This window comes from Hyperoodon ampullatus (genome assembly GCF_949752795.1).
Source record: "Hyperoodon ampullatus genome assembly, chromosome: 17".
In the NCBI taxonomy this organism is placed as follows: domain Eukaryota; kingdom Metazoa; phylum Chordata; class Mammalia; order Artiodactyla; family Ziphiidae; genus Hyperoodon; species Hyperoodon ampullatus.
Window position 1 is genome coordinate 57526660 of NC_136930.1, and position 576716 is coordinate 58103375.

General features: G+C 41.9%; 2 protein-coding genes across 2 annotated transcripts; one reads left to right on the forward strand and one right to left on the reverse strand.

Moving 5' to 3' along the window:
* Positions 1-146018: 146018 nt before the first annotated feature.
* Positions 146019-454267, reverse strand: EXT1 (exostosin glycosyltransferase 1; the record flags this gene model as incomplete). Its single annotated transcript, XM_079722553.1, has 11 exons — positions 146019-146577; positions 150527-150698; positions 153147-153307; positions 158421-158510; positions 165011-165106; positions 166372-166490; positions 168917-169049; positions 183105-183224; positions 188439-188546; positions 190278-190371; positions 453306-454267. The coding sequence occupies 11 exons, from the start codon at positions 454265-454267 to the stop codon at positions 146392-146394; spliced, it is 2241 nt and encodes a 746-aa protein (XP_079578679.1). The 3' UTR covers positions 146019-146391.
* LOC307065689 (mitochondrial import inner membrane translocase subunit TIM14-like) lies at positions 214847-215092 on the forward strand (the record flags this gene model as incomplete). Its single annotated transcript, XM_079722588.1, has 1 exon — positions 214847-215092. One exon carries the CDS (start codon positions 214847-214849, stop codon positions 215090-215092), a length of 246 nt encoding a protein of 81 aa, XP_079578714.1.
* Positions 454268-576716: the final 122449 nt, after the last annotated feature.

Below are 576716 nucleotides of genomic sequence, written 5' to 3' on the forward strand. Positions count from 1 at the left end.
CCTTGGTCACTGCTACTCCACCCTTACTCTCCCATATTGGACACTGGATGTTGCCAATAATGGGATTTCTCTGAGAAAATGTCAATCTCTGCAATCTCTCCCCAGGCAGTGAAGTAGGGACTCTGGACTAATCACAAACCCTACACCACTCTCTTTACCTATTGAGGAACAGTGTACAGAGATAACCAAGAGAAAGCAGAAAAGGATGAGCAGGGGAAGCAACTTTGAAGTTGATTTCTTGAAAACGAAATCTTTGAAAGAACTAAAACCTTTCTTGGAAAGGGAAGGGTGATGCTAGCAGCTGCAAGCCATATCATTAGTTCAGTGATTTAGACAGGCTGTGTCTTAGGGAAAGAAACTGATTCCAAAGTCAGGCTGGAAAGACAACCCGTAATTTGGGTTAAGTTTCAGGTTATGGCATGGAGGCTGATCTCTCTCACTCTCTGGTGGCCCCTATTCAGCCCGTGCTGCCTTTTGGCTTCCTGAGACCAGAGACAAAACAGTAACTGAGGCTGGGAGGTGATGGAGATTGGGGTCAGAGTGACACACTTCACTTTCTCTAGACTTTAACCAAAAAACTTGCTTAACACCCTCTAGAAATTCAAGGTCATTTCAAGGCTTATCTCTTTCCCCCAAAAGTTCTGCCTGCTATTGCTGTTTGAACTCGGTGGAGAAGAGGGGGATCAAAACAGAACCTAGAAAGACCTTAGCTCCCACTTTCTTTGAAGGGAGGGGCAAGATAAAGGCAAAGATACTTTGTGGGGAGGGGTTGAGTGTGGAAAGATTTACTAACAAGAGAGTACAGCAGCGAAGGTATTTTGAAAATATTTAATCAATGTATTGTCTTTTCTTTTAAACCCTTAATTATTGCTCATTTCCCTGTCACCCTTGAGACATTCAATATTTCAGGGGGAAGGGAGACTCTCCTAGGTCAAATAAGTCATTACTTGGCTTTGAGCTTTAAAATATAGATTTCTTGTTGGTGTTCATTGTAGGACAATAGGCTAAAGACAAGTGCCTTTACTTTTCAGGGTTTTGATTTAGGGTTTTGGTTTAGGGTTTTGATGAGGTGTTTTCTTAGAACTCCAAAAGCTGAGCTTTATAAATCAAGAGCCAAAGCTAGAAAGACCAGAGCCCAGGGTTTTAGCGTAAGCCTTGAGGTGGGAAAGGGAGAGGACTGGACTGAAGGGCCATTTCTGTCACTGGAGTTGAAGTGGAAAATGAGCAGATAGAGCCTGAGAATGGGAGAAGAAAAGTTGGAGGATGGATAAAAGTGAACTCATTTCCCTGGCCGTCTGAGGTTAATGTTGGGGGGAATATAAAGCCTTTAGTTCGAGTCAAGGGATACAAAGTAACATTCTTATTCCCTGCCTCCCCAGAGCTCATGGTTTTACAGATGACCTGAGTTTATACGGCAGCAAGACCAACATGGCGTCTAGATGTTGGAGTAGAAATGACCTAGGAAAGCACCAGGTGAAAGTGCTTGGGAGACGATACTCCCAGCCTCTGCCCACAACCCTGCCCCCACCCCATTTCCAAGGTCTTTGGGGGATCTGACGTTCCCAGGAGACCTAGTGATGGGACAGGAGTCTCAGCCAGCCCCTAAGGACCAGCAGCCCCAGGGACAGCTTAGGTGAGACCCAGGTCCACCATGGGGGGAATCACCAGGCCCTAACTGTGACATACAAACAAGTTACTCCACTGCAGGCACTTCAGCAGTGCATACAGCACAAACCCCCTCCCAGGAGAAGACCAGAAGGACCTCTTGTCCCAACACCTCAAGAAGAAGTAAGTGTTGCTGTTGGTGGGAATGTAAGTTAGTGCAGCCATGTGGAAAACAGTATGGAGGTTCCTCAGAAAACTAAAAATAGAGTTACTATATGATCCATCAATCCCACTCCTGGGCATATACCCAGACAAAACTATAATTTAAAAAGATACATGCAGCCCTATGTTCATAGCAGCACTATTCACAATTAGCAAGATATGGAAACAAGCTAAATGTTCATTGAGAGATGAATGGATAAAGAAGATGTGGTACCTATATACAATGGAATACTACTCAGCCATAAAAAAGAATGAAATAATGCCATTTGCAGCAACATGGATGCAACTAGAGATTATCACACTAAGTGAAGTAAGTCAGAAAGAGAAAGACAAATACCATAGTATATCACTTATATGTGGAATCTAAAATATGACACAAATGAACCTATCTATGAAACAGAAACAGAATCGCAAACATAGAGAACAGACTGGTGGTTACCAAGGGGCTGGGAGGGATAGAGTTGGAGGTTGGGGCTAGCAGAAGTAAGTTTTTATATATAGAATGGATAAACAACAAGATCCTATTGTATAGCACAGAGAATTATATTTAGTATCCTATGAGAAACCATAATGGGAAAAAATATTTAAAAAAAGAATGTATAGGGACTTCCCTGGTGGTCCTGTGGTAAAGAATCCACCTTCCAATGCAGGGAACAGGGGTTTGATCCCTGGTCAGGGAACTAAGATCCCACATGCCGCGGGGCAACTAAGCCCACATGCCACAACTACTGAGCTCCTGCATCTCAACTAGAGAGCCTACATGACACAGACTACAGAGCCCAAGCACTCTGGAACCCACGCACCACAACTAGAGAAGAGAAAACCCCCTGCCACAACTAGAGAGAAGCTCTCGCGTGCCGCAACGAAAGATCCCACATACCTCAGTGAAAATCCCACATGCCACAACAGAGACCCGATGCAGACAAAAATAAATTAAATAAATAAATAAATAAATAATAAATCTTTAAAAAAAGATGACAACATATCACATGACTCAGTTTAGAAACTGGATTAAATCAAAATAAACATTTAAAAACAAAGAATGTATATATATGTATAAGTGAATCACTTTGCTGAACAGCAGTAATTAACACAACATTGTAAATCAACTCTGCTTCAAAAAAGAAAAAACCCTCAGGTTTAAAAAAAAAAAGTGTCCATCTGCTCCCAGATGCCATCTTGGGGAAGCAGAATGGAGAGAGTAACTATCCAAACAGTTTGTTTTAAACCAGAAAGCGGAGAAAGCTTTAATTGGTAAGATCAAGTGTTCTTCCCATCATTAGGGTAGGCAAGCAAGTAAAGTCACAGAAAATAAATTGAATTATGGAAAGTAAAGGATTTGGGGGAAGGGTTGGTTTTTATGTCTGCTCAGGCTGCCACAACAGAATACCATCAACTAGGTGGCTTAAACAACAGAAACTGGTTTTCTCACAGTTCTGGAGGCTTGAAGATCAAGGTACCAACAGGGTTGGTTTCTAGTGAGACCTCTCTCCTTGGCTTGTAGACAGTGCCTTCTCACTGTGTCCTCACATGGGCTTTTCTTTGTGTGAGCAGAGAGAGAACTCTGGTGTCTCTTCTTCTTGTAAGGACACCAGTCCTATCAGATTAAGGCCTCACCCTTATGACCTCATTCAGCCAATTACCTCCTTAAAAGCTCCATCTCCAAATACAGTTCTATTGGAAGTTAGGGCTCAACATGTGGATTTGGAGGAAGCGGGGGAGGATACAACTCAGTCTATAACAGCATATAAACTAAAGTTGTGGCATAAAAATGCTGTCTATATCATACAAATAAAGACCTAAGTTCAGCCCCTAGACTTAATATAAGTGCTTAACAAGAGGGAACTGTAATAATAATATTATTACCGTACTATATTAATAAAATTAGCTGATCTGTAATATGTGCCAGGCATTGTTTTAGCTGCTTTATACCTTACTATTGCATTTAATACAACAATTCTTACAAGATATACACTAGTCTTCTCTGACTTTACTCCTATCAACTCTCCTGGAAAAATAGCCTCTTCACCCCATACCTGACGCTCAGCCACTGGTAATCCACAGCAGGTATCTTCCTTGGAACACTAGCTTAATTGGAGACTGCAGTGTTTCAGCTCTCCCCCCTCCACCCCCGACTTCCTTTAGCTGCTATGGTGACATCTTCAGTAGCTCCTGACACTAAAACTGCCAATCATGTCATTGGTACCCCCTGAAGACATCATGGCAACTGCTTTTGTCTGACAAAGGCTCTGCTGCTGTTGCTGCTACCGCTGAATATATATATGGAGCAACAAGGTCACTGAAGCAGCCACCACTGATGACCACAGCCAGACATGTTCCTGTCACCACCAATGTTACTATAGCTATGCTTGGTCAAACAATGCCACTTTGTCATCACCTAAGCCAGTGTCCCTTCAGATCAGCTCACTGCTGGGGATTTCTTCACTGAGTCCTACTGTGCTATGCCCAGAATCACCTGTCCCTTCCAACCTTCCACATCTTTCCTTCTCTCTAATCTACCCATCTTCAATACTTACGTTGATATTTCTGAATTTTATGATGAATACAGCTTGGGTTCAACATACAGTTAAGAAAGCAAATGGAAACACAGAAAATAGGATAAGAAGAACAGTACTCAAAATGGATTAGAAATTAGGATTATGGTTGGAGGTACAAAAGATAAAATAAAAAATAATTTTGGATTAATTGATATGCTGCAGGTGATATCACCTAGCACCATAAATGTTCTTCTGGGAACTTAATCTCAAAGCACCTCACAGCTTTTGTGTCCAGGTCAGTTGGTGAGTAGTCAACACCTCTGCAGATTTTCCCTGCTGTTCAAGAAAAATACACTTTAAATATTAAGTGATAAAAATTTTATTTGCAGATTTCACTACCTTTCTTTTCTCAGCCTTATTTGATATGAAGCTGCCATTCTTCTCCGAACATACCAAAGCCCTGAACTTAAAGGGAGATATAAATCTGCAGCTCATCTTCCCACAGATATCATTTTGTAGGGACTCCATTTGATGTCTCCTAGATAAAGCAATCAACCTGGAAAGCAATGAGCAGCCCATATACTAAAAAGTGACATATCATTATGATCATACCTATTAAGTGACTAAACCAGCCAGAGCCCAATTACATCTTTGCAACATACAATGAGATACCCCTTAAACAGTTCTTCAGCAAAGAAATAAACCTGTCATACAAGAAAAATTTGCTCTACATCAAGGCTATGTATTGAGGAAGTAATGCCGGTGTCAGGGTCGTGCTGGCTATAATTCAATGTGCAATTAAGGGGAAATTAGAGGCAGTCTTCATTACATATATTTTACACTTTGTTTATTGTCCTACAAATTCTGTAGTGGAACCACTGACTTGTAGCAACAATAGCTCATTTAGTGGAAAATTAGAATGTTAACAAAGGATGTCTGGTGGCTGAGGAGAAGAGTACAGCAATTTACATTTCCTGCCATGTGTCCCTTTTCTAAAACCGGATCTTTGGATTGAGTTGAGCACCAAGTAGCCACAGGCAGAGCCAATATGACATATCTGAAATTCTTCATGAGGTTCAAAAGAATAGCAAAAAAAAAATAAGACAGGAAACAAAAGTACATTGATGATATGTAGACCAAAGAACAAATTTCCAATCAATCAATCAATTCACAAAGACCCAGAAAGGGAGCATACGAAAATGGCTAAGACAGCTATGTTGGACTGAAACTCATCAAGAAGAAAATGCTGGTCTCTATACATCACTGTTGAAGGCTAACAGTTCCCTCGGGGAATACTTAATGAAAATTCTGTACATCTTGAAGTCTTACATATTCTGTCTCAAAACCCCACAGTTGCCTAGAAGCCTTATGTCTACAAACTTCCACTGTTCAATTACAGGCAAATAGTAGAAATTGGGGCTATAAAAAAATGAATTGGAGGGTACTGGTGTGGTACTCAGATGAGCACCATGCTGGGAACCTTGGGCTTGTTGGGAAGGAGAGTAAATTGGTCACATGGAGTGTAGGTTCATAAACTGGCCCCATACACAGAGGGCAAGGAAAGACTGAAGAAAGAGGCCAGTGCAGATTGGTAGGTGGCAGTCTTAATAAGCAAGGGAACTTACATACAAGGCTTGTCTTGGGCACCACAAGATGAATAGATGTTTGTGCATGCCCAGCAGAATCTTGAAAGTTTATATAGCGGCCTTAACTGGGTTCAGTCACATATATCATCCATATGGTTTCAACAACACCTTACTCTCTCAAGGTTACATCCTCGGAACAGCTCCCACTGTGGGAATGGCTGGCAGAACAGACATTCCAAGAACAGGGGAGTGGGTGAGGAACCTCAGGTTGCTTGCCCAGGTCTAGCTCCAGTGGCAGTTGGCTCGTATGTCCTCTTGATGCTCTCCTCCAGCATGGATGCAGGTAATCATTTTACCTGCCTCTTGGGTCCTGGATCACTTCGCAGACCTCACACAGAGAGTGAGTGTTGGGTTTCCAAAGTTAGATACAATTCATGGCTTCCCGTAGCCTCACTTCTATGTCGGAGCGGAAGGCCAGGACTGTGGCAGTGGTACCAGTAAAGACAGCAGAAAAAATGGGACGAGGTAGGCTTTGGAAAGCCTCTTACAAGAAATAAAAGTCTAGGATTACTTCTGAATGAAATCTCTGCCTCTGAGAAGTTTGAATTTTCTCCTCCCTGGAGCTTCTGCAATTCCTGGCATCCTGAGGACTAACGCTCTCCAAACAAACCAGACATACGCGTATTTGATGCTAACTACCCATGTAATCAGACTGTACAGTTAACATTGTTTTCTCTCAAGAAAAATTAAGAATGGCCCAATGACACTGGAACGCCTCTTGCCCCTTTCACTTAGAAATTCTTCAAAAAAAAGGTGCCTGGAGTCTGAGGTCAGGCAAACCCACGTTCATGCTTAGTGAACGCACAGACGTGTGTTGGGTGGAAGGATGGTGGGGAGGGTCGGAAAGGCTGCAAAGAGAAAACAAAGCACCTAAATCATTCCCCAGTTTCTCAAGGAGGGAAGGCTGTGCTTCTGAGCAATTAGAGGCATCCTCTGAAGTCAGAGCTCTGCCAAGCTGGGGAAGAGGAGCTATTTAAAATTCCGCTTCTCTTCCATGAGGAGAAAAGAGACAAACACATCCTTACCCCTTCCCCGACATCACAGAAACATTTATGAAATAATGATTTTTGAATTGTGTGTCTTCAGACTTCCTATATGCCCCTCTTTTAAAAGTTGGTTTACATTGCTGGCAAATTTTTCCCATAAGTACTTCAATGTCTGATCTTGATTTTTTTTTCTTTTTTTTTTTTGCGGTACGCGGGCCTCTCACTGTTGTGGCCTCTCCCGTTGCGGAGCACAGGCTCCGGATGCGCAGGCTCAGTGGCCATGGCTCACGGGCCTAGCCGCTCCACGGCACGTGGGATCTTCCTGGACCGGGGCACGAACCCATGTCCCCTGCATCGGCAGGTGGACTCTCAACCACTGCGCCACCAGGGAAGCCCCCTTAATTGGGTTTTTTTAATTCATTGGAGGGAGTGGGTGTCTAAGGTTACTGGAAAGACTGAGTTGACCAAAGTGTCAGGAATTTTGTTCCACTTCCTACCTACACTCTTTGGGCAAATTACTTAGTAGATATTTTCTATAAACATGATTCTGAAGTCTTTCTCCCAATAGTCCCTCTAGATGTGGCATACCGTCTGGCTCTGCCTTCAATCTTGGCTCTACCACGTTTAAGCTGTTTGCCCTTAAGCCAAGTTATTTAATCCTTTGTGCCTCAGTTTCTTCACCCATAAAGTTAAAATAATAATAATGTTCTTTATCTTACAGGCTTGCTGTGAAGAATGTTATTTAAACCATGTTAAGTTACTTGGAACTGTGCCTGGTACATAGAAAAGTGCTCATTACATATTAGTTATTGTTTGGAGCACAGAGAAATGTGTGATTAATTATATCTTGGTTCACCAGAGAAGATTTTACCAATGAGTTACCAATAGAATTGTGTCTGGAACGTTAAATCAAAGTATGTCTGACAAAAAAGATGGGAAATTGCCTTCATGGTGGGGTGATCTTCAAGGGCGAAGATATGGAGGCTTAATCAGCAGAGCATAGTCAGAAAGTGAGAAGAAGTTTCAAAGAAAGAAATCATGACTTCCAGTCCCCCAGCCTTGCCTAACTTCTAACCACTTTTCTCAAACTTTTAACTTCGGAGGATGTGGCAGATAATATTTTCCAAAGATGACAACAATACCTACCATCTAACATGCTCATCTTACAATGTGATCTTAAAATTTCCCTCATCAAGTATCCTCCACCTTGAGAGCTTGAATAGAACTTTGTAATTGCCTCAAGCAATAGGATAGGACAGAAGTGACCTCCAAGGGTAGATCAAAAATGTCATGCACTCCTGCTGTCTTGGAACACTCAGTCTTGGAAACCAGACACCACGTGGCAAGGAGACCCAAACTACTGCATGCCAAGAAGACCACATGGAGAAGTGATCATATGTAAGTGCCCCAGCCAACAGCTCAGCTGAGGTCTTATCGACAGCCAGCATCAACCTCTGAAGATGTAAGTAAAGATGCTGCCAGATGATTCCAACTGAGGTACCAGACATAATGGAGCAGAAACAAGCCACCCCTGCTTTGACTGGTCCTAATTCCTGACCTACAGAATCTGTGAGCAAAAAGAAAGGTTGTTGCATGTGTATGGCTAAGCCCCTTCGCTGTGCCCCTGAAATTATCACAACATTTATTTTTTTTTTTTGCCGTACGCAGGCCTCTCACTGTTATGGCCTCTCCCGTTGCGGAACCCAGGCTCCGGACGCGCAGGCTCAGCGGCCATGGCTCACGGGCCCAGCTGCTCCGCGGCATGTGGGATCTTCCCGGAACGGGGCATGAACCCGTGTTCCCTGCATCGGCAGGTGGACTCTTAACCACTGCGCCACCAGGGAAGCCCTATCACAACATTGTTAATCGGCTATTCTCCAATATAAAATAAAAAGTTTAAAAAAGAAAAGAAAAGCTGTCTTATGCCACTAAGTTTTGGGGGTGGTTTGTTACTTAGCAATAGTAGCTAGCACAGGAGATATTCCTTTTTCTCTTACTGTGGGGACAGATGTTGCTTGCCATGACACCATTCATGGTTAGTTATCACTCCCATTCTAAGGGGTCATCTCTATCCAAGAGCTACAGGAGAAGCAAACAAAGGCAGGCATCATAAGCATCCCTGGAATAAGAGGCTTATCCAGGTTATAAGGTAGGGAAAGGAGGAAGGGATGGGCTATACAGTCAGGCCTTAGTGTCCTTCCCCTCGCCTCCTGCTCTCTGGTTCACTATCTTCCATTTATACTGCTTCTTCTAACATCTAACATTATCACAGTTTTAATAATCATCCTGTCCACATGTTAACTTTAAAACAGTGTTTTGAACGCATCCCTTTTGTAGAATGTACCTCTACCTAGAAATACACCACCTTGGTGTTCTTCCCAAGGATGCTTAAGAGCCTCACTCAGTGGATAGAAGTGAGGAAAGTGATAGATCGAACTGCCTATTATGTGTCCACTGCCACAGAGAACCACAATTAATAGTATGTGCTCACTAATATTTGCTGACTGAGCAGATGGTCAAGACACTGCTCTTTTTGAACTAATGTGCTCTTTCTGTCCCTTTTCACCCAGGTCTCTAACTGGTCCAGAACACAAGTTCCAGAGGAAAACACAGAGAAGAGAGAAAGACTGTGGAAAGGTCAAAGGTTGGCCAAGCCACAGTTTCGAGAACATCCCTACTTGGTGTAATCTGATGCTTCTACAGTGCTCTGAAGAAGACTGAGCAGTTGGGAGCAGGGATCTGGTTCGGTCTCAGCTGTCTTCTGGGGGAGCCCTTTGTGTTTCATCACAGCTGGAGCACAGCTGCCAGTAAGAGAGCTGATTTCTTGACAGAGTCTGGATTTGGAAATCCCTGTATTTCACAGCTGTGCCCACCAGCTGCCTTAGCCAACCCTTTACTTTTGGGGCAAAAGCAGTTTGGCTTCTGGTAGAAACTTGCAGACTCGACAAAGACAAGAGCTTGTCTGTTTAGCTCCAGCATACAGACATTCCTTGGAGGATTACTTGAGATGTGTTTGCATAAGGGTCCTGACTCTTAGCCAGACTGAATAACTTGTGCTAACTCAGGGTATGCCTAATAATCTTGAGACTCTCTCATCACCACTACTGGCAAGAAAAGGCTCTGATAAGAAATGAACATTGGTTCAGTACTATTCCTGCCACTATAAAAACAGCCATAGTCCCTGCCCTCTAAGTACTTAACCTCTTAATAAATTCCTCACGCTGACTGACAACCTTCTGTGGACACAGCAGGAAAGCGTGGAAGGTTTTAATCTATATCTTTTATGTGTCCATTGAGAAACCACATGAGTTTTATCAATGAAGATGCAATGATCCCTGAGTGGTAGGAGAACTGCAAATATTGGCAATAACATGTTAATGGTGGTATTCTTTCTGAGAGGAGGATGGTACAGTTTGCCTTGATCTGTGTATAAGAAGACCTGGTAATTCTAATGTGATTGGTCTAAAAGTGGAGTGATTAGTCATCCCAATTTGCACGAGACTATCCCCATATTAGCACTGAAAGTCCCACACCCTGAGAAATTCCTCAGTTCCAGCCAAATGCAGACACACTTGGTCACCCTAGGAATCAGAAGACTCCTCTGGAAAAAATAGGTCCTCTACCAGCCTGTTAATAGAAGAATCTAAACTTCCTGTCTGCCCTTTTCTATTAAAAGGCAAACATTCCTAAAGGGCAAGACATTAACATCTGGGTACAGATTACTTTACTGAATCAGCACTCTTTTTTTTTAATCAAGTCAACAAAGATTTATTGAGCACCTATTACACTCCAAGCACAGGATGGGTTACTAGGGATATGATGATAAATAAGCCACAGTGCCTGACCTTAAAGAGCTTAATGGGTGAGAAAGACAAATAACTGGGCACTGAGAGCAGAACATGATAGTTCCATACTTCTGTTACAGACACAGTAATACTGGGACACATAGGAGGGCAACTCCTGGCCTTGGGGGACACAGCAGGTGTCTAAATGAGGTGACATCTGAGCCATGAAGGCCACCAGGAATTAGTGAGGTGAAAGGTAAAGGTGCCGGAGGGGTATTCTAAGAGGAAACAGTGGGACAATGGCCTCAAGGGGAAAGAGATCTTTGTTTTTCCCACAAATGAATCACAAAGGAATAGGACAAAGGAAAGACTGGTTTTCTTGGCCTGGGATAGAACAGGAAAAGGATTACTTCTCAGTTTTATCTGGGATCAGCCTTTTTCATAATTTTTTAAGTTAGAAAAAAATGTTAAACATGCTATGAATATGATTCCTTGCTTTTCACAGGGAAAGTCAATTCTAGCCTTGAGAGAGAGAGAGAGAGAGAGAGAGAGAGAGAGAAAGCATTTGCCACTCTGCCTTCAGATTTCTCAGTATTTGCCTTTGTCTTGGTCACAAAGGAACACAAACCCATGTAGCAACTCATCATTGCCACCTTTCCCCATGCTTCTCCACTGACCTCCTTAGTTTTGGGGACTAATCTCTGAGGTTAGGTCACAAGTTAGTTATGTATTGTTGAATGGATACAGAACAGATTTGTGTTTTGTTTATCGGCGCTTGGGCATTTCTTGTAGATTTTCTTTTTCCACCAGAACTCACAGTATTTTAAAGGTATAATGACACAATAAAAGCAATGCTCAAGATTAGAACAAATACCTGAAATAGAAAATACTAAAAATGAAAACTTTTCTTGATATTTTTATTATTAAAGTAACCCATTTTGGTAAAAAATTCAAATAGTAAAAACATGAATTAAATACTAAGTTCCTCTTCTCTCTATTCCTCCTGCCCGCAACCAGAGGTACCTATGGCTGATAGTTCTCTACATATCTTTTCAGATATTTTTTATATATATACAAGGAAAGATGGATGGATGGATGGATAGATCGATTGATAGATAATTTTAAATGCCAACCATATTGATTATGTTGTTACATAATTAACTCTTTTCATTTTTTCAAAATGTTAGCATATTCCTGACATTTTTTTCTACATTAGATATATCGGGCAGGTTTTGCTGCAGTAATGCTATATAACAAACAAACAACCTCAAGATCTCAGCGGCTTACAACAAATATTTATTTATTGCTTATGTTACATGAGAGTAGTAGATAGGCTGTGGTTCTTGGGCTTGGCTTGACGTAGTTGGGTTCATCTGGCTCTGCTCCAATAAGTTCTGTTCAACTGATTTTCTCATTTTTGGTACCCAAGCTGATAAAATAGCCACTATGTGACATTATGCTCATGTGATAGAGAGTTGGAGCTAAAGAGTCCCAGCCAAGCTAGGCAATCACATTTTAGAATGTGGCAAATATAATGCCCATTCACATCCTATGGGCAAGGTATGTTATCTGACCAAGCATGAAGACAATGGGGCAAAGAAATATAGCTAGGAAGAGAAGGAACTGAATAACTGTAAAGAAACAATGCCATTTACCACTTTGTACCTATCCCATTCTTCTGAATGCCTGCATAGTATTCTACTGAGAGATATATAGATCGTAACCTTTATTTTTAATTTTAAAATTATTTTGCAATCAGTGTATTACAAAATCATGCATATCCTTTAAATACGTATTCTTAAATACTTGTGGAAACATCTGTAGATGTTGAATTACTGGGACAAATGGTATATGCATTTAATTTGGGAGCGGATACTTCTAAATTGCCCTCCAAATTATGGTATCAATCTATACTTTCCAAGGTGAATGAGGTTACATGTTTCCCCAATTCTTCCCCAAACTCTTTGTATTATCAAATTTTAATTCAAAAGGTAAAACACTGGTGTTTTAAGTTGTATTTCTTTCATTAGTGATGCAGTATTTTAAGTGTCCTAAATTTGGAGATAATTCGACCACAGCTGCAGACTTCAGATTAGCCTAGCTCTCTTGGAAAATACCTTAATTATATCAATATCAATCCACCTCGCCCACCACACATGCTCAGTTTCTCTGTACCTTTGGTTTTACTCTGGAGGAAAGCAGGGTAAGTCAGCTTGCTCTAAAACAAGGAAGGTGCAAGGTTTTCAGCTGCGGAACCAAGTCCTAAAGTTTTTTGGTTTTTGTTTTTTGTTTTTGCGGTACGCGGGCCTCTCACTGTTGTGGCCTCTCCTGTTGCGGAGCACAGGCTCCGGATTCACAGGCTCAGCGGCCATGGCTCACGGGCCCAGCCGCTCCATGGCATGTGGGATCTTCCCGGACCGGGGCACGAACCCATGTCCCCTGCATCGGCAGGCGGACTCTCAACCACTGCACCACCAGGGAAGCCCCCAAGTCCTAAAATTTGATTGTGGCTATGGTCAGTGCCATGATGAGAAAGACTGTTAACTGAGAACAGACTCAACAGGGAAGAGTGATGTGATCCATTGGTGATGTCTGCCATGAACTTGAGAATGGCAAGTGGCAACATGTATAGCATTTATTTCCCTTCCCTGCCTTGAAGCTGCTAAAACTCTGCCAGCATTTTAATCTTCTCCTCTACCATTTCATTTGTCTCCAGTCACAGAAGATAAGTATTGAGCAAATACTTTGTAAAAAAGCTTACTTAGGCTCTTTCCCATGCCTGTACTACCTGTCTGGATCTTGTGATGCTTTTAAGAAAACGTCACAGACAATGATTTTGAAAAGATGTACAGCCAATATTTTGGTAATGTTTTGGCGTGGGCTTTGGCCTTTTTATCTTTGCTGAGCTAAGTGGCTTAGGCTTTTAAAGACACTTTTATCATCAGAGTAATATTATTTTGATAACACATCCTGATGATGTTTGAAACATGGATAATTATTGTGGGGAGTATAAATACAGTGTTAAAGTAAATCACAGCAGGATTCTCTGGTTTGGCTCAAGGTTAAAGGCGACCACATTTCCCAACAACAGAGCAACATAATCATGCCTTTTCCCACAGATAGCTATGGTCTTTCTGTCAGCCTACAGGAATCCCATTCCCTTTCCCCCAGTGTAACCAGACTCCCTGCCACAGAGAAACAACAATCTCCTCCTTAGTTTTGCCACAGGGCAATCAGTCATTGCTCCCCAGCCCATCCCCAGTGCTTCAGTAACTACAGAAACCACACAGAGCTTGGACGGAGCACGTGGTCATGGACACAATCATCATTTTTAACACAGAGAGACGAAGTCACTCAATCTTCTCTCTGATGAAAATAAAATATTGAAATACAACATCAGAAACAAACACTCTTCCTCCCAATGGAGACGTGGGTGCTGCAAAGACAAGACTCCATCCCAGGTCCCTGAAGAGAGGAAAGGGAGACCCGTGGGACAAATTCCTGGGAAACCATTGAAAAGTGGAGTGCTCCGGTCTCAGAGAAGGTAACGGGGAGGTGACACTGCAGGGGTAAAGGAGATTGTCATCTGCAGGACAACTAGGCATGTTCTCCCAGAAGAGAGAAAGATGAAGTCACCTCAGTTGCAAAAAGGTGGGGACCCCAAAGGAAGAGAACAGCGAATTCAAAAGCACTGAAAAATAACTAAGCAAAGAAAAGCTTGGCTTTAAAATGGCAATTTTTTCTGGTGCCTGAACAGTAATCTTCTAAGGAGAATAAATAGCACAAGCCCCTTCCCAATAGACTTTTAAGCTTCAGCTGTAAAAAGGCTATTCTTAGCTCACCAACTCTGCTGATTTATTCTCACCTTGAGGCAACTCTAACCTTGCTTTCTACCTCAGCTTCCCAGTCAGCCAAGTGGGACATCCTACCTGCAATCTGCTTCATTTGCTAAGATGTCATGAAGATTAATTAACAGCATTAATACACTAAACGTTCTTTGGGATGGTCAGGGAGAAAGTGTGATTATGATCGTTATTGCTACGGATTACTAAATAGAATGTTGTCGGAACTATTCCAAATGAGATAGTTGCACGGATTATATTTGAAAGTAGAAAAAATAGACCAAATGGTGATCATTGGATGGTTTCAAATGTCCCTGGACCAAAAATACTTCTTTATATTCTTGCCCAGGGACTTAAAATGTTCATGAATATGCTAATGGAACAGAAAGTGCCATGGACTTGGAGTAAGAAAGCCTGCATTTCAGTCTGTCTCTGCCACTTAGTAGCTGGGTAACCTTGTGCAACCTCCTAAATTGCCCCAAATCTCAGTTTCCTCATCTGTAAAACCGACATACTGACACCCCCAACGTCGATGTGCCTCACAGTGTTCCCGAGAAGTCTAAATGAAATGTATTTCTGAAAATTGGGCCAACTATACAAAGATTAAATATTATCATCTCTAACAAAAAAAAATGCTTTAGCCATTATAAGCTATTTATTCCTTACTGCTAAATTAGTTTATGAGATGCCATCCACCAACATAGTACATCTAAGACAGATGATCTTTGACTCTGGAGAGGAATCAGAAAGTGTGATATGGTTGTAAAACGGAGGGTTTTGCTTATAGCCAGGGATCTATTAGGGGTGCAAGTGCCAGTGAGAATTCAGAGATACACCAAACAGCAACTGTACCTTTTACTCTTCCTGATGTCAAGCCTCCCAATGGAGATGAGGGGCAAAGTTGTAATGCCTTAAAATCTTCCTATTTTAAAATGTTAGGCCTGGAAAGGAACTGGACATCATTGTACTTCAATTCCTTTCTTTCATAAAATAGAAAACTAAGCCTCAACCTTGCTCTGAAAACCTCTTTATTCTTCCTGATGCTTAGACCAGGGTTATTGCCATTACACACTATCTCCAATATGCAACTAGTTATCAAGTGCTCTGGGTGCAGTTACATTGAATTATTCCTCATACCCGCATCTTCCATTCCAATCCCACCACCTCTTCCCAGGTCCAGACCCCCAACATTACAAGTTTGGGATAATACAACAGTCTCATATGCTATGTTCAAATTTCAATGTTCAAATTTCTTTTCTTACCCCCAATTTTCTCTAAACACTGCTCTCAGGTTAACCTTCTGAAAATGTCCACTGAATAATTCCTCCTCTGCTCAAAACACATTAACGGCTATTGTGTACAGGAAGAGCAACAGCCATGTCTGCCTACCCCACCTGAGTTAGAGAACACTCTCTGTTCCTAAGGGGGTGACACTGTGTGCTGACATCCCGAGTGCTCACGTTCTAGAAAGGGATTGACAAACATGATAAATGTACCACTTCCCTGGGTTTGCTGTTCATCTTAAAAAGAAATCCAATTACAATTTGCAATTGCATTTTGGTGAAACATAATGAGCTCTCTTTGGAGTTGTCTTATTCAGATCAAATTACTTCTTGGTAATTTAGAGTACATTACATTTCCCAGATACCTCTCAATATACCCACAGTGTTTGAGGCCCTGTGTGTCTATTACACAAACATTGGCCAGTCAACTCTGGATGAGTTCATAACCAAAGGACCATTTCGTGGTTACCCACACTCTTTGTTTCCCTCAGGAGAGAGGTCAAAAGTCATGTAACTCTTCAGGAGCAAGTTAATTCTCAGGGGCTGCAAATAGGAAGTTAGGGAAAGCTTACTTCTAAAAAATGTTATGGCAGAGAGGTCTAAACTCGTGTATGAATGATCTATGTTATCAGTCAATGAAATTTCTTGCTCAGTTACTTTCATATATTGACATAAATGACACAGAGCCATCTGATGACTAACAAAAATGACAAACCCTGAAGACATCAACCAAAACTATCAAGGATGACATTTTCTAAAGCATTTCATTTCAAAAAAAAAAAGGGCAAAGAAAAAAATAGGTGTGATCAAAAGTTATGACAGTAAGAGAGAAGTAGAACTGAAACTTATAATGGCATGTTGTCCCCTGATTTCTCCAAAAAAGTTCAGCACATAAAACATCAATAGATCTGAGTATCATTAAAATTTTCTCCACTAATTCTGACAGGCCAGAAAGGTCATCTAAGAGATTTTAAAGTGCAGCATGACCTGATTTTTCTGCAGTATTAGTGAGCCAGGAGTCTCATAAAGATATGTTTTCCCCCTTCCATACAATGAGAGCAATAGCCTTTATAATCTTCTGTTCTTGACATTTTTATCTTCATTTCAGAGACTGCGTGCTATTGAACTATATGAGCTCTTATATTTATCTTCTGATGACTTATCTTCTAGTTTTAAGCAAGAGTCTAAGGTTTAAAGGATCTTAATAAAACAGAAGCAATTTCCTCTCAACTCCTGGAATCACATTTGTACCACTTCTTACAGATAATCACAATATTTGAATGTGAATGAATATTTTCAGTGGTGCACAGCATCCATCACTGGACAGTGGTCCTTTGGGTAGAAGATCTCTGTGATTCCAAATTAAATTTGTGCTCTCTTTTGTCTACTGAAAAGACAGTAAACAATAAGTTAGGAGTACAAGAGGATGGAAAGCCACAATAAGGTGACTCCCAGCAACAGAAAAATAGATCTTCTGAGAGTCAGATTGCAAAATAAGAACTCTTGGTCAGAACACACATATGTAGAGACCCTTGATGAAGGCAGGATAGCTTCTAGAACTTTGAGGTAACCTACTGGAATGTACTATCATAGCTTTGAGAGTATGTCAGTCTTGGGATTGGGGATGCAGAAAGGGGGAAAGTTGGCCAATTATGAAAACAAACAAAAAAGGAAGTCATCAAGACCAATGTTGGCAGTGCCCAGACAAACACGGTCCGGGAAGAACAGAGTCTTGGCCATGGGACTCAGGGTATTCTAGTCTGTAGGGTAGTAGAATTCCAATATGGAGCTGGATAGAAACAATAGATTTTAAGTGGATCTCAGTTTCAACTTAGTTATGATGAAATAGAGGCCCAAATATCATATAGCTGAATGGCACATGATATCTATAGTCCCCTGCTCCCTCAACCAGGACCACCACTCAAATGTATCGCCATCTCACTTTTGACTAGCTAAGGACTTTTTCCCCTTCAGGCTTTAGATCAGAAGTCATTTCCTCCTAGAAAGCTTTCTCCAACACACCTAATGTAGATTTGATGCCTCCCTTGTAGGTCTGTATAGCCTCCTGCACTTCCTTTATCACTGCCCTTCTTATCCAGTTTATTAACATCTGCTCCTCTGTATTTTGATACCTCCTTAAGATTTCTATATGAGGGGTAAGGTGTTTCTTTTGTCTCCCCTAGCCTCAGAGCCCAGCACAGTGTCTGGCACATTATAGATGTTAAATGAAAAAGTGTTGAATTGATGAACACAGTTGGACTACAGAAAGGAGACGTGTTGATCAGGCCAGTGGTAATTATTCTGGTTGTGGGTCTGCCTCAGATTCCAGAGTGACTTAGTTGGTACAAATATATTTTAGGCTTAGTCATCCCTGGGGCAATGAGCAAAATAAATCTCTCCTTGGCCTTTTAAGCGTATCAGATTCATCTGGCCTCTCCCTTAGATGGTGTCATTTTTATACAGCTTAAACCTCCTTCTAACTTCCTTTATCAACTCCTATGTATACCAGAAGCCCAGTCTGCATTTGTCTCTCTCAGCTTTATAAACTCCATGATAAACAACTTGAGTTTTCTAAATTCTGTTTGTAGCTTTTACAGAAAGAGCTCGTGAGAACATATGTGTGTGTGTGTGTGTGTGTGTGTGTGTGTGTTGTGGTGGGGATGGGTACAGTGGAGTGGGCAGGGGGAGAATTCACAAATCTGAGCAGCAAAATTATGAATACCAAAGAAACTGTTTTAGGGACCTTCAAAGTTCATGTTGAAGACTTAACTGCATTTGCTATTTATATAATCTGTTAGAGAAGAAAATGAATGAAAGGGTTGGGGAACGCCCTTCCACACTACCCTTATAGGAGAGGGTGAGAGATTCTTAAAACGGAATGGTAGAAAGAACGCAGACAGAAAGCAATAAAGCAGTCCCCCCCAGTAAGGAACAGAGGAATGAATGGTAAAGATTAGGAGAGTAGAAGAATGAGAGACTGAAGGAAAAAGTGGAGAAAATACAATAGAGTTTTCGCTTGGAGATTAATTTCAAAACTCCTGATGAAGACCATCCTGTACCGACTGCTAAGAAGAATTCAAAGGTTCATCCTTTGGGGGAGAACACAGCTAGTTCCTCAGAAAAGCAAGAGACTAATCAAGATGGTTGGCAATTCCCTTCCTTCTATGGTGCTCAGACCTGACCAACCAAGTGTAGGTTTGTGGTCTTGGAACATATATCCAAGATGTGGCAGAGGGGCTGACAAGGCTCATCAAGCCCACAAATTGCTACTAACTTGTGATGATTAACTGTGGAATAAATGACAAAATTGGGGGGGGAAAAAAACAACTGAAATGTGTCTCTAAAAATTCTACTTCCTGGTTAGAAATCTGAAGATGAGAAAACTCCAGTGGTTTTCTCTCTTTTATCCCTTTTTATTCCTTCTTCTAGTTATTTTTGGGACTGAGGAAAGAAAAGTTTCAATGTTTCACATAAGATCAAGGACAATGTCCATTTTGGTCATAACCCCCAGAGCCTAGGATAAAGCCTGGAAAATAAGTACTTTTTTGATTGAATGAATGGAGAAAGTGAATGGATGGCTACATAGATTATATAAAAGAGGAATGAGTTTTATGATTTAACTATGGTTTAAGTTTTTAGAGTACAAGGGTGGAAATGCATATGGGGTGGAAATTACAACTTAAGATATCAATTAAGATAATTTAAAATGCACCTCATTCATTTAATACATTTGAATCAACAATACAAAGAGAACTACATTACAGGATGCTAAAGAATCTCACAGGTACAATCTCAAAGCTACTGTTATTAACATTCAATCAATTGTGAAAAATGGAAGAGGCTTCAAAAGTCAGAGATGGGGAAATATTTAGAGTTTTAGAAGTGGGGAAAGGTGGATACTGGAAATAACATATAAGTTTGATGCCAACCCACAACCAAATTAACAAATATCTAGTTTCTCGGCATTTAGAAAAGATGGTAGTAATTATGAGAAGCCATCAGTAATAACCCCCCAAAGGTTCTAAAATTAAATAGAAAGAACAAGAGTACTGTCATTAAAGAATATTCTTAAAAGAATGATGACAAAAGATGAAATTTATGAGATTTGTTTTAAAACTTATTTTAAGCAATAATAATGGAACCCATATGGTAATATTTCAAAATTAGAAAAGTTAATCCATGGAACACAGTAATTTAATATATGATATTAAAATACTTCCTATAATACTTCTAAAGTAAGAAGAAAAAAACATAATATATGGGGTTAAGATAATAGTATGAAGGAAAAAAAATAGATACCTTCCAGTAAAACTAAAAAACCTAAATGTTTTCATTTAATCAAATAATCTGGGGAAAAGTAGCTTATAAAGATTTATGCCATTAAGAAGAGATGGTTACTTCAAAAGATTTGAAGCAATCAAATATATTTTTATATAATAAACATTTATTAATTTAATACTGCCAGGCACTATTTTAGGTACTAGGGAGTCAGTGGTAAGCAGGCCACCCAGGGCCCATGCCCTCAAGGAGCCTGAATTCTAAGGAGAAGAGCCAGGCACTAAACAGGTAAACGTATCAGGAAAGAAAACAATTCTGGTGAGCTTTGATCAAAAGGCCATTATAAAATGTACATAAAATGAAAAGGAAACATAATTGAAAAGAAAATATTTCCATCAGAAACGACAGAAAGGAACAACTCCTTAATGATCTCAGAATGCATACATATATTTTTAGAAACTACCCGTAGGACTCCAATAGCTAAATGATCAAGTCTCAAACAAACAAAATATACACAAGAGAAAATACAAATAGAAAACGAATGTCTGGGAAAACGTTCCAGCTAACTTGTAATCAAGAAATGCAAATTTAAGCAACTTTGTAACATCTGCTAAGTTTAAAAAAAAAAGTTTGAAAAAATAGAAAACAGACTTACAGGAAGGATGACAACATAAACACAGTCTCCACTCCTCCCCAAGGAAAATCACTGAAATGACCATGGAGGAGGGAGCTGGGGCAGGGGTAGGAACATTGAGTCACCCGCTGTGAACCAGGGAATGGTGCCAACCCCATCTGAACCACAAAGTGAGGAATGCCTTCCAGCTTCAGTACCAACTGTGAAAAGCAATAACTACCTTTCCTCTAAGGCAGTTGCAGGAAGGAAAAGAGGGAAATTATGATAATGCTCATGAGCAGGTCAAAAGCAGATGGAAGATGGCCACACTTGGGTCAATTTCTCTACAGCTAGGGCCAGGCCACAGCTCCACTGGCAATTAAGGAAAGAGAAATCATTGTGCCACTCCTAGTCATTTATCTCGTATTTGGCAACTTCATAGTGACACTAGTCAGATGACTATAGGCTTGAGGGGGGAAATTCTCCCAATTTGAAGGAGTAAGGTCTAGAAGCAAAGGCACACTGTGAGAGAGATGGGGATTAATCAACTATAAATAACAAAGAAAGGCAGCTGTTTGGGAGAATATATTTGTAGCCACATCAAGCAAAAAACCTATAGGCCAAAGATATTTTTCTCTTAAAACTATTTCTAACAGTGTCCCTTGGCCCTAAGCCTGAGCTCAATACATAACTGAAAAAATCCTCCCCAAGGAAATAGGTTCTCTCCCAGCTCTGTGAAGGCACCACTTCTGCAGTAGTTTCAACAGGGAAAAATTATGCAAAGTACCCAGGTTTCCAATGTCCTTGGTTCACGGGGCCTTTCTCCCTCTTTAGGTTGATAAAGACTTACCTGTTCGTATGATGTTGTTTCATCCAGCCTTCTGCTTGTTTCTATGGGGAGAAACCAGGTAGCACCCAAATAACCACAAAAGGAAGCTTACCTGTGCCTTATTTAGGGACAGCAGGTCTGCATAGAACTTCCCCCATTCAAAGATGAGTAAGGAGAAAACCACCACTCTGAATCTAAAAAACAACACAAAGTAGGAAGCATTTAAGCATGCACGTTCTAGAATCAGAATCCTAGCTCAACCATTTTCTAACCATGCAATCTTGGACAAGACACTTGCTTTCTCTATGCCTCATTTATAAAATGAGGATAATCATCTTGAAGAAAATGAAGATTGTGACGATTAAGTGAGATAAGTATGTAAAATGTGAAAATGTTTGACACACGGTAAATGTTAGGTATTATTATGTCATCCCTATTTTATTATGCCTTTGCAAAAATTTTCTAACTAGTAAAATAGAAATAATACTGGATGCATCATTAATGTTTTTACTGAGTGTTTCTGGTTGTTCTCCCAGGCACATGTACTTCCCGTCTCCTTTAGCATTAGGCAGGATGGTGTGAGTTGTTTTGATCATTGAAATGTGAGTGGAAGTCATATGTACCACTTCTGGGAGGCAAATTTAAGAATTAGTGTGTGAATCTGCCAACCTCTTTCTCCCTCTATCAGGAATCTTCCAGATGGTGGCTCCCCCATCACCTTATATCCTGGTGTAAGAATAACTTGAAGCAGAGCCCCAGCCACCTGCTGTATAGCATCAGTGAAAAATAAAACCTTGTACTAAGCCATTAAGAAGTCGAGGATTTTGTTACTGTAGCACAACTTAGCCTCTACTGACTTATACAGAAGTAAAAAGTAAATAAGGGGAATGTTTTTGAAAACTTATCTCCAGAAAAAAGCAGGAAGTAGACAATAGTTGTTTTTTATACCTAGAGACATTAAAGGTCAAATAGGTCTGAGAAACAGCAGTTAAAAGATGAGATGACAAAGCATCTGCTCTAGACTGAATATTTGTGTTCCCCCCCCAATTTTGATACGTTAAATCCTAATCCCCAATGTGATGGTATTTGGAAGTGGGGCCTTCAGAAGGTGACTAGGTCATAAGGATGCAACCCTCATGAATGGGATAAGTACTCATAAAAAAGACCACAGAAATGTCTCTTAACCCCATTCGACTATGTGAGGTTACAGCAAGAAGATAGCCATTTAGGATCCAGGAAGCTGACCTTCATCAGACACAGAATCTGCTAGCACCTTGATCTTAGAATTCTCCATCTTCAAAACTGTGAGAAATAAACGTTCGTGTTTAAGCCACTCAGTCTATGATATTTTGGTATAGCAGTCCAAACGGACTAAGACAGAATCCAGATGTGATTTACAGTGAGGTAGCAAAGTCAAAGAAAGAAAATCAGGAAATAAATGTAGTAAGAGCTGGGTCAGAGATGAAACTGGCATGTGCCTTCATTGTTGGTGTTAGGCGCCATCTCAGAGTTCAGAAAGTAATCGCAGATCTGCCCAAAGATTGTTATAAAAATGTTCCTGGCAATATTGTTTAGAATACAGAAAAGGATACATTAGGGATAACTTAATATCAAAAATAGAGGATTTGTTCAATAAACCTATGCAAATAGACATTTTTCCAAAGAAGACATACAGATGGCCAACAGACACCTGAAAAGATGCTCTACATCACTGATCATCAGGGAAATGCAAATCAAAACCACAATGAGATATCACCTCACACCTGTCAGAATGGCTCTTATCCAAAAGACAACAGGTAATAAGTGTTGGTAAGGATGTGGGGAAAAGGGAACCCTCGTGCACTGCTGGTGGGAATGTAAATTGGTATAACTACTATGGAAGACAGCATTGAGATTCCTCAAAAAATTAAAAATAGAACTACCATACAATCCAGCGATTCCACTCTTGGGTATTAATCCAAAGGAAGCAAAAAACACTAATTTGAAAAGATATATGCATCCCTATATTCACTGAAACATTATTACAATAGCCAAGATATAGAAGCAACTCCAGTGCTCATCAATAATGAATGGATAAAGAAGATGTGGTAGATTATACAATAGATTATTAGCCATAAAAAAGAATGAAATCTTGCCATTTGCAACAACTTGGATGGACCTAGAGGGTATTATGCTGTCAGACAGAGAAAAACAAATACTGCATGATTTCACTTATATGTGGAATCTAAAAAACAAATGAACAAACATAACAGAAACAGACTCATAGATACAAAGAACTTCCAGCTGCAAAATAGATGGGTCATGAGTATGAAATGTATAGTGTGGTGAATGTAGTCAATAACTATAATATCTTTGTATGGTGCCATAGTGTACCTAGATTTATTGCAGTGTCATTTTGAAATGTATAGAAATACCAAATCACTGTGTTGTGTAACAAGAACTAACATAGTATTGTAGATCAATTATACTTCAAAAATAAACAAATTCATAGAAAAAGAGATCAGATTTGTGGTTACCAGAGACAGGAGGGTTGGGGGGAAAAGAAACTGGATCAAGGTGGTCAAGTTATAAGAGAAATAAATCCTAGGGATGTCATGTACAACATGATAAAGATTAACACTGCTGTGTGCTATATATGAATATTGTTAAGATGGTAAATCCTAAGAGTTCTCATCACACACAAAAAAATTCTTTTCTATGTCTTTGATTTTGTACCTATATGAGATCATGGATGTTCACTAAATTTACTGTGACAATCATTTCATGATGTATGTAAGTCAAATAATTATGCTGTCCACCTTAAACTTATACAGTGGTGCAGTCAATTATATCTCAATAAAACTGGAAGAAAAAAATCATAAAAAATAAACATCATCAAGTTATAAGAACCAAAAACTGCACTTAAAGTATAAGATTTGCTGTGAAACATTTACATCAAAAAAGAATACACTAGGGATAACAATATCATAAATAAAGGATTTGTTCAATAAACCTATGCAAACCTTTATAAATCTATAATTGTGCTGTACAGATTTTTCAGTATTAATAGAAATGTTCTGCATTTGTATTGTACAATATAGTAGTCACTAGCCACATGTGGTTATTGAGCGTTTGACATGTGGCACTGTCACAGAAAACTGAATATTTCATGTTATTTAATTTGATTCAGTTTTAATGAATTTTAATTTAAATAGCCACAATGGCTACTGGCTTCTGAACAGTACAATTCATATTTAAAATGATAATGCAGATCTGTATTTGTTGGCATAAAAAATGTCCATAATATATTGCTAAGGTAGGTTATATAGAAATTTATAACTAACATTTGTGTGTGTGTTTTCACACACATATAACTGGGGATTCTACACCAAAATGTCATCAAAGAGTACTGGATAGTGGCCATATGGATGATTTTACTTTTTTCTTCAAACTTTTCTGTACTGTCTGAAGTTCCCAAAGGAGATTGTAATTTTTTTTTAATATACAGAAAGGTACAACCATTTTCATTTAAAAAACAAAATTGCTAAAAGTTAATACTTGTAATACCACAGGAAAACTGCTGATGGTACTGCAAATTGATATAATTATTTTGAAAAAACTAAATATTTCTGTACCTTGAGAATGTATATTAAAATAACTCTCAAAAGAATGAAAAAAGATTTCTTCAAAAATGTTGTCCCTAGGGAATAATTATTCCAAGTTATTTTGCAACAAGTTAATTACAACTCTCTTTAAGTGTATCTACAGATTATAATGGAAAGTAAAAAGGGAAAAATATTAAAAGCTGATTTAGGTTAGTAGAAAGTTATCTGTTTTACTTTCCTTTACCGTTTTAATATTATTCTCTCCATAAATAAATCTTTGAAGACTAGTTAGTGCATCTAAAGGATAAGCAGCACTAACCACTGAATTATAATCCCTGTTTCTCAGTGACTTAACACAACTAAGGTTGATCAGTCCTTTACATCATAGTCTGATGCAGGAGGGGCAGCCGCCCTGGATGGCTGTCTTCTGATTTGTAATCCCTTTCATCCTTTGGCCTCATTGTCACTATGGAGGGGAGGAGAGAGCATACAGGATCATTCAGGGAGTTTGATGGCCAGATTTATATCCCATTGACCAGAATACAGTCATGTGACCCAGACGCAACTTCAGGGGACATTGGTAAATGTAATCTTCCTCTGTGCCCAAGAAGAAAATTGGGAATCAGACTAGCCAGTCTCCACTGAACTTGTCATGTCAAACCACGTTCATTTACTTTCTTGGTATGTTTATTAAGTAGGTCAATCACATTGATGGATGCTGCTACTGGAGTGCCAAAGACTATACTTTAGAAATGTTTAAATACAGAAAATCACAAGTATAATGTAAGTATAAATTGTCTTTGTCCATTCGGGCTGCTATAACAAAATACCATAGTCTAGGTGACTTAAACAACAAACATTTATTTTTATAATGCTGGAGACTGGAAATCTGAGATCAAGGTGCTAGCAGATTCTGTGCCTGATGAGAGCCCATTTCCTGATTCATAGAGGGCTGTCTTCTTGCTATAATCTCTCATGGTTGAAAGAGGCAAGGGAGCACGCTGGGGTCTCTTTTATAAGGGTACCAGTCCCATTCCTGAGGGCTCTGCCCTCATGACCTAACACCTCCCAAAGGCCTCACCTCCAAATACCATCCCATTGGGGGTTAGGATTTAACATACAAACTTTGGGGGGACACACATATTCAGTCTATAGCAGTCATAATTACCCATGTTCCTACTGCCAGAATTCACCATTTTAAACATTTTGTCATATAACATTTTGTTTTAATATCATATTGCATTGTACATACCACTCTGCACATTGCCTTTGTCATCAATGTTTTAAGAACAATCAATGTTTATACTTAGCATTCTACTTCACTTCTTTTAACTTTTTATTTCTTTTGTAGTAATATAGTTCCTTGAATGTACCACATTTATTTATCGATTACTGGATATTGCGGTTATTCCCACTTTTCTCTATAACAATGCTGCACAGGACAGCCTTCAACAAGTCTCCTTATGCATATATGAGAAGATACATACCTAGAAGGGAAACTGCAAGGTCAAAAACACTCAACTTTTTAAACATTTAAACTTGTATTACTGATATACATGTTTGAAGATGTAAAACACACATTTATCAAACTTGCAGATGACACAAACTCAGATGGGAAAGATGATATGATAGTTGACAAAAATCAATGTTTGAACTTTACATAAGTTAGAATACGGGGCTATTAAAATCACCAAGATGGAATTTAAGAAAGATAAAGATAAAATCTTGCATCTAGTCAACTGAATTAAATGCCCTTTGCAGAAAGGCAGAGATAGAACTAGAGAGCAGTTTATCCGAAAAATATCTGGGGGTGTTAGTTAACCCCTACTTTGCTATGAGCCAACAGTGACACTGTCTAGACTCCAGAAACGTATACTAATACAGCTATATTAATAGAAGAATAAGTTTTACAGGGTCTCAACTCTAAACTTAATTCCACTCTACCAAGTCAGAACTCCATGACATTCACATGAAACCAATTCATAGTAACAAGCAAAAAAGAGAGAGCAGTGACTGCACATGCTACACTACAGAGAAGATGGGGTTGAGGGCTTCCCTGGTGGCGCAGTGGTTGAGAGTCTGCCTGCCGATGCAGGGGACACGGATTCGTGCCCCAGTCCGGGAAGATCCCACATGCCGCGGAGCGGCTGGGCCCGTGAGCCATGGCCGCTGAGCCTGCGCGTCCGGAGCCTGTGCTCCACAACGGGAGAGGCCACAACAGTGAGAGGCCCGCGTACCGCAAAAAAAAAAAAAAAAATTCAGAAGATGGGGTTGGAGCAAGGCTGAAAGAACTCAGATCAGGGCCTCAAATGCTGTTCTGACTCCATCCCTCTGCTTTACTATCTCTCATCAAGGCATCTCTCTGCCTGCTGGATTTACTCTCTAAGCCCCAGCTGCATGAGGCTGGTTGTGGCTGTAACAGATATGGGTAATCTTCATCTGCAGTTTCAATTCAGAAACTCCCAGGTGAGGTCTTTACTTGACCAATGCAATGGACTGAATGTATATGTCTCCCCCAAATTCATATGCTGAAATTCTAACCCCCAGTGTAATGGTATTAGAAGGTGGGGCCTTTGGGAGGTAATTAGGTCATGAGGGTAGAGCCCTCATAAATGAGATTAGTGCCCTTATAAAAGTATCCAGAGAGATCTCTCATCCATTTTTTTTTTTTTTGGTACGCGGGCCTCTCACTGCTGTGGCCTCTCCCGCTGCGGAGCACAGGCTCCGGACGCGCAGGCTCAGCGGCCATGGCTCACGGGCCCAGCCGCTCCGCGGCACGTGGGATCCTCCCGGACCGGGGCACGAACCCGTGTCCCCTGCATCGGTAGGTGGACTCTCAACCACTGCGCCACCGGGGAAGCCCTCTCATCCTTTTTTTTTGCCATGTGAAGATAGGAGAAGTCAGCCATTCTGCAGTCTAGTAGAGGGCTCTAGAACCAGCCACACTGGTACACAGATCTTGGAGTTCCACTCTTCAGAACCGTGAGAAGTAAATTTCTGCTGTTTATAAACCAGCCAATCTATGCCACTTTGTTAGAGCAGCCCGAACTAAAACACCCAACATGGGTCTCGTGTCCACACCTTGGACAAATTAGAATGGCAGCCCCTTAGAATGGTTGGAGCAAGAGAGGAACAATTTTTCCATAGCCCTAGGGGGATCACTGTTGACCAGGAAGCCAATCTGTATCTTCTAAAGTTATTGTTTTTCACCCTGCAGTCATTGGGCATATAGTCTGCAAGCATGTTTAATCAATTTACTTTCTTTTCATAGAACTTACCCTATTTTCTTTGTCTTACTTAAGCAGTGTGGTCAACATTACATAGACAATGAGTCCTAGATATATGAGACAGGTAAACCAAACTACGTGATATTTTTATTCACTATGTGATTTTTTTCACATTGGTTTTATATTTTTAAGATTTATAAAAATAGAATAGTTACTGATTCGTCATGGCTAATATCAAGAAAAGTACTCCTATCAGTTGAAGGGAGACTTTGTAAATGACTGTGGCACGTATAATGAGAATACCTTCTTGAACTATGTGTCTGGATCATTACTGAACTTGGTACTTATTGAGCTCTGACTGCGTACAACCCCATAGGTATGGGTCTATACCAAGGGATTTATAATCTCACAGGGCAACCAAACTGTGCAAATAATAATCAGGGAAGATGAATCATATGTAGGGGAAAGATTTAATCAGCTGCTAGTTTCTGAGTATTAGTCCCTGATCAACTCATATCTTAAGAGGGGGACTCAATAGAATCCAGACAAGAAAAAGATGTTTGGAAAAAATGAGATTCTAATAGGACATAATGGAATAAAAGCATTGATTAAAAAGAGAGATAAAGAGACTTAGGACCCAGACTCACATTTAAGAATACTTCACTCTATGTCAGTGAGTCCAAAACAAGACCCAGAAACAGAATCACCTGGAAAGCAGAACAACAACAACAAAGAAGGATCCTGAGCCCCACCTCCAAAAGTTCTCATCCAGTCCATCTGAGCAGTTTCATGATTTATAATTTTAATAATACCAATGGCTAATAATCTATAACACTTACTACTTGGCAGACACTCCTTCTAAGTGTTTTATGTAGAATACTAACTCTCTAAATCCTCATCCTAACTCTATGAATTAGGAACTATTCCCCTTTATGTTGAGGAAACTAAAACCCAGAGAGGCTAAGTAACTTGACTAAGGCCATGTACTGCTGGGATTTGAACGCAGGCAGTCAGCCTTCAGAGTCTGCCTTTAATCACTTTGCTCTATTGATTCTCAAAAACAGAAAATGGTGGCTACAAGGCCCCCTTGGTGATTCTGATGAATCCAGTTGGACCAGCATTTGGAAAGCAAGGCACGGTGAAACATGTAGAAAACGATCATTCACTGAGCTCTACTGAAAAGAAGGGACTCTGTATTATTCAGTACCTGGAACATAGCAGGTACAAAATGTTGTTGAGTATATTCTGGGTTGAAGGATTCCATAGAAGCAAGTGTTTGCAAGGAAAAATCTGTCGAGCCTGCTACAGCAGGAAGAAAGCGGAACAGAGTAAGTCACACAAGTTTTCCTGTCCCCATTAAAGGAAAGTGCCAAGAGAGTAAGAGATGCATCATTCTGACGCCACCTTTAATGTCCTGCCCAGCCCCTTAATCTTGTGCTTATTTAAGTCACATGCTGTCTTAATTATTTGGAGAAACAAGGCTTTTCTCTTCTAGAACATCCTTCCTCTAGTTCTATCTTTTAGAAACATCACAGGATACTAAGGGGATGCAAAACTCCAAGCAGCGAATTTCCCTGCTTGTTTGGAAAGCCAGTACATTGTCTGTACATAATGGATACTTTTTGGATAGGTGGATGCACGGATGCATGGATGAAAGAATGGACAAGGTGATGGATAGATGTCTAACCATTATTCATGTCTCCTGTGGATTTGGCAGGAATGGCTCTTCCTCTGGTGAGATACAATGTGATGCTATGCTTAAGTGCACAGTCCTTGGACTCAGGCAGCTTAGGTTCAATCCTGCTTCCACCATTTACTATCTGTGTGACCTTGAGTAAGTGATTTATCCTCCATCAACCTCAGTTCATTCTTTTTTAAACTGGAAAGAATAGTATTACTTAACCTCATGAGAATAATAGTGCTTACTTCCAAAAGATGTTGTGAAACAGTGTATGTGCTAAGCACAATGTCTGACACATAAAAAAAAAAGCTCAATTATTAACAAGGATTTCACAAGGAATGATATCAGATTTGGTTATTTACAATTGCCCTTCTAATATCATTTCAGGGTAAAAAATTGAATTTGAAGGTGTTATTTCTTTTGCAAGGCAAGACTTATTTTGGAACATGAAAGGCAAATGATAGACTTCATTCAGATTGGCATAGCAGGAAAGAAGGAAGGAAGGAAGGAAGGAAGGAAGGAAGGGAGGGAGGGAGGGAGGAGGGAGGGAGGGAGGAAGGAGGGAGGGAGGGAGGGAAGGAAGGAAGGAAGGAAGGGGGGAAGGAAGGAAGGGAGGGAGGAAAGGAGGAAGGGAGGGAGGAAGGAAGGAAGGGAGGGAGGAAGGGAGGGAGGAAGGGAGGGAGGAAGGGAGGGAGGAAGGGAGGGAGGAAGGGAGGGAAAAATATTAAAGAAAACCACATCAACATTTCTTTATATTTATATAATTCAAAGAGTGGCTACCACTGATGAAGTTACCCAAATTATAATTCTCAGCAAGGAAATGAAAACAGTCGATTTCTGAGAAAATAGTTTGAATCTCTAGAATGTCCGAGCATTTAAATAGTTCATGTTCAGAAGAGGGAAAAATCTCAAGATTATGTAACGGAGGTCACCTCAGCCAGAGAACTCAGTTAATATCCTCAGGGTGAAGTTTGTTCTAGATATGCATATATTATTTACCTATTTCAGTATTTATGTTGGTGCATCAGAATCAGTATTTTATTTTATTTTAGTACTGTATTTTAGAATTAGACAAACCTTAATTTGAATTCCAGCTCCAACAATGAATAGTTGCATGGCCTTCAGAAAATTGCTAGCAACAATACACTTCAGTCTCTTCGTGGATAAATGGGAACTCATGATATTACCTTTTGCATCTCCACGCTGGGGTGATTAAACAAAGTCATACATGCAAAGAACTTGGCCCAAGATCTAGTATATGGTAAGCACTCAGTAAATATTGGCTATACTTATGTTCATTATTACTGTTATTGCCACAATATTTCCCATTCACTTTCTTTATGAAGCACGTAATAACTCCTGGGCCTCAATATAAATGCAATATGACCTACAGTGGGGGAGCCCCTAGTTTTTGCTTTGCTTAGGATGGACACAGAGCCCACCAAATTCACCATTTCTTTCTCTCTTATCTTTCTTTTTCCTTTATTTATTTATTTATTTTTTATTTTATTGGAGCATAGTTGATTTACAATGTTGTGTTAGTTTCAGGTGTACAGCAAAGTGAATCAGTTATACATACATGTATGCCTACTTTTTTTAAGGTTCTTTTCCCATATAGGTCATTACAGAGTATTGAGTAGAGTTCCCTGTACTGTACAGTAGGTCCTTATTAGTTATCTATTTTATATATAGATAAAATCCCAATCTCCCAATTTATCCCTTCCCTCTCTTTCCCCCTGGTAACCATAGGTTGGTTTCCAAAATATACAAACAGCTCATGCAGCTCAATATCAAAAAAAACAAACCACCCAATCAAAAAATGTGCGGAAGACCTCGATAGACATTTCTTTCTCTCTCATCTTAATTTTTCTCTTGCTCTACATCCTGTGACTGGAAGATGTTTTTCTTTGCCAAAATGCCTTCAGGCCTTCTCTCTGCCCTGGTACAAAAGTCCTTAAAATGTCACTTTTCCCAGAAATGTTTTCCTCCAACTAACTGGAATTGAGAAAGATTCACCTCCCTTCATCTAGCACTGATTTTTGACTTGTAATTCCATTTCAACAAAACCACTTGCACTAATGCTTATATACAACATAAATAATTCATTAGAAATGTATACTTGTTTGAGCTTTATATACTTGCTGTGTGTCTGCAAAGTCTATTATATCTATCAAGGAAATAACAGGACTCTCGGTCACCAAGGGTAAATGGAAAATCCTCCTTTTTAAATAGGTAAAAATGTAAGGGACATGTAAATCCATCTTGGAAACTTGATTTTAGTATCTCCTGATACAGAAGAGGGATGGAGTGGTTTGTTGTCTGCTGAGTTTCTCCAGTGAACATGGGTGCTAGTAGCCCTGGGTTTCCTGGGCCCAGGTCTCAAATCCATGTCAGCTGTGGCTGCACATAGAGTGCCCAGAGCTGGCGGATACCGCTCAGGTGCAGGCAACGTTAGTGCACCATTGTCCTCTCCACACCTGGCTGTGGAAGCCTCAGGGCAGAAACAGTGAGAGGGACTTGGGAATCCAGAGCAGAAAATTCTACATGCTTACCATAATTTGCTTTCCACACAGCTGGCAACCACACAGTTGAGTGGAACTTATGTATGGAGCACCGTGGGAGTGGAAAGGGAATGTCCCCTGTCCCTCTGGGAGAGGGACAAGCATTACACCCTGGAATCCAGAGGCTAAGAAAATCCTACACCCTAAGACCTAAGTTGGAGAGAGCGGAGAGTGGGTAGAACTTGCCCATGGACTATGAAGGGAAAAAAAAAAGTAAGAAGAAAAAAGAAAAGAAAGGAAATTCCAGGCCCAAATGGTTTTACTGGTGAATTCTATCAGATATTTAAGGAAGAATTTAAACTAACGTTACATTGTTTATCAACTCATTCCACGAGGCCAGCATTATTCTGACAACAAAACCAGAAAAGGGCCTTTCAAGAAAACTATAGACCAATATCAATATTTTGAAAATAGATACAAAAATTCTTAACACAGTTTAGCAACAAAACTTTATGGTTCCACAGAGCTATTGATCCAAAGGGTGTGGATAGAAGAAGAAAATTCAAGAAAGAAGCAGCAAAAACGAAATGTGAGAAACTCACTCCAAAGAAGGTTTGAAGCAAATAATGAATAATACTGCCTATAAGAATTTCCCAAACATTTGATTGCAGTGGAGAGTGAATTATAAAGGGTCCTTGTAGCCTAGTTCATGAAGTTTTTTATGCTGGGCTACCTAGAGGCAGAGCCTGAGATGGGTATTCTGGTGCATGTGATTTACTAAAGGGACTGCTCTCCAGGAAAAAACAGAAAAGAGAGCAACGAGAAAAGAAAAAGGAAAGGATAGAAATATAGCAAAGATATGGTCCCAGATAGTCTATCCTGACCTGATCCCGAGTGTGCTGGAGTCCAAGTTGCATCACATAATTGTCCCACCTCGACATGAGGGGCTGGACATAATTGAACTCCGCATCAGTCATCAGATGCTTCTAGGGATTAAGAGGGTCTAACCTCCCAGCATCCCTGCATTAGCTGGATTGTATGCCGAGGGTAATTCTTTGCAGAAGTCCACAGGTGTAAGTTGTTACCTGCGGCACTCACTGAACTCACCCAGAGCAGCTGTCAAGGAGCTCTGAACATGGCACCAAAAACATCTACCACAGAGAACGTCAGACAGTCACCCTACCCAGGACATTTGGGGTCTGAAGGAAGTATGGTAGTGGAGGTGGTTAGGACGGGATGTGTTCAGGAACTATTTAGAGGATAGAATTGGGAGGACATACACTAATTGTATATGGAGAGCAAGGGGAGTTTAATTGAGGGACTATAAGAAGTATAAGACCAGACTAGGGTTTCTGGCCCTGGTGAACTAAAGGAATGATGGGACCATTTTCAAAGATAAGAAGAGCAAGGAAAAGAGCAGGACTTGGGGGAACATATCAATTCAGCCTTGGGGATTTTCAGAGTGAAAAGGGATAGATAGCCCTTGGATAGCATGCCTGGAGCTCCATAGGAGTTTCAGGCCCCAGCTGCAATGAGGAGGCTGGGGCCCGGGGAAGGGGAAAGGAGAAAGCCAAGTGGTCTAGCTCTGGGCCCCTTACCCTGCTGTCTTGATTTGGTGCCCCCAGATGCAAACTCTGAGGAAAGGATTAAGACACAGGCAGTATATTGAAAGATGATTCCAGGGAGCACAGGTGGGGAAGGAGAAACTGGGAAGGGAGAAAAGCCACGAAGGGTGTATTCATAAGTACATTATCTCTGAGGACAGCAGGGAAACAACCTGTTGGAGACCCTCTGAAGATTTGTGTAGAACTCACCTCAAATATTTACCACTGAGTGATAGAAAACTGGAGTATTTTTCTTCCATGTCTGGAACCTCATTGGTTGAGGGTGGCCCCTAGGGCATCACAAACCCCTCAATTCCCTGTGACCCTGTGGGCCAGCTGAAAAAGCCTCTATAGAGGCTGCAGAAGAAAAATCCTGGACAGAGAAGGAGGTACACAAACTGCCCACCCCGGCTGGTGAACTCAAGCTGGGCCAAGGCAACATGGAACAATGCATCAATGGCTCCTGCTACATTTGCTCGTCTGTGTTTCATAAACTGAATTTTCATGGAGGATTTTTTAAAAGAGAAGATCATCTGTCTAGAAGAACAGACTGGTCACTAGTCCTACAATCAAAAGTCCACAGCAGAAGGCACTTTGAAAGGGGGGCTATTGTATCCTCTGGCCTCACCTCCAATTCTCCATGTAATATTAATAGTGGACTCTGGGGACATCCCTCCTATTATCTAGTCTTGGTAAAAAGGGACAATGATAGAAGCAGGATAATCTCTGCCATATTGATCTCCTGTGCGAGTGCCTCATGCCTCCAGGGAGACATCACTGCTTTCAGTGCCTATTAGCAGTTGTGTCTTTTAACCTTCCGGTCAGCCGGGCAGTGGGAGTCCAACAGAGGATCTGGCTTCAATTACTTCACAGGCACATAGCCTGGCTGAACTGGAGCTCATAGCCCCACATGTTGAAACTGGAAATTGCACTTTCCACCAGTGAAAGGACAAGCAAAGAATGGCCTTCCACAAAGCTAGAGCCCGGTACGGCAAGGAGGCAGGAAGGCCCACACACCAATTAGCCAGGAAGCTGTGGCCATCAATCAAGTGCAAGCTGGGCTCTCAGCTGTAGGTCAAGCCTGGACCCTGCCATGGAAATCACTCTGAAACCCTGTCCCCAGAGGAGAATTGGGACAGTGAACCCCACAAGCGGCAAAGGCTACTGTTCAAGCAAAGTAGTTCAATCCCACAACCTGGAGAGGAAAGACCATACAACCAGCATATTATTAAAAATATGTACTAAGGGCTTCCCTGGTGGCGCAGTGGTTGAGAGTCCACCTGCCGATGCAGGGGACGTGGGTTAATGCCCCGGTTCGGGAGGATCCCACATGCCGCAGAGCGGCTGGGCCCGTGAGCCATGGCCGCTGGGCCTGCGTGTCTGGAGCCTGTGCTCTGCAACGGGAGAGGCCACAGCAGTGAGAGGCCCGCATACCGCAAAAAAAAAAAAAAAAAAAAAAAAAAAATGTACTAAGTCTAGGAAAGAATTCTTTCCTTGCATTCATTTCTAGGAAATTCTTGGCAAAGACTCAACTTCTCAGGGAAATTAGACATGGAAATGACAACAAAATGTATTGGATATTTATCACCTTTAGTGAAATAGAGCCACCTTATAGTGGCTAAGACAAAGGGTCCCTTTCAATACTTTAACATTTCCTTTAGGTTGGCCTCAGGCCCAAGGGAAAGCTGTAATAATCTGCCACTTGTTTGTGTTTGGTTAAAAAAAAATTCACAATGGAAATTTAGCTCAGTACTTACTGTACTCCTTATTATGCTCTTTGTATTAACAGGCAACATCCTTGTTAATTTGTGAATTACTATTAACCTGCACCTTCCCCACTATTTTCAGTGCTTTGGCTTAGACCTCAGAAACACACCCAAAAGACATTCTCCTGGGCCTATAATTGAGGCTTTCTACTGTGAATCTCCATTAAGTGTGATGTACATGGTGCTTCAGAGCAGGGCTCTGGAGCCAGACTGCCTGGGCTGGATTCCTGCTCTCTCATTTATGGACCATGTAACATTAGGCAACTTACTTAACCTCTCTGAGCCTCCATTTCATCATCAGTTACATGCGGATAGTAGTACCTACCTAACAGAGTGCAAGGGCACTCAGAACCATGCGTGGCACTGGGCTGAATTTTATCTCATTACTGAGACTGCTCTACTCAGCTTTTTATGGCCTGTGGTTACAGGCATAGTTACCAAAGTAGCCTTAGACATGAAGACCTCATCAGCTGTTCCGTGAGTGGGTGATGCAGAGTAGTTGGACCATAGTGCAAGGAGCAGAGTGAAGATTTCTGGGAGGCTGGCAGGAAAGGTAGAGCATGCCTCAAAGTTCAAAGCAGCCCACAGCGGAGGTGGCCCAACGTACCCACCACACAATGGAGCAAATGAGTCCTTGCTTCTGGAGAGAAGAGTGCAGTATCCACAGGTGATAGCAAAGGTGGTAAGCACGACCCTGGACCAGAGGAGCTAGGCAGGAACCCAAGCCAGCTAAGACTGCTTTTTGAAAACCATCATAGTGTCAGGACAAGTCGTGCCATTCTCATTCTCCTCTTCCAGCCTGGAATCACCCCCACCTCCCTGCCCCAGCCATGCTGCTCGTAGAGTCTGCTCTCTGGGGAGGGCTTGGTGGAAACCTGGCCTTCTGGAGCAGGGGAAAACAGCCCAGTTATTTCAGTGCCTGGAGACTTCCTGTTTCCTGACTTCACATTTCCAGAAGCAGGTCCACTGTTCAGTCCATTGTTTCAGATCATTGAAAACAGTGTTCACGAGAGGGAATTTATCTTAGTTCAGCATAGACTAAGAAAACACTTAGCATGAGAACATTTCGAAGGTTCACAAAGTGTTGAAAAAAGGAGTCCCCTCTGCTAGGGTAGCTACAGGGGTTTCTAGCTTTTTTGGCAGACGAACTCTTTTTGCAAGTGAAATTTTACATGGAGGCTTAAGGTGTAAAAACACCAATTCAGGGCTGTTCTGTTGAAAAGGGAGGCTGTAGACCCATTGGTTTGGCCTCCTCTGGCCCCTGAGGCAGCTCCAGGGAAGCTCCCATCTCCAAGCAACACACTCTGGAGAAAACTGCTCTAGTGCATGAGGAACAAACAGAAGAGGAGCCATGGGCCATCCTCTCAGGTTCCCTGTATTAGTTTCCAGGGCTGCCATGAGAAAGTACACAAACTGAGGAGCTTAAACAGTAGAAGTTTATGGCCTCACGGTTCTGGAGGCTAGAAGTACGAGATCAAGGTGTCAGCAGTGTTGGTTCCTCCTGAGAGTTATGAGGGAGAATCTGTTCTATGCCTCTCTCCGAGCTTCTGGTGGTTTACTGACAGTCTTTGGTGTTCCTTGGCTTGTCGAAGCATCACCCCAATCTCTGCCTTCATCTTCACATGGAGTTCTCTCTCTCTCTCTCTCTCTCTGTGTGTGTGTGTGTGTGTGTGTGTGTGTGTATGAGACAGAGAGAGAGAGAAAGACTATCTCTGTGTCTACATTTCCCTTTTTTAATGCGGATTAGGGTCCGCACTAATGACCTCATCTTAACTAATTACACCTACAATGACTCAATTTCCAAATAAGATCAAATTCTGAAGCACTGGGAATTAGGACTTCAGCATATGAATTGAGACATAATTCAACTCATAATAGTCTCCTGCTTCGACTGTACTATCAACGCTTGTGTCTCATTTTCTCCTTTGACATCCTCCTCCCATTCTACCTCTATGGGATGGGTCAAGAGGAAAAGCCACAGGAGTGCTGGAAGCCAGGTCAGAGGATAAAAGACCTTGAAGAAAACTGAGCCAGCCACCTAATATGGGATTGAAGAACAGGATGGAAAGAGGAAACTGTGGTGGGGAGGTGAAAATAACATCCTTAGCTGAGAAATTACAGGATAAATGGATCAAGGCAGGCTTAAGGCTTTAAGGCTTCTTTCCCAACAAGAAAGCAAGCAGCAACTCTTCATAAAGGACACAAACGGGTACAAAGTGGAGCCATCTGTACAAAGAGCATGCCTGGGAAACCTAAGGTTCAACAGGCTGCCCTTTCTGTCACCAGCTGCACATGAAGGTCTTTCTCCTGGTTAAGGAGGCTTGTACCGCCACACGCCCTTTTCAAACTGGCTGACCATCTTAATAGGCTACCAGATACCTGAAAGGAAATACTAATTCTATGCTGGTTTGGAGTTCTGATATTTTAGCCAGCCAGGTAAGGAGCTATTTGGATGTCTTCCCCTTATAATGAAGAATAATGAGACTAAGGAGAATCCAGGTGCATGAAACATGAACTATCCAGACACAGCACAGGATTCCTTTCCCATAAAGTAAAAATACAACCTCTCCACACTTTTACAGAAAGTATCCCCTAGGAGAAGTGATAAAGGTCATTATCCGGGCAGACTTTGGAATTTTGGATGCCCAGGTTACATCCCAAACCATTTAAAGCAGAATCTCTGGGAGCAGTATCCAGGTACCAGTACCAGTGTACTACCAACAACCAGTACTGATGCTTTAGAAGTTAAGAAGGTAACCAGCTGCCCCACTAGGGCAGTACCAGTGCAGCACATCCTGGGACCCCTGTCCCATGCTTGGTCCAGCTCCAGCCATCCTACCAGAGTGGCACTGGCATGTAGCACCAGAGTACCCCCAGCCTATACCTGCTCCAGGTCCAGCCATCCTGCCAAGGTGGCCCAACATGACACACCCCAGGGGCCTCCCAGTCTGGGCCTGCTCTAGCTCCAGTTAACATGCCAAAACCACCCAGCACACAGTTACACAGGAGATGATCTTATACAGGGCCATGACTTCAAGATCAGGAGAGGTAACTGTTTCACCTATTTTATAGAACCAAACACAGAAAGTCAGACAAAATGAGGAGACAGAGGAATATGTCCCAAATGAAAGAAAAAAATAAAACCCCAGGAAAATAAAAACCCTAAAGAAACAGAGAAAAAAGTAATATGCCTGTTAAAGAGTTAAAATTATGGTTATAAAGATGCTCATTGACTTCAGGAGAAGAATGAAGGAAAACAGTGAGAACTTCAACAACAAAAAAAGATTTATAAAATATAAGACAGAACCAATCAGAGCTGAAGAATATCATAAATGAAAGTAAAAAATAAACTAGAGGAAATTAATAGCAGATTAGATGAACATATCAGCAACCTGGAAGAAAGAATAGAAATCACCCAATCAGAACAGCAAAAAGAAAAAAGAATTTTTAAAAATTCTTTTAAATTTAAAAAGAATTTTTTAAATAAGGATAGTTTAAGGGGACTTTGGGACAACATCAAGCATATTAACATTCACATTATAGGGGTCTCAGAAGGAGACGAGTGAAAGAAAGGGGCAGAAAACTTATTTGAATAAATAATGACTGAAAACGTCCCTAACCTAGGAAAAGAAAAAGATATCCAGGTTGAGGAAATACAGAGGGTCCCAAACAAAATGAACCCCAAAAGATCTACACCAAGACATACTGTAATTAAAATGGCAAAAGCTAAAATAGAGAATTTTAAAGGCAGCAAGAGAAAACAACTAGTTACATGGAAGGAAACTCCCATAAGACTATCAGCAGATTTTTCAGCAGAAACTTTGTAGGTCAGAGGGAGTGGCACAATATATTTAAGGTGCTGAAAGGAAAAAACTTACAACCAAGAATGTGCTACCTGGCAAGGTTATCATTTAGAAGCAAAGGAGTGACAAAATGTTTCCCAGACAAGCAAAAACTAAAGAAGTTCATCACCACTAAATAGGTCTTACAAAAAATGGTAAGGATCTTCTTTAAGTGGAAAATAAAAGGCCACTTTTCCACTATAACATAGGGACAATTTTAAAAAAAGGAAAAAATATCACTGGTAAAGGCGAATATACAGGAAAGACAGTGGATCAGCCACTAAAAAGCTACTATGAAGGTTAAAAAACAGAAGTAGTAAAATTAACTATAAATATAATAAATAGTTAAGGGATACACAAAATAAAAAGATGTCAATAATGATGTCAAAAACATAAAACATTGGGAGGGTACATATGACATATGTAGTGCTTTTAGAATACACTCAAACTTAAGTAAATGTCAGCTTAAAATAAACTGCTATATTTATAGGTTGATATCTATGATATCATGGTAATCACAAACCAAAACAATACAACAGATACACACATGAAAGAGAAACAAAATAGTAAAGAATATTATAAAACCACAAGAAGACCAAGAGAAAAAAAATAACAGAGAAGATCTACAAAAACACCCAGAAGGGGGCTTCCCTGGTGGCGCAGTGGTTGAGAGTCCGCCTGCCGATGCAGGGGATACGGGTTCGTGCCCCGGTCTGGGAAGATCCCACATGCCGCGGAGAGGCTGGACCCGTGAGCCATGGCCGCTGGGCCTGTGTGTCTGGAACCTGTGCTCCGCAATGGGGGAGGCCACGGCAGTGAGAGGCCCGCGTACAGCAAAAAAAAAAAAAAAAAACACCCAGAAAACAACTAACGAAACAGCAAAAAGTATATACCTATCAATAATCACTTTAAATGTAAATGGACTAAATGCTCCAATGAAAGGACATAGGGTGGCTGAAGGGATAAAAAAGACAGGACCCATATATATGCTGCCTATGAGAAATGTGCTTCAAATCTAAAGGCACACACATTCTGAAAGTCATGGAATAGAAAAAGATATTCCAGGGACTTCCCTGGTGGCACAGTGGTTAAGAATCTGCCTGCCAATGCAGGGGACTCGGGTTCGATCCCTGGTCTGGGAAGAGCCCAAATGCCGCAGAGCAACTAAGCCCATGAACCACAACTACTGAGCCTGAGCCTGTGCTCTAGAGCCCACGTGCCACAACTACTGAAGCCTGTGCACCTAGAGCCCATGCTCTGCAACAAGAGAAGCCACCGCAATGAGAAGCCTGCACACTGCAACGAAGAGTAGCCCCCACTCGCCACAACTAGAGAAAGCCCACATGTAGCAATGAAGACCCAACATAGCCAAAAATTAATTAATTAATTAATTTAAAAAAGAAAAGAAAAAGATATTCCATGCAAATGGAGACAAAAGAAAGCTGGGGTAGCAATACTAATGTTAGACAAAATATACTTTAAAACAAAGACAGGAACAAACAAAAAGAGGGTCATTACATAATGATAAAGGGGTCAATCACAAGAGGATATAACATTTATAAATATTTGTGCACCTAACATAGGAGCACCTAAATATAAAAAAGCAAATACTAAAAGATGTAAAGGGAGAAAGTAATACAATAGTACTATGGGACTTTAATACCACACTTACATCAGTGATTAGATCATCCAGATGGAAAATCAATAAGGAAACACTGGATTTAACTACACCTTAAACAAGATGAACTTAATAGATATATATAATACTTTCCATACCAAAAGTGCACAATACAGTTCTTTTCAAGTATGCATGGAACATTCTCCAGGATAGATCACGTTAGGCCACAAAACAAGTCTCAACAAATTTAAGATTGAAAACATATCAAGTATCTTCTCTGACCACAATGGTATGAAACTAGAAATCAATTACAATAAGAAAATTGTAAAAAACAAAAACATGTGGAGACTACACAATATGCTACTAAACAATCAATGGGTCAGTGAAGAAATCAGGGAGGAAATCTTTTTAAAAACTTTGAGACAAATGAAGATGGAAACACAGTAATCCAAAATCTATGGAACATAGAAAAAGAGGGAAGTTCATGGTGAAACAGACCTCCCTCGAGAAACAAAAAAGAATTTTACCGAAAGTAACTAGAAAAATAACAAACACATGAAAAGATATTCAACATCACTAATCATCAGAGACATACAAATCAAAACCACAATGAGATATCACCTCAAACTTGTCAGAATGGCTATTATTCAAAAGACAACAGATAACAAGTGTTGGTAAAGATGTGGAAAAAAGGGAACCCTTGGGCACTGTTGGTGGGAATGTAAATTGGTACAGCCATTATGGAAAAGAGTATGGAGATTCCTCAAAAAATTTAAAATAGAACTACCATACTATGCAGCAATTCCACTTCTGGGTATTTATTACGAGAAAACAAAAACACTAATTTGGAAAGGTATATGCACTTCAATGTTCATTACAGCTTTAATTAAAATAGCTAAGACTTGGAAGCAACCTAAGTGTCCATCGACAGGTGAATGGATAAATGATATATGTGTGTGTGTATATACATATTAGCCATAAGAAAGAGTAAAATTTTGCCATTTGCCACAATACGTATGGACCTAGAGGGCATTATACTAAATGAAATAAGACAGAGAAAGACAAATACCATATGATTTCCTTTATATATGGAATCTGAAAGACAAAACAAATGAACAAACATAGCAAAGCAGAAACAGACTCATAGAGATAGAGATATAGTTACAGAGATACAGAGTACAAACTAGTAGTTCCCAGAAGGGAGGAGGGCTGGGGGAGGGGGAGGCAGTAATAGGTGAAGGAGATTAAGAGGTACAAACTTCTAGTTATGAAATAAATAAGTCACAGTGATGTAACATACAACATAGGGAATATAGTCAACAATATTGTAATAACTGTATGGTGACAGATGGTCACTAGCATTATTATGGTGATTATTTTGTATTGTATTAAAATATCAAATCACTATGTTGTACACCTGAAACAAATATATATTTTGTAAGCCAATTATACTTCAATTTAAAAAAGAGGTTAGGTAGGCCATATATATATATATATAGAGAGAGAGAGAGAGAGAGAGAGAGAAATATATGCGTGCATTTGTATAAATGTATATTTATACTATATATATCATTATATATGTGTATATTACATAGCATATATAACACTGTATGTAATATATATAGTACATACATATATACATATATACATATGCACAGATATAAAACATCAGTGTGTATCTTCAACACTTGGAAAAAAGAGAGTATGTCCTCGTCAGTGTCATACTACAACACTGCTTCACAGGCCTACCCAAAGATTTTTAAATTACCTAGAACATACCTCTATTTGACATTGTTCTTGCTATTGATTAGAGTGCATTTTCACAAGTTAACCTGTACATTTTTATATAATACACATGCAAATGATTTCTGTCCAGTAGTATAGATAACCCCTAAGGTTATGGTTATATTGCCCTATAGGATATTATGCAGTTTTGTATTTTATCTAACAGTCTATTTAGAACCCAAATCCATAGTATTTTATATGAAAGTCTTTTTTTTTTTTTTTTTTTTTTTTTGCGGTACGCGGGCCTCTCACTGTTGTGGCCTCTCCCGTTGCGGAGCACAGGCTCCGGACGCGCAGGCTCAGCGGCCATGGCTCACGGGCCCAGCCGCTCGGCGGCATGTGGGATCTTCCCACACCGGGGCACGAACCCGTGTCCCCTGCATCAGCAGGCGGACTCTCAACCACTGCGCCACCAGGGAAGCCCTGAAAGTCTTTTTTAAAACTTCTTAACAATTATGCTTCAAAAGTAGGCAGCCACTTGCACATTCTCCACTGACCCCCTCAATTTGCCTCTAATATGAGCACCCTCTAAAAAACCTTCTCCAAACAGCTCCCCTGATGCCAGAAATTCTCATATTGGTAACTCGCTGTTAAGTTTGCAATATTACAGCACCTTAGGTGAATGGTTAACCAGATTGGACAGCGAGTCACTCATCAGCGTTCTGTGGGAACAGAAACAGGGAGGGGTATGTTTTGGAGAAGTAGCAAGAGTCAAGAGAAGCAATGCAATGTTAGAAGGAAGGAGAGAGCAGATACGATGGCCCTTAGCCCCTGAGAATGGAGGGAAGCAGCAGAGCACTGCAACTAAAGAGGAGGTGATGGGCCCAAGGATAATGAACTACCTGCTTCACACTTTGGTCCAGGGTTAACCTGGACCTGTTACATAAAGATGAAAAAATGAATGACAACTAAAGAGGAGGTGATGGGCCCAAGGATAATGAACTACCTGCTTCACAATGTGGTCCAGGGTTAACCTGGACCTGTTACATAAAGATGAAAAACTGAATGACAACTAAAGAGGAGGTGATGGGTCCAAGGATAATGAACTACCTGCTTCACAATGTGGTCCAGGGTTAACCTGGACCAGTTACATAAAGACGAAAAAATGAATGACAACTAAAGAGGAGGTGATGGGCCCAAGGATAATGAACTACCTGCTTCACACTTTGGTCCAGGGTTAACCTGGACCTGTTACATAAAGATGAAACACTGAATGACAACTAAAGAGGAGGTGATGGGCCCAAGGATAATGAACTACCTACTTCACAATTTGGTTCAGGGTTAACCTGGACCTGTTACATAAAGATGAAAAACTGAATGACAACTAAAGAGGAGGTGATGGGCCCAAGGATAATGAACTACCTGCTTCACAATGTGGTCCAGGGTTAACCTGGACCAGTTACATAAAGATGAAAAACTGAATGACAACTAAAGAGGAGGTGATGGGCCCAAGAATAATGAACTACCTGCTTCACAATTTGGTCCAGGGTTAACCTGGACCTGTTACATAAAGATGAAAAAATGAATGAATGAACGAATGAATGAATGAGTAAAACAGATCTAAGTCGTTAGCGACTGGATCAAATAGGTTGTATTGATCTCATGTTCCAAACATTTCTGACCTACTGGAGCTGCACAACAAGCAGCTTCAAGAGGAACGTCTGCCACCCAGTATATGCTTGGCTGGTATTCAGCACCCACGGCTAGACCCAAAGATCATTGACCCTGTCTTGTCCATTGATTATGATCTTGACAAAGCCACTTGTAGGCTGATTCAAAGGAACCAAGCTTCAATTTGGAAATTCACCAACCTCTCTTACCATTTTCCTACTTAATGGTTGCATGGTATAATTTATCATGGAAAGCAACCCTACTTCCTTCTTTACTATAGCTAGGAGACCTCATTCCCTTCTACATTAGCTTCTGACTAAACTGAGCAAGCAAATTACAGGTCTGAAGTCAGGGATATGTCCCACTCCCATCCCAGACAGTTCACACACTAAGCTGAAGTCAGCTTTTTTCAGATAGTTCATCAGCAATACTAGGAGATCTTTGTCAAGGCTGCTTGCTGTAGCACTAAAGCAATTGTGTGTGTGAGTGCCCCAGCCAGACTGAGTTAATTTAACATGAAGTAATCAGAGATAAGGAAAAGCCCTAGGGATTATAAAAATATACATACATCAGGTATGTATATATACATACATACATCAGGAAGGATACATCAGGTATCCTTCCCGGGGAGGAAGGGGAAGTTTACTGAAGGTGAAGACAGTGCATGAAAATGATTTAAAAAAAAAAAGTGAAGCAGAGAATAGAATGAAGATTTTATGAGATAAATAATAGAACTTTTTTTTTTTTTTTTTTTACTGTAAAAGGAATAAGAGATTAACTAAGGCCTCCACAGGGTTTTGCCAAGACTGGAAGGAAGGTCACTTGCCAGAGGAGTTGGATGTTGCAAGAAAGATGGATGACTGTGTCTTTTCAGCATTCACCAGGGAGCAAAATACACTGGAGCCAAGGCAGAAGCACTTTCCTCAAGGAAAGAAATGCTACAGTGACAACCACTGGGGCAAGAACATCTCCAGGAAGAAGAGAGTCTGGAAGAGAGTCTGGCTCTCCTGAAGAAGAAGAGAATAAGTGATGGGCACAAGGGCCATGGAGAGAAACTTAATCTTCCATCTTCTGAGTCTCAGTTCCAGGAGGTCAGGGACCAGACACCCCTCTAAGAACAAACCTTCTTAGACATGATGATAGGACCTCACTGCTTGAGCTGAACATCAAGGTTGGATATAAACCCCCTGCTTACTGCCAGTTTCATCACTTCTGCCTCTATTACATGTTCATTCAGGAAGCATAGCTGGGATGAACACTTGGTCCTAGACCAAGAATAACTAGTCAGAGCCTCTTAGGCTTAACCTATTGGCCTCAAAAATATTGGGCAGTTGCACTGACCGCCTACCTCCTCATTACTATAGTAATCGGTTATGTTCTCTTACTTGGAATAAACACAGTGAGTGCCTCCCCATTCAACTCATTCATATAATCACAAATAATTATGTTAAAAATCAATAGCAGAAGAAATATCAAGAGGAGTTCATTCCACCATTGAGATATTCCTATTAATGGAGTAAAGCAAATGTTCTTTCTTGCAGCCAAAGAACTATACACCAAAAATTGAATTGTATGTAGACTAACATCAAACATTTATCATAAATTTTTGACCCAACACTTTTTTTTTTTTTTTTTTTTTGCGGTACGCGGGCCTCTCACTGCTGTGGCCCCTCCCCCTGCGGAGCACAGGCTCCGGACGCGCAGGCTCAGCGGCCGTGGCTCACGGGCCCAGCCGCTCCGCGGCACGTGGGATGTGGGATCCTCCCAGACCGGGGCACAAACCCATGTCCCCTGCATCGGCAGGCGGACTCTAAACCACTGCGCCACCAGGGAAGCCCTGACCCAACACTTTTGACCGTAATTATTTTGACTATCTCTCTGATTAATACCCAGTATTAAAATATATTTTTAAAAAAATGTAAGTTGAACTTCTCTTAGGTTAAGTTCCATTAATATTATAAATATTGTAAGTGTTCCCAAATAGTAGTTATTTGAGACACAACAAATACTGCATTATACTAAAAAAAATTTTTTTAAGCCTGTTCTCTCAACTTCTCTACCCAGATTGGCACCAAATAGCAATTTCCCGTTTACTCTGGCCTCTGTAAGCCCTGGTGGTCTATTTCAGTGACCGGTATTGAGAAAACTCATTAGCCATTAGGAAAAGATCATATTATATTTCTACCTTATACCAGATAGGAAAATAAATTCCAAGTAGTTTTTTTAAGCCATAAAAATATTAGAAGAAAATAGGAGCAAATGTGGGAGACCATTTTTCTAACTATGTGCCATGTCTCGGGCAGAATGAAGCAAAAGGTAATGTTGTAGGTGCTCTTGGTCCGGGTCCCCGGGATCTCTTCTCCCTTGGGAGTGCCATAGTCCAGCTTCTGCAGGTACTGCTACCCAAGGTTCTCTGGAGAATCGACCTTTGTCAATTTAATCCAAAGTTGCTATGAGCTCCTCTTCCCACCCCCTTGACGCTGAGGCTAGACCGAACCCCAAGTCACATCCTTGCTTCCTCCCCTTCCCCACCCTAATTCCCTCACTACACTGACAGTTTTCTCCTGCGAGTATTTCTCTAATAAAGCACGTGTCTACAAATTGCCATTTCAGCCTCTGTTTCTAGGAAACTCAACTATGATACCTGATTTAACTAAATAAGCATGTACATAAGTATTATGTAGAAAGATATCATGAATATATTTTTAAATGTTTTTATTTATGTATACATGCATATATATATGTGTATATTTTATATATATATATATGTATATATAAAATATATCTCTGTATGTTATGGGTGGAATTGTGTCACTCCACCCCCAAAAGTCATATATTGAAGTACTAACCCCCAGTATCTAAGAATGTGACTATAATTGGAGATAAGGCCTTAAAAGAGATGATTAGGTTAAAATGAGGTTGTTAGTATGGTCCCTAATCCAATCTGACTGGCATCCTTATAAGAGGAAATTGGACACATGGAGAGACATCAGGGGCACATTTGCACAGAGGGATGACCATCTGAAAACTCAGTGAGGAGGCAGCTGTCTAGGGAAAACTCCCTGTGTTTCTCCTTTTTCTCAAACACAATATTTCTGACACCAGATGTGTGGGATTTTTTCCCATACCAACCAACTCTCTGACACTAGCTGTGTGTCCTACAAGTCAATTCAATTCTGACACTAGATTGAGTTAGATTAGACCCCACAAGTTAAGGGCTCAGTCCCACAAGACTTCCCCCGACTTTAGATCCCAAATAGTATGTCTCCAGGTTACCCACAACTTCGGTTTGACTTGGCTACAAACTGGAGGTTATCATGACCCCTCCTTAGATTTGATTATTTGCTAATGGAGCTCACAGAGCTCTGGGAAACACTTACACTTAACAATTTATTATATAATAAAAGACATGAAAACAGTAAAGATGACCAGCCAGATGAAGAGATACATAGGGCAAAGTCTGGAATAGTCCAGAGTACAGGAGCTTCTGTTCCCATGGAGCTGTGTGTCACTCCCTGCACGCAGATGTGTTCAACCTGGAAGCTCTCCAAACCCCCTACCTTGGGGATTTTTTGTGGAGACTTCATCACGTAGGCATACTCAATCATTAACTCAGTCTCCAGTCTCTCTCCCCTTTTCGGAGGATGGAGCTGAAATCTCTGAGTTTCTAATCATGGTTTGGTCCATCTGGTGACCAGCCCCCATCCTGAAGCCATCCAGGAGGCCACCAAGAGTTGCTTCTTTAGAACAAAAGACACTCCTATCCCCCAGGAAATTCCAAAGGACTTAGGACCTCTGTGTCAGCAGCCAAGGTCGAAGACCAAATATTAGAACAAAAGATGCTTGTAGTACTCTTATCACTTAGGAAATTACAAGGGTTTTAGGAGCTCTGTGCCAGTTACTGGGGACAAAGACCAATAATATATTTTTTCTATTATTATACAGCAGCCATCTGCAAGCCAAGGAGAAAGGCCTCAAGAGAAACCAACCCTGCAGACACCTTGATCTTGGACTCTGAGCCTCCAGAACTGTAAGAAAATAAATGTCTGTTGTTTAAGCCACTCAACCTGTGATATTTTGTTATGGCAGCACCATAACAAAATAGTTTAATCCTATCTATATATAGATTTCTTTGTCTCTCTCATACGTATACAACAAAACATTTCAAAACATAATCAAAATATACAAAGAGTATCAATAAGTATTAAAGTAAAAAATAGAAAAATGGACAAATGACTTAAATGGGCAATTCACGAAAGAATAAGTCAAATGCCAATAAATATCCAAGAAGATATTCAGCCTCATTATGTCCTCCTTTTGGGTTGCATCTGCTGTACAGCCCAAGCCTTGTCTCTCCATCACTCCTCTGCACATTATTGTCCAATCCAGCTCTCTCCCATTATTATACGCAGACCAAATGCTCAGACAGTTCTGTGCACAAGGTAGGTACTAAATAACCATTGGTGACAATGTAATAGTGTTCTGAGGTAGAGAGAAAACTAGTTTTAAGATAGTTCAAGAAGCTATCATAATGGTTCTAAAAAAAATCACAAAAGAGGAAGAATAACTAGCTCTAGAAATAAAAGAGAAAACTATTCATCACAAAACTATTCATTCATGCAAATCAAAAGGTTATGCTTTGCAAGTCTGCATGATATTTATAACCCAAAGCTAGAACGCCTTGCTACCTAGAGTGCAGTAAAATGTATTTTCACCTTGTTGGTGGCATTGTCAGTTGGTAAATGCAATTTGGCAATTAATTTCTGATCCCAAACCCTACGGAATAAGTCAAAATATGTAAAACACCATGTGAAAACAATGTTTACAATCATGCTATTTATGATAGCAAAAAATTAGAAACATCCCCAAATGCTCAATATTAAAAGGATCATCACAGAAGCTACTGGACATTCACTCAAGGGAATAATATAGAAACACTAGAAAGGCCAAATATAAAGACAAAATGTCAATATAAAATTAACATAATTGCATAAACTAGGGCACAAATTATATACACATGATGATTATAGCTATGTGAACACAAGCAAATAAAGAAAGACTAGAAAGAATACAGAAAAGAATCACAGTTTGGGATTTCTTTTTCTCTTCCTTTTTCTCTATTTTAAACTTCTAAATTTTTGTCATGTACATTTCCAGAAAAACTAAAATTTTATTAAGGAAAACAAGTCATCATACGTATACAGATAAATGAACCACAGATAATGCCTACAATCTTAAAAAAGGTGAAATCCCAACATAGGATCCCCAAATAAAGACTAAGATATTTATAAGAACAGCTGACACTTCCTGAGATCTTACTATGTGCCACCACTCTGCACAGAGCATTAGAAGAACTGTCCCATTTGGTCTTCCAACAAGCCAGTGAGGTAGATATGATTATCTTCTCTAAATGATTATCTTCTCCTCTGACAGATGAGAACATGGACACATAGAGAGGTGAAGTAACCCATCTAGGTGCATACAGTTTGCAAGTAGTTGTTACAAAGATGGCTACCTGCCCCCAAGACACATACCTCCTCTTCTATAATGGAGAATCTTGGCTGGGAAGTAGTTGCTAAGCCAGGAACACTTCTATCCTGCCCCCAGCCCCCAACTCCTTCACATCTAGGTGGAGCCATCGTACTAGAAGGCATACAACACATCCTGTGATTTGTCCTCAGCCGGGCAATCCCTGATCTATTAAGAAAGATCAGGTCTATAAAGTAGACAAAAGTCTGAAACTAAGGTGAGTGATGAAGAGAAATGATGGCCCTTTTATTTTAAAAAGAGTGTTAAAAGATGGCAATACCATTCTTCAGCAATCCAACTTCCAACATTTTTAAAATGTTACTTCCCAGGCTTGAACAGAGTGTCAGAAAATGGGCAATTTCTGGTGGTGAAAAGTAAGATACTCCCTTTGTGGGAAAAGTAAGATACTACTGGTGAAAAGTAAGATATTCCCTCTGTGGGAAGATTTATTAACATGTATCAAGAGTTCAAGAACTTTAGAATTCTGTAAAATCTTTGACTCAGGAATTCTTTTGGAAATTATCTTAATGAAATAAGGGATGTGAGTAAAGACATATAGCAGTAGCATTGTTTATCTCAGAAATTTGTATAAGACTAGTAGAAACCACATAAATATCTAATTATAGGGAAGTAGACAAATTATACTTTGGCTACACAATGAGTTATTATGCAGCTACTTTAAATTATGTTGCAAAAGAATATGTAACAGCATGGAATGATTATGATACATTATACAGTGTGACTCCATTCTTACTGTGTTTGAAAAACACATCTATATCGGCATGAATTTGCTCCTTCCATACAGATGCAAGAATTACCACTTATCTTTATTTTTCTAAATTGGATGAAATCTGGCTTAGGGTCCCATCCTACCCTGCTGAAAGGAAGAACTATGTCAGGGACTGTTGGTTCATACCCCTTCCCCTGCACCCACATACACACATACACACTTTCCCTTGGATCTTCCTACTAAGCCAGGGCTAATGTGGTACCAAGAAGTGGAAGAGGTGCCTATCTCTAGATCATGGTCAAGTGCCTCTGTTGCCACAGTTCCTCATAGGACATCTTGATATTGACAAGGGCTGCAGTTCTGGAGATGGAAAAAGGGGTGCCCCTCATAGCCCTGGACTTGTCATAGGCTTGGCTACAGGAAGTTTCTGGCCCTGATCTTAAAGCAGTGATGTTCAGTGTTCTCTCCCCAGGGACACATCACCAGAGGTTTTGCCACTCCAGGGTGCTGGTGGGAGGGGTGCAGATCTCTGACCCTTTTAACTTCCAGTCTCTCCTTTCAACCTCCTTTGGACACATCAGCTCTCTTTTAGGGCTACTCTACCCTTTACACTTAAGCTCCAGTTTCTCTCTCTCCTCCCCATGGAGCACATTTCTGTCTTAATTCCATGACAAGCCTAATCTTCCAAACTAAAGCCTTGGTTGGTTATTTCTTTGAAGACCCCTAAGACCCAAATAAACTCTCAATCTTCATCCCTCCAACCCAATTCACATACACATGCACACTCAAGACATACACAAACCCAAACACAAATGAGCTTAAACCTTGGAAGACAAAGGCAGGAGTGTTTTTTGATTTTTTTTTCCTCAGAAGAATACGAGCGTCTTAAGAGGATAGAAATGGAAGGGGTGGAATGGGAAAGATGGGGAAATTAATTACCTTTTTATTCTCTCCCACCTCAGCTGTGATAATGAGTCATCTAACCTGCCACATATGTAGATATTAAAAAGCCTGAAAGATGTTACAAGTGTTTTTCATTGTGGCTGGGATTACAGGAAAATTCTTTTTTCTTCTTTGTAATTTTCGACATTTCCTACAATGAACATAGGTTGTTTGATCATTTAAAAGAGTTCAATTTATTTTGTCATGCTAAGATATCAACTGTATTTCTATTTTTTCTATTTCCTTACCACCCTTCCTAATATGCAAATGTATTTTCAAACAAAGAAGAACTAGAATTATTTTACTGAGGAGCACAAATCATGGCTGTAAAGGCATTTTGAAGAAAATAAGAAAGATTCCAAAAATCCTATTTCAGTGGTAGCTACATAGGAATCAGTGTGTAAATTTCTGAGGTGTCTAGGTTATTGGTACCACTGATTTTAGATATAAACATTTGGATTGATTGCTTTGCTTGGTGGATTTTATTTTTTTCCTCTCCCCCTACAGATCTTCCAAACTGGATAGCACTCTGGAGGTGTGTACTCACAGTGTAACTAAAAGTTTCTATCCCTAAAGAAATCATTTTTAGCTCTTTCCCCAACTCAAAACACAGTCGCATTATGAGATGGGTTAAAAGAAGACCGCAAAGTTCAACAAGAATTACTATTACCCTCCATTTTTCCTCTTTCAGAATCAGAGATTCTCTTGTCAACTATCAACAGCCCAACCATCAAATAGGAATAGAGACAGTGATCATTCCACTAAAAAGCCAGCAGCTCCATAGAGGTGCCTAGAATAATGAGAATTCCTGCACCCTCTCACTTCATTTTCCATTCTAGAAACATTCTATTTCAGGGCTCTCTCTTCCTTTTCATACTTTTTTTTCCATCTGGGCATCCATCAAGACATTAAAATTTATATCTTCTTTCAAGAAATCTCCATCAGGAAGCCATCCTCTCCCTTGGCTCTAGCATAGATAACTCTTAGATAGGTGGTTCAGAAGTACACCCTGGAGGGAGATAGGAGGTGGAGGGAAGAACTGAAAAGGCAAGAAACAGAATGTATTCAGCAATATCCCCTCCATGTTGGGCCCATTGGATTCAGGAATGCCTTGGGTTCATTACCAAATCTATGGATGATTTGATACAGATGTGTTTAAGGGGTTCTTGTTCTTTTTTTTTTTTTTCTTGAGTTGCCCTTAGTCACACTGAAATCATGGCCAGATTTTTAGTACAAAAAGGCAACCCCGACAGGCCAAGGAATGAACTCACCTGCTAGTCACTGGCTCTAAGCTCCTGTCCTATTTCTTGCATGGCTTCTGCGTGTGCTTGGGTTTTAGAGCAGTTGCTACTCACAGGGGGCTCAGAGAAGCAGAGTGTACATGGGAGACATTGAGAAGACGGTCCTGACTCCAGCAGCTCTTCACACCCAGCACATCTAAAGATAGTCTTTCAGTTCACAGCTGTAGCAAGTAGCATCCCTTCCCACATTCACATTGTTCTGAATCTGAACTAATAGACCATGAAGTCCCTCCCTGAGGGTTATGTCTTTAATTAATTCAATATTTATTGAGTGCTGCTATATGCCAAGCATTGTATTTGTCTTTATAAAACCAGTCTTAGTCATAATAGGCATACAATAAGGGTTTGTTTCAATGGATTCAATGGGGATTCAATTTCCCCACCTAGAATGTGAGCCATAAGAGGTCAGAGACTTGCGCCTGACACATCCTGGGTGCTTAAAAAACTTTTGTTGAAGTGATGGATCAATTAATTAATTAGTAAGCAAATAAAGGAATCAACTCACACCGAAAAAGTTGTAGCTGACAATGGTGGGATGTAGCGTGTTTGTACCATAGAAATATTTTGGCTTTTGGAGTTAGAAGTAAATTCAAATTCCAGGCTTCTTTTCCCAATTTTGGTTTCCCCATATGCAAAAGGAAATAATAATATTTATTTATCTGAATTGTGAGGACTTAATGAGTTAACAAACATTAAATGTTGGGCATATTTAGTGAATATAAAGTGTCTGATTCTCTCTAATGGGTCAATAATGCTAGTTCCCCACCTCTATATCTTGTTTCTGAATCTCAGATTATTGTTTTTAAAGTGGGGATAATCATGCCTTTTTCATAATGGTGGTGTGAAGATTAAATTGCTGCAGAAAGTTCCTGGAACAGTGTTCAACAAATATTCTCTCTCTTTTCCTTATGTTTTCCCAATTTCATAAGGAGGCTAATGGGTGGGGCTGGAAAAAGGAAGAAAATGGATTAGCCCTTGTTAAGGGTCTCAGTGCATGTGTTTCTTAGTCTTTAACCCCTCAACAGCCTCCTGGAAAAGGAAGTTGTAACAGAGACTGGTTGTGTCCTAATATTTACGCTTCACTTTTCCTCAAATCTAGAATCCCTGGGTTTTAACACACAGATGCTCAGAATAAAACTACATTTCCCAGCCCCTCTTGCAGCTAGCTGTGTCCATGTGACTGAGTTCTAGCCAGTGGAATATGAGCAGTAACGATGAATGCACTCCTAAGTCCTGCCTTTATAGGAGAGGGATGTGAGTCCCCTCTTTCTTCTTTCTCACTCCCTGTATGAGATTCAAACATAGTAGTGAGCCATCTTGAACAACGTGGAAAAGGGCACTACCCTCTAGAAAGCAGACAACAAAATATTAGAAGCTTAATTTCCTGAACCCTGGAGAAACCACGTCAGCCCCCAAAAGCTTATGTGTAGTCATCTAAGTGAGAAATAAACATCTCTCTTGTTTAAACCACTGATATTTTAGGTCTTTGTTTTTTTCATCCTTGTAGATGAAAGTAAACTTGATCTAATATGGAGGTGTTAGGAGATCTCTGAATATCCAGGCTTTGTTAATGACAAATCCTCACCTTAGGATCTCCAGCCTCCCCTGAAGGGCTTCCAGCCACCAGAAAAGACTGATCTTCTTAGCTGATGCCACCAGTACACCATCTTACTGATTTGCCTATCCAGATTTAAAGTCCCCAGCTGCATAATGTGCAACCAGTAAGAATCCAACCTGGTCCTGAAAGCCCCTTCCAAGGCTAACCTTTTCCACAAAGTCCTCCCGGATGAATGGTAGTTCTCTGGGATCTCTCCCTTGTCTAAGCTCCATAGCCACTGACTATACCACCATCCACTCACTGGGTTCCAATCCCACACTGTTTTCTAGCACGAGTTTTCATTTTTGTTGAATGCCTTTCCTCCTTACCTTAACAGCAAACTCAGTAACAGCAAGAACCACGTTTTAGATTTTTGTATCCCTATACAATTTTGGAAGGAATCTTTAACCATGAAGCATTATGCTCTGAACTCTCAAAACATTTTCAGACTTTACTTTAGTGATTTGTTTATGTCTTCCTAAATTGTGATGTCCTCAAGGGTAAAAAAGAATGTGACATAATAACTTCTTCCTCCACAGCATCTGATTGATGCATGTACCCCAGTAATGCTTATTGATGGATACTTAAATAAATCTTAGTAGCTGCTAACATCTAGAATAATGCCCTGTACTTAATGCCTAGATGGCTCTAGACTAATAAGTTAATGTGTGTATTGCCAAGTGTGAAGCTTTTTGATCTTTGGACTTGGTATTTATATGAGTTAAAACACTTTCAATTGCAAGGAATAGAGGTCTGACAAACTAACTTATGCAAAAAAAGAATTTTAGTGTCTATAACAGGGAAGTCAAATGAGTGACTTCAGATGTTACTGGACCCAGACGTTCAAAATAAGGCATCAGGGCTCAGTCTCACCCTCTCCATGTTTTAGGTATGTCTTCTATGGTGTCTCTTCAGTGATGGTTTCCAAGAGCCCAGGATCTAGCCTAGCAACCCCAACAGCCTAAAAAGATATGTTCCCTGATAACTAGGTCAAAAGGGGATCAGGGAATGTTTTGATTGATTGGCTCAGCCTGGGCCATGTATCCATTCTTGAATCACTATGGCCAAAAGGTTTGGATACTTTACTGGATGTATCTAGGTCACATGCCCACCACTGTGGCTAAAGCAGAGGGCCAGATGGGTTAGCCCTACTCAGGCTCCAGAGAAAAGAAGAGTTATATTACCAGAAGATGAGGGAAAGGATATAATGCAGGCAAACCAACAGATGTCTATCACCATCCTATAGCTGGTATCTCCACCTCAATTCAGCCTGCTCGAGGCTTTTGGCTGAGATTCAAACCATTCTGTATGTCTTCTTATCATCTTCTTGTCACTGTTATTATCTTGCAGTGACCTTGAAACATTTCCTCAGCATCTCCCCCTGCCCCAGCCCCACCCTGCACCATCAAAGCGTGGTTAGGAGTTTACCAAACAGAAAAGGAGTAGGGATTCTAAGACTTTGGAAGCTGCTTTGCCTCCTGACTACCTCAAACCTAGGGTCTAGACTAACTGGAGCAAGTCCCTGGAAATGCCATACAAGGGGACTCTGCTTCTAGTCATTCCTTTGTGGCATGAAAGAAATTTAGTTTGACCTTAATGACTGACCCCATCAGACTGTCAAGAAAAATTTGGTAATTACCCTAAGCAAGCAATTTGCATTTTTATTGAGATCAATTATTCTCTAAAATCTTCAGAAGCACTGGATTGCTCCAGCCACGGTGAAAAGATGGAAACCTTGAATAATACAAGAATAGTAAGGTCTCTTTGTTCTTAGTTTGCCAAATTTTCCAGCACTTGTTGAACACAGCTGATTCCCAGGAGGAGAAAAGCCATTTAAGGTTGTGCACTAAATGGTTCAAAAACAATGAATTCTGGATATAATTCTGCCCCAAAGCCACCCCACCCCTTTACATGCCCTTGCTGCCTTTTGTCAAATCACACCCATGACTTCTTTGAAATCGCAACCCAAGCCAGACTCTCTAGCAATTTCTAGGGTTATCTTCAACTAACCCTTTTGTTACTAATATGGACTTATAACTTTACAGTTTGCAAATTGCTTTTCTCAATCAAACATTTTGTATGAGTGTCATAATAGCAATGAGAGATAAACACTACCATTATGCCCCAAGAGATGAGCAGACTGAGGCTCAAAAACGATTATCTAATAGCTTAAAGTCATATGGCTAGTAAGTGGCAGAGCCAGGTCTCAAACCCAGATCCTTTCATTACAAATCCATGGCTTTAAGAATGCAGAATAATGATAGTGAAGATGATCTAGGGCCTCGGAAAAAGAATGGAGGCAAAGATCGAGAAGATGCAAGAAATGTTTAACAAAGACCTAGAAGAATTAAAGAACAAACAAACAGACATGAACAATACAATAACTGAAATGAAACCTACACCAGAAGGAATCAATAGCAGAATAACTGAGGCAGAAGAACGGATAAGTGCCCTGGAAGACAGAATGGTGGAATTCACTGCTGTGGAACAGAATAAAGAAAAAAGAATGAAAAGAAATGAAGACAGCCTAAGAGACCTCTGGGACAACATTAAATGCAACAACATTTACATTACAGGGATCCCAGAAGGAGAAGAGAGAGAGAAATGACCAGAGAAAATATTTGAAGAGATTATAGTTGAAAACTTCCCTAACATGGGAAAGGAAATAGCCACCCAAGTCCAGGAAGCACAGAGAGTCCCATACAGGAAAAACCCAAGGAGAAACACACCGAGACACATAGTAATCAAACTGGCAAAAATTAAAGACAAAGAAAAAGTATTGAAAGCAGCAAGGGAAAAATGACAAATAACGTACAAGGGAACTCCCATAAGGTTAACAGCTGATTTCTCAGCAGAAACTCTACAAGCCAGAGGGAGTGGCGTGATATACTTAAAGTGATGAAAGGGAAGAACCTACAACCAAGATTACTCTACCTGGCAAGGATCTCATTCAGATTCAATGGAGAAATCAAAAGCTTTACAGACAAGCCAAAGCTAAGAGAATTCAGCACCACCAAACCAGCTCTACAACAAATGATAAAGGAACTTCTCTAAGTCGGAAACACAAGAGAAGAAAAGGACCTACAAAAACAAACCTAAAACAGTTAAGAGAATGGTCATAGGAACATACATATTGATAATTACCTTAAACGTCAATGGATTAAATGCTGCAACCAAAAGACACAGGCTTGCTGAATGGATACAAAAATAAGACCCATATATACGCTGTCTACAAGAGACCCACTTCAGACCTAGGGACACATACAGACTGAAAGTGAGGAGATGGAAAATGATATTCCATGCAAATGGAAATCAAAAGAAAGCTGGAGTAGCAATACTCATATCAGATAAAATAGACTTTAAAATAAAGAATGTTACAAGAGACAAAGAAGGACACTACATAATGATGAAGGGATCAATCCAAGAAGAAGATATAACAATTATAAATATAAATGCACCCAACATAGGAGCACCTCAATACACAAGGCAACTGCTAACAGCTATAAAAGAGGAAATCGACAGTAACACAATAATAGTGGGGGACTTTAACATCTCACTTACACCAATGGACAGATCATCCAAAATGAAAATAAATAAGGAAACAGAAACTTTAAATGACACAATAGACCAGATAGATTTAATTGATATTTATAGGACATTCCATCCCAAAACAGCAGATTACACTTTCTTCTCAAGTGCGCACGGAACATTCTCTAGGATAGATCACATCTTGGGTCACAAATCAAGCCTCAGTAAATTTAAGAAAACTGAAATCATATCAAGCATCTTTTCTGACCACAACACTATGAGATTAGAAATCAATTACATGAAAAAAATGTAAAAAACACAAACACATGGAGGCTAAACAATACGTTACTAAATAACCAAGAGATCACTGAAGAAATCAAAGAGAAAATCAAAAAATACCTAGAGACAAATGACAATGAAAACACGACGATCCAAAACGTATGGGATTCAGCAAAAGCAGTTCTAAGAGGGAAGTTTATAGTTATAAAAGCCTACCTCAAGAAACAAGAAAAATCTCAAATAAAAAATCTAACCTTACACCTAAAGGAACTAGAGAAAGAAGAACAAACAAAACCCAAAGTTAGCAGAATGAAAGAAATCATAAATATCAGAGCAGAAATAAATGAAATAGAAATGAAGAAAACAATAGCAAAGATCAATAAAACTAAAAGCTGGTTCTTTGAGAAGATAAACAAAATTGATAAACCATTAGCCAGACTCATCAAGAAAAAGGGGGAGGTGACTCAAATCAACAAAATTAGAAATGAAAAAGGAGAAGTTACAAGAGGTGCCGCAGAAATACAAAGCATCGTAAGAGAATACTACAAGCAACTCTATGCCAATAAAATGGACAACCTGGAAGAAATGGACAAATTCTTTGAAAGGTATAACCTTCCAACATTGAACCATGCAGAAATATAAAATATGAACAGATGAATCCCAAGTAATGAAACTGAAACTGTTATTAAAAATCTTCCAACAAACAAAAGTCCAGGACCAGATGGCTTCATAGGTGAATTCTGTCAGTGGCTTCACAGGTGAATTCTATCAAACATTTAGAGAAGAGCTAACACCCATCCTTCTCAAACTCTTCCAAAAAATTGCACAGGAAGGAAAACTCCCAAACTCATTCTACAAGGCCACCATCATCCTGATACCAAACCAGACAAAGATACTACGAGAAAAGAAAATTACAGACCAATATCACTGATGAATATAGATGCAAAAATCCTCAACAAAATACTAGCACACAGAATCCAACAACACATTAAAATGATCATACACCATGATCAAGTGGGATTTATCCCAGGGATGCAGGGACTCTTCAATATACGCAAATCAATCAACGTGATATACCATATTAACAAATTGAAGAATAAAAACCATATGATCTCAATAGATGCAGAAAAAGCTTCTGACAAAATTCAACACCCATTTATGATAAAAACTCTCCAGAAAGTGGGCATAGAGGGAAACTTCCTCAACATAATAAAGGCCATATACGACAAACCCACAGCAAACATCATTCTCAATGGTGAAAAACTGAAAGCATTTCCTCTAAGATCAGGAACAAGACAAGGATGTCCACTCTCACCACTATTATTCAACATAGTTTTGGAAGTCTTAGCCATGGCAATCAGAGAAGAAAAAGAAATAAAAGGAATCCAAATTGGAAAAGAAGTAAAACTGTCACTGTTTGCAGATGACATGATACTATACATAGAGAATCCTAAAGATGCTACCAGAAAACTACTAGAGCTAATCAATGAATTTGGTACAGTAGCAGGATACAAAATTAATGCACAGAAATCTCTTGCATTCCTATACACTAATGATGAGAAATATGAAAGGGAAATTAAGAAAACACTCCCATTTACCACTGCAACAAAAAGAGTAAAATATCTAGGAATAAACCTACCTAAGGAGACAAAAGACCTGTATGCAGAAAATTATAAGATACTGATGAAAGAAATTAAAGATTATACAAATAGATTGAGAGATATACCATGTTCTTGGATTAGAAGAATCAACATTGTGAAAATGACTCTACTACCCAAAGCAATCTACAGATTCAATGCAATCCCTATCAAACTACTACTGGTATTTTTCACAGAACTAGAACAAAAAAATTCACAATTTGTATGCAAACACAAAAGAGCCCGAAAAGCCAAAGCAATCTTGAGAAAGAACAATGGAGCTGGAGGAATCAGGCTCCCTGACTTCAGACTATACTACAAAGGTACAGTAATCAAGACAATACAGTACTGTCACAAAAATAGAAACATAGATCAATGGAACAAGATAGAAAGCCCAGAGATAAACCCACGCACCTATGGTCAACTAATCTATCACAAAGGAGGCAAGGATATACAATGGAGAATAGACAGTCTCTTCAATAAGTGGTGCTGGGAAAACTGGACAGCTACATGTAAAAGAATGAAATTAGAACACTCCCTAACACCATACACAAAAATAAACTCAAAATTACCGAAATTTAAGACCAGACACTATAAAACTCTGAGAGGAAAACATGGGAAGAACACTCTTTGACATAAATCACAGCAAGATCTTTTTTGATCCACCTCCTAGAGTAATGGAAATAAAAACAAAAATAAACAAATGGGACCTAATGAAACTTCAAAGCTTTTTCACAGCAAAGGAAACCATAAACAAGACAAAAAGACAACCCTCAGAATGGGAGAAAATATTTGCAAATGAATCAATGGATAAAGGATTAATCTCTAAAATATATAAACAGCTCATGCAGCTCAATATTAAAAAAACAAACAACCCAATCATAAATGGGCAGAAGACCTAAATAGACATTTCTCCAGAGAAGACATACAGATGGCCAAGAAGCACATGAAAAGCTGCTCAACATCACTAATTATTAGAGAAATGCAAATCAAAACTACAATGGGGTATGACCTCACACAAGTTAGAATGGGCATCATCAGAAAATCTACAAACAAGAAATGCTGGAGAGGGTGTGGAGAAAAGGGAACCCTCTTGCACTGTTGGTGGGAATGTAAATTGATACAGCCACTATGGAGAACAGTATGGAGGTTCCTTAAAAAGCTAAAAATAGAATTACCATATGATCCAGCAATCCCACTACTGGGCATATACCCAGAGAAAACCATAATTCAAAAAGACGCATGCACCCCAATGTTCATTGCAGCACTATTTACAATAGCCAGGTCATGGAAGCAACCTAAATGCCCATCGACAGACTAATGGATAAAGAAGATGTGGTACATATATACAATGGAATATTACTCAGCCATAAAAAGGAATGAAATTGCATCATTTGTTGAGACATGGATGGATCTAGAGACTGTCATACAGAGTGAAGTAAGTCAGAGAGAGAAAAACAAATATTGTATATTAACGCATGTATGTGGAACCTAGAAAAATGGTACAGATGAACCAGTTTGCAGGGCAGAAGTTGAGACACAGATGTAGAGAACAAACGTATGGACACCAAGGGGGGAAAGCAGCTAGTGGTGGTGGTGGTGGTGAGATGAATGGGGAGATTGGGATTGACATGTATACACTGATGTGTATAAAATTGAGAAAAAAATATATAAAGTAAAATAAGCAAAGAAAACAAATCCATTGCTTTTCTTCCCATAACACACTGCCTCTAATTATATTCCATTTGATGATCTTCACTCCCCAGTAAGTCAGCAACCTTCCTAAAGATAGGAGGCATATCTTTCAGCTGCTGGGCTATACCTGCAGAAAGGCTAGCACAGCACTGGACTGGTATTCCAAAATAAGTTGTTGGCTTAGGAAATGGTCATTTGGCTGCTGTTGGGTCATCTTGGGAATTCAGGCTTGCAGGCAGGGTGGCACACACACAGATAGGCTATATGCTCACTAGCATCTAGAGGGTGTGAAAAGTGTAGCCTTTGTCTAATAGTGGTTAGAACTGATCGTTCACATATTCATTCATTCAACTGATTCTTGTTTGTCTTCTGTGTACCAGGCAGAGTGATGGGTGCTGGCTATATAGTGGTAAATACAAGACACAATCCCAGCCCCAAGGAGCCTACACTTCTGTGAGAGTCTTAGAATCAATTAGGTACAACCTCATGATGAATTCTTCATTGTTCTCATGTATATTAGTTTTCTATTCATGCAGAACTAATTACCAGAAACTTAGTGGCTTAAAGCAACACCCACTTATTAACTCACAGTTCTGGATTTCAGAAAACTGGGCAGATTCAACTGAGCTCTCTGCTGAAGATCTTGAAAGGCCAAAATCAAGGTGCCAGCCAGGCTGAGCTACTATCTGAGAACTTTGGGGAAGAATCCACCTTGGAGCTCTTTTCAGGGTAGGTACACTCGAGTTCCTTATTGTTATAGGATCAAGGCCCTTGTTTTCTTGCTGGCTGTCAGTGGGTGGTGCTCTCAGCTGCCAGAGGCCACTCTCAGGACTTTTCCTTGTGACTACATCCATCTTCAAATCTCTGGCTTCCTCTTTTACTGCCAGCTGGAGAAAACTTTCTGCATTTCAAGGGTTCAGGTGATTAGGCCTAGCCCAGCAGGTCTCTGTTTCTTATAGTCAACTGTGCCATGTAACATAACCTCATCAGGGAGTAATATGTCCTCATATTCACAGGGTCCACCCACACTCCAAGGGGAGCCTATACGAGGGAAGTGATCACCAGGGCTCATCCTAGAATCTTCCTGCCCCACTCCCCTCCCAAACTTGGGAATTCATAACTTCACTTAAGCTTTTGCCACAACCTAACAAGCCTTCTTTCCCTGTTCTGTCTCATCCATGTTTCACCACACGACACACCTCTATACCTTTGCACACACCAGTCCCTCTGCTTGGAATGCTTCCCCTGCTTCTAACTCTTCCAACAGAATCCTCCTCACGCTTCGAGACTCCAAGTCCTGAAGACCCTCTGAGGGGGGTCTTCTCAGTCCCCAGCCAGCTATCAATCAATGTGTTTGATGCTCGTGTTTTTATGGGATTTTGTCCATCCCACCACTATAGAACCTCATCCATACTATTAGTCTTAGTCATCAAACTGTGAGATCTCTGACAGCAGAGCTGATGTTTCTTTCATCTTTGTTTTTCCAGGGCCTCGCATGGATCTTGGCACGTAGTAGGTGCCTGGTAAGTGTTTGTGGAATTGAATTGAACCAGACTTTCTATCCTCTGTTGTGGGGACTCACGATTGGAAGAGCAGTACAGACTCGAAACCTGGCTTAGGCATAGAGTAGAACATCTGGAATTTTTGCCTCTCCAGCACACATTCGTTCAGGTTCTGCTTGCTGCACCCCAATGTGCCATTAGGGAACCATCACAACATTCACTTTCATTCATGTTGTGCATATGGCAATGACCCTATTCTCTCTTTCAAGGGCAGACTCATCTGTGACTCAGGCTTTGCTAGTAAGAGGCACCATGATTGGTTCCAAGAGGTACACATGGCAGTTTAACTGATGAGGGTCCTTTACACTGAAACCTTTGAGAAAGGGGTTCCCTCTTTATGTTGGGCTTGTGGAAGCTAGTAGAATAAAGGCTTAGAGCCACTAGTGGCTTTCTCTGCCACCTTCTGGGGGAAACCTCCCGCAGAAAGAATAACACAGAAAAATGTAAAACTGAGGGATGGCAATAGAGAAATACTGAGTCCTGGAGACATCACGAGCCTCTGGATTGAGCCATGTCCAAAGCTTGTCATCCTCTGAATTTACCAACAAACAAAATCCCTTTTGACTTAAATTTTCACTGACACAAACAGTTTCTCATTTATTCATTTGAGTTGGGCTTTTCTCATTAACCCTAACCAAAGAAAACAAACAAAAAAAAAACAAACAAAAAAAGCCTGAAAAATAGAGGGTGGTAATCCCTGGTTATGGAAGCAATTTATAAATAGCAAGGCCTTGGATCTCTTAACTTATTATTAGTCTTCTTGAAAACCAAACAAATGGGGCCATCAGACCATGCATGCCTGCAAGAGGAAGCACCACTCTCCATACTAACCTCTCCATACTAACTTACTCAGTCCTTTGGATCCTGTTTTGGAATCCAGAGACCAAGGGTCTTGGGGCTGATACTGTGACAGGTGATGGGACAGAGAGTAATTATTGTTCACAACCTTCAGAATCAGCAATCTAAGTCTTGTGGCCAAGAGTTTCTGAGGGACACCAGGTGGGCAATTTGCAAGCAAATGACAATCGATGTGACTATTGATTGCTCTGACCAGCTAATTATGAGCCTGTAATTTCTTGGCCCCAGGATTTCTCCCCCACTGCCCATGTTGGAAGTCTCCCACAGGATCTCATGTATCTGCCCTCAAGTCATCCATAGAGAAGAATGAATCTCTCCTCTCCTCAGCCTTCCCCATGTCCTTCTCCAGCCTGCTAGTCTCTCAATAGCTGTGTCACCAGATTTCAAAGAAGCTTTCAGCTTATTGCAGAAGCAGCTCCTCCTCTGAGTCTTCCACCACCCTCATCATTACCTCAGGGTGTTGGAACTTTGCTGTGAGCTGCTGACAGATCATTAAAGATCCCAGCTGTTCCAGGTCTGTAACAACCCCTTTCAACTGAGTCTTCCTCCAGGAACAGCTGCAAAAGCTCCAGAAAGGAAGGGAGGAGACGCTTTTAGCATGATAACAAATCAGCAGGGAGTGATCAGTTTACCCAGAAAAGCTGTGGTGCACATGTATTCCACCCCCCCCAGCTACTCTCCCTACCCCCCAGGAGAGAAGGAAAAGGATGCTTTGCCCCTGTGTGAAAACTCTTCATAACCAATGGAATGAGATCAAGAATCCCTACCCGTGGTCCCAGGAGAGGAGTTTGGAAAAGCTTCTTGTTTTCCCCATAATGATGTACCAAAAAGACCTGTCGGTGGTTACAAAAAGTTTATTATCTTGTACACCCATGCAAGTATTCTGTACTCATTTCTACCAAATTAACAGCATGGAAGAAGTACTAGTGGCTGACATTTGGTCACATATAGGCACTGGGCAAAGTACTCTACATACATTTTCTCCTGTATAATCACAGCAAGTATTGATGGATGAGGAAACCAAGGCACAAAGAGATTAAATAACTTGCCCAAGTTTGCACAACTCAAAAGTAGTAAAGTTGAGATTTGAACTCAAGTTTGTCTGACACCAAAACCTATGCTCTGAACTTCTACCCAGTTCTGCTGCCTGCATGCCAGCCAGTCTGAATCCTTGCAGTTCCATGACTGGTCCAGAGTCTGGCAGTTAGTGGGAACTCACTAAAGGTGACTGAATGAATTTTTTTTTAATGAATACTGATTCACACCACTATGCTTTTACACATGTCTCTTTTTGAAACACTCTTCACTCACAACTACTCTGTCTACCTGGAAAATATCGACTGATTCTTCAAGACTTATTTTAGTCATTACAGACGGTATGAAAAGACTTTACAGAACAGTTCCCTTCCCACATCCAGTGGACAATCTTAATCATTTCTCAGTCATTTGTTCCACATTTTAGAATATCTTTTTATGGCACAATTCCTTTATGTATCACAGATTTTAATTATCATTATCTCCCTACCCCGTGAAAGCTAGGCAAACTTGTCTTGAATTGCCATTTCCATGGCCTCAGGAAGTGCCCCCTCAATATTTCTGCTAATTCCCAAGCATATGATCAGGCCACTAAAGATGACTATTCTCTTGCTCTCTGTACATCCCCGCTTGACCTGTCCCTGCCTCACCTATACTCTACTCACATGACTGACCTTCCCTCTTAATCATAGATGCTAATCAGTAAATGCCTACACACTTGCCTCCAGCCCCAGCCAGTGATTTTTCCAATCTTTAGATCAGAACATCCCCACCAGGATAGCTTATCAAAGGGGCAGTGAGAGGCTTGCTCCTCTGCTGGTTTTCCTGGTAACTGATGAACCAACCTGACTTCAGTTTCCCCTATAACTGGTAACCTCTCTCTCCACTCCCCAACCCGCCCCAGGGAAGACTGTTGCCATATCTTCATGTCCTGCCTGTTATCTGCCGCACACAGCGGGGTACCACTCCAGGACCTTGCTTCAGACATGTAGGATCCTCCTTATCCCTTAAACCACTGATGTCTCTGTCGCTGACTCTGGGCTCTTCAGTCTTGAGGCTGGGCAAGTACAGGGCTTGCTAGCCTGTGGGGTGCAGCCCAACTCCAAGGGTTTTACATCTCCTTCTCTGCTCTCTCTCTCTAGCTTTAGCTTCCTCCATTATTGCTTTTGTCCATCATTAGACCACTTTGGGATGAAATTCAACACTTTGCTTTCTATAATCAATACCAGATATTCATGAGTCTCATAATTTCGAGAGAAGGACATCTAAAGGAGTCAAGTATTGTAGCACTCTGCCTCTAACACCTTCTTTACTCCAACCCTTACCATTTCCCCCCTCTCTCTTATAAGTAGAATAGTGCATCGAATTCTTCACACAGTCTATGGCAAAGCAGTTTTCCCCAGAATCCTGGCACCAACTATTATCAAGGCCTTGGAATGAAAGGCCCACAGGAGAATGAGAATAGAGTATGGGGGGGCGGCGCCGGTCACATCCTAATCTAACCCCTCATGTATTCAACACCCACTATATGCAATGAAATTGGAACACAGAAGTGAAGAAAAACAGATTTCTACTATTATGAAATGTACATCCTAGTAGAGGGAACACAAAACAAATTAATAAATGAGATGATTTCAGGTTGTGGTAATGTGAAATGTACTTGGTGGGGTGGACAGAATTAAGATACAATGGTCAGGTGTGGACTGTCTATGGACATGCAATTACCATAGAGTTGAGGGCTGAAGATATGAAGGAATCAGCCTTGTGGTGAACTTGAGACAAATGTTGTAAACTGAAAGAACGATGAGGGCAGAAGCTCTGAGGTAGCAATGAATTTTGTGTGTCCTGGGACAAAGCTATGTGAGAGAGTGGCCATAAAAGATGAAGAGAGAGACAGGTAGTGGCAGATCACGTCAAAGGTTTAGATTTTTTTCTAAGTCTAATGGAAATCTATTGGAGATTTTAGAGACATGGGTGACCTACTCAAATTACCAAAACATTTTTCTGAATAAAATGAGAACTTCTTCATATCTGTTTATACAGATGTTTTGCCCACTAGACTATGAGTTCCTTGAAGCCAGGAACTATGTCTATCTTATTTTCATCATTTTATATTAAGCAATTAGCCCAGTACCTAAATGCATGCTCAGTTGATGTTTTACAGATGAATGAAAAAATGGTTGAATAAATGAATAGATTATTCTATTAAAAATACATACTTAGCAAGCACTTCAATATTTCTGTAGTAGTTACAAAAGATCTGGCAATTAGGAGTTTCAAGGAGAAATCATATCAGAGAGTTCTTTGCCTTCTGCCATCTCACTAACTCCTGTTCCACCCCCACTCTCCCTCTCTTTCTTCATGTCCTCCTTCATCAAGCATTAAGCAAAGTCTTTACTTTGCAAGTAACAGAGTAATTCTGCCCCCACTCAGACCTCAAGCTTTTATCAGAAATAATCTGGTAACAACTATTAATATAAACATACATATTAACTATTTAAAGTAACAACAATAGTAATGTCTTGTGGAGTCTATAACATATAATGTATTTACAAAACACATACTTGATTAATCTAAAAGAAGACAAGAAAAAGAAATAAGGAAAAAACAGATGTAATAAAATATAAGTAAGATGGTAAGCCTAAAATCTATATCAGCAACTACATTAAATGTAAATGATTTTTAAAAGTCAAATTAAAAGGCATATATTTTCAGCCAATTTAACCAAAATTACATATAAGAGACAGACTTAAATATAAGACCACAAAAAATTTGAAAGTAAAAGAATTTTTAAAATATATACTATACAAACCTAATCAAAAGACAGCTGAGGTTGCTACATTAATATTAGGTAAGGTAGACTTCAAGACAAGAATTAAAGAAGAGCATTTCATAACAGTAAAAGGGACAACTAAACAGGAAGATACAGCATTCTGAAATTTATATACAATTAACACAGCATCCAAATATATAAAGCAAAGTTGACAGAACTAAAAGGAGAAGTAAGCAAATCTGCAACCATATCCAAGAGTCAAAGAAAAGTCATAAGGAAAATTATTTTGAACCAAATGGCAATGAGACTACCACATGTTAAAATGTGAGGTATAAAGCTAAAATAATGCATGTATTAGAAAAATATTTAAAACCAATACTTTAAGATTTCATTTTTCATGGAATATTACTCAGCCATAAAAAGAAACGAAACTGAGCTATTTGTAATGAGGTGGATAGACCTAGAGTCTGTCATACAGAGTGAAGTCAGAAAGAGAAAGACAAATACCGTATGCTAACACATCTATATGGAATTTAAGAAAAAAAATGTCATGAAGAACCTAGGGGTAAAACAGGAATAGAGACGCAGACCTACTGGGGGTGGGCTTGGGGATATGGGGGGGGGCTGTGACGGGGCGGGGGAGAGGCATGGGCGTGCATACACTGCCGGGCGTGGGGTGGATGGATGGTGGGGGGTGACCGCGTGGCGCGGGGGGATCGGCTCGGTGCTTTGTGGCTGCCTGGAGGGGTGGGATGGGGAGGGTGGGAGGGAGGGAGATGCATGAGGGAGGGGATGTGGGAACAGATGTATATGTATGACTGATTCACTTTGTTGTAAAGCAGAGACTAATAAAAAAAAAGAAAGAAAAAAAGATTTCATTTTTCAAGAAGTTAAAAAAAATAAGAAAAATTAAACCCAAAGTAAGTAGAAACAATTAAGTAATAACAATAAAATTAGATATCAATTAGATAAAAATGAACATCCTTTAAATAGAAAAGAGAAAGTCAATTGAGAAAAATCAACAAAAGCCAAAACAATTTTCTAAAAGATTAACAAAACTGATATACTCCAAACAATACTGATTAAGGAAAAAAAAAAGAAAAAAGAAAGAAAGAGACATCACTACAGCTCCTACAGAAACTATAAGGACATTAGATATAGATATAGACATAAGTATAGCTATCAATACTATATAAATAAATACTATATACTGTAAAATACTCATAGTCAGAAGATGTAAAGAATTTCTACAAATAATAAAAGAAACAAATAATAATTCAACTTTTTAAAAGGCAAAATTCTTAAAAAGCAGTTCACATAATATATGAACTGAAAAAGCAGTTCACAGAATATAAAAATGTCAATAAACAAATAAATTTATTAGTCATCAGGGAATGAAAATTAAAACCATGATTAATACCATTACACCTACATGAAGATGACTAAAACTAAAGAACTAACTAACAAAACCAAGTTTGGGTGAGAATGGGGAACTGGAATTCTCAAACATTGCTAGGGTGGGATACAAATTGATATACTTTGGATAACTATTTACCAGTACCTACTAAAGCAAACATATGTGTCCTTATGACCCAGTGATTCCAATTCTGTGTATAAGCCCTCAAAAATGAGTGCTTATAGCCAACAAATGCCTATACAAGAATGTTCACTGTAGCTCTATTATAAAGTCCCCAAAGTAGAAATAGCCAAAACATTCAAGAGTAAGATGGAGGAATCTATAGCCACACTCAATAACATCAATCTTACAGACAATATTAGGCAACAGAAGCTAACCACAAGCAGGTTCATGTAAGTCCAGTTCTATGAAATTCAAAACCACAAGACTAATCTATGTTGTCAGAAGTATCCTTTATGATGGTGCATATTGACTAATAAGAGGAATGATTAAGCCTTCTGGGGTGCTGGAAATGTTCTATATCTTGAACTGGGTGATAGTTCCATGAGTGTACATGTAAAAATTTATTGAGCATTATACCTAACATTCGTGTGCTTCACTGTATATGAATCGTGTCTCAGTTAAAAGGTACAAAAGTTGTGCATTACTCAGGCATTCTTTAAGTGAACAAAAACAAGTTACCTGTTAAAAACAATAGTCACATAATAATAATATGCCTATTTCTCCCCTACAAGCTTATGGGTTCCCCCAGCACAAAACTGCAACTTATTCATAATTATACTCTTACTTCTTGGTACCTAGTATATGTTTAATATGTAATTGTTGAGTGGTACAGAATTACAGTAATGTGAGGGCATAAATTTATCATGTTTTCCCTTTTGGAGTACTCTAGCTCATCTGATGGTGCAGTCCAGATGGTAAATCTCTAGAAATCCATTGTTTCCACTGTGCTGTGCCAATACATCATGCCAGCTATCACATGGAGTTAGTCAAGCTTCTGAAAGCACCAACCCCAAATAAGCCCAGGAGCTGGCAGATAACCTGGGAATGCTGAGATGTAAAAGAATGTCCAATGATGTCAAGTGGCCTCAGTAAAGGTTTGAAGGGCACAAAATATAACTGGAAATCAAAGCAGGGAGACAATAGTATGGGCAAAAGTCAGGTGACTTTAAAAACTTAAAAACAAGGTTATTCTCTGAAAATTAACTACTAATATCTATCCCTCAAATATGACCCAAGCATCTGTCAATGTAAACCAATCAGTTCTTAAGGAGTTTGGGGAAATGCTCAAAATTTCAATCAAGGTGACTAGGAAATAGCCTTAAGGAAGCATAATTTATACTAATATATCTCCAACTGCATACACATAACATCAATTTGGCACATCAGGGTGAATCAATGTAACAGAGAAAAAATTGATTCTTGGTAACTTGGTCAGAGCTTCTACTGTATCAACTGCTTTGGATCTCATTTGAAGAATGGCTGTGAAAGCACCATGGAGATGATGGGCATGCCACCTCTAAAAGGCTATTCCAAAAGGAACAAATGTATCAATGTTTACCTAGCCCTGTCTTGACTGGATCAGAAAGTAGAAGCATGATGGTCAATGCAAGTTCACTGTTGAGGAACAAGTGGGGTTTGTATTACTGTTTGTCAGTTGTCAGTATCACTGTTGCCTAGATGAAATTGCTTTTGGGTCTAACAACCACGTCCCTTTGTTCTGATTCCTTTGCTCATAAGTGTTTTGAGAAATGTACAGAGGCCTTATTTAATTTCTCATGTGGAGCCACAAATGGGGAGAGAATTGTGACCATGAGCATCATGGTCTGATTGCTGACGATGGTTATTAGCTGACATTCGTTGATCATTTTGATCAGCCAGATACTGTGCTACACAAACTAGGCTAAAAGTCCTGTTTCAAAAACCCTATATCTCAGCAGCTTAACCTAATAAAAGTTTTAAAATTTCTCCCTCACTTATGCTGAATTGCGGGTTTTGATTGGAAGGAAGAGGGAGGCTCCAATCTACACTTTTAATCAGGAAACTTGTCCTCTTCTATCATTGGCAGTCTTGTCCTCTAAGTCTTCAGAGATTATTAAGGCAACTGGTGGATAGAGAAAAAGAGCAAAGATTGCACATGGAGGTTTGTTGAGCCAGTCTGGAATTGATGCACGTCACTTGTCTTCACATTCCAATGGCTGGAACTCAGTCACATGATCACATTTAACTGCAAGGAAAGCTGAGAAATGTCTTCCTGAGTACTCAGAAAGGAGAATCTAGGAACTGACATGTCTTCTTGGTTTCTGTCCCATGTACTAAGTGCTTTACATGATTTATAACATGGAATCCTCATCACATTCCTCAGAAGGAATCTTAATCTTCCAGGAAAGGAAAATGAAGCTCAGATGGGATAAATAACTTGCCCAAGAACAGGCAGCTATGTCTGAGCCGAAGCTAAGTTAGAACACATCTCTGGAGTTTATACTCTTAACCACTACAGTATACAGTGGTTATATTTTTTTGTGGCAAATTAATAAATCAGCCTTCAGATTTTTTGTGTGTGTCTTAAACAAAAGAAATTTATTTTCTCACAGTTCTGGGAGCTGGGAAGTCCAAGATCAAGGTGCCAGCCAATTCAACTCCTAGTAAGAGTTCTCTTCCTAGCTTGCGTAGCCTTCAGATTTTTAAGTTTCAGTGCATTTAGGAAACTGTGAGTCTGAACGTGTAAATGGAGGACTAGACTCTAGAACACCATGCCCCACCAAGGTGCTTCGTCCTGTGAAGCTGTGATGGATAGCTAGCCAAATCATCCAGATGACAGTACACCCTGACTGGTCACACTGCAATGAATAAGGATGAGTTAACAGTAAATATGCACTTACCACCAAGCCAGGCATAACTCTTAATGTCTTACATAACTGAACTTTTAAAATCTCCACAACAACTTTATGAAATAAGTACTATTATGAAGAAATTGCAACACTGATCAAGAAACTTGCCAAGGTCACACAGCCAGAAAGAGTCAGAGGCAGGATTTGATCTAAGGCAGTTCTAGTTCTAGAACCCATGCTCTGAGCCATTATGTTAAAGAAATGTCTAACAAAGATGGTATCAATACCATTGTTGGTATACTGTTTTCCTCCACAGTGGTGCCCATAACCACCCACATAGAACTAAAATGTGATGTATTTCAGTTATCACTTCATCTTCTCGGGAATAGAAGGCACTTCTTCACACAAAATAGGTACCCAGGAAATATTTGTGAAACTCAAATTATTTGAATGGTGTTAAATTGAAGGTTTCAACATGGCACCTTTTTTCCTTTTCATCTATAGCCATAAAATAAAAAGTAGCTAAGCATTTAATATAAATTATCCCACTTAATCCTCAGAAAATCCTACCAAGGATGTAACTTTACTCTCCTTTTTATGGGTCATAACAACAAATTTTAACGTAAGGAAACACAGTCTAATAATATCTGACAGATATGAGTATAAATCTCCTGGTAACACTTTCATAATGAGTTCTGAACAGCTCTCTCAACGATGAGAAATATCCTATCCTGGCATTCCAAGAATATAGGCTGTTGAAAATTTGGAACTTTGTTTTCACAATTATATCTTTTTGACTTCCAGGGAAGTCATTTCTGTAATGTACTGGTGTGAACAACAGTCACAGTGGGAGGAGCCATGGGACAAGGAGGAGGAAGAAGGAAACGGTCCCATAATTCTAGAAAGAGTGTGGAAAAGAGAAGTTAGACTTCTAGGTTCTAGTTCTGGCTCTGCCTCTGTTTTCTAGCCAGCCAGCCAGCCATCTCTCTACCCTCTCTCTACCCTCCTTTAATTGCAAAAGGTGGAGAAAAATATAGACTGGGTATAAAGCACCTTGTCATGCTTGGTTGAAAGATCCTGCTTTATGGCCAGCGCACACCCAGAATTGATCATATTGGGAAATCCGCATGGTGTTGTAATATATTGGTTTCAAGTTTCACAGGAATACATTTACTCTGAATACATAAGGTCAGAGATGGCAAAACTGCATTTTGAGGTGGCGACACCAAAAATGGATGTAGCAGACTAAAAACTGAGGATGACTGTGAGCAAGGCTTGCCCCACACCAACTTGTGATGTCAGTGAAATTTGTGATTTGTCCCATCCTTTCTCTTCCTGCATTCTTTCTTCCTCATCAAGTGCCCCATTCCACTAAGTCCCATTTTTTCCCTATCATCCTATGTCCTCAGCGTTAATGACTAAATAGTTTACCCATCTCAGGAGTACTGCATGTTAGAGGAGAAGAAGCCCAAGGAAGAAAGAGACCATGTGCCCAACACTGTCCACTGACAATCCCTCCACTTTAATATTCAAATCAACATCCTCCTGTTTGGAGAGGATGGTGAAGAAGAACAGGGCTGAAGAAGGCTGAGGTCCTTCTCGATATTGTGATGTTCTCAATCTGTGTAGAACACTTGTTGAACTTAGATAACTAACCTTTTCCCTCGAGTATCACCAGCAATGGTCATCCTAAATTGTATTGATTGTGGCGATTTTCAGCCTGGAGTTTTATGAGACACCCTAAGAGTTTCCACGAAAGAAAGTGTGAGCATGGTGACATGCTGAGTGTGGACCTGGTCCATACAGTCTTGTCCAAGGGACGGAGTTCTGACTATAGAACATTCATTTGTCACAGTGTTCCAAGAATATCTGGTCTCTACTGAGATCCTCCTTTCTCTAACATAAACAAGTGGGCCAGGGGCAGGTCAACATTGATATCCACGACAAGCATTAATTCCTTGTGATCCATAAGCAAATCTTTATAATGTCAAAGCAATGTCTTTCAGAAGTAGGAAGCTATCTCTTTTTCACAGTTTCCATCATATCATTATCTCATATTTCCCCCAAACAGGATTGCCTTCTTCTCAAGTCTCACTGGTAGAAACGGTCCTCTAACTCCGAGCAGAGCAGCCCCCCTCCCCACCTCCACCCCACCCCACCCCAGGGCACCAATATGAACCCAAGGGTCTGGGTTCAGACACTCCAATGTTTCCTCATGTCCCCCAATCCTCTTCCTTTCCATGGAGCGAGGCATCTATCTCTTTTTAAAAGAGGCTGTCTAGCTTACCCTTCCCCCCACAAAGTCAGAGAGTGGCATAGACATATACACACTACTAAATGTAAAATAGATAGCTAGTGGGAAGCAGCCACATAGCACAGGGAGATCAGCTCGGTGCTTTGTGACCACATAGAGGGGTGGGATAGGGAGGGTGGGAGGGAGATGCAAGAGGGAGGAGATATGGGGACATATGTATATGTATAGCTGATTCACTTTGTTATACAGCAGAAACTAACACACCATTGTAAAGCAATCATACTCCAATAAAAATGTAAAAAAAAAACCCATAACATCAGTACTAATAAAGAAATCTTCTAGAGAGTAAAAAAAAAAAAAGAAGTACAGACACCTGGCTCATAGAACTCAGTGTCCCAGTGTCTTCCCAATCCTTTCTTATGTTAATTTCTAAAATATCTAAATATCTAAAAATATCTAATATGTAATAAATAAAATTTTAATGTATCAATATCTAAAAAATCTAAAATTAAAACAATTTTCAAAATAATCCCTGAGAACCCCTCTTTGAATACCTTAATATGCTTTTTTTCTCTCTTTGCTCTACATGCAGCAATTCTCTACTCCCCAAACGCGTGGATGTGACTCTCTTAACAACTAAGCTTCCCCTCTTAGGACTCTAACTACTGTAGTGTTTTGTCTCAAATCTCTTAATGGTCTCCTGGTGGCTTTAAGAAGTGTTATGCAGACAACGTCTGCATTTTCACTCCTGCTTTGATGCTGTTTGGTCATGTCTTGGGGACTGACACATTTCACTGATCATACAGCAAAGAGAAAAACATAGTTTTTAGTTTAAACATGAGCAGTTGTGTCATACATCCATGTGTTTTGGGAAATCCATCATTAGAAAAAGAGAGAGACCTCAGTGGAGTTTAAGCCCTTTACCTTGTTATGTAGCATGGAAATTCTCGGACTAAATTAGCTGTGTAGCATCAACTTCATGCTGGTTCCATGGTCTCATTATTTCTGGGTCCTCATTAAAAGCAGGGTACTAGTTATTTTAATTTCCAAGTGTCTCCCAACACACACACACACACACACACACAAACACAAAACCTGGGTTAAAAAATAAAAAGGATAATCTCATTCAAATACACATGAAGAGGTTAGTCACTTTGGTTCATTATTTGTAAACAATGCCACAACCCCCAGAGATATTTTTGTAAACTTAGAATGGTTCTGCAAACCTATGTGGAGTCTGCTAATCTAGAATCATGACTTCCTATTGTCTCTCCCTGGATTATTTAGGGAGAAAGAGGTATTAAAATATATACTCATGGATTATTTGGAGAAATACAGAATGGTAATGATCATGGATTAACTTTAGTGATTCAGAACAGTATGGGAGCTACACAAGTACCAGCAAAGACAGAGAGCCTCCTAAAAGCTGGAATATTATGAATAGTATCTCATCATCTTCAGACCCTGACCACTTTTTCTTTTATGTGCATATTCATTTAGCAAATATTATTGAGTATAAAATGTGCCCCCCAAATCTTCATAGACCTAGAAGTTATGACAGTGGAAAAAGCGTGGTCTTTCCTCCAAAAAGCTCAAAGACTATTGGGAGATATTGAGCCATAAAGAGATACTAACTGTCTAATAATATAAGGGATATAAATAATGTAAATACAAGGTACAATGGGAAATCACCACATTAATAGTTCAAAGGAGGAAATTCTTAGGATCCTCTCCACAGGTGCTAATAGGGCATGTGATAACATTCAGCCTCCTGGCCTCAAGGGGACAAACCTTACTTCTTTTCCTCCAGAAGAGGAGCTTCTGTTTCTTTCCAATAAGGGGGGGTATATGAAAATGAGCACTTAGCCCCCTTATTCCACCAACTACTGCTTTATTCTTTTCCCCCAAAAAAGAGGGAGTAGCCAGGCTAGTTAATCGGTTGCCATTCATTAAGCCCCCTCAAAGAGGCCTCTTGCTCCCTTGGGCATTTGGGCTCTCAGGCAGAAAGGGTCTTTCTTCTCTGCTTCTTGTCTCAGTGTGGGAAGGGCCTCCCCACCATATAGGATCTCTCTTTCCCACTCTCCTTATGTCCTCTCCCTCCCTTCTCTATCTCCATTTCCATCTCCAACTCCACCTACATCTCCATCTTCCTCTCCATCTCCAACCCATCTTGTGCCAGTTGCCAGGTGTGTGAATCAGGCCCAAGGTTCTAGGTAGGCAAGCTTCTCTAACAGGGTTACTAGGAGCTCTGAATCATAGGAGATGACTGACTCTTGCTTAGCTTCATTAAGTAGACACTCTGGTCCTATTTGTCTGGTGATCCTTGCATCTCTTCTCTGCAGTTTAGTACATAGAATAGAGGAAGGAAACGTCTTTCTCTCTCCATCTCTAACCACTCACACAGGCTCACCAGGCCAGTCCTCTTTCCTGAGTCCTTCTGGACACCGTAATTATCCTGTCGCCTCTAATCATTCTGGAATTTAACTATTGTCAACATAATTCATTCAACAGATACTTGAGTATTCACTTAGTATCTAGCTCTGTAAAATGTTCTAGCAATTCATCAGGGAGCAAAACAGATAAGGTCTCCATCCTTGTAAACTCATAGCCTAGTCTGGGCAATTGTTAGTAAATAAATAATCATATGGAAAATGTATCACTTTTGATACATTCTGTGAAAGAAAATTTGAGTGAGCACGACATCATAAGCAGGACAATTTTAACCCGTTCAGTGGAATGAGGGAAGGCTTCCTTTGGAAAAATTCCACTTAGAGTGAGATATGAATTATCCAGATTGAGAGTAGGGAAAAAAAAGTCCTTGAGTCAGGACAGAATTTGAGTAAGAGAGAAACAGGAGTTGAGGCTGGAGATTTATATCATAGGGCCTTCTGGATCTTTAGAACTTGATCCTAAAAGCAATGGAAAATCATTGTAGAATTTTAAGCAGGAAAGGGACGCAATAAGTTCTATGTTTATAAAGTTCACCTTGGCTGCCATGGAATGAGTGGATTGCAGAAAGGCTGCTGAGAGTCTAGTTGAGGGGCCACTACTTGCCCTATTGTGGGAGCAATGGAGATGGAGAAAAGTAGACATCTTCAAGATACATTTGTAGGTAGAATCAACAGCCCTAAGTAATCGAAGAGATGAAGAGAATGAGGAAAAGGAAACTGACAAAGATGATTCGCAAATTTCTGGCTTGAGCAATTGCGTGGATGGATATGTGCCTTTTAGAAATGGGAAACTCTGCAGAAGGAGCATGTTCAGGACCCTAGAGAAGGATCAGGAGCCTTCTTCTAGACAAGCTGAGTTTTAGGAGCCAGCTACGGGAGCTGGCAGCAGTCAGGTGGCTATCTGAGAAAAAGATGACTGAGATGAAGATATAAATTTGGAATTTATCAACGTTTAGGTGGTATTTAAAGACCTGTGAGTGAGGAGGTCCCCTAGGGAGAGTGAAAATGGAGAAGAGAAGAGATTGAAGAAGAGAGATCTGGTTGCAACCAGAATTAACTACTGTTAACTGTCACTGGGAGAGCTTGGCTTTGAGTCCTCAAAGAATAATGGGCAGATTTTCTTTCAGTTAAAATGATGGGATTAGGATGTGGGAGAAGGGAGGATGCCTATGACTTTTCCAGGCCACCTCAGCAGTTGCCATCTCCTCTCTCTCCTGAATCCAAAATTCATCCACAAAAGTACAGCACACTGGGACATAAGAAGACTTGCTAAGTGAGAGTAGAGAAATACTCTCTTGGATGTGTGTTCTTTACTTCTGGGTATTAGGTTTTTCTCTCCATGAGTGCCATCTGCAAATCTGTAGTGTTAATGTTCTCACTAGCCCTTTAACCAAGTGAAATCTTCATGCGAGAAGCCAGAGTAGCGATCAAATCCTATCAGTCAGAAGCTTTATGGAAATTCAGTAAGTTCATCACAAAAGGAAGAGCCAAATTCCAAACAGCATACCCGTCCCTAGGTTGGTATTTAGGCAGCAACCGGTGTCTTCATTTCAAAGACCTCTGAGTCTATGACGTTTTCAGAAACTTTTCAGAAATCTAACCAAGGGTTACTTAAAACTTCACATCAAGAGCTAGTGCGTCTTTGTCATTCAGCTTGTTTCAAGTACGCCAACTTTAATATGTACTTATTCCTGTTCTCTCTCTCTCTTTTTTTTTTTTTTTCTATGACTCATAAATGATGCCCAACTCACCACAGGTCAAGCAGAAGGAAAAGAGGTCTCAGCGTGAGAAGAAATATGTGACAGCTGGTGAAGTAGGGCTCCAGCGAGGGGGAAAAATAGAATAAGACCAGTTTCAACTTTTCCCACAGTGCTTTGAAAACATTGCCTCATAAGCCAAATTTGGGTTTGGGTGTAATCCTGGAAAGCACTTCATGGCACAGAATTATGATGTGCCTAAAAATCAATTCACTCAAGGTTATAGTATAACCTCCATTTCCCATTTACTCTTTCCTTTTATTTTTAAGGGCCCAAAGGAACCAGAGTTGGTAGAAAAATACACCCAGCTTTCTGCTGTCCATAGGGACTAATTCTAAGGCATATCCTATACCAGTGGTTCCAAAAATTTAATATATATAAGAATCACCTGGAGCATTTGTTAAAATAGTTTAATGGACTCCATTCCCCAGAGATTCTAATATGGTAGGTCAGAGGGGAGTCTGTGAACTTGCATTTCTAACATATCCACAGCTGATGCCAATGTTGATGCTCCTAGGACCATATTTTGAGAACCACCTTCTACCCAGTCTCCCAGAGGTACCCAGTGAATTGAGCCCCAGATGCTCACAATGGTAACCTGCTCAATAGTGCACTGTTTCTTGACTTCTTTCCCTTCCCTGTTAGGTGTTCCCATTCCTCTACCAGTGTTTTCAGGCATCGTCTCCCTACTAAAATACTTGCACTCAAATCCTGAGCTAAACATCTGCTTCTGGGACTAATCCAAACCAAGACAAAGGCAGAGTCAGAGGACAAATAAGCAGAAAAAATAATAATCAGAAACATCTCATCAGGATGGCTACCTTTCTTGCTGACTCAGGGGTCCTGAAACATTGCAGAGGTGCATTTTCTTTGTGCCCCTAACTCCAGATTTAAAGTCTCAGAATAAAGTACCAGATGGATTCAGCATTGGGCACATGTCTGTTTGGGCAAGTCTAAAATCTTGAAATAATCTTGGGTTCCTCACTCTCCATTTACCTTCCTCATCCAATTAACTGTTACATCTTGCCACACCAACCTCCTCATTTCAAAGATGTCTCCTCATCCGTAGTATCTATGTCCAGGTCAGGCCCTCATCCATTTTCATCTTAACAGGCAAGGGTCAAGTGACTGCTCGTCTTATCCTTAGTCGGCTTCCTCTTCTTTGCATTCTTCATACTGGTGCTACAGTGAGCTTTATAGAATGAAAATATGACCATTCCCTTAAAACCTTTGAATGGTTCCTCAGGTTAAAGGCCAATAGGAAAGAAGGCTTTCTATGATCAAGTCCCTGGTTACTTCTCCAGCCTAATTTCTTCTTTCTTCAAAGCATACACCCTGTGCTTAAGCCGTATCAATTTACTTTCATTTCCCAAAATAGATGTTCTCTTTCACCCTTATGCTTCTGCCCATGTGCCTGCAATTCATTTATTTTACCAATATTTATTAAACTCCAGCCCTATGCCAGGCACTGTTCTAGAACCTAGACGGTAGTTACAAAGCTGTGAACAGACTTAAGAAAAACTCTGTTCTCCTGGAGCCTACTTTCTAGCAGACAGTAAACATAATCAATAAGCAAAATGCCAGCTGGTGCCAGGTGCCAAGGAGAAGAATAAAGAAAGGAGATAGGGTGTGAAAGAACGAGAAGTTCAATTTTACACAGGATATGGGTGGAAGGACTTAATGAGAAAGAAGCAAAATTTGAGCAAAATCTCACTGGAGGAAGGCAGTGAGTCTTTAGAGATTTGGGGATGGTTGTTCCAGCAGAGGCAACAGCAAGGCTGACAAGCCCTCCTTGTCTTGCTCACTCTGCCCAGCTTCTACGTTTTCATCCTTCGGGACTCCTATCAGGGTCTCTCCCATTACGGAGAGCCTTTGCTGATTCCAACTGTCCATCCTCAATGAAGGATCCCATCTCAATGCTCAGAGCTTCCAAGCATATTATGACAGCATTTAAACATTGGTGATAATACATTTCAGTTAACATGTGTAAAGTACTAACTGTATGCCAGGCACTCTGCTGATATTTTACTTGGATGATTTCCTTTCAATTCTCATCAACCTTGTAAGAAAACATGTATTTATATTACTTCATTTTACAAAGGAAAAAAAATGACACAGAGAGATTAACTTCTTTCAGATCACCAAGAATTCTAATATTTGCTCCCAGAGCCCTTGTATAATGGAGACTATGTGTCCCTCATAGTTGCATGCCCCATAATGGGTTGGTTCTAAAAAAGGGCCTCCATCTCGATGCTTTGAATCAACCTTAATACTTTGTTTAATAAAATGGAACTGCTCTCTGTATCTTACCAAGTCATGCAGAAATGGCCAGATGAATTTGGGCACTTCTGGTGAGTACATTTTCTGATAGCCTCACTTAGAAGTGAAATTCATTTGGTGAGGCTCTGGGGTCACTTCACAAAGAAAGGCTAGGAGATTTCAGAGAAGTTGATGTGGAATGCAATGCAAAGCTGGGTTTGGCTGCCAACTGGGGCAGACCTACTATATGTATTAAGATTCCACAGACTAAGGAAACCAAAGGTGGTTTCAATCATGAGTTCCAAATGGAAAGTCTTTTGGACAGATGTTCTGCATTGCAGGTGTTAATATCTTATTAAGCTGTTTCTCATACTCCACATTGCTCTCCAGGTGAATAGCTCCAAGGAGTTATTTATATAATAATAATCAACAAGTCTCCCAAGCAACCCCCTGTAGGCAGCATGTGTCTAGTATTTCTAAAGTTCTGCTAAACACCCTTATCATTCTTCAGCTCCAGAATTGTCCCAAATGTCTTTCTAGCTCAGCATTTCTTAATTGAGGGTAATTTTGCTCCTTAGGGGACATTCGGCAATGTCAAGAGACATTTTTGAGTTGTCACACCTGGTGGAGGTGGAGAACCCCTGGTATATAGTGGGTAGAGGCCAGGGTTTCTGCTAAACATCCTACAATGCACAGGACAGCCCCTTCATAACAAAGAAGTTATCCAGCCCAAATATCAATAGTGCCATGATCCTATCTTGTTGCCATGTACAGACACTAGTGTTTATCTTTGATTCCCATCTAATATGTCAGGGAGCCAATGATACGTCAAGTACTGTCCTTGTGGTTTATTTTGGAGAATCCTTGTTGCATTAAAAAGAAATTCCCTGATATCATACTGGGATGAATCATTGGAGCAAAAACGCCCTCCAAGCCTGTCCATGAGAAGAACACTTAGTCCTCTTTAAAGCTCCAAAGGATCACTTCCAATATGAAGACTTTCCTGACATCCTATAAGAAGAACTGACCACCCTTTCCTTTGCACACCAAATATAACATACATGTTAGTTACATGCCTCTGTCCTTTCCAGCCTCCCCATAAGCTCCTCATCAGAGCACAGTGACTCCATCAAATTTTGAATTTCCCAAGTCCCTAGTACAGCACCTGGCCCTTAGTAGTTACTCAATACAAGTGCTTGAAATGAACGCAGTTTCAGGGGAAATGGTTCCAGCAATTGTTTAACATTCAGCTACTCTAATTTGCACTGCGAATGTGACTTCTTCTCCAGTTTCCCAATAGGATAGAAGCCAAGCAAACCGCATGGTCCAGCCCTCTGCCCTCAGCCTCACAGCCCACCAACATTATTCAAGTTCAGGAGACATGACTCCAATGTCCTCAAAACAACATTATGATGTCCTGGTAATGATGGGGAAGGATGATAAAAATAGGCTGCTTAAAAATCAAGCAGTTTGCCCAGAAGAAGGAGATGCAAACAGCCTCTGGCACGTTCCTGCGAGTAACAGAAGTTTCTATTTTGAAAGAAAGGCAGTCAAATAAGAAGCAACTTTATCACAATGCTGCTTCCCCAGATTTCTTGGCCAAGGCACACATCAGCCTGTATCAGGCTCTTGGCATTCCATGACAGATCTGGCTCCAGTGATGATGCATAGCTGCCATGTGAGGAATGAAGGTTTTCACAGGAACTTGCCCCATTAAAAAAAAAAAAAAATGCAGTCCAGTAAAAGGCCCAGCTCTGTCAATCATGTGTGCAGCACTTAACTTCTCTCCCTGGCAAATAACAAGGTAAGTGATGAGCCTCGCCAAAGGCATAGCTTTCCAGCGATTCTCTGTCTTTCTGCTCTCAAGTAGCTAAGGATGTACATTTCCTCTCTTGGCTCGGATGTTCAAGTCTCCCCAAAATTTCATGAACACAGAGGAGAAACTGGGTCCTCATCTTTTTTCCTCCTCCTTAAACTTTCTTTGGCTTTGTGTCATCTCTGTAGGTTCTGAATGAACTTCGTGTTAAGGAATTTAAAAATAACTCTCCTTACATCATTTTGACTTCCACATATTACATAGTTGGGATTTCTTAGTGTTTATGTTTTCATTAAGTTAGGGTTCTTATCACCGTCTGCTCTTGATAGGATCTGAGAAACAATGCTAACCGTTTAAGAATAAAACAGAGGACAGTTCATCTGAAGGAAACAGAAGGGATATGTGCTATTCGTAGCCTGAATTGAGTTGATTATCATTCTTGGGCAAAATGTTGGCTTCAAGTTTTCCTGAAGCCAAGCCAGAAGAAGGAACAGATTGCAAGTGTGTGCAAGTCAGTGCTGAGGAATTCAAATATTGAGAAGCTGGGAAGCGGCCTTCAGCATCTCTTTCCTGAGAGAGCTTTACAGGCAGTGAAAGGACTCTCCCGTCCAACCTGGGAGTGGGCAGGTCCACCGGCACTAAGCCTTGGCGAGTGACAGGATGAAGTCACCCCTGGGATTTTCCTGATGATGATGGGTGACGCCAAACACCTCGGAATGTCTGTCCAAATCACGTGATGGAGGGCTTGGAGCCAAGAGAGAAGGACTAGAACCCCAAACTCAGGATGAGTTTGCAGCAGGACGAGCAGTGTATTGTTTAGGTCCATTATGGTTGATTTCCAAAAGCAGTCCCATCACAGAATTTCTAAAATTCAGACAATTCCCTTAATTAGTCCCAGTTGCTATTACCAGCAGCTGCCACTTATGAAGCATGTCTCATAGGTCCGATGCTGTACTCAATTAATGATAATAAGAAGAGTAAGATAATGATCATAGAAATTATGACATTTATTAAGAGTTTACGGGCTCCAGGCACTGTTCCATGCTCTTTGTGTACTTTAATGCATTTAATCCTCTCAACAACCCCATGGAGTAGGTACTTTGCACTGTGAATGTGACTTCTTCTCCAGTTTCCCAATAGGATAGAAGCCAAGCAAACTGCAGGGTCCAGCCCTCTGCCCTCAGCCTCACAGCCCACCAACATTATTCAAGTTCAGGAGACATGACTCCAATGTCCTCAAAACAACATTATGATGTCCTGGTAATGATGCTGAGGCATAGAGTTATTTAATGAGGGCACCATCACATGGATATTGACTAGGAGAGGTCTGATAGGAACCAACAAGGCTTCTGTCCCCCTGACCATGCTCTTTTGTATATAACAGATTTATTGAGATATAATTCATATACCATACAATTCACCATTCAGTGGTCAATAGTATATTCACAGAGTTCTACAACCATAATCAATTTTAGAATATTTTCACCACTCCAAGAAGAAACCCCATACCCTTTAGCTGTCACCTCTCAATCTTCCCCATTGCCCTCAGCTCTAGGTAACCACTAATCTACTTTCTGTCTCTATAGATTTGCCCCTTCTAGGCATTTGATAGAAATGGATCATATAATAGGTGGTCTTTTATGACTGGCTTCTTTCTCTTAGGATCATGCTTTCAAGGTTCACCCATGTAGTAGCATGTATTATTACTTCATTTCATTTTTTCAAATAGGTCACAATCTTAACCATTACACTGTGCTCCTCTCTGAGGCTGGTATTATTATTCTTATTTTGGATACAAGAAAACCAAGGCTTAGAGAAATGAAATAATTTGCCCAAGGTCAGACAGGCAACCAAAGACAGATCTGGCATCTGCTGATCCCAAAACCCTGCTCTCAAAACCTTGCTATACTGCCTCCAGAGCATGTCTTTGCCTGGAGACGTTACCTACACAATGGAAATTAGCCTTATGTGCCCTGGTAACCTTCTCCTTACTTCCATGAAAGGCAAAAAAGTAATGGTTAAAAAAAATGGACTTTAGAATTAAGTTCAGAACCAAGCTGTGTGACTTTAGACCAGTTAACCTTTCTACATCCTGATTTCCGCATTTGTAAAAGAAACATAATGACATCTATTTCTTTGAGTTGGGAGATACTGCATGGAAGTAGCATTGCCCAGTCCCAGGCACATCGTAAGTGTTTGGGACCCACTGACTGAAACCGCCCACCCTGGCCAGGCAGGATAATAACCGCTTGCATGAGTTATCTCACAACAGGAGGTCCCGATAAGGAACACAGAACCGACAAGCCACCACCAACCAAAAGAATTCAGGAGGGGCCAAAGGAAGGAGGAGACACCAGCCCATAATATGTCCTACCAACCTCCCAGAAACCCTTGTGCTGGAAATCATCTTGACTGAGAAATGTGTGCACCACCAGGAAGGGCCTTGAATCAGACCAAATATGGGCACAAGCAAGATGATTGGCCAGAGACAACCTGGAAAGCTAACCCCATTACCATAAACCCTGAGACTGCAAGCCATGTGGCAGAGCAGTTCTCCTGGGTTCCCTTATCCCACTGCTCTCCACCAGGGCGCCCCTTCCCAATGAAGTCTTTTGCTTTGTCAGCAAGTGTGTCTCCTCAGACAATTCATTTCTGAGTGTTAGACAAGAGCCCACTCTCGGGTCCTGGGATGGGTCCCCCTCCGGTAACATAAGGCTTAATCGATAATACCATCCTTTAGAGTAACATGTATTGAGGCAGGACTAGGACAAAGAAGGAGGTTCAGCTGGAGGAAAAAAGGAGAAAGCAACACAATTTTGATTGTGTGGAAATGTTACAGTTGTTTTCATGCTTCTAGCTCCAGGAGAAATCAGCATGGAACATTTGCAAGCACTCCTTCATCTACACAAAGATATCTGGAGAGAACCCCAAGGGAGAGTTGCTCCATCCTTCCCTTTCTTCAGCCCGCCTGTGGGTGCCCCACTTGCTCTCTGCATGTTTCCACTCCTAAACCATTTGATGCCAAAAAATTAAAAAGCTTTCGGTGGGAGTACAGACTTCACTACATTCCCTGGGAAGCATAATAGGCTAAAACAGTAACCTTAATACAAGCATGCCAATTACACATTCAACCAAATATATTTCTGCATTCCTCTTCATGCAATTAGAGAAGATAAGTATTAGGTTCAGGATTCACAGTAGGTTTCTAAGTTTTGAAATGAAATCATTTATAATTAATTGAAAATTGTCCTTCTCAAAAGTAATGCAAGCCCATTTTTAAGATCTTACTAGCAGTCTCTGTATCAATTTGGAAACTGCAGACACAAAACAAGGGATACGGGAAAAGACAATTAAAACATGCTCTTTTTAAAAGGGGAGAGAAAGGGGGAGGTTAATTAATGCTACAAGCTATAAAAGAGCAAGTTGTTTCAATCACTGAATGGAATTTTTTTCTCTTGCAAATAAAGACTTTTATTTGTTTATTCAGGTAATGACCACCTATCAGTAAAATACAATGCTGCTGGTTTCAGAGAATTCATTCCTTTTCTATAAAGTTTAAAAAAAAGTTGTTCATGCAGGGTGAACAGGGGGAGGTGAGCGACATTTTTAGATGTTCAGCTCAGACTCACAAAAACTGCACATATTAGACCTAAATCTTTGATCCACCCAGCTCTGGACTCCTTGTACATTAATCTAAAATGTTTATAAATATTTTGGAAAATAAAGGGTGAAGGAAGCAACATATTAGCAAAGGCTGTTGGCACCTTCCAGGGCTATTTGAAGATCATGTGTGCATTGATCCAAAGAATAATTCATAAGAATCTGTTACAGTGAAGAATAGAAGCTAGTGGATAGAGAATCTGCTCTGAACTCACAGAATTCTGGTTGTCAATTCTTACATCTCACTTTTTTTTTAAAAGTGAACCTCACTTTGGTGGCCACTAACAAACCACGCATGACGGCATCCATGACTTGTGTCATTCCCTACTTCCTCCACCCCTTGACTTTCCTGGCCTTGGTCATGCAACTGGCTTTGGCCAATGGGACATCAGCAAGCTTGGTGTAAAGAGAGGTTTGTCCTCTTGGAATGCATGCTTTGGGGATACACCTTCTCAAAACCCAGCCACCACGCTCTGAGAAGCCCAAATTAACCACACAGAGGAGAGCAGAAGTCCTCACTGCGAGTCCCAGCCAAGCTCTCCACCAACAGCCAGCATCAACTCACTAGCCATCTTGGCTGAGTGAACCATCTTGGAAGAAGATCCTCCAGCCCCCGTTGAGCCTCTCTGGATGAGCCATGGTAGCCAATGTGACATGGACCAGAGATGTGCTGATTCTGCTAAATTCTGTCCAAACTGCAGAATAATGAAAATCATTAAATGTCATTTTAAGTCACTGTTTTGGGATAGTTTGTTATGTAGCTTTAGAAAACCAAAACAGGAGTTTGAGCATAGTACCCAGCAAAGTGAACTCTGCTTTTCCAGTCCAATATCCACCTTTCTGAAAGATCAAGAGGAAGAGAGCCTGCCTCTTGAGAAGGCTGGCTCATGCCCTGCTGTTCCCAAAAAGGCTATCTTTTAGTCACAACCACAAAAGCATCATTTATTCAGCTCTTTCTAAGCCAGAGACTGTGCCAGGTGTATATACACATAGGTATATAGCAAACCATTATGTCCATGCAACAGCTCTTTGAGAAAAGAAATAACTCTGCAGAATAGATGAGGAAGCGGAGTCTTGGCGAAGTTAAGTCACTTTTCCAAGATGTTCCAGCCAATAAGTGGTAGAATTAGGCTTCCAACCAGTCCTCTACCACTAAAATCCCTTCTACCCAGGACATGCTGCCTCTACACCAGGAAGGCATTGCTGACCCACCTTCACAGCCTGGGCCTTGCATTTCTTTTTTTTCCCCCTTTGTCTTTAGGCATTTATTTATTTTAAATTTTATTTTATTGTGGTAAGAACACTTAACATGAGATCTTCCCTCCTGAATGCTTAAGTGTACCAACATTATGTTGTACAGCAGCTCTCTAAAGCTTATTCATCTTGCTTCACTGAAGCTTTATGCTGATGGATTGGGCCTTTTTTTTTTTTTTTGCCAGCAGGGATAAAGGGATTCTATTAATCTTTCCAGAGTCTTTAGACATTATCTTCCCAACCTCCCAACGATACCCTTTTTTTTTTTGAAATATAGAGGCCAAGTACTAGGCAACTTCTCTTTTCTGGGAGGGAAAGGAAAAAAACCCAGTTCTCTTCAACACATCACATTTCATAGGCATTCTCATCCCTGGTTTATCTCTAGTCACAACCCACCACTTCTGTTCCATTAGAGGGCTGGTGTCCCCAGGGGGAAACACCCACCCTTATCCTGTCATAGCCATACTAATTGATGTCTATAGATGATGGGGCCAGGAAAAGGCAGTGTTATTACTGGTTGAGGCTTGGTCCTCAGATGCCAGTACTCACTCTTGGTGAGCTGGGCTAGATCACATGACATGTCAAGAATGTGCCTGTGTTGGCCTTAAAGTCCCTTAGAGTGTCCTTTTCTCTTTTCCCCTTAGAACCACACCTACCACTGGCTGTGTGTCTTACCAGTGCTTCTGAAGGAAAAAAAAAGAAGTCCAAGAAGAAGAGACCAAAGGAAAATGGGGCCCAGGGTGGGACTGGTCTTTATCATCTACTACCCCCACGTTGGCTCTGGGAATGCTTTGAGCAATCGAATTTCTACGTCCATTGAAATGTGTTATATACTTAAAAATATTAAAAATTATAACTACAAAGAGACAAAAGAGGGCAAGACAGGAAGGAGCAGAGAATGGGGATGGGGTTTTGGGAGGGAGACTTTGGAGTTCTGCCTAATGGTTGCAACATGTTACAATACTTCTCTTCAATATGGCACTCCTCCCACTGATGGTAAATATTCATTTGTAAGTCTACTTGCCCTGCTAAATAGCGAGCTCTTCGACAAAAGGGATCCCATCTTAGGTAAATTTGCAACTCCATTGTATTCAGTGCCAACATATATATTTTTTGAACGACTGAGAATGGATGAACAATTTTTCTTAATTTCTATGGTTCTCCTAGTTGCTGGCATCCTCGCCTTGTGTCCAAACTCTTTGTTCTGCCTCTTCAGTTACTATGGGCCATAAATCATGACATGACAGGAAGACATTGAGAAAATTGTATTTGGCCAAGATACAGAATCCCAAATCCTTGAATCCTGCCCTCCTACAAACTCCCTCCACAAGGAACCCAAGAATATATGTACAGAGAAAAAGAGTAAAACACATACATTTTATTACATGAGAATTTAGTTCCAACATCAATCTCCATCTCCAGTTCCCAATGAGCAAAACTGGACAATGTGAAGGCTTGTCTAGGATAAAGGCGATTGTCTTCTCTTCTCCCCCTGGGCCCACAACCATGAAGAGGTAAAGCAAATCCACAGAAAATCACATCAAGGCCAACACAAGCCAAAGAGTTAGCATTTGCCCTTGTCAGCTGGTCTAGTGGTCAACTCCAGGGTATTTCTAGAGCAGGGCAATTACTGAACAGATAATTCAGGCCTTCTTTCTGAATATGTCTTGAGAAAGAAAGAGAGGAAAGAAAATTCCAGGAGATGCTAGAGGACTCCAGAGAAACTCCTGTCACATGGGACCTGGGGCTCATCCCCTTTATTTGTTAGAAAAGATGTTCCAACTTCTAGCATTGAGGCACAGCACATGATCTTGACCTTAATCCTTTACCAATATTTCTCCTTGAGGGTAGAATTTGAGGCTTAGAGCAGGAGAGGTGCTGTGAGCATCTCCTAGAGCCCAGATGCCTCTGAAGCTACACTTATCCTGAGACCTGCTTCCTGGTTTTGATCTGTGGCACTTTTGCTCTACAATTTCTGGTTTATCTACCACATGTTTGGTCCCATTAGGCTTCACCTTGACTCTTGGTTTGTGTGCCTCATCTCTCACACAGTGTCCTCTGTGGGTCCAGTCTTGGGAAAAAACAGGACTTTTCTTCCAATGAATTTTGGAATCTTCACATGTTCACCTTCCTTTCTCATGTTTTCCTTGCTGGAGGGTGGGTACCAATAAATAAATACACACGTATACAAATAATCATCAAAGCTACACATATCCTTTTGCCTTTAGTTGATAGTTATGATTTTTGGACTCGGAGCTCATTATTCTCTTGGGCTCTACCTTTTCGTGATCTTTTTTATATGAATTTAAAGTATCCTTGAAATCACTTGCAAGTTTTGAAACATTTACGCCTTCAAGGGAAGAGGCAAAGGTGCCTCTCCTTGCCCCTCACCCCCCTCTCCATTTCAAGCACCTGGGTAAGGCCAGATGTCTAAAACTGATGTTTAAATCGTTGGGAAGTAGTCCTTACTGTGAGACCTTTCTCCAAAGCAGCGTCAGCCCTGTCTCCAGAGCACTGACTAACAGCCAACAAGACCGAGCACTGAGTTAATACCCAACGTTAAGCAAAGTCAAAAAACAAATACATCAATTCTTAAAGCACATTTCAAAGGAAGACACAGCCAACTGGAAAGCAGTCCTGAGCAAAGCTTCCCTGGCGGGTGTCTGATGAAGACACTGCTTTGTAACGCTTCTGAAGTCCTTCTAAGCAGGCAGCTTGGCAGTCCACAGTCTTATTGTAGAGAGATGCCTCCGGGTCCAGGAGACAAAGCTGAGGAAGGGGAAGGGAGACCACTCACAAGCAAAAACACTATGTCACACTTCCCTAATGCCACACCCACACTAGCACATTGATCATGCCTGTAGCCTTTACAGAGCTACATAAGGATCCCCCTGCTACAGTTGAAAAAACAGATATGCCTTTTCCTCTCACACTCAGTGGGTCAGCTTTGCCTTTGCATTCTTGAGATCTGGAATTCCCACTCACTGGCCTCTAAGTCACCAGTGTACTCATCTCCTGTGAAGCAGGGCATTGTTGCAACTAAGAAATTAAGAATGAGGATCAAGGGGATAGGAGGGTAATGGTGCCATTGATGCTTCGAGGCCTCTTTCATGCAGACATCTTCGGTGTTTTATATGCTGTATCATTTCCCTCACCACGTCTTCCAAGGATGCTCTCATCCTGTATCATCAAGAACCATCTGAAGGGGAGGATAAGTGAATGCTTTTCCTGAACCACAGGGTAAGCTGTTGGTGGTCTTGATTTGCTCCACCAGCCCCACTTCCCAGACTTGCATTTGAACTGTTTCATCTCAGTGGCCACACAGAGGAACAGGACACTTGATTGTGAAACAACAAAATACACCTTCTCTTTCATGAAGCAAAGCAATCTACCTCAGCCACAGAGATTGTCATGATGCTAAAACACAGTGCTAGAAACCAGGACAGGGAGAAGAGCCATAGAAAGAATTTGAGAGACTATAAGGACTCTCAAAAGGAAGTATTATCCCTTGAGATTACTCCTATAAAGAATATATATCTGTCACTAAAGGATGCCCAAGTCACCCACCCTACAACAATTCCCATGTGTGGGTCTGCTGTAACCAGGGAGGGTCAAGATATTCAATTCTGTAAAAAGCAGCTTTTAAAAATAAAATTCAATTCTTGGCGTGTGTTGCAATACTTCCTCTGTTCCAAACTTAATACTGAAGCCACCCACGGTACTGCTGTCTTAGCCAAATACAGTAAAGGAAATAAGCCTTCTCACAGAAGGCCCACATGAACGGCATTCAACAAGCAGGGTCAGGTAACACTTTAAACAGGCTGAGAAGGCTTCCCTGATGCAGCACCATTGGAGATTGCAGGGAGGTAGACCCTGGCACTTGGACCTTCTGACTCCAAGGAAGACAATGCCTAGCTTTTACCTGTGAATCCAATCCGTATAATATACAGAATGATGACAACAGAGGAAAAGACCTCTCATACAATCTCTATATAGTCCACATGCCCATTCTGTTGACCTTGAGTATCTACTTTTTTATATAATTTACTAATATTTTTCATATATATGTAATCTTTATCTTCTCAGCTAGATCAAAAGTTGTATGAAGGCAAAGACCATCAGCTCTAGATAATAACTTTAAGCCATTAGGACAGCTTCCTCCAATATGCCATACATTTGGCTTCAAATAAAAGACCACCTTCATTCAATGTTTTGCATTATTCGCTGCTGAGTCCTGAACGTTTGCTTTTTCTCATCTCATATCTTTCTTCCTGAACTATTTCTCCTGGTTTTAACCTTCTAAAAGGTTGGACCTCTCCTTGCTCCTTGTATTTAGCCTTGAACTCAAGACCGTCTTCAGCAGTGGGTAAGAGCACAGACTCTGAAGTCAGCCTTCCTGAATTCAAATCCTGACACCATTTACTAACAGTATGACCCCGTGCAAGCCATTTTTTTTTTTTTTTTTTTTTTTTTGTTACGCGGGCCTCTCACTGTTGTGGCCTCTCCCCTTGTGGAGCACAGGCTCCGGACACGCAGGCTCAGCGGCCATGGCTCACGGGCCCAGCCGCTCCGCGGCATGTGGGATCTTCCCGGACCAGGGCACGAACTCGTGTCCCCTGCATCGGCAGGCGGACTCTCAACCACTGCGCCACCAGGGAAGCCCAGCCATTTTAATTCTCTAAACCTTAATGTTCTCAACTGCAAAGAGGTGCTCATAATGGCACCTACCTCCTGGAGCTGTTGAGAAGACAAAATGGTTTCTATGAAAAACAGTTAGAGTAATGCCTGACACCATAGAATTGCTCACTAAATGTTAGCGATTTTGAGGCATTTTTCTGTCACCTCTATGGCCATGTGGACTCTTTAGTCAAAACGGTGCAATTTATCCTCTCAGTGCTGTTCCTCTCCCAGGAACTTTACATCTGATGACCCACGCTGGGTTCATTCCAGCAGACAGAGAAGAGAGTATGAACTTCCGTTATGCGGACACATTGTGCCCAATGCAGAGCAAGGCATTATAGCAACTGCTAAAATGTTCTTATCCAGTGATTAAGTTCTTGCTGGCTCCAGCTTATTTAAACTGAGCTCCACTGAGCCTTAGTTAAATTAAACACAAAAGGTATTTTTCTCCTTTTTAACTGGTTTCCTATCAAAGAAACATGTGCCTTGCTCCTTACTACAGAGTTAAACTCACAAATAAACCACTGTATGTCTAACATGTCCATTCCTGGTCTCCACACTTGAGATAACACCAAGAAAGCAAGACTCATTCAGTCAACTAACATTTATTTGCCACGGACCCTGCCTTTAGATAGTTAATATCTGATTTTTAAAACAAGACTAACACATATGACATTATCAAAGAACAACAGAAAGTATATAATTAAGTTCCAAGCCAAGTGAATGGTGCTGATTATAAATACAGAAGTTCTGAAAAGGGCGTATCAGGCAGTGGGTCATGTAATTCACTTAATTACTCAGAAAGCACTCATTGAGCATTATCTAAGTGCCAAGCTCTGTACTAGGCTTTGGACATGGGTGGAGGACATCATGATCTTTCTTCCCTACAGTCCTCCATGGGATAACAGCCATATGGCTAGGGGAGCTGATTCATCTAAGCCAATCATGGTAAACTCATTCATCTTGATTGATTCCTAAATGGCCATTGAGACTAAGAAGGGTAGTCTGGAGGCTTCTGGGAAAGCCCTTCCTTGGTCTGAAGAAATCATCACAGCAAGACACTTCCCTTTTCCTTTGGTTATGGCCGTGTATGGATGTGAAGTTCATAACTGCTGCTCACATCTCGCCACCAGATTGAAGATACAAAAGCAAGGGCCAGGGCTTCCCTGGTGGCGCAGTGTTTGGGAGTCCGCCTGCCGATGCAGGGGACAAGGGTTCGTGCCCCGGTCTGGGAGGATCCCACATGCCGCAGAGTGGCTGGGCCCGTGAGCCATGGCTGCTGAGCCTGTGCGTCCGGAGCCTGCGCTCCGCAACGGGAGAGGCCACAACAGTGAGAGGCCCGCAAACTGCTAAAAAAAAAAAAAAAAAAAAAAAAAAAAAAAAAAAAAAAAAGCAAGGGCCAAAAGAACTATAGGGAAACAAGGTCAGTACCACCAGATTAACTCAGCTTTCTGCTCTACGTCTGGGTTTCCAGTTATGTAATCTAGCACATTTCCTTAAGTTTAAGGTTGAGGTTTTTTATTTTTTCTGTTGCTTGTTACACATTCTAACTCATAGAACAGTTGAAGATAAATGAGACATGAACAACCCTCAAAGAGTTCACAGCCTAGCATTGACCAACATGTAATCATATAGCACTGCAATTTATTAGTTGAGTACAGCAGAAGAACGTTCCAGAAATAAAGGCAGATCAGAAGGAGGAGTTGGCAAAGACATAAGAGAGGCAGCTTCACCAACTTTAATTAGTCCTTGAAGGGCAGTCAATGAATGATGGTAAAACAGTGAGAAACTGGCAAGATACCCAACCTCTCACTATGGAAGTTGGCTTAGTTCTCATGTCTTCACCGATTTCTGTCATTATTCCAGACATCTTAAAAGAGGGAAAACAGTACATCTTTCTAGAATTAAGAGTTAATGGGCTAAACGTGTAACTTCACATTGAGTCCTGCTCCTGAAATCAGCCTGGAAGTTTCCCCCTTAAAGGCTATTTTTGATCTCTGAAGATGTGACTGGCTACACAATTATTGAAAATCAGAACACATTACCCAGTGTGCATAGACCTCGGTAATTATGTGCACATAAGAAAACAATTCTCCTTCTTTGATATCAGATGGCTGAAACTACGTGTTCAGCCACCCTTCTTTAAAAAAGTGTTTTCTGTCAGTTAAAAAAGCCAGATACCCCTTGACTAGACTTGTCATTATTTATTTTACAGATGGTTTGGGCTTCATTGTGTGCCTGTAATGTTGGTGAATTTCAAATCAGATTTTGGAAACAACATTAGAGTCTTGCTATTGTGGCTAGGAGGATCCATCGTATGGAAGCTTTGTTTAGTTCAGATCCTCAAATTAACTTCCATCTTTCTTCCATTTTTATTGAAGTCATTCCTAGTAGTCATGCTTCTGTCCTGGTATTATCTGAGGAAGCCTCTCGGGAGGTCACTCAGTTCCCCAGAACTAGTTAGCAGCTCCCTTTATAGTGTCTGGTATGCTTGGAAATAAATGTAAAGATATAAAAGACACCAGAGTTCAGAACTAGACTGACTTGGGTTTAAATCCTTGTTTTGTAGCTTATTTGCTATGTTACCTTGAGCAAGTTACTTAATCTTCCTGAGTCGCTATGTAAACAAATACCGACTAAGAATTAAACAATGTAGGCAAGGTTATTAAAATTGTGCCTGACATACAATGTCTTTCAACAAATTTATTGAGCTGGAGACATAAAGAAGACAAAAGTTCCCCCACAGATCTCATGTAATAAATATCCAGTACATAATAGCCACTTATTTTTAATAATACCTGTTCCTCTCCCATGATACATCCATTCTCAAGTACTGAGAGAGAAAAAGCAAAAAGTAATTCTAGATTTCTAGTTTGCCTCATGCCCCCCTCATCACCTCATATCTACTCCAACCTAAGTCATACTGGCTCCACTGTGACGTTTTCAGAAGGCACCCTCTTCTCTCTACTTCTCCTGCTGCCACCTAACCCAGTCACTATCACGCCAGTCCTAGCCCTTCATCTGAACTTACGGCCATCTTGGCCAGTTACAAAGTGTCAAGGTGGTTAGTAGTGGGATTCTCTGTGATGTTTCCAAGAAATGCACTAGCCCAGTAAACCTGAAATTAAGTATAAACTCTTCTCATATTTCTGATGATCTGGGTGTTGCCTACTTTTCCTAGCATCTGGGTCCCTCCATACCATCATGCTCTAGACACAGCAGGCTTCCTTCTGCTCCTTAAAGAAACCCAAGCCTTTGTTCTTATTTTTCACTCTCTCCCATGTCTTCATATAGCTGGCCCTTGTCATAACTAGAAAATCAGCTCAAATGGACTTCCTCAGACAGGCTGTTCTTGAATTCCACGGTCGGTTTCAAACATAACATCCTATTTTATCTTCTTCATAATATGAAATGAGCTGTCTACTTATTTACCTGACTGTAGGTTCTATAGCCCCACAGAATGTAAACTCCGTGAGGGCAGGAACCTTATCTGCCCTGTCAGCTGCTACATCCTCTCTGCCTTATCAGAGCATGTGGCATATAGTAGGTGCATAATGAATATTAGTTGAACAGTACAATACTAAGATTCCAAATGCTGCTTCACCTTATTCACAATTTTCCCAAGTCATTTCACTTCCTAGCAGAGGGGCATTTAGCACCTTAGTGTCATGAGTTGAAAGAACCATGGGAACCTTAGAAAGAAGCTATGTTGTACCTCATTTAAAGGTAAGGAAATGGAGACGCAGAGATGAGATGAGGCTTGCAGAATTAGTGTCAGACCCTGGACAAGAGCTCAGAGCTCCTAAGGTCTAGACACGTGGACATTATATGACCCTTCTCTGATGGACTCACGCTTCCTCTGACCCTCTAGATTGGCAGGAAGAGACCAATGATGTTTGAAATCACACCAACCATTTCACAGGAGTTAGACTGGGACTGGAGTGAGAATGAGAACTATGTTACTAAAGCCAAGGAAAGAAGAGGCAGGGCTAGAGAAGGCACTAGAGCACAGAATCCCACCAAAAAAATAAATTACTTCTCAGATGCCATGAGTGAATGAACCTCAGATTAGGAGCTACAAGTTGTCAATATCAGAAGTATGTACTGAACTCTGCTCTGATTAATAGAATTATAGAATCTCAGCATGGAAAGAGACCTCTATGGTTCATCCAACCCCCTTCAGATGCTTTATACCATTTACAATATATCTGCCTAGAAGTCATCAGCCTTATTTTAACTATCTCCAGTGCCAGATAACTCATGGCCTCCTAAGGAAGCTCATTCTGTCTTCCAAAAGCTTTGACTCTCTGAACGTTCTTCATTCAACAGAGCTACAAGTCCACTCCTTTCAATTCTGTTGATTCTACTTTTGCCATTTTTTAATATCTAAAGGCATGTTAAAAAGGCATATTTTGGGGCCTCCCTCGCGGAGCAGTGGTTGAGAATCTGCCTGCCAGTGCAGGTGACACAGGTTTGAGCCCTGGTCTGGGAAGATCCCACATGCCGCGGAGCAACTAAGCCTGTGAGCCACAACTACTGAGCCTGCGCATCTGGAGCCTGTGCTCCACAACAAGAGAGGCCGCGACAGTGAGAGGCCCGCGCACCGCGATGAAGAGGGGCCCCCGCTCGCCGCAGCTAGAGAAAACCCTCGCACAGAAACGAAGACCCAACACAGCCATAAATAAATAATAAATAAATAAATAAATTTTTTTAAAAGGCATATTTTTAATGCTAAAGTCATAGCATCCCTGAGTTTTTCCTTTGCCAGTTCACATGGAATGACCTTTCACTGACACAGAGGATTTTCTTACGGATCTCTCCCTCTCCACATCGTTAAACGTAACAACATTCTTCACAGGGTATGGCTTCCGGTATAGGGTAAACAGCTTAGAAGCCAGAACTTTCCTTGCTCTGGAGATTATATGTGTGGTGTAACTAAAGTTTTTGGCCCATGAGTGCTAACAGCCACCCCCAGTCCACCTCCAGCCCCTTAAAAATAATCCTGAATTGCCTGCTCAGTTCCCACTCCTTCCCAATCCTACTAAGAAAGGACTTTTGCTTACTGAGAGAGAAGCTGAGATGACCTACATAATAAAGTGATAGAAAGAGGGGTAAGGAGATGAGAGATTTAAAAACTTTGTAGCCTAGTTATCCAGGAAGAGTTTTTTTGGCGTTGAGGTTATAAAGAAAGAGACACAGGGAGATGAGCTCGGTGCTTTGTGACTGCCTGGAGGGGTGGGATGGGGAGGGTGGGAGGGAGGGAGATGCATGAGGGAAGGGATGTGGGAACAGATGTATATGTATGACTGATTCACTTTGTTATAAAGCAGAAACTAATAAAAAAATAAAATAAAATAAAATAAAATAAAATAAAAAAGAAAGAGATACTTGGGCAGCTATGGGGTGTAAGCGATTGGGAGAAAAAAAGGAAAAGTGATGTTACAAACTGTCAAGGTGGCTTAGTAATGGGATACTCTTTGATCTTCTCCACTAAATGCAAATAGAAGATTTCTACTGCTTTTAACTGACTTTAATGTAGGACTGTGTTACCCTGGATATGACACACAACTCTTTGACTAGACCACATGCATCACTGAATTTATTAGGTTATGTGCATTAAAAGTTAATCCTCTAACAATTCTAATGATTTTTACTCAGAGTGATTTACCGTGTACCATGAACTATACTGAGGACTTTATCTTCTTTTCTTACTTAATTCTTACAGCACCACTTTGAGGTATATGCCATTATAATTCTCATTTTTCAGACGAGGCTATAAAACAGAGAGAGGTAAAAGAAATTTTTCACAGATACACAGGTAAGTAATGACATAGTTTTCAGACACACATTTTTCTAAATCTCTAAATCCCATACATTATCTTTTATGGTAGCTCCTGGCAGAATGGTCTCCATGACTGTCCAGAAAGAAAAAGAAAGAGCCAGAGTGGTGAGTCTGGAATCTAGGAATCTTCTGATGCTCCAAGGAGATTATACTACCTAAAGCTCGTCCCACAGGTTGACAGTCAAGCACTAATTCAATGCTGAGATCAGAGCCAGATCCAAATGATGGTTGAGATTTCTGGCACATTCCTTAGAAAGAGACCCAAACTTTCAAAACCTTCAATCTCATTTCCCACAATGTTGATTATACAATTTTAGCCCATGGGTATTTTTTTTCCCTTGAGCACATCAATTCAAAAACCTTAAAACAAACAAACTGGGTTTACAAAAAATGTAATTGATAAAGCTAACTCTTTCGTAGCTGACTTTATGGTTTTAGCTAAAATGCAAGCTAAACTGAATTCTGTAATGGACTATCCTTCATAATAACTGTAGTCTATTTGTATGCAAATAACTGAATGGCATTTCTCAATTTCAGGCTCTGGCTGTAAACTCACATCAGTTTTGGGTAGATTCTAATTATGCATCTGGTATAATAGGTACTGAATCAGTGAGAAATTCTGACACCAGTTTTGAGAGTTTACATTCATTATTCACTATTCGAACCTTGGGTTCAAAAGGTAGGTCTTCATAATAAAATGTGTTGGGTTGTACCACTATTTAGTAACTGTTTAGTCTGTTTAGTAATGGGTTATTTAATTTTCTGGGTCACAGTGTCATAAAAATGGAAATAATCATGACTCCCGTCCAGGATTATTGGATAATTAAATAAGATAACGTACACAAAGTACTTGGAATAATATTTGGATCAATAAATTACAGTTTTTTCTCTTCTCCTCTGCCAGATCACCCTCAAGGTCATTTGGTATTTCAGTGGCCACATCTTAACAACTTCCTCGTAATTCATTGGCTTGCTTACAGGCACCCTACAAAAGGAGTCCCTCCCCCCGCACCATGACTCCAGCTTAACCTTTAATAAAAAGACAAAGACAACATTCATTAGGAACTGAGGGAGCAGGAAGCACAATCACAGGGCAGGGCCAAGTAGACATGAACATAAGGTCTGTTCTAGGCCTATAACCCGCTCACCTCATCTCACATGACATCCTCAGGCATGAGTGATGCCCACCCAGCCCTGTATGTCTGAGGACAAGGGCCATGGAAGGAAGAACCCATTTACAGGAGATGTTTATTTTCCCATTGATAAATGGAAATTACTTTGTTGGTTGAGAGCCCAGATTTGAAAATTACTCCCAGGGCTGTATCTAAAACCAGTTCAATATTTTAAAACTCAAATGTGTTTGGCATAATAGACTTGAGGATGTCATATCTTATGACATGGTCAGCCATAAAGTGTTCCATGGGAACAGAAAGAGGCATACTGGGGGGAGTGGGAAGAGGAAACCTGTCATCATGTATGTCTGGAGGGGCATAGTAAATGCCTGGGACAAACCCAGCTTCAGAGAACAGGAGAACATTCATCCAAATGGGTGCAAGCTGCTTACACTATTTGTTGACCATATAGTGTGATTAAAGAAGGTCAGGCTTTAGGTTGGTTAAGCAGATCATGGCTAAAACCAGGCTCTGCCCTTGATTCTCTGGGTAATGTTGGGTAAGTTACTGACCTTGCTAAACCTCAGATTCTTTGTCTGTGAAATATGAATCATAGTGTTAATTTTATTATGGAGTGTATTCAGCTCAATGCCTCACACATAAGTGCTCAATAAATAATAGCTATTGTTAGTGTTATTTTGTTGTTGTTGTTCATGTGTTAGCAACTCCTATGTGCTAGGTCCTCCAATATATTTGTCTATTTTGACAATATAGGATATAACAGCCTGCTATGCTATTACCATCCCCATTTTATAGATGAGAAAATTGACCCATATGTCTAATGCCACATAGTTAAGAAAAAGCTGAGCTGAAATTGGAACCTAGGTCTGGCTAATTTCAAAGCTCACCTTGTTTCCATCACATAACCACCCCTGTGGAAGTGAAAAGCCTCATTAATAATATGCAGGTTGTATTTTAAAAAAAGCCTTTGACATGTGAAAGGAAGAGGTAAGAGGACATCCTGACAGGTGATTGTAAAATCCAGTAGAAAAATCATTTTAGAGATCTGGACAAACAGGGTAATGATAGGGCATTCAAGGACATCAGTAAGGTAGATCCCAGCACTCAAAGGCTCAAGGCAAAAAGACCAGACTTGGACCAGAGCTGGCTTAGATGGTGGGCGGTACTAGGTTACATAGAAGCCCACTAGAGTTCTTAAAATCTCTGTTGACAGCAGGAAGGAATAGGCTCAGGGTATGGGGTGGCACCAGCTGAGCTGCAGGTGGGACTGAAGTAGTTCCAGCTCTGGGGAGGAACAGACATGAAGCAGGAAATCAGGCAAGTCCTGATGTCATCAACCGGTTGATTGATTGGCACTTTTTTCGATTCTCTAGCCTCTTCAAACTAGCAGGTACCTTCTCCATAAGCATTGGCAATTCTGCAAGTTATGTAACATTCCTTGGCCTCTGAATTGCATCTGTGACCCATGACCTCAGGATCTATACAGAGTCAGCACATAGGGGGAACAGGTTAAGTCACAATCCTAACCATGTCCTGGGCAGACATCACTAATCAATCACAGCACTCCTTTCAATTTGGCCTAGAAAATCCTCACTACCATGCCCCAGGTGGTCAATACCAGTGGATTAGATTTAGCATATTATAAAACTTACTGACCAGAGAGACCAAGTGGTCTACCTTTCAACAAGTCACTTAATCAAACATAAAGCTAATAACAGAAGATTTAAATTGACCTCCCTGGTTAACTGTATAAAGAAATGCCCAAAGTACATTGCAGTCTTGTGACAGGTTAAAAAAACAAAACCAAACCAAAAAAAAAAAAAAAAAATCCAAAAACCTCATGCTATAAGAAGGAATAAGGAGCCCTGGATTCCCTCTCTAGCCATCTTTGAATTCAGCTATGTGAGTACCTACTGTGTGCTGGCAACAATCTAAGAATTTTACATATGTTTTTCTATTTAATATTCATAGCACATTAAGTAGGTACTCTTATTATGCCTTTTTACAGATGAAGAATGGAATATTAAAGAGGTTAAATAACTTTGTAAAGGTCGTGTAAGATCATGAGAGGCAGCAATGAGATTCAAACCCAGGTCCACCTACCTGTATCACCAGAGCCCTTACCCTCTACATTTTATGTTCTCTTATCTAGATATATGAAGCCAAAATAAAAACAGAAAGCTAAGTTGGCAAACAATGAGCATACCCTAGAATATTTTTAAGGCTTCATATGAGTCTGCTGTCTTGGCGACCAGAGAATAATAAAGAGTCTTGACAACATAGGACAATCACTCTCCACAACCCCAGTGAGACCAGGACATCAGAAAAATTCCCCTTGGGAAATGTCATTACAGCAGTTGACTAAGAGATGAAAGAAAGATTACATGGGCAAATAGCCCGTTGATTCCCTCTGCTCTGTCAGGTTCACTGATTTAACAGAACCTGTGTTTTCTCCACAGCCATGTACACAGCAAGCTCCCACAGCCTCAACAGATGCCCTTGCCATGGTGGAGAGGTCGGGTTATGACAGACAATGACAACCCATCAATTATAATGTAGACATCAACCCCAGAGGCCTTGTCCTTCATGAGATCTGTTTCAGCCACCACCCTCTCCTTTCCTTGGCCCTTGGGTGGTTCAAGAGGGCATGGGAGCATAGCCCCAGCACCACAGGGACCCCTCTCTGTCCAAACAGCAATTTAATCTCCCAAATCTTCTCTTGCAGTGAGAAAATCATGGCCACCCTAGCATGAGCTCCCATGACTTCTCTCCATCTCTCAGATTTTCTCTATTATTACCTTCTCTTCCTCTACTGTGCTCTCAAAGGAGAAGTATCTCCCACACTGACCAATACTACTGCCCCTTCTGGCGCTCTCTTCTGCGTTTCTGCTGAGACCTTGCTCCTTTGGTTATCTTCTCCCCGTCTTAAAGAGAAGAGAGATAACTCAGGCAGCTAAAATTCTCCTTTAGCCTGAAAAACCTACCTTCCTTTGAGCCTGCTACCCTACTAATAAGATTTGCTGTTTTTACAACACCAGGACACATCTGACACCAAATGTGTAGGTTTTTTCCGTAACAACAACCAATTCTAAGTTCACCAACTGGGTGTCCGATGATTCAATTCAATTCTGACACTACCTGGAATTAGCTAGGCCACACAAGTTAAAGGGCCCGGTGCCACAAGACTGCCCACACTTCAGATGTCAATCACAAGGCCAGGGCTCCTGTACTTCTAACCAACCAGCTATAAATCAGGGGTTCCCATGACACCCTCCTTGGGCTCAGTAATGTGCTAGTACAGCTCACAGATTTCAGGGAAACACTTTACTTACTAGTAGTGGTTTATAATAAAAGGTAATAGAATTGATACAAGTAAATAGCCAGATGAAGAGGTACAAGGTCCAGAAGGATCTCAAGTGTAGGAGCTTCTGTTTCCATGGACTTTGGGGTGTGCCATCCTCTTGGCACAGGGATGCATTTCACCATCCCAGAAGCTCTGAGAGCCCCTTTGTTTAGAGTTTTTATGGAGGTTCCATTTTGTAAATATGGTTGAGTAAGTCATTGACTATTGGTGATTAACTCAATCTCCAGCCCCTTTTTCTTCTCCAGAGGTCAGAGGGTGGGGCTGAAGGTCCCTGCCCTTTAATCACATGGCTGGTTCCTCTGCTAACCAGCACCCAACCTGAAGCTACCAAGGAGACCACCAAGAGTGACCTCATTAGTATAAACCCAGGTATATTTTTAAAACTCTATTAAGAATAACAAAAGACACTCTTCTCACTCCTGTCACTCAGAAATTCCAAAGGTTTTAGAAGTTCTACGCCAGGAACTGGGGAAAAAAAGCCAAATTTGTATTTCCTATCGTATCACAGCCTCACATCTGCTGTTGCCTGACCTCTTTCTTTCCTCTCCCCACCAACAATCTAGCAAGAGTGATTTGTACCACCAGCCTCTACTTAATCACACCCTGTGCTCTATTACCCACTGTGACATCACCTCTGTTACCAGAACTCTGAGACAAATGACATCTTGCCGCTGTATGGATGTTTGTATCAGATTGCACAATAAGGACTTCTGTTTGTGAGTGACATGACCTTGGGAAGGGCAGGAATGCACTGGCTAGAACATCTTCAATGATTTATAGGACTATCCATCTATCTTGTTTCCAGAGCTGGGTGCCAGCAGGGAAACTGGGCTGCATACCACTCTGGCCTCACATTTTTTCATCCTGTTCAGCAGTTTGTTGGTAAAACCTAGAAGAAGGACAGAATTGGCCTCCCTTGAGTCACCTGGCCACCTCTTGAGCCATTTACTATGGTGGGGGAAGCTATGGCAGTTGGGGCAGCCTAGGTCCTGGGTCCACAGGGCTGGCTAGAGTGGGGTAGTGTCTGTGCTAGAGGAAGCTGGGGAAACACCTACATAGCTGCTGGGAGAATCCTCAACTGTGCAGCCACCGTGATTTGTGTCTACGAAGCAGACTTCTATGGAATGCTGAGAATGGTGCAGAGTAAAATAATAGATGGCAGAATTGAGGTCATTATCAAAATCACACAGTCATTAAGGCTGAACAGAAATATTAAGATATACTTGCCTTTCTAACCAAATATGTAGTTAAGACCTTGGATCAAATGGACCTCACAAACGTATGGTGCCTAAGCTGTGTGTTTGAAAGGTACACCCAGTAGGGCCAGGGTCTCTGAATATTAACTCCATCCATCTATTGCTCTTTTGCCTCTGGAAAGCACTTTGGTTTCAGAATCTTTCAATTCAAGCACAAGCCCCTAGGAGAGGGCTGCCACCACAGTTACAAGTTAATACCATTGGAAGGTGGAGCTGACAAATAACTCTGAACAAAAAGACCCTGCAGCACCAGAACCAGAAAACTCCTGGGAAAATGGGGCCGGTGGAAGACAGGATAAGGAGCTGCAGGGGCAATCAAGCGTCTCCAGCTTGAATGCAGCACACAGAAGTGCTGTACGGCAGGACAGTGCTTTGAAGTTTTCCAATATCCCAATCAACAGTAGAGAAAATGGCTCAGAAAGAGTTGTTGAGGTCTTGCCATGTGTCGGGTGTGCTAAATACTCCCTAGAATTTAGTTCAACCCCATTTTACTGATGAGAAAACTGAGGCTCAGAGAGGGCTGAAGTATCCCCCCCACCCCCAAGTTTACACAGCCAGAAAGTAACAGCTTTGGAATTTTCACCCAGGTCTAGCCGCCCGGTTCCAAAGCACTGAAGACGGGTAATTAATAAATAGGAAAATTTGTGTCAGAAACTGGGTTTTTTGATTTCCAGGCTAGTGCTCTTTCTACAGAGCATACCACCTTGTTTTTGTATCCCATAATGTTGAACAAAGTGTTTTGACAAGAGCAACATTCTTTTTTCTCTGCCTACAACGTTGTAGGCAGGAGGTGGGCGATTCTCCCTGCTTAACAGCTAAAGGGACCCAGGCTCTGAAAGGATAAACTTAGCCCAGTAAGGATGTCATTCTAAACCCAGCAGGGCTGGGACCCCTGGAAACACCTTGCTTTTGCTTTTGGTCATCACACTCCCACAATTCAACTGACCCTGGAAGCAGCGCCAAGCTGGTTGTTTTCGAGCAAATTCATCTCTCTCCATTTTTAGCTTCAATTCCTCATGACTGTTTTATATTCTGAGCCCTGCCCCTATTTTCAGTTTCTCATAAAGAAAAGTTGTTACGTTAGAATTGAGTGACTCTGTCTGCCTGGTTCCTCACCTCGGACTGTATTTTTACATTATCAAGTAAATTAAAAGCCATACATGATGTGTATGTGCATTACGGAAACTCATTTAAAATTCTGTTCGGCGCACATGTGCAGAACTTTTGCTGATTCAATGAATGCCACATTTACTAATCAGGTGTAAATCATCACTTTGCTGTGAGGAATACTTTACACCTGGTCCACCTGACAGGGTCCATTTTGCACTTTGTCAAGTTTCAAGGTATCTCTTAGTCCCTTCATCAGAGCAGATAGAGGAGAGAAAGCTGAGTCTCAGAAAGCAAGGTGGCCCGGGGGGCTCTTGGCCTGATGTCACACTGCAAGGAGAAGGGGGAGACGACCATCCTTGGGTGGTGAAAACATCTACCACAGAATAACCACAAATAATAGTAATACTATCTATACCCAGGGCCGCCTTCCCGGGCATGCAACCTGTATAATCACAAAGGGTCCAGCTCTGAGAAGGGCCCTTGGTTTAATACTCTTTTGTCACCATCTTGAAATTGTTAGTAATTTTTTTTAACAAGGGGCCTTGAATTTGCATTTGCATTTTACACTGGGTCCCACAATTAGGCATCCGGTTTTATCAACAGCTACCATTTAGTGAACATTTTCTCCAAGTCAGATGTTGAGCTAATGTTTCTCTTGTGTTATGTAACTTAACCATAATAATATTCAGTTATTCAACAAATGTGGAGCCACCCTTTAGGTGCCAGGTACGGTGCAAAGTCCCAAGAATATCAAATATCAAAGAGAGGCACAGTTCCTGCCTTCATAGAACCTACATTTAAACAGTACAGACACTAGTAATTTCAAGTTGTAGTAACTGCCCTCACAGAGAAACATAATAAACTGAGGTGAATGTAATAGGAAAGATCCATGTGAAGTCAGGTAGCCAGGAAGGGCCTTCCTGAGAGTCTAAGAAGCAAGAACTCTTGTACCCATTTTACAGATATCTCAGGTAGAGCAGGTGACTTAGCTGAGGTCACAGAGTCAGATGATAGCAGAACCAAACTTTGAAGTCAAGTCTGTCTGACTCAGTGGCCAGTGTTCTAGAACACAGCTTCTCAAACTTTAATATGCATAGAAATCACTGGGGATTGTACGAAATGGATTCTGAGTCAATTGATCTGGGGTGGTGCTGATCCTGCTAAGCCCAGAACCACACTTGGAGAACAAGATTTTAAATGCCTGTGCTAGGGGCACATGGTTGGAGGTGGCCGCCACAGACTCACGGGCACAGTGAACTGGAGGACCAGCTCTCACCACAGGAAGTCTGATGGGACAGGGTGCCTAAGGACAGGCCCAGATGGGCAGAGCAGGAACTCAGGGGCTGCAGGACCTCAAGGATTTCACGACCCTGCCTAAACCTTGGGGAAAAGAATGAAAACATTCCTGGCGCAGTTTCTGACCAAGAACTTAGAAGGAGAGAACTGACTAACAAGAAAAGGAGCTTTCCCCTCCTTTACAGATTCTGCCCCGATCCTCAAGTCTAGGTGTACCACCTTGGGTGTTAAGAAAGGTTTCCTTAAGTCCAACCACAATCTCTTCCACTGTGCCTTAAGCTCATTTTCTTTTGCAAAGTTCTCTATGAAGATAGAGCATGGCCAGTTAACATTTTCCCATATTCAAGTTAGTTTCAAGTCATCCTTAAGTTTCTAAATTCTAATTTAAGTACCTCACGCCCATTTATTTTTGTCCTTATAGGAATATGAGAGTCATTTTTAAAAATCGCTATAATAATCTTTTTTTCTCATTCGTCAACAGTTTTTATGAGCCAAATATGACATTATAAGATCTGACTAATTCATAGCAAAAACAACCACCTCCCAGCCCTCACAGAACATATTCCTTTTATTCCCCAACAATGTATTAAATGTGTGGTCAACTCTGAATGCTGGATCTTTTTCTACCAGATATGTATGTGTTGAGTCTCTCTGTTCTCTGTAATTGTCTGTTTTGCTCATAACCATGATCATAAACACAGTAACTGGCACACAGTAGGTGATTAATAAATGTCTGTGGAATGGATGTATGAGCAACTTTGAACTAGTTTTCACTGAACTATACCCTGCATTTAAAGAGTATTCATCTTTCAGATTATTAGGAATCTCCCTGAAGGGGGAGGTGACTTCACTTAGAGCAAAAATGTGGATGTAGGACTGGCTGGTGGCATCTAATAAATATTTTTCAGGAGTAGTGGTTGACCAAAGAAACTGCAGAACCTGTAACTGTTGAGAAGATATGGAGAAAAGAGAGACTGGAAAAGAGCTCTGCACTGGGAGCCAGGCAGCCAAGCTTCTGGCCTTGGCCCGACTCCAAACTAGCTGTGTGTTCTTGGGGAATTCATTAGATCTCTCTGGGCTTTAGTAATCTTAGCCAAGAAATGACAGGGTGGAACTAGGTGATCTCTAAGGATCTCTTTATTACTAGCAATCTGTGAGTCCAATCTGTGAACCCTTGGATTGGGTTTTGAAAACAGAAACCAGTGCCAAAAGGAAAAGATTTGTATAAGAATACAAGTATCTGTCAGAAAGGCTCCTTGGACAAAAACAGCTCTTGCTTTCTAGCCTGGAGTCCTATTTCCTACCTGGTGGTTATTGCAATGGACTTTAAAAACACAATTTCCTCTTTTACTATTTTTTTTTCCTTCAAAAATGTCTAGATATACGCCGCTATCACATCATTCGGCTCAGCCTTTGTCCATGTTTGGCTGGAAAGTTCACAGTTTTCCTAGTTATTTCCAAACTTGGAAATAACAAAAAATGTAAAACAAAGCTACGTATAGTCTCATTGTCATCTCTGGCTGAAAAATAGCTTTAATTTCTATTTTACTTATGTATAATAAATCATTAAAACTCTGAAGGCAACATCTTTTGAATATAGTTCCCTTTCTCTTTCCTTTATTTTGTTTTGTTTTTTTTGTAGTACGCGGGCCTCTCACTGTTGTGGCCTCTCCTGTTGCGGAGCACAGGCTCCGGACACGCAGGCTCAGCGGTCATGGCTCATGGGCCCAGCCGCTCCGCGGCATGTGGGATCTTCCTGGACCAGGGCACGAACCCGTGTCCCCTGCATCAGCAGGCAGACTCTAAACCACCAGGGAAACCCCCTAGTGGTGCATTTGATCTGCCCTCAAAATTCCCATTGACTTTGCGCATTAAATGCAGGATCAGGCCCATTTAACCCGCACAACCATTTGAAACAAAGATAGGTAATTAAACACCCTGTGGGTACAACTCTGTTCTCCAAGATATTCTCTCTGCGAATCCCAGCTCTCCTTCTCATGTCCTTCAGACAAACCACCCTTCTTCCCAGGGGGCACCTACTCCACTTGTACCTGGGCTGTGGTTGCACGTTTCAGCTCCAGAAGAGTAACGTGGCACCACCAGTCACTCTCCATTTGCCTCCGCGCCTGCCTGCCTACCCTCTACCAGGAGCCCATTTTTGCCAAGAGATTTTGTTTTTGCCTGTTTGCGATCCAGCACACAAGCTTCCCACAGGTACCTAATGTGCCATCTGCATTTTAGCAAATATCGTCCCTGCATTCAGCCTGAATCAAGGGCTATTCTCTCAGCATCTGGAATTTGTAGGTCTGCTGGGCACATTGGCAGAGCAAACCGAGAGTGGAAACAAAACAGCATCTGTGAAATGGGAGTATCTAGGGAAAGAGGCCAAGGAGCTTTGGAGTAAGCAAAGGAGAAAACTCTGGTTGTGCTTAAAGAAAGAGAAGCAAATCAACATGGGTTGTGGATTGTGATCGTCTACGTGCCTAGCAATGTGCTGAATGCTTTAATAATGCCACCTAACCATCTCAGTGACTCTCTGTAGTATTAATTATAACTTACAGATGGAGGAAGTGAGGCTAGGAGAGAAAAGAGAACTTGCCCAAAGTCAAGTTACTAATAAGTGGGTTTAAACCTAGGCCATCTTACCTTCAAAATTCATGTTCTTTTCTTTTTTCATCAAACTGCTTTGGGTGGAGAAGAAAGAAGGAATGTGAGGACAAGTCAGGAGAGGAGAAGGAGGTTCAGGAGAGGAGAGGAGAGGAGAGGAAAAGAAAACAGAAGGAAGGAAAGAGTGGAAGGACTTCTACAGCTGCCTCAGGTGAACCCAGGGGGTGTCATCAATGCCAGAAACCACCTACTCCACACTTTGCAATTTGGTTCCAGAACAGCAAGAGTTATTATGCATAAGTCTGTTAAGAGTCTTTCTTCATCAGCCCTCTTCTTGGGGCATTCGCCAAGTGTGACAAGTGTCTGCGCATCACCTATGACCTACTTCATAGCTCATGTTTGGGGTAGAGATGTCCCCTTGTTAATTTCTAGTATGCCCACCTATGTATAGGCACTGTTATCTGTCACTGTGTAAGCAAACACCCCCAAATGTAATAGCTTACAACCACTACGTTTTCTTATCATCTCTCATGGTTTTGAGGGCTAACTGGGCTGAGCTGGGCAGTCCTCACCTGAGACTGTCTGCCAGAACATCTGCATGTGGCCTCTCCCTGTGACTGTTGCTTCCTCCCAGAATGGGGCTGGTTCCAAGAGTGAGCATTCCAAGAGACCCTAGGGGAAGCTGCATTGATTTTTATGACATAGAGTCAAATGTCTCAGAGCATCAGTTCTGCCATAGCCAAAGGCCTGCCCAGGTTCAAGGGGAGGGAATACAGACCTCACTTCTCGATGAAAGGAGTGGCACTTTTCACATTGTACAAGGGGCATGTGGGATGGGAGATCTTGTTGTGACCATCTTGGAAACTACATTCCACCAGAATCTGCTCTCTGACCACATTTTGCCTCTCTCTCACATACAAAATATATTTATCCCTTCTCCTAAGACCACCTAATCTCATACCATTATGGCATCTGCTCAACGTCCAGGAGCTCATCAACTAAAAAAGGTTTAGCTGTGAGTGAAGTTCCTTGCATGCCTCTTTGAGTACCATTCCTCTATCTGATGATGTGTAAACTAAAGAGACAAGTTGTCTTCCCCCTAAAGACACTGTTTATTAAACATTCACTCTATATTAGGCCCTGCATCCAGCATTTAGGTGAGTTATTGCATTTAATCCTCAGCAGGCCTGGGAAGTAATATTTTCCCTAATTCCAGATGATGAAAATGAAGCCCAGAGAGGCAAAGTAACTAAGATTTCACAGCTGCTAAGTGGGGATCATTAGCTCCCCAATTAAGCTAATTTAACAATCATTATATGAGATAAATTATGAACACTTGACCATATACTTAAACATAATTTATATTCAGTAACAATTTTCAAAGTGTCCACAGACTTCTGGGTGTCCCTGAGACACTTTCAAGGAGTCCAAGAGGTTAAAACTATTTTCATAATAACATTAAGACTTTAGTTGCCCCTTTCACTTGACATTGGCACTGATGGTGCAAAAGCAATGGGATCTAAAAGGCATTAGGCTTCCTTGAAGAAATAGCTGAGTCAGGGACTGGGCCAAGGTAGGTACAAGATGAGCTGAGAACTTATGCCAGAAAGTAAGAAAGTTTTTGTTTTCCCTGGTGGCGCAGTGGTTAAGAATCCGCCTGCCAATGCAGGGGACACGGGTTTGGGCCCTGCTCCAGGAAGATCCCACATGCCGCAGAGCAACTAAGCCCATGCACCACAACTACTGAGCCTGCACTTTAGAGCCTGCACACCTAGAGCCCACGCTCCGCAACGAGAAGCCACCGCAATGAGGAGCCTGCGCACCGCGACGAAGAGTAGCCCCCGCTCGCCACAACCAGAGAAAGCCCGCGCACAGCAATGAGGACCCAACACAGCCAAAAATAAATAAATAAACTTTTAAAAAATAATAAAAAAAAAGAAAGTAAGAAAGTGCTCAAGAGAAAGTGATTAGGACATGTCACAAAGACCCAGGAAGGAGCTCAGAGGGCTCCCACTGGCAAGAGCTGGGACAATTTTAGCACCCAAATAATTAAGTACAGGAATGTATTGTAAACAATTAGAAAAATAAGAATGCATGAGTTTATATCAATAAAATGTAGATAGATAGAGGAGATATATAGAATAGGCATATACATATATATTTTGTAACCATCATAATAAAGGTTAGATCAAGCAAGCATCAACAATAGATGCTAAATCTCATCAATGGATAAGAAATAGGATATTTGCATGGTCTTAAGGTGTCTCCCCACAGATTACTAATTGAGGTAAAGGAGAAAAATAAAGCACAGTAATTATACAGTGGAGACCACGCCCTAACTGGTGATCACAATTAACATTATCAGCGAAAGACATATGGCTATGGGGGGCCCCACGACATGGCTCCTGAGAAGGACACCTATCGCAGGATTCAGGCCTAGAATGCATAATCGGAATCTAATCACAATGAAACATTAGACAAACACAAAATAAAGATCATTCTTTTTTTTCTTTTTTTTTTTAAAGGAGGCATAGAGGAGTGTGGCCTTTACTCTCAAACAATGTCAGTGTCTTCAGATGTAGAAAACAAACTTCTGGTTACCAGGGTGGGGGAAAGGGGGAAGAGGGACACATTGGGAGATTGGGATTGACATACACACACGACTATATATACAGTAGGTAACTAATAAGGACCTGCTGTATAGCACAGGGAACTCTACTCAACACTCCGTAAGGACCCATACAGGAAAAGAGTCTAAAACACCGTGGCATATGTATATATATAACTGATTCACTTTGCTGTACAGAAGAAACACAACATTGTAAATCAACGATACTTCCAATAAATTTTTTTTTAAATGTCAGTGTCTTAAAAGAAAAGTTTGTGGAAGTATATTTCAAATTAAATGAGGCTAAAGAGATAAGAGAATTAAATGCAATACCTGACTCCACACTGGATCTTGTGGGGTCAGGTATTGCATGTAATATCCGACTCCTCATTGAAGAAACGACCTCATTAGGTCAACTGACAAAACCAGAATATGGGCAATAAAAATACTGTATCAATGTAACTTTATAAAGTTGATAAAAGTACTGTGGTTATTTAAGAGAATATCCTTCTTCTTAAGAAATGCAGACTGAAAGATTAGGGATAAATGACAATTATGTATGTAACTTAACCTCAAATGATTCAGGAAAAAAACCAAAAGGAGTGGGGAAGAGGGCAAATGATAAGGCAAAAGGAGCAAAATACAAAAAAATGGTGAATCAAGATAAAAAGTATATGTGTTCTTGGTATGATTATCATTTCTGAAAGTTTTTGAATTTTAAAATTACTTCCAGGTAAAAAGTGACCCCCCAAAAAGCAATAATAAGTCAAATCTCTGGTACTTTTATATAAATTCAGGCACTGCCACCAAATGATACTAGTAGCCATTGTATTACTTTCTTCACCCTCACATACTCACAATTCTTTTAAAAGCCAGTTTCATTTTAAAATGTCATTGATGAAGCAATACAAATTATTAATTTATTAAGTCTTGGCTCCTGGGTACACGTCATTTTAATATTTTTTGTGATGAAATGGGAAGTCCGCATAAAGCACTTCTGCTGCATGCAGAAGCATGAGAGCTGTCTTGAGCAGAAGCACTTGTGCAATGGTTTGTGTGTGAGTGAACTGGATTAACTGGTTTTTTTCCCCCACAAAATTCCCTTTTGGCTGAAAGAATGACAGACAAACTGTGGTTATTCAGACATGAATATTGGGCACTTTCTCAAAAATGAATGAAATGAGAATGTCGTTTCAGAGATAATAACTGACAGTATTTTTGCTACTAATAAAATTTAAGTTTTCAAGTGAAAATTAAGATAGAAAACTTAGTGTCTGACACCATGAGCTGGACAGTGGCCCAGTGCTTAAATATTTTTCTGAAGAGATGGGTGGTGATATTGATCACTGGTTTTGTATACTGTCAGTGAAGTGTGGGAACATTTGGAAGATCTGTGTCACTCAGTAAATCAATATTTCCCAAATGACCAATGCATGACGATACAAAAGTCATGCATGGGTAAGAGACAAAGTGCAAGAGATACTAATGGATCTTAAAGTATCTGAGCATGAAAATTTATTATCAAGTTTTCAGATTTCAAAAAACTACTACTTGTTGAGTTTGGGCATAATATCAAAGAAAAATTTCCACAATTATCTGAAAGACTTTTAAATATTCCCCCCTTTTCCTACTTCACATCTTTTCTTCATTTACTTTAACCAAAATAAAATATTACAACAAAGTGAATGCAAAAGCAGATACGAGAATCTAGCTGTCTCCTATTAAGCCAGATAAAGAGAAATCTGCAAAAATATAAAACAACACCCGTCTTTTCACTAAGGTTTCTGGTTTCAGAGAATACAATCATTTTCATTTTAAAAACATACCATTTATGTTCATATGAAATAGGTTTCTTGTTGTGATATTTAAATAAATTTATAAATAAAAATTTTTAATTTATCAGTTGTAATTTCTAATAAGATATCTACAGAAACCAAAGCTCTTTGAGGTCCTCAATAATTTGAAAGAGTAAAAAGAGGGTCCTGAGATCATTTTGCATTCTTGGTGGGAAGGGTGGGAAACGCAGGTGCCTGCCCTCGCACTTTGGCAGCCAAAGCTGCCCTTGGAGGCTACCTCTGCATATGCTTTCATTAACCACTCCAGACCGTCTACGGCAGGCACATGACCTAAGCTGGGCCAACTGGACTTTCTCTTCTGGAGTTTTAATTCTCAAATGAAATGAAACCATGACAGAAGATATTCATTCTACTTTTTGAGACGATCTGGAGTTTCCTGGTTCCTCTCTCTTCTAAGTCTGATTTCTCCAGCCCTCTTTTCCATCCTATGAAGTACCTTATAGCAGGACAAAGCATTTCTTTTTCCCCCTCCCGATTTTAGCCAGCACAGGATGCTGTGGCTTGCTACCCAGAATACTCGGTGATATATTAATTTCTCGCTTTACCTTGGAAATGGCTTCCTTTGTGTTTTCTCCGTGCAGAGGTTCTGCTTTTTACATCGAATCCTTTGTGTCCTCATTCTGAGAGCTTTGTTCTTTGCCTCAGGGCGATGACCAAGAGAGTTGCAGCCTGATCCTCTAGTCAATCTTTTTTTTTTTTTCTGTGGTACGCGGGCCTCTCACTGTTGTGGCCTCTCCCGTTGCGGAGCACAGGCTCCGGATGCGCAGGCTCAGCGGCCATGGCTCCCGGGCCCAGCCGCTCCGCGGCATGTGGGATCCTCCCGAACCGGGGCACAAACCCGCATCCCCTGCATCGGCAGGCGGACTCCCAACCACTGCGCCACCAGGGAGGCCCCTCTCTAGTCAATCTTAAGGGGTGGGATCCAGGCTGAAAAACAACCAGTGTTGGTGAGAAACATGGCTGCTAAGGCATTTCCTGTTCATCACGGTTAAATTCTTCACCTGGAGGAGCCCAGGCCATTTCCTGTTTAGCCAATTAAAGCCCGTTGTTCTGTTTTAATTTGAAGTATGTGGAAACATTCTGAAAACTAAAGAGCCTCTAAAAGCATGATGGTTTTGTTGTTATAATTATTATTATTATACAGTAAATGGAGAATCAATGGGACCTCCTAGAATCAGAAAACCAGAATTATTGTTCTAACTTTTCCACTCACTCAAGGTATGTCATTGAACAAGGACTAGATGATCTCAGGAGCCCTTCCAGCTCTAAAGTTATATCATTTAAAGTTTAGCAGAGCATCACCAGCTATCACTTCCCTCTCCACACCTCCCTAAACAAAAAATCAATGCCACCTTTTCCTAGCGGTACTGCTGGGTAGTTAATAGGTCCACGCAGAGTCCCAAACCTGAGCAAAGTGCCCTCACTTCTCTGAGTGTCAATTTTCTCATCTGAAAAATGGGAATGATGATATCAAGGCATTGTTTTGTGGATAATGAGGTAGCGTGCATAACCCATTTAACACAGCCTGTAATAGAACAAATGCTTAATGAAGCCTATCCACAATGTACTACAGCTACAGCAGAACGTAATCTCCACGGATTAGTCATCCTGTCACTGAATACATTTTTGCAGACAGCTTGCCATTTCTTCTTCTGTAATTCTAAATGCAAGTTACCTACAACTCGGAAAGAGTTAGGCTAAATTTATCACTTTGCATAGAATCAGCAAAAACAGTAATAGGATGTACCGTCAGTGAGTAATGGCATGTATTTGTAAAGGATCAGAGTTTCTTGCAAAGAAATGGAAGGATTCAGAAGCCCATCTAGAAAAACACCTTTGCTGATGAAAACTGATCTGTTTGCGAACCTTCAGTCCATCACTTCACTGAGAGGTGGCTCAGGAAACAAACCAAGAAAGCATCATGGGCAAACAGCTCACATTCAAAAGGAGCTGCCTCTTTGTCTTTCTTGTCCCCTGTTATGGACTCAATTGAGTAGCCCTGCCCTCCCCCCCAGATTCATATGTTGAATCCCTAAGCCCCAGTATTTCAGAATGTAAATATATTTGGAGATAAGGTCTTTAAAGAGGTAATTAAATTAAAGTGAGGTCTTTAGGGGGAGCCTAGTCCAATATAACTGGTGTCCTTACAAGAAGAGGAAATCTGGACACAGACATGTACACAGAGGAAAGGCCACAGAAAGACAGAAGAAGAAGATCGCCATCAAGAAGTGAGGCCTCAGAAGAAATCACCTCTGCCAACCAGCTCCTGATCTTGAACTTCCAGCCTCCACAACTGTGTGAAAATAAATCTCTGTTGTCTAAGCTAGCCAGTCTGTGGTTTTTGTTATGGCAGCCCTAACAGACTAATACAATCCCTAAGGCCTAGAAAAGTGTCTGGCACACAGTAGGTGTTTAATAATTATTTGTTAAATGAATACAAGAGTAAATGGAACAGTTGGCAGCCAACATCCAGGTTTTAAAGAAAGCTAATCCCAGACCACGTCCAGCTACACTAGATATTTATTTACAGCCAGCAGAAAACAGCCACACAGGCAGGTCTGGAAGTTCAGCCAACTTCCAGCTCGACTCAGAAGTTACTTTGCACAAAAAGTCTCCAGGGCAAAGGTAACATTATTCCAGCAGAAGAATTTGTCTAGCATCCACTGGAGTCAGGACCAGGGCAATCTGGGAATCAAGAACATAAAAAGAAGCAGCTGCTTCTCATCTCTGAAGCAAAAGATGCCAATTTTATTGTCACGTCACTGAGTCTTGTCCAACTAGAAACCTCTCAAACTATTTGGAAGCACCCATGGGCATCAATGGAAATGCAACATGAGAGCAGTCAACTTTGATGACTCCCAAAAGCACCACAGCTCAACTGGTAGCTTGCCATCTTTTCTAAAAGTCTCCATTCCTTTTCTTTTTCCCTTTCATGAATGTGGATCCTGAGGCTAGTATGGTGAAGCAATCTGCCTAGGTCCTAAATTAGTGAGCGGCGGTATCAATTAAGCTGCTTTCACAGGCAAATAAAAGCAGCAATGATTCAAGCAGCTGTAAACAATTAGGAAATTTACTGGTTCACAGAACTGCAAGTCCAGAAGTGATATATAATTTAGGATTACTCTATCTAGATGCCCCAAAGTATGCTCAAGGATTCAGATTCCTTCTGTCAGCCATTCATGGTTTCAGTGTTACCCTAAAGATAGTTCCTTTCATGGTCATGAGAGGGTGGCTCCTTATTTCACATTTAGTAGTCAAAAAGAATCACTTTAAGAAACTGTCCCTAAAGGGTAAGCAAGAACGTTTTTAGAATTCCCAGCAGACTTCACCTCATTTCTCAGTGGCCCAGTTTGGGTTCACATGATCAACCAGTTCTTGGCAAAGGAGGATAGGATTGTCTTAAGCCAACCAGGCATATTCCTAAACCAGAAAAATGCTGCTCTCTTAAGGAGGAAGGCAGAAAGTATGCGAGATAGGCAATCAACAATGTCCACGAGGGTGACCCAACTGGAGTTTGAACAAGGTCTATCTCATATGAATGGCTATGCTCATTCCTGTCTACCATGTTATTTCTTATCTGAAAAAACTTTAAAACTTACTAGCCAAGTAAATGAAAAAATGGTTAGTCCCATTGTTAAACAACTTTTTTCTTACACAAGAATGGCAGCATGGTTTCTTTAGTGAATTTCTCACTATTAAAAGAGGCTACAGTATAGAAAGTTCTGATTTTCCTAGAACTTTCAAGAATAACTCAAGATCCTTCTGTATAAAAACCATCTCCTCCCTTGCCCCAACCTTTTGTACATTAAATGTAATTGGGGCGACTCTAGAACACTAGAAGCCACTATTTTGTTACAAAGAGTATTTTGCTGCTCATTAACGTAGATACAGTACACTTAAGGAAAGCTCAGTAAATTATCGGCCCGGGTTCTCAGGAGGAGACCATCATGACTGCCAACCTCGTGCTCTGACCTGAGGGGCATCCCTGGGGGGTGTGGGGGGGCATGCTGGGGAAGCTCTAGATCCTTCCTCCAGAAGTCTTGGCACTGGAGGCTACTTTCTTTGAGCCCAGCACTCCAGGAAACTGATCCTGATTGTTTGGCTCAGACAATCATGACCCTCTTTAGAGTTTGCAGCAGCTGACAGCAAGTGAGACCAATGAAGAAATTAGAACCATACTCAGGCTTCACCAAACCTTGGGCCCCAGCCCAGAAGGGCCCACTGAGAGAATCCCACATACAACGCACAGCACTTGAGCACCTATCATATCAGGTTAGTCTCAAAAGTGTGGGCTTCCACAGAGCAGAGGAACACGGCTCAGGAAGGAGAAGGGGCAAAGTCCCCCAAAAGATAAAGGTGCCACAAGCAATCCCAAATCCAGACGAGAACCTAAATCCCAATTCCACCCTCAAAGCAGCGTCTTCCCCTCAGTTCTTTTATTCTATGAATGGCTTCACCGTCTGCCCATCACTCAAGCTTGAAGCCTCACAGTCAGGATGAGGGAGTCCCGTCTCTCGTCCTCCATTCCTAGTCAGCTGTCAAGACCTGTCAGTTCTATCTCCTTGACACCTCTTCTTTCTGCCTCTTCCCTTCATTCTATTTGCTGTCACCCTAATTCAGACCCCATTAACTCTTGCTTGGATTACTGAAATGGCCTCATAACTGGTCTACCCACCTGCCATCTCTCTGCTGTCCAAACCACTCTCCTGATTGCTGAATTGCTATTCAGACAGCACAGCTCCAATTCTGTCATATCCCTGCTTGAAAGACGTCAGTGAGTCTTCTTTTCCTACAAAAATAAACCCCAACCCCTATCCTAGCATTTGAGATCCTCGGTGTTCTGACATCCCCAACTTCATCTTCTATCCCTCCTCTGTTTACAATCATTCATGCAGGGCTTCTCAGGATTGCTCAAGCATGCTTCCCATTTCCCTCTCCAGCCGCTACCCAGGAATCAGCCTGTACCTGGAACCCTTCAAATTCCCATTTCCAGCTGCCATCCACCCTCTGAGATCCAGCTCCCATGCCAAGGCCTTTGAGGTCACACTTACCAGTTGTGACCTTGCCATCCTCTGAAAATCCAGAAGGCGTTACCTTTCTCTTATTGCATTCACACTTCTATTTTTCAAATATAAGCCATAGTTTTCCCATTGTATTCAACTGGTTTATTCATTAATTCAACAAATATTTATTGAGTAGACTATTATTGTTGCTATAGACACTAGGGATACAATAATGAATGCACAGAATAGGCAAAAACCCTGCTTAGAGGTTACATTTTATTAGAGGGGAAAATAATAATATTAAAAAGAGAAATCTGTAATATATTAAATAGTGGTGAGTAGTAAAGAGGAATGATAAAGCAGGGAACCCTTCACAGGAAGGGTTTGACATTTTAGATACAGTTGTCAGGAAAGCACCAACTATGATGGTGACTTGAGTGAAATTCTGAAAGAAGTGAGGGAACCAACCATGCAGATATCTTGGGAGAAGAGCATGCAAGGCAGAAGGAACAGAAAATGCAAAGCCCTTGAAGCAGAAATTTGCCTGGTATGTTCAAAGAAAAGAGATGAGACATGAATGGAATGAATCAAGGCTGAGTAACAGAGTGTCCCTGAATACAAAGATTGTGTTTGAAGGAAAAGATGGACATACAGTAGAATCTCCCTCCAAAGTAGACATGATACTGACTGAATTAATGAATATCTTCATTCTGTTTTTTATTTTTTTTTTTATTATTTTTTTTTTTTTTGCGGTACGCGGGCCTCTCACTGTTGTGGCCTCTCCCGTTGCGGAGCACAGGCTCCGGATGCGCAGGCTCAGCGGCCATGGCTCACGGGCCCAGCCGCTCCGCGGCATATGGGATCCTCCCAGACCGGGGCACGAACCCGTATCCCCTGCATCGGCAGGCGGACTCTCAACCACTGCGCCACCAGGGAGGCCCTGTTTTTTATTTTTATGCTTACATATGGACTCTTCTTTTTTTCCTTAAGAATTCTCATTACTTCTTTTCATGCAGGCCTACAGGAAATCAGCTTCCTCAGTTTTTTTATTTGTGCTGAAATGTCTATTTCATTTTCACTTATAAAGGATATTTTTTTCAGGGTTAAGTATTCTACGTTGCCATCATTTTCTTTCAGAGACTTAAATATTCTTTCCATTGCATTCTGGCTTCTGTGCTTTCTGTTAAAAAGTCAGCTGATTACCTAATTGAAGTGATATTGAAGTTTGATCCTTTCGACTCTGGATGCTTTTCAGATTCTCTCTTTTTCTTGTTTTTTTCAGAAGCTTATCCTGAAGTGTCTAGATGTGCTTTTCTTTATATTTGTTCTGCTTGGGATTCATATACATTCTTGCATCTTTGGGTTGATATCAATTATCCATTTTGGGAAATCCTTAACCACTTTCTCTTCAGATATTGTGATGCTCATTTTTTACCTCTCCTTTTCTTGTAAGATGGCAGTTATACATATATTTGGTGTTTTTATTGTCTCTCATGTCTTTTATGCTCTTTCCCATACTTTACATTTTTGTTTCTCTCCACTCTCAATCTGAGGTTTTCTATTTACTTATATTTTCCAGTTTACTAATCTCCTCACCTATGCTCAATCAGCTGCTAAATTAATTTTTTAAATTCTTAAATTCAGTTATTATGTTCTTTGATTTTATAGTTTCCATTTGATCCTTTTTTTAAAATAGATTTCGGGATTTTGGTGAAAGTTTCCATACTGTCATTTATTTTCTTGAACACATTAATGCCAGTTATTTTAAAGTCTATATTTGACTAGTTCCTATTTTGGATCACCTGTATTTCTGTCCTATTAGTCATTTTTCTCTGTGTCCTATTTTGGATAGGACTTACAATTTTTGATTGAATGCCAGACATTGCATATGAAAAACTGTAAATACTTTGGATGATGTTATTTTCCTGCAGAGATGATGTTACTCACCCAGTCATATGGCAGGTAGCCAAATAGGACATGTTTCCATTAATTATTGCTGCTAAACAAAACCACTCCAAAAGTAAGTTTCATAAGAAAACAAGAATTTATCATGTTCATGATTCTTGGGGCCAGGAATTCAGGCAGAATCCAGCAGGGATACCTAACCTCTGTTCCATGCTGTCTAGGGTCATAGCTGTGGTGGTTCAGATAGCTGGAGATGATTGAGATAATCAAATAGAACCATATGTCTGGGGCCTCTGTTCTTCTCCATGTGGTATCTGCTAGGGAGCTGGCTCCTTTACTGACATGTTTGTTCCCTGGGCTGGGATAGCTGGTATAGATGAGAGTAGCTGGAATCACTTTCCACACATTGTGGTATCAAGGTAGTAGGACATCTTGAGAAGCAACTGGCTTCCCAAAGAGTGGGCATGCCAGTAGAGAACATTCCAAAAGGCCCAGGTGGAAGGTACAATACTATTTTGTCTTAGCCTCAGAAGTCCCAGAGAGGGACTTCCCTAGTGGTCCAGTGGGTAAGTCTCTGTACTCCCAATGCAGAGGGCCTGGGTTCGATCCCTGGTTGGGGAACTAGATCCCACATGCATGCCGCTACTAAGAAGTCCGCATGCCACAACTAAAAAAAAAAAAAAAAATCCCACACGGCCCAAAGAAGATCCCACGTGCTACAACAAAGACCTGGTGTGGCCAAAATAAATAAACAAATAAAAATAAATCTTAAAAAAAAAAAAGTCCCAGAGAGTCACTTGTATCTTTGCATCAATTGACAGAGCAGTTTCAAGGAGAGAAGAGTGGTGAAATTGGTGAAGTAGACTGTCTCAGTCCCATTAGCAGTCTCAAATCTAGATTTCAGACTTCGACAGTCTTCTCGATTTCTGTTTGCCTTTAGTCCTAGAGTCTAGCACTTCAGGGGTCCTAACTAAGAATTTGGGATATTTAAGAGGCCCCTCTTCCTTCATTGTGCCTGGATTTTAATCTCTGTCCCCTCAGTACTGGGAGGCTACCAAAACTTGGTTTTCATCCTGTGAATTTCATTCAGTTTATTACCTACTGTCTCCTCCCTTCAGCATCTTAACTTCAGATTCTTATTGTCTCAAGTCATGACTGCCTTCATGGTCCAAACCTGATTTTTTTCTCTTTAACACCATGAGATTTCCAAGAGCTCTGCCAGATCTCTGCTTCTTTTGGCATTTCTCTACCCAGCTTCTCAGCCCCTTACCCTGCAAAGCTTCATGAATAGGCAAATGCTCCCCAGGGAAAAGTGGGGCACAGAATTATTGTGCTTACCTCATTCAGTTTCCCTTTCCTCTCAATCTAGGCCCCTCACCCATTTTTTTGAAACAGATTTTTTGTGTTTTTCTAGTTGTCTTGATGGTAGGTTTGGGCCACTACCAGCTATACCACCATAGAGAGAACGGAAGTCCACAGACTTTTATTTGAATGAAGTGTCCTGGTTCACCACTCATACCGCTGTATGTTATGTTCCTGATTGTCCTATTCTCCTATCTTCTGACATATTTTCATAACATGGAATCTTCTTGTGCTTTTACCCACTCTCCAGTTTTGACATGGACCACAATATCTCTGGTCCACCAAGACCATGATGTCCCTTGTGCATGATATGGACACTGTCTATGCTTCTTCTGACCTCCCCAAACAAATGCCTTGCTAGGAGACATCTAGTCCCCAGCCTTAAGTTAAGATAGAGATTCCTTCATAGCTCACCATGGTAGTGAGCAGGATGAGGGTATAAGCCACCATTAGTGTCCTTCACATCCCACCCATGGAGGTAGAAAACAATGAAACGTGCCCCAGACTTATCTAGAAGACTGCTTTTGTGCTCTTATACTCTGATTCATAATTCACTGCATGGCTTTAAGGTTGCTGCTTTGCATAACTACCAAAACAGAAAAAAATCTAACCTAATAATAATGAATTGAGTTTTAAAAATCCCATCCATACTCACCCCTTCCTCTCTCCAGAGTACAGTAATTTTTGTTCTAGGTTGCTAAATATATCAACTGATGAACCACTACCCATCTGGTGGTATGAAAAGGAAAGTAAATGTAAAAAACAGAAGAGGCAAAAGAGCCTCAGCTTCCTGCTTCACCTGTTAGCATTCTTCCCTGAGTGCTAGGCTTGCCAAGATTGATGTTAGATGCAGCCTCAGAACTCTTCTCATTAACAGAAAAGCATCAGGGCCTCAGAGAAGAAAGTCTTTCCTTAGTGACACCTCCTGCAGCCAGATCCAGTTAATGTGTGTGTGTAAGTGTGTGTACTAGTGGTTTGGTAGATGAGAAAGAACTTTCTGATGATTTTTAAATTAATTTTTGTAGCTTAAGGGCTTTTTCTAGAAGAGGGTAAGACTTAAGTTAGTCAAGGGTTAGTGCTAATGGACACTTCACAAATAATATTTGAATGAATGAATGTGAATAAATGAATGACTAGTAGAGCTATGCGTGCCCCCTTTAATGGAAATCAAAACACAAAACAAAACATCAGTTCTCCCAAGACTAGAACAGAAAGGAGACCATCCAGTTGGGGAGTGTGGGAGGGTGGAGAATATCCATTTTAACCTTTTGTCCTAGTTGTAGATTCTGCCTTTGATTTCTCACAGCATGGTAGAAACAAGGGCCAGTATGATTAGAAATGATTTTCCTGAAGTTGGGGGACAACAGAAGAAAAGTGAAAGAAGCATGAGATTAGGTATTCTGATTGGCAAGACACAGTGTTCCCTCTGCTTTCAAAAGTTAACATTAACACATGATCCTCACCAAAAAAGTGCTTCCAACTACCTACTCTGCTTCCATGTTATAAAGGGCATTTTTAACCACTGCTACCTGAATTTATCTTCCCAAGTCTTCCAAATTCTTCCCAGATATTCAGTCAACAAACATTCATTGAATGCTAACTCTGGGTCGGCACTATCTAATGACTAGTTGACAAAATGACAAAGACACCCTCCCTGCTCTCACCTATCTCCCCAACTTGTTCCAGACAGGCACCTAAACAGAAAAGTCCAGCTTAGCATGGTATGTGCTAAGAAAGAAATATGCACAGGATGCTATGATAGAACAGGTGAAGAGGACCCAATACACTTTGGGAATGGGACTAGGGAGAATGGATCAGAAATTCTGGAGGAAGGATTGACTGAGTTCCATCTTAAAACATCAATGAATAATCACCTGATATAGGTTGGAGAAGGAAAGAAAATAGGATCCCAGGCAACAGGTACAGCATGAGCAAAGGTAAAGAGGTTAAATACAGCAAAACATGTGAATGTAGCTATAAACAGGTCACTTTGCTTTAAAAAAAAAAAAAAGAGGAAACTTGAAAGGACACAACAGGCTTAAGGGGTAAGGGGGTCTTGGGAGACCTAGAAAGCCACGTAAAGGAGTCTCACCTCAATCAGGTATTCGAGAATCATTGAGTGCTTGCAGGCAGCAGAGAGATGTTATCAGACAAATTATTTAGATGATCCACTCCACATATCAATACATTTTGGGGGGGTATGTATGCATTTCTCTAAGAAATTGGCCCATAGCTTTCATCAGATTCTGAAAGGCATCAATGATGCAAAAGGATTATGGACACTGGTATAAGAAGTAATACTAAATATGAACATGCATCAGAAATGTGTGATCATATTTTAAAATATTCAGATGATAGGACTCACCCCATGCTTACTGAATCAGACTCTGGACATGGGCTTAGAAATCCATGTATATTTTAAAATCTCAATCTCCTTTATTAGTGCTGATAGGCAGATAAGTTCAAGAGCCACTGGTCAGGTCTATGAGGGCTAGACCTTCACTTTTGCCTACCTAGGACTCATCCATATGCTTCCATTTTCTGTTTCCTTTCACTTAGTCACAACATAAGTGACCTCACCCCTCAAGTGAGGTCCTAACTCCACATAAGAATGTGGCCTTACTCTTGAAGATTACAATATAGTAAACATAATTGAATAATTTTCATGCAAGAGCCATGACCCACCTTGAGTAATGCAATGGAGTTATCCTCCTGAGTGACCTGTGACCCATGCTAATTAGCAAAGGGTACTCAGCTTTTCAGTGACCAACTTGGGAGTAGTTTCAAGCATCCATTTCTAAGGTGTTCACCTAAATAACATGAGGACAGTTGTTATTGTAATTAAAGATTCAGGCATATAGTGCAGAGTCACTGAGTTTAAGCAGCTTGAGGCTGTATTTTTATAGACACTATAAGTAGATGGGTGAGGAAAAAAAGGGGCCTCAAAATAAAGTATTTAGACAATGTTATGCAAAAAATAGCTGAAGGAATTTGTTTCTGCCAATATCTTGAAGCTATAAATAAGGAGTTAGGAAGCAAAAAGAAGAAACTAGGGTGTAATGCTTCTGAAAGGTGCTTAGCTTAAAGAGATTTTTTTCTTCAAAAAAAAATAACTACATAGGTCGTAGATATAATATTCAGTGAAAAATCGGAATGTTCTCTTCCTTACCTAAGGCAGGGGGTGGAATACATACTCATTTATTGGAAAAACTAGGTTTACATCCATTCATAGATAGTCTAAGATAGAGCTAGGCCAATGGTTTGGGATCATGAAGAAAAACACATTTTTTTCCACATCTACCAAAAGTACAAATGTCTACTACCCTGTAGCCCTGATCTCTCTTCCCATCTTCAGGAGCAGTTTCACACACCATGACCATGCAGGCAATTATTTCTACCAAGTGGTTCATGGCATGAATCATATTCTTGGTAATGGCTACACACTGATTGATCCCTTGACACAGAGTGGCTTGGATTTAGAGGTGGATTCATTTTCCCACTAAATTCCCCAGGCCAATGAATTCAACCCCATTTTAGGACCACAGGAAATTGATAATTTTCATCAGCCATTGGCACTCCCACCAGTTTGGATAGCAAACAGTAGCAGAAGGTCTGGTGGGATTTGACATACTATAGTTAGTGGAAATGTTGTATAAACTGGAAGATGAAATGTTCTTACAAAACTGTAATCCAACATTTGGAAAGACCACTTAAGAAACATGACCACCTTAATGAAAATTTTTTAAAAATTAAAAAAAATAAACGTGACCATCTTCATCGAAAACAGAAAAGTCTCAAAAATAGAGCCAAGAGGAGCCTCAGGAAACATGACAACTAAATGTAATGTGGTGTCCTTGATGTGATCCTAGGGTAAAAAAGAGACACTAGGTAAAAAAGAAATCTGTAATGTATCGGTTTTCATTAATGGTAATGTGGTAATGTATCAATGTTGGTTGCATACAATGCAAGGTGTGAACTGGATTTGGGATGTATGGGAACTCTCCTTACTAACCTTCTCCCTTTTTTCTTTTATAAATCTAAAGCTATTATAGAAAAATACTATTAAGAAACATGACCATCTTATTTAGTAGTAAAAGGTAGGTTTTGGGTGCTGTAAATTTCTACGGCCTTGAGAATTTAGAAAAACATTTCTCATCCTGGTATCAGTGGAAACCCAGGAGTCCATGGATAGCCTCCAGGGAATCCATGAAACTCCCACCTCCATGAAACACTTTTATAGTACATCAAATATTGTGTGCATATAGCATATATATATATATATACACACACACACACACACACATATATATACACATATATATGTGTGTGTGTGTGTGTGTGTGTGTATGTATATATATATATATATGCCATAGATCATAACTTTGATGGAATCTCAAAGGCATCTGAGACCCAAAATAGTTGAAAACAATTGCCTTCTCATCCCATAGTAGGATAAAACCTACATTTCTAAGTCCCAAATGTCTTACTATGGTGCACTCACTCTAATTTTTGTAAAGGTGCTGCTTTGTCTTCTTACTGGCTAATATTTGAGGTCCCCATTAGCCAGGGTTGGAATTTTTGCATTTTTTAAAATTATTTTCAAAACTGTGTTTCTCTTATTGTTAGTGAATTTGCATATACTTAACATTTTTTAAAAACTGAGGTATAAATAACATAAAATAAAATTCACAAATATTAGGTATACATTTCCTTGGCTTTTGAAAAGTATACACACTGATATACCCACCTCCCAAATCAAGGTATAGAAAGATTTCCATTACTCCAGGGAGTTTCCTCATAATGCTTCTAGATACTTCTCACCTGTTCCCCAGCCCAGAGGCAACCACTATTCTTACCACCATATATTGGTTTTGCCTATTTCAAACTTGACAGAAATATTTTCCTAATGGTGTCTTTTCATGAACAGAAACTTCCAATTTTGATGAAGACCAATTTTTTTTATAATTAGTAATTTTTTTAATCCCCAGAAATTTTTGCTGTATCAATTTACATTCCCACCAACACTGCAGGAGGGTTCCCTTTTCTCCACACCCTCTCCAGCATTTGTTGTTTGTAGATTTTTTGATGATGGCCATTCTGACTGGTGTGAGGTGATACCTCATTGTAGTTTTGATTTGCATTTCTCTAATGATTAGTGATGTTGAGCATCTTTTCATGTGTTTATTAGCAATCTGCATATCTTCTTTGTAGAAATGTCTATTTAGGTCTTCTGCCCATTTTTCGATTTGGGTTTTTTGTTTTTTTGATATTGAGCTGCATGAGTTGCTTGTAAATTTTGGAGATTAATCCTTTGTCAATTGCTTCATTTGCAAATATTTTCTCCCATTCTGAGGGTTGTCTTTTCATCTTATGTTTTCCTTTGCTGTGCAAAAGCTTTGAAGTTTCATTAGGTCCCATTTGTTTATTTTTGTTTTTATTTCCATTTCTCTAGGAGGTGGGTCAAAAAGGAGCTTGCTGTGATTTATGTCATAGAGTGTTCTGCCTATGTTTTCCTCAAAGAGTTTTATAGTGTCTGGCCTTATATTTAGGTCTTTAATCCATTTTGAGTTTATCTTTCTGTATGGTGTTAGGGAGTGTCCAAATTTCATTCTTTTACATGTAGCTGTCCAGTTTTCCCAGCACCACTTATTGAACAGGCTGTCTTTTCTCCATTGTATATTCTTGCTTCATTTATCAAAAATAAGGTGACCATATGTGCATGGGTTTATCTCTGGGCTTTCTATCCTGTTCCATTGATCTATATTTCTGTTTTTGAGCCAGTACCATACTGTCTTGATTACTGTAGCTTTGTAGTATAGTCTAAAGTCCAGGAGCCTGATTCCTCCAGCTCTGTTTTTCTTTCTCAAGATTGCTTTGGCTATTCGGGCTCTTTCGTGTTTCCATACAAATTGTGAAATTTTTTGTTTTAGTTCTGTGAAAAATGCCAGTGGTAGTTTGATAGGGATTGCATTGAATCTGTAGATTGCTTTGGGTAGTAGAGTCATTTTCACAGTGTTGATTCTTCCAATCCAAGAACATGGTAAATCTCTCCATCTGTTTGTATCATCTTTAATTTCTTTCATCAGTGTCTTATAGTTTTCTGCATTAGGTCTTTTGTCTCCTTAGGTAGGTTTATTCCTAGGTATTTTATTCTTTTTGTTGCAATGGTAAATGGGAGTGTTTCCTTAATTTCTCTTTCAGATTTCTCATCATTATTGTATAGGAATGCAAGGGATTTCTGTGCATTAATTTTGTATCCTACTACTTTACCGAATTCATTGATTAGCTCTAGAGGCTTTCTGGTGGCATCTTTAGGATTCTCTATGTATAGTATCATGTCATCTGCAAACAGTGACAGCTTTACTTCTTCTTTTCTGATTTGGATTCCTTTTATTTCTTTTTCTTCTCTGATTGCTGTGGATAAAACTTTCAAAACTATGTTGAATAATAGTGATGAGAGTGGACAACTTTGTCTTGTTCCTATCTTAGAGGAAATGGTTTCAGTTTTTCACCATTGAGAATGATGTTGCCTGTGGGTTTGTCATATATGCCCTTCATTAAGTTGAGGTAAGTTCCCTCTATTCCTACTTTCTGGAGGGTTTTCATCATAAATGGGTTTTTGTCATAAATGGGTTTTTATCATAGATGCAAAAGCTTTTTCTGCATCTATTGAATGATCATATGGTTTTTCTCCTTCAGTTTGTTAATATGGTGTATCATATTGATTAATTTGCATATACTGAAGAATCCTCGCATTCCTGGCAGATAAACCCCACTTGATCATGGTGTATGATCATTTTAATGTGCTGTTGGATTCTGTTTGCTAGTATTTTGTTGAGGATTTTTGCAACTATGTTCATCAGCGATATTGGCCTGTTGTTTTCTTTTTTTGTGGCATCTTTGTCTGGTTTTGGTATCAAGGTGATGGTGGCCTCGTAGAATGAGTTTGGGAGTACTCCTCCCTCTGCTTAACTTTGGAGGAGTTTGAGAAGGATAGGTGTTAGCTCTTCTCTAAATGTTTGACAGAATTCGCCTTTGAAGCCATCTGGTCCTGGGCTTTGGTTTGTTGGAAGATTTTTAATCACAGTCTCAATTTCAGTGCTTGTGATTGGTCTGTTTATATTTTCTATTTCTTCCTAGTTCAGTCTCAGAAGGTTTTGCTTTTCTAAGAATTTGTCCAATTCTTCCAGGTTGTCCATTTTATCGGCATAGAGTTGCTTGTAGTGATCTCTCATGATCCTTTGTATTTCTGCAGTGTCAGTTGTTACTTCTCCTTTTTCATTTCTAATTCTATTGACTTGAGTATTCTTTTTTTCTTGATGAGTCTGGCTAATGGTTTATCAATTTTTTATTATCTTCTCAAAGAACCATCTTTTAGTTTTATTGATCTTTGCTACTGTTTCCTTCATTTCTTTTTCATTGATTTCTGATCTGATCTTTATGATTTCTTTCCTTCTGCTAACTTTGGGGTGCTTTGTTCTTCTTTCTCTAATTGCTTTAGGTGTAAGGTTAGGTTGTTTATTTGAGATGTTTCTTGTTTCTTGAGGTAGGATTGTATTGCTATAAACTTCCCTCTTAGAAGTGCTTTTGCTGCACCCCATAGGTTTTGGGTGGTCATGTTTTCACTGTCATTTGTTTCTAGGTATTTCTTGATTTCCTGTTTGATTTCTTCAGTGATCTCTTGGTTAGTTAGTACTGTATTGTTTAGCCTCCATGTGTTTATATTTTTTACAGATTTTCCCCTGTAATTGATATCTAGTCTCATAGCGTTGTGGTCGGAAAAGACTGTTGATATGATTTCAATTTTCTCAAATTTACCGAGGCTTGATTTGTGACCCAAGATATGATCTATCCTGAAGAATGTTCCATGAGCACTTGAGAAGAAAGTGTATTCTGTTGTTTTTGGATGGAATGTCCTATATATATCAATTTAGTCCATCTTGTTTAATGTATCATTTAAAGCTTGTGTTTCCTTATTTATTTTCGTTTTGGATGATCTGTCCACTGGTGAAAGTGGGGTGTTAAATCCCCTACTATGATTGTGTTACTGTCAATTTCCCTTTTATGGCTGTTAGCTTTTGCCTTATGTATTGAGGTGCTCCTATGTTGGGTGCATAAATATTTACAATTGTTTTATCTTCTTCTTGGATTGATCCCTTGATCATTATGTACTGTCCTTCTTTGTCTCTTGTAGCAGTCTTTACTTTCAAGCCTATTTTGTCTCATATGAGAATTGCTACTCCAACTTTCTTTTGATTTCCATTTGCATGGAATATCTTTTTCCATCCCCTTACTTTCAGTCTGTATGTGTCCCTAGGTCTGAAGTGGGTCTCTTGTAGACAGCATATATACAGATCTTGATTTTATATCCATTCAGCCAGTCTATGTGTTTTGGTTGGAACATTTAATCCATTTACATTTAAGGTAGTTATCGATATATATGTTCCCATTACCATTTTCCTAGTTGTTTTGGGTTTGTTATTGTAGGTAGGTCTTTTCCTTCTCTTGTGTCTCCTGCCTAGAGAAGTTCCTTTTGCATTTGTTATAAGGTGGTTTGGTAGTGCTGAATTCTCTTAGCTTTTGCTTGTCTGTAAAGGTTTTAATTTCTCTGTCACATCTGAATGAGATCCTCGCTGGGTAGTCATCTTGGTTGTAGGTTTTTCCATTTCATCACTTTAAATATGTCCTGCCACTCCCTTCTGGTTTGCAGAGTTTCTGCAGAAAAATCAGCTGTTAAGCTTATGGGGATTCCCTTGTATGTTATTTGTTGTTTTTCCCTTGTTGCTTTTAATATTTTTTCTTTGTATTTAATTTTTGATAGTTTGATTAATATGTGTCTTGGCATGTTTCTCCTTGGATTTATCCTGTATGGGACTCTCTGTGCTTCCCAGACTTGATTGACTATTTCCTTTCCCATATTAGGGGAGTTTTCGACTATGATCTCTTCAAATATTTTTCAGTCCCTTTCTTTTTCTCTTCTTCTGGGACCCCTATAATTTGAATGTTGGTGCATTTAATATTGTCCCAGAGGTCTCTGAGACTGTCCTCAATTCATTTTTTTTTTATTCTTCTCTGTGGTAGTTATTTCCACCATGTTATCCTCCAGGTCATTTATCCGTTCTTCTGCTTCAGTTATTCTGCTATTGATTCCTTCTAGAGAATTTTAAATTTCATTTATTGTGTTGTTCATCATTGTTTGTTTGCTCTTTAGTTCTTCTAGGTCCTTGTTAAACGTTTCTTGTATTTTCTCCATTCTCTTTCCAAGATTTTGGGTCATCTTCAGTATCATTACTCTGAATTCTTTTTCAGGTATGCTACCTATTTCCTCATTTGTTTGGTCTAACGGGTTTTCACCTTGCTCCTTCATCTGCTGAGTGTTTCTCTGTCTTCTCATTTTGCTTAACATACTGTGTTTGGGGGTCTCCTTTTCGCAGGCTGCAGGTTTGTAGTTCACATTGTTTTTGGTGTCTGTCCCCAATGGCTAAGGTTGGTTCAGTGGGTTGTGTAGGCTTCCTGGTGGAGGGGACTGGTGCCTGTGTTCTGGTGGGTGAGGCTGGATCTTGTCTTTCTGGTGGGCAGGTCCATGTCTGGTCGTGTGTTTTGGGGTGTCTGTGACCTTATTATCATTTTAGGCAGCCTCTCTGCTAACGGTTAGGGTTGTGTTCCTGTCTTGCTAGTTGTTTGGCGTAGGGTGTCCTGCACTGTAGCTTGCTGGTCGTTGAGTTGATCTGGGTCTTAGAGCTGAGATGGAGATTTCTGGGAGAGCTTTCACCATTTAATATTCTGTGGAGCCGGGAGGTCTCTGGTGGACCAATGTCCTGAACTCAGCTCTCCCACCTCAGAGGCACAGGCCTGACCACTGGCCAGAGCACTAAGACCCTGTCAGCCACATGGCTCAGAAGAAAATTGAGAAAAAAAGAAAGAAAGAAAGAAAGAAAGGGAAAGAGAGAAAGGGAGAAAGAAGAAAGAAAGAAAGAAAGGAAGGAAGGAAGGAAGAAAGAAAGAAAGAAAGAAATAAAATTATTAAAATAAAAAATAAAAAGAATTATTAAAATAAAAAATATTAAAAAGTAATAAGAAAGAAAGAAAAAGAAGAGAGCAACCAAACCAAAAAACAAATTCACCAATGATAACAAGCACTAAAAACTATACTAAAAAAACCAGACAGACAGAAACCTAGGAAAAATGGTAAAAGCAAAGCTATACAGACAAAAATCACACAAAGGTGCATACACATACACACTCATACACAAAGAGAAAAAGGACTATATACATATATATATATATATATATAAGGGAAGACAGCAACCAAATCAATAAACAAATCTACCAGTGGTAATAAACTCTAAATACTAAACTAAGATAAACATAAAACCAGAAACAAATTATATGTAGAAAGCAAACCCCAAGTCTACAGTTGCTCCCAAAGTCCACCACCTCAATTTTGGGATGATTCGTTGTGTATTCAGGTATTCCACAGATGCAGGGTACGTCAAGTTGATTGTGGAGATTTAATCCACTGCTCTCGAGACTGCTGGGAGAGATTTCCCTTTCTCTTCTTTGTTCGCACAGCTCCAGGCCCCTTTGGATTTGGACCCGCCTCTGCGTGTAGGTCGCCTGAGGGCATCTGTTCTTCGCTCAGACAGGACGGGGTTAAAGGAGCAGCTGATTAGGGGGCTCTGGCTCACTCAGGCCGGGGGGGAGGGAGGGGCACGGATGCGGGGTGAGCCTGCGGCGGCAGAGGCCGGCGTGACGTTGCACCAGCCCGAGGCGCGCCGTGCCTTTTCCCGGGTAAGTTGTCCCTGGATCACGGGACCCTGGCAGTGGCGGGCTGCACAGGCTCCCAGGAGGGGAGGTGTGGATAGTGACCTGTGCTCGCACACAGGCTTCTTGGTGGCTGCAGCAGCAGCCTTAGCACTTTATGCCCGTCTCTGGGGTCCACGCTGTTAGCCGTGGCTCGCGCCCGTCTCTGGAGCTCCTTTAGGCAGTGCTCTGAATCCCCTCTCCTTGTGCACCCAGAAACAATGGTCTCTTGCTTCTTAGGCAGTTTTAGACTTTTTCCCGGACTCCCTCCCGGCTAGCCCCCTTCAGGCTATGTTCACGCCGCCAACCCCAGTCCTCTCCCTGCGATCCGACTTAAGCCCGAGCCTCAGCTCCCAGCCCCCTCCTCCCAGCCCCCTCCGGCCCCGGCGGCCGAGCAGACAAGCCTCTCGGGCTGGTGAGTGTCGGTCGGCACCGATCCTCTGTGCGGGAATCTCTCTGCTTTGCCCTCCGCACCCCTGTGGCTGTGCTCTCCTCCGCGGCTCCAAAGCTTCCCCCCTCCGCCCTCCACAGTCTCCGCCCACGAAGGGGCTTCTAGTGTGTGGAAACCTTTCCTCCTTCACGGCTCCCTCCCACTGGTGCAGGTCCCGTCCCTATTCTTTCGTCTCAGTTTTTTCTTTTTTCTTTTTCCCTACCCAGGTATGTGGGGAGTTTCTTGCCTTTTGGGAGGTCTGAGGTCTGCTGCCAGCGTTCAGTAGGTGTTCTGTAGGAGTTGTTCCACATGTAGATGTACTTCTGATGTATTTATGGGCAGGAGGGTGATCTCCATATCTTACTCCTCTGCCATCTTGAAGGTCTCTCTCTCCAATCTTTTCTTAAATGCTGTTGATTTTGATATGTTGACCTTCCCTCCCGCCAGCTTTATTGAGATATAAGTGACATATAACACTGCGTAAGTTTAAGGTGTATAATATAATGATTTGATGTATGTAATATATTGCAAAATGATTACCATAATAAGGTTAGTTAACACATCCCTCACCTCACATAGTTACAATTTGTGTGTGTGTGTGTGTGTGTGTGTGTGTGTGTGTGTGTGTGTGTGATGGGAACTTTTAAGATCTACTTTCTTAGCAACCTTCAAATATAAAATACAGTATTATTAGCTATAGTCCCCATGGTGTACATTACATCTCCAGAACTTATTTATCTTATAACTGGAAGTTTTTACCTTTGACTACTTTTCCCCATTTCCCTACCTTGCAGCCACCTCTCTATTGTCTATTTCTATGAGTTTGTTTTTTTCTTTAGATTTGACACGTGAGATCATACAGTATGTGTCTTACTCTGACTTATTTCAGTGAACATAATGCCCTCAAAGTTCATCTATGTTGTTGCTAAGGCTGAATAATATTCCATTATATATAATATCTATATAGAGGGACAGACAGATACAGATATATAGATATATATTTCATTTTCTTTATCCATTCATCCATTATTAGACACAGTTGTTTCCATATCTTGGCTAATGTAATTAATGCTACAGTGAACATGGGGGTGCAGATATTTCTTTATGATAGTTGATTTCATTTCCTTCAGAAATAGACTCAAAAGTGAGATTGCTGGATAATACGGTAGTTCTATTTTTAATGTTTTGAGGACCTATACTGTAGATTGAGGTCTGCAGCTGCAGTTGCCCACCATTTCAAGATAAAAGAATTGAGTGTAAGGACCACTGTAAAAAAAGAAAAGAAAATTCGTAAAGCTATCACTGCAGCTATGCCAGCAGGTGTGAAAACCTTGCACTTTTTATGAAATATCTTTTTATCTCGTATTGAAAATGCAGCTTTTCTGTAGGTGCAGGATTGCTATAAGAAAGGCATACCTATAGACTCAACACAATCTGAGAAAAAAAAAAGTCATTACATGGTAACTTAAAGCAAAATGGAAGGCGAAGGATCTAAAGCTGGAGAATTTAACGCCAGCAAAGGATGGTTTTAGAAAGAGGTTTGGCTTAAAAAAAAAAAAAAATCAAGACAGGAGAAGCAGCCTCTGCCAACAGAGAGGTAGCAGACCAATTCCCTGACGTCATGAAGAAAATCAGTGAGGAGAAAGGATATCTGCCTGAACAGGTTTTTAATGCAGATGAAAGTGCCCTGTTCTGGAAAAAAATGCCACAAAGGACATTGATTAGTAAGGAAGAAAAGTGAGCACCAGGATTTAAGACAGGAAGGAATAAGAGAAGTCTACTGTTTTGTGCAAATGCAGTTGTGTTTATAATCAGGACTGCCCTTACTTATAAAGCTGCTAAACCCCAAGCCTTGAAGGGAGAAGGTAAACACCAGCTGTCACTCTTTTGGTTGTACAAGAAGGCCTGGATGAGAAAACTTTTTCTGGGTTGGTTTCATCGATGTTTGTCCCTGAAGTCAGGAAGTACCTTGCCAGTAACAGATTGACTTTTAAAGTTCTTTAATACTGGACAATGCAACTGGCTGCCCAGAACCCCATGAGTTCAACACCGAAGATGTCGAAGTGGCCTACTTTGCCCAAGGTCTCTAATTCAGCCTCTAGATCGGGGGTCATAAGGAGCTTTGAGGCTCATTTCACACAGTACTCTATGGAAAGGATGGTCAACGTTATGAAAGAGAACCATGGTAGAGAGAACATCATGCAGGTCTGGAAGGTTTACACCACTGAATATGCCATAGTTACTATAGAAAAAGCTGTGAAAGCCATCAAACCTGAAATAATAAATTCCTGCCAGAGAAAACTGTGTCCAGATGTTGTGCATGACTTCACAGAATTTACAACAGAGCCAGTTGAGGAAATCAGGAAAGAGATTGTAGATGTGGCAAAGGGGGGTTGGGGGTGTGTAAAGGGTTTAAAGATATGGATCTTGGAGAAATTCAAGAGCTAACAGACATCACACCAGAGGAATGAACGGAAGTCAACTTGGTGGAGATGGGCACTTCCGAACCAGAGCCAGATGATGAGGAAGAAGATGCAGAAGAAGCAAAGCGAGGAGAAAAATGGACATTTAGACAATCTGGCAGAAGGGTTCTGGTTATTCAAGACTGCTTCTGACTTCTTTTATGACACGGACCCTCCCATGATACGGCACTGAAATGAAATCAGATGGTGGAAGAAGGACTGGTACCATCTAGAAACATTTTTAGTCAAATGAAAAAGTAAAGAAGTCAGACAGAAATTAGGACGTATTTCCATAGAGTTACATGGAGTGTGCCTGCCTCTCCTTTCCCCCCTTCTGCTCCTGAATCTCCTCCACCTCTGCCACCACTGAGACAGCAAGACCAACCCCTTCTCTTCCTCCTTCTCCTCAGCCCGCCCAGGGTGAAGAGACAAGGATGAAGACCTTTATGATGATCCACTTCTACTTCACGAGTACTAAATAATTATCACACCATACAGTTAATAAACGTATTTGTTTGTGTGTGTGTGGATGTCTTCAGGTGAAAATCTAACAACTGTTCAGCAAGAACTGTATGAAGTGTTTCTGCATCATCATCATCATGCCTAAGTATCCATGTAGAACATATGTGCAACACTTGTATTGAAGTGTGTGTGTGTGTATATATACATATACTTAAAAAAAAAGAAAAACACTTACCTGTGATGATAGGGTGATATGTAGTTTCTCCAATTTTGAGAGAGAAGCATACTGTACAGTAAGGTGATTCTCTGAAAGCCAAGTTATAAGGCAGTAAGAAAACTAACATTAATTTTATATTAAATATCACTTACCTTATGTCTATGCAAGGATCTGCGGAGTTGCCTTGCGCTTGGTGGGGATCCCGTGAACCTGAGGGAGATTTTTCTTAACTTTCTTGTCTCTCCTCTAGCCTTTGGTTGGCCACTGCCATGCACTCAGTGGAGGTTCAGTGGATCTGGAAGGGGGCTCTCTGTACTTCAGGAGGGATCTCTCTCAGCTCCCCTGCTTTTCCCTCCTACCCTCATTGGGCCACTGCCGTGCACTCTTATGGTTCTCTACATCTCAGGATGGAAGGGATTCGCACAGTGTTCCTGCCCTTTCCTTAGATATTGGTGGGCCACTACCTTCTACCCAGTGAAGATCCAGTGTGCCTTAAGGGGATTTCTCTCAATCCTTCTGTTCTGCATTCGGCATTCAGTTTCCTGCTACATACAACTGGTGAGGATCTCATGGTAAAGAATTGGTAGATGGGCACAAATCAACGTGTGACTGGGTCACCTAGGAATTTGAACCCCTCATACCAGCCCACACATGGCCACTAAAAGTTTATAAGCAGCACACCTGGTTTCTCCTTACCCCACTCTCTGATGGAGTAACATTCTGGTCTTGCTAGAATGCAAGCAGCCATGGGATACTCTTCTTCTGGGAACGGATGATCTCTTCCTAAGATTTAGTTCATTTAACTTTCTTTGCATCTTCATCTCTCTGTCAGGCTTTAAATTACTATGATATTGTAGCTTATTGGACTTGTACTCATTGCAAAGATGAGTGTGACAATCTTTTGCAACTTTCTACATCCTAACCAGAAATGGAAGTTAATTTTTCCATTTCAAAGTCTTTAGAGCCAGATCTTTCCTACAGATTTTGAAAAGCACATGCTTTCTGCTACCCTCTGCAGTAGAATCAGATATGACCCTCAATCCCAGTGTTTTGCACTGAAACTTCTGCATTAGGAGCAAAGAAAATGCGGCTCAAGGGAACTATTATTATTACTTACTCACTTACGTACTTTACTTTTTGCTGGGAATACATGCTGTTAGCCAAGCAGTCATCCTGAACTGAACCAACCAAATCTTTGTGTTATGATGATGTCTTTCATACAGATCTAGGCTCTCGCTTTTCCCTCTGTACACACTTCAGATGGAAGGTGTTTAGGTCCATGTCCCTTCATAAGTAGTGCCCTTTCTACTCCTTTCTGTTAAATTGCTACTTATTTCTTAAGATCTCACTTAAATGCACATCTTCAATGAAGTCTCCCTCGAGATATGCTAAACGACTACTCTGCAACACATCTACCCTTTCTATATTGTTAGTGTGATCCTTACTGAAGTATATTATGCACATAATGCTAAAGGAAAGATGGTACCTCCTTTTTTTAAAAAGATTTTTTGATGTGGACCATTTTAAGCTTTTTATTGAATTTGTCACAATATTGCTTCTGTTTTATGTTTTGGCTTTTTGGTCGTGAGATATGTGGGATCTTAGCTCCCAGACCAGGGATTGAACCCACATCCCCTGCATTGGGAGGCAAAGTCTTAACCACTGGACTGAAGGGGAAGTCCGGGTACCTCCTTCTTAAAAGTGCCAATACATGATCTGGAACTGGGTCTCAATGACCTGACAGGTACATAACTCCCCTGGAGTCAGGATAAAGGGTGGGATCAGTGTCATACAAATCATAGAACCTAAGAGGGAAAGAGGGCTGCGTTCCCCTAAAGAAAAACAAGCTGATACTGGAAGAGAAGACTCATCAGCTGCCAGGGAGAATGATATTTAAAATGCTTTTTATTAAAACTTAATTGATGTGGATATTGCCAGAAGGAAGAAGACAATATTTGAGAAGGAAGCTTTATTTTAACTCCCTATTTCAACCTAAAGACAAGATATAAGGCACATGTCATCTACAACAAGTTTTTCTAACATCCAACAAGAGGGCTAGTACCAATAAATTTGTCCCTCCAGAAGAATAATATTCAACTTTTTTTTTAACCACTGAAGATTACCCTTCTATTTTGCCTCCATGGACCCCATTTTAAAAAACATTTTAGCTGCCAAATTGCAATTATTATGATTTTTTCTAGATAGCTTTTTATTGGGTTAATTGAAATTTTCTTTCAGTAGCCATTATCATATATTGAAATATCTTGTGAATATGCAGCAAACATCTCTAAAATGTTTATAACATTTGATTTGCCAATTTTATGTCTATGATTTATCCTAAAATAATGGTCATGGGTGTGAACAAAGATTTATCTTTAAGAATATATACCACAGCATGGATCACATTGATCAAATGATGATTACAATATTTACCACATAATTGTAAGAAACTTAATACCTAAATATCCAACAGTTAGGAATTAGGTAAAAAAAAAATGGAATAGTCATTCAATGGAGTTCTATGCATCCATTACAATTTGATTGTTCGAGATGATTTAATGCGTGGAAATATGTTCACTATATATTAACTTTTTAAAAGCATGTTATGAAACAATATGTATATATGGATCTTTGTGGAGCAGTTAAAATAGCCTCCAAGTCCCCTCTTCATAGTTTAACTTTTTTCATCTACTCTAAGATGGAATGATCTGGTCCTATCTGATTAAATATACATTTTAAGTTGGTTTCACAAGTAAATTTAGCCAAGGAAACCAGGTTATTCGCAGTTCAGTTTGGAACAGAAATCCAAACTTGGCAAATAATTTACATATTGGCAAGAGCATGTTTTCTTTCTTAATATAATTGAAGCCACCAGGAAAAAAAACCGATAATAACTGGCACCCAAACTTCATTTTTGTCCTGAGCTACCTCAACTATATTCCATTAAATGAGAATAAAAAAGATCCCTCAAAGTTCAGCCAGAAAATTAAAACTCAACTTTGCATAATTTCCACTGATGGATTGCCCATTCCTGGATGCTAGGATGATTTCATGATGATAGACATTAAAACACGATTGCAATTGAAAACAAGGGGTGCCTGTGACACTAGAAAAACAAGTTTGTTAGTATTAACATCCTAAACACTAAACTAAGAATGTTTCCTCTTGAACAGGCTAAGGAAAAGATTCCTAAAATAAACCATTTTGGAAAAATATTGACTAATAATAATAGCTAAGAGTTATATACTTCTTATTATATACTGTGTGCTATTTTAAGAACGTCTTATTGATTAACTCATTTACTCCTCATGAGAACCCGATAAGGTATAGACCAGTACTATTCTGAGGAAATCAAGGCAGAGAGGAATGGTAATTTCTGTAAGGTCACAGAACTACCAAGAGGCAGAATCAGGATTCAAACCCAGGTAGTTAGCTGTGTTCCAAAACTGTGACCTTACATAGCACACTTGGGCAGTTCATCTAAGTGAGATCAAAAGGAAATAAAAACCTTGAATCCACTGCAGTAGGGACGTGTCTTCACTGTATCCTCCAAAGCATAGTTGAGCCTCAAACAGTAGGCAACGTAGCCTAATTTGTTCCCCCTATGTTCTGAGTTCCTGCAAATCAGAGAGTCAGTACAATGTTAGGGGAGACCAATGCAGAATGACTCAGGTGTCCACAAATAACTTCTGGTTTTCTCTTGTCATGAGTAGACCTGGTGGAAATGCTCAGATGATAAAGCAACACCATCTTTGATTTATCAAGTAGGTTTGCTCAAGGTATTTTTGCACCCTATGACATTTGTTGAAACATCTGTGAGGCTGGGTTGGACCGAATTTAAAAGCTGCTTCTCATTTGTCCTCACGCTTGGGAATGATTTTACACCATCATCCGTCACATTGTGAGGCCAGATTGTACAAAGTAGCACTGTCACAGCCAAGTTCCAGTTCGGAACCTGGGACTTGGCAAACCTCTTTCTGTGCCTCCTCTGATGACGGGCCTTAGACACGCCTTGTCTGACTTCAGCCTGACTTCTTTCTCTCTTGCTTGGGAACAAGAAGTAGGATTTTTTCATCGTCATTCCTTCGGATGCACATAGAACAGTGCTCTATATACAGTAGTTGTTCAGAAAATATTTGTCAATTAATATTCTGAAGTCACCATTTTAGCCACCATTCAGATGGACAAACTAAAATATTGAACATATAACCTGACTGATGTCTTAAAACAAATCAACACCCCCAAGCGCAATTGGGCATTTGCTTCTCTGCAGATACGTGAAGCTGGTGACTGATATCCTTTCTCTAAAAATGTCCAAAGAAAGAGGGTTGAAGGAAGGGGAGGAGAGCCCCCAAAAGGAGGGAGGATAGGGTGGAATGAGGTTTTTTACTGTCATAAAATCTTACTACAGCGGTCCTGAGTCAGGGAGCTGCATTCATGCCTGGAGCCATTTGTAAATTCTTTTGAGAAATGCCAGTCTAATAAATGCTTTGCCAGCCAGTAATTCATGAGCCCTATGCAGCAGTTGAAACCAAAGGGGGTAATGGCCACAGCTGTCAGGCTCCAGATGCTCTGGGGCCTGGCCCTGCCACGTTGTCCCAGCATCCATGTGGAGGAACGCTGAGAACTGGGCATATCACCACTTTTCACCCTGGCCTGCTTGCAACAGTACCAGCTGCATGTGGCCTGGGAGATGGCTGCTGCTGGCAGCACCATGTTCCCCAGGAGGCTGAGTGCTGGGCTGCAGCCAGGCTGCAAGAGTTGGACCTCCACCCAGCGCACGTGGTCCAACCTCATCTTCCAAACTCCCCCAGAATCTCCACACGAGCTTTGTGTTCCCCAGCACATCGAATCCTCCTTAGAACTGACATCTTTCTGTAGTCAACAGAAAAGATGAAATGAAAACCACGCAGATGAAAAGTCATGTTATTTATTAATAATGTCTCTCTTTTTTTTTTCTTCTATAAATTGGAAGGAAAAACTCTTTGGTGACACTCTCTGTAAAACAATCTATCTTGGATGGTAAAACCCAGACATAAAGTTACACAGGTCAGTGAAGTAAATCAAGATCTATGGCTTTATATTTTCTCACAGGCTCTCTCACCCACACACACACTTCAGGGCTTAATTGCACTAACTCATTAATTGTCTGTAACAAATGGGGAAAACACTTCAGAAAAGACCTGTGGTGATACTACAAAAACATTGGCAACATATTAGAAAACTGTCCCAAATGTACATCGTATACAAAATAAGGTATACTTTTTTTTCTTTACAACTTGCCACCTAAAATAGTTCCAGTTTTCCATATCTTTCTTCCACCCCTCAACATATCCTATACATATTTTTCTCTCAAAATAAATATACAAGGTTCATTACATGGTAACCAAGGTCATCTGCATGGCCCTAATTTTAGTAATAATTACAACCAAAAGGAAAGGGATGTATTCCTATAAGAGGAGAACAGAGAACTATTGCAGAAATCAAATGGCCTTTGAGGCCTAAAAGGCAAATCATTACAAAAATAGAGTGACGGAAAGGCTAGCTTGACTTGATTTTAAACAAGGGTGAGACCCTGCTAATCTGCCGGCTTTCTTGATGGTTCCCACTCATTTCTTTTCCAGAGGATATTACAGCCTCCCTCACCTATTTAATTGGGCAAAATCTGGGTAGCTCATCTAGCTTCTTGATATGGAACATCCTGGAACTTTATATTAGTGACAACTACAGTCAATCCCTGCTAAGTAAAAATCATGGAAATAAAATCCTTTGATTTTTGGAAAGGGGGAAAAGGGGAGATGGTTTTCAGGAGTCACCTTTATTATCAAGAATATATTGTAGGGACTTCCCTTGTGGTCCAGTGGCTAAGACTCTGCACTCCCAATGTAGGGGGCCTGGGTTAGAGCCCTGGTCAGGCAACTGGATCCCACATGCTGCAACTAGGGTTCGCATGCCACAACTAAAGACCCTGCATGCTGCAACTACAGATCCCACAGGCTGCAACTAAGACCCAGCATGGCCAAAAAAAAAAAAAGACGATACTGTAAATAGCAGCTTTTCTAGCCACAGCTTCTGGACAGTGTTGCTGAATTGACGGGTGAGATGGTGTTCTTAGGATGCTCGATCCCATTCTTTTAAAGTAGGATTGGAGTCAAGGAGTAATTGACTGTGTACTTGCTGAAGTTCTAAGACAGAAGGAGGCAAGTTCGGCACAGTCTGGTATTAATACTTTTCACTGAGAACTCAAGTCAGAACAACTATGTCCCCTTCAGTCACGCCTGAGAGAATGAGGCCAGCAGTGAAAGCTTTCTTGGTTAAATCTGGCCAAGAATGACGAAGCCACCAGAAAGGTTCTTGTCCATCCTCACTGCCAATGGAAACAAGGTAAAGGAATTCAGCAACGGAAGCCCTCATGTACTGGCTGTGCATCGATGATCTTAACTATTAGAAGACAGGACATTCTAATTTGAGAGTTCATGGTAGTAACTGGTCCTTTTTAAAATTGGAGCTCTCAGAGACCTAAGGGAACATAAGACACTTTCAGGTCTGGGAAGTTTGCCTCGGCTTTTGCATCCATAATTCAGCTGGTCCAGCAAGTCTTATTCAGATTCTTAAGCTGGTGGGCTGCCTTCTCCTTACTCCCACCCTTTAAACAGGTTTGATTAATATTTCTTTACTTCTTAAATCAAGAGCTCTTCCCCCCCCAATAGTATCTAGATCTATTCACATTCATTCAGCTCACCCCTGATAATTAAAGTTCAGTAACCTTTATGAAAGGCTACCAGCATAATATCCCTTCAAGTACCCAGGTTTCCAGAATCGTTAAAATAAAGGCTAACATAGCCTACTTTAAATGAAAAACAAAAATCGCTCCAAAATAAAAATGGAAGGAAGCAATCGAGATTGATCCTTCTTTGAGCACCATTCGGAACAAGAAAAAATTAACGTGTAATGCACATAAAATTCCACCTAGCGGATATTCCACTTCTTCTGAAGCATCCTATTGCAAAGTGTGTCAATATGATATGTCCAGGTAGGCCTACCTAGCTAGGTTATCTTTTGTGACATGACTACAATGATTATTTCATGGATTTTTCTCTACAGCCTCAATTTTGGGTCATTTTGTTGTTTTCAACAAAGGTGATATGGTTCATGTATATGTAAACTTGATTTGTATAAGCCTTTTTGCATCAACACCTAAGTCAGCTTTAAAAAAAATGTTTTTAAGATCATATGTCCTAATGTGGAGCTGGAAAAAGGTATTGTATGGAAATCATAAGTGGCCGAGTCCTCTACGGAATTTCTGCATTAAATTCATTACGTGGTTGGCAGGCACTGTACTCTCTGGTCTTGGCTTCTTCCCAGTTCATGTTGGCTGACTTCGGGACTCCTGGTTATCTTTGAAGTTGACTGAGATATAACTCCTGACGTCCTACAGAGATGGCTATGATCTGTCAACTTGCTGCAGTGAAATACAACTCTTGCCTAAGTGAATTAAAATTACATCTTACTGTTGGGCCTTGCTGACTTGCTAAGCATTGTTCTATTCCCAGATGTAGCTTCAAAATGGGAAAAGAACATACTGGCCAGCATTCCAAAGAGATGTGCTCTGAGAGTGACATAAAATAAAACTGTGGAGATTTCAAGTGGCTGAAAAGTATGTCAGACCCTGTTCTCATTTATAATTACCATTTTTTTCTTTTTCCCACATAACATACATTGTTTGTGGAGAATATGCCCTGTGAGTTTTGTGACAGTAAATCGGGCAAAACAGTTCCCTGAATCCATTCATGTGACTGACTGGTACAATGAAGGACACAGATCTGCAAGTCAAGACAACATGAGTTGTAAGTCGGCTTGGGGGTCATTTAACAAAAACATCACATTCATTTTTGCAAAGGAGAAAGATACAAGAATAATTTGGCAAATGTAAAGAATTAAATACAAATTTGCAAAGGCCAGATGAATAAGGATTAACTGCTAACCCTTTAAGTTGCTGAGTGTTGCAACTTAAACGGCATGAAACCTATTTGGGCATTTTATAGAAGGAAACGAGTGCAAGCACCATGGACCTAAGAATTATTTTTCAAAAAATACTTAAGAGATAGTCATATCCACTTAGCAGAAAATGTCACATGTATGAGAGTGGGCTAAGGCTGGGTCAAATTGGATAAGAGAGAGATTCAGGGAGCTCTTCTGAGTCACCAGGCTGCAGAGAAAAGCCTGTCTTTCATTGAAGTTCATTGCCTGTGCACCACTCACAACACAGAATCAGGACACGTGGGCTCTGGTCCTTGCTGTCACTAGGTAGCATATTGAGTCACCTCTCCAGTGCTCAAAGCTCTCTCCCTCCTTGCATTCTCTTTGAAAGTTCCTTTCTCACTTCCAGATGTCTACAAAGCAAGGATGAGTTAAAGTCTCCTGGATTTACGGTTTCCACTGACCTAAGCCAGGCACTTGAACATAATTCTGTGATGAGACTTTCTTCTAACCCAATGCTGGAAGCACATTTATGAGATGCATGGGAGTTTAGGGGTAAAAAAAAAAAAAAAAAAAAATTAAAGTGCTTCTTGTTTATTTAACATAAGAGGACCCAATAATGTCTTTCTCTTCTTTATTCTTTCTTGCCTCTTCCAAGTAGAAGCAAACATTTAATCTCAGAAGTCTCCATCTTTTATAATGGAGTTAAGGGATATATATATTTTTTTCAGTTTGTAATTGCAATTTTATAATGATCAGAAGCTCAAAGCAGCATTTCCAGGGATAGAAATGTTCTTTTTAACAAGAAGCACGACTAAACTACAGATTCTACAGATTTAAAAATTAAAATGAAATAAAACAGTATTCACATTTGTTTCTGATTATTTTGTTTGCCAGATTCTTGCTCAAAACACTGTTTGGCTAAAAGTGGTATCAGGGTCCCAACGGCGAGATACACCCTCCGTTTACGTCTCAGCAATCCTCAAGTTCAGTGGTGGGAATTTCAACATTATTACTTCTTCTTCAATAGAGAAGCTCCTGAAACGAGGTTTTCACAACCATGAAAAGAGCTTGTCTTGTGACTCCTGCTGAGCCAACGATATACTCATTCTTCCTTTGCCTTGAAACCAAAGCCTTTCCCCAGCCCTAGGCAGACGTATGTCAGTGGTTGAATGTGTAATCTAACCCATGCCCGTGAAAAGCACTAGGTTACTATTGTGGGTCAATACTTCCATCTCACTAATATGCTGGTGGATTGTTTGCATGGTTCCTTGTGTAAACTGAACACTTCTTAATTACACTAGTATTTTCTTGGTACTAACTTCCCGCAACCCCACAATGAAAAAGATGATCATCTTTATCTCAAACATAAAGTTTTCAGTTAGAACTGTCTACCTGGAGGTCATTATACTTCTTCTCATGCAGCAACATTTTAGAGATAAAAGTTCAAGTGGATCTGCAAATTCAAAAGGGAAAACAATTTGCTCTGGCAAAGCTGAGTCATGAACTTGTCTCAGTTATGCTTGGCTATTTCTTGACATGGGGTAGAGTGACTTATGGTTTTTTCCATGAAGTCCGAGCTTTTCGAAACTGCGGGGCACCCCGCGTGACCGACGGCGATGCTGTCTGTGGAAGAGGAGCAGCAGCTTTGAAATATTCACAACCAACACAATTTTGATTAAAGAAAGAACTCTGGTTTTTAATAGTTTTGATCATTAAAAAAGTTTAAACCTGCATAGCAATCATTTCAAAAATAATTATTTAATGTTCCATAATTAAACTGTACACAACCTAGTCTTGGGACGTAGAAGCCAGTGAGGTGAGGCTGGAGCAGTCCTGTGCAGTCCCACGAGTCAGGAGTAGAGTTTCCATTGGCCTTTTTATTTTCCTTTATTTTCTTTTTTTGTCACTTTGATCATCTTAGTTTATTTGGATACTTGGCACAATCTAGCTCCGCTGCTGGGCGGATGTGCACGGGGAAGAGAGAGCCGCTGACCCCAACCTCTGGCCCTTCGTGCTCCCCTCCCCCGACTCGGCCAGGTTCCTCAAAGTCGCTCGATGTCTCGGTATTTCTTCCGCAGAATAGAGACCTGGTCTTTAAAGAGGACGGGGTCGAGCCTCATCTGAGAGTGGATCAGCGGCATGTAGCCAAACCAGCTGGCAAACGTATTCATGCAGCTCTGTCGCTGGGCAAAGTGGTCAGGGTCAGCCCAGCGGGAAGCCCGAGAGGTCTGGGGAAAGGGAGACAAAGAAGGAAGACGATGAGACAGGTGCCAGGTGAGATGGACACACGGCCGGAAACGAAGTCAGGCTTACGGGCACACAGTAGGGCTCAGGATTTGGCCTGGCCACCACGCGGCCCCATCCACGTGCCTGGTGAAGATGCAAGCATGGATCCGGATTTTCAGCCTCGCCAGAAGATTTTCCCGAGACCTGCCACGTTTCCCAGTGCCCCAAACATACAAAGATCCATAGGGACTGACACATTCTCTGGTCCGTGAAGGACCTACCAACTGAATCGCAACTGCTGTGGTCACCAAACATAAAACTTTTCTTTGCACTTGGGAGCAAATGCGATGACTAATAACGTATTTATGGTTTCACAGATAATTTTCTGAAACCCCCCTGTTAATTTGGTTGATTCTGAGTAAGTAGAAAGATGGCTGCCGTCTCTTCAGCTCTCCATGTTGACCCTAAGGTTGGTTAAATATTTTTAGACCATTTAAATGACTGACATTGATTTAAAAGAATGCCTTAAGTGACTTGAGTGCTGAAATTTAAATAGATCAACTAAGCACAATGTCTTTAAAATCGTGTTTTTATGAAACAAGGAAAAGGTGGGCTGCCCAATTATGTCGAAAAAACCCCACAAACTCATTTATGTCAATAGGCCACTGCTGAATGGTGTATATGTGTGTGTGTGTGTGTGTGTGTAATGTGTTTGCATCCTTATGCATTGTTAGAAAATACTTTCATAGGAAGGTATGTTTTGCTGTGAGAATCACTCAGAGTCACTTTAAAACCACAAGTGTCAATATGCTTGAAAGAAAGCATCAAAGGTAAATACAAATGTCAAGTTATCTTGGAGCAGCAGAACAACAAACAAAACACTATTTGTAAAGTGTTTTCATGAGCTCATTTGAGCCTCACAGCAACCTGGTCGAGTTATCTACCCAGGTAATAACATCTCCACCGTACAGATGAGGAAGCAGGTTCAAGGAAGTTAAAATTGTTTGTTCAGGGCTAGAAAGGGGCAGAACTCAGGTTTCATTCTTTGCCTTTTGTACTAGAGGAACTCTGCTTGGTAAATCAGAGAGAGTATCAAATTAAGCTGACGAGTTGAGTCCATATCAGAGCCGAAAGTCCCAAAGGTTACGTCCACTTTTCTCCTAATTTGGGATGAGCCTGCAGGCCATTTCTGATTGGCCCACTTATTCCCAAAGGGCTAGACCCACTACATCCCGGTGAGTGCTCACATCCGCAGAGGGAAACACTGTCAAGAGCCTAAGCTCATTCTTATTCTCTTACAAATGAAAGAAAAAAAAGAGTCCAAGTGAATCATTCAAGTCTCTTTTTTGCCTCTTGATTTTGGGTCAACCAACATATTACAGAAGATATCTTTCCTGTGTTATAAAGGCATAATTTTAGAGCACGATATCCATTTACTTTACCAGTCACACAAACATTCAATAAACTAGTGTATATGATGGGAAGAAGGGGGCAAATATAGCACATATCTAGCTAGATACGTCTAGTTAGACCTAAGCCTAAATTTAGATTTGTTCCAAAAGATGTGTAGGGCTTCCCTGGTGGCGCAGTGGTTGAGAGTCCGCCTGCCGATGCAGGGGACACGGGTTCGTGCCCCGGTCCGGGAAGATCCCACATGCCGCGGAGCGGCTGGGCCCGTGAGCCATGGCCGCTGAGCCTGCGCGTCCGGAGCCTGTGCTCCGCAACGGGAGAGGCCACAACAGTGAGAGGCCTGTGTACCGCAAAAAACAAAAACAAAAACAAAAGATGTGTAAAGTCACTAGAAATATTGGTTTGGGAGAATTAGGCAAATCTATGAAAAGAGTAAAAAACCAACCCCTAAGAAACCATACGTTATGAGTTCCACCCCTAATTTGTGTATAACCTCAGGGGAGTCCAGAGGACTCTGAGTTAACAATATTAAACGAATGGTGTAGCTTTAAATGAGATAATAAATATGAATATGCATGGGTACTCAATACATTTTGCTTGAATTTGAAAAGTCTTTCAGTGTTAAAAATGACAAATTCTTGTAAATCCTCTCGCCTGTCCTTTTAGTAGTTAGAGGGGAATAGAATTTTCCACTAGATTCTTTGCTTTGTCCAGTACCTAGTACCTAGACTGTACATATTTGGTAAATATTAAATTATTAAATTTTATAAACTTAAAATCCTGTAAATTTTTTGCTTTTACTAAATTCAGTGAATAAAAAACCATCAATTGTGTTAACATGAGGCCTGGTAACATTTTCCTCTGCAAAAGCTGGATTTATATGTGATTTTCAATAACTGTTAGAACAAGGTACATGGAAAAGCCCCCAAATTGAATTGATATAACTACATAAGTATGTCCTTTTAGGTTGACTCAAATCCTGCTGGATTCTCCATGATTTAACTTGGGTAGATCTAAATGGCCTTATGGTTTTTGATTTCGTACATAGAGTACTGGGCTCTGTCCAAGATGAATAAAAGGACCTTGGGGTGTAGAAGAATAAATAGTGGAAGAAACAGAGGCCGGGATTCAACTCCAAGTTGTCTCTAATCCTGGGTGACTTCTGGCAATATGCTTAAATTCTCTGGGTCCTAGTTTTCTTTCTTGTAAAAAGAGAAAGTTAGATTATATTTCGCTGAAAGTAGTTTTAGTAGTAATCGTTTGTGACTCAACACTGTATTTTACTTTGGCAAACGCTTTCATACGTCTGACCTCAACGCTGTGAGGTAGATTTCACCATTTCCATTTTAAAGATGAGACAATTGAGTTTCGGAAGGTAACTGACTTGCCTACAGCAACTAAGTGCTGGCTCTAGAACTGAAAATCAAGTACTATGACTCCTCATCTGCCTCCACAATGCGCATCCAACTCAAGAGCAACCATTAGAAGGCTGTGTTGAGAGCATTATTAGCTATTCACTCAATAAAACACCTAAAATAAACTTGCATAAATTCTCTTTAGGTCTTTAACTCTGGAGAAGAGACGTCTTTCTTATGCCACCTGGTAGGTCACATGAGCACTTTTATTTTTTTATTCAACTTTTATTGAAGTATACATGTTGTGTTAGTTTCAGGTGTACAGCAAAGCGATTCAGTTATACAGATATATATTCTTTTTTAGATTCTTTTCCATTATAGGTTATTATAAGATATTGAGTATTGTTCCCTGTGCTAGACAGTAGGTCCTTGTTGTTTACCTATTTTATATATAGTAGTGTGTATCTGTTAATCCTGAACTCCTAATTTATCTCTCCCCACACCCACTATCCCCTTTGGTAACCATAGTTTGTTTTGTATGTCTGTGAGTCTACTTCTGTTTTGTAAATAAGTTCATTTGTATCATTTTTTAAGATTCCACATATAAGCAATATTATATGATATTTGTCTTTCTCTGTCTGCCTTACTTCACTTAGTATGATAATCCCTAGGTCCATCCATGTTGCTGCAAATGGCATTATTTCATTCATTTTCATGGCTAATATTCCATTGCATATATATATATACAATGTCACATCTTCTTTATCCATTCATCTGTCGATGGACACTTAGGTTGCTTGCATGTCTTGGCTTTTGTAAACAGTGCTGCTATGAACATTGGGGTACATGGGTATTTTCGATTTAGAGTTTTCTCTGGATGTATGCCCAGGGATGAGACTGCTGGATCATATGGTAACTCTATTTTTAGTTTTTTAAGGAACCTCCATACTTTTCTCCATAGTGGCTGCACCAATTTAGACAGCTCTTATACTCTGGACATAAAGATACTCTTGACTTACATCTTCCCAATTACCCACGTCCAAACATACACTCCCTCAGAGCTTTTGGATGTGGTTTGTTTCCTGATATCTTCTCATTATGCTTCCTAGAGGAACAGTGAGTCCTCATTACCTCAGACTGAGTCACCAGTGAGCAAAGCAAGGGGGGAGAGTTCTCCTTCTCTTACCTGTCCCATCATTGTCTCCTTATACTGTTTCTTCTGGGTCACTTTGATTGGAGGCAATTTTGTCACAGCAGACACCAGGAAATTCATGAGTATGTCCTCACAGTTGGCCAGTTGGTCCACCATGTTCTTCAGGCTGGCTGGCAGGTAATGGGTGTAAAGGTAGTGATAATATCTGTACAAACCAAAGACAGGTTTCAGCAGGGGCCATCATTATAAAATAACAGGTGGTCTTCTTTGACCGAAACCACATACTCATTCTTTGAATCCTTAAACATATCATGGTTGATGATGATGATGACAACTGTCATTTATATGGTGTATACTCTATACCAGGTAATGTTCTAAAGTACTTTACAAGAAATGCCTCATCTAATCCTTATAAGAAACCTATGATGTAGGTACTAGTATTATCCCTGTTTTACAGATAAGGAAACAAGGTACAGAGAAACACACAGATGGAGCTATTGCTTGCCCAGGCTAATTTTAATATCAGGCTGGTTGGTTAGAAACCAAATACTCAGATGGCAAGAGAAGTTACTTACACGTGATCCACATATCATTACAAGTTGCTTTACAATTTTAATTATTGGTTTAATCAGAACTGTATTCAATACTATCCCATAACTCTGAGTTCAACAGTATAACCATTTCATTTTTTCTGGCCTGGAAGCCATGTGTTTCAACACTGTTAGAGCAAAACCCCAATCAATCTGGTGGTCAATCATTATGGAGAACCCACAATTTATTTGAATTATTTCTCACCCTAGTATTTTTTTGGAGGCATATATAGCATATATTTATTGGAAAAATCATTTGAATGAATTTGATTCACTGAATGGTGGTGGCGGGAAGAAAGAGGTGGAGTCTTGAGATCAAGATTCAGTCACCCTAAATGCTTATACCTTGTGCATTTCCAACTCCATCCTTGAGATGACAGGATTCTCTATTTTTTACTAAAGAAGACCAGGTTAAGATTTTTTTACTAAAGAAGACCAGGTTAAGATTGGTGTGTTCACCTTACTAAGGAGGGGATTTCAATAATGATTGAGTCAGGAACATTAGCCTTCTACACTCATGAATTTGGCCATCTTACCTGAGTCTCCTAGCTTTAAAGACCAAATCTATGCAAACAGCTCCCAAATTTATATCTCCATCCCTGACTTTTTCAACACACTCTTTTAAATGTCCCTACATGCCCAAGACTGAACTCCTGTATTTTCCCTAATACCTACTCCATCTACGCCTTTCCCCAACTCTGCTGATGGCTTACTACTCTATACTTCTAGCTCTTCAGGTCAAAAACCCTAAGAGTCATCAAACTCTGTACCCAGTCTGTCAGGACATCATGCTGGAGCATCTTCAAAATATGCCCACAATCTGATCACTACCTTCCCACCTCTGTTGCTTACTTCCTGACCCAGGCTCCATCATCTCTTGCCTAGATAATGTCAGTTGCCTCCTAATAAGTCTCCCTGCTTCTCCCCTGGCCCCGTTATAGTCTATCCTCACCACAGCCTTCACAGTAGATACCTAAAACATAAGAAGGATTGCTCTGCTCACACCCCTGCACTGGCTCCCCACGTAACTTAGAAGACGGTCAAGTGCTCATGATGGAAAGCAGGGTCCTGCATCCGGGATCCCATGACCTCTCTCACCTGCTTGCCCCTCACTCCACACTGGTCACATCGGTCTTCTGGATATTCCTCCAGCATCCTGTCTCAGGGCATCCTTTCACACTGTTCCCCATGCCAGAGCACTCCTCCTACAGGTATTCTCCTGGCTGACTTCTTTTCTCCTTTCAAGTCTCCACTCAAATCTCAGCCGTTCACCCCCAACCTGCTCCTTCTCCACCTTTGCCCTGCTCTGCTTTGTCTTATCTCCTAATAGATATATTTTTAAATTTATTTATTTTATTTATTTTTGGCTGCATTGGGTCTTCATTGCTGCACGTGGGCTTTCTCTAGTTGCAGCGAGTGGGGGCTACTCTTCATTGAGGAGCATGGGCTCTAGGCACGCACGTCTCAGTAGTTGTGGCTCACGGGCTCTAGAGCGCAGGCTCAGTAGTTGTGGTACACGGGATTAGTTGCTCCACTCCATGTGGGATCTTCCCGGACCGGGGCTCAAACCCGTGTCCCCTGCATTGGCAGGTGGATTCTTAACCACTGTGCCACCAGGGAAGCCCCTCTCTGAATATATTATAGAATTATTATGTATATTGCCTCTCCCCTTGTTAGAACACAAAACCTGTATGGGCAGATAATTTTTTTCCTATTTTACTCAGCAGTAAATCCTAAGCACCTAGAACAGAGCTGGAGGTGCTCAATTAAGCGTTTACTTTGTTGTTCTTGTACACATTCAGTTACTCAATACACCCTGAGTACGTCTCCATACCTCAGAGTCGCTGAAGATGCTGCTCTACCATAGTTTCTAAAGATGCCGTAAGCCAAGAGGTTTTACTGATTTCAAAGATACACGTTGGCCACATCAACAGAATTGAAATGGGGATTTTCCAAACAAATTTCCATTAAGGTTGTTAACAAGATTTGGCCCAAGTTCCCATCTCTGCAGCAGCCAGAAACTAATATAAAAAGCAATATAAGATGACGTCCAAACTCCTCACTTGTGGTAAAGAGCAGCTCCCGTCAACACCATGGAGTAGTCGTTCGTCCACTTGGACGTGTAGCCCCACCGCTCCTTCGAGTTGTCCCAGAAATGGCTGCGTGCAGGGTACCCTACAATCCTCTCGGGGAAGCTCTGCCACACGGTGAACGCAAAATCCACCTGCAGGCAGAACACAAGCCAAACAAGCAATCAACGGTGTTAACAAATGTCAACAAAACATCACCTTCCCCCTGCTAATTCGTAATGTGAAATCCCGGGACTGTTGCGAAACATTAATTCCACGTCTTCATCAGCAAATTAAACTGACTGCTTGACATTTGGCCCCATAATTATGCACATTTTAATGTTTTCTGTTAAAGAAACTTCAGATTAGTGTGGAAATGAAAGAAGGAAAAAAAATACATTGGTGGATATGTCCTTTAGAAATCCAGTCTACTCAAGCTAAAAAGTCAAAAAATCAGTTGCTTCCCCCCCAACCTCCAAAAGATAAGTGACCACTGATTGATGGGAGGCATAAATGCATCTGTTTTATAAACAGGAGCAGATTTTCTATATACATCTACAGTATGAATATAGAGCATACATCATCACCAGCACACAGCAAAGCCAGAGTGACAAATCAAAGCATCCACTTAAGCGCCAGAGAAAAGATGTTTAAAAAGCACGCAGGTTCTAACAGGAATACAAAGCAGATATCATCAAGAACAGTAATTCAGGCCTCTCAGTTGTGAAGATGCTCAGTGCATCTTAGAAAACACATCCATAGTGAAAAATCACTAGGAATAAGTAGGGCCAGGCCAAGATTATTTTTAAAGGAAATGCAGTGAAATGATTTCCTAATGCTCAAAATAACCCAAAGCAGGTACTTCTGAACCTGCTACAAACTAACCTGTGTAATTAGCAAATAGTCTGTTTTCAAATGTATAAACTCACTTTTGACTTTCTATGATTCTTTGATGAATGACACATAAAACAACATACAGAAAGTAAAAACAAAACAAACCCCCCCCCAAAAACCCAGTAACAGCAAACCATCATATAATGGTCATAACTGTGTAATGCTTATAATACAACAGGCATGGTTGTAAGAACTTACATATTTTAACTCATTTCATCCTCACTGTAACCCTGTGAAGTAGGTCATTTTAGAGTGTCCAGTTTACAGAGAGGGAAGCTAAGGATATGGAGGTTCAAATAATTTTTCTGAGTTAGTAAGTGGCAGAGCCAAGATGTGAACCCAAGCCATCTGGTTTCAGATTTGGTGTGTACTGTTATCACAGCTTCCCTTCTAGCTCTGTTGCTACGGTGTTGAAAACAATTTACCTTATACAGGTTACACACGCACCCAACAACCTTTGCCCTATCTCTTCTTGAAAAGCAATGCAAACGGAATTTTCATCTATTCCACAGATATTTCAAGTCTTGGCACTGTGATGGTGGCTGGGTGGCTGAGTGATGTTGGCAAGTCCAGTTCCTGACCTCCCAGGGGTTCAAAAGCAGAGCAAATAACTGTGCACAATAGCCCAAAGGTGGAAACAACCCAAATGCCATCAACTCATCAATAAATAAACCAAACATGGTATATCCATTCAATGGAATATTATTCAGCTATAAAAAGGAATGAAACACTGATGTGTATGCATGCCACGACATGGACAGACCTTGAAAACATTATGCTGAGTGAAAGAAGCCACACACAAAAGGCCCCATATTGTGTGATTCCACTTACAACAAGTGTCCAGGATACACAAATCCATAGACACGGAAAACAGATGGGTGGTTCCAAAGGATAGGGACTGGCTGATTAATGGATACAGGGTTTCCTTTTTGGGTAAAGAAAATGTTTCAGAGTGAAGTAGAGGTCATAAGCATACAACACTGTGAAGGTATTAAATGCCACTGAATCCTACACTTGAAGATGGTTAATTTTATGCTATGTGCATCTTACCTCAATTACAAGACAAAGCAAATAAGCCTAGATCAGTATTTCCCAAGCTTTCACCATATGCATAACCATCATCGCTCCTTTTCCCACATTCCCACCACATATTCGATAACTTAGTTAATATTTTTCTTTAAACAGTGTACTCTTTTTTTTTTTTTAAGCCTCATCCTAGGTAAACATGTCAGTGAAATCCTAGGTTTGGGAAACACTGGCCTGGGTGATCTGGAAGGGTCCTTTTATCTCTGAATTCTTGGGGCTTAGTTAGAAGACATGATTTTTGTAAACAGCCATGAATTTAAATTTTTATGGAGATTTAGTTTGGTGCCCTGACTCAAGATAACAAAGCCTTAACAATATAGCTTTTTCCCCAAAGCTATAATACCTGGGGGGAAAAAAGTAGGGTGTTGGGACACACATTAAGGAAGGTGGTGGGGTAAGGGGCGTCTCAAAGTTAAAAGATAGCAGGGGAGTGGACGGTATTTGCCAAAAAACTGAAAGTAGGTCGTGATAACCTGCACATCATCACTGGCGTTCAATACTAATGGTGCCAACTGATGGGATAGTACATTATGCAGCCCGTCGTCAAGGAATCAGCCTGGCTGTCAGCACTCTCTGGCGTTTTCCATTATCCTCTGAAAAGGAGACGCATACACCGATGGGGTGTTTTCATCACATGAATTCCTTACTATCTCAAAGCCATTTCAAGTCATTTCAAAGCAACTCAAAAGTAAATTCCAATAAAACTACGATTCTTGCGATAGTTCTGCTTTCACGCAGCTCATTAACACATCAAAGGAGGCAAAGGTCAGCTTATGGCCTCTTCTCTTAAAAACTAACATCGGTTTTCTTTTGAGAATTTGAAGCAACCCAGATAAATGTAAATAACTATAAACCAACTCTATCTAATACCCTTTATAAGACACTGTTTAAAAATCTATCCTTAATACTACAGAGAGGCATTTAAACAAGCTAAGAATCCTTAGAGAGGAAATAAAATGAACCAACATCTATTCACCTAAAAAAAAAGAGAAAAGAGAAACCCTTGTCCTCCACGTCAGGCAACACGACTGCTCCACTGTTCAGCCAGAAAAGTAAACAAACCAGACGGCCAGCCTCTTAAATTTCCATCTCATGCTCAACCCACGCTGACTTCTAATTGCTCCACAGACAGCACAAGTTCTTCCCAGCATGCACTGAGAGGCTGGAATTGCTATTCTCTGAAAAGAAATTCACCAGCACGTGGCTACATCACAGCAGCTGAATGTTATTTCACCGTGGGACAGACAGAAACAAATCCGAGGGTGAGATCAATTGCTCTGTGCCCAGCGGAAGATGAGAGATCCATCAGTACTTCAGGTCATAGGGTAACGATTCAGGTATATGCTGTAGTCTTGACTATACGTTTCACGTGGCAACTTGCTGCCTTTCCTCTGTTTGCTCTCCGGGATCCACTCTCCGATCTTTTTGCCACGCCCCACGCCTGAGACAATGGAACTCTGTGGACGGCATAACCTGGCCATCCTTGCCAGCTGGTGGCCGACTGGGTTAGGTCAGTGGGAGTTGCTGGCAGGAACATGGAGGTGGGACAGAGAGAGGACAGTATTTCTCCCCACCCCAGCTTTGGCCCCAGAGCTCTGGTAGGTGCCACACCCCTCCACGGTCATAGCTCTTGTAGGGCAGCCTCTTCTCCCTAGTTCCCCTTTTAAGGAACACCAGAAACACTGTTGCCTTCCTTCACTTCTTCAGGCCTAGAAGTAGGAGCTGCTTCCAGCTCGTGCCACTCCCCAGGTGCCTCTCCCTCTCCTGTGACTTCCTTTAACCCCACTCACCTCCCTAAGTCATACTAAATCCCTTCATTGGAGTCACCTGATTTGAATTGTTTGCTGCCAGGACTCTGGCGGCTACAGGCAGGAACTGTGGAATCAAAGTACCTGGCAGAGACCAGAACAAAGACATCCCTCAATAAATACTTGTTGAATGAATTTGCTCCGGGGATGCCAGCCTCCCTTGCAGGAAGCAGGAGAAAAATGCAGGCTGGAGCGACCCGTTCCTTGTCTTCCATTGCAGTCATTCCCTCTGAACGTTAAGCATCTCCCCCCTTCCCCCCACCGCTTTCTCCTGCCGACTCACACGTGACACAACTGGCTGTGTGCTCACACTTTAATCTGCGCAGCACGCACCCCTCAACATCACTCATTCACCAAGTATTTATAGAGCTTTGGCTGCACAGAAAGCCTTTGACCAAGGGGAGGCCCAGGACATTTTGTCCTGGGGTGATTTTGGTTGCCCTTACACAGAACGTCTGCTCAACTCCATTTGATGGAAACTGGAAGCATCCATGGAATTTGAAGAGACACAGAGACCGCTAGCCCAAGTTACCATGAGTCCTGGCTATGTGGGCAGCAGGCCGTTAGAATCAGACTGGCATCCAGGAAAACGCCTGCTGGTAAGTGTCGACATTTAAATTGAAAAGAAAATGATTATGAATAAAAAGGAATAAAAGAAGGGGACCAGGATAAGTAGCTAAGTCTCCAAGCTTTTTAGCAGCTACCATGAATAATGTATTTGCGATCTACTACATTTTTGTGTAACTGTCTTTGGTCCCCTCTACGGTTTTAAGTGCGGTTTCAGAGATCAATACTCATTCGAGTTGTAAAAATTGGTTTTCTAGCATAGCTATCTTTCCTCTTCTCTCCCTCCCCCTCACACATTGCTCTGTGCAATCTTATTTTTGGCACAAATACCTGAACATCTGAAATAGCAGGGATCTCCATCTCAGCCTTCAAGTGAAACCGTTTGCTCTCGTGTGGGTTGATGAAAATGCACACTTCCAACCAAGATGGAAAAGCTGCCTTTAGAACCCAGAATAGTGTTCCCCAACAGAGTCAACACACGCCCACACAGGCGTTAGAAGAATCAGGAAAGATGGGCTCCCAGAGCATGGTTTCAAGAAAATGCTACACAGGTGCCCCTGCCCGCCTCCCCTGGGTCCCACTGCACACCTGCCTGCACCTGCACTGTTTAAAAACAAACAAACAAACAAACAAAAAACAAAAGGAGGGCAGGATGGAGGGGTGAGGTGAGGCACAGCCTTGCAAATGAGGAAGCGATTAGCAGAGGAAACAAAGGGGAAAATGCCCTCATCAGGGTGCCAGGTGGCGGCAAGGTGCTCACAGGAACCGGGTTGATTCAAACCGACTCTGCAGGAAGTTTTGAAAACCGTTTTGGGCTTGGCCAAGGCAAGGGCAAAAGAGACGCCGCCGGCACCTTGGGGTTTGAGGCGACTGCCCGCAGGGCCCTCCGCCCCTCCTTGCTGAGGCTGCTTACCTCCGTGGTTGAAAGCACAGTGTCCTCATCAAGGCTGAGCACGGCGTCTGTGATGATGTTGTCATAGGGCAGAAAACGGCTGCTCATAACCTGGGAGGCAGGGGAAAGCAGGCAGGAGGGAAGGAATCGGGGAGAAGAGAGGTAAATGGACAGTCTTGTTTTCAGGAAAAGTTCCCCCATCGTCATCTTCACAAAGGATGCTCCACCACCATGTCACCTCTCAACATAGAAGGCTTCCATTTCCCATCTGTGGAGACTCATTTGGTTCTACCGTTACTGGGCACCTACTGTGTACAGACACCTTGCTAGCCGAAGGGAGTACAGAGGTGAGTAAGATACATTCTCTGTCTTGGAGGAGTTCACAGTCTGCAGGGAGACCAAGATGACCAAGAGAACAAGACGCGAATGATCGGTCCTCGCCTGATATGAGAAATGCCAGGAGACCAGAGGATGCAGCAACCAGCTGCTTGGAAGAGCAACGAAAGCCTCAGAGTCACGTTGAATCAGGACCCTGATGGCTAGGAATCCACTGAGGATAAATAGAAATGAGGCCTAAAAGACAGAGGGCTCAGTAGATGCAAAGGCACAGAGGGGAGAGCCAGCCCTCTGAGGCCAGGGAAGAGTGGATGGACGGAGCAGTGATTCCAAGTGTGGGACACACACCACTGGAAGGCCAGGTCATTTTAGGAGGTGCAGAGACAAACATTTAAAAATTCTACTCTTGGGCTTCCCTGGTGGCGCAGTGGTTGAGAGTCCGCCTGCCGATGCAGGGGACACGGGTTCGTGCCCCGGTCCGGGAAGATCCCACATGCCGCGGAGCGGCTGGGCCCATGAGCCATGGCTGCTGAGCCTGCGCGTCCGGAGCCTGTGCTCCGCAACGGGAGAGGCCACAACAGTGAGAGGCCCGCATACCAAAAAATAAAAAAAAATTCTACTCTTTATTAATTTTAGCTCAGAGAAGCAAAAATATATACACATATATATTAGTAGCTATAGCAATAAAAGGTACTAGTAGAGTCATTCAAAAATAGTTTCATTAAAGTGAAAAGTAAGCTGATTTAAAGAAAAATACTAAACAATAGAACACATGGTCCATGGGTTTAGGAAAATTGTGAAGGTTATATAAAGTTTGGGCAGCACCAGGATAAGGCATGGTGAGGTGAGTGTACGTGTGTGTGTGTGTGTGTGTGTGTGTGTGTGTGTGTGTGTGTGTGTGTGTGTGTGTGGTGAGGGTTTGGGGGATGAGGGGATCAGTTGAAACACTGAGACCGAAGAGACTACCCTATGACAGTCCCAGCATGAACTTCTGTGTTGAAGTTTCTGTAGAATACCTAATAAGACTGATAATATAAGAATAACTAACATTTTTTAAAACATTTACTCTGTGTCAGGGAATGTTCCAAGTTCTTATTTATTTATTTAGGCTGTGCCGGGTCTTAGTTGCAGCACGCAGGATCTTCATTTTGCGCCATGCGGGATCTAGTTCCCCGACCAGGGATCGCACCTGGGCCCCCTGTATTGGGAGCGCGGAGTCCTACCCACTGGACCACCAGGGAAGTCCCGGAAATGTTCCAAGTTCTTTATGTACATCATCTCATCTCATCTGTATAACCACCCCGTTTTATAGGTGAGAAAACTAAGGTACAAAAAGGTTGTGTCTTGCTTAGGATGGACCCACCAGCACACCATCCCAGATGGTGTGATTCTATAGAGCACGTCAGCCCTCTGCTATACCTGTCTCGGGGCTGAAAGGACCTCAAGAGTGACTGTGGGCACACATGGCAGTCTCACATTCACCACTTCCTCTGGAAGGTATATTAACTGTCGTGCATCCTCTCTCAATTCCTACGCGGAGACTGAGAGAGGAGACACTTGCCATCAACTTTCAAGGCACAAAGGCCAGGGAATGAAGCAGCTGGATGCTAGAGACAAAGGGAAAAGGGAGGCACTTAGCCCGGCTGCCAAGGCTCACAAATCTAAGGACCCCTCCCCACAGCCCCCCAAAGAAGCCCAAGCTATATTTACATCGGGGAGCCAGCTTATCCGCAAGCCTCATCTCAGATTTGGTTTACATGCCGGAGAAGCTACTGGAGGGCTCACATCATTAAAGGGTGGAAAATGCCCCCTAGAACCCATCTGTGGGAGCTCAAGGGATACACCTACACTCCAGGCTCTGCTCCGACACATCTGCCAACTGGGTCAAGTGTTTTTTTTTTCTCTGTCTTCCAAACTAAAATACAAAAGCGATCAGCAACCCCCTATACACAGGGCTCAGAAATCTCAGCCTGAAGCAATTCTCCTGACACTGTTTACATGTCCACTAACTAAGGCAGAAGTTATTAGTTGCCAGCTTAGCGATGCCCTGACCTTTCCCTTGTTAAGCCTACAGGGGAGAGCTGCAGAGACAAGGCCTATAAATTCAAAATAGAATTTTCCAGCCAAAGCAGCAAACACATCAATTTTAAACTCAAGGCTAGACATGGAAATTTAAAATGCGGAAGGAGGAGGACATATGACTTCTTTCCCCATTATGGGCCCAACCACTGGGTTTAAAAGGATCCATTTCCTTTTTCTGAACTTGCTTCATCAATAAGAGTTAAGAGCCCATAAGTCAGCCACTTCCAAATCTAGTGTAGAAACTAGAGGCTCTCTTTCAAATACCCTGCCTCAGCTACGTTCCAAAAGTTCAGTGGATTAGCATGAAAGGAGCCAATGTACTTACAAAGTCAATCCTGAGGGAGCTGGGTTTTCCTTGTTAGCTCACTTAAGAAATACTTAGCTACCATGTAACAGCCCAAACTCTTCTAGAATGAACAAACACAACGAGGAAATGACCTAGGCTCAAGAAGTTCCCTGTCTCGTAGGGAAGATAAGAAATGTTCATAAGTAATAATACAAAGCACAATAAGAGTTGACATTTTTCAAGCACCTACCATGTGCATCCACACTCCTAAGCAGCAATACATTTACATGTACAGTGTCAAACCATTTGATCCTTTTAGCTAACCTGTTAGGTGTTATGATTTCTTCCATTTACTGAAGGAGGGATTGAGGCACACAGAATGAAATAACTTGCCTTAGGTCACATAGAGGAAGTCTGACCCCAAAGCCCATAATACAAACCATCACTTTACAATGCCCCCCCACCGAAGAGGAGCTGACATTTACTGAATCCTGAGTGTATAACAGGTACAGGGCTGAGCACCTGTGATGCAGTATCTCATTTCATCATCAAAATGGGCCCAAGTCTTAGCCCATGTGCCCTAGAATACAGAGTCTAAGGCAAGACTTAAGTGCAAACGCTTTACCAGGTGGTGCAGTCCCAACGAGGGAAAAGGAACCACGTGACCTACTGGATTCATTGGCCAAGGTGAAGTCTAGGACTCAACGAATGGCCAGAAGCCCAGACATAAATATGGCTGGGAGAATGGGAGGTATCTTATAAGACACACCTGATAAAGCCTACAAGAAAGGTACTATTATTATCATCATCATCTTAGAAATAAAGAAACTGGGACAACTAGCTGGGAGTGAGAGTATAAAATCAATCAATGAGTCTGTGCATAAAAATGCAATACTAACCATAGGAGTCAGAATGGCTCCCAGTCGGTTGGTCCGAATGGATCCTATTTGAATATCCTGACATATTCAGAGAGAGACTTATCTACCAGAAGGAGATCTAGTCACCCATGGAAGCATAAAAAAAACAAAGAATTTCCAAGTTCAAAGTGAAGAGAACCCATCTGAACACTGTTCAGGGCCTCAGGCATTCGAACTGGGAAGACAGATATGTAGGGTTATAGGCAGGAGATTTTTCTGTGCCAGTCCCTTTTGTGAAACCATACCTATTGGTGAGATGAATTCATAAGGGTAAGACCGATGCCAACAGGCACGTGATTATTCTCATTAAGTGCTTACCAATCAGCTCTCTGATAACATAGCTTGACTCCAGTCCTATGAAGGCTGTGACTGTATCTGTCACACTCACCACTGCGTTTCCTCATGTTACCCAGCACACAGTAGGCAGCTTACACTGGAACTCAATAGATAACGCATGGATCACCTTGTCCACGCACGTGACCGTTACAGTTCTCAGTGTATCCAGTTGAACTATATGAAATGGCCACTTGTAGCCACCCAATGATTTCAAATGGTGCAATCTAATACCTTGGTCATTCTTATTCTGGCTCAAAGAGGGTTTACTTAGTGTGAGACAATCTCTCATGACCTAACTCTTTGGGGACTGACGGAGGAAGTCTCTTAGATGACAATTTCAGTGTCATTTAATAGAGACTAATTTCCTCACGGTGGATAAGATCTACAAGAAAGCCACCAGCAGAAGCTTGAGAAAAAAGAATTCACCTCTGGCAGCAAAGAGTGGAAGATATTTCAAAGAGGAGGGCGCGGGCTTCCCTGGTGGCGCAGTGGTTGAGAGTCTGCCTTGCCGATGCAGGGGACACGGGTTCGTGCCCCGGTCCGGGAGGATCCCTCATGCCGCGGAGCGGCTGGGCCCGTGAGCCATGGCCGCTGAGCCTGCGCGTCCGGAGCCTGTGCTCCACAACGGGAGAGGCCACAACAGTGAGAGGCCCGCGTACCGCAAAAAAAAAAACAAAACAAAGAGGAGGGAGCATGTGAACCAGGGCTTAAAGAATACATGGGAATTTCAATAACAGAAATGAACAGCTGAGGAAGGATGGTCAAGACTTATAGCAAATGGGAAAGACAACACTTAGGGGTAGGAAGGGACACAGGGCTGTTAACTGTGACTGATGAAATCCATAGAAGAAAAGCAATGAGAGAGAAGACTGGGAAGGCCGGCTGAGGCCAGATTATACACAGCCTCTGATGTTAATTGAAAGCATTAGCAAAAAGACTCCCTTAAGGGCCATGAGATGATTAAGAAGATCATTCCGTTCTAGGCAAAATGAACTGGAGGAGGGAAGCAGGGGCCAGCTAGGCAGCCAGCACCCCTGAGAGTCTCTGATGGACACCTCAAAACAAAAGTAAGGTGGAAATGTCCTTTTTAAGATAAATTTTACGAAGAACCACTATTCTCAAAGACACAACCGACTCAGATTAATCAGCTGAGCAAACCTGATGCATCACCACCACCATCAGCAGCCTCATCTTCAACCTCATCACGTCCAGAAAGATTACCACTGCCAGGCCCTGAATTTATTTACTCCTCATAGTAACCCATGTGGTATGTGTTATTATTTCCATTTTGTAGATGATGAAACTGAGGCTCAGAGAAGGAAGGTATAGTCAGGGTCACACATCTTCTGAAGAGTTAGTATTAGGACCCAATTCAAAAGCCTACAGCTGTCACTATGGAAAACAGTATGGAGGTTTCTTAAAAAACTAAAAATATAGCTGCCATATGATCCAGCAATCCCACTCCTGGGCATATATCCACATGAAACTGTAATTCAAAAGGATACATGCATCTCTATGTTCATAGCAGCACTATTCACAATAGCCAAGACATGGAAAAAACCTAAATGTCCATCAACAGATGACTGGATAAAGATGTGATACATGTGTGCATGCGTGTGCGCACACACACACACACACACACAATGGAATACTACTCAGCCATTAAAAAGAATGAAATAATGCCATTTGCAGCAATATGGATTAACCTAGAGGTTATCATACTAAGTGAAGTCAGTCAGAAAGAAGAAAACAAATACCATATGATAACACTCACAAGTGGGATCTAAAATATGACACAGGGACTTCCCTGGTGGCGCAGTGGTTAAGAATCCGCCTGCCAATTCAGGGGACACGGGTTTGATCCCTGGTCCCGGAAGATCCCACATGCCACAGAGCAACTAAGCCCGTGCACCACAACTACTGAGCCTGCGCTCTGGAGCCCACGAGCCACAACTACGGAGCCTGTGTGCCACAACTACTGAAGCCTGCGCTCTAGAGCCCGTGCTCCACAACAAGAGAGAAGCCACCACAGTGAGAAGCCTGCACACCGCAACGAAGAGTAGCCCCCGCTCGCCGCAACTAGAGAAAGCCCACGCGCAGCAACAAAGACCCAACACAACCAAAGATAAATAAATAAATATCTTTAAAAAACTTTAAAAAAAAAGGACACAAATGAACTTATCTACAAAACAGAAATAGACTCACAGACATAGAGAACAGACTTGTAGTTGCCAAGAGGGAGGGGGGTAGAGGAGGGAAGGAATGGGAGTTTGGGATTAGCACATGCAAACTATTATTTATAGGATGGATAAACAACAAGGTCCTACCGTATAGCACAGGGAACTATATTCAATTTCTGTGATAAACCATAATGGAAAAGAATATGAAAAAGAATATATTTATGTATAGTTGAGTCATGTTGCTGTACAGTAGTAATTAGAACATTGTAAATCAACTAGACTTCAATAAAATAATAAAAAAAATAGCCTATGGCTGTCAAAGCAGAGGACATTCAGAGACAGGTCTGGTTTTGGAAAAACAGTCCAGGCCAGCACTTCCCAGGAGGAAGACGGCTAAGACCAACACCCACGGTGCCCCACTGAAGACACAAAGATCCCACACTGATTCCACAGTGAAGTCCCCTCCGGTCCTACCTTGCTTTCTCCTTCAATCACGATGACAGGCACGGCAGTGGCAGGCCAGCGGTGTTTGGCTGGGAGAGGCTTGTCACAATTCCATAGAACTATGATCTGAAAGGGACAGGGGGTCATGAGATGGCTTGGTAAGGCTAGATTTACATAGGCCTCCAACCCAAAGTTTCTTCTTATAGACAGAGAGAGAGGAGATGGGGATATAAGCAAGGCAGGATGGCAGACCTCAAAACTGAATTTAAAGTGAGTCCACTCCACTCTGTTACACCTGAAACTAACACAACATTGTGAATCAACTATCCTCCAATAAAAATTAAAAAAATAAAAGCAAGTCCACTCCTATACAACCCTCAGAACCCCATCACTCTAACAACCAAAGAGAGGGGACAAAAAGAGTAACCTAAGGATAACTGTGTCAAGGGGGTAGGACAAAGCTGGGGAGGAAAGAAGTCATTTCAGGGTTGCTGGTTTTTAAAAGTGTTTTCCTGAATTCTGATGTCTTATGATGACGAGTAAGATAACAACCCTGATCCAACTGAATAAAAATGCACACTGAACGTCTGCTATGCATTCGCACTACACCAGGCAACATGGGAGAAAGAAGAGAATTCAAGATAGGACTGGCGTGAGCTCATGTTCTGGATTCTCCAGGATGGCTGCTGATCTCCTGTGATCCTGTGATTTCCAATAAAAACGACGTTTAGCTCCAAAATGCAAACTTCCACGTGATTCCATTCTTTTGTCGTGTGTAAACCTTCTTGTGTAATTTACAATTCAGAAAAACCACCGTTAAGAGTACAAGAGCGATACTAATTTGGAAAACATTATTACCATAGGTATCATCTTCCTTTCCCAATTTTATAATTAGTCACGGTGGCCGTGAAAGAAAAGTTGACGCCTCCTGACACCAACGAATTGGTTTCTGCTGTGGAAACTTAGTTTTCTGTGGCCTTTCTGATGTTTCTTTATCACTCTGACACGTAAAAATGAAATAATGTGCCTATGTATTCTTTAAAGAGTGTATTGGTATATATCGGGTTGGCCAAAAAGTTCACTCAGGTCTTTCCGAAAGATGTTAGAAGAACCCGAATGAACTTTTGGGCCAACCTAATATTTAACTTTATCCCAGGGCCAAGATCTCTTTGTAACCCACCCCTTACCTGTACCAGATTTCACTTCCAAGAACCTCTAAGCTGATGAAAAGGGCGTAACGAGGCGTGACAAAGGAAAGGGGAGTAACGGGGCGACGTGAGAGGAGTCCCCGGGGGGGCACAGTGTGTAGCCGGGAAGGAACGGGGAGGGCTGGGGGTCTCTGGTCCACTGAGCAGGAGGGGGCAGGCACCGTGGTCAACACCGCCACTCACCTGAGCACAGTACTGGGATCTGGCTGCAGCCATGAGGAGTTTCAACACTGGCTGGGACTGAGAGACCAGGGGGGTCACCGCATGGATGACTGCAGTGAATTTGGAGGGGGGCTTTAAACCTGAAACAGAAAGGGCAGAGAGGCCTGATGAAGCACTGAAAAACAGGACTTAGGAAATTAGTCCTCTCTGCTCCACCGCCCCGCCCTGGAGCTGACGTTCCCTTCTGTGTATTTTTCCTCTGCCTCTTGTGTCCTGACCGAACAAAAACAAGGTGAAAAGCTCCTAGTTAACTGCTGCCTGAGTGTAGGGAGCTGGATGATTTACAGTTCAATGCCCATTTCCAGATTCTTCCTTTGATAGTCGTTTCCTTCCTCCCTTGGGGATGCATCTTTGATCTCCCTTCTGCTTCTTAGGCACCCAAAGTCTAATTACGCACACACGCCACTACTCACCACTCTCTACCCAAGAAAGGGTCTAACTCTAGTCACTTATGTCTTAGGATGGATTTTTGTAAACGTGCTCTCTCTTCCAGGATATTTGCATCTGTCTTACTCTTAATTGTATAGTTAAGGGGTTTTTGCCTGATTGATACTATTTCAGATAATAACTAGCAAGTGGTAAAGGTTAAAAGAACAACATCCAGAGCGTGAGTGTCTATGTCTGAAGCTCAGGTCCACCACTGAGGGGTGGTGGGGTCCTGGAAAAAGTACTTAACCCTCTGTGCTTCCACAGCTGTGAGATGGGGCTGATAGCAACAGTATCAAAGTTATGGAGTTGTTATGAGCATTAAGTTAAATGAGTTAATGCACACAGAGCACTTAGAACGGGACCTGCAGACAGCAAGTACTCAGCACGAGCTTCCCGCTATCAGAATCACCATCACCACTGTGTCAGAGTAGAAGCCGCTCTACGCCCAAGAATCTCTTCGTTGTGTACCAGTGACACAGCTGAGAGGAAAAGTATGTGCTCCAGACCTCTGCCAACTGTGCGCTCTAAGGCCCGAGGTGGAAAGGTACTATAAATGTACAAAAGAACAACTGCCACCAAAGAGAAGGCAGTGAGATGGCTTCTCCCGCAGAATGAGTTTTTCCATGAGAACCCACTAAGAAATTGGAGACAGGTTAAAAAGGTTCCTAAGGGCTTCCCTGGTGGTGCAGTGGTTGGGAGTCCGCCTGCCGATGCAGGGGACGCAGGTTCGTGTCCCAGTCCGGGAAGATCCCACATGCCGCGGAGCGGCTGGGCCCGTGAGCCATGTCCGCTGAGCCTGCGCGTCCGGAGCCTGTGCTCCACAAGGGGAGAGGCCACAACAGTGAGAGGCCCGCGTACCGCAAAAAAAAAAAAAAAAAAAAAAAAAAAAAAAAAGGCTCCTAAAACTTCATTAGTTTAGAGCCACTAATTTCACATTTTAGTACTTTAAAGATGAACAAGACAGTGCAGGGACATTCAAGTTAAGCTTTGGTAGTGACTGGATAAAGGTAAGAATCAGACTATATATATCTCAAAGGATTATACGAACGTTTTGCAGGGCAAATTATACCATCCGACTAGTACTTTAATTGCATGTTAGAAAGAAGCTAGCTTTCCCACTATCTAGATACACATTCAAGGCTTTGCCAAGTAAGAAGAATAAATATGATGGAGGGGGTTCCCTTTTTTAGCCTTGAGGACAAGTCAGTGCTTTAAGACTTTCCTCTAACAGTTTAAGAAGCATCAATTACACACTTCTAATGTGCTAACTCTGCTAACTCCAAACAAAAATCGGGAGTCTTTTTGCCATATCGACTTGAAAGATGCTTTATTATCCCAGAGTTTCTCAAATTTGGAACTATGAATGAGGAGAAGTATCCAAGAGGTTACTAACACCAGAGCGAACGGGGCTCCAAATACGTCTATGTCTATGGCGGTAACGGCCTTTTGCAAAGCTTCGTCCCTCTGCTAGTTCCCTTTTCCCCATAATGACTAGACTAAAAGCTGCTTGAGAACAGAGCTTGTATCTTCTTTGACTTTTTATTTCTACCACCTAGCATTGCATTAACATGGCCCAGAAGAGGAGCATAATAAATGTTGAATGAAGTGAATACGTTTCTCCCCTATTATATATTCTTAAATCATTTTCCTTTCCGTTTATTAGTTTGGTTTTTCTTTGGTCTGAGACAGAGAAGTTGGGATTGTGGAGAAAAAAGAAAAAAGTAGGGAGAGCTCTCCTAGCTCCATTTTATATAAGATGAGACTTAAAATTATAGTGAACCCATTGTCATGTTCAAAATGATCTGTAATTTGGAAAGCCTATTTCTCAAAAAGAAATGACTCTGCTAAATGTAAAGTACAGCGGCTCAGGTAAGAAAGGAGTTTTTCACTTTGCAATGCTCTGCTGGATTTATAATTCTTGACCTTGATACACCATTTAGGACAGGGCTCTAGAAAGCAGTCTCCAACACAGGATGTTACAAAGACACTGCGGTGGAATCAAAAAATCAAGGGACTTTAGTTCTGGATGACACCTGGTGGGTAAACCAGAATAGCTCCCTGGAAGGCACTCACTTACCTAAATTAGCATAGTAGTAAGGGAAATCTCCCAGATAAGATGAATACTGTGGTAGGACGAACAATCCTCCAGGATGTTTGTTCCATATTAAACTGTTACGGGATATGTGCTTGAATATTCTGTCCTGAATAATCTAGAAAATGAAAACATGGCACATGGTGAGAGGAGACTGACAGTATCAGATGAGGAACACAGTCAATCCAAATTTGAGGGCTGATGGCACTCAGAGTAGTGAGTCTCCTCCCCCACCCCCAACCTGATTCTTCACTGATTCTCTGACACACAGTGACAGAGCAATGGAAAAGAGTGAGAGAGAGAGAGAGAGAGAGAGAAAGAGATGAATAATGGCTAATCCCATTTCCTAATTAAACTGCAGTTTCACCATAAATTCTATCTTGTCTTTCTATAATAAGTCCACGCTCATGTCAAATTAGAGTGTGTAGAGAGTTTCCCTGATGGCTGAGATCTAGCAGTGCTTCCAGATCCACATCGGGAAGATCTGTTCTCAGGACACAGAGATGTCCATATAGAGACTGAGCTGGGAGCATATGGAAGGCACGGCACATTCCCGAAGCAGCTGAGGTTTTGATCTGTTCCTTTAATTCAGGAGGCAGATTTATTTGCTTGACATATCTCATTGTCCTTTCAAATTCAAGTGTAGGACTTTGGGGTACTAGTTAGCTGAAGTTTTTCTACCTTTCATCTCAAAAAGTAGTGACTTAACAATTGCTCAAAACATCCTACATAACAGGACAAGAACCATGGCATATGGAGAGTAATGATAGCCAAGCTAGTTCATTAGCTTCTTTGGACTTGAAGACCTTGCAGATCATTAAATTCTACATTTAGAGTCAAACATTCTCCCATCCTGAATCATTTGTCAGATGAATGTGATTAGTCCACTTTACAGTGGACTTTAAACTCTTGTAATTATACCATCCATTCATTAAGATATGAGTTGGCAAATAATTAACTTGATACAGAATTTCATGTTTTCAGCAATTTTTTTGTACTTAAAAAAAAAAGCCTGGCATATATCTTTAGAGATTTAAAACCTAAATCATCATTTTCCAGGTCCCCACTTAATGCAATGTGATTTTAAGTACAGGCCATTTTAAATGGAGTTGTATTATTTGCTAAGGTTATTACCACCCTTATCTCATCCCACATGGTGACTAGACAACTAATAAAATCAGCTGCATTTATCTTTGCAAACCTTATTGTGTTTATATTTCTTAATGAGAGAGAAGGAAGCAAGGAGGAAATTTAGAAGAACTCAAATATCTTAGTTCAATGATTTCTGCATTTTCTCTTTTCCCCAGATCAAAACTGCTCATTTTATATGGATTGGCAGAGGTTTCTAATTAGGGGAAGATTTTAGGAACCTTGCTCAAGTGTTAATGTTTGCTCTTTGTGGTTCAACAGAAATGTGTTAAAATTGTTAAAATTGTCTAGGCATTAATTGTAAGAAAATTGTCATGGTTGTGAAGGGTTTTTACATGGCTAGCAATTTCACTTTGTACACCATTTATTCCAGTTTTTAATTATTTGTACCTTCCAATTCTACTGTCTACTTATTTTCCTTTATAGGTTTTCATTTAGATCCTCCCTTTTTTTGCTTTCCAAATTTATGTCTCTTCTAGCATGTGGTTGCTTAAATAAGTTTGGATATCAAGACACAGAAAACATTGACAATGGACAGTGTCATAAATCCGACCTACATACAAGTGACATGGAACTCAGAGATGTCACAAATTGGGTCCCTATTCACTTTGGGTCTCTGGGTGGTGTGATTCTCAATGTCATTGACTCTTTTTGATTCAGTATCACAACATTTCATCTTTTTGAAGTCAAGGATATGATAAGTTATAGTATTCCTCTGAAGTATCAAAAAGCATTTTATATTCTCTTCAAACAGGGCAATATCAGCAGAGGTATAAGAGCAATAGCAAATGTTGAATTTAACTCAGGTCAAGCAATTGGCCACCTTTATGACTTACTATCCTCATACGTAATAAGCAGTAAAATATCACATTAATTATAACAACGTTTCAGAATCTGTTAGGAAAAGTTGCCTAAATCTTCATACTTAAGACTTGATTTTTAAAAAAAATCTCATTCCTGTGTTCACTTTCTAGGCATGGATTTTTCCATTTCTATTTTTACACAGCTATACTATCATAGATATTATATATTATAGATCTTTCCATACTATTAATAGCATTCATGGTTTACTTATCCTAAATGTCCAACAATAGTGCAATTATTTCCATGCAAAGCAATGAACATATTTATGAGTTAAAACTTTCCACATTTAGGACCGATGCTTTAGGATTTTGTCAAAGGGTATGAACACTTTAAAGGCTGTTCATATGTATTACCAAATGTCTTTCTGAAAGGTTGATATCAACTTGCCTTACCAAAAGATTGACAGAGTATGGATCTCATTTCACCAAATAGAAAGGTCATTTTGTCCCTCTCCTAATGTCCAATTCTCCCTATTGCTACACTGGACAGCTCCCAGGAGCCTTTCAGGGCCCTTAGTACTCACTCTCAAATGCTGTGAACAAAGACACCATATTGAAACGTTGGACACTATAAAGAAAATCAACACATACATACACGCAAACACAGGCACAAAAAATTTACACAAAATTTTTTTCCTTACAGCCCCAAATGGCACCCTCAATAAGGATGATATTTCTTATTAACACAAATTCAAAGGGAAGAATGACAGGCTCCTTATTTTTCATTTTTATGTGCCATCTATTTTTAAAATAATGGACAATTGATTATAGGTTCCAGTCATTCTAGGTGGCCTTGACTCTGTCTTTTTTTTTTTTTTTTGCGGTACGCGGGCCTCTCACTGCTGTGGCCTCTCCCGTTGCGGAGCACAGGCTCTGGACGTGCAGGCCCAGCGGCCATGGCTCACGGGCCCAGCCGCTCCACGGCCTGTGGGATCTTCCCAGACCGGGGCACGAACCCGTGTCCCCTGCATCGGCAGGCGGACTCTCAACCACTGCACCACCAGGGAAGCCCTGACTCTGTCTTTTGACCAATACACTGTTGCCTAATACACGCAGCACTACCATATGCCACCTCATTCCAAACCAAAGCAAAATCTCCTATTTCTATTCTCTCACTGATTTTAAACTTTCATTATACAACAGCATCGATAATACTATGGTCTGAATGTGCATATGGTTAGATAAGTGAAGAGAGAAACAGAGAACCCTTCATAAAAGTTGCCTAAACCTTCATACTTAAGACTTGATTTTTTTTAAAAAAATCTCATTCCTGTGTTCATTTTCTAGGCATGGATTTTTCCATTTCTATTTTTACACAGCTATAGTATCACAGATATTATATATTATAGAGCTTTCCATATTATTATTAGCATTCATGGTTTACTTATCCTAAATGTCCAACAATAGTGCAATTATTTCCATGCAAAGCATGGAGCTGTTTTCGTATGTCATTACAATTGCAGGCCGTTTTCTTTTGCTCAGCCTGATTCTGGCTGAGCTCCTAAGGTTCAATCCTTAGTACCAGGTTACTGTTGTGCAGTATTCTGACACATAATGGAATCCAAGAACACTGTCTTTGCAGTATTTGATCATTGTCTCTATCATTACTTCTCAATTTGCACCAAAAAATGAGCTCCAAAGAGCCTAGCTCTTATTAAATAGCTCCTTAATTCCAAGAAGCAGAATTAGGAAGCTTCAAGCAGACTAGAAATAAGAGGCAAATCCCAAGTAGGAGAGAGTGCAGCAGAGTTGAATGTACTAACAACTTGACCCTGGCGTTGGAAAGAAAGAGGTGTCCTGTTTCCAATGGTATCTAAGCACTACCTACAACTCTAAGGCTCATAATCACCAAAGAGCAAGTAATTCCCTTCCTGTGACTCAGAATACATCAGGTAAGGAAGAAAGAGTCTCCGGGTAGAGCATCCCCAAAGCAAGGGATCTTCAAATATATGTTGTCCAAGGTTAATGCTGCATTACCCTGACCATAGGCACTCCAGCAGGAACTGAAGGACATATTATCTCAAGTAGGAATTTCTGATTTGTGATAGTTAAATCGTTCTTATGAACATATTGGCTGTTTATCTGGGTATGTGGATGGCATTTTCTGCTATTTTTCTCTGCTTTTCTGTTTACATTGGATCCTGGGGTAATCTAAGCTCTGGATTAAAAAGGGAAACTGGATGGTATCTCTCATGCAATTCAGTTGAGAGGTCAAATTGTTAAAATCCAATATTGGAACTATATGAGGAGTTTTTGTCAGTTGCAATAAATTTGAATGAAGTACATGGTTAGAGTGTTCTAAAAACAACTGTGCTCCAGGCCGCCTGGGTCCTTGGGGGCATAGGAGGGTGTTTGCCCCACCCACTCGGGCCTGGGGAGCCTGCTGAGCTCCCAGGCCGTTCCCGTTCCCGTGCCTTCCAAGGTCCCCCCTGCCCCCAGCCACATTGGTCCTGGGGGCATAGGAGGGAGGCCAGGGGAGATCAGGAGAGGCAGGCAGGAGGGGCCAACTGGGACCGGAGGAGCGGGAGAGGAGAGGAGGGCGTTTGCCCCGCCCACTCAAGCCCAGGAAGCCTGCTGGGCTCCCAGGTGAGGTCCCCTGTCCTCTGAGACCAGGGTGGGGGGCACAGCTAGGCCCCCTCTGTTCCTTCAGCCTAAGCCCAACTTCTCACAGGCCCCAGGGCCTTTTCCAGCCCTATGGGTACTGAGCATTGGCCCCACCCACCACCCAAACCTCACCCTTGCTTAGGCCCCACCCTCCACAACCAAGGCTTCCCCCAACTTTTTTCCCCCTCCTTCTCTTTTTCACTATTGTGGTACTACTGTACCTTTCGGTTGTTGTTTCACCTATATTTTTATTTTCATATTCTTTCTAACATATCTGTTAGTTTCCTAGTCTAATTTTATTTTTTACTTTGTTATGTTCTCCCTTTTTTTTTTTTTTTTTTTGCCACCCCACAAGGCTTGCGGGATCTTGGTTCACAAGCAGGGGACTGAGCCGAAGCTCCTGCGGTGGGAGCTCTGAGTCCAAACCACTGGACTAACAGAGAACCTCAGACCTCAGGGAATATTCATCGGACTGAGGTCTCACAGAGGTCCTCATCTCAGCATCAAGACCCAGCTCTACCCAATAGCCTACAAACTCCAGTGTTGGAATCCACAGGCCAAACAACCAATAAGACAGGAACACAATCCCACTCAAAAAAAAAAAAAAAAGAGAGAGAGAGAGGGCAAAAAAATATGTCACAGATGAAGGAGCAAGGTAAAAACCTACAAGACCAAATAAATGAGGAGGAAATAGGCAATCTACCTGAAAAAGACTCGAGTAATGATAGTAAAGATGATAAGGATCTGGGAAACAGAATGGAGGAGTGGATTGAGAAAATACAAGAAATGTTTAACAAAGATATAGAAGAACTAAAGAACAAACAAACAGAGATCAACAACACCATAAATGAAATGAAATGAAAATGAAAAATACACTAGAAGGAATCAATAACAGAATAACTGAGGCAGAACAAATAAATGAGCAGGAAGATAAAATGGTGGAAATAACTGCCAAGGAGCAGAATAAAGAAAAAAGAATGAAAAGAATTAAAGACAATCTCAGAGACATATGGGACAATGCTAAAAGCACCAACATTCAAATTATAGGGGCCCCAGAAGAAGAAGAGAAAAAGAAAGGGTCTGAGAAAATATTTGAAGAGATTATAGTTGAAAACTTCCCTAACATGGGAAAGGAAATAGTCTCCCAAGTCCAGGAAGCACAGAGTCCCATACAGGACAAACCCTAGGAAAAACACACCAAGACACATATTAATCAAACTAACAAAAATTAAATTTAAAGAAAAAATATTAAAAGCAGCAAGGGAAAAACAAAAAATAACATACAAAGGAATCCCCATAAGGTTATCAGCTGATTTTTCAGCAGAAACTCAGCAGGCCAGAAGGGAGTGGCAGGATATACTTAAAGTGATGAAAGAGAAGAAACTACAACCAAGATTACTGTACTCAGCAAGGATCTCATTCAGATTCAACAGAGAACTCAAAAGCTTTTCAGACAAGCAAAAGTTCAGAGAATTCAGCACCACTAAACCAGCTTTACAAAAAATGCTAAAGACACTTCTCTAGGTGGGAAACACAAGAGAAGAAGAAGACCCACAAAAACAAACCCAAAACAATTAAGAAAATGGTAATAGGAACATACATATTGATAATAACCTTGAATGTAAATAGATTAAATGCCCTAACCAAAAGACACAGACAGACTGAATGGATACAAAAACAAGACCAATATATATGCTGTCTACAAGAGACCCACTTCAGACCTACGGACACATACAGACTGAAAGTGAAGGGATGGAAAAAGATATTCCATGCAAATGGAAATCAAAAGAAAGCTGGAGTAGCAATTCTCGTATCAGATAAAATAGACTTTAAAATAAAGACTGTTACAAGAGATGAGGGACACTACACAGTGATCAAGGGATCAATCCAAGAAGAAGATATAACAATTATAAATGTTTATGCACCCAACATAGGAGCACCTCAATACATAAGGCAAATGCTAACAACCATGAAAGGAGAAATCAACAGTAACACAATAATAGTAGGGGACTTTAACACCCCACTTACACCAATGGACAGATCATCCAAACAGAAAATAAATACGGAAACACATACTTTAAATGACATAATAGAACAGATAGATTTAACTGATATTTACAGAATTTCCACCCAAAAGTGGCAGAATACACTTTCTTCTCAAATGCACACGGAACATTCTCCAGGACACATCACATCTTGGGTCACACATCAAGCCTCGGAAAATTTAAGAAAATTGAAATCATATCAAGCATCTTCTCTGACCACAACACTGTGAGACTGGAAATCAATTACAGGAAAAAAACCTGTAAAAAACACAAATACATGGAGGCTAAACACTGCACTACTAAATAATCAAGAGATCACTGAAGAAAACAAAGAAGAAATTAAAAAATACCTAGAAACAAATGAAAATGAAAACACGATGACCCAAACCTATGGGACGCAGCAAAAGCAGTTTTGCTTTTGAGGGAATTTTATAGCAATTCAATCTCACCTCAAGAAACAAGAAAAATCTCAAATAAACAATCTAATCCTACATTTAAAACAACTAGAGAAAGAAGAACAAAGAAAACCCAAAGTCAGTAGAAAGAAAGAAATCATAAAGATCAGAGCAGAAATAAATGAAATAGAAATGAAGAAAACAACAGCAAAGATCAATAAAACTAAAAGCTGGTTCTTTGAGAAGATAAAAAAATTGATAAACCCTTAGCCAGACTCATCAAGAAAAAAAAGAGAGAGGATGCAAATCAATAAAGTTAGAAATGAAAAAGGAGAAATCGCAACTGACACCACAGAAATACAAAGGATTATAAGAGACTACAAGCAACTATATGGCAATAAAATGGACAACCACGAAGAAATGGACAAATTCTTGGAAACGTATGATTTTCCAAGACTGAACCAGGAAGAATCAGAAAATATAAACAGAACTATGACAAGTAATGGAATTGAAACTGTAATTTAAAACCTTCCAACAAACAAAAGTCCAGGACCAGATGGCTTCACAGGAAAATTCTATCAAACATTTAGAGAAGAGCTAACACCGATCTTTCTCAAACTCTTCCAAAAAATTGCAGAGGGAGAAACACTACCAACTTCATTCTACGAAGCCACCATCACCCTGATACCAAAACCAGAAAAAGATATCACAAAAAAAGAAAATTACAGACCAATATCACTGATGAACATAGATGCAAAAATCCTGAACAAAATACCAGCAGACAGAATCCAACAACACAGTAAAAGGATCATACACCATGATCAAGTGGGATTTATCCCAAGGATTCTTCAATATATTCAAATCAATCAATGTGATACACCACATTAACAAATTAAGGTATAAAAACCATATGATCATCTCAATAGATGCAGAGAAAGCTTCTGACAAAATTCACTCCCCATTTATGATAAAAACTCTCCAGAAAACGGGCATATAGGGAACCTACCTCAACATAATAAAGGCCATATATGACAAACTCACAGCAAGCATCATACCCAATGGTGAAAAACTAAAAACATTTCTGCTAAGATCAGGAACAAGACAAGGATGACCACTCTCACCACTATTATTCAACATAGTTTTGGAAGTCCTAGCCATGGCAATTAGAGAAGAAAAAGAAATAAAAGGAATACAAATTAGAAAAGAAGAAGTAAAACTTTCACTGTTTGCAGATGACGTAATACTATACACAGAGAATCCTAAAGATGCCACCAGAAAACTACTAGAGCTAATCAACGAATGTGGTAAAGTTGCAGGATATAAAATTAATGCACAGGAATCTCTTGCATTCCTATACACTAATGATAAAAAATCTGAAAGAGAAATTAAGGACACACTCCCATTTACCACTGCAACAAAAAGAATAAAATGCCTAGGAATAAACCTACCTAGGGAGACAAAAGACCTGTATGCAGAAAACTATAAGACACTGATGAAAGAAATTGAAGATGATACAAACAGATGGAGAGATATACCATGTTCTTGGATTGGAAGAATCAATATTGTGAAAATGATGATACTACCCAAAGCAATCTACAGATTCAATGCAATCCCTATCAAACTACCAATGGCATTTTTTACAGAACTAGAACAAAAAATCTTAAAATTTGTATGGAGACGCAAAAGACCCCGCATAGCCAAAGTAGTGTTGAGGAAAAAAAATGGAGCTGGAGGAATCAGACTCCCTGAGTTCAGACTATACTACAAAGCTACAGTAATCAAGACAATATGGTACTGGAACAAAAACAGAAATATAGATCAATGGAACAGGATAGAAAGCCCAGAGATAAACCCACACACCTATGGTCAACTAATCTATGACAAAGGAGGCAAGGATATACAATGGAAAAAAGACAGCCTCTTCAATAACTGCTGCTGGGAAAACTGGACAGCTACATGTAAAAGAATGAAATTAGAACACTCCCTAACACCATACACAGAAATAAACTCAAAATGGATTAGAGACCTAATGTAAGACTGGACACCATAAAACTCTTAGTGGAAAATATAGGAAGAAGACTCTTTGACATAAATCACAGCAAGATCTTTTCTGATCCACCTCCTAGAGTAATGGAAATAAAACAAAAATAAACAAATGGGACCTAATGAAACTTAAAAGCTTTTGCAAAGCAAAGGAAACTACAAACAAGACAAAAAGACAACCCTCAGAATGGGAGAAGATATTTGCAAGCGAATCAACGGACAAAGGATTAATCTCTAAAATATATAAGCAGCTCATGCAGCTCAATATTAAAAAAACAAACAACCCCATCATAAATGGGCAGAAGACCTAAATAGACATTTCTCCAAAGAAGACATGCAGATGGCCAAGAAGCACATGAAAAGCTGCTCAACATCACTAATTATTAGAGAAATGCAAATCAAAACTACAATGAGGTATCACCTCACACCAGTTAGAATGGGCATCATCAGAAAATCTAGAAACAACATGCTGGAGAAGGTGTGGAGAAAAGGGAACACTCCTGCAGTGTTGGTGGGAATGTAAATTGATACAGCCACTATGTAGAACAGTATGGAGGTTCCTTAAAAAACTACAAATAGAATTACCATATGACCCAGCAATCCCACTACTGGGCATATACCCAGAGAAAACCATAATTCAAAAAGACACATGCACCCCAATGTTCATTGCAGCCCTATTCACAATAGCCAGGTCATGGAAGCAACTTAAATGTCCACTGACAGACGAATGGATAAAGAAGATGTGGTGCATATATACGATGGAACATTACTCAGCCATAAAAAGGAACGAAATTGGGTCATTTGTAGAGACGTGGATTGATCTAGAGACTGTCATACAGAGTGAAGTAAGTCAGAAAGAGAAAAACAAATATCGTATATTAATGCATACATGTGGAACCTAAGAAAGTGGTACAGATGAACCAGTTTGCAGGGCAGAAATAGAGACACAGATGTAGAGAACAAATGTATGAACACCAAGGTGGGAAAGTGGCGGAGGGGTGTGGTGGGATGAATTGTGAGAGTGGGATTGACATATATACACTAATATGTATACAGTGGTTAACTAATAAGAACCTGCTGTATAAAAAAAATAAATAAAATAAAATTCAAAAATTAAAAAAAAAGAGAGAGAGAGAGACATGTAGCACAATGTTCACTGCAGCACTATTTACAATAGCCAGGACATGGACGCAATTTAAGTGTCCATCAACAGATGAATAGCTAAAGAAGATGTGGCAGATGTATACAGTGGAATATTACTCAGCCATAAAAAGAAATGAAATTGAGTTATTTGTAGCGAGGTGGATGGACCTTGAGTCTGTCATACAGAGTGAAGTAAGTCAGAAGGAGAAAAACAAATACCGTATGCTAACACATATATATGGAATCTAAAAAAAAAAAATGGTTCTGAAGAACCTAGGGGCAGGAGAGGAATAAAGACACAGATGTAGAGAATGGACTTGAGGACACAGGGAGGGGGAAGGGTAAGCTGGGACAATGTGAGAGAGTGGCATGGACATATATACACTACCAAATGTAAAACAGATAGCTAGTGGGAAGCAGCCGCGTAGCACAGGGAGATCAGCTCGATGCTTTGTGATGACCTAGAGGGGTGGGATAGGGAGGGTGGGAGGGAGGCTCAAGAGGGAGGGGATATGGGGACATACGTATGCGTATGGCTGATTCACTTTGTTGTACAACAGAAACTAACACAGTATTGTGAAGCAATTATACTCCAATAAAGATCTATTAAGAAAAAAAACAAAACAAAAAAACTGTGTCTCTAAAGAACTGCATGGCTCAAATCGAAGGGGAAGGCGGCTTTCCAGGCACAGAGATGAAAGCAGCTTGACTTAAGAGCCTATGCTGATGAATATAACACATCCAACTGTTATTATAAGATAATTGAGTACTGCTAACTTAATAGGCAAGAGACCAGAGCTATGCAATAAACCATATTCAAAAGAAATGTAATTAATGAGATACCATCTTTCATCTGGCGAATTAACAAAGCTGTGTATGTGTGTGTTTTAATTATGATTCTGAAGGTTGACAAGGATACAGTAAGAGAGGGTGTCCCCCAGATGGCCTGTGAGAATCTAGATTGATTCAACCTCTTTGAAGAGTAATTTGGCAATACCTATCATGAGTCTTAGTCATGCCTGGACTCTTGGGTTGAGTAATCTCATTTCAAGGACTCCATCTAAAGAAATAAAGACATAGTCTAAGATACATGTAGAAGGGCATTGGTTGGATAAAGATATCTCTATCTCTAAAAAAGAAATAATTAGAAACAACATTAATAGTCAACAATAGCAGATTGGTTAAATAAATAGAGGTTCACTAGGGATGGAATATAGGGTGAAAAAATGTGGTCTGGGTGTATGGCCAAAGATGCATAAAAGTGGCATGTGAAAACAATGAGGAAAGAATAACTCAAGAAATATATCAGGGGAATTCCCTGGCAGTCCAGTGGTTAGGACTCTGTGCTCTCACTGCCGAGGGCCTGGATTCAATCCCTGGTCTGGGAACTAAGATCCCATAAGCTGTGTGGTATGGCAAAAAAAAAAAAAAAAAAAAAAGGAAATGTATTGGAGCAACTGCAGGAAAATTTGTCAAAAAAAAAAAAAAAGTTTAGCTTTTTCAACACAGACCATATATAAAAGTAAATTGGATTAAATAGTTAAATGTAAAAACTTAATCATGAAAGTACTAGAAAATACTAATGTGTATGTGTGTTGCATATAAATAAAATTATGGGTCAAAAAGTCCTTTCTAAACAGTAGCAAATGGAAAAGCTGCAGATGAAAAGATTCCCCATGATAAACAAAACAGAAAGCCTACCACAAATTGGGGGAAAATATTTGCTACAAAAGAATCAAAGGTTAATCTTTTTAAATCTAATAAGCTCTTAAAAATTAATGAGAAAAGTGGGACAACATTGTGGCCATTTCTATTTCTTTCTTTGTGAGCTGCCTGAGCAAGAAACATACAAAAAATATTCATTCTTACTAAGATCTTAAGAAAATAATGATTTATCATTTTTAAGGATATAATGTCCAATATGGTGAAAGTGAAAAAAATAAATATAATTAAAATAGGTTCTCTCATATAAGCTGGATGGAATATAAATTAGTTGAATTCTATTGCAGGAAAATTGACAGTTCATATTCGAAATCTTAGCATTTGGCATATTGTTTGAACCAGGACTTTGAATTCAAGGAATTTATCCTAAGGAAGTAATCTTGAATCTGTACAACAACTTGGCACTGAGGCTATTAGCTTCAATGATGTATATAATAATGAAAAACCAGAAACAATTTTAATAGCCTCAAACTGGGGATTACTTAACAGAATAAAGTGACATCATGAATGGAATATTATATAGCCATTAAAATAATTGTAGAAAAATCTAATGAGATACTAGGAATAATTATTAAGCAGAAAAAACAGGTTATAAACTAAGTATAGAAAGACTCCTCTTTAAATAAAAAATGACAACATATTTATGCACTTGCATAGAAAAAAATGAATATGTATGTGTTTATGTGTGTGTATATATGTCAATAGTGATTTGTATGGGTAGATTATTTTATTTTTCTGCTATAAGTATTTTCTATTATTATGCACTTCTATGATAAAAAGCACTCATTCTAAAAAGCAAACAAACAAACAAACAAAACCCCCAAACAAGTGACATTTAACTTTCCTTAAGAAGGGCCTAGGAAGGGTCTTAGACGGAAGACAGGATCAAAGAAAATGTTCGAATTTATTATATATTCAAATCTGCTGCTATGTACAGAAGTAAAAACCCAATCAATTTTCATTGAGGAGAGTGCTTTTGGAGGAATAAGAGAAATTTGCTTGTAATAAGGAAGTCCTTGGAAGGCATTCTACCCTGTTCCCTTTCATGGGGGGACCTGGGTCCTAAACAGCCCTTTTCAATTAGTTCCAGGATGAAAACGACACACCCCATTTACAAGAGGACACTGTGATAGAGCCTGGCCCCGCAAAACCAGGAGGCCCAGGCTAGGCTCAGGGTAGGTAAGCCCCACAGTGTGCCTGGGGTATGACCAGAGTTGGCTCTGGTACCCAGGATGGCAAGACAACAGCAATGGCACAAAACAAGATGACTTCAGTTTTCTTGGTATTTTTCAGACTTAGCATAGTGTATACTCCCAATTACATTAGCTTCTGGAGCAGTAATAACTTTTCCAAAGAAAATATTTAAAAAGTGAGGCCACAAATGCCCCTACTTCACGTGGCGGACACCTCAGAATCACCTTGATGCTGTGCTTCACCTGAGGACCTCTGCTCTCCCTCCTGTAATTCATGAGCGTGCAGATCCAGAAATCTTTTCTCAGCTCTTTGTGCTACTTTGGTGTAGCCTCAGGCCAACGCTATCTGCCCTACTTCCAAAGGTTTTAATCATCTCCATGCTTCCCTTTCCTTTGTCCTCCTGCCTTAAAAAAGGCAACTCGAAGATGGGCACCCATCTGTCTAGAATCGTTTCTGATCTCATAAAGTTTAACACTTTCTGTACCAGATGGGTGTAATCCTGATTTTCTTCTTAATACCTCCTTGCAGCAATGATGCTCGTTGGGTTGCATAGGTCTTGAGAATAAATTTGGCTGTATCCTAATGCCATTGGACTATAGTACCCAGTAAACTATTCATATGTTTAGAATGGGAGAAGATTTTCCCCTACTTGGTCACTATCTGTTTCCTAAGTGGGCTCCAGAAATATGCCTTCAAAGGGTGCCACTGAGTGTGAATGACAGGAGGACAGTCATTAGCTACCTGTCTCTGAAATGATGTAAGACAGAGCCCATCTCTGTGTCAAGGAGTGTAATTTCTCCTATGTCAGCTTTCCTCATTGGAGTTTGTCAAGAATGGAGGTCTTCGCTTGGGTGCGGCAGAGCAGGTAAAAAGGGGTTAACTGACACATTCAAGTACAGAAGGTTCGGTTTCGCCCCATTTGACCAATTACACGTCACTAACAGCAAAAGAGAAGGCTGACAGAAACAGATAAAGGACCTTTATTCAAGACCAAGAACCAAGTGGTCTCACTTACCTCTAGTGTAGTTAATACAATCTTCTCAACTGAAGAAAAATAAGCCTCCCACAAGAATTGTGTCTGCTGTCTAAGTGCTAGGATTTTATCCTGATGAATAGACCTGATTGTAGAAGGAATCTGTAACACAAGGTGAACACATAATAACTATAACCGGAAAACAGTAAGATGCCATTTGATCAAAAAATAACCCACTTAGATTAGGCTTTTATTCTTCATCGCATTCAGCTTCTAGCATACAGATCTACTAAAAATCACCAACCCCTAAATTGAAAGGCCCTTCAGAGGTGTCAGCTACAAACAGCACTTACTGGGAATCAGCTTTAAGGACCTCAAATGCACGAGAGTTAGAGCTCGCTTCTAAGATTTGGTAGCAGCTTATCAGTTGCTTAGGGTGTTCCTATAGTAGTCTTTGCTGTTTTTTCTTCTCAGATTCCCACACATCCTTCATCCTGCCCATGGACAGCCAAATTCTACAGAGAAGGAGCTACAGCCTTGCAGCAAGGCTGAGAGACATCATCCCCCAAGCACTTCTAAGACACACCACGCCAGGGACTACAAATGATCTACAAAAAGCCTTTTTAGGGAAGGTCTCTGAGTCTCTCCATTTAATATGCAGCTGGGGTAGTCATTTCTATGTGCATGTATCTCCTACCTCTCCCTGAGAGCTTTCTGCTCCCCAGACTTCTCTTTTTGGCTCCAGCACTTACCCCAAACTAACACAATCTGTCATACATGTTTAACCAGCACTGCTCTCTACCAGGCTGCACAACTTTAAAGGGGGGGTCTATGCCCTGTCCATCCTGCTACACATTTTATAGCTAGGAGAGTGGCTTTTATGTATAGGTACACCTCAGATGTACTGTGTGTTCAGTTCCAGACCACCACAATAAAACAAATATCACAATAAAGCGAGTCACACAAAATTTGTTTGGTTTCCCAGTCCATATAAAAGTTATGTTTACACTATAGTCTATCAAGTGTGCAATAGCATAATGTCTAAAAACACAATGTAACTATCTTAATTAAAAATACTTATTAGTAAAAAAAACCCACTAACCATCATCTGACAACACAGGGTTGACACAAACCTTCCATTTGTTAAAAAAAAAAAAAAAAGCATCTACGAAGCATAAAATAAGCGAGGTATGCCTGTAGCAGTTATTCAATAAATAGAAGTGGAATTGAACATGGCCATCTGAAGCCACAAAAGGGACATCATTATTTTCACTAGCAGTATAACTCAGTGGTTAAGCACAGGAACATGGGAGTTAGACCACAGTGGGAGTCTTGCCTCTGCCATTTACTGGCCCTGTTTCCTTGGACAAGTTACATGATCTCTCAAAGATTTCATTTCTTCACTTATAAGATGGGATATAGTACTAACATCATAAGGGTGTTATGAAGATCACATAAGGGCTTCGCACAACGCCTAGCACATGGGAAGCTTTATTAACAAAGTAATTATTACCACTACTATTATTATTGACTTAAGGGTGATGATATTCAAAGACAGACCAATTGCTTAATGTCTGCATGTGAACTTGCTTGGGTCTGGAGCCCTGAAATGTACTTCCTGGGTGTCTGGTGAGTCTCCTTGGTTTGCTCCCTATCTTCACCTATAGCCCAAAGGCTATTTCATTTATAGAGTCTATACTTAGGGGAGATGCCTTGTGATTAGCAACTGTCCTTTTGTGCTCACCTCTTTCTGCATGCTTGCCTCCCTAATGTGTAATTAATCAGACAGGTATGCGAGCCTGGACTAAAGCAGGAATGCTCCGTTAGCTGCTTTAGTAAGAAAGTTACCCATGGCATTGTGACTAAGACTACATCTGAATTTCCAGTGGTGGCGAAGGAAGTAGGAGCATTTTTTTTTTTTTTTGCAGTACATGGGCCTCTCACTGTTGTGGCCTCTCCCGTTGTGGAGCACAGGCTCCGGATGCGCAGGCTCAGCGGCCGTGGCTCACGGGCCCAGCTGCTCCGCGGCATGTGGGATCTTCCCAGACCGGGGCATGAACCCGTGTCCCCTGCATCGGCAGGCGGACTCTCAACCACTGTGCCATCAGGGAAGCCCAGGAGCATATTTTCTGATTCAAGACCACACTTACGGGAAGCCACAGAACTGCTTCACAGTATCTACATAAGGACAAGTTCACTTGCTTTGGCAATGTCCAGAAGCAGATACTAAATCTGCAGCCCCAAAGTGTGTATCTGGATTCCCAACACTGAAGCAGCATGGAGGCAACAGGTAAAGGAGAAACATTAGCCTGAAACCAGAGCTCAAGGTCAAGTGGAAATAAAATATTCTTGAAGAAGGTAGAGAAACCATTCAGATCATGGATCCTTCCTAAGCCAAAGAACATTTATTTTTATTTACTGAGAAAATTACTCAGATTGCCCAAGAAAGACTAGAAAAAAATTACCCTCCTCAATTTTCATAATCATGCCCTCTTCTGAATGTCAGTGGTATTTTCTAAGAGTCATACAGGTAGACTGTTTCATCATGATCATGAGGAACCAGTCCATTAGAAAAATGTCAAAAGCTATCATTACTATGTGCTCTCCAGCAAACTGAGTAGGCTGTGGTTATGAAGGCAGAAAGAGATAGCACAGATAAGCCTACCAATACAACCCCTCTCTTCTATTAGCCACATCTTGATGTTACAACCTCAAGTGAAATATATCCTACCCATTTGTGCATATGATACAAGTGTCTGACAGCACTCTTCAAAGTGCTCTGGAAGATAATTCCAATTGATTAAAAAGACAAGAGTTCCAAATTTTAATGGCATTTGGCTACCGGTTCTTAATCTGCTTGTCCCGAGAGACAGGTATGGGAAAGTGATAAATTAATTCCAATTTGGCCGGATTGTTCAAAGTTGCAGTGAAGTCTTAATAAAAGGTCATGCATGGTAACGGAACTAATGGAATCTACCAAGATAGATATAGGAAAGCAACAGTAAGCTCTCCTGGTGACATGACAAGAATATATGCAAATAAAAATACCTGTGCTGTTCTAAAACAGGAAATGAAAAATGGTAACATAACAAAAACATTTCCCAGAGCAGATATTTGGGCTGGGTGCCAGTTCTTTAAAACCACTGTCAATGACAGTGCAGTCATCATTCAATATGGAGGCAGCTGTGCAAAGACAGACTGCATATGAGAGAGGAAAATGCCAGCAAGTTTGAGTAGGTGCAGAAAGAAAAACAAAATCTCCAGCATCAAGCCAAAATGTTGCCTCAGAAGGTGAAATGCTTCTGGGGAATCAACTCTGCTGAAATGGTAAAGACCAGACAACCACAATTCAGTATCCTGGAACACGCTCTGTTCTCAAAGACAAACTCCCAACTTAGTCACATCAAATTCACGGGAGCACTGGTACATAAATGGAGAAATTATGGCTGGTATCTTTTATTCCCTTTCTTTCCTAAATTTCCTTTAATGAGCATGCATTATTTTTTAAAAATCATAAGAGGAAGGAAAAAGGCAACATGGAAAAGAACCACATCTATCACTTTTGTTTGGCCTGTCATGAGTGAATATTTTAGGCACACATCATCTCTGTGTGGGGAGAACTCTACTAGATCACGTGTCCTCCTCTTGCTTCTGAGGTCCCAGGGGCCTTGGAAATCACAGATCTGAGTACCAGACACAAGGCATGTTTTAAGAGCTGCATTCAGCTTGGCTTGCCTAATTCATGGCCTTCTTGGTTACAGATATTCCACTGTTACTTTAGGGAGAGTACTGAGTTATTTCACCAGCCAGTTAGCAGACTGGCCAGCAGCACAGAAGTAGAATCAATGATAGAGTTAGAAACTGAATTTCCTGAATATTGAAAAAAGGACATTAAAAAATATCATTTTACAAATATTTGTGGTAGTTCAAGATAAAGTACAATGCCATGAAATAAAAGCATTTAAATATTCCATCATTTTAGAAAAAAGAGAATGGCAATTTATGTTGAAGCTAAAACATTTTTGCACAAAGGGTCTTTAGAAATCCTCAGTGACTGACTATTCCTGCCCCAGTATTTTTCTGTGAGTATCATATCCACCTTCCCAGGCAGCTCTTGAGAAGTTTAAACTTTTATTAGGCATCCTTGTGGAAGATTGGTTGATGTATATGTGTGGATTTATTTCTTAGCTCTGTACTCTGGTCCATTAGTCTATATATCTGTCTTTTTGCCAGTACCATACTGTTTTGATGACTGGAGCTTTATAATATATTTTGAAATTAGGGACTATAATGCCTTGGTTTTGTTCTTTTTCCTCAAGATTGATTTGGCTATTTGGGATCTTTTCTGGCTCCATATGGATTTTAGAGCTGTTTTTCTATTTCTGTAAAAAACAAATGCCATTAGGATTTTGGCAGAAATTGCCTTCAATCTGTGGATCACGTTGGGCAATACGGACATTTTAATAATTAGTAAGCCTTAATTCTGCAATAGAAGACAACATGGATGAACCTTGAGGACATTATACTAAGTGAAATAAACCAGTCACAGAAAGACAAATAATTCATGAGTCCACTTATAAGAGATATCTAAAATAATCAAATTCATAGAATTAAAGAGTAGAATGGTGGTGACCAGGGGTTGGGGGACGGGAAGTGAGAAATTACTAGTAAGTGGGCATAAAGCTTCAGTTAAGCAAGCTGAATAAGCTTTCGAGACCTGCTGTAGCACATTGTACCTACACTCAACCATGAGTACATGTCAAAATTTGTTAAACGAGTAGATTTCATATTACATGTTTTTACAACAATAAAATTAAATGGAAAAATCTAAATGGCCAAAAATACATTTTAAAAAAACATACATTTTCATTTGAGGCTGCTCTTTTAAATATACATCTTAAAGGTAACACTCACTCATGTACCCAGACTAGATCATTTGAGCAATGATAACACTAATTATAAGAATCAGCCCTAGAGACCTCTCTCTTTCTGAAAATTAATCTGAAGGCAGATACGGAATTGGGAAAGGAGTACAAAGTGGCGACAGGATGGTACAAAAACTCTCTGGTATAATTTCTAAACATTTTGAATATTGAGGGGGGGTAGATACACACCTCTTCTCAGTATCAAAGTTCAGTATGGTCCACCTGCAACTTCTCCTCCTCTGAATATATTCCCTGGACCTGAGCAGATTGTGTGTTGGGAAGTGAACGATGTCATGTTAAATGACTTCATATTCACCATGACACAGGCAATTTTCTCCTGATAAAATTTCTTTTACAGAGCTGACCTTGTGGATTCATCTTCTTTGAAAGTTTGGACGGGGGCAACAATAATCCACTGATCTGTTGAAGGCCACCACCACCCCTTCCTTACCTGTAATAACAATCTCTCATCACCTATGACGGCAGCTTGGTTCCAATTAATCACTTCAGAGAATGGCAACTCCCATCCATTGCTGAGCATCACAGGGACACAGGCGGCCTGTGCAAAGAAGGGGACTTCGTGAATGTGAGGAATATGGCAGCAGGAACCCTTCCAATCAGAGGTGAAATTGGTACAAATTCAATTACTGGCATGAATCCTGGACTGCTGAGGTCAGAAGAAAAGTGGACTTTTATGAATTATCAAGTCACATGAAGTTTGTCTGTATCCAGCTGAGATTTTACTATTTGCAAGCCTTGCCCTAGAATGCGAAAACCCCATTTCTATTCTTTTTTTTTTTTTTTTTTTTTTTTTGCGGTACGCGGGCCTCTCACTGTTGTGGCCTCTCCCGTTGCGGAGCACAGGCTCCAGACGCGCAGGCTCAGCGGCCATGGCTCCCGGGCCCAGCCGCTCCGCGGCATGTGGGATCCCCCCAGACCAGGGCACGAACCTGTGTCCCCTGCATCGGCAGGCGGACTCTCAACCACTGCACCACCAAGGAAGCCCCATTTCTATTCTTGTACATGGTTTGGCTGACCTTACCTCTATGGAGGCAACTGACCTCCGTTGAAGAAGTTTTATTGACGTAACAAAATCGTTCACCAATAAAATCCTAGCGTAAACCCCACCTTGAACATGATCAGCCTTGTCAGTATAACTGCCACAGCCCACTTGCAAAGTGGTTCACCCCAATGTCCTGAGCAACAAAGAACAGCTCGGCATTCCTGATAAAGTGTTTTGTGGACTAAACTGTTACAGGGTGCTCACCTTTCCCTAGCCATGTAAACATCTGAACTTTGTTCCCTTCAGTGTGGAGGGATCCCAACCTCTGTCGTACCAATTTACTACCCGCACAGTGACCTAAGAACCGAGAAACCCCAGGCTAATGACAAAATTCTGGTTGCAAATAACTCAGAATCCAAAGCAGAGAAGGATTTGCTCCATGCAACATCCCAAGAGGCTAGGGGAATGTCAGGAATGGGATGCTTCATAGAACGTGCCAGAAAAGACTTTCAAGAGAAGGAAGCTCTCCTGTCAGAGGACACGACAGAATGCTGGCCGTTAAGAAGCACTGCGACAGAAGCACAGGTTCAGCCGGGGCAGAGGACAGAGGAAGAAAGGACACGGTAGCAAGGGGTCCAGGAGCTGAGAGGGGGAGGGCGTGCTTTCTCGCCAACAAGGAAGGCTGGTTGCAACTTCCAGGTGGGAAGTGTGGAGCACTGTCTCAGCAGGTGAAGGCATTTCTGCAAAGTGAAGGTTAATAGCAGAGACCCAGCAGCTCCAGAACCTCTGAATTTCAGAGCCTGGGAGGAGCTGGGCTGAGTGAGTGCCTCTACCTTGCAGGGTACCACGCTCAGCATTTAGAGGAACTGAGTGACGACTGAGATGGGGACAGAACCGACGATTTTGCTTTTGGGAAATACCACCCATCAGCCATTTTCATTGCTTTGAGACTGGCTTCCAGGAGGAGGGCTGAGTCTCCGTGGAGCCCAGGTCGGCCGCCTGGTGGGCAAGCAGATCTGCCCTCTGTTTGTAAACACTTCTCTGAAGAACCCACCCTCCCTTGAGACTCCCGTCGGATCTCCTCATGTCCAAAGGCAGGGAGTAAATCCTCCCCCCGCTCCCCTCACTCATAAAAATGTTGCAGATTTTCTTGGGAAAAAAGATTTCAGGTGTTCAAGGCAAACCACACATTCGGCTTAGACCCCAGGAGAAGTGCTACGGTTAAACTCCGCCCCAGTCTGACGTTGAGTCCTCAGCCCTGTTCTGGGGAGGATCAGGGTCTCTTACCTGCAGAGCCTCCAGGAACCTGAAAGACCCAAGCCTGCGACCACGAGGAACCAGACAGAAAGTGGCATTGTGCAGCATTTCCCGATAATCATACCTAGAAGAAGAGGAGGGGCCATCAGCAAACAAAGACGCGTTAGGAATGGAGCAGGGGAGACGGTCGGGCGGGGGGGATGAATCAACACACCTGGGGTGGGTGCACACCTGCCAGAAATTCCCCAGAGCAACTCGGGTGATACACAGGCAAGTCTCACTTTTCCAGGGCGGGAGGTGGGCAGGGTTGTTGCATGAAGGAGAAGAAATGTGAACCATCACATTGGACAAAGCAATTAGGGCCTTTTGCAAACAGTACGTAAAAGACAAGTCTGATGGTCCCAGCAAAATTTTGGCTTGCCCAGCCTTTGCTTCCCAAATCAGATTTTTGTGTCGGATAAAAACAGGTTGCCCCCATAAGCTTAGAAAGTACTCACCGCTAGTTGTTCTTTTTTAATGCCATGTCATTCAGTAAAACGAAGGCTGCTCTTGTTTCCTACCCCACGAACCCATGCTACGAAAACCTACTCAGGAAACCTCCATTCCAAGCACAAAACATTTAGTTTCTCCTTCAAGGCGGAGTTTCTACTTTTAACCAAGAACATTTGGTCACCCCAGACAAACACTCCTGTATAAGAATGGTTGGCATGGGGCTTCCCTGGTGGTGCAGTGGGTGAGAGTCTGCCTGCCGATGCAGGGGACACAGGTTTGTGCCCCGGTCCGGGAAGATCCCACATGCCGCGGAGCGGCTGGGCCGGTGAGCCATGGCCGCTGAGCCTGCGCGTCCGGAGCCTGCGCGTCTGGAGCCTGTGCTCCGCAACGGGAGAGGCCACAACATTGAGAGGCCCGCGTACCGCAAAAAAAAAAAAAAAAAAAAAAAAGAATGGTTGGCATGGAGGTGAGAGAGAAGGAGCCAGCCCAAGAAATGGGGAAAGAGGAATAACAGGAAAAGAAAAGAAAAAAAAAAAAACAAAACGGTGGGGCCTGTGGGAACCTGGGCAGCAGAAGAGATGATTTTTTCCTCAAACACCATTTAGTTGTATCACACTGTTTCTACACGTGAAAAAATGCAAAATGTAATATGAATGTCACCTGTCTTTTTATACCGGTGAAGTACAGGAAAGGTAACAAGCATCTCATTTTATTCAGGGCTAGCACTTTAAAAATGATTTCCAGGGACTTCCCTGGCAGTCCAGTGCTTAAGACTCTGCACTCCCAATGTAGGGTACACGAGTTCAATCCCTGGTCAGGGAACTCAGATCCCACAGGCTGCACAGCATGGCCAAATTAATTAATTAAACTAGAAATCTGTTAAAAATAAATAAATAAAAAAAAATAAAAATGATTTCCACAAATACATTCCTAAACACACAGCTGAAATTTCATTTGGAGCTTAAGAAAACTTGGGAAACTGGAGATGGCTCAGGTCCTGTGAAGGCCCAGTTTCTCAGAGCCAGGATGAAATCACTCTCCTTTTTCAAGAGCCTCCCAGGCTCGGCAGACAGGTGACTTTGACAGTAGCATATGTCACCAGCACTTTCTGACTCTAATAGTCTAATTTAATCATAGCCTGAAGGCATTGGATTCTTCCCTCCTCTTTTGGGGATACTGATATATACATTTATATTTTTCAAGTCCACATCTATTTTTATATTCTCACACAAAGTAGGCATATGTGAATAAGCCAATTTTCGATTATAAACCCATCATTAAGAAGAGACATCATGCAAAGGACCATTTACTTAAACAAGCGTGTACAACTAATTTGCACAAGGAAAGGTCACCGTGAATGGATTATCTCCATTGAGAGTAAAATTTAAAAAGAAAAAAGAAAAAGAAAAGAAAAAAAAAAACCCTTGCTACATTAATTAAACTGCAAAATAGACCTCAAAGTAGAAAACATTTTTAAGAGGGCTCAAATCTAGCTAAATGAAAATAATAATAAATTATGATAGTAATGGCTTCTCTTCCTTACCAAACATAGGGAAATAATTGACAAGTATCTTCAAGTTCAACTGTTGATAATGTCTCAATATCTACCTAATCAGTGGAGAAGAGTGAAATATGTACATACACAAAATATATATGTATAAAGTTTAAACTGAAACTTTTTTTTAATATAAAAAGGTCAAATATACTTGAGGCTACAGCAAAGTTTAATAAATGCCCAGAATAGAAAGCCCTGAGGGGCCAGAACAGAAGGCCCTACCTCCTTATCATTAGGCTGCTAAAATGTAAAACCCTATTAATGTGCTGGATTTTAACAAGTTTCAAAGTTGCCAGTTGCAAATTTTACTTTAGGGAAGGAGTGGGCAAGAGGAAAGGCAGAAAACTTGTAGGAAAAATTCAAATGACAATTATTCAAGCTGTTGATTTTTAAGTGGTTGTATAGGAAGATCTGCTGATGTAGTGAATAAAGCTTCATGATTGAAACTTGTGTTCATTCACGCAATAGGTAACAGAAGATGGGGGACAATCATTCTTGCTGGAATCAGGAACCCACTAGGTAAGCTGTGAGATTAAGAACAAAATGATGGGCTCTCTGGGCCTCAGTTTCCTCATCTGCAAAATGAGTCAGTTGGACAAGATGCCTAAAGATGGTTTTGAACATTCCATTCTTTATGTTATCATTTTTAGGTAAGAAAGAAGAATGTCCCTTTGAGTGTATCCCACTGCTCCAAAAGTTTCCATAACTACTGTAGGTATGTATGTATGTGTGTATATGTGTCTACAGAAATCTGCTCGTGTACACAATGTGTAATGTGTGTATTTATACTGACACACAAAGACATACAGAAACATAATCACTCATAACCTGAAACAATGATTTTTGGATTTCTAATCATGCTTAACCCATGAACCAGCCTCATTCTTGGGCTCTAGTGACAGTGAGCCTATGAATTACTGTGTACTACAATGGAAGAAGTAATGATGCCTGCAAAGGGGACAATCTTTCTAATTGAATCACGTATGTATTTGGTACCCTACCACTCAGCTCTCTGATGTTCTCCCATGCCCCACGTCTACCTCCTTCTAGGTGCTTAAACTTGTTCATTTATTCAATCATTCTTTTAAGAAATACTATGTTCCAGGCACTGTTCTAGTCTTGCAGATGTTGTGTAGAGAAGATGCTTCTTCAGCTGCTAGATCTACCAAAGACTCATCGGATAACTAGAAAAGACTGATGAGGACTTCAGGTGTAACATCTCCTGAGGGCATTTGTATTAAGTACACTGTGGAAGCCTGGCCTTCCAGAATGACACACTAAGGAATTCTGAGGACACTCTTCCCAGCAAAACAATTTAACTGGTACAAATTATAAGAGCATTCATTGAAAGTTTCTGGAAATTGTCCTAAGGTCATGATGACAAATGGAAAAACATTTGTTCAAGAAAATCTACCAAATCTCAGCAAGAACTGAGAACGTCTGGAGCCTCTGAGCCGAGATCTGTTCCATCACCAACCCCCATCAGCTCTGCCTAATAGAAGTTCTAACATAGGTGAGTACAGCTGAGAAGACCGGTCTCCCTCTACCCCCAGCTCCCATCGAGAAAGTGAAAATACAACCTATAGAAGAGAGAAAATATTTGCAAATCATAAATCTGACAAGGGACTTTTATCCAGAAAAGGTAAAGAACTCTTACAACCCAACAATCAAAAGACAAATAATCCAATTTAAAAACAGGCAAACGGGGGCTTCCCTGGTGGCACAGTGGTTAAGAATCCGCCTGCCAATGCAGGGAACACGGGTTCGAGCCCTGGTCCAGGAAGATCCCACATGCCGCGGAACAACTAAGCCCATGAGCCACAACTACTGAGCCCACGTGCCTAGAGCCCATGCTCCACAACAAGAGAAGTCACCACAATGAGAAGCCCGTGCACTGCAACGAAGAGTAGCCCCCGCTCGCCGCAACTAGAGAAAAGCCCGCACACAGCAACAAAGACCCAACGCAGTCAAAATAAATAAATTTATAAAAACAGGCAAAGGATGTGAACAGACATTGTTCCAAAGAAAATATACAAAGTGCCAATAAGCACATGAAAAGATACTTAACCATTAGTCTTTAGGGAAATGCAAATCAAAACAACAAAATATCACTTTACAGCAAGTAGGATGGCTATAATCAAAAGGACACATGACAACAGGTGCTGATGTGGCTGCAGAGACATTGGAACACTCGTATATTGCTGGTGGGATGGTAATATGGGGCGGCCACATTGGAAAATGGTTTGGCAGTTTCTTTTAGAACTAAAAGTGGGCTTAGCACCCAGCAATTGCACCCTTGGGCATTTATCCCAGAGAAATGAAGACTTATTTTCACGCAGAAACTTGTCCACGAATGTTCACAGCAGCTTTATCCTTAATAGCCCCAAACTGGAAACTATCCAAATATCCTTCAATGGGTGAATCATTCAACCAACTGTGGTACATGTATAGCTTAGAATACTTCTTAGCAATAAGAGGAAATGAACTACTGATACACACAACAACCCCAAGAAAATTATCCTAAGTGAAAAAGCCAATCCCAAAACGACATATTCTGAATTAGTCCATTTATAGTGTTCATGAAATAACATAATTACAGAGATGGAGAACAGGTTGGTGGTAACCAGTGGATAGGGACTGGGGAAAAAGATGGGGCGACGACAGGTCAAGTGAGGGGGACAGTCTTTTTAGAGACTAATTCTTCCCTATGACTTAAGCTTAGAAATATAGATCACATCAAAATCATAAACTTCTTAAAAACAAGAAACAACAAACATATGAGATCCTAAGCAAGAAGGTAAGTAGATGAGGGAGGCAACTAATCTCAGAGAACTTTCAGCTTTATTAATAATGGTTTTGTTACCCTTTTCAGATGGCCATTAAGTCCCCCGCTGTATAGGTGACGACACAGAAGACAGAACAGTTTCCATAAACTACTTCAATGAAAAATGCAATAAAAATAACATGACCCTGTATTTAACCTAGAAACCAAACCCATTCTACGGCCGAAATAATTCACTACAACAACCTTAAAGTTGTAGTGAATAATGTATGGGATACACCCCATTTAAAATGGGCCATACAATAATGCATAATTAAAGCCCTTCCCCTCCATATGAAACTTTTTGGGGGGGGTGCTGAAAGCAATTCAGTGCAACCAGCATATGGGTGGAGGGCGATGTGGCATTAGCACTGGGGTCCTCAAAGTACACTCTTCCAACTAGTAGCATCATCTGGAAAATTGGTAGAAATGTACATTCTCAGCCTTACCCAGGCCTGCTGAATCAGAAACCCTGGGGGAAGGGCCCAGAATTCTGCGTTTTAACAAGCCCTCCAGATAATTAAGATACACCCTAAATTCTGAGAACCACTGGCACGGTGGTTAAGAGCTTAATGATTAAAAGCTTAGTGGTTAAGCAGCTTTAGACCCAGCCAAACCTGGGTCCCAATCTTACCTTGGCTATTCATAAGCTGAATGATCTTGGGAAAGTTTTTTTTTTTTTTTTGTGGTACACAGGCCTCTCACCACCGTGGCCTCTCCCGTTGCGGAGCACAGGCTCTGGACGCACAGGCTCAGCGGCCATGGCTCACGGGCCCAGTCGCTCTGCGGCATGTGGGATCTTCCCGGACCGGGGCACGAACCCATGTCCCCTGCACCGGCAGGTGGACTCTCAACCACTGTGCCACCAGGGAAGCCCTTGGGAAAGTTTTTAATTTGTCCAGATCTTAGTTTCCTGGTTGGCAAAATGGGGATAATACTTCTACTGTGAGGATTAAATGATACATTTTAACTAAGCCTGGGCACATTATAAGCAATCCATAAATGGTAGCTATGATTGGAAGGGAGGTGACCGAATATAATGGAAAATACAGCCAGTTTAAGTAGGAAAACCTGGGATGAAGAACTTGGCTTCTGGACCTACCACTTTCTGTGTGCCCCTGTGCAGACTGTTTAGCTTCTCTGGGCCTCAAAGATGTGAAGAGTAAATGAGATTGCGTGCATACAGTAGAAACTGCAAGGCACTGCGTGATCGTAAATTTTTGTATAAACTACAGCGGTTCAAGAGGAATACAAACATTTCAAAAACGTAACAAACAAACGGAAGAGGAATGGATTCCCCAAGACAGAGCCAGGGAGACGTGTAGAGCAGACCCTTGAAAATAAAATGAAAACAGAAGCTGTGAATCACAACAGCAGTTTCTAATTGAAAGGATTTTGCCTTACTATCAAACACTCCATAGCCACGGACAATGCTGGTGCAGTGTGCCCACGGGTCCAGCTGTGCTTCCCACAGTTCCTTGGTAGGCTCAGTTCCATGTGAGCCTGCTTTCTGCTAATCAGAGGATAGGGAAGACGTGAGCCAGGCCCTCCTCCCTGTAGCCACACAATTCTCGTCTCCCCCTGATGCTGCTACAGTTTGTCTCACGTATTGATTTATAAAGTGAACATCTACAGCTGATATGCTCCCTCTCAGCCCCCATCCTCATAAGTACTTAATCTTCTTTGCTTACCCCCAGGTTAGAATCACATCCCTGAAGAAAAAAACAAAGAACGCAAAAACAACTTCTGACTGTTGTAGCTGCACAAAGTGCTCTGGGATAAGGGAAATAAAATAGCTTCCTTGGCACCTCCTCTGTGCTTTCTTTCATTCATTCAACAAACATTAGTTGAATGCCTAATGCCTAGTACCATGTGTCAAATACTGTTCAAGGAACTGATGGTCCAGGGAGAAGGCAGATGTGTTATCAAACGATTGTCATTCGGTGAGGGAAATGGGAGGATGGAGGCAAGGGCTGGGAGTTATGTAGAAAAGGGAAACAACAGGCACAGCTTGGCTTTGGTGGGGAAAGTGAGAAGCAGGGATGCTTCTTGGAGGACGGGAGATTCTGAGCTAATATTAAAGGAAGAGCAAGAATCAGTCCAGCAAAGAGCTGTGAGGAGGCGACAGGCATCTCTGGGGGTAGAGGTAGCAGAGCAGGAACAGACACACCAAGGTGAGACACACTGCCCAGAGTCTGGGGTGCACCAGACGGGGAGGAGAGATGAGGCTGCTGGCACAGGCAGGGTCCCCCTGGGAGGATCTCCTGGACCTCAGACATGACCCTGTGCAGGTGGTCATGAGTCCCTGAAGGGCTCAAGCAGAAGAGTGACATGTCACCAAAGGAAAGCTCAGTACTTGATATAAGTCAACTTCACAGGCAGACATGAAGTTCACACAGCCCGATAACCTTGCCAACGTAGGTCACAGCTGTGGAGCCACCGGGGCTCCAGCTCCAGGCTTTCTGATTCTAAAGGGCCTTTGCCCTGTACTACATGATACTGTCTCCTCGGCAGCTCACACAAATGGAATGTCTGAAAGTTATGTTTCTTACATGGTGAAGTCCTAAACCTTTCACCTACTTTCAGGCATTGGCAACAAAAGGCTACCATTTAAAAGGACTCTTTCTCCCCTACTCAAAACTCCACCCCATGTCACACCAGGAGTTCAGTCCAAGATGGTGCTCTGTTATTTAATATCTATGTTGCCTTTCTTGGACTATCACAGATTTGACGCTTAAAATTTCAATTATTTTTGAGAAAACCCCAAAATCCATAGCATGTAATAAAATGAAATTGGCCCAAGGCACAGATTGAACTGAGAAAACCAGGAGTGGGAGCCAATCTTTTGGCTGGAAAATGGGTCCATTGGCCACCATTCTATCTCTATTTGTTGTCTTGTAAATTACACACAGAAAAGTATAGGCCCCAGTGGTCTTTGTGAATTCACGGGATTCACTGAGCCTCAGTTTCTTCACGCCACCTGCTCATACAGTGTCTGCGCCCACGAATGAGCTACTCTATGTTCCGGAGTCAGGGAAATGCAGATGGATTATCCTAGTGTGTGGCGCTGGTGACCAGAGTGACTGCAGCCTCAGGGACTCAGTAGCTCCCAGTGGAAAGGCCCTCGCTATTTGGAGATGGTGAGATTCCTAACACAGGCCACTCTGCCCTGAGGACTGCCGGCTACTCGAACCTCTGGGGCACTCGGTCAGGCTGAGAATTAGGAAATGATTTCTTTGTGGTGCTCCTCTGAATGACCCTGCCGATCCCAAGCTGTCCACCCTTTCACACTTCCTGGCTTTCCACTTAAGACCATCTTCTTTTTATGCCCATTTAAAATCCATTTCAATATCGGGAAGGGAGGGAGGAACAGTGCGTGGGCTTTGGCTGGGGCGGGAGGCCCCAGGGGAGGTACTGACTCTTTCGCACACATCATCTCATTTAAGCCTCACAGCCACCCCAGGAGGTGGATATGGTTATATCTGCTTTTCACAGGGAAGAAGAAAGAGTTGGCTGGATCCTTGGAATCAAACACTGCGTCTGAACACACTGGATCATAATCCCATATCAAGTCTACACTCCCCCACCCCATCTCTACCCTAAACATCCACTGGCAGCTAAGAAGTGTAAGCCTGGACCAGGTGGTAACCCTCACCTGCACGTATTAATGAACTTAACATGTACCAGGTACACCATGCAGAAGACCACGTCGGTTCCCGCCCATTACATAGCAGCTCAATGGCTAATATGTAAAAGCAAGTGACAAAAATAGGACAGCCATTAATGATAGCAATTATAATAATCATCCCCCCAATGATTACATGTTTCCCATGGGTGGGGCAACAACCCGTGTTCATTCCTGCCCTTTCTCTCTACAACCACACATGAAGGGGCCCCATTTTACAGATGATGAAGTTGAGTAGCAGAGTTGTACTTTGTGGGGCTTGTACCAGAAGGGCTCTGTTGTCTCCCAGAGCTGCCTCGAAGGAAGGAGTAACTTCCCCAGAAAAGGGGAAAATGAAAGATTTTGAATATATTGTGCCAGGGAACATGAACCTCAGGAAGCGATCGGAACGAGGCGAGATTTTGGAGCACCGGTTTTTCTGCTCGGCAATACCAAATTTCAAAGTGCTCTGAGATAAACGCAATTCCAGGACGTGTGGGTCTAAATTCTCTGGTTGGAAATAAAGCATTTCTGAAAGTGCTAAATAAGGAGCTCTCTGGGTACAGTGGGGGAAAGGGAAGGGAGTGACAATTAAGGAGCCAGCAGCAGCCGTGACCTCAGATGGATAAATGGGTCCACAAGAGGCACACCAAGGACCTGACTGCAGGACCTAAATGTCTGGGACAGACCCGAGGGCAACTGGGAAGCCCAAGGTCATTATCTTACCATTAACCTTTCACCAGGCTCCGCGCCACGAAGACAAGCCAGCCAAGTGCAGTGGGTCCAGGAAGTGTGGACTGAAGCTGCGGGGCCAGCAGCGTGGGGTGTCAAGCCTCGACGGTGACTCCTCGGGGACAGGCCGAGTCCCAGGGAGCAGCCTGTGGACAGGGTACTTCCCCACACACCCTTCTTCCCTTCCACCCCAGAGGAAACCTTCCCCGATCCCTAAGTCTTACCCAGAGACCCTCTTGCTGCTCACATGGCACCCAGGATTCCCTGTCTACTACTCCCTCTGGATCCAGTTGCCCATTTTCTTGTTTCCCTTCCACTGGGCTCCAGGAGGGAGGACCATGGTCCTACTTTCTGCTGAACCAACACCTACCCCCAGGGCCTGGCCTGCAGGAGCCACTCAAAACATAGGTATGAAATAGATGAAAAGTGCTCAGTGTCCCCTGGTTTGCAGGGGGGCGGGAGGGGTTGTAGAAACAACAGAGACACAAAGAAGAGCCATGAGCCCTTCATTACAACCATCTCTGCTTAGCTAATAGCAATACGTGCGGCTCTTGATTATGCCAGCCCTTCCTAGGATGATCTTCACTCCTGTGTTTAGGCTGAGCCCAGCTGACTTAGAGCATGGAAAAGGGTGTCTTTTATATATAGCGTCTTCCTTTTGTACATTTTTGTATCCCTTCTCTGTCTTTATTTCCGAAGGCCTGGCATCTTGTTAAAGGTTCTGTCCTCTGCACACTGATGAAGGGGGCGGGGATGTGTGTTTCACCAGCCCTGCTAAACAGCATTATTTGCAAATCAAGTTAAATGTATGCACAGCACTATTCAAACTGAACTGTCTCCTGGCTTTCCCCCACGTCTGAGCTAAAAGAAAATAAAACTGGAGAACCTCTTCCCGGCTTCTGCCATGATAAACACTGCATCGGTGCAAAGGCGAAGACTCCTCATCCCCCAAAGAAAACTGGGCTCACCCCAATGTTCTGACCCCTTCCCTTCTTGAGCCAAGACTGTTCTTCCCTGCACAGCCAGCCTGGGTCAGCACTGGGATTAGGAGGATGTTTGGAATTCCTGCTGGGCTGTTCTCCTCATCAGAGTAGACACTGCGTAGGGGCCATCCGGTGTCCAACCTCACATACCCTGCATTCTTGGTCAGTGCTGAAGCCTTTCATCTGCTCCTTGCACTTAAGTGATTATAAAATACCTTGAGAATCCAATTACACACAGCTAAGGAAATGATTCTGGTTTCAGCTACCCTCACTTCCCATCTCCTTTCCTACCTTTGCCATTCCTGGGCTCCACCTTCTGACTTTGACAGTCAGGGCCAGCTCACCTCTGGGCCTTCTGCACTGAACAAGCAAATGAGACCTCAGAAATGTGCATAGGCAGCGATGGCCCATCCTCAAAATTTACAGGACGCATAATATGAAAGCTGCATGGAGCTAGTTGTCTATGGAAAGTTTAATCTCTCTCACCTGGGTATGTGAGTATATAATTGTACAGGTGCATACGTGCCTCCACGAGACATCAAAATCTGTTATGATGAACAATCTGATGCCACATATGGCTTACTGACCAGATCAGCCTCCATGAAGGGTTTGGTCACTGGAGATTGGGAAAGCCCGTAAGTCTAGATTCTGCCATTTCCTTTGGCAGAACCACAACAGTGCCCTGGGAGAAAGAGTCTGTGACACTGAGTCACCTCTGCCTCTCCTCCAGCCAGCTCTGCTCAGCACTGTCCCCCTTGAGAAGCAGCTAAGCAGCTAGCCAACTCCTAGGTGGCCTCATTTTGGGAAGAGGTTGTGGGACGGAGGGATAATTTAAGCATCTGATGGGAGAGAGGTAGACCAGATGGCTCTTAAGACGCCTTCCTGTCCTGATATTTATTTGCTGGACAAATGAAAGTTGAGCAGCTCCTATGTGCCAAGTGACGCACTGAGCGCTGGGGAAACAAAGATGCAGAAGCCCCCAGGAGCTGCCCCCTACTGGGTTTTGTAATCCCATGGGAACCAGAGTCTCCTTATGCCCCTCTTTCCTATATCTCTTTAATTCTACTCCTCCTTTGGGTTTCCACCTGAGCAGGGCAACAGGAAGCATACTCTTGTTCTTAATAGTTTCAGGTCAGAATAGGTTCAGTCTTATCCCCCTAAAATCCATTTTCCATAAAGCAACCAAAGATACCGTTAAGACGTCACTCCCAGGCTGAAAACCCTCCACCGAATCTTCATGGCACTTAGAACAATACCCATGTCCCTTGCCCTGGCCGACAGGGCTCCCTGAGAACTGGCTTCTGCCGACAGCTCTGACCGCTCCTCTCCTCACTCACCATCTACAGCTACACTGTCCTTCTCGCCGTTTCTAGAAACATCACACACATCACCGTCTCATGGACTTGTACTTGCCGTGTCCTCTCCCTGGAATTTTTCTTCCCCCAGATCTACCTCAAGATGCACATCAGCCTTCAGACAAACAGTCCCTCCTCAGAGAGGCCCTCGCAGACCAGCCTGTGTTCCCAGCACTCACTGTCCCAATTCTCCATTGCGTCTCTGTCCTAGGATTTACCACTGTCTGAATTCACGCACATGTTTGTCTTTCTGGCCAACTGTTCCTATTCACTGCTGTGACCCCAGCCGCTAGACTTGTGCTTGGACCATAGTCATTTTTTAAGCAATAGTTGTTGAATGGATGCCAGATCTCCTTATTCCTCAGCGAATAATGCCTGTGAGGTCATAAAGTGTCCAAAAACGCTGGCCACATTCACAAGGGTAAATCTGTAGGACAAGTTCCTAAAAGGATATAAGACAAGTTCTCTCTCATCTTTGCTTTATGCAATATCAGCCTGATGTCTCTGGTTAACATTAAGATTCATCAACTTCTCCAAATGCCATCTGCTATGAAAGCAAGATCCCATTAAAAATGTCTTTAGAAAAAAAATTTTTTTAAAAAGGAATGTCTTTAAGAGATGTTTATGTAGAGTGATAGGATGAAGCCTACATAAAGTAACACCTAGAAAATATAGGTTCTGGTCTTGACTTTGTCACTGTTTGATTTTAAGCAAGTTATACTCTGTTTCTGAATCCATGCTTATTTATAAAATGGGACAAACATACTAGTCTTGCCTACCTAATAATGAAGTCTACTGAGATGTAATGAAACAGTATAGATGAGAGTATTATGCAAATTAAAGCACATATGAGTATCAATAAGGATTAAGCAAGCATATTTTTGGAATGGCCTTTGTACATATGGGGCATAATGTAGAGGATGTCAACGGCCTGTTTCTTTTTCTTCTTTTTGAGTCTCAAATTGTTATGTCCTCTCTCCCAAATCCATTCAATGCTTCAGAAGTGCAGATCATTTTCCAAAAGAAGCATCTGGAACAGCTAATTTGTTGCCAAAGCCAGTGATGAAACACACATGATCCTGTGGGGCTGAAAGGCCTGCCATGATTCCCAGTTTTCCACTGTGTTAGTTTTCAGCTATTAACCACTCTGTTTTCAGGTGATGAATTTGGAATGAAGATGGCTCAGAACTCTTGGCTACAGGGCCCTTAAAGAGACAGCAATTCTGTCACATGGAACCTCTTGTTGCTTGGTTTCCATTAAGGAATCTTGGCTTTTAAATAAACCGTCAAGTAAAACTTGGCATCAAAACACAAAGTGGTAACCTCCTTTGCAGAGGAGCTGACAGCTCAGCTGTGTGTCAGATGGATAGCTGCTAAGAGTCAGCTCCAAAGGCGACTGCGTCCTCTCTGGAAGGGAGAGGGTACCACAAACTGCCTTCCTCAGGATTAAGTTAAAGCAAAATTTAGGGATGATCTTAATGGAAAGTGGACTCAGTAACACCAATTGACCATATCCCTCTCCATGAGCGCTGGTTTTGGAATTATAAAAGTTTTTGAGGTGCGAAAACATAATTGGAAAACTTTTTTTCCTTGCTTAAAGGGCTAATTGATTTCACAGGTGTTTAATTATCATTTGCTGTGAGATAATACCTTGTAGTGCCATAAAAAAATGGATTTAATTTTCGAGTGCTTGCAAAACCATTGCCAAAGCCAAGTTAGAGCTAAAGCTAGATAATTATTCTATAAATCAAACACAGTGACTCCTTTCTTTGAAATTTTTAATACTTGGGGATAATGATATCTGACAACCTTGAAACTAACACGAAAAGGATTTTCCTGCCAAGTGCCAAAAAGCAACCATTGGAGCATTGCAGGCAGTTTGGTTCATTAATGGTGACTCAGGCAACCTCAGGACCATGCCTGTGGGCTTCCGAAACATGCCAAGGTTTAAGGCATTGGTGTGTGTCAAGACACAGTACTCTCTACCAAGATCAAATGGCCAGACGTCCAAATAAGGTCTACAGCAAAACAGAAAAGAAATCCAAAACCACCCTTCGCACAAAAACTGCCTAAAAGCCACTGTAACTCTCTGAGCCCAAACTCAGAGCCCTGGAATGTGGAAAGTAGAGGTTTTACAACTTGATCAATAAATACTTTCCTATCTTAGGCTTAAGGCACAACACTTGTGCTTTCTGTAATAATAAGGGAGAGAAATCATGAAATCAAAAGAATGTTAACAGCTGGAAGGTACCACAAAGATCGCCCAGCACAAACACCCAAATGAAGAAAGCAAAGCCAGGAGAAGTCAAGTAACTCATCCAAGATGACACCACCAGGGGCAGAAGCAAGATAAAAAGGACTGTTCTGAGAAGCAGAACAAGGAAGAAAGAGCCTAAAAATGGATTTGGAGTCCCATTCTCATCCAAAATCTAAAAATAAAAGAAGGAAACTTTTTTAAAGGCAAAAAGAAAAAAAAAAAGTGAGGTTTCTTTCTGTAAGAGGAGTGGCTATTTCTCCAACAGAGCCCAGTTTCCGTGGAAGTGCTTCAGCTGCCTTAAATAACCGTATGGGGATTTTAGTTGGTGCCACGTTTCAGATTTTTCTTTCCTCCAACTTTTATTCAGAAGCTGTTGGAGTCATAACATGTTCCATTAGATTAAGTGTGCCTAAATGATTTAAGAAAGCTGGGCAAGCTGGCTGGGTGCACACACACAGTCAGCATTATTTACTTTATTTAATGCCCGTGTGTAGAGTGTGTGCACCGCCCAGATCACTCACTGTACAGCATGGATTTTCAGGCAATTTGAGTTGGCCTTTACAGGTTAAGGTAATATAAGGCAAGATGCAGTATAACTGGTGCCATTCCTGGACACTGTACTTCGGTCCTCCTAGTAAAAACCTAAGCCAAAGGCATGCTGGCAGAAAAGGCAGGGGAAAATGTGGGTCCCAGAATAGTCTGAAAGGGATAGGATGGAAAAGCATTCATAGGGACTGGCTTGGGATTGCAATGGAAACTCCTGCAATCAAGAAAAATGGTGATAATAATTATAGCTAACATTTATTGGGCTTATTGCATGCCCAACATTCTGCAAAGCACTTTACGTCTGTTTGGCCATTTGCTCTTCCAAAAACCCTGTGAAGTAGGTAACATTATGTCTCCTACTTTATAGAAGAGGAAACTGAAGATTATACCTAATTTATCTAAACGTACTTAATTAGTAGGCAGGTGGGATTTGAACTCAGGCATTCTGACTGCAGGGCCCAAATTATTATATATTATAGCACGCACACTGCCTCCTTTCTATAATGCTTCATGGAGATGTCCCAGGGACCAGCCAGTGAGCTCCGTCTTGAGGGACACCATGAGAACCACTATGGAATCTACTGGACTGATTTATGATCTTCTAACCAGAGATATGCCTGGTATATCTCTGAGCCGGATCTTTTATCCAGCTCAGAATCAGAAAGGATAACCTTCCCGAGGTCAGCCCACATTTAAAGTATTACTCCCAGGTCCTAGGGAGTAGGTAGACCAGGTGAGAAACAAATTGCTGCTCATAAAATATTTGCAAATACCCTGAGAAATGCAAGAACATATAATGCTACAAATATTTGGTCTGCAAGAAGGTACTTATTTAGGGAACTAGATTGAAAGATGAAATTAGTAGCCCTCCATGCCATAAAAAAAAATTGCTGTTCATTTGCTATATTTTATCCCAGACAAGACCACTTTTGAACGCAGAAACCTTAAGCCCTCTTTCTAAGAAGTTATATAATTTTTACTTTCCCAGTCCATTGTGGGGCTTTGGCACCAAGAACTATACCATGCCTTGTAGTTATCTTAGAAGCTTGAGTGGAGCCTGTACTACATGTGTGGGTCCCTGAGGCCACATGAATAGGACAGGGAAGAGAGAAATCCTGTCAGAGACACTGGCGTTTCATCCATTCACTTGTGTACCCATCCAGCCAGCCATCCACCCATCGAACAATAATATTTATTGTGAACCTGTAAGTACCAGGCATGCTACTGTCAGGAGTGGGGAATTCAATGGTGAGCAAAAATAAGAATAGTAACTTTAATGATGATGATGATGATGTTTCTTTACCTTATGCAATTGACAGTCTTTTTCGGGAGACTGATATTAAATAATTAACCATCATAAAATCAACAGCTGTGGTGAGTGTTCCGAGGAGAGACTAGTCGTCCTATGGGAGCACATGAAAGAGGGAGTTGACCTAGTCAGGAGAGGGGGACTAAGCTGAGGCCTAAAGGATAAGTGTCGGTCAAGCAGGGCTGGGGTGGAGATGAACTACTGCGAGCGGTGCTGAAGACAAACTGTCCAAGACCATCAAGAAATGGAAAATACCTTTGAGCCAGCAAAGTACACACACCACGACTAATTGTTCCAACAAGTGCAACACAGACGAAATCCATTGGATGGTACGTAAAACACACGTTGGGGCTGCTGGCTGCCTGGACAAATGAGTATTCAAGCCTGGATGTCTGGACAGATACTCACTTTCTGTTGAGCACGCTGACCATATTATTAGCATCCCAGATTCCACACACCTGCCGAGCAGTAGCTGACTGCAGCAGACCTTAACCCACGGTACAGGTAGGAAAGCTGCGGCAGGAAAGAGGCTTGACATCTTGATTGGAGCTAAGCAAAGATACTCAGGGTCATGCCAGTTCACTTCACCTGCTCTGCCCTCCACTCCCAGGACCTGCCAACTCACCTGTTTCAGACTTATTTATGAACCCTTTTTCCTGTTGTCTCAACATCCTACAGGCTCAGCAGAGATGGTGCTGAATCCCTAAATGATCATATTTTCACAGTAATTAAAAGCCAAATTCCCCAACTCCCTAAATGCAACGAGCAGCTTGAATGCCTGTGTTTTGCCCTAACACTGAACATCTCTAAGGTGAAGGAAAAGCCTGAGAGAAAGGAATGAAATGACTTAATTGCCGAAAGAGGCAGCCTTAGGATGCGGTAGAAGGGGCCCAAGAGGAAAGGAAGCTGGAGCTTCTGTCGGGACGACCTGCTCAGGAGCACCCAGGAGCCCTGGCTCCAGCCCGTCCTCAAGTGCCGACCACTGGGCTGGCCCAGGACCCACTGGCCCGAGAGACCCTGAGAGGGCATCTCTCTGCCACAATGATGAGTCCTTCCTGCTGAATTTAATAGTTTTTAAGGCGAGAGGGGTGAACGAGGCAATTTCAGTTATTAAGGCATTAGTTTGGATTGGAGCCCGGAACAAAAGAAAAGCCACAACTGGGTTCACCCAACAAAGACACTGTTTCCATCCATCTGCCTCTTAGACTAATTTAGGGATTACAGCACTTGCCCACAACCTCCGACAAAGCAAACTCAAGATCGTATATCGAGGCCAGACCAGAGCAAACCACTGCCACCTGTATCTTGAAGGCTGCTAATTCCTCAGAAAATACATTAGAAGAAAAAGTTGGAGGAAAAATATATATGTATATATGTTTAAATATCACAAAACACATTTCCATTCTTTAAATCATAGTCTCTCCTAGAATAAGAAAGCTGACGTGAGAGTCCAAGGAAAGGCTCTTAGTAAAAAACATAAAATATACTTATAAAATAGTACCTTCACATGTAGAAATAACAATAATGATAACGCTATAACAACTGCCACAATTTTTAGCACACTCATATGCTAAGCCCTGTGCTAAGTACTTTACATACAGCATCACCATCTCAGGGTCACAATCTGAGGTTAATACTATTATCCCCATTTCATAACTGAGCACGGAAGCTGAAAGAGTTCCAATAATTTGCCCAGAGTCACACAGCCAGCAGAGAAGGACAATTAAAATCCAAACATGGTCTGTCTGCTCCTGAGGTATGAGAAGCTGCCGGGCTTCACTGGCATTTTGTTCTGGCAGTTCTTGATGTCTTAAGAAGAGGCATAGATGAGATCTTTCAAAGTATTGAGCACTGAAGATATTTCAGTGCTCATTCCAATGGCTAATTCAAATAAAGTACCACTAGACCTTAACATACAGAATTGACATGTATGCAGACATTTAAATGGCTGACTTCTAGGCTTTTCGGATTGTTATATTCCAGATAAGTTAATGCGTTCATAGTCTGCCTTTCACTTCTGTTCTGATAGGGTGCTAGGTACATGTGTTCAGTTGTCTGAAATCATCCTGAATGGAGAAAAGCCAAATTAAGCTGCAGGTCCATCCAGTTTACTTGTCACTGGGAAATCCTCTAGTTGTAAATAACTCAGTGATCAAACATACAGGCACAAAACCCAGCTACCTGTTCACGGCCTTCCCCTTGGGAGGCTGAGTGGAAACTCTGTGGAATAATAGTGAGGAAGAATAAATTAGCAGATACTTAATTTTTTTTTAAGAAAAAAACCCTGTAATTGAGAGTGATTGACCTTAAAATTTAAATCGAATTAAGATGGTTTCATCTTCTTCTCACTACTTCTGATGTTGAAATTTGGAGGGGGTGGTGAGGGGAGATTCTTTTGGATGGAGATGCTAGATGAATCCTTGTAAAGCAGCACATTACAGCTATACCCACCTGAATTCATGTTCAGACATCTGCATCCCCAACACAATAGCAGCGGAAAAGCAGCAGAATGAAAGAAGTGCTACCCACTTAGAGCTCAGCCCAGGGATCTGCTGGGCACCCTTTGCTAAAGCTACTTACAAGTGAATTCAGAATTCACACAAGGTATCCAGGCATGGAAGCTAAGACATAAATCATTTATTGACAAAGGGACCATTTGTCATTTTAAAATAATTATGTTTCTTTAAGCAGAGTGACAAATTCCATCTTCCCCAATTTACTTATTGAGCCTTACAGGCAATGTAAGTCCCGAGTTGTGTGTGTGTGTGTGTGTGTGTGTGTGTGTGTGTGAGAGAGAGAGTGAGAGAGAGAGAGAGAGAGAGAGAGAGAGAGAGAGGGGGGACCACAAGGAGATTCTATTTTCTTCCTGAAACTTTTATCTTAAGAACCCACGATCCCTAAGGGCAGACTGAAAAATGGGTGTGGTGCCCACATCTCCTTCAGTTGTCTTGCAGAGAAGGTATTCTCTACATGCTGCAAATTTGGTCAAGATAATATTCACAAGGAACAACTAAACAGTGAACACTGATGTTAAACTACAGATTTTAACCTTTGGACACAAGTGTGAAACCCTTCCCTTCAAACTTGCAAAACCCACACAACAGAATGTGTGTCATCCTGATGCAAATTTAGACACTAGAGATGCAAAATGTGTGCTCCACAAGCAAACCATGCTTTACCATTAATTCTCTTGCCAGCAGGATAATAACGTGTGGTAGAAACCCCAGTCTCAGCTGCTTTTAAAGAGACTGGAGGCAAGTATTCACTGCACAGGGCATCACCGCCCATTAAGGATGTAGCCACCCGATTCAACCAGTAGATGGGGCACGTCCACATGCCAAGGGTCCCCACTCAACTCCCTTGATCAGGAGGAACAGGTCCTGGTTCCTCCTCCTTAGCTCCCAACCAGATGGTCAAAATGATACCAAAGAGGGAAAAGGAGACCCTATCTCATCTCTAAAAGAGCCCTTTGATTATTTCCCTGACTTCTCTTTCACTTTTATTACAATATAAACAAAAGGGGTAGTGACTACTGAGATGGCGGGCGGGGGGAAGGGAGTTGGAGTTGGCCAGCTCAGAAGAAATGCACTGCCCACAGCACCTTGGATATAATCTAAAAAAGCTCATCAGTCGGCCAGTCACTTACTTTGGAGCCATATTTACTGAGTGCCTACCATGTGCCGGCCCTGCACTGGGCAGGCTGCTGGGTCTACACTGGTGACTCACTCAGAAATGAGATGTGCTCCATGGAGTTCATCATCTACCATGGGATACAGACCCTGAAGAAATGCAAATGGTCATGTGTAGCTATAAACCCTGATGGGGGCTAAGGAACAGGGAGCATTAGAGTGACTATGGGTAGGAAGTCAAAACTGAGTCAAGGTTGGGTGGTCAGGGAAGCCCTCTCTGAAGAAGCAACACAGACATGGCCTGAGAGCTGAAGAGAAGGCAGCTTCCTAAAGGGGGTGTAGGAAGAACAGTTCTGGAAGGGGGATGCGTTTGTGCAGAGCTCCAATGTGGAACCTTCCTGACACACTCAAGGAACAAGGGAAACGGAGCCAGTCTGGGTGGGGTGGAGTGGGGTGGAGGGGCAAGTGGTGGTAGAGAAAGGAAGGTAAATGACACAACCAAAGGCATTTTTCTGACAGGGCAGTGGGTGGTCCCGGTTGTGATCATACTCATATACTACACACACACACACACACACACACACACACACACACACACACACACACACACACACACACACACACACACACACACACACAGTTATATAGTGCTTCATTTTCCAGGTGCTATTTCAAATCCCTTACATATATAAACTCCATCTACTTCTCAAAATAACCCTAAAAAGTAAGCACTATTACTAACATCCCCTCCTCAGAGACGAGGAAACAGAAGCACAGAGAGGTTAAGTGACTTGCCCACAGTCACACAGCTACTTCTGTGCCAGAGCCTAGATTGGAACCCAAGGCATCTGACTCCAAAGTGCATACTCTTAGCTTCTATACTCTAATGATTCTCAGAAGCATCATTTTATTGTGATATTTCTGTATGACTACATATATTTTGCTATGAGTATGATAAGACTGGGCTTTTTTTTTTTCCTTTTGTATTTTTGGGTTTTTTTGGTTTTGCTGGCAGGGAGGACTGACGTGGCCCCAATAAGAAATCTACAACTTGGCAATGAATATACGGCCAGACAGACTTATCATATCCTGATAATCAAGCACAATTGTGTACCCCGACTCCTGCCAGATGCCAGCTTCCTCTCGAGTCTGGGTTCTGTACACAGGCTCCCCAAAGGACTGTAAATCAGTGGCGCTAGATATCTCCACAAAGTTTCAAACAGATGTTCACCCAGTGCTTACTCGCCCAGGCTCCAGATGGCTCCGGATTCTGGCTTCTTCCTCCCGCAGACCCTCAAATCACACTTCAGACAATGTCAGTAAGGCAGGCTGAAGAAGGATGAAAGAAGTGGATCTAGTGGAGTTCTTTAAGAAGCCCCATAGAACCCGGCCCGGCGGTATTTCATGCATGCACAGGAGGAGTCGTAACCTGAGGCAGCATAAATCACTGCCAGCCTTTACGACCTGGATACAATTTTCCGAATGATGAAGTTGTCATAGGTGTTGTGGAAGAAGTTTGTGCTGCCAGTCAGCCTGGGTCTGTAACAATTTATGCCAACCTCTTCCATAGGCAACCAGTTGCAGAGAATTTTACTACACTGGCACAATAGCAAGAGGATTCCATACCTACCCATCCTCTCAAAAGGGAGAGGAGTAATGCTGAAAAATGTGTTCCACCAAAATGTTTAAAAAAAACAAAAAATCCTTAAGAACATGTTTCAACCCTACCGCAAAAAACACAAAAAGCAGGAAAATGTTTTTTTAATTCCATTCTTTCTCAGTCCAAGGAACAGGTTTACATGCTTTGCTTTCTCCCCCAATTAAAAGTATCCCTGACATTATCTAGTAATTGATGCAAATGGATGATAAGAAAGCCCAGAGGACAACGCTGCGTTGCCAAGCCTTGCAGGTTTTCTTTAGGGCAGTCTGTAGAGATTCCCTACTTTCCTCGCACTTCTCCAGAGACAAGGACTTTTCAGAAGACTAGAAGCTGGGGCTTCTTTTACAGACTTCATGCCTCTAGCGTTAATTATTCATCTGCATAGAAGCTGAATTACCATGATGGAAGCCCAAACGAACATCTGAGAGCCAGCCTGAGTGCCTGAGATGTGCTGGTCCGCCCCATGCAAACCTTTGTGGAGTCTGTTGGAATCCCTTGTAAATTTCACTTCCTATTTATGTGACTTTTCATGGAGGCCAAGAGGCTCACATCAAATCTCCCTCTATCCTCAAGCAGTGGTAGACAGGAGCCTATCAGATCATTTTCCTTTCAGTGGTGTCTAGGCTTTGTGATGACGGAGCAAGAAAAACATCTAATGGGCTTACTCAGAAATGACTTCCTTCTGTCTTGTACTTTACGAAAACTTTCTTTCATCCCTCTTGGACCCTAGGAGGATGAGTATTTCATACCCATTGTTCCCTATCTACCACATTCTACAGACAGAGATAATTAAACGTAAGATTATTTATTTCTGACTGTCAAAACTCACAGCAAGGCTTACGAGGAACACGCATTCGAAATTCATCCTATCTAGAAATGACGGCACTAATGGTATAAATCGTGTAAATAACCAGGTGTCTGCACACACTGAATGTCTATAAATGCATTTGGGCTGACAAATGTTTACAGTGGATTATATACTTTAATTTACCCTCCGTTGCGGGGATGAGGGGGTGGGCAATGTCACATTAATAAAGGAAAGGGGTATTATGGGACTTCATTACAAGGAAGTTTCCCTTCCTTATGTAAAACCCAAATGCACCAGAAGTTAAGTAATTTAAAACTGAAAACTAAAAACAGGTTATTTAAATATAAAATATAGGGCTTCCCTGGTGGCGCAGTGGTTGAGAGTCCGCCTGCCGATGCAGGGGACACGGGTTCGTGCCCCGTTTCGGGAAGATCCCACATGCCGCGGAGCGGCTGGGCCCATGAACCATGGCCGCTGAGCCTGCGCGTCCAGAGCCTGTGCTCCGCAACGGGAGAGGCCACAGCAGTGAGAGGCCCGCATACCACAAAAAAAAAAAAAAAAAAAAAAAAAAAAATATATATATATATATAAAATATATACTTTTCATTTAAGCAGAGAGCCTAGGGTGAGGATGGTTGATTAAAAAACTGAGGCCCAGGGACGTTAAGTGATTGCTCAAGGTCACACAGCTGGTGAGGATCACAGCCAGGATTCAGTCCAGCTCCAGAACTCAGAATTAACTGCTACTGAGTGCCCCTGCTTGCCCAGCTCGCCGACGGAACAGAACACTGACCGAATGGAGGGACTGCTATCAATCTTACGGCCCTTTAGAAATGCCCAGAGGGCTTCCCTGGTGGCGCAGTGGTTGAGAGTCCACCTGCCAATGCAGGGGACACGGGTTCGTGCCCCGGTCTGGGAGGATCCCACATGCCGCGGAGCGGCTGGGCCCGTGAGCCATGGCCGCTGAGCCTGTGCGTCCGGAGCCTGTGCTGCGCAGCGGGAGAGGCCACAGCAGTGAGAGGCCCGCGTACCGCAAAAAAAAAAAAAAAAAGAAATGCCCAGAAAATCAACTGAGCCCAGAGGTGGTCAGTGCTTGCTTGGTAAAGCCACCTTTCAGGTGTAAAGGATAATTATTTATTCAAACCCCAGCTATCAATCAAAGTTACATACACCCGTATTTTGATCCGTTTTGGGGGGTATTTCTCAATAGTACATGATTAGCCATTCTTGGAAATGATTCTGTGGGCTGGTAGAAGTTTTTGTGGGATGGTAGATCTTTCTGAAACTATTTCTAGGCTGTATGAATCTTTGTCTGGGAATTTGTTTCCCTGGCCTTCCAAAACATGAATTGCATTTTTGTTTTGTTCACAGATAACTTTTCTTCTTAGTACCCTTGGCAATGAAACCTACTCTGAAAATACAAATGACCCTGAAAATGTCCCAAGGGCATTCAGTTTACTTTCCTTACCTCGAATCCACTCCTTCTTTTAAAAAGAAAGCTTGGGGAAATATAGAGCCCAGAAAAATGGGTGGACAAAATGATGTTATTTAAAAGCAAAATCATTCCAGTGCCGTGTGTGTGTGTGTGTGTGTGTGTGTGTGTGTGTGTGTGTGTGTGTGTGTGTGTGTGGTGGTGGTAGGAGAGAGGAGGGCGAGTTGAAATGGGGGGTGGGCTGGGTTGAGGGAAATGTCCATCTCCGTGGGCAATTCAACTTGGGGGCTCCATGGAGACAAACCAATTAGTATGGTTTGTCAAAGTGTTTTGTATGAATTGGCTACCTGCCCATTATGAATTGGAATGGGATTAACTAGCTCATTCCAAACACTCCACCAAACAGCAAATGGCCATACGATAATGATTTCCAGTCACTAACACCCTGGCTGGATTGGAGACTTGGGAGTTTTACCTGTAACAATCTTCAGAGAGACTCATTCCTCCAAACCTACCCACTTTCCCTAAACACATCTTTTTCTTTTTTTTCCCCTCTCCTAGCTTTTATTTTTTAAAAAGTCCTCTTGCTAATTGGGAGGCTGTATGTTCTTCTGCACATAAACATACCTATTAACCAACCAACCCAGTAATAAGCAATTTGTATGCTCTACTATATAAATTTGTCGGTCCCCTCTACTCATGGTCTTCAAAGCCCCATGGTGAAACACAGGACCACCCACTTTGCAAGTTTAATTCCACCTGAGATTCTAGAACCAGTCTACCTCTGAGAGAGAAGGCCTGAGCAGCTTGGATTCAAGATTCAGGGATTCAGCACATGACCGATGCCATTCGCCCTTTTAATTATTTGTTTCAACTTCTTATAACTGGACTTTTCCCTTGTTCCAGACACCAAGTCCATACTTTATCTTCCCGGCGGAGGTACTTGGCTCCAAGGACTATCACTAGCCAATAGCATCTCTGCCCACACTCTTCTCCAGGCAAATGGGGCCCTAGACTACAGTGAACAGCCTCATGGAAAAGAGCGCAAGGTGGATTTCAGCCCAAACATACGTGGCATCTGTGGGTTCCAACACCGGGTAATTGTTGCATCCTTCCCTGCATCCATCTCCCCTCTGGGGAGCTACCCACTCCCTTTGGCGTGGATGAGACTGATCCCCACTCGCAGCCTTAAGGCAGCATGTGATGTAAGTGTAAGCCACCAGGGGAAGCACAGGAGCCGAGCGGGAACCACGGTAGTTCCCATGGTAGCGGGAGCCAGTACAGTGGTAGCAGCTGGACTGACCATTGCTGCTGCAGGATTTGCAGGCCATTACGCTTTGCAAGCCATGAAGCATTATGGAGCCTCAAGTAAAACAAGTTTTTCGAAGTCTACCAAAATCTGCCTTCAGTGGTGGCTATTACAGAAGTGGGTTTGAACCCAAAATGACAAAACGGGAAGCAGCATTAGTACTAGGTGTAAGCCCTACTGCCAATAAGGGAAAAATAAGAGATGCTCATAGACGAATTATGCTTTTAAATCACCCAGACAAGAGAGGATCTCCTTATATAGCAGCCAAATCAATGAAGCTAAAGATTTACTAGAAGGTCAAGCTAAAAAATGAAGTAAATATATGATGATTTTTAAGTTCTTACTCATTTATGTATATGAGTACCAGCTTTTTATAATAAAATGCCTCAAAGCTACACATTTTAAAAATTAGCATAAGCTAAATCAAAGCCTAGGTATAAATTTGAGGATTTAAAATCAGATTATAGAATATTTGTAGGTCAATACTCAATAATTATGGATAAATGCATGCCATTTGAAGTGTTGTTTATTACTCATTTGTCAAGTAATTTGGTACCTATTTCAAGATAAAGTGAACAAGATAGTCTCTTCCTGAAGGAATCCCCAATCTGATGGGAGACTGATTAACTGACAGTTAAAATACAGTGTGATAAATATGATGGAATTAGCACAGGCTGTTATAGTAGGGGCTCATCTCATTGGGAGAGAAGGCTGTTCAAGGTACAGAGGACGCCCCCAGCCACTTAGAACCTTGAACTTAAAAGTGAATTTAGCCACAACTTAACCCAAGAAATTGATCTAGGTATGTATTTATCACTTTGTCAGTGATAAATCTGAACTGTTTCAGATTCCATACATTAAAAACTATAACAGTATGATAAAAAAAAAAAGGGGGTAAGACATCAGCACATTCCCCAGGCCACAGTTTTTTTACGTAAGGCCTGGGAACCACTTAAGCCAATATGGCTGCTTCCTCTGGCTACGTTCTTTTAATCAATGTGATAGTCTATGCGACGTAGGCAGTTAAAAACCATCTATCCCCTTCCACACATCCTCACTACCAAGTGGTACGTTACAATAAAAACATGTTTCAGGGCAAATTCTAGAGTCCTGCCAAAATTCTAGCCCAAGAAGCAGGGCCTGATACCGGGGTCAGACGGCGTTAAAGCTCTGCCGACAGGTGTGCTCCACTCGCCTGCACCTGTCCTGGGGCCCTCAAGACTTCCCCAGTGCCAAGTACCTGCCAAAAAAGCTCACTTTTTGCACAACTCTGTGCTCCCTGCTGTGTGGGGTCTGCCTGCCGGGCTGGACTTCCTGCCAGCACTCGCAGGCTCCCGCCCAGCGTCCACCCCACTCCAGTGGGTAAGGCTTCCCTCCAGGCCCAGACCCTTCCGTCTGCTCCGTGAACCCTGGTTAACCCGTCTGTGCCTGCTTCCACACCCAGAATGGGGAAAACCTTGAGGAAAGGAACGCGGTCTGCCAATCCACAGTGTTCGTATAGAAATGCCAATAGGTGAAGAAGCTGGGTCTTGCCCATAGACAGCAGTTCGTCTCTTCAACTCAGAGGACTGGAAGGATGAGCTATAAGCTCACCTCCAAGTCAGGGTTGGCTAAAGGGCAGTTCAGGTCCTGGAGTAAAGGATGTATGGGGATATTCTGGTCTCAAGTGTTTGATGGAGTCAATTACCAGAAACTTTTGAAATCCTTCAAAACATATACCTCCCACTGGTAAACCATGCCTGGAAATTACAATAAAACAAACAGTAAATTTGGGGTTTTTTTTCATGGAAATATTGGCTTTTACTGAAGGACAGCTTAGCAAGAACAAAGTCCATTTTCAAAATAACATTTCATTTTATGGTATCTCTATCTCAGTGTTGAACATTAATACCAGTATATAGGTTTTGGATTTAAAAATAATCCTATTTGATTAAGCTACATTTTAACGATTTCTGTTTGGAAAAGGAAGGTAGAGTTTAAATTATTTTCCCATAAAGATTCATTTTCTCTCACACTAAAAGTACGTGTGTATATATATATATATTTTTTCTTTTTTTTCTCCTTGAAATAAGGTTACGGTAGGTGAATAGTGCTTTTTTTTTTTGGCGGGGTGGGGTACGCGGGCCTCTCACTGTTGTGGCCTCTCCCGCTGCGGAGCACAGGCTTCGGACGCGCAGGCTCAGCGGCCATGGCTCACGGGCCCAGCCGCTCCGCGGCATGTGGGATCTTCCCGGACCGGAGCACGAACCCGTGTCCCCTGCATCGGCAGGCGGACTCTCAACCACTGCGCCACCAGGGAAGCCCGAGTAGTGTTTTTAATAATGTTGTTCTGAGAAAATCAAATCAAATATAATAATCCTTTAGACTATGAACTAATTTTTTAAGATTTAGGGAAAAAACCCATTTACCATGGGATATAAAGCAAGGAAATACTATAAAGTGATACTGCTACCCCTATTACAGGAAGCAATGGACCCCAAGCTTGAAACAGTACTAATTTCGAATGAGAATATCATTTCTTATCATTTCTGTACTTTTAAGACTTTATCTTTTTTAAAAAAAAAAATAACAGGTTTAGGACATGAAAAAACTTTGTTTAAAGATGACCCAACTATTCATAAGTTATTTCTGTGATGGTTCACTTTTCTTAACATGTAAGCAAAACTAAAAGTGAAGCAATTTGTTGTGATAATGCAACATATCTGTCAAATCTCAGGGTAAAATGGGATGTACAGTCTTATTAAAAATCCATCTTGGGGAATTCCCTGGCAGTTCAGTGGTTAAGACTGGGCGCTTTCACTGCCGTGGGTCTGGGTTCGATCCCTGGTTGGGGAACTAAGATCCCACAAGCAGCTCGGCATGGCCAAAAAAAAAAAAAAAAATCCATCTTGGACCCCTAAGCTTCCCCTCTGATTTTCCAGGTGTGGCTCTTTTATTTGAACATCTGAGAACTGCTCCATTGGTGCATCTGCTCACATTCAACATTTGCTGTCAGTCTGTTCTTTGCAAGGGACTCTTCTAGGTATAGGTGACACAAAGGTGTCCTCTGGGAGCTGACAATCGATGTAACAAGCGGGCATCAAATAGAAAGAGGGAGGAGAGGCTTAATACTGATATTTCCATCTTGAACACCATTTGTTTCCAAATTCTAGCACCTTGCCCAGTGGTCGACACCGGCTCCCAGAGAATGGCTCCTGCCGACAATGAGTTCATGTAACTAGGAACACATGGCTCACCCATAACCAACCTTTAACTCGACATTTATTCTCCTGTCCTGCAAGTTGCTCCAGAGTGTGGGCTGCCTCTTCCCACTGCAAGTGCCAGGAAATACACAAACCAAATTCACCGTTCCACAAAGCAGCAAGAGATCATTGAAAGCAGGGACAGTGTCATTCTCTTTTGTGAAGAGAAAAAGCATCCATCTTAGGACCCAGTGGGTCCACCATAAAAGCTTCATTAAAAAAATGAACAGAGGGACAAAATGGAATCTACTCCAATGATCCAATTAGAAACGTCACGTTAGTATTACGTGCAGTATTAACGGGAATGCCAACTGAGTTTCCATTCTACAAAAGGGTGAAGCAACAGAGGGGAAAAAAAGGGAAAAGGACAAATACCGGCTGCTTTTGAACTCCAAGGCTTGAGCTCAAGCTCTGGCTTTTTTATGGTATTTTCATAGGCACAGCCGGTGTCTTACTGAAGTATTTAGAAGTATTCCCTAATTTGTCTTCCTTTAGTTGTAACTGGATTCCCATATGGTTTCCTGACATAATCAAGAAAGCATCAATTCCAAGAGTGCTTTATTTTATAGTACAGTTATCTGAACAGAGGACCACTTCTGAGTATGCCCCTATCACAACTAACTCCAAGGCAGGAACGTAGTACTAGTGCTTTCTGTGTAAATGCATATATTGGAATACTCTGGATAGGATAAGATCAAGTGACAGGACAGCTGTTCCTTCAGAAAGCTCAGTAAGAAGCCCTCATCCTCAGGTCTGTGAGGGGCTTTTGCACAAATCTGTTTCGGATCAGTCCCTCAGAGATGTCGAAAATCTAATTAACCAATTAATTTGCAAATATATTCTAATGTATTCAAGGGAGATTTTCTTGGGTGTTAAATTATCTGACAGTGAACCATATGCAGTACACAAGAGCAGGACCTCCCTGAAATAGCACAGGTTACCCCAATGCAAGAATGACTATGCATACTCTGTCTGGTCCACACAAATTTCTATCCCCTAATGAGAAAATGAGTTGGCATTTCCTCCATCCTGATTAGTTTGTGTACACTTTGGTGAAGCATTGCTAAATGCAATTGTGAGGCAGTCTCCACTGGGGTAGGGCTAGGGTGGGCATGGTTGCCTGGGGCTGAGAAATTGGAGAAAGAGGATAATATGGATAATGTGTTTATCTTACTCTGTTTTCCTGGGGTGGGTGAACGGAGGTTTAAGTTATAGGAAAAATACCCTCTGTCATACTGGGAATGACTAACTGTTGGTAATTTGCATGCAGAGCTCTATTCTCTAACAAAGCAGCCACAGCAGGTAACATGGTTTACTCAGACAATGAACTTGTAATTTACTGAACTTGTGGATTAAAAAAAAAAAAAAAAGATGTTCTTAATTGCTACCTTGTGACATTTTATTCAGCTCAATGACTGTATAGCTACAGATAAGAATTGAGAATAACACTATCAAATGTTACCAGGATTACCTAATTTACAAAATGAAGAGTATCTCAGATGCACATATTGTTACCCAAAAATATGGAGTGTGGATTTTAATATGTTTACCATGAGATGTTTGGATAGCTGCTAATTGCACAGCATTAAAAGAAAAGCTGGGTGAGTTTGTTGTTATTGTTATTGGTATTTTGTTCAAAAGATAATTATTTTTAATACTAGCAGTAAGGAAATGAAAGAAGTGGCAATATCATGCGACGCAGTCTGGTATCTAATTTATATACTAGAAATTCTTCTATTTGCGCAATTTCTAAGATCTCTAAAAACCTGCAAATCAAATAATGGGCAAAGAGAGAAAAACTAAAAGGAAATGCATGTCCAGTTTAGGGATCAGGAAGCCAAGATGGAATTTTATATAACAGATTCTGAATTTTCTACAACAAGAATTAGGGAGAAGTTAGAGGGAGGGCTTCAGAGTTCTTAGAAGAGACACTTCAGTTGGTGAGTTCAAAACAGTTCCCTAAAAGAGTGATCTGTGAATGCAAAACTCTTTTTGAAGGGAAAACTATAATTTCCACTAAAATTGGGAGTTAAGGAACTGGAAAAAATAGCAAGCACAGCTAGGACCAATACTGATCTCTCTTCTCTCTCTCTCGCTTGTAAGGAGAAAACTAACGGGATATTTACAGATGTGCCAATAGGATCAGAGTGATTCTTGACACTCATACAGAGAACAGCTCAGCAATATTCAAAAGAGATTCATTTGGTATTTCTGGTTTGCATATCTGGTTTGTTTCTTTGTTTAGCATGCCACCAAAACTTAACACACCTAGACTATCTTCCTTCATCCTGAAAGACAGGTAGCATGGCACATAGAAGGTTACATACAAGTGGCCTGGGAGAATTTCTCAGGTATCTCCTTTGCTTGAGACACCTTTTTTTTTTTTTTTTTTTTTTTTTTTGCAGTACATGGACCTCTCACTGTTGTGGTCTCACCCGTTGCGGAGCGCAGGCTCTGGACGCACAGGCTCAGCGGCCATGGCTCACGGACCCAGCCGCTCCGCGGCATGTGGGATCTTCCCAGACTGGGGCACGAACCCATGTCCCCTGCATCGGCAGGCAGACTCTCAACCACTGCACCACCAGGGAAGCCCTGCTTGAGACACCTTAATCCTCTTCACCCTTGTCAACCTCAACCTCAGCATTAATTTAAGTGTAAGTCAGTCGGTGAGTAAATGTGGATATAATGAGTCAGTCCAGCTTGTGAGAAATTCCTAAATTTTAAATAATCACTTCTTTTAAATAAGAAATGAGCAGAGAGGTACAAAATGGTTTTGATAGATTATTGAATAATGCATGATGTGAATGGATATATACTGTCGAGTTTGTTTGACAATTTCATTTTTCAATGCTGTTCCCACTACAGCCTTAAAAGAAGAACCCTATCCTTATTCCCCAATTATCCTGGGCAGTCAGCTAAATGAGCTCTCGTATGGTCCCACCAACTGATCTGCTGACTTTCTTACTCACGTGTCCATAAACATGTATGCAGTCCTTCACTGACAACATGAACTTCAAAAAAGCCTCTCATCCCAAAAAGGGGATCTTCCTCCACTGTTGGTGGAAATGTAAATTGGTGGAGCCACTATGGAAAACAGTATGAAGGTTCCTCAAAAAACTAAAAATAGAGCTACCATACGATCCAGCAATTCCACTCCTGGACATATATCCGGAGAAAACTACAATTTGAAAAGATACATGCACCTCAATGTTCACAGCAGCACGATTTACAATAGCCAGGACATGAAAACAACCTAAATGTCCATTGACAGAAGAATGGATAAAGAAGATGTGGTACACATATACAATGGAATATTACTCAGCCATAAAAAAGCATGAAATAATGCCATTTGCAGCAACATGGATGGACCTAGAGATTGTCATACTGAGTTGAAGTAAATCAGACAGACTTACTAATAATACAAATACAAATATCATATGATACCGCTTTTATGTAGAATCTAAAATATGACTTAAAGAACTTATCTAAAAAGAACTTATCTATGAAACAGAAACAGACTCACAGACATAGAAAACAGGCTTGTGGTTGCCAAGGGGGAGGGCTGGACTGGGAGTTTGGGATTAGCAGATGCAAAACTATTATATATAGGATGGATAAACAACAAGGTCCTATTGTATAGCACAGGGAACTATATGCAATATCTTGAAATAAACAATAATGGAAAAGAAAAAAAAAGGTCTCTCATCCAAATGGGTTCCAATACTGACGATCACAGAAACTAATAAATATCAATACATTCCTTCTCCATTGCTCCTGAGTGTCACATCACAGATTCAGGTGACTGCATTTTAAAATTTACTTTACCCAATTTTTAACATTGCTTTATTTCCTGAATTCCTTCTTTCCAATGGTCCAGTAGATCTGACAGCAGGGTCAGCCAGCTATTCTCTTTCCTACATATGGAAGCTACTATAGGAAAAGATTTTTAAGCTGCAGCTTTGTGGAACAAAGACTGTTAAGATGTTGGTCAGGTTTCTTATGCATGAGACATCTAGGGACACTGTCAATAGGAATAGCTGTACTCTTCCCTATGCTTTGCTATTAAGGCTGGGAATCAGCCGTCTCGGATGTTTAGCTAGGGTTAGGGAACAGAGGAGGAAGAAGCCTCAGTATCTGGCCCCTCCAGCCTCTTGCTTCTCAAGCAACAGCTGTGATTTCAGAGCCCTGATGGCTCATTCCACATGCATAACTGTTTTAGGCAATGTTCCCAACTGTGTTCTAGTAACTTGCCAGGGTCATCCTTTTATTTGCTATATTTCCATGATGCTTAAGTGAGCAAAACAATCAGTTGCCAAGTCCTGCCTTTAGGGGAGAGGAGTTGAAGGGAGCAGAAAACAGGACAGGGAAGGATATCATAGGACACTGAGAAAACATGGGATCCCAGAACCCGGGACTCCAGGATTCCTGCTCAGCAAACGCCCTCCGGCCCTTCTGCCCGCACAGAAGTGCGCAGTGGCCGTGGGCTCTGCTACAGCAGGTTGAATCCGGCCTTAAAGTCAAACCTCCCAGGCAGTGAGAAGGGCAACTGGCTTCTGTAAAGAGAGATGTCAGACGGTAAGCACCTACCTGAAGCTTTCTTTAGAACAAAATCAATTAAATTCATGCAGTGAAGATTCTGAGCACCTACTGGTGCCAGGCATTATGCCATCTCAGCCCACCAACAGAGATGAATGATATTCCTGCCTTGTCCTAGAGGAGTTAAGAGTCCAACCATCTACCTGTTAATCAGACAGTAACTATCTATAAAGGGTGATTAAGTCCTATATGCCGGAAATGTACTCAGGGCCCATCAGGTGCTTTGAGAAGGAGAAGCATCTAATTCATGGCAGTGGCGGGTGGTGGTGGTGGGGAATGTCCGTATCTGGCAGAAGTGACACTTGAAGTTTAAAAAATGACAGGATTATTGGGACAGAGGCAGGCAGAATATGCACATGCAGGGAGACATGTGGAAGGAGAGTGCAAAAAGAGCACAAGAAAAGTGAGGACTTTGCAGCAGAAACAGGTAGAAGCAATGAGCAGTTTATCTCAGAAACATTCAAATTCATTTTAAGAGATTCTAGACCCTAGACCCATAGGCTAGGGATGGATTCTTTAAAAATGCCCTACACAGATGGCATTCCAATGGGAATTTTGAGAAATGCATCCCATTCCTTGTCTTGTTGCTAGAGTTTAGATTGTTTGCCATTTTGTAACCGAGCAGGACCCTATGGGGCCTTCCCAGGACGGACCCTTCCCCCATATCCTCTGCTTTAGCTCCTCTCTGAAGGACCTAGATAATAGTATCTGATGCACATTTCCTGAGTTGTTTTACAGATGCTAAACTCACCACCAAATGGAAGAAGTTAACTACTTGATGACCACTGGAGCCTAAGGATAGATAATGTTAACCCCTGTGACACCTCCCTGTCACCTCACCATCAACCAATCAGAGAATTGTGCACGAGCTGATCACACACCCTACGACCGCCCCCCCACCTGGCCTTTAAAAATGCCTCCCTGAAATCCATCAAGGAGTTCAGGTGTTTTGAGCACTAGCTGCCATGGACTCCTTGCTTGGTGCCCTGGAATGAAGGCTGCATTTTCCTTCACCACAACCCGGTGTCAGTAGATTGGCTGTACTGTGCACAGGCAAGCAGACTCAAGTTTGGTCCAGTAACAATTTCTTAAAGAGAATTTTCTATCTGCTAGTAGAAGTAAGGGCATGGGTTAAATAATAATAATGAAAATAATAATGATGAATGTGGGTCATGTTAAATTGCAAAAGATTTTAACATTTAAAACTTTCTCTCTGGGTCTTTTTCCCTGATATAGAACCCAATAGGCAGTAAAATACTAAACTCTGCCACAAAATTAAACAATTACTGGTCACCAGTAATACTGGAGATGCTTTTATCAGTTTGTCACTCATTCTTCATTCAACAACTATTTATTGAGCATGTATTAAGTCCCAGGCACTGTTCTAAGGTATCAGATCTATAGCAGTAAAGAACAGCAACAAAAACTGTAAAGGAATGTCACAAGCAAACATTCACAGAGAAGGGAGCTCCTAGGCTGTGGGAAAGAGGATAACACTGAAATAAGAAAACTACACGGCCAGTCAGTAGTCTACTTTGCTATATATAGATGCTCCGCGTGTGCCACAAACTAACCAAGGCCCTGGGCACGTCACAGAGGCTGGGTTTAACCAGCCCTAATGACCCAGTGAATAGAAGACCCTGGATCTTAATTACAGAGCCTCTTTTGTGGCTTGTTCTCCTTTTAGTCACTTCCCCTTTGCTCAGAGCAGACTTCACTGTTTGCAATCACCAGAGGTCAGTGTAACTGAACCTGCTAGGCCTTCCTGGCCTCCTAGGGGAAGGTCAGTGAATTAATGAGGAACTAGATGTAGAGGGGCAAAGTTGGACCCACTGTCCCAAACAAAGCCCCACTGAGGGGACGGGAGGGGAGGGGAGGAGAAGCAGGCCGTGGCCAAGTCGACAAAGAACGTCTGCAGGATGTGGAGGGCTCACTGGCCACATTCCATAAAACCAAGACTTGTTCTCACTATAGCACAACTATGGCTAAGCTGAGGTGAGAAAAAATAATTAGGTCCCCAATCTGCATTAAAACATTTTTGCAGGATTCTGTTCTTGAAGTGGAAAACTGTTCCCACAAGGTCTATTTTTAACCGGTTTATTTTAAAGAGATCAGAAAACCTTTTCGTGTTGAAATTTCTCAGTGGGCAATTTTACAGTAATGCTACCTAAATCCAGCCTGACAATGACAAAGCAGAGGAAATGAGTAAATGCGCTAAGTGTGCAGAAATACCCTCACCCTGAAATCAGGACAGGGCTCAGAGAGGCCGTGAATACAATATGGTGATGTGTTTCATTTCTGGTCCAGTTCAGTTATAGGAATACTGAAGTCAAGCAGAATCTCCTATTTTGGGAAGCTACTAGTTCATAATCAACTTTTTCATTTAAACTACAAGTTAACTTTCCCCCCCAAAGGAGGCAAAGGTAGTATTTCAAGTAATTGATGACACCTTGGTTATAATAAACTGGGGTCATGACCCCTGGTGATTTAATCTTGTGGTATCAGTTAATTTACTAAGAGAAATATTTAACCTATTAACCAGAATCTGATTTTCTATTAGAGGCACAGAAACATAGTTCAGGAATGTGATTATCCTGACTATATGCTTCACTAAAAAAATCAAAAGAGAAACCCACTGGAAATAAATCATATTGTTCATTCATTCACCAAATATTCGGTAAGCATCTACTGTGTGCCAGGCACTTGAGATACACCACTGAAAACAAACTCTGGGGCTTCCCTGGTGGCGTAGTGGTTGAGAGTCCGCCTGCCGATGCAGGGGACGCGGGTTCGTGCCCCGGTCTGGAAAGATCCCACATGCCGCGGAGCGGCTGGGCCTGTGAGCCATGGCCGCTGAGCCTGCGCGTCCGGAGCCTGTGCTCCGCCATGGGAGAGGCCACAACAGTGAGAGGCCTGCGTACAGTAAAAAAAAAAAAAAAAAAAGAAAACAAACTCTGGCCCGCAAGCAGGCTTTATTCTAATTAATGATGGGACAAGCTGCTTGTGATTCAGTTTAAAGACTCTCAAAGGGCAAATTTGAGGAGAATCAGGGAAGGGGAAAGAGGATTTTGAAAACAATGGTAACTGTAGACAGAAAAGTCCATTGTTCTGAAGGTAATTGGCCCAGAGCCCTCCATTCCTCTCACAGTCACACAAGTGAAGGTTTACAATCTTTCAGTGAATCCATTTTAGAACCAGAGAAGTATGAACAGGCACTAGAGTATGGTAAGTGTGAGATGCCAGTCAGCTTGGCTAAGCTATGCTGCAGTAACAAACGACCCCAGCACCTAGATCAATGGCTTTCAACAACATGGCCATGGGCCGTCAGCTGAGGGCTGTGTTCCACGCCTTCACTAGGCGACCCAGGCAGCTTGCCTCTAGGATGCTGTTACTGCCTTCAGGTCAGAAGGAACAATGACAGTGGTGGAATCATTCAATGGCTCTTAAAGCTTTTCCTCATAAGTGGCACAGGGGACTTGAGCTCACATTTCATTGGCCAAAACAGGTAACACAGCTAGAGGTCAACAGGGCAAGAGTATATTATTTTTGCACAGGCAGGAGTGGCTAACAAAACAATCAGTGATGGGTTGGTTGTAGCATTCATTAGTGTAGCCGACGACTCAGAAAGACGCAGGAAATATTTGCAGCCCTTCAATTTCCCCAAACTTATGATTACTACTAAATGGTGACCAAATCTTCTAAAAGGAAATAACTCCCTTTCACATCATAATTCCTCACCAGACCAGAGGCACACAGATTGTAGAATGAAACAAAAACAGACCCTGGAGAAGTTGGAGGAGACTCATTTTTCCTTCTTTGGTTAGATGTCAAACAATTTATTTTCCCCCTCAATCATTCCTTTCCACATGAAGGAAAAGGAACTCAAGAAATTACAGTGTGAAAGATGGCATTTTACTTTGCAGCTAGTAAATTCTTCCTGAGATCCACGTGATACTTTACACGGACATGTGGAAGGAGACAGGGCTGGGGTAACACAGACCTCTTGAATTTTCATTCTGCAGCAATTAAATGGAATTATAACACTGGAAAGACATACCTTAGCAATTCAAAAGGGCATCCTAGGCCTTCCAGTTTCTTAGCAACACAAGAAATAAACTTCAGTATTCGGTATTCAGCCACGCTGGTTCATACTCAGCATTAAAATTTTTGATGCTGATTTCAGTTCCTGTGAGGCTTGGCAATGGTGATTCTATGACACTAAAGAAATCTAAGGTTGTCTTTTTTGTGTGTGTGTGGTACGCGGGCCTCTCACTGTTGTGGCCTCTCCCGTTGCGGAGCACAGGCTCCGGATGCGCAGGCTCAGCAGCCATGGCTCACGGGCCCAGCCGCTCCGCGGCATATGGGATCCTCCCAGACCGGGGCACGAACCCGTATCCCCTGCATCGGCAGGCGGACTCTCAACCACTGCGCCACCAGGGAGGCCCTAAGGTTGTCTTTTTTAAAAAAAAAAAAAAACCTCTCTGAAAGTGAGAATGAGCAAGTTCAAGAGCATGTACAACCTAGAGCTAAGGGATATTTCATAGTTTTTCCTAAGAAACACAAACCAGAACTAGAAATGGTTCATTTCAGTCTCTGGTCACTCCTGAAAAGATGTGGTCCTAAATAAGATTTGAGTTGATATCATTTTACCTACCTTGGAAACAGAGAGCCTATCACTTATTAAAAATTCATAAGCCATATAGGTGTTCATTGGACAATTCATCCAACTTTTCTATGTGTTTGAAAATTTATAAGTGTTAATTTATAAATAAAATGTTAGGGGGAAAATTGTAAGTAGGCCTAGAACTGAATCAGCTTTTGAACTCCAAAAGCAACATTCTCTATACAGAATCATGAATGAAATCCCCTTGCTATGTAGGAATCTGATAAGTTCTCTAACTTAAACAATTAATACTATTCTACGAGCCAAGTCTGACCATGCATATATTCATAATGTATGCAGCCATCTATCCAAAGAGCATTTTGAGTCACAGCATGTACCTAGAACCATGCTCACCTGTTCTAGGTTCCTTTGCCAAAAGTCAACATGCCTAGCTACCAAGTCAGTGAATGGCCAATTCACCAAAGATAGCATAATAAGTGAACAATTTTCTGCATTCACCAAATTTCTAAACAACTTGTTTCTTTAAGCTATTTATGGAGCCTGCAGTAGTTTTGACATGATGGGATGGGGTGATCTCCAAAACTTTAGATTTCTGAAGTTGGTGACACATTTCCATCTTGTCTTCATAGCATTAAAGGAATGGTCAATTCATCAAAAGCTACAGATGATTTATTTTCTTGTGGATGTTTAATATGTAGGAATTATATTCCATAGTTACTAACCATTATTAATAATGAACTAGTAAAAAAATGTGTTTTTTAAAATATTGCTTTGTTTTGACTCTTACATGATGAGTCTTTTTGTTTGCTGGTTATATTGACATCTTAACCTCTTTAGGAGTCTTTTACCTAATGAACCTAAGCTTTCAAGTTGTGAATTTTTTGTTTTGAATGAGGTGAGGCCTTTAGGAACATATCTTCTGCATAAAATATAACTACCTAGTAGAAATTAAATGCAGATTACTAGAATGTACACCCAACAAGGGCAAGAATATTATGGTCTAGTTTAGGGGTAGTGAACTATGGGTCACGTGTTACCTGTTTTTATAAATCAAGTTTCATTAGAACGCAGCTAATAGTCATTTATATGCTGCTATGGCTACTACTGTGCAAAAGTAAATAAATTTAAAAAAAAGGCATAGTTGAAGAGCTGTAATAGGAATAGTAAGTCCTGCAAAGCCTAAAATATTTGTTATCTGCACCTCAAAGAAAAAGTTTGCAACAGCGGGTCTAGTTCTTTACTGTATCCATAGCTTCTGAAGCAATGCCTGGCTCATTTGGGGGAATTCCATAAATACTAGTTGAATGAATGAATGAATGACTTGGTTTTTAATGCAGGCTGGCCAGTCTTTACCACTCATTTCAACGTTCACTGTCTCATAGCCTCATGGGCTGGTAAGAGAGGCTGGTTCTTCATGGTGATACAGAAGTGAAGCAGGATGAGTCAACCGGGAGAGCAAACCACTTCTGTGGTTCCAGGACAGAGGCCAACCCTAATGCAGAGGATTGGTTTGTAGCAACGTAGAAACCAACCCACATTTCTGCAAAGACTATATTGGGGAACTCCAAACACAACTCAGCTGTCTGGTCTCTAAGAACCCAAGTCACTGCTTGTCATTAAAAAAAGAAAAGAAAATGTTGGTTGGCCAATATTTCTTTCCCCTTCTGAAGGTTGGCGGTGATTTTGTGGTTGAAGTGATGAGCAGCCCCAAAAAGAGGGAAACCACAAAACCATGCCCAGTGCTTCTCCCAAACTGTAGTTGCTGCTGCAGACAAAAAATACAGGTCTTCTTCCAGAGATTCCCTGGTATTGTCCTGGCATAAAGGAGCCTCCCCAAACATTATTCCGATGAGATATACTATTAAGAAATCAAGCAGTGATAAATCTAATGGGAATTGTTTGCCAGGTAACACTTAACCTCAAGACCTAAGCCTATGAAGGAAACTGTAACAAGACAAACCCAAATGAGTTGGATTTATATTGTCGTTATTTAGCTTATTTTAAATGGCTAGTGGCAGGTTTGTTTGTCTGTTTGTTTGTGGGGGCAGGGGGGAAGGCAATATCTAGCAGGCTGCTTTAATTTCCTATTGTCTTAATGTCACTGATATTAAGACCTTCCACCCTAATCAATACCCAGTTCCACCAACTCCCAATTAGCCTCAGTAAAATCCCCAGAGTAGAAAAAAGGACATGGATCATTACTTTGCAGCTTCAGAGGTTCTGTAAGTCAACTCATTTCCTCTAAAGCAGGGTTACTCAATCAGTCCTTTGTGCCTGTCAGTGTGCTAGGTGCTCTGGGTATAAAAATATGATATGGTATTACACATTACAATTTTTAAAGAGGTTTTGCCATCTGGGAAATATCAAGAAATAAAGCAATAAAGATAAAAACACTCAATATTCAGTGAAGGGTTCTAACCCAGTTAACCCACTCCAAAGTCATGCATGTTATCTTCAATCACTATATATATATATATATAATTTTTAAGGGCTGTTTACTGATGTGATTTTGAATTTTCCTTTTAAGTACTAGAAATATTTAAAAGTGGTCCTGGGTACCCAGCATTTAGGAAAAAAAAAAAATCAACTCAAGGTTTCATTTGTTTGGCATCAGCTCATAGTCAACTTCCACTTCCTTTATAAACTTCTTTGTGGCTTTTGTGCCACAACTCCTGAGATTACAACTCACTTACAGATAATCCCAGGAATTGCTCTTCACCAGACAGTGCTTATCCTCAGTGACCCTGGATGGTGCTGCCAGTGAAAGCAACAATAAAAGCTCATCAAAATCATCACAGCCGTCAAACACCCATTGGCAATTCTGTATGGCTGGAGCTGATGCTTGAGTCAATTCAGTCCCTCTTCTTGTGAGGACCTAAAGGGCTAGGATAGGGAGGGTGAGAGGGAGGCTCAAGAGGGAGGGGATATGGGGATATACGTATGCATATGGCTGATTCACTTTGTTGTACAGCAGAAACTAACACGGTATTGTGAAGCAATTATACTCCAATAAAGATCTATTAAAAAAATAATAAAGGTACTTCTATTGATACCACTTCTCTTCCTAGCTTTCTGAGATCCCTTGTTACCTTGACAGTACACAACTAGACAAACCCAAACTAGAGCTATCCTCAGGAAAGTCCCCTAGCTAAGCAATGGTTTCAGTGGAGTACACCCTGGAGAGGTCTTTTGAAGGGCGGGGAGCTATGTGAACGGCTTTATGTGGTTGTCTTTTCAGAGACCACAGACCAGCTGGAGTCTACGCCAGATGCTACTTTCACAGCATTAGCAGGTAAACTGCAGTCAGACTAGAATGTTAAAATTTTGAATTACACAGGGTAGTTTCTCTGTAAGATGACATCAAAGTTTTCATGCCATAAAGGTGCAAATCTGCTTCTGTCTTCACAACTGTGAGCTTTACAGCCTCTCAGCCAGCTTAGGAGTAGCACTGGGGATTTTGAGAGGGTTGGAGGGAGGAAGGAAATCTTTGCTCTGTGCCTTCAGAGAGACTCAGGAGCTTCTGCTCATGGAAGTAGAGGTTAATAAGTGACTCTAAGTGAAAAATGGCCATATACTTGAAACAAGATTCTGCTCTGAAAATTCCTTAAATCTGTTTAAGCATGAAGCGAACAAAACTAAATATTAGCATACCTCCCTCCCTCTTCTCCACCCCATTCCTTAGCATCACTCCTTGTTCCATAGCAGGTAGAGGAAGACAAAGAGGAGTCTCATATCCCCAAGAGCCCCCAAAGAAAAATGATGGGGGGGAACGGATCAGCAAGTGCCTCTTTGGTGTCGCTGCTTGGTAAAGAATGAAATCAGCTGCAAGTCAAGTCTACCCCCAGCCTGCACAGCTGTTGGCATTTGTGCCTACTTGGAGGCGGCAGAGGTAGATGAGTGTTTTTCTTAGATGCAGTCATCAACGCCAGATGTATTGATACAAGGGGCAGTCAGCTTCATACCACCTGTATTAAGCACATCTTTATGCTGGTACTTTTGGCATCTGGGACCTGGCGGACACGGGAGGGATTGCCCCTCCCAGAGCTAGCTAATTCCTAGAGACAGTAAAACAATCAGCCCAGAACCCACACCTCCAACGCCCACCTCTATTAGGCTCTTATACCCTATGCCACTATTCCCGGGCCCTAATCACTCCAGGGCCAGGTACCAGACAACTAGAGATAGCGCATATGCTCTGGAGTTGGCTGAAATTATTCAAACTAGCCAATCCTAAGCCTGTTTACTCTGACTCACCCCTTCCTTCCCATAAAACCACAACAAAAAACTCTTGTCCGGGTTTCCCCCTTGTTCCCTCTCCCTCCTAACCAACTCGGGTGCTTCCCCACATGGCCCTGAGTGGCAAGGCATGTCCCCACCCCTTGGGGATTGTCAATAACAAAGTATCTTTTCAACAGCAATCATCTCCTGATCTGTGGGTCTCACCGTACCCAAATAATAATAAAACCTACATCTGAAAATACCACCCAAAGATGAACAGCCACTAATTACAGTAAACACACACAGCCAGTTCACATCATGCTTCAAAATTACAATTGTGTCATTAATGTATACCAGCCTGCACATTTTCCTTTAATTAGCATGCTGGACATGGCCCCACCCCCAAATTCTCCTCTGTTCTCTCTACTGCACTGAACTGAAACTACCTGAATTCCACTAACACTTAAATATTCACCTGCTGGGTTGCTTTATTAAATAAGCACTCAGGAGCGGTGTCTGTTGGGGAAGGTGGTAGGTGTGGCACCAAGCTATATGCTGTATGATTAATAAAAAAGAAACTTGCCCTTACATCCATTCTTCTCTCCAGCTTTCCACAGTGACAACATGGCTCAATTTCCCTTGATTAGCACAAGGATTTAGATTCACTTTTCAAAAAGTGCTAATCAGCTTCAGCTTAAACAGATCGAAATGCAACACAGAAGGGGCTTCCCAGTTAATATGGGGTCTGCTGAGGTTTTTTTTCCCTTGAGTGCTACATGAGAGATGAATCTAAAAACACAGCTACAAATAGGGGATTCTGAAAGCTACCCGAAGTTCAGAAAATGGTGTCACGGAATAGACTACACATCAATATACTCTTCAGACTGAAGAGTTAGCTGATGTAATGACCCACTTGGTCCTTAATCCAGTACTGGGAATGGTAGAATGAACTTAAAATTTTGAGTCCATTGGACCTGGTTTCAAATACCAGTTGAAAGTTGTGTGACTATGTACACATTCAACTGTGTGACCTCTCTGAGTCTCAGCTTTTATGTTACATGATGGATCTAATATACACCTCATGAGGCTGTTATGAGAGGATTATATTTGTTAAATACTAGTATAGAGATTTTTTCTAAATGGCAACATTCTATGTAAAATTGTAACTTTCAAGTGAGCTGGCTTCAGAATAAACTCCCTTTGATGTGTCAGCAATTAAACCCTTTTGGGTATAGAACCAAATGGACCACCTTATACTGCACTGAATTCAGTGTGCTGGTGAATGCCAGTCACTAGAGTTTCAGTGTTAGTTTCTTTCCATCTCAGTGTGAGCTCTAGTAGAAATACCACCCAAGTGACTTGTCAGTCAATTTGATTCCACAAATATTTGGTGGCTACCGATTGTGTCCTCCATATAAGAATGAGTGGAAGCATTCCTACCCTCAAAGACAAAGCAGCTAGGCTGTTGACTTAGTACACATTTACTAAGCCAGCACCATGCGGAAGGATGTGACGGATTCACCTGCAAATTGGCTGAGCACAAAAAAAATGTCAAATTCCGAAGGAAAGTTATCCCTTAGAGACAGAAACTAGATATTTATCCAGTCACTGGGCAAGACCCTGTAGATACACCTAGATCACTGCCTTTTGCTGTGTCTTCTCATTCTGTGTTCAAGCTGACCAAGCCAATTATGTTCATCTCACTTCCCAGTTTCAGAAGGTGGGCTTCTTACATGCTCACCTGGATTAAATGGGCAAAATTAACTCAAGGGTTTCAATATTTCTACTTAGAAACACCATATGATATAGGATAGAAGTTAAAACTCTGACGGTTAAAAAAAAAAAAAAAAAAAAAGCTTAGGATCTGAAGTTGCTTCACCAGAGTTTAAATCCCAGTTTTGCAACTTACTAGTTTGTGACTTTGAGTATGTTCATTAATCTCTGTGCCTCCACTACACACTTATAAAATAGGAATGAAATAAATCACTGGAAGCATGCTACCGATAACACAAAAAATATAATATTTGCTTAACTGTTCAACCAAGAAAGCTTCCTTTTCATGAAAAGCGATCAGCTTTGTCTTACCTTTGTAATGCATAAGAAATACTGTTATGTTTATTTTCCAGGGCATACCTTAATTTTCTAAGACACCTATTGGCTAATAATTCTTTAGATAGAGCTATAGGCTCATTCAGAATGATATTGATATGACTCAGAGATGTTTCTTTATCTTGCCTCTACTAAGAAAGACCATGTTACATTCAATCTTCCAGAAATATTGTAAGGACTTACCACCAAGCAGAACATGATTTCAGGGACATATCCAATCCCTTTCTTATTCATTTCATTCAATAATTTCTTTCTCATTGCTCAACTGACTTCTCTTTTTGATTAAATAGCCACAATTTGAAGGATAGTGTCAAAAAATTGATAACAATAAGACTATTCTACACAAATATAATGCCACTTCTCAGAATACTTATTTTTAAGAGTACTAAAAGCAAAAATTCTGCAGACTTGTGATACCTAGATAAACGTATTAAGTTAGTAGAAATACATGTCAAGTCATTTTCATGGCGGTTATCATTTTATGCTGTAATGAACTATCTCAAGATTACAGTGATAATAAAAATAGATGATATAATAATAGATTAAATAATACAATTACATTCATATAGATTCATGATCCTTGTAGATGGAGAGGGCATGAGTCTCAGAGCTTTTAGTTGCTTAACAGCTTGGGAAATAGTTTGAAGAAGGTTATATTGGGTTGGCCAAAAAGTTCATTTGGGTTTTTCTGTAACATCTTCTGGAAAAACCCGAACGAACTTTTTGGCCAGCCCAATATAATATTTCTCATTCTGCAAGATCCTAAAGGCCATCACCACATATAGTCACACCACCATATTTATATATTCTAAAGGGCAATATGGGTTAGTTAAGGGTGCTGTAAATGGTCTAGAGAAAACTGAATGCTTGCTGGAACCCAAGGTACCTAGCCCCTCTTTGTTCTCAGGTCTTAGCTAAATGCCCTTGAACTATGGCTTCTAAGGAAGACGGAAGCTGATGTCTCTCTTTACAGTGGACTCTGTTTGGTTTCCCTATTTCTCTGCTTATCCAAGCTCTGTCTTTCTATCAGGGCCTGCTCAAGTCCCAACTCTTCCTCTTTGCCTTCCTTGACTGCCTTGGACCCTGATATCATGTTTTGCTTAAATTCTGGTATCATCTGTTGTCACTTAGCATTTGCTTACCTTCTGTTCCCTAAACTACTAAGTAATGCAGGCTGCCTAAGCCCATTCTCTTTCCACTATCAATGACCCAATCCATCTCCAGAAAAATGTATGCAAAGAATACTTTGCATTCAACTGTCCTGTATTATAGAAGGAATGCAATGTGCCAAAAATATGAAATCATCTTTAGGTCTAACTGCCTAAGAAAGTTCAAGCAACGTCACCGTGCTGCTTGAGAACATACAATGCCCAGACTATTCAATTACTCTGCCAACTCGGAAAAAACCTACAGCTAGACTCTGTTACATAATGTACAATTTTTATATAACAAAATAGTGATTTCTCTTAGAAGACTGTTTGAAATAACTTTCAAAGAATATATGATTTAAAATATGAATAAGGGCTTCCCTGGTGGCACAGTGGTTGAGAGTCTGCCTGCCGAAGCAGGGGACACGGGTTTGTGCCTCAGTCCGGGAAGATCCCACATGCCACCGAGCGGCTGGGCCCGTGAGCCGTGGCCGCTGAGCCTGCGCGTCCGGAGCCTGTGCTCCGCAGCGGGAGAGGCCACAACAGTGAGAGGCCCGCGTACCGCAAAAAAAAAAAAAAATGAGAAACACTGTCTCACCAAATTTACTATGAAATTTGGGATGCATCTTTTACACTAACAGGTACTATATGCTGTTCACAAAAAGTATCTTATTTCAGTCTCTTCTGTGCTGACTTACACAGAGTAGAGATTCATTACATAGCTGTTAAGTATACACCAAAAGCCTGAGTTATTTGCCAGTGATAACGTAAAGTGTGAATGATCAAGAGTAGTTGATTTTGCCTTCCACAGGACCTTTGGTACTATCTAAAAACATTTTTGGTTGTCACAACTGGGTGATGGGACGGTGTTATTGGCATCCATGGGATAGAGGCCAGGGATGCTGCCAAACATCCTACAATGCACAGGGAAGCCCCCATAACAACAAATTATCCAACCCAATATGTCAATAGTGCCAAGGTTGAGAAACCCTGTCCTTACCTTTGCCTGAGGTTATGGATATTAAACTCATAGGAGGCCAGGTATTGTTGACTTTACAACTGACACGGTATCCTGAGAGCTCCATAATAATGAAGCGAGTGTGTAACTCATCAGTGAGGACCAGAGAGTATAGTGAAGTTTAGAGTAAGCTGGGTATACCCAAGGTTTAGGTCTTTCCATTATTCAGTTAATTACAACAGCCCCTCACGTCCACCAATGAAGCTGAAGGTGTGAACAAGTTCAAGGTAACAGGTCCTCCACTATCTCATCCTGTCCCATAAGATCCAAAGATTCTATCTAAGCATTAAACTTCTTTTTCTTTTTATACAGATTTTCTTTTTGTTTCACTGCAGGCACTACTACAGAAAACTGATAGCCCTTAGCTTGAAAGAGAACCAGACATCACAGAGGGCAGTTATTTTTTCCTCCTTACCCACAGCTCTCCTTCCTCCAAGCTCCACCCAGCGCCATGCTGCACACACATCCTGACCTCACGCCCACAACCTCTTCTATTCCCAGACTCCATCAAGTTTCTCAGGAAGATTAGCTACTTGGTGCTTGTTTGCCCACCAACCGAAGTAAAGAAATTTCCATCCTCACCATCTTTCTTGAGCTCTGTACACACCAAAAAGCCCTACTTTCTTTTGAAAAGAGGTTGCGTCTCCTAATTAGAGTCAGCTTTGCTAATAAAAATGACGCTAAGGCATTACCAGCAATGCTAAAAGAGGCGGCACTTAAGCAGGTCAGTAGGGGTTTTCCTAAACATTTTGATTACAACTTTAACTGCTCTAAGACACATGTAAAAGTCTTATCATTAAATTTAAATAGCCTGATGATATGCTGAACAAGATGATGAGAATGGCAAATAAATTGCTGTAATCTGCCATACTGTCACTTACCCTGCTCTTCAGCAGCTGTAATTGACTAATAGGATAATAAGGTGGCAGTTTACAAATCTGAAAGCTATACTCCTTTGCTGGAAATGCCCTTGAGGGAAAAAAAAAAGGCTCCAAGTCAGGAAGACAGAGTGGGTGTGATCCACATCATGGCCCTGGATTCAATGTATTTAAAGATGCTTCTCATACGAAGTCAAAAGAAGTCACTGAGCACTCTTGTATGTAGCAGAAGCACCAAATGCCACAGTGTCTAGTTTGCTTTTCACTAATCCAGAGATAGAAAAATATTCAGAAGGGCTTTCCCCCATCCTAGGGACCCTGGCTGAAGGCACTGTCCTGAGCAGGAGTGAGGGGCGGGAGAGGCCTTCTTGGCACGAGTTCACTGATGGCAGAGGCTGACCCCTGGCAGTGCCTTCTGGTTCCAGTTTAATCATCTCCTGAGCTTTGGACGCTCAGTGGAAGATCCCAGTAACCTCAAAACTGCACAGCCCACTACTAAGTGAGGCCCCAGGACTTGTCAACAAGGTCTCAAATGCACCCACCTAGGAAAATGCCCAAAGTAAGTGACTTTTTTTTTGGGAGCAGAGAAAGTTTTATTGCAGGGCCAAGCAAGGAGTATGGGTAGCTCGTGGTCAAAAAAACATGAACCCAAAGTAAGTGATCTTATAAGGATACTTTTGATGGGAGGATTCTGGCCAGCAAAAGGCAGCTTAAGTCTGGTAAGAAATTACTTCTACTACTACTCCCACTTCTACCACTGCTACTGCTGTTCGGAGAATATGTGTCAACTGGGAGACAAGTGAGGAAAATAAGCGTTAGGAGATGACATCAGACATCATCTTGTAGGCCAGGGAGAGGATGTGACACTACTGTGAGTGAGATGGGGAGCCATTAAGGATTGTGAGCAAAGGATGGGAAAGAGCTAACTTATCTTTGAAAAGGTTTCCTCTGGTGGCTGCTGGGTGGAGAAGAATTGGTAGTGGGCCAAAGGTGGTGGAAGAAGCAGGGAGGATAATTAGGCGGCCGCTGTGGTCTGAATGTCTGTGTCCCCCCAGAATTTTTGTTGAAATCCTAATGCTCAATGTGGTGGTATTTGGAGGTGGGGTTTTTGAAAGTTGAATAAGGTCAAGAGGGCAGAGCCCTCATGAATGAGATGAATGCCTTGGTAAAGAGGCCCAAGAGCTCCCTTGCCCCTTCTGCCACGTGAGGACACAGCAAGGAGCCTGTGAGTCAGAAGAGGGCCCTCACCCAACCATGCTGGCACCCTGACCTCCAACTTTCAGCCCCTGGAACTGTGAGAAATAAACGTTTGTTGTTAAGAAGCCACCCAGTATGTGGTATTTTATTCTGGCAGCCCAAATGCACTAAGAGGCCACTGCAAGGGTCACGTGAGAGGTGACCATGGCTGAGACGCGGAAGGAAGCCGTGGAGATAAGAAGTGGATGGATTCTGGATGTCTCCCAAAGCTACAACAAACAGGATGTTCTGGTGAGTTAGATGTGGTTTATGAGAGAAAGAAAGGAGTCAAGAACAAGATCAAGGTTTTTGGCCTGAGCAAATTAAGAGAGACTTGACTTGCTTTTTTACTGAGATGGGAAGACAGCAGAAGTAGCACATTTGGGAGGGTGAACAGGGGCTTGGCTGGAGCCGTGTTATTCCAAAATATAATCTTCTATGTTCATTATTTATTTATTTATTTGGCTACTATTCTTTTTCAAACTCTCTTCCCATTTAGGCTATTACAGAGTATTGAGCAGAGTTCCCTGTGCTATACAGCAGGTCCTTGTTGGTTATCTATTTTAAATAGAGCCGTACATGTACATGTCAATCCCAATCTATCCCTACCCCCGACCCTTCCCTACTGGTAAGCATAAGTTTGTTCTCTAAGTCTGTGAGTCTGTTTCTGTTGTTGTTGTTGTTGTTTTTATTTGCTGTGCCACACAGCTTGCGGGATCTTAGTTCCCCGACTAGGGATGAAACCCAGGCCCATGGCAGTGAAAGCGCCGAGTCTTAAACACTGGACCGCCAGGGAAGTCTCATAATCTTCTGTGTTTGAAACTGTGTTCCCTGCTTCATTTCTGGACATTTCTGGAATAGTATCTGACACATTAGTGCCACATTTATACACACACACATATGCATATATACCTATGTGTAGATATTTATATGTATGTATATGTATTTGTCTGTCTATATTAAGACTGAGCATGGGTTGATGGATGGTTGACATACTCTTCCTTCCTCTTGCGTTGAAGGGGGTCATTTCTTTCAGAACAAAAATGTCTATGACATACCATCTTTCTTATCTATGTGAACTTTCTGCTAAATAAGTAAGAGCAGAAATCTGATGAAGCAAAAGGAAAAACATTAGCGCTTTCTAATCTTTCAAGAGGGGCAGCACAGAAAAGCCATTTGGACAGAAGCAAAGGTCTCTGAGAACAACCAAAGCCATGTTGTTCATACCACGGGGTTAGATCCACCTGTTCCATGCCAAGGCCATATGGGACGCTTACTGGGAGAATGGCACGAAGAAACAAAAGGTCTCTGGAATCCTCTGAGGGTTGCTGGGTGCAAATGGAATTTGGGCAGTGAGGCAAGAAGCTTCCAGGCTGACCTCCCTGGGGTACAGCAACATCAATTCAAAAGACTGGCACTCACGCGGGCCGATCAATTCCTACAGCGCTGCCTCACATCTGAGCCTGTCCCTAATCCCTGGTGCCTTCTGTTCTCACCTCAGCATGGAACTAACCACACTTCGAAGCCGTAAACCTCTCGCCACGCTGCTGTACTTCTGCTTCACGTTTGCTGAAAGCAGACAGTGAGCAATAAACGCCTCTCGGACTCCCTCCCTGCATGGCGGGCGGGCTGGAGTTCTGGATGAGGCTGGCGGGAAGGAGAGCAAAGCAATCGATTGCAGCACACGGTTACCAATTCTATCTCTTTTCCACAATGCTGTTAAAATTAACAGCATCCATCCAGAGGGACAAACACAAAGACGACAGCCCTATCTGTACTTACATTCCTAATACTGCCTGCTGCTGCATTCCCGCCTCCAAGTCCTTTGTAAGTAATACAGGAGAAATACGTTCCTGTCTGGAATGAATGTAAAGTGACTCTGAGTTAGTTATCCTTCCCACCGTGACCAGGGCCCTGTTTCAAAGCACAGACCGGACAATGTACGTGTCTCCTCCCCAAGGCTGCCACTTCTGTCTCTCGTCGTTAAAGAGACCTCGGCTGATTCTGACTGGGGCAAATTAAATGCATTATAAGAAAAATGTTCCAAATGATGCTGCCTCTTTTATCATGGTGTCCAGTTTAATCCCCGCACCGCATCTGGGGAGGAGAGAGGACCGCCAAGGGAAACGACAGGAAGCCACGGAGAAAGGAGCTAAAAATAAACATGGAAATGTGTAAATATGAGCGTTTAACTGAATCTAAACAGGAAGACTGGATCAACCAGTGAATGCAATGTCTAGAAGCTTCGTGGGCTTGCTGTATCAAATTGGCAAAACCTCTGGGCGGGTGAACTAATCCTCTGTTGGCGGGAAATCTGAGATGATCAAAATGGTTGTAAACCAAGGAAGGCTGTGAAGTTACAGGGAGCGATTTGTTGTTGTTGTTGTTTTGGCCACGTAACATGGCATGTGGGATCTTAGTTCCCCGACCAGGGATGGAATCCGTGCCCCCGCAGTGGAATCGTGGAGTCTTAACCACTGGACCCCCAGGGAAGTCCCACAGGGAGCGATTTGATAACATCCTGGCTGGCTTGGCTCGGCTCTCATAGAGACCTGTGTGGAGGTTTATCTGTGATTTGGGAAAAGCACCCCACAATCTCCCTAAATATCAGATGTTGTCTATGGACATAAACCAGTCATGACGACAAGAGTTATACAAAGGCTCCCATGTTTTGGTTAACGCATATTGTAATCACCGCTATCGTTACCGAGTGCCTGCCCCCGGCCAGGCATTAGTCTAGGGCGGAAAGAATCAAGCCAATCTGACTGGCATGGCCAATGCAATCAGATTACAAAATGTAGTGGGCCCAGCAGAGTCCACTCACAGCCAGAGCGAAACAGAAGTGGTTTCCAGCACTCAACAATCAACCAGTAAACAACTTCACGCAAGACTGGAGGGATGTCCTTAAGACCCATTCCGGTCTGAGTGTTATATGAAAATGTTAGTGTCCCTTAACTACCTTTCAATAATAACGCAAATTACAGCAAATAATGAGAATGTTTACCCACCACTCTAATAGGGACTGGTATTTCAGAGTCTCCCGGAATAACTGAGGCAACAAGAAATCTGCCGTGTCTGGCTGCTTTGCCTTTTCTTCTTTTCCTGCTGACCCACTTCAAAGCTTTCAGTCTGGAAACACTAATCAAGTTCTTGTTTGCTCGAGTCAGTCACGCTCCTTTTGCTTCCTGTCTGGCGCCTCCACTTGCACCCGAAGTAATGCTCATTGCCTCTACACTTACACCTGTAGGGGTTCACACAGACATGCGGAGACACAGCTGTTTACGCTACCCTGGGCTGCCTGTCTTACAGATCCCAGGGGTTCCAGCCAGACATTAGATGGGCACTTGGGTGAAGCAGTAAGATTTTAAAGTATGAGGAGGGTCCTGCGTTTATATTGTATCTGGAACATCCACAAGAATTGCTAACACTTGTTGGGCTTTATTCTTACTTCCATAAGAAAATGCATATTCCAAGGGTTTAAATGGAAAGTCACATTCACGCACGCACACACTATGCAGGAATGTACGTGCGTGTGAGCACACACAGACAGCCACGCCAGTAAGAGTCCACATTTTTAAAAATTTGCACCCCCCAAAAAATCCCAGATCACTTTGTAATGCAAATAACCATCTCATATTTTATGACAAAGTCTTCTCGTTAGGATATTAATATCTAAGCATCTTTGATGCGTATGATCACATACCTACAACTCTCTGTTTGACACATATTTGATGGTAAAATTCAGATTCAGAGAAGGGGTTAAAAAATGGCTGAAGCGAAAAGAAAAGACAAACAAACAAACAGAAACACCTCGGGATATGGGAGAGAGTATACGTGGAGCAAAAGGAGAAAGCCAGCTGGTTAGCTGGCCTTTTAAAAGGTATCAGGGAATTAGGCTCAAGGCCATTAATCCTACAGTTTTCACTCCTATGCCAACTCTCATCGCTTGCATTACCAAGCCGTCATCCAGATTAAAAAACGGTTTTCCACAAGGATTTCTGCTGCCCCAGGAACCCTCCTCTCTACCCTCCCCGCCTGCTGTTCCTCACACAGCAGCAGAGTGGAATCCAAAAGAAAACGTTTTGTGCCGAGGGATGAGGATGAACTCTGTGCAGTACTTCTTGCCTCCTCTGGTCTCAGCCCACGAGTTCCTGCCCCCGTCCCCTTCGAGGACGATGTTCCATCTCCTCCCTGCTCCAGGAGTGCCCTCACTTGCCAGCTCTTCCAGCCCTGCTGGGCTACCACATTATACTTTTTCGACGGGGAAGAGACTAAGGCTGTGTTTCTACAGCACCAAAGCAGCAGCCAGTTAAAAGAAGTTCAGCCGGGACTAGCTGTTCTCTCCACGGTAGACAAAACTAGCTGCATGTGGCTTTTTTGCCTGTCACCTACAGCCTGTCAGAAACCCCCAATAGCGAAATGAGAAGATTAAACCGTATCCAGCAGGGCACAGAGCACGTGTATCACCCACCTGAGTGGAGCTGATTTCAAAAGTAGCTGGTCACCAGGTAACAGGGTGTGGTGACCTTACCTGCTACATCCATCACATTCCAAGAGTGTCATCTTGGCCAGTCGCCTGGTATTTTTAAGCCTCAAGTTCGCTACTCTTTGAATGTAAGAAGCTACCTCCTAGGGTGGTTGTAAGAATAATATTGAGTGTGGGGCTTGGCACAAAGGAAATAGTCTCTGAGTGGCTATTGCTGTTGATATACCCATTTTATAGGTGAAAAGTAAAGTCATTTACCCAGGAAGCCAAGCCAAGAATGGGCTCCCAAATTTGTCTCGACTCCAAAGCACAACACCCTATTGTCACCCCATGAAGCCATATCATGAGGAGAAAGACCAAGAGTGGAGGTATCTAGGTTTTACAACCAAAGTTTCAGATGAGCCAAGTACACGCAAGCGGCTTCCATGATTCAATTCTGGAGTCTCTCCTCTGATTTCCTTCTCAGAAGCAATGTGTGGGGAGCCCGTTCTTTGGAGGAAGTGCCTCCATAGGGGATGCCAGGCACACTGTCCCAGACAAAAAGCCATCTTGAGGATGTTCTCAACATTTGCTCTATTTTCTAGTTGCAGTCTTGCAAATTTGTTGGCCAGAAGGGGTTAGGGACTTTAAAGCCATGGAAATGCTGAATTCAACAGAGGTGGCTCGGAAATGCAGTCTGTTTAACAGAATCTTAGTGTCCTCACATTTGGAGGTGTGATTTTAATCACATCTTTTTTGATTCTGCTATTGTTAAGTTATGCCTCTATGTCAAGTTGAATTCGAATTCCCTCCCTCTCTGCCACCTTTGTGGGTTTCGTACAACGTGTGAACGGTTGAAGGCCGCATGAAGCTCTGTAAGTTAGAACATTCAACATCCTGAAAAGCATGTTACAGGCCTTTCCAGACAGAGCTGGATTGAAGGGAGGAAAAAGAAAAAGAAAAAAAAAACAGGCAAATGTAAGCACGAATTCCAATTGTTTGTTATCTTGCAGCAATTTGTTTATGGTAGATGATTTCCACATTACCTACTAAACTCGGTCTGTAGAAGTAAAATAAAAATGAATGAATACTGCTCTCCCAAGCTCAGAAAATGATACCAATCAGGTCGGTAAATAGTCAGGAAACTACAGTGTTGCCAATTCCTGATTTGTTTTGATTCAAGAAACTGGCCCCCAAATGCTTTCTTTTCCTACCCTCCAAATCTGTAGGTGGAGAAAAATGAAGTGATTGATAATAAAGCTTTTACTATTATTTAAAAAAACCACACAATTTGAATAAAAGCCCATTTACTCTCCTATTTTTTTGGACTACATTTATTCCATCTGAGAAGCACACGTTTACACTGGAGAGAAGATGGTCTTCAGAATAAGCACTTACTGGGATGAAATTTACATTCTCTGTCTAAACACACAACACCCCCCCCATACACACTTATTTTAAACTGACAGTGAGATATGTTGTACTCACATTTGCAAACACTAAAAAGCAAGTTTTTGAAAGAACAGTTTTGCATCTGTAGAAGCTGGCAGAAATAGAATTTTCTAATGCTAGCTTTAAGATTTTGGGAAACATAATAGAAAATTGACCTATTTTAATAATAAAGCATTCATAGCATATCTTCCTGTATTTAAGAGTCAGCTCAGTCTCAGCCTATCACTGGAAAGGAGTGCGATCTGGGTGCATAAATAATTAGGCAATCTCAGAATGAGTCTGCAGCTGCTCTAAGATGAGCTTGCTGACGTGTTCACAGGGCATCAGTTTCTCTTAGAAGTTGCTTTCGAAAGGATCAGCCGGGGTTCCTACTGGGTTAAAACACAAGTGTTCTGAGGCAGCGTGTGTTCAATAGCTACATAAATCAATGAATCCAATCTAGAGGGATGGGGGAGACCAAAGATGATGTCTCAGAGGTAACACAGGCCCGTGTTTTGAAGAAGCAGCAAGATAAATGCAACCAACATAAAATCAAAGCTTATCAGCTGTCGTCGGGGTTTTGTAGTTGATGCCTCCTTTTGGGGTTAGAGAATCAGAAAAGCATATGTCTGAGGAGAATGGTCCTCTCTACGTGGCAATTTGAGCATAGAACACTCTATGTCAAAATATCTTACCTTGTACTCTGGGTGCACTCCCTAAGACACAGTCTAAATTCAAACTGGAGTTACAAGAAGAAGAAAGCCCTTAAATGCACTGGTGAAGTTCAGGTCAATCACAGCAAAATGGACCAAGTTTCCCGCTCCATGATAGGTGTTGGCGTAGGAGATGGATGCACCATGGTGACTCCAGGAAGGTCCTCGCCTTCATGGGGCTCAAGTCTTATCAGGATAAGCCAACACATAACCCATTCATTTCTACACAGTGTGGTGGGCGCTTTGAGAGACGTGTTCTATGGGAGCAGGAGGCGGAGGAGATGAAGGAAGATGGCCAGAGAGGACACCTGAGTTAGGCGCTGGTTTTGAAGCCCCCAGCTAGGCAGAACAATGTTTGTTGTCATTCTCCAAAGGCACAGGATTCGATAAATGGTGTATACTTTTCACACATAAAAAGCATATGAGGAAGCTCTTTGTTTTTAAAAGCAAGTTCAAAACAATTGCATTGTATTGTTATTGTCTGGCAAAGAATACCTGGGCGTGGTTCTTTTACTGAGTTCATTCCAATTCAAGACACAGAATGCCTGAGATACAGGGCTGAGCGTTGTGGCTGATGCCATGAAATTCATTGTTGTAGGCTGGTCTTCCCCGCAAGTCTAATTCTGGGGTAGGAATCCATTCTACCCTGCAGTCACTCCCATTACTGACAAACAGGGAAAACCACCATATATTGCTGACTTGCAGCAGCCAAGGTGAATGACCTCAATCGCAGACGCCTAGGTTAGCTGGAGAGCCAACCTCCATGACACGGTCTGCTGTTTCCAAGGCCCCTGCTCTCACAATCCCTGTGTGATTCCTTTCCGCAACAGATTTGATAGCTCCTAGAGCGAGGGGTTAGGAAAAGCAGACGAAAAATAAACGTTTATATTAGTATGAACTAGTAGCTACCATTTATTGGTAGTTACTTTTCCTCGAGCCATTGTTGCTTTAGGAAGTAGGTAATACCTTCCCCAGATTTACTGATGAGGTCCAGAGGTTAAGTTAACACATTCAGGACATAGAGCCAATGAGCAGAATATCCATGGTTCCAGCACAAGTCCGTCTGACCCCAAAGCCTCCTATGCCATTGGCAGCATCCTCTGATTCCTACCGAGGCAGACGCTGTGTAAACTCTGCAACGACTCAGTCCTGTGTGGAAGCCCAGAGGACCCAGTAAGAAGTCTCAGTGAAGCCAGAATTCTGATCTGCAAGAAATGAGATCTAGCAGGGTTGGGTCCAGCATTCTCCAGGGCACTGCTTATTAGCAAGACCAGAGCATTGATTTTTAGAGTACCTGGCCATGCACTGTTATGATAATTTAGCTCCCCAGCAAAGGAGATGGCAAAACATATCGAGAAAACACTACAGTAGCCTGCTACAGCCTCCAGTCACCCTACCAAAGAGGAGGGGAGAGACCCCATGGGTGAAACAATGCATTTTGCATCTTCCCCCACTCATGTTTTCCTTTCTCCTCTATTACGGTCAAGGAGCCTCTCAGCTTCTTGATTTAGCACACAAATCTTTAAATAGAGTCCTTGTTATTGCCAGACAGGGAGAGGGACCTTACAGATACACTCCACAATCTGGGTGCAGGGGATCTCTTTCTTTAACCCCTTAGGTGTTCCTTGATTTTCCCATCAAATCTCTAAACGTATAAAGGAAAGTCCATTTTTTAACTCTACAAACAAGAGAGATGGATCCAGAATCAGTGTACATCACTACTGAGATACACAATCTTCACTGTCATAAATCATTCATTCATTCCATCCATATTTATTTAAGCTCTTAATATGAACATGACACTGTGTTTGTCTAGAAACCATGCCCTGCACAAAGAAAGCATCAAACCATGTATCTTTCCTTCCGATATTCACCTATTTGGGGAGTGTTTTATTATGTTCAGGTATATTTGAAGGCTCAAACTAAAGAGAAGCAGTAGGAAGTTGTCAAGGCAAAAACTCCAGTACTCCTGAAGAGATTAAGGAACGGACCAGGGGAAGAGAGAGGGTGTTAATTTAGCTCCAAGGATTCCCCAGATACCAACAGAACACACTCCCTTGATGAGTCCAAACTCCCTGATGAGTGATGGGATGAAAGCAAATATTCTCATTTTTCACTTTAAAAACTATGTTTATTATGAATATATTAGAGCATTTTAGAAATTTCCCAGATCACCCCCGAGTTAGAATTGACTCTCAAAAAACATGGAAACAAAGATTTATCACGGATTCAACTAAACATGAATCAAAATGGCATCCTTGAAAGGAGTCATACAGTGTAAAAAATTATTTTCAATCTCCAACGACCTGTACTGAAACTCTCTTCTCCTCCTCCTTGTTGGACACTTGCTTGCACAGAGAAGTCAGTCTTACAAACTTGACATAAGACGGTCTTTGTCAAAATACCAAATTAAATGGCGCCTCTCATCAATAATCTAAAGACAGGCTCAATCCCAACATGTAAGTATTCCTGGGTTTGGAAAGGCATGAGAAGGAACTAAAAATAATAAAGGAGACTCTCACCTCAAAAAAAGTCGAACTGTAAGAGTTGCTCTAATCACAGAAGTTGTAAACAAATTCTTAAATAATGCCCTTCTCTTGAACTGCATTTGTATCATTCAAAGGGCATTTAAAATACTTCCTAGGGACATGGGTTACTCCAGGGACAGCAATTGACCTGAGGTTCTTAGAATTTGTTTTTTTAACTAACTATGACACAAAGAAAGCTGATTTATCTTGTTCATATCTCTTCAGGAACTTCTGGTTCTAAGAAAACCAGTTGCATCAGCTTTAAGCCAACAGTATAACTAAACAAGCCTGCAAAGACAGGCTCTTACAGAGATCTGGAAACGTGAGAATAGCTTCTCAAAATATGAGACTGTGTCCTATTTCCAGGACTGCAATTATCTGGAATCAGAGTTCTTATTCTAAAAAAGAAAGGGAGGCAAAAAACCAGTTCCTGTAACAAACCTGGTGTGTCTAGGCCCTTTTTTGCTAATTTAGTTTTATTTTTAGTCATGCAAACTTAGTTTAGCAAAGAGTGAAGGTAAAAGCAGGCAGCTATGATGCATTTTAAAGAAAAATGGATGAGTGTAAAGAAATCTACCATTTACTAGGTTGTATGTAACTTTGCAGAAGTCACTTAACATCTTTGAATTTTACTGTCTTTGTATGCAAAATGGGTATATCTGTGAAGACTGACATGGGTATATTCTTTAAAATATCACAGTGCCTGGTACATTCTAGGTATATGAGAAAGTGGCTTGAATAGAATTAAATCAGCACTCAACATTGCTGGCACTTCTCATGTTCCTTCTCTATAGCTGATGTGATTCCCAAAAGACCGGCATCATCCCCTCCAACCCACCAGGTGGTTTCAAGGATGTCCCTTGGGACAAAGTTCTGTGATCAAGAAGTTCAAGGGAACACTTCAGCCTGGAGGAATGGGCGGGGGGGAGAGGCAGAGGAGAGGGGACTAGGAGAAATGGGGAAGAGGAGGAGGGAGGGAGGGAGGGAGGAAGAGGAAACGTGCAAAAGTGAATTCTCTTATGGTCAATTTCCACTCACTTTATTTATCTATTTATTTATTTATTTTATTATTATTTTTTTTCTATACGCGGGCCTCTCACTGTTGTGGCCTCTCCCATTGCGGAGCACAGGCTCCAGACGCGCAGGCTCAGCGGCCATGGCTCACGGGCCCAGCCGCCCCACAGCATGTGGGATCTTCCCGGGCCGGGGCACGAACCCGTGTCCCCTGCATTGGCAGGTGGACTCTCAACTACTGCGCCACCAGGGAAGCCCTCCACTCACTTTAAATAAGTGAAATGCACTCAGTTCCTCTAGGTAGTGGTTATAAGGGGTTCACTTTGTGAAAACTAGTCAGGTTGAACATTTATGATGTGTGGACTTTTTTGGTATGCATATTATGCTTCATTAAAAATGCTTACTTTAAATGTCTTTCAAAAAGAACTATAAGAACATGCTATCTCCTAGCTCTGGGCAAAGGAGAAATTAAATAAAAAGGCCCACAAATATAGCACTTGATCAAAGTGCACTTGTAAGAACTCTGGGGAACAGAAGCCAGAATTCAAGTGCAAAAAAGACCTAGATGCTAATCCAGCTCTGCTGGGTGACCTTAGGCAAATTAGCATTTCTGAGCCTCTGTCTTCTCTTCTGTACAATGGAGCTAACAATGAGTTCCTTAAAAAGGCCGGCAGGTATGAACTGGTAGACATTTCCTTCCCTATTCCTACTCCACTCCGAAAAATCCTCCAGGCCAGAGTCCAAACCAAGTCTTGTCATCTTAAGATGGTACCTGACATATGGTGGACCACTTAATAAATCACTGATGAAAAGGGGACTGATAACCAGTTTCTTATCTTCCAGGGACCTATAGTCTAGAACAAAGTAGCAAGAAGAAGAAAACCATGAAAACAATCCATTTCTAAGGCCCTCTACCAGCTGGTGGCTCCCATTTTCTACAAATCACAATCTTTCCAAATAGGCTGGAGTCCTCACATTGCTCTGAAAAGGCTACACTTCGTGCTCGCTACCTTTGCTTTTATAAAACCATCTCTCCCTGCAGGAATGGCTTCCCCTTTGCCATTCTTTATTATCTCTGATTCTCCTGACTCTCTTCCTAATTCTTTCAGCAGTTATTATTATCTGACCATTCCCCACCATTCAGTGTCTTACCTTTCAATTTAACTTTGCATATTTGTTTTCTTCACAGCATGTAGCACGTGGTAAGAGCTCAACAAAGATTAAATTCTGATTGACTTAATTCTTGGACATGATTTAATTTTGAAACATTGGTTCAGAACCCATCTAAATAGTGGTTTATACTAAAGCCCTGCTTAGTCTCATGTCAGAGGAGTATATAAACCAGGAATGGCAAAACAAACGTCAAGACTGATGCCTGTGACAGACATAAGAAACAGACTTCTTTCCCATTGAATTCAAAAGTCCTCAGAATCCTTCTCAACACAGCGTTCAGTAAGCCACTACCAATTAACATGACTTGCCATCTGTTGAAATCCATTAGTCATCCCCAGGGATAAATATCCTCCCAAACGACAGCTCTCCAAGATCTTATAACCTCAAAGCACATTTCCAAAATCTGTTCTATCACATGCACTATTTCCTATGTAATTCTTTAGAGCCCCGAACATTCACATTTTGTGTGTTAAGCTTTATACATTTTATACATACAACTGGTATACCTCAAAACAAAACAAAACAAAAAAAAGATTAAAAAACACATGGGCATCTGAAAAATTAATGAATGGTAAATATTTTACTGGGAAAACACTTGTCTCCTTGGGAAAGAACAGTGTACATATGTTTTATATCTATTTTAAGGAGAATGATGGTGATGTTAGGTGTCAGATCTATTAGATCAGAAGGCAAAGGTCATGTCACACAGGTCTTACCCGAACCCACAAACCCATCCTATATTATCTGGCTAATACAGAACTATTATTATCCAAAATTTGGAGAGTTCCAAGTGCAGGAAACAGAGAAAGAAAGAGAGACTGCTTGTTTTAGCACATCTCCTTCATACCTCAGTATGATGACAACCCAGACCATACCTGACCCTGCACATTCCCCCATAACAGCCCTGAATTCTCTGTTAAAGGACATAGCATTCCTCACGGAATTCTTTCTTGACATCCTCCACCCCGCACACTCACTCTCAAACAATTCTCAGATCAAACAAGGTGGCCTTAGGCTTTCAACATAGGCAAGTCTACCAATATCCAGATTCTTGCCCAAACACAAGCAGGTAACAGTGAATTGTTGGCCTTTTAATAGCTAAAACAATCAGTCCATGTAAGGGTTTAGCAATTTTCACCATCAACAAATTTTTCAAGCTTTTGAACACCATAAAATGCTTGCTCTAGGTACCTGCATTAGAGTCGTGTGCAAATAGTTGGGGAACAATCCACAAAGCCTCTGTCTGGTTCAGGATGGTGCCCATATCTGATAATAAGTGTTTCCTGCCCATCCTCTGACTTTTGTTGTTACTGGGAACACCATTACCTTAAAATAACATTCTGTAATCGCTTACTGCTGAGCACACTGGCACTTTCAGTAGTGACACTTAAAAATGAAAAGCTCTATTAATTATTAATAATGGAAAATGAGATACTCTGAATGAGAAATATTCTCTCGCTTTGCTGTTTTCAGTAGCCACTCATTCTGCCATATTACATATGAATTAATAAAATGTGCTGTGAAGTTTACTGTCATACAACACTTCATTTGGCAAAAATCCATCCTAGGTCTTCTTGATGAAATTCATTTTAAAAACAAATGAACTGGGAAGTATTTCTCCACTATTAGGAAGCTCTCACTTTTTAAAGCAAACTGTAAAGCTTGCTGATCAACCTGTTAGTAAGTTCTGGTATTTATAAGCCTATAAAATACACCAGTTGCCTATGGGTTTTTCACATTTGAACAGTAAGATAGCATTAGCTAGAAAACATTTTGGAAGAAGGTATATACCTACTTCCTCATCATCTGTAACATCAAGGGACAATCTTACCAACATGGATTACATTTCTTTTTCTGAAATATGCTCTAAACTTTAAAGAAATTACTTTTTGGTTAATATTAGCCAAACAATGTTTCCACTGATTTAGGCAACATTTATATGGTATCCACTAAATACTGTGCACCGAAAAGTCTCTTTAAGCAAATAAATGTTATCAATAATATGGAATTAAGGAGAATGATATTTGTTCTCTTAAGAGAACTACTTTCCAAAACTGAAAAAAAAAAACATATTTAAAGCCACTGTACATCTCTTACAAATCAGTTTCTTAAAAAACTCATTATATAGGGCTTCCCTGTTGGCGCAGTGGTTGAGAGTCCGCCTGCCGATGCAGGGGACACGGGTTCGTGCCCTGGTCCGGGAAGATCCCACATGCCGTGGAGCGGCTGGGCCCGTGAGCCATGGCCGCTGAGCCTGCGCGGCCGGAGCCTGTGCTCCGCAACGGGAGAGGCCCCGGCAGTGAGAGGCCCGCGTAGCGCAAAAAAAAAAAAAAAAATCATTATATAATAGGGTCAGACAAGAATAATAACTTAGAATTAGTTAGGTAAAGGAAACTGTGGCCTAAAGAGCTATTTACTGCCCAAATTCACAAATAGCTTAGTTGGTGACGAAGAGGAGCAGGCAATGCCCAGGCTTCCTGGGTCCATATCTGGCCCTGCTTTTCAAGGAACTCTTGCTCAGCCTAAATTTGGTTGTTTGGTGAACTTGAAATAAATATAAAACCAAGTTGGAACAAAAGCCAAAAAGCCTTTTTAGAACCTATTCATCACTCATCCAATTCACTAAATGAAACTAGTACCGTGCCTGCTGCTCCACAAGCAGGATCAAATACGTTTATGTTTATAATTTCTTAAAGACGTCGGTTCACCTTTTATTGCCTACTACCTGATCTCCTGAAATACCAGCGTTCTCAGCAGTAAATGGATTGATACCATTACAAGGATACTCTGCTAGAAGCCGTTGTTGCTGTTGCTTTTCGTAAATGAAAAGGATAGTTTTACATTTCTAATGGCATCTGAATGGCCTGATTTGGCATTTCTTAATGTCCTACTCAGTGGTAGAATAGGTCACGCTAACACGTTTTGTTCATTCCTAGTCATGACAGCAGGTTTATCTACAGCAGCCTCTGTAATTCGTACCAAATGAGTTGGGTAAGGAAACTTCATAAAAGCAAAAGCACATTTTTAATAAAAGCCTGCCCGGCTCTCAAATCCAACAGGTCTCCATCTAGATCTAACAACATAAAGCGTAGCCAGGGGTGCGGCACAGGTCTTAGAAAGGAAGCCGCCCGTCCTTTTGTTTCAGGCTGGTGAACCCAGAGGTGCCGTCAGCACTTCCGTTCTTTTGATCTGCTGGTAAAGGCCCTTTCACAGCCCCTCAGGGGCCCCTCGAAAGACAATAGAGTAATAGCGGAGTTGTGAAAAGTAATAGAAATGTATTTAAACCTTGGCATTTTATTATCCTTTAAAGACTCTATAGTTCTACTCCAAATGTTTGGGAAAGAGGTATCTTCTAACACCTTTGTGGGAAGGGGTGGATTTCTCATTGAAGGGGACCCACCAAAGGCCAACTGGCAGAGCTGACTTTGATTTAAAGGCCTTTGAAATGCTCAGCTTTTTTGCTCTCTGTCCCTTACACTGTTCAAGTTAAACAGGGGAAAAAAAAAAAAAAAAGGAGGTGCAGATTTAACAAAGCCCTATTGTGGTGCTGGCCAGGGAGATCTCCAATAAATGCCTGTTGACCAGGTGACCCAGGAAAGATGCTTCTCACACACTCCAGAAGAAAGGGAAGGACAGGTTTCTTCTTCCTGTAACCATAGCTCTCAGAAAATGTACTCACTCGGTCCACAGATACTTATTGAGCTATTTCTCAGATGCCAGGCACAGTTCTGGACCTAAGGGATACAGCTGTATCCTTACAGGATGAGGTCCTTACTCTCAAGAAGCTCACATTCTACTGGGGACAGCAATTCAGGGAAGACTTACTAAAGCACATTGAACATATCAAGGTCAGTTTATGATTAGGAGAGACAGCACTGCTTATTGTCTAGCTAATATTTTATCATTAAAATCACAGATTATCATGAGAAGCTTTTAGGAAAAATCAAAATGGAATCAATAATTTTCAAGAGCGGGCCCGTGACGTGGGAGGAAGAATGCGCTTGAGTGTTTCGGGAAGAGGGACCAGTGTGGCTAGAAAATCATGAAGGCGGTGCGGGAAGAGTGGAGATGAGGCGGGGAAGGCAGGCTGAGGTCAGGTCTCTGAGGGCCTTGTCGACACAGTAACGTGACTAGATTTAATTCCAACTGTGAAGGGAAAACTCTGGAGATTTTAAGCAAGGTAACCACATGGCAACAAGGTGAGACTGGGGTTCTCCCCTAACCATCTGTGTGTCCCTAGCACACCCCCTTACTCCTCTGCCCTCCGTTTCTTTATGGTCAAGACAAGAGTCGTTGGAGAAAACTATCAGAAGTCCCTTTGCTTGTTCCTTCTGTGACCATTAAGCTTTTAAGAACTGAATCACTAGCCAAATCCTGAAATTTACCGCAGAGAGAAATTCCAACCACTTAATATACCATACATTGAAAATGTCTCATACTGGGATGCTAAATGAAAAATTTAACTACAGTTGGATAATGTTGACTATAAAACAAGTTAGTGATAATGACTGAAAAGGAGCATTAAAATGAATCATCACTGTCAATGTCATGAGCGATAAGGAAAGACTGAGGACAGTCACTGATTGGCGGAGACTAAAAATACATTAAGACTAAAGACAGTGTGGGATCCGGGACTGGATCCAGGAACACAGAGAGAAGGAGGGGGAGGGGACTGGAGTTGATGGAAGGACTTCCCTGGTGGTCCAGTGGTAAAGAATCCACCTTCCAATGCAGGGGATGCAGGTTCGACCCCTGGTCGGGGAACTAAGATCCCACATGCCCCAGGGCAGCTAAGCCTGCGTGGTCACAACTACTGAGCTCACACGCCTCAACGACAGAGCCCGTGTGACGCAAACTACAGAGCCCACACGCTCTGGAGCCTGGGCGCCACAACTAGAGAGAAGCCCAAGTGCTGCAAGGAGGAGCCCCACATGCCTCAACGAAGATCCCGCATGCCGCAGCTAAGACCCGATGCAGCCACAAAAAGCAAAACAAAACAACAACAACAAAACTGATGGAATCCAAATAGTCTGTAGCTTAATTAATAGTATTGTACCAATGCTAATTTCTTTGAATAATTACACTACGGTTATATAATATGTTAACTTTAGGGAATGCTGGGTGAAGGATACACTATTTTTGGAACTTTTCTCTAAGTATAAAATTATTTCAAAATAAAAAGTTAAAAAAGGAAAGGCTGATTTGCAGTCCTATTCTTGATGGTGACTTATGTCTCAAAAACTTATTTTTATTTTATATGTTTATAACTTGAGTCTGTTAATCATTTAGAAAGAAAAACAATAGCACAGTTGGATGCTCCATTCATTTGTCATCATTCGTACATTGTCGCCATTTCTGAGATCATTTCCCTTTCCTGGAAAGTCCTCCTAGAGAAAGTTTAAAAATGGATTTATTTACGAGATGTCCAGGATGGGGCCTAATACGTGTTTCCCACGACAAGCATAATCTGCATGCCATTTCCTCTAAGGAGGGTGTCTCCACAGTGGATTAAATGCCTTGCCAGACTCATATCATTTTCACAAGCCCCAGAAAGACCTCACAAGTCAAGTCTTGGGAGGTCAAGATGAACTGCTGATGAAGATAAAATCACTCCCAGGAGAAAGAAATATCAGAACGAGAGTGTATTCCACTAGTTGGCCACCTCCTCCTGTGACCCATTTGTCTACTAACAGGCTCTCTTTCCTCTCCAGAACTCCAGGGAAGACGGTCCACCTGGTGTGGGATCTGACCACAGCTTCCAAAGACAACACACTCACTCTGAGAGCCTGAGACGGCGATAAACACATCCACTTCTGCTTTCTTGCTACTTGGAATTACAGCCCGGCAATAGATACGTTGAATGACTGTGCCAGCAAGGGAGAAAAGTCAGGAAATACAGAGAGGGAGGAAGAGGAACTGGTGGAGGTCAAAAAAAGGAAATAAAATGAACTGAGAACCAACTATGTGAGAGCCCAGCCAGTCTCTGCTTCATGTATGTTACACAGTTCAACTACCACTACAACCTTCTCAAGTAACATTGTCCTCATTTTATTGATGAGATGTCGGGGGCTTGGAAAAGTCTAGCTGCATGACCAAGTGTTTTGACTCTCCGTTGAGAACTCCTTCTGCAAGATCATGGCAAGATTCACAAGACCCTGGACTAGTGAAACAATACAGTCCATGAGTGCTCTGGTGTGTGTTTGAGAAATAACTTTGCTGTCAGGTGCATGTAAATGCAACCAGAAACAGCCTCGTGAGGCCTACTTCAATCTGTGACAAGTCAGGCTACAGGGATGGAAGGTACTGGAAGGGACCGGGGAAGAGCTTGGACTCTGGAGTCAAGCTGCCCGAGGCTGATTTCTGACTCCAAGACTCACTGGCTGAGTGACTCCGGCCAAGTCACTTGTCCTCTCTAAACTTCACCTTCCTTTTCTCTACAATGGGCGTCATAGTAGTGCTCATCTCTGGTTGCAAGAGGGTGCTCAGGCCACTGCCTAGCACACGGTAAGTTCTTTATAATTATTAAGTTCTTTCATGATTAAATTTCCCCCCTTGTGTAATCAAACCAACAGCAGGAAAAGATCAGAGAATAGATAAGCCTTAAATAAGACTTAGACACGGGCCAAGCCTTCGTGTTCCCTGGTATATGGTGGGGCAGGCAGGAAGCACGTTCCACTGACCATCAAAGAAAGCAGAGACTCTGACCCATGATCATCCACCCACAATAACATGAGATGAAACTTACTCAGTCTGGGTGGCCTGTTCAGACTCCCCATCCAAGGAGTAATTGAGTCTAAAGACCACAAATGAAACACTTATGAGGACAAAAGTCTACAACTCTAAGAGGGAAGAACTAAATCGGACTCCATGTTCGATCTGTTTCTTTGACTTTAACCTTCACTTTTCGTTGCTTCTATTATTATAATCATTCATAATGGCCTGCCTCAGGGTACCCTGCCCCTCGGCCTGAATGTTAAACTAAATGTCTCTGTTCAGCTCACAGGGAGACAATCTGACCCCACCCACCTGTGGAAGGCTACAAGAAATAAGAAATTAACACATCCCCTCCGGAAGCTGGCCATTCCAGGGGATATTTTCAAAACTTACGGCCTTTTTACTTTACTTCCTCATCTCCTCCCCCCTCTGTGCTGTAAAAGAAACTGGCATCCAAACGCTGATAAGATGGTTTATGGGAGACACTAGTCTGCCATCTTCTCTGTCTGTTGCCTTTCTGAATAAAGTTGTATTCCTTGCCTCAACACCTCGTCTCCAATTCATTGGCCTGTCCTGTGGCGAGCAGAGTGAGCCTGAACTTGGTAACCCAACTACCATCAACAGAAAGCAGTAAACACTCAACAGCCCTAAGCCAATCAAGAGCCAAGAGCAAATAAAGAAACTTCTTAGAAAACTGGCCTTGGGGAGAAGGCAAATGGTGGGTCCAAATTTTACATTTCTCATATACTTTTCGGGGGAGCTTGTACACAGCACTCTCTTTAACATCTCTTTCTTCTTCAGAACTCAGTAAAGAGTACCAGGATCTAGTTAGGTTCCAGGATACCCAGCGTCCCTCAGATTGAATCCAAGTAGGACCCTGCAGAGCCTTCCTGGGTACAAGCCCCACTGTGTCCCCTGCTTCTAGTTTGGCCTTCCCTGGATTTCCAAAGAACAGACCAAAGCAGTTATTGATTAGAACAATAGAGTCACAGGCCTCCTGGTTCTTCCTGAAGGGATATAGATAACAATCTGATGCATATCTTTGAGTTGTTCTATAGAAACTAAGACCCCCAGCCAGTGGAGGATAGTGATCACACACTGACCACAAGCAGGTAGACCCCAGACCAGCTGGAATCAGAAGGTTGCTAACTGAAATTCCAGAAACATCACCCTGTTACCTCACTACCAACCAATCACAAAACTCCAGGGGCTGATCGTGCACCCTGTGACCCTCACCCCTAATGTTGCCTTTAAAAACCCTTGCCGGAAAGCCATCAGAGAGTTCAGGTCTTTTGAGCATTAGCTGCTCGTTCCCCTTGCCTGGTGCCCTGCAAATAAACGCTGTACTTCCCTTCATCACAACCCAGTGTCAGTAGACTGGCTTTGCTGTGTGGAAGATGAATGGACACAACTCTGGTTGGTAACAAGATTTCCATCTGTGCTGGTTGGCACAAATATGGTTTTAATACCACATTATTACACCTTGTTTTAGTACTCAGTTTGATGTCTTATACAGAGCAAGCACTCAGTAAATCTTGTGGATCTGACAAATAGTATTATTTTATTTTTTAAAGACAATGACAATCTGCAATACCAACATACCTTTCTCACTGGGAACTACTACTAAGTGTTTAAAAATAACTAAAACTAATAAGTGTTTAGTTATTTTTAGGATACCTCTATAGAAATGCAGAAGAGAAGAGAAAAGGAGAAGGAGATGGGTAGGGGGAGGAAGAGGAGAAGGAGGAAGAAGAGGAGAGAGGAAGAAGAAGGTTGTTTTTTTTTTGGCTGCGCTGGGTCTTTGTTGCTGCGTGCAGGCTTTCTCTAGTTGCGGTGAGTGGGGGCTACACTTTGTTGCAGTGCGTGGGCTTCTCCTTGCGGTAGCTTCTCTTGTTGCAGAGCACGGGCTCAAGGCACGCCGGCTTCAGTAGTTGCAGCACACAGGCTCAGTAGTTGTGGCTCGCGAGCTCTAGTTGCTCTGTGGCATGTGGGTTCTTCCCAGACCAGGGATTGAACCTGTGTCCCCTGCATTGGAAGGTGGATTCTTTTTTTCTTCTTCTTTTTTTAAACAGTGGATAAGAGTTTCAATTTCTCCACATCCTCACGAAAACTTGTTATTTTCCAATTTTTATTTTTTATTTATTTATTTATTTATTTATTTATTTATTTATTTATTTATTATTTTTGGCTGCGTTGGGTCTTCATTGCTGTGCACAGGTTTTCTCTAGTTGCAGCGAGTGGGGGCTACTCTTCGTTGCAGTGCGCAGGCTTCTCGTTGCGGTGGCTTCTCGTTGCGGAGCACCGGCTCTAGGCCCGCAGGCTTCAGTAGCTGTGGCTCGCGGGCTCTAGAGTGCAGGCTCAGTGTTGTGGCACACAGGCTGAGTTGCTCCACAGCATATGGGATCTTCCTGGACCAGGGCTCGAACCAGTGTCTCCTGCATTGGCAGGTGGATTCTTAACCACTGCGCCAACAGGGAAGTCCCAAGAGTGTTGTTTTTTAAACACATGAAGAAGAAACAAAGACTAATGAAGATAAAATGGTATAATAGAAATAGAGACAGATCAGGCTCCTTGATCAACAGTGGCACCATGTTGCAAGGGAGAGACAAAGACCGAAACTAAGAATCCTTCCCTAGGAATGGTTCAGCCCTACACAATGCAGAATACTGCACAGAAAACCTTATAGGACTGTATGTCATCACCATTAGAGATTACCTCTAAGAGTAATCTAAAGAGATCACCTCTTCCAGATTCACAGATTTCCCCTTTAAAATTGTATATTTTGGGACCAAAGGAGGGGGCAGGAAAACTTTCGCTTCTTACTTTATTCCTTTCTTTACTCTTTCATTTGTTTATTTTAATGATCAAGTAGTACTTTTGTGTTTAAAACTTAACTAAAATTTTATATTTAAAAAATAATTAAAAAGAAAAAATGATCTTCCATTAAGGCTAGATGAGCTCTTAAAAGTGATTAATTTCAGTGGCTTCATTTACTGAGGAGAAAACTGGGGGCTTAAGAGAGAACAAGCTGGGGCTAGGATGCAGGCCTCCTAATCTTGGGCTCCGTATTCTCTCAGCTTCCTGTCCACATGGACACCCTCACGGTGCTGGGTCGCAGAGGCCAAGGTGGAATAGCAAAGTGTAATGAGTTTATTCTGGCTAGACTGGATCCTGACCCCAACTAGTGAATCACCTCTCACTGTACAACATGGCCACCAGAAAGTATATAAATATAGTGTCCCAAGTCAAGTCCGATCTTAAGAAAAATTCCTTCCCAGAATTCATATAAAGACCAAAACTGGTATTTCTATTGCTAATAACATAGTGAAAACTATGAGATAAGTTCTGGATAATTACAGCCACAGCAAAAGAACTAAGAGAGATAAGAATAAGTGTGGGTGGTAGAGTTCAAGCTGGTAAACTCAGCATTTGTTAGAAGATGTCAGGTCATCCAAGGGAACCCCTGCCCACATAAGGGTCCTGGCCTCCCTTGCTTGCTTGTCCCCTCACCAGGAGTTAACACCAAACCAGAGGGAATATCTCGGTAACTACAGCTTGGGCTCACTTCCAGTCCCAGGGGCCTCAGCACATGATGGACATTCAGGATCTCTCTCTCAGATGTTTCCACTATGCAGGGACTCTGGGCAAAATCTCCACTTCTTAAACCACATGGAGGATCCTTTTGGCTGTTGCCATGAGTTGAGTATAAAATCCATACTGGAGACCCCTCACCCAACACAGCCCCTTTTCTGAAGGACACCAAAGAGATCCCTACATAATCTGGCCCTAAACTGGTTCCCAGCCAATTGATATATCAAAGCCAACAGTATAGCAAATCACTATTTGAGATAAGGCCTGAAATATTCCGTTTTGGCTGAATGGAAAACCTAAAGCAGAGATGCTGTGGGCTGTGTCAAAGCCAGTTGTTTTTTGTTTGTTTTGTTTGCGGTACATGGGCCTATCACTGTTGTGGCCTCTCCCATTGCGGAGCACAGGCTCCGGAAGCGCAGGCCCAGCGGCCATGGCTCACGGGCCCAGCCACTCTGCGGCATGTGGGACCTTCCTGGACCGGGGCACGAACCCGTGTCCCCTGCGTCGGCAGGTGGACTCTCAACCACTGCGCCACCAGGGAAGCCCCAAAGCCAGTTTTATAGCCAAAAACCACTGTCTTCTGTGGATTTCTTTGATAGAAATGGCTTTTTTTGGCATTTTACTTTTTTCATGGAAAAGATGTTATTCTGGAGGGACTGAATGATACTACGTCTTGACACAGGAAAGTTATTTATACATAAATTACAGTAACTTTACCCATGTTAACGAGGCTGTCATCCTCTTGTGTGATTTACGGCAATCTTGTAATAGAAAAGCTTCATTTCCTTGACACTTGGGTGGTAATGGGACCGATAATTCCATGCTGCAAATGTTTTCTCCTCTCTTCAACTGGAGGTGTATTAAAATCTAGAGTGCAGTTTTAGGTCAGAGTAATTCTGATACCTGTCTCCAGGGCCTGGAGCGTCAGCACATGTGCACACACACACACACACACACACACACACAAAGACACAGAGTTACATCCATTACCCAGGAAACCCAGCTAGGCCTCTTCTTTCTTTTTCTTTAAGAGATTTATAATTCTCAGGATAGAGGCCTGCAACTTAGCTTTTGGAATGACAATATATACATAGTTAAAATGGCATGACAAGGTAGAGAGAAGTCTAAAATGACAGGACTAAAGCTGGAAACGGCACTTTTAACAAAAATTCAGATTTCTGTCTAACTCTTATGAACAACATTGTTTAAGAGAAAACTATTTCAGAGCATAATGGCTAAGAGGGAATACAAATAATTCAAGAACATCTATCAAAATCAAATCCTCTCTCTCTGGACATCACCAACATAGTAATATTATTAATTGTACTGATGGCAAGGAACTAAAAGGAGAAGAAAAGGATTTTCATAAGCTACCACGCTGTAAAGACTTCTTTTCATAAGTAGCTTCCTACTGCTACCATCATTTTTTATCTTTATCCTAATACTCCTAGGAAAATCTAAAAGCCTACCTATGCTTCTTTAATATTTTCTTTGTTAAGATGCTTTCATAAAATTCTCACCCCAAATTTTGGAGGTGGATGGTCTAATACTCATTTAACAGAGCTAATGGGATAGCCTCAGAGACTCAAAGCTCTCCCTGGACCTGGCACGATTAACATATTTGCACATTCTCATGAGCATATAATACCAATGTCGCTTCTGTCTGTCCAGCAGAATGGGCTCTAGTAGGTAGAAAAGAGAGAACAGGCGATGAGGGTATGCCTGGACAAGCAATCATACATTCCACCCCAGAGGTATCCTCCTGGGGGCATTGTAGGTGTACAGCACCTAAGTTCCCTCATTTCTTTTCCTCACTCACTGCCACTCACTAACTCGGCAGGCAATGAGTGCCGAACATGCTCTGAGCCCTTGCAGACATGCACAGACGACCACAGCTTGGTCAGCACAGTGTGAGGATCTGGCAGCAAGGATCTTGCCCTAGTGAACGTTAGTGTGGGGGTCCTGAGCCCTTTCCAGGATGCTCCTTAAGCCACCAGCGAACACTGCTATCTGCCAAACGACTTCCTTTCTGAGCACCAGAACCTCCTGGAACACAGCTTTTAAACAGCCTGAGATGGTGGAACACAAGAGACTTCCCTATGCTAAATGTGAAGTTGGTATTTCCTATTTGTCAGCAAGCTTACTTCTTAGGATGTATATTATACTCAACTTTCTAAAATTTCACAGTGTGTTCTTTCATTCCACGACAGTGAGCGTCTGCCCTGCATCACGCACAGTTCCAGGTCCTACAAGTAACATTAGGCACACTATCGGTTTCTGCCCCAAAATAGCTCCATCTATCTTCAAAATAGCTCCATCTATCTTCACCTAGAAATACGGTCCAGTGTATACAGTAACGACCATGCCGCACAGATATAAGGAATGTGCTAGTCTCCAATGATGGCCTCCATCAATTCCTCCCTTCCCTAAATACATATGCTGACTTTCCCTTCTGAAATAAAGTCTATTACCCCTCCTATTGAATCTGGGTGGCCCTGTGACTTGCTCTAACCAGCAGAACTGCTGCAAATATGACACCGTCTGTTTTGAGTGTAGCCCGTAGGTGGCCTGGCACTTCTGCTTTTGCTCTCTGGGAATCTGCCTCAGGGGATTCAGCTGTCATGTTGTAAGGAAGACCAAGTTCTCCTGCTGGAGAGAAAGGCTGCGTGGAGGTGAACCAAGGTGCCCCAGCTGAGCTACCAGTTAAACACAGATGAGTGACCCCAGCAGACACCCTTGAAGTAGATGAATAATCCAGTCAAGGCAGAGGATTCTGAGAAGTTATAAATTGTTGTTTCAAGCTACTAGGTTTAGGAGCATCTTATTACTCATGTGAATAACCCCTGACATAATACATTAGGTACACTGTGGAAGTAGAATATGAGAATGATATCCATCCTTAAGTGAACCATCTAAAAATCTTGAGGGAAAAAAAATCTGCAGGTTTGCTAAATTCAGTGCAGCTACTTCTATTGTGGAGAAGACCCTTGTTTTTGCCCTGCATATGCTTGGAGAACCAAGAATTCAACTTCATAGAAAAATAATAAAATACAAGAACTTCTCTTGACTTTCATGCTCATTAAAATGAAAATTAAGATGACACCTAAAAATGTCATGAAGAACCTAGGGGTAAAACAGGAATAAAGAAACAGACCTACTTGAGAATGGACTTGAGGATATGGGGAGGGGGAAGGGTAAGCTGTGACAAAGCGAGAGAGAGGCATGGACATATATACACTACCAAACGTAAGGTAGATAGCTAGTGGGAAGCAGCCGCATAGCACAGGGAGATCAGCTCTGTGCTCTGTGACCACCTAGAGGGGTGGGATAGGGAGGGTGGGAGGGAGATGCAAGAGGGAAGAGATATGGGAACATATGTATATGTATAACTGATTCACTCTGTTATAAAGCAGAAACTAACATACCATTGTAAAGCAATTATACTCCAATAAAGTTGTAAAAAAAAAAAAAAGAATTTTAAGCCCCTGGGGTGGGGGGGAGATGACACCTGACCTTTGAAGAAATAACCACTTAATATATATTTCAAATCCAAATTCCGAATCATGTTAAAATGACTCGCTCTATGTTATTTAGAAGGTCAGCTAATATGATCGTTTAAAAACAATGAATGTAGGTTTTGCATATTTACTACGTGTCAAGAAGTGGTTTTAAATTCTGGTTTATTTTTCGCAGATTAAAATGAGGCAAGATCACTCCACCTAATGCTGACAGTTAACACGGTGGGGGTGTCGAGGGAGGAGAAGACACTGGGGCCCCGAGGTGAACGGGTGAAGGGGAGAGGGAGAGAAAACAGAAGAGGGAAAGATCTAATTTCTATTTTTTAACAGCATCAGCGAGATTTTAACAGCAAAATTAATCACCAATTACTAACACACTCCTAAATCCTAGAGTGTTCTTTCCCTGCATCATCTCCCAAGCACGGGACAGCTTTTCACTTAACAAAGAAAACACTACGGAAAATAATCATCATACAAAGTCTCCTGGGAAGTAAGAGGGACTGCTGCTTTCTTGTTCCTTATTGCAGTTCGCGTTTCCAGCATGATTTCATATACTCCAAATGCTTTACTTTACATTAGTCACTCTTTCCAAATGCCTGAGGAAGTAGGGTCATCAGCATTATTATCTTAGGGTTACTTGAAGGAGGAGGAAACAGACCTATGGCTATTAAGACGACTTGTCCACGGCTGTCCTGGGGTACCAGAAGTGGCTGGTTCAGAATAGAGCCCACTTTGCCCCTCCACAAGATTAAGCAACACCCCACCTCTAGCATGGCTCTATAGGGCGCCCCCCCATCCCTACATCATATAAGATGTAACATTTGGAACAAACATGTATCTTCTAATTTGTGGAACTCAGGATCACAGTAACAATAAAGGTCATCCTTTAAAGTGTTACATCACAAAGGTGATTTCTATTTTCCCTTCTCTGTTCAAAAAATGCACTTACACCTTATGAAGTAACATCCTGGTTGAGGTACATTTCCTGATGGTAATGACCACTAAAGACAAAGCCCAGGAAGCAGCAACCCCTCTGGCCAGTGTCCTTAACTACACAGGAGCAGCTACTCAAAAAGCTTTGCTCTTTCACAGTAAATACTAAGAGCTGTTCCTCTTATCTGAGGATTCTGGTGCACCTCACAGACACTACTCATTATGTCTCATGAGGCTGCTCTATGAGACGCATAAAGGAGCAGCCCATTCACAGTGGGAGAGAACAGCAACTCGTTTTTATACACTTGACAGGGTAACAACAATTTCACTGGAGGATGTCATTATGAACATTACCTAGAAATCTCTCATCTGGATGCCTTTGTCCGAGCATCACTCCCCTCACTGGTAAAATGAGAATAATAACGCCCATTTGGCCAACTTCACGGGGTTAGAGTGAAGATCAAATGAAAGAACAGATGTAAAGGTGCCGAGTGAACTCCGATGTTTGGACAAATCAAAGCATTATTTCTATCATCTAAACCAAACCTAGATTTCAAGCAGAAAATGCCATCTCCAAACACTGTGCCCTAGACGGGAAGCCTTTCCTCCAAACAGCTTGGGCATTATTTATACCAGTGCGAATCCTATTTCTAAGTCTGTGATCACAGTCCTATAGGGTACAGCAGAAGATGAAGAAGAGAAAGCAAAATGAGAGTCAGAGCACACAGACACAACAATTAGCCTTGATTGGAATGTTTGCATATACTCAACATTCCAAAAAGTTTGTTCATCTGCCTGGAAAACATTCACGTTCAAAGAAACCGAACTATATGCTCAAACTCCGTATAGGATTATCTCCCTTTATTCAGATCTGTTTTCTTTTCTTTTTTTTTTTTTAACCCCAGTTACAAAAATTGCAGCTTCAAGAGTTTCACTTAAATCCCTGTAAGAACTGCAAATGTTCAACTGTCAATTGGATTTGCTGCTGGAGGAGATAATCCATTTGGTTCAAAGGCAGCAACTCCTGGAAAGGAGACATGCCTTCCGGAAACTCACAGGTGACCTAAACCAGACAGCCCTTAGCACTTCCATGCCCAGCACTCCTACCTGCAATTCCCAAGGTCTCCCTTCCTAAAGAAAGGAGATGCCTCCATCCATTTGAAGAGGTCAACTGATTTCTAACATCAATTAATAGCGATTAAAAGAACAGAGGGGCATGATGCTGTTACTAGAGTTGGTAGGTCACCAAGTTTCAGTTTCATTTAGAAACTTTTGCTAAGTAACTTTCCATGAGCATGAACGTTATGGTGGACAGCTACCTCTTTGGCTGCTCCAATAACTGATCCCCTTGTCTATGATCGAGGAATTCACCACTGTGAGAATCTTTGGGATGGGGGCAAGTTTGCTTTTCATTATGGAAGCAGGAGAAGGCCAGCTTCTCTCTCCCCTTGCCTTCCTTGGCCAGGTAGGGTTAGAAACAGAACCTACCTAAGGTGGCCAATCAGACGGAGCTTTCAGGATCCAGTGGTGGCACTGCCTAGCACCCAGTGTGTCTCGGCTGTCTCTGAGAAGGACACAGTCAAGGTTCCAACCAGTATTCCCAGCCGAGTCCTCACCACCCTGTCAATGTTGTGAATAGTCCAGTATTCCTCAATAATTTCTTTTTCTGGTGAATTCAGCCACAGTTTCTATGATTTGCTGCAAAGAATCTTCACTGGACTTATCAGAGGATAAAGAGGCAACATTTGCTAAGGCTAACACTTGATGGGACTTTGGATTATCAATATGTTTAGTTGACTTAGAGAAGCAACAGGGAGTGTAAGGATGACCCCTTCTCTGCTCCCTCCCCCAAGTGTGATCTGAAATAAAATTTGACTCAATTGGTAGTTCGGGCATGAAGCACCCCATTAGAAAGATTCTGATGTTGCATCTTGGGGGCTCAGAGGCAATGAGTTCGACAGTCGATCAGTGGTAGGGGCCATGTAAGAGGAAGAAGGAAAATGCAGGGAGTTGCATTTGCCATCACTGATGTCCTGGAAAGTACTCCCAGAGTGGGAGTTAAAACAGCTAGATTCTGGTCCCAGCACTGCCTAACTTGTACTCAAAGGAGGCTCTGGGATCAGAGGAACTGACATCCCATGGGAGCATGTCAGAAATGCAGAATTTTAGGCTCTACCTTAAATCTACTGAACCACAACGTGCGTTTTAAGAAAATAACGAGGCAATTCACATATAGACTGCTTTGGCCACAATTCTTTTCTCTATTTCTACTGTATTAGTGACATACTCATTGAATGCCCCCTCTGTGCATGGCACTGGGCTACAGCTACTTCAAGAAACTGACCGATCCGATCTATAGCTCACAGATAATTAAGAGATTTACTTTATATGTCATCAGCTACCCTCCAGAGTAGTATACTGGGGCGGAGGGGTGGGAGGTATTTTTGGCTGCTATAAAAGCCAATGGGAGGGCTTCCCTGGTGGCGCAGTGGTTGAGAGTTCGCCTGCCGGTGCAGGGGACACGGGTTCATGCCCCGGTCCGGGAAGATCCCACATGCTGCGGAGCGGCTGGGCCCGTGAGCCATGGCCGCTGAGCCTGCGCGTCCGGAGCCTATGCTCTGCAACGAGAGAGGCCACAACAGTGAGAGGCCCGCATACCGCAAAAAAAAAAAAAAAACAAAACCAACGGGAGCAATGCTAAATGAGTGGAATCCCTTTAGGTTGTATTATTAACAGAAGCTAATAGGAAATTATCTGCTTACACCTTTATGAAACATCTTTCCAAATCTTCTGAGCACAAAGACAATCAGCAGCTGTCAGTAATTATGGTGCCATGTGGGTACTACTGACCTCACACTGGCCTCCATGGTTACATCATGTGCTTCAGAGAAAAATAATTATCACTACAGGCCAAAACAGGTAGAGTAAGTAGGAAATCCAGAGAAATACACTGTCTTCTACACAACAGACTTAGAGGGAAGAGAAACAGGGGGAGAGGGAAAAATCTGGTCCCGTATGGTTCAGAAGGACATGAAACCTAACCCAGGTTTGATAAAGATTAGGCAAAAGTAACATCCCTTTATTCTGCATATTGGAGTCTGCCAGTTCAAAGGGGATTCTAATATCAGAGACAGGAGTTATTAATAAAGCATATAAGTAAATGGCTCTTGAAATGTATCCAATTTTTGATATGTAATGGGCTCATTAAAGGATGCCTAAATCTCAGCAACCTATTTCCTTAATAAACTCACAAGTAGTTGTTCTGTTAGTTTTTGACTCTTAAATGACTTTCATGATAAATATAGAGACATGTTCCCATGGAGGAAAATATCCCAGAAGATAGATTTGAAATCTTTTAGGTAAAGAAGGGACTATGTTAATGCCATCCCAATGCCACAGTGGATAGCTTTAGACTAGAAAATGAGAATGTTTTTGAAATGTTTTACGATGTCACCCCCTCCCCCCAAGCTATATTCTACAGATTTCCCCACATGACAGAAGGCTCTAAGAGCTATGAGGACAGGAGCTATATCTGTCTTATTCGTCACTCTTTCCATGGCATTTAATATAATGCTTGGCACCTAAGTGTTGAAAGAATGAATGGCTCAATGAACAAAACAAAACATAACAAACCCACAACTTATTATCGCAAAGGGGAGACTTGATGGCGTATTTCAAAGCTGGAGCAGAAGTCTGCAGAGAAGAGTATCATTTCTCCAAAAGACAAATGGTACCATAACCTTGCAGCATTTTCCAGTTACAGAAGGCACATGACTCCAGGTCTATGAGAATACATCTGAGGTAGTTTGGTAGCTTAAAAACAAAACACTGCTTTCAGCCCTAGTATCCTGCAATAGCCACGTCACATGCTGCTTCTTTGAGCTTCTTCATTTCAAAGTTAAGGAACGTGAGACCCAGAAGGTTAAGTGATCTGCCTCAGATCTTGGTCAAGTTCACAGAGGAGCCTGGACTAGACCCCATCGTGGCTGCTGCTGGTTCCGCCTTCTTTTCACTCCAGCATGTTGATGCCCTCACTCTAAGAGGCAACTGTGAGCCTCTTCATAGGAACAGAGTTTATAACCTCGGTACAATCCCAGTGCAACTGTCAGGGCAAACCTCGATCTCTTTCTTTAGATCACTTGGGTAGTAGAACTTCTCTTTCTCTATTTAAAGTATTTTAGAGACATCTTTTGGTCCCCAAATGGATGAAAACTGACCATTGCTTTATGGTTTGTGATCCTAGGGATTAGAACTCAGGTGAGTTCTTTTGAAGATGGACCAGGTAAAACCCCAGACAGGGCCTCCACTTCAATGCCCACCTAACTGACTGCTCTTCAGACAAGTTTCCCCTACTTTCTTGTAGACGCCATTTCATCATTCAAGCTTCATCACTAATGCAGAGAGTCACAGCTAGGTGCAGGGATGGGAGGGTGGTGCCTGAGGATGGAATCCATAGAAAGTCATTAATTGCCAAAATTACCGAGTAAATTCAAACACCTAAATACATCAGCTCATAAATACAGCTGGCCTCTACAAAAATTGGGGTGGGGGGCAGGGGAGAGAACGAGGGGTCACTGAAGCCAAGGGGACAATATAGAAGGTCAAACAGAATGAGGAAAAGCAAGGGGGTGGATAGTCCAATTCCACAGATTTAGAAGATCCACACCCAACAAAAATACTTACAGACTAGGCTTTGCCAATAAACATCTTTATTTACCTTCTATTTGGATGGATTTCTAAATTTTCCTAGAGTCCAAGTTATTGAAAATAACTGCACTGCTGATGTCTCTTGGTTAAAGACCTGCCAAAAATTCTAGAAGAACACAAGCAACTAAAGCCCTGAATGTCATAACGTATTTCATCAATCTCACCTCAGAGGCTTTACCAACACGCAAAATTCCAGCTGTTTACATGTACAATTTATAACTCCTTCAATGAGCCCTCTTTTGGATTCTCTGCCATGTGGGAGATGTAATAACGATATGATAACAACCATCCCCTTCATAAGAACACATTTATAAAATCACACAGAAGAAATGCAGAGTTACAAACGCTGCAGGCCTGTAAATTTCATTCCCAGATTTTCTTAGCTCTACCTCGTCTGGCTATTATCTTCCATGAAGTCCCAACTAGCAACAAAAACACTGATTTGTGTTGCATCCAAAAGGTTTCAAACAAAACCAAAACAAATCCATCTCATTGTTTTAGGGGTCTTCTCTCTTCTACTGCTCGGTTTTCCTTCTGAGCAGTTCAGGGAAAGGCTCAACTTAATTCTCACGTTCACCATATTAAATGTGACTCTGAATTCTTTAAGCTGGATTTTTAAAACCCATTTCTCTGCAAAAAGTGCTCTCTGAAAAAACAAATCACAATTTCTTCTTACAAGTAAACATGGCATTCACTGCATTCAACAAACTTATCATGCCAGGTATCCACCTGGGAGAAATCATAAATTAAGTAAACTGTAATCCCTGTCTCAGGGAGTTTATCCTCTCACAAGGGAAGATGGGCAGAGGGAATAGTGTCATTTAAAACAATGATTATAGTCATAATAACAAAAAGAATGTATACATTGTGAAACAGTGGAGTATCCTCTTAATCTGCTTACGAAAGGGGAAGATACTTCTGTCATCGGATTCATCTGCAGGGAGAGTTTGCTTCACGAGCATGTGGCCCGGGCGGCGACACAGAAAGCCCTGTGCTCTCAGAAGGGTCCCGGGCTTGGTTTAATGCTCTGCTGTGCCTTAAAACTCGTAAGAATTTTTGAACAAGGAGCCTGCATTTTCATTTTGTGCTAGACCCTGTAAATTATGTAGTTGGTCTTGCTTGCAGGCTAAGACCTGCAAACATGTGTTTCTCTCTCTTACGAACAGCTCCCTTTCATACGAGCCACGGCGGTCAAATGACAGAAGGCGTGTCTGGGGCAGAAGAGGGCATGTTATTTGCTCCGTGGAGCCTCCAGTGGAGAAGGCAACTTCCTCCTTATGGAACAGGCTTGATATGAATGACGCTGCTGATCTGAACTGAGTGGGCCTAGCCCTTATCATAAATATCGTAGACCTCCGGAGTTGGTAGAGAACCTCTAGGACCGTGGCCTCATTTTGGAGGTGAAAAGCCAGACGTTGGGGTGACTCACCAAAGAATGAACAGTTAGTTCCAGGAAGACAGGATAAAACCAAGGCCGCTAGATGAGAACTGTTAAACTGCCTGGCACACTGCTGGCAAGCAGTAAATATCTGGCTGAACACATGTGTGTGTATGCATGCATGAATGAAGGAGCAAACAAAAAAGGCAAGAAAATAAATTATTTCTCAGGAGGCACAGAATCTAAAAATTCGGATGTTTCCTTTACTCAAACTTTCTTGAAAATCTTGTGTTGTTGTCTTTTTTTTTTTTTTTTAATCTTTCAAGGAAGGAATGCCTCTCTGGAAAAATACCAAACAGGGACTGTAAAATAACAATGATGATAATAAGAGTAATAACATTTATTTAGAGCACAACAATTGAGGGAGGCAGAGAGATCTCGCTGACAACCGGCTCAGATCTCACATCCAACAGAATTTAGTAGTAAGTCTCCTCGCCTGGTGAAACCTCAGGCCAGGGCCTGAGTGTCTGCCAGACGTGACGAGAGAAGCGTGTGCTCTTGACACACTGGTCAATATTTCAAAAATAAAAAGATTAAACCAATGCGTTACAGAGGAGGAGTTTTTTTTTTTAAGAGAAAAGTACAAGTGATACCATTTCTTTATGGAGCAAGTGCTTGTGACGTTGACTAAAATGAGCGTGAAAAGGCCAAGGACTTTGAGTTATGCTCCCGTTACAACAACCCAAAAAGCCCGAGGCCAATTCAAAAACTGAAATAGCTGAGCCCCAGGTCGATTAAAGAAGCTTCCTTCGTTGTGGGTCCCTCGAGCAAAGTCTGAATCCTTCCTGTTCCTTGGCTTCATCAGTTGGGGTCCTCATGAATGCCTATACCTTGTGAATCACCGGGAGGAGGAAATGAGCTCATACATATGCAGTGCATGGAAGAGCGCTGGGTATACAGTAAGTGCTCAATACATGTTGTTTGTTTATGGGGTAAGCCCGGCCAAGTAGTGTTCCGTATTGTAGTGCCTCTGCTGCTGAGCTCAAGAGAGAGTTCCTTCAAAGAAGGTGGAGAAACACACATGTAGTGGAGACACCAGACACAAGCTCAAAAAAGATGATCTACAGGCAGGTGACCTAAACCTAAGAAGCGTCCCTTTCTCTGAGCACCTCCCCCGATCACTCCATGCACAAAATAGGAATATGAGCACCTACTCCATGCTATGCAATGTGGAAGACGCCAGGGGGCACAGCAATAAACCATACACATTGTCCTCCCACTGTCATGCTCACAGACTAGCTAGTAAAGCAGTTAGTAGACATGGAGTGGGAGTATTTGCTTAGTATTTGCTGAATGAATGAACTGATGGAAAATAATGACCAAAACTAAAAGAAAAGACCAAAGAATTATAAGTAGGCTTAATGGATTTTTCTGGTAAGATTCATGCCAGATTCCTCAGAACTGCTCCTATCAGGGTCAGAGGGCGCGAGGTTGAAGCAAGTGCACCAGAGATGAAGATCTACCCAGCAATTCCTAACTGCAAAGCTTTGACAGCCGTGTGCTTCTTTTAAAATGGGTCTCTATCTGTAGCTACGTGTTTGACAGGAGTGTGGAAAGCTGGCCAAATGGGGGATCTTATCCTTAATCCGGAAGTGCAAGACTGCCTGTCACTCACTGTCACCCCCACCAGTGGGCCAGTCAACATTTTTCTTGAGATGCTCACACACCCAGAGGAAGAGACGAAGCGCCAAATGAAAGGTAGGGGGTAGGAGAGAACCATGAGTGACAAGCATCATTTCTCCCCAGGCTATGAAGACAGATTTGGGCAACTGAACGCAAAGTAATTCTTTTACCCATATGTTCAAAAGAGTAGAACATTTATCCACACAATCAAGGTGTCAAAGACCACACAGACATCTTCATTTGATAAATGGGTAGACTTATCTCTGAAGAGACACATCTGGTCCACCCCCCAACCAAAAATCACTTCCAAAAATGGATTAGGGCTAGAAGATATGGGAGAAGAGAAGAGAGGAGAATATGATGGCAGAATGCCTATCAAGTTTTAAAGATATATTTCTATATTTATATAAGCAAATGACAAGTTGACAAAGTGTTCTCCAACAATCAAGCAGACTGATATATGGATGCATTTCCTGGACACACAGCAGAGGAGACATGTTTAGGAACTGGGTAGACTGAGATATTAGGAATTGATAAATCTTTAAAGCTACATTGAAATATATGTGGGGGGGTGGCTGTCATGTGCATTGTGTAAGGGAGGGAAGGAGCTGAGGAGGGTGGGAAGGAGAGAGAGAAAAACCAAACGCCCAGGAGTGGTTATTAGCTAGATATTAAGATGAATTTTACCAAGTTTACTGGTCTTTCAGAAACAAACAAACAAAGGTATGGAGAGGCTGAAGACATCTATTTTCAAAAATATGCTTCTAAAGGAGCCTGACCCCGGATATACCAGTGAAGAACGGCTACATGCTGCAAAATCCCATCCCTTTGTCATACCTCTTCCTTTATTGGGACATCAGAGCAATATTGAATAATAGTATTCACCCCTCAAGGTTTCCTTGGAGGATGAAGTCAGAATCCCAAAGTTCTACATCACCCCATCTGGGTCCTAGATTTTTGACCACTTGAAATGCTCTGTAGCTAGTTTGTGAACTGGAGCATTGAATCTCAAACTTAAGTAATATGGACCACATTTGAAGAAGGAAATGCCCATGTGGAAAATGCATTAAGTAAATGCATTCCCTTAAATCATTTTTATTGAAATGTTACTCCTTATGCACAAATACAAGATATTAAAAACCAAAGAAATTTTAATTATTTTCATTTGAAATCATGTTTTGCTAAAACGTGATTGGTCTATGGTGAGTTTTACAGTAGAAAAACGAGCTCTGGTTGGGTTCTGTATTTAAGGTTTTTGGGGTGCTTTAACTTCCTTTTACATAAGCAGGTTGAACAAAACGTTTTTGTTGAAGACAAAACTTCAAAAGAACAAAAGGAACTTCAAAGTTTTGTTGGCAGGCTCAAGATAATCAGACTTCAACTTCCTCAAATGTAGACCAGAAATCATGCTGATTTTTCTGAGCAGTCACTTGGGTAAATCTGAAGAGGTGTTTTGTTCAGATGAAGATAAGGCTAGTTTTGAGCCATTGAAAGATGCATTAAATGGTAGCTAATCCAATTACTGAGTCTGGGAGCAGAGGGAAAAAAGCTACAGCAGACACCAGCTAAGACTGCTTCTAAGAAATGAGGCAAGCTGCTACATAAAAATGGGAACCCCATTCGTAACACATACATGGTACTGACTGCCTGGATTCAACTGTACAAAATAAACATAAATAGTTATGAAATCCACAGCTTTGCTCAGTCCTAGGAGCATCATGATGACCCAGAAAATGCTTTTATGACTGTTCTCAGATTATGATCAAAATGAAAAAATGAAATAAAGGAACTTGGGATCACATACCTGGACACCCAAAATCCAGTATGTGAGACCGAGAGCTGGGGCAACAGCACAGAGAGGCTGAGGAATTTGTTCAAGGACACTCAGCAGGGATACAAAACTAATACTCCTAACACTCTTCCCCTCCCCTTGCTCACTCAACCCCAAGCACACTGGCCTTCCCGCTGTTCCCTGACTATACTACTCCCTTGTCTGCCTCAGGGCCTTTGCACTGGCTGTCCTCCCTCAGTTGGTATGTTCTTCTTCAAACTTCACAAGAGTGGCACCATTCTACACTCATGTTCCACCTCAAAAGCCCCGCTCAGAGAGGCCTCCTGGCCTTAGTAGATCTAATCACTTTCTAGCATATCATAAACCTATTTTAATTTTCTGTATAGCCTTCATTACTCAGGTATCTTTTTGAATTTTTGAATTTTATTTTATTTATTTTTTTATACAGCAGGTCATTATTCAGGTATATTTTAATCTAAGCATTGGCTACTTTATTTATTCTCTGTCTACAGAATATAAGCCCCGTGAGAGCTGGGCCCTTCTTGTCTTATTTACAGCTGTGCCCCATGTGCCTAGACCAGGTGTGACCCATTGTAAGTAATCAATGAACACTTGTTAAATGAACAAATGAAGGAAGGACTGCATGGCACAGGGCATGGAAAGATGATACACCTACCCCTTCTATTCAACTCTGCCCACAACCCCATCCTAAACGTGTCACATCACACTTCTCATTTTGTTTTCAACTGATCACGTGCAGACTCCCGCTCAGAGGCTCAGTGGGGAGGGGGGTCCCCACCACCTGGCCTTGGCTCCCCCTGGAGCTGCCCTCTTTCCAGTGCCATGGACCCCCCATCCCCCCGCCGCTTCCTGGCTCCAGCTCTGAGAACCTCTGCCACAATCCTGCCAGCAACACTGCCTCTCCTGACTGGGATTCTGGACAAAGGTTATCTTGTCCATCCAGAACAGTCTGTGCTTTCTCCAACATGCATTGCTGCAGCACAGCATCTTGCAACCGCTTCAGTCTGGGACACACCTGTGCCCTTTCAGAGCCCTCTCCCCGCCCCCTGACACAGGAAGAGCAGGATCGTGGGGAGCTTGTTTTGTTTTCCTCCACCTGTTTGCCCAAAGCGCATAACATCTTTAAAAAAAAAAAAAAAAAAAAAGCTCTTCTACTTGCCTTCAGGAAGAGCAAGAAGAAGGGGTCCAGAGAAGTGGAGGGACAGGGCGGGACGAAGCTGGCTTTCTAAGAGAAGGAGGAGGCAGGCAAGCCCCAGCCGCTAATAAGGAGAGACGGAAGAGCCTGGGGAGCTGCTCAGGTGCAGGAAGAGGTCCCCAGGGCTTCACTGGAGACCAGGAAGCGACTGCCCAATACGCTTCAGTGGGGACGCTCTGGAGGCAGCGCTCACTTGGGAAATTCCCTCCAAGGAATGTCACACTCCACCTCCCTTCCGTCTCATCTTGATGACCCTCTTTGCCTTGTCTATCTCTTCAAAGGGCTCATGCCTTTCAGCTTCTGGCTACAGAATGAAAGCTGGTAGGCAGTCAGTTCCCAGCGAGTAAGCCAGCTGGGCGCTTAGAAAACCCAGAGCTCCAAAGGGGAAAGGCAGGTGTGGGGGGAGATAAACGAGGAATTTGGGATTAACATATACACACTATTACATATAAAACAGATAAACAACAAGGACCTGCTGTGTAGCACAGGGAACTATATTCAGTATCTTGTAATAACCTATAATGGAAAAGAATCTGAAAGAATATATATCTGTATAACTGAATCACTTTGCTGTACATCTGAAACTAGCACAACATTGTAAATCAACTATACTTGAAAGAAAGAAAGAAAGAAAGAAAGAAAGAAGGAAAGGGAAGGAAAAGGAAGGAAAGGAGGAAGGAAGAAAACCCAGAGGTCTTCCCCACTACAGCTCCCTCTGCAAGTAAAAGGGTACTCGAATCAAGCGCTGAGGGACGAGACAGTGGTCTGCATGCTTTTACTTATTTTGTTGTTAATTTTTAAGACACAGAACCTTTTCCTCCACAAAAATGTTAGAACTCAAGATATAAAACCAACTAAGAGCAGAGGTTGGGAGCTGCAAAGCCACTTCAGTCCCTTCCTCCTGACTCGATCCCACACATGCATCTAACCTAGAGATTCCTGAGGATTCAGCAGAACACAGCTTGCAGAGCATCGTTAGGGAGAAAGCCTAGGAGCTTTGTTATCAAAACAGATCTGGGCTTGAAAATCCACTTTGTTGCTTACTCAACTCTGGCTGCCTCAGTTTCTTCATCTCTAAAATGAAGACCTGCGAACCTCCTAGGACTGTGGTGAGAATTAGATGGTCCTGGGCGTTAGGGAGACCCACCCCCCCGGGGCAGCTCTCAGGAAACAATGCAGCAGTTGTAAGGGCAGGGGGCCAATGCGTCACTGCCACCGTTAGGCCCCCCGTTTCTACTCACTTGTTCTTCCATTCCCCAAACCCAAGTGTTTCTTCTGCACAAAATCCTGTTTAGTCACGTATCACTCCTACAACCCCGGGGCACCCGAACTCTGCTTTCTTGAATATCTCAATGCAAATATGTATTTTGGTAACTCACAGCTTTATATTTTTTAATGTTTAGACCTCTGCAACAGTCTCTTAACACAGGAAATCACAGGTACAGAGAGAACCTGAGTTGTCAAAATACTAGGTTGTAAACTTTTAGGGCAGGTATTTAATATTTAATGAAAACCAACCTCTACGGTTCAATGCTATGTTCAAAGCCCCCTGTTTCCAGTTTACAGAACACCAGGTGGAGGGGAATGAATGAACCGCTGTTATCAACTCTTGCCTCAGACAACAGAAGGGCTAAGGAAAGAGAGGGCTTGTTCCTTCTTCAGTTCAGCCCATCACCCCACAAAAACTGTGTATTTGGAAAACTGTGCACCCATATTTGTTCAGGTAGAATGGTAGCCTGACTCGGCAACATAATTCCACTGAGACTTGTGCGAAGGAAACAAAATGGATGGTTGGTTGATGCGGGGAGGGGATTACCTTCAGGACTGGAATTTCCCTGATTGCCTTCCGCCTGGAGTATCTTCTCAACTAATGCCTCCAATGGAGAGTGGATCCAGAATCTCCAAATCACACTGCCACAGATGCCATATGGATTTACTTGGGATTCCTCACATCCCAGCCACCTTGCTAGCCTACTAAACCTCCACTGATAAAGAAGAAACTCCAATGGAGAAATAAACCTCCATCTGGTCCACAATGACCAAATCTAGAGAAAACCAAGCTCATCCCAAAAAAGGCAACCCAGAGCCCTGACATCACGGTGATTTACAAACAGGACACAACAACAAGAAACGCCACTTTAGAACTGTCGACCTTCTCAATTCTTTTTCTGTGAGATAGTCAATTTTCTTTATTGTTTAAACTGCTTGGAGTCGGACACTCTCTTGCGTGTGGCCCAAAGCGTTCCAATACACTCACTTGAGCCAGCGTCTGCCACACAGATCAATAAACAGCACCTTGACTGCAGTTATGACTACCATCTTCCTCCATCTCTTTCTCTGCTTCCTTCCCCCACTGCAGCTCCCTCACCCGACACCCCACCAGAAACACCCCGTTTAGCTCATTCAAAACACTTTTTAAAAAATTTATGCTTCTTTGGCGGTTTTTTTTCCTAGAGCGGCTGCGTGTATTTAATATGATTAACAGCTTTAGTCATTAAACAGCACTCTCTTTAAGAGGATTGCACGAGATTGCCCTCAGGGTCTTGGGCTGCAATCACTGCACAGACTCGTACACAGCCAAGGTAATGGAAGTTCATCATAATGTAACAACTCCACTCAGTACTTAAAATAGTCGACGACACAATCCATAAAAATATTCTTCCTAAACTAATCAAATCATTAAAATGTCAACTTCCACGGCAGACACTCCGCGGCGTGCAGGCCCCTGGCCCAGAGTCAATGCAAATGCAATCTTGCTGAACCGTCCTGATTTATGAAGCCTGTGTTTCTTCACGCTGCCCCCTCCCTGTGGCTCAACTCTGCCTGCCTGAGTGTAGCCGACCCAGCAAGCAAATCAATGGGCTGGAGGCCAGAAGCCACCACGCTAAGCCAGCTCTTGTCAAGCGGCTCCCTCACTAGCTGTTCCCGCACAAGAAAGGCTATAAGGTTTCCCCCCATACTCAACGGGCTTCAAAGCATTCTGCCATTTGTTTAAAATCTGAGGCGGCGACGAAAAACAACTCTTATGCACTCTGTGCCAGACTGAGCACTGCAGAGAGAGAGAGAGAGAGAGAGAGAGAGAGAGAAACACACATGGCTTGTGGTCTATAGTTTATTAACAGAGCCTGATTAGGACAATTGCTTCCTAGGGGCTCAGTAATCAGCCTTGTATTTTCAAGGCTCTCTATTGCAGCACTGCTTACTCTAGTCAGAGATTGCCTATTTCAGAGATTAACTCTCTGAAACAATACTGATCAAAATAAACAGCTGGTTTAGTGGTCCTTCTCTTCTGGAATGACAGTACCAGAAACCTCCACAGGAAACATCTCCCTTGCTTCACGCCAATGCAAACCCAATGCTTAACATTTGCACGCTGCCTCTATGGATATCCAAAATAATTTCTGGACTGTGGTGCCGTGCAGACTGGTTGCCCTCGGCCACCTGGGGCTCCTTAAATTAAATTAATTAAAATTAAAGAAAATTAAAAACTCAGTTTCTTCCTCAAACCAGCCATATATCAGGTGCTGGGTAGCCCCGTGTGGCTTACAGCAGGTGTGCTGGACAGTGCAGATTTTGGGAACAGGCCCAATCTCTGGAAATCCTCTATCTGTTTCAAGGAGGTACACTCAGAATTATTTTTATTTCACAATAAAATAAATTTGGACCCACTGTCCACTGGCATCCTTTAACCTAAATGAATGTTAACGCATGAGCACAAAAAAGTAATTCAAGATCTAGAGATCAAAGAAATTTGGGAAATGTTTATTGAGGTCTCATTATCTGCAAGGTCCTGGACTCTGCCTATTTTACAGCTTCAGCTCCCAGAGAAACCCATCAAGTATTCATCAGTACTACCCAAGTCCAAACTATTTGCTAATTCCCCAAAAAACTATCCCCTCATTTTTTTTTTTCAGGCTGTTTCTTCTCATTGGAAGCCTCTCTTGCCTGTGAGAAGTCAAGGCCTCACTAAAACAAAACCTATTCTATGGACCGCTCCATAGGAATTAGCCCATCAATAATAATAGCCATAAAAATACTGATAATATTTATCAATTCTGCCAGGCTATATACTTTACACGGATAATCTTATTTAATCCATACAAACTACCCTGTGAGGCAGGTACTATCGTTATTTCCATTTGACAGATGGAAAAAAGTGAAGCCAAGAAAATTAAACTACTTGCCCAAAGTCCCAACGCTAATAATAACGGAGCTGGGATATGACCTCCGGGCACTTGAACTTCAGAGACTAAATTCTTCACCAATACCCTAAACGCTTCCTTCCTTGTGGTACCTATCTCAAAATTCCTCTTATTATTGCAAGTTGTGTACATACCCGTCTCAGTCCCATCTCCTTCCCTGAATCATAAATTCCTCAAATGCAAAAACCACATCTTACTCATTGTTCCCCTACCCAGCACACAAGAAATGGAACACAAGGAAGAAAAGATTGTGCAGTAAGTGAACGAAGGGAGGAATGTTTCCATCTGACTACTGGATTGTGAATGCAACTTTCAGAATCTAGTTCTAAACTACGAAGTGGTATCCCTTTTCGATCGCCAGAAATGATTCTTGGGTTGGCCAAAGATGTCTCAGCTGTCCTCTGAACAATTTCCACGGTTGCACCAATAAGCCACAACATTCTATGAACGACACGTGCCAGGATTTACCAACTGCCAGATTCTGGGTGCCAGCCCGAGTGGCATCCAAGACATGATGCTTATTTCAACTTCATCTCCCTGGGGGCCCAGCCCAGGCAGGGAGCAGATGACAGCAGGCTACCTGCCTGGGCTGACTAGGGAGATGAGGTCGGGTGACATTCATGGGGGCAGCAGGAAGAAAACACGAGCCCAGAAAGAAAACTTAGATCGGGTTGTAAAACCTCAATGGCTATGGAATTTTGGGGAGAAAAGAACAGCAAGCCGAGCTAGCGTTCCTAGAATAGAGAACTGGAGAAATAGTCCCTTGGGGTCAAAGCACGAGGCAGCCTGGAAGAATGTTCCAGGTCATTTCAATTCAGATGACCTTTACTAAACACCTACAGAGGGACAGTCTTGGGGTCTGGGGAGCAGCCCTTTAAAGGTGAATTAAAACATACTGTGTCTTCAAGAAGAAACCCATTAGTCTAGCAGGGAGCCCCACATTAAGCCAACCCACAGTGATACAAGGTGGATCTTGATAAGGCTTCTAATGAGGCATAAAGAAAAAACAGAGATGGTAGATAACATCATTAGTTCAGAATGAGGACTTCTGGGCTGGGGAACACTTCACGCAGGTAGAAACTGTCTGGGTCTTGAAGCATCAATAGGAGTTTGATTGGCAGGTACAGTTGAAGCTTCTGGTGGTCTGATCAGATCCCCTTTATGTTGGGCCCGTATAGTCATCCCTGTGCTGTGAGTATAGGCTGCTAATGAATGTCCACATCCCTGCCTGCACCCCTGGACAGTCTCTCTCCCTTGTCTGCCGTATAGGTGGTATACAGGTGAATATCAAATGCCGTGGTAGGAAGTCTGGATTTTTATTATGCGGAATGCAAAGCCACTGTCAAGTTTTAGAGAAGGAGAGGGAAACTGGTGTCTAACTTGCCAAGTTTGAATGCTGAGACTTGGCCACTATTACCTAAGGAAGGGAGAAAAGAAAGACCTTGGGCTGGGCTCATCATTTAAAAAAAACTGGTGGTCTGGGCAAACTCCAGGAAGGCTGGATCTAGGATAGTGGCAACGGGACCAGGAAACAGGTTGGATTCTTAAGGGTCAGCTGCGGAAACAGCAACATGCCTTGCAAACTAGTCACTACGGTGGCAGTAAGCTAAGGCCTTCACCACACACAGTGCAGAGAGGGCTGATCATAAACGACCCTTTTTCAGCCCAAAGCCATACGGCCCTCCTAAGAGGGCTGGCACAGAAGGGCTCTGTTTGTCTCCATTTCACACCCTCGTAGGAAATCCTCCCTTACTGCAGAATGGGTCATTCAGAAGGCTTCACACACAAAACTCACTGTCCCCTTTCTTCAAGGGACCCCTCATTTGATAATGAAAACACAGGGTAGAAATCACAAGGTCAAGTCTACTGCCACCTGATGTATGACACAGGTAAGAAAGGTCACAGCGGCTGAAGAGTCTCAATCCTCCCCTGCCCTGTCACTCACACTAACGCCACCCCCGTCACACCCACTAGCTCTGCCTGCCATTTACTCTGCCAGGCACTGTGCTGATCCTACAACCCCAAATCCTCCCATTCAATACCTATCATCCTAGTTTCAGATGGGACACCTGAGGCTCACAGAGAGTAAATCGACTGTTCAGCCGGTCAGGACACAAACGCAGGGCAAACTGTTCCACAGCCCATCATCTTTCCACCTCCTCATTGCTATCCAAACTTACTAATTTTAACACGGAGGACCCATTGATCCCTTAAACCCCAAGGGCTCACCTCTTTAAAACTCAGCTCAAGGTTCACTCCTTCTACTAAGCCTTTAGCCCAAGTGAATCACACTTTTCTCTTCATCTTCCCTGTGCACTTGTGTCCAGACCATAATCGTACTACCTGTACACTTGAGGCATTTATTCATTTACTATAACTCTCCTGGGTCTCTTCCCTATGAGACTGTAATGGCACGGGTCAGACCCAGCCCACGTCTTTTATATCCCCAGCGCCTAGCACGGTGGCTGATATGAGTAAATGATAAGAAGACTTGTACACTTAAAAATCCACCAAGTTCTGCTGATGTAACAAAATTTACATTTGCTAAAATGTCAGATGGCTTGGGGTCTACTCCTAGCCCTGGGCATATAGCAGTCAAGTGATCCTGGGAAAATATGGAGCATCGCCAGATCCGCGGATCATTAGCAAATTAGTTTACTGGGTTAGAAACTCTCTGGTAGTTACAAAGATCCTTTCCAATCTATAGTCGATATACACATTTATGTTAAAACAAAACGGTCCATATGTAATTCTCTAGCAGCTCTCTTCAATGTGTGAAATATTCATGGAGTAAGGAAGCATTTATCCAGGCAATTTTAAAAAATGGTCTTGCTTAAATCTTTCATACAAACATGATATTCTGCCCTGAACCATCCAGATTTAAATTATGAATACCCCGACATGCCACTGGAACTGCTTTGCAGATATAGCTCTCTTACTCCATCTTTATTTAAAGGTAGAGGTAGAAAATTCTCCGTTGCTCTTAATGTTCTAATACTAAAGTAGAAACCGTCTTCTCTCAAGTTACATTGGTTAAATACATGTAACGACAACATTGAAATATTCACTAGAAACGTACCTTCTTTATGGCAACCAATCCCTAAATAGCCCCCAAAGTAAGGCTTCCTATTTCTGAAGAACCAAGGGATCTGCTGTACTTGGGTTTTCTTTTTCTCCTGCTTCCAGAGTATCATACTATGCCCAGAATATTCTCTTTCCTGGAAGATCACCTCCTTGTCATCAGAAAATTCTGCCAAGATTTACGACCAACAGGGAAAATAGATTGAATATGTAAAAGAGTTCTTATAAAATAAGAAAGATAGAGCCACAATAATAGAAAATTAGGCAAAGGACATCAGGAGGCCCTTCGCAAAAGAAAAAACATGCATATGGTAAATAAATATAGGAAAAGATGTGCAATCTCACTAGTAATCACAGACATACAAATTAAAGCAAGGGAGCTTTTTCAGTCTAACAAATAGGCAAGAATTTTTTTTTCTTAAGCTAACTACATGATACCAGCAAGGGTCGGGGTAAACAGAAATTTATAAACTGCTGGAAAGAAAGTGAATCGGGAGGTCATTTGTGGAGAAATAGCCAAGGAGGTGCATTAGAAAATGGCTATGTTTATTATAATCCCAGCATCGATTATAGCAATGCATACCTCAAATAACCAAATGACCAACAATAAGTACTTTGATAAATTCTAGTTCATCTATGCCAAGGAATACTACATAGCCACATACCAAAAAAAAGTTTATAGATGTATATTTAATAGAATGGAAAACTATGGTAGACTGTTGGGTCAAAGAAGCTAGGAAGCAGTGATTCTTGCAAAAGAAAGTACTCGTGTGCACGAGCCCACGTACAGTGTATGTATCTGCATATGGGCACACATATCACAATCAACAGGAATATCTGAGCGATAAAATGATAAGTGATTTTTATTTTTACCATTGATATTTACTACATGTGTAATAACATATTTGGTTTCTAATTTGCCTTGTGAAATAACCTCTCATGGACCAGTAACTGGATAGCTAGGGTGTGATATCCCCATATTATTGACAAAGATAACAAAACCAGCAATGATATCACCATTCTCTGGGCCAGGCCTACGGGCAGGGCTCTAAAACAGATTATCTCGTTTATTGTCCCCACTTGATTGATAAGGAAACCGAGGCGTGGAGAGGTCATGACGAGGCATGTTGGCAAAGTGAGACATGGATGCCAGCGGTCCCAATCCCTGTATTTCACCTTTCCTCAATCAAATCATCACCCTCCCTCTGGGACCTCCGATAGCCCTTAGAGACCCTGGAGATTTTCCCAAGCTGGACTCCACAGCTTCCCCTCAGAGGCCATTTGGACAGAGGGGGCCACATTTAATGGATCTGGGGGACTCCATCCTCCTCTTTTAGATGTTGGACTTTCCCAGAAGATTCCAGCGTCACAGAATAGTTGGCAAGTGTCAGTCGATGTATAAGATCCCCATGTCATGTCTGAAGAAACGAATCGAATATTAAAAAGTGTGACTGGGTTTTAGAGGGAGCCCAGTTTAATCTGGACCTGTTTGCCAGGCACATTTGATTCGCCTCTCTCTGTTTCCCCTTTGGCATTAAAGTGCAAGTAATGATTTTTTTACTTGACATCAGTGCTCTGAGCAAGAACCAGTAAAAGGGAATGCAAAACACCAGAACACAGGAATGCCATACAGAAGTGCTGTGCGGTGCTCAATCCCAGCACTCTCAGTGCCCCCTGGGGCCTGTGCCTGAAGCCGGTCACACAGGAGGTTGGTACAGACAGGCCAGGGCCTGCAGAGACACAACCAGGAACCCGAAGAACCCACAGGAGCCGGCACGTAACTTGGAATCATAAGGGAAGCAGACGAAAAGCTTCGTCAACAGAAACAGCCGAGCCCTGGCACGAGGACCAGGAGCAGGCCTGCAGCTTGTCTCAGCAAACAGGCATCGATCCAGGGGAGGGTGGGAGGCCTAGGGCTTTTTAATTATTAACGTCTTGTGTTCCCATGTGGACTCCGCCATTGGCCCTTAGGCCACCTGGCATGGTCCTGAGGGAGTTTCCCTCCTCCTCTTTGGGGAAAGTGAAACTTACACTGGGGAATAAAAAAGAATTGACTTCTGGTCCCTCCTTGAGAATGCTTCCTTCTTCCACATTGCTTTTCACAGAGGACACAGTGGATGCTTTTGAAGCCAATTTCAGGACGTTTATGGGACGTATTTTTCAGAAGTACACACAAGGCTACCTGAGCCAAGCACTGTTATAAAGGAACCTCCTAAGCTTTACGCAGAGATCTGTTCTGTCTTGTTTAAAAGGACCATAATAAGTGATTAATTCCCCTTAGGATGTGCAGGAGAGGAAAAGGTAGACATGATTATACACACAATGCACATAAGCTAGGAAATAAGCCACTCAAAACGGGTAAATACACTTGCACGCCAGCGATAGAGGGGTAAAATGTTCTGCATTCAGTGGCCTAAAGATCTCGCAGTTAGTTCAGGGTTTAAACAGATAAATTATACTTGATATTTTTCCAGAGTCACCCTTTTCTTTCATTCGATTTCTTGTGAGATAATGTTTATAGGAAAAATACACAACTGCACCTTATAATTTTCAACAATCAACCACTATGAGTTAAACGCCATCACCTCTATTTAGAAGGGAACGTTTCTCTCTTGAGCGCTGGCACAGTCAATTGTCTTAGGAAAGCACAAATCATCACTAAGTTCTGAGACTTTCTGGAAGGTGATGACACGTTTACCACAAACCTCCACATGATGTTTTCAAGATCCTCCACGAAGCAGTGTGTTAGGTTCCCAGGTCGTCGTGTCTTGATCATTAACTTCAATTGCATTTTGCCTGCTATGTGAGAAGCACTGCCCAAAGAACAATCATGATAAATAGAAAAGGAGTGAGCGCCCCCATTCTTAAGGAGCACGAAGTCCACTGGGGGAGACAAGATGAACCAGCAAGAACACAACCCCTACTGGAACCATAAAAGCAAGTAATTACGTCTGAGTAATTAGCCTAAGTCGTGCTAGGAAGGCAGCAATTATCTTAGTTTCACTTCGGAGGGTAACCAGAGTCCCCATTCCTCCCTTCCTGGGCCTCTCATTTGAAGAGGACTTTTCCCAGCCGCCCTCAGTAGAACAAACAATTGGAGGCTGTTTTTCTGTCCCCCCGTGATGTCTGAGGGAATACCTCCACCCTCTGCTTCCCTTGCCCTGTAATCAATCAGCCAGCACTCTAAGATCCTGGGGAGCCATGTGTTTTATCAGATCCGACCTGCTTCCAAAAAGGATTTAAGGTAGCTTATGACAAAAACTCAGATGCCCGGGGCATTTTTTAAAAAAGAAAAGAATAAAAAGAGATATCTAAGTATGTATATGGTAAGAGGAGAAAGAAGAGAAAGATGCTCTGAACTAGTGACAAACGGGTTGGTCTTTCTGGGAAGCACCAAATTTGGTTGAAAGCATTCTGGCAGCCACAGTGGGGTGGGGAAAAAAAAATCATTCCACTTTTCCTTGCCTAAAAAACAGAAGCTGTAACAGTTTATGAGACGCAACTTTGGTTAACCTTAAATGACAGAGAACAAAGTCAACAAATGTCCATGTCGCTCAAGCAGCAGCTTTGAATTCCTACCTTTTCGGATCGTGGACTCTAGTGAGAATCTAAGGAAAGTTCTAGACTCCTTCCCCACAGAAGCTCATAATCATATGATTTTTCATATACTCTCAGGGTTCCAAGGACACAGACTGAATACTTGCTATGGGAGTTCTCTAACACTTAAATTCACGTAAGAAATGCTCAATATTTATTCTTCACTGAATGCATAAAAGGGCCCTTGAAGCCAGACATGTTGAAGTAACCCTGTGATAAACGTTTTCTTCCACCTGCCATGTCTAGCCAACAATAGTTTATAACCATAAATCAGAATCGCTCTGCTTGAAAGGAACCTTAGTAAAACCCGAATAATTGGTCTTGATCTTGTTTTTCCCCCTTCTTTATCTTGGGACCTGCTTGCACTCATATGCTGAGATGTTTTTCCTGTTTAATCTACTTATGTTTTTGAGTTGCTGGTTTTGAATTATTGGCTCCCACATATTCTGCATCTTAAATTCTCCTAATTTACTGTGTAATGAAAACACCCATGCACATTTGTTCTCAATTAATACAGACAAATTATTCCCCAGTGGAAGACAACTCCACTACAACTTGGAACTGGAAGACCAGATACGCCTGAATTTTAAACATTGTCTAACGGCACTAATATACTTTGTTGAGTGTTTAAGAGATAGGTTAATGTATCCTTGGGAGATAAAGATCCCAAACTCTCATTCTCACCCAGAATGAGATGATTGTGCAAATTCCCAATCAATTTCCCAATTCATATTATCTTAAATGTCAGCAATTTATATACAAGACCATCCTCAGAAGAAAGAGAAAATTAATCTGGATAAAAGAGAAGTTAGTCGGGCCTGGTCGAACAATATTTAGGTTGAATAACAAATATCCATTTGAAGTCAGCAGATCCATCATAAGTCTACATACTTATAGCTTAAGAAATATTTGAGAGCACCTGAAAAATCACAGTGACCCAAAGAGACAACTGACATATTTATAACTTGAGGGTAAATCTAATGTCAGTACCTGTTTTTTTTAATTGTGTATGTATTTTATACAAATATATACACACATATATATAATTGGTATATATGCACTATATATATACATATATATATGTATATATATATATTTTTATATATGAATGACAGAATTATCAAGGTAGACAAACCTGAATATTTGGAAATTATTCTCTTGGGCTTGCTTATGAGTCATTTGTGAAAAAAATTACAAAATAAATGGATTGAGATTAAACTATTTTATACGTAAGTAATAACACCATAGAAAGTGCCCAATAATATAAAATTCATACTAGGTTATATGGTAAAGATTTCAACCTGGTAAGAAAGAATTCTTTACTAATTAAGACTTTGGGGGGATGTTTAGAAAAGAGAAGAAGTAGTAGTAACAGTTACTTATTCTTGAGGACCTGCTGATCTGAGAAACTGTGGTAAGTACTGTACTTAAAATACGTCTTTAAGTCCAACCAACATCACGATCCCAATGGGAAATAAAATTATGTCCATTGTGTAGACAAGGTAACTGGGGTTCAGGGAGGGGACACCAGATGGCACCTAAGTATCTTTCTAAAATTTCTACCAAGGAAATCTCTAATAGGCTCGCCATACACACTACATGTCCTTGGAGAGGCCACAGACCTTCCAACCAGCAGGTCATTCACATCCCTGGTTCTAAGCCCACTGGTTGTAAAGGCCAAATGGGGATTTACACCAAGGACTTTGTTCAGGTTTCAATACACTTTAATTACATCAGATAATGCCTGCTGTTCCCATTTTTCCCAGAAATGGGGGCATGAGTCCAATTCCTGTTTATTTAAGCTCCTGTCTCAATGAGCCTTCACTGTGTCAAAACATCACAACACAACAGCTAAATGCAAGTGGCCACAATACGAACAAAACTGGCTGGGGCCAGCAGCACGTCTCAAGTCTGAATTGTCCCTTTGAAGCTTACATCAGCTTAACCTGATAGAACCAGGGATGAGCACACTGGAGTAAGAAATGGTTTGAAAAGACAGACACAGAAAAAGGCAAAAAAAAAAAAAAATCAGTATATTGGAACTTTAAATGGATGGCCTATGAATTGTGCTCAAAGATAATATACAAATTCACCTTGACTGTTTTAGTAGAAACCATCCCAGAGCTTTTAACCAGACAGGAGCATAGCCTTTCTCATATGTTTAATAGGAGAGTTTTACTGGCTCTTTCCACTGTATCCATGGAGAAACAAAAATGGAAGATGAAAAAATGTGGGTTTTTTTTTAACTTTTAAACAAAGGGGGCAATTGTATTTTGGGGGAGAAATCGAATGTTAGACCTTAATTAAGGGTCAATTAAATCAATATCAGAAATAATAGTATCAGTACACATAAAAAGATGACTCCTAGTTTAAAACATCTAATCTTATTTGAGATTATTTCCCTATGGAAACCTTTCCTGAGGGTTAAGCAGTCCCTCTGTAAAGGCAAAAAGCAGAAGAGGTAACATTTTAGACTATCATTAATGACCGATCATTTTAAGGGAAGAACCGCAATGCCTTGGCAACCACAGGAATGGAAATCTTTCTGAAATGATTTGCATGTTTCCCTCCTTCCACAGCCCTCCTTCACAGTCCCTCTTCCATATGTTACACAAACCAATTTAAAATGTTTAGTGTCTGTAGGCAAACTGATAACAGTGCCGTGGGCCTCCGGTTTCTGTGTTTTTCTCAAAAGAAATTTCATCCTTTGTGATTCAGTAACCTAGCACCTACTGTGACATGTACGTTGGATTGATTCTTTTATTCTTTTGTTCATTCATTCATAGGCACTAGACCCTTGGAATATAGAGACGAATGGGCCAGGGCTCTGCCCTCACAGGGGATACCTACTGCCTATGGAAAAAAGACATGCAGCAAAAACCCGTGGAATGATGACTGTAAGAGACATGTGCAAATGGCAACCCGCAAGCCATTCTTCTGCCTACTCCTGATTTCTTTCAATTATGCTCTTTATATAGGCCACTTCCTCTGCTGACAGTGCACTTAGTAGATGACTAGGGTCTACATCAGAGATCTCCCAATTACAGCCCAGGGCCTGTTTTGGAACAGCCTGCAAGCTAAGAATGATTTTCACGTTTTTTAAATGGTTGGGGGAAACAAAAATCAAAAGAAGAAGAATATACGAAATTCAAATTTCAGTGTTCAGAAATAGTTTTATTGGAACATAGCCATGCTCCTTCGTTTGAGTGTTATCTGTGGCTATTTTCATGCCGCAAGGGCAGAATTGAAATCGTTTTGACAGAAAACATTTGGCCCACGAGACCAAACATATTTACTACGTGGCTTATTAAAGAAAAAGGTTTGCTGACCCCTGATCTAGATGGTTTGGACCTTATCTAAGATAAGAGTAAATTAAATCAATATCAGAAATTATTAGTTTAATTATTAGAACTCATAAAAGTGTGACTCGTAGTGGCTTCCGATGGAGTGTATTTGGTAATCATCCTAGAACAAATATCCCCCATAAGGCAATCTTAAATAACCCTTTAAAAAAAAATACCCATCACCACATTTTGTCTTGGAGAAGTAGCACAAGCATTAGTTATATTGATTATAAAATATGAGATACTAAAATGTTATTTGAATACAAAATTAGTGTCATATTACCTTTACAATGTAGTTGGTTCACACCTGCAGCACCTAATCAGCAAACATTTACAGAATAAGTACTTCATTCCAGATACTCCACTAAAGAGTAAGGATAGAAGATGAGGTTGACACAGTTCCTTAAAGGAATTTATAATTTATCAGGAAAACAAAGCCAACTCAAAAAAAATGTGGGTGCGAAGATGCTGTACAATAAAGCCTCAGGATCCTTTTCCCTCATTTCAATTCTGCATTGGCTGAGATCTTCCTTGGTTGTCCAGTGGTAAAGAGTCCGCCTTACAACGCAGGGGACACGGGTTCGATCCCTGGTCAGGGAACTTAGGTCCCACCTGCCGCGGGGCAACTAAGCCCGCACGCCACAACTACTAAGGTCGTGCGCCTCAACTAGAGCCCACGTGCCGCAAACGATGGAGCCCACGTGCTCTAGGAACCCGCGGGCCACAACTACAGAGCCCACGTGCCCTGGAGCCTGCACGCCACAACTAGAGAGAGAAAACCCGAAAGCCACAACTAGAGAGGAGTCCGCATGCCACAACGAAAGATCCCACGTGCTCCAGCTAAGACCCAACGCAGCCAAAAATAAAGAAAATAAATCAATCTTTAAAAAAAATCCTGCATTGGCTGAAATGAGGTAAGCCACTGAAGGCAGATCTGTCTGCACCAAAGAGGTTCATCAATTTTACAGTAATATAAAGGTTATCCCTCAGCTGACATATCACAAGCCGTATTTAGTAAATGACTGAATAACACAGTTAGAAAACCAAGGATGTAATCGCTTCTAATTCTGGCAAGGATGTGTGTATTTTAATTAATTTGCCTTTCTTCTTGTCACTCACTTTTCCCACTGTGTCCCAAATAACAATTCCTTCTTGTTTCCCAGGACATCCAGGGATTTGTACACTATGATCTTATACTGAGTTCTAACCCAGCTGGCCCTACAGCTGTCACTTAGCCCAGCAATACAAATACATGTACTGCTGCTTTACTCCACCCTCATAAAACCATCCAACTAGCAAAACTGGGCCCGGGTCCCCAGATTATGGGGAGAAATGGTCATTCTGCTCCCATGATTCTGTGAAAGGTGTTTTCCAGTGCTGTGAACCCCCAAAAAGCTTGCAACCTAATCAATGCCCTGGGTTCCCGGCTGCCTGCTCTCTCTAGCTCCTCCTGGCTGAAATCCATCCGGTGGCCCATACTTCTGGTGACAATGGATCCTGGAAGTCCCGAATGCTCACGGCTCAATGTGACAAATGACCAGCCCCAAATGATGCAGAAGAAGGATGTCTCTGCTTCCAGTTCAGACTAGTTCGTTATGCAGCCATGTAGTGGGTCATTCCCTGCACTGGTTTATCACCATTTTTTAATTCAACATGTATTACAACACTGATGGACTGTAATGCTTTCATTATTTTAATAGTAACAGCTACCACTCATTGAATGTTTATTTTGTGACTGGACCTCTCTTAGGTGCTTTATAGTATTAACTCATTTGCGTCTCATAAACATCCCATTAAGAACCACTGTTGTCCTCATTTTACAACTGAGGAAACTGAGGCTGAGGTTGGCATCTTCATGATCACCCCAACATCCATTTCTGGCCTCCATCCTCCTTTCTAGAAGAATTCCCACTGTGTGTCTACTCTTATCCCCAGGCCATGTGCTTTGGGGGAGACTAACTCAGCTCCAGCTCTGATTCCCCTCAGAGTATGGCTCGCGGCTGGGTGAGCCTGTCACGGTGCTGCTCTTCTGCTGTCCAGTGAGGGAAGTCTGTTAAGGGGCTCCAGGAATGGTCTCCTTGCTCCTAAGAGGAGAACCAAGGAGGAAACTTCCAGAAGTTGCCACGTCCTGATGAGAATCAGCTTGTGACCAAAACAGGTGTGCTGAGATGGCCACATGGAAAAATGTAAAGTACCTAGAATCCTAGGATATGCCTGAGCCACAGAATGATGAGAATCAGCTTGTGACCAAAACAGGTGTGCTGAGACGGCCACATGGAAAAATGTAAAGTACCTAGAATCCTAGGACATGCCTGAGCCACAGAATGATGAGAATCAGCTTGTGACCAAAACAGGTGTGCTGAGACGGCCACATGGAAAAATGTAAAGTACCTAGAATCCTAGGATATGCCTGAGCCACAGAATGAACTGTACTTCCTGTTAGGGAGATTAATATCCATCCTCGCCAAATGGTACAGACAATGAATAGACCAGAGGGTCAAATGCAGGCCTGAATCTGGAGCCTTACTTTAAACCCCACCACAGTGCTCATCGGGGTTATAATTCAAAACTCCATCACCATTCTGCACACTCCCTGCATCTGGGAACTACTGAAAACAAATGTGCTACCAATAGCATACCACTGCCCAACCCAGCCTCCCCTGGAAGCACAATCCACCCCGAGGGTATCCTGGACATGGCCAGTTCTCTTGTTATATATAATCAACAATACTCGAAGAAGATGGAATCCTAAAATAACAAACGCAAAAGTGGCGAATTCAGAAGCACATCATAATAATGTTAGAATATCTGCTGTTTATAGATAATCTGAACCCCCCTGCATCTCTTTTAAGTGTGGTTATTAATAGATAATGATGCTACAGAAAAAGGTCCCAAAATGACAAGCATGGATTTTTTTAAATAGCAAAACAGAGAGTAAAAATAGTATTTCCTTACTACTGCTGAGAGACCCCAACTACCATCCCGTGAGCAGGCACAAAGGATTGCAAGGAAGTATTTTAAAACAGAGAAAAGGGTTACCTTTGCTTTCTCACCTTCAGATTCTAAAGTGGGAGGCAACTGCATTCCAAGCTAGGGTTCCTTACCAATGGGCATCAATATACACGCATACGGAGAAAGAGAAGAGAGAAAGAAGAGGGTCCGGGAGCAGAAATACACTGAAGAGCGGGCTCACAACACCTGCCTCCCTGGGGTGGGCACCACTGGCTGAGAATTTGAAACTGTTGGCCACATTTAACCCTACAACCAACACAATTTCCACCCTGGCAAATGCAGTGGCAAGCTTGAAACACGCTGTTTCCCTTTTCTCAGGCTGTAACAACACAGTCATAATTTGCGTTTTAACTTCAACCACCTGACAGTTCTGGAAAAGCGGTTCTCCCTGCTTTGTGTCTCAGCGACAACACTGTGTTAACAGTCACAAAGACTTATACCCAGAGTGCAGAGTACGAAAAGCAGAAGATCCCAGGCGTGCATGTCTTAAGAGTATTCTGCATCACCCCATTACTGCTAATGTTTTCCGAAGACTGCTAAGATGCCAGGATGAAAGCGGAGGAACTGGTTAAATCCATTACTTCTGAAAAAATTGCAAACTCTTCAACCAACAACATAGTGCCACTAAATTAAATTGATGCCAGGGCCTCTTTTTTTTTTTTGCGGTATGCGGGCCTCTCACTGTTGTGGCCTCTCCCATTGTGGAGCACAGGCTCCGGACGTGTAGGCCCAGTGGCCATGGCTCAGGGGCCCAGCTGCTCCGCGGCATATGGGATCTTCCCAGACCGGGGCATGAACCCGTGTCCCCCACATCGGCAGGCGGACTCTCAACCACTGAGCCACCAGGGAAGCCCAAGGGCCTCTTGGTAAAAAGCCAGTAACTCCTTCAATGCCAATGAGTTCGTGCTGCCCCCTGCCCAGAAGAGAAAGGCTGCTCTTCCTCAGCTGCAGGTCTTTCCCTACAGGGCCTTACAGGGTAGACAGACCTTGAACCTTGAAATGGGAAACGAGGTACCCTTGGCACAAGCTTGGCCCTGCCCTGCGGAAGTCACTTCCACTCACTTGGCTTTAGTTTCCTCCCCGAGAAGATCAGGGATCCAGTTCACTCTTACCAATCCGTGACTCTGGTATGGACCATTACCAAAGTTGTGGAATGAAAAATCCAGACCTTTAGTGAAAGGGTAAAGGGGACAAATCTTAATAGCCGCCATGCAATGTCTTAATTGGGACTGTGTCTTACTGTAAAATTGTGCCTGCAGGGTCCTACTCTTATCTGAAAAGGATGGGGGACTTGACCTAGACAGGTATGTGCATGTGTGTTTAGGAATGAGGGGTGAGGGTGTTACAGAAATGCAGATTCCTCAAGGTCCCTCCAGGTAAGTCTTTAAGACAGCAAAGCCCTGTTTTGCTTATATACTCACAGACATTTTAATGGCGCACTACAGAATTTCAGGAAATGTGAGAATATCTGTACTTCTTTTTAAAATTTTTAATGGAGGTTATGGGGTGAAGGGAGAGAAAAAGGTTCATTCTTTTCCTTCTCCTTTGCCCAGTCTTTAAAGAAGATAAAAATACTCATTTCCAGCTCAACATCAAAAGCATATCTGTGCAGTTCAAGATACTTAACTGTGTTTCTGTTGAAATGGGCTTCTTTAGAATAACGCCTTTAGATATTGAAATGATCTTATCTTAACCGACTATTACAGTCAGCTCATTCTAAAAATAAGAACTAGTAAATGTGGAGCTCGGTGGTGATTTTGGAGAGCAGGGGAAGGGAACAGCTTCTAATTCCTTTAACAAGACCAACCACTACCTCAAGAGTTCCTGGTAACAAGTTTCTTAATAGATGCACTTCATTTTCAAAAGTTTAGAGACATTAAAATGGGGACTAAGTTAAAGTAGAGGGGAGGCATCCCTCAAGCCTTTTCTCAAGTGAAAAGTTCTTTGTGAGCAATATCCCAGGCTCATAGGAAAACATCCAGATTTTCAAGTACACAGGAGAAGGAGTGGAGGAAAGTGAGAAGCAGTACTGGGGTGTGTGGATAGGGCTCAGGAAATGAAATACAGAGAGATGTCTTCACAGTTCTCTACATGACCCTAAACTTCCTACAAAGAACCTGACTTCCAAAAAGAACCAAACCTGTGTCAACTGTGTGTCTCACATTTGAATTAAACACAGATCACTGCCCATCATCCCCAAGAGTTAGATAGTGGAGAAACATCGATACCGAATCCACATAAGCCAAAACAAAACTCGGTCATCAAAATAGTTTCTGAATCAAATCTGGACTAAACACTCATATTTCCTTGTATTTAAATCAGTAATTCTAATATATTATCAGACTGCTTACCTGCTTTCCAAATTAAAACAACAATAAAAATAAACTAAACTCTAAAAATATTATATCAGAGCAACACAATAATCTTTGAGTTCATTGGTTAGCAAATATTCACTGAGCATTTAACTATGTACCTACAGGCTCTAGCTTTAGTCCCTGCAAGTAGAACTGAACCCCTTTTTTTAATTTGCCCAGTCAAAAATAAATAATTTACTGGAGTTTAAATTATTCAGTTAAAAATAGATCCAAAGATCCACTTTTCTTCCTAAATACACCATTCATTTCCCTCCACAAGTCTTGCACTTACTATCTCTGGCTTCTCTGTTAAACATCCTCATTTTAGTCCACGTGGAAGTCTCTTCTCTGAAGCCACCAAGAACCAGAAACAGGATGAGTTCATCTGAACTCTTTTGTTCCCCCATTACTGCCTTTTATCCAAGGGTCTAGTTCTAACTATACTATCAGCCAGGGCCTATCAGCCACAAGGCCCCAGATGAATGCTGAGGACGTCTAATGTTTGACACCTCCTCCAATTAGCACCTCTTTGCACCCGGGAAACAGACTGTATGTGCCTGGAGTGAGGGCATGATGGCTGAAGACGGGCTCATGCCTGGGAAAGTTGCTCTCACTGGGGAAAGCCATCAGGGGGCCGGCCATTTTCCTGGAGGAGACACAGAACTCTCGTGCCTGTACACAAGCCTGTCCGGGCTCCTGCCTCCTTCCCTGGCCTCGCCTCTACCCATCACGGCTTTGGGCATGGAGTATCCATCACTCCGCTCTGCTTTAGCCTCCCACCAAGAAAGATGTTGTGGGTTTCCCTGGTGGCGCAGTGGTTGAGAGTCCGCCTGCCGATGCAGGGGACACGGGTTCGTGTCCCGGTCCGGGAAGATCCCACATGCCGCAGAGCGGCTGGGCCCGTGAGCCATGGCCGCTGAGCCTGCGCGTCCGGAGCCTGTGCTCCGCAACGGGAGAGGCCACAACAGTGAGAGACCCACGTACCGCAAAAAAGTGTTGCATCCTCTGTGCTTTTGCTAGCTAGTGTTCCATACCAGATGTGGCCTCAAGCTATAGCCATGGGGCGGGGCCCTACGTAGGGAGGGGGGAATGGAACGGAGGCAGTTACCTACACTGTCCTCACATCTTCACTGCTGTCATCACCATCACCTGTAGATGCGATCCTGATTAAACACCTTCCATTATCTTCCTTAAACTCCCAACCACCCTCGTTGCAAAGATTCTTCATCTCCATTTCACAGGTGAGACGCTAGAGGTCATAGAGAGCAAGGGAAAGAAGGAGGTTGAACTCCTATGTGTCTGATTCCAGAGCCCAAGCTCATAATGGATGAATCACAATGTTTCTTCATAATAACAGTTGTCCAGACCACCCTGAATCAGGCCCCGGAGGCTGGTGTTAGAGGTTAGGAGCCACACTGAAGAAGGCTGAATGTCTGGCTAAGTTCCTCTCCCACCTCTGCCCCAGAAGCCCAGTTTCGCTACTTACTTTCTCTATAACCATGGTTAGGTTACTTAACCTCTCAAAGCTTCCACCTGACCTCACAGGGTTGTTAGGACCAGTCCGTTCGATAGAAGACTACATTTAGCACATGAGTACACATGATAAATACCTGATAAAATACAAAACGTAACTTATGGATTCATTTGCAAATTGAATAAAACTGGCATTTCTCGTGGTAAAACTGAAAGCTATTTTGTACAAGTAATCTAAACACACCCACAAACATTTTACCCTCACGACGCCTTTACTTTCTTCAAAAACTTACAAAAAGCTCCAAACCTAATGGACCCTTCCGGCTTTTACTCACCTAGACCCAACACAAATTACTGACCGCCATCACCATCTCATCTTAGAGGTACTCAACTGACGTGAGATAGAAAAGGAAACGAGAGAAAAGAGTGAATCTTAGGAAACGGTTCTGTGTCTTTCGTACATCATCATGAGTATGTGGATCTGGGCAGTGAGGAACTTTCACCATGCATAATAAATGGAGAAAAATGCGAAGGCGGGTGTGTAAAACTAAAATCGTTTAATTACAATTTGATTTCGACTGAATCGACTGCCCGAGGCGGCCATCTTGGAGAAGTGACAATGAGCATCCCAGATGCCGTGCTAGCAAAGGATGTCGAAGCAGTGAAATTAGACATTTAATTTTGGATACTGCTGCTTATGAGAGGCCTGGGGCAAACTATGCAAGTGTTAGTGCACCAAAGGGCTACAGCGGAATTCTTTGCTTTTTCAAATAATAATGAAGAAGAATTCCACAGTGGTGAAATCTGCCTGGGATGTTCTATGCTCCGCCCTGGCCCTGGTGATTCTAGCAGTGAGAAAAACCAAACAAGGTGCAAGACTCTGCCTGACACTCACAAACTTTTTTTTTTTTTAATGGGGAAATAGTCTTTTCTGTGGTACTGAAGACACTCCAACTTTGACCAAATTTCAGGGCATTTAGTTGTCCAAAGCATTTCTTGATTTTGAAGCAGATGTCAAGGAAGGAGCATATGGAGTTGTGGGGGAAAAAAAAAAAAAAAACCCTAGCATACAGGCCTGAGGATAAATAGTTATCTCTGATATTAATCGCTGACTTCAATATGCTTCTCAATTAAAATTTATAGTGAATTTAAGCAAACCCAGCATAGAGAAATCTGGATGTACCAGAAGAATCATTATGAGATGAGCTGACATGTTATGAGTCTATACCTGTGAATTCCTAAAAGCTTTTAAAATGAGTTTTTCAAATTGGATGCTACTTGCAAACATGCAACCTACATGCACTTATTGCAAAATATCACATATAAAGAGATTCTTCGGTAATCTTCTGTTGGGAACAAATATTGTTGCAGAAAATAAGCGTCAGTCTTGCACCCGAAGGATGGCTAGAACTTTCTCGGGAGTGTATCCAAGAGAAACTGCAGGTTCCCTACAGCAAGATGTACCTGGACTAGTACCTTTACGTGGTAGGCTGAGCTGCTACCTCAGCCTTAAAGGGGTCTTAGCGATCAATCTCCTAACTCTTTGTGTGAACTATGAATTTCCCACTAAGTATCATCCAGAAGTTAGGGATGCAAAATCTGTCTTGGTGAGATCTCAGATATTCATTAGGAATGATCAGCGCAGAGGGGAAAAAAAGCTAGCAAGGTAATCATTTCCTTCTGTCCGTTGCCTCGAAGTTTGCCCATTTATATAGTGTCACGTCAAAGTCCTTATTTGTCACTTTGGGTCACTTCTTTCTCCCTCAATCAATTACCAGGTAATCTTGGTCAGAGGATCAGCTTCCTGAATTGAAAGAACTACCACCTCCTGGTAGAAGAAGGTACTGCAGGCCACACAGTGGCTATACTAAGCCATTATCCATTTGGAATACTCTTCTTTCTAGGAATCTATGCTATGAAAAGCAGAAACTGCTTGCGTTGCTTCTGTGAATGTGGCGAATCAAATTTAGCCACTGCTAACTACTTTATTCCCAAGAGTACGAGGTGTGTGGCTGTTTATCCCCAAATATAAATTCATTTTATTATCTGCAACCCACCTCCCCTCCCCACCCCTGGGGAGTCAGGTTCATTCGATGAAAGTCTCAATAATTTTGACGAAACGGTTACGCTGATTCAAGCTGGTGAAAGCTATTAAACATGGAATATTAATTTTAAGTACAAACCACTGTGCATGCTCAAAGAACCTGCTTTGGGGAACCAGAGTGCTCCTTATCATTTGCTTACTTATATACTTTAAATACTTCCCCTCTCTCCTTTTAATTTACATTATCTTTGAAGATAGCAATGTAAAGCAAAGATAAGCTTCCATCTAGACAACCCTCCCAGTTGATCAGAAATCCAGAATTAGTAGAATTCCAATTAGGTGCTTATAATTCTTGTCTGCTAAGTGTTTATAAGGCTCCCCTGAGGACAGCCATCACACTGGCTTCTAAAGTACTGTACGTGAAAAAGAAAAAAAAAATAACTACCATAATCATACATTCTTGGAGAAGGTAGAACATTGGGTGCCAAGAAAGTCAAGAACTGTCCAGTGGGGCAACAAGGAGATAGTCAAAGCTGATTCCATAAAATGCCAATTATTAAGACTGGGAGGCTGAGTTACACAGACCTTTAGTATGATCATAACAAACACTGCCCTGTACAACAAATTTTATATTGCTTTCCTTTCCTCCTCCCAGAAAGGTGTGTATGTGTGGTAGTTTTGGGGGCAGGGGGTAGAGGGTGAGGGAATAGACGTTAGTTCACCAGAACAGGATTTGTACTTTGCCTTCTGATTTAATTCTTCTTTCCAAATGTAATGAAAGGAGGCAAAGGACCCCTTAAAGAATCCCAAACCCCTCCATTCAGGCAGGGTGTGAATTTCACACAAATAGAAATCTTGGTTTTACTCACTGGTACATTCCAGGTGCCTAGGAGAACGTCTCCTGGCACAGAGTGGACATTTAATAAGTACCTGTTGGATAAACAAATGAAGCAAAAGGAAGAGCCAAAAATAAATGATTTCACGCTAACTAACTCTCAGTACCCTTCATGTCGGGCTTGAGATATGGGGTGTTTGAGAGTTAACCAGGCCACGGAAAGATCAACAGGCACATCCTCTGGACCTTGAGGATAAAGGTAAAACATGGTCCAAATGATGTGTTGCTTTCTTCAGTCTTGAGTACAGAATGATTTCGTAGTGCATTACATAATGTCTGATGTCCTAGGCACCAGTCAGCAGCGTCAGAACATTAAAGATCACGCAGGCTGGGCTTCCCTGGTGGCGCAGTGGTTGAGAGTCCGCCTGCTCATTCAGGGGATACGGGTTCGTGCCCCGGTCCGGTTAGATCCCACATGCCGTGGAGCGGCTGGGCCCGTGAGCCATGGCCGCTGAGCCTGCGCGTCCGGAGCCTGTGCTCCGCAACGGGAGAGGCCACAACAGTGAGAGGCCCACGAACCGCAAAAAAAAAAAAAAAAAAAAAAAAAAGATCACTCAGGCTGATTGCTACTGTTCAATTAACAACCTGGAACCAAATGGTGAGGCCCATTTGAGGACTCCCTTGGCAGAAGACCACTAAATATCTCCATTCAGTTCTTTAATGGATACATGAAAAACAAGGGGACATTCGTTCTAAAGACCACCAAAAATGATGCTGGCATTTTCGGGTCAGAAGCCTCTGGTTAAATAAATAGTCTCAAGGTCTTGCAGATTGATAATCATGCAATTCAGAAGCCCACATACAACCTTTGGAACTTAAAGGATAGTTTTCTAATACATATGGAGCAAGAATCTTTTTCTTCCTCTTCCCTTCCACTTATTCTTAAGTTAGATAGAAACTGTGAAAGTGCTACCACATTGCCAGCTATGTAACGGGATCAATAAATATTAATCAGTGAATCTCTTGAACTTTTTCTCTAATATCCCAAAAGAAGTTACTTTTTTAGAATTAAAAAAAAAAGGACTTTCTGTAACTAGTTAATTTTTAACCCTCAGTATGTGTTACCTATTCACACAGATAGTTCAGATATACGGAGTAACTAGAAACTTCGCCAACCATGAACAAAAAGGGCAATGTCCAAATTTTCTATTGGAGGAATAACCAAGAAAATTATTTCTTCTTCACCGAGAACAGGTCTGTGGCAGGAAAATCTTCACAGAAATCACCTATTTTGCTAGCCAAATCGTCATGAACAGGTCTATTTCATATTAATTCTCTCCAAAAGGTAAAAAGTAATGATCCAGTGGGTGACGTGGAGAATTCTCCATACCAGCACATTTGTCAACTTCATATCATCCTCACCATCATAGTTCCACAAAGCAGCATCCAATTCCAACATGGAATGAGATTTCTGCCTTATATATACTACATGTGTTCAGAATTCCAAAGTTTAAAAAATTTCCCCTTGTTATTCAGACTATTTTCAATCAGTCATAGCCCCAACTGACACGATATGACATCTAATATTAATTTATCACTACTATACAATAAACATGTCTCACTAAGTGCTTTAGTTACATTATCTCATTTAATCTTTACCACAAGGTATATTATATTAACAGCCTCATTTGGCTGATAAAGAAACTGAGGGTCAGAGAAGTTAAGTAACATGGCGGAAGCCATGCAGCTAGTGAGTATGTGGACTGGATTTCAACTTTGGCATTTGTCTGATTTCTGAAGTCAGGCTTTTGACTACTCTCATATACTAAGGCTAACATATGCCTTTCCCTTCTTACATAAGACATTTATTCTTTCCTGTATCTAATCAAATCGGAAATATACCAACTCCATTGCTATTTAAATGCAAACAAATCATTCTCTATTTGGATCAAGGGAAAGACTAAAACAGTAACTTTTCTTTAAGACTGAGGATAATATCCACTGATAATTTTAATGATAAAATCTATTTTTCTTTTCCTTATCTCTTTTTCATTTTTCAACCTAATACAGTTCACTTTGTCCCCTTAAATAAGGTGTTCTACTGCTATTGGGAAACCAATTTTCTCTCCAGACTTTATTGCAATATTATCAGGAAACTGGCTACTTAAACAGCAGGTAGTCTTTTATTTCATGCATAATTACCATGCACTACATTTTGATTTGATCCTAATGGCCCTAAGTACATTTTAAACAAACCCTCAACCTGCCCAGATGAAAAACATTTTGCTTCCTCTGTTGCACTTGTGTGGCAATGATAATTAACACATCTCGGGAAATTCGAGCTACCTCTGATTAAATCATAACACACCATAAAGGTCTTTACAAATAATCCTTTGAAGAAACCAGCTGAGAAAATCATGAAAAGAAGAATTATGAGAAAGGAAGCTCATTACAGTTTTGTGCCTGGCACTTAAAGGTGACCCTGCCAAGGTGAGTGTTTTGAATTCAGTTAACTTTCCCAGAATGCACCTGAATGTCTGAGGGAGGAGGGCTGTCTGGGTGACCAGCTCTTCACTCACAAACTCCACATTTCTGTTCAGGGACCAGCTCCTATTCTTACGTCTTTGGGCCAACAGCCAAGGAAATACTGCCCTTTCCTCAGACCAAAAACTTAAGAAACACCAGTTATTAAATTAAAAACAAACAAACAAAAAACGACCCCTTCAGAAAAGGAGACTTCTTCAGGCTTCCATGCTTAAAATTTCAACGTGATTAACTTGGGGTAATATGATCAAAATGGAAACATCATACAATATAGATAGGAACTGAACAAACCAAATTTGGCGGGGGAGCGGCGGGGGGAGCCTAACCCAGAAATTAAGCCTAGATGTTCCTGCCAAAGTGCAAGAGTCAAGTAGGATGAACACTTAGATAATTCAATAACGGACTGACTACTATTGTTATGGTTCTTGCTGATTATAACAACAACAACAACAGCCATTGCACTTGTCAGTTACCGAGCGCCTACTCATGCAGTCTGCTACTTAATCTTCAAAACACCACTGAGAGTTACTATTAACTCATACAGAGGGAACTAAGGCAGAGTGGTGGTAAGCAACCTCCCCAAGATGATCCAAGGAGCAACAAGCATCATTGCTGGGGTTCAAACGCAACCTGCCTCATCCCAAAGCACATGCTCCTAAGTAAATACTACCCGTTCTGCCTTATGTAAAGCAATAAATATTTGACTATACACTACCTACCATATACAGCTGTGCTCAGTAATCTGGATGGAGCATCACTATAATATTGAGCACAGGAGGCGCTCAATAACATTATGTGGAAAGAATAAATATGTACTCCTTCTCGTGCCCAAAACTATTAAGCAAAAATAGGTTCTATACCATGATGGCGTACAAAGAAAGAAGAAAAATGCAAAAAGCAGACCTGGTGCAAAAGTGTTTACCATCGTTCTCCGGCAGATACGACTCTTACAAATGAAACAGTTAGGGAACAAAGCAAAGCAGCCACATTTACTACGGAAGGCCTTGGGGCAGGGTCCAAGCCTTCTAGGAGAAGCCCCATGATTTGGGATCCGAAGTGAAATGCAAACAAGCAGGATTTTGTCTCCTCCCCGTGGACCCCCAACCAAGAAGTATCTTTCGCACTATTCTATGAGAACTCATAAATAATAAACAAGTACATTTTACTCAGGGATGTTTCTTAACTGAATTGAACAGTTTTCCAAAGCAATCTCTTCCACCTTTTGTTCGTCCAGAATTGTCTGGCAATCGGTGTGTTCAGTCCTACAAACTCAAAATGTCAGCCATCGTGTGAGACCTTCCTCATGACATAAAGTGAAATGCCTCATGTTAAAATATGCACAGGAATCCCAGAAACACCAATTCTCTTCCTTCTGAGCCCACGGTGAAATTCCAGCTTAATCTTTCTGGAAGTGTTTTAATATATAGTTTAAGAAATCACCTGCAAATACTGAAAAATCCATGAAAATCTTGCCTAAATTATGCATGCTTGCGAGTCCCCACCCTTCATATGTTGTGACAGACCCAGGCTGTATGGGGCTCTGTGTGTGTGTGGGTGTGTGTGTGCGTGTGTGTGTGATGGAAACCTTTTTAGCTATAGCTTATTGAATCTTTCCACCTCCTACAGAGAACTCTGAAGAAATGCACAGTTTTTTTCAACATTCAAATGAGTGTGAATCAGAATGGTTGTTCTCCCAGGACTCATCTTTTATGTGGAGTGTAGGGTCACTGACAGGATTGAAATGGATCCAAGTTTCCTTGATTAGCTGATTTTTAAAAGGCTGGAAGCAGCGAGCTACAGTGTGGAGAAAGAAGAACTGGTCCTAGTCTCTGCTTTACTGCAAACAAGCCAGGAGAATTTTAACCATTACTTAAACCCCCCAAACCACAATCTCCTTTTGTGTCAAATGAGGAGATAGAGCCAGACGTTCTTCAGGCAGAATTCACATACTAGTTGCCTGCAGACATACTGGTTCAGCCATGCCTATCCCTAAGACCTTTTTATACTGCAGCGCTATAAAGAGGTTGTATCCCAGAGCTCGCAAATTTTGGGCACAACAGAAATCCCCAGAGTGCTTATACCTGGGCTCCACCCTCAGAACTTGGGATCCACTTGGTTGGAGGCAGGGCCCAGGAATCAGCATTTCAGCAAAGGCCCCACATGATTTCAAGGTGTGTGGTCCACGGACCACACTTTGGGAAAGAGTGGGCTAAAAGAAACGAAATTGAGTTACTTGTAGTGAGGTGGATGGACCTAGAGACTGTCATACAGAGTGAAGTAAGTCAGAAAGAGAAAAACAAATACCATATGCTAACACACATATATGGAATCTAAAAACAAACAAAAAAGTTCGGAAGAACCTAGGGGCAGGACAGGAATAAAGATGCAGACGTAGAGAATGGACTTGAGGACACGGGAGGGGGAAGGGTAAACTGGGACGAAGTGAGAGAGTGGCATGGACTTATATATACACTACCAAATGTAAAACAGATAGCTAGTGGGAAGCAGCCGCAGAGCACAGGGAGATCAGCTCGGTGCTTTGTGACCACCTAGAGGGGTGGGATAGGGAGGGTGGGAGGGAGGGAGACGCAAGAGGGAAGAGATATGGGAACGTATGTATATGTATAACTGATTCACTTTGTTATAAAGCAGAAACTAACACACCATTGTAAAGCAATTATACTCCAATAAAGGTGTTTAAAAAGGGGGGGGGGGGGTGGTTTAGTTGAAATTCTTCATGATCTGGGTGCATACATCATGATTTAGCAATTACAGACCTGGCTGAGATTGATCAAAAATTCCTTGCAAGTCAGATTTAAGTGAAGTGAGAACGCATACGAGAGAGGGCACACGCAGAGGATTATACTTGGAGAACAAGGGCTCCAATTCTGCCACTTTCTGTAACTTATAGGCAGTGTAATCCTGGGTTATCTCAGTTTTTCCAACTAAAAAAAATAAAGGTGGTAAGGCTTCTCTCATAGGATTCTAGGAAGGAAGGATGAGGAAACTTGAGGGATTACCTAGTGTGGTTCCGGGTTAAGAGAAGGTCCTCAAACCCTGTTACGTCCTCTCCTGCCCCAACTCCCTCCAGAGGCACTGCGCTGCAGGGGCCTGGCCTGTCCCAGCCCCCCACGTGTCCGCCCAGCTTGCCCTCAGCTCCCAGAAACAGCAGAAGGATCTTAATTCATCTCGTTTCCAAAGTGAGTAGCCTGCAACCCACCTGCGCTTATTTCAAACCAGACCACTTCACTCACTATAGAAATTCAAAGGAAAATGCATCTCTTCCACCCCTCCCACAAACACTACTCCATCTCCTCTGCCCCCAGAGCCTGAGTCACTGGGGCACATTCCTGGAGTGGAAATTACAGTGATAAATTTTGGCCAACCCGTAAAACACAGCAGGGGTCCAAAGTCACAGACTAGTTCCTGAGGCATGTTTCCTGATCCAAATCATACCAGGGCACACCCTTCTCGGAGTTAAGGGGATCACAGAAACCTAAAGGGAGAAAGGCAGTTCTGAGGATACATTAGAGAAAAGGTCTATTTATATTCAAAGGATATCACTCTTTGAGTTTTACGTATCAATGAAGATTAAATCGAGTTTATAAGCTTTTCATGATTATTAATGGTTTAACTGCAAGGAAGTAAAGAAGCCATTCGATTAATATCAGTGATGAAGAGCTAAAGAAGGTGCAGCATCCTCCCTCCCCCGCCCTCCACTCCAGAGAAGCCCACTGAATGACTGGCGGTCCTGTAGATTGTAGATGCCTAATAATCACCTGGGTTTGACTCTTTCTGCAAATGCTACTCCCTTTCTTGGATTTTTTTTTCCCCCAATAAGCCATCCTTGAGGTCTGTGCCAATGTGTTCAGAATCACCAAGAGGACCGTTCATAACGTATGACAACTTGAAAAACAGAAAAATGAAATCAAGTTTGGCACTGGTAGAGGCTCCTGGATTTCCAGAGAATCCACTGTGCCAGATGCACAATATTTTATAACCTCTGCCCATTTATTTTGCAGAGCAATAAACATTTTAGAGGAATATGTACTGGGTTTTTTTACACTTGAAAAGCAAATCTGTGGCAAGGGTGCCGGACACAAAATTAGTAAGTAATAGGTAGACACAGGAAAGGTCAATTGCTGGGAGAGAATATAGGAAACCGCTCTCGCTCAGATGGTAGGAGGAGGTGAAGGCATGCCAGGAGAGCAAGTTCATTACAGTCTAAGTGCCTTTTTTCCGTTCTGGGGTGGGCAGCACACTCTCACACAACAAACACGTATACGCATATTATAGTGGCAAATGCACAATCAAATGCCGATAACTTTTCTTCAATAGTTTTCATATGTTTCACCGGAAGCCAAAGGAAGATTCTGAAAACCAAAAACAGACGTGTTCCGATGTTGCCTTAAGGCTGAACAGTATTTTTTTTTTTTTTTTTTTTTTTTGCAGTGTGTGGGCCTCTCAACGCTGCGGCCTCTCCCGTTGCGGAGCACAGGCTCCGGACGCGCAGGCTCAGCGGCCATGGCTCACGGGCCCAGCCGCTCCGCGGCATGTCGGATCTTCCCGGACCGGGGCACGAACCCGTGTCCCCTGCATTGGCAGGCGGACTCTCAACCACTGCGCCACCAGGGAAGCCCTGAACAATATTTTCAGACGCAAACTATGTGGCAGTGTTTGGGGAACTTGTAGGGACACCGTAAAATATTTTCTTTCCATGAGAAATTAAGTGCTGGTGCTTCTGCACTGAAGTGTGAAATCTCTCTGGACACTTCTCCTTGAGTCAGTGTGGACATCCTCAGGAAACCGATGCCCACACAGGATACAAGATAAAACGACAGGGGAGTGAAAATCGCCAGTAAGCCCCTCCCTTTCCACTGCAACTGCCATATTGGAAACCCTCATGGCTCGGAGGGCACTGGTTGATCCTAACGTGGTTCTAAGCCAAACTGTATGAGAATATGTAACGGGTGTGGATAAATAGGTGAAAACTATGGCATCTTTCATCTTTCCATCCCCAAATGTGTTTATGGCTATCTGCAAATCAATGGTTGTTATGCTAGTTTAATATGGGGCCTTTACACCCTGTCTACAAATACCTCTGAAAAAAAAAGATACAAGCAAAAACTGATTTTCGAACCTAATTACTCATAGGCACGTGGCATATGTGGTTTTATTTAAGCCACATTAAAGATAACTCACATGAACTATTGGAACAGTGGAAACAAATAAGTCACCCGACAGGACCCTAAGTAAGCTTTTAGACCGGTGTAGACCAGCTCCAGTTGTTTAGTCCCTCATTAAATAAAGTCTTTACCTAAAGATGAAAAGTTGATCATTCTTCCTTTCCCCTCCCAACTCACTGGGCCACAAAACTATTCCCACCTTCAAAAACAACTGGCATTGATTAACTAAATACATGAGAGATAACAGATCAGATCTACGTTGACACTAGGAAGGCTTTTGGTTTATTTTTGCTCACATGTCATAGGAGTCAATGAACTCAAAATATACAGCTGGAGGCAAGGCATTTAACTGATGGTTGCCTGAGCTGGGCTAGCTTCTTTGACTCTCTGGATGCCACCTCCAGCCTTCCCGAACCCTTTTCTCTGTCCTGCTATCCTCCCCCACCTTTCCCCATCTGCTCCGTGGCTTCATGGATCTGCCTTTCTGTTACTCCAATTTGGCTGACATCACAGACAATCATCACCACGATGTGGCTTTCACTTCTCGATGCTATCTCCCAGATGACCCTTGATTCCATGGTCTACAAGCCAGTTTCACCAAATCCAGGGCTACTTATAATGTTACAAGAATAGATTTCTTCTTCCAAAAGCACTTGGGCTTGTTATAAGGCACATCCACTAACTCTCATCATACACAATGATCCAATTTTGACATAAAATCTCTAAAATAGAAACTTGGTTAAAAGCTGAAAGTGAACCTCAACCTTAGGAGGTTATAGATGTATCCCAGTGATAAGTGCTTTTTACACACAACTGGCCTCTGGGTATTGATTTCTGAGTTCTGAGGCACGCACAGTGTTTGAATGTTCTCAATAGTGGTAAGTCTTAAACCTTCTGAAGACAGACTGTTTTGCTTTGGAATGAGCCAAAAGCATCCAGGAGACAAATCTGGTGAGTATCCAGCTGGGGAATACCATTTGGGTCAAAGCTATAAAGTATCAAGAGTGATTTTCTGGTATGGTTTGAAAATTAGCTCTGAAAGTCATTCCAAAAGAGGCATTCCAGAAATGTATATTGCAATAGCATCATCAATGGAATAGAACATGTTTTATCCCCTAAATTGGCTACTAGATGGATAATACTATTTCATGCCTCTACTCCTTTAAACACGCTATTTGGTCCCTTTGCCTGGAATACAAGCCCTTGACTCCACCCTATTTCCCCCAAATATCTAAATGTTTCTCTTCCTTCAAAATCTACTCTAGGAAGCCCTCTCCGAGTCTCAGTCTGACTCAGACGCCCTACATACATCCATGCTCCCATGGTGCCACCCTCTCTGCCTCCATCCCCTCCCACACTCCCATCCTCCCCTGTAACATGCAAAGCAATATTTAAAGGACATTAAAAGCACTGGTTTCCTTTTCTGCCCCCCACTACCAAACTGTCAGCTCCTTACAAATAATGGCTATATTTTTGGGTACCTGACAGTGTGATGGCTTCACATGGTGCTCCATAAATGCCCGCTGCCCAAATACATCCATTTGAAAACCTCCTCACTTTAGTTTCAGTTTCACCTCATGTAATTTGGCAAACTTGTCATCTGTAGTTCAATGTCAAGCCAGGAGTAATTTTACAAGAAAGACTCTGACAGTGTTGCCCCTGAACCCATGTTACTATTTTTTCAAAAATAATCTGAATGCTAGAAAAGAGAAAAAGGCTAATAAAGAAAATAATAACATGAGCTTAAAACAGTGGGCTCGGGGTTAAAACACACACACACACACACACACACACACACACACACACACACACACACCCGAATTCATCTTCAAAATGGCATTGGTAACTTGGAGAAATAGTTTCTGCCAAGAGTCTCAAGCAAAAAAATATTCAGACCTTTATCAGAGCTATTTTTCAACTCATGGAAAAAGATACCCCATAAGGCTTACTATGAAGCATAATTCTCAGTATCAAATTCAATCTCCCCCATTAAGAATCTCATGTGAATCACCTACTACTATTCCTCTTGTGGCTATAGAGCCAACAGAAATAAGTGTTTGCATCAAAAGATATGTGTAAGGATGCTTATACAAACTTTATTCATAAATAGCCTCAAACTGGAAACAACCAGAATGTTCATCCATAGTAGTAGTGGGCAAACACACTGTGGGATATTCATACAATGGAATACTGCTAAACAAGTACAAGGAATGAACCACAATAAACACAACTTCATGGATGAATCCCCACAGACTACTGAGTTACTGAAGTCAGACCGAAAAGGTATGAAGAAACATACAGTAAGATTCCATTGGTATGAAATCTAAAAAGTTAGGATTTGGCACTTTATGTAAGTTTATACTTCGATGAAGGTTTACATAAGTATAAGTTTGTTTAACAAACTCAAACGGGAGACTTTACCCTAAAATAACGCAGTAGGAGAAGGGCTGGCCGGAAGAGGGAGTTGATAAGAGCTCCTGGTGGAGGTAAGGAGAGAAGCATGGGGAGCCTCTTGGGTGAGCTGAGTAGTGCCATCCGAAAAGGCGATGTCAGGGCATTGGTATCTCAGGCCTGATCTCTGAAGGAAGAGTGGCCCCAGATATTGAGGTTCTAGTGTTTGCATCGCTCGGCAGAATCCTTTGGAACTGGTAACTCATGGAACTCACCGTTACATAGTACATTAAGGTTTCAGAGGACTCTTTATCCTGAGATTTTTCATGTAGATGATCATATATCCAAGTGTCCCTTCAGTATGGCAAAGTAGTAAAAGAAAGTGCTAGTGGGAAAAGAAATTTCTTGACGCTGAGATGAAGTTCGAATGAGTTCGTTAATTTGAGAGGTAAAGATGATGTGGGGCTCACAATAGACCACAAGCCATTTTAAGTCTGTAAACCTGATACAAAGAACACATAAAAAAAGGGGCAAGGAATTGATGGTAGAAGGGGTAGAATAGTCCTTGCCTGAAATGAAACACTCAGCTGGGTTTTGGGTCCTTTCAATCATTGACTGGCCTTGGTCATATGGAGGATCAAGCGAGAGGTCTGAGATCTATGTAAACATCTCTGTACTCAACATTCAAGACCAATGGCCTGGTAGGTACGTAACAAAGGAGACAAATTTAAGGACCCAAACAGTGAAGCTAGTCCCTAGGTTTCCTTTCTTCAGCAAACTTAGCTCCCCTTAAGCTATACATAACCCAGGCATTTAACTGAAGAGTTAGTGAGGACGTAGGCAGAGCTGATAGGGTTTCATTTCAAGGAAAAGAATTCCTGACACGATAATTAGTAATTAATAGTGAAGTTGCCTAAACTCAGTATCTAGGATCTTTAAAGGAGTATCTGTTTGGATGAAGGGGGCAGAACACATACCCAAAATCCACTCTGTCCCATGATGTTAGGAGCCTCTCTGCTGATGACAGGTGTAGGTACATTGTACCTTACTTCATGGGGAATGTCGCCAGACTTGATAACAATACAGGACGCCCAGTGAAGTGTGAATGTCTGGCAACCCCTTGCTTACCTATTTCTGAACGACCACATCTGGCTCCGACTAAAACCACATCATTATGCTCACATTTTACATGTATACTTATTCTAAGTGGTTACAAAATAAAAACTGAGTAGTGAGTTAATGACTTTTTCCCATCCCCTATCTATCAGCTTCCTTCAGCCAGTACATCACCCCTTTGGAATTTTAATGCAAATGCTAGGACACAAGAAAGAATCTAGAGGTCACATTCCATATGTAAAAGTACTTCTTATCTGGAAGTTTCTTCCTTAAAAAAAAGAGTCACAATTTATCTAAACGAATGAGGGAAAAAAACCAGACTGGGTTTCTGTATGAGGACGTGGTAGGCGGAGTGGGGAGAGGTTTCCTCCTCTGGATGACATATACAGAAAGGATCAACTAAACATTCCCAGGACATCCCAGAAAGGTTCATCTGTCTTCAAGTGTGTTGTAGCTGCATGATTCACACTTTTAGTTTTGACCCACTGGTACTTGTTTGAAAGCAGTGATTACCCCCTAGAAAAGAGAGATCCTGGAAAGGCTCGGTTTTGTTTGGGGTCTACCTAACACTACCACGACTGGTCTAAAACTAACACTAACGTCCACAGATGGTGACACAGTGCTGTGCAATCAACCAAGCCACTTCGGGTCTGATGATCCCTCTCCTTTGATTTTCATACCAATCTGCGATGGAGGCAGGATCAGTGTTGTTATTACCATTTTCCACACAAAGAAACAGAAGACCAGAGCTGACAGTTCTGCTGCGGGTAACCAGCAGAGCTCGGCATGAACCCTGTGTTAATTACTCCAAGAGACATGACTTTTCCCCCGTCTCATGCAACCGTCCCCCAGGCCCTTAGCCCCAAGAGGAAGACAGTACTATGTTGGGTTAAAAACCAAATGGGATGGGCTTCCCTGTTGGCGCAGTGGTTGAGAGTCCGCCTGCCGATGCAGGGGACACGGGTTCGTGCCCCGGTCCGGGAAGATCCCACATGCCTCGGAGAGGCTGGGCCCGTGAGTCATGGCCGCTGGGCCTGCGTGTCCGGAGCCTGTGCTCCGCAACGGGAGAGGCCACAACAGTGAGAGGCCCACGTACCGCAAAAAAAAAAAAAAAAAAGGGATCATTTAGTCTCCAAGAGTCCCATCCACTATTTATTTGTCTTCACTATTGATAACAATGGCACATTATTATGATAACTGGGGGCGGGGGTGGGGGGTGGGGAACAGTCATGGTAAGGCAGGTAGCAAAAGTTCTAGAACTGAGTCCGCTTTTTGAAGAATATTAAAAAAAGAACAGGGACTTCCCTGGTGGTGCAGTGGTTAAGAATCTGCCTGCCAATGCAGGGGACAGGGGTTCGAGCCCTGGTCCAGGAAGATCCCACATGCCGCGGAACAACTAAGCCTGTGCGCCACAACTACTAAGCCTGCCCTCTAGAGCCACGACTACTGAGCCCACGCACTGCAACTACTGAAGCCCGTGCACCTAGAGCCTGTGCTCCGCAACACGAGAAGCCACCGCAATGAGAAGCCCGCGCACCACAACGAAGAGCAGCCCCCGGCTTGCCCCAACTAGAGAAAGCCCGCGCGCAGCAACGAAGACCCAGCGCAGCCAAAAAAAAAAAAAGAAAGAAAACCGTACTCTAGCCAGTGGAAGCCCCCAGAGTATCCTGGTAGAAAGATACTGAAAAAAGGAATAACAAAAACATGACAAAGACAGCTCCCCTCCACAGTTTAATAACTAGACCAGGCAACACACAGTTAACACTAAATGCATAATCTCCGCCACAGAACGTTCCAGATTTTGATCCTAATCTCTATCTTTGAATGGATAAAGGGACTCTTTTCACCTTTCCAAAGCTCTGTAATAGAACAGTGCCATGGGGAAACATACATACAAAACAACATTTATTTGGACCATTGTACCTTTAGTGAGTGACATACAAAAGCTAGAAAATAAATTCCCATTTAACTAACTTGTTTCATTCTATATATGTCTATGTCCCAATATTCCCCCCACCCCTCCCCCAAGCCCCATGGGTTAATGCAGGTGTTTTCAGTGATGCATTGGGACAAAAGTCTTTACTATGAAGCTTGTAGATACCAGGGACAAGGTAGCAAAGCTGTAATGAAGAGACCCCCATGGTGTAAATGACTGGTTTCCCATCTAAGATAGCTTGGGTATGTTATTAATTCATGGTGAGCCAACACTCCATACCAATGTCCAGAGGGCTCAAGATACTCCTCACAGAATTCTAGATTGCTAGATTCTGCCTTGACTGATGAAAGCAACTGTCTCACAAGCCTACTCTCATTTTTCCTGCGACGGTAACAGAGGAAGAGGGCAGGGCAAAGGAGAAAAGGTGGAGGAGGGAAATGACCTGGGGTTCCTCCTGGTCCTTCCCCCTCACCTCTCCCCCTTCCCCATTCTCAGGATGCAATCCACTTCCAACTCCTGCTGAGTCTTCCTCCAAAGTACTACTCCAGTCCATCCCCATCTGCCACTGCTGTCGCTTCCCACTTCCTGTCCCCGTCACTGCTCTCCTGTCCTGCAGAAAGAGCCGTCTAACTGGCCTTCCAGCCTGCTCCTTCCCTTCTACAGACCACTCTCCAAAAAAGCAAGCAGAGAGGGGTTTTTTTTGATTGAATTAAATATTGAGGTTGTTTTGAATGTTTTTATTTTCTTTTCTTTCATGTATTTATTTTTTATACAGCAGGTTCTTCTTAGTTATCTATTTTATACATATCAGTGTATACATGTCAATCCCCATCTCCCAGTTCACCCCACCACCACCACCACCACCACCACTCCCGCCACCTTCCCCCCTTGGCGTCCATACGTTTGTTTGCAGAGAGATTTTTTTAAATTCATTTATTTATGGCTGTGTTGGGTCTTCGTTTCTGTGCGAGGGTTTTCTCTAGTTGTGGCGAGCGGGGGCCACCCTTCATCGTGGTGCGCGGGCCTCTCACTGTCGCGGCCTCTCTTGTTGCGGAGCACAGGCTCCAGACGCGCAGGCTCAGTAGTCGTGGTGCACAGGCCTAGTTGCTCTGTGGCACGTGGGATCTTACCAGACCAGGGCTCGAACCCGTGTCCCCTGCATCGGCAGGCAGATTCTCAACCACTGCACCACCAGGGAAGCCCCTGAGAGATTTTTTTAATGCACAACAGAGCATGGATACATCCCCTGTTGTATAACCTTCAATGGCTCCCATGCACGCTGACGCTAAAGTAAAACCTCCTTGAAGATCCTGTGCAAGGAAGCCCAGCTTACCTCCCCATCCCCATCCGGTGACACGCTCTAGTGATCACCGTCCCAGCCACTCCATCGGAGGTCTCTGACTACCCCAAGCTCCTTCCTAACCCAGGCTTTGCCCGTGTTTTCCCCCACTGGGAATATTCTTCCCCTAACTCTTCAGAGGTCGACTCATCCTGAATTCCCAGCTCTGCGTAAACGCCAGTCCTCTCAGAGGCACATTTTAGTGTCACTGTTCTTCCCCCAGTGTCCGTTGCTAGCGCTTTTCGTATCACGACACCGGTGAGTTTCTTGGGTATCACAGCAGAATTTCTAATGAGAAGGTTACAGTGTCCGATTACTAGGTTTAAATTCCAATTTAAGATGATTGGTATTTTCTAGCTCCCCCAGGAGAGCACGAGCTCCATGAAAGCTGAGATAGTGGTATTTTTCACCAGTGTTTCACTGCGAACCTAGCCCGGTTCCTGGGACATGGTGAAGCCCTCCCCAAATTTTAGGCCATACAAAGCCAGCTACTGAGCACCTATTTCACTTTGGGGAAGACCTTCAGAGATGGGGGTTCTTTAACCAACGTGCACATTGATCCCACTGCTAAAATCTTCACTACAAACCGTACACACGGCTTTCCTGTTTCCTCTGTTTTCCACCATTGGGCCCTCTACCAACGTAATACATGGAAATCCCACTCGGAAACTTTGCTAAACAACAACTCTTCTCATTATGTTTTTCCTGTCCTCTGGGTTCTGGCCCACTGGTCTGTGTTTTAACCCAGAGGGTCTTTCATTAAGGAAGGTTGGTTTTTTCCAGGGTGAGTTCTTGAGTGGAAACTTCGCTCTGGTTTTCCAACACTGTTTTCACAGCAGTTGGAGGACAGAGGCTGCTCTCCTCTCTCTTGTCAACAAAAAGGCCAAACCGCAGTCCCCAGCCAGCAGGACAAACACACACTCCTGCCGGGAGGGCAGCCCCATGCGGCGTGTGCACCAGGGGCGGTAGTGGCCCGAGGGAGCGGGCGGCTGCTTTCCTGTGACTGCGCTGTCATTCATGCAAAAGCCAGCCAGCCCGCGAATGCCTTCAGGGCTTCCTTTCAAAAGGGTCACTCGCGTGAGTGTATTGACTGCACTAACACAGCTTCTCGGGTAAAGATGCTTCACTCACGTCTCAGGAAAGAGACCTCATTTTATGCAAACCCACTTTAAAATCTGCCTTTATAGAAAAACATCTGTGGACATCACAATCTTCAACCAAGGCTCTCTCTTTACATGAAACCAGCAGCACTGGGAATTTTAAGCACTTTATTTTTTTAAGACTATGAATTCCAACTCTACTCATTCAGAAACTACAGTCTTCAGACAGGAGGAGGGCTGGAACTAATCTCTGTACTGTCTATGAAGAAAGGATAATGCATGAATAAGGTTGTTCCAAGAATAAATAAAACACTTGGCAGAAACTATTTTTAGGGCTCCTCTTGTACTTTGGAGCTACCCATTAATTTATAAACACTTGATTACTAATTACCAAAACTTTCAATCTATTCATTTAGCCAGGACCCAACGGAGCAAGGGAATCAACTCTGAGCTTGATCCCATCAGCTGTGTATGTTGGTGACTTGGACCTAAAAGAAGTACTTTCCTTCAGAAGGCAAACTGCATTTCATTTTTAAAAGTTTAGTTTAGTTTTTTTTTTTTTTCAGACTTAATCTGAATGAGATTTCCCTCTGCATTAGTTTTCTATTGCCACTGTAATAAATTACCATAAATGTGGCGGCTTAAAAGAACCAATTTATCAGCATGTAGTCCTGTAGGTCAGAAGTTCGGCCCTGGCCTGTGTCTTCTCTGCTGAGGGTCTCACCAGATGTCAGTTGGGCTACCTTCTCATCTGGAGCCTGGGGTCTGCTTCCAAGCACAAATGGCTGTGGCAGAATTCACTTCCTTGTGGTTATAGGACTGAGGTCCCCCCTTCCTTGCTGGCCATCAGTCAGGGGCCATTTTCAGCCACTAGCAGCCAGGCCATCTGCATTTCTTGCCACACTGAGAGGGGCATTTCTTGTCCCCTACATCACCTACTCCCTATCTTCAAAGCCAGCAAAGAAGAAGCTCCCTCAGGTCGAACCCCTGTCATGGCATGAATCCTATCTTGAAGAAATGTCCAGTCCCTGTTTGAGGGCTCATCTGATTGGGTCATATTCACTCCCGATAATTTCCCTGTCTTAAGGTCAACTCTTTAGGACCTTAATTACGTCTGCACTTATCTTTTCAGAGCAGCGCCTCCATTAATGTTTGATTAGATAACTAGGATGAGATATGTGTATACCGGGGTGTGGAAATCTTGGGGGCCATTTTAGGGTTCTGCCTAACCCCACTTATTCAAAAGTTATGATGCTTTTCACAAGATGAAAAACAAACTTAAATTTGCTCCCCAGTCAGCACCATTCTCCTGCTCTCGACTTAACTGTTCTTGACACTTCAACAAGGCCAATAAAATAGTTTTAAGACACCACTCCCCCCATCAACCCACCACAAACAAGATTTGTAGTCTCTTTGAAGGCAGCTGACAAAGCCTGTCTTTCTTTTCTATTCTCCACATAAGTAACACCAGTCAGGATGGGGAAGGAGGAATGACTATCAGCCTTAACTATCACAATAAAAAATACCAGAAAACTCCAAGTGTCAACATGCAAACTCGGTAATAGTAGACCCCATGGCACATGCGCGTTCTAAACATCTCCCAGCAGTTATAACACCCTCCCTTCCCCTCAAAAAAAACCAGAGACAGTCCTACTACAAAACATGCTCAACATTACAGCTGTTAAAAAAATTTAACACCATTTTAATAAGACCTTTTAGAGGAATCTAATGATTTAATGTGTGTGTTTACTGCAAAAGGCTACACAAATAGATGTGTTATTTTTTTCAGAGCTAATAATATTTAAGCAGAGGTATTCTAAGTCATGATGATACATCCCGCCTGGTTCTCCATACTCTGAATTTATCTATCTTTATTCCGTATATGGTGTCTGTCTGTCTTCTCTGGCTCCCCTCCTACTGTTACTTTCAGAGAGAATGTAATTGAGAAATGGAAAACTCAAAAACCCACTAGTCACCATGCAATGACTGAGCCCCTATTATGTGCCAGGCCCTGGTCTCGGTGGTAGGGATAGATTAATTCACATAATAGATTACTACCCTACTTTTATGGAGCCCATGTTCTAATAGGAAAGACAAACAATAAGCAAGTAGTAATTAGGAAAAAGGCAGGGGTGGTGGCAGCAGGGGCTGGAGATGTTGTTTTAGATGTGCTCTCCCCACGCTTCCCTTTTCCTGTGCACACAGATGCCCTTTCAGTCTCCCTGCCCCATGGTACCAGGGAGAAGGCCTCTAGCAGGCACTGATCTTGCCTGTGAATGCCCTGTAATTCAGTCCCTAAATTAGGGAGGCTTCCCCACACAGAGCACAGGCACAGTACAATATTCACAGATTTCTCTATTGGTGGAGATCTCTAGAAATAAGACCCCAGGAATAGAAAGCGTTTCCGGTGTGGCAAAATCGTCCAAAGAGAAAACACATTACAAGTGCATCTACACATCCAGAATGCTCTAAGGATACAGGGATCCTAGACCTTCAGGGAAATGGGCGAATGGGAAAAAAAACTGAGGTCATTTGAAGGAAAATATTAGAAGAACTTTAGCTGAAAAAATAAACTCTGTTCGTGAGCTACTTTTCCTAACTTTATAAACTATGTAAAGATGAAGGGATGGGGTTGTAGCCACACTGATTACATTTGTTTTATGTAAGTCAAAATTTATGTCACATGAGATGACATCAATTGTTGGTGCCTTGGCTAATTTGTCATTTTTATGATTGAAACAAATCTCAAATGTTAGAGTCGACTCACAGATCACTTTTCTATGATATTGGAATAAGTTCTATTGGAATCAGCCTTCTCTTCCTCAGCTTGAACAACAGAATTTGATGCCATGTCCTAATTTCAGTGATTCTGGACTGGGGATTTCTTCTTTTCCAGAAACTACTGTAGGCTTGTCTTGCTGAAAAAGAAGAGTGGTGGCTCCTGAGTTTAGGCTACTCCTTTCATAGTGGTACTAAACCCTTTAGGACTCTTCGTAACCCTAAGTATTCTAAGTGAAAATAAAAAAGGAACCAATCAACAGTCGAGTCAATATCCCACACCAGCTGCAGGAATAACAGGGTAGCAAGGACTTTCTGTGATGCATAAAACAAACCCTACAATTAGGTACGTACACGTGTATACACACACACACACACACTTTTCTCAAAGCCTCTTCTTTCTGCCCTTGATACAAGGCCTAGAAATGGGTCTTTCTCTGTGCCCTGCGTGCCACTTTTCTACAAAGTGCAAACTTCCTGGTGTCCCTGGCTCACCTCAAAAATGTCTGTCTTTACCTCTCCCTTTATGGAGAATAACTTTAGGACTAAAAACAGAAGTCCATGAATCCAGGACACACTGGAAGTATAGTCTCTACGTGGCCATGTCTCCAGTATTGTGCGATCGATACCCAATACTTCAGTGGAGAGGAAACTCTCATGAAAGATGAGATACTAGTTTCAGAGAAAGTTGTACATTGATCATAGGCTCGTCTTCTGAAAACTGGCCACAAATTTTTATTATCAACAGCTGGTAAAATGCATTCCCAACGACATGGAAACATTTGGCAAACGGTTAATGGGACAATCAGTCACAAATCTTGAAGTTGCCACAAACAGACCAAACTTGCAAATGTTTAGGATGCAAGACCACTATATTTTTAAAGTACTCTTTCATAAAGATTAGGCTTTGGATTTTCAATGTGATCACAACTCAAGTAAAGCTAAAACCAACAAAACTGCTTTCAGAAATGCAATTTTGAGCGGGTTTGGGGCACAAAGAACACTTTCTTTTTTTAAGGTTTCAGAACCTGAGATGCAAGGATAAAATGTTAGTCACAACCTCTCCTCAGTTATCTCATTCTAAATAATAGTCTCTAATAAACTTAAAGTCTATACATATTGAAAATCTCTTTCCACCTTAAGTGATGTATGAGGTTGTTTTTTTAGCAAATTCCTCCCTGGAGTTGGAAGCAATAGGAATCTGAAGTAAGAAAGAACTATGAATGGAATGATTGATTTTTATCTTCAAGCCTCCTTGGGTTGGTCCTATTTTGATGGCCAACTTTTCTCAGACACTAACCTGAAACCACTAAGAGTTAAAAAGAAAAAAAGACCTTCAGTGACCTCCACACGTGGGGAAAACCCCAACTTCTCCATCTCTTTACACAGCCTCCCAAGAAGCAGATTGGTGGTCAGGGGGGTGAGGGAGGACAGTGGCGTCAATCTGCACAGGTGCTAGCCCTTTAGCAGAAACTGTTCCAGGTGCTGGCCCAGGACAGCACAAGCATCTCGTGCACACGAAGAAGCACAGCAGGTAAAGGTTTACAAGGCAAGCAGGGCCACACCCCAGGGTCTGATTTACCAAAGTGAACAAAAGGGAATCTTCCTTAAAATAACTTCCTCAGGGGACTTCCTGGGCGGTCCAGTGGTTAATACCTCGCCTTCCAATGCAGGGGGTGGGGGTTTGATCCCTGGTTGGGGAGCTAAGATCCCATATGCCTTGCGGCCAAAAAACCAAAACCATAAAACAGAAGCAATATTGTAACAAACTCAATAAAGACTTTAAAAATGGTCCATATCAAAAAAAATGCCATTGAGGCATATTTAAAAATAATAACTTCCTCAGGGCGGACACTTAAGTCAAAATCTGAGCCAAATTCCAGGCTTTAATGTAAGTTAAAATTCAATTTTAAAATATTTCATGTTTAACTTGTTACTTTTTATATAACAGGAGGTCACCCAGGACTCATTTTAAACTAAGAAGTTTCATTGACGGAATAGCACTTACTTAAGGGAGACTTTAAAGAGGGGAAGGACAAGAGCTGGGGATCCGGGTTCAGATACCGGCTCTTTCATCAGTATTTGAGCAAACTGCTAAACTCCTCTATGCCTCAGTTTATTCACCAATAAGACAAGTATATAACTAGGATCTATCCGACATGGTTATTGCATGTAAAACACTGAGCAGCATCACATAATAAACCCACAACAAACAGTAGCTCCCATGACGACTCCAAAACCAAAAGCAAATTTTCTGAATGAGAGATTCTCAAAGTTTAGAGTATACAAGGCAGGCACGGAGAGCCCATCAGTAAGTGTGGATTCCGGGGCCCAGCCCCGGTGATGCTGACTCAGGAGATCGGGGCAGGCGAACAGGAGTCTGCAGGCCTAACAAGGATCCCAGGTGGTTCTGTCGCCGAAGATACTCAGACCACACAGAGACCGGCTGCTCTCCGGGGAGATGGTGGCGGCTGCCGGGAACTGGGAAAAGGCAGGACGACCAGACAGAGGGACACCAGCGCAGGCCTGAGGCTGCCCCCCTCCTCACTCCCCGTTGCTCACTCCCAGCCCCACCACAGAGTCAGGAGCAGTCCCTCCAGAGGTGGCAGCAGGGACAAGCGGCCATCCAGAGGCAGGAGAGGGGCTCCCCCCGTGAAAACCAATGCGAGGTGCTTGCTCGCATATAACTCCCTCGGTAACAGCGGAAAAAAGACGGGCATTTTTTTTTAACATCCTTATTGGAGTATCGTTGCTTTACAAGGGTGTGTTAGTTCCTGCTGTATAACAAAGTGAATCAGCTATACGTATACACATGTTCCCATATCTCCTCCCTCTGGCATCTCCCTCCCAGCCTCCCTATCCCACCCCTCTAGGTGGTCACAGAGCACCGAGCTGATCTCCCTGTGCTATGTGGCTGCTCCCCACTAGCAATCTCTTTTACATTTGGGAGTGTATATAAGACATGCATTTTTAACCACTACAACTCTGAAGTAAGTGTACCATGATCTCCCTTTTACAGAGGAGAAAAATGAAGGTTTTAAAGAGAAGTTAAATAACAAACCACAGCAGAGGCAAGACCTGGCAGGTTCCGTTGGATCTACCGCCAAACTACAAAGAGCCCATCTCCCCTGCCCCCACCTAGCTCTAAGCAGCGTTACTAGGGTCCGGAGAACATCAAAAGCCTCCTAAGGGGTCTCCCCGCTTCCGCTCCCCTTTCCGGGTCTTATTTATTTATGTTGGTTCATTTTGGCTTCCATGTTTGTTGTCTATCTGCCCCCACTAGACTACACAATCCCAGAGAACAAAGAGCCGGCTCTATCCAGTTCATCCCTGTGGCCCCAGACCTCAGAACAGAGCCTGACACACTCATTCAATAGTGCTTTTGAACTGGCCAACTCCAAAGCCCATTCTGTTCGGTGACCATTCCTCTTGTGTGGAAGAACCACTTAAAGAAGCCCTGTTGAGCATTACTTACAAACCGCCAAGTCACCCACTCAACCACTCGAAAGAGAAAAGTCCAATCAGGAAGTCAGCGACCAGCATCAAGAGTCATCAATCTGGGTGAGAGTTGTCTACTCACATTTGCAGTGCCCAAAAACAAGAGACGCCAGGCCCTGCCAGAAGACGAATGATGTTTTCCCACCTCCACAGCTCACGTGACACCAATGACGTTCCAAATTAAACACATATGCGCAAGGGAAAAATGGGAAAAAAAAATCAAAGGGCCCCCCTTGGAAACCAGGTGGGGTCTCCCTCTCTTTCTGTAGAGAAAGTAATATTTTCCTGCCCTTTAAGATGGTAACAATTAAGAAGAGGAGAGTGCTTCTGTTTCAAGACAACACATAAGAAACAACAGGCTTTATTTTAAACAAATTCCAGAGAACTGAGACCACCTGACAGCTGGACACAGCATCCATCCAACCAGATTTAACCATAAAGGCTGGAAAAGGAAAAGTAGACTCCTCAGCAGAGGAGACATCTTGACACATTCCAGCCTCCTAGAAAGTGAGTGTTTATACATATTCACCTAAATATATGCTTCCTCTGACAGCAAAAGGCTCAGTAGCTGTTGTACCAATTCCAGCAGCTAGTTCTGCAATACTAAGATGGCGGAACTTGAGTTAGATCTACAGATCCAGCCCTGGAGGATGGAGGATCCATTTGTGTCTTTGCTGCCCACAGCCTGATTGCCTAGAGGTCTGGGGCACATTCACATGCTTTATCACCTCCCCTTTTCTCATCTCTCATTTTGTGGGATAACATGACTCCTGAGTGACTACCCAATTTGACTTGTTCTGGACGCAATGAACTGCATGGAGAAAAAATTCTGGAAATCGCTTCAGAGGCCATTTTTATCCAACCTGCAATGTGAAAGTGGCCCTCGGGTGTTGAAAGGCTCTAGAGGTGATGTCAGATTAATAACCACCACTCCAACACAAGGGTCCATCCTGGTCAGGAGCTAGACTCACACTTTCTCTAAATGTCACTCCAAATATGTGTGAATGATGTTTATTAGGCCTATTTTACAGACGGGAAAACCGAGGCACCAAGAAGTTAAATGATCGACCCAAGGTCCAAACACAGGATGGAAGAAGGTTTCAACTTCAGTTCTTCCAGACCTCAGTGTCTTCAACGTACAGACAAGTTCTTCAAGCCTTCTCTTAGTAAGACTCACTAAATCTTGAGTCTAATAAAGAGATGGTTTGGCCCATCAGAGAGGAGGGACTGAGCCAGAAGACCATTATCAGGGTCAGTGGCCCAGTCTGCCCCCACCGCCACCCAACGTGACACTTAAGTCCCACTGCGAGGAAGCAGTTGTAAGCTCTGACTTGCCTGTTATTCCTACTCAGAAAGAAAGGATGGTGGCTGGCACAAAACTTCTGGCAAAGACAAGTGTCTTACCTATAATACATGTTGGCAGCTGCCCAGAGCAACTCCTCCCTCCTCTAGAGTTTCATCTCCTCACTTTGCTCCAACAACAGCAGCTAAGGTAAACCTGGCTGAGGTCTCTCAGGAATGAAAGTCTCATAGAAGTGCAAAGAATTATGGCCCCAGCTTCAGAAGCCTCCCAAACACATTATAAACTTTTCCTTATGCTATTGTGGATATGAAGGTGTGCATTAAACGTTCAGGAGAGCCGCTCTGGGTACATAATTAGGGAGAGCAAATATTCGTTCAAGTCAGCCTCACTGGGACCTCCTCTTTTTGAATAACTACAGAAAAATTGTTTTAAGTAGAGAGATCTAGGATACAAAGGCTTGGCCCCAAATCTTCCCCTAGCCCTGATGACTCCACTCCTCAGAGACCCAGGAATCTTTTTTTTTTTTTTTTTTCTTTTGCGGTACACAGGCCTCTCACTGTTGTGGCCTCTCCCGTTGCGGAGCACAGGCTCCGGACGCGCAGGCTCAGCGGCCATGGCTCACGGGCCCAGCCGCTCCGCAGCATGTGGGATCCTCCCAGACCGGGGCACGAACCCGCGTCCCCCGCATCGGCAGGCGGACCCTCAACCACTGCGCCACCGGGGAAGCCCCCAGGAATCTTTTTAACAAAGAGGAGGCATCCAGGACTCATGCACTAGCCCTGCATTTCTTCCCCAGGCCTTTGGATCATCCCGCTTCCTGCAGAGCCACCGTTGACACTCTTCACCGTCACCTACGCTGCAGACCCTTTGTCTCCTGACAAGATAATTAGTACTAGCCAGATAACCACTAATGCAGAGGAATTGGAGATGGCGCTCATTCCAAGGTAGGGGGGCTGCCATGACAATGAGCCTGGATGGACGTGGGGACAGACAGCTGTAGACCCAGTGTCTGCAAGTCTCTTCTGCCCGGAATTCTTTCTTATCACACAATGGTGATATTGTCAAGCAGAAAAACACTTTTTGCTACTTGACTGTCATATCATAAAGCTCAATATTTCAACTTCACAATAGACAGCATCTTGCTGATTTCACTTCAGACGAGTGGCGAAAATTCTTCCCTCCAACCAGAGGGGGACATGCCAAGATCAGAAACCAAATTACTTTTATTCCTGGGGAGACAGATGTTTTCTACAGATAACTCGTTGGACAATTTTTAAAGAGAGAGGGGGGAAAAGAGCAAGAGGAGGAAATATTTCTCTTTCATTTTCATATTTCTTGCTTTTCCCTTCCTTTAGTAACTCACTTGATTAAATGAACAGGGTGCTGTGATCTGCTCGATTTGTCTCCTGCTGGCTGATTAAGTTATTTAAAAAAAAAAAACTTGGAGAAAGAAGTATGCATGCACTCGCATGCAAGTCTATACAAGGAGAGAGAAAAGAGAGAATAATCACTGATACGGGAAACACCAGCATTTCTCCAACTACAAGAACTAATCCTGACCACTCAAAAAGTCAGTAGCAAAGGCACGGTACTGTGGAGGTATAAAGTCTCACCCTTTCCTAGGAGAGAAAAGAAAAAGCTACATTGAGGCCTTCGGTGCAGGTGCCTGCTAGCTGTTACAGCCCTGGGCTCAAGCAGCTAAAACTGTCCAAAGCAGACACCTGTGCCTCTGGCCTGTAGGGCATACAATCTAGCCAGGCCAGCCCAGATATTTCTGGACTTGAAGAGTTAATGAACAATGCACACACAGAGAAGGAAAGACTGGACGATCAGACTCACAGCACAAAAGCAGATTTTCAACTCTGCAGAACTCCAGAAGATGGATAGATTCACTGCCTATAGTCGACCTTAAATTTATCAGCTGTTGTGGCAGAAAGTGTCATGGCTTAAAGCAGTATTTCCCAAAGCATTTCATAGAATACATTAGAAAGAGAAACAGGGATCAAATATATTTGGCCCTGAAGCCTTATCTGGAGATTCAAAATCCATAATAGCATATTTAAGGCTGAGAAAACTTCAAAAAGAACCTGCGTAATTGCAATTAACCTGGCTTTCCCCAAACTTCTTTGGCTACTGAATCTACTACCAATACCCTGGTTATCTTGCAGAGAAGCTATAGGGAAAATGAGTGTCATGACTGGCCTGGTGGCCCTATCCCTCCATTCCCATCCCAAGCCTTCAGTCTGCTAACGGCACCCCATTAGCATTGCTTCTTTCCATGGATTGCTGCTAGAGGAAAGACTTGACTCCTAAGGTAAGATACTGTTCAAAAGCTAGAAAGTTAGAAAGCTTCCATGCTCACCTCATCAAATACCATTTTTAAAACAGACCCGGGCTTCCCTGGTGGCGCAGTGTTTGGGAGTCCGCCTGCCGATGCAGGGGACACGGGTTCGTGCCCCGGTCTGGGAGGATCCCACATGCCGTGGAGTGGCTGGGCCCGTGAGCCATGGCTGCTGAGCCTGTGCGTCCGGAGCCTGCGCTCCGCAACGGGAGAGGCCACAACAGTGAGAGGCCCGCGTACCGCAAAAAAAAAAAAAAAAAAAAAAACAGACCCTATGACTGTGTTGCCCGTTGGGGTAGCCACTAGCCCTATGTGGCTATTTACATGAAATTAAATGAAAGTTAAAAATTGAGCTCCTCGGTTGCCCTAGCCACATTTCAAGTATTCCATATCCACATGTGGCTAGTGGTTACCAGGCACATTTAGAACATTTTCATTGCAGAAAGTTCTATCGGAGAATGCTACTCTGGAAGGACCAACAAATCACAGGTTTCAAAGTAAAAGAGCAGGTTTCGAAAATCTTCAATTAAAAGACTCTAGATCAGACTTTATTTAAAAGAAATGATTGAACACAACCCAGCCTTATCCCTGGAGCAATAAGCTATTTTAGTCAATCTAGATCCACAGAGCTAGCTAGTCTAACTTGCTAAAGATAAACACTCCCTTTCCAGTATTTCATACATCTGGTAGTGACGGAGATATTTCTAACCCAGTTGACAGTCAGATGCAATCAGTTACAGCCAGAGCATTTTTCTACCAGTTTAAAAAGAACACCCAGCAAATGGTCTGAATCCTAAATCTGAACACTACTGAACATCAGCTGTTTGGACATTCATATTCAATTAAGTGAATTTTGCACAGCGTTAAGAAATAGTCACAGGTCCAGAAAAGCGCTATGCAGAACAGAAGATAGAGAAGGATAGTCTAAGACCTGTGGCCAAAGTAACAGAGGCCAACTCGGAGAAAGTGCCTCAGCCCAGGCTTGGGTTCTAACCAGCCCTTCTGCCCTTCCACCCGCTTAAATATTTCACCCTCATTTTTGAGATCTTAAAAATAGATGGAGCTTTTATTCTGGTCAATCAGCACAGTTAATGGTTTTCCACACCCCAGCACTTTTTGACATCAGACTCTAACCCACTCTAGCTCAGCTCCACAGCAGGGGCCAATCAATATTTCCTTTCAATGCTGACCATGTGTTCAGGCATCTTTGTTCCTCTCTCAGAGCCAGACCTTCTTTAGAAAAGCCGGCATGGTATGAGGATTCTCTAATCCAATCCATGTTTCCTGCTGACAGACAACTTGTTGGTAATTCATCAATGATACCCCCTTGGGCTTATGGATTTTTCTGGATTGGTGACCTGCTGGGTGTGTGGCTGGTTCTCAATATGCATGGTGTGGGTTGGGACACACACAAGGGAAATGAACGACGTGGTTGGTAGGGCAACTGTACGGTCTTCTTTCTTGATCAAGCACTGTAGAGTTGAGGCATCCCCAGGAAAAGCTTAGCTTTTCGCCTTTCAGATTTTCAATATGCTTGTCCTTTTGCCTAAATTACTGGTCTCTCTCTGGCAAACTCCTTAGTCAGTCTAGCATGACTTTAAGGTCCAGTTTCCATGTTGCTTCTTCAAAGAGACTCCTATGTGTCTCAGCGAATCTTCTCTACTTCCTACATGTTATCATGACACATTTCACACTGCCTTGGAAACACCTATGAGTGCCTTCCCCACTCACCCCTTCCACTTTGTTATAAGCTTCATTACTTTCAACTGCCATCTCCCCTAAGAAACATAATACAGGCGCAGAGTAGGCACTCAATGTCTGCTGTATGAATAAATGAGTGAATGTACTGGGTACCTGGAACACCAGTGGCAGATTACATTTAAGAGAATATTTCCAGAATAGCAATATTTCCAGTCCTAAGGCTCTTCCAGAACCTTGCCACTTGTCATCAATAAATGGAGTCTATTGCCCCTCCTCTTGAACCTGGATGGGACTTTGTAAGTACCTGGATGACTATAACGTGGCAGAAGCAACACTGTCTACTCCACTGGTAGGTTCCCTGGCTCCTTCTCTTAAGAAGCTCACCCTTGGAAACCAGCCACCGTGTGATGAGGAAGAGGAGACTACACGGAGAAATCACACAGAGGTATTCCAATGGAGACAACCCCACCCAACTAAATTCTCAACTACTGGCTAGTGGCTACCATATTGGATAGTACGTATCTATCCCTAGCTACATAAACAAGCCTTCAGATTTGTACTGTTCAATATGGTAGCCACGAGCCACCAGTGGCTATGTACATCTAAATTAACTAAATTAAAATTTTAATTCCATAGTGCACTAGCCACATTTCAAGTGCTCAATAGTCATGTGTGGCTAGTGGTTGCCATATTGGACAGTGGAGATATAGAATCTTTCTATCACTGCGGAAAGTTCTATGAGACAGCACTGTTTGAGATGATTCCAGCCCCAGCATTTGAGCTCTTCAGCTGAGGCCCCATATATCAAGGAACAAAGATAAGTCATCTCTGGTCTGCCTCGTCTTAGTGTTTGACCCACAGAATCCGTCAACATAATAAACGGCTGTTTATGCCAGTACATTTTGGAGTAATTTGTGTTGCAGTCATAGTTACTGGAAAAACAGTTTTTCTTATTAGAACTTCTGAAACCCTTGGCAAAACTCCATTACTCCTGCATTTCTTAATGCAGGACTGAAAAGGGGAAAGAGAAAAGCAACAGGTAAGGAGCCAACAGTCATTGTTGAAATGACTTACTGTAACATAACTGAACACTGAGTCTGTCACTGACCCTCAGCCTGTTCTGAGCAGAGCGGTTAACATTTTATACGAGAAGCAGCTAAAATTTCCAGCAACCTCTGCAACCTCTTCTGGCTGCAGACCTGCATACTTGCACTCTGGCACACTTCTCTGTGGTCACATCCTGCTCTTGCACACACCCAGAGATTAGGATGCTGAAATGCCTTCAGTTGGCTCTCCACAGCCTGGATTTAGGCACTGGTCCTTCCTGGTGTGTATGGTGGTCATTTGTGGTTTTTTGTTTTTTTTGTTTTGTTTTTTCAAATCAGCATAGCCCCATGGGATGGGATAATCCCCTTCCCAACGTGACCAACTAGGATACACCGATAGATTATATGTAGATATCTACGCCCACCTTTGTTCAAGAAGGATTTGCAGTTTACCACAAATGCACAGATACAATAAAGCCATATTCATTGATACAGATCAAGGTCGATACCCTTTTCCTGTTAAGGGCCTGAGCCATAGTCTGCCAACCCCTTATACTGACGAAAAGACAAAGGGTTAATGCCATTACCTCAAACAGAAATTGCTTTGGGAAAGCGATCAAGAAAAATGAAAACAAACAAACTGGCTGAACTGACATACATGTTTTCCATCATTCAGTAGAGGCAGAGAATAGTAAACAGCCTATTCTGGCCTTTGAAAGCATCAGCTCAGATTAGATTGTTCTGATTATCATTTATAAGTTAGTAAGCGCAATTCCTGTTCCATTAATATCCCAATGCAGATGAAGCCACAAAATTACAAAGCCCTTTCCCCTCACGTGTCAAGTCTATAAAAAGAAAAACTGTTTGGATGGTTACTGGGTTAATCAACTGTCCAGACTGTTTTTACCAGAGACAAGGGAAACCTTAGGGTTAGGTGAGAACTTTGACAGGTGATCTGGGGCCAACCCAATGTCCTCACTTTGTCCTCACTTTGAGCTCGTGGTCTTCACCCAAAGGTACACACTGGCCAATCTGTGAATACAGCCATCCCAGCCTGATGCTGTTTCCGGGACATCCTACTGGCCTACGTGATCACACAGGATCCAAAGTCACAAAACAAAATGCGCAGGAAGCACTGTTTAGCTCATAGTTCTGTACTCGTCCAGCTCTTTCCCACAGTAAGGCTTATGCCCTCCACAGATGGCTGTTCTCAAGACCCAAACTTAAAATTTTAAAAATTCAGTTACAGTGGTTCTCCTCCTTCCATGCAAGGAACTCCCCAGAATGTAGACTTGCATCAGTGAGTCTTCCCAAGTTGCACAGAATCTCACCTCCCGCCTCAGTTTCCCTCACCAAGCCTTTCCCGGGCCATTTGGCACACTGTCAAGGTGGCATTATTCCAGAAGGCTGTTCAAAGGATACACACACACACTGCCATCCTGAAAGGCCCTTCTTGGTAAAGCCCACTCTTTATGACTGCTGAGTTTGGATTCCACAAACAGCTCTTAAAAAGAGATAGTAAGCTATTCCCTTAACAAGCTAATAAGCAACTGTCAGCCAGGATGGGTGTTTGTCACTCCCCATCTCCCACTCCCTTGCCCTGAACCCCTGTGGTTTAATACAAAGCTCTGTTTCCCCAGGGCTCACCTCTACACCCCAAGGAGCTCCCAGGACCCCCCATCCCCACTGATGTCATCCTGCCTGGGCAGCCCTTCCCTGTAGCATCCTCTGTGACTGGCAGTCTTGTGCTTTTGCAAAGCATCTTCTTTGAGAGTGGAAACCTACTGCCATTCATGCATACGGTAAATCCTGCATCTTTAGGGAGGGAGTTTGTTCCCGTTGGTAGAATCATGCTGACCTTGCAAATAAGAACCATAAACACGAAAGTGGTGCCCTTCACACAGATACAAGACAGGTGAACATGGGGGAAGGCTCCTAGGCCTTAGTTACCAAAGGCTAACCCCTTGGTGAAACCCCAAGTCAGTCCGAATGAGCCCATTTTCATGAAACCGAAGCAGAAAGATGACAGGCACAGAAGTCAGCACTGCATTCCCATCCCAGTCCCACTACCCCCTAACAGGGTGGCCTTGCCCATTACCAGCCAAACCTCTCTCTTCACTTGTTAAAAGGAAGGTAATGTGACTAACACCCCAAGGGTTCTGAGAAAGCAGGGTACATCTGTCTTGCACAACACAATGCCCGAGACATAGCACGTCCTAGGGAAATATTCATTCACTTCCTCCTCATCCTTTCAGAAATTCCAGAATGAGAGGCTGCCATACAGATTTTGAAGGAGAACGTGAAAAACCGACAGTAACCCAACAGTATCATTATTTATAAAGTTGGTTGTTCTACTTCAGCGTTTCACAGAATTATTAATAAATAACAGAGCGCCTAACTCTAGCGCTGAAAATAACCAGATTCTGCACAAAACGGTCCCCACAACCTGAAAGGATGAAAACGTAATCAAATTAGGCCCAGCCAACAAGCAAGTCAATATTTGATTCCCACTTTAAAGAGGGATGATGCTGGGTAAACTGGTATGAGATGGCCCACAATTTAACCCCTACAGGTGGACCGTGTAGGGACAGGAGCTGCAGACGGTACAGGAGGTCACAAAGCTGGGTAACCCCAGCCTGGCACGCCTTCTTAACCCAGACTCACGCTATTTATCGTTCTTGCACATTCATTAAATGTGATTAAACAGTCGAATCCAAAATATATCTGTGCTTTAGTTTTAGATCCTCTTTTGAACTCCTAACGCCATTCGGATCAACCCTCCCACACACAAAACATAGCCTTCACTTGCTAAAAATTTCCACTCTAAGGCAAGTGGTTAGAAAAACACATGCAGCTCAAATGTTGTGAGGCTCACACCAGCCTAATCCTCAATGCTATTTCAATTCCAAGAACCAAAGTGAAAGGATTAGTTCATGGGGCGGTAGGCGGGAGGCGCCACTAGGTTTTATGCTTTCGGGCCTTTTCATCTGGATTCCTATTGCTTTCCTTGCTCCAGCCTTCCTGCCTCAGTCAATAGTTCACCCAAATAGTACTTCTGACACCTAGGAAGAAAAAGGAAAAGAAATGTTCTTTAAAAACTTCATAAAATTTTTTTATTTTTCACAGCCAGAACATAAACCTCAGAGCTGAGCTTCAGAACGCAACGTAAAGCTAAAAGGAGATTTTCACTACATATTTCTTTTATATATATAATATATTTTAACAGAGTTTTATTTTTTTCCTGATTAATGCACCTCCGGGGTTCCATACTCATCCAAGCACATGCAAACTGTGTTTGTATCTCATCAAATGTTACCTGAATCTCTCCTGTCCTTCCCTCGTTCAATGCCAAATGATACTTTCAAAAGAGAGAAAATTATAAATAGGTTTGTGTGTATAAAGAGAGATGATAGAGAGATAGAGTTATTATAGAAGTGACAGAGAGATGTAGATAGATAGATGATATATAGATGACTGATAGATAGGTGATAGATAGACGGATAGATGGATAGACAGACAGACAGAAAGAATAGGTACATCAGCCTCGGAAACGTGAACCGTTACATCCCACCCAGCAAAACCTTGCAGTGAATTTGGATGTACCAACAGAGGTTTCAAAGTGAACAATTCCTGTCTGCCTTGAGGATGGCTGAGTCAAAAACTGCTCATCATCATGGACGTGTCCTTTCTCCCAGGACCAAACAAGCCGAAATTCTGGCAGACACACGGATGCCTAGAGCTGCTAGCATCGAGTCCGTTTGCACATCTGTCTGTGTAAACAGAAGTGGCCCGAGGTGATCTCTTGTCTTCCTGGCTCAGAGGCAATGCCTTAGCCGGTGTAGCCAGGCGCTGTTTAACTTCTGATTGGTCAATAACATGCCCCAGCAAGCAATAAATACGCCCTGACCCTGCAGCTGCCTTTCACACGACATGCATCATTGATCTTCCGGGGCCTTGGAAAACAGCCAATCTGAATAAAAGCTAAGCAGAGGCCAAGTGCCATTTTCCAACGCCTCCTTACAATTCCTTAGTAACTGTAACTAGAAATAGAGCACTTGGCAAGTCATCGTATCATGGATGTTGGAGTTAGATTATTATCTTCAAGGAGGGGAAGGTCGGGGAGAGGAGAGAAGGAGAGACAGACTGACAGAGTCTATACACACAAAGAAGGCGATCTGACCCCCACACAGCAAAATCCCCCAGTCTACGGACTAAAAACTGGGAGCTCAGCATATCCTAGAGAAGGGGCTCAGAAAGGACGGGTTAAGGAAGAAGAAACAGAACACACAACCCCCCAGACAGCAGAGGCAAAAACAAAACAAAAAATGGAGAAACACACAACAGGCCCAAGATGAACAAACTATATCTTTTACTAAACACTTTTTTTAAAAAGTTTGTCTCCCTCAGCTAGAATGCAAACCCCACAAAGGGAGGGATTCGCGAGCACGTGTGTACATATGTGTGCATATGTGTACGCACATGCATGCATGTATGTGTGTGCGTGTGCGTTTTACTGTTGCATCTCCAGGACCTGGTGCATAGTAAAAGTGAAATAACTATTTCTTTTTGTTTGTTTGTTTGTTTGGTTGGTTGGGTTTTTTGCGGTACGCGGGCCTCTCACTGTTGCGGCCTCTCCCGTTGCGGAGCACAGGCTCCGGACGCGCAGGCCCAGCGTCCATAGCTCACGGGCCCAGCCGCTCTGCGGCATGTGGGATCCTTCCGGACCGGGGCACGAACCCGTGTCCCCTGCATCGGCAGGCGGACTCTCAACCACTGCGCCACCAGGGAAGCCCTGAAATTATTATTTCTTGAATGAATTGGCAAATACAGGCAAGAAAAGACAGGGTGGGCAGAATTAAAGCAAACAAGGAAACTGGTTTTGTCTGGGGAAGAAGGAGCGCCGACCTCCACAGTTTTCAGCCATGAAAGGAAGGAACCTGAACGTGAAGCACAGTGTAGACAGCCAGCTAAGCTCGGCCCACTGCTCAGTCCCTCCACCACTTTTGCAATCACTATTCTTGGTCCTTGCATCTGGGGTTCCTTGTTCCTGGCTATTCAAACCACCACCATGGCTGTGAACTTCCCTTACATCACAAACCCAGGAAATTCCTCTTGATTTAATCTCAAATAAGTCACCCCCTTGCCTGGATGCAATGAGTTCACCCACATTCTCCAAGTAATATGCAATCTACAGTATTTATTGTTCCAGAGATGTGAGGATTGTAGACAACAATCTCTCCTAAGGAGTTAGGGTATTTTGATTTATGGGATCTGAGATCAGAATTTTTCATTCACCACAATACTGAGAGCTGCGGCCACTTCCTGAGCACCTCCTAGGCCACCACACTCTGCAGGTCCTTTACCAAACACTATCTGTTCACTCCCCACACAGACCCTGAAAGACGATATTATTATCCCACTTTTAGACAGAGTGGAGGAGACAAAGCCCTAAAACAAATGTGATTTGCCTAAGATCCTAGAGCTGGAGTGGTGGAGTCAAAGCTTAAGGTCAAAGCCTACGGTCCCCCCCGCCCCGCCAAGGTCGGCTGTCTTTTGAAAGCCAGGGGTTTGTGTACAAGTGGCTGTCCCAGCCTCACAGACCATCAAGCACTGAATAATACTTCTCGTGATGGAAGGGTATCCCAGACTTGTTTGTAGCTAGAAAGACTCTTGGAGATTAGTCTAATGCCCTCCCATGAAGGCTCAGGAAAGGGAGCCCCAGAGGGTGCTCATTCCCAGCATCTGTGCCCACCAGTTTCTTGGCTCTAGATCCCAAGCTCTTTCTGCTACAACCGAGCAATGCAGGAAAAAGCATCTCAACAATGATAAAAGCAGAAGCCGCCAAAACCTATGCTCTAATAAGCACGGGCCAGACTCGGTCCTAAGTATTTTTCACACGTAAGCCTGACTTCACAGTAATTCCATGGCATATGAATTTTTTATTCTCTAGGTTTTACAGAGGAGAAAACCGAAGCAATAAGTGGCCAAATAAATGAATGATCTAAGGTCACACAAACTGGTAAATGATAGAACCAGGCTTTATTTTGAGTGAAATTTTCTTGATTTTAACACATTTTATTTTTGTTTTTTACAAACTCAGTCATTCTAAACAAAGCAAATAAAATTCACTGTCCAAGTTTTATCCTTTATCATTTCACGTTCTGAGACAAACTGATACTTTAGGTCAGCCGTTCTCCCTCAGGGGATTTGTGAAGTCAAAGCTATTTTCACAATATACCAGACCTTATTTTTGTTAAAATGTACTGTGTTCATCGTTGCTATCTAGATGAATTGACAAATATGTACTTAATGATTTTCACGGTTCACATTTTCAACATGGTAAACACTGATGGTTATAACCCACAGAAACAAAAGCTCTGCAGAGACTCCAGTAAGCCCAAAAGTATAAAGAAGGCTGGAGACCAGAGAAGTCTGAGATTCAATGGTGTAAAACAAACTGCTCTTATTTCCTTGTAAAAGAAAAGCATCAGCATAATTGTCTTCCTCTGTCACTACTGCTCCTAGTATAGATTCAACTACTCATATTAATTAACTTTAGCCAGGTTAACTAACTTCTATTTCACAGAGAAAACTGAGGAGTAGGGATGACAAACTGAGAACTGTCTGATATACTCAAGCATTTGGCAGAAGATTAAAGCTGTGAGCCAACGTAACAATCTCTATAGCTACACATCCCTTTTTCATCTTCTTAAAGTGATAGAGCCAGGATTTAAATCCGGCAGGCTGGTCCTGAGCCCAGGGTCTTCACCACTAGACCTATTGTCTTTGAAGATACTGGTCCTCTCTGCATCTTTTCTTCTATACTACGTGTAAGTGAAGATTGTAGGCTGAGTGCAAACTCGTCAATGGGTAAAGAAGCATCCAGAAAAACAGCACACCCTACGTTTCTTCGTTCGTGGCAGAGAACCTCCACCTTACAGATTTAGTGGCTAATACACAGCACAAATGAATATGCTCCAAATGATTATCACCATACAATGGCCTATGACAGATCTCCCTCAAGCAGCCATCTCTAACTGACAGCATACAACATCACACCCCTTTTACGTTGTAGGTAAGAACACAGTTAAAATAACGTTAACAGGTACTTATTGAGGTGTAGCCTTTGTACAGGTGCTTAAATCCTTTCAGGTGTGTACAGAGTGGTTCCCCATTAAAGATTATAGGACTCTGAAAAGCAATTTTTTTTTTTTTCCCTGCGGTACATGGGCCTCTCACTGTTGTGGCCTCTCCCGTTGCGGAGCACAGGCTCCGGACGTGCAGGCTCAGTGGCCATGGCTCACGGGCCCAGCCGCTCCGCGGCATGTGGGATCTTCCCGGACCAGGGCACAAACCCGTGTCCCCTGCATCAGCAGACGGGCTCTCAACCACTGTGCCACCAGGGAAGCCCTGGAAAGCAATTTGTTATGCCTCTTAACATCTCTCCTACTTTTTAGCCATGTGCTACAACTCCCAGACCAGTTTGTGCCTTGCAAGGAATGAGCCTTGTACAAGTTGTGGTCTGATTAACCCCAGGAACTTTCCACCAGTTCTGAAACAATGTCAACAATGGCGGTGGGTGGGGGTCCCTCCACCTTTCCTGCTTCTGTTTGGAATCAAATATGTTAGAATCATTAACATCTCAGCTGCAGAGAACCTCAGAATTCATATAGATCTCTGTAGTCTGCAAGTACCTACAACTAAAACAACTAAAAGGGTGTAGTGTCTGGATTCAGAAAACCTGGGACCAGATGCCAGCTCTGCCCTTGTGGGATGTCACCTTCCTTTGTCAGAGCTGTGCCAAATTTTGGTAAAATGGATATGATACCTATTGCCAGAAGTGCTAGGGGTCTCAAAAAAAAAAAATAATGGGAGACAATCACGGTTCAATGGAAGAAAATATTAGAAAAGAGTCAGATGATCTGAGTTCAACTTTCATGTTCTCCTAACCCACATCAATGTGCAACATGGGGTGATGCCATTTAACCCGAGTCTCGGTTTCATCCTCTGCAAAAAATGATGCACATTGTTTTAAGAGTTGCTTTGGGAAGAAAGAGACTAAAACCCACTTCTCCTCAGGTCAAGTCAATGCCATTTAGATTACAGCTGGCCTTGAAGTTTGTGGTCTGAGGCAAACTAGAGAGCACACGCCCCATTAAAGGGGCCCCACACAAACGAACTTATCTACAAAACAGAAACAGACTTAACAGGCGTAGAGAACAGACTTGTGGTTACCAAGGGCGGGCTGGGGAGGGGAGGGATGGATTGGGAGTTTGGGGGTTAGTAGATGCAAATTATTACATACAGAATGGATAAAAACAAGGTCCTACTGTATAGCACAGGGAACTATATCCAATATCCTGGGATAAACCATACGGAAAAGAATACAAAAAAGAATGTGTATATGTGTATAACTAAGTCACTTTGCTAGACAGCAGAAATTAACAGAGCACTGTAAATCAACTATACTTCAATAAAAAATAAATTTAAAAAAATAGTAAAGGTGCCCCAGAAGACTACTGCCACAGCGAACTGCAAGCCCAGGGCTGGTAAGCCTTCCAATTTTTCTACCTAAGCACTGAATCCAGATTTTTATGTGAAATCTCCCAATTATTAGAGTTTGCAATTAATTCAATTTTTTAAAATATTGAACAGACATAGAAAACTTGTCTGCAGGTTACAGAAGAATCGCAGCACACTCTGAGGATAACAGCACTAAACAACCTCAGGAGATCCTGAGCATCTTTGATAACTTAGATTAAAACTGCCTCCCCCCACTCAAGGAAAACACCCCCATGCAAATCAATACTCAGAAAAGTTTGCCCCCAGTTCCCTGGAGCTGCGTAAACCCCCCAAAGCCCGTCCACGTCCCCCCAGGTTAGGACAGCATTTTTCCAGTGTTCTGACTCTTGCCCAAACAATCTAGAGCAGAAAAGCCAGACTAAAGGACTCCCCAGTCTTACTCTTAAAAATAAAGCTTCAAAGGACTAAAGAATAATTCCAGAGAAGCATTCATTTTAGAAAACACTAGCAAGAGAATCTCATAATTTAAGATTAAACATTTTAAAGCATCACTAACTCACCACTGAGCCCTCAAATTAACCCAGTAAAGTGTATTTTTGTAATTTGCTCCAATGAATTGAACTTCATTTGCCCCGGTTCCTTTTCTAATAATAGATGCAAAGGGTCCACAGAGACAGAATGAAAAAGCCTTCAGTGGGCTTTAGAATCAATCAATCCGCATGTCAGAACTGGGCCTTCAGGCATCAACTGTTTCTCATGAGCCTCAGTTTCTCACCCGTGAACGGTGCTAATAACAACTACCATGCAAGAGTTGGTAGAATTAAATCATGTATGGCAAGTGCTTGGGTCAAAAAACATTTGTGGGGCTTCCTTGGTGGCGCAGTGGTTGAGAGTCCGCCTGCCGATGCAGGGCACATGGGTTCATGCCCCGGTCTGGGAAGACCCACATGCCGCGGAGCAGCTGGGCCTGTGAGCCATGGCTGCTGAGCCTGTGCGTCCGGAGCCTGTGCTCCGCAACGGGAGAGGCCACAACAGTGAGAGGCCCACGTACCGCAAAAAAAAAAAAAAAAAAAAGAACCATTTGTGATGGTTGTCACTTCGCTGTTGTTTTAACTACAGGCTGAGCTGGTTCATTTATGTTTTGCCCATAATAGTGCTGTTGAAATTTTTATTATTATTTTTACATTTATTTAGGTAATCATGAATAGAAAATGTATTCACATGGTTCAAAAATATCCAAGTATAGTGGGAAAAAAATTCCTTTCCAATTGTGTCTCTCATCTGCCAGTCTGGCCCCTTCCCACCATGGAGAATCACTACCATTCGTCTCTTGGATATTAGAAAAAATATGTCATCTTCCCTCCAACCAATCCCATGACAATTATAGCATGTTACACTCTAGATACAGACTTACTTGTTTTCACTTACTGTATCATGGAGATTTCTACAAATGAATACATGATGATATTCAATACCATTTTTCTATGACTACACAGTATTCCACGGTATAAATGAAGCACTTATATACTTACTGAGACACACATTGAATAGGTTATTTCCAATCTTCTGTTGTTAAAAACAAAAGTATAGTAAAAAAAAAAAAAAAAAAAGTTGTTTTAGTCAAGTTACTTAATTTCTTCCTGCCTCCACTGTCTTGTTTAGAAACGGAGACACTATTAATCCCACCTCACAGAGTTGTTTTAAGAATGAAATGAATTTAAAATATACAAAATCCTTCGTTCCTGAAATCAGGTAAGGGCTCAGCAAGTGTGGCTTTTCTTAATTACATAGGTCATCTCATACCCATGTAAGTATATCTGTAGGATAAATTCCAGTAGTGGAGCTACCAGGACATTTAAAAGAAAAAGGGGAAGGGATGTTAATGGTGAAAATCCCAGAAGACTGGCGAAATCAACATGAGAAATGAGGTGTCCACTGACTTCGCTGGGGGAGAAAAAAGCCAAAGGTTACAACAGGGACTTCAGAAGTCTACAAGTCCTTTCTGGGGAAAGTGGCTCTTGAACTGCTTTGGGAGAATAACCTCACCTCTCAGATTCTAAACTCTTCTCCGTTCTTCTCATAAACCACCAAAGTGTCCTGGAAATGCCCGATTCTTGGCAGCCAAGCTACTTTTCCCAGATTACCTCTCAATCCTAGAGGAAACATAAAAAACTTGGCCAAGATCACCTGTCCCTATTTTCAGTACTGGAAAATGAGGCTGTAGGAGTTTGGTGGCTCTGGGCCACAGAGTTCAAGAAAAGGACATGGAGAAAGAGTGAGTCAAAGCAAGTAATGGCCAGACACCGGCCAACATTTGCAAGCTCAGCAACTGCAATGTATACTGTCTACACCAACACGGGGTCCACAGCTGCCTGCACCAAAAGCACATTTAGTCCAAAACAAAGGGAGGGACAGGATGATGAGAATTTCAAGTTCTAGAAGTTACAGACAGGCTTCAGAGCTACTGAAGGCAAACCCCTGAACAGGAGAAGCTACACAAGAGATAAGTTAGAACAACCTTTGCTCCATTGTATTTTCATCTGCCTAACAAAAGATGGATGTCAGGGGCTTCCCTGGTGGCGCAGTGGTTGAGAGTCCGCCTGCCGATGCAGGGGACACGGGTTCGTGCCCAGGTCTGGGAGGATCCCACATGCCGCTGAGCGGCTGGGCCCGTGAGCCATGGCCGCTGAGCCTGCGTGTCCGGAGCCTGTGCTCTGCAACGGGAGAGGCCACAACAGTGAGAGGCCCGCGTACCGCAAAAAACAAAAACAAAAACAAACAAAAAAACATGGATATCAGGGCTTCCAGTGGGCAGGATCCGTGTATATTTGCAGACTTGGCTTCCTTTACTCCACCTCTTGCCCGCCCTGCCCCCAACCTCTACTTCACCTCGCCCCAGATCTCACCAAAATAACAAGGGAAAAACAGCACTTGGACCACCAGCTGGGAAGAATTCCAACTTCAGCTGCTGACAAAGAAAACCAACATAAATTCTGTTTGAATGTGTTACACAGACATCCTGAAATCCATCTCACCTAGTTAAAAGGAGGAGCTTTAGAGCAGTTACTCCTGACATTAGCACTAAGGACCATCAGGAGGGTATTTGCAGAGCCCATCAGCTTGCAAGGAGCCTTCCATTACCTTGGGCTGAAGGCATCAATTCTCACGAACAACGGTGGGGCCTCCAAGTGTTCTCGCAGGCTCTATGGAACCTCATGAAAGTTTTAAGAACTCTCTCAGCTCACATCTCACTTCTTCTCACCCTGTCGCATCTCAGGCTTCAGTTCCTCTTGTTTCCAGAAGCTACTTCCACGGCCAACTCTCACGGTGCCAAGGCCAAGGCTTACAGTAACACCCCGATGGAAGAGGCACGTTGATGAAAGCTTTCTGTGGGGTAATTCAATTCTGCCCAGTAATATGATGCTGGGAGGACAAGGTAGAGGAAGGCAGAGAGGAGGGGTCAGGAAAAGTGAGAGCCATAAAGATGCACGAAAGAAAATGTACGCACCATGGGGGACAGACTTACCCGCCCAGTGATGGCTATTTGTCATTTCAGCATGGCAGCCACTCACCACAAGAAAGTGTTATGATGCTCAAGCATCACCTCCTCAGAGAGGCCCTCACTGGCCACCACAGCCAAATACCCTCGGATTCCTTCTCCCCACCTGCTTTGTGTTCAACATGCTACCTGACATTAAAAGTACACTCCACCTGATTTGCCTATTCACTGTGCCCCTGCCTAGTATGGACGCTGCAGAGGGGCATGAACCGTGCCTGTCCCGTTCATACTCCATCTCCAGCGGCTCGAAGAGTGCCAGAACAGAGGAGGCGCCCAGAAACATTCATGAGTGAACAGCTGAAATTAGACAACCGCTATTTTATTAATTTTAAAAACTGTCTATACAAGGAAACAGATTCTCCCCTGAAGCCTCCAGAAGGAAAGAGCCTAGCTGACACCTTGCATTTAGATTTCTGACCCCCAGAACTGTAAGAGAATATATTTGTATTGTTTTTTAAAAAATTAAAGATTAAAATTAAAAAACTGCCTATAAAATGAAACTTCTATAAATCAAAACCCATTTTCCCACTGCCATATTATGATGTGGAGAGGGGAAAAAAAGCACTGAGCCAATCCTGGGCCCAAGTCAGCCTGGCCTTTCATGTGAAATATTTCACTTAATTCCCAGGACTCTCTGAGACAAGCATTATTCACACTGTTGCAGATCAGGAAAACTGAGGTTCTGAGTAGCTAAGACAACTTATCCCAAATTACAAATGTGGAAGGTGACATTTCTTGTCTGATTCCAAAATTCCCTGTGCCTCTTACCTCCCACTTTCCCCCTTTTCTGGCTCAGAAGGCTTTTGTTTGCGTTTCAAGGGATCCGGTTTCCCTCTGCCAAGCTTCCGAGACACACAGTTAATATTCACTTAAGGATAAATTCCAAACTGCATCTATGGTCTCACTATTTCAAGGAACCCTTTTAATCACTTCAGAAAATGGGAAGAGTCTGTTTTTATAAATGATTCGGGAAGGGAGGACATGTGTCGTCTTTAGAGTACCAGACAGGACAAGAGAACATCAGCCGCTGGCAGCCCTGGTGCAAAGGGAGATACTCACGGACGCAGAAGCGGGGCACAGGGGACCGCTTCAAAGACCCGCTCTCCGTCTCCACATTTCTCCTCACACAACTGCCACCACAAACATTATTTCTTGTCTTTAAAGCGCTTCGTTATCATTTACCAATAAAGGAAAACTCATAGATGTAAGTTTTCAAAAACTCTGGCCAAAAGCAGGGAACCATTATTGAAGTGCGTGCCAGATGCTGGTTTTAATTCCAAAGCAACCCTGCAATCATCAAGCGTTATTAAGAAGGCTTGCTGGAAGCTTCTGCTGCACACAGAAGACATATGACAATGTTTCTCCTGGGCTAAGGTCTAATTCCTGAAGAAGTCGTTGTGACCTCCCGGTGTGCCACAGGTATCAAAAGGCACTTGGGGAACCACCCTGCTCCTGGGGAGCTACTATGTCTAAAGCTAGAGGGAGTAAGCTGCTGGTGCCTGCATGTTCAGTCCTGAGTCCTCTGCTAGCACATCGGGCGGGGCCCACAGCATCCTTCAGGGCTGTGGGCTTCCCGAGCCCAGAGAACAGATTCCTACAACGCCACTTGACAAGGCAGTCTGCAGTGGAAGAACTGTGCCCAGCTGGAAACTCTAGCATTGGTGGCAGCACAGGGCAATTAAGAACAGGGCTTGTAGGGTAGAGCCAGCTGGCTGAAATCCCAGCTCTGTATGTCACCACTGTTATACCTGGGGCTTCGTACATCACTTCTCTATCAGCCTCCTCATCTCTAAAATGGGAAGATAATAATTACTACCTCACAGGGCAGCCTGTAAGAATGATGTATATAAACTGCCTGCCAAGTAACAAGCACTCAATCTAATATTAACCAAAAAAAAATAACTATTTTTCTCACAAAAATTTTATCCCAGGAGCTATTTTTTTTTAACTTACCCTTATTGCTCTGACTTCAATTTTACCCCAAATAAAAGCCTTTTCCTAAATCTGATGTTAGCAGGCTGGTGGCCTGATTCTTTCTATCATCGCTAAGAAGGTACCTGACCCTGGTTCTTACTCTTGTCTCTAAAATTACCCTGGTTCTTACTCTTATCTCTAAAATTGTGGGTGAAGAAAGTATAAGCCATCTCTTTGTGCTCACTGGTTTGAGACAGACCCTATTCTCACCTGAGCTAGGCCTTACTGACCTAGGAAGAGAGAACTAGAGTAGATAAGCCATTCGCTAGACCCAAAGAGAAAAGCAGAGAACGTTTGATAGTAGGGTAGGATATGACACTTAGAAAGGAGGGAATGGACTTGGAGTCAGAAGTCAGGAGAGTGTGATCCTACAACCTAAAACCCACAAGCCACATACAGGGTTGCCAGTTTAGCAAATAAAAATACCGGATGCCTAGTAAAATGTGAACCTCAGATAAACAACGTGTTTTTTAGTATAACAATACCCACTAATTTTTAAAGTATAAGTATATCCCATTAAATTTTTAGTATATCTCAAGGACTTTATGGGCCATACTAAAAATATTCATTGTTTATCTGAAATTCAGATTTAACTGGCCATCCTGTATTTTATCTAGCAATTCTAGCCAAATAAAGATCTTGAATCTACCTGATGTAGTAAAAAGGTCATGGATTTTGGAGTTAAACAGAGCTGTGTGTGAATCCCAGCTCGACCACAAACTAAATGTGTAATCCCGGCAAGTTATTTGAACTACCCTACTCTCACATTCCATATCTGTAAATGGCAATGCTAACACCTCACAGGGCTGTTCTATAATGTACATGAAATAAAGATAATGACAATAACTACTAATATGGCTGCTGCTTCACTGATTAAGTGCTCAACCAATGTTAGTTTTCTTTGCTCTTTGAGCCTCAAGTCTTTCCCTCCATAAAATGGGCTTAAGGGTGTTGGTAATAGAATTCATATACATTTTCTGGTAAGAATGATACTTTAGCCTTCCTCCCACAGATCTCCAGAAATCTTAATAACTAATTTTGGGGCGCTTGACAAAACATCCCCTTTCCCACTCAACAAAAGTAACTTTTGGTCCGCCTGGTTGTGATAAATGTATTTGATGGGAAATTGTCTTGAGTTTCTTCTCAGAAGTTCCCATATTCTCCCCCTCACATCCCCTAAACCAGTATTTCTTTAAAATGTGGTGTGAGAACGTCAGTAGAAGAAACACCAGTGGTTTACGAAGGACTTTCCTGGGTCCCAAATACAGTCCTACCAAATCAGAGTTTCTGGGGTGGACCCAAAAAGCAACCTTCCTAACAGCCCTCTTGGGTGATTCTTAAACACACTGAAGTTTGGGCACCATCGCCCCAAAACCTCAACCCTGAGCCTAGGAGCTCTACCAGCAGATTCACCTTTCCCAAAGTTTACATGCTCAAGGAAAATTAACGGACCCTGAATATTCCATGAAGGAGGGCAATGGAACATTCTAGAATGATACAGGAATGGAATTTTCAAAGTTTTTATATGAGGAGCAAATCAGCTCACCTAACACTCTGTTTTGGAGTATTTATGTCAAATTGACATTCCAATTTCAAAACCATATATAAAACTCTATTCAATTATTTAGCACTGTACAGATTTTACATAACTCTTGAAGTTACTGACTCAATTCATTTTCCTTCAGTCTACGAGACAGATTAATCTAAAATGAATTAAGACAGGCAACCAGAAGTAATGTTACCGTGGCCAGTAAAGAGTCTTTAAACTGTTGGATCAGTAAGCTGCTTAGGGTCCTGGAGAGAATCAGATGCCACATCTGCTCAGCAGTCGTGTGCTTTCAAGAAAAGGATTTAGAAACCGTGTTCGTCCACAATGACAAAAACTCAAGAGAAGGGGTGATGCTTAACCCAAGCTTTTGCTTTTAGTGCTTCCCCCCCAAAAGAGAGACGATGAAGATGACTAAGGTACCAATATTTCAAGTTATCTCAAAATGAATAAATGCTTCCACATTACTGTAATGTAACACTTCCAATAATTCAAAAACAAATATTTCTAAAATACCCTAAATTATCCCTGACATCAGGTTGCTTAGGGTGGAGCAGAGAATGAAAATAAAGAAACAATTATAAGATATGCTAAGAAGTATTAAAACGAGGGAGTTGCGGTATCAAAAGGGACAGCAAAGCCGGACGCTGGGGAAAAGGAATATCACAGAAGATTTCCCGGGGAAGGTGATGTCTAAACCAAGAGGGAGGGAAAAGTAGGTGTTATGGGTTGAAATGAGTCCCCCAGAAAGATGCTGAAGTCCTAACTCCAATACTTCAGAACGCGATCTGTTCAGAAACAAGGCTGTTAGAGCTATAATTCGTTAAAATGAGATCATACTAGGGTAGGTTGGGCCCTTAATCCAATATGACTGGAGTTCTTTCAAGAAGGGGGAAAAGACAGAGAGAGGAGAATGCCATGTGAAGGCAAAGAGACACAAGACACAGAGGGAAGATATCCATGTGAAAATCATACAAACCAAGGACACCTGGAGATACTAGAAAGACACGAGAAAAGAAGCCTAGAGGCTTCAGAAGGAACATGGCCCTGCCAACACCTTAACTCTGGACTTCCAGCCTCCAGACCTATAGGAGAACAAATGTCTGTTGCTTAAAGTGTGTGATATTTTATTATGACAACCCTAGGAAACTAATAAAGTAGGAGTGAGCCAAAGGGGATGGACGGGCTCCTGGCAGGGACAACAACAAAGGTAAGACATGGAGGTAAAGGAGAAGATGGCCTTGGTTCCAAGGAATCACAGGAATTCAGCTTGGTGGGGGGAAGCAAAGGCAGGCAGTGGCTGGAGGACACTGCCTGGGGCAGTAAAGTCCATCTTCTGCTCTGTGTCACACCAATCAGAAGGCTCCACTCTAAGGATTAAACCCAACCTCCAGGAGGGTGTACAAGAAGCATGAAAATGCTGCCAGTAAAAATTAACCGACAACTGTAAAACACCACCAAGATGGAAGTGTGCTCTCAAAAATCATCAGTACTGGAGCTTCCCTGGTGGTGCAGTGGTTAAGAATCTGCCTCCCAGTGCAGGAGACACGGGTTCGAGCCCTGGTCCGGGAAGATCCCACATGCCGCAGAGCAACTAAGCCCATGTGCCACAACTACTGAGTCTGCACTCTAGAGCCTGTGAGCCACAACTACTGAGCCCGTGTGCCACAACTACTGAAGCCCGCACGCCTAGAGCCCATGCTCCACAACAAGAGAAGCCACCGCAATGAAAAGCCTGTGCACCTCAACAAAGAGTAGCCCCCACTCGCCACAACTAGAGAAAGCCCACGTGCAGCAATGAAGACCCAATGCAGCCAAAAATAAATAAATAAAATAAATTTTTTTTAATAAAAAAAAATCATCAGTATTTACTGCTGGTAAAAACAAGTTTTCAACACAATCACAAAACCTGAAGTGAGTGACTGGAAGAGACACAGCAGCCTTTCAGGGTTCTGTCTCTTTATCTGGGTGCTGGTTCCACAGATGAGTTCACTTCATGAAAAATCATGAAGATGAGTCCCTGTGACTTGTGAACTTCTCTGTATGCATGGTATGTTTATAAAATTTCCAATAAAAGAGGGAAAATGCAATACATAGCATCCTGTTCCCCCAGATGGACTGGTATGATCCTATTTATAAGGACAAGATGTCCACCATCTTGAACTTAAGTTACTTCTATCCGTTTGTCTCCTTGAATCCAAATCTCATCACCTTAGGATAAATTTTAAACCTCCAAGACATTACTAAGTAAAATAGCCTCCACTCTCCTTACACATTATCCTCTCTTTTGTAGGCTAATTAAAGAGCATGTCTTGGCTGGCCTGGGTAAATAATAGAATATTACTTCATATTTAAACAACAGATCTCACTTTCGAAAGGTTTAGTCTCTTGCAAAACCTCAGGTTTTAGATGCAATGGAAGCGTTATTTGATACGTGTTTTTACCTGGGTTGCTAAAGTAAACAGTAATAAAGCCAAAATTGGGTCCTTAAGAAAGCTGAGGTCAGGGCCAAAGATTCAGGATTCTGCCTCTATCCCCACTCAACTGGATGGCAAGCAAACACCCTCACCATTGCTTTAGAAAGTAGATGAAAAATACTTAAACTGAGCCTGCAGTTTAATGAACAAAACAGGTATCAGCTAGAAAACCTCCTAATTGGAAGATTACATTTCTAGTTATAACCCCAAAACGTCTTTTGCAAATTACCAAAGCAACTCAAATCTGCACAATCTTAATTTAAAGCAACATAATTTGAGACCGCGAGGAACCTAATTGCCAGCTAAGCGACTGTTTCCAACCATAATTGGCTTCACACAACCCTGCACACAATAGTGTACACACATGCCTAAACCACCGGAGGTGGAGGCCTCTGGACTAAGCACAGGGCTGCCAAAAGAATCTTTGGAAGAATGCAACAAAAGGAATGATCACTCGCACATCATTTTCCATGCATTGGCTTAGAGCAATTTCACCTTCCAGAATGCTTCCCTGAAATGTCAAAAAGGAAATTAGTGCAGTTCGTTGCACAAGGAATTTTTTTCTTCTTGCAACTCATGTCCACGCTTCTTGGAAATTCTCAACAACTTGTAGCAGAACATTATGATATACACATATACCAATAAAGACAAATCAGTCGAATAATGTCCCCCGAAACACATACGCTTCAACCCCAGTACCTTAGAATGTGATCTTATTTGGAAATAGGGTCATTGTAGATGTAATTAGTTAGGTTGGGATGAGGTCATACTGGAGCAGGGGGAGCCCTTAATTCAATGTGACTACTGTCCTTATAAAGAAGAGGAAATTTGGACATGGACACACACACGCGCGCACACACACACACACACACAGAGAACACCATCTTAAGATGAAGGCAAAGATTGGGGCAATGCTTCAATAAGCCAAGAAACATCAAAGATTGCCAGCAAACCACCAGAAGCTAAGTGAGACATATGAAACTGATTCTCTCTAACAGCCCGCAGAAGGAACCCTGCTAACACCTTGATCTTGGACATCTGGCCTCCAGAACGGTGAGGTCTATGTTGTTCACGCCATCAAGTTTATGAATCCTGCTATGGCAGCCCTAACAAACTAACACAATGTACGTCTACCAAATTTTTAGCTAAAAATCTTCGTGTGCCCGTGTCCTATTTGTCTGTGCACGTATATAGTTACCCACCCGTGAATAACCTTAAGATTACTAACCTCTTGGTTGTCTGATTTGCAACAGTTGTGGGTATATGAGGTTAATCACAGGACCCGGGAAGTTCTGACTCACAATTCCCAAAGGCTAAAGTTCCAAATGTTGTCATGCAGCCCTGAATTCACTTCAGCTCTGGGAAACCTCAAATCCCAAAGAGAAACATGATCTGGTATTCTCTCGCTTCTTTCCAATACAGATGCAGGTATAATTTAATAATAGTGCCCTGCTTCCCAAGTGCAATTAAAAATGGCCTTCATTACTCCTCTGAATGTGTTTTATAATACTGCAATCCATGGTTCAATAAAAAAGCAACTACTGCACCTATCACGGCAAAGCTATAAAAAGTGATCAATGTGCTTTTGGTAGCTCCAGAGGCAGAGGAAAAAAAAAAGAGACTTAAAGAAATATATACAAAATAATCTAGTCCAATGTGAGTGGCTTTAGAAATCCATGTTTCTTCATTTCTGAAACCTATGATTTCCCTGACTTTAATTAATTCCTTTCTCTTTCACTTAGGAAGGAGTAAGGTCAGGCAGTAACAAAAAAAAGGAGACGGAAATGGGAGAAATAGATTCAAATGTCTATACAGAGGGGGCCCCAAGTCTTGAGTACATGTAACTCCAAGGAGTTCTCTGAACTGCTATGCTCAAAAAAAAAAAAAAAAGCGTATGTGCATGTGTGTGTGTCTGTGTCTGTGTCTGTGTCTGTGTGGAGAAAGAGAGAGAGAGAGAGAGGAAGAAAAAGAATGTGAATCAGAGACATGCTGGTCAGAAGAGGAATAATGATTAATACGACTAACCCAGCATTAAATTGTTAGCAGAACCGCAAGTAAATGGTGGGTTCTACTGCAGGAAAGATTCATTCCTGTAATTATTCATCCAGCATCCCCTGGACCCAGAAAAGGACTCCCTACATCTTCATAGGGATGGAATGGTCATCTCCCAGGCCTTAAGGTCCCCAGAGTCTGTATCTTTCTTTGCCCCATCCCCAACCATTCTTAACAAGGTGATCTGAACAGGCTGAAGGTTTCTGTGTGCCAGGCACTATTTTAAGTACTGGATATGAAATATTGTTAACATCCCCTTTTTAGATGTGCAAAGATTAAACAACTTCCCCAAATTACTTACCCTGGTTAGTAAGTGGCACAGCCAGGACTGGAACCCAGGCATCCAGGTTCCAGGTTCTGCTCTCTTCACCACCACTACCACTGCTTTCTAGTAAACAGTGGTTAAATAACCAAAAGCCATACATCCAATGCTTGAGGAATGCTTTTTATAGTCTCGTGTTTCAGACCTCTGACTAGTCCAACATGGAAAAGCTACTGCAGCAACGCCAGCTAGTCAACCCAGTTCATCAATTTGGGGGGTTATTCACAGTCTCTGCTTCTCTTCCACCTCTATTGGCACTTATTATTTTAGTGTTCTCCCAACGGCTTCAGGAAAAAAAAACACTTATTTTGTTTTTATAAAGGAAGAAAACCTAAAATCTCTATTTGGGGCTTTATTTGTAATCCTTATAAAACCGCTTGTCTGGAGAGAATCTTAATAAAATTTTATTTGGAGATATTCAACAGATGCAATCATCTGGTCTCAGTTCCTTCAGCCACAGAAAATGGAAACATTTCGCTCTAACTATTGAGTTTACTGACACTGTTAGAGATTCTATTTACAAATCTCCCCCCGTGCTAGATTTAGAAAGAGACAGCTCGAGGTCTTTTCTCTATACAACTTTGCTTTTAACTTTTGTGTTACATCTTGATCCAGACCTAGTTATTGATGGAGGTGTCCAAGGCAGAGGTGGTTTTAAAAGCAGAGTGAAATTGGAGCTGTTTTAATTGTGTTATCTAAAACACACTGCAGATGCTATGATAATCCTCTATAAAACAATGCTTGGCGTTATTATCTGATCAAAGATACGAATATAGAGCACCTTCAAATTTTCAGCTACCCAGCATCATACAAAGGAACGAGGGCAAGCTAAGCCTGGCTGTCACAGTCTTCTTTGATTAAAACACAGCATATGTCCTTCAGCATTAAGCACTGTCTGAGGTTATTTCGGGAGCGTGCCTGATCAAATAGTATTATATTATGGGTTAGCATGGCTGAGGGGAAAGAGACCTGGATTCGTGAGTCATAGAATCTGGGTGTTCTTAGGTCCTCACTTTGCTGTCTCCGTGACCTTCCAAGCCACTTAGCCTCTCTGCACCATAGCTCCCTTGCCTAGAAAACAGGGATGGTAATACCTACCCTCCTTCTGACTTGAGGGGGTAGTTCCACAGATCAAATAAGGCAATATATGTAAAAAGTACTTTGCAAAACGTTCAGCATCAAAGTTATTACTGAGCCATGTGGGGAAGACAGAGTTAAACCAAATCTACACCCTTTAATGTAGCCTAACTTTTCAGTGATAAATTGCTGTACATTTTACAGCTTCCAGTGTATTTCTGTATGTTAGAACACTATTTATGAGTTCATTTCAAAGCTTTCTAATTTCAGTTAGACTCGGTGGAAAGCTTACACATTAAAATTTCTCTATAAATCATTTATTGTGAAAATATGAACTTTCATTAAAAAAATTTTTTTAAGAGGGAGGCTTTAATTGGTAAGGACTGCCTAACTATACACTTTGGGTTGCTTCTAGGAACATATTTTTCATATGGAGGGCAGTTAATAAGGTATCACAAAGGTTTTGTTATGACCACTAAAATATGAGATCTTTAGGTGTCTCTCCCCAAAGTCTTATGAAACTACTTCCAACCAGAAAACCCTCATTGGGTTAAAGTTATTTGGCAGCTAAGTTATAAGATATATACATATATCTAATCTCTCTTTTGGACTAAATGTTTAGCTAATAATTGTCAGGAAGTTTTCGACATGAAAAATTTATGACAAATAAAATTTCTCTGTTAGAAGTTCAGGTACTGAGATATGAGCACAGTCAAATGGACACTTCTGGAAGATGGCCAATTTTAAGAACATAAAAATTGTCACCCTGAGTCAGACCAAAAGTCTCGTTTCTATCAGACTGCATGGCATCAAATGGCAGACAATGGCATCAAAAATATACTTGTACAACAGAATTGTTTGCCCATGCGATGATGGACTCAGAGGCTGGGGTGTTGCCTGGATGTTGCCTGGATGTTGAGAAGCCATCAATGTGCTTTGCCTAAATCATCCCTGAACACACGCCCTGGCATTTCAGACGGCACAGGTACTTGGGATAATGAGCTTGATATGTCTGCTACCCAGTGGGCAAAGCCATTCCATTTCCCTTTATTTGAACTAAAACTACCTCCTTCCAGTTTAAAGAGGTGCCCTTTTGTTCCAGCATCCTGGGACTTGGTAAGAAAGTCCACGTTCCACCTGTCCATACCCTACAGATCTCCCTTTATCCTACCACTCTCCTCCTACTGCTCTCAAGTCCTCATCTTTGTGCTCTTTACTTTATTTGGAAACCACATCATCCTCTTGATCACTTTAGTTGCCCTGATCAACCCATTTTAATGAATGTAGAGAGAGATCTGGGTTTTCCACCTGAAATCAAATAGACACTTGGCTGAAAACCAAGAATTTCCATAAACCTCCCAACTCATAAAATTCCAGGTAAACGGACCATCAGTGAAACCTCAGTCGCGGCTTTCATATTAGGTACAGATTGTGTTACCTAAGGGCAATAACTTGTTTTGTATCTGTGAAGCTGATATATATGAATATATTGATATAATGGGGGAAACAGAAAGAAAGAAGAATGGGGGAGGAATATAGAAAAAAGGATACATGCTTAAGTTCCCCTAAGATTAGCTCCCAAGGTTAACCCAACAGTGTCTGTAATTGTTGCTCATTACTTCAATAAGTTCAGAGATTTATTACTTTCTGGAATGCAGCTGGGTAGATTAAAAGAAACAACTAATTACTTTTCATGGCTGAAAGAATGTCCTATCATTTATGGAGGTAAACGCCTGGGGGAAACAGTGAGGGTCAAATACTTTGAACCCTGGATCATTCATAGCATGAGGCTTGGCACCCAGGCATATTTTGATATGTGAGAACTGTATCAAAAGTCAAAAGGCAAATGAACGAAGGGAAGGAAAAGAGAAACAGATGGGTAGGGGATTCAACTCGTCTGTCGCTTCCATCTGGTGTCACAAACCAAGTCATAAGCCACACGAAATTTCAGGGTAAGGTCCCATTATTTCCTGGAAAGTAACTGAATGTGACATAAATGTTTGACATGTTTCATAAAAGATCAAAATAGTTTCGCTACTTAGGATGAGTTGAGGTTAGGTTGGCATTTGTGATCAGCTAAGGAAAAAGGAAGTTGGTGGGCAATAAGGCAAATAAGGAGAAACTTCCTTAAGAGAGATTTTCAGGCACTTCAAATACAGTAACAAACAAGCAATGGGCTACATTATAAATAACTCAAGAACTCTTATTAAGAAGGAATGTTCCTGACCATTGGCAATTAAGTACGGTGCTGCCACAATCCACACCATGGGAGATAGCAACAAATAAGCCTTCCCTGGCTCTGGCGTAGAAGAAAGCTCAGTCAGCAGAAGGGGAGCTTCAGATAGGAATACCTTGACTCCCTTGACCATTTGAGATGCAAGAAGTGGACTGATGTAAATGTAAACTGAATCGCAGCCTACAAGGAAAATAGGATGGTCAACCTTCAAAAATGAATGAGCACCAAATCCAGATGCAGAGCGGTACCTAAAAATTCATCACTCCAACTCTGCCCCAAATGCTCCCTATATTTTCTGTCTTTTTTCAAGACAAAAGATTAAAACTCAAGAGTTAGAGGAAAAAACTAAAAAGGAAAAAAGTGATGGTAAATTTGAAAGAAAAAGTGGCTGTAGCGTAAGTAATACAGATCTCCAGTAGCTTATCAGACTCAAGACTTCAGCAAAGAAACAGAGCGGCTCATTCATGATGATGCCAGCTCCGGAATTCGCAGTGCCATTTCTTCCTCTCTGCCTGCATGTTTGTTCATCGTCCCATTGAGGCTCCATACCAGGTACTAAGCACTTAACTTGTGCCAGATGTTAGGAACACAGGTATCTGACATGAGGCTCACCTTCAGTGGACCAGAAGTCCAGCATGGAAGTCACTCCTTTCCCTCCTCGTCTCTCTAATCTACCCTGTCTTATTTTCTGGATGCCTCATTAAGAAATGACAATGTGGAAGAATTTTCCAAATAAAAACAGGGGTGTAAATACCCTATTTAACCACCGTGCTTTTTCTTGACTGCTTTATGATCAACCTTTCTAGGATGGCTGACTTCTTAGGAATTGGTTAGAAGCAAAAAAAAAAAAAAAAAAAAGAAAGTGCCTAGCGTCTACAGATAAAAAATGTGTTTGATAGTAAAGTGCAACTGTTTTCCAGAAGGCAGCATTTCCTTCCTACCCAAAGGAAGCTTCCACCTCATACATTCATCCATCCAGTCAGCCATGTTTGTCATTCATTATCCATTCATGCAACCGTGATCTATGGCGATTCTACTACATATGTTTCAGGCAAAGCACAGGCTCTAGGGATAAAAGGACTTGAAAAAAAGGAAGAGAGGGAGGGAGGGAGGAAGGAAGGAAAGCAAAGCAAAGCTTCCCGTCTTCATGAAACTTGGAGTTTAACAGAAGAGGAAAGATGTTATTCAAGTAGTCATACAAATATAGGATTTTAAAGTTCTGATGCATGCTACAAATGAACAGGCCAGGAAACTATGCAGCACAGAGCAGGGTAACTGGGCTCATGTGAGGGAGCGGGGAAGGCTTCTGTTTGAGGGACTAACAGAAGAACAGGGGGTGTGTCTGGAGAACCGAGAAAGAGGAAGACTGGTGATAATGAGCTGGAGAGTCAGAGGGGAACCAGGTCACACGGGGCATGTCCTTGCAGGACATAAGGAGGCTGCCTTTCATCTAAATAGCAGGAGGGGGACGACAGATATTAATATGTTTTAAACAGTACCATGAGAAGTCCAGATTTATGAGTTCAAACTTTATCTTGATGTTTGTACATGTATGAGCGTTTCTATGTATGTGTATTAATGAATCCTTGTATGTGCATGCAATATCTCTAAAAGGATACAAAAGAAACTGATATTAGTGATTGCTTCTGGGGAAGGAAACTGAGAAACTATAAGCTAGGGTAAAAGAAAGGCTTCTTTGTCATTGTACCCTGGGGACAGAGTGGGAAGGAAAAGAAGTCAGTTGCTATAAATATTTTTCACTGAATTACAAAGAGGCACAGGACTGAGGTGGGCAAACGTAAAACAAAATAAAATGAAATAAAATAGAAAATAAAATTAAATTAAAAATAGCCAACAACAACAAAATCAACTCCACATACGAAGGGACCAGATCCATCACTGACTGATGACTGATATTTGCTGCCTTAACTATGAATAGAACGGCAAAGTGCAGAAGCAGATTTCTAGGTTGTGAAAGCAGCCAAGGACCTGAAGAGCTGACATTCCAGCCGAAGAATGTTGTGGAATAAAAACAAAGACAAAATAAACCAACACCAGGTTTAAGATAACGGAAAGAGCTTGATACTATCTATGCAAGCCCCACTCAGATGTGCCTTGAAAGACGTCTGAGGGAAAAGCTTAGAAACTTTCTCTGAGGTGCTACTTTCAACAGCTTTTACCCTCTGGACCAGAAAAGACCCAAATAAGCAAAATAGGAGGCACGGTAAATGCAGGCAGAAGACTGTAAAAGGAGAGCGAGGAGATGGGTTTGCAAGGTCAGCAAGTCACTGAGCGGCTAAATGATGAGGCTGTGAACCTCCAGCAGAGCAGTTTGGGGCTCAGAAAACAAAACGTGGTAAAGGAGCCTTGTTTTTTTCTTTCTCCCATTGTAGTTGCTGTTTTCCCAGAAGTACGACTTCAATCAAAGTTTTGACAATTATGAAACATGTCAGCCGATAATGAGAATTCATCAAATGTGCCATAAATGACAAGACATGAGAAGCCGAATCCTGAAACTGGATGGGCTTCCAAAGTCCCTGGCAATCACCGCCATAAATCATCCAGGCACATCAATCTTTGGCTGGAAGAAGTTTTCAGAGAACAAAAAATGCAAGACAAAAGCACATGCCAAAAAGAGGTGCCACACTCTGGACGGGAAAGGATGACACGTTAGGGTCAGGATTGTCTCGTGAATCACAGAGGTTACAGTTACGCAGAGGCTAAGAGCGACCACTCGTCCCCGTCACCGTAATGAAAATACATGCAGGTCTCCACCTGTGCGCAACAGGCACGGGGACCCCTTGTAGCCAAGCCCTACAATCTTCTCGGGATCCACGCTGGCTCTGCTAAGAGAATTCAGCCTCCAGCTCAGAGAGGATGCCCACTCCCCTGTCCAGGACACCCTCAGTGCTCAGTTGAAGTGAGGACTGGAGGAGAAAACAGGACAGCCACCGTATTTATTTCATTAGCACCCCAAGATGAAAAGTTTGGGCTGTTACTTTTTATTTACTCAGTCTATAGTATAATCTTGAAAAAGACTTTCAAAGGTAACAAGCTCTTCTAGACTCTTCTCTTTCAACTCTGCTTTTATTTCTTTGAATGCAATTAAACACAACAAACCTGCCTCCTACTTATAGGTTTTTAAAGTATGTATTGAAACTGTCAAATTTTCAAAAGGGTAAAAATAAACTTCTGAGATCTCTCCTTGAAGGACACAATACATTCATCCTCCCCCTCATCTTAAGGAGTCTAACCCGTGTTAAGCCACTAGGGAAGAATGCCTTGAAGAGTAGCAGCATCTTGACTTTCATTTGATTTCCAGCTCTGCCATAAATGCTGTTACAGTCAACTTAATTGTTGGCGGGGAGGGGGGGTCTTTTATCTTTCGGGGGAAAATGGTGAGAGCTACTGAAGACAACAGTTAGCTGCTGATTCATCGGATTCTTGGGCTACATCTAACACCTTCAACAGCCCATTAGTCACACACTCTAGACAGTGCCTTTTCTAAGCCCAAGAGAGTTTATCTGGAACACAGAGAACAAGATCTTCTCAGGCATCAGATTGCCCAAGTAATGACCCAATGCAAGCCACAGGAATCTGGGTTACCAAAAAAAGGCACTTCCAGCCCCAGAGAGTAGGTCATAAACTGACTTTTTAATAATATTTTTTAAAGAGAGAAACTACAAGCACTACTCAGGGGTGGTATTTTGAAAGAACCTCGAGTATAAAGAATAGATTTACAGTGATGCATCCCCTGGGTCCGTCTGTCTCATCAGAAAATTAAGAAAGGGCAGGTATCTAGCTTCCTCACACTTAAAGAGTTTACAAAGTGGTTTTTCATATCCTACATTATCTCATGGAATGCTCATAACAGCCCTAACAAAGTAGCTACATTCTACAAATGTCGAAGAACTGAAGTTCAGTGAATTGAATGGCTCTGGTTCAGGGCATTCAGCTAAGGGACACAGCCAGCCTCAAGCCCAAGTCTTCTGATTTATCCACACCCTCTTCTCCTTCTACAAGTGCTTGCTTTCAGTATCGGCTTACATGAAATGTGGATCCAAAAGGCAAGCATACAAGGTTTGACCGTACAAGGTTTCTGCTGAGCTGCCACCTTCTGAGAAGCACTTGCCACGGCATTCTGAGCCCTTAGCAATTATCTGAAAAAACCACCTGCCCCATCAGCAGTCACCGTGTCCCCACACTGACACAAAGTCTCCAATCTCCAACCACCCGTACTTAGTCTAAAAAAATTTCCCAATGCATTATCAGCACTCAGATCAGTTCTCGCTCACTTAAACGTAGTAGCCAAACATGGCAAAACTGCAAGAGCTGAATTTGCAGTCATTCTCAGCTCCCTTCCTGGCTGTCTTGGGAATTATTACCTTTTATTAGTGCAGTCTCAGAGTTTACAGTTACCAACAATATGCAATTAACAATACATATTAGCCAGGCTGTTTGATGCTTGAGCTTACTTTTCCATTAATAGAAACACTGCAGTTTCTAAATGAATTATAGTGGGAATTCATGGTTGCCAAAGTGAGTTTTCACCTACAAGTGAAAGTTTTACAACCAATTATACAGCTGTAAGGGGAGAATAAGAGGGAGAGTTGTGGCCCCAACCCTCAAAGGCCCTTGTGGTGAGGACAACAGCTAAAGCACGAAAAGTCTACAAAAATGGACAGATGGTGGCTGCCCCAATGCTCGGGCCCTGAAGCAGCCGCTTTCCTCCCAGAGCTACCAATACTCCACTCATGGCCCAGAGCTGCTCAGACAAAGGGCAAGGTCGCATCTGGCCTCGAGGAAAAAGAAATCCTTAATAAAAGCACACTTCCAGGTTAACTGAGAGAGTACCAGGAATCACCAGAAAACTGATGCATGAGAGAATTCTCAATGGAAAATCTAACATGCTCCATTCACCAGGTGCTGTGCTTTTTACAGAACATAGGAATCTGCCTACTTTACTTAAGGGGGAATCTGAAAACCTAGGGTCTTCCAATTTTCCTAAATGAGAGAAGAGCTTAAAATATTTATTTCCCTATATATATGGCTGGTTGGTGGATAAATCAACTACAAGAAGGAAAAAAGAAAAAGAAAGTTAAGGCATAAAGCTATGTGTTATAAAGTAAGATGAACTCACCATAATATATACATCAATATTCATTAAAAATCAAAATACACTCAAGCCATGTCAGATAGACGGTGTGTGCTAAGCAATATCCAAAAAGCTTTATGAAGTCAGTTTAGAAGTTTAAAATAATAAACTTTTATAGAGATGCATTTGTAGATTCAACACTCATGAGTATAAAAATTACAACTTAAACAAGGAATCCTCTTCCAAGGGCAATGACGTATACAGATAATTTGTGATGGCAAAGGTGGACTCAGGTAAAGCTGCATTCAAGGCCTGGCACTCCTTCACACATGAGTTGCGAGACCACCACAGAGTAACTGATTCCTCTAAGGGGCAGTTTTTCCATCTCACAAATGAGACTCTTGACAGTGCTAAATTCCTGTATTATACCATGTGGCCCAAAGTAAATGCTGAATAAATCCCACTGATTATTCATCTGGGGATAAACTTGACTTGAACATCCTAAGACAAGGAGCCAGTAGCAGTGATCCTTAGCAAGTCAACATGCCCAACATCTCTCCCTGCTCTTGACCAATTCCACCCGGTACTACCTTCAGCTGAAAAGTAGAGCTCTCAGAGTGCAGGGCAACCTACTGCCTGTTCCTTATTGATTTTGAGCACAAATATTTTCCCACAAGTATTTGTTTACTCCCCCCCCCCCCCAGGTTAAATTACAAGTTCAACCAAACTCTTGAAACATATCATTTAAATTTCACTGAACAATTTTGGACTCCATGCAATGTGGGTGGCCTAAATTCTGCACACTGTCAAAACTTAAGAATGATGTTTATCCAGAAAATTCCCAGGGATATTTCCTCATGAAAGTTGCCAAAGTATTTAGCTCTCAGTCTGATAATGATCAGAGTTAAATCCGGGCTTTTCTCTCTGAGACCCTTAGAACATCTTCCTCATGTTATCACCCTCAAATAAAATAACTACAGTGTGGTTCAGGCAAGTCAAAGATGTTGTGAGAAGGATTTTCTTCTGCTCTGTGTTCTCCCATACTCACAGAAGCTAAGGATGTAAAAACCAACCTGGGCAGGGCAGATTCAAGATGCTGAGAGAAAATGGGAAAAGAAACACCGAAGTGACAAATACATAGCAGGATTCAGAAAAGTGTTTATACCATATAAACAATAATTAAACCAGGGAGGTGCAAGTATTCTCTTATCAGGAATATCCTCATCTAGATCCCAGGTCTATAGTTTAGAAAGAGAGATTAGAGGGTTCTCTGGGTCTTGGAGTCTGTTTCTAGAAAGTATAACTCCTCTTTCCTCCTCTCCCTCTCCCCAACTAAAGGGAGAGCAGGGGGATGAAAACACAGAAGAAGGAGCAAAACAGAGATACCTGACCACTTTCACTTTTCAATTTGTAAACATCCTTCAAGGCGACCAAAGGCTTCCCTTCTCCCCACGGCATTTGTACCCATGGAGGAGGATGTATATTCTCCTGGATTTGCATCTTCAAGTGGTGCAGGGGGCATAACTAGCCAGCACTGGTCAGTAGGAATATCGATGGATGAGGAAGGTCCAAGGGTAGCATAGCTGAGAGCCTATGAGGAAGGTCCAAGGGTAGCATAGCTGAGAGCCTAGGGACAAGGATGGACTGGAAAGGTCCTGCCCAGTCTAAATGGGGAACAGGCAGAGGAGGAAACAGCAGCTACGCAGCTCCAGCTAATGGCTGATGAGTAAGAATCTGGGCCTGGAGTTGCCACAGTTGCTAACTTTTCGTCCAATAAAAGATAGACATTTAGATTTTTTTATATGCAAAATTTCAGTAAGGCAGCAAATAATTCAAAGTTAAAAGGCTTTAGAGCCAATAAAACTCCTCTGTGGACAGCCCGTCTATGACTTTTGAACTATAGTGCCTACCCGCCTCCCCCCGACTAGAATCATCTTCATCGGACCACCCAGGGTGTAAATAAGAATTTATTTTTTATACCTCTCCATACCTGACCCTCAAAGAGATGTGAAAAGTCTGTCTCACATAAGGTTAAATTAATCTTCCTCCCTTCCTTCCTTTTCCTTTATTCACGTATGAACCCTTTTTTGCTGGGGGCGGTAAGAAGAATTAGGATCTACTGTCTTCGCAACTCTCAAGTATACAATACACGACGATTAACTATGGTCACCATGCTGCACGTGAGATCCCCAGAACTTATTCTCTTATAACTGAAAGCTTCTCCCTGTTGACCTGTATCTCTTCATTTCCCCCCCAGCCAGCCCCTGATAACCAAAATTCTATGTACTGCTTCTATGAGTATGACTTATTTAGAGTCTGTGTATAATGATACCATACACTATTTGTCTTTCTCCATCTAGATTATTTCACTTACTGTAATACCCTCAAAGTTTATCTATGTTGTTGCAAATTACAGGATTTCTTTCTTTTTCATGGCTGAATGATATTCCATTGTATATACAGACCACATTTTTACCATTCATCCACTAATGGACACTAAGGTTGTTTCCACATCTTGGCTATGATGAAAAATGCTGCCACAAACATAGGAGTGTTGACATCTCTTTCAGAAACTGATTTCATTTCCTTTGGGTATATAACCAGAACTGGGATTGTTGAGTCACATGATAGTTCTGTTTTTCATTTTTGAGAAACCTCCATACTGGCTGTATTCCATAATGGCAGTACGAACTTATATCCCACCAAGAGCGCACAAGGGTTCCCTTTCCTTAAGGTTAAATTTCAACGTGACCTTTGACGCTTCCTTAGGATTCAGGGCTGTGCTGAAAATGATGGTTAAATTTTCAGAAATTTTACACAAGATGATTGTTGTGATATTAGTAGCTTTAAACTGACCAAGATGGGAGTATTGGCACCACTCAAACTGGCAACAGTACAAATTAGGGCTCCTCCTCAACCTTAAAGCCAAGTTTTGAACAAAGACCAGCCACCACTGCTTATGATGTTCTACCTAAGGGGCCACAGTCTTCAAGTGACTGGCTGAGCAAGGAGGTTGAGGATAAAATAAAAGTACCAAGTTAAATGGAATACTGATATTAAATAAAGTAAACCGTTGGGTTTCCTTTAATTCAGTGGTCCTCAAAGCACAGTTTCTGGAGCAGCAGCAGCAACATCTCCTGCGAACTTGTTAGAAATGCAAAATCTCAGGCTCCACCCAAGACCTAGTGAATCAGAAATTTCAGAAATTTCAGGAATTTCAGGGCGAGGCCCAGCAACCTGTTGTAAGAAGCCCTCCAGGTGATTCTGGCGCCTGCTGCAGTTTGAGAACCACTGCTTTCGGACAATACAGATTTGTTTCAGGGTCTGTACTCACTTTCATGACTCTAAGAATATAAGTATCTTTAAAATCCCATCAAAGTTTCATAGTGTCTTTCATAGACAATGAGAATTTAACTTTTAAGCTAGGATGAAATTGTATTCCCTGGTATATAATTTAATTAATAACGAGGCATCAGGTGTAAAATTTGCTCTCAAGTGACAATTCTATGTACACTTCTTTCCACTTCAATGTCTTTAATTACGAAACATATCACTTTAGAAAAATACAGCACAAATTCAGTTTTCCGCTTATTACAAGAAAGTTTAAGGCAGGGGTTGCTACCCATCTGGCTGTCAAGAGTCCTTCCAGAGGTTAAGTAACTTTAGGTATTTGTACCCACTGCAATTTACCAAATACCTGCCCACTTCTTGTTCTTTTATAACAGACCAGTCTACACATTTGTAAAGACTGCCTGGTTGCTGTAACATATGAGGTTGAGACTTTTGCATTCAGGACTATCCCAATCCTTCTGCTGTTTGTAAATTCAGTATTTTTTTCCTGTTGTCCCGTACTCAGAAATCTTTTGTAACAAAAAGCAATGTTAAAATGCTATTAGTGATCATACTACATGATCTGTGCCCATAATGTTCAGGTCTTTGTGTCAAGAACATTACCAAAATGTGTATATTCAGATTCAGGGCGTGGCTTCTGCCTCTAAGTAACTCTTCCTTGATTCAGTTTCTCATTTGTTGAAAGAAAAGTTTGTATCTGATTATCTTCTAAATCAATTCCAGTTTCTACGATTCTACACAAAATGCATGTATTAGCAAACTCCATATGCAAGCTGGGTAGGTGCTGAGTTGAACCAACACTCTATAATTTTAATCACTGACAGTTACAAAAGAGGTGGAGAGAATCTAAAGATTAATTGGGAATAAGAGGCAAACTAAGTATAATAGTAATAATACAAATAATAAGGCATGAGCAGAGGAAAGTTTACTCCAGTAAGATTTATGCAATATCCACTATAATGGATGTAAGACTCAGATTATTCCGATGTTAGAATATTACACCCACAATGTACTGGGTTGTTCTTCTAAACAGTGCATTTTTAAAGCAGCAGTTCTTCATGTACTTTGTTAATTCTTGATACAGTTTCTGGAAGTGACCTAGTTTAATTTCAAATCCCTTTGGAATCTTGCTGTGAGTGATTCTGAGACAATCCCCCAAAGGTACTATCGTTTTTTTAAAGGAAGCTTTGCATCAGGGACATGTTTCCTTGGTTACCAGCATCACAAGCATATGTGCCATTTCAAACACTTCCTTCCAGCTATCTTAAGACAACATTTCTGGAACCTGAGCAGAGTCTATCTTCTCCTCAAAGAGAAGAGTTATAAAGGTCGACAGCAGCTCTCAGAGTTCTAGATGGTGGGCTGCCTGGGGCTACGTTTTTAGGCACAGAAACAACAGCAGCCCTGACAATGATGGAGAAGCAAAAGGGCATTTAGATCACACAGATATGAATGTGACAGTGCCTCGGCTTCACATACACTCCCAAAGTCACTGCAGTCCTGATGACATGCAGATTCACGGAACAGAGTGGCACTGGATAGAATTCTCGCTGGGTTCCCGATGGGGTCTACGTTTCCAGGCTGCTGTGACATTCAGGATAACTACCAATTCGCATAGGGGACTGCGCCAGGGACCCCTCTGATCCTATCCTTGCCACGGGCTCCAGAGGCGGGAGAAATAATTCCACCAACGGCCAAAGCATGACACTCATCATGCTCTGTTTGGACACAGGGAACTCACTGCTGAGAGAGCAGAGATCCAGCTGCCACCAGAAAAGTGGAGATAGAAACCAGCCCCCGCCCGCCAGCCATAATCCTTAGCAGCAAAAAGTGAGTTTATAAAGCTAAAAAGCTTTCAAGTTTTAATGAAAAAGCTAAGTTAGAAATTATAAACTACACCATATGCTTTGGGAAACATGGTTTCTGGCAATATATTTAGCATCATGTTAAAATAGTGTTACAAAAGGGACTTAACAGAAACAGAGCATGAATTTTGGAGGAGGAAGGAAAGAATAGAAAGGGAAGGGACATTTTTTGAATACCAACGCTGGGCAGGTTAGAACTGAGCTTGGGTGTTCATCCAGAGTGTAACTTAATCCTCAAACCATTCCGTGCAATGTGTGTTGCTATCCCCACTTGCAAACAGGAGGCTAGAGCTCAGAGGCCCTAAGTCACCTCCAAGAGTCTGTGAGTGGCAGCACTGGGAAGTAAACCGTGTCTGAAGCCATGAAAAGTCAGTGTATTTTCCAAAACCACACTATTGAGAATCTGCCACAAATCCACTGACAACACAGCTATTGTAAATTTCAAAAATAAATTTGCCTTTTTTTTAAGCTCAAACTTTGTAAACGAGAATACAGTGCTTGTCATTTCTTCCTACTCTAGAATATTTAGAGGAATAAATAGAAAAAAAATTTATTTCCAAATGGAAATGCCCTCCAGAAGACAAATGAATGATTTCGGATATAACGTCTACGAACTCAATTCAAACACACACACACACACACACACACACACACACACACACACACACACACCCAGCAGCAAATCCAAAACTCATAATAGTCACAGTTTTTCAGTGCAACATTTTAAAATGTATCCTCATCAGAAACATGATTTCTTTCACCACATAGCTATGGGAATGACCACAGCTGGAATCGAAACTGAACACTTCTCTAAATTCATAAATATTCTGTATTTGGATTTCGTTCAAGTTTTAAAACAAAAACAAAAAAGTTGACATGATAGCTCCTTTAGGAATTTTCTACTTTTTCAGCATGAGAAGTTAAATTTGATGAATTCATGAGAACAGATCCTATAACCTCTTTGTGACCTAGGGAGATAACTTACCCACCCCTCTCCACTACCACAATCTGAGTGTAGCCCTTATCTCATTAAGCCTTACAAACAAAAGCACTTCAGCAGTTATGACCCATTTTACTATTGTTTCTCTTGCCTCCCTTACTCTGTCTCTTTTTTTTTTTTGTCTCTGCGGCTTCCAAATCCATATTCTTAAATCCCAACTCACTCCTAAATTCCACTTTCACAATTCCAGAAGGCTAATAGACATTTTCATCCCCACATCCCCCCTGGGCACTTTGAAGTTGACATGTCTCCCAACCATATGATCTGCCACCAAATTCCTAAGTGTCCTTAATGACACCACGGCCCAGCCAGTTAACCCAGCCAGAAACCGCAGAGGTCCCGACCCTCTGATTCCCTCCACCTTTTTCACTCCTCCACGGCCTTTCCATTCCACTGTCTACATATCTCTCGGTGGTCTCCCCTTTTCTGCATCCTCCCATGCCTTCGTTTAGAGCCTCATTCATCTCCTGCCTGGGATACTGAAATGGCATCACATCTTGTCTCTAAGTTGGAGGCTTTCCCCACTGCATTCCATCCTATCTACCACCAGAGATATAACTCTAAATCAGTCTTCTGATTCACCAGACACTTTACAACAGTAATTTCATTGGAGTTGCACAGGGTAGAATTATGGGAACATTTCCTTTGGGGATCAATTTATTATATAATGTTTACATTTTTAATGGACAAATATTACTTTTGTGATCATCAATAAGGACAAAAAATGTACACACTGAATAAGGGACTGGGTCCACAATGAAGTTAAAACTCTTGGGCCTTACCACCTCACACCAGGAAGAATGGCCATCATCAAAAAATCTACAAACAATAAATGCTGGAGAGGGTGTGGAGTAAAGGGAACCCTCTTGCACTGTTGGTGGGAATGTAAGTTGATACAGCCACTATGGAGAACAGTATGGAGGTTCCTCAAAAAACTAAAAATAGAACTACCATACGACCCAGCAATCCCACTGCTGGGCATATACCCTGAGAAAATCATAATTCAAAAAGAGTCATGTACCACCATTTCACTGCAGCTCTATTTACAATAGCCAGGACATGGAAGCAACCTAAGTGTCCATCGACAGATGAATGGATAAAGAAGATGTGGCACATGTATACAGTGGAATATTACTCAGCCATAAAAAGAAACAAAATTGAGTTATTTGTAGCGAGGTGGATGGACCTAGAGACTGTCATACAGAGTGAAGTAAGTCAGAAAGAGAAAAGCAAATAACATATGCTAACATATATACATGGAATCTAAAATAAATAAATAAATAAAATGGTCATGAACAACCTAGGGGTAAGACAGGAATAAAGCCGCAGACATTAGAGAATGGACTTGAGGACACGGGGAGGGGGAAGGGTAAGCTGGGACGAAGTGAGAGTGTCATGGACATATATACACTACCAAATGTAAAACAGATAGCTAGCGGGAAGCAGCCACATAGCACAGGGAGATAATCTCGGTGCTTTGTGACCACCTAGAGGGGTGGGATAGGGAGGGTGGGAGAGACACAAGAGGGAGGAGATATGGGGATATATGTATATGTATAGCTGATTCACTTTGTCATACAGCAGAAACTAACACACCATTGTAAAGCAATTATACTCCAATAAAGACGTTAAAGAAAACCAACTCTTGAGCCTTGAACACAAGGCCCTTAACGCTGTGTCTGTCAATTACCTCCTGGGGTTCATCTTCCCCACTCCACGACCCACAGCCCTGAGGCGCACACCCGCTCCTCCAGGGCTCTTTTGAACTTGCGAGACTTTACTGACTCTGCCCCCTGTTCCTGCAATACCTTTCAAGTGAACTTTTACCTTATTCCCCTCTTCTTAACTTCCTGTGTGTCCCAAATCTGCTTTATCATAGCCAGACCAAGTCAATCAGAATCTCTGGGGGAAAAACCTCGCAATCCAAATTTTGCTCCCCACGTGATGCTTATATTCAAGCAAGAGTAGGAAAAAATGGCCTCAAAAAATGCTCACGAGAACTTGGGAAAGGGAATTTAAATTCCTATCTCAGCATCACTTTACAGGTCAAATTTCCTAACTTTATGATCAATGCAGGTGGCTCTCTTCAGAATTTTCTCCAGAATAACCTGAGTAAAATGCCTGTGTGGAACAACCCCCGCTGACCTCAGGATGCACAAGTGTGTGTTAGGTAAACGCATGAGAGGTGGCCATGAGCTTGCACAGGCACACACATGAACACACACGTGCACACACATCTCAAGACCCAAAGGTCTGCCCTCAAGCACCTTACGATTTTCAGATGAAAAGATGCTTAAAAGCATCCCCTCTTACAACAAACCAGAAAAAGGAAATCTGTGTTTATTTTCTCTTACACACGCATACTTTAATGATTTGACTGCTCCTAGGCAGCCTGCACACATATTATTGAGTGTGCTCTACCCAATTTTACACATTAGTTAAAATCAAATATGAGTTCTCCACCAAAAACTGAAAGGTCCAAAATCTATTCTCTTCTCTGTAACCAACTGACTAAATATCCTTGGATGAGTTAGTTTTTATTTAGTCTTTCAATTTTACTCCTTTGAAAGAATTCCAGATCTCTCATTATATTGAGAAGAGATTTTAAAGGAAGTAAAAAAAAAAATAAGCTGGAAAAGCAGAATTTGAGTTCTGGGTCCCAAAATCACTTTGTTTTAATGAAGAAGAAGGATAGATAAATCCTAACAGTATTTAAAACATATAATATGTAAAAAAATGAAACAAACAAAAACCTTTCTGAATAACGACAAATTACAAAAAGAACGACTTACATTGGAGGCTTATTTGTTCCCTTAATGGATTAAATATGAATTCAGTTTAAACATATAAATAAATTCAGTTTAAAATAACAGATGTGGAAAACAAACTTATGGTTACCAAGGGCGGGGGTATAAATTGGGAGATTGAGACTGACATATACACACTACTATATATAAAATAGATAACTAATAAGAACCTACTGTATAGCACAGGGAACTCTACTCAATACTCTGTAATGACCTATATGGGAAAAGAATCTAAAAAAGAGTGGATATATGTATATGTATAACTGATTCACTTTGCTGTACAGCAGAAACTAACATAACATGCAAATCAACTATAATCCGATAAAAATTAATTTTAAAACTTCAGTTTAATAAAAAGTCAACAGCTCTCTGCATATTTGTGGAGTGCTTCGTTTGTGCCAGGGCCTGTGCATGATGCCCTAGAAGGGGCTGAACCAGCACGTCAGGCTGGGGGAGGGGTGGAACTCAGAGGTCACCACATCCAGCTGCCCTCTCTGTGTCTGACTCTCTTATTTCAACACAGCCTCCAGGACTTCCCCCTGCTAGCAGCTGAATTAAACCCGGTAGTTTGAGTTTTCATTTATGATCAGCCACATCCCCTTCTTCCAAAGCTGTATTCACCGAGGACTTACCTGTACATAGGATACCTAACACTCATAAGAGCACTGACCTTTTACTGAGCATTGGCTGTGCCCAGGACCCTGTGCTTGTCTTTACTCCTTTTAACAACTCTGCAGGGCAGAGATTACTTCTCGTTATTGCTGAGAGGACATCTAAGAAGTAAAGCTGAGATTTGAAGCTAGCATTGTCTCATTTTAAGCCATTACACTTTGTTTTGTCCACATGGGCTGCTATATCAGAATGCCATCGATTGGGTGGCTTATAACAGTGGACATTTACCTCTCACAGCTCTGGAGAATGGGAAGTCCAAAATCGAAGTTCTAGCGGGGTTCAGTGTCTGGTGAGAACCCACTTTATGGTTCATATACAGCTGTGCTCTTGCTGTGTCCTCACATGAGCAAAGAGGCAAGGGATCTCTCTGGGGTCTCTTTTATAAGTGCACTAATCCCATTAACAAGTGATCCACCCTCATGACCTAATCACCTTGCAAAGCCACACCTCCAAGTACTATCCCACTGGGAATTAGGTTTCAACATGAAATTTGGGGGGGGCACACGTTTATAGTACTCTTCTTTGAACTATACCAAAAAGATCCTAGCACATCTGCCCACTCACTGCCCCCATCCATTTCAGAAAAGGACCCTTTGAACACTGACCATGACCTGAACATGCAGTTCCCCCATCTTAGCCTCCTTCCTTTGAAAGGGACCATTTGTTCCTTGCATAGAACTTGCTATAGTCTGAAATGATCTTGATAATTTATTAAATTATCTATCTTCTCTACACACAAACATACACACACACAGAGCAAGACGAAGAATGAAGGCCCCTTTAGGGCAGTGATTTTGAATGCCTAGTTCACTCTCCTATATCTCACTATCTGGAATGCTGGGCTCAATAAATATGTGTAGAGATGAGTAAATAACTCATCAGGCTTTGTGGCATTATCTCATTCCAAACGGTGGAAGTGTGTTTATATATATATATATATTTTGTTTTTTAATGTACGTTGGGCTAGATATGCTCAGATAGTTTACGTGCTAATTCTTTCTTTCACTCTAAGGTTAAGCCTATATTCTGTTTCAACATTAAGAGCTAGGTAGTACAAAGAAAAGGCCACCAACTGGTAATATCAAGTCAAAATGCCAGAAAAAATGAGAATTTTTAAAGAAAATGATGATGAACTGTTTTCACTGAACACCCAAGCAGGCGCCAGTAATTCACATGAATTCTGAGTGAAGGTGAAAGAGTCTGAAACTTCCTTCAGTTGGGCTGGTGAGATGGGACACTGACTAAGCAGGCTTGACGGTCTTTTTCCAAAAATAAATGAACACACCAAAAACACAAAACCCCTCAAGTAGAAAGGCAGATAATAGCACTTCTGCTATTGTTGTTTACTATGTTAGCATTTTCATTTTGCATTTTCATCCTGAAGCGTGGTTACATTTCAAAAATCCTGAGAAAGCACAACAGCCCCCAAAATGCATAGTCTACTAATACTGAAACTGCTATTTGATGAAGAAGCTTTCTGGTTCATGAAAATCTCAAATGAGAAGTAGAAAGAGCCAATGCTTGACCTCTGAAACCTTCCTTCTCATTATGGTGAGAAACCAGATTTTGGTGTGTGTGTTTGTTTTTATCATTATTTTTAACAAATTGCTCTATAGTCAAAAAAACCCTGCTGGCCTAATCACCAGTTCTCAAACCACAGATTCACACAAACCCTTATAGCAACTGTCTCTTCCTACAAATGTCTTCGTTGCCCAGAGATGGGAACCCCAAGTGTTACTAAAGTGATGGAGGGTTGTAGCAAACTATCTTTATGTATCTTTATGAAACTACCTGTTGGTTACCTTGCGAGATGGGGGTAGGAGGAGATGGTGGGCACATGCGTTGGAGTTACTGATTATTTCAAACATCTTCCCTTCATCACCTCCTTCCCTTTGTCTATGTTTTGCTTTGTTTCCATAAATTGGATCACAAGCCTACTGGACCAGGGCCACATTCAACTCTTATCAATGGAGGCTTCCTTTTGGGTTTCCTTCGAGATCACCCGTATTATGGTGTTCTTTCAGATCCAGGACCACAGAAGAGCCTGTGAGGCAGCCATCCAGAGTCCATCCCTTCTCTCCTCCAAGCTCTTGTAGCTTCAGTTAAAGTTCTTCCCACATTCTGCCCCATTTCCATGAGTTTTACCTCCTCCAGCAGACAAGAAGCTCCCTGGGGCAAAGAACTTTCTCATTTCTCACGGTACACAGGACAAGGCCTGAGAAAACGTCTGTGGATGGAATGGCCTGTCCTTGTTCAATAAGGAGCAACAGCCATTGTTGACATGAGTTCTGGCGGCTGAGCTCCTAAACTTCCAACTGTAGGGCATGTCCAGACTCAGGCCTGACCCAGACTCTAGGAGAGGGTTCAGGTTCCAAGCCACAAGTTTCCCAATCTGTCAGCTTTGGAGTCAGGTTATTGCAGGGAACCCCGTTCTTGTGCAAAAGCAAGCATTGTCAGTAGATGGACATTAGGAAAAGTGCACACACACATTGTTGCAAATGTATAAAAAACAAAGCCATTTCTAAACAGTACCTGATTTATTCTAACTTCTTTATCCACATCAAATTAAAGAATGACCAAAAGTATCTGTGCAAGGCATTCCACAGCTAGAACATTAAAAAGGAGACCTCAAGTCTGAAAAACATTGCAATTTCCTCCTTTAGGCAGAAGGGAGGTGGTATGGTGCAGGGTGAAAAATCCAGACTTTGAAATAATTCAGTAACGGTCTCTAATTCCTACACAGAACCAGTATGACTTGGTCAAATTATGTCTGCCCTCAATTAATCTTTTCAAAATCCAGCACCTACTGTGTGCCAGGAAGCTTTCTAGGCATGGGAGATACAGCAAGGAACAAAACAGATAAAGTCCCTGCCTCAAAACAATAGGGTAGGGATTAAAATAGCACCTATCTCATTGGACTATTATAAGAATTCCATACCAAGTACTACAGGTGAAGCCCTTAGAACAGGGTCTGGCACATGAATCATGCTCCCTCAGTGAATAGTAGCTGTTATTTAAAGCAGGAAATGTCAATTTCTACAAGCTGTAGGAAGTATGCTGGATGTATTAAAAAAAAAAAAAAAAAAGGATACATTGGCCAAATGTCACGTCTGGCACCACTGAATCCAGGGTTGGGTGAGGAGATCTGGCCGGCTGCATGGATGAGGCCTGTCCTCTCTCTTTCCCCAGTGTTTGCCCTGTTAAAAAACTTACTTTCCCCATTAAGGGTGGGGACACCCCCACGGTCTTTGATACTTAGGGCACAAGAAGAAATTCTGAGAAATTGTGGTCCCTGCATCACCGAACATCCAAAAGTCATCTGCAAAGGTGCTCTGGGTATGTGTATCAATGACCCTTCTCTTGAGCCTTTCACTCCAATCCCAAAGGGCTTATAAGTGTCCTCCAAATCTGCCGTGTTCTTTAAATCCACCATGCCTTTGCCCAGCTCTTCCTGTGATGAGGTATGCACTTCCCTGTTCTCCATGCCTTGATATACCTGGTTTAATTCCAGCCATCCTTGAAGACCAAGTTCATACAAGCACATCTGAAGACTTCCTGAACCACAAGACGGACAGTTGGTTCTCTCACCTCTTCCCATCTGATAACTTATCACAGCCCCACCTACTGCATTATTCTCACTTGGTTCAGGTCCATTCTGTCATTAGACTACTCTGCTCAAATGCTCAATATCAAATTTAGGGCAAAGAGCCCACCTCAAATATTTCTTTTGCTCACTTATTCAGAAAATATGTATTGAGCTCTGACTCTATGGCACACTCGGTTCCAGTATGCCGGGTATATGGTAATATCCCCAAATGCCTGCCTGGCCTATGGAACTGCCATCCTAGTGGAGAAACTGTTCCTCACCCCTCTTTGCCCATCACCCTTCTCAGCAGATCACCCTGACCACCCACAACAAGAATTCCAGGCATGAGTACCAGTTGTGTGTGGCATGTTTTCATGAATAAATAAATCACCCTCACTTTTAGGTTCTTTGAAGTGTGAAGCAAACCCAATGCCTAGAGCCATGACTGTTCCCCTGGGCTGTCACCATAAAGTCTCACCCTCTACATCACTGCCTTGGTGATTTGGTGCCATTTTTAAAACAAGGGGACACTTTATCCATCAAAAATCAAACTCAATGCCTGTAGGGCACAGGGCAGAATTATTTCATAGCAAAGAGATGTTCCCAGACGAGATGAACTACACTCACAAGGGTCCCATCCAGATTTTTCTTCTCGAAGCTTCCACTGGTTAACACCATCGGATAGGACTTTTTTTCTCACACTGAATTCCCTTGGTACCTTTACACGGCCCCCCTGCATCACACAAGCCTTCACTTATTTATTTACTTATTTCACTTATTTACATACTGCTTCAGCATTGTGCCCCGCTCTTTCACACATGTGTGTATGTCTCTTGCAACTCCACTGGAGGCTCCACGATTACAGAAACGCCCTCTGCAGTCACGACACCTCCCACAATGTGAACATACAGCAGGTGCTCAATAAGTGCTTGTCACATTTCATACTGAGAAATTATTCCTTACACCTCAGCTATCATGGGGGAGGGGAAGCCCAACTCTACACCCAAAAAAATAGGTAAAAGTCTAACTCACTTCCAAAAAGGGAATGACAAAATTTCCAAGAAGGAAAACCACCCAAAGAATAAACAACATTGGCCACGTGGAGCTTTCCACGATCTCATCAACTTTTTCTAGTCTGTTAACAGTCAACATATCACTAGTTTACATCTGTTCCTCGTGGAGTTGTTGTGATCTCACATGGCCCTTCAAAAATTGTGCTTCACTGGTCTCTCCTTCTTACCTTAAAATAATTGCAATCAAACCTCAGGATTACTGTATAATGCGGACTGAAAGGGACTGTTTTTTTTCCCCCGCCTTTAACTAACATTTCCTATGTCCTTACTATGTTTAGCAACTCTGCAAAACTACTTGTGTGATCTCATTTAACATCAAAATAACCCCCATGAAGCGGTTCTTCTACTGATCCCATTTTACAGCTGATACTATGGAGACTCAGAGAGGTTAAGTCACAGCTGAGAACTGGCCAATCAAACCAAGAACTGCTGGCCCTACAGCTCACATACTATGCCAGGCATCAGAAAACTCTGGCCTGAGGAGCAAATCCAGCCTACCACATGTATTTGTAAGCAAAGTTTTACGGGAACATGGCAAAGCTCATTTGTTTATATACTGTCTATGGCTGCTTTCATATACCAACAGCAGAGCTGAGCACTTACGACACAGGCTCGATGGCCCACAAAGCCTAAAATATTTACTCTCTGGCACTCTGCAGAACAAGTTTGCCAACCCCTGGTCCAGGCTACATTGGCAAAGATAAAATGTTTAAGTCACAGCAATCTCCTAAAAGTCTCAACACGTAGTTCACAAAGTACAAAGCTTGCAGTAAAAACGGAAGCTTTCCAATGACCTTAAAAATCTCGAGCGGGAACAGTCTTTGCGAGTCATCTGCCTTCTGTTCCTGAATGATAAGTTGAGGCTGGCATTAGTAAATGCCTTATGACTCCAACTCCCATTTAGAAATAAATATACTCGGAATATCAGAAGATTTATTGCTTGCAGAACTGTCTGGTAACAAGGAAACTGCCCCATCGGTCAAATAGCAACAGAAGATTTATCCATTCCCTATGCAAAGTAGTATACTTAGACCTACACAAACTACGATAAGGAAGCACAAGTTCAACATAAAGGACAGATGGGATGCTAGTAGTGGGATGAACCTTTCTTCATGCAAGATCTTAAACCAGCAGAAGTTAGACAGAGAGAGAGTCTACATTATCCCCAAACATGCAATCACAGCATGAACAAAATAACGTGGAACGTGGCACTGCTTTGCTTGTGATGAAGGCTGTAATGTAACTCTGCCAGGAACCTCATTCACCATCCCTTTCCCCTTACCAATCAGCCTCTCACCCTGTGCTGTCTGTCTGTGAATGTCACCGTTGGGACTGGAAGCTCAGTCCCTCTCTCCCCATCCACCACATGTAATGCATATCTCAGTCCTTGTACCAAAAGCCATCCCTTCTTTCTATTTCTGCTGCCTTCCGGCTTAGATATCCTTTTATTATTTTTTTTTTAGCCAAGCCAGGGTCCTGGGGTCCTATCGCATCCTACTCTGGTTCCTACTGGGTCGCAAGTTATCTTCTAGAACTGTGTCCAGTTTCCCATTCACGCATCTTCCTGACTCCTCACGGGCTACCAAATGAAGGCAAATTCTTGACCCTGTGAGTTCAAGGGCTAATAGATAAAGTTTAGTGACCTACTATGCATGCTTTAGGCCCATCAGTATAAAGCTAAGGCCAGCTGGAAAGCTTAGAGTGATGCACAGGAAAAAAAATATTAAAAATTAAAAACTAAAATAAAGCGATGCAGAGAGCTGGTAGCTCACACTGACTGAGCTTTCACCCTGGGCCGGTCAGCTGTGTGCACTCCACAGGCAGAAACTGACCCTGCCTCCCATCAAAGGACTGGAATATCCACTGTGTCAACGAGGGCAGGGGGACTGAGGGGCAGCGGTAAGTGACGGGGCAGGAATTCAAACCAAGGTGACAGAAGAACTTCCCTGGCAGTCCAGTGGTTAGGACTCCGCCCTTCCAATGCAGGGGCACCAGTTCGAGCCCTGGTCAGGGAACTAAGATCACATGCTGCATGGCACGGCCAAAAAAAAAACCAAAACCCAAGGCAGCAGACTACAAAAGTCACCCCTCACTCCACGGCCCCCTGCCTCTGCCACCTCTAAATTCCTTAATACTTTGTACTCCCCCGAAGTGACTTTTAGAAAAATTAAACCTAGAATTACATTTATATACTTCCCTTCCAAAATTGAAAACTCCTGGAGGGTAGTGGTCTAGTTTTATTAATCTGTGGACCTCCTCACATACCCAGCCTGGTACCCAGCTGGAGCTACATGCGGAACAAAGGGATATTCCCTCCTCCAGGAAGTCTAATGGGTGAATGAAAAAGAAAAGATCACTTAGAAAATCCATCAACAGAATACCCTCAAGAGGTCTTTCTTTGTGGTTTGTTTATACCCCAACATATATTCACCAGGACTTCCTGAAAATAATTTTGAGGAAACAAAAAAACCATGAAAAATTAGCTGCCAGATTTGGAATGGTGAGTTTCTGTGGAGGAGGAAAAACTAAAGGAACAGGCACATAGAGCGACTAGATGTCCTAAGGAGAGGAATTCATTTCACTCCAAAATGGGCTAAAGCCACTGCTCTCAACCCTGGTTGCACACTAGAATCGCCTGGGGAAGTTTTGAAAGTTCGGAGAGCTGGGCCAGTCTCAGACCAAGCAAATCCAACTCTCCGGGGGTAGACCCCAGTTATCTGTGGTTTTTAAAGCTCTCCAGGGAGGTCCAATGTGCAGCCGAAGTAAAAACTGCTGGAGTGAAGGGAGTTTCATGGGAATCCTGGCTCCATAATTGCAAATTATGTGACCTGGAACAAGCCATTCCCCACCCATCCTTTTTCTTCAACCCCAAACAATCCCTTAACCAGCTACAGGACCTCAGCTCAGATTCCCCTCATTTACCTCATTGTAACATGAGATCTAGTACTTAACCCTCGTGCGGTTATTGTCGGCACTGAATGAGGATACATCAGACTTCTCATAACAGCGCCCAGAACACGGAAGGCACTTAATAAGTGTTAGCTATTTTAATCAGCAAAGGTATAAAGGGTTTACAATACAGTCAGCCCTCCATATCCTCGGGTTGTGCATCCGTGGATTCAACCAACTGAGGATCGAAAATATGTGAAAAATTAAAAATTCCAGAAAGTTCCAAAAAGCAAAACTTGAACTTGCCATGCACGGGGCAACTATTTTCATAGCATTTACCTTGTATTTATAACTACTTACATAGTATTTATATTGTGTTCAGTATCTTAAGTAATCTAGAGATGATTTAAAGTATACAGGAGGATGTGCATAGGTTATATGCAAACATGACACCGCTTTATATAAAGAACTCAAGCATCTGCAGATTTTGGTATGCAAAGGAGTCCCACAGATACTGAGGGATGGCTGTACCTATCTCACAAGCTGAGGACTAACTACAAAGGATTTGATATTTAAAAAATGCTTAATAAATGGCATTCTCTTTTCCCATTCTTAATTCCACTCACAATTATCTCTGAATACTTGATCTAACATGGGGGCCCTCAGTATAGAGAAACCTAGCTCCCCAGCACTCACCTAGGGTTGCCAGATAAAAGACAAGGGCATATTCAATATGATCAAATATAATAAATACAATATAATTAAAAAATCATTCACTGTTTATCTGAAATTCAAATTTACGTAGCTACACTCTGTTTTTTTCATTAAATACTACATTCGCCTGTTATTGAAATTTAGGCTAAAATTGAGGTGGGGAAGCAGAGTCTAGTCCATGGAGACACACACACACATGCAAAAAAAATCAGTACCTTGAACCTTCACTGCTTCACTCCCTAGTAGCCAAAAGACACGTTAATACAATTTATGAGCAACAAGCCAGCTCCCCTACATCGGGCAAGTTAATGCATTGTTCAGCTGAACAAAATGCAGAAGGAAACTATTCAGAGGCAAAGGACAGCCACAAGGGAGAAAGCTTTCCCAAACTGACCCCTCTGTTGTTTTTCTTAATAATTTTTTATTTTTATTTTTATTTATTTTTGGCTGCATTGGGTCTTTGTTGCTGCGCGCAGGCTTTCTCTAGTTGCGGCAAGCGGGGGCTACTCTTCATTGCGGTGCGCGGGCTTCTCATTGCGGTGGCTTCTCGTTGCGGAGCACAGGCTCTAGGAGCGTGGGCTTCAGTAGTTGTGGCATGCAGGCTCAGTAGTTGTGGCATGCAGGCTCTAGAGTGCAGGCTCAGTAGTTGTGGTGCACGGGCTTAGTTGCTCCGCGGCATGTGGGATCTTCCCAGACCAGGGCTCGAACCGGTGTCCCCTGCATTGGCCTGCGGATTCTTAACCACTGGGCCACCAGGGAAGCCTTGACCCCCTCTATTTTGCAGTCACATACCTTACCCATCAATCAAGTGAACTTCAGATTTGAAGAGAAACTCTAGCCTCCTGGTGGAACACGCTGCAACCATCCCACAGGGCAAAATTCTAAATTATTTAATTATAAATTATTTAGCCTGTAAATGATGCAATATCAAAACCCAAAGCCATGTGATGGACTTTGAGAGTTCTGTGGAATACAGACCTCTAATGTGTCACATGTTTTGTTTCATGTTTTATTTGTTTTAACCCTCCCTTTTAAAAAAGCTAAGTTTATTTCACTTTTTCAAAGCACGTTGCTTCTATGAGAAAAAAAAACAGAAAAAACAGACCCATCAGAAAACAATGTTCTTGAAACCCATTTCACAAGGTATTTATTTTGAATTCCCGGAGCAAAGTCTCTGGAGAAATGTTAAGTTCTGAACTATGTCCACTATAACATTGGTGGATGTGGAAGAAACTAAAGATTAAAATACTACAGAAGAAGTTAAGAAGCGTTAAGTGCCAATGAGCCAGCTAGTTCTGTAAGAAATGAATTAAATCAGCCACTAGATTGCTCACTGATGATCACAAACAGCGAAAGCTCTCCTGCAAAGGCATAGTTTCCAGTTCACTTGGCTAATCCCTCTGAACAAGGATTCAAGGAATGAATATTATTTATCCAATGGTAAGCTGCACAAATTAATCACACCCAAGCACCATGCTGGCAGCCAAACACAATAATTTCAGACCATCATCATAAGCCAATAACAAGAACAAAAGCTCTGTTATCCAAACCCCCCCCAAAATGGCAAGTATCAAAAGGTTTAAATTATACCCCCTTAACCTCTTTACAGACAACCAATTAGGACGGGAGGTCACACGAAAATAACTTTCAAGGAAGAGAAAGATAGAAAGGTAGAAGTTAATTTTTGTTAACAGTAAGAAAAGTAAAAGGTCAAATGGGCACATCATTCACCAGTCCGGACAAAATTCACATTAAAAGCCAAACTGTAATGAGCACATAGCATCAGCTTTACACCCAGTTTACATAGGTGAGTTACTACATATCCTAATGACCTAAACGAATTTGATACAATCTGATTCAATTTTTTTTTTTCTACAAACAGTAGTAAAACTAACTTTTCCCTGGACAACCAGCAAGATTCAGACAGCGACCCACGGGATCCAGAAGCCAGCGGCTGGCAAAGTTCTGACTTCGCAAGGTGGCTAATAATACACTGTACAGAGACAGCACAGAGGGAAAGAAGGCCAGGAGGACAAGAAATGCCCCATTAATGATGCCCCGCATCCCTGGTGCAGCTGACTTGAATGCTGCTCTTATGAGGCTGCCAACTTTGAAGTAAAAGAAACGGGGGAGGGAATATGTGTAACTTAAGCCAGAAAGAAGGGAGTTCTCTGTTTGCTGTGCTCGCTAAGAGACAGAGGAAGACACTGCCAAAGAACCTTCATCTTCACGTGGCGCAGCTTTGTATTTCCGTTTGGCCCATGGAGATACAGTTTATAAGGCAACCACGTCGGCTTAACATGAGGTGTGTTAACTGGAAAAAAACACAGCTGGTAGGTGGAGGAGGCCACGTGAGCGCAAAGGGGGCTCCCTGGCGTCCATAGGGGAGACACCGGGCTCCGGGCTCAGCATGTCACCGTCACGTGCGAAACTCCCCTCTGGAAACCAATGCTCTAAGTTCCCCTGTACCAGTGCTTCCCCTCACGTTCCACCGACTGGAGGATGCCTGGCAAGCTTTCCTTTCACTCAAGGTCAAGACCAATTCTGTACACCTATTCACTTCCAGGTAAAATGCATTTCGCTGCCCTCATGGGCTGAACGCCACCAGTTTTGTGGAGGAAAGAAAGACGCTGCTGAATAAAAGAAGGAGGAGGGTGGGAGTGAGAAATGCTGTTGCTAACTCTCCAGCTACTGTCAGGATTGGAAAAGGGTATTTTCGGCTACCGTTCTGTTAACAGGTGACTTGGGGTAAGAAAATGAGCTTGAAAAATTGGTAACACTGAAAGGGAAAGGCACAAGCACCAGACTGAGTATCTGTGAGGTATACATATATACACACAAAAATATTATATATATATTATTATATGTAATATAGCTATATGTAGTTTATATATATTATACATAACATTATATCTATTATACTAATAGATGTAGATATATAATATTACAGATTATTCCACTTCACCTATACATATATAGTATATTTACATAAAGTATTATATACGATACAGTTATATATATCACGTATGTATTATTTTATATATAAGTAATATATATCATATATAATATATATTATTTTATATACACACACACACACTTTACACTCATTATCTCATTTCATCTTTACCAAAACCCTATGAAGTAGAACAATCTGTAGTTTTATTGGGTTGGCCAAAGAGTTGGCTCAGGTTTTTCCACAAGATGTTACGGAAAACCCGAACGAACTTTTTGGCCAACCCAATACCTCTGAGGAAAGCAAGGCATGGACTCCATCCTGCCTGCCTCTAAATCTTGTGCTCTTTCTCTTACTGACGGTTCTCAATTTTCAATCTGCCTCCACACCAGGGGCAGGCACTCTTCCATGAAGAGACAGAGAGTTGACATTCTAGGCCGTGCTGACCGTGAAGTCTCTGTTGCAAGAACTCCTCTCTACCACTGTCCGGGGAGATCCGCCAGAGAAAACAAGTCAAGGAACGTGCATGCCTGGGTTCCAGTTAACCTCTATGTATGGACACTGCCATTGGAATTGCAGGTAACTTTCACATGTCACAAAACGTTTTTCTTCTCTTGATTATTTTAACCATTTCATAATGTGAAAGTCATTCTCAGGCCATAAGCCATCGTTTGCCAGCCGTGCTCTACATCATTCATAGATAACATCTGGATTCATTTCGGAGAAGGTAGAGAGAAAGTGAGATTATACTGCCCTAAGACTTAGATGAGAGAATCAGGGGAAGATGTCCTGTGTTGTTTAACGTTGTTGAAAACCTCATTCCCACTTCAAGACACGTCAAGTGTCTTCTCCACCACACCACACAGAGAGAATGTAAAAAACCCCCAGCCGTGGACACTGGCAGAGAAAGGGTAATCCATACATGCAGATATAGGGATGTTTAATTAAAATGAACTCAGTTCATATACTAGCGAACAATTTTGAAATTCATCCTTTTTTTTTTAATCTCTGAAGCATCCTATATATTCAGTTTGCTTCCTGGGCACAATTGCCTCTCCATCATGATTCTGATGGGAAAAGAAGACTGAACAAAACCAGCTGAAAATCACAAAAGTAAGAGATGGTTTGGTTGAGCAGGGAAAACAAAGTAGAGAGAAGATCATGTGATTGGGCAGGAAACCAAAGGCGACCCTGGCCAGAGATTAGCAAGCTTTATTACACTACGTCTAACAACTTTCCAAGTTAGCAAGGACAGGTTGATTTCCTAATTTTACAGTGTGGAGTTAACTTACCAACTAATCAATGTATTTTCTCCCATGATTTTTCGCAAAAACAGAGTTCTGCTGGCTAGTTGCTGCAGATAAACCTAGTCAGCTATAAACACTACACTAGCAGTATCAGTAAGATCAATCATGCACTAAATTGCTCCTGAAAATATACTGTCTCTTCCGCCTTTATTTCTCCACATGGCTGGCCTGCTGGTTTCTGCTATGCATTCCCAACATAAAGTGTAACCACGTTTTGAAATCAGACATGGCCTTGCCATTGGCCTTTGGAAGGGCGGTTACCATACCGCATGCTTCCTGAAAAGTAAATGTATGCTAGCGGGTGGGAGCATTTCAAAGTGTCAGAAACAATTGTGAGGGGAATAGAGGAAATCAGACTTTGAAGCGAGGAGTCTTTGCCCTCTCAGTGTCTTTCTAGAACAAGGTCATATGTGAATCATGTCAACTAACCCTTAGCATCGTCCAACCTTTAACAATGGGAAAAGAGGGGAAAGAATCTAAAAAGGAGCAGATATATGTACATGTATAACTGATTCACTTTGCTGTACAGCAGAACCTAACACAACATTGTAAATCAACTAGACTCCAATAAAAAAAATTTTTTTAATAAAAAATAAAGAAACAATGAGAAAAGGATTTGCAAGTGAACATGATTAAGGCTACTCCCCAGAACCCAGAGACTAAGGTACCACAAAATGTTAGCCAGTAGGGAATATGGCCAATTTTTATTCTTTGTCAATCAGATTGAAATGATTGGGAAAGACTGTCCAAGAAAAATCCTCAGGACATTCCCTCCTGATACTCAGATTCTGATTTTTTTAATTTTTTCACTTTTTACTTTCAATCAATAGGTCTGAACAACAAGACAGGGACAAAAATTTAGCTTTTATTTCAGTATCTGCTATTCAATTTTTTTCTTTTGGGGTTGCTTGTACTTCTACAGTTTTTCTCCTCTGATTCAGCCCTAACCCCAATAAACTCAACAAGCACATCAAATGAACCTGAATTCTTGGGAGGATTTTGCATACTTTGAAGACAACTGGGCTCACGTAAGCATTGTACTCACAGAATGCTATGTGTTAGGCCCCAGAACAAGCTTCAACTCTTTGAGGTTAAAAGAAAAAAATCTTTAAACCCCATTTAACATTCACCTCTCCAAAGGAAGTACTGAGCCAAAAGATTCTCACTTTGTTTTGGAACATTTTAAATGATGTCCCAAAGCAGTTTAGATTCATGAGATTAGGTGAGTAAAGAAAGTTAATAAGAAGAAGCAAATGTTATTAAATAGTCTCTATTTAGGACAGAGGAGGCCCATCTGTCTGTAGTGAAGGCTGTACAAGAGCTTAAAAATAATCTGCCTTCCCCCAGGGGACATTAGTCCAGGGCTAGGGTACCTCCTTTGTGTTTGGAATCTGAGGAATTTGGGAGAGAACCCTGGACTGTAGCAGTAGTGGGGGAGCCTTCTTTGAATGTGGGCTACAATGGGGCCAGCTGCCATTCATGACCTTGATAAGCCACTGCATCCGTCATCCTGCCAGGCTCTATGCTTCTCTCGTGTCGCTGGGATGGCGGGGAGGAAGTTCTCATTTGTTGAAGCCTGACACATCCCTAATAGCATTTCCTAAGCAGCCTCTAACACAACAGTTATAAAAGCAGCAGAAAGCTTTGGCTGGGAAATGGTCCCAGAAGGCAATCTGGCCATCACACAGGGTCTCCACTGTCACCGAAAAGTTGGAATGGAGGCCCTTTCCGAGCCCTTTCATGATCTGCTTTTGTATCTGCAAAGGTCTTCCTTCAGTTCGGAGAAGAAGGAGATTTCCCTGAGGCCAAGGCCACACCCAGAAGTTCCTTTCCAGGGCACAGCCACTCACCTCAAGGACAGCCATCGTGCCCTAGACATCATTTTCTGCTCTGCTGAAGGACACCTGGCTCTTACAAAATAACACAAGGATCTCTCCATGGGCTCAGGGAGGAAGAATCAGCGTGGAGACAACGTACCGTTTTCCACATTTATCTTGCAAGGCCTTCTTTTCACACTAATTTCTTAACTGGTCTTTTCAAGAGATGGACACTTTAAAAATCAGCTCAAGATGGCTAGAGACAGGAAGACATCATTGTCTTCCCATAGGGGGCTTTCACAGTCTTTTGAATAACAGAAGAAGTGCTAAGCTGTTTTCTTCAAGCAAATAATTCATGGCTTCAGTTACAATTTATTTATTCTCACAACCACCCGATTGGAAGGTACTATAATTGCCCCCATTTTACAGATTAGGGAACTGAGGCACAAATAGGTTATTTGCCAAAGGCCCTGCAGCTTGTAAGTGATGGAGCCAGGATCTGAATCTGTTCTGACTCCTGATCAACGCTCTGAACCACTCTACTTTGCTAAACCAGCTATAACGGTTTATTCTATTACTGTACAAGTTCCAATCCTTCCTCCCTTCCAACACGAAAAAGAAAATATCATCTTCAATGAAGGCTGGTCTAACCATTAGCACAGTGGTCCTCAGTGGGCCCTGGGGATACTTGACAGCCTGGAGATATTTGTGATTGTCATGACTGGGTAGGGGCCTGAGTGCTACTGGCAGCTAGTAGGTAGGGACCAGGGTTGGGGGGCGGGGGTGCTGCTAAACAGCCTACAGTGTATAAGGCAGCTCCTACAACAAAGAACTGCCCAGACCAAAATGCCAATAATTGCAACAGTCAGATAAGAACCCTCGTGACACACATCTTTCTTCCCCCCATTCCTTTTCTTCACCATAGCCTTTAAGTCTGTATGTTATTTGCACGCAAAACTATCTAGGAAAACATCTCTCTTAGCAAGCAGGCTTTCGTGCTCTTCCCACCCCAGCCCCCCAAAACTGATTCATCTAGGGCCATCTCTGCATTTTTACTCTGCTCATTCCACTTGTCTAACTCCTGTACAGGCTTCAAAAGCTACTTCTTTTCCATCCAGCTTGTGGGATCTTAGTTCCCTGACCAGGGATCAAACCCGGGGCCCCCTGCAGTGTACACACGGAGTCCTAACCACTGGACCACCAGGGAATTTCCATCAAAAGCTATTTCAGGGCTTCCCTGGTGGCGCAGTGGTTGAGAGTCCGCCTGCAGATGCAGGGGACACAGGTTCGTGCCCCGGTCCGGGAAGATCCCGTGTGCCGCGGAGCGGCTGGGCCCATGAGCCATGAGCCATGGCCGCTGAGCCTGCGCGTCCAGAGCCTGTGCTCCACAACGGGAGAGGCCACAACAGGGTGAGGCCCGCGTGCCACAAAAAAAAAAAAAAAAAAGCTATTTCAAGTGAAGTTCTGCCTGAGAAGACAAGCCCACAGCAACTCTTTCCTTCCCCTAGATTTTGCACCTCCGGTTTCCAAGTTACAATGCACCACCAGCTCATAGGGTTGATAATAATGATCGTTGCCATCGCACTCCTACCATGTGCCCCAGACTTCGAACAAACGTTTGATATATATTTAGATACATATAAGATAACCCTGAAATAAAGATACTGTTATCCCTGTTTTCTCCACAACTAAAACTGAAGCTAAGAGAAGTTAAGGGAGTTCAAAGGCTTCATCCTAAAGAAGTAAAATGGGCTCTTCCACTGGAAGCGCGAGCAGGCTTTCGTGCTCTTTCGAGCTCTTTCGAGCTCCTTCGGGCTCTTCTTCCTTCTACTTCGCCGTTCTCTTTACTTTCCCCTATTGCATGTATTTTTAACAGCTTTATGGAGGTGTAATTGACATACCATAAACTGCACATATTTAAATTGAACACTTTGGAAAGTTTGACATATATACCTGCTCATGAAATCAACTCCAAAATCAAGTTAATGATCTATCCTTCACCCTGGAAAGTTTCTTCCCAATCCTCTCTTTACCATCACCCCCAGCCACTCCCAGGCAACCGCTGATCTACTTTTTGTCATTGTAACTTAATTTGCATTTCCCAGCGTTTTATATAAATGGCATCATATGGCACATACACTCTTTTTTTCCCTCTGGCTTCTTTTATTCAGCATAATATTTTGAGACGCATCCATGTTAGTGTGTATCAATAGTTCATTCTCTCCTATTGCTGGATATTATTCCCTTGTATGGATATGCCACAGTCTCCCCATCCAAATGTTGAGGGGCATTGTGCTGTGACTAGTTTAGGGCTACTACAAATCAAGTTGCCACAAACATCTGTGTATAAGTTGCCATTCTCTTTTAAATTCATCTGCATCCAGAGAAAAACTTTGCCAGATCATAAAATAGTATTAAATTTTGAACGCTTTTTCTAGCATAAAGAAATGGAGATGAGAAACAAAACTGTGCTCTCTTACTGACTGCATGTTGCAGAAATAGCTAGGAACTTGTTCTTACAGGTAGATGGCCTCTCTTGTCATTTGGACCCATCCCTTAGTAATAATTTAACCTTATTTCTCTTTCCTGATGTATAAAATTGAGATAAAAGGATTTCCTTCATAGGGCTGCTGTAAAGATTAAATGATGATGATAATTACATATAATCGTAACCCTGCACCCAATGTATGGTAAGTAGTCAATAAATATGGGATAAGATTACTGTTAATATGAGTATCTATCGCAAAAAATGACTAAGCCTCATCTCACCTTCAAATAGGAATTCCTATTATTTCTGCCAAATTTCTCTAGACTGATTTTACCTTAAGTGATCACTCTACCACTTCCAAGGCAGACAGCAAACAAAAGACGATCTAACACAGTGCTCCTCAAACCTTTTATAAACCATGTCTCCTTTGGGGGAAAAAATACATATTTAATAAAACTCTCAGAAGAACTGACACTTTGTGCCTAAAAACACATCCAATGGGGCTTCCCTGGTGGCGCAGTGGTTGAGAGTCCGCCTGCCGATGCAGGGGACGCGGGTTCGTGCCCCGGTCTGGGAAGATCCCACATGCCGCAGAGCGGCTGGGCCCGTGAGCCATGGCCACTGAGCCTGTGCTCCGGAGCCTGTGCTCCGCAACGGGAGAGGCCACAACAGTGAGAGGCCCGCGTACCGCAAAAAAAAAAAAAAAAAAACCACATCCAATGGAAGCCTTTTTCCCAGGTCTAGTAGGACAGTGAGAACATGTTGCAACCTTCAAACGAGTAGCTCTCTGTGAGTCACCTGATTATTCACTCATCAGCGAGGAGGAAATGAACGGATTTATCGAAACCCACCTAGCCCCTAGGAAGACTGTGATAAATGCTCCTTGCTACTTATTTACTTAACCCGCCCCCCTCCCCCGATCTACCCAGCCCCTACCATCCACCCCTTGTACCTGTACGTGTGCAGGCAAGTCTAAAAAAGGAGTGTTCGGAAGAGAGGCAGTTGGCCCCAGGTGAGGAAGAAACACGTTCTGTGATTTGAGCCTGGGTGTGCATCTGCCAGGAAGCCAGGAAAGGATCCTGCTCTGGGCAGTCTGGCCCAGACAGACAGTAAGCTTCCCACAAAGAGAGGACAGGCACCTAATTCAACATCGATGTCATCCGAAAAAATATGGTAGGATAGGGCAGATTGTCAAGGAGTTCTACTAGAGAAGAGGGCCTGGAGGGGAATGTTGTGTGAGTTTCCAACCTCAGCTGGGAACGTAGCGCCTGGTGGGCTTGGCAGCTGGAGAGCTCAGGAGGCCAACTCGGTCAGCCTGGAGGAGAACAGCTCCTTACATGAAAAGTCAATTATGCCCTTTTACCAAACAGCCCTGCAGGTGCGACTTAGTTTCCCCCAAACCGGCTCTGGGATTTGGAGCAAGAACATCCTCGAGGACACTCTTCTTTTTTTTTTTTTTGTCTTTTCTTTTCTTTAATTTTTATTGGAGTATAGATGATTTAAAATGTTGTGTTAGTTTCAGGTGTACAGCAAAGTGAATTAGTTATACATATACATATATCTACTCTTTTTTAGATTCTTTTCCCATGTAGGCCATTACAGAGTATTGAGTAGAGTTCCCTGGGCTATACAGTAGGTCCTTATTAGTTATCTATTTTATATATAGTAGTGTGTATATGTCAATCCTAAGCTTCCAATTTATCCCTTCCCCCACCTTACCCCCTGGTAACCATAAGTTTGTTTTCTACATCTGTAACTCTATTTCTGTTTTGTAGGATGCTCTTCTTTCTGATTACAGCGTGTAGAGGGCTACGGGAACCACTTAATGCATACGCAGCAGACTATAGTCTCTTCTCCCCGTATATCTCCACCCCAAAGCCCTGCCTTCTCTAAACAACCTCTCCCGACACCATGCCTACATTCCCAGTTCGTGCTCCCATCACAACATCTAAGGCCCCTCAGAGCATTTATCATAGCAATAAGTGTATATATTTATCTGTATAATATTTATTTGTATAATCATGTGATTACTGTCTGTTCCCCAGCTGCACTGTAAGCTTTGCTCACCACTAAACCTTTAGGACTCAGCTCAGTTCCTAAGGCATATAATAGATGCTCAATAAAAATGTGGTAAATTAATGAATGTAATGGGTTGAATTCACAACTTCCATTCTTTTGTTCTGCACCTGAGCCATGACAATTAGGCACTCTTCCCACTGAGTACCCAGGACGGCCAAGCACCCAGGTCAGTGCCCAGAACACGGAGGAGTTCACTACATCTCTGGTCTCTTGAAATAATCTAAAATGATCTGCACCTGAGCAAACCACTATCTCTACCCAGAATGTTCAGTGGCTTTGGGAGAATATTCAGTGAAGATAACCTCTCTCTCTACACTTCTACATCACATAACCCCACACACTCACACATACAGACATCAACACACTCCAGAAACATCCAACAACAGGAGGAAAGATGGATTTTGGTCATTTTTGCGGCAAGCAAAACTGGCAAAAAAGCATCTACCAAATTGGAAGTAGGTGATAAGGGAAGAGTCTAGCTGCAGTTATAGGAAATAAGGAGGGAAAACTTGTTGCTGTGCACTAGGTATATTCCAAATTAATGTTCTAAGGTTTGAAAGCAATTTATCTTATCTTGTTCAGCAGTCATCCTAACTATCAGTCGAGAAGTAGAAGTAGCCAACTTTTCAATAAGAAGCTGAAGTATCACCTAAAAGCAGCCCACACTTTGGCAAAAATTGCCAGCTTCAGCCATAAACTTACAGACATGCTTCCCTTGACTGCAAAGATGTAATTCTCTAACAACGAGTCTGTAGTCAGACAAAGCGTGGACAAATTAGGTAGCAGGAGTTCTCATTTATCCTCACATCTCCTCATATGGAGAGAAACCAATTATCTCACTGAATGGTTGAAAAGAGGCTGACATCTACGGCTGTTTTGAGTTTATTTTGTGTGAGAATTTCTAGAACTAAAATTTCTCTCTAAAGAGGATTATTATATCTACCTGATACAGAATACTTTTAACAGAAGATGGTCAAAGACCCATAAAAGTTTCCATTGAAAAGCTTCTGATATATGTGTTTATAGCAGGATATAGATTAGATAAATATACTGCATATATATTCAGATAGATAAATATGTAGATAAGTATATGGATATGGACCAACATGAATAGAAATAGATATTGATGGATGGATGAATGGATTGACTAACTGACTGACAGGCAGGTAGACAAAACTAAGAGGTAGGAAATTTATGTGTATTGGCCCAAGGCAAAAGTGAATTCAGCCTGCCTCAACCTAACCTCCAAAGTTTCTTTCTCCCCTCTGCTTCTCTGCATCATGGCCCCAAATACCCCTCTTTCCTCCAAACCACCAGACTAAAATTCTCCAGGAAGATCAGATAAAACAACCTTCATGTACACACAAGTGGCTCATAAAATGCTGGAAGGATCCTAAACAGAAACATACCTACTTTGGCCTGGCCAAAGCGGGAATCCCTAAACCTGGTATTTCTGTCCCATGTTTCAGAGCCACTAGTCTTTTAAGGGCAGAGGAGAGAACTCAGCAGTTCTCAATAGCAGAGTTCTAAGGATGCAGTCATTCTTAGTCACAGAGGATGCTGACAGTGCTGCGGTCAACTTGGTTGACTGGGAGCTCCAGTTTGATAGAATACCCTTCCCCCTATGGTCCAGTTACAGCTGGCCGTATGAGGAGCTTGTGTGAGATCTGAAAAGTAGAAATGAAGTCCGGTCCATGACTCTCAGGAAGTTGATGGACAGATGGAAGGTGCCTGGTGGGGCCCGGCTTGTTCTTGCTTCTGCTCTCACACTCTTGTCTTCCCAGTTAATGGCCCTGCTGAGCAACAGTGGCCCCAGCACATCACTAGGCACCTGACTGCAGACCACTGAGATGGCAACTACACGGACACAGAGGCAATGGCTTTTAGAGAACCCTCTTGGGCTTCCCTCTTATGATCCCTTTTTGAGACCAGGTAGAACTTTCTCTAAACCCTCTGACTACCCACCACAAGGCCTTCACTGCCCCCCAGTTCCTCTCGTATTTGAGAAAGGGCCAATTTCTATTAAAAAAATTCCTTAATCCCCTAACACTGACGATGGTTCTGCTTCTTTGTCTGAAACTTGTTTGATAAATAGAATACAAAGAAGAGACCTCAGCCCACAGCCCCTGTGCCAACTACTGATCCACTTATGAAATCCCGTGCAATCTCATGCACCTGGGACACAGGGACCAAAAAACTATTCATTAAAAAACATGTTTCGGGCGGAAGAGTAAGACGCGGAAACCACCTTCCTCCCCACAGATACACCAGAAATACAGCTACACGTGGAACAACTCCTACAGAACACCTACTGAACGCTGGCAGAAGACCTCAGACCTCCCAAAAGGCAAGAAACTCCCCACGTACCTCGGTAGGGCAAAGCGGAGAGATTCCCGCACACAGGACCGGTGCGAACCAGCACTCACCAGCCCGAGAGGCTTGTCTGCTCGCCCGCCAGGGCGGGCGGGGCTAGGAGCAGAGGCTCCAGCTTCGGTCAGAGCGCAGGGAGAGGACTGGGTCTGGTGGGGAGAACTCAGCCTGAAGGGGGCTATTACCAACAGCTAGCCGGAAGGGAGTCCGGGAAAACTCTGGAGCTGCCAAAGAGGCAAGAGACTTTTTCTTCCCCCTTTGTTTCCTGGTGCGCGAGGAGAGGGGATTAAGAGCGCCGCGTAAAGGAGCTCCAGAGACGGGCGCGAGCCGCGGCTAAAGGCGCGGACCACGGAGACGGGCGTGGGACGCTGGGACTGCTGCTGCCGCCGGCAAGAGGCCTGTGTGCGAGCGCAGGTCACTGTCCACGCCCCCGTTCCGGGGAGCCTGTGCAGCCCGCCACTGCCGGGGTCCAGGGAACCAGGGACGGCTTCCCCGGGAGAACGAATGGCGCGCATCGGGCTGGTGCAACGTCACGCCGGCCTCTGCCGCGGCAGGCTCGCCCCGCCTCCGCGCCCCTCCCCCCCCCCGCGCCCCTCTCCCCAGCGACCTGAGTGAGCCAGAGTCCATGAAGCGGCTGCTCCTTTAACCTCGTCCTGTCTGAGTGAAGAACAGACGCCCTCCGGCGACCTACACGCAGAGGCGGGGCCAAATCCAAAGCTGAGACACAGGAGCTGTGAGAACGAAGAAGAGAAAGGGAAATCTCTCCCAGCAGCGTCAGAAGCAGCGGATTAAAGCTCCACAATCAACTTGATGTACCCTGCATCTGTGCAATACATGAATAGACAACAAATCATCCCAAACTGAGGAGCCAGGAGTCAGTGCTGTGCCTCTGAGGTGGGAGAGCCAACTTCAGGACACTGGTCCACAAGAGACCTCCCAGCTCCACATAATATGAAACGGCGAAAATCTTCCAGAGATCTCCATCTCAACACCAGCACCCAGCGTCACTCAACGACCAGCAAGCTACAGTGCTGGTCACCCTATGCCAAACAACTAGCAAGACAGGAACACAACGCCACCCATTAGCAGAGAGGTGGCCTAAAATCATAAAAAGTCCGCAGACACCCCAAAACACACCACCAGACGTGGACCTGCCCACCAGAAAGAAAAGATCCAGCCTCATCCACCAGAACACAGGCACTAGTCCCCTCCACCAGGAAGCCTACACAACACACTGAACCAACCTTAGCCACTGGGGAAAGACACCAAAAACAACGGGAACTACGAACCTGCAGCCTGCAAAAAGGAGACCCCAAACACAGTAAGATAAGCAAAATGAGAAGACAGAAAAACACACAGCAGGAGAAGGAGCAAGATAAAAACCCACCAAGACCTAACAAATGAAGAGGAAATAGGCAGTCTACCTGAAAAAGAATTCAGAATAATGATATTAAAGATGATCCAAAATCTTGGAAATAGAATAGACAAAATGCAAGAAACAGTCAACAAGGACCTAGAAGAACTAAACATGAATCAAGCAACGATTAGAAACACAATAAATGAAATTAAAAATACTCTAGATGGGATCAATAGCAGAATAACTGAGGCAGAACTGATAAGTGACGTGGAAGATAAAATAGTGGAAATAACTACCCCAAAGCAGAAGAAAGAAAAAAGAATGAAAAGAACTGAGGACAGTCTCAGAGACCTCTGGGTCAACATTAAACGCACCAACATTCGAATTATAGGGGTTCCAGAAGAAGAAGAGAAAAAGAAAGGGACTGAGAAAATATTTGAGGAGATTATAGTTGAAAACTTCCCTAATATGGGAAAGGAAATAGTTAATCAAGTCCAGGAGGCACAGAGAGTCCCATACAGGATAAATCCAAGGAGAAATACGCCAAGACACATATTAATCAAACTGTCAAAAATTAAATACAAAGAACACATATTAAAAGCAGCAAGGGAAAAACAACAAATAACACACAAGGGAATCCCCATAAGGTTAACAGCTGATCTTTTAGCAGAAACTCTGCAAGCCAGAAGGGACTGGCAGGACATATTTAAAGTGATGAAGGAGAAAAACCTGCAACCAAGATTACTCTACCCAGCAAGGATCTCATTCAGATTTGATGGAGAAATTAAAACGTTTACAGACAAGCAAAAGCTGAGCGAGTTCAGCACCACCAAACCAGCTTTACAACAAATGCTAAAGGAACTTCTCTAGGCAAGAAACACAACAGAAGGAAAAGACCTACAATAACGAACCCAAAACAATTAAGAAAATGGGAATAGGAACATACGTATCGATAATTACCTTAAATGTAAATGGACTAAATGCTCCCACAAAAAGACACAGATTGGCTGAAGGGATACAAAAACAAGACCCATATATATGCTGTCTACAAGAGACCCACTTCAGACCTAGAGACACATACAGACTGAAAGTAAGGGGATGGAAAAAGATATTCCATGCAAATGGAAACCCAAAGAAAGCTGGAGTAGCAATTCTCATATCAGACAAAATAGACTTTAAAATAAAGACTACTAGAAGAGACAAAGAAGGACACTACATAATGATCAAGGGATTGATCCAAGAAGAAGATATAACAATTGTAAATATTTATGCACCCAACATAGGAGCACCTCAATACATAAGGCAAATACTAACAGCCATAAAAGGGGGAATCGACAGTAACACATTCATAGTAGGGGACTTTAACACCCCACTTTCACCAATGGACAGATCATCCAAAATGAAAATAAATAAGGAAACACAAGCTTCAAATGATACATTAAACAAGATGGACTTAATTGATATTTATAGGACATTCCATCCAAAAACAACAGAATACACATTTTTCTCAAGTGCTCATGGAACATTCTCCAGGATAGATCATATCTTGGGTCACAAATCAAGCCTTGGTAAATTTAAGAAAATTGAAATTGTATCAAGTATCTTTTCCAACCACAATGCTATGAGACTTCATATCAATTACAGGAAAAGAGCTGTAAAAAATACAAACACATGGAGGCTAAACAATACACTACTTAATAACGAAGTGATCACTGAAGAAATCAAAGAGGAAATTAAAAAATACCAAGAAACAAATGACAATGGAGACACGACGACCCAAAACCTATGGGATGCAGCAAAAGCAGTTCTAAGAGGGAAGTTTATAGCAATACAATCCCACCTTAAGAAACAGGAAACATCTCGAATAAACAACCTAACCTTGCACCTAAAGGAATTAGAGAAAGAAGAACAAAAACACCCCAAAGTTAGCAGAAGGAAAGAAATCATAAAAATCAGATCAGAAATAAATGAAAAAGAAATGAAGGAAACGATAGCAAAGATCAATAAAACTAAAAGCTGGTTCTTTGAGAAGATAAACAAAATTGATAAACCATTAGCCAGACTCATCAAGAAAAAAAGGTAGAAGACTCAAATCAATAGAATTAGAAATGAAAAAGGAAAAATTAACAACTGACACTGCAGAAATACAAAGGATCATGACAGATTACTACAAGCAACTATATGCCAATAAAATGGACAACCTGGAAGAAATGGACAAATTCTTAGAAATGCACAACCTTCCAAGACTGAACCAGGAAGAAATAGAAAATATGAACAGACCAATCACAAGCACTGAAATTGAAACTGTGATAAAAAATCTTCCAACAAACAAAAGCCCAGGACCAGATGGCTTCACAGGCGAATTCTATCAAACATTTAGAGAAGAGCTAACACCTATCCTTCTCAAACTCTTCCAAAATATATCAGAGGGAGGAACACTCCCAAACTCATTCTACGAGGCCACCATCACCTTGATACCAAAGCCACACAAGGATGTCACAAAGAAAACTACAGGCCAATATCACTGAGGAACATAGATGCAAAAATCCTCAACAAAATACTAGCAAACAGAATCCAACTGCACACTAAAAGGGTTATACACCATGATCAAGTGGGGTTTATCCCAAGAATGCAAGGATTCTTCAAAATACGCAAATCAATCAATGTGATACACCATATTAACAAATTGAAGGAAAATACCATACGATCATCTCAATGGATGCAGAAAAATCTTTTGACAAAATTCATCCATTTATGATAAAAACCCTCCAGAAAGTAGGCACAGAGGGAACTTTCTTCAACATAATAAAGGCCATATATGACAAACCCACAGCCAACATCATCCTCAATGATGAAAAACTGAAACCATTTCCTCTAAGATCAGGAAAAAGACAAGGTTGCCCACTCTCACCACTCTTATTCAACATAGTTTTGGAAGTTTTAGCCACAGCAATCAGAGAAGAAAAGGAAATAAAAGGAATCCAAATCAGAAAAGAAGTAAAGCTGTCACTGTTTGCAGATGACATGATACTATACATAGAGAATCCTAAAGATGCCACCAGAAAACTACTAGAGCTAATCAATGAATTTGGTAAAGTAGCAGGATACAAAATTAATGCACAGAAATCTCTGGCATTCTTATATACTAATGATGAAATATCTGAAAGTGAAATCAAGAAAACACTCCCATTTACCACTGCAACAAAAAGAATAAAATATCTTGTAATAAATCTACCTAAGGAGACAGAAGACCTGTATGCAGAAAATTATAAGACACTGATGAAAGAAATTAAAGATGATACAAATAGATGGAGAGATGTACCATGTTCTTGGATTGGAAGAATCAACATTGTGAAAATGACTCTACTACCCAAAGCAATCTACAGATTCAATGCAATCCCTGTCAAACTACCACTGGCATTTTTCACAGAACTAGAACAAAAAATTTCACAATTTGTATGGAAACACAAAAGACCCCGAATAGCCAAAGCAATCTTGAGAACGAAAAATGGAGCTGGAGGAATCAGGCTCCCTGACTTCAGACTCTACTACAAAGCTACAGTAATCAAGGCAGTATGGTACTGGCACAAAAACAGAAAGATAGATCAATGGAACAGGATAGAAAGCCCAGAGATAAACCCACACACATATGGTCACCTTATCTTTGATAAAGGAGGCGGAATGTACAGTGGAGAAAGGACAGCCTCTTCAATAAGTGGTGCTGGGAAAACTGGACAGGGACATATAAAGGTATGAGATTAGATCACTCCCTAACACCATACATAAAAATAAGCTCAAAATGGATTAAAGACCTAAATGTAAGGCCAGACACTATCAAACTCTTAGAGGAAAACATAGGCAGAACACTCTATGACATAAATCACAGCAAGATCCTTTTGGACCCACCTCCTAGAGAAATGGAAATAAAGGCAAAAATAAACACATGGGACCTAATGAAACTTAAAAGCTTCTGCACAGCAAAGGAAACCATAAACAAGACCAAAAGACAACCCTCAGAATGGGAGAAAATATTTGCAAATGAAGCAACTGACAAAGGATTAATCTCCAAAATTTATAAGCAGCTCATGCAGCTCAATAACAAAAAAACAAACAACCCAATCCAAAAATAGGCAGAAGACCTAAGTAGACATTTCTCCACAGAAGATATACAGACTGCCAACAAACACATGAAAGAATGCTCAACATCTTTAATCATTAGAGAAATGCAAATCAAAACTACAATGAGATATCATCTCACACCAGTCAGAATGGCCATCATCAAAAAAATCTAGAAACAATAAATGCTAGAGAGGGTGTGGAAAACAGGGAACACTCTTGCACTGCTGGTGGGAATGTGAATTGGTACAGCCACTGTGGAGAACAGTATGGAGGTTCCTCAAAAAACTACAAATAGAACTACCATATGACCCAGCAATCCCAGTATTGGGCATATACCCTGAGAAAACCATAATTCAAAGAGTCATGTACCACCATGTTCATAGCAGCCCTATTCACAATAGCCCGGAGATGGAAACAACCTAAGTGTCCATCATCGGATGAATGGATAAAGAAGATGTGGCACATATATACAATGGAATATTACTCAGCCATAAAAAGAAACGAAACTGAGCTATTTGTAATGAGGTGGATAGACCTAGAGTCTGTCATACAGAGTGAAGTAAGTCAGAAAGAGAAAGACAAATACCGTATGCTAACACATATATATGGAATTTAAGAAGAAAAAAAATGTCATGAAGAACCTAGGGGTAAGACAGGAATAAAGACACAGACCTACTAGAGAATGGACTTGAGGATATGGGGAGGGGGAAGGGTAAGCTGTGACAAAGCGAAAGAGAAGCATGGACATATATACACTACCAAACGTAAGGTAGATAGCTAGTGGGAAGCAGCCGCATAGCACAGGGAGATCAGCTCGGTGCTTTGTGACCGCCTGGAGGGGTGGGATAGGGAGGGTGGGAGGGAGACGCAACAGGGAGGGGATATGGGGACATATGTATATGTATAACTGATTCATTTTGTTATAAAGCAGAAACTAACACACCATTATTAAGCAATTATACTCCAATAAAGATGTAAAAAAAAAAAAAAATTTTCTACAGCCCCACACATATGACCCATCCAAACACTAGAACCATACTGAACCCCTGCAGATCTTCACAAAGTAACATCATCATCCCCGATGGCTCTCTACCAGGCACCAAGTGCCCCGAGACAGCTAGGTTTCTAATACTTTGCACCTCAACAACTCTTGAGTAATAATGCATAAGTGACTTCCTTCTTACGAATTGTTCCTACCCAAAAGATAAATCTTTCTCACGTTCCATTTAGTCAAGTACCAATAAGTCCATTTATCAACATGTCTTAAACCAGTGGTCACAAAGTGGGTTCCTGCAAGCTGATTCTGGCCCACAGGAATGTTTGGTTGGGCCCTCCGACTTTTTCAAATGGTTGAATTGGTTCCAATTTTTGGAACTTGGGAGATTCCCCCTAAAATTCCACATTTCCAACCTCTCCTTGAAAGACCTGATGATCCTGTCCCCCTCCTGCCCCAGCCCCACTTTCCTGCAGGGCTGCCATCTCACTTCCCACCCTGCACTCCACTCACAGCACCTGCTAGGGCCTTGAGAACATTCCAGATTGCAGCCACCGACCTGTATTCTTAAGAAGCCAGTACTCATGGGCCTCGGAGCTCAAAGAGGTAACCTTTATACGATGTTTGAGTTTTCTCAGTTGTTTCACCCTAGGATGTTTCTCAGTTGGTGACTTATGGTTTTGAGTAGTCTCTGCAGAAAGGGCCATGTACCTTTTGGGTTGCTGGGAAGGCCTACAGTTTCCAGGTCCTAGTATAGCATAGCCCTCATGTCAAAGGAGAGGTGATTAAGAGGTACATACCTTGAGCAATTAAGGGGCTGTATCAACACATCCAAGAACAAGATGTACCACCACCCAGTTCAGCTGCTCCAGGTGAAAATCACACCGTCAGAGTCTGTGAAGCACGTCTGCTATTCTTCACGGAGGAGAGCCATTTGAGGAAGATATACGTATATCTGCTTGTTATTATTAAAAATACTGCCTAGTATCATTTTCTCTTTCTTTACGTCATAAGAGGGTGAAAGGAAAAGCAGAAATGGCTACACAACAGATGTTCTCAAGTGAAAGTAATTTGCAGGCAAGATGCCTGAGCCTGAAAGGAGAAAGCAGTGGCACTGTAGACACACACAGAAACTCCACAAAAAAGTCCATTTCTGCAAACTGTGGCCAGCAAACTGGGGGTAATCTACCTCCCTCCTCGCTGCCATGGCTGCCTCATCTAAAATCAGTCATTATAAGAGCACTGCAGTAAGAATGAATTAAACCCTGCCTGCAAAGCACCTGGCAGAGGGGCTGGCACACACATTCAATAGAGGCTCAAATTGCTGTTATTGTTTTATTATTATCAACAAAGACAATTCATGCCAAAATCAAAAGCACATTCAACCAAAGCAGGGGATTCCTTGGCAGCCACTCCAGTGAAACAGAGACATTTATAAATCAAGAATCTTTAAGCTGGGGGTTGTATGCGATGCAATTTGGAAATTGTTTGTGTTTGGTTCATGAGTAACCAGCAGATACATCTCCTAGAAAATGTGCTAATAAAACTATCCATCTGTGTAGAATCATGGTGTGGTTCACTACACACCTAAACCCATTTCATAACCCTCAAGGTTCAATACCCCAAGCTTTCTACCCAAATGTTCAAACATAAAATAAGGTAAATTCGCCAGGACTGCCTCAGCTCATTGTGGGGTGAGGGGCAGGATTGGCGAGGTCTCTGGGGTAGTGTGAAAAGCTAAGAGGGAGCAAGCTAAGTAAGATACTGATATGTTTAGTTGATCAGCCGAATAACATTCCAAGGTTTTAAAAAGCACAGGCTGGTTTCTAGCAAAAAGTCCAATAAACTGAGTTATTCATCTACATAGATTTGGAGATCAAATAGTATTTCCATTCTGTCTCCCTCAGGATAAATTAGTAATAGCAAGGACATTATCCCCATTTTACAGGACAAAAATCCGATCAAATGCTTTGATTGGATTTTAAGATTTCGAAACTCCCAAGTGTTATTACCTCGATAATGAAAGGAAAAAAAATTCCACAGGAAACATGGAGAAGAAAAAATAACTTGTAATGGTAGAGCTTTATTAAAAAAATTTTTTTTTCATTTAAAAAACAACAACAACAAAAAACAATTCTCAGGTAGCATTCATTCATTCTTAGAGGTTAACTGAAGAGACGGCTACACACATTCATTGAATTTTTTCTAGCTTCCTGGTCATGATGGTCTCTACATCTCCACAATCCTTCCGTGGTTGACACAGAGTAAACTTGGAGTTGCTAAACTACTCCATTGAAGGTCATTCACTGACTTGCTCAATATTTAGGCAGAGGTCTAATATGGGTCAAGCCCTGGCAGGCCTACAGTTCCAACATTAGCTGTATTTGCAGGAGGGAGGCCGACTTGTAGATACAAACTTCCAACACAGAGCGAGTCACGCTTTACAAAACGCTCCCTCAAGGGCTCAGGAAGCAGAAGAGGAACTGACCAGGTCAGCCTTACCTGGGGCATGATCTCAACACTCAACAAAGTGAGGACATTTGACCTAAGTCTACATGAATCATCAGAATGTTACCAGCTGGTAAAAGGTGGGGATTTTTCAGGGCATTCAAAGCAGAAAGAATAGCATGTTACCAGCCCAGGGATGTGAGACATTCATGAGTAATAGAAGTAAAGGCGACCTGGGAAGAATGGGGCCAATTTAGAAAGAACCATTCCTCAAAGTTTGATTTTTTTTTCCTACAGGAAAGGGCCAGGCACAGAAAGCTTTTAAATAAGGAGCTGGCCTAATTGGACCAGTGTTTTCAGGAAGGAAGTTACTATATGTGGATTGAAGAAAGCAGGGAAACTGTATGCTAGACTGTGAAAAATAAGAATGTACAATTTACACTGCTTACCATTTTTCTGTTACTTACCCATCCCCTCCAGGCCTAACCACCCCATAGCTATTACTAGGTTACTATAAATTCATAAACTCAAAATAATATAGATGCCTAGCTTTCTGGAACATCAAGGGTGCATGCAAATCTAGAAAACAGAAGCAGAAAATGTCTCATCTCTATCTTACAGGAAAAATTCAATGCTAACATTTGACCAATGATGGCTTCTATAGAGTTTTGGGTTTTTTTGTTTTTTTGCTTTTTTTAATTTCAGTTACTTTGAAAACTTGCCATCACTGACAAGCACAGATTAGGTAGATTTTCTTTTTTTCTCTGAAACAGACTAAAGATGGTAGAGATTAAGCAACTGGCAGTTATAGTAAAAAAAAAAAAAAAAAAAAAAAAAAAAAAATCAAGTTCCCTTTTAAAACAAAGAAGTGCTTATCTGCTTAGTAACTATAGTGTTAATCAAGGCAATCACACATCATTCAAAATGATCACAAACCGGTATTTTCCACTGCAGTACATGGAGGGTTTTGTATGAAAGGTATACACCTCAACAAGGCTTGCAATGTTCAATGAAAGCAGCTACTTAGTTATTTTTCTACCTGTCACAAAAGTGGATGAGGCATTTTCCTAAGCTGAAGTGCTAATCATACCATAACAGTTTGGACAGATTTGAAACAAGGCAACTGCTATGACCACCAAGTTCACTACATTTGCTGATGTTCCCACCACAGGCAGATAGATGTTTTGCTCTTCTGGGTCTTGAAAACAAATTGCTTGACTTTTCTGTGGGAAGATGGAGGAGGCTGTTTAACCAAGACAGACTAAAAACCCTCTTACAGATAACCCTGCAGTATTCGCTACAAATTCTGGCCTTCAGTTTCCCACTGGCCTCCCTTGTGAGACCACAAGCCCAATTCAGGAGACCGTTTTGCTGCAGGTTTTACTTGAAGGATTTACTTCTCAGTTCTTACATTACTATTATTACATGGAGACAAACAGCATACACTTAAAAAGCCCGAGCTACAAGCTTTTAAATATGATTTAAAATATGCCTGCAGACGGAGTCTTTGAAAAGACTCTCAATTCCCCAGGATTCAAAGAATAACATTCCAGAGACTCTGTAAAGTGGATGCAAGGAGCTAAATGGTAGCAACCAACAGACCAGAAAGACCAGGACCACCATGATTTCACAAAGTTGTGTCCATTCTCTATTTCTTCTCCAGCTTCAAGTCAGAATATTTTTAAGAGTTTGAATTCACAGTCTTCACCAAATGGATCTGAGAATCTGGTATGTGTTATAAAACTGCATACTGTGTTAAGGCATTCAGTGGGGGGAAAAAAAGAACCTTGACATTTGAACTTACTCCTTGGGGATTTGCTAAAAAAAAAAAAAAAAAGGTGGTTTTAAACACACATTTTGCAAGCCAAGCAGAGCCGAAGATAAGTTTTTAAGAATTCGAGCATATTGGTGTATAGAGAAAATTAGGAAGAGAAAATTTGGTGGGTGGGCCTTTTTTAATACTCCTCTTATCCCAATTCTTCCAACTGGACGGTGGAGCTGCAGAAAGGGGCTGAAGCCCTTGCTCTGTCACTAAACATCCACCTGACCTTGGACATGGGACTGAAATCTCTCTAGGTCTCACCTGTCACATTGGGAGAGAAGGAAAGCTCATAAGAAGGAGGTGAGAAGAAACTGGACTGAAAGATTCTAAAGACCACACTAGGTCTACATCTAGTTCTAATAAGCTTACTGTCCTGAACAGTCTTAAAAGTTTTTCTCCACCACACCCGTTTGAAAATTAGATAATTTTATGGATGTGCTAATCACCTACCTGCAGATGGAGCTGAACTTTCTGAAAAAGTTTTAAAACTAAAACCTAATACCGTAGATGCTCTGCCATCTAATATTTGTTGGACAACTGTCTGCTCATAAATGATGAAGCCACGTGGGGAAATTGTAACTGCCACCTCTAAGTCTCTGGTACTTTGTTTTACGACACAGTCATGAGAATTCTCTCCCTCCGCGCATGACCTTGAGAAATCTCCTCCTTCACTGACTTTGGGTTTAGCCAGGTGACTTGCTTGGACCCAAAGAATGTAGTGGAAATGACATCGTAAGACTTTCAAGCCTAAGCTGTGAGAAGCTTGCAGATTCCACTCGTTACGCTCTTGGGACATTGCTGCCACGTGGACCAGTGTGAGGCTTTCCTCCTGGAGTCTGTATACTCCTACCAGCACAATGTCTGGCTCACAGCAAGTGTTCATGAAAATGGCAGTTCTGACTTAAGATGTAGCTTACACTAGATGGAAGAAGCAAGGAACAAAAAGAGAATGAAACAGGCCACACTAGCAGGATGAACTGGCCAGTGTGGACCCAGCACATCACTGAGCCTAGTCTTAAACTAAACTATGCCCATCACAGCTAAGGAAATCGGACCGAGACAAAGGGGTTTCATCTCAGACTGAGGCAGCAATCTGATCAATACTAATTGGAAATTATGGGCATTATCCTCCCCCAATTACTAAAATTGCAAAGCAACTATCCGGAGATCTTATCTCAGCAGGGATAAGGCCAGTTACATGCTGGCTGGTTTTCAGAAATTGCACGTTAAAGTAGAGACCTTATCCTGACATGGGCTACTTCTGCTAAACTCTTTTTAGCTTGCTAACATTTGTGTTGATCACAATGTTATCATGAGCCCCATGCTGTAAGCATTGCAGGGCTGGATCAACAGAGTGACAACTATGAAAAGGAAGTAAATCATTTCTTTCCTCAGTGTGGAAGGTGAGCGTAAATCACCAGCTACAAGAAGTAGCCACCGACACTTGTTTGCAGAGCATTTTCTGTAACCATAACAATGGCGACTACAACCTGAGATGCACCCCCCCATGTATTCCCATCTGTAGAAACACACTCTCATTTCATCTTTATAGAGACTTTCATGGAGCTATCAATTTCATTTTGTAGCTAAGCAAATAGGTTCGGCAAAGTTGCATGTGGCTGGACCCCAGGTCTGGCTGACTCCAAAGTCTGGGTTCTTAACGCGGTCAGCCTCTTCCTGGCATCTTGAAAGAAAGCTCAAAAAGGCAGATGCACTTCTGAAATCGTACCTGTCTTAGAGAAAGATCATACTGGTTTTTATCCACATGTTATATAGTTTGGATAATGCAGTAAAATTAAAGATAAACAGAAACTAGAACTGATAAACTTGCATAACACCTGTATCTGAAAAAAAAATTGCCTCTTTTATAGGTGGCAGAATGTGTTCCAAAAACATGTTATTCCTAGTGCATTTGCCTGAACACCAACAGACACTGCTTATAAAACAATTTTTAAAATAATCTTGAATGGTAAATATTTTTGATATTCCATGGACAAGAAAGAGATTTGTCTCAAACTTCCTAGAAGAGTTGTTTGCATTATTACTATTACTATTATTGTTTTGCTGTTGTTATTTGTTCAGTCCAAGCCAAAACTGTAAGAAGCCTTGCAGCTTCCACTCCTGCCCTCTTGGGACACTGCCACCATGTAAACAAGGCCAAGATAGCCTGCTGGGAAGGACTCCCCACGGATGCCCCCCGCCAGCACTCTATTTGGTTCCTAGCAAGTATCTACTAAATGGCAGTTCTTACTCAGAGAAACACAGGTTGGAGTAGCCGGAAGAAGCAAACAGTATGATGAAACGAGAGAATGAGAAAGGACACACGAGTGGGATGGAAGTAAGCCATGGAGATCTCCCCATGGGAGATCTTGCCCAGGACTTGCCTTGGTCAGGATTTTGTAGCTTAGGTGAACTTACCACGTGTAACACTTTACACAAAGTGAGGCAGCAACCCATCATCACTTTCAGCTTAAGGTTTCTTCAAACAGAACCAAAGGGCAGCCTCACACCTGTGACCGCAGCATCAGTCCCTAACAGCTGCCTGCTAAAGTGATGTTCAGCCCAGTTCCCGTCTGTTCCTGTTTTGTTATTCTGATTCTATTTCCTCCTCTCTGGACTGGCTATCTCAGAACTCCTGCTGGAGGCCCATCTCGCAAACCTAGCACCCTTTCCCACTTGCAAATCATAAAATTCTCCTGTGTAGCTGAAAAGGGAGTGAAAATTACACTTCGGCAAAGTCCAGGTGGTAGAGTGAGAATCTGGAAGGACTACAGGTTGGGAGTTAGTGGAGACAGACAGGAAAAGAGGTATGGCAGAAATCAAACGGACACCAAGAACGGACAACCTACGGCCAAGTTCACTGTCAGGAAAAAACTTCACAGAAGGGTTGAAAGATTCTTTGTAGCGATGTCACAGGCGTTTTTGAAAGGGTTATTTTAATCTACCACTCTGTACCATGCACAGGACTTGGAAATGATAAGACCCAGGATGAAAGCCTACCTCTGGTGATAATGTAATAATTCAATGATCTTTCCCTACAGGTTAGCTATGATCCAAGCCCACTACAAAGGTTTGTACTATATTAGCTAATTTAATTCTCACAAGAACCTTATGAACTAGATGATAGCCTTACATATCTGTTATACCCATGAGAATGTAGCTTTAAAGGAAAAATATGATCATTTACATACTGTCACTTTTGTCAAAAGTAGATGTATCTGGGGGGCTTCCCTGGTGGTGCAGTGGTTGAGAGTCCGCCTGCTGATGCAGGGGACACGGGTTCGTGCCCCGGTCTGGGAAGATCCCACATGCCACGGAGCAGCTAGGCCCGTGAGCTATGGCCGCTGAGCCTGCGTGTCCGGAGCCTGTGCTCCGCAACGGGAGAGGCCACAACAGTGAGAGGCCTGAGTACCGCAAAAAAAAAAAAAAAAAATCTACTAAGATATTGGAAGTTCTCTCTCTCCTTAGGATTTTTGTTTATATAATCAATCCCCTCAAATCAATCAGTGCTTGGCATAAAGATATTTTAAAGCAAATGTAACTTAAAATTACTTTTCTTTTAGAAATCTTAGAAAGTGAGATTAACTGGGGATTACCCAAGAGTTTGAAAAATCAAAACTGAAAATAACTGATTTAAGTAAAATTGAAACTGATCTCTGAAGAAAGCCATACTATTGGGGAAAGATTCCATTTTTGGATTCCAGTATCAATACAGATATAAATAATCTCTTAAACTTCAGGACTGAAGTCCAGACTAACTCTTTTATGGCTGCTAAGTGCAAATTCATTGGAATCATATTTTACCATGTACAAATAATATATTGGAACCACAAGAATGGTACCTATCAATGCAGTTAAGTGGAGAAAAAGACACAAAGGCTGGAACTTTCTGGTAATCTCCCTTGACGAAATTAAACTGAAATTACTTACTGCAAATGGAGGCTAAGTGTAACTGTTCTCTCCAAACCAGCTAGAAAAGGGATCTCAAGAGGTCCAAGCACTAAAAAGGGCAAAAAGACTTTACGTAAAATATCCAATCTAAATATAAAACCATATAAAATATTAAGCATGTGATTTGAATGTTCCTGAGGCTGTTTGAAAACCTCCATTTGAGATCTGACCCTTTCAGACTAAATGCTAATTTATTTGCTTTGAAGTAGGTTTTATGAACAAAACTGCCTCTCATGTTAGTCATCTAAGTGGGTGTTGCCAACATAGTTAAGGTGCAAAATTTTAATACATAAAAGTAGTGTCAATAAAAAGTGACTTCAGTCTGCCAAAGATCCCGTCCATCACTCAATTCCTATAAATTGGTAGGTAGTGCATTTTGCAGTATCCGTCAGCATTCCCATCTTTAGGATGGAATAAATAATTGAAGAATAAATAACTGTGCCAGAGCTTGGTCTCAGGGGCCATGTTTATAGATTGCTATCTGATGATAGTACCTTCCTTGAGACAATGTATTCATATGGGGTAAAATTATAGTTCTTTGTGTGCATTGACACACTGTGATGGTACAACGTCCTTTACTATCGTCTGGATTACAAGGCAGGAATTAATGATAAGGTGAGTTTTTACTGTTAAAATCTCCAAGACAGAAAGAGACAGCTTTGTTTGCTTGTGTTTTCCCAAGAAAAATAAGTCAGGTGGTGACGATTACCATCACAAATGGTGGAAGGTAAGGCTAAGAGAAGGACTGTTTTGATGAACAAATGATGACTCAGGCTAAGAATAACTCCATTGGCAAATGACACGGCTTCTGCCCGCTACAGGAACGCTTCTGATCCCTGTCCTATTCTGTCCTTCCATCCATCCATTCCACAAATATTCCACAGAGGACTAATATTGTACTTGGTACTGGGGTTTAAAACCTTATCAAGACAGACATGTTCCTTTTCTCTACAATTCTAACAGGTCTCTTTGGGTGGAGCGTGTGATAATGATATTCTTATCATTGCTTTTAATAAACAACAGTTCCCATTCCTTGAGCATCTATTGAATAGAAGGTATTTAAATCCGGAGAACAATCCTGCCCCATTTTACAACTAAGAAGCTCTGACAGGTGAAGCAACATGCCCAAGGTCCTACCTACACAGGTAAGTAGGTAAAAAGAAGCCAGGATTAAAAATTCAGGGTCTCGGGCTTCCCTGGTGGCACAGTGGTTAAGAATCCGCCTGCCAGTACAGGGGACACGGGTGCGAGCCCTGGTCCGGGAAGATCCCACATGCCGTGGAATAACTAAGCCCGTGCACCACAACTACTAAGCCTGCACTCTACAGCCCATGAGCCACAACTACTGAGCCCAAGTGCTGCAACTACTGAAGCCTGCGCGCCTAGAGCCCGTGCTCCGCAACGAGAAGCCACCGCAATGAGAAGCCCGCGCACCGCAATGAAGAGTAGCCCCCACTCACCGCAACTAGAGAAAGCCTGCACAGCAACGAAGACCCAACGCAGCCAAAAATAAATAAATAAATAAATACTTCAAAAATATATATATATATATATATATATATAAATTCAGGCCCTCGCCCAGAATGCAACGCCGCCTGTCGCCACCTACCCTCCTAGCAAAAAGGAGGAAGGAATTAATCAGAGCTCACTTTGGGCAGGTATGAGCCTCCCCACCTTGGTTTCCTCAGCCATAAAATGAAGTCAAGAAGCATATCCACCTCCAAGGTGTGTGGAGATCAAATGAGTTGAGACCCGTTAAGTTCTTAGACCAATTTCCTGACATAAGTAAGTACTCAGGACACGTTAACCGTTATCATTGCTTCGAGAAAGCAGAAAAGCTTCAATGGCAGTGAACAGCCTCAGAATAGAGAAGAGACATTTGCATGAAACAGTTCTAAAATTCGTTCAAGACATCAGAAATCACATCCTATAATTTTTTTCCCATTCCATAACGCCTATAATCTGCTCTTCATCATTTAGCATTTATTCTATATTGCTTTACATTGTTACCTAATTGTCTGACCCAGCAAGACTCTCACTTACACCAAGGAAGAGACCCCTTTTGTTTCTCTCCCGCCTCCCTGGTCCCCGGTGACCAGACCCTCAGCACTTCTTGACATCACATTAATTATTATTTGCAGTGAAGAGTCAATTATGGAAAACAGAACGGGAAGAGATCAAAAGCAATGTGGAAATTGGTTTATTCTAGAGATGGATCTGGCTATACATGTTTTCTGTTCATCCAGCCTAATCATACCAACATCTGTTCCCAAGCGTGTCAAGATTTGAGCAAGGCATCTGAAAAGATCTTTCCAGTCAGCCTCATAGCGTGATAAAGAAACGGAGAGGAAAACACTTAATGGAACACTAACCAAAGGGACCTACTAATGGGCCTATGTCAACTCAAGGCAAGAAAGGCTACAGAGATGAACTGAAGGGCTCCTACCTGCCATTGCTCTGTCAACATCGCCATCAAAGACCTGAGTGGTATGTTGACTAAACTGGAGGGAAGCCTGAAGCTGAGAAAGAGGAAACGGATGGATTTCAGGGGCAGAATCCAAAATTATCTCATCAGATGGAATTTGGGGGCTTATCTATTTAGAAGAAATTTAATCTAGAAATGTATGTAGTTAAGTCCACCAAACAGGAAAGAAGCGGATATGTTTAATTAGTAGTCCTTGTAGAAATCTTTCAGAGATTTTAGTTGATTACAACTACACTATGAATTAGTGAGCTAAGGTTACCTGCAAGCTAACTGATTCAAATTTTAGGTTACCCGAAGAGAAAAGAAGCAATACTCCCATCAATTAAGCACGAGGTGGTAGGCGTTCATCAGAGATAGATAAGCACTTAAGATCCAAGATCTAGTAAAAATAATTCATTCAAGAGAGAGGGAACCACTCATATCCAAGGCCTGTCATATGTTTTTCTAGCTTTTGCAGATGAATAAGCTCCCAGAAGGTAAATCTTACTAGAGTTCCCATTCAGTTCCTCCATGTGCATTCATATGGTTGATGCACTGAATTCATCAGGTAACAATTACCAGGAGTCTCCTCCTTGGAAGGCAAACAGAATGATTCCATAGGAGCCTAAGGGCAGACTAACACAGACTCCTAAAGCATTTGCTTCGTAACCTTCTCTAAACTGCAGCAAATTTTTCTCATTCTGTAAGAAACAACCCCTGAATATCCTAAAATAAAGTTGACTTACACACAGGCCTGGTTCCACTGTGAGATTTACAAGAAGTTTCACTGGGAAAACTAAAAGATAAATTAGCTATCACTCGGAACACTGTATTTGCGGTGATGTTACATCTTTTAATAGCGTCTGCAGTTAAAAGTACGAGGAGGCACAGTGAGTTTTTACTGTTAGACACAGAGGAAGTGGGAGAGGTATGATGACCAGCGAAATACTCTGCCTTCTGGACCAGGAAGAAAGATTACTTTTGTGGTTTTATAAAATGTGCTTAGTGGGTAAAATCACATCAAAAAGAACCAAGATTAAAGTCTGATCCAACAGGTAGAAGGAAGGAGAGGAGAGGCCCAGGATACATGGAAAAAGTGAAAAACCAAAAAGTGAAAGTCTGAAGCCAATAAAGAAAAATCTACGTTCATACTCTTCAGCTTTTTAACCAATGCAAAAAAAAGAAAAAGCTATATTTGTACATGTAAAGGATAAATAGAATCTAGCTCAGTCCCTCTAACATTATTCCATTCTACTAAAAATTAATTAAATGGGAAAGATTTAGAACCCATATGAATTTTTGAGACCACAAGGAGGAATTTCAGAAAAATGAGTCAATGTGTATAATGACATTAATTATAACATATAGCTGATATTTATTGAGCAACTACCATGGTCAAATACTACATTAAACATTTTGTATGGATTTCCTGGTCCAATCTTTCAAGCAACCCTTTAGGGCAGGTACCTGGAGATGGGGCATTCAGACAGGCCTGACTTCACTGGGAGGGAGAAGGGGCTCCAGTGCCCTTAACCTTCCCCTGCAGAGAAGGATTTAATACTTCAGTTCCCTCCGACAGATCCTCGCCTTTGCGAGCCTCTCATTCCCCGGGCCCAGGAGGAGATAAAGCATAAAGGAAAAAGGGGAAGGGAAGGAGGGTGGGACGGGGTGAGAACCAAATGGGGAAATGCCCTGAGTAAACGCTGGCATCAGGGCAGGAAGGGAAGGAAGGTAGACGGATGAGACACGATCTAAGCCACCAGTAGGAAAAGTGCATTTTTCTGAGATAACCACAAAGTTCAGAGGTTGCTCTAGACACGGTAAATCTTTTAGCGTCTTCAAAAGTCATTTTCTGTCCCAGACATTCATCCTTTTTGCTGTTGCAAAGAGAAAAAGACCAGCGACCCGTGCAAGTGTCAGGAATGCATCCAAGGGAGCCCCAGCGAAGTTGCAGGGCAGCTATTGTGCTTCAGTGAAGTTCAAAGGAAAAGACCGGCCGGGGGTACTAGGGGGCGGCTGGTCTGCAGCGGGAGAGGAGGACGCGGGAGACCTGGCGGAAGCAGAGCCCTGCGCACGCCGGTCCCCGCGCCACCCAAGCCACCGAGAAACGGACAGCAATTCCAGCGGGGAAAGGAGACCGAAAGAGAACAAGGAGGGAGAACCGGTGCAGAAAAAGAAAAAAAAGAAAGAAAACCAGTCCTTGCCTTACGGAGTCAAGGCTTTGAATTGAGAGAGTCCAGTGCCACTTTGGGATCGGGCCAGGGGTGTGAGGCTGAGATATTTACATTGCTCCTGGCTGGCAAAAGAGACGGGCAAGTCGGGGCGGGGGGGCTGGGAAAGAAAGAAAAAAAAAACAAACTGTGCTCTCTATTACATATTCATGACAGCAGCTTTGCTAAGACTAATGGAAAGCATATAAATCCCTTTACAACTTTGTTAAATGCAAAAAAGATGGATGAGGGTCACAGCATGCTCTGGGGCAAATTGGGAGGAATATGAAAATCTGGACCACAGGAGGTTGGGCTTCTCGGGGAGAGGAGAGCTGGCTAGGCGTTTTATTTCGACCCATTCCAGTAGGTGTGTATACCAGTCCCACTCATTTCCAATAACTACAATAAAACACAACTGGGACAGTGCGGTTTCAACTTCCCCACACTCTTAAAGGGCATTTTTTTTCCTCCTAAAAGTTTTTTTTTTCCTCTCAAATATAATGGCATGGTTAACATTTGACAGATGTTACTATTTTAAGTTAGGCTTAAACTCAGGTCCCAATTCTTGTAACAGATCATCTATCTTGACCAAGAACATGGAGCTCCAATCATCTTTTATCTGCAACATCTTTCCAGGGGCATCTGCAAAAGAATCTTTCACAAAGCACCCAAAGTCTTAGGCTCTGAGACACCAGGCTGTGCAGTGTTTGCATCTGACAAAGGAAAGAGCCAGGGAATTCTAACTTGAATCAAGACTTGGCTGGACCCAAGCGTCTGTACTTTTAGGAACCTCAGTTGTGTTGTGTCTCTACTCTCAGGTTTCGGCCATACGAAAGGAAAAGAAGCCAATCCATACATCTTAAGGAAGCCTCAGGAGTACACTGGGAGGCATGGGAATGTTTATAATGAGGGGATGCTGTATACTAAGTAACGGTACTAAGGACCCAAGTTTCTCGATATTTAAACAAAGTTCCTTTGAAGAAGGAGTTGGTATTTGTACTGTATGTGGCAATTATTCTGTATTCTTTTACATTTTATTCACTGAAAAGAGAAAATAAATACAACCAGCATTATGCTTTAGGTTGGGGGTAGATTTATATATCTCCACTGTCATAATTCAGGGTCAAGGGAAGCATATTTCTGAAACAAAACATAAAATCATTCCAAAAGATTCTCGTAGAAAAGTCACCAGTTGATAATACAAGAATTGTAAGATCCCTAAATCCACAAAACACAAACTTGGCTGCTTTTAAATGTAAATGTTAGGTATCCTGCTTTCAAGAACAAATTTCACTTTCTCCTTTACATTCCCCTTCTAGAAGGGAAAGGAAATGGTGTCAATGGTGGAGTTTTGAACACCATCCACTGTAATCACTTTGGACTTTCATGCCAGAGAAGGTAGATATGATTGGCTGCTTTGGATGAATTTTAACAACAAATGTAAACATTTAAGAGTTTTCAGCATGTCCCTCTCTTTCTCTGTTACTTTCAAAGGCTTTGTATGCACTTCCATTATCACTCAGTAATTATTCCTCCTGTGAATGTGTCTGTCTCAACCTCTCTCCCCACAGCATACTCTCCATCTTTGAGCATTTGGAGGCCAAAAGCTGTGTTATTCACCCTCATGCCCAAGAGCAGTTTGAATGCCTTGTAGATCCTGCAGGAGGCCCAATCCCTGGCACAGAGTAAGTGCTCAAAAAACATGAGCTACTATTATTATAAAGAAGTATCTGATGAATGAATGTCCGATAGAATTTTTAGGAGCTAGAGACGCCTCTCTTTTAGAAAAATTAATTATTTCCTGAAATTATTTTTATCTTGCAATTAGATTACAAAAGTGACTGTGCAACCAAATGGAAATTATACTGTAGTTTTTGACTTCCTATAGGCAGGAAGTCAACAATTATTAATAGGAAAATAAAAATAGAATAATAATAAAAATAATTAAAGACTTCATATAGATTTCACTCTGGGGGTTGTTTCTATTAAAATGTTTGGAAAGAATGTTCCAATTTTCCCCCTTTTAAAACTAGAGAGAAGGGAAGGGAGATGAAAAATCCATTTCCAGACAGAATTTTCAATTAAAGAAACAACACCTAGAAAAGTCCAAGCCATCACAGTTAAATAAACAGGTTCATTTTTCTTCCAAAAAGTGCATTTTCAATTTTATTTTGAAAAATAATATAAACAAGTGATTCCGATGATGTCTGGAATTCCTAAGAGGCAATAAACTGTCTTTCAAGGTAGTATGTTAGGAATGTGAAGGGTTGTGCCATACAAGAAAAAGGTCACCCATGAGCAGTGAGCTTCCAGCTTCAGGCTTTCACAAGTTGTCCACAACTGCCACCAGGCTCTGCACAATCCCCTAGGGCCCAGCTCAGATGTTTCCCTATTGAAGATTCAGCTGAGACCACGCTGGACAAAATCCCACCAAATGGGGACGAAATGCATAAAGCCATAGACCCCAGTAATGCCGTTGTAGATGGAGCTCTATAAACTTTAAGAGCAAAAATAATGAATCCTTACTCATTATTTTTACTTACTATTCAAGACTGTCCTGGGAGATCCTTAGAGGCAGGGTTACCTTGTTGTATTTAACCACTGTAGCCCTAGTGCAAGGCATGGCATAGTGAAGCTGCTCAATAACACAGAACTAATGACCAAAGCAAAAGAAATCACAAAATCAAGCAGAATTCAGCAGAAGAGTTAGGTCTTAGTTATGCTGAAAAGCAATAAAACCATAATTAACATAGAGACTCTAGTAATAAATAGCAAACAAAGTGATAATAAATTTACTTCACAATTTAAAAAAATAATAGGGTCACTTTTCTAGCTAGTATCTCTGTTAGGTTCATACCTGAGAAAAAATTCCATATATTTTTGTTAAGAACTCAGCACTGTCACATTTGCAACAATTAAAATCTGTACCTATAGCCTATAATCTGATTTCACTTGTGTTTTCTTTAAAAATTAGAACACGAACAAATACCAAAATGTTTCTGTCATAAACTGAGTGAGTGTTCATTCTATGCACTACTCGCAACATATTTATAGATTACTTTTAAGTCATCATATTTTGCATTTCTTTATAGTTTTATCACCCAAGGATGCTTCCCAAATCACCCAAGACATGATTTTGTCTTGCTCATTTTTAAAAACAAAATTTGTCACATCTTTTAAGTCCTTTTGACTCTACAAGTTTCCCTTCAAACCCTTTCTGATCTTACTATTTATCTGTTGAAGGATGAGGGGCATTTGATTAAATTTTTAATTTTTAAATTTTCATAATAAGCCTTCGTAGGTCAAGACCATTTTAGAAAAAAAAAATCTCAGTCCCAAAGGTCATTATGGAAGGCATTTTACACAATAAATAAGTCATTTTTCTAAAAATGGAGAGTGAAGAAGAACGTAAAGTGAACAAATAGTGACCTCTGGTTACAATACACATCATATCAAACCACGTTGGAAAAATTTAAATCACTCTTTCTCATAAATAGGAAATGCTGAGTGATGGATGTGTTTAGCTTTTTTAAAAATTAAGAATAGGAAAACCAAGCATGATACATTTCCCAATGCATAGAAAAAAACAACTCAGGAGTGAAGTGAAGGTCACACTGAAACATGGATTAGACTCTGAGAACATAAAGAATAGTCCAAATGTATTCAATTCAATGTTAAGAACCTACTATGTGCAAAAATTTGCTGCTAAAACAAGAGTTAAGATCTTAAATTCCATGAAGAAAATTTTTAGTTATGCTAAAAGCACACACACACTTACTGATTCATATTTTTGCTATAAAAGTTGTCATATACTATAAAAATGCTACTAAAAACTTGTCCCTCGGAGTCAAGATTTTTCATGAGTAGAATGAACACCATTAGATGTATTGAAGAATCAGGGGAATACTCAAGTCATTCAAAAAAAAAAAAACACTTTCATCAAATCCAATTTTGCACAGGAAAAATAATTTTATGGGTATTAAAAGCAACATACTGAAAACCTAGGGAAATCTGACCTCCCCATCTTAAAAAACAAAAAACTATAATCCAAAGAAATTGAGCAAATGAAAGATACTAATTTTTCCATCATGTCCACAAGTCTGATGCTAATTTCCCTCTGTGCCTTAAGAGTATTAATTCCTTGAATAAAACTTTTGGTAAAGCGCAGAATTCCTTTTGATGTCAAAAAAGCAGAAAGTTCAAAGGTTACCCTGCCACTCAACATTATGACTCATCAAAAATCTGAACAGGAAACCCATTTCTGAACTTAGCCATACAAGGGATTGCAATCCCAAAGGGAGAGCTGTTGGTCATTGTTTGGCCCGCTGGTGTTTTTGTACTTTACTTAAGGATTTATTCAGAAGGGTGACAATCACCAAGGAGAAACATTCTTTCGGATACAAAGAATCGTAGCCATTTCTTCTAACACTTCCCCCCCACTCACTAATTACTTTCTCAACATTCTGGAAGGCTAAAAGGGTCTAGTCGAGTTGAATAGCCCTGGGATTTAGCCCACATTATAGTCTCTCTTGTACTTTACACCCTTCCAAAAATTAAAAAAGTAAAATAAAGCATGAGCCACATTGGGTATGGGGTTGGGGGGCAGTCAGAGGGGAGTGGGCACAACAAGATTTACATGGAAATAAAAAATGACTTCAGCAGACAGGAAGAAGAGAAATGGCTAATTATATAAAAATAGTTCCATTTACAAAAGGTTACCAGGGCCCATAAACTCAGCGAAGCCAGGTTTTGGCAGAAAGTGATTCATTCGTTTATTCAATGAACATTCACTACTGCTTTCAGGCACCCCACAAGGCACTAGGTAAAAAGATAAAAGTGGTCTCTGTCCACAAGGAGCTAGAGGATTAATAGGAAAAAGAGACGACTAAACAGATGATTTTAATGTAATTATAATACTGCACCAAAAGGGCTAGGAGAAGCAGCAAAAGTAGGGTGCTATGGAACCCCAAAGAGAGGGGTCTCGAACCCAGTATGGATGAACAGAGGAAGGCAAGAAGCACTTTCTCAGGGGTGCTGCTATAGCTGAGTCTTGGAAGAGATAAAGGTGAGAAAAAATTAGCTTGGGGTGAGGCGAGTGGCAGAGGCTACAGCAGGCCGTGGAAACAGCAAATGCTATGATCTGAATTGGAAACATGAATATCAGTGCCTATTCGGCAGATAGCCACCAAAGCAATGCAGAAAATCGTATGGAGGATGTCACCACTGGTTCAAATCATCTGTGCTTCCTCAGTTATTCAGCTGATAAATGTCACTCACCTGTCAATGCCATTTATCAATGAGAACTTCACGCCATCCTGAAATCTGATCAAATAGCTGCTTCCCTGAAGTACTGGGTTGGCCAAAAAGTTCGTTCAGGTTATCCCGTAAGATGGTATGGCAAAACCCGAATGAACTTTTGGCCAAGCCAATAGTCATACATTTTTTAAGCACTGGGACAGCTATTACCTAACATCACTTTTTAGATACAATATATCAAGTCTAAGTTAACAGATGAATTTTTTAAATAATTGCCTTTTCTTTTACCTCCCTATAAACTGGATCTGGCTATCAGCGAAACACACTGAAGTTCCCTTGAAGGCCTGATGGAGACTGAAACATTAGTCTTTAAGGGGAGATTGGTTTTAATCAAATACTTGCCCTTTTTTTTTAATCACTTGTTTAAATGGTGTTCTGCAGGCCTCGGGCATAATCAAAAAGGATGAATTTTCCTCTGAAGGTACTATTAAAACTCAATGATAATACCTTCAAAAGCGCAGGGATTTCTGCCCCCAAAAGAACCTGAGCAATGGAAAACTTAAAACTATATTCTTAAATATATAAAAATCATACCTCATATGTAATAATAGGGGCTGGAAAAGGGGTTGAGGTCAAATGGAGAAGTTCATACAATCCCAATGAGCTGTGTAATGCCCAGGAAAACGAGGCAGAATTCATTAGGGCACATCCTCCTTTACAAAATACAGAACAGCCTCATACTATGGGATACACAATAGCCCACTGAGAAGCCATAGATTTGGATTCTTTTTTCTTTTTAATTTATTTTAGGCTACATTGGGTCTTCGTTGCTGCATGCGGGCTTTCTCCAGATACCGTGAGCAGGGGCAACTCTTCTTTGCGGTGCACGGGCTTCTCATTGTGGTGGCTTTTCTTACTGAGGAGCCTGGGCTCTAGGCGCACGGACTTCAGTAGTTGTGGCACACGGGGTCAGTAGTTGTGGCTCATGGGCTCTGGAGCGCAGGCTCAGTAGTTGTGGCACACAGGCTTAGTTGCGCCACAGCATGTGGGATCTTTCCGGACCAGGGATCGAACCCATAACCCCTGCATTGGCAGATGGATTCTTAACCACTGCGCCACCAGGGAAGTCCATAGATTTGAATTCTAATTCTGGCTCTTCCACTAATTAATACATCATCTCTAGGTCTCCGCTTCCTCACAGTCTTCCCCTTCAATAGGCAGATGAGACCACTTGTCTTTTTTTTGGGGGGGGTCCTAAAATTAAATTGATAATAATAGTAGTTGAGTTGGAGCAAGAGCCGGCGACAGTGAGTGCATGGGAGGAGAGGAGCTTCAAGATGGCGGACGAGTAAGACGTGGAGGTCACCTTCCTCCCCACAAATACATCAGAAATACATCGACATGTGGAACAACTCCTACAGAACAACCACTGAACTCTGGTAGAAGACCTCAGACCTCCCAAAAGGCAAGAAACTCCCCCACGTACACAGGTAGGGCAAAAGGAAAAACAGAGACAAAAGTATAGGGACGGGACCTGCACCAGGGGGAGGGAGCCGTGAAGGAGGAAAGGTTTCCACACACTAGAAGCCCCTTCGCGGGCGGAGACTGCGGGTGGAGGAAGGGGGAAGCTTCGGAGCCGCGGCGGAGAGCACAGTAACAGGGGTGCGGCAGGCAAAGCAGAGAGATTCCCGCACAGAGGATCGGTGCCGACCGACACTCACCAGCCCCAGAGGCTTGTCTGCTGGCCCGCCCGCCTGCCGGGGCGGGCGGGGCTGGGAGCTGAAGCTCGGGTTTAGGTCAGAGCGCAGGGAGAGGACTAGCGGCGTGAACACAGCCTGAAGGGGCTAGTGCGCCATAGATAGCCGGGAGGGAGTCCGGGAAAAGTCTGGAGCTGCCGAAGAGGCAAGAGACTTTTTCTTTCCTCTTTGTTTCGTGGTGCGCGAGGAGAGGGGATTAACAGCGCCACTTAAAGGAGCTCCAGAGACAGGCGCGAGCGGCGGCTAAAAGCGCGGACCCCAGAGACGGGCATGAGACGCTAAGGCTGCTGCTGCCGCCACCAAGAAGCCTGTGTGCGAGCACAGGTCACTATCCACACCTCCCCTCCCGGGAGTCTGTGCAGCCCGCCACTGCCAGGGTCCCGTGATCCAGGGACAACTTACCCGAGGGAAAGCACGGCGCGCCTCAGGCTGGTGCAACGTCACGCCGGCCTCTGCCGCCGCAGGCTCACCCCGCATCCGTTCCCATCCCTCCCCCAAGCCTGAGTGAGCCAGAGCCCCCTAATCAGCTGCTCCTTTAACCCTGTCCTGTCTGAGCGAAGAACAGACGCCCTCAGGCGACCTACACGCAGAGGCGGGGGCCAAACCCAAAGCTGAACCCGGGGAGCTGTGCGAGCAAAGAAGAGAAAGGGAAATCCCTCCCAGCAGCCTCAGGTGCAGCGGATTAAATCTCCACAGTCAACTTGATGTACCCTGCATCTGTGGAATACCTGAATACACAACGAATCATCCCAAATTGATGAGGTGGACTTTGGGAGCAACAATATATATATTTTTTTCCTTTTTCTCTTTTTTGTGAGTGTGTATGTGTATGCTTCTGTGTGTGACTTTGTATAGCTTTGCTTTTACCATTTGTCCTACGGTTCTCTCTGTCTGGTGTTTTGTTTATTTGTTTGTTTGTTTTAGTATAGTTTTTAGCGCTTGTTATCACTGGTGGATTTGTTTCTTGGTTTGGTTGCTCTCCTTTTTTTTTATTACTTTAAAAAATTATTAATGATTATTTTTTATTTTAATAACTTTATTTTATTTTATTTTATATTCTTCTGTCTTTCTTTTCTCCTTTTTATTCTGAGCCGTGTGGATCACAGGCTCTGGTACTCCAGCCAGCTGTCACAGCTGTGCATCTGAGCTGGGAGAGCCAAGTTCAGGACACTGGACCACAAGAGACCTCCCAGTTCCATGTAATATCAAACAGCAAAAATCTCCTAGAGATCTCCGTCTCAACGCCAAGACCGAGCTCCACTCAATGACCAGCAAGCTCCAGTGCTGGACACCCTATGCCAAACAATGAGCAAGGAAGGAATACAACCCCATTCATTAACAGAGAGGCTGCCTAAAATCATAATAAGGCCACAGACAGCCCACAAACACACCACCAGATGTGGACCTGCCCACCAGAAAGACAAGATCCAGCCTCATCCACCAGAACACAGGCACTAGTCCCCTCCACCAGGAAGCCTACACAACTCACTGAACCAAACTTAGGCACTGGGGGCAGACACCAAAATCAACGGGAACTACGAACCTGCTGCCTACAAAAAAGAGACCCCAAACACAGTAAATTAAGCAAAATGAGAAGACAGAGAATCACACAGCAGATGAAGGAGAAAGGTAAAAAGCCACCAGACCTAACAAATGAAGAGGAAATAGGCATTCTACCTGAAAAAGAATTCAAAATGATAGTAAAGATGATCCAAAATCTTGGAAATACAATGGAGAATGCAAGAAACGTTTAACAAGGACCTAGAAGAACTAAAGAGCAAACAAACAGTGATGAAAAACACAATAAATGAAATTAAAAATTCTCTAGAAGGGATCAAGAGCAGAATAACTGAGGCAGAAGAACGGTAAGTGACCTGGAAGATATAATACAGGAAATAATTACCACAGAGCACAATAAAGAAAAAAAAAAAGAATTGAGGACAGTCTCAGTGACATCTGGGACAACATTGAATGCACCAACATTCGAATTATAGGGCTCCCAGAAGAAGAAGAGAAAAAGAAAGGGACTGAGAAAATATTTCAAGAGCTTATAGGTGAAAACTTCCCTAATATGGGAAAGGAAATAGTTAATCAAATCCGTGAACCACAGAAAGTCCCATACAGGATAAATCCAAGGAGAAGCATGTCAAGACACATATTAATCAAACTATCATAAATTAAATACAAAGAAAAAATATTAAAAGCAGAAAGGGAAAAACAACAAATAACATACAAGGGAATCCCCATAAGGTTAACAGCTGATCTTTTAGCAGAACCTCTGCAAGCCAGAAGGGAGTGGCAGGACATACTTAAAGTGATGAAAGGGAAAAAACCTACAACCAAGATTACTCTACCCAGCAAGGATCTCATTCAGATTTGACGGAGAAATTAAAACCTTTACAGACTTCCGGGTAAGATGGCGGAAGAGTAAGACGCGGAGATTACCTTCCTCCCCACGGATACACCAGAAATACAGCTACACGTGGAACAACTCCTACAGAACACCTACCGAACGCTGGCAGAAGACCCCAGACCTCCCAAAAGGCAAGAAACTCCCCACATACCTGGGTAGGGCAAAGCGGAGAGATTCCCGCACAGAGGATCGGTGCCGAGCGGCACTCAACAGCCCGAGAGGCTTGTCTGCTCGCCCGCCGGGGCGGGCGGCGGTGGAAGCTGAGGCTCGGGCTTCGGTCAGAGCGCAGGGAGAGGACTGGGGCTGGCGGCGAGAACTCAGCCTGAGGGGGGCTAGTGTACCCCAGCTAGCCGGGAGGGAGTCCGGGAAAACTCTGGAGCTGCCGAAGAGGCAAGAGACTTTTTCTTCCCTCTTGGTTTCCTGGTGCACGAGGAGAGGGGATTAAGAGCGCTGCTTAAAGGGGCTCCACAGACGGGCGCGAGTCGCGACTGAAAGCGCGGAGCCCAGTGACGGGCGTGGGACGCTGGGGCTGCTGCTGCCGCCGCCAAGAAGCCTGTGTGCGAGCGCAGGTCACTGTCCACACCGCCCTTCCGGGAGCCTGTGCAGCCCGCCACTGCCGGGGTCCCGGGATCCAGGGGCGGCTTCCCTGGGAGAACGCACGGCGCGCCTCGGGCTGGTGCAACGTCACGCCGACCTCTGCCGCTGCAGGCTCGCCCCGCACTCCGTGCCCCTCCCTCCCGCCCGGCCTGAGTGAGCCAGAGTCCCCGAAGAGGCTGCTCCTTTGACCCTTTCCTGTCTGAGCGAAGAACAGACGCCCTCCGGCGACCTACACGCAGAGGCGGGGCCAAATCCAAAGCTGAGACCCAGGAGCTGTGAGAACAAAGAACAGAAAGGGAAACCTCTCCCAGCAGCCTCAGAAGCAGCGGATTAAAGCTCCATAATCAACTTGATGTACCCTGCATCTGTGGAATACATGAATAGACAACAAATCATCCCAAATTGAGGAGCCAGGAGTCAGTGCTGTGCCTCTGAGGTGGGAGAGCCAACCTCAGGACACTGGTCCACAAGAGACCTCCCAGCTCCACATAATATCAAACAGCGAAAATCTTCCAGAGATCTCCATCTCAACACCAGCACCCAGCTTCACTCAACGACCAGCAAGCTACAGTGCTGGACACCCTATGCCAAACAACTAGCAAGACAGGAACACAACACCACCCATTAGCAGAGAGGTGGCCTAAAATCATAAAAAGTCCGCAGACACCCCAAAACACACCACCAGACGTGGACCTGCCCACCAGAAAGACAAGATCCAGCCTCATCCACCAGAACACAGGCACTAGTCCCCTCCACCAGGAAGCCTACACACTAAACCAACCTTAGCCACTGGGGACAGACACCAAAAACAACGGGAACTACGAACCTGCAGCCTGCAAAAAGGAGACCCCAAACACAGTAACATAAGCAAAATGAGAAGACAGAAAAACACACAGCAGGAGAAGGAGCAAGATAAAAACCCACCAGACCTAACAAATGAAGAGGTAATAGGCAGTCTACCTGAAAAAGAATTCAGAATAATGATGGTAAAGATGATCCAAGATTCTATTTCCCAGATCCAAAATCTTGGAAATAGAATAGACAAAATGCAAGAAACAGTTAACAAGGACCTAGAAGAACTAAAGATGAATCAAGCATCGATTAAAAACACAATAAATGAAAGAAAAAATACTCTAGATGGGATCAATAGCAGAATAAGTGAGGCAGAAGAACGGATAAGTGAGGTGGAAGATAAACTAGTGGAAATAACTGCTGCAGAGCAAAATAAAGAAAAAAGAATGAAAAGAACTGAGGACAGTCTCAGAGACCTCTGGGACAACATTAAACGCACCAACATTCGAATTATAGGGGTTCCAGAAGAAGAAGAGAAAAAGAAAGGGACTGAGAAAATATTTGAAGAGATTATAGTTGAAAACTTCCCTAATATGGGAAAGGAAATAGTTAATCAAGTCCAGGAGGCACAGAGAGTCCCATACAGAATAAATCCAAGGAGAAATACCCCAAGACACATATTAATCAAACTGTCAAAAATTAAACACAAAGAAATCATATTAAAAGCAGCAAGGCAAAAACAACAAATAACACACAAGGGAATCCCCATCAGGATAACAGCTGATCTCTCAGCAGAAACTCTACAAGCCAGAAGGGAGTGGCAGGACATAATTAAAGTGATGAAGGAGAAAAACCTGCAACCAAGACTACTCTACCCAGCAAGGATCTCATTCAGATTTGATGGAGAAATTAAAACGTTTACAGACAAGGAAAAGCTGAGAGAGTTCAGCACCACCAAACCAGCTTTACAACAAATGCTAAAGGAACTTCTCTAAGCAAGAAACACAACAGAAGGAAAAGACCTACAATAACGAACCCAAAACAATTAAGAAAATGGGAATAGGAACATACATATCGATAATTACCTTAAATGTAAATGGACTAAATGCTCCCACCAAAAGACACAGAGTGGCTGAATGGATACAAAAACAAGACCCATATATATGCTGTCTACAAGAGACCCACTTCAGACCTAGAGACACATACAGATTGAAAGTAAGGGGATGGAAAAAGATATTCCATGCAAATGGAAACCAAAAGAAAGCTGGAGTAGCAATTCTCATATCAGACAAAATAGACTTTAAAATAAAGACTACTAGAAAAGACAAAGAAGGACACTACATAATGATCAAGGGATCGATCCAAGAAGAAGATATAACAATTGTAAATATTTATGCACCAAACATAGGAGCACCTCAATACATAAGGCAAATACTAACAGCCATAAAAGGAGAAATCGACAGTAACACAATCATAGTAGGGGACTTTAACACCCCACTTTCACCAATGGACAGACCATCCAAAATGAAAATAAATAAGGAAACACAAGCTTTAAATGATACATTAAACAAGATGGACTTAATTGATATTTATAGGACATTCCATCCAAAAACAACAGAATACACATTTTTCTCAAGTGCTCATGGAACATTCTCCAGGATAGAGCATATCTTGGGTCACAAATCAAGCCTTGGTAAATTTAAGAAAATTGAAATTGTATCAAGTATCTTTTCCGACCACAATGCTATGAGACTGGATATCAATTACAGGAAAAGAGCTGTAAAAAATACAAACACATGGAGGCTAAACAATACACTACTTAATAACGAAGTGATCACTGAAGAAATCAAAGAGGAAATTAAAAAATACCTAGAAACAAATGACAATGGAGACACGACGACCCAAAACCTATGGGATGCAGCAAAAGCAGTTCTAAGAGGGAAGTTTATAGCAATACAATCCCACCTTAAGAAACAGGAAACATCTCGAATAAACAACCTAACCTTGCACCTAAAGCAATTAGAGAGAGAAGAACAAAAACATCCCAAAGTTAGCAGAAGGAAAGAAATCATAAAAATCAGATCAGAAATAAATGAAAAAGAAATGAAGGAAACGATAGCAAAGATCAATAAAACTAAAAGCTGGTTCTTTGAGAAGATAAACAAAATTGATAAACCATTAGCCAGACTCATCAAGAAAAAAAGGGAGAAGACTCAAATCAATAGAATTAGAAATGAAAAAGGAGAAGTAACAACTGACACTGCAGAAATACAAAAGACCATGAGAGATTACTATAAGCAACTCTATGCCAATAAAATGGACAACCTGGAAGAAATGGACAAATTCTTAGAAATGCACAACCTGCCAAGACTGAATCAGGAAGAAATAGAAAATATGAACAGACCAATCACAAGCACTGAAATTGAAACTGTGATAAAAAATCTTCCAACAAACAAAAGCCCAGGACCAGACGGCTTCACAGGCGAATCCTATCAAGCATTTAGAGAAGAGCTAACACCTATCCTTCTCAAACTCTTCCAAAAGATAGCAGAGGGAGGAACACTCCCAAACTCATTCTACGAGGCCACCATCACCTTGATACCAAAACCAGACAAGGATGTCACAAAGAAAGAAAACTACAGGCCAATATCACTGCTGAACATAGATGCAAAAATCCTCAACAAAATACTAGCAAACAGAATCCAACAGCACATTAAAAGGATCATACACCATGATCAAGTGGGGTTTATTCCAGGAATGCAAGGATTCTTCAATATACGCAAATCAATCAACGTGATACACCATATTAACAAATTGAAGGAGAAAAACCATATGATCATCTCAATAGATGCAGAGAAAGCTTTCGACAAAATTCAACACCCATTTATGATAAAAACCCTGCAGAAAGTAGGCATAGAGGGAACTTTCCTCAACATAATAAAGGCCATATATGACAAACCCACAGCCAGCATCGTCCTCAATGGTGAAAAACTGAAACCATTTCCACTAAGATCAGGAACAAGACAAGGTTGCCCACTCTCACCACTCTTATTCAACATAGTTTTGGAAGTTTTAGCCACAGCAATCAGAGAAGAAAAGGAAATAAAAGGAATCCAAATCGGAAAAGAAGAAGTAAAGCTGTCACTGTTTGCAGATGACATGATACTCTACATAGAGAATCCTAAAGATGCCACCAGAAAACTACTAGAGCTAATCAATGAATTTGGTAAAGTTGCAGGATACAAAATTAATGCACAGAAATCTCTGGCATTCCTATATACTAATGATGAAAAATCTGAAAGTGAAATCAAGGAAACACTCCCATTTACCATTGCAACAAAAAGAATAAAATATCTAGGAATAAACCTACCTAAGGAGACAAAAGACCTGTCTGCAGAAAATTATAAGACACTAATGAAAGAAATTAAAGATGATACAAATAGATGGAGAGATGTACCATGTTCTTGGATTGGAAGAATCAACATTGTGAAAATGACTCTACTACCCAAAGCAATCTACAGATTCAATGCAATCCCTATCAAACTACCACTGGCATTTTTCACAGAACTAGAGCAAAAAATTTCGCAATTTGTATGGAAACACAAAAGACCCCGAATAGCCAAAGCAATCTTGAGAACGAAAAATGGAGCTGGAGGAATCAGGCTCCCTGACTTCAGACTATACTACAAAGCTACAGTAATCAAGACAGTATGGTACTGGCACAAAAACAGAAAGATAGATCAATGGAACAGGATAGAAAGCCCAGAGATAAACCCACGGACATATGGTCACCTTATCTTTGATAAAGGAGGCAGGAATGTACAGTGGAGAAAGGACAGTCTCTTCAATAAGTGGTGCTGGGAAAACTGGATAGGGACATGTAAAAGTATGAGATTAGGTCACTCCCTAACACCATACACAAAAATAAGCTCCAAATGGATTAAAGACCTAAATGTAAGGCCAGACACTATCAAACTCTTAGAGGAAAACATAGGCAGAACACTCTATGACATAAATCACAGCAAGATCCTTTTGGACCCACCTCCTAGAGAAATGGAAATAAAGACAAAAATAAACACATGGGACCTAATGAAACTTAAAAGCTTTTGCACAGCAAAGGAAACCATAAACAAGACCAAAAGGCAACCCTCAGAATGGGAGAAAATATTTGCAAATGAAGCAACTGACAAAGGATTAATCTCCAAAATTTATAAGCAGCTCATGCAGCTCAATAACAAAAAAACAAACAGCCCAATCCAAAAATGGGCAGAAGACCTAAATAGACATTTCTCCACAGAAGATATACAGACTGCCAACAAACACATGAAAGGATGCTCAACATCTTTACTCATTAGAGAAATGCAAATCAAAACTACAATGAGATATCATCTCACACCAGTCAGAATGGCCATCATCAAAAAATCTAGAAACAATAAATGCTGGAGAGGGTGTGGAAAAAAGGGAACACTCTTGCACTGCTGGTGGGAATGTGAATTGGTACAGCCACTGTGGAGAACGGTATGGAGGTTCCTTAAGAAACTACAAATAGAACTACCATATGACCCAGCAATCCCACTACTGGGCATATACCCTGAGAAAACCATAATTCAAAAAGAGACATGTACCAAAATGTTCATTGCAGCTCTATTCACAATAGCCCGGAGCTGGAAACAACCTAAGTGTCCATCATCGGATGAATGGATAAAGAAGATGTGGCACATATTACAATGGAATATTACTCAGCCATAAAAAGAAATGAAACTGAGCTATTTGTAATGAGGTGGATAGACCTAGAGTCTGTCATACAGAGTGAAGTAAGTCAGAAAGAGAAAGACAAATACCGTATGCTGACACATATATATGGAATTTAAGAAAAAAAAATGTCATGAAGATCATAGGGGTAAGACAGGAATAAAGACACAGACCTACTAGAGAATGGACTTGAGGATATGGGGAGGGGGAAGGGTATGCTGTGACAAAGTGAAAGAGTGGCATGGACATATATACACTACCAAACGTAAGGTAGATAGCTAGTGGGAAGCAGCCGCATAGCACAGGGAGATCAGCTCGGTGCTTTGTGACCGCCTGGAGGGGTGGGATAGGGAGGGTGGGAGGGAGATGCAAAAGGGAGGGGATATGGGAACATATGCATATGTATAACTGATTAAATTTGTTATAAAGCAAAAAAAATAAAAAAAATAAAAAAGAAAAAAAAAATAAAAAAAAATAAAATAAAATAAAACCTTTACAGACAAGCCAAAGCTAACAGAATTCAGCACCACCAACCCAGCTTTACAACAAATGCTAAAGGAACTTCTCTAGGCAGGAACACAAGAGAAGGAAAAGACCTACAATAACAAACCCAAAACAATTAAGAAAATGGTAATAGGAACATACATAACGATAACTACCTTAAATTTAAATGGAAAAATGCTCCAACCAAAAGACACAGACTGGCTGAATGGATACAAAAACAAGACCCATGTATATGCTGTCTACAAGAGACCCACTTCAAACCTAGGGACACATACAGACTGAGAGGGGATGGAAAAAGATATTCCATGCAAATGGAAATCAAAAGAAAACTAGAGTAGCAATTCTCATATCAGACAAAATAGACTTTAAAACAAAGACTATTACAAGAGACAAAGAAGGACACTACATAATGATCAAGGATCAATCCAAGAAAAAGATGTAACAGTAGTAAATATTTATGCACCCAACATAGGAGCACCTCAATACATAAGGCAAATACTAACAGCCATAAAAGGGGAAATCGACATTAACACAATCATAGTAGGGGACTTAAAACAACCCACTTTCACCAATGGACAGATCATCAAAAATGAAAACAAATAAGGAAACACAAGCTTTAAATGATACATTAAACAAGATGGACTTAATTGATATTTATACGACATTCCATCCAAAAACAACAGAATACACTTTCGTCTCAAGTGCTCACGGAACATTCTCTAGGATAGATCATATCCTGGGTCACAAATCAAGCCTTGGTAAATTTAAGAAAATTGAAATCATATCAAGTATCTTTTCTGACCACAATGCTATAAGACTAGATATCAATTACAGGAAAAAAATCTGTAAAAAATACAAACACATGGAGGCTAAACAATACACTACTTAATAACCAAGAGATCACTGAAGATATCAAAGAGGAAATCAAAAAATACCTAGAAACAAATGACAATGAAAACACGATGGCCCAAAACCTATGGGATGCAGCAAAAGCAGTTCTAAGAGGGAAGTTTATAGCAATACAATCCTACCTTGGGAAATAAGAAACATCTCAAATAAACAACCTAACCTTACACCTAAAGCAATTAGAGAAAGAAAAACAAAAAAATCCCGAAGTTAGCAGAAGGAAAGAAATCATAAAGATCAGACCAGAAATAAATGAAAAAGAAATGAAGGAAACTACAGCAAAGATCAATAAAACAAAAAGCTGGTTCTTTGAGAAGATAAACAAAATTGATAAACCATTAGCCACACTCAAGAAAAAAAGGGAGAAGACTCAAATCCATAGAATTAGAAATGAAAAAGGAAAAGTTAACAACTGACACTGCAGAAATACAAAGGATCATGAGAGATTACTACAAGCAACTATATGCCAATAAAATGGACAACCTGGAAGAAATGGACAAATTCTTAGAAATGCACAACCTTCCAAGACTGAACCAGGAAAAAACAGAAAATATAAGCAGTCCAATCACAAGCACTGAAATTGAAACTGGGATTAAAAATCTTCCAACAAACAAAAGCCCAGGGGCTTTCCTAGTGGCGCAGTGGTTGAGAGTCCGCCTGCCGATGCAGGGGACACGGGTTTGTGCCCCAGTCCGGAAAGATCCCACGTGCCGTGGAGCGGCTAGGCCCATGAGCCATGGCCGCTGGGCCTGTGCGTCCAGAGCCTGTGCTCCGCAACGGGAGAGGCCACAACAGTGAGAGGCTCGTGTACTGCAAAAAAAAAAAAAAAAAAAAAAAAGCCCAGGACCAGATGGCTTCACAGGCGAATTCTATCAAACATTTAGAGAAGACCTAACACCTGTCCTTCTCAAACTTTTCCAAAATGTAGCAAATGGAGGAAAACTCCCAAACTCATTCTACGAGGCCACCATCACCCTTATACCAGAACCAGACAAAGATGTCACAAAGAAAGAAAACTACAGGCCAATATCACTGATGAACATAGCTGCAAAAATCCTCAACAAAATACTAGCAAACAGAATCCAACAGCACATTAAAAGGATCATACCCCATGATCAAGTGGGGTGTATCCAAGGAATGCAAGGATTCTTCAATATAGGCAAATCTATCAATGTGATACACCATATTAACAAACTGAAGGAGAAAAACCATATGATCATCTCAATAGATTCAGAGAAAGCTTTCGACAAAATTCAACACCCATTTATGATAAAAACCCTCCAGAAAGTAGGCACAGAGGGAACTTACCTCAACATAATAAAGGCCATATATGACAAACCCACAGCCAACATCATTCTCAATGGTGAAAAACTGAAACCATCTCCTCTAAGTTCAGGAACAAGACAAGGTTGTCCACTCTCACCACTATTATTCAACATAGTTTTGGAAGTTTTAGCCACAGCAATCAGAGAAGAAAAAGTAATAAAAGGAATCCAAATCAGAAAAGAAGAAGTAAAGCTGTCACTGTTTGCAGATGACATGATACTATACAAAGGGAATCCTAAAGATGCTACCAGAAAACTACTAGAACTAATCAATGAATTTGGTAAAGTAGCAGGATACAAAATTAATGCACAGAAATCTCTGGCATTCTTATATACTAATGATGAAAAATCTGAAAGTGAAATTATGAAAACACTCCCATTTACCACTGCAACAAAAAGAATAAAATATCTAGGAATAAACCTACCTAAGGAGACAAAAGACCTGTATGCAGAAAATTATAAGACACTGATGAAAGAAATTAAAGATGATACAAATAGATGGAGAGATATACCATGTTCTTGGATTGGAAGAATCAATATTGTGAAAATGACTCTACTACCCAAAGCAATCTACAGATTCAATGCAATCCATATCAAACTACCACTGGCATTTTTCACAGAACTACAACAAAAAATTTCACAATTTGTATGGAAACAAAAAAGACCCCGAATAGCCAAAGCAATCTTGAGAAAGAAAAACAGAGCTGGAGGAATCAGGCTCCCTGACTTCAGACTCTACTACAAAGCTACAGTAATCAAGACAGTGTGGTACTGGCACAAAAACAGAAATATAGACCAATGGAACATGATAGAAAGCCCAGAGATAAATATGGTCACCTTATCTTTGATAAAGGAGGCAAGAATATACAATGGAGAAAAGACAGCCTCCTCAATAAGTGGTGCTGGGAAAACTGGACAGCTACATGTAAAAGAATGAAATTAGAACACTTCCTAACACCATACACAAAAATAAACTCAAAATGGATTAAAGACCTAAATATAAGGCCAAATACTATCAAACTCTTAGAGGAAAACATAGGCAGAAAACTGTAGGACATGAATCACAGCAAGACCCTTTTTGACCCACCTCCTAGAGAAATGGAAATAAAAATAAAAATAAACAAATGGGACCTAATGAAACTTAAAAGCTTTTGCACAGCAAAGAAAACCATAAACAAGACGAAAAGACAACCCTCAGAATGGGAGAAAATATTTGCCAATGCAGCAAAAGAGTAATCTCCAAAATTTACAAGCAGCTCATGCAGCTCAATATCAAAAAAACAAACAACCCAATCCAAAAATGGGCAGAAGACCTAAGTTGACATTTCTCCAAAGAAGATATACAGATTGCCAACAAACACATGAAAGGATGCTTAACATCATTAATCATTAGAGAAATGCAAATCAAAACTACAATGAGATATCATCTCACACCAGTCAGAATGGCCATCATCAAAAAATCTACAAACAATAAATGCGGGAGAGGGTGTGGAGAAAAGGGAACACTCTTGCATTGCTGGTGGGAATGTAAACTGATACAGCCACTATGGAGAACAGTAAGGACATTCCTTAAAAAACTAAAAATACAACTACCATATGACCCAGCAATCCCAGTATTGGGCATATACCCTGAGAAAACCATAATTCAAAAAAGTCATGTACCACAATGTTCATTGCAGCTCTATTTACAATAGCCAGGACATGGAAGCAACCTAAGTGTCCATCAACAGATGAATAGATAAAGAAGATGTGGCACATATATACAATGGAATATTACTCAGCCATAAAAAGAAACGAAATTGAGTTATTTGTAGTGAGGTGGATGGACCTAGAGTCTGTCATACAGAGTGAAATAAGTCAGAAAGAGAAAGACAAATACCATATGCTAACACATATATACGGAATTTAAGGGAAAAAAATGTCATGAAGAACCTAGGGGTAAGACAGGAATAAAGACACAGACCTACTAGAGAATGGACTTGAGGATATGGGGAGGGGGAAGGGTAAGCTGCGACAAAGCGAAAGAGAGGCATGGACGTATATACACTACCAAATGTAAAATAGACAGCTAGTGGGAAGCAGCCACGTAGCACAGGGAGATCAGCTCCCTGTGCTTTGTGACCACCTAGAGGGGTGGGATAGGGAGGGAGCGAGATGCAAGAGGGAAGAGATATGGGGATATATGTATATGTATAACTGATTCACTTTGTTATACAGCAGAAACTAACACACCATTGTAAAGCAATTATACTCCGATAAAGATGTTAAAAAATTTAAAAAGTAGTTAATATTTAGGGGGCACTTATCCTGTGCCAGGCACTGTGCTAAATGCTTTCCATTCTGTATCTCATTTAATCTCACAAAGCAACGATAATAAAACATATACTATTATAGAATCCCATTTTACCAATAAGGAAACAGGGCGGGGGGCGGCGGTGGGAGGTGGGATATTCTTAGATAGTTAAGTGACATGAAAAAAAGATGCCAGGTCAGAATCTTTACTACGCCATTTGATATCCAACACGCTTAACCACTAAACTCAAGCCTTAAAGTTCTAAGTGATACAGGTAATCAGATTCCAACTGATTTTTAAAACACATCATTTTCCTAAGAAAGGAACATTTTTGCAGTTTTTTACATAAGATTGACAAATACAAAATTCAGTGTTCTTTCGGAGTAAAAAGGTTCTAACCCAAAATTTCCCACAAAACTCACTTGGTTTTATCGCCAAGCAGATTTCTTCTACACAGGTATCTGCTTATAAAGCCTAGCGCGCTTTGGAGCACACCACCGGATGGTCCTCTAGGATGCCCTGCCTTCATCCCCATTGTCTCCAGATGAAAATAGGTATTTGGTGGTGGGGGTGGGGCTTTCCCCTCATGAAGTGTTTTCATCAATCAGCCAAAGTAGGGAGCGAGGGAGTGAGCATCTAAGTGACTGTGGCTCTTCCCTGACAGTCTTTGCACTCCTGAGTCCCAGGAGGAGAAAAACGGAAAGGAGCTTACAAAGAAATCACAACTGTCATGTAATGAATTGACGTAGGTGTGCTTTTAATAGCCCCCATTTAATTGTACAGTGGTATCTTCTGCACAAGCCCTCCCACCACTAATGTATTAACAATCTCTTACTCTGTCCCTGGGGGATTCCAACTGCTCCATTTTCTCCCCTTTCAGCCCAACCTCTACACTACTTGCCTTCCCCTTAACACTGTCACAAAAGCTGAGAACAAAACAAAACATTACAGGATTCCAGCCAGGTATTACTTAGGTGTATTAAATGATGTCATTAACTTCCAGGGGAGGGGGGTAGTTCTTGAAAAGAGGAGTGTGATTAATAGCATAAAAATGATAGAGGGCTGCCATCATAGTCCTGGGGACAAGAAATGTTAATTTTCAGTTATTTTAAAACCATAACATCATCAAGTCCATTATAGAAAAATGAGGGCTATATCTGACCTCAGACTAAGGCAAGTGGATGGCTTTTCTCACGCGAAAAGAACATGACAGGCCCAAAATAGCAAAATGCATTAAAAATAGTGAATGTCTTAACGGAATCCTGTTGTGTCCAGGGGTGTGTTTATTTCTAACCTTTCACATCATGCACCATAATACAATGCAAAAAAGGACAATCTCAAGTGGTAAGTCTCACCATTGTCCTAAGAAGCATTGTTCTTCACACCTGGCAGAAAAATATCTGTTTCTAAAACTAGACGCCATGAGAAGACGTCTTAAGATTACAACTAGAAATCTTCTGACTTTATTATTTGAAACATTCTACATTTTTCCCAATAAAACCTATCTGCTCTTTCTCAGTCATACCAATGTGAATAAAACTCTCCAGAAAGAAAACCATTATAAAGTCATAGTAAGACTGAGTATGCTAAAACAGGGATCTTTTGTCAGATGCCTATGGCTTCTTTTAGCAAGGAAAAGATGGACTAATTTTTTTAAATGTGGGTGTCAATATTCTCTTCAACCAAAAAGTTCCAAACTTACAGAAAATGCAGTGCAAGACACCATTTGCAGTTAAATGTAATTACAATACTGCATAATGAGCTGACCACATTTTTAAAAATCCAGCTTCAAATAACTTTCTCACAAGTTGTCCCTATCCACATCGCCAGTGACATGTTTGCTGGTTCTCCCAACTTCATTTTAATTTCTCTCACACATTCCAAAGTTCTTCTGAAATTGAAAGCCGAGAACAAAGAATTAAGTTGGTGGTGAGGGAAGGAAACCTGAAATCTCAGAAGAGTGAGGCTAGCACTAATGATTAAACTTCTCGTCCAATCAGTGTTTTAATCTGTGTTACCAAGATATGCAATGGAGTACAGTACTTATGGCTCAAGAAATTTTTGCACCTCCTAGAGCTGATTGGCAAGACCAATCAGTAGTAGAACTGGTGGAATTTGGCAGATGGAGAGAAAGACTTTCTCCCTTACAGTAAGTATATAATTTGATAAAATTCCTTGTGGTATAAAACAATGCCTTTAGGCTAAACTCTGAACTTGAGTCATCTAAGAACCAAGTTTGAAATTTAAAGACTTCTGAATGAGCCTGGCACACAAAAAGCACCTTGCATCCATCTCCCTGACCTGACTATAGGCTCAAAGACCGTGGGGATCAGATCTTTGTTCAGCAGTTCAACAACCAAGCAAGAAACTAAACTGGGCATGTTAAACAGAATTCAGCCATTGTCAAGGCTGCCTGACAGAGCATCAGGGTCACTGGTGAAACCTTCAAGACACAGACACCCAGAGTCCAGCTCCTTGAGAGGCTGAATCCTTGCACATCAGTATTTTGCAAAGTCCCTGGATGACTCTGAAAGCACAGCCCAGGCTGAGACCTGGGGTGTGGTGTTAGTTACGCGTCCAGGTTCCAGAGTCCAATCTGAGCTGGGGTCAAATGCTAACCCTGCCTTATTCTTTGAGTGACTCTGGGCAAATCATTTAACAAGTCTAAGCTTCACTGTCCTGTAAAATAGAGACTGGCCTAATATATACCATGCGGAGCCTTTGCAAGGATTAGATGAGACGGTGTGTGTTAAGCACAGTTCCCTCCCGATGATACACACTTAGTGTTTAATCCATGTCAGGTATTTAGGCTGGGGGCCCAAAGGACAGGGCCTTCTACAATCCACATTGCACCACAATAGATGTTAATTGAAAGGAACTGAGATGACATTCTATCGCTAACGAAGTGTGGGTGTTTCAACCACTAGGCATTATGCATCACCCACCAGCACGCCTCATGCAAAGATCTTGGAACAAATTGGTGAAGGGTTAGGAGAAAATGTTTTTTGAAAGAGGTGAGTATATCCAACTTACATCTTCAAGTTAACAAAACGACACTTGGAGGTCAAGTTTATACAGTATGGAGACACGGATGCTGAGGCTATTAAAATAACCTATTAGCTTAAATCCTTGGTGACAGTTCTCTCTCCCAAGGGAACAATGGGAGGAATGGTGAAGAAAAAGGGTAACACCTTCAGAATTGGGACACTACTGTGTGTCACCATTTTATTATTAAAGTCATACACCATAGCTTAACTATGACACTATGACAGTCTGCACTTGGAGCATCAGTCAGAAGCTTCATCGGAAAGTTCATGTTTCCTTTATATTTATGGTATTGAAAGGGTTTTTCTCTCTTCTCTCCTCCCCCTCATCCCCCGCCTTTCTTTCTTTCTTCTTGGTATTCTTACCTGAGAACATATTACATTCACAGCCGAGTGGAAGACAACACCATTTCTACAACAGAAGTCACAGGGAAAAATAATTTGCTTAACAGACATTCACTTTCCTGCAAACTTTAATGAAAGGCATCTATTATATAATTGGGAAATAAAAGACACATGCTCACATACACTTATGTATATACTGTGTTACTCAGGTGTGTATGTGACTTCACTAAGGCAAAAAGCAGTGTTTTTACTTAAATAAAATGAACCTTTTCTGTTGCAAAGCATTTAAAACGAAAAGGCTTATCTGTCCTGCATTTTCACCGCCAACAAATTTGGTGTCACTCTATATCTCCCCTGATAATCTATTTTAAAGGAACAGTTCAATCCCCAGAAAAATAAAAGAATAAAATCCCTTAGATGAATTTGCATTGTAAATAAGGAAAGCTATTAAATGCTTAGTGTGTGTTTGGAGTCTATCATAAACACTATAAATAATCGCAGAATGTACAGCTCATCTGGCTCTACCCAGTGAGACTGCATTAGTTTGTAAGGAACAATACCATATCTGGCAAATTCTCTGGCACCTAACCCTTATCTCTTTAAAAATAAAATAAAAGGTGGGAGGAGTGAGGCTGTCAATCATTAAAGAGTCTAAGAACTTAAGTAACTCTTGTATAATGATTATATATTGTTCATTACATGGCTAGTTACGGTTATCAATTACCTAAAATTTTGTGAAAGCACAGACCAAATTTTTTTCACACCATCAGTATTTTTACAGAGTTGGAAGCCTCTTTAGGTAAACCATTTTAAGAGCCAGAGTACAGAAATAATCCATCCTGAAAATGCCTCCTATTCTAAGCTCCTGGCATAAAGCTACTGTGTCCAGTGATTTCATATTAGGGCCTTCCACACATAAAGGAAATGCTCTGAATCCTAAGGACTAATTGCACATCCGCAGACTTCCCCTTTCCACAGAGCTTTTTAATTGGGTACTTTAAGTTGCCAAGTATGTTCAAAAATGGTATTTCAAATAAGCACACAAAGTAACTGCCGATCTAGAATTGGAATATTCAGCCTCCCTTTGGATGAGAAACTGATGCTCTTATTTTAAGCTATTCATTCTCCAGTAGATGACAACCGAGAAACCAAGTATTAAGTCTATTTAATTCACCCGCACTCACAATAATATGAATGTTTCAGTATCATTTCAGTGCCAAAAGGTAAGGTAAAAAAGGGTTAGAAGTCTAGAATTAGAAATTATTACTCAAGCTGGATATAAGTGTATGTACTATATAATAGATATATGTACTTTATTACTTCCTGTAAGCAATTAGTTTAATAATAGACAGAATGGGATAACTATTTAGGGGCTTCATTTTGTGGTAGACTCAGTTATTTCTGAAGCCTCCCTTCTCCAATAAAACCCTGGGCTTTGACTCAAAAGAAAAGGGTCGATATCACATACAAGACTCTGCAGCATCACACAACCACATAAAACTGTCACTGTGAAATACTGCGCTGCATGATTTTGTTACTGCTTCTTTTATTCTTGCAGCAATGGACACACAACCTCAGAGGATGAATTCACCACTTCAAGGCTCACGCCCAGCAGTGGATAGGAACAATAAAAACAGTCTTGGGAACAGGAGGCCCCAGGGATATAGGCACTACCATCCAATCTGACAGCAAATCCACCTCTGAATTAATAATTTTTATACTTCCCAAAATCTGAGGGTTTTTTTCTCAGACAGGAGTACTCCTCCGTTCCTAGAAAGAAGCCCAACCCTGAAATTGAATCCAATGCTGCAAAATCATTGAGCAAATTCCTTTCATCAGATATTCGTATACTGAAGCTAGCACTTTAGCTTCAGATATTTTTTTTCTTGATGTGGACCATTTTTAAAGTCTTTATTTAATTTGTTACAATATTGCTTCTGTTTTATGTTTGGGTTTGTTTGTTTGTTTTTGGCCACCAGGTATGTAGGATCTTAGCTCCCGACCAGGGACCGAACCTGCACCCCCTGCATTGGAAGGCAAAGTCTTAACCACTGGACCACCAGGGAAGTCCCTTAGCTTCAGATTATAACTACAGTTTTCAAAATAATTATCAGGCATTGGCAGGGGTCTTTACCCAAAGATCAGAAAATCTGCAAACCCTCTCAAAATGTATGCAAAAGTTTGACGTGCATTTTTTTGAAAGGAAGGTTTTAGAATCTACAGAGTGGTCTGTGACCTGAAAAAAAAACCAACACCTGATATAACATTGTTTCTTTAATGATGGGGAAAAAATAATAAATATAGCTATACCAATTGAACAGACTATCAAACAGGAAGTGAATATTTCCTAATATTCAGACCAATGTGTTTACCTAGAGAGAAAACTAGGTAAACTAGGTAAACACATGACAAACTTTTGTCATCCACACTATAACAGAAAAAAAAATGTGTTTAATAAAAGATAAGTTGGATTCATGCGTTTAATTGGGAAGCTTTTGTTGTTATTGTTGTTATGTATTAATGTACAAAGGGATTCTTTATTGTATGAGTAGAATTTTAAAAGCTGGTAGAAACAAGCCCATTCTCAGGCTTATAAAACAAGCCTTTACAGATAATTATGTTTCATTACTCTTCATTTTATGGGGATTGTATTATACAAAACAAATACCAGATGCCTATTTGTTTTATTCATTTCAGGGAAAAAAGACATCATACAAGTACCTCTGCGAATAGAACTGCTTTTAATTAAACACAATGCACAAGGAGCACATAAAAATTAACATTGTTTGAAGCCAGCAGGTAGAAAGTAAATGCATCAAAAAGCAACTGCAGAAGAGCCCCCTCCCCCGCTTTGCTGAGCTGAGAAAGAAAACATTCCCCGGCTTCTTACTTGGGAGTTGAAATCAGCAAGAGATACTAGAGCAAAGTCATTCATAGGCTTGTTTGGGTAAATTAAAGCCAATGTTCACGGAAACATAAAACCTGGAGGTGAAGGGGGGAAAATGGCACCTGTATTAAACCAGACCCCACATTAGCCCTCCTTCTTGAAATCAGGCAGGTCTACTCTAAACCACTTGGGTACAGCTGTTGAGATGGAATGAACCAGGTTCATTTCTGCTCCATCAGAAAAATGCAAAGTGATTTTCAGCACGGTTCTGACTTAATCTACAAACACCACAGAAGGACATGTCAAACAGTGGCTGCTATCTGATTAATACAGCCATGCTTAAGGAAAAAAAAAAAGTGGAGAAGACAGAGAAAAGGACAGTCAAACTAAAATTTGACAGTTTCTTCCTGACCCCAAGACATAAATCATATCTGTTTAACTGTCAGTTCTAATCAGAAAGCGAAAATTCAGCATGTAGCAGTTTAGTCTCACAATGAGAAAATTTTAACTTTTTTTCCCATTTGCTTTTGCTTTGTTTGCTTTTGATCAAATCAGAGTAAGACCCACTCTCTACCCTGGTCCCAGACTTTGATATCATCTAACCAGTTATGATTTGTACTCACTTGAGCCAAGAGAGAAAATAAACAGACATTTTGAAAGCACTATGTGAAGTAGTGCTAGAAACCTTTTCCAAATCACACTTATTTAAGGGGTCACACCCCAAATTTCACTGTCTGCAATTCTGAATCTCAGAGCAGTCCTCATTCTGGGAAAGCTTTCCTTTATTCCCTTACACGAGACTTACGTCTTTTCGGTTAATGGACTTTGGTCCTTTAGTTAAATTGACAAACTAAACTGTATATTATTTTTATATTTAAAAAAACAATTAAAATCCTAAGGCTTTTTAACCTTTAAAATAGATTTTTAAACAGGTATGGACAACTGAGAAAACAGAACATTTAAACTAGTTATCCGCCCCAAAAAAACTCATTATGTTAAAAGTATACTTAGTATACTCCTTTTTCTCAGACCAAGAATGGAGGGTGAATATACAGAAAGACAGACTGTGATCAGGAGTCAAATGCCACATTTTATACTCTACTGTAACCTAATCAAAGAATTATTTTCACAATGGAATACCTTATAGCTGTTAAAAGGAGGGAGAGATTTATATGTACTGACATGGCACAATGCTTGATATATAATTCAGTGATTAAAAAAAGAAATTACAAAGGAGGAGATATGTGTGTGTGTATAAAATAATCCTATTTTCAAGAAAATAAATAATATGTCACCTGCCTAGAGGAAAAGAAATATACACTCAACCGTTCAAGATGATATATGAGTGTGTAACAGGTAAGTTTCACTTTCTATAACGTTTGAACTTTGAACAACGCTCAAATATTATTTCTGCAATCTGCAATCACACACAAAAAAATTTCCCAAACGTTCACTGGATTATGGTTTACGCTGTACCCTTGGGTGGCTCTCTCTTAAAAGTTAAATGTAAACTCGAGCTTCTGAGATAAGAACCCTTAAGAGCTAGAACAGCTTGATGTGAATGGCAGCAGGAGGGGTGACGTAGGGTTAGGGAATCAGGGAACAGGAAGAGAGTGTGTGTGTGTGTGCACGTGCACACATATGCACACAAGTGAACACAGCCTTCACAGTGGGGAGGGAGGGTTACTGAAAAAAGACTGACTAAAAGGAAGCAGCAGAGTGTAGGGCGGGGTGTCTGAGACTGCAGAGAGGGCTTTTGTGGACAGCCACAAAGAAAGGCCTCTGATGGTCCCTTGTTAACAGCTAGAGAGTACCCAGGAAAAAGAGGTATGTAAAATCCACCCTCGTCAAGTGGGAGTGCGAGGTGCCAGGAGCTGCTCTGCAGAGACGTAAGTGGCAACAGAAGGCCTGTAAAAAAGAACGAAGTAACCTAAGGATGAACCCTGGAAGCTGCAGCTCACCTGTGGGAAACTGCCCCTGGTGGATGAGGCCACAGAACTGTATCCCTGGGCCTCCTCTGTATGGTCCCTGCTATGGGATTAGATTCCAGGAAAGCTGATGGCACCACAAGCAGCTGGCTGAGCACAGCATGCAGTGCCCCGTTCATCAAGAGACAGTGGGGACTGAGGTTCTGGTCCTGGTCCCAGGGCCCAGGACAGTTGGTCCCTTTCTTGGAGGGGGCAGTCGAAACCCCAAAGGCGTGAGCAGAGGGCTTTTTTCTCTGTGGAGCTGCCTGGAGAGTCCGCCACACGTCTCTACAAGGACTTCACTCTCTTGGGCTGCCCTCCAGGAGGAAGTGAGCTTTGAAGCAATAGAAACTATACCTGGCCAAGAACTGAGGCCTTAGACAATAGAGTGCAGTTCAAGGTCCATAAAGCAGGCTTTTCGGGATATTACAGAATTATGACCTGGAACCTACTCATAGCTCAAATGACAGTCAAAGGCACAAGTTATTTCAAAGCTGCAAATCGTCGCCTGATTTTGGTGAATCTCTAACTTTATTCCTATTATATTGAACCTCAAGTGGTTGGCGGGGGGAGGAAAGTCTTGTAAACTTATTTTTTCTATTCAACAGCCCCTGTGGGTTGCTTATTCCAAACAAAATGAAAGAAGTCTATTAAGTTCCAAAAGTCTTTCTCTCTGCACTTACAGGCCACCGTGACCATTCGACAAATATTTCTAGAGGGGCTACTGTATGCTCAGTGTTGTGCTAATACCAGGGAAACAGATAAAAAACAAATACACAAGTCTTGAGATAAGACTTATGGATTTAAGTCCAAGTAGAACGTAAAGTATGAAACATCCAAATAACTTTGTGATCAAAAGATGTTTGGAGTCAAATGGCAGCGAAAGAGCCTATCAGGTATTTTTCCACCATGAAACGAGGTGTTATGTACTTTGATCCCAGTCAATTTTTTGGTCTGGCCCCTTGATCTACATTTGAAAAAGACAGATACTAAAGGAAACTAAAACTAAAACACCAAAAACTAAAAAATTTCTTAAAAGATGAAAAATTCCAGAATATGCCATAGTCTTACCTCCATCTGTTTGGGTTCTGGAATTTTTAAACCAAAGAAAGGACTACAATGGGCTACCCAAATGCAGTAAGATTTAACTAAACACCTATCAATCCAACTACTGCAGTGGGGGGTGAGCTCTGGGGTACAGAGGAGAATGAACCAGCTATACCCAGGAATACACCTAGAGAGACAAAAACTAAATAATTATAATGCAAGATCTTAGAATGATCTAAGATTGAAAACTGCACCAATCTAAATTCCAGAATCTCTCCAGGCCCTGAATGACAGGACATAAGGAGGCCCCTCAAAGCTTACAGACACCTAAAATTATACAGGGTGAGAGAATAGAGGGGGGGGAAGAAACTTCACAGAGTCCATCCACACATGATGGAAACAAGCCCTTAGATTACCATCTCACCTGCTGTGTGTGGATAGAGCAATGCTTAATCCAGGCTTCTGCTGATGAGCCTGGTGATAACCAGGGAATGCCCTGGGCTGGCTGATTTATGCTCCACTATCTGAAAAATCACTAGGCCACTTTTATACCCGCAAGGGGAATTCAAATGACAGGCTTCAAATGACAGGTCTTACACCAGTCCTGAATCAAGGAGCAAACTGAGAAAGCTCCCAAGTCACGGTACCTGGGAATTCCAAAAGCAAATATTTTAGACTTTAATAAGAGACATGTCAAAAAATCCAATTAATTCACCTCATCTAATTAAATGAGTTAATTGGAAATACGATACGGTACTTTTATCTCAACTGCTACCTGAATCTGCAAGTCAGCTTACGGGGAGAAAGAGAGGCAATTTTTATTTTGTGAGGAAGAAATGAGACCACAAGGAGACGGGAACAAAAAAAAAAAAAAAAAAAGCATCTGATTCTTGGCAGAAAACAATATCCAACACTGACACAGGAAAAAAAAAAAAAAAAAGCATTTTGAATATTTCCTCCACCTACAAATAAATACAGGCCTAGTGTCGCTATTGTACGTAAAATACACAACTGCTTGCTGTCTGCAGTCAAGCAATATCATGTTTGAGATTATGGTAGAAGGTCTCACTTGACTTATACTTAATGAACTGTTCCCTAGAGTCTCTTTTGCAAAAGCTGTTAGGGAACACTCTATATGATTCTGTGATTTACGCCAAGGATATAATCCTGTTCTAACATGCTTTTGGGTCGGGGGAATGTGGTAAAGTGCCAAGGGACAGGATGCGACCCGCAGTGTATCTCCATCACAGCAAGGCTTGCTCCAGTGTGGAATCCAGTAGGAATCAGATCACAACTGGATTTGGTGGCAGAAACGGTTATTACAGAACAGCTCTCACAACGTGTTCGTTCCTAACTGCAGCTGTGTCTCCCGAGAGCAAGAATGAAAATATAAATTACAATGTGTCTGAAACCTCCCATATCTTCAGAACACAGGCTAAAATCTCCCTAACGTTAACCCGGACTGCTGTTAGACATTTATCATCAAGGGTAGGTAACACACTGCTTCAACTTAGCATGCAGAAAGGGTCCAGAGGTCTGGGTCCTGCTGCAGCTGATAATGCCCGTCCTAAAAAAAAGCCATCAATTGTTAACAGCCATGCAAATTGCAGAAAGTAGAAAGTTATTCACTGTTATCGCTTCCCGATTTGCTAAGTACCCCATCGTGATGGGATCGCTCTTTCGCCTCCTTGCATTGCGAGAGAAGAAAAAAATCCTATTATCTTCTCTGTCTCATGCAGGTTTAGCTCAGAAAGTCATTTCAGGTGATGCCACTGGCACATCTGCCACTGTTTTAATGTTTTTTCAAGAGGCAGGAACAAGGAGACCCACGTGACTGCTCAGCTTCTTGGAACAGGTGGGAAACATGATATGTACTTTGGTAAAAGGAAAAAAAAATGTTTTAAAGACATAAAGTCATATTAATAATTTGCACCCTCGGTGGAACAACTTCTGGGAAATGAAAATCTATCACATTTTGGCAACAGTTACAACAGGTGGTTGGAATTCTGGGCACTTGCCAAACCACCTTAAACTTTTATATGACTAGCAAGCTAATGCATCACACTGCACACTATAGTTATAATGAGCTGTAAACAGATAGGTCCAATGGAAGAAATGAAATGAAAACAATGATAAAGAGACACAAATGGTAAATCTGAAATTGGACATGACTAACGTGGTTTAATGGAACAGGAAGATTAATGACAGTAACAATGGTTATTGACTGAGTACTTACTATGTACCAAGCACCGTTCTAAGCATCTTACACGTAATATCATTCACTTAATCTTCACAGTAACAATCCTACGAAATAGGAGTTATTATTATCTCCATTTTATAAGTGAAGAAATGGAAGCAAAGAAGTAAGGTGCCCAGCTAGGGGCAGAGCCACCATTCACATTCAAGCCCCTAGTTTCCAGAGCCTGGGTGCATGACCTCCGTGCCATACTTGGCTGGAAGTCAAGAGATATGTGCTCCATTCCCTGTTCTGTTGAAACCAGCTATATGACCTTGGGCAAACTGCCCAGCTTCCCTGGATCTCTACTTCCTTATCTATATAATACAAGAGTTACACTAGACCGTTAAGGTCACTTCCATGACCTTATTTCTCCTCCCTCCAGATAAAACTGACGCCATGATAGCATGATTGAACACCAGGCTCCTTCTCAGACAAAGGACAGATGCATAGACCTACACATGTGTGCACAGACCTGACAGCCCCAATTGGTGATGAGTTCACAGGACTCTGTGCAGGAAAACCAGTTAAGAGAAACTGAGGCCAGGGAGGCTCAAAGAGTCACCAACACCCCCTAGAATAGCTACTTCACTTGGAATTTAAGGGTGCTCAATCTCTGAGCTTATTTTTATAGAAACTTAAGATTTAATCTGACAGTGTTATTTACAGTAGCCAAGACATGGCAACAACCTAAATATCCATCAATGGATGAACAGATAAAGGAAATATGGTATATATACACAATGAAATATTATTCAGCCTTAAGAAAGAAGGAAATCTCGCCATTTGGGACAACACAGATCTTGAGGGTATTATGCTAAGTGAAATAAGTCAGAGAAAGACAAACACCATCTGAACACCACTTACGAATCCAAAAAAGAACCCCCCAAAACACAGAGAAGAGATTGGTGGTTGCCAGAAGCGGGCTAGGGGGGTGTGTGTCGGGGGAGTCAACAGGTCAAAGTGGTCAAAAGGTACAAACTTCCAGTTATGAGATTAATAGTCCTAGAGATGTAATGGTGTCTATAATTAACAAGAGAGTAAGTCTTCAAAATTCTCATCACAAGAAAAAAAAATTGTAAAAATGTGTGGACATTAACTAAACTTATTGTGGTAATCATTTCACAACACATACATATTGCTAATATATACTTACATATCACTTACAATATGTATATATAAAATATTTTACAATATATCTATATATAACATATCATCATTTGGCAATATATATGAGATATATATGTATATATAAAATCATTATGATGTACACCTAAAACTAATACAATGTTATATGTCAATTATATCTCAATTAAAAAAAATTTTTATTTTGATACTGAATCCTTTTTGCCCTCATTTATCCTGCTTGGGTTACTCCTTAGACAAAGCTAAGTCTAAAATAAGTGCAGGGGCTTCCCTGGTGGCTCAGTGGTTAAGAATCTGCCTGCCAATGCAGGGGACATGGGTTCGAGCCCTGGTCCAGGAAGATCCCACATGCCGCAGAGCAACTAAGCCCGGGCACCACAACTACTGAGCCTGCGCTCCAGAGCCCGCAAGCCACAACTACTTTAGCCTGCAGGCCTAGAGCCTGTGCTCTGCAACAAGAGAAGCCACCGCAACGAGAAGCCTGCGCACCACAACGAAGAGTAGCCTGGCTCCCCGCAACTAGAGAAAGCCCGCGGGCAGCAACGAAGACCCAACGCAGCCAAAAATAAATAAATAAATAAATAAACTTATTAAAAAATAAAATAAGTGCAGGAAAATACTACTCTTTCTTTGAACTGTAGTAAACATTGAGGTACTTAAATTTTATCTTCATATAAAATACTGTTCAATTTTTTTAAAATATGTAATATAACTCTACAATCTACATACAGAAAATATTATACATTTCCAGTCTTTGAATCAGTAAAAGACTGACTGCCCTACATTTACAGGTTTGCAACATTACACTTGCATACTTAAAAATGCAGTTATCATAAAAGGTGCTGCTTAAAGGCAGCTTTCTTAATGCAGTGTGAATTTTAAAGGAGCACGTAGCATATAAGAAACGGTGTTTTCAAGAAAAATTTATTCTCTGCCTCTCAGTAAAGCTAAAGTATTTCGGTATTAGATCCCCTCTGATGAGATTTTCAGATTGGTTCAGATATACAGACCTAGAAATCATTTTGGAAAATGACCTTACCAAGCTTTGTAAAAACATAAAACATAATTCATACTTAATCAAGTGTCATACGATTGCCACCAAATCTGAATCCATTTTTAAGACCTACTAGGAAGTCAAGTAATTGGGATCCAGTGCATTCTCCTTTTTAATCTATACACCTTGAATACGTTTATGTAATATCCATACAATTCCACAAGCTAACTGACACAAACAAGCCAGGAGATTTTAAGTGCAGGAAATGAAGGCCAATGGGAGAAACAACTGAACACCTTCCCTTTGCTTTTTTTCTCCTTTGCTTTTTAATTAAATGATAAATCTCAATATGAATTCATTAGAAGCCTGATAGCTCAATTAAGTTATGTTACTATATACTCTGGGGCAATGCTTCAATATCAGTTAACAGAGTTGGGATGTAACCTGAGCAGGAAATGTAAGCCAAAAGTTATATTTGACCTACCATTTGGGAGAAAAATTGCAATTAAGGGGGCACAAAAAGTCCCAATATCTACAGACTGTTAAAATTAAATGACAAAAAGACCATAATGGTTTCTCCTGTAGCAATACATCCTTTAGATTCACAGTATGCAGTAAAGCCTGTCAGTTCATTTTAATTTGGTTTTACCGATATCATATCCAACAGAACAGGAAAAAAAGAAAAAGAAAGAAAAGAAACTACCTTGGGAGAAAAGAAAAAAAAAAAGGTTATTGGAAGAAACATCCACTTTGAAAATGAAAAGAAACTCTGGGTAAATCAGCAAAAGATGAACTTGGAGGAAACACGGGAAGGCCTGGGCTGTAAACCAAAGACAGTGACATCTACAGAACCCATACTTTGTACAGTCAACAGTACTTCGATTGGCTAAATAAATGTAATTTTTTTTTCATTTATCCAGCAAAAACTGAGTGCCCAGTATGGGTGGGTCAGGCACGGTGCTAGGCTGTGAAGACACAGCAGTGAGTGAGTTCATGTCACTTTCCCCACAGAGCCTTCCTTCCCGCCATATTTAAACTGTAACCCCCCATTCCCATTCTCACTGTGCATCCACATCACCTGGAGAGCTATTTAAAAACCTGAACTTCATCCCCAGAGAGTCTGATTGGCTAGGAGTAGGGCCCATGCCCCATTTCCAGAAGCTCCCCAGGTTGAGACCCACTGCCTTCACCCCTTTCCATATACTGCTTTTCTTCCCAGCACCAAGCACCTTCTAACACAATCCATAACTGACATGGTAAAAGCCTCCAGTCATTAGACTGGGACCATCTTGGGGCAGGGATGTGTGTCTGTTTGGTTCACTGTTGAATCCCCAGTGCCTGGAAAGAGTAGGTGCTTCATAAGTATCTGTTGAGTAAATTTAATGAAAAATGACATGAATTCTCCCCTCAGGGCCCATACAATTACTGGGGAGAGAGAAAAACAGAGAGTTAAATAAATGGAAAAAACCACAGCCGTGGCAAGTATTAACTGTTCTATAAGGGCCCATTAACAGGAGAATTGTGACCAAGTCTCGGGCATCAAGGAAGTGACACTGGAAGAAATGAAATGAAGCTGGGGGACAGTTTTCTGAGAGAGAGAAGAGGGCATGTGGGGAAAGGGAGGAGGAGGAGGAGTGAGGCTCTGCCAAGGCGCTGGGGATGCAAAGGCAGGTAGAGCTGGACCAACCCCACCTTTACATCGTATGAATGAATTAGGAGAAGCCTCCAGGGTGAGTTCAACTAGGATAGTGGCATGGTCCTATTTTTATCAGTGGTGCTGTGGACGACTTCCACCGATCTGTCAGGGTGCTGGAATATATATAGGACATGTGAAATCCATTCCAGATCTCTACCCATCAGTTCCCATTCTGGGCATCCCTAGAAATGCAGAAAAAGCAGGACATGCGCCACAACATACCTACCAGGGCAGCCTCTAAGCAACAGACTAGACGCTCCTCCTCCCCTCAGGGACGCCTTCCCTGCTCTAATTCCCAGCCTCCATATTCCACACCTGGGGCCACTCTTTCCCGGAGCCCAGGGCCCAAGTCAGCTGGAGCACTAGTCCGTCAAGAACCACTAGCATCACAGGCCCACGTGACAATGCCAGAAAACGTTATATTTCTCATTAAAGTATTGATATGTACTATAAAACCCCAGAAATCTGAGTCAGCCACAAATACCAGAACTCTGATGCAAACTCCAAGGATGCAACTACCCCTTGTATCCGGAGCCTTCGGGGAACTTGCTAAGCTTGGTAGATAAGCTTTCAAATGGAGAGCTTATCTTAGGGGCACCAAAATATTTTTATTTTAACTATAGGGCTCAAAAAAGTTATAAAGGGCTTCCCTGGTGGCGCACTGGTTGAGAGTCTGCCTGCCAATGCAGAGGACACGGGTTTGTGCACCGGTCCGGGAAGATCCCACGTGCCGCGGAGCGGCGGGGCCCGTGAGCCATGGCCGCTGAGCCTGCGCGTCCGGAGCCTGTGCTCCGCAACGGGAGAGGCCACAACAGTGAGAGGCCCACGTACCGCAAAAAAAAAAAAAAAAAAAAAAGTTATAAAGTTCATTATTTGTTCCTCTACTTTCTTAAACAAAGGCCAGCATACATAAGTGACGGCTCACGGTCAGCGCTGTACCGTGGTATAGTTTATCAAATATTTACAGAAGCTCTGGTTGGTGACAGGCGTGGTATTAGGGTAGCGGGACTCAAAGGCATGCTTCTGGGGAGTCCGCAGGGCACACTCGGGCTCTGGGCCAGCTGCTCTTAAATTGCAGTGCTGGGGCTTCCCTGGTGGCACAGTGGTTGAGAGTCCGCCTGCCGATGCAGGGGAAACGGGGTCGTGCCCCGGTCCGGGAGGATCCCACATGCCGCGGAGCGGCTGGGCCCGTGAGCCATGGCCGCTGAGCCTGCGCATCCGGAGCCTGTGCTCCGCAACGGGAGTGGCCACAACAGTGAGAGGCCCGCGTACCAACATTGCAGTGCTTCTTTACTTCTTCTGGGTGTTACATTTGATCACTTCCAGGCCTGCTTCCTTCCATCTGGGTGGCCAACTGTCCCTTCTTCCCAGCTCTGCCTGCAAGAATCCCTCTCTCTTCTTTTTTTTTTTTTTTTTTTTGCGGTACGCAGGCCTCTCACTGCTGTGGCCTCTCCTGTTGCGTAGCACAGGCTCCGGATGCGCAGGCCCAGCGGCCATGGCTCACGGGCCCAGCTGCTCCACGGCATGTGGGATCTTCCCGAACCGGGGCATGAACCCGTGTCCCCTGCATCGGCAGGCGGACTCTCAACCACTGCGCCACCAGGGAAGCCCAAGAATCCCTCTCTCTTTAAATTGACTGCTCTGAATCTGCTGTGGGCTGAGAAACCAGATTACCACGCTGGTTAGAACGGTCTCTCCTCCAGTAAGATTAAATAAATTCTAGGTGAGAAACACAAGTGATACCCTATAAATCAATCACACTATTCTTTACGTGTGTGGGGTCTTCATGACATCAGTTCCAGCTGTGCAGAAACAGTACGATGCCGTGGTGAAGAACACAGGTTCAGAAGTCAGACGGCCCTCGGGTTGTGTCCCAGCTGTGTGCTCTTAGGCAAGTCACTTTTAAAGATTCTCTGAACTTCGTTCTGCATCTCAAATGAGTATCTTCCTGCTAGGGTGGACGTACAGATTAAAAAAGATACTGCCCGTTACCCAGCACACAGTACACTCTCAAGAAATATTAGTTGCTATCATCTTCATCAACCGGGCTCAAATATGTCAGTGCCAACAGGATATGGCTTAACAGTGCCTGCCACAGGCAACTTCCCCTAACCACAGTCCCATTTCAGGAAGCAACTTTAGGCTGTTCTTTGCAAAAGGATGGCCACCAATTCAATCAAGAATGACAATGTGACAGGGCACTCTTTCAACTGATGAGGTCACCACCAGACCCAGAGACGTGGCCTGATAGGAATGGCTCTCCCCTGAAGGAGTAAGGATCCCCAGTAAAGCCAATCAGGCTGGTTTCCTCCAGGCCTGCAGGCGAGAATTCAGGAAAGACTGGCCAGTAGTTGGCAGACACACCCCGCGACAGAGGTGCCAGTCTGGGGAGAGATGAAGGTCCAGAGCGGGAAGAAAGGAGCAGACCCAAGTTATATATATATATGCTGGGTCCTGAGAACTTACTGGAACAGTTCAGGTCCAGTTTTTGTTCCATGTCCCTTCACAATAAATCCTGTGACTTAAGGTGGCCTGAGTGATATTCTGCCCTTTGCAACCCAAGGGCCTGTCGAACCAGCCCATTCATACGAGGTAGCCTTCCAAAGATCACCCTCAACCGATGAGGCACAGAAGTCACTTGCAAAAGCAATAACCTGCATTCCTAGAGCAGTCATCCAGGGAACTTGGGGGATGCAGAGTCAAGGCAGTGCCTGACTGCCCCAGAGACCACCTCCACCTACTCCCACCTTTGCCCCAGGCCACCTGCAAGCTCCAAGGCCCCATCTAGGTCTTTCCACAGCCCACAGAAATAATGGCTAGCCTTCCAGGGCATCTACCACAATTTTCTGGGGAGTAAGTATCAAGAAAGAGGTGAGCAGTTATTTCTGTGGCTTAGTAAAGAGCCAAGTTATGAAACTAAGCAAACCTCTGTGGTTGATTAGAAAATGGCAGGAAGGTGATTTTTAATAAACACCACCACCTTGTAGAGCACATCAGTGTTTACAAGGCTTTACATTACAAGCAGTTACCCACTCCACCTCTTTTCAATCTTTCAACGACCCTGTGAGGTGTTATGATCCCCACTTACAGATGTGGAAAATGAGGCTGAAAGGGTCAGCACCTAGTCCAGGAATGTGTGTGGGTCAGTGACTTCCCTGGTCCAGGGTCATCGCCCTCTCCTAAAGGGCTTCACAGAAGACAAGAGGGTGCACAAAACGAGGAAGTGTTTCTCCACAAATCTCACTGCTGCTCAAAGCAATTACAATGGGAAGAAAGTCTAACTAGGCGTAAATGGTTTGGTTTACTTTGTTTCCTGTCTTGGTTTTTTGTTTATTTGGGGTTTTTTTTCTTTTTTTTTTTTTTGGCCACTCAGCAAGGCTTGTGGGACTTTAGTTCCCACACCAGGGATTGAACCTGGGCCCTCGGCAGTGAAAGCGCCAGGGAATTCCCTCTGTCTTGGGTTTTTTTTGTTTGTTTGTTTTTGTTTTTTTATCCCATCAGACAAATGGGTTTCTCCTGACTAGGGAATTTTTTTTTTTTTACATCTTTATTGGGGCTTCCCTGGTGGAGCAGTTTTATTGGAGTATAATTGCTTTACAATGGTGTGTTAATTTCTGTTTTTATAACAAAGTGAATCAGTTATCACTTAGAATAGTACCTTATTTGCACTTAGAATCCCAGACCTGACCTGGATGCCCCAGAGGTAAAGCCACTTGTCTCAATTCACCTCCAAAGGACCAGACTCAACAGCCAAAGAGAAAAGAGAGGAGGGCTTTGAGCAACTGACACAATTAACTGACAAAACTGACACCTACCCAGGTTAGGCCCACAGATTCTGAGATCCCAGGAGAGGCTGCAGAAGGCACGGAGGAAGCGGTCTGCTCAGTAAGAGACACACGGAGGTTTCTGGCTCCAGCAAAAATGAAACTTCAAAGGGAACGGAGCTGTGGGAACTTCAAAGACCCCCACCCCCACCCACCCCCGACGCAGGACCAATTAACACCTACAGATGTTTATCTAAGCAGTCATTTCATGCCGGCTACTTCGCTAAATGGGTGCTCAGACTCACCTCAAAAATTGCTATTCCTCCAAAAGGGATTGGTGGTGGTGGGGAGGTCAGGAGAGAGGAAGTGCTGTGTTTTCTGAGAGAGAGACCTTAGTCAAGAAGAAAACAAATCCTCAATACAGTGAAATTCATCACAGACTTATGTATAATAAAAGAAAAGATGGGAAACAAATCTCTTACTAAGAAAATGCAAATCAACTACGGTACAGCCATGAGTTACTAAAAAGAACCGTGCAGCCATTAAAAATCCTACTTTAGTATTTTAATAGGATTTTCCTCTTTAGTAGGAGAGGAAGAGGCTCTGAGATAATGTTAAGAAAAAAGCAACATGCAAAAATACACTTAAAGTCGGACTTTAACTTTATAAAACCGACAGACTAGAACGGCCAGGAGTTTGTTTTGTTCACTCCCGGCGGCCCCAGCTCCAACACCTATGTGTCTGGCACAAACAAGACACTTAAGGAAAATGTGTCAAATTCATTATTTACTATTAATTAAATAATAACTAACATATCTATACAAGGTACGTGGATATGCAGACATAGAATGACATAATCAACCGCAGAGGTGTATATGTGAGTTATAACAGGCCAACTACTGAAGTTTAATAATAGTGGTTAGCTCTCACTGTCAGGACTAGAGAAGAAATTTCTTTTCATATTCATCTCTTTTGCATTTTCCTAATTTTCTGCAGAGGCTCTGTACAGTTTTTATAATTTTTTAACCACTGTTTTTCTACAGGGAGCCTCAGGGCCTGGGAGCAGTGGTATGCTACACTCCAGAAACCTGGCCCGTTTTGTCAGAAATGGAATCTTCCAGTGGGTCTCCCATTTCTACAGGGTCACACCTTATACCTGGGGCAAAGGTCACTCCTGCACCACCTCATGGGTTCACTGACATCTAGTACAGGGCAAACCCTGCAAGGTGCTATCAGGAGGGCAAAGGTCACACATGATTCACTTCCTCACTTTTCTGAGAAGAAATCTAGGGGGAAACGAAAGGCAGAATCTACATAGTCAAAGTTATAAGGTTCCCTGAACGGAAGAGATGAAGGAGTTCGATACTTAAGTGTCAACTCAGGGCTGTCTTAATCACATCTCTTAGCCAGATTTTTTCCTTGGGAAGCATGTTTATAAAGGAAAGCAGTAGAGGAAAAAAAAAAAAAGATATGACATACAAACACCCAAATCACACTAAACTCACTGATAACAAAACTGTGAACAGGTAGAAATTTTGTTTGATTCTTTAAGGTGGTAACATTTTTTAGAGGAAAGAGCATTGTCTTTGACATCCAAGATGCCTGGTTTGAACACCACCATTTCCTCGCCAGATGTGACCGTGGCTCCTAACTTTACCCTCTCCAGGCCTGTACTCCTATCTGTAAAGTGGGGATTTTACACACTGTTGTCAAAAGGCTTAAATGAGCTAATAAAGGTGACTTCAGATAAGACACTGGACAAATATCTTGCAGTTTTGAGGGAGTCCCTGTGCATTAAAGGAACTTGGGCACAGACGGAAGAGCTTTGAAGGAAAACCAATCGGTCATTAAGCTCATGGTGTTCACATCCAAACACGAACACTCTCAGGAGATTGCAGTATCTAGTGACCGCTGAGCCTGACGGGTCCCCTCCGGAGAGGCTGTGTGGGAAAGTGACGGTCATGAGGGAGCAGCGGGCCTCAGAGAAAGGAGAGGAATGGGAACCAGGAAACCTGGACTGTAGCCTCCGCTCAGCCACTTACAAGCTGTGCAGCCTTGACAATCCACCTCACCAGAGCTGGCCTTAGCTTACAAACCTGTAAAATGGCCTGACGAGACACCTGGCAAGGTGGCTGTGAGCAGAGCAGCCGGGCCCTATCAAACACAACCTTTGGTGTGACCTTAGTGTACTCAAGGTCATTGTCAGCAGGTGTTTCTAACAGCGGGTTCTGGGGAGGCACATCCACAGGCCTTTGGACAAAGAGAACAAGCACCACCTGAGGGTGTGACAGCTCCCCTTTTAGCCAAGTCGGTGCCACCCAAAGCTGCTGTCACAGTCGGGGGACCAATGGTGGCCTCCCACTGGTGGGGCCTGCCCAAGCCTTCATAGCAAGCCATCCTCTGAAGGACAAAATCCTACAGGCTCCCAGCTCAGGTCACAGATTCCACTTTCACCTGTCATTTTTTGAACTAGACTCAATCAACTTGCAAACGTCCCTAGAAGTAGCCCACGAAACCTCAACCTTTAGGGATTCCTTGTAAATGAGGCTCTCAGGAGCCCTCCAGAAAGCAAGTTCAGAGAAGGTGAGAAACTTGGGGGTGGGAGGGGCACAGAAAGAATTAGAACCTCAGTGCAAGAAGACACATTGCTAACTTCAAAATTCGTCTAGGGCTGGCCCTAGCTTTATTTTAAAACAGTGCTTGGGCTCCCCTGGTGGCTCAGTGGTTAAGAATCTGCCTGCCAGTGCAGGGGACATGGGTTTGAGCCCTGGTCCGGGAAGATCCCACATGCCACGGAGCAACTAAGCCCGTGTGCCACAACTATTGAGCCTGCGCTCTAGAGCCCGCGAGCCATAACTACTGAAGTCTGCATGCCACAATTACTGAAGCCTGTGTGCCACAACTACTGAAGCCCGTGCGCCACAACTACTGAAGCCCGCGCGCCTAGAGTCTGTGCTCTGCAACAAGAGAAGCCACCGCAATGAGAAGCCCGTGCACCACAACGAAGAGTAGCCCCCACTCGCCACAACTAGAGAAAACCCACGCATAGCCACAAAGACCCAACACAGCCAAAAATAAATAAATGAAAAAAAAAAAAGAGCACATATGTGTGTTTAAAAAAAAAGCTGTGCTTATGTGGTTTATTTTAGAAATGCTTTTGTGCTATCATACACCTGTGGGGAAAAAGGTGCTAATATTTTACATTTAAAACCTGAGAAGCACAATTTCCAACTTTCATTCCTCCAAGGCTCCCTGTTGGATCACAAACTCGCTCAAGGTGTCTGGGAATATAGTTCAGGAAAATGGGGAATCAATACATCATCATTTACTTGTGCACATTTTCTTTTTGCTATAAATGCATCTGAATTCAGCTTATCATTCAGTGAATTCAAAGCCTATTCCCAAAATTCACTGGAGCCAAACTGAAAAGTGCCCAAAACTCCTACTTAGACTAAACAGCACTGGGGACCTCCACCTTAGTTGGCAATGAAAAGAAATATGTAAGCCCTAGAGCAGAAGTTCTCAAGTCTGACGATGCCCTTAGTAGCGGCTGTGTGTCAACCCCTAAAACTAGATGACAAATTATGCATGTATGTGCTTTCTTTTTTCACAAAGTTGGTCCAAAGTCTTTATCAGCTTCCCAAATGATTCCAAGAGAAATCCCATAAGAAGCACCATCAATAAGGATCTTTCAGTGGCTGGAGAGCTTTCAGGTGTGTCTGTAATTAAAGATGGAATACTGTAGGTCAAGGAGAAAAAGTCAGAAGGCCTGCTTTCTAGGGCTACCCCTGCTACTAAACAGTTTTCTGACCTTCAGCAAATCCCTTTAACAGTCTATCCCTCAGTTTCCACATCTGTAAAATGAGGATGTTTGGAAGTTGTATGATCACTTACCTTCAAAACCCTTAAAAACACAAGGATTGTGAGGTACAGCTTCAACAAACACAGGAGAAAGTGTCCAAAAGGCCTGCACAGAATCCTGCCTGTTCCCAGAAGAGCTGCTTAAAATATTCTCCACAGCTTTCCTCAAAGGGGTCAAAGATAGAAGCCACCTCTCATTTCCTTCTTTTTCTTCTATTTCAGAAAGTCAAATTTGAAGTTTCACAATAATGCCCTTTGAAGGGATCTGCACTATGAAGTTCATGCAAAAATACAGTAATTCTGTAAGGCTGCGTAAGAAGCTCAAAAGATGCAAAATAGAATTTCTCTAAAGCCTTATTACAAATCATGTGATTACTGTAGCAACTTATTTTAGCCAGTGTCATCTACATCTGTTAATATATGTAACTGATGAAAATTAATTATGGGTGTCATAAAAATGGATGTTTTAATATAATCCTGGAAGTCTGGGTCGAAAATATTGCTCTATTACAAGAGAAAAGTCTTTTCCTTCATTCCATGCAGTTCTTCTATACCTTTAGTAGTAAATGTCTGATTTTCACAAAAGTGAAGTTGAAACAGAAGTCTTCAACTAAACATTTATTGTCATATAAGGCTAAATTTCGCTAAAAGCAACGTTTTTTTAGTTGATACACTTGTACATATTCTATAGTATTGTAACTCAGCCACGATACCATAAATTTTCAATCTAATTATCAGACCCCCTAAGTCCAAAACAGTTATATGTGGTTGCTTGTGGCAGCAAATTAAACAGAAGGCTTTTCATAGGCACTTGCTAATAAAGAAAAGAAGTAGATGAAAACTGATCCTGTTTTTATAAGCCATTATCAAATGAACGCTTAGAGAACCCTAAAGCAGTCGAAAACCCATTCCACCAAAGGATAAACTAAGGTTCAAGGGGATGAATCAAAAGTCACACCATGAGACAGTATGAGAAGTCAAACTTAGATGACTTCTATAGACCTAACTGTAATATCCTCCCTGGGAAGAGATTAGCATTTGATTGAAGGAGTTCTGCATCTGACACACACACAGCTGACTTACAGAAAACATCAGTATAAGTAGCAAAGTACAATAGTTGTGCTTACTTCAGAGCACAAGACAGGTTGCCTGCTAGGTGAGCATTCTCACCACATTTCAGAGCTCATTCATTCTTCATATCTTCCAAAGTCAACGGCAAAGGCAAACATGTTTGCAAGCACCATTTCTCAGAGATAAAGCGTTCAGATAACCCAGAGAGAGGAAGGAGTTAAAACTCCAGGTCAAGCAGGCCGATGAATATAAACGTTCTGCAACACCATCCCGTCCTATGAAACAAGGTTAGAGCTGTAAAGTATGCAAAAGAGGAATGAAGAAAATCCAGAAGTGACTCTGAAAGAAATCCCTGCTCAGGAGAAAGAGGTAACTTGCTTTCCTCACTAAATGCCACTCTTCATATGAGACTCAGTCCTGAGGGCCTGACCCCTTGTGGTCTTTAAACATAAACCAAAACAAGGGCGTGGGTGTCTGATTTCTTGAGGCAACGACAAAGAGGGCAAAAATTAGTGAAATTTAATTAGCAAAAATTAAAGGTTCTTGGAAACCAGCCCCTCCTTCCCTTATTGCCAAAAATCTCTAGAAAAACCTTCTGCAGAGAATGCAGACGATTTATTTTGGGACTAGGAGAGTAAAGCAGATATGACTGTTGTATCGGATTGAGGGTGTTTCCCAAATAAATGTATAATTCAAATTTCTTAAGATCTCCCCTCCAGTTCCTTTAGAGGAATGAAGACCATCATGATCCTTCTACAAAATTCGGTGAGACTGCTTTAGAAGACAATGAAAGGTCAGACTTCATCTCGAGTTACTCCACCATAAACCAGACAAAGAAATTCCTCAAAGGCTATGAGCATTTTTTTCTTACAAGCACCCACAGGAATAGGTCAATGTAAATGTCGTGTAAACAAAGCGTTCATTACTAACCACAGTTTGTTTCTTTTGTGAGAAAATTTTAATCCATGGCAACTGCACCCAACATTCACACATAACTGCCCTCAAAGCAGAGGAAAATTTAGATTCATAATTGACCCTACAGCCTCGGGCTTTGCTTATGCTCGAAAAGCAAGAGGTGTTGGGGTTTGGGGGAATCCCAGTGTTTGATACTTTCTCCTTCACTGTCTACGATCAAGTACAGGAGGACTTGAATTTCTCTTCCAATCACTCCTACAGAGGCCCAAGTGTCTGAGGAAATCCACAGACAACAATCAAACCTTTCATTTCAGGGTCCTTTCCCCATCATGCCCCTTCCTGTTCCAATCAGTTCTGCAAAGCGTTTCCCCTATTCTGCATTTCATGAATCAATTGCAAAATCCGCCAACCTCTGCCAGTTCCTCTTGTACTCAGCTGCGAGGTTCCCCTTCCTCCCTGGGTAGCACAAGGCTGCTCTGGTTTTTAACTGGCGTAACGTGGAAATGCACTGTGGAAGCTCACTAACTCTTTCACAGCCAGACAGAAGTGAGAGAGTCTGGGGCTCCCACCCCATCGACGAGGAAACGGACCCTCCAAGCTCAGGTTAAAGCCGATTCATAGAAACTCGTTTTGACCCCAAGCCCAGTGTGTCAGTTACTGTCACTGGGAAGGAAAAGGAAGAGTGAGAAGGTCCACAAAGTCTCCAACTCAGTTACTTAGCAACTGGACAAAACTTGCTTCACTCCAGAGGGTAAAGAGGCATCTCACAGAGCATTCAGAGAGTAACAGTCTCCGATTTACATGCAAATTGATAAAGACAAAAGGGAAAGGGAAATCTAAATTAGCAACTGGAGTTTACAGCAGAGAGGCTGAGGCCCAGATTTTTAAAAAACAGCTTCTCCTAGGGAGGCAGGATATATACATGCCAACAAACACACATGAATGAATGCATGCATGCATGCAAGATCACAGGCCCTAACCAGTTTACAGTCTCCCTTCATAAAAGTCAATGCCACCTGGGAGTAGGGAAGAGGCAGGCGCAGAAAGTTTAGTAGCTGAAATTAAAGGACTTCCACTGCTAACACAAATTTAAGGTTTGTGGAAAGATGACAATTGAAGGGTGGGAAAATTCCGGGGAAAGCTGCTCCCCCTGCTCGTGAGAAAAGCAAATAAAGCATCAATCTTGGGGTAAGGTCCCCGGACTGTGGGTGGATTCAAAGCCTCTCGGGTCCCTAGACCCTCACAAACACCCTCCTGGATCCACTGGTGAAGTGCAGTTTCCAAACTCAGATCAAACCCACACCCTTCATAGAACACACATCACCCTGAAGGTTTTCCAAGCAAGAGGGAAGCATGGTCACCTACTTGGCCCAGGAAAGTGCTCCAGGATTTTCCGTTAGCCCGAGGAGCTCAAACTCTGGGTCCTCAGCTCCAAGCTACACACCAGAAGCAGGCTGCTCAGTCCCAGGCTCAGAGCAAAAGGAAGAGGACCCGAGGGGGTCCCCTGCCCCACCCACATCTCCCAACTTCACACCTGGACCAGGTGGGCAGGGCCCAGGGCTGACCCGCTGAGGCCCATCAGCTAAGCCACTTACTTCTCATACTCAGTGTTGTCTCTGTCACAGCGAGAATCCTTGTGCTTTTGCCAGTCTTTGCCATGCTTGCAGGTGGTGAGAAGCACGACGTCTTCCCCGTTATGGACGTGATATAAGGCATTCCTGGTGTCTGACCCTATCCCTGTCAGGTACCTCTTCCCCTTGAAGACTAGCATGTACTTCCTGAGAGGAGGGATAGTGTTAAACTTCAAAAAACCCCTCTCCCCTCCTGTCCTGGGATGATCCTTAGAAAAGAGGGGAATAGAAACATCAAAGTTGGGTCGGAAGTTTTCAGTACTGATGCTGGCTTTGGCCAGCATCGCCTGGCCGATGTCAAACCCCACATCCTCGGTGTAGTCAGGCCAAGTGCCAGAATATAAATTAAAAATTAAATGATTCCTACCACTGTTCCACAAGTGGAGACTCTGCACTTTGGATCTCAAATTGTGCACATACTGAGGTGACAACTGGTCTCTGTCTAAAGTATCCAGACTCAGGACAAAGAGGCACGCCTGGCTGGGGTCCGAGGTGTAGAACCTGGAGCCCTCGATGGCCGCTAGAATGTTTTGGTAACTTTCGGCGATTTTCTCCCCTTTTTGCTGCGGATATACGTAGACTTTGAAGCCGTTTTTCTTGCAAAGGGTGAAATCGAAGCAGGACTCCATGCGGCACTTCTTGCCTTTGTAGATGCTCGAGTTGGCGTCTCGCTTCTGCCGTGGGGAAATGTGCACGCTGGAATCCTCGTTTTCCAATTGATCCCAAGGAACGAAGGGGCGCAGAGCGTCCGGGAAGCGGGGCCAGAAATGATCCGGACTCGGGTGGTGCAAGCCATTCCGACGGCTGTGCTCCTCTCTCCGGCTGTGGCTTCTCGATGCCCTAAACTGCAAGCCTCCGAAATAAAACAAAAGGGCGAGACAAGAGCCAGCTGAGAGCAGGATGAAATAGCGTTTTTTGGCCTGCATGTGTCCTGCCTGGGTCAAGAGGATTGTAAATAAACACAAGAATCACCCAAGTTTCCCAATCAACACTTTCAGCTCCAGTCCGCCATCTTCCCGCCTGTAAAGACTTCAAACTCTCCGCTCCCACCTTCTCTGGATGCCTTTCCCCAAGCCGTGGACTGATCCAGCGCATGTGGGCGATTTCTTTAACTTTCTCCCCTTCGGTCTTTCATCTTTGGGTTGCACAATAGACGGGAGAGAGCGGGGCTGAATATTTCGCACCCAGGGCGGGCGAGCAGTGGACTGTAATTCTCTTGCATGCAACAAGACGGAGGAAAAGAAAGAGAGGGGGGAAAAAAAGCTCCCGATGCCCAATCAATGACAAGACGAAGTGATTTCCTTGCCTCTCGGATTCCTCTCGGCGCCGTGGAAAACGAGCCCCGGGAAAGCAACTTCAACTCATCCACACTCCGGGGCAGAACACTCCGGTTCCAACAAGTCAGCCGCTCTCCGGGTTCAGCCGGCTAGTGCATCTTGCAGCTGGGGCGCCGTAACCTCACAAATCCCTGCATCTCTCTTTATTCCCTTCTGCAGCGGCTCCGAGACTCCGGCGGTGTTTACTCCTGCGCTCGCGGGGCCGGCCCCCGGGACGCGCGGCGGCCCGGCAGAAGGCGGCGGCGCTGGGTGACGGCGGCGGCGCGTCCTCCCCGCGGGCAGTGCCGGCCCCGAGCGGCGCTTCCCAGGCCCCCGCGCGGTTGCTGCCGACCGCCGCGTTCGGTCGCCGAATGTTACCCGGTTCTGAATGTTACACTTACACATTCCATTCCCGACACGACAGCGCTGACCTCATCCATCCACGCAGCCCGCGCTGCCATTGGCCGAGCGTCACGTCCGGGGGGGGCGGTGCTTCCGCTGCGCCCATTCATAACCCCCGGCCACCGGCAGAGGCGCCGGCGCGGCGCTGGGGGTGCGGGCGGCGTGCGGACCACGGGTTGTCTCTGCCGGGGCCCGGCGGGCGGAGCCGGGGGCGGCCCAGTGCGAGCCCCGTGGCCCCTCGGCTCGTCCCGGCCGGGACTCAGGCCTGGGCCGCACCGCCTCCTACTGCTGCGCCGGGAACCAGCGCCTCCCAGAGACGCCCGCTGGCGGGGAACCGGGGACTGGCCGGCGCTTCCCGGGCCCCGCTGCCCCGGGCGCCCTCGAGAATCCTGTCTCCTCGGCTGCCTGTCGGCAACGCCTCCCCGAGCGGGCGGCTGGGAGTGTTCGGGTTCCTGGGGAAGGATGCTCGAAAACTGGAGCAGTGGGGCGAGCCCAAGGGATGCGGGAGGAAAGAAAGACTTCATAGAAAGCGACCGCGGACCTTACGGATGCCTCTCCCCGCCCACCTTCGACTCTCTGAGGCCCCCAATTTTTCCTTTTTACAAAGCATCAAAACAGGTCCCTTATTCCCTACATAGCCCATCCTTTTTTTCTCTCTCTCTCTCTTTCCCCAAGGAGACACCTCAAGCCCCAAGAATAAAGAGGAAATATTACAATCAAGAGGAATCATTACAATCCTTCCTGTCTGCCGGTGCCCTGAGAAGACACCTATCCCAGATCCTCTAACTTTCCGCGCATCCTTCCCTCGCTTCCCGGAGCCCCTTGTCTGTTCTGTAGAAAGCTTCCAAGAGCTCAGTCACAGCGGAAGAAAAGAGATTTTCTAATAGCTGAGGAGAACCCTGTTAATTTAAGCTTTTCCCAGCACCTGGTGATGTTATTCTCTTCTGGGCGTGGTGGGGTGGTGGTTTTTAAGGAGCTGTCTCTTAGGGATGGATGACTAGTAGGACTGCCAGCTGTCCCAGCTGTAGATGAGAAACTTGAGGCAGGAAATGACCTTCTTTACCATTAGTACCAGATGGTTGGTCCGCCCTTCAACTGCCCTACCACACCCCAGCCCCAAGCTCCCCGCAGGGAGCCTCACTGGACAAATCAGATAAAGAGCTGGAGTCCTCTAAAGGTCTTCCAAGACCACAAAGATGTGCTCACTCCCAAACAGTATTTCTGGTCCAAACCAAGCTCTCTGGCCTCAGAGCCTGAATTCTGCTCTACAGAGAACACCTCCCACCCTTTTCCCCAGCCTAAGTCACGGGGGCCTGGCCAAGCTGGACAAACAGTTGCCTAGGGCAGCAAGCTGTTTAGTGATTGTTTATTATGGGAGTGACTGAGAGCTAGGGACAGACACTTCCCAGCTCTCCCCAGGCTGCAAAAACCTCCAGTGGGTGTGGACAACGGGCATGGTTATAACAAGGCAGGGTGAAATAATCAAGTGGAAAATTTTAGACATTTGTTGTTTCAGACTTGTTTTTAATAAAGGGGAGAAGGGGCCTGGGTGGGACATCACTGTACATTCCTGAAGTCTCTCCCTATCTCTGGCCTGCCAAAGATGAGGTAGCTTTTCCAGATTTGACTTGTACCCCCTGCACAATTTGGACAGGCCTGGGACAGAAATGAGATTTCAGTCATCTTCCAAATGCAATGACAATGATGCAGATAAATGCAGTGATTGAAACCACATGTGACCCAGGGTCCCCCCCGCAGCCTGGGGTGCTGAGAGCAGCCATGCAAGGCAGGGGTCCTTCTGTTGAGATCAGGGTGCAGATTTTCTCAGCCCTATGGAATGGGGCTGTAGGGATTGCAGCCCCTCTATATCCTGACAGTTGTCCTGTGTGATCTTAGTGGGAGCCAGCTACTGCCCTTGCTCTTTTGCATCTCTTTCTGCTTTGACACATTTTTTCTTGTCTTGCCTAACCATTACTGATTCCCTCATCCCATGCCCCAGGGATACCCAGCCCTACTGTCACATTCCATAGTGGTATATACTGTGAGAAAAACTTTGGTACTGAAAATGAGAGAAAATTTGGATTCAGACCCCAGATCTGTCATTTACTAGTGCCTTGGGCATGTGGTTTAATCTCACTGAATTTCAGTTTCTCGTTTAAAAGGTCAGAATAATAATATTTTTCTGAATCTGGAAACTGTAAATTGCTCTACATGTGTAACATTTTTTGCCTAAGTTCCACATTTCAAAAGCCAACTGGAATCTTAAGTAGCCCCTTATGGAAAAGAATCTTAAAAAACAAGAAAAAGTGGGTATACGTATATGTATAACTAATTCACTTTGCTGTACACCTGAAACTAACACAACATTGTAAATCAACTATACTCCAACAAAAATGTTTTTTAAAAATCATCTTATCCACAAATCCCCAACATGCCTCAACAAAATGAATGCCCCTTTTCTCTATTACCCTGCCCATTTATTCATTCTTCTATTACTGCCCTTATTGCATTAGAATTATTATTTATATGTCTATCCCTCATCTAGACTATGAACTCAACAGAAGTATGATCTGTATGTCTTATTCAGATTTTTGTCCCGAGCACCTAACCTGATGCCTGGAACAAAGTAGATGCTTCAATAAATGTGACTGCAAATGTGGGGGGCGGGGAAGTAGCCCCCTATGATGGCATCATATTGCATCTCCCTCTGTTTTATTTTCTCCCGAGCCCTTCTCATTAGCTGAAATCCTTTGTTTGTTTGCTGTCTGTATTTCTTCACTGTAAAGGGAGCTCCCTGAGAACAGGACCCCTATCTGTCTTTCTCACTCCTGAATCCCCAAAGCCTATGGTAGTTCTGGCACTTAGGTGGCGCTCAGTCAATGATTTGAATGATGAATGAATTACTAAAACTCTACTTCACCTCAGCACCTGAACATGCTTGAAGAGAAAGCCCTCCATCGTAGTCTCTCAAAGCAGGACTGAGTCTCTTGTTCAAGGTAGAACTATTACAAACCAGGCAAATCAGTCCATCGTAAATCCTTTAACAACGTATGTCAGATCATGTAATTCCTCTGGTCAAAGCCCTCAAGGGATCCCTGTCTCAGAATATGAGCCAAAGCCCTCACGAGGCCCTGTAAGGTCCTACAGGATCTTCCCTAACTGCCCCCACCTCTACTCACCAGACCCCTTTCACCTCATTTCCTGCCAATAACTCTCTCCCTCCATCCCAATCTACTCACTCTTCTCCAACTAGGCTGGTTTCCTTGCTGTTTCTTATACATGCCAAACATGCCTCTGCCTCAGGGCCTTTGCACATGCTCATCTTGGCTAGTATGCACCCCAGTAGCCACACTACATACTCCCTCCCTTTTTTAAAGTCTCTTCTCAATACCACCTTACAGCTGAGGGCAGCTTTGACCTTCCTAAATAAAGTAGCAAGTCCTCCCCAGTTTTCCTATCCCCTCAATTGCTTTATTTTTTATCCTTAACACTAATTGACACCTGTATACTATATATTGACTTGTCATTTTATCATTTACCTGTTGCATCTAGAATGTGAGCTCCGTGAGGCAAGGACATGGATTTTTAGTTCACTGCTATATCCCCAGCACCTATGACAGGGCCCATCACTAAATAAGTATTTGTTGAGCTAATTAATTATTTGATCCTATTGTCTGTAGGGCAAATGGAGAATATTCAAGGCTAGAGTTCTAGTATCACACACACACACACACACACACACACACACACACACAAAGCTAAAGCTATCCCAGTGATTCAAGCCTTGCTTAATTTCCTCTTTCAGGAATAATTTTTCCCCAGGGCTGACTAAAGACCTGAAAGCAGCATGGCACACATGAAACCCAGAAGATGTGGATTCTCATCCTGGCTCTGCCACTTACTTTATAACCTTGAATGAGTCACTTCTCCCTAAGTTTTGGATTCTTATTGGTAAAATCAATAGTAACTGTAATATAATGTATATTGTGCTCAGTTCACTGGGTTGCTGTGAGAATTAAATGAGTACAAATAGATAATGGATGAGAAAGCCCTTTGCAGTCCACAATGTATATGGCAAATATAAGATTTGATTGTCACAATCTTGGACAATTATGGACACTGGTGCATGAGATCATGTTTGCAAGTCAACAGCATTACATACATGAAATATCACCCACCAAACACTCAGCACTTTCCAGATGCTTTATAGACTCTGGAATGGTCACTGACTATTATAAACAAACAGGAAAAGGGAAGAAGGGAAACTCACCAATGGACAAAAAGCAAAGAAGACTTTTTTTTATAATGTATGAGGTACAAATGCTTTTCAAGGGTCTATAATTATATCTGCTGTAGGAAAAAATAATTGACTCCAAAATGTAAAAACAAACTAAAATATTGAAATTTAAAAATGCTTAAATTCTCTAAAATGTAACTTCAGGTTGACTGTCAAGGCAACCCAATTGTCATAAAGTTATACATAATTTTTATTTGACGTGGGCACATTTTAATGTTTTGGTGATGTGTGCTGGGTGGGGTCTCTAACAGTAAACATTCCAGGTTCCCAGAAAGGTTGGGAAACTCTGCTGGGTATGTGCTGATTGGTTATAGGAGGTGGGAAAAGACAAGCAGGCCAAGGAAAATTAAGGCATTGTGGAGGAGTGGAGAGATTCCCAGCCAGGACGGGAGCCTGGGTTCCAGTTCCTTCTCTGCCTGGAACTCAAGGAAACCCAGAGCAGGTGGTTTCTGAATGCCAGGTCTTAAGTGTTTCATCTGAAAACCACAGAGCAGGACTTTGTGATACCTTTCCACTTGAAACAGTCAAGGCTGCCCTGTGTAGACCAAGGGGGTAGAAGAGAGAGGGGAGTCCCTTAGGAGGGAGGAATGGGGAACTCCACTGAGAAGGGAAGGAAAAATGGAGTGGACATGAGAGGCTCTTTCAGGCCTCCTGCCGCCTGCCCGGTAGGGCAGCCAAGCAGGAAAACTAACCAAGGGTGAAACAAGGGCAATTCTAGTGAGGATGTGTCAAATCCCGAGCCAGGTGCTTTGTACACATTGTCTCTGCGACCCTCCCAAGGTTCCTAGGACACAAGTACTATCCCTATCTCCTATTGCAAATGAGGAAATGAAAACTCAATCCTGGGAAGGGGCTCCCTGCAATTCATTCATTCATTCCTTGAATGAATATTTATTAAGCAGCTACCCTGTGTAAGGTGTGGTGCCAGGCACTGAGGGTATTTGTCTATAGTCCTTTGTCCTTTACAAAGCGCTTTCATGAGAGGAATTTTGCTTGAGCATCATCAGAACCCTGTGAGTTAGGAAGAGGGTATTATCCCTATTTAGCTAGTGAGAACGTAAGGCTCTAGTTCGGGCTCTCTCAGCTGGGGGACTGTTACTATTTTGCTGAGCATTAATTCTTTATTGCAGGGGCATGGGCTGTGCATTGTAGGATGTTTAGCCACATCCCTGGCCTCTACCCATTAGGTACTAATAGCACTCCCCACTCTCACCTGCATCGGCAGTTGACACTAAAACATCTCCAGACATTGCTAAATGCCTCTCCGAGACAAAACCACCCCTTGCTGGGTGACCCATTATCCCAATTAAATGATTTACCCAAGGTCAGCTGATCTCCAAGTGGAGAACTTAGAATTTGAGCCTCATCTTCCGACTCCATGCCAAGGCTTTGCCCCAACACTGCAGCTGCCTTTAGATAATCTAACTGATCTCCCTTCTGCAAGACAAACAGATCAAAAAACCTCATAGGCATTCATTTAACAAACTTTTATGAAGAACTTCATATGTGCAAGGCAATACGCTAGGCACTTGGAATCTGCAGTATAAAAAATAGGTGGGGTGTCTGCTCTCATTCTACTGGGGGAGATAATAAAATAGCAAGTAAATAAATAAGCAAGATAATTTGAGATAATTCTAAGGAGAACATAATGGATAATTTAATGGCATAGATTAAGATGAGGAAGAGCAAAGAGGCTCACTTTAAATGGGATAGTCGAGGGCTTCCCTGGTGGCACAGTGGTTGAGAGTCCGCCTGCCGATGCAGGGGATGCGGGTTCGTGCCCAGGTCCGGGAAGATCCCACATGCCGCGGAGCGGCTGGGCCCGTGAGCCATGGCCGCTGAGCCTGCGCGTCCGGAGCCTGTGCCCCGCCACGGGAGAGGCCACGACAGTGAGAGGCCCGCGTACCGCAAAAAAAAAAAAAAAAAAAAAAAAGCCATTGTCGAGAGGGATAAATCAGGAGCTTGGGATGAACACACACACACTACTATATATGAGACAGATAACCAACAAAGACCTACTGTGTTATAGCACAGGGAACTCTACTCAATATTCTGTGATAACCTATATGAGAAAAGAATCTAAAACAGAATGAATATATGTATAACTGCATCACTTTGCTGTACACCTGAAACTAACACAACATTGGAAATCAACCATACTCCAATAAAATAAAAAAAAATTTTAAATAGGATAGTAGGTGAGGAGGTAACATTTTGGCTGATTCCAACTGACGAGGAAAGAGCCCTGGGAAGAGTATACCAAGCAAAGTGTCTGGCCAGTACCCAGGTCCTGAGGCAGAAGTGAGTCTATTTTCAGCAGGCATTAGCATCACTAGATGGGTTGGTTCAAACACAGATTGTTGGGGCCCATCCCCAGAGTTTCTTTTTTTTTTTTTTTTTTTTTTTTTTGCGGTACGCGGGCCTCTCACTGTTGTGGCCTCTCCCGTTGTGCAGCACAGGCTCCGGACGCGCAGGGCCCGCGGCCATGGCTCACGGGCCCAGCCGCTCCACGGCATGTGGGATCTTCCCGGACCGGGGCATGAACCCGTGTCCCCTGCATTGGCAGGTGGGCTCTCAACCACTGCGCCACCAGGGAAGCCCCCCAGAGTTTCTGATTCAGTAGAGTTAGGGTGTGGCCCAAGAATTTGCATTTCTAACCACTTCCCAGAGGAGGCTGATACTGCGGATCTAGGGACCACGCTTTGAGAACCCCTGAGTTAGTGCATCAGCGGAAAGGCTACTGTTTCTGGAGTGTGCTGAGTGCAGGGAAGAGGAGCAGGAAGGAGGTCAGAGAAGTTGCAGGAACTTTAGCACGTCCTGGCACTGCAGGCCAGGCACAGTATTGGGATTTTATTTTCGGAGGGGGTGGATAAGCTTTGGAGGATTTTAAGCAGGGGAGTGATATGATCTGATTTCCATTTTTAACAGCTCCCTCTAGCTGATAGTAGGGCAAAAGCGGAAGCAGGGAGTCAAGTTTATATATCTATAACATATTTTTGAAAGTCTTTATTCCTTACGGTAACAACTGTTGTAAGCCAGGATAGCAAGCTAGGAGAGAAGGGGAACATTAGGTCCTGTTTTCATGATACAGAAACAATGACAATCAGAGTCAAGCCAATAAGCCTAATCGCTGGACAATTAGCCTGGGATTGCTAAGTAGGCAAGATAGCCTGCCTTAGTATTTATCAAAACTGCACATTTAAATTGAAAATTTTCTCCACGATCTTAACTCTAGGGCTTGATATAGTCCAAGTCATATATATTTATATTTAGCAGTTTCGTCCATGTGTGTTTCACAACTTGGAACTGGCAGCTATTTTCAGTGATAGGACATCCCTTGCTGGTGAGTGTTTTCTGAGGAACAAATGGTGACAAAGGACTTGCCCTTATCTCAGTCTGGATGCCATCCTAGGAGCCTTATAAAAGTTTTACTAACCCCTGGTGGAAGGCACAGATGCTCTACCTTGCTGGCTTGTCTTGGTAGCTTCTGTTTTCTCCCAAGACTTTCATTCCTTTAACAATTCATGTGCTGCACAGCCCAAACTCCAGGAGGAGAAACAGACATGGAAAGAAAGAATCACAATAGAAATGGCTCCAGGGTATAATTTAGAGGAGGAAGTTGATAAATTTGTGTGGGTCCCTATTAACATTTGTACATCCATTTATAGATGAGTAACTGAGAGAAAATGAGAAATGGAAAGAAATGTCAACTATTGAAGGTGATGAAATCAAGAAGATACCCACAATTCAAGCCAATTTTCCCCATTAGATTGTAACATTCTTTGTTATGCAATAGTCTGTCAACATTCTCTTCACTACAAAAAAAAAAAAAAATTCAACTCCTGATAACCATTAGAATCAAGTTTGTCTTCTATCTAACAACTGAAAAATTTGTATCCTCTGACACTTCTATGCTACTCATGGCGCATAATTATTGATGATTGCAGTGATAACCGAGAGAGACCCTGTAGGATCTTAAGGTAACTGCCAACTCACTCGAGGAAGGTTAAATTATGTCCAGTTCTATTTCAGTGATTTAAATGCATATCATGATTGTCAAAATCATTTAAAGTTGGTGGTCCATGTATAGTATATGGGGTAACTTGTAATTAGCATGGTCATAATATGGACTATAAAGCTAGCTATTTGAGTGATGCTCCAAGGTCATTCTTTGGTCAAATTTCCTCTATTTCTATGAATCCTGGATTCTTGAGGTCTTAAGAGGAAGTCTCCAAGCCAGTTTCAGGGAGCCTGTAGCCTTTCTAAATAGGTAAAAATACATACATACATCTATCAAAGTCTGCATGGCTGGGGACTGCCCTCTGACCTAGATAAACCATCATTCTGAAAAGTTGCCATCTAAACAAAGAAAATCATTCCTCAAATTATACACGGTACATAATGTTAGGTCCACCCCAGTATATCAACCTCCAAGCAATTCTACTTCTACTTCCGTCTCTTCAGACACTTTAATTCTTCATTTCCCAGAGACTGACCCCATTGTAGAAGTGCAGACAGCTCAGGAACGTTAACAAAAAAGGTATGAAGAAGACGCATATTTAAATATATTTCAATATATTTATATGTAAATTTCAGCATAGGCTTTGTCTCTTTGAAAATCTGAATATTTAAATGTCACAAAAGCAAAAGCAGACTAAAAATATACATTCTGGCTTTAATTAAGCCTTGAGAAGGGAATTGCCCACAGAAGCATATTCTCACTTTCCCTAATTGTTCTCTTCTACTGGGAAGGAGCCTCCCCTTGCTGCTGGGCCAATAATTCCTCATCACACAGGAAAAACGCTGACTTTAGTCCCGTTTAAGAGTGGATAAGCCTGGTTCCTTTCTTGTTCTTTTAGGCCTGTGGAGGCTTGTTGTTGATGGGAACCCCCAGCCAAAGATTGCTCCAGGCGCAAGGCAGCCGGCCCTGCTGTTTTGTAAAACTGCCCCTCCCACCTAGTTACAGCCCCTCACCACCACCCCAACAGACAGCTTCTCCATCTAAGCTGAGATCTGACCTGTCACCCGCTCCTTGGCTTTTCTGATCTTGGAATCCCTTGCAACAGGAACTGCCAACTGCTGTAAATTACAAGCTGCCTTGACAAAGAGAATGCTAATCCTTTGGGGCTTAGGAAGAGACCACCAATCTTGTTTCTGAGGGTGAGAACACTCACATCCATTGGAAGTGGTGGGACACTCCACTGCCGTCCTGACCACCTTTCTTCCGAACAACAGGGGACCTCTGGGTAGAGGGAAGAGCCCCCGTGAATGACCTACAGCTGGTCCATGGCCCAGCTCCCATTTCATGGACATCCTCTCTTAAGAAACCTTTCTGATATTTCCCTGTCTGGTCTAGTGTTGTCATGGTGTCATATAGCAGTTCAGCTGTGTACATTTCTATTTGTGCAGAATATTCACCTAATGAGCTGCATTCCATTGGGGGCAGGAGGGTAGAATGGTTAAACTCAGGAGCTTTGGAACCTGACCACCTGGGTTCAGTCATGATTCATCTGCACCACACTGGCTGTGACTTAAGGCAAGTTAATCAAGGGCTCTAAGACTCAGTTTCCCCATCTGCTCTCCCGGATGATAATAGCCACTTCAGATGTATATGAAATAACGCACATAAAACATTTAATAGAGTACCCGGGACCTAGGAGGGGGTACTTAGTACATGTCAAATGGTACAATGGCCTCCTACTCTCCATCCCTTCCCAGTTCTCCAGCAGCCCCTTAGGATTAAAGTGACTTGGTTTCACATTCTCTTTTTCAGCAGTTTTGTCTTCCAGAATTTGAATTAATGTCCTTTGTGATTAAGATTGGCATTTCAGCAAATCATGCTGAAGTGTTACAGTGGCTGTGAAGGGACATGTCCATTCATCCATTTATCCATCAATAACGAATATTTATTGAATGCCTACTATGTCCCAGGGAGGGCACTGGGGGTGTGCCATGTGAATACAACAGGCCAACTGTTAGCCCGGAGAGACCGTGAAGGCTACCCAGGGAGACACACAGTAAATGAACTGATTAAGTGCGTTCCAGTATCTAGTGCTGTCCAGGATATGGAAAGTGCATTGAAATGGAGACGCTATTTAAATAGAGTGACCAGGAAGACCCCCCTGGGGAGGCATGTGAGCAGAGACATGAAGGATTAGATGGAGCCTGTGCTGCAGGGAGGAGGTGGGGGAGGAAGCTTTCAGGCGGGAGGAAGAGCAGATGCCAGCGAACCAAGCTGCCTTACTAGGAGCAGAAAACAGGACCAAGTGGCTAGCGTCTTGTGAACAAGACACCAGCTCCTGTCTTAGGAGGCTGTTGGTGGTGATAGGTTTGCCAGTTTCCCACATAAAAAGGAAGACACGGAGACTAAGAAAAAGTAAGGTGAGGCATTGAGGGCAATCAAGCCCATATCCTCCAATTACCCCATTTATTAAGCCTCTCCTTAATGCCTCCATGGACGGGCTCCAGAAGTCAAGCTCAGCATTTTAACCTTTTATCGTGTTTATTCTTTTCTATGCCCATCTCCTAGGATGACAGTCCCAGGGGAAGTGAACTATGTCTTATACATCTTCGTAACTCCAGGATCTAGCACAATGCCTCACCCTTAGTTGGTGCCTTAATAAATGTTTGTCGAAGGAATGAATCGTCACTAAATGTATTCTACTCGATGTTGTCAGGCAATACACTAAGTGCTTTAAATATATTAATTCAACTAATCTTCTTTACACTACCTAAAGGTATGTACTACCATTAGTGACATTTTACAGAAGAAATGAAGGCACAGAGAGGTTAAGTAACCTGCTCAAGCTCTTACAGCTGGGACGTAGTTGAGCTAGGATTGGAACCCAGGCAGCCTGGCTCCAAAGCCCTCACTCTTAATTTAGTCACACGCAGTGCTTCTCAAACTACTTTGCATGAGCATCACCTGGAAAACATGCTAAAATACACATTCCAGGACCCCACGAGCAGAGTTTCCAATTCAGTAGTCCTATTAGTTATCTATTGCTGTGTAACAAATTAACCCAAGATTAGAGGCTTAAAACAGCAAACATTTATCATCTCCCAGTTTCTGTGAGTCAGTAACAATCAAGTTCTCTGGCTCAGAGTATTTCATAGGCTCCAATCAAGATGTGGGGGGCTGGTATTTCAAGGCTTAACTGGGGGAGACACAGTTCCCTGCTCACTCATGTGGTTGTTGGTGGACCTCAGGTCTTCACTGGCTACTGACCAGAGACATCAGTTTCTTGCCCCATGGGCCTCTCCAAAAGGGTGCTCACAATATGGCAGCTGGCTCCCTTCATAGCAAGTGAGTGAGTGACAGAGCTCATCCAAGACTGTAGCCAAGTCTTTCTGTAACCTCATCTAGGAAGTGACATCCTTTTGCCTAGTCTTAGAGATTGCCTACAGAGGGAGTATGGGGTGGGACCCAAGAATTTATATGTCTACCAAGTGCTCAAGTGATGTTGATGCTGCCAGTAGAGGACCACACTTTGAGTAGCACCAGTACACTAGAGTGGAAGGAAGGTGGGGAGAGAAGGAGGGAGGAAGGAAAGAAGGAAAGGAAGAAGGGAGGGAGGAAGGGAAGATGAAGGAAGGAAGGAAGGACAGAAGGAAGGAAGGAAGGAAGGAAGAAGGGAGGGAGGGAGGGAGGAAGGGAGGGAGAAAGGGAGGGAGGAAGGAAGGAAGGAAGGAAGGGAGGAAGGAAGGAAGGAAGGAAGGGAGGGAGGGAGGAAGGAAGGAAGGAAGGGAGGAAGGAAGGAGGGAGGGAGGGAGGAAGGAAGGAAGGAAGAAGGGAGGGAGGGAGGGAAGATGAAGGAAGGAAGGAAGGAAGGAAGGATGGAAGGAAGGGAGGGAGGAAGGAAGGGAGGAGGGGAGGGAGGAAGGGAGGATGGAAGGAAGAAGGGAGGGAGGGAGGGAGGAAGGGAGGATGGAAGGAAGAAGGGAGGGAGGGAAGGAGGAAGGGAGGATGGAAGGAAGAAGGGAGGGAGGGAGGGAGGAAGGGAGGATGGAAGGAAGAAGGGAGGGAGGGAAGGAGGAAGGGAGGATGGAAGGAAGAAGGGAGGGAGGGAGGGAGGAAGGGAGGATGGAAGGAAGAAGGGAGGGAGGGAGGGAGGAAGGGAGGGAAGAAGGGAGGAAGGGAGGAAGGGAGGAAGGGAGGAAGGGAGGGAGGAAGGGAGGATGGGAGGGAGGGAGGAAGAAGGGAGGGAGGGAGGGAGGAAGGGAGGGAGGAAGGAAGGGAGGGAAGAAGGGAGGGAGGGAGGGAGGGAGGAAGGAGGAAGGAAGGGAGGAAGGAAGAAAGAAGGAAACAAAGGAACCAGCGAACACTATCTTTGACTGCATCATATATTACAGTGACACAGGGCTTTCTCCCACCCTGGCCCATCCTCACTGCCACCTGTATGCCCTAGGCGCCTGTCAAAAACTGTCAAGAAGGTAACGATGAACCTAGAAAACCACATGTCCACTCTGTCACTCCTTGGAAAAGGATGGCTTGGACCAAAGTGGATAGGTCCTTGTCTTCCACTTCCCGTAACTCTCACCTCCAGGAGATACAAAATATTTCCCGGATGGCCCCCAACCCTGCCTAGTGAGTTCCAGAGCAAAGAGGGGTCATTTTGAGAAATTCTCTTTCCAGCTTCCTGCTTTCGAGAAGGTATAGTAAAGAGGAATGATCTTCAAGTGCTCTTCCTGCTGAAATTAAACAGGACCCTCCAGTTGGTCTTCCCTTGGAGCTACTTCTCTGCCCTTGCTTCCCCTTCCCACCCACTGGCTGTGCTGGACCCCCTGCTGCCTGGTAGGGGGGAGGGGGAGGGGCAGCTCCGGAATGCTGGCCCCAGCTCTCGCTCTCACTGGCAACTCCAGAAACTTCGTGCAGCACACTTCCCCTTCCCCGCCTGGAAGGAGGAGTGTTTGCTAGCTGAACAGCTGCTCAGGGTACAGGGAGGCGAATGTTACTAAATATATGTTCTCATTGTACATTGGTGTGTCAAGAAAAATTCTCTCTCCATGTTCTCCACTTGGGTGTTCTTTAAAAAAAAAAACTCCTTAAGGGCACAGTGTACCCCTTAACTCCTGTCCCCACCCCCTGACTGAAGAATCCAACTGCTGTCTAATTCATTTTTCTCCCCACACCCTTAAAATAAATGCCCCCTTGTCACATTCTGACACCTTCTGGTACATTCTACCAGTCCCACTACACAAACCACTTGGGTCTCTGGGTCTCTTAGCCTTCCACGCTTCTTTCCAACACCTTCAGGGTGGAACTCAGGGTAACATGCTTGAGATTGCCAGGGAAGAAGTCTCTTTAAAATGGAGGCGGGGGCTTCCCTGGTGGCGCAGTGGTTGAGAGTCCGCCTGCCGATGCAGGGGACACGGGTTCGTGCACCGGTCCGGGAAGATTCCACATGCCGCGGAGCGGCTGGGCCCGTGAGCCATGGCCGCTGAGCCTGCGCGTCCGGAGCCTGTGCTCCGCAACGGGAGAGGCCACAACAGTGAGAGGCCCGTGTACCGCAAAAAAAAAGAAAAAAAAAAAAAATGGAGGCGGGTTATCCGTGGTGTTAGTGCCGTCTGTCCTTTCTGTCCAAATCATAAATCAATTTCCAGAAAACTATAAATGTCTTATATGTACTACACGTGTATGTGTGTGCAGAAGTAGGGCCTTGAATCAGATCATTAATATTATGTTGATTGAGCTGTTTCTATGAGGAAGCCCAGTTACTGATTTTTTTTTTTTTTTTTTTTTCGGTACGCGGGCCTCTCACTGTTGTGGCCTCTCCCGTTGCGGAGCACAGGCTCCGGACGCGCAGGCTCAGCGGCCATGGCTCACGGGCCCAGCCGCTCCACGGCATGTGGGATCCCCCGAGACCGGGGCACGAACCCGCGTCCCCCGCACCGGCAGGCGGACTCCCAACCACTGAGCCACCAGGGAACCCCCAGTTACTGATTTGAATGTAACACTGAGATCCTCCCCTTAATTGATAAGAAAGTGACTTGCACCAGTTGGTCTTTTAAGCTAAGGTGGGAAATTGATTTTCAAATATATGAGGCCCAGGCTCCTGAATATTCTCTTAGCCGCCAATATGGAATTGACTTAGTCCCACAATTGTTCCCACTCTTCCCTTCAAACCAGTCCTTACCTCTTCTTTCCTTTACTCACATTGGAAGCCAGAATTCCCCTGCCTACCCAGCACATACTTGAATGCAAAAAATTTTTGTTGAATGAATGGCTAACTGGATAAAGCCATATTCTCAAGAAAAACTAATTAAAATAAAATGGAGTAGATATATGGTTTATGCTGTCTTGCTTTAAGACCAACTCATTTACTGAAATCTGACCAAAAATGGATCACTTCAGCAATGTTTACTCATGCTGTGGATGGAATCTGTTTTGAACGAAAGACTCCATTTATTGAATCCCCTCCATGTGAAGTTAATCATTTCATCTGACACCACACATTCCTGTCCATGTCTCTGTAGTAATGTTGCTCCCATCTTATTTCAACTGTTGATTTAGACAGTAGAAGTCTCAGAAGGACTGTTAACTTCATAAGGACACGGCTGATCTATTTTTCACCTGTTTCCTGGACACCTAGCACAGTACCTGACACACTGTTAAGTGCTCATAAAATTCATGTGGAATGAGTGAAGGAAGGAGTGAGTGGATCCCTAATTTAATGTAATGTACCTTTACCAAGAGGTTTGGGAAGAAAAAAGAAAAAATTTAAGTTACCAGTTTGGATACAACTACATCTTGAAAATCAATCAGCTTGATAAATCATCTTCGAAATGATACAGGCCAATAGGAGAATGGGATTTTCGTTACAATAAGTTGATTTTCATTCCCTTTTCAGTGCTGCTTATAATCAGGAAAAGGAGGCACACATCTAGAATTGCTATCTTATTTCTGTAAGCCCATTTGCCTTATTCTCAATAGGTTTACTACTGTCGAGGTCTCATTTTCAAGACTAACCCCTTCACCCAAGTATTCAATTTATTGGGCTCTAGGGAGAGGTCATTAACTATCCCAGAATGAGTGTCCCTACAGTAATGAAGTGGCCCCATGGCCAAGCAGCCGACATCAAGTTCTGCAACTCAGTCATCTTTTTGGCCCTATCCCAAGTCTCCTGAAGGGGTAGGGCTTGGAGGCAACCTGCTGAGGCACAAGGCTGTAGGTACATGTGTGCTTCTTCTGGCTTCATGGCCAATATCATCAATAAGCTATTTCCCACTTTAAACCTCTTAAAGGTTTCTTTTGTTGGAGACATGACAAGATGAAATTTACTATAAAACTACACTGCCAAAGAAAACCAGTTTTACCCTTTAAAACCTGGAATGATTGTTTCCTCCAACAACTCTGAAGTCTGAGAGTGATTGAGCAGCATTGATATCACCCATGGGAGAAAAGGGAGCCTTTATCTCCTCTTCCTCTTTCTCTTCCAACTACGGATATGTGTCTAGCCACCAACAATGTGAACACACTTCACTGGCAGAAGGGATCTACATTTCTATATATTTCTTGTCCTCCTGCAGGGACTACTTCAGTGACCTACAGGCAAACAGTAAATGATATATCTTTTAAAGTTTCTAATTTTGTGGCTGAAATGATTATAAAGAGCAACCTTTAAAAAGCAGATTAACAAAATATAATAATAGCAGGGGAGGGATTATACTTTTTCTTTCTTTGGCTAGTTTCTGATGTAAGGAACAGCACACTCAAACTCAAAGTGGTTTAAATAAAAGGTCTTATCATTAGCTCCTCACCTAACGAGTAGTCTAGAAATTGGCTTTGGTTGGTGAAGCAGGTCAGCAATATCAATAAGAATCCAGGGGGAAGGGAGAGAAAAACAACTAATCACATACAAAGGAAACCCCATAGGAGTTTCAGCTGATTTTTCAGCAGAAACTTTACAGGCCAGAGGGAGTGGCAGCATATATTTAAAGTATTAAAAGGAAAAAACTTATAACCTACAATCCTCTATCAGGTAAGGTTTTCATTCAGAATTGAAAGAGAGATCAAGAGTTTCCCAGAGAAGCAAAAACTAAAGGAGTTCATCACCACTAAACTGGCCTTACAAGAAATGTTAAAGAGACTTCTTTAAGTAGAAAAGAAAAGGCCACAACTAGAAATAAGAAAATATACAAAAGGGAAAAATCTCACTGGTAAAGGCAAATATATAGTGAAAGTAGTGGATCAGCTTCTTAAAAACCTAGTATGAAGGTTAAAAGACAAAAGTAGTACAGTCAACTATAACTACAAGTAATTAAGGGATACACAAAATAAAAAATATAAAATGTAACATCCAAAACATGAAACATTGCGGGGGGGTAGTAAAAATATAATGCTTTTAGAATGTCTTCAAACTTAAGCAAATACCAGCTTAAAATTGAAGACTATATATACAGTTGATATATATGAACCTCAAGGTAACCACAAACCAAAAACCTACAAAGGACACATAAAAAATGTATGTACAAAACTCAAGACTCCATCAAAAAACAAATAAATTAACTCAGTAAAGTTGCAGGACACAAAATAAATATATAGAAATCTTTTGCATTTCTGTATGCTAACTACAAACTATCAGAAAGAGAAATGAAGACAACAATCCCATTTACAATTTTATCAAAAAGAATAAGATGTCTAGGAATAAATTTAACCAAGGCAGTGAAAGACCTGTACTCTGAAAACTATAAGACATTGAGGAAAGAAATTGAAGATAACACAAATATATGGAAAGATACATCATGCTCATGGGTTGGAAGAATTAATATTGTTAAAATATCCATACTACTCATAGCCATCTACATACTCAGTGCAATTCCTATCAAAATACCAATAGCATTTTTTTCACAAAAGTAGAACAAATAATCCTAAAATTTATATAGAACCACAAAAGGCCCCAGATAGCCAATGTAATCTAGAGAAAGAAGAAAAAAAAACTGGAGGTATCATGCTCACAGACTTGAAACTATACTACAAAGCTATAGTAATCGAAACAGTTTAGCACTGACAAAAAAACAAAACACATAGCTCAATGGAACAGAAGAGAGAGCCCAGAAATAAACCCATGCACCTGTGGTCAGTTAATTTATGACAAAGGAGGCAAGAATATACTATAGGGAAAAGATAGTCCCTTCAATAAGTTGTGGTGGGAAAACTGGACAGCTACATGCAAATAAATGATATTGGGCCACTTTCTTACACCATACACAAAAATAACTTCAAGATGGATTCAAGACTTAAATGTAAGACGTGAAACCATAAAACCCCTGGAAGAACACAAAGGCAGTATGTTCTTTGACATCAGTGTTAACAATATTTTTTTTGAATATGCCTCCGCCGGCAAGGGCAACAAAAGCAAAAATAAGTAGGACTACTTCCAACTAAAAAGCTTTTGCCCAGTGAAGGAAACTATCAACAAAATGAAAAGGCAATGTACTGAATGGGAGAAAATATTTGCAAATGATATATCTGATAAGGTGTTGATATCCAAAATATGTTAGGAACTCATACAACTCAATATCAAAAACAAACAACTGGAGTAAAAAATAGGCAGAAGATCTGGAGACATTTTCCCAAGAAGACATACAAATGACCAACGGCACTTGAAAAGGTGCTCAGCACCACTAATCATCAGGGAAACACAAATCAAAACCGCAATGAAATATCACCTCACACTTGTCAGAACAGCTATCATCAAAAAGACAAGAAACAACACGTGTTCGTGAGGATGTGGAGAAAAGGGAACACCTGTGCCCTGTTGGTTGAAATGTAAATTGGTGCAGCCACTATGGAAAACAGTATAGAGGTTCCTCAAATATCTGAAAATAGAACTAACATATGACCCAGCAATTTCACTTCTTGGGTATTTATTTGAAGAAAATGAAAACACTAATTTGGAAAGATTTATGTACCCCTATGCTAATTGCAGCACTATTTACAATAGCCAAGTTATGGAAGAAATGCTTGTCCATTGATAGATGAATGGATAAAGAAGATGTGATATATATGTATATATGTGTGAGGACCTGTAGGGTATTATGCTGAGTGAAAAACGTCAGAGAAAAGTAAATACCATATGATTTCACTTACATGTGGAATGTAAAAAACAAAACAAACAAAACAGAACAGAAATAGAATCACAGATACAGAGAACAAACTGGTAGTTGCCACAGGGGAGGGAGGTTGGGGGACAGATGAAAGAGGTGAAGGGGATTAAGAGGTACAAACATCCAGTTAATAAAATAAATAAGTCATGGGGATGTAATGTACACATAGGGAATATAGTCAGTATTGTGGTGATTTCATAATGTATAAAAATGTTAAGTCACTATGTTGTACACCTGAAACTAATAAAATCCTGTATGTTAATTATAACTCAATTAAAAAAAAAGAATCCAGGGTTTCTCCAGCTTCCCATTTTGCCATCTTTAATGTGTTGGTAAAGTCTGCAATAATGCCACAGTATGGCTACACCAGCTCTAGGCATTTTGTTCTCACATAACCCAACCAAAAGCAGAAAGAAAGAGGAGCCACAACAGCTTCTGTCTGTGCCACTCTCTTTCTTATTAAAGAGGAAAATTACCCAGAACACCCCCTCCCCAGCATTCTCTTTACATTTCATTGACCAGAAGTGGGTCAATGTTACCAATCACCAGCATAAGAGAATACAATGACCCTGGTTGTCTGTATTAGTCTGGGTTCTCCAGAGAAATGGAATCAATAGAGAAAAAGAATATATATGTGTATATAATTATATATATATATATTTATATATAAAGAGATTTATCATAAGGAATTGGCTCACGTGATTATGGAAGCTGACAAATCCCAAGCTCTGCAGTCAGCAAGCTGGAGGCCCAGGAGAGCTAACGGTATAAGATCCAGTCTGAGTCCAAGTCTAAGTCTGAAGGCAGAAGACCAATGTCCCAGCTCTAAAATAGGCAGAGAGAGAGAATTGTCTTTTACTCCGCCTCTTTGATCTAGGCAGGCCATCACTGGATTGGATGAGGCCCAACCACACTGAGGAGGACAATCTGCTTTACTAAATCAACTGATTCAAGTGTTAAATCTCATTCAGAAACACCCTTATAGACATACCCAGTTTAACCAAATATCTGGGCACCCCATGGCCCAGTCAAGTTGACACAAAATTAACCATCACAGCAGCTTAGACTAAGAATAATCCAACAGAGCTGAGCCTACTTTTCCTAGCATGTCCCTGATCAATGGACAAACAAAATTTGGACTGTGTTAACAAGAAAGAAAGGTGGCATATTGGATAGGCCACAGATAGTTTATTTTGCAGTTGTTTATGTGCTTATGAAAATTAAGCTTTTAAAAGTGGGTTAATAGACACCAAGGGGGAAAAGTGGCGGGGTGGGGGTGGGATGAATTGGGAGATTGGGATTGTCATGTATACACTAATATGTATAAAATGGATAACTAATAAGAACGTGCTGTATAAAAAATAAATAAAATAAAATTCAAAACTAAATTTTAAAAAAAAAGTGGGTTAACCACAAACCCCAAACAAGTTTGGATGACAGTCGTACGACTGTCTCTCTGGGACATCATAAAACAAGATATATATTATTGTAGAAAATTCAGAAAGTGTGGATAAGCAAAAAGATGATTAAAATGAACTGATATTCCATTATCAAGTGACCACCAGTGTTAAAATTTCCTTGCATACACTTCCAACATTTTTCCATTCATATTAACACATCTTTAAAGAAAAGTGAGAGCATATTGAACAATACTATTTTGCAATTGAAATCCTCTCCTACACTGTACTTCACACAGTTCTCCATATTGACCTATACAGCTGTACTGCATGATTTTTTTCTTTTTTTGCTTATATAGTTGTTCCACATTTTGCATAAGCAATCCCTTATTGGACATTTAACTTATGAAGATATTTCTACATAAAAAGGGACCCTGTGGTTCAGAACTTTGCAATATTCAGAGTTTCTCATACTCTGGTGAAGGCTCCCCATTTATAGCAGTGACCCTGGTTCCAGCAACTGGGGAATGCACAATTCTAGAGCATTCTTTTGATTTCTTTGAATACCTTCTTCCTTAGTGTGACATTATCAGTTGTGTGTGAACTGCTCCTATCCTCAACTAAAGTTTCCAGAGCATTAATAGGATTGAAGACCCATTCCCTACAACTGCTCCATACCAACTCTTGAGGCAATGGCAGGGGAACCTGGCAAAATGCAATACTGTTAGCAGGGCTCATAGCGAGTTTCTAGAACAGGTACTTCTAGAAACCTGGATGGCATCCTCTGAGCCCCAAATTACAAATGGGTAGTCCAACACTTGCTACATTCAACAGCTCTTCAGGGCTACTTTCTGGAACCACCCTAAATTCTCCCCTTCCATCACAACCATTGGAGCCAAATGTAGTTTTTAATCCTAGGAGCTGTAGTGGATAGATTTACTTAGACATATTTTCATTACCAAGACTATAGTTAACGTTTGGGTGATTCCATAATGTGACCACCTATCAGGTCAGTATGTATTTATTATGTATTTTGAGGTGAGAGAGATTACCTGTCATGCATAGCATACATTACATTAATTAATTGGAACTGTACAATTTTATCTGAATAATTTCCACTTTGACAAAATTGGCATTTTCATCACCTATTTATTACATTCTCTCTTTCTTATGTTCTTACTTCTCTTTCTAAGATTTCTTATGAATATTAAAATAGGGTCATAGAAGTCAAGCACCTAGCTCAGTGCCCCATGTAGAAAGCACTCAGTAAAGGATATTTCCCTTTCCTTTGCTGCTTTTGTATGATATTATAGTTTACAAAGCATTTTGATGTACATCATTTGTTTGGTCTTCTTGACCCTGAGAGGGAGGTGACACACTCTAAATCCATTCCATATATGAGAAAGTATTTAAATCTAGCTGCGTCAGTCCTACTTCCTTTTTTAGATCACAAATTATTTCAAGACAAATACCTTCCCTGTATTTCTTTCTTTCAAATAGCTCAACAAGTGAGGGTTCAATGAATGACACATGGCAACAGTGAGAATGTTTTTTCCTATTGAAATCCACCTTAAAAGGGGGTGGTCGTTGCTTTTTGCCTCCAGAAATTTTGCTGCTGATAGAAAAAGACAAAGTACCCTTTCTAATGTGAATTTATGGAATGAATGTCTGCCCATAAAAAATTATTCTCCAGCTTGGAGCAATTAAAGTGGTCTCTCTCCTCTCCAAATTAATGTAATTAATACTACAGTCCTGGTTGTTTATCATGTCTTGATAATATCATAAGGGAATGAAAATATTGGCTCTTTTATCCCTTTAAATAGCTGAGATAAAACTGTTGGAGCTCTAATGTTACAACAGCTGTTTCTCATGTCCCAGAATATAATTGGTTGGTACTGAGGTTACTAAATTGTAAGAAATTGACTTTGGTTTTATGCTTGCCTACTTCTGGAGAAGGGAGAGATGGGAAATGTTAGCTTTCTCTTGTAATGAAAAGACAAAACCTTCCCCAATGAAATGGCAGCTTCCGGGTCTCATCTGTACAATTTTCTTTACTAACGTACTGTCTTTGGGTTTGCTGGATAACACGGCTGGGAAAGCAGGACCATTCTAGCTTTCCTTGTAATTGGCTCACAACCCAACACAGCTGGTCAAAATGCATCAGGGCTTTCCCACGAGGGCCTCTTTCTGGAAGTAATTGTAAAGTGGTCTGGTCTCCCATGGCAAACTCAGTGTGGGATTTGAGATCATAATGATCCCAAATAATGTGTAGAAGGGCGATTATTTTATCTGAATATCTTTATTGCTTAGGGACGTCATTCTCAAAGTGTTGTCCCTGGATCAGTACCATCAGCATCACCTAGGAACGTGCAGATTCCCAGGCCCACCCTAGACCTATTGAATCAGAAACTCTGGAAGGGGGTGGATCCAGCAATCTACGGTTTAACAAGCTTTCCACGTGATTCTGATACACACTAAACTGAAACCCACTGGCTTAGAGTATAACCAGGTTTTCCTGGTTTGTGACAGCCCCCCACCAGCTTATTTATCCCTTAACCTCCATCAGCGTCTCAAGGTATGGAGCACACTCCTTTATACCAACGTCCTGAGAGCAAGCTCAGTCCCTCACTCACTGTCGCTCTCATTTCCTTGTTAACTTCTGGAGTCGCAGGGCCCTGCCTCTCAATGTTTACTGGACACACGAATCATAGGGAGATCTTGTTAAAATGCAGATTCTGATTCAGCATGGTTAGAGTGGGGCCTGAGATCCTGCATTTCCAACAAACCCCCCAGTGACGGTGCTGCTGGTCCAGAGACCACACAGAAATGACTGGCGAAGTGATTGGAGGAGCTGGCAGTCTAATTGTGAAATCAAGTATACACAGGAACAAACTACAAACAATCCTAAAGGGCTTGCCAGCTGGTCAGTACAAAGTAAGAGATCTGAGCAGTGAATATTATAAGAGTTTGTCAGCTTGGGCCTTGAAGGAGCTTGGACAAGGATCTTTCTTCCCATTGCAGAAAGGTTCTTCGTATCTGCTTTCTTCCTCCGTGTGTCCCTGGGACCCTCCTTCCTCCTCCTTCCTCTCCTGCCACACGACACCCTCCTCCTTCCTTTCCCTCCCCCTCCCCACCCCCACTCTGTTCACCTGCCAGGTCCTTTCAAACTGAAGCTGGCTTCTCTGTTGATGCTCACATCAGTTCTCAGGAACTGCAGGGCCGGTCCCAGTACCAAAACTATGGAACAGATCTAATGGGAAAGTCACAAGGTGAAACTTAAGGGGAAGGCCGAACTTTACTACCGAGAGAACTTTTTCCAGTTGCAAATCCAGATGCTCATCATTGAGTACTGATTTCCCTGGTGTTCTCGATCCAATGAGGTATAGCTTCTCCATCCTTTAGGCTCTCCCCTTAGATTGGAAAGAAATCAAGTATGTGTTGGATTTTTCCAGCAGCTTCCAGACTGGCAAGTTTCCTTTAACCTTTGAAAGTTAATTTGAGGTTTCCATTTGAGAAAACCTGGTGGTTTGCACAGCTGATGTCTTTGCTCCTGGATCTGGCTCTGATAGCCCATCTGTGGCTATGTAAATTGGGGGAGGGGGAGTCCCTTTGACGCCTGCTGTGAAATAATGGCAGGAGACTTGAGGAGATGTGAAATGTAAAGTAAAAGTGTGATCCGTCAGCAAAGAAGAGAACCCAGGGCTTCCTGTTTGAACAAATTCCTCGACAGTTTCTTTCTGCCTCCTCTTCTCCTCCATTTCTTTGGTAATAAGAGTTCTTCCTCCACCAGAATGTGCATCCCCACTTCCAGTAGTGCTTGTCATTGCCCTATAGACTTTGCGTTATGCAGATGGTAGAAGTATCAGCTTAAATGGAAGAACAGAGGTTCTCCCTCTGTGCTGCTTCTTATGCTCTACAAGCTAGCACAGTGCCATCCAACAAATATTAAGAATACACATGAGGAGATCAAAACTACAATGAGATACCACTTCACACTGGTCAGAATGGTCATCATTAAAAAGTCTACAAATAACAAATGCTGGAGAGAGTGTGGAGAAAAAGGGACCCCCCTACACTGTTAGTGGGAATGTAAATAGGTACAGCCACTATGGAGAACAGTATGGAGATTCCTCAAAAAAACTAAAAATAGAGTTGCCATATGATCCAGCAATCCCACTCCTGGGCGTATATCCAGACAAAGCTGTAATTCAAAAAGATACGTGCACCCCAGTGTTCATTGCAGCCCTATTTACAATAGCCAAGACATGGAAACAACCTAAATGCCCAATGACAGATGAGTAAAGAAGATGTGGTACATATATTCAATGGAATATTACTCAGCCATAAAAAAGAATGAAATAATGCCATTTGCAGCAACATAGATGGAACTAGAGATTATCATACTGAGTGAAGTAAGTCAGAAAGACAAAGACAAATACCATATGATATCACTTAAACGTGGAATCTAAAATTTGACACAAATGAACTTACTTATGACACAGAAACAGGCTCACAGACATAGAGAAAAGACTTGTTTTGAAGGGAGAGGAGAGGTGGAGGAGGGATGGATTGGGAGTTTGGGATTAGCAGATGCAAACTACTATATAGAGAATGGATAAACAACAAGGTCCTACTGTATAGCACAGGGAACAATGTTCAATATCCTGTGATAAACCATAATGGAGAAGAATATGAAAAAGAATGTATATATATATATATATAACATTTTTCTGTACAGCAGAAATTAATACAACGTAATAAATCGACTATACTTCTATAAATTTTTTTTAAGTTTAAAAAAAGAATACACATGAGGGGTAGCTGCAGAAGTAGTAGAGAGCATTTCTCTTGCCCTTGGAGCTAATTTTTTTTTTCTTTTTGTGGAATGAAGATTAGAGAGGAAAGTTAAGTATCAACGTTAAGCAAAATGAATCAACAAGAAGAGGTATGGGACAGACACCTTCTTGGAATGGAGGAATCAGAGACAGGGTGAGAATGGAGGTGAAAGTTGAGCCTTGAATGATAAGGAAGGAGGCAGCATGGAGGGGTGATAAGAACATGGGTCTTAGAAGGTGTTTCCTGACCACCCAATAGCAAATGAGTGACTTAGGCCGGCTAGAGTCAATGAATATCCAAGTGAGATGGTGTATAGCAGTACGTCCTAGGTCAGGAAATAAGCGCAGGAAATAGAAACCACCCTAGGTATTTCAAGCAGAATAGGACTTCAAGTAGGGAAATAAGTGGGTACAAAATTGCAGGAAGGACAGCAGGAACTGAAAACAGGGGCCACCCCTAGGCTTCAGGGCTTCTCTTGCAGCTGCCACCTCCAGTTCAGGAAGCTGCAAGAGAGCACTTTCACCACCACAGCTGCTCCACAGCCTCAAATCTCATTCCCAGACCACTTCCCTGGTCACTGCACGAACTCCCATTTGATGATCGTGTGCATCAGCCAATGCCAGCCCTGAAGAGGATGGTACTTCTCCCTTCCACTTTCTAATCTCACGAGAGTACCTCTCATTGACGGATCCTACATTGCAACTAGACTTAACAACAAGGAGAGACTGGGGAATGTAGTTTTTAGCTTTCTGCCCATGTGACAGAAGGTAAACTGGAGATAGAGGTGGTAGGCAGGGATGCTAACACTATCTAGTGTAAGTAGTGCAGTGCAGAGAATCAACAAATGCTAGTCTGCATTAGAGGAACAAGTCATGTTGGGTGAAGTCAGCCCAGAGATTGGTGTCAGGGTTCTGGCAGATAAAAAATATCTCCTTTAAGCTGAAGGGAACTCCAGTGATAGAAGGAAAGGACCATCACAAGAAACTAGCAGAGAAGGAAACAGAACTGCATATTTCTCCCGTTCATCCAATGAAAACTAACAATAGTTTTCCTTTCTCTCTGGCTAGGATAGTGAAAATAATATCACGGCTTGCTCATTCCCTGAAGCTGGACCCCATATCTTTCTCCTGCTTACCCCCAGAAAGGCTGAAGCCCGTTTCCATTAGCGCTCTCTCAGGCTCTATCAGCTGGGACCTTCCCCTTCCTGCTCAGCCCCCTAGGGCGATAAGCACATTTTCCAGCAGCTCTGGAGTCATGGCTGCTTACAGAGACTGTGCCAATCTAAACAAGTCCAGCTGGAAGGCGCTGCTTCCAAGCTTTCCTCCCCCCTTCCCTCCACCCAGCTGAAACCACAGGGGCTTTTGAACCTCATGACCAGCAGAAGCAAGAGAAGCAAGTCTCATTTCCCTAGGGAAGAGCACAGAGCTATCAGAATGGCCCTGGTTCTATTCTTTCAAAAATGTGGACACCTTGAAAATAGCACAAGAGAAGTAGAAGAATAAACAATAACTGAAGTGGAAGAATAGATAGTATTGATACATGATACTGTAAAATGAGAGTGCAGCCAGAATGTTTTCACTCTTTCACCTCAACCTACCCTCCGAAATCAGGGAATTTGTCTTACGTACTGCTGTTTCCTTGTGCCCAGATCAGTATCTGGAATGTAATGGGCAAGACTCTTGTTGAGATGGAGGGCATTGTTTTGCAGAGAGGTTAGCACTCAGCAAATATTCTGGCACTTAGAATTTGCTCCCCTGAATTCTGTAGCCTCTTTTGCAGTTTGGTTGGTCTCTATGATTAGTTCTGGCCAATAGGCTGTGAGTGTAAATGACATCTGTCATGCCTGGGCCAGGGCAGTTAAATCCTCTGAGCTTTCTCCATCTTTCTTTTCCTTCCCTGCCGCAATCTTGGAAACCATGTCTTGATCCAATGCAGAAAAACTCTGACCCTCTGAGTCACTGGAGGCCTCCCCCTGCCTCACTGATCTGTATCAGATTTAACATGAGTGGGAAATAAAGTTTTACTGGGCTAACTTACTGAGGTTTCAGAGCTTATCTGTTATTGAAGCATAGCCTAGACTATTTTAACTAATAGACATTGAGTCATTCATACGTTAATTTGACAGATATAATTGAGCACTCCAGAGTGTTAGTCACAGGGGCAAGAGGACACTTAGAGATTTGGAATAAAAGATAAGAAGCTATAGAAGCAAATTCTGAGATTGTGAAATTCAAGAGACGTCATCAACACTTACCTGACTCAGGCTTTATGAAAGTCTTAGGATTTCAGTAGGTATCTGTATAATGGAATAGAAATACTTAGTAATTTGAGACCACTGTATGCTGAGAGAAGACTCAAAAATGAAAACAACTTTTCTACATCTTTATGTACCTTACATTTTACAAAGGCTGTCACATGCATGATCCCACTAGATTCTTCTCCATAATCCTGTGAGGATAGCAGGTTAAGTGTTATTGTTCCTATTTTACCATGGTGAAAAATGAAGCTTAGACAAGGGAGGGCCAGATAGCTCATTTGTGACAGAATCTAGTCTCAAACAAAGGTCTTCAGCTTTGAAGTCAATGTTCTACATACCAAACTGCGTCCCTATAGACACTCTGATATTTAACTTTTCATTATGCAAAAATACAAGTGCAGAAACTGAGATGTAGGTTAAAGGGACAGGAATGAGGTCCAAAGAACTCTGGTGATAGTTTCTTTTTTTTTTTTAACATCTTTATTGGAGTATAATTGCTTTACAATGGTGTGTTAGTTTCTGCTTTATATACAAAGTGAATCAGTTATACATATACATATGTTCCCATATCTCTTCCCTCTTCCATCTCCCTCCCTCCCACCCTCCCTATCCCACCCCTCTAGGTGGTCACAAAGCACCGAGCTGATCTCCCTGTGCTATGCGGCTGCTTCCCACTATCTTTCTATTTTACGTTTGGTAGTGTATATATGTCCATGCCACTCTCTCACTTTGTCCCAGCTTACCCTTCCCCCTCCCCATATCCTCAAGTCCATTCTCTAGTAGGTCTGTGTCTTTATTCCCATCTTACCACTAAACCATAATTCAAAAAGAGTCATGTACCAAAATGTTCATTGCAGTTCTATTTACAATAGCCAGGACATGGAAGCAACCTAAGTGTCCATCAACAGATGAATGGATAAAGAAGATGTGGCACATGTATACAATGGAATATTACTCAGACACAAAAAGAAACGAAACTGAGTTATTTGTAGTGAGGTGGATGGACCTAGAGTCTGTCATACAGAGTGAAGTAAGTCAGAAAGAGAAAAACAAATACTGTATGCTAACACATATATATGGAATCAAAGAAAAAAAAAGGTCTGGTGATAGTTTTGATGTAAAGAGTAAGAACGTTAGTTCTGACTCAGTGAGTAATAGAAACCATATGGATCGTAAATGGAGAATCTTCATAGTTAATTTATCTTTGCTAAGCTACCTGACTCCATGAAAACTATTAAGGATGTGAGCAAGAGAGAAAGACCAGATTTGGACATTCAGATGTAGAGAACCAAGCCCAGGGAGCAGAATAAAGGAGGGCTAGGAAGAGTCATGGTCCTGGTCATCCTTTATGAAGTTTCTAGAAAATTATGGAAAATAGCCTCTCCCTGGGACAATTCTCAATGGCGTAAGTCTTAGGATGACAACTCCAGCTCCTCTTACCATGAAACAATGCCTCTTTAGGCTAAGCAGCTGATAGCCACACTAATCTGGTACCCCCAACTAACAATTCTCACTACATATTTGAAAGTTTTAGAAACACATGAAAATGTTGGCACCCAATTAGGAAAGTTTTTTGCAGGTCAGCCGCAGAGGGAGGCCATGCATCTCTTCCAGGTCCTTGAACCTCTTGTACCCACTGCCAAAATTAACAAATGCTAGAAGCAGACTCTGACTATTCAACAATGGATAATCCATGAACTGAAAGGACATTAACCTTTTAAGAATCAACCTCAGCATTAATTCTGCATATAAATCCTACTTTATCTCTGTGCGGAGTCTATTTCAGCAACTTTGCTTATATTCCTCTAGAAGTTTCCTCTTGCCTTATATCATCTAATACCTCTCAATCTTTTAAATCCTAACTCAAGTTTCTCTTCTAGAAACCTTCTCCTGACCATCCCTGCCCATTAAAGATCATACATTTATCCATTCAATTCATATCTATTGAGTGCTTGCTTTATTGGATAAACTGTGCTAGGTGCTAGGATCCCTATGGTAAGTTGGATACTTTACATCCATGGGCTGGATTCCAGACCAGAGTGTTTGCTTCCTGCTCTCTGTTTCTACAACAAATTCAGTCACTCCTATATTGCCCCTTACTGCTGACATGAATTCTTGGCTACCTTTGCACAGGTAAGTTCTTTGATGGCATGGACCATTCCTGTCTTGTACATTTCTGATTCCTGCAGTGCCAGGCAAAGAAGTGGGTTGCTTGATGAATATACCTATTGATGTATATAAGTGACTAATATTATCCAGTGTCACATAGCTTGTAGGGGAGAGACAGAGAGAGAAGAGAGTGAGGGAAGAACAGGCATGTTGCAACTTGGTCTGCCTAGAGCACAGATCCAGAGATTTGTTAGAATGATGAATGATCTATCACAGGCAACCAGCACCTGATTATTGCCAATCTGATTAAGGAAGTATGATGGGGAATGGGGAACCTCTTCTGCTTGAATAAATTACCTTATACTACTTGTTTAAGCTTACCCATAGACATGACACTATGAAACTCATGGCATTTTTAAAAAACGAATTCCCAAAGATAGACTTGAGTTGTATGTTTTGGGAGCATGCTCAAGACCTGTGATTACCTGTACATCTGATATGGGGAATTACCTGGGCTGGGCAAAACTAACAGACACACAGTACCTGAGAGTTGCAAATCCTCTTCCTTTTACATAATGTGCTTTCAGAACTGCTTATCTACAGAATTAGTTATATAGGATCCCAAGTCAATTTGCATAACATTTTTTTCCACAAAAGTAAAAAACATTTGACTATGGAATGAAGATTATTTTTAAAGCCAGAAGAGAACTTTAGGGTTAAACTCATCCCAAACCCTCATTTCACACATAAGGAAACTGAAGCATAAATAACCTAAATGTCTCACCAAAGATCAAACAATCGATTGGTATCAGAAGCTGAATAAAAATGTAGAACTTGGACTTCCCTGGAGGTCCAGTGGTTGGGACACTGCACTTCCATTGCAGGGAGCATGGATTCAATCCTGGTTGGGGAATTAGGATCCCGCATGCTGTGTGGTACGGCCAAAAAATACAATGGAGAACAGTATGGAGGTTCCTTTAAAAACTACAAATTGAACTACCATATGACCCAGCAATCCCACTACTGGGCATATACCCTGAGAAAACCATAATTCAAAAAGAGACATGTACCAAAATGTTCATTGCAGCTCTATTTACAATAGCCCAGAGATGGAAACAACCTAAGTGTCCATCATCGGATGAATGGACAAAGATGATGTGACACATATATACAATGGAATATTACTCAGCCACAAAAAGAAATGAAATTGAGTTATTTGTAGTGAGGTGGATGGACTTAGAGACTGTCATACAGAGTGAAGTAAGTCAGAAAGAGAAAAACAAATACTGTATGCTAACACATATATATGGAATTTAAGAAAAAAAATGTCATGAAGAACCTAGGGGTAAGACAGGAATAAAGACACAGACCTACTAGAGAATGGACTTGAGGATATGGGGAGGGGGAAGGGGAAGCTGTGACAAAGCAAGAGAGTGGCGTGGACATATATACACTACCAAACGTAAAATAGATAGCTAGTGGGAAGCAGCCGCATAGCACAGGGAGATCAGCTCGGTGCTTTGTGACCACCTAGAGGGGTGGGATAGGGAGGGTGGGAGGGAGGGAGATGCAAGAGGGAAGAGATATGGGAACATATGTGTATGTATAACTGATTCACTTTGTTATAAAGCAGAAACTGACACACCATTGTAAAGCAATTATACTCCAATAAAGATGTAAAAAAAAAAAAGAATAAAAAATAGAAAAAAAAATGTGCTGCTCACCTGTGCCCTTTATACGACATATCACAGTGTCCTATGTTAGGAAGTAGTGCCTGCTGGCAAAGTGTGCCTTCTCTCTGTAATTATCAATACCCAGGCTGATGGAGGTCAGTGGTGTACTTCTAGAAATGTGGAGTATAGACCTCAAAGAATCTATAGCAAGGAGGGTCCAAATCAGGCCTATAAGAATGCATCTCCAACTCCCCAGACAGGGGAAAGGTGAGAGTGGGCCAAACAGAGAGGAAAGGATGTAGAGTCGAGAAAACGAGACAATATCCGAAGTGCTATAGGAGACAGAAGGCAGGAAATCACGGGGAGGACCAAGGTCTATGCACAGCCATTTCCCAGATCCCCTGGTCTAGATTAGAGACCCTTGTTTAAATGTCCCCTTGTGTTTGTTTTCTGTGACTGATATAAAAAATTATCACAAACTTGCTGGCTGAAAACAATAGAAGTATGTTCTTACAGTTCTAGAGGCCAGGTGCCCAAACTGTTGGCAGTGTCCATTCAGAGCCCACCCAGATAACCCAGTGTTGTCTCTTCATTTCAAGATCCTCGGCCTAATCACATCCGCAAAGACCTTTTTTTCCAAATAAAGTCACATTCACAGACACCAGGGATTTGGCATGGACGTCTTTGGGGAGGGAGGCAGTTTGTGGACCACCACACCCCTTCACTTGGTTAATTATTATTATTTCTTTTTTATGAATTTACTTATTTATTTACTTTTATTTTTGGCTGCATTGGGTCTTCATTGCTGCACACGGGCTTTCTCTAGTTGCAGCGAGCGGGGGCTACTCTTCGTTGTGGTGAGCGGGCTTCCCATTGCGGTGGCTGCTCTTGTTGCGGAGCACGGGCTCTAGGCACATGGGCTCAGTAGTTGTGGCTCGCAGGCTCAGTAGTTGTGGTGCACGGGCTTAGTTGCTCCACGGCATGTGGGATCTTCCCGGACCAAGGCTCGAACCCGTGTCCCCTGCATTGGCAGGCGGATTCTTAACCACTGCGCCACCAGGGAAGTCCCTGGTTAATTATTTTTGATAACCTCCACCCCCACTGTGAGCGTCCAGGAGGACATAAGCCTTAAGCCTTGTCTGCTTTATTCACCATTGCTTCCAAAGCACCTGGCATAGTAGATATTTAATAAGTGTTTGGGGAATAAAAGGAAAGAGGGAAGGAAGGAAGGAAGGAAGGGAGGGAGGGAGGGAGGGAGGAAAGGAGGAAAGGAGGAAGGGAGGAAGGAAAAATCAGAAGAGGAAGGGGTGAGCAAAGAAGGGAAAGAGGGAAGAAGGAAGATGGGGGTGGGGAAGGAGAGAGTGAGAGCAGAGAGAGAGAAAGGAGAAGAGAGGAAATATTATCTCCAAATCTCACTAATTCTTATGGGACACAGTTAAAGGTGAGAAAAACAAGGAAGAGTTTTAGAAGGTGAAGGAAAAAATTAGTAACTGATGAAGCTTGCATTTCAATTGAGGTATTTGAAATCCATTGTTTTCCAGTACAAAGCAGCTCTTGTAGATGCTAGGGGTTAGGTTAGGGTGGGAGGGATTGGATACACAGAAGTGCGCGGCATGCTTGCCCAGAAGCAGTCCACAATCTACTGGGGGACTAGGTCCTTCATGCAGATGGTAGTGTGACAGATGCCAAATAAAGAGGGCCCAGGTTTTGAAAAACTTTTAATGCCTTCGGATTTTATTTTATAGAGCAACCTTTAGACAAGGCTTCTAGGCATAAGCAGTAATATTTAAAATTTGCTATTTTGATAGTAAACAATAATTTTACAGCTATTGTGTAACTTCAAGTCCAAATATCTATTATGACTCATACTCAACTACATTAGCCCATGGGATCCTCTTAAGGGGTAAATTATATATTTGGCATAAATCCAACCACTGGAAAATACCCACCTCAAAATGCACAATTATGTCATTCCTACAATGCATTTCATGGATGAAACGGAGTCTTCAAATCAGAATGTTCTTGAATGTTGACAGGCATCTGTGAATTATATAAGATCAACACATCATTCAATGTTAACCATTATCTTGAGCATTCATTCATTCATCCATTCATTCAATTATTCCATGATTATTTTTTTGAGATCCCATTGTGACTTGCTCTGGGAGCTAGAGATACAGTTTGAAAAGAATATGGTCCTTCCCTCTAAAAAGCTCATAGTCTGTGTTAGTCAGGTTCTCTAGAAAGCAGATGCAGTGACAAATGTAGGAGTGCAAGAGGTTTACTGGAGAGTAATACCATGACAGTTAAAGGGTGAGGAAACAGGACTGGGAAGGGAAATCCTTCAGCCCAAAAAGCAGATATGACATCTGTGAAGGGAAAGAGGGAAGAAGTATGATGAGGCAGAGAGCGCCTGAGACCACCATGCAGATCTGACAACGTTGGCCAACTGAAAGACTTCCCGCTAAAGGAGTTCCGAGTTCCTAGTACTGCTATTATGCTCGGTCATTGGCTGGGGCTGCCAGAAAAGGTCATGGTCTCAGCTTGAAAGCTGGGGCAGATCTTGAAGGCATTAACAGCTGGAGGCTGTCAGCTAACTGCACTCCTCCCGGTTAAACAGCAACTTCTTTCCTGAAGGGAGATCAAAGTGACGCAACCTCATGGCTGCCACATAATGTGATGAGAGGGAAGGCAAATAAACAGGTAATTCAGATCCAGTAAGGGTAATGACAGGGTGCCATGGGAGCTTAAAGATGGAGCACGAAAGTTGGACTTGGGAACAGAAAAACTTCCAAGAAGATGTAGTTTTTTGGGTTTTTTTTTTTTTAACATCTTTATTGCAGTATAACTGCTTTACAATGGTGTGTTAGTTTCTGCTGTATAACAAAGTGAATCAACCAGACATATACATATATCCCCATATCTCCTCCCTTTTGAGTCTCCCTCCCTCCCACCCTCCCTATCCCACCCTCCCTATCCCACCCCTCTAGGTGGTCACAAAGCACCGAGCTGATCTCCCTATGCTATGTGGCTGCTTCCCACTAGCTATTTTACATTTGGTAGTGCATATATGTCCATGCCACTCTCTCACTTCGTCCCAGGTTCCCCTTCCCCATGTCCTCAAGTCCATTCTCTAGGTCTGTGGCTTTATTCCTGTCCTGCCTCTAGGTTCTTCGGAACCTTTTTTTTTTTTTTACATTCCATATATATGCATTAGCATATGGTATTTGTTTTTCCCTTTCTGACTTACTTCACTCTGCATGACAGTCTCTAGGTCCATCCACCTCACTACACATAACTCAATTTTGTTTCTTTTTATGGCTGAGTAGTATTCCAATTTATATACGTGCCACATCTTCTTTATCCATTCATCTATCGATGGACACTTAGGTTGCTTACATGTCCTGACTATTGTAAATAGAGCTGCAATGAACATTGTGGTTCATGACTCTTTTTTTTTTTTAACATTTTTATTGGAGTATAATTGCTTTACAATCGTGTGTTAGTTTCTGCTTTATAACAAAGTGAATCAGTTATACATGTACATATGTTCCCATATCTCTTCCCTCTTGCATCTCCCTCCCTCCCACCCTCCCTATCCCACCCCTCTAGGTGGTCACAAAGCACCGAGCTGATCTCCCTGTGCTATGCGGCTGCTTCCCACTAGCTATCTATTTTACATTTGGTAGTGTATATGTGTCCATGTCACTCTCTCACTTTGTCCCAGCTTACCCTTCCCTGTCCCCGTGTCCTCAAGTCCATTCTCTAGTAGGTCTGTGCCTTTATTGCCTTCCTGCCCCTAGGCTCATGACCTTTTTTTTTTAGAGTCCATATGTATGTGTTAGCATATGGTAGTTGTTTTTCTCTTTCTGACTTACTTCGCTCTGTATGACAGACTCTAGGTCCATCTACCTCACTACAAATAACTCAATTTCATTTCTTTTTATGGCTGAGTAATATTCCATTGTATATATGTGCCACATCTTCTATATCGATTCATCTGTCGATGGAAACTTAGGTTACTTCCATGTCCTGGCTATTGTAAACAGAGCTGCAATGAACATTGTGGTACATGACTCTTCTTAAATTATGGTTTTCTCAGGGTATATGCCCAGTAGTGGGATTGCTCAGTCATATGGTAGTTCTAATTTTAGTTTTTTAAGGAACCTCCATACTGTTCTCCATAGTGGCTGTATCAATGTGCATTCCCACCTACAGTGCAAGAGGGTTCCCTTTTCTCCACACCCTCTCCAGCATTTATTGTTTGTAGATTTTTTGATAATGGCCATTCTGATGGTGTGAGGTGTGACCTCACTGTAGTTTTGATTTGCATTTCTCTAATGATTAGTGATGTTGAGCATGCTTTCATGTGTGTGTTGGCAATCTGTATATCTTCTTTGGAGAAATATCTATTTAGGTCTTCTGCCCATTTTGGATTAGGTTGTTTGTTTTCTTGGTATTGAGCTGCATGAGCTGCTTGTAAATTTTGGAGATTAATCCTTTGTCAGTTGCTTCATTTGCAAATATTTTCTCCCATTCTGAGGGCTGCCTTTTCATCTTATTTATGGTTTCCTTTGCAGTGCAAAAGGTTTTAAGTTTCATTAGGTCCCATTTGGTTATTTTTGTTTTTATTTCCATTTCTCTAGGAGGTGGGTCAAAAAAGGATCTTGCTGTGATTTATGTTGTACAATGTTCTGCCTATGTTTTCCTCTAAGAGTTTTATACTGTCTGGCCTTACATTTAGGTCTTTAATACATTTTAAATTTATTTTTGTGTATGGTGTTAGGGAGTATTCTCATTTCATTCTTTTACATGTAGCTGTCCACTTTTCCCACCACCACTTATTGAAGAGGCTTCCATTGTATATTCTTTCCTCCTTTATCAAAAATAAGGTGACCATATGTGGGATCTCTGGGATTTTGTCCTGTTCCATTGATCTATATTTCTGTTTTTTGTGCCAACACCATACAGTCTTGATTACTGTAGCTTTGTAGTATAGTCTGATCTGGGAGCCTGATTCCTCCAGCTCCATTTTTCTTTCTCAGGATTGCTTTGGCTATTCGGGGTCTTTTGTGTTTCCATACAAATTGTGAAGTTTTTTGTTCTAGTTCTGTGAAAAATGCCATTGGTAGTTTGATAGGGATTGCATTGAATCTGTAGATTGCTTTGGGAAGTATAGTCATTTTCATAATGTTGATTCTTCCAGTCCAAGAACATGGTATATCTCTCCATCTATTTGTATCATCTTTAATTTCTTTCGTCAGTGTCTTATAGTTTTCTGCATACAGGTCTTTTGTCTCCTTAGGTAGGTTTATTCCTAGGTATTTTATTCTTTTTGTTGCAATGGTAAATGGGAATATTTCCTTAATTTCTCTTTCAGATTTTTCATCATTAGTGTATAGGAATGCCAGAGATTTCTGTGCATTAATTTTGTATCCTGCTACTTTACCGAATTCATTGATTAGCTCTGGTAGTTTTCTGGTAGCATCTTTAGGATTCTTTATGTATAGTATCATATCATCTTCAAACAGTGACAATTTTACTTCTTCTTTTCTGATTTGGATTCCTTTTATTTCTTTTTCTTCTCTGATTGCTGTGGCTAAAACTTCCAGAACTATGTTGAGTAATAGTGGTGAGAGCGGGCAACCTTGTCTTGCTCTTGATCTTTGTGGAAATGGTTTCAGTTTTTCACCATTCAGAACGATGTTGGCTGTGGGTTTGTCATATATGGCTTTTATATTATGTTGAGGTAATTTCCCTCTATGCCTACATTCTGGAGGGTGTTTATCATAAATGGGTGCTGAATTTTGTCAAAAGCTATTTCTGCATCTATTGAGATGATCATATGATTTTTCTCCTTCCATTTGTTAATACTGTGTATCACATTTTGCATTTAGGCCCATGATCTATTTTTAGTTAATATATTTTTATGTATAATGTGAGGTATGAACTGAAGTTCATTATTTATTTTTTACAAACTGCCAATTATTCTAGCGTCATTTTAAAAAAGACTATCATTCTCAATGGAATCACCTTTCCCCCTTCATCATAAATCAGTTGACCATATAGGTATATTTCTGGACTCTATTGTATACCACTGGTCTATGTGTCCATTTTGCTACCAATACCACACTGTTTTGGTGGCTTACCTTAGGAATTCTCAACTGGAAGTGATCTTGCTCCTCCAGGGAAAAATTGCACACCTGAAATTTCTTGCTTCACTTCTTCCCTTTCCTGTCCTACTTTCTCCACTTCCTTCCTGGTTTGTCCTGGGAACACAAATTAATAAGTCATTCACACAAATTCCTTATCTCTGAGTCTTTTGGGGGGAGCCTAACCTAAGACATGAAAACAGTACAGCACCCAGAACATTGTTATTACTCAATAAATGTTAGCTATTATGAGTATTGTTAATTTTCCTCACCTTTTACAAAAGTGAGAAATTACACCGTTTTGCAGTTTTCCTTTGGGCAGGAAATACTAAATGGTATTACTAATAATAATACCTTATGGTATTATTTAACTATCTTTGCATAATATTTATACTTAGTAAGTCACTAAGTATTACTATCTTTGATTAGTATTACAAGAGTGGTGTGTCTTCATTCTAACTACCTAATGTGTCTGTCTTTAACTTTTGAAATCTCAAATCTAGATTACACAAATCATGATTTCAGCAAAAGGACTACAAAAATAAACAAAGAACAACCATTGACAACCTAGAGAGATCATGGCAAAAACAAAATACAGATTAAGACTTTGAAGTATCAAGAATCAATGCCAAAGATACAAGATGGGGAGTCCCATGTGTGGCTGGGAAATCCAAGGAGACAACGGACCCTCTATAACTGTGCAATGGAAGCCAATCCAACCTTAAGGTGTCTGACCTGGCACCTTCTCAAAGACCCAAGAATAAAGGGATTATACTTAGCACCAGTTCAGATGTAAAGATCATTCCAATTTTGGTCTTTACAACCTAGAAGAGATATAACAAAGTAGAAAAGGTTCAGAAAAGAGCAAAGAAACACGTAATTGGCAAATTGAACCTCTGAGGAAAGGTTAAATGAGTTTGGATTGTTTACCCAGAGAAAGAAAGGCCGAAGGTCTACTTAATACTTGTCTTGAAGAATTTAAAGTTGGTATCTGACCAGATAGTTTACATCTGCAGAAAAGTAAATGAACTCCCCCCAGCCTGCTGTGTAAATAATTTGAGTTAGGATGGAATAAGAAATTGAGATTCAAAATAACAAGAACTTCTTGATTCGGGAGTAATTAAGGTTTGCAAAAATCCACTACTAGTAGTGGAATTTCTTTTCCTAGTGATCTGTGAAACACAGGCACATTGCCATTCATGAGCATAAAAGGATGTTTTTTGAATGGTGGCTGAAAACCCATGAAGGGTCCCATCACTAACGTGACTAGATCTGTTTAACCTCATCTGTGGTTGCACCATCTGCTGTTCAGACCAGCATTTAACCAGCTGGGGGCTCTGCCAGCCTCCCTCAACCTTAGGAGGGCTGAAGAGAAGCTGAGAGGATCACCACCCTTAACCATATTTTTCACTTACTGGCTGTATCAGTTAGTTTTCACTGCATAACAAAATACACCAAAACCCAGTGGCGTAAAATAATTATTTATTTCCTCATGTGGGTTTGGGTGGCTTGGCTTCAAGCTGTGGCTGCTGCATTGGCTCTGCTTCATAAATGTTCTCTGTAGAACCTGCGTGAAGGGCAAATAGCGACCCAGGGGAAAGCACTCCTGATGGTGATAGGTGAAGTACAAAAGGGCAAGCAAGCCCCACCACACAAGCACATTTCAAACCCTTGCTTGCATCATATTTACTAACATGTCATTGGTCAAACTCAAAGCCAAGGAAAGGAAAGTACATTGTGTCTTTTGTGGGAGGCACTGCAAAGATACAATATCAAGGGTATGGATATAGCAAGGAGTAAAGTATCGGAGCCAATAATCCTATCTACATCCTCCTTGCATTGGCTGAACTAAGCTTCATTCCTCATATTGGCCATAGAAATGACCTTGTCCCTTGATATTGCTTTAGAAGGGGGATGACTAGAGGCCACGCCATGAGCTAAGGATTACTCTAGGCTAGAGTGGTATCTCTATCTTTCCCCGTCCTCCAAATCCCCCCACAGCAGAAATTCATCCACCTCCTATATTTTTAATCTGGATTAATGATATCACAATCTACCAATACCACAGTCATCCAATTCAGAAACCCAAACTTCAACGCTGATCCTCCTTTTTCTTCATCCTTCATACAATTTGTTTTAAGTCCCTTTAATCTACATCTGAAATGACATACTCTCCCACTCTCTCTGCTACCTTCCTCACTGAGATGTTCATAGTCTCTCATTTGGATTGCTGCAGTGACCCTAATTGGTCCACCTATCACTGTTCTTCACCATCTTGGTCCACCTACTCTACTGCAGTCAATTTCCTTTGAAAAAAGGAAATTAGATCATGTCAAAACCTGCTTAGGCAAAAGTCAAAGGACAGATTTTTTTTTAAAGGACAAATTCCAAAATCTCTACCATGACATTCAAGGACCTCGAAAATCTTGCTCCGTCTCCAGCTTTATCTCATCTCAATCTACCTGTATTCCAGTCACACCCGGGGACCACACATTCTTTAACCATGCCAGTCACTTCAACAAATTACTCTATTTGCCTCTGCTAGTCCCTATGTTTGGAATGCCCTTCCATACATCCTCTGCCAGACCAAAATTTCTAACTACATCAAACATCACTGTCATTTCAGAATTCATCATTTTCTTCTCTGGGTTCCCATGGTGCTTTGTTCATCATGTCATCCCACTACAGACTTCACATAAACGTGCATGTATCGATTACTCACAAAAACTCCAGGAAGAAAGAAGTGCATCAATAACTCCCGCACAATGCAGAACACTTTTCAGAAAGCACTTAGCCTGGAAGTTGTTCTTTCCCTTCCTGAGACCTGGGGTGTTCTACAGAACCCCTCACATCACTAAATTTCAGTACTGACAAGGAATCTGTGGCTGGAACAGACAGTAATGCAGAGCGGACACTGGAGAATAGTGAGTATCCTACAGTCCAGCACAACACACGTTTGGGCAACAGCAAATTAGGAACAACAAAAGCTTGGATTGTAGTGAAATATAGTGAAGTCTTAAGTGAAGACTTAAGACTTGAACCTTGAGAGCAATGACAGAAAAAGAGAATAATTTTCTGTAACAGTATGTCAGCCTTGGAATAAAAAACTAAGCAAATGGTCTAGCATGGGACCAGTTTTAGGCCCACCGAAGGGACTGAGCAGACAGATATAGAACCTGGAAATAAGCTGAAAAGAACTAGACCCCACCATGATGGTGACATCCCTTTGGGTAACACTGTTAGCAAGACTGCTCATACTCTAATTAAATTTTAGTTAGCTCTGCATACTAGGTATGGCTTAGTTATTAAACTTTAATACTGCATATACATGTATAATCAACATGCATATATTTAATTAGTACCTATTTAGTAAATTACATCGAATCTATTTTAAGTTGTGGGTCCAACCTGACTATTTAATCCTTTTCATTGATTTTTATTAAGTCCTGGGTAGAAAACTGTTGAATTTTACCAAAGTTAGAATGGACTCAACTCTAAATTAAAATAAGAGCCTAATGGTCAGAGCACACAGGCCAGATACATCATTACAGGGGTGGCTGAACAACGGTTTTCTTGTTGGGGAGGCCACATGTAATGATAGTTCCTAATACAGTATCTTAAAGTTCTTTATAGTTCAATTTAGTTATGAGAGCTGCAAAACCAGGCATCACATTGTATCCACTGTAGACCCTAGTGCAGTGTCTGGCACACCATATGTACTCAGCCAGTGCTCACTGATCTAAATTGTATTGGTACCAGAAGGATGCCCACTGATGCTCCCTGGTCTGGGATGAAAATGGATGTGCTTCAAGGAGGGTGATGCTAGGCTCCTCCTTGGACCAAAGCCTTAGGGAGTTGCTATATTGCTACAATGGAGCACGGTGTGGGGAGGGTGCATATGGCAGAGAATTCATTACTTTTTCATAACATACCTTAGCACATTTCTAGTCTGTCTAGCTTCTGGGAGGATGAATAATGAAAAGGAAATGGTACGTGTCCGAATCAGCAATGTCCATGCACACAGAGTTGAATAAAGGGAAGCAGCCTGGAATATTTATTCTGGTTTTAGATATTTTTTTCCTTCGCATTCTTTAGTTAATCCACCTAGCTGAGCGAAATTATGTGTCACAAGCATAGAAGTAAATCGAAGCATTTCTATACAGCGCCAAATACTTTTTGTGTCATATAGCATACTTTTTCCGCATAATATATAGCACTAATACATGATTTATTTTCTGCCTTATGTAATGAATAATCTCAAAGTCACTATCCTGTTTTAGTGGAAGGCAGGGGGAGCTATAAAATGGGACTAAACTGGCATGGAATTAGCTGAGGAATCCGCTGTATCAGTCATTCTAGCTCAAGCAGGGTCACTCTGCAGCTCAGTAACCATAAAAAGACCCATTGATAGCAACTCCGTTCATGGCAGTGGCACTTTATGCAGCAATAATAATAACATACAGTCACTTACACCAAGCCCAAGCAAAACGTTTGTGGTATAAGATAACATCAGATTGTATCAGTGTGAACATTTGGCCTAATATCTCTTGCTTGGACCCGAAAGTCAGCCAACTTGCTTTAAGATGTGAATACCGGGCTTCCCTGGTGGCGCAGTGGTTGGGGGTCCACCTGCCGATGCAGGGGACGCGGGTTCGTGCCCCGGTCCGGGAGGATCCCGCGTGCCATGGAGCGGCTGGGCCCGTGGGCCGTGGCCGCTGGGCCTGCGCGTCCGGGGCCTGTGCTCCCCAGCGGGAGAGGCCACAGTGGTGAGAGGCCCGTGTACCGCAAAAAAAAAAAAAAAAAAAAGATGTGAATGCCATTTTCTGTGGGTGGAAGGACAGAGCTGAGATTTCCTTTTGTGTTTCAGGGGTTTGTTGGAGGAACACTGGCTAGCAAGGCTCCACATGGGCCAGAGCCCTGGATGTTTTGAAAAGGCTCTAGGGATGTACTAGAAAAAGAAACTCTTGTACTCAGTATTTTTTAAGTAGCTGAAATTAAATTAAAAACAAATACTACTATACTTATCAGTTCCTACATTCCCCAGGATATCCAGATTTGAGTGTATAATTCAATTTAAGAAGACTTTATTGGGCACCCATCATGTACAAAGGCACTGTGCTAGACATTCATGGAAATACAGAGATAAAATTACCATATAGAAGAGGGAGAGTATATATGCAAATTACTAAAAAATGTGGCAAAATGCTGGGGAAGAGATGAAAAATGCTTTGCTAGAGAGTTCTGAGTAGAGTGGCAGAATACCCAGTGGAGAGAAGGAACAAAGATTCAAATAGCCATTGGTCATTTGCTCTTTACAGGCATCAATATTTCACATGAATAAATAATATATTTTGTCAGATAAGCTATGAGAGATAAGTATGGTTGTTTTTTTTTGTTTGTTTGTTTTTTTGCGGTACGCGGGCCTCTCACTGTTGTGGCCTCTCCCGTTGCAGAGCACAGGCTCCAGACATGCAGGCTCAGCGGCCATGGCTCACGGGCCCAGCCGCTCCGTGGCATGTGGGATCTTCCTGGACCGGGGCATGAACCCGTGCCCCCTGCATTGGCAGGTGGACTCTCAACCACTGCGCCACCAGGGAAGCCCAAGATCAGTATGGTTTTTAATCTACAGAAAGGGGAAGAAGAGGACATTCCAGATGGAGGAAAAAATATAGGCGATGACACAGCAGCAAGAAAATTCACTTTAATACTGGGGAAAAGCATGGTTTTGTATGATTGGAAGAGGTTTCATAGAGCAGGCATGGCTAGGTTCACTGAAGTCATGTTTCGTCAGGACTACAAAGTCAAGATGAGAAACGTATTTAATTCAGGGATAGCAATCAAAATTGGTAAAAGATGTGATTTGAATAGGACATTGGGAAGATGAATGTATTCTTGGAGTGAAGTACATGGCTTTGGACCAGAGAGACTTGGCCTCCAATATTAGTTCCACGAGTTATAAACTGAATGATTCTGTGCATGTTACTTAATCTCTCTAAATCCCAGATCATTCATTAGTAAAATGGTGATAATAAGTCCACCTTGAATGTACAAATCCACGGACCTGAAGAACGCCAACTCCAGAGTAAAGCTACCTTAAGCGAGGAAAGGTTGGAAATTGGTCTGAAGAAGATACAAAGGGAATTGGTCTGAAGAAGATACAAAGGGAATTTTAGCTTTTGCTGAAGAAAATACGGCAAAAGATTAGCACTGTCAATCCTAGGTGTTGAGAACATTTACATTACTATCAACTGTTCTAAATGTTTGAAATACTTCATAAGTAAATAAGCCCAACTTACAGCCATGGTTGCTGGACATAATACTTATCAAGTGTGTGACACAAGTCCTGGCATAGAGCAAGGTTTCATAAATGAAAGCTCTTTTATTGTTGTTTTTACAATGTTATAATGAGGTCGGTGGAATAGAAAATATAGAATGAAAGAGAAGAGAATAAAATCTGTAGAAAAATATCATGGGGCATGGAGGACTTCCACTTATAGCCAAGATGGAATAACAGGGACTAAATTTGTCTTCCTACTTAAAACAACTGAAAAAATGGACAAATATATGAAACAAAGTTTTTCAAGGCAGTGGACATGAGACACTGAAGGGCAGTGTTCTCAGAAAGATGGGAGACAAATGAGGTGAACCCTATGATGGCCCCAGTATATTGCTTGGAGAGAGTTTCCAGGCTTTGGAACAGGAAAGGAAAAAGAACTCAGGAGGATCCCAGTGGTCTTCCTGAGTTGAGGAGACAAAGATGAGGGTACAGGGCGGTCAAGCCCCCAAGGCTCTAGAGTTTTCATGGGAGAATACATGAGAAGAGAGAACCTGAGGGTCTGTAGAGGATATCTCTTGCATATTCAGCTGAGTAATGAGCAGTACCCAAGGCTGAGAAAAGAGCCATCCAAGAGGATCAAAGGAAACGGTCCCGAAGATCTCTCACAGGGCCAGGAAGATTGCATGCTCACACCAGCAAGAGCAGAAAATATCATAATTCACAAGGCATAAAGCAGAGTACTCAGAAGGGCTTTACTTCTCTAATGGAGAAAAATTAATCCTGGATTAAGTGTTGCTCTGTTTTTCTGCCAAACAAAGCTTTACAGCAAGACCCAAAAGAATGAAACCATTTCCAATTTCCAAGTAACTTAACTGTAATCCAGAACAAAGCTCACAAATATTTATGGGAATATAAAAAGAAACAGAACCCAACAAGGTAAAACTCACAATATTTAGAGATTAATCTAACAAAAAATGAATACCTACATACTGAAAATGATAAAACGCTGCTGTGGTTCATTTAAGCAGACACGATAAATGAAGAGATATACTCTGCCTGTGGATCTGAAGGGTTGGCATTACAATACATCTATTTCCTCCAAGGTGATCTTATAGACTCAATACAATCCCAGTCAAAATCCATAAAATTTGTATGGAAATTCAATGGACTGGCTTAGGGCCTGTGCAGATGGGGAGAGGCAGCATGTGGAAAGGAGGGCCTCTGGACTGTGGAGTTCTGGAGTTTGGAGCCCTTTCTCCAGGATAGATTACTGGAAGTGGGATGGCAGGGTCAAAACAGAACAATTAGGGCTTCCCTGGTGGCGTAGTGGTTGGGAGTCCACCTGCCAATGCAGGGGACATGGGTTTGTGCCCCGGTCCGGGAAGATCCCACATGCCGTGGAGCGGCTGGGCCCGTGAGCCATGGCCGCTGAGCCTGCGCGTCCGGAGCCTGTGCTCCACAACGGGAGAGGCCACAAAAGTGAGAGGCCCGCGTACCGCAAAAAAAAAAAAAAAAAAAAGAGAGAACAATTAAAACACGCCCTGAGCAGAAGCAAGAAGAACTACAATCCTGCAGCCTGTGGAACAAAAACCACATTCACAGAAAGATAGACAAGATGAAAAGGCAGAGGGCTATGTACCAGATGAAGGAACAAGATAAAACCCCAGAAAAACAATTAAATAAAGTGGAGATAGGCAACCTTCCAGAAAAAGAATTTAGAATAATGATAGTGAAGATGATCCAGGACCTTGGAAAACAATGGAGGCAAAGATCGAGAAGATGCAAGAAATGTTTAACAAAGACCTAGAAGAATTAAAGAACAAACAAACAGAGATGAACAATACAATAACTGAAATGAAAAATACACTACAAGGAATCAATAGCAGAAAACCTGAGGCAGAAGAATGGAAAAGTGACCTGGAAGACAGAATGGTGGAATTCACTGCTGCAGAACAGAATAAAGAAAAAAGAATGAAAAGAAATGAAGACAGCCTAAGAGACCTCTGGGACAACATTAAACACAACAACATTCGTATTATACGGGTCCCAGAAGGAGAAGAGAGAGAGAAAGGACCAGAGAAAATATTTGAAGAGATTATAGTCGAAAACTTCCCTAACATGGGAAAGGAAATAGCCACCGAAGTCCGGGAAGCGCACAGAGTCCCATACAGGATAAACCCAAGAAGAAACACGCCAAGACACATAGTAATCAAATTGGCAAAAATTAAAGACAAAGAAAAATTATTGAAAGCAGCAAGGGAAAAATGACAAATAACGTACAAGCGAACTCCCATAAGGTTCACAGCTGATTTCTCAGCAGAAACTCTACAAGCCAGAAGGGAGTGGCATGATATACTTAAAGTGATGAAAGGGAAGAACCTACAACCAAGATTACTCTACCCAGAAAGGATCTCATTCAGATCTGATGGAGAGAAATCAAAAGCTTTACAGACAAGCCAAAGCTAAGAGAATTCAGCACCACCAAACCAGCTCTACAACAAATGATAAAGGAACTTCTCTAAGTGGGAAACACAAGAGAAGAAGAGGACCTACAAAAACAAACCCAAAACAATTAAGAAAATGGTAATAGGAACATACATATCGATAATTACCTTAAACGGGAATGGATTAAATGCTCTAACCAAAAGACACAGGCTTGCTGAATGGATACAAAACCAAGACCCATATATATGCTGTCTACAAGAGACCCACTTCAGACCTAGGGACACATTCAGGCTGAAAGTGAGGGGATGGAAAAAGATATTCCACGCAAATGGAAATCAAAAGAAAGCTGGAGTAGCAATACTCATATCAGATAAAATGGACTTTAAAATAAAGAATGTTACAAGAGACAAGGTGAGACACTACATAATGATCAAGGGATCAATCCAAGAAGAAGATATAACAATTATAAATATAAATGCACCCAACATAGGAGCACCTCAATACATAAGGCAACTGCTAACAGCTATAAAAGAGGAAATCGACACTAACACAACAATAGTGGGGGACTTTAACACCTCACTTACACCAATGGACAGATCATCCAAACAGAAAATAAATAAGGAAACAGAAGCTTTAAATGACACAGTAGACCAGACAGACTTAATTGATATTTATAGGACAATCCATCCCAAAGCAGCAGATAACACTTTCTTCTCAAGTGCACACGGAACATTCTCCAGGATAGAACACATCTTGGGTCACAAATCAAGCCTCAGTAAATTTAAGAAAATTGAAATCATATCAAGCATCTTTTCTGACCACAACACTATGACATTAGAAACGAATTACAGGGAAAAAAACGTAAAAAACACAAACACAGGGAGGCAAACAATACGTTACTAAATAACCAAGAGATCACTGAAGAAATCAAGAGGAAATCAAAAAATACCTGGAGACAAATGACAATGAAAACAGGACGAGCCAAAACCTGTGGGATGCAGCAAAACCAGTTCTAAGAGGGAAGTTTATAGCTATACAAGCCTACCTCAAGAAACAAGAAAAATCTCAAATAAACAATCTAACCTTATACCTAAAGGAACTAGTGAAAGAAGAACAAACAAAACCCAAAGTTAGCAGAAGGAAAGAAACCATAAAGATCAGAGCAGAAATAAATGAAATAGAAACAAAGAAAACAATAGCAAAGATCAATAAAACTAAAAGCTGGTTCTTTGAGAAGATAAACAAAATTGATAAACCATTAGACAGACTCATCAAGAAAAAGAGGGAGAGGACTCAAATCAATAAAATTAGAAATGAAAAAGGAGAAGTTACAAAAGACACCGCAGAAATACAAGGCATCCTAAGAGACCACTACAAGCAACTCTATGCCAATAAAATGGACAACCTGGAGGAAATGGACAAATTCTTAGAAAGGTATAACCTTCCAAGACTGAACCAAGAAGTAATAGAAAATATGAACAGACCAATCACAAGTAATGAAATTGAAACTGTGATTAAAAATCTTCCAACAAACAGAAGTCCACAACCAGATGGTTTCACAGGTGAATTCTAACAAACATTTAGAGAAGAGCTAACACCCATCCTTCTCAAACTCTTCCAAAAAATTGCAGAGGAAGGAACACTCCCAAACTCATTCTATGAGGCCACCATCACCTTGATACCAAAACCAGACAAAGATACTACAAAAAAAGGAAATTACAGACCAATATCACTGATGAATATAGATGCAAAAATCCCAAACAAAATACTAGCAAACAGATTCCAACAACACATTAAAAGGATCATACACCATGATCAAGTGGGGTTTATCCCAGGGATGCAAGGATTCTTCAATATACGCAAATCAATCAATGTGATACACCATATTAAGAAACTGAAGAATAAAAACCATATGATCACCTCAATAGATGCAGAAAAAGCTTTTGACAAAATTCAACACCCATTTATGATAAAAAGTTTCCAGAAAGTGGGCATAGAGGGAACCTACCTCAATATAATAAAGACCATATGTGACAAACCCACAGCAAACATCATTCTCAATGGTGAAAAACTGAAAGCATTTCCTCTAAGATCAGGAACAAGACAAGGATGTTCACTCTCACCACTATTATTCAACATAGTTTTGGAAGTCCTAGCCATGGTAATCAGAGAAGAAAAAGAAATAAAAGGAAACCAAATTGGAAAAGAAGTAAAAGTGTCACTGTTTGAAGATGACATGATACTATACATAGAGAATCCTAAAGATGCTACCAGAAAACTACGAGAGCTAATCAATGAATTTGGTAAAGTAGCAGGATACAAAATTAATGCACAGAAATCTCTTGCATTCCTGTACACTAATGATGAAAAATCTGAAAGAGAAATTAAGGACATACTCCCATTTACCAATGCAACAAAAAGAATAAAATACCTAGGAATAAACCTACCTAGGGAGACAAAAGACCTGTATGCAGAAAACTATAAGACACTGATGAAAGAAATTAAAGATGATACCAACAGATGGAGAGATGTACCATGTTCTTGGATTGGAAGAATCAATATTGTGAAAATGACTATACTACCCAAAGCAATCTACAGATTCAATGCAATCTCTATAAAATTACCAATGGTATTTTTTACGGAACCAGAACACAAAATCTTAAAATTTGTATGGAGACACAAAAGACACCGAATAGCAAAAGCAGTCTTGAGGGAAAAAAACGGAGCTGGAGGAATCAGACTCCCTGACTTCAGACTATACTACAAAGCTACAGTAATCAAGACAATATGGTACTGGCACAAAAAGAGAAACATAGATCAATGGAATAAGATAGAAAGCCCAGAGATAAACCCACGCACCTATGGTCAACTAATCTATGACAAAGGAGGCAAGGATATTCAATGGAGAAAAGACAGTCTCTTCAATAACTGGTGCTGGGACAACTGGACAGCTACATGTAATAGAATGAAATTAGAACACTCCCTAACACCATACAGAAAAATAAAATCAAAATGGATTAGAGACCGAAATGTAAGACCAGACACTATAAAACTCTCAGAGGGGGCTTCCCTGGTGGCGCAGTGGTTGACGGTCCGCCTGCTGATGCAGGGGACGTGGGTTCGTGCCCTGGTCCAGGAAGATCCCACATGCTGCGGAGCGGCTGGGCCGGTGAGCCATGGCCGCTGAGTCTGCGCGTCCGGAGCCTGTGCTCCGCAATGGGAGAGGCCACAACAGTGAGAGGCCTGCGTACCGCCAAAAACAAAACAAAAACAAAAACAAAACTCTTAGAGGAAAACATAGGAAGAACACTCTTTGACATAAATCACAGCAAGATATTTTTTGATCCACCTCCTAGAGTAATGGAAATAAAAACAAAAATAAACAAATGGGACCGAATGAAACTTCAAAGCTTTTGCACAGCAAAGGAAACCATAAACAAGACGAAAAGACAACCCTCAGAATGGGAGACAATATTTGCAAACGAATCAATGGACAAAGGATTAATCTCTAAAATATATAAACAGATCATGCATCGCAAAATTAAAAAAACAAACAACCCAATTGAAAAATGGGCAGAAGACCTAAATAGACATTTCTCCAAAGAAGACATATAGATGGCCAAGGAGCACATGAAAAAGCTGCTCAACATCACTAATTATTAGAGAAATGCAAATCAAAATTACAATGAGGTATCACCTCACACCAGTTAGAATGGGCGTCATCAGAAAATCTACAAACAACAAATGCTGGAGAGGGTGTGGAGAAAAGGGAACCCTCTTGCACTGTTGGTGGGAATGTAAATTGATACAACCACTATGGAGAACAGTATGGAGGTTCTTTAAAAAACTAAAAATAGAATTACCATATGATCCAGCAATCCCACTACTGGGCATATACCCAGAGAAAACCATAATTCAAAAAGACACATGCACCCCAATGTTCATTGCAGCACTATTTATAATAGCCAGGTCATGGAAGCAACCTAAATGCCCATCAACAGACGAATGGATAAAGAAGATGTGGTACATATATACAATGGGATATTACTCAGCCATAAAAAGGAATGATATTGGGTCATTTGTTGAGACGTGGATGGATCTAGAGACTGTCATACAGAGTGAAGTAAGTCAGAAAGAGAAAAACAAATATCGTATATTAACGCATGTATGTGGAACCTAGAAAAATGGTACAGATGAACCGCTTTGCAGGACAGAAATTGAGACACAGATGCAGAGAACAAATGTATGCACACCAAGGGGGGAAAGCAGCAGGGGGTGGTGGTGGTGGTGTGATGAATTGGGAGACTGGGATTGACATGTATACACTGATGTGTGTAAAATGGATGACTAATAAGAACCTGCTGTATAAAAAATAAATAAAATAAAAAAATTTTTTTAATGAGGAATAAATGCCTCAAAAAAAAAAAAAAGAAAGAAATTCAATAGACCTAGAATAACCAATTCTTTCAAAATGAAGAACAAACTTTACACTTCCTGGTCTGAAGACTTATGAAGTTACAATAATCAAGATAGTGTCAAATTGACATCCTTGTTGACAGATTGATCAATGGTACAAAATAAAGGGTCTAGAAACCAAAAAAAGAGAGATCCACACATGTATGGTGAATTGATTTCAATACAGCAGTGAAAGAGTTTTGTCAGAGTTTCCAGCAAATGGTGTGGAACAACATACCATCCACATGCAAAAGAAAAAAAGGAATTTTGATCTATATCTCAAGCTATATACAAAAACTGACTGAGTATAGATCATAGACTTAAATGTGAAGCCTGTAACTATACCACTTCAGGAAGGAAACACAGGAGAAAATCTTTTCCACCTTGGTTTAGGCAACAATTTCTTGGATACAATAGCAAAAGCATGATCCATAAAAGAAAAAAGTAAATTGGATTTCATCAACATTATGAGCTTCTCTTCAAAAGACAGCATGATGAGAATGAAAAGACAAGTCATAGACTGGGAGAAAATATTTGCAGATCATATAGCTCCCAAAGGGCTTGTATTCAGAATATATATAAAGAGCCCTCAAAATGTAATAATAATAATAGTAATAATAAATTTGTTTAACAAATAAACTAACATTTTAGCCAAAGATTAAACAGATGCTTCACAAAAGAACACAATGGCAAATAATCACAGGAAAAGATCAATATCATTCTAAAATGTGCAAAATAAGCTTTAGTGATAGAAAGCAGATAGTTATCTGGGGTGGGGAGGACAGAGACACTTGGGAAGGAGAGCCTGAGGCAATTTTTATTCGTTATGGTTCTGTTCACTATCTTGTGTTTCACTGAATATACATATGTCAAAATTTGTCAAGTTAGGCACTTTAGGTGTAGCTTATTGTACCTCAGTGAAGGCATTGCATAATTATAGGGAATGTGCTCTTATTGGCAGGAAAAGAAAGGAAGAAAACAAAGATGACTCCCAGAAAATGTCAAGGTTTCAACCTTGGGTGACTCCATAAAAGAGAAGGGCGGAGAAGAAACAGATTGGTAGAGGATAATGATTTCATTTGGGACATGTTGACTTTGAAATCCTGATAGGGATATACAGGTGGACTATATAGGTGGAATCTAGGTCTAGACTTTTGGAGAGTCTTGGGCAGCAGATAAGGATGGCAGAGACCCTTTAAAAAAGTGATTATTGGATTCCTGAAAATGGATAAGATTTCTAAGGGAAAATGGAAGTGCATGGAACTTTGAGGAATTTCTACAAATACAGGGTAGAGGATGAGAAAAGAATAAAAGTGACATGAAAGCAATGGTTGGTAAGGTAGGAAATGTAGTAGGAAATGCAGTATTAAGCGAGGTCACAAATTCAAGGCCTGAGAGGGATTCAAAGATTAAATGGCCCCTAGTATCAACCACATCATTAAAGTTGAGGAAGATGAGGACCGAGAAAAAGTTGTAGGTTATCAGTGTCTGAGTTTAAAAAACAAAACCAGAAGAAAACCAAAAAACCCCGCTTGGATGGGATACTAGAGGCAGAAGCCTGCTTTTGAGGGGTTAAATACTGAATGGGCCTAAATAAACAGGTATGTATAACCTCCATTATTTTTTAATTTTTATTATTTTTATTTATTAATTTTTTTTTTTTTTTTGTGGTACGCAGGCCTCTCACTGTTGTGCCTCTCCCATTGCGCAGCACAGGCTCCGGACGCGCAGGCTCAGCAGCCATGGCTCACGGGCCCAGCCACCCCGTGGCATGTGGGATCTTCCCGGACCGGGGCACGAACCCGTGTGCCCTGCATCGGCAGGCGGACTCTCAACCACTGCGCCACCAGGGAAGCCCAACCTCCATTATTTTTAAGAATATAGATGGCAAGTAATTTGTGGAGATGCAGGGTCAATGTAAGCAGTTTTTTCCTAGAGTTTGGATAAAGTGAGCATGTTTTAGAGGGGGGAGAAAGCAGCAGAAGGAGAGATGGTAGACATAAACCAAGACAAGATACTACACAGTGTTTCTCATATTTGGATACAATCAGAACCTCCTGGGAGAGCTTTGAAGACACACTGATGCCTTGATGAGTCAAATCAGAATATCTGGGTGGAGCAAAACCCAAGTGGCTTGAGTCATCTCAAGCCAGGGAGCAAGAGTATGGCTAGGAGATAGGATGAGGGAAAAGGGTTTTCCCTTCCAGTGTTACATGGCCTCTCTTGGCCTGGGAAGCCAAGGGCTCTTCTTCATGTAAGGAGGAGGAGGGAGAGGAGACACTTTCTATAGCTCTTACCTTCTCAGCTTCCACATATAATTATTATTTGGGGTCAAGTTCAATGCAGGGAAATGTGAGCCCCTCAAAGAGAAAGTGTAATTTTAAGGCATCTCATTTTGTTCTTTCTCTGGATTCTGAAGGTCATGCCAGCCAGTTTCTGCTTTAACTGTAACAAAGTTAGAGCTAACAGGGAGGCCCAGCCATCCACCACGGTCAGGGGTCACCCCAAGCAATGAAACTGTGCAGCTCACACTCGTCCCTTCTCTCCAGCTTGCAGAGGGTCAGGCTGTCTTGTCTTGCCTTAAAAACCCCGGGCTACTGTGCATGTTTTGATCTTTCCGGTTTTGATTGATTTTTAAGCTCTTCCAACACTGTAAGCTGGTACTTTTTTGTTGTTGGCAGGTGACTGCTGCCTCGCAGAGATGCAGAACAGGATGGGGAAGGGGTGTGGGCTTTAACTAAGACAGGCTAGAGTTCAAGCCTGTGTTCTACCTCTTACAAGCTGTGGGCAAGTGTTTTAATTTCTCCAAGCCTAGTTCTAGGTCTTTATCTATAAAATTAGAAATAAATAATGCCTATTTTTGTGTTTGTGCATATATGAAAATTAGAGACTTTCTATCATCTATTTATCTATCATCTATCTATCCCCTAATGGAGGATTTGAAGCATAGTGACATCGTGGGTACATTAAATACTAGCTGTTTTTATTATCCTCTTTCGTGTTTTGAAATTTACTTAAAATCTCTAGACCAGTAGTTCTCAAAATGTGCTCCCCAAATCAGAAATATCACTATCACCTGGGAACACATTAGAAATGCAAATTACCTTACTCAGACCTACTGGGTCTGAAACTCTGTGGGTGAGACCCAGGGATCTGTGTCTAACCAAGTTCTCCAGGTGATTCTGATGCATACACTAAAGTATGAGAACCACTCTTCTAAATTATCGGGCTTGCAAAAGTAAATGGGTAATGAAAGGGGTGGGGCTTGACCTTGGGCTTTGGAATTCTCAGCTGTGCTTTAGACAGCTGAGGTCTCTGCTTTATAGAACCAGCAATAATACACACGACACTACATAATTCTTAATTGTTAACCTGGCATTGATTGAGTACTTGCTCTAGGCCAGGCATAGGTTTTACCCAGTGGATTTTAATGCCTTTTGTGATTCTCTGATTGTTTCCCTTGCATTACCTGTATTTCCAAACTGACTTCCCTGCTCTCAGAGGGCAGGGTCTTACACAGCATTCGCATATGTCATTGGGCCAAATACATTATTGCCACCTGCTAGCTAACTGATAGGGTCTGGGGGACTTTTTGTCTTTTTCAGAAATGGGAAAGTTCTGAATAATAAATCAATTACTTTTTCCTTTTATGTTTTGAAGCATGATAATAAGTGACACAGTCGAGTCCAGTTTTTTTTTTTTTAACCTTTATCCTCTCCATCCTCCTCCTAAATCCTTCCTCTCTATTGACCTTTGGGTTTGTCCTTGAAAGATGTCCACTGGTGTAGTATCTTGGTTTCTGGGTTGGTACATTGGGTTTCTCAACTTCATCCGATTTCAGTTCCGTGCAATAAATAATAGCCATTTTAGCTAGAGTTTTAGCTATGAATAGCTTCTCTCCTCATAACTTCATCTTATATTTATTGCTTAAAATGATAGATTGAAAGTCATCACCTAGCAACTGGCACATTTTTCTCTTGTGGTCTAGTTACTTGTAATGATTGACTATTGCGATTGCTTCACTGGCTCGTCATGGTCAAAAATGGATATAACGGGTCTATAAATAGAGGTCCATTTACATACTCATAGGATTATCAGTGCAACTTACTGAAATGAGTTCATTTGTACAAAATACTTTGTCTCTCAATTTATTTCTCTCATCTTCAAAAGGAGTAGCCGCTTCAAGCCTATGTAGGATTTTATACTTACAGTACTTTATTAGTTCTGTTATCTCAAACCCCCGATCTCTCGTTGGAGACTGGCTTTTGTGTCTCTGTGCAGAAAGCAACTGAAAACTGAAAGCAAGAAAGAAGACAAAAATTTTTATATCGCTTCATGTTCATTTCTCGTATAGCACTCTGTCACAAAAAATTAATGCTTTGTACTTTAAAAGAGCCTTTCATCGCAAAACCTCAAAGAACCTTATAAATAAGTAAGCATATTATCTACATTTACAGGTTGGAAATGATGCACAAAGTTGTTAAAAGTGCATTGTGCATCATAGCCAAACTGAGGAAGAAGCTCCTTTCAATTAAATGCATATAAAATTAGTTGATTTGGTGTTTCAAAATATTTATGCTAGGTTCCACTATGCCTCAACAGACCGTGGATATTAACAAAGTTACAATAATGGTAAGCCCAAATTTCTCTGGTCCTTCCTTCTATATAATTCAAGATCTCAGCTTCCTGCATATCCCCTTGTGTGTACCTGGGGGTCCCCAGGGGGAATCCCTTCTGTCTCATGGACCAATGGCTTCCTCTGTTTCACTGAGCATCACTTTCCAATCAGGTGCCAGAATGCAGTTCTCCCCCACTGCCCTTCCAGAAACCTTCATAGAGTTAACTCCGCCTCCTAGGTGCCTGAGTTGCACAGTGTACAGTGACCTTCAGTGACATGGGAAAGAAGGCCCTCTTCCCTTTGTGTCATATTCTGTTAGGAGGCAGCCCAAGGCAGGGCATCAGGAGCACTAGTGTTTTATAAGTGGCTTTGCTTCTCAAGGGAAGCAGTTGTATCACTTCTTACTTTTCCCCATGCAGAGCTGGGCTCAGAGATGTGGCCTGATGACAAACATCACGTTGGACTCAGAACCTTGCATCTTCCGTGGTCTTGTCTGATGTTGAGGTTCTATAAAAATGTTATGTTCAACCATAGAGCCCCAAGGCCTGACTGAATTAGGTCAGGTCCTGGAGAATAGGAACTGCTTTTCTCTTGCCCACGGATCAGTCTCCCTGACTCAACAGCTGGGTGGATGTGGAGAGGCACAGCTTTGAATCTAGCATAGAACCTCAGCATCAGACAGGCTGGGCTGTGACCCGCATGGGTCAAGACAGCAAGAGCAACCTACACTCACATCGGAACACACACAAAAATGTGAACATCATCTGAGCCAGAAACACGGCCACGAATCATTTTAATTAGAGGAGGGGGATGCTATGAGGAAGTGTGGCAAGTCTATGATTGAGTATCTGAATAAATCTTATCTGGAATGAGGGAGCAAAGGCGTGAAGCTGTAGATACAGAAGTTTTGCCTCACTTCCCGACAGCATCCAATGCAGAGCAAAGCCTCTCCCTTCTTCAATGCTTCCCCAGATTACCCACCACCAGCCCAAATCTTAGAAATAAATCCTTTCTGACATCCCCTTACTATGACTCCCCAAGGTTCTCTAGGGTGTGCATTCTTGTCCACTCCAATGAGCGATAAACCCAATTGATCAATTACAGCTGTGTTCCTGGAGGTCTTTGGCTGGAGGACATTGACACCCAAGTGGACACAACGAGCTCCCTTGCCCTTTGGCATTTGGTTGGGTTTGACCAGTGGGAGGAACCAGTAGAAGATGGAAGTTAAGAGGAAAATGAGGTCAGGGTATTTATTCCCCCAATACCCTCCCTCTTCACCTGGAGTCCTCTCAGTGACCACACAGTCTCGCCCTGAGACATTGCACCAGATCTTGCTGGTTTCCCTAAGCTCTGGCCACACCTTTGTATATAGCATCTGTATTAAAAATTCTTCAACTATTCAATTTGAGAGTGCTGTCAATTTTTTGCCGGATTCTTACTGGATCCTCCTCTTTACACTCTGACCCTTTTCTCTTAGGATGTGTTCTTCCCGAGATACATTTTAGTTCTCTTGAAAATAGACCTCTGGCCCGCCTGCTTCACCAGTTTGCCTGGTACATCCCAGATAGGGCAGGATCATGCTCTGAGAAGTTATCCTTTTGGCTGCTCCATCATGCTCAATTAATAGGTTTAGGAAGGACCTTCAGAAATTATTAAATTTCAAGATCAGCAGACTGGCAGGTCTTTCCTTTCTTTTTCTGACTGCTAGGTCAGAAAACTGCACACCAGTTGTGAAAATCAAGTCCCAGAGGAAAAAAATTAGGATTATGAAGACATCCATATGTAGAATAAACCCATTTTCACTATGGAAAAAAATACAAAGAATATTAAGCAAACCCATCAATGGCTCCAACCATGGATTACCTAAGAGAACAAACAACCTTAATGAACACATTCAAAAATCTTAAGCATTTTAACACTTTTTTTCCTTTTTATTTTTAACATCTTTATTGGAGTATAATTGCTTTACAATGTTGTGTTAGTTTCTGCTGTATAACAAAGTGAATCAGCTATATGTATACATATATCCCCATATCCCCTCCCTCTTGCATCTCCCTCCCACCCTCCCTATCCCACCCCTCTAGGTGGTCACAAAGTACTGAGCTGATCTCCCTGTGCTATGCAGTTGTTTCCCACTAGCTATCTATTTTACATTTGGTAGTGTATATATGTCCATGCCACTCTCTCACTTCGTCCCAGCTTCCCCTTCCCCCCCTCCCCATGTCCTTAAGTCCATTCTCTGTGTGTGTCTTTATTCCTGTCCTGCCCCTAGGTTCTTCAGAACCATTTTTTTCTTAGATTCCATATATATGTGTTAGCATACGGTATTTCTTTTTCACTTTCTGACTTACTTCACTCTGTATGACAGTCTCTAGGTCGATCCACCTCACTACAAATAACTCAATTTCATTTCTTTTTATGGCTGAGTAATATTCCATTGTATATATGTGCCACATCTTCTTTATCCATTCAACTGTCAATGGACACTTAGGTTGCTTCCATGTCCTGGCTATTGTATATAGAGCTGCAATGAACATTGTGGTACATGAATCTTTTTGAGTTATGGTTTTCTCAGGGTATATGCCCAGTAGTGGGATTGCTCAGTCATATGGTAGTTCTAATTTTAGTTTTTTAAGGAACCTCCATACTGTTCTCCATAGTGGCTGTATCAAGTTACATTCCCACCAACAGTGCAAGAGGGTTCCCTTTTCTCCACACCCTCTCCAGCATTTATTGTTTGTAGATTTTTTTGATGATGGCCATTCTGACTGGTATGAGGTGATACCTCATTGTAGTTTTGACTTGCATTTCTCTAATGATTAGTGATGTTGAGCATCCTTTCATGTGTTTGTTGTCAATCTGTATATCTTCTTCGGAGAAATGTCTATTAAGGTCTTCTGCCCATTTTTGGATTGGGCTGTTTTTTCTTTTTGAAACCAGTAACAGACTGACTATAAAGCTCAGAGTACACAGTAGACAAATTTCCTTTCAAGGAAGCTACTCCAGGAGGAAATGCAGATCCTGGCACAGTATTTTGAGTTTCAGCACGCTATTTCTTCTCCTTGTGACTTAGTTTGGCTTTATAATTGTTTTATCAAAAATGATACACTTTCGGGCCTCCCTGGTGGCGCAGTGGTTGAGAGTCCGCCTGCCGATGCAGGGGATACGGGTTCGTGCCCCGGTCTGGGAGGATCCCATATGCCGCGGAGCGGCTGGGCCCGTGGGCCATGGCTGCTGAGCCTGCGCGTCCGGAGCCTGTGCTCCGCAACGGGAGAGGCCACAACAGTGAGAGGCCCGCATACCACAAAAAAAAAAAAAAAAAAAATGATACACTTTCTTTTTAAATATGTGATTTTAAAAAGCTTTCCTGCAGATGCAGTTGTTTCCAAATTACATGTTGGGGCTACATTTCTTTGCTCCTGTGGGAATACATCTTCACTCCCATAATGTAAGTCAGTATGAAAATAAGATTTGCTTAAAGGAAATTGTTTTACAGCCATGCTTCAGGAACATGTGGAGTCCATTAGTCAGACACAGCAATGTTATCAGAAGAATCCTGTGACCCCAAGGGCTCTTTCAGGGAGACCTAGGGATAGTTCTCGATGGCTTTAGAAGAGGCAATATGTACAGTTCTTGAAACATTTTAATTGTCATTTTAAAAGGATGAGGAAGACAATAAAAGGAATTCCCTACTTCTGTGTGTTACCTCCAGGACTCAGCTGCATTTTAAATAAACACATATATTATCTAGTTAAAATAAACACATATATTATAGAGATTAAATTTTTGCATGAATTTAAAGATTAAACATAGGGCCTTCAACGAAATTTCAGGTTTGTACTGGGTTGTTTGGCCATGCTCTCAGACCCTGAGGGAACATTTAGACTTTTATATCTGCTATTAGGTAATATCTACAAGTTATACCTGTTTTACAGAGTGTGATCAGTTCATCTGAGATTTGGAAATGGTCAAGTGACTTACTAGTTGTGTAAGGCAAGTTATTTGACCCCTCCAAGCCTCAGTTTTCTCATCTGGGGAAACAAGTATACACTGAGCTTAAAATCTTCTTGTGAAGATTAAATGCTACACATGCTGAAAGAGTTTAGCACAGTTCTGGACCCAATATATCCCACTATTACTTTTCTTATAATTATTGCAGGTATTGTTAATCTAATATTTTGATTTAAAAACTAATATTCCTTACAAAACATGGAGGGGACTTAAAGTGATCTTTAGGATGTCATATTCTATGGGTTGATGTATACTTTGCAAATTCTCTTTTCTAGAAATACATGACATATTTCCCAAACAATAAAACAGATCAATTTAATTAATTATAACTTTTGGAGGAGTATGTAAGGCATGCATATACAAAATACAAAAGTAAACCCAAAATACAAAAATAAACCCAACCCTTACATTTCTGGCTAATTGAGATACCACTTCGTACCCACTAGGATGACTATAATGAAAAATTCACACAATAACAAGCGTTGGTGAAGGCACGGAGAGACTGCAACTCTCACGTGTTGCTAATGAGAAGGTAAAATTGTTCAGCCACTTTGGAAAACAGTCTGGCAGATCCTCAAAAAGTTAAACATATAGTTACTATATGACCCAGCAATTTCAATCCTTGGTATATACCCAAGAGAAATAGAAACATACATCCACCCAAAAACTTGTAGATGAGTGTTTCAAACAGTGTTATTCAAAATAGTCAAAAGTGGAAACTACCCAAATGTCCATCAGCTGATGAATGGATAAATAAAATGTTGTATATTCATACAATGAAATATTTGGCAATAAAAATGGAGTGCTGATACCTGCTACAACATGAACTTTCAGAACATTGTCCTAGGTGAAAGAAGTCAGTTATAAAAGATCATATATTGCATAATTTCATTCATATGAAATGTCCAGGACAGGAAAATGTGTAGAGATAGAAAGTAGATTAGTAGTTGTAAGGGGCCGGGGGAAGAGGAGATTTGGAGTGAAAGGTGAGTGACTACTGATGGGTGCAGAGTTCCTTTTTTGGGTGATGAAAGTGGTCTAAAATTAGGTTGTGGTAGATGGTTGCATAGCCCTGTGAATATATTTTAAGACACTGAATTGTGTACTTAAAATAGGTAAGTTATGGTATATCAATTGTATCTTTTTTTTTTTTTTTTTTGCGGTACGCAGGCCTCTCACTGTTGTGACCTCTCCCGCTGCGGAGCACAGGCTCCGGATGTGCAGGCTCAGCGGCCATGGCTCACGGGCCCAGCCACTCTGCGGCATGTGGGATCTTCCCGGACCGGGGCACGAACCCATGTCCCCTGCATCGGCAGGCGGACCCTCAACCACTGTGCCACCAGGGAAGCCCAAATCAATTGTATCTTAATAAGGCTTTTTAAAAAAGAAAGGAAAAAGCTCCCAAACAGATCTTGAATGTAGACTTTTTAGTCAGATTCCTCAACATAGGTTTCTAAAATATAAAATGTATATTTGATCGTTGCATTGGTTTAGTGTAGCATTATATTGTACAACCAAGTCTTCAAGCCTGTTTGAACAAGTTGGAGACCGCTGAAAATTTGGATGGGCATGTAATGACCTGAGTTGAACCTTGATCAAAAGGCATTCTAGTCTAACTAGTGGTACCATTGGATTTTTAAAGTTTGAACTTCACTCCATATTAATGTTATTGTATATGATTACAAGTTCTGGGTGGATATATGTTTCTATTTCTCTTGGGTATATACCAAGTGTCAGCTCTTAGGAGTTAGGCTTTCTGTTCCTTATTTAAGATAGAAATGATGCTTTTCAACCAGCTCCCTTTTCCTACCAGACAAGTGGTATGGTATCGACTCGTGGTTAAAAGTGCAACCTCCTTAAGTGAACAACACTACGCCTGGCACTGCTCGAAATTTTTTTTCCAGTTTTTGCTTGCTGTTCAAGTATCGACTGAAACAGGCCTCTGTGCAGCTTACAAGGTGTTAGGCATTGTCAGGGTGCAATGTTAGAGCTCTGGGCCACCCACTGTAATGGGTTGCCTGTCTTTATGCAGGTGCAGGTGCCGAAGGGCAAGCTGGTGGATGAAGGAACAGAAGTACTTGCCTTAAAGGACCCAGAGGCTTAGCTCAAAACAAGGGCCCCTAGGACCTCCATCTCAATGACAAAATAAGTTGTCATGGTGCATTACAAGGCTCTATCTTTTAGAGAAGTCATCTGTTTTCTGTGATAGACTATTTTGGGATGTGATATTGACATATATATGTGTATATGCATACATATGAATATATAACTCATTTGGCAATTAAAAATGCTGCTTGTTAGTAACTGTAATAGTTTTAGATGGTTTGATGTATAGTGAAAAGGGTAACTTATTTTGAGTCAGGGAAATGGAGTTCAAATCTGAGCTCTGCCAGTTAAAAGTGTTGGACCTCCTCTGTCAACAGGCTAATCATTTTACCTGTCTTGTAGGATTTACCTGAGGGTTTCAATGGGGCAGTGTTTGCCAAAGTGACTTTATGAAATGAAAGGAGCCCTCACAGTCATCTTGGTGGTATGGGGACTGTCTAATGTCCCCCCTGAGACTGAAATCTCCTTGTTTTTGTAGCTCCCCAGGGATGATTGTGGACACTCAAGTCAGATTTGCTGATCTTTTGGCTGTTTGGGGGCCCTTTGATTGTTGGGAGGTTGGAGGTGGTCAAGGCACCTGTCCTTGACTCACCCCTAAGGAGCCTGGGATATGGCATGGGTTGAGGGTATCTGAATGGGTTGTTCATTTAACAGCTCTTAACTGAATGCCACTTTGGTCTAGGTGCTTGGGATACAGTGGTTTACCAGATGGACGAAACTGCTCCCAGGAGCTTACATTCTAATGGAAAAAGAAGATCCAATAATCGATTAAATAAATAAATACAGAATTTCAGAGAATTGAGAAAATAAATATAAAAATGAAGATAAAATAAAGATAAAAAGATAGAAATTAGGTATGGAGACTATATTCTCCTTTTATTTTGAACAATTTCAAATCTACAGAAAAGCTGAAAATGACTATTCAATTCACACCCATTTTCTCCTTGCCTAAATGCAGCAATTATTAACATTATGCCACACTTACTCTCTCACTCCTCTACATGTGCACATCTTTGTATGTATGATATACACGTACGTATATACGTGGTCCTTGGTGTTGAACCATTTAGGGTAAGTTATAGACATCATGAAACTATCTCTAAATAGTCCAGCAAATATCTCCCAAGAATAGGATACTACCTGTATAACCACAAGGCCATTAGGACTCTCAAAATTTTTAATCCTATACAATAACGTTAATATGGAGTGAAGTTCAAAACTTCCTCAATCGCTGTTCCTCCCCGCTGGCACCCCCTAACTTTTTGTTTGTTTTCTCAACAAAACAGAAGGTTGAGAAATAGTTATGTGATGATCTGGTATGTGAGCCTTCTAGGCATGGAGAACAGCAAGGCAAGAGGCCCTTCCAGAAGCCCAGGTGGCGGATATTCATACAGGTTTATATGCTGCCATCTGGTGTAACCACATTGCCATACACTTTTCTCAAAACCTCTCATCCACCTGTTCCTACACTGAATTCAAACTCTTATAAATGTGAAAACTTGAAATCATCACACGGAAGCACTTCCTGTCAATCTGCAATCTAGGTTTGACCATCCAGGTGTGTTCAGGCAATTCCATGAATCTTATTTTGTTTATCTCCTTATTTTATAAAAATAAGTGGAAAACGAGGCAATCAATATTCCGAGACTAGAGTTAAGACTTGTAATCTCCATCAGTATATAATGTAGTTAAGAGCTGAATTGATACTAATAATGTCAAAAGTGGTCAATCTTATTTTGAGCCAAACAATTCCATGTTCCATTGAGAAGGAAGAGAAGAAAATTTAAGATCATATACACAGTTATAGAACTGTTTCCTGAAAAAGTGAAGAGCAGTTAAGAATGCCATACTACTTTTTCACTCTTCTGGAAAGATGTACCATCTCACAGGGCCTACCACACGATTTTTCAAACAGTTAAGATTTTTTACACATTTCTCATATTGAATTAGTCAGGGTAACTAATGCTAAGTGCCACAGCAGACAACTCCTGAAATCTTGGCTTATACAATACAGTTCTATTTCTTGCTCATGTAAAGTCTGATGCAGGTGGAGCATCTCTTTGTAGCTTCACCATTGGGCATGTGTGGCCTCCAAAGTGGCCTTGGGTGCCCAGCAGAGAAGAACAGAAGGAGCCACCCTCAGCTGGACTCAGCTCTGAGCAGCCTTATGGACTGAGCAGTAGTGATTGGCTTCTATGTCAGCCCCCTTCTCTGTGGCTCTTGTGGGGAGGCTGGGCGCTGAAATGGCCCTTTGGACAGGGTGTCAGCCCGCTCTGTCAGACTGTTGTGCTCTGCATCTATTGCTCTTTCTCTTAGGATCAGTTGAGGAACGGGAATACCCCTCCCCTTCTTACTCATGGCTGCTGGCAGGGAGAGACTAGCTGGAAATTCTTACCACTCGCATTTGTTTTTGTGGCACTTGAGCTATAGAAGGTGAGGGACAAAGGTTTTGAGTCATACAGACCTAAATGGCAGAGATAGTTAATACGCACAAACGTCCATGTGCATGTCCCACCCCCCCCGGGTCAGTCCCTATCCATGGGCAGAGCCAAGGGACTCCTCCTGGTTAGTGAGTAATGGCTGTGAGCATTCTTCTTCCTCTGCTCTATAGGCCTGGAATCCAGGTCTTTCAGATACTAGAAACCGCACTGTCAGCCTGGGTCCCTGGGGACTGTGACGAGTACTGCAGGAAGCAACCTGAGGTAGGCATGTAGGGTAAGTAAAAATTACTGTTTTGGTGCACTAAGCTGTTAGCATTTCAGATTTTACGACTAAGCCAGGGCTTACAACCTCATCTTGGCTCTGCCATTTGTTATTTTTGGCCTCCATTTTCTCCTCTGTAAAGTGGGGATAATATTACCTACTGCAGAGACTGTCTGGTATATGTGTCTGACCTGCATCCATTCCATCTGGGCAATGTTCCTCATCCTCCCACTCTGTGAGAGTCTTGTGGAACTGTCAATTCAGGCCAGCCAATTAGAGGGCTACATTCTCCTGGACTGGGACAAGGGGTAGGCAAGTGACCCCAAAATGAGTCTACTTGGAGGACAGGCTTGGATAAGACAGGGTCTCTTTCTGTGTAAGCCTGGAGCTGTGAGATGCCATTTTTCCCCCTCAGAGAAGAAAGCAGATGCTGAGTAGAAAGTGGATACTGAGAAAGGTCCATCTAGCCCTGAACTTTTCAATACATCACCCAGTCAATCAATCAATCTCTTTCTCTCCTCTTTTCCCTTAAGGTAGTTTGAGTTGAACTTTAGTCACTTGCAACGGAAAGAGTCCTGATCAATGTCCCTACCTTGGAGAGTTATCACAAGGACTAAATATACAGTATCTTAAAGAGCCTGCCATATTACAAGCGCTCCAAACATGACTGCTGTCATGACTGAGGTTGGTTGCTAGGGGGCTCCAGTCACGAGCACATTATCTTGCTTATTCCTTATTCTCGGTCCTGCAGAACTGATGAGCTCATGAATTTGGGCCCCATAGAATTGTTTCCACCTGGTCACTCATAGTTGCTGTGCCCTTTGCTGCCTTTGAGGGATATGATAAGCTGCTATGTGAAAACCTTTATTGCATATGTTATAGGGACATTTTCTATGGCTTCACTCAGGGTCCTACCTAAAAAGATGCCTTAAGAAATTTTTCTCAGACTCATGTGGGAAGGAAAACTTGACATCCCCCAAGGTTGTCCTTCTCCAGTTTCTTCACTCTTATCATCAGAGAAGACTGAACTCATACTCCCAGGGGTTGGAGGCATAACCCTAAGCAAAGTGAGCACAATTTCTTTTGTTTTATGTTAAAAATTCATGTGACTTTTGTATACTTCTCCACTAGACATCCATGTTTATCTTTATGGTAGTTGTAAATCTTGTAGCAGGTTACTGTGATTGCCTCCAATGTTGACATGAAATTTATGGCTTCTCTTTAGTAATGATGGTCAAAGTAGATAGGCTACAACCTACATCCTTGTCTTAATCTTCTAATTGCTGTACAATTTCTCTGGTTCTGATTTTAGTTTATTTATAGCCTTCTATTTTATGGTACATTTTCTTGTGAATTGCCTCAACTACTTTGTGGATATAAATGGGTTATGAATAAGTAAAAGCATTAATATAAACATAAAAAAAGAACTGACAAGCTTGAAATGATACCATATGAGGACACAGGATGTATACTTGGTTTCCTACAAATAGACATCTTACCCCCAACCTCAGCTGAACTGAACAATACATTGAACAAAAAGAAGGTGTGTAACATTTTAACAGAAACAGCACAAAACCCAGCATAGCTAATATTCTTGTTATTCACAGAAAATCAAAAGTCCTAATTTGAAGAGAATACATTAATACCGATTTTGGTGGACAGATGTTGGAATCAGCATTTGAAAGAGCATGTCTATTTGCTTCCTCTTTTTACCAAAGGCAATAAAGAAAAATATTTTTAACAGAAGTGCTCATTGTATTTTCAACTTCACACATTGGGACAGAAACTGTGCAATAGCCATATCTTTAGGACACAGATCCAAAACTAAGTTAGCCGGTCTTTTAGACACCCTTAGAAGAACTGAGAGGCTCAAAATTGCAGCATCAGAGCTACAGATCTAATGCGTATTAATTTCCCTGTCTCCCCTCCTGAACAACAGTCTCCATGAGGACTGGACCTTGTCTGCACAATTTCCTGGTGTATTCCCAGGGCCTACAATGGCACTTCCCACGGGAGACACCCAGTAACTACTTGTGGAATGAGTCATGACTGTCTCCCCTCTTCCTGTGAGAGGAAATTTGTGTACCGAAGGCCAAGTCATTGCTGGCTCCATTTCTTCTGCTATCATCTCTTCTTCACCAATTAAATTCTGTATCATTACTTGAGGGAAGAGTTCTTAAAATGGGATGGGGTTCAGAAGGTCCTTGAACCCACTGAAAATGTATGTAAAGATTTGTATGTTGGGTACATGTTTGGACAAGAGCATCCATAGTTTTCAGGAGTTTCAAAAGTACTTCTGACTTTGAAGGTGTCAAGGACAGTTGATGCTAGGGATTAGTCATTTAGTACATACTCAGTTAATGTGCATAGTACATGCTCAATTAATGTGTGTATAGTCTAATGTGAGATTTTGTGTTTCCCAGTCAGAAACAGCTGAGTCAGCTGTGTGATCTGATCTAAGAAGTTAATCCCTTTAAATTCTCTTAATTTCTTCACCTGTGAAACGGGAATAATAATATCTAACAGAATATTGTGAGGATTAAGTGAGGTAACATAAAGAATGCTTGACCCATGGCAAGCACTAAGTTATTAGAGCTATTGCTCTTGCTAGTCAATCAACTAAATTGTATTTCAGAGACTTATTATCACATACTCATGATGACTGATTCTCATGCTATCAATTTCTGTTCTCCAAAATGAAACAAAATATATAAACAACTTTAAAAATATTATTCTAGTTCCATGCACCATGGAATGATTTTGGAATGTCATGGAGACAAATACAAAGGGAAAACAAGGGCAGGGATTCATCCTTCTTGTCCAGGTTGAGAGAGGAAGTCAAGGTGGCCAAAAGGGGAATCAGGGCTTTGTTAGAAACGTTTCCAGTTTCTTCTTCTTTCCCTCCCACCCTCATCTCTATCACTGTACACATGCACACGTACACACCAACACACTTTCAGAAATATCATCTCCTGAGAGTTAGTGTACATCTTATGAGTCCTTCTTTAAAATATAGTTCTGGATTCAGCCTCTCTCTAACTCCTCTAATTTAATTTTTGAACAGAATGTCATCAAAGGAAGAATATCAAAAGCATCAAGTTTGATACCACTTATTATTTTTTTCAAATTCTTTGAATGACTGCTTTTTTTCCCTAGTTCCCATTGTGTCCAAGAATAATTTTTAAAAAGATTTCTGGCTTAACCAATAAAAATCAACACCTGTTCGTGTCAGTGAGGTTACCAACTGTGGTCTATGTGCTTGTGTGATTGCTCAAATCGTGGCCCAAGTTTTTGTTTCCTTTGAAAATCTCCTGTAACACTTGTGAGACAAAAACAAGTAAGATAAAAAGTCTTCTTTAGTCTTAAGAATGAAAATAAGGTACAGTGGAGTGAAACTTCTAGATTTTTAAATGTGTGCATGTTTTTTTAAAAGCGAAGTTGGAGATAAGGGGGTACAAAGTTATAATTGGACTTAAAATGTTGTGCTACAAAATGATGTTGGAGCCCATCTATTCCAAACCCTTAATATTTCAAACCAGAAAATTAAAATCCAGAGATATGTGAGACTTGGCCAAACTCACATTACTGTTTCTCCCTCTCCCATCATGGCTAGTGGCAGGCCTAGGATGTGATAGCCTCATAGGTTGACTATGTAGTGGTTGCTTCATAATTAATTAATAGAAATCAGCAAATTTGTTTTTAGCCCATTTTCTGGCCCTTAGACCTTTATCACCTTCTAGGGGGCTCATCTTTTGCATCACTTATTTCTTGAGGGACTTTATACTCACCTGGTTGAGACAACATATTATCATCAAGCTAATGATTGATTGAGAACAGCATTTCCAAAAGTTCTTGTTCTATGAGGCATTAGTTAGTATTCTCTGGGGGAAAACAGTTGATGTTTGAATGAATTTTGAAAATGCTGTACTGAATAAATATATATAACTATAACCTACAAGCCTTTTCAGAAGTTTTAATATGCTAATGTGCATCATGTGTGTCTAGGAGTGGGGTAAATATATCATGTTTTCAGAGCTTACTTGACATGGAACATTCTTGCACCTCTCCTGAATCCCAGCATCAGAGAATGAGTGAGGCTTAAGTATTATCCTTCCAGAGATATTTAGACTTCCCTAAGGGATTCTTATCACCTATTTTTTGCTGAGCTCCTTATTTCTGTATCTTAGGATGTAAGATCTTTAAGGGAGGGAAAATGTCCTTCATCTCTAAGTCACCAACACTTAACGTAATACCACGCACAGATCCTGGTACCTAGAACAAACAGCACGAGATCCATCTAATGATTGCTCAATGAATAAACAAAAACGATTTCAAGCCCCATACAGCTTACTTTCTGGAGGTAGAATTTGAGCCATCAATGACAAGCAACCACATCACCCATGTGTTACTCTTCATTTTTTTGGATCATCTATTCCACAGTTCTGGGGCAAGACTTATTAAGAAACATTAATAAGGAAAATTATTAAGAAAACATATTGTATTGTCACAACCTTTTCCCTCCTTTGCTCACTAAAGAAAAGCTAATGTTTACTAGCTTTTGTGATGTAGAATCAGGGCAATAGGCATAGAAAAGCAGAGCTGGAAAAGCAAAAATGGGAAAATTACATGGAGAAGGACTAAGATTTAGTCGAGAAGAATGGAAATGGAAGGAAAGAGGGTGTCATGTGAGACGAGAACCAGAAGAGTCTGGTGGCTGGGAGATTTCTTGGTTGGCGGGCAGAAGGGAACGATTTGGTCTACGGAAGGGAAGCAGTTGTCTTTGGATGGATGATGAGGGTGGCATAAACGGGAAGAAGGACTTGGAAGGTATTTTCTGTACAGCACATACCCACACCCTGTCACACTTGCTGCTTTGGAGGTTTCATGAAGGGCAAAATAAAATCTGGAGATGTTTTTGTATATATTTTTATTCCCCTCTTGGACTTTCCTCTAGCGATTGGGCAACGGGAGACCTAATCCTATTAGGGTTACACTAACAAAAGGACAGAGACATGAGAGAAAAACAGGAACCTATCAAGTTTTCCATTTCTCATGAGACAGGGGACATCTTCACGTGTGAAACAACTAGACACAGTTCTCATTGTCCACTCCCACTTTATATCTCCCCCGTTGCTTACAAAAACAGAAGAACATGGTTGCCCTTATTAAATCTTATTCTTTTAGTTGATTTTATCCATATATACAAAATCATGAAAGGTAAGGGAAAGCTAGTTTACAGTGTACATATATCTATATGCCATAAAAATAGATTTATGTGAAAGAGAAAGTATTAACAATCCTAATGATTTCATAATCACCATAAGAAACCTCAACGGTGGACAGCTTTCTTTGGAACAAAAGATCTAGCACCGCAGAGTCCATTTACTAGGTCCCATGGAGGAATTTTACACAGTTCTGAATCATCTTAGGTCAACACATACTTTTGATGGTAAACTTCTCATGACATCACCATCCTTGATCCAAATATGGCCACCATGTTTACCCAGGCAAGTATGAGTTCCCAAAGCACTGAGATGGCAAGAAAGCTTTCTCTGGACCTACTTCTGGCTTGGGTTACCTAAAGCTGCCTAGGTAACCTGCTACCGAGAGCTTTCACCCACCTCTGAAGACACATCTGGCTTTAGTCTTTATTACGATGAGTTCATTTGCTTAATAAAGAGTTCGTGGCAGTTGCTAGGCTCAGTAGGAGGAAGGGGAACAAGGTGGGAAGAACAGGGCACCAAGTTTAATTTGGTTCACCTAACATTTGTTGAGCAGCTATTACGTACCAAGAGATGATGATACAAATACAAATAAGATGAGGGTCCTACCCTACAGAGAGGGAAAAGAAAGGAGAAGGGTAAAAGGGGTTAAGAGAGAGAGAGACAAATGAGAAAACGGAGAGGGGAGGAGATGAGATAGAGGCAGAGGAAGGTCAGGTAGAGAAAGATAAAGAGAAGCACACAGAAAGGGAGTGCTAAGTTAAAGGCAGAGAAATGACAGAGGAAATGACGAAAAAGAGACAGAAAAAGAAAAAATAGCCAGAAATGATCCAAGAAAAGTCAAGACAAAGAGAATGTGGGGTTTGTAGGGCTCTAGTTTTACATCTTCTAAAGAGGTTCACTGACAAAGAAACTTGCCCCGTTTTCCATGTTCTTAACTTGTATGAATAGAAAGTGGGAGAAAATTGTACTTTTAGAGTTACAAGGTGTGTAGACAGATTTAGAAGGTTTATACAGCGAGCCAGTAAACTAAACTAAAAGGTTCTCACAGGTTTTGCTTTTGGAAACCTTTTCTGGGGGGAAAAAAAACCACCCAAATCCCCCAAAACTAGATTCATTGTAAACATGTAATAAAAAAGGGCAGTGGGTGTTTCCCTTCTTTTTCATGCAATTTACACATGCCTTTTCCTCTCTGGGAAGGAAGCATTTCTCTATTACCAGTTGAGGCAATTCATCATATTCAGCAAAGTCACAGTGGTTGTAAGTACTCATTATGATGTCTCCTTGAGACAAGGAGGGGTGAAAATGGTAGTTTAGAGCAGAAAAAAATGGTTTACTGTTTATATTTGGTGCATCATATTACTCAGTGGATTTTTTTTTTTTTGGAGAAAAAAATGTTGGTGTGTTTCAAATACATGGTTGAGAGTGGAGTATACCCAGATGTTTGCTGAACTAAAGAGCGGCTCACTAATCCTGAATCCCTCAGGCAGGTGTTACTTGAAAGCATCCCAATTGATAAAATACAGATAGCTGACACTTGGTCATCACCTGAGAGACAGAGATGGAGGTGATGGGAAATCCATCAATCATGCTACGATAAGCACTTAAGACTCTCTCGGGGTGAGAGCAGGTTGGTGGGCCAAGATTTGTTGTCCCATCTCTTTCCAGGGTGTTACCAAATCTATGGAGGGAGAGAACTGTGTCTTTTGCCTAGCTGTGCTCAACACTAAAGAGTTCAATGGTAATAGCCATCATGCTGGTGGGATTTGGTGTTGGGGGAATTCTGTGTGCTGGGAGCTGGAGAGAGGCCACCAATTCATTCCACATATATTATTTCTCCAGGAAACACAGCATAATTGAGGACAATTTTCCACCATGAATTGCATCATTAGCTAACACAGGGAAAGTGAAATGCTGTTAACTTTCTTTTTTCTTCTGACAAGCTGATGAGCTGAAGAAAATAGAAAAGTTTAATGTAATTTTTTCCCAAGGATATATGTTGAAAATCAGAATCAAAACACTTTTACACGGTAATAGAAATCCCACATTTTAATACATTGCCATGCACGTAAGGAATCAAGTAATGCTGAATACAAAATAGTCAAATATACAAAATGATAAAGCAGATTTTCAAGACTGATAGAGATCATGCTCACAGATACAAGGGGGCAAAAATCTGTACAGTTTCATTTCTATCAATTTAAAAAGAAACATGCCCCTCCCCCAAAAGTCTTTTTGAGCACAACCCAAAACGCAAGGAAACATTAAAAGAAAATGTAAAGGAGACCCAAAGGGAATTGGCAAGTTGATAGCTGCTTAAGATATGGAAATTGGTAGTTCAAAATTGTGGTGTGCAATAATTCTTATGTTTAGAGAAAAAAAGTTTCTAAACATTGTATGCCCTGGGGACACAGGGAACTAAAATGAACATCCAACAGAAAAGGCACTCTTATTTTACTACATAATGAGCTTGTGTCCTCCTTAAGTCTAGTCTTGGGAATTTTTCTAGGGTGCATAGAGAAAAAACCCACAGTTGTGGGCAATGAATAAGGAAAATACTTATTTAATTAACCACTGTTAGGGGACTAAGAATTCAGACTGCTGGTTTAACTACTCACTTAAGGAAGCTATAAAAATGTCTACCCTCTACATAGGCTTTTGTGTTATGAAATGTGCTTTTATAGCCATGTTTGTTAGTGTTTGTAAAACAGTGAATCTTTTTTTTCTTGTTCAGATTTTTTCCCCTCGTATGCAATCAAGAGCACTGGTTTTATATTCAATTCACATTGTGTGATTTTTCTTCCTCTTTCTTTCTAGCACAAAGACCAATGTACAGAAGCTCATAAAGGAAGTTCAATGTGGCTCTCTGCTTCCAGTGACCCTCAATTTGTCAACTTCATTGGTCTTCTTCAACCCGGGGATTGGCAATCTTCACCTGCACTAAGCCCAGCCCAAACTTCTCTCTCTCAGCTTGGTCACAGTGCTCTAAACCTTTGGAAGGTGGAGATAAATGGACACCCTAGCCATGGGCTCTTCAGACCAGCCCCCAGGTATTGTGTGTACATACGAAGTGTTTGCGTTACCTTCACCTTTTCTATAAGTTGTACAAAAACAAATACTTAAGTTCCTTCCTTAGCATCATTCCTTCAAATAAAGTAATTTTGTACACCCCAAAAAAGGTTGATTGATACTTTCTTATCATTTTACTTTTTAAAATCCCAGAATGGACTTTCAGTAATAATAGCTATAGGGAAAGGCATAAAATAAGGGGAAGGACTCACTGATAAAAGCCCATATCCCCGTTCACCATGATGAATACGCAGATATTGGTGGTACAGGACAGTTTCTCCACTTAGCTCATTTTGGCCTCCAAACAACCCTGTCTGCTAAGATGGAACAGGTAGCATCCCAAAAGGATGAGCAGAGGCCCAGAGAGATGGGCAATTTCTCTTGAGTGCAAGTATTTTTGAATTCAAAACATCTTCCCCTTTATCAGAGCAGTGCCAGTCTCCACAGAGCCCTAAGATTAACTCAAGTACAGAAACCACAACAAATCAATATTTTCTTTTCTCAGGTACTTTTGACTGCTAATATGTAATTGTGTTACGATACTGATATTTTCTAAAATTTTGTGTACAGCTATTTAATTTGGTGCCTAATGATATTAAATAGTCGGATTAACTGGACCTACAGTAAGTATGATGTAGTGACACAAGAGTTTTAGTGGAATTCGTTTCAAAACATTTGTGCTGGTTTGGCTTTTCAGCAGACTAGTTGCTTCCGTGCCAATCACAACTGAGACTTACAGGGCAAAGTCAAGAACCTGGCATTATTCAGCTCTCTGTAATGTGAACTTTCACGAGCTAAACAGAGGTCTCCTCAAACATGGCCTTGTAAGGATAGCACTTTTCTACTGGTGAAGGAAATGTAGTGGTAGAGGAATCACTCAGAGCCCTAGAGAGGCTTCCAATTTCCTTTGAGTGAATTTAAGCAAGTGGAATCCTGACTACCCCAAGTGGGGGTCAACACTCACTGAAGAGGCTACTGCTTCTAGAAAGAGAGGGTGACGTGAGGTGAGAGTGGAATTATAATGAAAAAGACAAAGGTTCCAGCGTTCAAATATGAACACTCCCCTGCCCCCCATTTCTCTTTAAATTTTCCACCTATAAACAGGGGCCTTTTGATGTGAAAGTGAACCTGGTTATGTACTTCAAAACCTCTGCAGCTGGTACGCAGGGAAACATTTTTGGTCTCCTCTCAAATGCATCAAATGGGAACTAGGTATAGACACTGTCAAAAGCTGCAACAGAGTTAGTGGGTAGCTCCCAATGCAAACATATAAATGTAGTTGATTGTGTTAACAAAAAACATACTGAAAATATATATAAAGAATTAGAATTGATCTAGGGAATCATATCATCAAGGACCAAGGTGGTACTCAAGTCAAATCACAGTTTTGGAATTATGCTTGAATAGGGAGTCTATTCAGAGCTTCAAAAGGTGTCTTTATGACATTTGTGCTATTTGAGAGGGAGGCCAGGCTGACCTCTGGGGAGATGTGAGAAGACCAATGTCAGCTGGTGGAATGGAACAGGAGCAATCACCAAGGCGTTTAATGGCCAGTGATTTTTCTTCAAGGTTATGTCACAAAATCAGTTCCCCCACCCTGAGAGAAGTAATGATCTAAATAATAAGAGTCTCATTTTAGAATTTTCTTGGAGTAAAGCATTTAAGTACATTTTCAGAGAAAATGGGCGTCGGTGGTGGTGAATAGATATGACCACACAAAACAGGTCTGTGTGCTTTGGCACGTCAACCCAGCTTCGAATTCCACGTGTAGTAGCTGTGTGTGTACTGATATGCCAGGGCCACGTGAAAGCAGCCTGTTTATTTCCTTTGATCCAAATGATTGAAAATTTAAAGGCTATAAACAGTGCAGAAGGCAACCAGCAGGGTCTTCGGTGCCTTGAAGATTTCAGGTGTTAGTATCTCCTATGTTGGCTTAATTTAACAGTCTCCTTGTTTATGTCAGACGGCTGCTTCTATCAGTGCACTTCAGGCAAAAAGGCCTGGGTTTAAGAGCCTTTCTAAGGCTCTGTAAATGTTTGAGGTTTGGAAAAAAACAACAACAAAACAAGCAATGAAACAATGAAACCCCTGAACCACTGGCTCCCAAATATGAAAAGGATATTGTATAATCAGACTTAATGTTTAAGTATCTGTAACAATGTCAACCAGTCACCTGCAATTCAATGCAAGTCATACGGTTACCTTGAAATTTTATGAGGTGTATGTTGTTGGTGCCTTCGAGTGCTTGATATAATTGTGGAAGGAGGCTCTGAAGTAAGAATGCTTGGAGCTTTGCAAGGTTTTAAGACAGCCCTACATGGAATGGAAGCTTCAGATTTACAAGGCCTTCTATACCCCTTTTCTGCTGTGCTGTGGAAGTAATTTCTCAGTCAGTGCTGTTGCCCAGGAGGTCTAAAACCAGCCCCATACTCAATGGCACTTCTCCTCTATATTTGTCATGGGCCGATTTTCACTCTAAAAATGTTAGATCGTAGTGCTTGCCCCACTGCCCAGAATTTTCCCTGCAGGGCCAAGATGATAGGCAGAAGAAAACCAGGATACCATCCTCCTAGCCATCCTCCCAAATGAGAATCTCCAGGGAAGGCTCTATTTTGTTCTTTTTGAGGGTTGGTGTAACCTCCCTGTGCACTTGGCTAATTTCTCCTCAAGCTTCCCACAGGTGGTTCACCTTCAAAAGAAGCCTCCTTGTCTCCTTACTAGAGTTACGTCACCAGAGCAAAATAATGGAAACACAGCTCCCTGACCTTAAAGCTGTGCTGTGGAGCCAGGAATCATTCACACTGATAAAGCAGAATTCATGATAGTTCTCTGGCTACAGGATTATATGTACATCTAAGGAGACCAAGGGGCAGGACCCACTTGTCTTTGAAACCGAGTCCCCAGCTGTGCCCTGAGCTGCTGCATCTCCTGGGCTGTGCTCCCTCCTGATCTCATGCCCCTTGTTTTGATTAGCGGCACTGACCGGCCACCCCCTGGAGATGAGATTCCCTGTCCCAGTGTTGTCTGGGCACCAAGCTTTCACCATGATCAAACTTAAGAAGGAATTCTCAGTCAGTCCTGGGGAAAAAAGGTGATGCCTATGTTTCGCTGTTTGAGTTCTTTATAGAATACTTGAAATCTACCCAAGGAACTATGTGAAAAGAAGAAAGAGATTAAAAGAAAAAAGAATACAAAACAACGCAAGAAAATAAAGTGGAAGGGGTTGTGGGAGAGGTGAATAAAAACAGCCTTTAAGGCAGAAAGGAATTGATGTCATTTTCAAAGGTTAGGTTTTTAAAAAGAGACTACGGCAGCTTTAGGTCTAGTTGTCAAGTAACAAAATTACTCTAAAGAACGTAGAGGAAAATACCACAAAGAATGAAGCTGCTAATGCACTGGAAGAGGAGGTTTTGGGAAAACGAAAGTGCTAAGGGGGTCTTGAAAACTTTTCTTCTGTGAGACTTCTATTGTTCCTATCCAAAATCAATTATGTGACATTTGCAGACAAAGAAAGCATTTGCAAGTAACAAGGGGGTACATCCGCTAGAGGTTTTAATCCTCCGTTTATATATTCTCACGTCAGGTTGATAATTCCTTTTCCCCTTGAAGTTTAAAAATGAGGCAGAATTCCCTCAGAATGAAGGACTATTAGCCTTTGGGCAACTGAGAAGTGACCCTGGAGGGGACCCGGGTTATTTCCCCGTAATCGGGAGGTGGAATCGATGCTGTGGTTACACACTTCACAGAGCCTGAGCAGGGAAGTGAAGATGCCATTACCCACAAGAAAGCTGATAGGGTCTCTGTCCCCCTAGGTATGTCTTAAAACTACTCAAGTGATTTGATTTTTACCCTAGCAGAACCACCGATGCTCTGAGTATTTAAATTCACTTCTGGAGCTGGAACAAACTTATCCCCTTGGCAACCAAGAGAGTCTAATAATTATTCGTTTCTGTTCCTTCCCAAGACTGCCTTTCCTGTGCAAGTGAGGGGCCCAGCCTTTTAATAAAAAGATTCAGCACAGGTTCAAGTAAAAGGAAAAATAAATGCATCAACAGTTTAGAGCCCTTAGACATCAAAGCATTTATCCCTTACCTCCCCATCTCCTGCTTCCTACTAAACAAAACTCACCACAGCCATCTCTGAGGTTCTGGGAGTAAAATGTCCTACACACATCTTGGCAAGAAGGTTCAGCACAGCAGGAAATAACCATGGGTCATTGTGGGTCAACACAGAACAAAGAATCCCAAGGCTGTGAAGGAAATCGTTTCTCCATTTTGCTGGTTTAGCTCATGACTGCTCAGATTTTATGCCACCACGTTTCCAAAACTATGCCCCCAGATGATTTCAAACAGAGGTTGACAGTTTGGAAAACAGTAGTTCATATGCAAATATGTGGTACGTGCCAGGAATTAAGGCATTTTTAGAGAAGCCATCTACAATGGGGCTCTTTCATTGTCTCCATCTTTGCCCTTTCCTATCTCCATCTTTACCCATCATCTTTAAATAATTGTCCAGCACACTTTTGACTCAAAAAAAAAAAAAAGCTAGGAAACTCTACTTATTTAATGGTTTGTAACATATTTTGCAAAAACCAAAGTCAGTAAGGATGAACCACCACCATTTCATGAACATCTATCTGCACCACAAAGCATGTCCAGTTTTCCAAGGGTGTTAACAGTTGTTCTCAGAATGTCCCTGGCTAAACGAACTCATTCCCAGATAATATCTCAGCACCTGGCAGTAGTTCTTTCGAATTCATCAGGCCCGATTTTGTGTCCCTGGGACTAGCTATAGAATTGGGGCTTCAGAGAATCCAGCATGATGATGAATTGCTGTTTCAGCATAAAGGATGGGAATATAGGTGACCAGGGTGGATATCAATCAACTGAAAGTTGCTTTGGGTAGCTCCTACCAGCTAAATCTGGGTGCTGGGAAGGTTGGCTGTACACAATGCGTGCAAATACATGGCCTGACACTGTCCACTACCTCTTTCTCTGCTGTCCACTTCCTCAGGCAAGGGAACTGTGCATGTCCATTTCCCCATGTTGCTCTGGCAGGGGATGAATGCTGTCTGAATTCAGTTTTCATTGTGGAAAAGGTGGGGTGGGGATAGTGTTTGGGAGGAGGAGATATCATAAGGGCAGGGAGAGTCTACCTTGTACACTGTTGTTGCCCCAGCTCAATGCTTGGCACATAGCAGATGCTCAATAAACACTTGCTGAATAAAGAAGGGAAGAAATGAAAGATTGGAGGGAGCTCTGGAATTGGAACTGAACCTCAGGAGATGGACAGTGGAGACTGAGGTGTCCAGAGGTGTTGGCAGCCAGGGTTTGACTTCCTAATTCTGGATTTGTAAAGAATTACGGTCTGCTGGGGGCCTGATGGTGCCTATGCCGACCCATCAGAGGGCCAGATTTGGTGGCGACTGGAGCTTCTCTGAGTTCCCTCTTGGAAGCCCCCTTCTTTGGCACTACAGCCCACAGGCTTGTGGTGAGTCATCCTGCTGGGTGACGCACCCAAATCACATTTGGATCTCTCTTTCCTTCCCTGTCAAGTTTCCAAATCTCAGGTGGGGTAGTTTTCTAATGGGCTGTGCATTTCCTGATACCCCCAGGCGAGGCAAGATGTGGGGAGAACAGACAATGAGTGTGTGTCTGGTGACCCTCTAAAATGCCAAGCTTGCTTGGGCTGGCAGGCTCCCAGGGTTGTTACATGTATTTAAAGAAAAGTCTCCGATGTCTGCTGGTCTCAGGCTGGGACTGTGGGCACACAGCACTTACTTGGCTGAGTTTTTGATTCAGTCAACTTTACATTTTCAGGAAAGAAAAAATGCTAAAGCATGATGTAGGGTCAATCAATATGGACATTTCTCTAATTCTTAAAGACAAGCAATAGCTGGGTTGACTGGTTTCCCAGGACTGTGCTTTGCTGTAAAACATAGTACAAAAAAATTAGTTATGGGTATAATCCCAGAAAGGATTAAAAAGGACTAGTAGGTTCTCTTCTGAGGAAGAAACCTAGTGTGGGGTTGGAACCTCTTGCTTCTCTAGACATGCAGGGGGTCACTTGCTGTTTTTTCTCTTCAAAGAATTGTGATCAGAACTTGACCTAGAGAGGTTTCCAAAGTGTTAAAGGCAGACCACACCCCGGGAAACTGCATTTTGCTGTCTTTACCACCAATGCACCTATGCTAAGATTAAAATATGGCCACACCCCCATTTTGGTTTTTTGGAAAGAACTCTTCTATAGAATGAGAGATTACATACATTGGCCAAATAGAAGCCTCCTGTGTTTGAGTGTGTGTATGTGCTCGTGGTAAGTTGTGCCCAGGTAAGAGGAAACTAGAGCTAAATGATCACCATTCCCCAGGCCCACCTTTACCTCCCTTTGCTGCTGTAAGAAATCCAGTTGTTCAGTAAAGTGTCAAGAGGTTAAGTCTAACAGTACTGTGGCCATATTTACCAATCTACCACAAACGATGGAGTATATGCTAGGAGTGGAATCTCATCTTGGACAGTCTGAGCCAGAAATAGGACAAGATTTATAAGAAAGAAGAAAAGACTTGTTTTCTTACATGTACTGAACGTGCTGATTCATTTTGGTATGGGGGTTCTCACGTAAAGTGCTTAAGAGTCGGACAGAATACCTTTAGATGTCACAACTAACACAATCGAGACATGTTTACATTCCTACCAGGGCATAATATTGTGAACACTTCCACTGAGATTGCAGAACTGCTGAATTTTTTTTCCTAACGCATCATGCCGTCTGCACACATAATAAAATAATCCAGTAGTTGCCATGCTAAAACGGGACTTCTAGTGAAGGGCACAGACAGCTCCCCAAAGGGAGCTTGAGTTATGCACAGTGATGAAAACTGGAAGCAGTTTTCCAGCTAATGGTCTGCCAATGACCACTTGGAGCAAGTTGGCACTGTATATTATGCACCTCATTTAAAAATCCATAGCAAACTAAGGTTTTCCAAAGCCCATAATCTTGACTGAATGGGTGGTTTTTCAGTTAATCTGGTTAATCTGTCAATGCTCCAAGGATATCTTCTGGCAGTGCCATGAGTTGTTAGTCTTTCTGTGAGGAACAGGCCATGTTCATTTCGACTGGCAGGACAGCAGCTTGGAAGGCTAACCGCGTTTATGGAGAACCCTCAGTTGAGGCTGCAAGAGGAAAAAGAAGAAAACACGATGAGCTATTTCTGTATATTCCCATATACTGGTATGTAGCAATAATCAGATTCAAACAAACCTTAACATCCTTAGGTCAAAGAGAAGGTGCTATTGGAGGTAACGGTGACTCAACTTCAAGATGAACTTATGGTGGCTTGTATTCTTGGAACGTCCTTCCTTTTTTTTTTTTTTTTTTTTTTTGCAGAGCGTGGAAGATATCCATCTCAGGGATAGGAGAAGTTGCACGGAAGGAAGGGGAAAACTGGATCCCTGGAACTGGCATTCAGCCCTATGACAGGGCTGTGGTTTGGGAAACCATGTCATACATTATGGGGTTCCATGCATTTACTTGATCTGGAACAAGATCAGACTGGGAATGGTGTGGAAGCATTTTGGGGTGAGGGTATAGTGTGTGTGTGGGTTCATTCTTCATTAAGAAGCTTTCCCAGGATAAAACCTAGAAAAACATATTGGAAGCAGTATGGGTGGAGGTCCTGAGTTTGCTATACTTGAATGGCAACCCTGCTTCTGACCTTGGGAATGCTGGTACAGATACATTTGTCTAATTTTTCCAACTTTATTTTCTAATTCCCTTTCATTTTATCTCAGTATTCCCTACAGATCCTTATACACAGGTCCTCATTCATTAGTTAATAAAAGAGCACAACTGAATATTTTGCTCAGAAAGATTATCAATATGAGCTTTATTTAATACACAGAACTATTGGGCAATGGAGAGTAAGCAAGAGTTCTTGATGTTAAAAAAAAAAAATTTACCTAGGTTTTAAAACTGGCTTTTTAAAACACGAGAGAATGCACAATTTATAAGCAAATGTTTCATTAAACTTACTATTTTTGAGACAATACAAAAACAAGAGTAAGGTGCTATTTAAGTGCATTCAATATACAATAATATACACTACTGATAAGGTAATGAAAGTAGAATACTAATATATTGCTGATAGCATTGTAAACTGGAAAAATAATGTCTATTTATTTAAAAACTATTAAAAATTCACATTCATTGACTCAGTGTTCCCATTCTTGGAGTGCATCCTAAAGGAATATTCTAAAAAAAATGAAAGAAGCTATATGCACAAATATGCAACCCAGAGGTTATTTATAATAGTGGAAAAATTAGAAGACAACCTGTTTCCTACTGTTGAAAGCTTAGGGTAAGTAAATTATGGTGCATTAACAAGATGGATGATTACATGGCCATTAAAGTAATAATTATGATGATTATGTAGCAACATAATGAACAGTGAACAGTTATGATATACTACAATACAAAACTTACACATATGTATAGAAAAGAAATGTAAGGGAAAGGTGAAGGCTTTAGGATTTTTATTATTGTTGTCATAATGTTTTACACAAGAACAACAAAAGTTAGGTTCACAAGGGTGCAGCTTTGACCCATAGGCATTGACTAACTAAAGCATCCACAGTTAGTTTCATTCACTAATACTACTAAGAAAATAAATATTTATAATTTCATTAAGAAATAACAGTCCAGTATTATTAAAGGGGATTAGAAACTGACACAAGTAAAAATCTTTTATCCAAGCCAACCTGTAAAAGCGAAGTACAGCTGGAATAACAGATTTCTAGGAATCTGATACCGTATACTATCACCCAGACTTTGCTAAAATCAGCTCTGGAAAATGTGTGAAAAGAATTATTAAGAATAACCTAAATTTAAAAAGTAAAATTCAAAAGTGAATAATGATAATAAAGAGTAAACACCAATCAATTACTCTACTTTGGATCCTGAGTCAGGAGTTGATGACTAGGTTTATCACAGCTGCTATTTCTCCAAATAACCATGTCTTCCACATGAGCCTCTAAAGCTGATGGAAAGCAGATGTGGGGCTTCCCTGGTGGCGCAGTGGTTGAGAGTCCGCCTGCCGATGCAGGGGACACGGGTTCATGCCCCGGTCCGGGAAGATCCCACATGCCGTGGAGCAGCTGGGCCCGTGAGCCATGGCCACTGAGCCTGTGCATCTGGAGCCTGTGCTCCGCAACGGAGGGGCCACAACAGTGAGAGGCCCGCGTACCGAAAAAAAAAAAAAGAAAGCAGATGTGTCTAACTTTAGCATACAATAAGATTTATAGCCATGGACATGAGTTGAGCCTATTAGACCTTAAAGGTCTTTCACCTGTGGCTCCCCAGTACGGTTCTTGGGATAGGTAGAATATCCCCATTTTGTGGATGAGGAAATTGAGGCCCAGGAGTATTATTTGCCCAAGGTCACACTGCTAGTGAAGGTCAAATCTGTACTCAGACCTAGGTCTGTCCCATTCTAGTGACATATAGGAGTGACAGGGACAAGTATATCAAGTATTCAGAGTATTTCCCATTCTCCTATCTTCTAACTAGGATTCTGTGGTTATCCACAAGCCCAATCAGCACAACAAAGGGCCCTAGTGGGCAGGAAAAAAAGCTGGTGGCTAAATTAATTTATATTAGAAAGATGGAGATATTAGAAAGAACAGAGATACTCCTACAAGACTTGAATACACGCAGGAGGAGAGGCCACAGAGAGACAAACTGGGGGTTTGTAGAGTGACATAGGAGATTTGGGGTGATGGCTGCCACATGTGTGGGCCCTTTGGAAGAGGGATGGCCCAAGAGAAGAGTGCGGATGGCATAATACTACCTTGACCCATCTTTCCACGGAATCAGTATTCATTGCTCTTCGATGCTTTTGCAGTTATTTATGTTTCCTTTGAATGTGTCACCAGGTTGAGTTGGGCTTTATGTGGGAGCAAGAGGCCCCTGTTTACTCAGGTTGTATGTGCAGGGATGGGCCTAGTATAAGGCTTGGACCATTGTCTTTCTGTCACGTGTACAGTGATGGCTCTGCCTTTATCGCTTGGCTAGAGATTTTTGTTATGTGTAACAGGAATCAAGCCTTCAGGTATGTAAAAGCTACATGAGGTCAAAATGTAAAAATGGCAGTTTGTATTAGATGGCTGTGGCTCTTTATAGTTTTGTTTTGTTTTTATAATTGAGGTATAGTTGATTTACAATACTGTGTTAATTTCAGGTGTACAGCATAGTGATTCCATTTTTTTTTTTTGCAGATTATATTCCATTATAGGTTACTACAAAATATTGAGTATAATACCCTGGCTCTATATAGTAAATCCTCATTGCTTACTTATTTTATGTATAGTAGTTTGTATCTGTTAATTCCATATTCCTGACTTGTCCCTTCCCCCGACTTCTCTCCCCTCGGTAACCATAAATTTGTTTCCTACGTCTGTGAATCTGTTTGTTTTGTATAATCACTCATTTGTATTACTTCTTAGATTTCACATATAAGTGATATCATATAGTATTTGTCTTTGTCTTATTTCACTAAACATTATATTCTCTGGGTCCATCCATGTTGCTGCAAATGGCAATATTTCATTCTTTTTTATGGCTGAGGAATATTACATTGTACATATATACCACATCTTCTTAAACCAACTGTCTGTTGACGGGTACTTGCGTTGCTTCCAAGTCTTGGCTATTATAAATAGTGCTGCTATGAACATTGGGGTGTATGTATCTTTTTGAATTAGAGTTTTCTTTTTTTCTGGATATATACCCAGAAGTGGGATTGCTGGATCATATGGTAGACCTCTTTTAATTTTTTTTAAAGGAAACTCCATGTTCTTTTCTATAGTGGCTGCACCAATTTACATTTTCACCCACAGTGTAAGAGGGTTCCCCTTTCTCCACATCCTCTCCAGCATTTAGTATTTATAGACCTTTTGATGATAGCCATTCTGACAAATGTGAGGTGATACTTCATTGTAGTTTTGCATTTCTCTAATAATTAGCAATGTTGAGCATCTTTTCATGTGCCTGTTGGCCATCTGTATGAATTCTTTAGAGAAATGTTTATTTAGCCCTTCTATCCATTTTTTGATTGGGTTTTTTTTGATATTGAGTTGTATGAGCTGTTTATATATTTTGGATATTAACCCCTGTTGGTTGCATCATTTGCAAATATTTTCTGCCATTCCGTAGATTGTCTTTTGGTTTTGTTGATGGTTTCCTTTGCTGTGCAAAAGCATTTAAGTTTGACAAGCTCCCATTTGTTTACTTCTGCTTTTATTTCTTTTGGAGACTGATCTAAGAAAATATTGCTACTATTTATGTCAAAGAATCTTTCACCTATGTTCTCTTCTAGGAGTTTTATGGTGTCATGTCTTACATTTAGGTCTTTAACTCAGTTTGAGTTTATTTTTGTATATGGTGTGAGGGAATGTTCTAATTTCATTTTTTTACACGTAGCTGTCCAGCTTTCCCAACATCACTTGTTAAAGAGATTTCCTTTTCTCCATTGTATATTCTTGCCTCCTCTGTTGAAGATTAATTGACTGTATGTGCATGGGTTTATTTCTGGGCTCTCTATTCTGTTCTGTTGATCTATGTTTTTGTGTCAATGCCATGCTGCTTTGATTACTGTAGCTCTGTAGTATACAGCAAGCCTGTATACTGAAGCCTGAAAGGGTTATACCTCCAGCTTTGTTCTTTTTTGTTAGGATTGCTTTAGCAATTCTAGGTCTTTTGTGGTTCCATATAAATTTTAGGATTATTTGTTCTAGTTCTGTGAAAAATGGGGTGTTTTGATAGAATTTGCATTAAGTTTGTAGATTGCTTTGGGTAGTATGGCCATTTTAACAATATTAATTCTTCTAATCCAAGAGCATGGACATCTTTCCACTTCTCTGTATCATCTACAATTTCCTTCATCAATATTTTATAGTTTTCACCACATAGGTCTTTTGCCTCCTTGGTTAAGTTTATTCCTAGGTATTTTATTCTTTTTGATGTGATTTTAAATGGGATTAGTTTTTACTTTCTCTGGTATTTCATTATTAGTGTATAAAAACACAGCATTTTTGTATATTAATCTAGTATCCCAATACCTTGCTGAAATCATTTATTAGTTCTAATAGTTTTTGTGTGGAGACTTTAGGGTTCTCTGTTTAGAGTATCAAGTCATCTGCAAATAGTGAGAGTTTAACCTCTTCCCTTACAATCTGGATACCTTTTCTTTCTTTACTTCCTCCCTGCTTCCCTTCCTTCCTTCCTTCCTTCCTTCCTTCTTTCTTTCTTGTCTGACTGCTGTGCCTATGATTTCCAAAATTATGTTAAATAGAAGTGGCAAGAGTTGGCATTCTTGTCTTGTTGCTGAATTTAGCAGGAAGTCTTTCAGGTGTTCACTGTTAGGTATTATGTTGGTCATGGGTTTGTTGTAAATGGTAGATGGCTCTGGCCCTTTAAAGGGGGAAAAGTGTGATCTTTGAGATGGCGCAATTTTTGAGTTCCATCCTCTGGGCTTCACCATCCCAGACTCCCTCTATCTCCTCATATGTACTAGGTTATTTGCAGTCTTTGCTCAGCCTTTCTTCCTGCCTAGGATGCCTTCTTTGTACATCCTGGAACAGTAGTGAACACCTACTCCTCTGTTTTTCAAGATTACTTCAAGCATCACATTCTTTATGAAGCCTTCTCTCTCGAAACAGCTGACAGCTTACCCTTGGATGCCAGCAAGGAATCGTAAATGTTTACCACCAAACCCACCATGAACACTTTATTTTAATGTATCCATCGCTCCTCCTAAAGTTTTTGAGGGTGGTACCATGTCTTACTGTTGTATGTCTTCCTAATGCAAAGTGCAGTGCCATGTATACAGAAAGTGCTTAGTAAATAGTTGTGAAATAATGAAGAAAGCAGTGATGCTGGAGAAGGAGAGATTTTTCTCTTTTTCAGGGCTTAATTCAATACCTAATTTTAGTTGAGATTTAATCCTGTAGTCAGGTCTGCATATAGAGAGAGGACTGCTCCTGTTTCTTTCTCTACATCTAAGGACTACTCAAGGGACATGTGCATCCTGGAACTGGCCACGTATGGATTTGCAGCTAACAGTAAAAAAAAAAAAAAACCTCTTTCTCAAATCTTTTTTCAACATTACTAGTTTAGGCATTCTGGGAACCAATCACATCTTTAGTCTAACAGCATCAGGGTCCAGGATGAGTAGGGCAACATTAGGGTCCAGTGATTAAAGATTGTGGGTTCTGGAATCAGGTGGATCTGGTTGATATCCCAGGCTCACCACTTACCAGCTACATGTTGTTGAAAACATGAATTTCTTCAAACCTCAACATCTTCACCTTTAAAATGGCGATAATTATCCCCACGTCACTTGGTTGCTGTAATGATGAAATAGGCTCATAGAAAAAATACTTTGCATGGTGTTTGGCAGATAGTCAATATCTGCTAAGTGATGGCTTCTTATTTTTATTACTGCCCAAACGTCCCAAAATTCCCTAGAGAAACTAGAGATACAAAGAGGTCAATGTACTAATGCCACAGCTGGGGGCCAGGAAGCAGAAACAACACAGTCCCGAGGCCAAGCCTTTGCCCCCTCCAGCGATGGATAACACTCCTCTTGCCTGCCAAGGCCACAGTCAAGGCACGCTGGCCTCCACTCTCACACAGATTAGTGCAGACGTCAACAGACAGTTCCGTGATAAGAAGAGTTCACACCAGACACTTCAAAGGCAGGAAGAAGCTGGCCTGGGAGGCAAAGGCCAGCTTGGGAGAGGATTCATGAACAGACCTGGGACTAAGCGTGTCCAGTGCCACCTCCCCTCACTCCAGTCGCAGGGGTGTGTTTGGGAAAGAAGAAAAGGTAGTGTGTGCAGGCAGCCCCATCCCTCAGGGGTTAAGAGAAGAAAGAAGACCTCATCTCTTAAGAGGGTTGTTTAGTGTCTTCCATTCCAACAGAAGGGCCATATCTTCTGTCTGAAAGTGTCTTTCACGTGCCTTGTGGTTGAGGACTTCAGGGTAGGCCTGAATGCACTCTGACAATTCATAGCAGGGGTGAGATGCACATTCCAAAGGGGTGAGACCCACAGTCACCTCCACATAACAGTCAATAAGAAGCAGAACTAACATTTATTGAGCAGCTATGATGGCCAACTAAGGTTCTACAGGCAGTCACTCACTGAGTCCTGACTGCCATCTTTGAGGCCTGAATTGCACTATCCTCATAACACACCTGGAAAACATGAGGCTAAGTTCATTAAATTGCCACAGCCATCCTGCTGGAATGCCCAGAGCTGAGACTGGAACACAGATCTGTTCTCACCACAGTGCTTTCCTGACTCAATAGGAAACATGTGTTAGGAAAGCAAGTTCCTAAACTCCAACAGGAATGTGGGAGACAAAGCAAGTAGCTGTTTGTATAAAAGAAGGCTCGTCAAGTGTGAACCTATATACAACATGCCCTAAGTAAGAAGTTTGACCTAGAGAAAGCTAGTACATTTCTATCTAACAGTCTAAAAGCTGTTCTATGTTTAGAGCAGTGGTTCTCAACTGGGTGCAATTTTGCCCCCATCTGGCAATGTCAGGAGACATTTCTGGTTGTCACAGCTTGGGGGTACTACTACCGGCATCTAGTGGGTAGAGGCCAGGGACCCTGCAAAACATCCTGGAATGCATAGGACAGACCCGCACTTCAAAGAATTAACCAGCTCAAATGTCAATAATGCTGAGGTTGGTTTAGAGGGTAGAGGTCCTTGCTTATCTTCCATTCCTGGTTGTGAGCCAAATATATCACTCCCAAAATAGGCCAAGATAAAGACCAACTTAAGTGTGCCTCTTGTGTATACAGGAAATAAGGCTAATTTCAAATCTCACTCCCCTCTTCTCTTCATCATTTGCTCATTTTATTTGATTTTATATTCAATGTAATCAAAACCTCTAATACTAAATCATTTCTAACTTTTAGAACCCTCACAGGCATACCATTATACGAATCAAGATGGAATGATTTAAACAGGTACGCTCAATTAATTAATCAGTATGTATGGAAGAAGTTAGGAGACAAAAGAAGGACAAAGGAGGATTTATGTGGCGATAAAACTGAACTCTGCTAACCAGCCCTTTGGTGGGAGAAGTCACAGTGTTCTCAGTTGCACTGGTTTCACTTCTGCCACTACCGGCCCTCTTGATGGTTTGGTGGGGGCAGGGGATGGGGGTGGGGGTGGGTGATTGTTTGAATGTGACTAAGAACTCAACGCTACCCCTGACTGCATGAAGATGGAAGTCAGAATCTCAGGCAAGATGGGTGTCAGGGTGGCAGAGGACTTGGGTTAAGGGCAATAAAACAGATGACGCATGCAAACTAGTCTGTAACGTCTCATAACCCCTCGTAAACTGGAAACCACAATGACCCTGTGATGGCTGATTTTATGTGTCAACGTGACTGGGCCATGGAGTGGCCAGATAGTTGATTAAACATTATTCTGGGTGTGTCGGGGAGGGTGTTTCGGGATGAGATGAACATTTGAATCAGTAGGTGGAGTAAAGCAGACTGTCCTCCCTGATGTGGGTGGGCCCCAGCCAGTCAGGTGAAGGCCTGAGTAGAATAAAGGCTGAGTAAGGGAGAATTCACTCTCTATGCCTGTCTTTGAGTTGGGACATCAGTCTTCTCCTGCCTTTGGACTTGAACTGAAATTTATGCTATTAGCTCTCCTGGGGCTCCAGCTTGCTGACTATAGATCTTTGGCCTTCTCAGCTTCCAAAACTGTGTGAGTTGCTCCTTATAATTATCTATCTATCTATCTATCTATCTACCTATCTATCTATCATCTCTCTAGATAGATAGATCTATAGATAGATCTATAGATACATCTCCTATTGGAGACCAGTATCTCCTATTGGTTCTGTTTCTCTGGATAACACCAACTAACTCAGTCTACAGACCACAATGACCATAACAATATGCACTATTACTAACCAAGTACTATGTGCTGAGCACCATGCTCAGAGCCTGTCCATTTTGCAGCAACCCAAGGACGTAGATCCCGCGACCTCACTCTACAGGTGAACAAAGTCAGGCTCGGGGAGATAAAGGACCTTAGACAGGCTGCAGCCTTCAGGCCAGGCTGTAACCCTCAATCTGGCTATGACATGTCAGGGGCCTGTTGATTCCACAAGTGCTAAGAAGACACAGGAGGTCCCAAGGCCCCATGGGAAGATTTTCAGGCAATCATTTATACCCAGGTTGGGTAGGAAGGCTTTGGCCTCCATCTCCCACCCTCTCAGCCCTGCATTTTATTGTTTCAATTAGAATTTAATGGGCTTCTGACACTATAAGTGGAGTCTTTCTGGAGCTGGCTTTGCTGTCCTGATTGGCTTGGGCTGCTGCCTCTCTCTAGGGGATTTGTGGGTTCGTGAGATGAGTGAAACTGGACATACATACACACACACACACACACACACACACACATACACTGAGAGACAGAGAAAGAATGCATTTGTGTGCAAGCTGCCCCTTTTCTTTTCCTCAGCCCTAGGGAAAAAAAAAAAACAACCCACGGACACTGTATTCGTCCCCTTCCTGTTCTACTACAAATGAAACTGCTAGTCTACAGTCTACACTATGAGGCTCAAAAACCTCTCAGAAATCGACTCTGGTTCCTGTGGGTTGAGTCTCTGGATTCCAGAGTTTTAAGAACTTGGCCATTTCGGTCTGAGGTTCTCAAAATTGACTGCATCAGACTCATCTCAAGGAGTTAAAAATTTTTATTTTGCCCAGCCTCTCTCCATTTCCACTGATTCAGAGTGTCCAGGGGGAGGTCTAGAAATCTCTGTGTTTAACAAGTGGCTCAGTGATTCTCACAAAGCCAGCTTGGCACAAATACGTGGGCACACCTACATCTTTTCCCCAGGACTTAAATAGTAGTTATCTGTCCTTCAGACAGAGAAAAGTGTGCAGACTGCGGGGGAAATGTGCTTTACAGTCTTGTTCACTTCATGAAATAAAATACCAAGAGTCCTGGATATGATATAGTGCAGTGATCCAAATATTGGGTTTTAGAGTGAGGCCGACAGGAGTGGCAAGACCCGAGCAAGCCATCCAACCCATTCAAAGCCCCGGGTCCATCATCCCAATATTGTTTAGTTTCTATAGGCTGATTCATGCATCAATTAATCAAAGAGGTAAGCAATATTTATTCCATTGAGCATTTACTAAGATGCTCCCCATTGCCTTGGGGGCTGCAAGGCTTGGAGAGTTTCATATTATTTTATTTTTTTTATACAGTAGGTGCTTATTAGTTATCTATTTTATACACATTAGTGTATATATGTCAATCCCAATCTCCCAATTCATTCCCCCCCCGTTCCACCACTTTCCCCCTTTGGTGTCCATACGTTTGTTTTCTACATCTGTGTCTCTATTTCTGCCCTGCAAACCGGTTCATCTGTACCATGTAAATTTGCATTTCTAACAAGCTTGCAAGGGACACCCATGTCGCTAGTCTGAGGACCACTCTTTAAGCATCACTGCTCCTAACCCCAAGCTTCTTCAGGCAAAGAGTATGGCTTATTCTTCTCTTTCTGTACTTGTGTGGTAAAAGCCTAGAATAGCAAAGGGGTTCTTGAAATCTTTGTTGAATGAATGAATGAATGTATGACAAACCTACATGCATGAAGTTAGCAGTTTATCTTAAAGTAAGGGCAGAATTTCTTTGGGGGCCATAGTACTGTTCTCGAATGAGAATGGATTTAGGAATTTCAGTGTATGCAAGCATCTGAACTCTATAAATTCTCTGTGATAATTCAAGACACCTATTGACCTCAGTCTCAGAGCATGATTTCTCCCAGAAAAATGGCAAAACCTCACCCAGCTTTAGGGTCAACTTGAACTAGGAGCCTGCTGACAACAGTGGCTGCCACCTTGCACCACATGAATATGAGATGATGCATTTCTGGGAGAAAGTATCGTAGGCCAGATGCTCTCAGCAGGGATGCGTTTGTATAGCCTATTAGTCAGAGGTAACCCCAGTGATTCCATTCTCTGCACTAGACAGAGGCAAGCTTCTCAAGTTATTAAATTCTAATAGCCACTCTAAAGGCTCACAGAACCTTCCAGAAGAAAACTCTGTCCACTGGCACAAATGACAATGAATCTCATGAGAGGGCATGAAAACCTTGACGCTTAATTCAAGTTGCCACTGAAATTCCCCTCCATCTCCACAGTGTCAGACCAGCTGGCAGATCGTATTCTGAGGAATGGTTTCCTAATTCCTCTCACTGCTTCTGTACCCCACCTGACTCAATTACAAAGCAAGGCACCTTTCATGTTTGTCAACTGAATGAATAAATCAAGTTCCTTTTCCTTTTTTTTTTTTTTAAAGCTCACCTCTACCCCACTTTGTCTTTCTATTTAATCTTACTTTCATCTCAAGGGCCTCTCTGTTGACCAATCCAATAGCTTCTCCACTAGAAAAATGTTCTCTAAGATTCACTTCTTTAGAAAAAGTATGTTCACAAAAATTCTCCATATCCTGCAGCTTTTCCAAGAAAAAGAGAAAAGCCTACTTTTTAAGGCATATACAAGATATACTTAGTGTTTCTCCTTTTGCATGCCGAGTCTCAAGGGGCTAACGTGCCTCTTTCTGAAATAAAGCTACACAAGCTACATAAATATGAACAAATAATGCCGGGGACAATGATGGATTTCACCATACAGAGTCTTAAGAGGGGAAGGGTATTTTAGAATAGTGCTCCTCAAATTTTAATGTGCCTACGAGTCACTTGGGTATCTTGTTAAAATGCAGATCATGCAGGCCTCACAAGCTCTCAGGTGATACCAGTGCTGCTGGTCTGTGCACCCCACTTTGAGTAGCAAGGCTGTAGAGTTCCTTCATCTAGAGCAGCGCCGTCCAATGGAGCTTTCTGCAATGATGGAAATGTTCTAGATCTGCTTTGTCCAATATGGCAGCCATTAGCCACATGTGGCTATTTTGAGCACTTGACATGTGGCTAGTGTCTCCAGAAAATTAATTTTAAATTTTATTTGATTTTAATTCATTTAAATTTAAATGGTCACATCTATGTAGTGGCTACCATACTAGACAGCTGCTTTGCAGCACTGGAAACTGAGACTCAAAGAGTTAGTTAAAAGAGTTTCAGAAAGAAGAAAGCGGAAAAGCAAGGCAAAGCCACAATCCTTAAACCCATACTGTAAATTTATTCTGATTCCCACCCTCCTCCCTTTCTGCTCTCTGTAGGGAGGGTTCAAGGCTTCCCCTCTGTTTTCCATCATGTTCCCAGAATCTCTCTCTAAACAAAACAGTCATTAGGAAAGGCTTTATAAATGTTCTAAAGTGCAGGAGATTATCTCGTTTACATAAACTCTTCTAAGTTGGCAAAAACAAGCAAGACGTCTTAGGAGAAATAGTTCTTTTGTTATGGGCCCTTTCACCCTGGGGTATGTCTAGCAGAATTCTGAAGACAGGCTCCAAGGTTATTTCTTTGCTGTGTTTTGGCCCTTTGGCCTGGAACACAGGAACAAATGCAAACAGTCCCAGGCATTCTAGAAAAGTTCAAAAGGAAGGAGAGCTCAGTTCACCTTGAGTTCCCTCAAATGAGAAAATGCTGAGGGTGGGGAAAGGGTAGGATTTCATTTTGTCTGAACTGGATTTGTCAGCTCTCAGCATGTTACAATCTACATTAGAGTTAATGAGGTTTGAGGATCTTCCCTGGGCTGGTGAGTACTAATTTCCATTGAGGAAAAAGTTACGAGGCTTGGATATCTTAATGATAACAGATAAGTTCTCTGTGCTGGCAGAGCTACAAAGCATGTTGCTATGAAACTGTATGGATTGGGCTATTTCTTTTGCTTATACGGTTTCCCCTTAAAGAATCCACTTGGCACCAGTTGCAAACCTGCTTGGGGACCCTTGTGATTAATTACTTGAACTGGCTGGTGGCCATCAGCAGAATCTTGCAATTTACCAAGTTCTACACAGAATTATGAAACTGAAGGTTTAATGGGATTTCAGGTAATAGAGCCCAGATGTCCAGGACTATGATGTTTGAAAGTATATGGCTCACAAGGCTATAGGGCTTAAACCTTATTTATTTTTTGCTTAGTGAATTTCCCTCTTTCCACCTTTATGTCATCTTGGACCAGTCACATGCTAAAGTCCTCATCTTGACATACTGCATCTAGAGAAGACATTCACGTACCCACACCTGTAGCCAGTAGCCTGGAGACACGTGTGAGCCCCACCTTCCTGTCCAGGATCTTGGGATTACATTTTAGCCAAGTATATAGTAATTATATAGCCAAGTATATAGTATATAGTAATTAACAGCCCTAGCTCCACCTTGCTGCTATGCTAGAGCTTAACTTCCAGATTGCTTTCATGCATTCAATTGTACTTTATTCTATCAGGGTCCAGGAGAAATGGGCTGGCACAGGTGTTATTATCTCCATTTGGATGAGGAAACTAAGGTACACAGAAGAGAAGGGATAATAATAGTTAACATTTGTGGAACCCTTACGTGCCAAGAAGTACTGTTCCCATGGGGTTTCTGTGCATCATTTCCTTTAAACCTTATAACACCTTTGAGGTTGATATGATTATCAACTCTACTTTGCAACCCAGAAAACTAAGGCATACGGCGATTGGGTCACACTGCTGAGAACTGATGGAGCCAGGACGAAAGCTGGTACTCTGGCTCAGGTACGATGTGCTACCTCCTCCCAAGGAAGTATCGTTAGCATCACAGATGAGACCTGGAGTCTGTTGGTGCTAATGGAGCGTTCATTTAACATCATTCGCAAGACAGAAGACAAATTCCAGGCACATTTTTCTAACAAGAAGCGCCCTATATTCTTCTTCCCTGTTCTCCTCCAGAGCAATGCCACCTCTTGAGTGTTCTGAGGCGAGAAGGGGGATTCGGTTGAACAGCACCCATTCGAGAAGAACACTTGGCCTAATATTCCCCGCCCTTTACGATCACACTTCAGCCCATCCCTGCAGACTTATCCACCCTGCATTCCAGTCACAGTAACGGATGGAATTTGTCCTATCCTGCCTTTCCTTTGTTTACATGGTCCCTACTTCCTTCCTCATCCTCCAGCTCCTATTCTTTCTTTCTTTTTTTTTTTTTTTTTTGCAGTACCCGGGCCTCTCACTGTTGTGGCCTCTCCCATTGCGGAGCACAGGCTCCGGACGCGCAGGCTCAGCGGCCATGGCTCACGGGCCCAGCCGCTCCGCAGCATGTGGGATCTTCCCGGACCGGGGCGTGAACCCGTGTCCCCTGCATCGGCAGGTGGACTCTCAACCACTGCGCCACAAGGTAAGTCCTATTCTCCCTTTCTTACCAGGCCAGCCACAGGCCACTTCAACAAGGCTTTATATATTCCCATAAAGCATCTCTCTCCCTGTTCAGAACCTCTGCAAGACTTTGTTGAATGAATGAGCAAATGAAATGAACAACATTTTTTGATCACTGTACCAGGCATATGCAAAATACCAGGGATATAAAGATGAATGGCCCTTGTCATTGCCCTCAGGAAGTTTCCCGTCTACGGAGAGATCTGTGCACAGGAAAACCACTATCACACAACGTCCTGCATGACATTACAGAAGGAAGGGTGCTCATCACTGTTTACACATATGGCTGGGAATCCTGCCCAAGCCTCACCCGCCCTCCTGGTTAGGGAAACTTCATGAGCGAAGGGCTTGTATTTTATGCATCTTTGTTTAGCCCCAAGCACTCAGCACTCTCTAAACTAAGCAACTATATGATACCTAATAAAGGCCTGTCAGAGAAGTGCTGGAGTCTCTCTCACTAGGTAGGAGGGGTCTAGAAACCTTCTCTTCTTCTGTCTTTTCAGTGGAAATACAGAAGAGGGAAGCAGGCCCTTGTTGCCCCCCATGGCGGTCCCACAATGGTGCTGGCCCAGACAGGATGGGGGCAGAGGAAGCTGCCGGTGTGTCCTTAGGGTCAGTGAGCAGCAGTGGCCCAAGCCATAGCTCTCGTCTGTAAGGGGCCAAGGAATGTTTAATGTACTGCCTTAAAATTATCATTTGGGCAATCTTCCTAAAACCTACCTCTGTCTTCAAGAGTTGGGAAATTGTTCTTCTTTAAAAATCACTATTTCAGAGCAGTTATTCTGATTACTTATTATGTGACCTCTTATAAAACTCTTTGCACAAATAAGCTTTTTTGTTAGTTACTCTTCTCAAAAGGACTGTGAGAGAATCCCTGGCAGGGGCCCAGCCCCTTGAAAATCTCTCTAGAAAGTTGGAGTTTGCTTTGGGGGTACTGCAGCAACACTGCATTCATATTTGTAACGTTTATTGGAGATAGGGTGGGTGGAATGGCTGTTATCACACAACATTTCTTATCTTTCCAGAACCACCAACCTGTGCTGCCCTACAATTTTAAGGAATCACTATGGGATAATGAAAGTAAGTGATTCTTCTACTCACTAGTTTTAAGACTGGTCAAGTTATTTAACCTCTCTGAGCCACAGCTTCCTCATCTGTAAAAGGAGGGAGTTCATGTGTGGTTTACAGATGTTTTTGTGAGAACTACTATATTTCATTGAATCCAAAATGCAATTTTTTTAAAGTACCACTGAGAAAGGAAAAAAACCCACTGCTCATGGAACTATGAGACAATGCTCTTTTGGACAGTCCCGCACAAGGCATATTAGCCTTTAGTTTCTTTGAGATTTCTTTCATTGGCTCTGAAGAACCTGGCAATTTCTCTGACTTTAGGTACAAGCTTCATGTGTGATGGGCAATCCTTTTGCATGCATCCTAGTAATAAAATCAACACACCTTCATCTTCTTGTGGTATCTTCCTATAGGTAGTGTAAATCTCGTGATTGCTGCTTTTTAAAAATATATGAAATTGAGGTCATTCTTCCAATGTCAAACATTTGCCTCAGTAATGGTGCTCTATTTCCGTGACTTTGAGCATTAGGGATAAATTTTTGCTTCAATGCCAAATTATACTGTAATATTTCTGAAGACATTTTAAAATACCAATTAAACTCAACAGGTGAAGTACTAATAGTATATATAACTTGAGTGAAGTGATGAAAATATGAACAGTCACAGCCAAATTCATGCACCCAAGACTGCCATATGACTTACAGTGATTACAATGTAAAATGTTCAATTCAGAAATGTTAAAATATAAAAAAATAGTACATCTCAGAAGCAGTGAAATACAGTAAATAAAAGAACATGTATTAGGGGTCTTGTGCCTACTAGATGCTCAACAAATCTCAAATACCTGTCCATTTAATAATGGAGAATGGTGAATCTCAAAAGAGTGCAGGGAGGTTGAACCTCATACGGTTGCAAAGAGATAAAATACTGGATTGAAATCTGACTCTTTTTGGATAAAATTTACATTTCAGAAACTACAAAACCATGAATGATCTCCACAGAAATCAAAGTACTTTTCCATGAACAATGTGAGAGATGGCTGCACATTCTTGTCACGGCCCCTCTTCCTACCTCCCGTTGGGGTCTTTTTTCCTACTCCTTTGAATCTGGGCCAGGCCTGTGACTGCTTTGTCTAATAGCATACAGCAGAAATGGCACTGGACCAGTTCTGGGCCTAATCTTTAGGAGAATTGGGAACTTCTGCTTCTTCCTCCTTAGAACCCAGCTGCCATGCTATGAGTAGGCCAAGGAGCTACATGGAGAGGCCCACATGGAGGAGAACTGAGGCTCTCAGCTGAACCTCAGCTGAGCAAGCAGCCAACTGCCTTGACTAACTTGCTAGTCATTTGAGTGTGCCATCTTGGATGTGGATCTCAGCCCCAGCTGATAGCACGTGGGGAGAAAAGACGAGTTCCCTGCTGAGTCTTGCCCAAATTGCAAAATCATAGCCAAGTAATGACTATTGTTGTTTTGGGCCTCTAAAATATGGGGCAGTTTTTTATGCAGCAATAGATAATCAAACTTCACTACCTTGTTAATTTTCACAGATGCTCTGAGCAAGATCTATTCAAGAACCTTAAAGAAGCAGGACATGGAAGTGAATCTAGATCTTCTGACTCTTGGACTGAGGCCCTTGCATAATTATTCTATACACTGGGGTTATCAGGGCTCAGCAGGGCTTGTAGGGCTCTGACTGTCTTACTCGTTAGTTCTCATCTGACTATATGATGAGAGGGGTATAGGGCTTAAAATTCAATGCACCGTCTTTATTCTCGAAATTTGTAGATCATAAATGAAATTTTTTTTTTTTTTTTTTTGTGGTACACGGGCTCCTCACTGCTGCGGCCTCTCCCGCCGCGGAGCACAGGCTCCAGACACGCAGGCCCAGTGGCCACGGCTCACGGGCCCAGACGCTCCACGGCATGCGGGATCCCCCCCGGACCGGGGCACGAACCGCGTCCCCTGCATCGGCAGGCAGACTCCCAACCACTGCACCACCAGGGAAGCCCCCATAAATGAAATTTTTAAGAGAGTCCTTTCCCTTCACTCTCAAGGAGTTTTTTCCATCACTGGAAATCCTTAAAAGAGTTGAGTTCTGGTGGGTTCAGGAAAAAAATAGAGAAGAATTAAAAAGCACTCAAGAGGGGGAAAGTTTCAGTATCTCCCCCCTCCCCACACAATCTAAAACCTTACTTGGAATTTGAGAGTGGAGTTTGTGAATTAGATACAAATGTGCTTGTGATATTCCAAGCTTTTTTCATTATCCGGTGGTGGCCTCAAGGAATAATATCCTAGTGGAGGGGCTTCCCTGGTGGCGCAGTGGTTGAGAGTCCGCCTGCCGATGAAGGGGATGTGGGTTTGTGCCCCGGTCCGGGAGGATCCCGCGTGCCGTGGAGCGGCTGGGCCCGTGGGCCATGGCCGCTGAGCCTGTGCGTCCGGAGCCTGTGCTCCACAGCGGGAGAGGCCACAGCAATGAGAGGCCCGCGTACCACACACACACACACACAAAATCCTAGTGGAAACAAGCAAGAGTCATGGGGACTCATTCATCTCAGTCATGGATTATTCAGAATGGAATCCCAAGATGACACAGATTACCTTGTTGACAGACTAACACACACGGAATAGAATCAGTCAGTCCTTGTGTCAGAAAGGCTTCACGCTGAGATAGAAGTCTGGCTGACCACAATGTTCCTTTAAACAGCAACCAAGTATATTTCACACTGCTGTTCACTTTCTATGCTAGGACATCAAGATCTTTTGTCTTAACATGTAGCAGCCTGTGTGCCGAGGCTGGCTATGGTGTCTGCAACATGTTAGAACTGATGGTAAGAGTGTGTGCCCTTAGTAGAGACATCTGTGTCTCAAGAGGCAACGCTGTCAAGCATTTCATCTTGCAGTGCAATCTTCAGCTAAAGAGGCTTAAGGAGACAGATCTTCTTTGTCTCAGGGAAACTCCAAATATCACTGAAGCAGGAAGCTTTTAATAGACATACATGAAGGATGCTACTACCACAGGATGTTAGAAATATGCTACTACCATATGGGTGTTAGAAACTTGGTGTTTATTTTGGAAATCAAGAAGGGGAAGGAAAGTAAACTTAGTGTTGAATTCAATATAAATTGCTGGTATTTATCTTTGCTTTAAAGCTATAGCGCTCATGAAATTGTGATTCTTTCCCATGACTTGCTGGTTGATGACAAAGCTACCATTTCTTAATGAAATCAGTTGTGTAGGAGACAGTGCCTCACAGCATACGAACAGAATAAATTAGAGAAGTGTAGAAAGTGCAGTGGAACAATGGCTGGAGGTGGAGGTGGAGGTTTGATAGGAACACCACTCAGATGAGAGGTCACACAAGAGGTCAGGCTGTTACTGCAGTTGTTAGATGTAAGGAGAACTTATCTGAAGCACTAAAAATACCTGAATAAGAATGATCAAGCTAGGGGCTTCCTTGGTGGCGCAGTGGTTGAGAATCTGCCTGCTAATGCAGGGGACACGGGTTCGAGTCCTGGTCTGGGAGGATCCCACATGCCGCGGAGCAACTAGGCCCATGAGCCACAACTACTGAGCCTGCGCGTCTGGAGCCTGTGCTCCGCAACAAGAGAGGCCGCGATAGTGAGAGGCCCGTGCACCGCGATGAAGAGTGGCCCCCGCTTGCCGCAACTAGAGAAAGCCCTCGCACAGAAACGAAGACCCAACACAGCAAAAATAAATAAATAAAATTAGTAAACTCCTACCCCCAACATCTTCTTTAAAAAAAAAACAACAAAAGAATGATCAAGCTAGAGAAGTATTACTTCTCTACACATGAAAAATCTTTGTTATTTTTTATATAAGCCAAGTTACAGCCAAATTCCTGTATTTCAAAAGTTAGCATTTGGCAAGTTCAATAATCTAGAACAGGTGTTGGAAAACTAGCGCACCCATAAGGCAAATCCAGCCCACTACCTGTTTTTATAAATCAAGTTTCATTGGAACATGGCTGTGCCCATTCGTTTATGTATTGTCCACGGCTGCTTTTAAATTACAGTGGAAGCGCTGAGTTGTTGCTACAGAGATCGTATAACTCACCAAACCTAAAATATTTGCTATGGCTCTTCACACAAAAAAGTTTGCTGACTCCTGATGTAGAATACCAAAATAAATTCAGTATTAGTGAAAAGGCTTTAAGAAGATTATATACGGCAAGGAAAATAGCTGTTACCAAGTGGCCTCTACTGCATGGATATACATGAAATACCCTTTCATCCTCATTCAGACAAGTTCCATGAAGTAAGCAGGATAGAAAGCAGCGAGGACCCACAGATGGTACCATTTAGTAGGAGCTGGTAGAGGGCTGAAGAAACAAAAAGTACTGCATTGCAGCAGTCGGGGGCCATTTAGCATAGGGACATGTACCATAGCTTAATAAACTTATTAAGACATCTATTTAATGCTTAAAGGAGGAAGTTTCAATCATCTCCTAAACTTTTAAGTATTGGAGCTTATCCTGAAGGTTTCTTGATAAATGCAATATCAGCCATGTATGAATGTGGTATGAGGCTTCAGGAAACCAGTGATATGAGTTTCTGTGCATAACGAGTAGTATATGTAACAATTCCTTCACTGTATACACCTCCTACATCAGTTTTTCCTTTCCAGTGCCTGTGCTCAGCATTCATCTCTTAGACCCTTGTGATAGTTTTATTCTTCTGCTCTAACCTATTCCAAATGCCCTTACCCCATGAGTCTCCCCTGCAGGACTACCTGTCTTGTTCATCAGCACACGCCAAAGGAATATCCACTATGGGCAAGAGATTGTGCTAGATTCTGAAGGGGACTCAGAGCTGGGTAAGAGGGTTTTTGCCCACAAAGTGCTTCAAATATTAGGGAGGAAAGACAATATACTTGTACAGTTGACACTTGACCAACATGGGTTTGAACTTATATGTGGATTTTTTTCAATAAATAATACAGTCAGCCCTCTATATCCACAGGTCCTGCATCTGAGGATATGGAGGGCCAACTATGGAACTTGAGCATCTGAGGAGTTTGCTATCCGTGGCAGGTCCTGGAACCAATCCCCCACAGATACCAAGGGATGGCTATGGAAAAATAAGAGTATAAGATATTAGTTGATGCAAAAAAAAAATAGTGATCGCTGTTGCATAAATTGGTCCTGAGAGGGTGGAATTTGAACCAGGCCTTGAAAGAAAGGGGAAAAAGGCGGAAAGGGCATTGTAGGATGTTAGCAATGCCCAACTGCATTCAAGGACTCCCTGGGGCTCCACTTTCCTCACAATGTAAGTTCCAGGGTAGGAGGCTGTATCCGGGGTTCTCTGTAATCACTACACATCCCATCCGTGCCTTCCACAACATCCCTCACAAATAAACTCTCCTCTGATTTTGGGGCACGCTGTTCTAATACCTAGAAAAGCTTTCTGTCCCCTCATGCTTATCTGAACTCTATTTATGAGTTGAGGTCCAGCTTCTCCATGGGGCCTCACCCCATGGGGCTCTATTCCATGGGGCTCTATTCCATGGGGCTTGGGCACACATGGTCCTCTGTGCAGGACTAGCATACAGCTCACACCAAACACAGCTCACGGCCCACATTCTGCAAGACCAAAGTTGGTCTCTCTTCAACGGCACAAGTGTACCAATTACAGACTTGGATGTTAAATTGCTATAGAGTGCGCCTAAGTGCTTATCCTCAAGTTCCTGACTTATTCCACTGTACATCAGTAATACACAATTCACAGCCTGGCCCTGGTCTGCAGCCCACACTTTAAATAGCACTGCTCTGGCGTAACTTCATCTCTTCTCATGAATCTTTAAAGCACTTATCATCCTTTTTAGGGTCTGAAAACTGGTGGCATGTAGGCCAAACTTTAATTAATTGCTGACACGCAAACATGAAGAGATTTATACTTCTTTGAAAAACGTAGTCGTGGCCTCATTGTCCCGTATTCTCAAATGACAATAATTGGCTGGAGCTGAGTGGAGCTGCCTCCTTAGGTGCGCCATGAACACTCCAGTTTTCCAGGGTGCCCATCACACTTCTGACTATTCTCAGGACAGTGCACCTCTCTCTTTCCTGTGTTTGCCTGAGCCCTGCAGGAATTTGTGTTGGCCACACTGCTCTATGATGTGCATTTTGCCACTTTAGTTCTATTATTGCATGCTCTAATTGCTTGCTGTGTGTTTGTCTTGTGTTCCCATCTAGATGCAAATTCCTGGAGGGGAGAGACTGCGCCCTGTATCTCTTCTCAAGTCTCTCTCAGTAGATAGCACAGTGCTATGTACACAACGAGCATGTGCTTAATACTTTTAGAAAAACTGAACGAAGGCATGATCTATTCTGCCTAGATTATAAATCTAAAGTACAAATCCTAAATCAAATATACAAGGTAGGGCTTCCCTGGTGGCGCAGTGGTTGAGAGTCTGCCTGCCGATGCAGGGGACACGGGTTCGTGCCCCGGTCCAGGAAGATCCCATATGCCACGGGGCGGCTGGGCCTGTGAGCCATGGCCACTGAGCCTGCGCGTCCGGAGCCTGTGCTCCGCAACGGGAGAGACCACAACAGTGAGAGGCCCACGTACCGCAAAAAAACAAACAAATATACAAGGTAATTTTGTTAACACTCTCTGGTGGAGTAAAGGCAGCTACATACTCTTTGACACTTCCTCTCAATGAGAGATGGGCATCTATTTCCCCTTCTCTTGAATCTGGGTTGGCCTCCGGCTGCTTTGAACAGTGGAGAATGGGATGATGATGCTATGTCAGGTCTAGGACTGGCCCGTAAGAGGCGGGCAGCTTGGTCTGTTGAGAAGTCTCACCGCCCTACAGGAGAGACCACGTGGAAAAGTCTTGAGAATCTATAGAAAGGGGAAGGGCCCAGCTGAGCCAAGTCTTCCAGCCATCCCTGCCAAAGCGTCCGGAAAGCGAGTAAATCTATCTTGGACCAGCCCTGCCACCAGATGAATGTCACATAGGAACCACATTCAATGCCATGTGAGGCTGAAAAGTCACCTAGCTGAGCCTTGCTCCAATTCCCAACCCTGAGAAGTGTGAGATATAATGAAATGGTAGTTGTTTTAAGCCACTAAGTTTGGGTGTAGTTTGTTACATAGGAACAAAGAAATGAAACAGAATCATCCCCATTTCTACTGTTCATCTGACGGCATCCTAATATTCAGAATTCAAGTCCTTATCTTTTGAAAACTGTGGCATACATTAAAAGTGCTAATGCTTGTCTGGCACTCTGAGTAAATGGTGGAGGCGACTCATGGCTGGAGGGAGTGGGCTGGGAGTTCTGCTGTTGAGAGAACCAGTGTTTCCTGATGTACACACCACTTGGAGTGGGCACTTGGTTATACGCAATTCCACTGTCACATCCTTCAGTAATGGACACGGTGAGTGATATCTTCTTCTCTGAAGCAATTCCACTGGGCTATTAATTTTTTATTTTATATTTTAGAAAGATATCTATCCATTATTTTGATCTACATAAATAATCTGGCCATGATTTTGTATTTTACGACTTTGTCTAATAGGCTAACAGTCTGTGACCATCAGATTGTGGAATATGAAATTTGAGAGCCTCTAAGAAATGTTTCCTTTCAGTTGCCAGATCCTAGAAATCTAAAGGTCCTTAAGAAGTGTACATTTTAATTTATTTTTTAATTTGTTGGTCACGACATGCAGCATAAGGGATCTTAGTTCGCCCACCAGGGATGGAACACACACACCCTGCATTGGAATCATGGAGTCCTAACCACTGGACCACCAGGGAAGTCCCAAGAAGTGTACATTTTAAATAAAATCTTAACTCCTTCCCAAGAGCCCATTTTTAGTTCATCACGACATTTTTCTTCTACCATTCTTATCGTGTTGTAAAATCAGTTTCTCAAAGAACTCATTCTCAACTATTCTCATGAGTTTCCCAATTTCCTGTTGCAAACCCTGGGAACCAATTGGCAATACTCATGATTCAAGCACAGAGAGACAAGATCTAGACTTGGCAGAGATTGGAAAGGTAATGGAAACAGTTGACAGTTAATTCATCCATTCCTGGTAATTTACCCCCATTAAACAAACAGATCAAAGCCTTCCCAAAGAACACCTTTTCTGTATTTTGATATGGTCACTTCGCAATCATGTAAGCAGTGATTATGCAAATATGCAAAGCCTGTTCTTATGCCAGAGGTTTAAAAAGCAGGAGGGGTAGGAACATATTGTACACAAAGAAGAGGTGACACATTGAATATGATGATATAAAGACCTCTGGAATTATTTGCATACGATTTCCTACAAAAACCCCAAACCAAGAGGGAAAACTTCCTGAAGTTAAATTGAGGTCAAAGAAGTGCTCATGGGAAATTAGAGACTCACAGTGAAAAGAAATAAACGAACAAAATATTTTTGTCTCCCTTACAATGTATTTATGGTCTGGCTTACGCAATAACAGAAACATCAGTTCAAACCTATACTAACTAAAACAATTTCTGCCCACAAGTGGTTCAGAGTCTGGCGGGGAAGGAGGTAGACAGAGAAAGTAACTAACTATATTCCAATGGGAGACGTTCTATGAGTGGTGTAGAAAACATAAGGAATAATTAATTGCATCCGGGGGTGGGAAGAGGTATTTAAGCTGAGGCTGAAGCGTGAGTAGGCTATCTCCTTATACAGCTAGAGGAACAGCATTACAGGAAGAGAGTTTTGCTTAAGCCAAGCTATGGAAGAATGAAAGAACAGAGTTATTTCTAGAAGGGCAAGATGTGAACACGATATCAGATATGGCTTAGTCATAGGATGAGTTAATTGAGTGAGGGGTGGCTTGCAACCTCATCTGATATTTGGAGCTGAATCATGAAGAGACATGTATGCCTGGCTAATGTGTTTGGATTTTATCATGTAGGCAATGGGTAGTTATGTACCTTTTTAAAGCAGAGGGTGTGCCATGATCATATTTATGGTTCAGAAACAGCATTCTTTACTGGCACTGCTGACAGGATGATCACGTTTTTGCCTTCGTAGAAATTGTCATAGCTGCTCTTTTACATCTGTTGGAGTGACTATTTGGTTACAACTAATTAGAGAACAGAGTGCCATGCAAACAAGGTCCATGTTTGCTTTTGCTCAGGACGCTCTCCCTAGCACCAAGTGCAGTGCCTGGTACATAGCACAGGTTCAGTGATGACGTCGAATGAATCAAACTACTGAATATTAATGCAGGCCAAGCAAAAGACGACAAAGGCCTGAATCAGGGCAGTACCAGGGACAACAGGTAAGAGAGAAGAGCTTTGACAGACATTTAAAAAATGAAAATCCTGGAGTAACTCTAAGAAATATGGCAGGAGAAAGGAGGGGAAATCAAGGGAGACTCCAAACTTACTAAGGTGGCTAATTGGGGTAGAACAGTTATTAAATAAGCAGGGGGAATCAGGACCTTCAAGATGGAGGAGGAGTGAGATGTGGAGATCACCTTCGTCCCCACAAATACATGAAAAATACATCTACATGTGGAACAACTCCTACAGAACACCTACTGAACGCTGGCAGAAGACCTCAGACCTCCCCAAAGGCAAGAAACTCCCCACGTACCTGGGTAGGGCAAAAGAAAAAAGAATAAACAGAGACAAAAGTATAGGGACGGGACCTGCACCAGTGGGAGGGAGCCGTGAAGGAGGAAAGGTTTCCACACACTAGGAAGCCCCTTCGCGGGCGGAGACTGCGGGTGGCGGAGGGGGAAAGCTTCGGAGCCGCGGAGGAGAGCACAGCAACAGGGGTGCGGAGGGCAAAGCGGAGAGATTCCGGCACAGAGGATCGGTGCCGACCAGCACTCATCAGCCCGAGAGGCTTGTCTGCTCACCCGCCGGGGCGGGTGAGGCTGGGAGCTGAGGCTCGGGCTTCGGTTGGATCCCAGGGAGAGGACTGGGGTTGGCGGCGTGAACACAGCCTGCGGGGGGTTAGTGCACACGGCTGGCCGGGAGGGAGTCCAGGGAAAAGTCTGGAGCTGCCGAAGAGGCAAGAGACCACCGTTTCAGGGTGCTCCAGGAGAGGGGATTCAGAGTACCGCCTAAACGAGCTCCAGAGATGGGTGCGAGCCGCGGCTATCAGCGCGGACACCAGAGATGGGCATGAGACACTAAGGCTGCTGCTGCCACCACCAAGAAGCCTGTGTGCGAGCACAGGTCACTATCCACACCTCCCCTCCCAGGAGCCTGTGCAGCCCGCCAATGCCAGGGTCCCATGACCCAGGGGCAGCTTCCCCAGGAGAACAAGGCGTGCCTCAGGCTGTTGCAACATCACGCTGACCTCTGCCCCCACAGGCTCACCCCGCACTCCGTACCCCTCCCTCCCCCCCGGCATGAGTGAGCCAGAGCTCCCGAATTAGCGGCTCCTTTAACCCTGTCCTGTCTGAGCGGGAACAGACGCCCTCAGGTGACCTACACACAGAGGCGGGTCCAAATCCAAAGCTGAACCCCGGGAGCTGTGCGAACAAAGAAGAGAAAGGGAAACTCTCCCAGCAGCCTCAGAAGCAGCGGATTAAATCTCCACAATCAACTTGATGTACCCTGCATCTGTGGAATACATGAATAGACAACGAATCATCCCAAATTGAGGAGGTGGACTTTGGGAGCAACTGTAGACTTGGGGTTTGCTGTATGTGACTGGCTAGTTTCGATTTTTATGTTTATTTTAGTATAGTTTTTAGTGCTTGTTATCATTGGTGGATTTGTTTATTGGTTTGGTTGCTTTTTTAAAAAAATTATTTAAAATTTATATTTTAATATATTTATTAATTTTAATAACTTTATATTATGTTATTTTCTTTTCTTTTTTTCTTTTTTTTTCCTCCCTTTTCTTCTGAGCCGTGTGGCTGACAGGGTCTTGGTGCTCTGGCCGGGTGTCAGGCCTGAGCCTCTGAGGTGGCAGAGCCAAGTTCAGGACACTGGACCACCGGAGACCTCCCGGCCCCACGTAATATCAATTGGCGAGAGCTCTCCCAGAGCTCTCTGTCTCAATGCTAAGACCCAGCTCCACTCAACGACCAGCAAGCTCCAGTGCTGGACACCCCAAGCCAAACAACTAGCAAGACAGGAACACAACCCCACACGCTAGCAGAGAGGCTGCCTAAAATCATAATAAGGTCACAGACACCCCAAAACACACCACCAGATGCAGTCCTGCCCACCAGAAAGACAAGATCCAGCCTCATCCACCAGAACACAGGCACCAGTCCCCTCCACCAGGAAGCCTACACAACTCACTAAACCAACTATACCCACTGGGGGCACACACCAAAAACAATGGGAACCACGAACCTGCACCCTGCGAAAAGATCACAAACACAGTGAGTTAAGCACAATGAGAAGACACAGAACTATGCAGCAGATGAAGGAGCAAGGCAAAAAACCCACCAGACCAAACAAATGAAGAGGAAATAGGCAGTCTACCTGAAAAAGAATTCAGAGTAATGAGAGTAAAGATGACCCAAAATCTTGGAAATAGAATGGAGAAAATACAAGACACATTTCACAAGGGCCTAGAAGAACTAAAGAGCAAACAAACAATGATGAACAGCACAATAAATGAAACTAAAAATCCTCTAGAAGGAATCAATAGCAGAATAACTGAGGCAGAAGAACGGATAAGTGACCTGGAAGATAAAATAGTGGAAATAACTACTGCAGAGCAGAATAAAGAAAAAAGAATGAAAAGAATTGAGGACAGTCTCAGAGACATCTGGGTCAACATTAAATGCACCAACATTCGAATTAAAGGGGTCCCAGGAGAAGAAGAGGAAAAGAAAGGGACTGAGAAAATATTTGATGAGATTATAGTTAAAAACTTCCCTAATAAGGGAAACAAAATAGTCAATCAAGTCCAGGAAGCGCAGAGAATCTCATACAGGATAAATCCAAGGAGAAACATGCCAAGACACATATTAATCAAACTATCAAAAATTAAATACAAAGAAAAAATATTAAAAGCAGCAAGGGAAAGACAGCAAATAACATACAAGGGGATCCCCATAAGGTTAACAGCTGATTTCTAGCAGAAACTCTGCAAGCCAGAAGGGTGTGGCAGGACATATTTAAAGTGATGAAAGGGAAAAAACTACAACCAAGATGACTCTACCCAGCAAGGATCTCATTCAGATTTGACGGAGAAATTAAAACCTTTACAGACAAGCAAAAGCTAAGAGAATTCAGCACCACCAAGCCAGCTTTACAGCAAATGCTAAAGAAAGTTCTCTAAGCAGGAAACACAAGAGAAGGAAAAGACCTACAATAACAAACCCAAAACAATTAAGAAAATGGTAAAAGGAACATACATATCTATAATTAACTTAAAGGTAAATGGATTAAATGCTCCAACCAAAAGACACAGACTGGCTGAATGGATACAAAAACAAGACCTGTATATATGCTGTCTACAAGAGACCCACTTCATACCTAGGGACACATACAGACTGAAAGTGAGGGGATGGAAAAAGATATTCCATGCAAATGGAAATCAAAAGAAAGCAGCAGTAGCAATTCTCATATGAGACAAAATAGACTTTAAAATAAAGACTATTACAAGTGACACACTAGAACACTACATAATGATCAAGGGATCAATCCAAGAAGAAGATATAACAATTGTAAATATTTATGCACCCAACATAGGAGCACCTCAATACATAAGGCAAATGATAACAGCCATAAAAGGGGAAATCGACAGTAACACAATAATAGTATGGGATGTTAACACCCCACTTTCACCAATGGACAGATCATCCAAAATGAAATAAGGAAACACAGGCTTTAAATGACACATTAAACAGGATGGACTTAATTGGTATTTATAGGACATTCCATTCAAAAACAACAGACTACACTTTCTTCTCAAGTGCTCATGGAACATTCTCCAGGATAGATCATACCTTGGGTCACAAATCAAGCCTTGGTAAATTTGAGAAAATTGAGATCATATCAAGTATCTTTTCCGACCACAACACTATGAGACTAGATATCAATTACAGGAAAAAATCCGTAAAAAATAGAAACACAGGGAGGATAAACAGTGCACTATTAAATAACAAAGAGATCACTGAAGAAATCAAAGAGGAAATCAAAAAATACCTAGAAACAAATGACAATGAAAACACGATGGCCCAAAACCTATGGGATACAGCAAAAGCAGTTCTAAGAGGGAAGTTTGTGGAAATACAATCCTACCTTAGGAAACAAGAAACATCTCAAATAAAAAAACCTAACCTTACACCTAAAGCAATTAGAGAAAGAAGAACAGAAAAAACCCCAAAGTTAGCAGAAGGAAAGAAATCATAAAGATCAGATCAGAAATAAATGAAAAAGAAATGAAGGAAACGATAGCAAAGATGAATAAAACAAAGCTGGTTCCTTGGGAAGATAAACAAAATTGATAAAACATTGGCCATTTTCATCAAGAAAAAAAGGCAAAAGACTCAAGTCAACAGAATTAGAAATGAAAAAGGAAAAGTAACAACTGACACTGCAGAAATACAAAGGATCATGAGAGATTACTACAAGCAACGATGTGCCAATAAAATGGACAACCTGGAAGAAATGGACAAACTCTTAGAAAAGCACAACCTTCTGAGACTGAGCCAGGAAGAAATAGAAAATATAAACAGATCAATCACAAGCACTGACATTGAAACTGTGATTAAAAATCTTCCAACAAACAAAAGCCCAGGACCAGATGCCTTCACAGGCGAATTCTACCAAACATTTAGAGAAGAGCTAACACCTAGCCTTCTCAAACTCTTCCAAAATATAGCAGACGGAGGAACACTCCCAAACGCATTCTACAAGGCCACCATCACCCTGATACCAAAACCAGATAAAGATGTCACAAAGAAAGAAAACTACAGGCCAATATCACTGAGGAACATAGATGCAACAGTCCTCAACAAAATACGAGCAAACAGAATCCAACAGCACACTAAAAGGATCATACACCATGATCAAGTGGGGTTTATCCCAAGAATGCAAGGATTCTTCAATATATGCAAATCAATCAATGTGATACACCATATTAACAAACTGAAGGAAAAAAACCATATGATCATCTCAATGGATGCAGAAAAAGCTTTTGACAAAATTCAACACCCATTTATGATAAAAACCCTCCAGAAAGTAGGCACAGAGGGAACTTACCTCATCATAATAAAGGCCATATATGACAAACCCACAGCTAACATCGTTCTCAATGGGGAAAAATTGAAACCATTTCCACTAGGATCAGGAACAAGACAAGGTTGCCCATTCTCACCACTACTATTCAACATAGTTTTGAAAGTTTTAGCCACAGCAGTCAGAGAAGAAAAAGAAATAAAAGGAATCCAAATCAGAAAAAAAGAAGTAAAACTGTCACTGTTTGCAGATGACATGATACTATACATAGAGTCCTAAAGATGCTACCAGAAAACTATTAGAGCTAATAGATGAATTTGGTAAAGTAGCAGGATACAAAATTAATGCACAGAAATCTCTTGCGTTCCTATACACTAATGATGAAAAATCTGAAAGAGAAATTAAGGAAACACTCCCATTTACCATTGCAACAAAAAGAATAAAATATCTAGTAATAAACCTACCTAAGGAGAAAAAAGACCTGTATGCAGAAAACTATAAGACACCGATGAAAGAAATTAAAGATGATACGAATAGATGGAGAGATATACCATGTTCTTGGATTGGAAGAATCAACACATTGTGAAAATGACTCTACTACCCAAAGCAATCTACAGATTCAATGCAATCCCTATGAAACTACCAATGGCAGTTTTCACAGAAGTAGAACAAAAAATTTCACAAGTTGCATGGAAACACAAAAGACCCCGAATAGCCAAAGCAATCTTGAGAGAGAAAAACAGAGCTCGAGGAATCAGGATCCCTGACTTCAGACTTTACCAGAAAGCTACAGTAATCAAGACAGTATGGTACTGGCACAAAAACAGAAAGATAGATCAATGGAACAGGATAGAAAGCCCATTGATAAACCCATGCACATATGGTCACCTTATCTTTGATAAAGGAGGCAAGAATATGCAATGGAGAAAAGAAAGCCTGTTCAATAAATGGTGCTGGGAAAACTGGACAGCTACATGTAAAAGAACGAAATGAGAACACTCCCTAACACCATACACAAAAATAAATTCAAAATGGATTAAAGACCTAAATGTAAGGCCAGACACTATCAAACTCTTAGAGGAAAACATAGGGAGAACACTCTATGACATAAATCAGAGCAAGATCTGTTTTGACCCACTCATAGAGAATAGGAAATAAAAACAAAAATAGATAAATGGGACCTAATGAAACTTAAAAGCTTTTGCACAGCAAAGGAAACCATAAACAAGACGGAAAGACAACCCTTAGAATGGGAGAAAATATTTGCAAATGAAGCAACTGACAAAGGATTATTCTCCAAATATATAAGCAGCTCATGCAGCTCAATATCAAAAAAACAAACAACCCAATCCATAAATGGGCAGAAGACCTAAATAGACGTTTCTCCAAAGAAGATATACAGATTGCCAACAAACACATTAAAGGATACTCAACACCAGTAATCGTTAGAGAAATGCAAATCAAAACTACAATGAGGTATCACCTCACACCAGTCAGAATGGCCATCATCAAAAAATCTACAAACAATAAATGCTGGAGAGGGTGTGGAGAAAAGGGAACCCTCTTACACTGTTGGTGGGCATGTAAATTGATACAGCCAGTATGCAGAACAGTATGGAGGTTCCTTAAAAAAGTAAAAATAGAACTATCATATGACCCAGCAATCCCACTAGTGGGCATACACCCTGAGAAAACCATAATTCAAAAAGAGTCATGTAACACAATATTCCTTGCAGCTGTATTTACAACAGCCAGGACATGGAAGCAACCTAAGTGTCCATCAACAGATGAATGGATAAAGAAGATGTGCCAAATGTATATAATGGAATATTACTAGGCCATAAAAAGAAATGAAATTCAGTTATTTTTGATGAGGTGGATGGACCTAGAGTCGGACATACAGAGTGAAGTAAGTCAGAAGAGAAAAATCAATACCATATGCTAACACATATATATGGAATCTGAAACAAAAAAAAGTTCTGAAGAACCTAGGGGCAGGACAGGAATAAAGACGCAAATGTAGCGAATGGACTTGAGGACACAGGAGGGGGAAGGGTAAGCTGGGGTGAAGTGAGAGAGTGGCATGGACATATATACACTACCAAATGTAAAATAGATAGCTAGTGGGAAGCAGCTGCATAGCACAGGGAGATCAGCTCGTTGCTTTGTGACCACCTAGAGAAGTGGGATAGGCAGGGTGGGAGGGAGATGCAAGAGGGAGGGGATATGGGGATATATGTATACGTATAGCTGATTCACTTTGTTATACAGCAGAAACTAACATAAAATTGTAAAGGTATTATACTCCAATAAAGATGTTAAAAAAAATAAGCAGGGGGAAGAGGAATGGGCTTTTTTTTGTTTTTTCTGCGAAGTGAAGATAATGAATTTGGTTCTCACCATGTATTTGAGAAGGCTCCAGGACATCCAGGTGGAGATATCACGTGGGCAGGAGGCAGAATGTCATAGTGGAAAACACTGAGAAGCCAGCGGATTTGGGCTTTGTCATTTACCAGCTATGTGACCTAGGGCATGTCATCAGCGTCTCTTAACTCAGGTTTCTAGCTTATGAAATGGAGGTGGTAAGAATCTCTGCTATAACTAACTCAGGATGATTTTATACTAAGCTAAAATTTAAAAATGCATGAGAAAATGTATTTTTAAAAATGTATTTTTAAAGGATAGAGAGCTTTATGAGGACTCATTATTATTATCATTACCCTGAAAGACTGTAGTGCACCCCTTAATAGAGCTTGGTACTAGTCAATTCAACATCATAGCTTTAATGTCTATGGGCCACTTGAGTTGTTAAACTACAAATAAGTCCCTCTCTTTTGGCCAACAGCCTTGTGAATGGGTGTGACAGCAGAGTAGTCTAGGCACATTATCAGTAGTAGAAGAGCCTCTCTCCCTATGTCTTCTACTGAGAGTGACATATTCCACTTTAAAGCGGATGAGGAGATGTTACTATGAGGATTAGGAGGTGTGTTCTATTGCTGGTAATGAAAAAACAACTCATGCTCAAATAAATGGATTCTCCTGACAGGCTCTGGATTCTTTAGTGTTTTTTCAGAAAGTCAAACACACATCTCTTATTTTAACACAGCCTTACTTCTAAAGCTGCCACTTTCTTCTTCAGCCAGCATCCAGGACTTTACCCCTTCACATCCCAGGCCCATGGATTCAATATCTGGTTCAAGGAGGGGTGAATCACTCCTATGCTACTTACTGTAGCTACTGGATTTCCCCTAGAAGACACTGACCTACTGAGTATCCAAGAGCTGAAAACATCTCAGCATTTTGATTTTAGGTCAGTTCTAAGGTCCTGTAAGAGTCTGGTGGAGAGGAACAGAAACAGTCCTCTGTTCAGAAGACTGACTTCAAGATTCCTAAAACCAGACACTCTTGCAACCCTGCCCTGATGTGGAGGTACGTTTGTTGGAGATGGTCTTCTATCTGGCTCCTGTCCCCAAAATGAACTTTAAGCATGGATTCCTTGTGGGATGGAAAAGTTGAGTCTCTGAGAACAATCAATAGGGCTATATCTTTTGCCTGTCTCAAGTCCTTTGATGTGATATAAAAGCAATAATGTGCCTGAGAATGAACTCATAAACAGTTATTCACTTTATAGCATAATAAAAGTATGGCAAGATTGAACTGGAATTTAGGCAAAGAATTGGGCTGGCAGTAAGGAGATCTGGTTTTTCTTGCCAACTTGCTCACTGTGTCATCTTTAGTAAATCACCAGGTGGCTCCTGACCTCAGTTTTTCTGCCAGCAAAACATGAATAGGATTGGCACGATATAGTAGGTAGACAGGGAACAATAACAATTGCAATATGTAGTGAAAGCTTACTATGCACTAGGCTCTCTTCGTGAGCTTAGGATACATCAATGAACAGAACAGAAAAAAAGAATTTTTGCATTCATGGAACTCATATTCTAGTGTGGACAAAGACAATAGACAATACACATAATAGGTAAATTATTTTGTATGTGGGAAATTGATAGGTGCTATATTAAAGGAAAACAGTGTGGTTATGGTGGATTTGGAGCCAGAGAGTAGATGGGAGTGTTACAGGCTCTGGAAAGGTCTGGATTGTACCTCTGGCTACTGACTCCCCACATTCATAACACGTAAATAGTAATGTACTCAGATCATAGGTTGTCGTGATGATTCAGTGAAGTAAGGGAAGAAAAAGCACTTAGAATTCAAATGTTACTATTATTATCTTTAATGTCTAATCTCAAATACTTTGATTCTGGAATCCAGATTCTCAGATAACAAGCGCTATAGGGACAAAGGGCAATATTTTAAAATTACAAAGAAAACCAAAGATATAGTTTAGCCCAGGTGGTTTTCTTCAAGATATGGCCAATTATGGAAATAAAAGCGATGCTTGCTGAAACAGGAGTATCTCTAAGGTTCACACAGGACAGACATCTGCAGGCTAAGGCTACAGTTTTAGTTAGTTGCAGGAGTAAAAACAAAGCAAAATAAAACAAAACAAAAAAAAAGGATTTATCCACTTTAAAACAAAGCTTTAAAATTTTATAACAGGCCTAATGAGACTCCAGAGGCTCTTTAGAGAACGACACACCTGAACAATAATCAGAAAAGGTAAAATTGCCTCCTCTGGGTATTGACATGAACAGATTTGCCTTTTTCTTTGTCATGCCAGGAACAGAGCGCTTCTGGCAGAGGTGTGAATTTCAGTGCATCATCCCAGAACTGCTGACCTCTGTGGGAACTGTTTCAGTCCTTTGATGTTACTTATTGTTGAGCAAACAGTATTTCTGGCACTAAAAACATTTTGGGTTTATATCTGTTTCCATTAATCTTTATCCAATGGCATTATCATTGCTCACCTGTTACAGATATTTCTCAACTGAGACTTCTTGAAAGGGCAGAGGATTGGAGAGAGCACATACTGAAATGACCAAAAGATTTTGTGGCTTCCCCCCTGCCCTTTGCTTACAGAGGTCACAAAATCACTCATGGGAGAAGACTTTTTTTAAATTAGAAAACAGTAGAAGTAGTTCTCCTTGGTCTTCGTCCTGTATTAGGTGAACGGTGCACATCTGGAGGCTAATACTACCAAAACCCAGGCCTCCTTCTCTCTCTCTCTCCCTCCTTCCTTCCTTCCTTCCCTCTCTCCATCCTTCCCCATATGTTAAGTGTTTGTTATGTTCCAGGTGCTATGCAGGCACAGACGTAAAACCTAAGAGCTCATAATTCCAGGGAGAACCCTCTACCTCTGAACATGAGGCTGGGTTGTCCAGAACCTAAAAGAAGGTCACTCTATTAACTTGACAGAGAACTTGGCCCAGCTTCCTAAATGCCACCAGGAAAGTTGTGCTGCCAGGGCTTTTGTGGCTGCCAGAGAGGATCCTGGAGCAAACCTGGGAGGGAGTGGGCCTGGTGCCCTGCTGGGGGCAGCAGGATCATTAAGTTCAATAACTGCTTGCAGGGGAATAGGGTTAATGGGCCAGAACCTTCCTGGAGCTCAACTAAGTCCCCCAAAGAGCATGTTAAGTGAGTTAGGAAAGTTTATTTCCACTCAGCAAAACTTCCTACAGGAAGGGACTCCTGAGAAGCAAGTTGGGCCCAGATATGCAAGGAGTACATCTTCAGGAGCTCCTGTCTGCAATGAGCTTCCAGTTCAAGTCATACATGTCAAGTGCCAAGTGCGGGGGGCGGGTTACTCAGAGCTTGACCTCTAGCTCACTAAAACACTGAAGCAGGTCTGTAAGAAGAGATGATAAGATTGAACACAGAGAAGTAACTTGGCTAAGGATGCACTGAATTACAGCCTGTTTAGTCTCCAGAGTAACTCTGAGCACCTCTTCAGACTTTCTCGGAACTGGGTCTCCAGATACAGACTTGACTCAGCCAAATTTCTGGGTCCCAGTAGTCATATGTGTGCAGTAAGAAGACAGAAGAGTTCACATATAAGGAATGCTTACTCTGGGTCCGGCACTGTCCAAAGTGCTGGTGCATACGAAGTACTTTGTATTTATTATCTCATTTAATCCTCACATACCATCTGTATAGGAGGCACCATCATTGTCCTCACTTAACACGTGAAGAAACTGAGGAATAAGGAATTTCCAGAAGAATTCATACACTTAAGAACCTGATGAAACAGGATTCAAGTCTTGGCTATCTGAAGACTGTGCTATTGTTACTACACTGCTGCCTGGGACAAACCCTCTCCCTTTTGCGTATAATGATGATTGACACCAAATAAATACTTCAGCAATGAAAATTCTAGCAGAATATGGATAAGTAAGTATGGTAGAAGATCTAAACCAAAAGCATCAGAAGAATTCTGTCTTTATCAGAAAGAAAGCCCTCCGTTGACAGCAAGCTGGCTTCTTGTATGTTTCTTTAAATCTCAACCTTGAAAGACCTTCCATCCTTCCATCCATCCATCCATCCACCCACATATCCAACTATTCAATAAATATTTACAGAGGATCCACTCTATCCTTTGTACTGTGTAAGTTGCTGGGGATATAAAGTTAAGTATATCACAGTCCTTGTGCTCAAGAAAGTCATCATGGGGGTGGGGGGAGAAGTCTTATAAAAAAGTAATTAGAATCCAGTGATATCCATGTTGTAACTGAGGTAGAAGCAACATTCTATGGCCAACTTGGGGAAGTCAAGAACTTCTAGAGGGGGTGACCTATAAGCTGAGAATAAGAGCTGCTTAGAAGAATGTGATAGCTTTGAATGTGTGTGTGTGTGTGTGTGTGTGTGTGTAAAAACTGAGGAATAGTGAGAGGGTAAATCAGTGGAACATTCCAGAACTGGTAGTATTAGGAGTGGAGGACAATGGACTAGGAATTAGAAGAACTTGGGTTTTCCTCCTGGGCCTGGTATACATGAAGTATGACCCTGGGCAAGTCACCATGCCTTTCTGAGACTTATTTTCCTCATATATTAGACAAGAATATTGATGTATGGTTTACCTCACACTCACAGGGATATGACTGAACATCTATGAAGCTTTAAGAACATCTTATTAATACAAATTATTATCATAAATGAATTTATCCTCTCCATTCCTCAACGGTCCCTCACCATATAAGGACAGGTCTCAATCTTAAGTGAAAGAAGAGTGACCCATGACCAACAAATAAGACTTAAGAAAAATGTACCTCCTGTACCAGGAGATGTCCAGATTTTTTTCTCCTTGACTCCTTTATGTCTTCCCAAAGTCTAAACCGTACCTTATCATTAACTAGGGGTCATTTTGCTTTTTACATTTGGCCTTTTCTCCCTATCCTAACTTCACATTGGACTTTTAGACTGGCCCTTCCTACTTCCCCAGGTACCATTTTCATTATTTTTGTTCCTATGGTGTTGACTATGATGACTAAAGGCTGAAAATCTACAACAAACTCCAGGAACTTAATGAGTTAACCTGGGGTGGGTTCAGACTCAACTGAACATATCAGGATGAAAGCATTCAGAAAATAAACTCCATATCCTCTCTCTGGTTTCCCCTTCATTACAGACATGAGTACATCTAGGGTTGCCCTATGGGAAGACTTCCCTGGAATAAGAGAATATGCACAGCTGCCCTCCTATGACCAGTAATGACTGGCATCTGAAGTTCAGAGCCGAAGCTCAATTACCTACATTTATTGCATCAGATGCTTCTATCCCTACGAGTTACGGGGTACAGAAACACTACACCTCCTCCTGGGATGAAATCTGTCTGTGAGAGGAGAAATATGAATTTGCCAGGTAGGAAAGGAATTAGGAAAAAAAAAAACCTGAGAGTAACTGGTCTGGAAAAGAAGTGTTCTGTAATGGTTACATTGACATATCTGAAAAGCTGCTAAGGAGGCGGAGGATAACAATGCTGATGGTGGCCTCTGTCTAATGAGGGCCTCTGTGGGCCAGGCACCACGCTAAGCACTTTACTTGAAATAATCACTCAGTCCTCACAACAACCCTATGACATAGATACTATTCTTGTCACAGTTTTAGATGAGGAATACAGAGGCTAAATGACTTACCCAAGGGACTGCAGCTAGTAAGTGATGGAAGCAGGATTCTAACCCAGACAGAAGTGTCAGACACATGGCCTCCTAGACCAGCTACACATCAGGATCATTTGGGGGAGCGATTCAAACTACTGGTTCCTGAACAACCCAGAGGATATATGGAATCAGAATTTCTGGGGATGCCATCTGGGACTACGTAGTTTCCTAAAAGCGTCCCTGGCACTTCTGATGTACAGCCAGGTTTGAGCCCCTCTGGAAGACACATGATTTGTATGACCAGAAGGGACGGATACCAATACTGGGATAGTGCAAGGAGCCAGGTTTTGGCTCAACGGAAGACAGGAGTTTCTAACAGGGATGACCTGAAGATGGCAGGTGCCGCTTTGGGAGTGAGTGTGCTTCCTCTGTAGTGGGACTGAACGATCACTCAGCCAGCACAATATAAACATGGTGATACTTAAGTCATTTCCAATCTCAATAGTCTACGATTTCCAATCACTCATTCATTCAACTGATATTCATTGAACATAAACTACAATCCTCCTCTGGTATCCATGCGGGATTGGTTCCAGGACCCCTGAAGATACCAAAATCCACGGATACTCAAGTCCCTTAGAGAAAATGGTATAGTACAGTCAGCCCTCCATATCAGCAGGTGGTTGAATTCACAGATGTGGAACCAATGAATATGGAGGGCCTACTGTCTATGTTGGGGACTGTGCCAGGCACTGTCATTCTACTAGTAAAAACTGAAGGCAATCTAGGTTTTCACCTGCCTCTCTGACTATTGGTAGTTTATAGTTTTTTAATTTGAAGTAGCTGTGAGGTGGTCCTGTACCACAGCTCAGAATACATTAAGGAGATGTCTTTTGCCCTCAGTTTTTTCACGCATGGATTCATTTATTTGTTTAGCAACTACTTATTGATTGGCTACTTACCCACCCAAATTTGTGTTCTTCCTTCTATATACCTTTTATCGGGAGTAGCTGCCCAGCCAGAGACTACATGTCCTAGCGCCCCATGCAATTCTGTGTGGTGAGGCAACTAAGTTCTTGCCAATAGACCGCGAACAACAATGATGTACACACCTCTAGACCAGGTCCATAAAAGGCTCCCATGAGGCACTCCTTCACGCTCCTTTTCCTTTTGGTGGGTTGTATGGAGAAAACCTCCAGGGAGTCTTTGAAAGCCACTTATTGATGATGGCAGAATCTCTGTTGGCCTGGGTTGCTGAATGATTGCATGGATGAGGGCCATCCTGCCTACCTGACAAACCTGCCTAGGGCCATTATCCATGCAAGAATAAAAGTTTACGGTGCTGGAGCTTTCACACATTTCTTTGGTTGATGTGTTACAGCAATTAGCCTACCTTTATACAGGTCTGTGAACATGACAGACTTAGTTCTGTGTCTCAGGATTTGCAGCTGTTTGGGGGAGACAAATTACAATCAAGGTGTGAAAGGTAAGCTCTCCACAGTAGCACATAACAAGGGCATCTAAGCCATCATCCTGGGGGATCAGAGAAATGCCATCCAAGTTGAGACTTGGAGGGTAAACCGAAGTTCATCAGAAAAGGAGAGAGGAAGGGTGTTCCCATCAGAGCAAAGCCCGGGGCAAGAAAGACCATGGTGTGTTTGAGGAAATGGAACAGGTTCAGTAGGACTGCAGAGGGTCAGAGGACAAAGTTGGGGAGTGGAAAGGTATGTTGCTAGACGATTCAGGTCATCTGCCAGATCGGCAGAAGAAAAGAAGCATGTCGTGTCCCTTCTGAATACTGGGCTCAGAGGTCCCAACTTCATGGCAGGAACACCTTCCAAGGCAGTCTGTGCCGTAAAGTTCCCCCTTCTCATTCCTGCTCAGTGTGAAAGCAGGAAGGTGTCTGCATGAGTGAGTGTGCATGCATGTGCATGAATGTTGGGGTTGAGAAGGGGAGGCAAAGAGAAAGAAGAGGAATACAGTTGATTCAGTCATTTTTGAACTGAGTCATATCAGAGACCCAACAGAGGGGAGGATGTTGCCTCTCAGGGTGTTGCCCCTGATGCTGGATGAAGGCCACGGCACCGGGAGATGTGTGCAGTGGGATCACCAGCTATGGCAGGCTTAACAGAAATGAAGAGTACCAGCTCAAGTCCAGTTTAAACAGACAATATCGAAACCCTGCCAGGAAGAATCTGAGCAATATTTTGCAAACTTTAATAACACCTCAGAGAAACTGATCAGAGCATTTGGCTTGGTCATGCATTATTGCTTAGCAGGACCCATGTAATAGCAGAGAGGAATACATCTATTTTTTTCCCCATTCTCAAAGAATAATATTTTTTCTTCCTCCCAAACATAGAGGAATTTGGTGAAGTCTAAGTGTATTTGTTTTGTTCCTTATTTCAACTTCTCTATAAACCACCCATAGGGTTTTCGCACCTACCGTGAAGGTAGTCGGTTTATTGCCTGCAATATCATCTCTTATTGGAAAACTGTATTCTAGAAACTGGAACTTTCTTTGGTTGGAACCTTAATTTGTAGCTTTGATGTCCACTTGCTAGGCACTGACCATGAGAATTAGGTGGAAGGTTTTCTGGCTATGTGAGTAGTGGGAGAGTTCCATATGTTATTCCCTCGGGGGACAAGAGAAATTGACAGCTTTCTGGATCCATGTTGCAGAAAGAGTACGAGATGCTTTTGGAATCTGAAATAAGGTCAAATCCCAGATCTACAACTCGTGAACTGGGTGACTGTGAAGAAGTGGCTTAAGCGCTCCAGGCCTCAGTTTTCCCTCACCTGCAGAATAAGGATGTCCCTAAGCTCCCAGGTAAATTAGAAAGATCAGATAAGGTAAAGTGTGTCAAATGCCTGGGATCATACCTGCCTTTTGGGAGAATCCTATCAAATGGCATGTCCCATCCTCTTCCTCCTCCTCCAAAAGGCAGAGAGAAGAGGTTGTGAGGCCCTGGACAGCGCACAAAGGCTGTTTCCAGGTTACCATATGAAGCGGGTGGCGGGGAGGTGGGTTTGTTCAATGTTAAGGTGCTTCCCCTAGGGAGAGGGGTATCTGAAGAGTCCAAAGGACAAGTCAGACTCAAGTAAATAAGAGCCTTCTAGAGACTGCAAGCTAGTTTTTAATAGAACCAGGTCCCTTGGCAGCGTTGCTTGAATTTGGCTCAACTTCAGGACAAATTTGGCCTCACTTTGGGAATAATATTAAAGAAAGATGGGCTGAGATATTTTTATCCTAAATATATTTTATGAAGAAAACAGAACTAGGAAAAAACTGGTGGGGGAGGAGGTCAGAGAGAATTATTTTCCTTTAGGTGGGACTGGTGGTTCCCGATTGTTTTGGATGAGTAGTCTGTACATGAAAGGGACTGGAACATTCTTTCTCACTCATTAGTCCTTACTGGGATTCTGTTTCCTTAAAAGGGCTTCCCTGACTACCCCTCTCCCCAAAGGAAGCATTGTCTACCTCCTTACCTTACTTTTGTTTGTCATAACATTTATCATCCTCGGAATTTACACATATTGATTTGGTTTTGTGCTCATAACTTGTCTCCCCTAGTGAAATGGACCTGTGATGGCAGGTTCTGTACCTCACTTGTTATAGTGCACGATGCCTGATACAGAAATATTTACTGAATGAAGAAATGAACAATGTCATACATATTGTGTATCGTGATTGCTGCTTTTATTTTTCAAGGTTAGTAAAAACAAAATTTAATTATTGCTATTAAATAAAACATTAAAAATAGATAACTCCTCAGCAAATATAGTCCTTTTTTCTTGGTTTATAAGTACTTTAGAAGCAGAATTGATTTTTGCCCACTTTTTCTTACATTAGTATCCACAAAAAGTTCAGTGTTTGGCCAATGAATTCCAAGTGATGTTTAGATTAATCCACATACGTTGTAGATTCATCCCATTTCTTAGTAGTCAGAAGCTATTATCCAAATAAGCTGTCATTTCTACCATCATTTCCCTTAAAATCTCCTCAACTGTCTCAGATATATAAACCTTACATTTTAGGGTCGGTAAGATGTCACTCTCAGCCTATTAACAAATAACGTATGTATCATAAACACTTTAAATAAACGTGATTACCACAAATCTACTTTTTCACATGTGCCCTGGTGTCCGTAGGGTTTAAACATTTTGATGAAGGAAGAATCGTTTCTCATCGGGCAATCAAATGTGAGTCTCACTACAAAATGAAAGGGATCTTAGCAGCGGGAACGATACAGCTTCATAAGATACTTTATACTTCAGAGTAAAATTCATTCTACTCTCAGTTGTTGGGGTCATATTTGAGAGTGGATGGGGGACGGGGGAGGGCGCACAGGCACAAGGACAGCATGACTAGTAGTGAATGCCGTGACAGTCCACCTGGGAAACAGGCAAACAAACACCCAGGATTCACAACTCATCTGGGACTCTCGTCACCCCCTGTAAGGTGGGATGTGTTGTGCCCCCACCTAAGACATTCCCTCCTTTATGCTCTGCAAAAAGGACCAAGAGGATTCTGTTCTGGGAAGACAATGTAACAGCAACTGCAGGCCTCTGACTCTGGAGGAGGCATCCTCTGCTGTGGACTACATGACCCACTACAGGCGAAGCCCTTCCAGCCTCTACAAACTCAGTAGCAATAGGACCTACCTTCCAGGGTTGCTGTGACAGGAAATAAGCTGATGATACAGTGCCAGGCACTTATTTAAGTCCTCAACCAATGAATGTTAGCAGTTATGAAAAGCTCTGTGTGGTGACTACTTCATACCCTTAATCGATTCCTCCACAAATTCCTCACTGCAACAAAATCTGTTTTATTAAAAAATTGAAGTAGAAAAGCCCCACTGAGCAGCCGTGTCCCATTTGAGAGAGTCCTAGCAAAGACGAGGGGAGGCGGCAGCCCCGCGCCTTCACAGCATAACAGCAATTATACCCTGCATTATTAAACTGCGTGGTATCCAGCTTAACTGGCGAAATAATAAGAATTAAATACAGCCTAAATAGTAGCACTTTCCCTCATCCGTGAAAGAGTGGCACTCGACAATGAAGCTCTCTAGCTAAACTAACGAGTGCGAGGCCTAAATTTAGGATGGGGTAATTCTGAAACAGTTGATCACTGCATCTAAGATTATGTGTGTTCTTATGAACTGTTGAAACTGATGAAATAAATATAAAATGGTAGATTATTACAGACACAATTATGGGAAAAACCTTGCCTGGGCTGCCTTAGAATGGTTCCGCATTGCTACATGAAAGGGTTATTGAGAAGCGATCGCAACTCATGCCCACAAATGG